Source organism: Pelodiscus sinensis, chromosome 2, assembly GCF_052426305.1.
Source record: "Pelodiscus sinensis isolate ZL-2025 chromosome 2, ASM5242630v1, whole genome shotgun sequence".
Taxonomy (NCBI): Eukaryota; Metazoa; Chordata; order Testudines; family Trionychidae; genus Pelodiscus; species Pelodiscus sinensis.
In genome coordinates, this window is record NC_143053.1 from 213,446,057 (window position 1) to 214,022,772 (window position 576,716).

Below are 576,716 nucleotides of genomic sequence, written 5' to 3' on the forward strand. Positions count from 1 at the left end.
GGCTACGTCTAGACTGGCATGATTTTCCGCAAATGCTTTTAACGGAAAAGTTTTCCGTTAAAAGCATTTGTGGAAAAGAGAGTCTAGATTGGCATGGACGCTTTTGCGCAAAAGCACTTTTTGCGGAAAAGCGTCCGTGCCAATCTAGATGTGGTTTTGCGCAAGAAAGCCCCGATCGCCATTTTCACCATCAGGGCTTTCTTGCGCAAAACGGTTCTCAGCTGTCTACACTGGCCCTCTTGCGCAAAAGCATTTGTGCAAGAGGACTTTTTACTGAATGGGAGAGTCATTGTATTAGCAGAAGAACACTGACAATCTTACATTAGATCGTCAGTGTTCTTGCACAAATTCAAAGCGGCCAGTGTAGACAGCTGGCAAGTTTTTCTGCAAAAGCGGACGCTTTTGTGGAAAAACTTGCCAGTCCAGACGCAGCCACTGTGTTAGATAAAATATATAGTAAAACAGATTTTAACTACAGAAAAGATAGATAGATTTTAAGTGATTAAAAGTAATAGGCATGAAAGAGATAAAAAAAAGAAAGAAAAATGCCACTATTCCTTATTTTGTATCCTTAGTCCCTGTGCCTGGAAAACACTAGCCCAGATATGATCCAGTGAGCTTTGCTGAGTCACAGGGTTGAACAATTCCCCATCGTGTGATGCTTGTTTAGCCCTCTTCATAATATTGTGTACAACTCCTCTTGCTGTTTAATGGTCGTTAATGCTCCCATCTGGAAGTGGTTCACCTCCTTTGTATATTACTAGCAAAATTACAACATATTTCAGTAGCCACCATACAACAAAATCTCATAACTTGATACACACTAACGATATACATATTTGGGCAGAGCAATGAGTTTCAGAAAATCATGGCTTTTCATATGGCATCTTACATGGCCTGCTTTGTATGAAATATATCATAATTATATGACAATGGTGAATAAGGCGATTCTAGGGTGCCGCTTTGAGGTACAAAGTGACACTTTTTTCTTATACTTACATTGTAAATTCTTTAGGGACAAGGACTGTATTTTTGTTGGGCTGCTAGGCACCAATACAAATAGATAAACATTATTAATAATAATTAATAATTAATAAAAAGTGCCAATGGGAGTTATGCATCTAACTCACTTAGATTCTTTTGAAAATTCCACCCATGACCTTTCTATTCCTCAGTTCCCTATGTGTAAAATGGGGCTAATAATACTTTCCTACCTCAGACTTCTCACAACATCCGTATATGAAAGACTGTGAAGTGTTCAGCTATGGCAGTGATGAGGAGCATATAAGTACCTCTGGTTACTGTTGTGATTATTGGATCTGAAATTTGATTCTAGTGTAAGCTCAAATGTGATATGAGTGGCTGTTTCTAAAACGTTACAATAATTTTTTGCCTATTTGAAAATTAACCATGAAAATATTTTATTATTTTCAATAAATAAACATTATAAACAACTGCAAGAAAACCAAAGAAGCTGGTTTAGTCCAAACAGAAAGAACCTGCTGATACAAATCATCTTGAAAGCATACTTGGTAAAAGCAGAAGATGTTGGAATACTAAGTTAATGGATCAAAATTCACCTGATAGGTATTAGACCTAACTGATGCACAAAATAATAAGGGGAATGAACTATGCCACCACTTTTCCCCCTGACCACAAGACTGGAGTAGCAATTCAGACACAAGAGATTTTCTTCCAGGGGGAAGGCTGACTGACCTTGCTCTTGTTCAAATAACTTTATTTTTCATGACTAAAGTCTGAAAATCATCATATCATCATGGCATCCAATCCCCAGCCCATCAGTGGAAATAGCTAATTGCCAGACTCACAAAGGCATATGCTTCTCTTCCCTTTTGTGTTATTTTCTGCCACATTATTTCCTATCCTATATTTCTCTCTCTCCACTTTTCAACAAACTCTGAAATCAATTGCATTGCACCAGCACAGTGAGATGAGATGATCACAATCCTGCTTTGTCTAAGAAGAAAAGACCGAACCAGATGATGATCCAAAAAGTGAACCAGGGTCCAAATAACAGGTGGTGTGGTCAGCCTGCTAGCTGAAGCATCCATTCATGACTGGCCAGCTTTCCAGACTTTCAAGAACACTAACAAAAGCCATATATTCCCTACCTACTTTGTCGTAGCTCTTCTCTATCTTTTGTTTTCCTAGTTGCTAGAAACAGGAGATGGTTTCTCATGAGACCAGGAAGTAAAAAATAATCCTTTTAATCAAAGAAAGGTTGGTCTGAAAATAAAACTCTTAATACTTTGAAGAGAGACTTTATAGGATTTGATTGATTGTTTTACATAATCACTCAATTTCAGTTTCAGTGTAAATGCTTATTTTAATTTCTTGGTCTTTCTTGTGTTTGATGAATAAACTTTCAATTTTAGAATGAATGCTTTTGGATGTTTGCCATGCAACTGAGTAAACAAAGGTCTCTGAGGGGAAAAAATGACTTATTTGCATCACTGTTTTAATGTTGGACAGTGAAAGAATTTAATTTTAACTCTTTTGACTCTTGAAATTAATACAACAGTATATATATTGATGATCCATTTATACTTTCTTAGCAATCTGGAACTGAATAAATTCCCTTGCAGTCTGTTTTTGCAATAATAAAGCTCAATCAGACAATTTAATATGGACTTTCAGCCTCAACCGTAAATGTCCTTACTTTTGTGTATTTATGTAGAAATACATGTATGACTATATCTTGTTTCTCTATGAATGTCCTTCTCTAAGCAGTAGTGTTAAAATGATCAGAAAACATTTGTGCTATTTATAAATGGACTGATATTAACACATTTATAATTAAAGAACTAGTAATCTCAAAATTACTAATTAAGCCTCGGATCTGGCAATTGATTTTACTGGAACTACTCAATTTTAAAGTCAAGACATTTGTTTACAGAATTAAGGCTTAAAATAATAGAAATGAGTTTGATTTTATTTTTTTATTTCAGTCTCAGAGTATCTCAAAATAGTGTTGTGTAAAAACACTAAGGCTACGTCTACACTGGCCCCTTTTCCGGAAGGGGCATGTTAATTTCAGCTATCATAATAGGGAAATCCGCGGGGGATTTAAATATCCCCCGCGGCATTTAAATAAAAATGTCCGCCGCTTTTTTCCGGCTTTTAGAAAAGCCGGAAAAGAGCGTCTACACTGGCCCCGATCCTCCGGAAAAAGTGCCCTTTTCCGGAGGATCTTATTCCTACTTCGAAGTAGGAATAAGATCCTCCGGAAAAGGGCACTTTTTCCGGAGGATCGGGGCCAGTGTAGACGCTCTTTTCCGGCTTTTCTAAAAGCCGGAAAAAAGCGGCGGACATTTTTATTTAAATGCCGCGGGGGATATTTAAATCCCCCGCGGATTTCCCTATTATGATAGCTGAAATTAACATGCCCCTTCCAGAAAAGGGGCCAGTGTAGACGTAGCCTAAAGGAGCAACTGGCCCAGATTCTTGAAGGTATTTTAGCATATAATATTAATTTCAATGGGAGTTAGACGACTAAATATCTTTGAGAATTTGGACCTGGGTACCTAACTGCCATTGTGCCTTTGATAATCTCCCTTAGTAGTACACTGACATTAGGCAAGGAAGGCAACTATTTTGTATTGAGGAGTAGGTCTTACACAGCATTGGACATGAGAACTCTTTTTATTGAGAGGAGGAACACTGACATATTTACCATGCTACTATTAAATTAATAACGCACTTCACTAGCTAGTCATCATTGTAGCTTACTTGCTTGCTTGACACATATCCAAACTGGCTGAGGACTTTATTTCTTCTGATCAAGTAATGATTTCATAGACTAAATGAATTATTTCCCCTTGTTTCTCGGGCCTTGTCTACACCTAAAACTGGATTGATTTAGCTATACCACTGAGGTTTGTGAACATATTCATGCACTTAGGGAACCTAACCAACATTTAGATGCAGTTGCTACTGCCTCTGAGGGGTTGGATTTAATATATACAGAGACAGAACAATCCCTTCCATCATTGTAGTGTCTTTCAGTGGTCTCCAACCTTTTTACACCTAAGATCACTTTTTAAGTCTCAGAACAGGTGAAGATCTACTGCCCCGCCCCTTCCTTGAAGCCCCCCCTACATTGCATGAGGAAATCTAATGTAAATGTACTGTGCAGGTGCGCAGTTCAGAGAGGACTCAAGAGCTACTCTTAGAGCCCCTGAGATCTACCAGTAGATCACGATCTAGTGGTTGGTGACCAGGGTCTACACTATAGCAGCAGAGGTTCAGTACTACTGCTGTATCAAGGTAGTGCTTGTAGTGTAGCCATATCCTCAAAGTTTCCACATTTTTTCTTCTGACATAGCACCTTCTAATGTACATTTTTGGCTGATCCTGCTCTAAGTCAGTGGAAATGTTGGAGGAAGAAAAGGCCAAAATTGCATCCTTTTCTGTCTCTCATGACCCTGGCTCTTCAGTAAGGTATAATTGTATTTTTTTTTCTAATTAACCACTTCCCCAATAGAAAATAAGAACAAATTGTCTGCATGGAGCAATATTCTAATTTTTTCCATATGTGTGCAGAATGAATGTTGCTAGGTGCACCAAAGCATGTGCAAGTGTGCACCACCAGTAAAAACACACACTGCCGGCTGATCAGCTGGGCCGCACCCAAATCTTTCCCAGGTGGCCACCCAAGCACTCAGTTTCTTAATTTAGTGAGATTTTAATTAGAAAATCAATGTATTGTTAAAATAATTTGATTAGGTAGTATTAGTTTGTGAGTGGGTAGGAAGTAGGAAAAGGAATTTGGACATCTGAGGTGGGAAACTTCCCACTGCTTTCCACTTGATTAATGCTAATAGCCAGAAAGAATCCACTGTGTGTGTGTTACTGTCAGATGGATCTCAAATGAAAATGTGGCCGTTCAGTTTAGGAAAGATCCTTTAACTATGCAAACCGGATCTTCGATTGCAGCACAGCACCTTAAAGGCCTGCCGTGATAGCTGGCTCAATTCAGGCTCCAAACGGGATGGGGTCTCCACTGTGCCATGCACTGTAGAGACACACACAGGAGCGGTCCTGCAGAGCTTGCAGCCGCGATGCAATGACCAGGCTCCCGCCGCCCTGGAGTCCCCTTTTCCAGAGTCGCTGTCACAGGCCACACTCAGGCAGGCCATTCACGTGCAGCCCCAGCTTCCCGTTCACCCTCAGCCGAGCGCCACGCAGCTGCCCAGGCGCGCCCGGCCCGGCTGCCCCAGGGTCACCCCCCCCCCGGCACGCGCCCCGCTCCGCGCGGCTACCCCTCGCTGCTGGACAGCGCAGCCCGGAGTCACGTGCGCGCCTTGCCGGAGCAACGGATCACGCGCGCGCCGGCTGGCTCCCGGGGCCCGGCCCAGCCAATGGGCTGGCGGCGGCGCCCGGCTTGGTGCGCAGGCGGGGCGGGGCCTGTGCCGCGTTGGGACAGGAAGGGGCCGGCTGCGCGGGACCAAGCATGGCTGCCAAGGTGAGTCGGGAGCAGCCGCCGGGCCGTTGCCTCTGCTGGGGCCTGCCCGCGGTGGAACTTTGCTGCGCTGGGTTGCGTCTCCGCCGGCTGCCTCTGCAGCGTCCCCCCCGGGTGGCGCGCGGGGCCCTGGCTGGGCGCAGAGCTCTGCGGCTGATCTCTGCAGGGCCTGCTCCCCGGCCTGGGCTGGCCTCTGCAAGGGCTCCTGCGCGGCGGGAGCTCCGGGGCTTTTCCCACCTGCATCTTCTTGCCGGGGAGCTCCCCGCGGCAGGGGGGCGCCCCAGCAAGGTGTGTGTGGGGCAAGCGCCACGTACAGTGATGGCACTGCCCGTGCACGTGTAGGGCAGCATGTTGCCCCTATCGCAGCACTTCTGTAGATGGGGTGCGATCTGACGTAGTCTGAAAGGATTTGGCTTGTGCCTTCATCGATTAGTCACCTGATTAGTCACTGATTAGTCACCTGATTCCTTTCCCAAACCACATTTAACTAGTAGCCTCACAATGGGTGTCTCTCAAGCTCAAGGGTAAAGAATTTAAAGGAACAGTGTTAGGGTTTTAAAAAACCCCATATATTTAAAAGAGGTCTTTCTCCATGCTACAAACTTAGATTCTCCAAATATAAACTCACATATAAACTCCTATGTACTGTCAGTGGATGGCTTCCATCATCACCATTCTCACTATAGACATTGTTCCAGCACCCCTCTATAATTTTGCAAACACTCTCAGTAAATGCTGTAATGCTTATTACAGTGATGTGAATAATCTCATGGAATAAGAACACTCTTGACTCTTGACCCAGTACTACCAGCAATTACTACTGTAGGTAGCCTCAGGCTGTAACTTCATAATCCCTGTGGGGTTTTTTTTGTATTTTACCTTTGTTTGTGTAATGAACACCAGATAGTCAATTTAGTTTTGTTTTCTATTTAGTAGGACTTTCACATTTTGTTTTACTGGCATGATGCTGTGCTTGCAAGCCCTGTAGTTAGTGGCTGTGTTGGGTTTTTATTAAGCCTAAAACAAAAATCATGGAAATATTGCCATTCTTCATAATTCTGTATATCCCCTTGCCTCAAATTTTGGGTCATATCTTACATAGGTGTATCTCCAATGAAAACATGTTAATTTGATGTAAGTCAGTCTGTGAAACTCCTTCATCTTTCTTCTCCATAAATGGCTCTTGTTTATTGCTATAAAGAATAATTGACTCATTTTTATCTCCCTGCAAAGATTTTTAGTCTAGAGTCTTTCTGGTTACATAGCATTCTTTCTAGGTCAGCATCTTAAAAATATCCTAAATTGTCATAGAAGTAATTATACTAGGTAAACTGAGTAGACATTTGGGATGTTAACAGGTAGCTAGTTAAATGGTTTCCTAGTACCTGGAAGCAGCCCCATCAACTGTGGGAGTGGGGAGGGGCTGGGAGCCGCCAGGCTGGAGCAACCCCTCCAGCCCCCCTTTAATCAGTTAAAAAGTTAAATATGGTGTCAGCACTACATTTAACTGTTTAACCAATTAAACAGGATTTTACATCCCTAGTAGATATATTGCTGAACAATGTGGTTTTGCTTTCAATTTAATTTCATAAGGGCTAGTGACCATAGCTCTTTGTGAAAACATTGGAAAACCATAAATGTCCAGTATATTTAAATACAGTGAACAGGTGAAACTATATATAGTGCAATTTTAAATAACTAAATGTTGCTGAAAGATACCTAATTTCTTCATCTGCTTTTCTGGGGCCATAAACATAATGGCTGAGTCCAGACTGGCCAGTTTTTCTGGAAAATCAGCTGCTTTTCAGGAAAAATTTGCCAGCTGTCTACACTGGACGCTTGAATTTCCGCAAAAGCACTGACTTCCTACCATAAGAAATCCGTGCTTTTTGCGGAAATACTATGCTACTCCCGTTTGGGCAAAAGTCTCTTTTGCGCAAAACTTTTGTGCAAAAGGGCCAGTGCAGACAGCTGAGATTTGTTTTCTGCAAAAAAGCCCCGATTGCGAAAATGGTGATAGGGGCTTTTTTGCGGAAAAGCGCATTTAGATTGGCTACGGACGCTTTTCCGAAAAAAGTGCTTTTGCGGAAAAGCGTCCATGCCAATCTAGACGTTCTGTTCCGAAAATGCTTTTAACGGAAAACTTTTCCGTTAAAAGCATTTCTGGAAAATCATGCCAGTCTAGACGTAGCCGATTGGTGTATTGTAGACAGCCATAGTGTTTGCCTTGCAGCATTTACATTCCTTAGATAACCTCTGAAAAAAAGGATAATGATTGAAATATCATGTGTGTCCTGAGAGATTCAAGTGAAGTAACAGCTTATTTTGAAATTGTGAGCTGCTGAGTTTAATATTTAAGCTGCATTGTGAGTCTTTGAAGTTTTCACCTTTGTAGGCTGAAGTGGCCAGAGTTAAACAAATACAATAGATTCCTGGTCCTATCAAAGTTGGTGGCAAATCTTTAAGCCAGTGGTTTTCAAACTCTTTTTCTCATGACCCAGTTTAAGAAAATTGTTGATGCCTGTGATCCAACTTAATTTGACTAAGCGTGTGGGCTCTGGGGTGGGGCTAAGGGGTACAGGAAGGGGCTCTGGCTTTGAGAGGGGTCATGGCTGTCAGGGGTTTACCTTTAGTGCAGGCCTGGGCAAAATACGGCCTGTGGAGGCAGTGGGGAGCCCCAGGCAGGGTCCCCAGCTTGCCCTGCAGCCCCATGCAGAAATGTGGCTGCGGAGCTCTGTTTCTGTTTTAAAACTGGAGGAGACAGGAAAAGTTTTAGGAGCTGCTCTACGCCCAGCACATTCCCATTGGCCAGTTTCTGGGAGCTGTTTGTTAGAATAGCAGGCAGCTAAGAAGAAACACACCCGCTTTCCTGGGCTCAGTTATTCATGAAGCACATGGCCAGGCAAGCAGGCTGTCTGGGAAACATTTTAAGCTCTGCAGGCAGGCTAGTTTGGCAGCTGACAAGTAAGTCTCTTGGCCACAGCCTGCTTCTGGCACCCAGCCCTTTCCTGCCCTGACTCTCTGCCTCCCCCCCACACTCAACATGCCCAAACCCTCTGTCCCCCCTCTTACAGCCATACTCCCTCCCAGATCTGGCACCCCAGTCTCTCCTGTTCCAGATCACAATCCCCTCCTATCCTAGGTCACATCCCAAACCCCTGCACTCCAGTCCCCTGCCCTAGGTCACAACTGTCTGCTTCATCCCAACTCCCTCTCAGACTCCAGTATCCCTCCTGCACCCAACCTCTATTCCAGACCCCGCATCTCCATTAATATCATAGAAGAGTGCGGCCCTCAACCACTTTCCAAAATCTTAGAGTGGTATCCCATCAGAAATTATTGCCCACCCCTGCTTTAGTGGCTCCTGGTGAGTGTGCAGCAGGTGTGTTAAGGCAGCCTTTCTGCCTCTTCTGGTGCTGCAGACCATTCTACACCTCAGAAGCAGTCAGTTTCAGGTTCCCAATCAATTGGAGTGTGGAGCTAATATTGGAGGCAGGGGCAGTGCACAGAGCCCTCTCCCTTTAGGAACTGATCCTGTTGCTGGCTGCTTCTGGGGCACAGTGCAGTCTGTGTTGCCAGGACAGGTAGGTAGCTTTCCTTCGTACCCCAAGTGGTCACCTTGATCACCCTGCAACAAGACCCAGTGCCTGACATTCCACGACCCAGTACTGAGTTGTGATGCATAGTTTGAAAACCACTGCTTTAAGTAATACTCTGTACTATACCGTAACAGCTGCACTCCAGTCCTTCAAGCACATACAAGAGTCATGTATTTCTAGGATTGGGCTTTGGTTTGTGTTCTGATTACTCACTGATGCATTTTAAGTAATGTTTGCCTTTTTAACCTCAGCCAAACAATGGACTGGTGAGTTGAACAACTTTTTCTACTAATTCCTTTTCTTTGCTAGTATCCTGCATGACTGCTTTACTTTCATTTTTTTATTGTACCCCTCAGACTTATAAATTGTTCCTCATTTTCAATGTTTCCTCATGCTAGCATTGTAAGAAGACTTCAAGAATTTAGTTCATCCAAAAATGAAACACACGATGAAAGTCTGTTAAGACTGTATAGTTAAACACTCAGACATTAAGAAATGACAAGGTATGAGTTCCATGTGCAACTTAAATCTTGACTACAATATAGTTTATATTACATAGTACAACACATTTTTATATATTTTAAATTGTGTATTATTGTATGTACAGGCAGTCCCCGGGTTACGTACAAGATGGGACTGTAGGTTTGTTCTTAAGTTGAATTTGTATGTAAGTCGGAACTGGTACATATTGTGTCCCTGATTCAGCCACTGCTGAAACTGACCAGAGGCTGACTACAGGAAGCCCGAGGCAGAGCTGCTTTGCCCCGGGCTTCCTGGAATCAGCCGCTGATCAGTTTCAGCAGCGGCTGACTTGGGGACACCTGGGACAGAGCAGCTGGGGTGCTGCTGGGTTGGTCCCCGCAGCGCAGAGGTGCGGCGCTGCGGGGACCAACCCGGCAGTGCCCCAGCTGCTCTGTTCCAGGTGTCCAGATTCAGCCGCTGTTGAAACTGACCAGCAGCGGCTAAATCGGACACGCCTGGGGCAGAGCAGCTGGGGTGCTACTGGGTTGGTCCCGCCGCGCCGCACCTCGGCGCTGCGGGGACCAACCCGGCAGCACCCCAGCTGCTCTACCCCAGGTGTCCCCAAGTCAGCCGCTGCTGAAACTGATCAGCGGCTGATTCCAGGAAGCCCGGGGCAAAGCAGCTCTGCCTCGGGCTTCCTGTAGTCAGCTGCTGGTCAGTTTCATCAGCAGCTGAAACTGACCAGCGGTGAGAAAAGCCTGGTCTGCTGTGGGGGGGGAGCACACTAGCTGTGCCCCCCCCCCAGCAGACCAGGGAGACGCAGGTGGCGGGACCGCCGAGACGCGCCGCGGTCCCGCCGCCCGCGTCCTCCGCGGCTTTGCTCCGCGTCTCCCTGGTCTGCTAGGGGGTCCCCCCCCAGCAGACCAGGGAGACGCGGAACAGCTTTTCTCACCGTGGAGGACGCGGGCGGCAGGACCGTAGCGCGTCTGGGCGGTCCCACTGCCCGCGTCCTCTGCGGCGAGAAAAGCCCCGTTCGTAAGTAGGGATCCTACGTAAGTTGGACCCACGTAACTCGGGGACTGCCTGTATTCTCAGTCCATGAAAGTGTTTTTTATGAAAACACTGTAAATGTTTTCGCACTACAGGTGTATAAAAGGATTAGGTAATAGTGAACATTTGCTGGAGTGTATTGTACATTAAAGTTTGTAGCTAAATTGGCATAATAGTTACATAACCACCCCATTCTCTGAAGATTGTGCTATGTAAAGGCTTTATTTTAGTGCATGCACAGGGCATATATGGTATTGCACATCATTTCCTAACTTCTGAGTATTGTGTAACCTTAGCATTTTCTTACACTTTTTGAGTGGCATTTCCTGGAGAAAAAGTTGCATAATGTGGAACAATTTAACTAGAGGATTTCCCATCACAAACTTTTTTTTTTAAATACAGGACAGCTCAATTCGTGACCTATGTTCAGTGTGTTCAATCTGCCTTCCCTCCAGACATTGCTATGAAGTGAACATGCTGAGTACTGTTAATAAAGTGAATTCTTATTTTAAAAGAGACACAACTCTGTGAAATTAAAACACATTTAATTAAAAAGTTCTAAGGCAATTTGCAATGAGGGCTGTTTCCATGTCAGATTTTTAACTATCATTTTGGTATTGCTGCTGTTCTGCATATGGTTGCAAGATTTTATTTATAATTGGGAAGGTGTATTTTTCTTATTTTGTACTCCAGAACAGCTAAAAATGTATTTGAATGTTTTTGGTTCAAATCACACTTGAGCAATGTCCAAATCTGAATAATTTCAACACAAAAGTGAAAATTTCAGAAAACATCTAAAAACTGGGATTTAAAATGGAAAAAATATGCTGTTTTTAGGTTCCAAATTTAGTTGATAGCATGTTGGCAGATTACAGCATCCGCATGGAAAACTGTCCTGTTGTTGCAGAAAGAGCCTTAATTGTCATGTTAGTTATTTCTCCTACCATAATACTCTACTTTTGGTGCATGCATTATGCTAAATATGTGTACAGTGTGTGTGTATTTACTTAAGTTTGTTGTTAATGTAAGCCAACAAAAAAGACATAGGTCAAACAACTGTTCACTAAACTAACTGATTCTGTCAATAGTTGCACAAATTAAGTCTGCAAATATTTAGTGGACGGTTGCATGTATTTAAAGTTAAGCACACAAATAAATCTTTGTAGGTTTGGGGCTTGTCAGAATTAATAACTGACCTCAGATGTAACGAAGTAACAAATATCTTATGCTGTTTACTGATATACATTTAAATAAAATCAACCATTTTTGAGAGTCTTATCCAAGTTACATAAGAATATTAACAAATTTGGTATAGACTTCTAATGTCTTTTAACGTAGTTTTACTACCTACCAGATTTTTTTTACTGTATTTTCAGGCTGCTTGCTATTAAAGCTAATATAACAGTGCTTTCCATTAATTCTCCCTCCCCCATCTAATATATGAGATCTAAGCTCTGCATTTCCCTTGTTTTTTCATGGCATTAATGTGTTCAGAGACCTTCCAGGAGTTGGCTCCCACAAATTCCTTTTGGCACCATCATATTATTTCTTATCAGGTGCTCCCTTCATAAACTGTATAAAACAGTTTGAGTATTTTCTGAACAACAGATGTTAAAAAATCCTGCAAGGAGCACCTGATGGGTAGATTGGGGGGGGGGGGGTTCAGTGCAGTTTTGGGACCTGAGACCCTGATCCTTTAGTGATGGGGTGGGCAAAACAACCTCTGTGGGCTGGATCTGGCCTGCAGCCACCCTGCCACTCCCCCGCCCCCAGGCCAATCAAGACCTGGGGATGAGGGAGTGCACAAAGTCTTCTGCCCTGCCAGGGGCATGCAGCACCAGAGAGAACTGTTTGCTGTTTTAAAACATTCTCTCTAGGTGCTGAGAGTGAGGAACAAGACTTCACATGCTCCCCCACCCCCAGGCCAATCAGGGTCTCTGGGCGGGAGAGCATGAGAAGTCTTCTGGCCCCGCCCCTTCTGCCTGAGGTTCCACCCCCTTCTGGGGCCACCCGGGGCCACTTGTGAAATTTGTGAAGTGGCCCCCTTTTAAAAATTGTTGCCCACCACTGCATTAGTGACTATAAGTGAGAATGCTACTGTTCCTGAAGTCAGTGGGGCTTTGCACAGATGCAGCCGTGTGCCTGTGTGAAGTCACTTGTTGGATCACGGCCTAAACCAGTAACTGCTCTCCATATCTCTTCATATATACACACTAAAAAAAAAAAATAGAGCTTCTTACTACTTTTCAGTTATGTGCATCCTGACTTTTCATGAAACCATTCAGTATCTGCTAATGGGACACTGTCAATTTTAAGTCACAGTTTTGACAGTTTCTTACTTTATCATTGTTGGAACTAATATCTGAGATGACTGAGAGTTTGGAAAACAAACCCAAATGTTCCTCATCATTTAATATAGCTCACTGTATGTATTTGACAGCACTTTTTGTCAAGTCATTTTCCTTCATGTCAGGAGTGGGCAATAACACTGTGGCGGTTTGCCAAGATTAGCCCTGTTTCCACTTTATTTAGCTGCGTAGCCACAGGTACCAGCGATTGCAGCTCCCGTTGGCTGTAGATTGCTGTTCCCAGGCAAAGGGACTGGTGGGAAGTGGTGTGGATCTGGATACCGCTTCCTGCCGCTCCCATTGGCTAGGAATGGTGATCTTTAGCCAGCAGAAGCTATGATCAACAGTACCTGCAGCCGGATGTGAAGGACTACTCAACTATCTGATAAGCAAATGCTTATCGGCTAGTCGACAGGTTAGTTGAATAGTTAATTCCCCCCTCTCCCCTTGCTACCTCTATCAGATAGAGGCAGCAAGGGTGGCAGGAGAAAATGGGGGGGAACTTCAAAGCGGCGACGTTGTGTGGTGCCCGGGATCAGTTGGGGACTCCTCAGCTGACCCTGGGCTCTGTGCAGTGTCGCTGCTTTGAAATGCTGCGGGGAGCCAGGCATCAGGCTCCTTGCAGCATTTCAAAGTGGCAGCACTGCTTGGAGCCCGGGGTCAGCTGGGGACTCCCTAGCTGACTCCAGGCTTTGGCGCGTTTTGCCTTGGAAGTGTAGCAACAGCCCTTCAGAAGGTCCCTTATCCTGCTTTCCTTGTGCAGGAGCCAGGTCCCCAGGCGAATCCCTGCCCTATCTTGAGTTCACTGGAGATCCTACTCCACCTCCCTATCTTCAGTGGGACCCTTATCCTGCCTTCCTAATGTGGGAGCCAAAGGCGGAGGTGCCCTATCAACTAATAGAATACTTGATGCAAAAATGCATCGACTATTCGATTAGTCATTTACCCGATATTTAACATCCTTAGGCTGGGCAGGTAAATATAGCAGTGCGGAGCCACCAGGAGCTAACCCTTCTGGACTGGAGCCGGCCTATAGGTTGGTATTTGCTCACCCCCTGCTTTATGTGGTTGGTTGGGGGCCTAATCCTGCAAACTTGTACAGCTGGGTATAATACTTACTTATAGTAGTAGTTACATTAAAGCCATGGGCTACTCAAATACTCATGAGCTACCCTTCTGGGGCTCTATTCAGCAGAGGATCCTTTTGCATAGTACTCATTACAGGATTAATATCTAAGTCCTGGTCTGAGCTGCGTACGTTGTCATAAGGCAGAATGAATAGAAGGAAGGTAGTATGTGGCCAACAGCCACCTCAGTGGTTATTTGCGGTGGCTGATGTAAATTGACCTAATCTAGAAAGACTTAGACATGTGGTAGTCCTTTTTTTTTTTATCCTCTGTAATATTTTTACATAGCAATGAGAAAAAAATATATTTTTTAAAATAGGGAGATGTAAACCCACAGATTATCAAAAGATATTCAGGAACATGGGAATGAGGAATGGCTTTTAAGTAACTTTTGTAATTTGCTCATTTTTGTGTTGGAGTCCTCTTAAGATAGCGTTTCTCAAAGTGCTCTGTGGATCCACTCTGAGAAACTTGCTAACTGACTGCTCTGGTTTGTTTATTTCCTGGCTCTGCAGCCACTGAGCCTCACAGCTTCCGTTGGCTCCAGTTCACCGTTTACAGGCAAGGGGAGCCATGGGAAACAGTGACCTGGTCACGCCACTTCCCGCAGCTCCCTTTGGCTGCAATAAAATGGAGCCAATGGGAGTCACGAGGCTCCGTGGCTGCAGAGTCGGTAAATAAACAAACCAGAGCAGCCAGTTAGCAGGTTTCTCAGAGAGGATCCAAGGACCACTTTGAAAAACACTGTCTTAAGATCACACTAACGTGTAGTGCTACTTCCTGTATAACTCTTTGGAAACTTGCCATTAGCATCTGCAGTTTTGTTAACAAAATTGGACATAACTTAGGTAAAAACACATTTAGCATCTATTAGGAGAGTGTTTCTTAAACTGTGCTCTGTGGAGCACTAGGGCTCCGCGAGACATCTCCAGGGGCTCGGCGAGGTTGACAAACTGGAAACATCGATAGGTACAACACACACAATCAGTGGACCTCTGGGGCTCCGCATAAATTTTTACGCATCTAAAGGGGTCCGGTGCCCAAAAAGTTTGAGAACCGCTGTATTAGGAAATTCCTATTCCTGTGCAGCTTTCCATTCCTGGAAGTTAGAGGAGCACTGTTTAATATCTTGAAGTGCAAATACAATACACAGCATCAGAAAGAACATGTTTAACATAGAAAAGCGTACATCCCAGAATGCTAAAAATGTATCTTCTGGCAAATTTATTCAGGTATATGTCTATTTTATTTATTCATGGTAGCCAGTTTGACTTTGTAATTACTGGAAGATGATGTATTTCCTGCTTTATTTTGACTTAAATTTGGTTTTATACATGTAATTGCTGCTTGTGAGACTATATCGAATGGTTTTACAATGCTGAGTTATGCATTGGAAAGTCTAGTGCATATGTTTACAGCACCAAATCTTGATCTTGATTAGGGTTTCTGGACCATACTATATTATGTAATACAGGTTGAATGTTTCTTGTCCAATACCCTTGGGATATGAATGGTCCTGAACCACAAAGTGATCAAGGCTCCCTGCCCAGGTGTAGGTCTCTGCTCATGGCTGGGGCTGTGCTTCCTATCGCTTGCTGCTGCCTGTATGCCACCACCCTGCCAGCTCTGGCTGGAGCTGTGTCCTCCACCATGCCAGCCCCAGACAGGAACTAGCCCTGCTGCTTCTAACTGTGGCTGGAGCTGCACCCTCCCCACAGCGCTGGCCCATGCTGCATACATAACTGCTGGTCCTGCTGCCTCCAGCCCTGGCCAGGGCTGCGCTCTCTGCTGCCAGCCCCAGCTAGGACTGTGCTCCTGACTGCCCGCCCTGCTGCCTCCAACCCCAGCTGTGCCCCCCACCGTGCCAATCCCAACCAAGGCTGTGTGTTGCACCATGCCAGACCTAGCCGGAGCTGCGCTCTCCACCTCGCTAGCCTCTGGGACTGCGCTTCTGGCCACTGGCCCAGCTGCCTCTAGCTCGGGCTGGGGCTGTGCTCCTTGCTACCAGCCCTTGCCAGGGCTGTGCTCCCCACCATACCAGCCCTGCTGGAGATGCGCTCCCCATTGCCAGCCCGAACCAGAGAGTCCCGGATTTTAGAGGTTCAATCTGTAATGCTGTTTTGTCTAGGTTAGTGGTTAGTCTTCAGAGCCGGTGATCGAGGAGGTGAGATGTCTGCAGTCAAAAAATAAAGATGCATTTTTCTGATGCATAGTCTGATCTGGGAAGTAGCTGTACATCTCAATTGTTTGCAGAGAGATGAACCTGCCCTTATGAATACTTCATCCTGAACTTCACAATAATAAAACAGTTTAAATGGAAGCTTGTTAAAACACTTACAGAGAATGCATGGGCAGTATTCATTTAACATTTTAAAATAATGTCATACACTTCTTCATTTCACTATATTGTAAATAGCATTACTTCAGTCATGTTCTTGTCCAAAAATGTTGTTCTGGCATGTGGTAGAGAACTAGCATGTGTTAAATTTAATTAACTAACTAATCAAATAGTCAATGGGATTTTCATTGACTATTTGGTTAGTCAATAAGGGCGTCTTCGCCTTTGAACTGCTGGGCTCTTGCTACAGTTCAAAAGCATAAGCCCTGCAGGGAGCTCAGGGCCAGCGGGGGACTGGCCCCATATGCCCTGTGGTACCTGAGCCTTTGAAATGAACAAGAGCCCCAGTGGGACTCTTGAATATTTCAAAAGCAGAAGCTCCGCAGGAGTGTTAGTAGATTTTGTGGGCCCCCTAGACTCTGGGTTGGGACCAAAAATGAGGGGCTCAGTGTGTTGGATAGGAATGGGGGTGCAGGAAGGCCTGAGGGTATGAGGTCTGGATGGGAGGTAGGGTGCAGAAGCGGGTAGGGTGTCCAGCCGGGATGAGGAGCAGGAGTAGGCTAGGGGCAGGAGCGGGATGGGAGTTTGGGGTCTCAGTGGGGAGGTGAGTGAGTGGGCTGGGGTTGCAGGGCAGGAGCAGGGTGGGGGTAAGTGTCTGGCCAGGAGGGAGGAGATAGGAGCAGGCTGTGGGGGACGGGGTCTCAGCCGGGAGGTAAGTGAGGGAGTGGGGAAGGAGCTGCTCCCGTTAGCTGGATTCTGGTCAATTGGAGTGCAGGGAAAAGCGTCAGAAGCACACTGCTGTTCCTGCAGCCTGGGATGGGGAGAGCTTCTTACCTGCACAGGGAGGCTCGGGGCTTTCTCCTTTCCCCTTCCGCCCCCCCAAAGCAGGAAACCAGCACTAGTGCTCCAACCACATGGGGGAGGAAGGAGGACCTCCCCTCCCCTGGCAGTGGGATGAGCCCTGCCACTGCCTCCTGCCCCAACTCCACTGCCTCGGGCGGCAGCTCCAGCTTGAAGCTCTGCAGAGGCTGTGCCTGGAAGCAGCTTCTCAAGCTGCCTTTGGTGGGGGCAAGCAAGAGGACAGTGGGACCTGCACAGGCTCGATGCTGCAGTGCGACAGGGTGGAGAGGGTCTTGAGCCCCTGGCTCATGAAGTTGCTGAGCAAGCAGGCTGATACTGATCCGCCCAGCCCAGCCCCAGAGCAGCTGCTTGCTGGAGGAGCGCTTCTCCTTGGTGTTGCTGGGGCTGATCACCCTGGACATGGGGGAAGATCCATCAGTTCTCCTGTCTCTCTCTTCCTTCCCCATGGCTGCTGGGGAGGAAAAAGAGGGGAAGCCGCACGGCTGAGGGCGGACGGGCAGCAGAATGAAAACTTTTCCTGCCGGGCGCAGCATGACATGTTGATGTCACTTTGTCATCCCACAGGAAAAGGGTTTTTTTAAATATATATAGAGAAAAATATTTGAGAATGGGGGGCGTGAGCGCGCGTTTCTCAAACTGTGCTCACGGAGCCCCAGGGCTCCACGAGATTTCAAACTGGAAACATCGATAGATACAACACACACAATCAGTGGACCGCTGGGGCTCCGCATAAATTTTTATGCATGTAAAGGGCTTCAGAGCCCATAAAGTTTGAGAACTGCTGTATTACATAAACTTTGAAGTAAGCAGAAGTAAATTAAATGTTGTGACTACTAACTTGAATGATGTTCCTTGCAGTTTCTTAAATTCAGATTAGGGATGTTACATTTTGATTAGTCAGCTAATTGAGTAGTCAGTGAAATTTCCATCGACTACTTGATTAGTTGATATTAGTCACTATCCCACTGTATCTCTCCCTTTGAAATGTAGAAGAGCTTTCATTGGCTCTTGTGTATTTCAAAGGGAGAGAGGAAGCAGGTTCCCTCTGCTTTTGAAATGTACAGGAGCTATCCAAGGAAACCTGCTGCCTCTCTGCCTTTTGAAATGTAGAGAGCCCTGGCAGCTCCTCTATATTTCAAAGGAGAGAGGCAGCGGGAATCCGCACCAGCGGGGAGCAAAGCAATCCCCACTGGCAGGGGTTCCCCTCTGTGCCTCTTCCTTTGAAATGTACAAGAGCCGCAGGTGTATATTCCAAAGGGAAAGGAACAGCAGTAGGACCAATGTAAGGAGGACTGTTTCAATCCCTGCTTGTGCTGTTTCCCTGCTCCCCCACCTCCCCTGCTTGCTACCAAGACAATACTGCAGGGGGACCGGCTTTTAAGACAGCTCCTCCAGCACCAGCTCGTGCTCCCCCCTTGCTGCCTCTCTCTGATAGAGGCAGCAAGGGGAGGGGGAAGCGACTAGTTGAGTTCCTACTTGACTACCTGATAAGCGTTTGCTTATCGGGTAGTCGACTAGTCACTTACATCCCTAATTCATACTAGTAATCAGCTGTTACATTTTAGAAACAAAGAAATTGGAACCTTTTTTCCTTTTCCACTTGGAACTGTTGATCCTCTTTATTTCTATGGTAAACTGTTCAGATGGTTCCTTCCTCCTCCAAGTATGATCTGTAGACTTTAAACTAAGTTTGGAAGCAAGAATTTAGATTTGAAATTCTGTGAAAAATTCAAATCGAAACTACCCTGTCATATAGTTTGGTGTAGTATTTTTGACATGTTGGTGATAATTTTGCAACATAAATAAAACTAACTGACTTGCAATAGTAGGAATCTTTCAGGTTAGTGGATGGTTAGGTTTGCCTTGATTAGCCTAACAATCTGCAACACACTTTTCTAACAGTGCTAATCAATTTTAGTGCAACAGACTAAAACACCACACAGAGAAGATTGCTGCCTAAAGTCCACTAATGTCAGTCATTTGAGGAAAATCTAATACTCGGCAGCTCGTTCTTGTGGTTTTAGAAGTATGGGGAAAGTAAAGGAGAGATGATAGTGGTAAGGGAGTGAAACCGTGAATATGGTGTAATTATTAGACTTTTTTATAGTTAGCTCGGTAGCTTTTGATATAGATTTGATGTGCAATGTGATTTTTTTTATTGCAATACTGTTGAATCAAGTGAATTAAAATATTTAGAAATCAAAAACCAAATAAATAAAATTGGGGTGGGATTTAGTATATTTGGCTTTAGTGACAATAACAAAAGTTCCTGTACAACTTGTTGCAGCTTCACAGTAGATCTCATTAAATATGCCACATTATTAAATGGCTGTGCCATCTCTTCAGTTTTCTGTGTATATGTCAGTCTGAAGACGATTTATGCTGGCTCTGCTCCTGGCTGAGCTGGTTTGAAGAAGGTCAGTATAGTCAATAAGGAAAAGATGAGTGCATAATCTGCTTGGATGTTAGGAGTATATGTATACAAACATCTTCATTTCTCTTTTCTTCCTTTCCTTACCAGTTGATATTGCTGCCTTTGGGCTGTAGTAACATCCCTCGAGTGGCTCCATTGGCAAGGGTGGTTCCAGGTCTGACTAGAGCAAGTTGGCAGCAGTGTGGAGAGGGGGAGGGGCAGAGGCGGATCTGGTGCTCTTGGGGAGCTGACTTAGAGGCAGCAAGTGGAGGCGTGGGGGTGCATGTAGTTGACAGGATTAACAAATAAGCCCAGGCTTATTGTCTAATTGTGTAGTCAACTACATGTTGACATCCCTACTTGATATGCCTTCTAGTTTGTCCACGTGCCATAGATAACTACTTTCTGGGAATGGTTTTCCAATCCATTATGCACCTTTTTTATAGTAGCTCCATTTAGATTATATTACCCTACTTTATTTATGAGCAGGTCATGGTAGACAGCATCAGAAGCCTTACTGAAGTTAAGATATACAACATCTACTACTCCCTTCCCTATCCACAGGGCTTGTTATCCTGTCAAGGAAAGCTGTTAGATGCGTTTGTCATGTTGTGTTCTTGACAAATCCAGGATGATTTTTGCTTATCACCTTATTCATCTTCAGGATCCGTGGTGTCCAACACACTATCCACATGTGGCTATTTGGCCAGTTGTGTGTGGCTAGTTTGGCTACTTCTTCAAAACTGGTTAGACACCATGGTTCTAGATGTTTGCAAACTGCTTGATTATTGGTCTGTATCACTCTATGCAATATTAGAGGCTGGAAGAGTTTTGTTGCTCATCTTTGAGAGGGGAAGGTCTTGGGTAGCTGTATAAGGCCAAAAGCTTTGGGCTGCAACTGACAGGGATTCCTTCTCCCTTGAAATAGGAAGCAACAGCAGGGAGATCAGAGTGGCACTGGGTTCCATAGGTTTGGCAGTTTTGGGCGAGATTAGTACTTAAAGTTGATAATTTTATTCATTGTTTCTCCTTTTGTAACCTGTGTCAACTGCATTTTAAATGCAAAGAGGTTGCATACATCTGAGTTTTAAAGCCAGACTGCATTTAAACAGCAAAGATTTACTCAGCCTGGCCAATGACGCCCCAATCAGGATCTGTCCTGGCCCTGATCCTGGGGCAGGCCCTGTGGTCTAGCCACAGGAAGGTCTAGTGGCACCCCTCTCCCCCGTCTTGCTGTGGTATGGGTGGGAGGGGAGGCCACGATCTGGCTGTGGTGACCTGGCCTAGCCCCTCGTCCAGCCACTGCTGCCTGGGTGCAGCAGCCCAGCCCTAACCAGAGTAAGGTCATCTTGCCCCAGACCGCCACCCCCACATACTCTATCCACCCTGAGCACCCTGCCTTGCCTCCCCTACCTCCCCTGCTCTGAGCCCCTCATACACCTCAACCCTGATGCCTGGCCCACCCAGTCCCCTGCCATTACACTCCTGCACCTGCCACACCTCAGCCCTGAGCCCATTATACAGCTCAACCCTGACTCCACGCTTCCCACCCTAGTAGCAGTGAATTTTCACTCTAGCAAGTTGTGCTGCTGCAACATGTGATTGCTTTGCTTATATTGAAGTCTGAGTCTGCTTAGAACAGTAACATTCTTTGTCCATGGATCTGCTGCCTGTGCAGTTTGAGTGTTATATCTGGTGACTCTGGGTACAACATAAGCTTTTTACTCATTTTTTTCCTTGTTGGCCTATGCAGGTGAGAGTGAGAGATTCTATTCCTTCCTTAGTAGTATCACAGAGCTTACTGATTTTTTTTTTAAATCAGCTGCCCATTGTTAGCAATGGGTTTGCACATATCACTGACTGCCTAATTTGGATTTAGCTCTTTTATTATTGGTTATATGCCCAAAAAAAGAGAGCATAATGTGCAGTTAAAATAGCATCCTTGTTTGCAAATGCAATATATTTGCCATGGAAGTCATTGACATCACCCCACAATGCCATTTTCAATCATTTACCACATTTTAAATGGTGTAAAGGGGAATTGGAGGGGAATGGAGTTCCTCCCACAAAACAAATGTCAACCCTATCAGATACTGCTCTCAGTAAATTGTGCAGATGTTCAGAATGTTAGTGTTCATGCTCTCAGCGCCTTAGGCCTGGCTTTCCCTCAGAGGTACTCCAAAGTCCTGTTCGGCTGCTTCAGTTGGTGCAGCCTTGAAGGGAGTTGACGTATCTTACTGGGCACTGCCAGTCCCCTGGTGCTTGATTCCGGGAGCAGAGGTGAGGGAAAAGGTTGCTCACTGATGGCGTCAGAATGACCTGTCACTCGCAGAAGATAGTTCAGACCCTCATATTATGAATCTCTCCTCTGTTGGGTGCATTGATGAGCAGGGAGTTCATATTGTTGACAGTTTAAACTAAGACTTTTTTTTTTTAAATTGTCTCTCTATTTGATAAATGCATTTTGTGTACTCTGTATGGTGAGAGATGCACAAAGAGCACCTGTGCTCATCTGGGATAGGAGCTGAGGATTTGACTTAACAGTACAGGTTGAACTTCTGTAGTCTGGAACCCTCAGCACCTGATTGGTGCTGACTCAGAGAATGTACTGAACTACGGGAGGTAACTGTTGTCTAGCAGCATTACCAATACTTCCAACTCTTAGACAGTTAGTGGTAAATTAAAGCTAAATTACAACACAGAACAATGAGAACCAGGTTTGGTGGCTGTAAACAAACTATGGGTCCATGGGAAACTTGGGCACTCCTTAAGTGTACATGGGCTAATTAAAATCATGCCAGGCAATGGATGTTGCCAGACCAGAGTGTACTGGAGTGTTGGACTAGAGAGGCTCACCTATACTCAAATTAAAGAAGAGAACTGCTGACATGGCCCACTTCTAATACTTGGGTAATATCCAATCTGAAAATGCCTTTCTTTCTCCCCCTATAGTTGATGCGGATATGCGGATATTTGCCTATGCCAACAGTGGCAAAGGCAAATATGTCTAAAATTCTTCCTACTTTCTTCATATTTGTGACCAAACTTCTTCCGTAGTCATATAATTTTATTTGTTTCCAGTGATGACTGACAATATCTGATAGAATGGGCAAAAGTGTCACACAAAGATTTGTTTGGTGTCAATACACAATAGCTGATAAAGATTGCATTGCAATTGCATTGCATTGCAAAAGATTTCCTGTTTTCTTCAGGTGAGACTTCTACTGAATATTTCATAGATTCTCTGCTATGTTCATGGCAGCTTCTCAATAAGCTTGTGAGATTTTTCTACTACTTTCTTCATGGTGTTTACTGATTGAATATTTGGCTGAGGTCAGACAGTATTAAGGATGATTCTGAGCTAAGTGGTCACTATCCAATGTATAGCAGAAAGAAACTGTGACTTTTCTTAGCTGTTGGTCCTGTTGTAACATTCTAGCCAATTCAATCAGCAGAGCTTCTTTTCTCTACAAGACATTCATTTTCCTTAGTAGCCCATAAAGGAATACTTAGTGAATGGGCTGGAAAATACAATGGGGGAAGTAGTGGTGCAAGATTGCCAGGTGCTACTGCAGCATTAAAGAATCAAAGTAAAAAGAAGGAAAAGCGACCCCTTTCTATCCTACCCTAGTTTGAGCCCTAAATTAATATTTAATTGAAGAGTAATAGTTTTGATGCAGTGAGTACATTTTTGGCATGGTATGGTTATTAAAAAAATATTTGACACATTCTTTATCATAATAAACCATTTAAACTACCCTACCCATAGTGACCCCAAATGATTGACCCCTCTCCCCCAAAGTCAAAATATACATGTCACATTTGTGAACAGAACTCCAAACTAAAGTATGGAGGCATATAGCATAGCCCAAAGACATACTACTAAACACAGCTGCAAGCTTTTCATTAATGTCACTGTGTTTTTTTTATTCAGTCTAGGAAAGGTGACCCATTTGTGCACTTACCTGATTACATCGTTGCTGAAACCTTTGGGCCACGCTTTTTATTATTTTAGCCTTTAATTCTGTAATTAGCAAGTGTTAAGTTTATATATCTTATTTTAATATCTCATGCAGTAAGAATTTTCAGATGTGTGAAAAGCTACTGGACAAAGATTCCCATATGTAAGAATTCTTTGATTCAGAATGTGTGAGGGGTTGGGACTAGAATCCAGTTAGTCGCATCTTTTCATATCTAGGTGAACAAAATTTTGAGTAATTTCACATTAACATAGTTTTTGTCACCAACATTATCAGCATTTTTCTTTGTCATTTCATTTTTATAATTCAGCTTGCCATTATGTTTCAGTCTAGATGGAAACTGCTTTATGAAGATAATGAATTGGTCCCAAGTTGATGCTGCTCAAATGTTATCTCAAAAATAAGAAAAATATACGAACATTAAATCTTATAAGTTTTGCTGCTTGCATATCTTAGTTACGTAATATGGATTGTTTGTGAACAAAGCAAACACTATAGAGCAGTGATTCTTGATCTTTTCCATATTGTGACCTTACATTCTAACAGATGATGTTTTGGAATTCAGTTAACGTGTGGGTGATCATGACTTAGAATTCTGTTTACATTTCTCTATTGGGTTTATTAGATGGGTGTGCTCATGCTTTGGACAATAATTTAAATTTGGAGGAAAAGGTAACTTAAACAAGCATGAAAGCATTGGTCTGATTAAATCTAATAAAGCGTGGGTGGGCAGTAAGTGGCCGGACACAATTTGCCAGGATTAGCCTCTGGCGGACCTCCAAAAGCTTTATTTACCTGAGCCTCTGCAGGTGAGGCTGATCGCAGCTCTTGTTGGCTATGGTTCATTGTTTCCAGCCATTGGAAGCTGCTGGAAGAGGTGGCCTGGCCTGTGCTGCTTCCTCCAACTCCTGTTTGCCAAAAATGGTGAATCCTGGCCAATGGAAGCTGCGGGTAGCCATGCCTGTGGACACTTAGGTAAATAAGGCATTTAGAAGTCCACTAGGGGCTAACCCTGGCAAATCGTGTCCAGCCCGTGGGCCACTTATTGCCCACACCTGCAATAGTGTGGGTTTAATATTTTCATTTTCAGTGTGAGGTAGACCAGTTAAGAAAATAAATATTAAATTAGCTGTATTTTTTTCTTTTTGGTAAAAGAAAAAACTAACAATCTACTGAGAATGAGGAAAACAAACAAAAAAAGATGAAAAGTGTGCTGTTCTGCCCCCTAATCTTTCTGTTTTACACATCATGCATGTAGATCCTCAGTTTCATTATATCTTTACAAATCTGGAGTGCAGAGTACTCCATGTGAGGGTGTCACCAATAAAAGATGCAGGAAGAAAGGTAAATAGTTTCAAGTTTGAGTTTACTTGTCAGAACTCTGTGGTCTGTGGATATCTTGAGCCATAGGTGGTTGTCATATAATCCAATATATTTACTACATCAAAGAGCTGGATTAAATTATTAGGAGAAAGCTTTTACTGGAATTTTATTGCATTTTTAAAATTAGGCTTAAAAAGAGTAATTAGATTGACTAGCATCAGTTTGCTAGTATGGGATGAAAATGCATAGATCAGAACTTTCTTGACATCACAATCATGATGTCAGTGTGACCAAGGAAGAAAATAGAAGAACTGTTGTTTCATGAGTTTTAAAAGAGAAACAAATCCAAACCCAATTGCACTTGAATTTCTCTAGAATCTCAAACCGTTCATTGTCCACTAAACCAATACCTCAAATTTTACGTGAAGCTACTGTGCCTCAACAGCAAATAAAAATGGTTTAATTCTGCTTTCTTCATTTTTAACTACTAAAGGTGTTGGCGTGTAAACAAGTTAGAGAGGATTTTTCTTCTCCTGCTTCTTTATTCCCCATTTTAAATCAAAATGTTCAGTTTATCACAATTTCCTTAGGGATTAGGTGATGGCATAAAAATATTGTGAACCAAGCATTAAAAATAAATTACTGTTTTAACAAAGTGGTTGTGTTTTCTACTGGGGGAAAAAAAATCTCAATGTGCAGAGGAGAAAAAGAGCTACAAACAGAAATATTGCTAAATAGATTTTTAATTTTTTCCCCAAAGGTTTACTGTTGCCAAGTCTTGATTTTTTGCAAAACCTGGAAAGTTATAATTTACTCTTCCATAGCTTTGATTGTCACTGGTCTTGCATCCTGTCATCTCAGAGATTGTTGCCACTTAGGCTTTGTCTACACTGCAGGGTTTTTGCGCAAGTAGCCTTTTGTGGAAGAAATCTTCTGCAAAAACTTCTTGCGCAAAAGCGCATCCAGATCTCAAAGCGCATCACAAAAGCAATGTGCTTTTGCGCAAGAGAGCATCCACACTGCATGGGCGCTCTTACACAAGAGCATCCCCTGTGCTTTTGCCGATAGGGGTTTCTTGCACAAAAACCCCTCCGGAGCATCCACACCTGCCTTTTTGCACAAGAGCTGTAGTACAAAAAGGAGTTATTCCTCGTGGGGAGGCCTCTGTTCTGTCGATTTACTTGCGCAAAAACGTGCTTGAGGTGTGGATGCTCCGCTGGTTTTTGCACAAAAACCTTGTAGTGTAGATATAGCCTTAGTGTTATATGTTGTTGCTGAGGGGTGATGCTGGGGTTCTCCCTCGTCCCTACCATCGATCTTTGGATGTAGTGTTGCTGGAGCATTTGTTGGGACCTGACTGCGGTCCTATGTGGAAAAAAAGCAAACAAAATACTCCTGCAGCCCACAGAATAGTCCAAGGCAACAGTGAAATAGGTTCTGTGGCAGGACTGGATTCCTACCTCTCTGAGGGGCCCAGGCTGAGCAATCTGGGCTCTAATGAGGGTCCAAGTGCCTCAGACTCCTTAGCAGCTGTCTTTGTGAGTGGCCCCTGCTTTGTGGGGCTAGGAAGCTCTGTTCTTTAGTTCTGTCATCCTGCATTAGGCTTGGATCCTTCCTTTTAAGGAGTTCTCCTTCTCCATTCATCACATATGCACCAACTTGATTATGCCCAAAGGAGCTTTAACCCATACCTGACCAGGGTGGGAACATGTCCTTTCATACATCAGTAACTCCCTGTGATGCTGTTCTCTGAAGTCCCTGACAGTTTATTTCTCTGCTTAAGACTGCTAGCTATTTCCAAGCACTCTCCCTGATAGCTCAGACTTTTTCGCCTGCCTTCCTCACTCCCCGTGGTGATGTGGAAGTCATGTATGCACATTAGTCACACATGACAATCTGATATTTAAGCATTAAGAATACACTTAGTACCATGGTGTCCAAGATGGTAGCGATGTGGCTATATACCCAGTTGTGTGGTTAGTATGCTATAGCAGTAGCCACTATGGTGGCTACTGCTTCAGAACTGGTTGGACACCACGGACATAGTACCTGAGCTCTGAAGTGTAAAAAAGACAATTTAACACCTCACCCTGACCCACTCACATTGTAGTTGTCCTGTTTCCTGAGTGGTTGGGAAACAGTTTACACTTGCAGCTGAAATTTGTGCTTAGGCTCAAATTTAGTCCTTATGAGAGCCACAATCTACATGCAAAAGCGCACACGTTCACAGCTACATTTCAGCATGGAGTTACTTTGATTGCAGGTGCAAATGCGTTCTTTAGACCTCTAATTACCCACCTTTCCTAGCTGCATATGCAAGTGAATCTCTGCCTACTGAAAATGTAGTCTTTAAGAATTTCAAGTGATGGTGCTTTGAAATGGTTATAAAAAATCCATATTCAAGTCTCTTCCTCTTTTGTATATGTTTCTAGGTTCTCTATTAGGATACCAGTGTTCTTCTGTCAGCACTAAGGAAAGGTTTCTGACTCCAAGACTTAAGATTTTCTTTTATTCGTACCATTTATAATGCACAATAACATTGTTACTTGTGTGTGATGCTGTCTGCTTCCATTATACAGTTGTCTTTTGTTCTTTCTAAGATCATAGAAATGGATTCATGCATACATATGGATGCATGCCCACTCACACACCCTCCCCAATTCTGAGCTACTGAGGTGTGTAGCGTTTTGAATAGACTTGAATAGACAGATTTGATTATAAATAGGATCTTTAAAAGTGAACTTTTGTGCTCAATCAAAAAAGAAAACACAACACTGAAACAAAATACATTACCTGTCAGTTAGTCCTACGTAATTCCTGTCACACAATTATTAGTTGAGACATTAATGTATAGGAATTTTCTCTCTTGCCCATTTTAGTTCTCCTGCTTATTCACAACTATGATGACATGAATAAAGATTTGACAGTTATTCTCAGGACAGTTTGATGTAGATGACCTTTCTATTTGCAAATAGGTATTGCATGCCTATTATGGTATTTTGAATGCTTAAATTCTAGTGATGCTATGATCAGGATGACTTGTTGGTAAATTTAGATTGGCTCATTTTTAATTGTAAATGTATTTCCTCTTGTACTATATTACTATCCACCCCAGGGTCATCATCTGTTTCTGCATGAGGAGATGCCTACAAATCTTGTTGCGACTCGGTGTTGAAATCTAGCTCCCTCACACAGTGGAGTTTGGAAAGTGTTAAGTCATGTAATAGAAAAGGTTTTGATACTTTGAACAGCCTTTAATTCTTCTGCATTGTTTCTAGTCAGCCTGGAGCAGCCCCTACCTGTGGGGCACCCTGTGGCGGGGAAGGGGAGACCGGTTCCAGCCCAGCGGCTCCCCCCCTCCCCCTTAATCAGTTAACCGGTTAAATAAGATGTTTAACTAGTCAGTCAATTAACTGGGATTTTACATTCCTAATGCATATGACAGTATTTCTGCACGGCTGTCACATTGTGTTGCATTGTTGCTGCACAAGATTTTGTAGTTCCATATTGCAGTGGTGGGGCACCTTTTTTGTGGATGAGGACCGATGAAAAATCAGCTGGAAGCTGCACACAAGTGAGAAACAAAAACAAACTCTCACTGACCTGGCCCCTGAGAAGGAAAAAGATTTCCCCCCCCACACACCAGAGCCTAGCAGGGCCCAGCCTAGTAATTTTTGTGTGTTCCAGCCCTACCATGGCATGGCAAGGGGGCTAGAGCCTTTGGAGCCAGATCCAGGCAAGCTGGGGGCTGTATCTAGCCCCTGGGCCTTAAGTTCCCTACCCCTACCATATTGCATCGTATTCTTGTAGTCTGCATTTAGATTCTAAAATTCCTTGTCAATTTAGTGAAACTGCTGAAAATTGCTGATGCTGTGTGAGCTCGGAAAATAGAGGACTATGTCTGTCTGTCTCTCATTATTTTACATTTGGAATATAATCTATTCTGCTCGCTAGTGGAATTATGTAGATCTGTTGACCTGGACTTCTGCTGTTTATTTTATAATGGTTTTGTTTCAAAATTCCAGATGAGAGTAGCAACGGAGCCTATAGCTTAAGTTTGACCTCACAGTGACAGGCTGCTAATGGAAAGCTGCTCTCCTTGTGGGCAACAGGCTTTCTGTTGCTTTGTGGAGATAGGCTATTTCCTCCACGTGGTGGTCCTGCCATTAACAACATTTCCTGTTATAAAGTGAGGTGTTGAACTTGAGTGATGCTTTTCTGTTTGCAGAGGAGCTCTTGACAGAGCAGGTTTGCCTGTTTATGCCCATCGTACTACATTCTCATGGAGAAGAAATACTAGCTTCTTGTTAACATCAGCAGACCAGGTAAAAGGTGTGATGAAGTTGTTGAAAATTGCATCTTGTATGTAGTCAAGCAGAATGAGGCACTTGTTTTCCTGTTCCCTTCATAGAAGAAGAATTAGCTGGCAGCTGTTACACTGGATCCAGATTCTTCTTTTCTTCCTTGAGTAGCAAAACTGTAGCCCAGGTTCTTTGATAGTCAGAAACAGTGCTTCTCTGTAATTTCAGGAAGTCAGATGATGACATGAAAGTGTGCTTTTGGAAAACTGAAAGAGAGATCTTTAACACTAGTGAGATGAGGGTTGTAATAGTGTTGTCGATTAACCGATAAGCAAAAGTTATAAGTTAATGCTATAGACCACGTGCATTTCCCTCCCACCCTCTGTTGCCAGTACATTTTTTATCAGGCTGGCCAACAGCTGGGCTCAGTCCTGGCTTGCAATGGGTCTGAGACCTACCTCTGCTGTAGTTCTGCATTTAAAGTATATTAGGAGCAAGGCAGGCAGGCAGCCCAGCTCAGTTCTGTCCTGGCACTGGATCTGGGAGCTCAGACCTCACCTAGACAAGGGCTACTGCCACCCTTCTCTGCTGCCTCTTTATCAGATGCTTCAAAGGCAGCAGCGCGGAGTGGCAGAAGGCTCCTCGGGAGTGAGGCCAGAGCACACTGGCTGCCAGCCCTCCCCAAGGAACTATAGAATAGGCAACCAACTGATAAGAATTCATGCGGTTACTCAACTGTTAATCAACACTTAACTTCCCTAAGTGAAATTAATCATGTCCTCAGAAGTATTACTGTGTGTTCCATGCTGTACAACTTTTAGAAAGCAAAAGGGAATGAGTTATGTAGTGAGTTATGTAAGCCACCAAATGCATTTCAGCACTTCGACATGGATGAGGGTGAGTTAACCTCAGTTTCTACAAGTATGAGGAATGCCAGTATGATAGATGTGGATGGATGCCTGTCATTAGTTTGCTATTTTGTGTGGAGTTGGAGGGGGAACACATTACTTTTTTTTTTTTTTTTTAAAGCAGGGCTACTCAACATGTGGCCCATGGGAAGGCCCGTTTGTTTGCAGCCCGCGGGTGGGAGTTAAAACAAAAAGGTAGCCAATATAATGGTCTTCTGTTGATATGCGTTTAAATTTTTGGACTGTCATTGCTTGTGAAAAGTGCTGTCATATGGGTAGAAGTCGGGTAAATATGGCATTTGATTAATATCAGTAGAACTGACTTAAATGGAGCCTGTGTGTTGTGTAGTCTTGCCTTAATCTTTGTATTCATGCCTGTCAGTATGAAAGAAGCTATTTGCATATATTTACATGTATATGAAACCACACTTAAGTTGTGGCCCTCAGCATGTGCTGTGAGTATCATTGTGGCCTCCGGGGCTGCCAAAGTTGAGTAGCCCTGCTTTAAAGTAACTAGTGGGGGACTGTGCCCTCTGCTTACTATGCTCCCCTTCTCCCCCTCCCACCTCCCGGTGGCTTTCGCTTTGCTGAGAGAGCCAGTTGACACTGACGATGTGATGAAATTCTGTCGCCTGGCAGAAACATTCTCTCATTCAGCAGGAAAACTTTTTTATACATAGAGAGATAAGTTGAAATTTTTTCAGTTTTGACCATTCTGGCTGTCAAACACAGATGCTTTCTGTGGAGGATTTGATAAGCCTATATTGTCAAGTTACCCAATCTCTCATGTCTTTAATTAGTGAGCTCTAATTCATTCACTTTCATTGGGACATATCAGCAACAGACACCTGACTTCAGAAAACTAGCTTTTTATGGGGGATAAATAATGAATGTGCACCTGAGACATCAGGATAAAAATATCATGTAGAGATTCCAATGGAGAGTATGTATTGGGAAATTGTAGGCATACCATGTATGAAATCACTGGATTTATGGAGCCTGGATAGTGCCCGATGATACATCGGAAGTAATGGCAGCTGGGAAGGTGGAACATTTTAGAACTAAAGTGATTGGAAGCATTCATTTTTTCCTTTTTCCCAAAAAACTACACATGACTCTTCCATTTAGTTTCTCTAGTATGTCAGCCAACATGTTAGCTGTCCCACTGACATACCTGGAATGCAGCAGTTTTCAGCAGGGTGGATTTGATTTAAATCACAAGTTAGGAAGACTCAATTTAATCATGGTTATCTACATAAAAGTGCATTCTTGTTGGTTGTTACAACCTTAATACACATTCTTCACAACTCAGCAATAGAGGTAGGTTTCATTTTTAGAAGGTACACACCAGTGTTCCCACTAAACTGCAGGGCAGCACAGCTTCACAGGTGATTAATCAGCCCTGCCTAGTCAAAGGCTCAGGTCTCCTGCATGGAGCTGACTGGCTGGGCAGGGCTGATTAATCACCTGTGAAGCTGTGCTGCCAGCTTAGAGGGAACACTGGTGCACAAGATACCACAGTGGAGAACCTTTTTGGGTCGGGGGCTGCTGGCCCCCCAGAAAAATCAGTCGGGGGCCACACACAAGTGAGAAGTAAAGTGAGAAGCCCTTGACTGAAAAGGAAAAAGACCTGTCCCATGTTCCCTTTGCACACCAGAGCCTCTGGGAGCCCAGGTTAGTAGATTTTGTATGCTCCAGCCCCATGGGTTTATTAAGAGGAGAACATCACCAGACAGACATTTAGATTGCTTTTAATTAAAAAAACAGCAGTAACATATTCTGCATTTTATTTCTTCAACAGTAAACATATAATATTTTAACAAAACAAGTGTATGAATTTTTTAATTTAGATACATTCAGGTTTTTTGAAATCAGGTTTGTTTTTGTTAAAATTGTTTTAACTAAAATAGTTACATGAAATACATATTTTTTGTAAAACAAAAATTAAATTTACTATGTCGGCCAGATCAACATCAGAAACATACAATATTGGCTTCTGCAGTCAGCTCAGTCATCTTCCATTTTCCTGTTGGTTCATAATCTGGAAAAGAAAAAGAAGAGGATTGGAAGGTGATGGACTTGGCAAGCACCGAATGGCATTGACTGGTGTGACGGACCGGGCCGTGTCTGGGCACAGCTGAGGGTGTCCGCTCAGGGTGAATTGCTCAACTTTGGGGCTCCTTACAATCCCCAGACTGGTGACCTCTCCAAACAGGCCACAAACCAGTCCCACAGAGCGCTCCAGCAGCCTGCCTGAAGCCTCCTGAGCGAAACCCCTCCGACACCCCAGCAATATCCGTGCCTCAGATGGCCCCGGGCCTCATACACAGGTGGGGGGTCCTAGCACCCAATCCCACCTACCCCGAATAAGTTCTGTCTGGTTCCAAGAAACCAGCCACAGATCCCTGGTCAATTTACCCTTTGGACCTTACCCACAAATCACGCTGGGCCAGTCCTTTAGCATCTAACAACTAAAGGTTTATTATCACAAGAAAGAAAAGCATGAGAGTAAGGTTGCTAAAGAATCATACATTACATGCATCGAAACTCCCAGTCCTCGATGCAGGCTCTAGCAGAAATGTTACAGCTGCTGGTTTAAAAGTTCTTGTTGCACATCCTAGCATCAGGATGGGTTCACAGGTCTTCCGGGCCCTTCGATCCCTGCAATGCTGCCTCTGGGATGAAGTGCTGAGCTGAGAACAAAATGGAGTCCCCCACATGGCCTCTTTATACATCCTTCCTGGCCTCTCCTTGGCCGCAGCCGGTCACCTGGCCGTCAGCCTCTCTCTGCTGCAGCTCTTAGGCCTCCGCCCTCATGCTTTAGGTGTGTCCTTGGCCCATCGAGTGCCATTGTCCCACAGGGCCTCACTAATTAGCATGTCCATAGGCCAGGCTCTGCCCAATGCTCAACCACATGCAGATAAATATTCAGTTTCCACACAGATTACAGATTCCTACCTACACACACAGACATTATACACTCACATAAATAGCATACACAGGATCAGCAGACAGTAAGCTTCTATTCAATACCTCACATGGCCCCCTTCTATACCATTCTTGGGGCCAACACCCCCACCCTATGGGTGCATCAGTGATCTGGCTGCTCCCCTCAAGATCCAGTAACGTGACAACTGGTTACAGATGTAATAGTCATTTCAGAATCAGCCATCTGTATACAGTCAAATCATCAACTGGTTAGAACAAGAGTCAAAATAAACATAATTTTGAATAGAATAAAGGTATGAATTAGGCACTGCATGCAGGGACAGCAGTTCTATTCAGATCTGTCTAAATATGCTGTCGACTCTGAATAATTGGAAATGGATGAAATAGAAGAAATTGATTCCGATTACTACCCCTTTTTAGCGAAGTTCGACAAATGTAAAACTGCTACCACGTGAAGAAGCCAAAGGAGTCCAGTAACAGTCTTACTTGATCTTTTTCTTGTCAAATGGAGAGACATGGCAGCCAAGGGTGATACTGGTCCGGAGTATAAGCTCGTCTGTAAAACATTGAGAAGAAAGATAATAGCAGATTATGAGCAGTATTGCCTTGCAAAACAGCAAAAGGCAGTCAAAGAGAAAACAAATTTGTGAAGAGCTTGGTGTGAAATCTAGCTAAGCCAAACTCTTCCAAGTGCATTTGTTGACCAAGACAGTAGAAGAACGACAAACAGATGTGAAATGGAACAAATTTGCCAGCACTTTTATAACAAACTATTTTAGTTAGCAACAGCTTTGAAGCCATTGTGCCTGGGGTCCATCACTCCTGACCGAACCTGGTGTACTCCATGAAGAAATAGCAGCAGCTCTTCAGAAGATGAAGTTGGGAAACACAGCAGGTTTAGACCAAGTACATGTTGAAGAACTTTGCATGAGAGGTGATACATTCTTAAAAGCACTTAATGAGAGATTCTCAAGATACACTACAGAGGGGAGAATTCCGAAAGATTGGAAGAGATAGCAAACTGTTTTTCTGCTGAAAAAAAAGGTGATTGAGAACATATTCGTGACTATTAACCCATCTGCCTGTTTTCTCATCTTTATAAGGTCTTTCTGAGAATGATTGCCAGCATTGAGGGAGTCCTCAAGGAAAACATGAGAAGGGAACAGGCAGGCTTTTGTAGGGGATTCTCCACAGTGGACCACATCTACCAAAAGACACAGAGAGTACAAGATCCCACTATGCTTGTTGTTCATTGACTTCAATAAAACCTTTGATTTGGTGTAACAAAATGCAACTTTAAATGCTTTCCTTTTGCAGAGGGTTTCCCTAGTGTATGTTAGAATCATACTAGATTCCATGATGGCTGCAACTATGGAAATCACACTTTTTGATGATCCATCGAAGTTAAGCGAGGCATAAAGCAGGGGGTCATTCGCCAAAGTAGTTTGCCAACTTTCTGTGGAAGATAGAAGTGAAAGATGTATTTTTGATTGATGGCAAGATTCTTCAGATGCTCCTTTTCGCAGATAACATCATTCTAATTGTGTCAAAACATTGCAAACCCTCCTCAACCATATCAGTAAGAATGCGAAGGAGATTGGCTTGACCATTCTCACTGGAAAAACAAAGTGAATGAAAAACACCTATTGTCCAGAGTACGTCATGAAGATGGATACACAGTCCATTGAGCTGGTGGATCCTTTATGGAGGATTCATGGAAGGACATGGACGAGACAGTGTGGAAAACAGGACAGTGTGGAAAAGCTGCAATCTGCATTGGTGGCAAGATCATCTGCATTGATGAAATCATCGATCTTTCAAGTATTCCAAGTAGTTTGTTATAGCTTTTACTACTACTACTTATAAGTATTCTACTGTGTGTCCATTTCCTAATGTATCAATTGTTTCTATAAGGTATTCCCTTCTTTTGTCACACAAGCACATACACAGGATCATTGTGGACATTGCTCCATCCATCAAGACTCAGGCTAACAGCTTTACCCTCTAGATTTCTGGCACACTTCAATTTTTCTTTCATACACTTTATCCAGCAATTTACCAGCAACATCTGCTCAGTTGGGTGGACTGTATCCTGGTCTTAATGACTGAACCATGTTAATGAAGTGTGGATTCTCAATCATATGGAAAGGAGAGTTTGTTACATAAACAGGGCAATTTTTTAATCAATTTCCTCTTTTTGTAATCTGCTGGTTCTTACCACAAACTTATCTAAAGTTGTTTCTGGATGATTGAGATTTATTTTTTTCTTGTAGTCACAGTATATCATCTGTAGCAACTTGACATACATGATGTGACAAACACTATAACTGGCAGAAATCTGAAACTATAGAAAATAATGGTGATCTTGAGGGTGGATAGTCTTCAGAATCCTGTATGTTGAGGATGGATTCTCCTACACGAAAGAAGTCAGTGCAGTTATTTATTACCATACTGCTCATTTAGTATTACTCATTGCATTCACTGACACTCAGTACTACTTTAAAGCTGAAGTGTAAGAGGAAGAGTTGCCAATTTCAGCTATTTATTTTTATCACCACTGCATCTAAAATGGTAGTACCATAGAGTACCAGTTTATATTTTTTGCTCAAACATGAGAATTGAAGAATAGTCAAGAAGGAAAACCAGGGAGTCCTTAAGAAAGTTTACCAACCTGAAGATCTTGCATGCTCAGACATGTTGTTATCATATTCAATGCCGCTTCCTCCTGAGAATGAACACTTTCATGATGATGATTTATTTAGGCAGCCAAGCCTTGCACTGATTGCATTTTACACGCATGCCTGTCTTACCCTTAGGTAGAGGAACTTCATTAAAATATTCTCAAACTAGGTTTCTTTTTCGGCCTGCTGCCATTATAGGTTTTCCCATCTAGTGAGGGAATGGTATATCTAAAATCAATGAAGGCTACAATTAGAAAGACCTCAAGACTTCTGGAATATGCTGCTCAAACAGTTTTGCTTTTGTTTCTACTGCCTGCCCCTCTCTTCTCACATTTATTTCCAGACTTCTTCTTTTCCAGATCTATTGTGGTCCCAACCATCTTCTTTACATTGAACTTTTTGGAACTTTGCACTTTCAGGGAGAGGTGAGGGACTGACTTCTGTACACAAATTTTCAGAAGGACAATAGAGTTGAGGTCTGTTAATTCTCATCTCTATATATTTATTTATTTAAAAACATTTTTGCTGTTAACAAGCATGTTCTCTAGAGACACAAATTCACAGATTGAGAACTGCAAAACTAAGGATCTCTGATGGTATCTTCTAGACTGAGCAATGAGACCATTTGGGTAAATAGAAAGATTAACTTAATCTCTACAGAAGTCTCTGGAACCCTGTAAGATTAGGTCCCTACTACATGAACTATTGAAACTAATTTACAAAACTTCTCTTAAACATTACATGAATATATTGTCTCATGCTGTAGAATTAGAATTTATAATCCCTATTTCATGATGAGATATTGTTGAGCTATAATGTATCTTAATTAAAACTATCTTTAGATGTTTTTTTCTCTAAAAAGCATTTTATCAAAAATCTGATTTTAAATTAAAATCTGATTTTTAATTTTTTTAAAAATCATTGATTTTTATTCATCCTGGAAGTGTGATCAAAACCCTTTTTACACGGGACAAAATCTCTGTGGGGCAACAGGCCCTTTCACTGATGTGGGCAAGGCCTGTGTGTCTGTTGTACCTTCTCTGGATTAGGAAATAAATAACTGTAAATATTTTTACTTTTGCTAGCACTCATTCAGCTGCACTGGCAGCAGTCTTGTTGAACTGTTGGCTTTTATAGGTGGCTCATGAATAACACTGAGTCTTTCTCCATGACTTCTGCAGCAGCTGAGATGACTGACCCTTGGTGGGCAGTCTCAGGTAGCTGGTCTTGTGTGCTACCCCAGAGCAGTGCATTGAGAGCAGCACTGATGCCCTGCAGTGGGCTCCTCTTCCCACTTTCTTCACTACAGTGGTGGGGCCCCAGAACTAGAAATGTGATGACTAGTTGACTATCCAATAAGCAAATGCTAGTTGACTAGTCTCATCTCCCCTCTTGCTGCTTCTATCAGAAAGGGGGCAGCAAGGGTGGGGGAAGAGAAGAGGATGCTTCAAACCCTGGGGCTGTTGCAACATTTCAAAGACAGAAGCGCCCTTATCGACTAATTGAATAGTCAAATAATCAAAATTTTACATCCCTACCTTGGACACCCCCTTTCTTCTAGAGGAGCAGCATCCATGGCAGCGCTCCTTGCCCCTCTTAGGAGTATTTTTATTAAAAGTTATTGACAGTTTGAGCCATGACACTCTGGTTATTGCCTGTGACCTGTCCATGACTTTACTAAAAATACCTATGACTAAATCATAGCTGTATGTGTGAACTCCAGCTGCTTCCCTCAGTACGTCAGTGAAATCTGCTTTGAGCGAATCTAATCAATGTATTTAAAAATGGCTGCCGGAGTTTGAGAAATCTAGCACAGATTGTTCTTGAAGTTGTTAATGCCATTGAAATTGAATCTTTATGAGCCAACCTATATAGCTATCAAAACTACCAGTTCTTATCTCTTCCCCCACTTTACCCAACAATTTCTACCAATATATTTTTTCCACAAATTGATAACATGGGTGTAGCATAAAACTGAATTTAATGACAAAATTAATGATGCATGTAATGCTGTACTAATTATATTACTCAGGCTTTTAATTTAATTTGCTAATAGAAATGCTGCAGAAATCAAGAGTCTTTTCTCTAGAAATTAGATCTAGTTTTCTGTTGAGCATAGATGACCTTGATCATAGGCTCTCAAATAAATAAATCATCTTAATAAAAGATGACGATAGATTATTCATGTTTTCAGATTCTCAACCTCACAATTGTGCATATAGTCCTAGTGACTAATTATTTTCCTTCCTTAGGCGGAGAGCATTGGTTGAACTAAGTCACTGAATCTAATTCATTTTGTCCTTAAATAAAAGTTTGTTTTCTCCGATAGTCATGAAAATATGAGACGCAAAAGCCCACAGAAAGTTTAATCAGGATGTTTTAAAGCACATTTTAGGTCATGGAGAGAGAGGGAGTGAAAACTGTGTTTAGAGTAGAACCTCAAAGACATATACCTCAGTGTTTTGAACTTGCCAGTCTCTTAGACACCCTGTGAAACCGGAAGTTTTCAGTCAGGCAGCAGTGTAGATGGGGCAGGCGGGGGGCGGGGGGGGAGGGGGGGAGAGAGCAAATACCGTACTGCATGGCTGAAGCCAGAAATGGAGCTGCAGGGCTCAAGTCCCAAGCTCCAGTACTCCTCTCCCTCTCCATCCACTCTTTCCCTCCCCCCCCCCCCAAAGTCCTGAGCCCTGGTACTCCCAGGGGGCAGAAGCATTGAGCCCCTGTCTAGGAGCCCTGACAGCCCCTTAGGGTCAGAAGCCCCAATTTCCACCTAGCCCTGAGCTCTCCCCTCCAACACTCTCATTGAAGTCCCTAGTGCCTTGTTCAGAGTTACAGACCATCTCAGAATTATGGACAATCTCCATAAGTGAGGTTCTGCTGTATAATTCAAAGTAAAGTAATTAAATAGTTAAAATCTATGGAGTCTCTGCCTAGACCCCGTAATGAAAAGTGTCTTCAGTTAAGAGTAGGTAGTAATTGTCATTTTTATCCTATTGGTTGTTTTGCCTGATGATGCAAAATAATCACTAGAGCCACTCTATAGTTTGAAAAAATACTTACACATAGTTTTTTTCCCCCAAAATACAATTTTCGATAAGTTTTCACTTTTTTCACCGTCTAACATAATTAAGAAATTTCTTTTTTTACAGTTTCTGAGCTCCTCTCGGACAGAGGCTGCTCTGCATTCTACAGAGCAGCCTCTGTCCACGGTGAGGCTGGGCCCGTTCTGGATATAAGCTGCTTCGTGGCAGTAGCCTCTGTACGCGGTGGCTCCGAGCTCAGAGGCAGCAGCACGGAGTGGCAGAGGCTCCCTGGGAGTGGGGCTGGGAACACTCTGGTTGCTACCCTCCCTACCCAGGGGACTATCACATAGTCGTGTAACCATTAAGGTTTCATGCGGTTACATGACTAATCAATTACACTGCTCTACAGCCAAAATGCTTCTGAAATAAATGTATTCAAACTTTACCAATTCTGGGTAACTGAGAACGAAAATGATGCTTAAAATTGTTGATTGGCTCTAGTTTTCAAGAAATGCTATTGGGTCAGTATTTACGACCCTTGACTTGCGAATGGCGGAGGATAAGTGAGTTATAAAGGGAAGGGATCTCAATTTAAGCCAGAAATGACTAAAATACATCTTTGAATGGATCTATGAATACATCTATGACTGGGTTTGGACATTACTTGCTTTTTAGGCAAAACAATGAATGATGCAATCTGAAGCTGGTATTGCGTCATACATGATATGAATTGCATCATGTTATTCCTAGAAGTCATGGATGATGCAATCATAACGAAGCTTACATCACTCTGATGAACAAATTGCCATATATCAGCTCTAGAAATCATACAGTGTCGTGCTCTCTTATTTGTCAGTGTTTGATTTTGCAAAGGGACACATTTCTGTTTAGCCAAAGTGAGCAGAGATGCCTCGTACTTGTGTGAACAGTGCAGATAACTTCTGCTATGTTTGTGGTGAAGTGACTTTTGCATCACAAAAGCTCAGTATAACCACTGTGGTTTAAGAAAGCCTATCACCTTTATTTTGGCTGCAAAATTGGAGATCAGGACAAGAGGTGGGCCCCACACACATGCTGCAACACTTGCTTGGTCTGCAGACTGGATACACAAAGTACTGCTGTTTTCTCTGCGAATGGTATAGTCGTGCAAGAGATTCCCACTACATCAAGATAGATTGGCCACTCCGACAGTCATTGGAGCCTGGGAGGAAAAGTGTTCAGCATCCACCACTTGTTGAATCAAGGAAAATTTTGTTATCACCCTTACACATCAAGCTGGGTCTGATGAAGAACTTTGTCAAGGCCATGGACAAAACACAAGCAGCTTTCAAGTACCTCCGTGGAAAATTTCCAAGGTTAAGTGAAGCTAAGATAAAGGAAAGTGTCTTTGTTGGTCCTCAGATTCATGAACTTCTTCGCGATGATGCATTTGACCATGCACTGCATGGCAAGGAAAAGACGGCATGGAAAGCCTTCCAGTTAGTGGCAATAAATTTTCTCAGAAACAACAAGGCAGACAACTATAGGTTGTTGGTGGAAAACCTCCTCAAGGCATACAAAAGCCTTGGTTGCAACATGTCACTAAAGATACATTTTTTGCACTCTCATCTAGATTTTTTTCCACCGAACTGCGGAGCAGTGAGCGCCGAGCATGGCGAGCGATTTCACCAGGACATTGCAACAATGGAGAAACGCTATCAGGGCAAATGGAGCCCATCAATGTTTGCAGACTATTGCTGGACAGTGACAAGAGATGCTCCATTTAATGAATACAAGAGACAAGCCAAGAAGCACCAAGTAGACACTGAATAGGACTAACTATGTACATAATAGTTTTTGCCTTTTGTTTCGTAATAAATTTTATTTATATAACCCTTTTGCTGATTTTTAAAGTGTTACATAAACAGGACAGGTGAAATATTATCATGTAAAGCAACCATAAACACATGAAAAGATGTAGTTTTACAATTTATGATTAAAACTCTACTATCTACATAATATACACAGACGTAAAATGTAAAAACTTACATATCTTAGAAACAGTTGCCAATCAGTTGTTTTAATTGTCATATTTGAATTCAGCACATCAAAATACGTAATAAATAGCACATTTTATCTCTGAAGCAGACGACTTCTAAAAAATTGTAGACTAGTGTTACACGATATCTAACATCCCTAATACGTATGCCCCCATTTTCCCTAGAACTAATAGGAAGGATTAGGGTGACAGACAGGCTGGGCTGTTCAGTTAAATGTTTGTTTAGCTGAGAAGCAATAACTTATGATGTAGTTTCCAAATAGATGACCCGTTTTTACCTTCACAAGATTTTACTTGATATCGACATGATCTTGGTAACTAATTGACCATTCATTATCGGTGGGAAATAGGTCAATGGAGGGATGATAGGAGTTACTATAGAGAACTTTCTGGGTGTCTGGCTGATGAGTCTTGCCCACATGCTCAGGGTTTAGCTGATCGCCATATTTGGGATCGGGAAGGAATTTTCCTCCAGGGTAGATTGGCAGAGGCCCTGGAGGTTTTTCTCCTTCCTCTGTAGCATGGGGTACAGATCACAGCTAGAGGATTCTCTGCATCTTGGGGTCTTCAAAGTATTTGAAGGCTTCAATATCTGAGATATAGGTGAGAGGATTATTCTAGGAGGGGTGGGTGAGATTTTGTGGCCTGCACTGTGCAGGGGGTCAGACTAGATGATCATAATGGTCCCTTCTGACCTTAAAGTCTATGAGTCTATGAGACTTGTATTTTCCTTTAATCCATAATGGATGAATCTGTCCAAAATGGGGCTGTCAGTTAATCACAGTTAATACCTGCATTTAACTCATAATAAAAAATCATTATTTTTAACAAACATTAATTGCACACCAGGGTACTATGCTCACCAGGCTGCTGCTGTGTGCTTCTGGGGCTGGGTGCCCCTCCACAGCTGCTCCTGCCCAAACTGCTTGCATGGTGCCAGGTGGGGCTGTGGGTGTAGTGGGACTGATGGCAGGGTGTACCTGGGAACAGGAAGGGCCTGTCTGCTGTTGCTGCATGAGGATCAGAGCCAGGGTGGGTGGACCAGGTCATCCTGCTCGGGGAGATGCCTGGAGCAAGAATTTTCCTCCTCTCCTTGCTGCTCTATAGCTGCCTGCAGCCTGTGGCTAGTCCTAACTCTCCCCCTGCTCCTCTTGCTTTTGAACTGCTGCTAGCCAGTTTGCTCCAGACTGGGAGCATCCTGTCTGCTGTGCAGAGCAGGGGGTGGGAGGTTGATGTTAGGGTGTCTCAATCCTTCCACCTGTGTACCTGATCTCTGCTGAGCTGGTGTGCCTATGCCTACCCCTTCACTGATGCCACTGATACAGAGGGAGCGGGGGGCGGGAGGGGAATGGGAGTTGGCACCAGTTCCCTACAAGCACCGGCCTTCACTTCCCCATCTGTTTATAAATATGTAGCCACTGAATAATCCAGCAGTTACACGTTTACACTAATACACTTTAACATCCCTACTGTGGCGTATCAAACTCTGGTGCAAGACCATACATTTTCAAATGATAGGACTTAGAAAGTAAATATTTCAGCCTGGTGTATGATTATAGTAGAGGATTAGGACAAAAGTTTTAATTCTATCCTTCCATTCCTTTCTGTTTTCCCTTGAGTAATTCATCAGTGTAAAGTGGGGATAATATGTCCTACAAAACACTTTGAAATCTTGAGATAATAGGTGCAGTAAGTGCAAAACTATGTGATGAGCATGGTATAAATGCTTAGTTACAGCAGATTAGTACTTTAGAGTGACTTGGTACTTTGGCAGATATGCAACCTATTAGTGCAGCTTCATGAATTGAAGAATGCATAGAAGAAACATTTGCAGCAAAAATGTTGAATTACTTAGCGTAAATGCTAAGTTAGTAAACATGGCCAACTAAATCAGTCACTAATTTACCTAAGGCGAACATTTATTTTAATCATTAATTCTATTATTTGAATTCTTCCTTTTTAAATGGCATGTTGACACCTTTTGTATAAAATATGCCTATTAATGAAAATATATTTACTTGTAGGTGGCTCTAACCAAGAGAGCTGATCCAGCTGAGTTGAAAACAATATTTTTGAAGGTATGTATAAAGTAAATATTTTTACCCTTTCTGACTAAAATTTTTATATCTTTGCTCCTTTATTGTAGCATTCAATTCTTGATGGTTTTTTTTCCAACCATTAATCATTCACTGTATTATTACCATGTTAGACTTAACTACAACTATCAAAATTGAACAATGCTCACCAAGAAGTCAAATACATTCTTGAGTGATTATTGTATTGGCCCAGGGAAATATTAATATCTTGGAAAGTGAGTGTTCAGAAAAAGGGAAGGGAGTTTCAAAAATGTTCCTCCACAGGGTAAAAATGCTGGTGAAGATGTGTTGCTCTTAGACCACTGAGTAAGTGGTTTTCTACCCTCCATGGTGTTACAGATCTGCATCTGGTCCCGTGGAGGTATGGTTAGGATCAGCACAGTGATTGCTATACTTGTCAGTTTCATGTTACTTCAGCATGGTGCCATGGAAATACTTGCAGGACCAGTGATCATCTTCCCCCAAGAATTTCAGAAATGGGACTTGAAAACTTAGAAAAATCACTATTTTTTTCCCCATCTCCTTAAGCAATAAGATTTAACTAAAAATGTACATTTCCTTATTTGTGTTCCCAAAAAGAGCAGCATTTTATGATGGTATATCTTCATACCACTACTTCTGGCTTAAGACTTTATATGCACAAGTCTTATTAAGGATAAAATTTGCCAGGGGGTTTCATCGTACTTCTGCTTTCACATGCCTATCTATACTTAAACATCATTGTGTTAATGTATAGCAAATAGTGCTTAAGAAAAGAACCTCAAAGATACAAACATCGGAATTAGTGACCAGTCAACTGGACAGCATGGGAAACTGAAAGTAACCAATTAAGCAGCAGCAGAGACCCCCCCCCCCCAAAAAAGGACAAATAAACTGCAGTACTATGCTTGTAGTGCATCTTAAAGGTAGGCACATCTGGGCTGCCTGTCTCTACACCCATTGAAAACTAGAAAATAAATAGATAAAGTAACTGAGATTGATTGATAGGCAAAGGTGTGAGCTCCCACAGACTGGTGGAGCAGGAATAGCACTGGGGTCTGGGCTTCTTTCCCGTAAGCCATAAGTGTTGCTTTCACCTTTCCTTCCATGGCAGGGAGGAGGAGGTCCTGTTTTATCTACTCACCCTAATCCCGAGTGGGGGGCAACCTTTTCTGGGTCAGTGAAAGAAGTACCTTTGGAACCTGGCTTGGAGTGTAAACTAGTGGAACCATAGCGGCATTTTGTTCAAAGTTACAAACATTTTAGAGTTATGGACAACCTCCATTTCCAAGGTGTCCGTAAATCTCTGGTTCTACTGTAATTGTTTGTGTATACAGATGGAAGCCTCTTTTTCAAAATTTGGCTATAAGTCTAATTTAAAGGTAGAGAACAAAACAGTTCAGTTGAGATGTTACATCAGCTGATCTAAAGTGGCTATAGAAATACAGCAAGATTGCTGTAAAAGAAGAAATATATGCAAATCTTGGAAAACCGATAACTGAGTTGTAGGTGCAACAGAATTACTACCTCTGTTTTGCTTCCTAGTGAAAAGGGGCTCTGAAAAAGGAAGTGTGAAATACACTGTTACCTTTTTTCTTTAGTCCCTGTAAGCTAGCTGGCTTAGCCCTGGGCCCCAGACCTGTGCTCTGGCTTGTAAACTTGTAAAATGCCCAGCAGTCCCCTTTAAATCCCTGGCCCGGTATACAGGATGGGCCCAGCAAACAGAGACAAACAAGTAGTAGTTCAACGGCCGATAAGTCCAGGCCCAGGTTCAGTGCAGGCCAGCAACACAAATGGAGTTCCACAGTTAAGGCCCAGGCCCTGGTTCAGGGAGGGCAGCAACACAAACACAGTTCCCCAGGCAAGAGAGGGGAGGGGGAAACTGCCTGCAACATGCTGACCCACTCTAAAGTTCTATAAGATCAGCCTGACAAGTCGTCGGCTTCCCCTAGGCCACTTTCTGACTTCCCCTTGGTATCTACCTGCCCCCACATGGGCTGCTGGCTCTCAGGGTCATCTTAATCTGCACCCTCTGGCAGGGTAAAGAATGTCTTCTCTTCAATCAGGGGCCCGGTGGTCCAGACCTCAGCCTCTGCAAGGTAGCTTGGGAGCTCAGGGCAGGCCTCTGCTTCCTCCAGGAGCTTTATTGAGCTTCTGAGCTGTGCTTTTATACCCCTCACCCTGCCCCTTGGCTTCCAGGTAGTTAAAGGGGCGGGACTGGATCCCTCCCACGCAGGTTTAGAGAGGAGTTCTTCCCCCTTAGGGTCCATGAGTGGGCACCCTGGCTCACTACAGTCCCTGACCCAGAAAAGCACTTACACATGAAACTAGTCTCATTGATTTCACCCTCATTTCTCATATGATTAATGCTAAGTACGTGCTTATGTATTTTGGTTGGATTATTATCCTTGGCTGCAGTTAACATATTTTTTACAAAAATAATGCACTAGGTCTTAACAGTACAGTGGATATACAATAATTCCTCATTTAACACTATAGATATGTTTCAGAAAGTGATCATGTTAAGTGAAAACGTGTTATGAGGGGTCAATTTTCCCATTGAAAATAATGGAAAAGTTGAGGGTTGCGTTTCAAGTGGTGGTGTCTGTTGGGACTGGGACATAAGGTTGAGGGAGAGAGGGGACTGGGTTACAGCAGGGAGGGGAGGTGTTTTTAGCTCTGGGGAAGGGAAGAGGTGAAGAGGGGAGGGGGATTGGGTTGGGAGTATTCCCCTGTGACGGGTCTGCTGGGACCTGCAGTGTGTTCGGTGAGAGTGGGTAGGGGGGGTTGCTAGGGAATGGCGCGGCGAGAGGTGAACCCTCCACAGCTTTGCAAGGAGGCAGAGGAAGCCCTTTGCAGCTGCCAGCGACGGGCCCGCTGGGGAAACCCAGCCACCAGCCTGCAAGTGGGGATGGAGGAGAGGGAGCAAGGCATCCAGTGAGGGGGAGTCAGCAGGGAACGGCGCGGTGAGTGGCGAACCCTCCGCCACTTTGCAGGGAGCCCAGAAGCCCCACGCAGCCTCTGGCAATGAGCCGGCCGGAGAAATCAGTTATTCCGGGGACAGTCGTGTAATTCCAAAAACATTCCCTAAAAAAAAAAGATCATGCTATTGCGAAAGCGTGTTAAGCAGGCACATGTTAAAAGAGGAATTACTGTATCAGTATATAGCTAGTGCTTCCCTATGGAAAAAAGTAGGAATGTGTAATGAGCAGGGAGGATTTGGATGCAGAGAAAAATTTCCCTTCAGATAAGTTTATACAGGTAGAGTGGGAGAGATGGTAAGATGGAGTGATTTCTTGAATGTTATCTTCTTTTACAAAGGTGTTAAAAGACACACATACAAATACAGGCAGTCCCCGGGTTACGTACAAGATAGGGACTGTAGATTTGTTCTTAAGTTGAATCTGTATGTAAGTCAAAACTGGCGTCCAGATTCAGCCGCTGCTGAAACTGATCAGTTTCAACCGCGGCTGAATCTGGACGCCAGTTCTGACTTACATACAGATTCAACTTAAGAAACCCAGGCATCCCCAAGTCAGCTGCTGCTGAAACTGATCAGCGGCTGATTCCAGGAAGCCTGGGGCAGAGCAACTCTGCCTCGGGCTTCCTGTATTCAGCCGCTGGTCAGTTTCAGCAGCGGCTGACTTGGGGACGCCTGGGGCAGAACAGCTGGGGTGCTGCTGGGTTGCTCCAGTAGCACGGCTCCTCGGCGCTACTGGAGCAACCCAGCAGCACCCCAGCTGCTCTGCCCCAGGTGTCCTGATTCAGCTGCTGCTGAAACTGACCAGCAGCGGCTGAATCAGGATGCCTGGGGCAGAGCAGCTGGGGTGCTGCCGGGTTGGTCCGGAGCAGCGCTGCGGGACCAACCCGGCAGCCCCCAGCTGCTCTACCCCAGGGGTAGGCAAGCAAAGCCTGGTCTGCTGGGGGGGGGGCACTAGCTGCTGCACCCCCCCCCCCCCAGCAGACCAGGGAGACGGGGGTGGCGGGACCGCCCAAGTCCTCCACGGCTTTGCTCCGTCTCCCTGGTCTGCTGACCTGGGAGACGCGGAGCAAAGCCGCAGAGCATGCGGGCAGTGGGACAGTCCAGGCGCGCCGCGGCTGTCCCACTGCTGGCGTGCTCCGAGGCTTTGCTCCCCATCTCCCTGGTCTGCTGGTCGGGAGACGGGGAGCAAAGCTGCAGAGCACGCCCGCAGGGGGACAGCTCAAGCGCGCCTGGGCTTTCCCGCTGCGGGCGTGCTCCAAGACTTTGCTCCCCGTCTCCTTGCAGACCAGGGAGACGGGGAGCAGCTTTTCTTGCCCCGGAGGACGGGGGCGGTGGACCGCGGCGCATCTGGGCGTCCCGCCGCTCCTGTCCTCCGGGGCGAGAAAAGCCCCGTTCATAACTGCGGATCCGACATAGTCGGATCCGCGTAACTCGGGGACTGCCTGTACTCAACTCTACCCAACCCCATTTCCTTCATGAGCTCGTTGTAGACTCTTGTGAGTTATAACTGTGGGGCAAATGGGGAGATACAAGTGCCCATTTATGTACTTATGCACCTGAAACTAAACATTGTTATGAAAAGTGAGCCATAGAAGATTGTATCAGAACTGGTATCTCTCAAGAAAGGGAAAAAGCTCTGTCAGGAGAACTGGTATTCTGGGAGGTGTTCTTGTGTAAGAATAATTAGCGGTGCCAAGCCAGAAGGAGTCCACTGATTTTTATAGCAAGAGTTACTCCTGGGGGAATTCTGTGCCAAAAAATTAAAAATTCTATGCACAATATTTTAAAATTCTGCACATTTTATTTGTCTACATAACACTGCGTAATCATGCCAGTTTCGATTATTTTGGTAATTTATTTCAAAATATCTGTTCTCAAGTATATCTGTATCAATACAGACACAAAAAAATAATTCTCCCAGTAGTAGAGAGTTAAAGAAACTCATATAATGACTATAACAACCCAGTTCCTGTTTCTCTGCCTCTCATGCCCACCACTGAGGCCCAGAGCCCCGCCATGTCCCTGTCTTTCCCCCCCTGCATCCAGATACCTGCATCATCTATCCCCCCCCCCCCCCCTGGGGGATCCAGATGGAGAACCAGGCTGGTGGTTGGTCCCAGGATTGCATGGAGTTTCCTGTGCACTGCCTTTTCCTTTTGTCAGGCTGGAAATTGTAGCTGCTAGGAATCCTCTAGCTCCCTCTCTCTCTCCCAGCAATGTCTTTTATGTGCAAGCTGGCCCCTCATGTCAGTTAGCAACACTGCAGCCCATTTCTGTGGGGGGAAAAAGGAAATTCTGTATGCCTAATGTTAATTTCTGTAAAATTCTGCATTGTGCAGTGAGGCAGAATTCCTCCAGGATAAAGCGTGGGAAGAAGAAATGTGTTCCACAAACATTTTGCTCACAATAAAGCAGAAAGTGCTACACTACTCGTTGAGATGGAAGAGTGAGGGCATCACATTGTTATACTGCATACAAGTTATGGCCACAAATCTTAATTAAGCTGCCTCTTAAGAATGTAACTGATGGGACCAATCTGTTTGTCTCTCAAGACCGAGGGATTTGTATCTATGAATATAATTTAACTGTAATTTTTTCATATTACACTTGAGTTAAATAATCTTTGCCATATAATGTACTATAGTATATATACACTATAGAAATAAATATAGCTATCAAATTAAATGCTTCACATAACACAACCTAAATGCTTAGTTGTTTATAATCCATTTTGCCATTTGCAATTAAAAGAAAAAAATGCTGAGTAAAATGTTTTAAAGTCTTCTAAAAATGTGGCTGAACTGGTTAATGTGTCACAATCTGAAATGTATGGAAATAAGTTACCAAAAAACTATTAAGTATTATTATATTAAATCAAATCCTCTGTGTATATAATTGCCAAAGTAGAGAAAAGAGAAGACTGTGAAGAACCGTATTTTTTATGCCTCTGTTCCAAAACCGATAGAATTGAGGTTTTTTCCCTTTGTTATGAAAATTTCCAAGAGTAACTCTACTTTTTATATCTGTTCTACCATAACCCCTATGAGATTAGTCAAAATGAGCAAGCTGACATTTTTCAAGGTCATTTTCTATATGTAGTACAGAGTACGTGATTGTATTTCAAATACGTGAGTAAATCATAGTGACAATAAATGGGGACACTGAAACCCTGTGCTGTGTTCTGTTGAGTGTCCTAGCAGGGAGTCAGCCTGGAAGAAAAAATGACATCTAGAACCATATATTGGCTGATTTATTTGATTTGTTTCTCAATAACAGTTGTGTTAAAAGATTTTGAGACTGGGATTCTTAGAAATTGTTTTCTCGTTTGAAATCAATGATCTGCTAGTTCTTATACAACTGGAAATTCTTCCCAGCATCTCAGCTAGTGAGCGTGCTTTAAAAACAAGTATCTATTGAAATATAAATCCAGTAATGCTAACTAGCCAATGTAAGTTAGTTCCTCGTTTTGTATCATTTTTGCCAATGTAAAACACTTACCTTAGGATATTATTGTACTTGTATAGCATTAGAAAAAATATATATATACTCCTAATTGTCGGAGGGATGCCAAAGTAGAGGTAGCTTGAGTAGACCCTACCAGTACTCTGCAGGCTCCGGTATGGCTCTGTGAAATGAGCTGGTGGTTTTGTTCCCCTGAAAGACATGGCAAAGTAAAACAAAATGCATGTCTGTTATAGGGATGTGAAAGTGTAACTATGTATATGATTAACTGATGAGCCTGGGCTCATCGTTAACATTTGTGATTACACATAGGCTCCCGGGGAGCCGCCTGCCTACCCATGTGGCTGCCTCTGTATCAGAGGCATTAGCATGGAGGGGAGGAGAGGTAGGAGCTCTGTTGCGTACAGGCAGCTGGCTTCCTGGCGAGCTGACTACAGCCTCACATGTAACTGCTCAAATTTTTAGCAGTTATATGGTTACTTAAACGCATTTTAACATCCCTAGTCTTTGAAGTACGGTACAAAATAGTTATAGACACCTCATTTATTTTATTACTTCAGTGTGGGAAAGCACAATAGGGAATTGTAGTAATATTTTATCATCCCATTTAAAAATAAATAAGTTTCTTTCCTGTTCAGCAAATTTGTTATCCTGGTATAGATCTCTTTTCTTTGAAGCAAACGTACGGTGTCATAAATGCTGTATAGATTTTTTTTTTTAACCATTGTGTTAAATTTGCTTTCTACTTAAAACTTTTTATAGCTAATCTGAGGAATAAGGCCATATTTACCTGTAATACATGTTGCATCCTGACACAAAATTACCTAGATTGGGGCATTAACTTAGTTTTGGAAGGATAGGGAACACAGTGGTGACAAGAAGAGGAAATCTTATAGCAGAAATATTATTTTTGTTAAAATACTTGCCCCTCATTGCTTGGAATCTCTGAAGGCTCACCTGTTTGGCCATAACTAGTACTGTTGCAGGAGTGGTATGCTGCGTATTTAACAAACATTGATACCGAGGATACTATCCCCTTCTTTGTTACTCTCCTGCTGTTTGGGAGTTCCCAGTCTCCTGTTTTTGAATGTATGAGGTCTCCACTTCTGTGTACTTGACTTCTTCATTCATATTTTTTTTCTTTTGGAGAGTCTCTGGGTTTAATTCCTCATTGCAGAGGAAAAAGCAATATATTGATGTCAAACTTACGCCAAGGAAGATAATATATACAGTAATGCCACGTTTTTTTCTTTTTGTAGTATGCATTTTGGTTGTGGTGTGTGTCTGGTTCGTTACTCTGAAACAAACTAATGTATTTCAGAACAGCATCCTCTCAGTGATGTTTTTCTGGAATAGATAAATTATACTGGAATAACTCTGTTGGTCAATTTCTCTCTGTAGGAAAAGTCTAAGATACAACACCATATGAATAGGTGTGGAAAAATCAGGCCCTTACTGATTTCTATCCTCTTATTTATATTTCTAAACTTTCTGCATACATCCTATTTAAACATTTCTGCTGTTCATTCAGTATTCTACATTTCATTTAGAGTTACAACTTTTACATGAATAAACCATGAATGTTTTTTTAAAACCAAAAGTAAAATCTTGAGTGAATAAACATTGTTACCTATGCTAATAAAATGACTCACTGGAAAAGGAGGGATATTCACAGCACAGTATCTGACTTTTTGTAACTATTTCCTGCTAAACTCAGACTACATAACTGGCTAAAGATTTCTTGTCATGTTCTGTTACACCAGGGATGGGAAACCTCAGGCCCTGGGTCTGGATGTGGCCCCCAGCTTGCCTGGATCTGGCCCCCGAGGCTCAGGACCCCCCCAGCATTGAGGAGGCTATGCTGATACTTCAGCCCCCTACCGCAGCACCGCAGAGCTAGAGCACACAAAATCTACTGGGAAGGGCTTCCCCCTCACCCAGGCTTTGGTGGGAGGAGAATGTTGGGAGTGACTTTCTACTTCTCAGTCGGGGACCACATCAGTGAGGAGTTTTTTTTTCTCATTCGTGTGCAGCCCCTGACTAATTTTTCTGTCGGTCAGTGACCCCCAGCCCAAAAACAGTTCCCCACCTCTGTGTGTAATTCTGGTGTGGGTTTATCTGTGGAAGATGACTCCAAGGAAGCACTATTCCAGAGCTTGAATAGTCGCGAACAGCTGATTCATGGTGTTCCAGCGTGGGGGGTGGCGGAGGAGTTGTGATTGAGTATGAATCAGGCGATTTATGATGCTCTGAATATGCTGGGAGGGAGGGAGAGAGAGGAGTAAAGACGTGTGGTACACCAGTGCCCTGGTGTGGGAGAGATGCATTCGGGACGGTGGCAGACTGGAGGTCTGTGGGCTGCAGGTGGAACCCCAGTGGGCTGCATATGGCCCGCAGGCTGAAGTTTCCCCACCACTGCCATATGCTATCTCCCCGTTGGGCAAAACACGTAAGCCTTGGTTCAGGAAATAATCCTTTTTTAGGAAGGTCATTAAATCGCATTCTTAAGACCATTGTACGTTAATAGAATTTAAGCATGTGCTTCATCAGTGTCTTCCTGAATCAAGACCTTATAATTGCAGAATTATATACTGTTTCTATGCTAAATGTGTAAGAATTGCTGATATTTCTGTTTTTTATCTTTTGACTTGGAACGTATTTATTGTGCTTCGGGCTAATATCTGTTACTTTCTTCTTTGAGTGCTTGCTTGTGACCATTCCGCTCTAGATGTGCATGTGCCACATGTCCAGATTGTCGAAGAGTTTTCTCTGATCAGTACTTGTTGGGCCAGCCGGGGAGCCCCCTGGAGTGGCACTGCTTTAGCAGTGCATATATATCCCTGCTGGCCCTCCACCCCTTCCGTTCCTTCTTACTGCACCTGGTGGTCCTTGGAGCTCTTATCTCACTTGCTTGCAAGTGCTTTCCAGAGGTATTCATACATTCTTAGTAGTTAGTTAGCACTTAGATGAGTCCCTTTGTTCCCTTGAAGCTACTCTTCCTGTTAATAGTTCATTACGTGGTTCTTATAATTATAGTTAGCTAGTGTTTGTGTTGTGTTGGGGTTTGCCCATTGCACCCCTTCCTGCCCGGTGTCTGGGACATGCCAGGGCCTCATGGCTTTAAGCACTGCGTGGACTGTGCTAAGCCTATGTCTTGTGGCGACCTGCACGATTCTGCTTAAAGTGATTGAGTGAGGCCCATGTTTCAGCCATCTGCAAGATCTGAAGTGGTTTTAAGCCCTGGACTCAGAGTGAGAGATTCACGCTTAAAAATACTCCTAACGTAATCGGCACTTCACCCGGCCATCATGGATTGCACTGGAGTCCTGCAACGCACCGCCCTCAGTGCAGGAGGCCCCAGAGTTCTCGGGTGCCTTGTTGGCATCGAGGCGCCCTTTGGCTTGGCACCGCTCGCAATCACTGGTGCTACATAAGAAGAAGTGGATGGAGAAGGCACTTCGCGGCCCCGACACACACCTGCACCAGCGCATAGCCAGTCGAGTGTGACCAGTGGATGCAGTGCAGAGGAGGAGCCAGTGCTTGTTGATGGGCCCTCTACGCCAGACACCTTTGAAGCAGTGTGGGAGCTAATAGAGTTGACCATGAGCTCACCCTTGCCATCGCCAAGACACTGAGATGAGCCCCAAGCCCGCACCATATCAACGGCACCGGACTCTGGCAAGCGCTTGAGCATAGCATCAGCTCTGGCCCTGTCTGCATCCATGGGCTTGGTAGCACATGCAGCACTGCACTCCCCAGTGTTTACGTCAACGCTGGCACCGGTGGCCCCCAGGGTGCCAGAGGCCACGCTCTTGCAAGAGAGCTCAGCTTCCAGTGTCCTTAGGTTGCACTACTGGGATATGTCACTGGAACAGCTGATGCCCCCATCGCCAGTTGGGCACCAAAGCAAGCTGGCAGTGATGGTTTGGCATGTGGCACCACACCGTTCCCCAGGCCCTTCCTCAGCCCTGCCTTGGTCAGAGTCCGACTACTCCACAGACTCGGATGTGGAGTAGGTACGCTCTCACGTTCCCGGACCTGGCGACAATTCCACTCAAGGCACCACTCAGGCTCCTGGCACCGTTCCAGGTCCTGGCGCCATTTCTACAAGCCGCACCACAACTCCTCGAGCCAGTCCTTCCAGCAATCCTGGCCCCCTCAGTGGCAGCAGTTGGAGCAATGGCCTTTCTGGACCCCATTGGTTTATAATCAGGCCCAAGGGAGCTTTCCCTCTGTTGTCAGTTCTTGGCATTCAGGGCCTTGGGTCCCACCCTTGGCCATGTCATTACGCAGGGCTCCAGCACAGGATCAGGCCTCAGCCATGGTAAATCCCCCCAGACCTTTCATTGGAGGGAACTGGAGATCAGGGTCCCTTGACCCAACTGGCTCCCACCCAGACCTTGGAGCGGCCACAACAGTATGAGGTCTCGACACTACGCGAGTACTCGTCATCCTTCCCAGATGAGGCCCTGAGGCTGGCCTCCCCATCGACGCCAGCAATAGATTCACGAGCCCACCAGGAACTCCTCAGGAGACTGGTACAGAGTCTGGGAGTGCAGCTTGAGCAGGCTTCAGATGTTCCGGTGGATATCCTCAGCTTAGAGGTCCCATCTTGCATGCCACTGTCCCTGAACAAAACTGATTACTAAAGCTCTATGGTAAATGCCAACATCCATACCGCCCCTGTTCCCCGGGCAGGTCATGAGCACCTGTTCTTCCACCCATCACTGGGCTCGATAGTGGTGCAAGCTGCAAACCACCAAGAGCGGCAGGGACAACCTGTTCCTACCCCAGAGAATAGGAAAGGCAAAGCAGTCGGACCCATTGGGCCGCAAGGCTATGCCTCTGGGGATCTCCTGCTCAGGATTGCTAAGCAACAGGTGCTCCTGAGCAGGTATGTCTTCAATTCCTGGGCGGCAATGGATAACTTTAGAGAGTTGCTGCCCCAGGACAGGAATATAAGGCCTTGTCAGAGGAAGGCAAGGTCATGTCCCATGTGGCACTCCAGGCAGCCTTGGACTCTGCGGATGTGGCCACCCACATCATGGTGACCGGCCTGGTCTTGTGGAGATGCACATCGCTCCAAGTGTCTGGCATTCCACCCGAAGTCCAGATCACAATCCAGGACCTGCCGTTTGAGGGGGCAGGCCTGTTTTCAGAGCAGACTGACACCAGCCTCCACGGGTTAAAAGACTCCAGGGCAAACCTCAAGTCCCTTGGCATCCACACCCGTGCCCCGCAGAGGCGCTCCCTCCCTACGGCCCCATCCCACCCTTTCCAACAAGGGAAGAGGTCAGACTTCTCCAGGCAGAGAGGCTGTAATAATAATAGAAATGGCAGGCAGCCATCCCACTCCTTGTCAGACCGGGGAGCGGGCCCTCCATCAAGGCTCAGGGCCCCAGGCTGAATCTTTGAAGGTGTGAGTGGGGACAGCGCACCAGTCTCAAACCAGCGGCCCTTTGCCAACCACTTTTCCCCTTTCCACAGTGGACCAAAGGGTCCTGGATACGGTAAAAAGCATCTATTTCATTCCGTTCTGCTCGACCCCCTCTTGCACTCTCCTACTCTGTCCCTCTTCATGGACCCCTCTCACGAGCACCTACGAAGGTTAGAGGTGCAACAGCTTCTCGATCTGGGGGCTGTGGAGGAAGTTCCTCAAGGGGAGGGTTTTCTACTCCTGGTATTTCTTGGTCCCAGAGGCATGTAGATTAGGCTACCAGACATAGTAAAATGAAGCGGCAATTTAAATAATCGCCGCTTCACTTAAATTTACATGGCAGCCGCGATGAGCCGACAAACAGCTGAGGTATACCTGGGTGGTCGACAAATACCTTTGATGTCGACCCCCGCGCGATCCAGACTGATCAGCTGTTTGTCGGCTCAGCGCGGCAGCCATGTAAATTTAAATGAAGCGGCGATTATTTAAATCGCCGCTTCATTTTACTATGTCTGGTAGCCTAATCTACATGCCTCTGGCGACAGAGGCATGTAGTCTAGACGTACCCTAAGAGGCCTCAACACTTTCATAGTAAAGTTAAAGTTCAACATGGTAACGTTGGCCTTGATCATCCTTTCCCTAGCCACAGGAGACTGGTATGCTGCTCTGGATCTCAAAGACACTTACTACCACATTTTGATTGCATCCTTATACCAGCAATTCCTTCACTTTTTACGGTGGGACATGGTCATTATCTGTTTATGGATCTCCCCTTTGGCCTTTCTATGGTCTCCAGGGTGTTCACAAAATGTATGGCAGTGGTGGCCCCATTCCTGAAGAAGCACAGATTCTAGGTCTACCCCTACCTAGATGATTTTCTTATAAAGGGTTCTTCCCCTTTTCAGGTTTTAGAACACACATCCCTTGTTAGGGAGACCTTTCTCAGATTGGACCTTATCCTAAGCAAGGCCAGTCCACCTTGACCCCCACTCAAAGGATAGAATTCGCGGGGGCCTTTCTGGATGCAACAGGCCAGGGCTTCCTTGCCCGTGATGCAATTCAGGGCAATACGGAGGCCATTCTAAGGCTCCAGTTGTTCCCCATGATGACGGCCTCCTATTGCACAAAGCTGTTAGAGTTAATGGTGGCCTGCACTTAATGTGGTGCATCATGCCAGGCTCAGGTTATGACTGCTCCAGCTCTGGTTGGCGCGAGTCCACAACCCAGCGTTCCAGCATATGGACTTAATGGTGATGGTGCCTGCACATGTATTGAAGTCCCTCAACTGGTGGCTGTGTGAGCAGGTGGTCTGCAAAGGGATGCCGTACCACAGTCTTTCTCTGTCTGTCTAGCTGGTGACTGACGCTTCTGATATGGGTTGAGGAGCCCATCCCGGGAAGCTATGGATGCAAGATATGTGGAGCCTCGCAGACCTCTCCCTCCACACCAATGTCAGGGAGTTGAGGGCTATCTGCCTCGTGGGTAGTGCCTCGTGGGTAGTGTTTTCCTGCCACAGCTTTGAAACAGGCGTGTTTCAGTCTTGATGGACAACACGGCAGCACTGTATTATATAAACAGACAGGGTGGTATTTAAGGATGTTAAAAGGTGATTAATTGACTAATCGATGGAAATTCCACTATGGGCTCTTGTACATTTCAAAGGAGGAATGCAGAACTCCACATACAGCCTGGGGCCAGTGGGAAGTCCCGCTGACTCCGGGCTGCACGCGGCTTGCCTGCTTTGAAATGCTCAAGAGTCCCCAGCGGGGGCTGTTTTCATGGACCCTATGGTCCACCGTTTCCTTAAAGGGTTACATAGGGTTTACCCCCAGGTGCATGAGCCCTTGGCCCCCTGGGACCTGAATCTGGTCCCCTCAAAGCTCATGCTCTCCCCCCCCCCCCCTTTGAGCCCTTCTGCACCTGTCTTGGAAAGTGTCTTCCTTGTAGCTATTATCTCTGTCAGGTGAGTGTCAGAACTGCGAGCCCTAACCGTGGACCCTATGTGTACATGGTCTTTTTCAAGGTTAAGGTCAGGCTTCACCCCACTCCACCTTAGCACCCATCATGCTTTCATGTTCACCAGGACATTTTTCTACCTGTTTTTTACCTAAAACCTCATGGTTCTGGGACAGAACAGCTACACACCTCTTTTTAGATGTTAGGCATGCTTCAGCTTTTTATTTATAAGAACTAAACCCTTCCGTAAGTCCCCCCAACTGTTTGTGTCCATAGCAGACAGGATGAAGGGTCTGCCAGTGTTGGCCCAGCATATTTCGTTCTGGATCACCTCCTGCATTAAGGCATGTTACGAGTTGATGCTGGTTCTGGCCCTGCCTATCATGGCCCATTCAACCAGGGACCAAGCATCTTCCACCACCTTCGTTGCTCCACCAGCTTCGTTACTAAGGTGCTCATGTAGGGTAGCCACCTGGTCGTCTGTGTACACCTTTGCGAGTCACTATGCCATAGCGCAGCAGGCCAGGGAGGATACAGCAGTGGGCAGGGATGTGTTGCAACCCATCTCTCTGTAGGCTCTGACCTCACTTCCTACGGTTTGGCTTTGGAGTCACCAAAATGGAATGGACATGAGCAAGCACTCGAAGAAGAAAAAATGGTTACTTACCTACATAACTGTTGTTCTTTGAGATGTGTTGCTTATGTCCATTCCACCACCCACCCACTTCCCTTCGTGGGAGGATTCCAGCAAGAAGGAACTGAGGGGGTGGAGGGCCAGAAGGGGTATATATGTGCTGTTATAGTGGCACCGCTCCAGGGGGCTCCCGTGCTGGCCGGATGGCTACCACTAAGGGAAAACTCTCCGACAATCTCTGCACGCAGTATGTGGACACCTAAGAGAAATGGACATGAGCAACATATCTCGAAGAACAACAGTTACGAAGGTAAGTAACCATTTTTTCTTATATCTTCCCTGCCCCCCTTCAATTGTTTGTTACACTTGTTGCATCTTGTTTTAATGTAATTGCAAACTCTTCTGGGGGCAGGAATCTGCTAATATGTACATGTGCAACACAGTGGCCCCAGTCCTAATTTGAGCCTATAGATGCTCCCTAAATGCCAAAAATATCAATTGCTTAGAGAATTAATCTGGGACTCTAAATCTCTCTCTCTCTCTCTCTCTCTCTCTCTCTCTCTTTTTTTTTTAACAGTATGCAAGTGTTGAAAAAAATGGAGAATTTTTCATGTCTCCTAATGACTTTATCACACGGTACCTAGGAATAATAGGAGATGGGGTGCCCAATCCAAACACAGTGCAGCTCCTTGGAGGCGTGGTGGATCAGACCAAGGATGGGTACGTCTTACGTTTATTTTAATTCAATGAATTTAGAAGTTATATAAACTCTCCTTTTACTAGAATCTCATCTCATCACTGCTTATTCCTGATTTTAAGAGGAATAAGGGATCTTCCGGAAAAGGCTTTATTTTCCGAACGATCCCGTCTAGACTGGCGCTTTTCTCCGGCAAAGCCGCGAGCCGGAAAAAAGCGGCAGCCATGTTCATGCAAATGCTGCGGGGGATATTTAAATCCCCCGCGGCATTTGCAATTCCGACTTATCTCATTAGCATCCCTTTTCTGGAAAAGGGTGCCAATGTAGACACAGCCCTTGAGCTTCTTCTACTTTTGTCACTCCTCTTCTCTTCTTCGCTTAGCTCTATCCTTTTTTTCCCCCTAAGATCTTGGTGACTAAATAAAGGGGGTTGGGGATAGAGGGGAACGAGTCCTTAAGTCCTTAGTTGTGGGTTTTAAAAAGAGAAGCAATGCATGGAGCAGGGCTGCATAATGATTATGTGGAATAAAATATGATAAAAATGAAGCATGAATAGAAAGTATACACTCTTTGTAGCAAGAACACATGGAACCAGTGCTTTTATGTTCATTTTTGTGCTCTTTCTCCTGCCCAGGCTACCCTCCCAAGCCTCCTGTGGTTAGGCATTATGGACCTTGTAGACAAGTTAACGTGATGATTGCTATCTCTGGGATAGGAATTCTTTAAAAGGTTAGAGAACTACATTGTGGTGAGGATGGCTTTAAATGGATTATAACTGGAAATGCTAAACCCTTTCCAGGCTTCCACCACTCTTCTCTTTTTTTGTTTGGTGTGTTAAAGCTGCTTTTTATACATTGTGAAGCTTCAAGTCATTTTGCAAGAGGACGATTGTGACTAGAATACATAACTTGATCCTACCTTAGTGAAGGCTGGTGTCACAGAAAGCAAAATTAAAGCTGTGGCCTCTGTTAAATCATCAACTGATTGGGATTTCATGACTCTGGCATATTGACCTTTCACTACTGGAGTTTAGCATTAATTTTAGAGTAGGTGTTTATGCTTGTGATTCAGTAACCATGAGGATTTTCATGCCTTTGGCATGTCTCTGGAGAATCTTTTGAAAATTTTTTAGTCTTTTTTTTATCTGACACATCACTCTGTGAAAGAATGGAAGAAGTTCAGAAAGTGAAAAGGACTTGGTACTTGTTTGTAGTATCCTGTTGATGATAATTAAAGCCTTCCGTGATCTCCAATCTGAAGCAGTCCTGTTTTACTTGGCTCACTTTTTCCTTTGGTTTCTGTAGTGAAATTCTCTAGGAGTGGCAACATGTCGTCTTCTCTTCTGAAACTCACTGCATCCTGGCATTTCTCCAAAGACCAGATTTGCATGCTTCAGGGAAAAAAGCAAGGCTACTTTTGCTAGCTTAGGCTTTTGGTTGGCTGATGAATGTTCATCACTTCCAAAACCAGAATGGGCCATTGATGATCTAGTTGTATCTCCTGTATAACTCAAGCCATGTACAAGGAATGTATCTTACAGGAGGAATTGTGAATTAATGTTGGTGTTTTTTTAATTGCTATGCAATATGGAAGTGCAGAGTGGTAGATGCCTGCATAAATGTGTTCTAGAAATACCGTGGCAGCCATTCCATTGCCTCCAGATGTCACTCCAGTCTTAAGGAGCATCTGACCCTCCGGATGGCTAACTGCAATCACGCGTACTGAGGGAAGATTCAGTTCTACTATGATGGGTGCTAAGACAGATGGGCAAGCAGGACCATAAAGTGTCTCTAGTCTCAGTAGCAGAAACATGTTCATTGCTAAGTACTTATTACTTCAGAGAGTTGTGGAGGCTTTTAGCATGCACCCTTCCCCACTCTCCCAGCAACCCTGAGATCTGTGCACAGAGCTGTACTTAGGTTTTTTTCCCCCTTCTGTGCAGAGGAGGAGGATCAGGTAAGTCTTTGGTGCTATCCCTTCAACTCTTGATCCTGTGGCATACCTCTGCATCTTGGGATTATAGACTGTACAGAAGAAATGGAGAGGATTCTGTGGAGATTGCCCATGGACCCTGCTTCTCCCAGAATTGAGTTGGAAAAGAGAATGCAGCCCAAGACTATATTGTATTTTACATGGATCTCCCCAGTTGCAACAGTGGATAGACTTCTCTTGCTGTGGAGTTGCACTGTCTAGGATAAAGGAGCTAAGGGTTGCCACAGAGGCTAATGCTAATGCAATGAAGAGCCAAGGTTTCCACAAAGATAGCCCTGGCCTTTTGTGGATCCATCTTTCTCATGGAGAGAAAGTTATGTCCCCACACCAGAACAATGTGCCTCAGCAAGGGTATCCTGTGAAAGAGTTCTTCCAGATTGAATTAAAAATCTCTTGCAACAATACCTTGGTATGTACCAAGAGATGCCATTGATGCAGCAGTTAAGTCCTACTTCCTTTAACGTAATGTATTTTTGTTGGCTGTTGTACTTTAAATTCCTAACAAAATAAGTAATTTATATCTCCATTATTTTGGATTCCAGTAACTAATAAACGTCACTGAGAGATACTCTATGTGCTTTATTTATAGAAAGGACAAACTATTCAACAATAACACTTGGAAATGCCAGCATTTTCCTTTATTTTTGGATATAGAGATACATTTAATGCACCAATTTATGCTATACTTAGTTTATGCAGGTTGGAGCATTAAATAATAGATATAGCTTCAATTTGTGTCTCATTATGTTGTTATGCCTGAAATGCTGATACAGTCAAACATATGCATTGATTACTTAAGAAATCTCTTCATCATTGCATTTGTATGTGTTGTTACAGTAAGTAATGGCTTTTCTTTTTCATGACTGCATGTGGACTTTTCTGGTGGAGGAAAGCATTACAGCTGCTTGGGACTCAGATTCTACATTTATGACCACAAATATGAAAGCTCAGATGGATGGATAAATAGTGGTCTTGATGAGCTATATCCAGTGGGTGGATTTAGTTGGTAACTACAGTGTATGTGCGTTAAAATTCAGGATTTCATTATTTCCTTGAATAAGTTATACAACAGATTTGCCGATGTTAATGAGGCAGAGAGTTTGGAGATATATTTTAACCAGCCAAATAAATAAAATATGCTTGGCTTATAATTTGTAACCATTTTATTATTTTCTCTTTGCATTGTTAAAATTTACAGGACTATTAGGATTTTCTCTGTGTGGGCTTTCATGTTATAAATGAATACTTACTTATGTAGGTAAAATAACTTAAGTAGTGTATTGAAGTTCATGTTAATATCTGCTGTTTAATGATACCTAATGATATTCAATGAAGGGTTATGCTAAACCAGAAAGAAAATGTGTTACCCAGGCAACTGGCCTTGTGCAATATAGAGCTTTAAGCATATGGCTGTGTAGTGCACATTATTTCAGCATCTTTAAGCATTAAGAGCCATGTGTAATTGACTGAAAAATTACTGCTCAGTTACTGTATTGTATGGTCATAATAGAAGTAAATGAATACGTCATTGTTGTTAGAATAGATCTGTTGGGAATCGCTAGTCTGCTTAAGGAGCAAAAATACAATAAGAAGAAAATAGCTGGTTTAATTAACATGTAAAAATTGGGTTAATTTGAATTCAGCTGGCACAGCAGATATTAATGTCTGTTCTGTAATATCTAGTTGGAACATCACATTCATACACTTTTAATCTTTCCATATCCACGAATAATTGTTTTTTAAAAATAGATTAAAATAAGCTACATACAGCTCAGGTTTATTGGGGGGAGGGGTTATTATTTGAAAGTACTAACAGAATATGTCCTAAATTTTAAAAACACTCTTGCTGTATCTTTTAATGCTTGCAATTTTATTAATCACCTCCTAGCCTGGTATACAGAATGTACTATTTTCTTATGATTTGTCAACCTCCCTTGCCTTTTGAATAGAATAATATTGGGCTTGTAACACTATTTAAAAATGTAAAGTAGCTGAAGTACATTACTAAATTATAGAATTTCTGCTGCGTGCTGGGGCTTTCTGTAGAATTCATGGATTTTTTTTTTCTGGTATAGGTATTTCTAATACATCACTGTTTGTACCATTAATGCCAGCCTCAAACCTGTTTGTCTGGTTTTCTTTTTACAACCATTTTTAAGTCTTTCATGCCTTCCCGGAGGCATGGAATGCCCTGCCTACTCTCATCTGAAAGGTGCTTCTTTCTCTCCTTGAAATCCCCTTTAAAGAATTACATCTTCTGCAGTGCTGCCAAGAAGTGAATCACCTGCACTATTAGTAACGATTTAAAAAAAATGTATTAATTTCAGTGGGATTTTACTGCGTTCAGTCTACTTTGTCCATCATGCTTGGGCTGTATGCCATCTGGGACATGAGAACTATTTTCACTAGTGTAACTGCAAGTTGGCAATCCTTATACTAATGCATTTTGGAATATGTAGCATTGAGAATATCTTGTACCATTCTTGTGCTTCAGTTGTGCTTAACCTTGCATAGTTTTCTTTTAAATTGTATAGGTTGAACCTCCCTGGTCTGGCAGCTTCAGGACCTGACTGGTCCCAAAATAGGGAATTTACCAGGCCAGGGGGAGTCAATGCACCGGGGTCTCCATTTTTCCTCCTAGCCACCCCAATGATGCCTCGAGCTCTGCTCTTCTGCTGCAAGGATGGGACTCTGCTCTTCCCCCTCCCATGGCTCTGCTGCCACCCAGGGCTCCGCAGTTGCCCTGCAGCTGCGTCCTGGAGGAGAAACTCCACGCTCTGCCCCGTGGCTCCACTTCCATTAGGGGTTTCCCCAGCTGTGCTGCACTCCACTTGGCAGCCCTGCTGCCACCAGGGGCTCTCCCTCACACCCCCACTGCAGCCCAGGACTCTTCTCTTTGCCTGTCCTAGTCTAGCAAGGCTTCTGGTCACCCCAACGATGCTGAACTAGGGTATTGCCAGACTAGGGAAGTCCAGATTATGGCGTATCAACCTGAAGTGATATTTTCAATGAGTAACTGGCTTCACACTTTATCTTATTTGCAGGCTGATATCCTTTCAAGAATTTGTGGCATTTGAATCAGTCCTCTGTGCTCCAGATGCATTGTTCATGGTAGCCTTTCAACTCTTTGACAAAACGGGTGAAGGAGAAGTTACTTTCGGTAAGACTTACTATATTTGAGTTTTGAAATATATAAAATTAAAGAGACATGGTCAACTTAAAAATCAGACTTTTGCCTGAGAATATTTTATTTTTACAAGACACACCTCTTGTGTTTAAACTGAAAGCTATTAGAACAAATTATTTTTTTAGTTTAGTTTGTGCACTCGTCTGTGTGTGCAATCTTTTTCATTGTTTCCTCTTTAGAGTCAGTCACTTTCTTCTTTTGTTTGCATGGGTCTTTGACATAGCAACAGGGGTGGGGTGCACAATTATTGTAAAATTTACACACCCATCTGCAACGGCATTTGAGGGTGAGCATGGCTCAAAGTTACTTTAAATATTTTTTGTTTAAATTGGCAGATTTCAAGTTGGTTTCCTTTTTTAGTTTTTAAAAATTTGTGAGATTTAAAAAAAAAAAATTCAATACTATCCTACTGAGAATCTTGTCTTGTCTTTGGAGGGAGGGGTTTACATTGACAACTCCGTATGAGAAACGTGTGTCACATTACACCATGGTCATTGGGGTTGTTTACTTTTAGAAACAATATAGACAGCTTCTGACATCTGTAGAACTAATTGCCACCTGTCTAGATGCATGCTACCATTCTATTAGGAAGAAAAATACACAAATAGCAGCTGTGAATAATCTGAGTGGGCTGCACTTCAGAAAGTTTTTCTTATGTTTTTTAAAAAATTGGTACTTCCAGAGTTTTATGTTACTATATACATTCAGTTCTTTGTATGACTCTGTTCTTAGTAGTATCAGTGAGTGGACAGACACAAAAAGAAAATTGGGTGAATGCCAGTGTCTCTTCTGAACTGAATGTATGGTGACACCCCCTACGCAAGCTTCCTTTATTTCAAGTTAATATTCACCCACAGATGCACCCATCCTTCCTTTTCCATGTAAAACAGGAAGATTCTGTTATTGCCATTGTTTGTGGCAAATGTTTTTTAAAAAAAGCTGCATTTGCTCTTCTGGTCACTGGAGCAAGCTGTAGGCATGTTTTGGTTTATAGATGTTTGGTTGTCTAAATTCATTTAAACATTTTTTAGCTCTGTGTGAATTGTTACTTGTTTTAACAGCTGCAGAGTGCTCAGCCTCGGTTAGGCACTAAAAATGTTGAAACAAATCAAATGAATAGTAAAAATTCTACTGTCCTTTATCTCAATAAAGGAAATATTTCATGCCTAATATGTAATCTGTGTGTATTTGTGTTGACAGCGATTTGACCATCGGTTTTCCATTGGAGACATTCTGTGATAAATGTCTAAATCTACAGTGAAACTGGTTAGATCTTGATTATGATTTGTTGAAACAAAGATTCACAGAATGCTGTGATCCTACCAGGGATGTTAAAATGTGTTTTGTTTTAGTAGCGCGTACCCGCTGAAATTTTCAGAAGGTACACATTTACAAGTGGGTGGAGGAGGGAGGCAGCTCTGTATTAGAGGCAGCAGTGTGGAGGAGGGGTAGCAGGTGGCTCGTGGGGAGCAGGCTCATACAGAAGTAGCAGCGCAGGTGTGGGAGGGGGAGGAGAGGGCTGCGTGTAACCATGAAGCCCTACTTGCCAGAAATATTAGTTAATGATCTTGAAATGTTTAAAAATCTTTTGTTTCTGTACTCAGAATCTGAATTAGTTTAGTTTCAGTTTTTAGCACTGAATTCTTATTGGTTTATCCTGACTGTAAATGTTTCCCTTAGTGTTTTAGTTTTTATATAGCGTATAAGTCTTCACAGTATGGAATTTCAAAAGAAAAGTGCTTCCATTCAGACAAATAGAAAGTAATTATTTGATAATTTTATTAGAGAGTCAGAGGGTATGTTGAAAAGAACAAAAACCCAAACCTTGCATAAATATGGAAATATGAATGTAGAATTTTAGTTGTTTCAAGATCATTAAGTAATGTTCCAAGTAAGTGGAGCTCTGAAATAGAGAACAACCTATAGGATCACATGCATTCCGTGTGCCTTTGTTTTAACAAATCATAATAAAGAACTAACCAGTTTCACTATGGATGGAGATATTCTGTAATAAATGTATAAAATGGAAAGCCCACGGTCAATTTTTTGTCAACACAAATACACACAGATTACATATTAGGTATACAATATTTCCTTCACTGAGATTAAGGAAAGTAGAACTTGGATTCTACTACAATATTCATTTGATTTGTTTCAACATGGTTAGTGCTCAATAAATGTAAAAATATTGCCCTGTCATCATATTATATGTTATAGATTCTCCAGCTTCAAGGGAAAGTATTGAACTCATAGTAAGTGATTTGGAGATTTGTGGTAAGAAAAGAGCTTGCCAAGGGATATGTCAACTTCAGACTCAAGGATTTATCTGCTTCAGTTTTTTCTCTGACCTACCTTTTGTGATGAAGAAACCTCTCAGACGAACTTTGTCTTGTGGTGGTTCTTAAAATAACTCTGTCAAGGTTGGAAGGCTCTCAAATGCTCATTTGAAAGAGGAAAAGAGAAAGTTACAAATATTTATTTTCAGTGTTTGCTTATGCTTTGGGATGCTCTCCTGCAAAACAAATAATGAAGTGAATGCTGCATGAATAGTAGTACATGCACTAAATATATGACCTACAGGTAAGGAAAGACATTTTTAGTTTCTGGTTTCCATCACAAAGACTTAAGGAGAAAGTGAGGGGGTTTTCCTTTTAAATTATTGAAGTGTTGATCTTACCTTAGCAGCGAATTATTTAACTGTTGTATTATAACTTTGCCTCTCAATGGTTGAGTCTTGCACCATTAAAGTTTAATTGTGAGTTTTTGCCATTGATTTTGAATGGGAGCAAGATTAAGCCCTTGAGTTGGTACTGGAAATTTCAATCAGGATGTGGTATATTGTTCAATTGTAGAGTTAAGCATTGGAGAGTAGAAGGAATTAATCTCTATAGGATTGCTGGTAAGTGTAGTGTCTTTATTTGCTTTCTGATGGAAGAGAACTCAGTGACTGGTTATAAATTTATAGCTAGTTTGTTGCTACAAAATTATAGTTAATCTAAGTCTGCAGTACTGTAAAGTAATCTCACCAGATCTCAAGTTATTGTGTGAATATTCTAATTTATATTTGGTATAATCTAGGATTTTCCAGTGCATAAATATATTTTCTGCTAAATAGAATTATCCCATTCATGTCATCCAACTCTGGCTTTTTCACAAACACATTTGATAGTTCTATTGGAAAAATAAGTTTTTTAGACATCAGATAAAATGTCTTTCCTTTTTAGCTATTTAGTCATGTAATTGAGTTCTGTAAAACTGTCTGCAGAATTTATTTTTTACACTTCAGTTTTTAAGTATTTAAAAGGACTTTCATTTTCAGCTTTTATTATATTCGGTATATTCCAAGGAATATTTTGTGTTTTTAATACAAAAAAATAAAAAATAGTCAAAGTTCAAGACAAAAAATTAACTGGATGGTTTTCTAGCTAAATATGGAGGTTAACATGGGGTATGGAAGGGAAGAAATAAAGAAGAAAATATTGAAAGTAATAGTATAACATGGTGTTTTTTAAATTAACTATACATTTATGGTATATATGCATGTGTTAATGCCTTTGTGTGTATCTATCTTCATTACATTGTCTTACAAAACATCCTCATCACATTCTAACTTATTACTAAAACAGATTTGTCTAATGCTACATATTAGATTACTATGCTACATATTAGATTTCTTAACACCTGCATTTTCATGAATTTGAGTGGTCCAAAATTTGGATGAAAATCAGTAAAATACAAATAGCTTTTATAAAACCTTGACAATTTTCAGTAAAAATTAGTAAAAATAAAAACAAAGGGCCTTTACATTTATAACAGAAATGTAATTTTATGTCCTTCAAACAAAGGTAACCAAGTATAATTGGTTTTAAAGAAGTGTTTGCTTCCATGCAGTATGGTACAAAAAAGTATTGATTTTAAGTTGTCATTTCTAGAGGCTGTAGTTATGAAATGGGAAGTAACAACCTGTTTTAGCTCATGGCTGGTTGAGACTGTATCTGGCCATTGCGTACATTGTAAATTTATCTGCTGCTGATGTGTCAAAGCTTCAACAGTTTGCAAGGAGTTAACTCTCAGCAGGAAGGTGGAAGGAAGTTTAGTTGGCTTTTAAAGTTGAGACAAAGAGCAAACCATTGCTCCTTACTGTTGAGTGTTGACAGGCACATAAAAGCTGATAATATAAGTCCAGGGGTTTAAGAGACTTAGCAGTGTGGCCTTTTTGTTATATTACAGTATTTTAATACCTCATTAAAGAGTCAGAGCTCTTTGAAATTCTATACCATACAGCTCATTTTTTAAGTTTAGAAGCTTGGCTAAAAATGTCAAAATTTAAAAATTAAATCCGTTAGATAACCTTCATATTTGATTCTGAGTGGGTGAATTAAAGGGTCTTATGTGTCATAACAAAACTTAGAACCCTTTTCAAATATCAGTCCTTCTCACATCTGAGAGGCAGGTAACCATTACCTACATTTTACACTTGAGGAAACAGATGCAAAGATAGCATGTGATTTGTCCAAGTCTGCACATCCAATCAGTGATAAAGTTGGATTTAGAGTTTGGAACAGTGGTTCTCAATTCATAGGCTGCTTGTGGCCCAATCAGCGCACAGCTGCAAATCATGTGCCATCTTCAGGGCCATCCAGATAATATGTATGTTGTGTGAATGCAACCCAAATAACCCATATATTTTAAAAATACTATTTATTATTTTCATCATAAATTTGTGTGACCTACCATAAGTAGGTTGAGAACCACTCATTTAGAAATTGTTCTTTTCCTAAATCGAGGTTTTTAATTACTAGATTATCTATTTCCTCTTTGTAATGTGGGAATGCTTTTGACTAGTTTCAATAAAATATGGGCATATTCAAATGAATCATAACTAGAGGTGCCCAATCTTATTACACAAGAGGGCCACATAAACCTAAGCACAACCTGGTGTGGGTCAAACAGATTCTATATATTTTAATAAGATTTTAAATCCCCTGTACCTATAGATTAAGTTCAGCTTGTTGTATATGTATTTAGATAGTGTTTCTACATTACTGTCTGATGCACTTGTGTAAGCATGATGACAGTCATGAATCGGCCGTTAGTATGTTGGATTCAAGCAGGCCACAATCCTTATGAAATCTTTTGTTGGGCTATAGATTGAGCATCTCTGATATCTTGCTTTTGTTTCTATAAGGGAGAGAATTTTGAGGTTGGGGATTAATAGAACATTGTAGCAAAGTTAAATTATCTTGGTACATGATGTTTTTTAATACATCTGGGAAAAATATTAAGCTTTTTGGATGAAATCCTTACCTGCTTTGAAATTACTAAGAGTTTTACCATTGCTCTCGTGTGACCAGGATTTTGCCTATTGCATGGTACTTATCAAACAAAATTTGATAAGTTAGCTGGTTTGCTTGTAAATAGGGCAATTGATTAATTGCAGTTAAGTCACATGATTAACTCGAAAGTAATTGCAATTAAAAATTAATCACAATTAATCACTGTTTTATTGCACTGTTAAACAATAGAAGATCCAGTCACCTCAGGCACAGTATGTCTCACTTGGCCGCACAGCACTAGCGTGGCCACCATCTCTGTCACTTTCCCAGCCCAGGCAGCATCTCAGACACACTCAGCAATGATAGCCAGTCTGCTCCCACCAAGCAGTGTGATGCAGGGACTCGTCACTCCTTGCCTGCAAAGAACAATGCAGCTCTGTCAGCCCAGGCAGCAGGACCACACCACAGACTTATACTTACTACAGAGACCTGCGAGTCTCCCTGGTGCCAGCATGCCCTTGTGGCACCCATATCATCTACCTCACAGACTCTACACTTAAGCTACTCATGGGAGACTTTTCCCTTTTCCACCGATGAGGATGCAGGCTTCTTTTCCTCACCACTCGCCTCCCACCCGAGCCTACAGGCTTGACAAACAGTGGATTTACCAGCCCTCTTAAACTACCTACTGCAGTGGTATGGGCACCAGTGAGGGGCACCCCCCGCCATTCTGGTCCCTGGCCACATTGGAATCCAAGGGACTTTATACATCTTCCAACAGACGATTATCGTCCCCTCATGGGGCACCATCAGGTCTCCAGAGTCACTTCCACGACCATTGAGGCAGGGGAATGGGACTTACATGTCAACAACCACCCAGAAAACATAGTCCAGGATACATCTTCTCACACTAATGAGGTGCCTTCCCATTAGGTAAGGCTTCTCTGCCTCCACAGGCACTTGCTGTGGATGATTATGCCTATTTCCAAGACTTGTTCAAATGGATGGGAGCATAACTCTACACAGATGTGGAGGAGGTGTCAGAAACCCAAGACAAGATGATGGACATACTGCAGCCACTTTCCTTGGCTAAGATAGCTTTGACAATCAGTGGGGTGGCAGACTCAACAAAATCAGGGTGGCACACTCCAGCAACTGCAGCACCAACAGGCAAGAGAGAAGACTGCAAGTACTATGGCCTCCCTCCTCAAAGGGCTCAGAATATCTCTCCACCCATTCCACCCCTAATTCACTAGTGGTGAAAGTGATGAACCAGGGGACTAAACAGTAGTCTATAGAGCTATCCCTGCAGACCCAGATAAGACCCAGTCAGGACACCTTTGACTGGCAAAGTATACACTTCATAGAATACTAGAACTGGAAGGGACCTTGAGAGATCATAAAGTGCAGTCCCCGCCCTCACGTCAGGACCACGCACCATCTAGATCATCCCTGATAGATGTTTAGCCAACCTGCTCTTAAATATCTCCAGTGATGGAGATTCCACAACCTCCGTAGGTAATTTATTCCAGTGCTTAACCATGCTGACAGTTAGGAAGTTTTTCCTAATGTCCAGCCTAAACCTCCTTTGCTGCAGTTTAAGCCCATTGATTCTTGTCTTATCAAATGCTGAGAAGAACAATTTCCCCCTCTCCTTCTTATAACTCCCTGTTAGATACTTGAAAACTGTTATCATGTCCCCTCTGTCTGCTAAACTAAACAATCCTTTCAGCTTTCCCTCAGAACTCATGTTTTCTAGGCCTTTAATCATTTTTGTTGCTCTTCTTTGTATCTTCTATTTCTCCACATCTTTCTTGAAATGCGGTGCCCAGAACTGGACACAATAGTCAACTGAGGCCTAATCAGTGCAGAGTAGAGCAGAAGAATGACTTTTCATGTCTTGCTCACAACACTCCTGTTAATCCCAGAATCATGTTTGCTTTTTTGCAACAGTGTCACACTGTTGACTCATATTTAGCTTGTGGTCCACTGTGACCCCTAGCTTCCTTTTTGCAATACTCTTTCCTAGACAGCCGCTTCCTATTCTGTATGTGTGAAACTGATTGTTCCTTCCTAAGTGGAGTGCTTTACATTTATCCTTATTAAACTTCATCCTATTTACCTCAGACCAATTCTCTAGTTTGTCTGTATCATTTTGAATTCTGACCCTATCCTCCAAAGTACTTGCAACCCCTCCCAGCTTGGTATCTTCTGCAAACTTAATCATCTTCAAGTGTCCTCTCTATGCCATCATCTAAATCATCGATGAAGATATTGAGTACAACTGGTCCTAAAACAGACCCCTGCGGAACAGCACTTGTTATGCCCTTCCAGCATGACTGTGAACCATTAATAATTACTCTCTGAGAATGGTTATCCAGCCAGTTATGCACACACCTTATAGTATCCACACTCCAATTCAAGATCACATATTATGCCACACGACTCACTAAATATAACCACAGAAACTACACATAGTTTATGGACTTAATTAAGGATTTCCCAGGGGACAAAAGACAGCCATCGTCACAGAGGAACCCGCGATTGCACATGCCGCACTCCAAGCACCTCTCAGTAGCACAGATGCAGCTGCTTGAGCCACAGTTATCATGATAATCCTGAGTCAGGTATTCTGGTGGAACTCCATCATGTTCCCCTGAGAGATCCAGCACACAGTAGAAGATCTCCCTTTCAACACCAAGAGACAGTTTGCGATGATGACCAGCGAGGTGCTTCATTCACTGAAGGACTCTCCAGCCACTCTGCAATCCCGGGACATACAGACACCTGCCACAACAAGATGCCAGTTTAGATACCAAACATACTGGAGAAGCAGGTACCCATATTACTCTCAACACCAGAGATCATATGACCAACAACATTGACACAGGCCACAGCATCCTAGATCACTATCAAACTCGTTGCCTCAACCCTCACCATCTAATAAGCAGATTTGAAGGTTTGGTCGGGGGTCTGCTGCAGAAATTTGTAGGCGAAGATGCAGGGGCACATTAGTGCCTGGAGTAGAGCACCTGTGGGGATACTCATCTCAAATAATCTGTTATTTCACAGGTGAGCAACCTTCAGTTTTGGTTATAAGTGTTCTGTAACTAGGCACGTATTCATAAAAATGTGTAAGTTAAACAAAACATGTAGATGCAGCTTAAAGCTGTTAAATAAGAACTCTTTTCATGACTGTGTTTTACTGAGCCTTTTGGAGTCTTTAACACCAACAAATTTAAAATTCCCTAGTGACTGGAAGTTTAGCATCATCTTTCTTTATAAATAAATATAAAGTGTTCTACTCTAGAAAAGCATCTTCTTACTTAATCAGTTTGCTCCCTGTTCACAATCATTCTTATTAGGCTGCTTTAGGGCAAATTGGAATCCCTGTACGATTTCTTCATGTGCACCAATACAGATTACTGGCATTTAGGTCTGTACAGGCCCAATGGAGTTTGCACAGGGCATACTGTAGCATCCAGAAACTTTATAATGGAAGGAGCTAGAAGACAAGGAAAGGCATAGCTTGTCTGAAATCCTAGCTGGATTTTGCAGAGCTGATGGCTATAAAAAGATTCTCTTTTTATTAAACCAGTTAATTATTTGTATTAGAGTAGTGTCTGGGAACTCAAGAGGTCAGAGCTCCATTACACTAGTGGGGAACAAACATTTCACTGCTCCAGACAGGATAAAAGACACAATTAGGTTAAAGATGGGAGGATGAAAATACAAACAGAATTGAGCAGAAAAGCAGACGTCTTAGCTTGCATTTATCTGGTTAATCTGGAAATTACGGAGACACAAATGTGGATACGTCTGATAATTTTGTGTGAATGGAATTTAAAATAAATTGTACAGCTGTTCTTAAGCTGTATGCAGGCCTGATTACAGCAATCCTGGGCTCCCCAGGGCAGAATAGTCAATGCCACCTCCCTCTCCCTCACACACATGCATAAGAGTTGCCCATGCAGATGTAGACCACCTGTCATTTGGGCGGTGCTGCATCCGTTCTGGCTGGTGCCCAATGAGATACCAGCTGTGCTGCTGGGCATGCTTTTCTGGCACCTGAAAGGGTTGCCAACTGGGTTGCCAACCCTGATAGGGTTGCCAACTGTCTAAACATGTAAACCCAAAGACCTTTGCCCTGCTACTTCCATGAGGCTATATTCATGTCCTGCCCCTCCTCAGAGGTCCTGCTCATTCCACTGCTTACTCTTACTTTCACTAGACTAAGGTAGGGAGTTGGGGTGTATGGTGCGGGCTCTGGGAGGGAGTTTAGACATAGGGGTTGGACTGCAAGATGGGATGTGGGCTCTGAGAGAGTTTCGGTGTGGGGTTAGGCTAGGGGAGGGGATACAGGAGGAGGTCAAGGATTTGGCTTTGAGGGGGAGCTCAGGTGTGGGCTTCAGGCTCTAGGATGGGGCAGGTGTTAGGACTCGGGGGTGGGGAGGCTTAGGGGACAGTGCTTACCTTGGGCAGCCCTGGAAGTGACCAGCTCACTCCTCTGGCAGTGGCTCCTAAGTGGAGAGAGGAGAGGACGGCCTCCATGTGCCACCACCCCACAGTTTCTATTGACTGCAATTCCTGGCCAATAGGAGCTGCGGAGTCAGCATTCAGAGTGGGGTCCGTATGCAGCAACAACCCCCACCCCACGGGCCACAAGACATCCTGGCTTCTTTAGGAGCAATATGGAAGAGGAGGGTGAGCAAGAAGTTTGCCTTAGTTTCTTTGTGCTGCAGCAGCAGCAGATGGGGCCCTTTTAAATCACTGGGCCCCTGGGCAATTGTTCCTTTTTGCCCCTCCTCTCCCCACTGGCAGGCCTGGCTGCATGCTTTTTTAAATTATTCCTTCTGTCTGTCTAATGACTACTATGTCTTTTCTATAATAAAAGCCGGGGGTGCTGTTACTCTAGCATTGGATTTGGGCTTTTAGTTTTTGCTCTTTAAAGTCCATGTAGCGCTGCTGAGCTGGACTAAGAGTCAAAAGTCCTGATTATAGAACTCTTAATAAAAGAAGAAAACCAAACAGGTGCTGAGAGCCATGGCTTCTCCATGTCACTGAGTCTGACGGAAAGAGACCACCTTTAATACAAGAATCTTGGCTGTGATTCATTTTGCTCTTCTGCTAAGACTGCCAGCAAGAATGCTAGAGAGGCAAGGTGGGTGAAGTAATATCCTTTATTGGGCCAGCATCTAATAATAGGAGAGACAAAGTTTCAAGCTTAGACAGACCTGAAGAATGGCTTGGTATAAGATTGAATGTATGTGTGTCTCCAACAGAAGTTGGTTTAACAGATATTGCTTCACTCACCCATCTCTGATATCCTGTGACCAACATAGCTACATTAGCACTGTGGACATCAAGAATGCTGACACTGTGGTAACTGCTGTCATGATACAGACCCTCTCTGCCTAGAATTCAGTTAAACCTACCAATTCATTTTACATAGGCTACCAAGCAATCATCCAAAGCAGTGACTTGTGCTTTCCATCAGTGTGATCCAAATGTTAATGTATTATCTAGAGGTGAAAGGCTTCAAAACCCATTACCAAGTCATTCACCTTTTGATTTACTTACAACTGTTACAATTTTTTAAATGATCAGGTTGCCAACAATGGAAAATCAGTTCCCGCTTATGAACAATAAGTGTTAAACAACTGAATGCAGATGCAACCAAGATTGGCATGTCTGTGTTGTGGGATATCTTGTCAAAGATCAGTAAAACTGCACAGAAGTCTTTCCAGTTCAGTGGGTCAAAAATCCACTTTTTATGAAAGGGTAAATGTGGATTTGTGCGATTGACTATAATGGCTCCAATTTTGAAAGCTACAAGTAACAGAGCACTTCCAGTTGGTGGGATAATTTGAGAATACCACATGCTCAACTGGCTAAAATATTGTGCTTTCTGCTACTACTTCACGGTACTTAAAAAGAGTAAAAAAGTGTGGGGAAGGGAGTATGAAGCCAATTTGAGAGTAAACCATAACCATATAAAATTACTCTTTTGGTTAACTGTGAGCTGAAAGTTAGCCGTCCATTATATTTATATGATGGGGCAGTTTGTGAAACAACCAGAACTTCCCCCACCTGAACGCACTTGTGTGGTAGTAACAGTCATGGACGCTTTAGCTTTAATTTTGTTCCATCCTTTTAAAAGTTGTACTGGATTGCATTCTAGAAGTTAAATGCTGTAACAGACTCTTAGAGCAGTGGAACATTTTGCTATTATGAATTTTAATATGTAGTTTCAGATAGCAAAATATATTTACACACACTGTGTGTACTTTTTAAATTGGAGAATCAGCTGTTACGTAGTAGTTAATGACTATTTTTTTCCAACAGTTGGAATGCAGGACCAGATTTGATAAGCTGATAAAAGAAAACAAAACTGAGAACATGTTGGAAGTGCTCAGAATGAAAATTGCAGTTTAGGTAGGTTTGGGATAGATAGTTAGACATTTTAATTGAATTTAAATAGTTTTATACTAATGCAGCACTGTTGTGGAAGTATGTTTTTGTGGTGCATCTAAAATTGAAGTATTTAAGTGGGGAGGGGGATGTATGCTAATGCTTTTTCAAGAAAGTGATTTTTTGTTATATCAGACTAAGCAAAACAGCTGTTAAAGAAATAGAATTTACAAATCTGCACCAAAGAAGAAATATAACAAATTAAGTTGCTTCAGAATAATTTCTGTGAGTTAGTAGTATGCATTTTGTCACTTTTGTTGGTGTTTTGTATTTACTAGCTACTAGGGAATGATTCTCTGAATTCTGAAACAAGTTTGTGTTCTGGACTACCACCACAAAATTAGATGCACCAATCAAGTGAAACTGTTGACTTACCTGGACTCTGAGGGTATGCCCTCACTGCAGAGTTAATCCAGGCTGAGTTTTAGACAAGCCCTATCTACGTTCTCTACACAAATCCCTTAACTTGTATTTCGTATGTGCTTTGAATCCTGGCTGGATTGCCTGGAGGCATTAGTCAGAGTTCAGGTTTGCTTTAAGATTTTTCTTTCCTTGTTGCATATCATCAGAACTAATAGAGATGCTGTTATCAACAGAGATTCTAGAGACTAGATGATGCCTTTTTTTCCCCTTGTGAAAAGTAAATCTGAATTGAAGGGCTTAGCTACACATAAGTTTTACATGTTTAAATTAGTGGTGCAAATGGCTGTATAGATGCTATCAGTTCACACTTAACGTATGTGGCTTTAGTTTGCATTTGTAAATCTACAGGCAAACTTGCTTCAGAATACGTAAATCAGTTTTAAATCCCCACCTTCTGTTAATTCAGTTCAAGTTTGTGTGACAAATACACTCTCTTGTTTTGGAATAATTGTCCTATTTTGATCAGACTTAAGCAAAATAAAATAGGCTGCTTTTAGTCCAGAATAAGCTACCAAATGTAGACTTGCACCTAAATGACACAACAGGGATGAATTAAAATCAGTTCAGTTACTTTGGTGTGAGATTGAGTAGGTCAGCCCCATTTTATGGCTGCAAGATTAAACTAACAAATAAAGTTTAAAGACAGATTATGTTCCCTCAGAAGAGGACATCTTTAGTTAAATTGTACAACTTTGCATGTAGAGTGGAGATACGGTAATAGCTCAAGTAAATGCAATTTTCTATTTTGTGGCCCAACATTTCTTTCCAGTCATGTTTTGCAGCTCCCATTATCTTCAGTTGTCTGCCCTCTGTTGTTACCATACTAGCTACAGTTTTCACAGGTTCAACAAACAAAGGCATAGTTTGAAGACAATGGGGGGCTGGACATGTGTAACTGAAAATTGATTTGGGCTTGCACATATCTTATTGGTGATGTGTAAGAAGGAAATAATTTAGCATGATTTCTGGATCCCAAATTGCGAGAGAGATTGTGGTCTATCTTGAAGACTGACTTAAGTAAGGGAATATAAGGCACTCCCTAGCGCTGGTGTACTGTACTGCTGCATCCAGCTTGAGTAGGAGAAGGAATGTTGTGGTTATGGGGACCCCGATGAGATTGTGGAATGATTAGGAGGCCAGAGGAGTGGGTTTGAGAGAGTTGTTTTGTGATGAGACCCGCATCATCAGAATCAAGCTCTCCACAGACCCACCAACTCAAATAGATGCCTGACCTTGCCATAACAATAGATGCAAAACTTTCAGACCTATCTCCACTGCTGTCCTCCCCACAAGACGTATTTCAGGATCCACGAGTTCTATTCATGCCTATCTCAAAATGCAGTAGTACCTCATTCAGTGCACTAAATGACACAATAGGGGAGCTATGTGGGTGAAACCAGACAGTCTTTGCTCTCAAATGATCTCACATGAAAAATTGATGAAAGACAAAAACACCACATCACCCATGAGCAAAGACTTTTCAGAAAACTCCATATATGATTTCTTAGCTCTCAGCTTCAGAGGAAATCTGCACAACATCTTCAAAAGATGAGCTTAGAAGCTTAAATTCATAACTTTGCTGGACACTAAAAATCATGCTCTTAATAAAAAATTCTAGATTTATGGCTTATTACAACAGTGTGTACCCACTAAATCCCCTTTTTGTCTTATGACTGCAAAAATATTAAAGGGCCATCTCATCTTGAAGAAGAGCTCTTTGTAGCTTGAAAGCTTGTCTCTTTCAGCAACAGAAGTTGATTCAATAAAAGGTATGAACGCCCCACCATCTGGGAATGCAAATAATGCACTGCCCTTTGTCTGGGTAGATCATAACTAAGACAATTCAGTTGTGCGTAGAGCTGGCTCTAGGAAAAGCAACATTTGACTTCTGAACTGAGTAAACTTGACATGAGCACAGACACTCAAAAGTGGAGACTCATGATGTCAACTCCATGCCTTATAAACATTTGATAGACCACAGTATTTTCTCCTACAATACATTTATCCAGTCTCTTCTCCTCTAACCATAGAGACGTTTATCCAGTCTCTATGGTTAGAGGAGAAGGCCATGGTGTTCAAGCCATATCTATACTAATACTTTCGTTGGTCCCAAGTGCGAAAAACTCCCACAGCTGACCTACATAAGTTTAACCACCAAAAGCATCAGTGAGGATAGTGCTGCGACAACAGAAGATACTCTCCTGACAGTTACTGCTGCTGATTGGGAGTGGCTTAATTATGCCAGTGGGAGAGTTCTCTCCCTTTGATGTACAGCTACTGCACAAGATACTTTACAGCGGCACAACTGCAGCCTAACAGCTGTGTCACTGTAGTGTAAACAGAGCTTTAGTAACTGCTTATTTTAAGTTATAATAGTGTATATACTAAAATGCTTTTCTATAGAACAAAGGTATTTGAAATTAAGTTTTCAATGCTATGCTTTTTTAAACAGAGGAATGTCCAAAGGTCATCCGTATACTTGATGATGAAGTACACCTGGGTGTGCTCTTTCTCTCTCTCACAATTCCTTGTGTACCTCTCAAGCTGTTTTACAATAACTTTATTTTAGGCATCATCTGGACCAGTTTTAGAATGATCATTGATGATCTGATCCAAAGCTTGTTAGAGCCAATGGGGAGAACCCTACTGATCTTAGGATCAGGCATTGCCTGAGGGCTAGATTATGGATCCTGTACTGTGTTGGAGACTAGTAGTATCAAGTCAATGGAACTACACTTGTGCATAGCTGCTGACCAGTGTAATAAGCTCATCTGGAATGTAGCCCAAGTGACTAAAGAATACATGCATGGTGACATTACCAAGGTCAGTTAAGTTATGTCTGCTTGTTTCCAAGTATTTGGCCAGGAAACTTTGAAATGCTCAGCTATCATTAACTAAATATAATTCAGCATAAAAGTATCCTTTACTGTTTTAAATGTTGCCTGCACAGACTGGAGAGGGCTTACCTATGCTCAGCGTAATAATCTTGACTGTACGAATCTAAGGTCCAGCTATAATGCTGTTATTTTCCTTTTCAGGTTACTATAAAAAGGTCCTTGTTAAAAAGAGTTGAGAAGGCAATTTTAGTATTGGTGCATGGTATGAAACTGCACCCATTTATCTCACTATACCATTTATTTTACAAATTCTCCAGTTTCTTTTGTTCTCTTCTTAACAGAAGATAGACATGCTTTTCACATAGGTCTTTTTTTTTTTTTTTTTTTAAACACCCAAATAATCAGGATGGACTCTTTCCTTTTTGTCAATTCAAGGTTTCTTTTAAGGGGCCTAATGTACATATGTAAAAGATACCCCAAAGTGACAATTTTGCTGGAACAATATAGATCAGTGATGGGCAACCTGAGCTAGTGAGTGGGCACATGAGTGGCCCTCCTTCATCTGTGAGCCACAAGATTGACATAAGCAAGGCGGTCTCCCAGAATAGGGTAGTTTTGCTAACTGTGCTTGTATACCTGGGATTTGCAGTGTGCGCTGGTTGAATTGTAGCAGCTCTTGAGATGCAGAGAGAGCACATCTCTCTCACAGTCAATGTTGTGTGCAATCTGCACACTTCATGTGCCTTTGCTTTAATTGTGTGTCGCTTGAGTAATACTGCTAGGGAAAAAACCGTATGGAGGGAAATCAGTGGAATCTTGCCACCCTGCACGTGGACAACAGTAAACAAAATGTCTCGCAGGCCACACACAGAACCCCGATGGGCTGCAGGTTGCCCACCACTGATATAGATGAAATTTGTTATCAAGAGGGCATAAACATGCTTTTTTAATTCACCTTTTTTGGTATTTTGTTTGTCTGCTTTTGGTGTAGTATGTAGTAGGGATCGAAGAGACTAGTCAACTACCCGGTAGTTGAGTCACTACTTGACCAGTCACTCCCCTCCCCCTTTGCTGCCTCTGTATCAGAGGCAGCAAGGGGGGATGAAGCAGGGGCTGGTGCTGGGGGGAGCTGGCTTAAAAGCCGGTTCCACCTAGCATCGTCTCAGTGGGAGGAGTGGGGAATGGCGCCCACTTGCGCTAGGTCTGACTGCTGCACCTCAGCCTTTTAAACGTAGCAAGAGTGCACCTCCCCGCATTAACTAATTGAGTAGTCAATGGAAAATCCATTGACTATTCAATTAGGTGATTAGTTGAAATTTAACTTCCTTAGTGTGTAGAATGTTGCCTTAAGGTTTGAAGTAAAGGATTTTAAAAGTGATCACCTTCTGTTGTAACGCTGGATTTAGAAGACAAGGGAAGAGTACATTTCGAACTGAGGAACAGCTCAGAGTGAGTTGTAGTAAGTGTTTTGGTACCTTCTGACAGTTAAATCACAGGCCAAACTATTGTAAATTTGTTCATGGAGCGTGAACGGTCTTAGTATCTGAATCCGACAGTAAGACTACAAATGTCGCGAATCAGTGAAGTTGTTCTAAATGAGTGAGTGATGAGTGTAGTGAAGGAAAAAGGAAAAATTTAACATCCAGTCCACTGAACAATAGGAGCTTGTGAACCATGAATAGTGATGAGAAGCAAGTATATGGTATGTGTAAAAAGTCTTGGACAAAGGAGGGGGACACCATGTCTCATACCATCAAGTAGTCAATAAAAGCACAGTAGGCATTCTTCCAGTCAGCTAACTGCACCATATAATTCAACATGCATGCTGTCAGAAAAAAGCACCTGGTGTTTAGTTGCATCATCTTTTCGAAATGCTGAAGTATTAGCTCACTGCCTGTTGTACTAAACAGGTAAACAAATATAAAAGTTTGTTGAGGCATTACCTCAAGTCTAACTAAACTATAATAAGAAATTATATTTACCTCTCCTGCTTCAGTATTTTGTCTTTTTGGATGAATATTTGTGTTTATCTGAATCCACAAGTGGTACAGGTATATACATACAATTTCTGTAAATGCAAGTGAGTAATAGGACAAAATATTAGGGAATATGTATCTTAATTTTGATATTGTTTTCCTCACAATACATTTGTTAAAAGTATTTCAATTCCTGTACTATAAGTTGTGTGCAATACATATAATTAGGAAGTATACTTTCAGACTTGAAATAACATTCTTTTTTACACACACACACACACACACACTTTTTGTCATTTTCTTGAGTTGAGGTGGTTCTTAGGCCATAAAAAAGTAGATGCTTCTTCGTTAGGGGGAGGTGGGTGTATTCTTTCTTCTAGTTAGCTAACACGTTAGGTAAACTCCTTACATTTTCTAAAAGTTTTCTTCATCTATGTTTGATTTCTAATAAACTGATTTCATAGTGGTAAGGAATTCACCTGATAGTTTGAGTTTGTAGGATCAAGTCCTAGGCAAATACTTCGTGGTCAGATTAATAGTTTTTATACGAAACCAGAGATTTCAAAAGTTAAGGTTTGCTTTTATACATATATTTTCTGGTGAACAGAACTAGCTGGCCACTAAAATTGACCTTGAAATATCATTATTTTTGTAACTTGTTTCATTGAAAGTAGAAGACTGAATACTACTACTCTTATGAAGTACTTGAAAATGGAGTGTTCTTTGTAAACATAGATAGATTTTTTTTCTAGTTTTATGATTTTGCTAATCCAAAAACATCCAACCTTGCTACTATGTTTTAGGGTAATCTCTTATGTGAACAATATTGTTTTTCTATTAGTTAGAAAAAATTGGAACTAATTTTCTCTATGAGACTCCTTTTTTAATCAGATTTCTTTTTCTCCTTTTCTAGAGGATGTTAAACAAGTTTTTGGCCAGACCACAATTCATCAGCACATTCCGTTTAACTGGAATTCAGAGTTTGTACAGCTGCATTTTGGAAAAGATCGAAAAAGACGCCTTACGTATGCGGAGTTTACCCAATTCTTACTGGTGGGTCTAGTGCAGTAAATTTTGTCATGAGTTTCACAGTTCAGGGCAACTGCACCTGTATTCCCTCTTTGTCGTCCCTTGAGTGCACCCACTCTAGGCGCTTGGCTTCTCAGCTGTCACCACTCTGGGGTAGAGACCTGTGACTTGCCCCTCTGATGTGGATTTTTGCATAATTCCCTGCCTGTATAGTACAGCCTAAACAGATCAAAGTCTGTGGTTTGCTTTCACTTCAGAGGCTTATAAAAGTGTAATTACCAGCAGATAAGCCAGCCCTTTATAGGCAAGCATATTTATTCTTAAAATGGAAGCATTCCAGGCAAAATATTTTTCTTAAAAAAAAAAAAATCATGCACACATGCTCAATGCTCACCAGAAGGCATCCATCAGTCTATTGGCTCCTCAGTAGGCAAAAGTCTTAATCTTTCCCAAGAGGAATTGTTGTGTCTCAGTTGGATGAAATGTCCTGCTGGTTTGCTGAATCAGAAAGAAAGCTGTGCATCAGTTTAAAATCTACCTATTTATGCAAAAGTCCTTTCTTTGCCTGTTAGTCTCTGAAAAATCCAGTTTTAGCTAGTGTATGCGAGCCTCTGGTGGTGAGATTTCTCTGGAGGTCTTACAATTTAAGTGAATTTGTCTAATCAGATCCTCACTGTTCTTAGCTCTTCAAGCACCCTCCCTCACAGAACTGCATACCTGGCCCACAGTGAAACATAAATTCAATACACTTACTTCAGAGAGAGAGCCAAGTTAGTCTGTAACAGGAAAAACTTAAAAAACAACAAATAGTCTAGTAGCACTTTAAAGACTGACAAAACATGTAGATGGTATCCTGAGCTTGCACTCCGGTTATCTGAATAAGTGGGTTGTGCCCACGAAAGCTCTTGATATCATCTATTGTTTTACTAGTCTTTAAAGTTCTATGAGACTATTTGTTGTTTAAGTTTTTCAGTACATTTAGAACTTCCAAAGGCTACTACAGATAATTTATTATTACTCACTGTGACGGACATGGCAATGTGCACGAATCACAAATAGTAAATTTAGTGAATACCATATTGGCAATATAGCCAACTGTGTTGTGCTTAGGCTCTTCTTAATGTTGGAAAGCTGGATTTTGTGCATTGGCAGATAAGATCGGCTTGTGCTAAAATTGTTGAATCTAATAGTCAAATTATTTGACGCTTAAATGTGGCAAGAGGTTTGTTTTAAAGTGGGTCTGGCCCACTGTTTCATGAAGGGGAATACCCAGATATTGTGACATGACATGTAAAAACTGTAGGAGATCATTCACTAGGAAAATCCAGTATGTCAAATAATAATAATAGACATTTGTACCAAATATTGTGCACTTTGAACTGACTTTCTAAAATTGATATTAAGGAATGTTTCATTTGATTATCAAACTTCTGTCGTTACCAGATTAGTGTGATTTTAGTGGTAAAATACAGTTACTGTGTTCCTTTTGCTGCAGACTTGTTTGTTACCATTTAATAATCAGAATATAACCAACCGATACAATATTCTCTTAATTTTTGCCTGTGCTGTGTAGAGAATAAATAAAAGCTAAAAATTGATCATGCTTACTGTAAGAAAAATGAGATCCATGCGTACCTTGTTTGAATCCATTTTGAACATGCTGAGTGCCAGTAAAAATTTTTACACACAAGTTTTAAAACAGGAGCCTCTACTTCAAGACTGCAAGGCTGTATTTTTTATTTTTTTGTTTATACAGAGAAGTTAGTTCACAGTAGGAGGCGGTATAATTTTGATGAGGAATAATTAAGATAATGCTATTGAGACAAATGTTTCAATTTGACTTTGTGAAACAGAGACTAATTAACTCTTTGCCTGAAGAGGATGTAGATCATAAATGTAATCACATTGCCTTGGTTTTAATAATGACTATTGTTGCTAAATACCTAGACTAGACATGTATGCTCACATTGGTAGCTTGTAATATCCTGATTGTGTATCGTAATTCTGCTCACTATAGAGCTGCTGTTTATTCAGAGGTGTGAATTAAAACTCAAATTCTAGAAGAAAAGAAGGTGTATGGATTGATAATTGTGTGTGGAGTCTCACCTCTGAGTCTTTTTAGAGCAGATCTACCCTGTCTCTGGTAGTGATCAAGTGCCTTTTGAATTGGAAAGCTTTGATCCTCTGTGTGAAAAGGTTCCTGGGGAGCAGGTGTCTACATCACAAAAAGACAATAATGACTGACCTATGAAGTGTAGTTTAGCTGTGGTGATCCTAGGATATTAGAGCGACAAAGTATATGAGGTCATATCTTATATTGGACCAACTTCTGAAGTTAGACCAATAGCAGTTGGTCCATCTTGTCTCTATGATGACTTAATCACATTGGTACTCAGTAGATATCCTGGGCATAGAAGGAAAATGGTGCCTTGTTACTCTGATGAAGAGGGTGAGGGCATTCATTCTGCTGCAGGGTCCAAGCACTGCTTTTTGGTGGGACTGGAAAGCTTATGAGACCACTCCTATGGTGCACTTCTGAATGGGTAGAGTAGCTGTTTGGCATTATTAGAAACAGGCATCTTTTGAAAACTCTAAAATGTACTTACATAGAGAATATTAAAAAGGAAAAAAAATAGGTTCTCAATAAATTATAACCCTATGTTTTTCCATTGCTTGGCTTGTTACTGATGCTCTTCAGCCAAGGCTATTCCTGTCTCTCACCTCAGCAGGGGTGGCCCCAGACTAGCTGCCAGCAACTGGTGCCCTAGGTGAACCATGCAATCGATGCCCCCACCTCCAAACCCCTCAATGATATTGCGCCACCATTTGGTGCCCCATTTAACTTGGCGCCCTAGGCGACCGCCTAGTTCACCTATATGGACGGGCCGACCCGCCCCTGCTCACCTGCAATCCAAAAACAAACTTTTAATGGGTGTTTAATACTTCATTGCATTTCATCCTAATCACAGTATAGATAGTGCCCATGCTTTAAATTCCTGACCATGCGTTCAGATCTGCCATTTTCTCTCTTCCCTACTTCTGTATTATGTCTTCTTTTTATTTATCTCTTTGAGCTCTGTTCCTTTGAACAAATCCTGGTGGACTTCAGCCTTATGTCCTACATTGATTGCTCTTCTCATGCAAATATTCTGTCCTGCCCCTGCATCTTTTTTTCTTCAGTCTCTGTTTTTCTTACCCTGTTGTTTGCAAATATTCCTTTCTTTCCACCTTCAGTTTAGCACAGTGTATTTTGTCTGTTCCCCTTGTCTTTGCTCCTGGGCCACTCAGTGCCAAGCCCAATAATATTACTCTTTGCAACTGCAGCAGCAGTTCTGATGTGCAGCATGATAAGATTTCACTTTGGCTGTGCACTGGACAGCTGAGAGGTATCTTGGGTGAGGTAGCTGGTTAAGTTGCTGTCATATTTATGGGAGGCTTCAGGTGAGCTCCAGGTGACCAGGAGTCCTGGGATTTTACTGAAACAGACTGTCCAATTTCAATAAATTTGTGGCACTGCAGCAATTTTAGTAAATTGGTATATCTAGTTACCCAGGTCATGTAGCTATGACATCATTACTACCCTTTGCCATAACGCAGCGGTTCTCAAACTTTTTGCACTCCGGAGCCCTTTACATGCGTAAAAATTTGTGTGGAGCCCCAGCGGTCCACTGATTGTATGTGTTGTACCTATCAATGTTTCCAGTTTGTCAACCTCGCGGAGCCCCTGGAGATGTCTCGCGGAGCCCTGGGGCTCCGCGGAGCACAGTTTGAGAAACACTGCCATACAGCATTGTGTCCTTTCGGTGTAAATGCTGAGGCTCTGGCAGAAACTATTCTTGGCATAAATTTGAATTATTTTTCACTTGTGTGGAAATTTTGCTTTGTATTTCCTAACCTTTGGTATTCCACTTTTCCTTCTGACCGCCTCTCTGTATTTGAGTCACTATCCTTGGTCTAACATCTAGACCTTGGACCTTAGGCAGCAGGATACCACAGCAGATGCCAAGTTACCGCTTGGCATTCCTGATGTGTAAATACTTTTTATATTGCCCTTAACTTGGACCAGATGAGTTCCTTAATGTCCTGCAGGTACTGTTTTGTAAATAAAGCACGGCTTGCTGGTTTTTAATGAAATAATGTAAGATTAAAAGTAGTTCATATTTCTTGCCGTTTACCCACTCCCCTTCCTGTAGAGCGCACACTTTTCATATTCAAATTTTGTTAGTACAGTTTTATTAATCCTCATTTCTGACAAAAGGAAGCTAGATGAACATTTAATCACTAAACTTCATTCTGTATGCAAGCTTTATTCTGAACTCGGAGAGAGGGCATCAGACCCTGGTGCACAATGCCCATGAAAGCTCATGATACCATCTACATGTTTTGTTAGTCTTTAAGGTACTGCTAGACTATTCATTGTTTAAGTTTTTCCAGTTACAGGCTAACATGGTAACCCCTCTGAAACTTGAGATCTGATAGTCAGAACTCAGTGATTCAGGAGCCAATTCACGATCAGAAAGAGCCACAGTAGTGTGAATTCATTGTTTCATTTACCATTTTATGAATATAATTCTCGCAGTAAAATGATTGACCGAGTATTCTACAGCTGGTTAATAACATAGCAGAAGCATCCTGATTGGTTGACCATTTCAGTTGGCTAATAATTAAATCATACAGTGTTTTAATACCATGTGCTGCAAAGAGCCACAGGAGAGACATTAAAGAGCCACTTGTGGCTCCTGAGCCTCAGCCTGTGTGTCACTGCTCTTAACAAAGAAATAACTTCCTGTGTGAGATATCGTCCTTCACGAGTTGGACGGGGCGTTAAATACCACGATCTGCTTCAAGAACAACAATTTCAACCCCTGAGGTTTAAAATCAATTGATAGATCAGATTTTGTATTGGCTAATGTATAGGTCTGTCAAACTCATTCAAACATTAGCTAGGATTTTGGTCAGTTGTGGCATGCTAGTTGATGAGATAATAATACCTGTAAATGGGACCTCATAATCTACTGCAGTGGAAAGGATTGTGTTGCATCTAATGAATGCAAGTCAATTGGAAATGTCAGTCAGACCTGAACATAAATCTCCACATAACTGGAAAATGAATTATGTTTCTAATGAGCTCTATGAGAAAGCTGAGGTAAAATTCTAGGTGGGAAATCCTTTCGTTAAAACTCTGGTGCCAGGGTGCCTGAGACCACGTGAATTAATTTTGCATAAATGGTTATTGTAGCATAGTAAAATTCAGACTTCTATCATCAAGGGATAATCTTGTTTTTAAGGTATGTATAGGGATTACAGAAACTTTAATCTAGGGAGGGTTCATTGGATAAGTATTTTGCATTGATAAGCAAATTAAGTTTGTTTTCCTTTTATAGCTGCTTCTCACCCATATTTTAGTTAACTAAGCAATGTTAGGCTGGAAGATGTGAATAACTTCTCAGTTTGATTAAACAGCAAAATTTATTTGCAAATTAAGTTTATTTATAATTGGTGTTTCTGAGCCTCATTGCATTGGTACCATTTTGCTTTTTTTTTTTTAATCACATCATGTCTCCTAGATGAATGTTACCGGCTACCGAGCATACTTTTGAAGCATCATTGGTCATCTGTGAAATGCCTTAGTCAGCTGGCATAGGCCAATTTGGGCTTTTCTTTGCTGTGTGGACATATACAGAGAGTTTCTAAACTATGCACAGGAAAAACCATGGATTGTAAAGAATCCCAATTGTCAGGGCAGCTACTCATAAATTGAATCTGTCGTGGTCCATATGAGCTTCAGATGTCTTTTCTGCCTTCCTGCAGCTGTCATCTGCTCTTCCCATTTGGGCAGCAGTTGGGGCATGGGATCAGGTTGGCAGCATTGTGTGCTTTGCCCTGTACTATTCCTGTGTTAGCCAAGTTGGGTAATTCTTCTCCCTAGTTAAACCTGCCCAGCAAATGTGAAACAAAGAGAAACATTGTTGGTAAGGTAAGGATGATGGAAATTGGTTTGTTACTGGAGGCCCTTATTGGTAGGTCACCTGGGTCCTGATGAAAAATTGGCTCTTGGATCATGGTCATTATAACACTTGGATGGTGCCTTGTTATCCTGTGGCTGAGACATTGTACCTCGAATGTTCCTATGTTCTCACGCTGACCTCAGTATTCTACATCTGCTATAAAGATTTTTTAATAATCCCAGTGGCCATTAAATAGGGTGCAAATTGCTATCCTGACAATGAGCTAATTTAGAATTAGCAAGGAAATGTAGTTGGGTAGATTGGAATTGTGCCCGACACGCTCTTTGCTCTACCTTGACATTTCAGTGCTATACACAAGACCTGGTCTGCATACTCCATGGCAGGATGTGCCTAGGTTTTGTGGCAGGGCTCCCTAATTTATGCAGCACTGCAGTGTTTGTCTTCTGCCAATCCAGAAACTCCTTAGCAGCTTGAATTAAAAAGGGGAGATTTAAAACATTTATTAAATAAGAGGAATCAAGAATTTCTTTAGCATGTTTCAAATACTAATTTTGAATATTCATGGGTTTATGGCAAATGATTACAAAAAATGGTCAAATCCAGGCTAAAGTGGGGTCTGTAATGTAAAGGAAATACGACAGACCTGGTATAGTAACTCAGATATTATGGCTAAAATATTGTAAGCATTTCTTATTAGAACCAGAAATTTTTGAATAATTTAGTGAGTGAATTAGAGTATTAAAACATATAGCAGTGCTCATTTTTCTGCCTAACATATTCTCCGCTTTATCATAACTTGGAGACAAACTACAAATTCCAAAGATGTTGATTAGAAAACTGTTCAAGAAGCCATGAGGCCAGGATATCAGAAGCTGTTTTTGGAGGTGCCAGAAATATCATATTTGCCTTGTTTCCTACTTCTTATCTCACTGAATGCATGCATTGCCTATGAGACAAATATCTATTTCCTCTACTTATCAGTAAAGATATTACACCATTAAAAGTAACATAATAGAAATTCCTGATTAATACAGGATCCCAGTTTAATTTCACTTTTTAGAATATTTTTTTTAAATGTGAGTAGTGGCAATAGTAGCAAAATACCTCTGTACCATGAAAAGACAGGTTCAATATCTATGAAAGCACTCTGATCCAATTCATTTAAAGTATGGCTTAGAAATAAGCAACTTCCTTCCACAGAAAAGAAATGTTAATGAGATTTGAAGCTGGAAGGGATAATTTGGTAGTAACTTTTGGGATATCTGCATTTTTCCTTCTTCTCATTAAAAGGGATTAATCCTGAACAGAGAAGTCTACCTGTCTGTCTTAACTGACCTTAAATATTTGACTTATTACAAAACCAACTGAAAATTAAACATTATTTCAATCTGTAACTTGTTCCATGCTAAGTCTGGAATTTGTTGGTGTAGTTTAGTCAGAGGAATATTTAGTTCTTGTAAAATTTCTGTAGATAGCAATAAAGTTAGCCCTTAGCAGAAGCCCTTCCCCCCCCCTTGCTGCCTCTGTATGAGAGGCAGCAAGGATGGGGGGAGAGAGGAGAAACAGTGCTGGGGAGAGTTGGCCTCCCATTCCCCATCCCCCACAGACAGGGGCTACTGTCAGGATGGGCTCTTGCTACATTTAAAATGCAGTAAAGTAGGCTCTTAATTTAAAATGCAGAGGCGCAGTGGTCCTGGAGTCAGCGTGAGCCGAGATTGCTCAGTCCCGGCTCGTGCCAGCTCTGGGAGCTGCTCCTGCTGCAGCTCTGCAGAGCAGCTCCCTTTATCAACTAATTGTGTAGTCAATACAAATTGTATCAACTACATGATTAGCCAAATAGCTGCTTGTTAACATCCTTAGTGCTCACTCTGGCTCTAAAGCAAGGCTCAACACGGCACTCAGCACCGTGGTATCATTGCATAGTGCCCCACCAGAACAGTCTCTAATCTCCCTCTTCAATCCTAGCCAAGAAGCTGAAGAAAGTTTGTCGGGATCGCTGTCCTATTTCCTGCATGAAAGAAGGCGGGACCAGGGCTGTTTTCTACACCCCAGTCTTGAGTTGCTACATCTCTGTGTGGACGCTCCACAATTGAACCCTGAAGAGCACATGTGCTTAGAGGAAGTAGAGTAAGTTCTCTTGGGAATCAGGAAACCATGCACAAGACTGACCTACCTGGCCAAATGGTTGAGGTTTTTCCATTGGGCATCAGAACATGGTATCTCTCCCTCATGCTCTTCAGTGCAGTCCAAGCTTAGACTACTTACTGCAGCTCAAGAACCAAAGTCTAGCTCATTTTTCATCATAGTGCATTCCACTAGCTGATCCAGGGCCAGAAGATGTTTTTCCGTGACATGGTTTTCCTATTCCTGAGAGGCCTCTAAAGATTTTACCTGCACTTATGGCCATAGTAGAACCTTAACCTGGTTTTCTCCAGGTAACCATCCTGCCCTTCAATATGCTATGCTCCTGTTCCTTCTGCCACTTAATTTGGAACATCTCTTTCCTACTGGTGATGACATCAGTGAGACAAGTCTTGGAAATCAAGGCCTTCGCCTCCGAACCGCTTTACAAGTTTGTTTTATAAGAGAAAGGTCCAGCTGCGGTCCCACCCAGCCTTCCTTCCAAATGAACCAGGACACATTCCTACCTGTGTTCTGTTCCAAACAGCACAAGACAGTGGAGGAGAGACATTTTCATGTCCTGGATGTCCAGAAGGCTCTGGCCTTTTACTTGGAATGTACCAAACCTTTCTGCAAATCAACCCCGCTTTTCATCACTATAGCAGATAGGATAAAAAAAAAACCTTCCAGTTCTTCGCCGAAGATTTCCATTTGAACCACATCTCAGATACAGACCTATTACAAGCTGGCAAAAGTCCTACTACTGATTGTCCAAGCTCATTTGATTATAGCGCAGGTATCTTCTGATGGCCTGCCTGGCAAACTTGCTAATGTTGTCCTCTGCCCATGCATTCACATCTCATTATACCTTCACTCGGCACACCAGAGACAAAGTTGTGTTCAGCAGAGCTGTATTGCAATCTACGTGACTGTGAACTCCTACTTGCCTCTGAGGGTAGGGATGTTGGAGTTATTCTGGATAGTTCTCTGAAAGCATCCACTCAGTGTGCATCAGCAGTCAAAAACCAAATAATATTAGGAATCATTAAAAAAAGAGATAGAATAAGACCGAGAATATCTTGTTGTCTCTGTATAAAACCATGGTGTAGTATGCCCATATCTTAAATACTGTGTAGAGATATGGTCACCTCATCTTAAAAAAAGATATATTGGAATAGTTTCAGAAAAGGGCAACAATAATTATTAGGGGTTTGGAATGGGTCCCATATGAAGAGAGATTAAAAGGACTTGGACTTTTCAGCTTAGAAAAGAGGAGATTGGGAGAGATGTGATAGAGCTCTAAAAAATCATGACTGGTGTGGAAGAAGTAAAGTTATTTATTTGTTCCCATAATATAAGAGCTAGGGGTCCAGAGCAGATTTAAAACAAAAAAAAGGAAGTTTTTCTTCACTCAGCACATAGTCAGCCAGTGGAACTCCTTCTTAGAGTATGTTGTGAAGACCAGGACTTTAACAGGGTTCAAGAAAGAGCTAGATAGATTCATGGATTTAGGTCTGTCAATGGCTATTAGCCAGGATGGGTAGAAATGGTGTCCCTAGCCTCTGTTTCTCTGGAAATGAATGACAGGAGAGGGATCACGAGATGATTACCTGTTGTGTTTACTCCCTCTGGGGTATTTGGCATTGGCTGCTGTCAGCAGACTGGATACTGAGCTAGATGGATCTTTAGTCTGACCCAGTATAGCCATTCTTACGTTAGAATTTAATCGATTAACCGATAATATTAACTGATAAGCATTAGTTTATCAGTTAAACTCTTCCCAGTCCCCAAGGAGGCAGCTTTGCTGCAGCAGCAGCTTCGCTGCCTCCCCGGAAGCAGAGCCAGCAGGGGCTTTGCTGCGAACTCTGCAGTATAAAGCTTATTTAAGCTTTAAACTGCAAAGCCTGCAACACGTGTAACCGTGTAACCACTGCGATTTTCAGCAGTTACACAGTTACCATTTTAAGCAACTTTTAATAGCCCTGTGTGAGTGTGTTGCTTGGAGTCACCCACTGTGGAATGGACATGAAGAATTACTTGAAGATAAGACTGTTAATAATTTTCTATAACTGGTGTTCAGAACATGCTGCTTATATCCATTCCACAACCTGCACTCCTTCCCTGCTGTCCAGAGTTTCCAGCAAGAAGGAATTGAGGGTAGAAGAGGAGCAGATAGCGTCCCTTATACTGCCATGCAGGCACTACCGCAGAGGGAGCCAGAGCTACTCCCCTATGGATACTGCTAAGAGGAAAACAAATATCACATGCACAAGTGCCAAGCACACGTGCCTCATATAGAATGGACATGAGCAACACATCTCAAAGAACGCCAGTTATGGAAACAAGTAACTCTCCTTTTTCACAGAATAGAAAAAAAACAATTTGCCTGCTGTGAGAAGCAGGATGTAGATGACAGTAGAAGATGATGTAATTTTTGGAGTGCTTATTTGATGTGTATACTCTTCTCCCAAGTACATTTGAATCACAAACTCTGAAAACATTGAGTGCTGCTATCAAGTAGATCATGTGATGGATATCCTTCTACTCTTACTGCTGATATCTTGAAAGGTGATGGTGGCTTGGCAGCACTGAAAATAACAATAAAGGTGTGGTGATGCAAAGCGTTCTAAACTAGGCATCTAGTTTGATTTTTAGAAATCCTTTTTTAGTGCAGCATTATACAAATAAATTACCTTCTGTTTTAAAATAAAGATTCCTTATGAAGGAATATTCACATTATCCTTCTGACAGAGATCATTTGTGGGAGCAGAACCTATATAAATATAATTTTACAAAGATTTGATTGACCTATGTGAAACTTAACAGTAAACAAATAAATGTGCTCTGATGTGACATCTTTGTTTACACTGAAACATACCAATGGGCACACACCTCTTCTGGTGTTTTGAAACTCACGTTTTTTTGTTAAATGAATTGCAATAAATAAAGGGAAGCTAGTGAGAACTAAGTTGGGCTATGAATTTAAAGCCCTAATTCTGCGCTTACTCCTTGTGTGGAACTTCTTTTCCATGCTAAGTGTGTCTGCACAGGAAGTTAGTGCAGAATAGTTATTTGTGTTTATAACTATTCTGTGTTAGCTACTCTGGGCTCTTCCCTGCATAGACAAGCCTGGAGAGGGAAGCGAATCCCTGATCTTGTAGTAGAGATGTAGAAAAATGTTAGTGGAGACCTTGTTTGTGCATAAAGAGGGTTGCGCAATAATATATGCAGAACTCCGTCCCTGTAAGGGGGAGGATGACATGTTTTGTAGAGTGTTGGGTGTGCTGTAGATTTTAGCTTTCGCATACACATCCAAGAAATATAGCTAATGCAAAGTATATTTTTTTTAATGCATTTTCAGGAAATACAGTTGGAACATGCAAAACAAGCATTTGTGCAGCGAGACAATGCTCAAGCTGGGAGAGTCACTGCCATTGACTTCAGGGACATTATGGTCACTATCCGGCCACACATGTTGACACCATTTGTAGAAGAATGTCTAGTAGCGGTAAGTTGTGTGTAGCTTATTTGTACTGTTGTAAAGATTGGGGCCTCATTGTGCAAACACAGCTGGTGACAGTCCCTTCCCGAAATTTATTATTCTGTTTGTAGTCTGTGTCCATCACTCAATACATAATTATCTAGGTACACACTTAGACTCTCTCATCTCAGGCTATATCTCATCACAGATCCTACTATCAATTGCTCACAGGAAAGCCCAAGCAAATTATGAATAGTCGACAACCTCAGGCTGCATCATACCATCTTATTGTTCTATCATGGCAAATTGTACTCTTCCAACAAGCCATTGCTCCCTGACTGAACAATCATTCTTGAAATGTTTGTTTTGTAAGTTTAAATTTCCAGTAGCAGCTCACAATTATGTCTAGTGTCTTGGTCAGTGAAAGTTGGACGCTGTCACTAGTGACTGTTTTTGAAGTGCTTTTTCAAACCATATTATAGAAATTATAATATGAGACTTGTTTGTTCATCCAGTTTACTCTGTACCAATTCGGGATTATTCCGTGCAATACTGTATATCTCCCCTCCCCAATGCATTTGCCTTCCGATTTTAAATGTATCTCACTCAACACTGTCCACTCCTTTCCTTGGTAGGTGATTCTAGTGTATGCTGCATATCTTAATTCTGAGCTACTTTTGCCAATACTAATGGCTAGATCTGAATCTACTATTGTGGCTGAGGATTTTTCAGGACTTTATACAGAGAGTTGCATCTTTATATGCAGCTTAACAATGACTTAGAAATTTGTATTTTCCTTTTCCCTTCTCTCGTATATCATATCTCAAGTTGTCATGGTCAGAAATGTACTAGGTTATGAATGCTGTTCTTGTTATGTTGTATTAAATGTGCTTACTGTATTTAACCAACATGGTATATTCTGAAATGAAATGTTTGGGTTAATCATTTTTAAAATGTATTTTCATTACGTTTTTCTGTGTATCTGAAAGTCTTTAAATTTTTTCTCAATAGTAGAAATAACCCAACTTATAAAACTTGTCCCACTGAAACAGTATTGAAACTTGAACTCTGTAAATTACGGCTGGTCATGTTGTTATAATCCTGCATATGTATTTGTTTAGGCTGTTAGCGGTGGGGGTGAGTCTTACATTCTGGTTATGATTAGTTTCAGTAACATAAGACTCTTTCATATGGTTATTTATTTTGCATTAAAAAAAGCTCGCTACTGTCATTGTTGCAAACTAATGTTATTTCATAATTTTATTCAATGATTTTCTTGATCCTAAAATGTTGCAAAATATTTAAAATAGCTCCTCGCCTTCCTTCGTTTATTGACTCTTTCTGCTCCAGGCTGCTGGAGGTACTACTTCCCATCAGGTCAGCTTTTCCTATTTTAATGGATTTAATTCCCTCCTTAACAACATGGAGCTCATTAGGAAGATCTACAGTACTCTGGCTGGAAATAGAAAAGATGTGGAAGTGACTAAAGGTTAGTAGAAATACTCTGTGCAGTTTTTAAGTTTTCCTTAAGTATTGGCTTGGGAGAATGGCACTCATTTATATGCTTCAATAGCAAACAAACAAAATGTGTGCTTTTGTGTTCAGCTCTGTGTCATGTATTGTTCAACCATTCATGCTCCTGTTTAGTCCACCTTCCGGGTTTTCCATTTGTTATAGCCAAAGAGAAAGTCCTAGGCAACTGAAGATAGGTGTAGGCGACGGGCTGGGTGAGGAGAGAATGTAAAGATATTCAATCTTCAAAAACTTCCTAAGACTCCTGCCAATTTGGCAGCCTATTAAAACTGACCTTCAAGGGTAGTTGAAGAATTCCATAAACTTGTACTGGCGGCATAGTAATCTGATCTACAAGCTTGAAACAAGATGTTATCTGCTGTATCTAACTGGCTTTATAGAGATTTCCCTCTGCAACACCAAAGATTCATTAATGTGACCTAGTAGGACAAATACACATGAAAAGTTCTGCATATTCCTGGGTGTTTGGATTTGTTGTTGGTTTTTTCCCTTCTGACCCAGTACTGATTGATCCTGTATGTCAGAAATCTTAAGTCTTGCTGACAGCACTGAGCTTGAAGACAAGAAAGGTCCTCTTATTTCCTTACTGGATGTAATATTTACGATATAGGCATGTTGTGGTGGGAGCTCTTTTTGCAGTATCTTAGTTTAATACTAAAATGAATAGTGACTCTGGGATGCTGGGGGTGTTCTGCTTTGGTTTGATTAGTTTTCCCCTCTGCTGTTTTTCTTCTATTGTAGAGGAGTTTGTTCTGGCAGCTCAGAAATTTGGTCAGGTTACACCAATGGAAGTTGACATCTTGTTTCAGTTAGCAGATTTATATGAGCCGCGGGGGTAAGTAGAAACTTTTTTTTTTTTTTTTAAGAAAAAAAACCAGTGGGCAGTGGGGGGTGATATTCTAGCATGCTGCCTAGAAGTGCAGGTAACTTACAGTTCTTTGAAAACCCTCTGTTTAATGTAAATTTCAATTTAGTGTTTGCTTGGTCTCCACAGACGCATGACACTAGCTGACATTGAAAGAATTGCTCCTCTGGAAGAGGGAACGCTGCCCTACAATCTGGCTGAGGCTCAGAGACAGGTAAGGAGAGAAGCTGTAATGATGCTTTTAGTGTACTCCTTCCTCTAGCTCCTCTCTTGTTGTCTGAGTTGTTGTCTTAGCCATGTTTTCTTTCTTTTGCACTTTTATAACATAAAGAGCTGGGTGTATCATTGGAATCTTCACTTTAAACAAGTTTTCTCTTTTCAGCCCTTCCCCCCCCCCATACAGTTGCTCGTTTTTTATTTTTGCCATTTAAGAAGACAAAGCATAACTGATTTGATTGTGATGATAAAACAAAAGTGTAAAAGCATCATCTAGCCACTTACAAAAAGATGATGCATGTTCATTTACTAAAAAAGTTTTAGCCTTCCAGATTATTTCCTTCAGAGTAGTTTTTAATGAGGAAAGAAGACTTTCTAATTTCAGCATGGATTTCAATTCTGGCATGCAGAATGCTGAATGAAAAAGGCAGTTGTTGTCCATAGAAATATGTGTTCAAGTCTTCAGCACATTGTCTTCTGTGCTTTACATTCTGCAAATATTGAACTGAGACCTAATTTTTAGTGTGCCATCATAGTTTTAAAAAGTAAAACTTTTTTGTGTGGAAGAGTTTATAAGTTGTGGGGGGAAAATGTAAGACACAGAACTATTCTATAGTTTAACAGAAAATTATCTTTTCTCATTGTGTGAAGCAAAAAACAAACTGGGGAGCGCTTTTTTAATCTTATTGGCGCCTTGAATTTTAGGTTCAATCACATTTTTGCAGATCTTTCCAACTTTCTTAAAACTGATGCAGTTTTGGGTGTAGATAGTCTTAGAAAAACATAGTTTAGGGCAAACCAAGCTTTGTATCTTGCGAGACTAAATTTTTTTTGCTTGGAGCTTTGGGTCTGTGCAGAGACGCCAGTTTGACCACAATGAATTGATGCAGGCTACATTTTTAGGACTAACAGGCCTTGAGCCAGACCTCGTTGTGTGTGTACGTGCGCATGTGTGCACACCCTTTCCCTCCCTTCCACTACCTCAGTGCAGTATCCAGGTTTTTGTGTGTGCGTGTGCTCGCGCGTGCGTGCTATGATGAATCCTAATTAGCTGATTCCTTAAAGCTGGCCATCTCTTTCTGGAAGTCTTGCAAAGGAACTAAGAAGTAATTGTGTTGCACTAATATATTGAGTAGTGCAAGTTACAATAGGTAGCAGTAATACAGCTAAAACTGCAGTGGTGAAAAAAATCTTCATTCACTCAAATTTTCTGAATAGGGGTCAAATGTCTGTTCTTTAAATCAGTGTAACACAAAATAAAGAACACTTGAAGATAGAAAAAGCCCAAGAAGCTTATTTAAATTATCCCCCCTTCTGGTTATCATCTATACCTCTTCACACTCTGCATCCAACTTTTATGATACTTAAGTGGTTCTCAACCAGGGGTACATGTACCATGGTGGTATTTAAGAGGTATTCCTGGAGGTACATCAACTCATCTTGATATTTGCCTAGATTTACAACGTTGCCTCCTCCTTCCCTCCCCTCCCCCCCAAAAAATAGCAAAGTCAGTAAAACTAAAATTTCATATAGACAGTGATACATTTATGCTGTTCTATATAAGATACACTGAAATGTAATTATATGGTAGAAATGAGAAGATAAGCAATTTTTCAGTAATAGCATGCTGTAACGCTTGTATTTCTATATCTGATGTCAAGTAGTTTTTAAGTAAGGTGAGACTTGGGGGAGGTAAGCAAAATAAATCAGACCCTTACAAGTGCTACCATGTTTTGAAAATGTTGAAAACCATTGATCTACTTGATGCTTGGAGTGAAAGAATTTCAGTAACCTTGTGGCAAACTGTGTTACCTTGAATTACCTAAAAAGAAGTTAAATTTATTTTCTGTAGATCACTAGAGTATATAACAAGACATTACAGAAAGCTGATAAAATAAAACATGGAAAATTATTTCACTATGTCTTATTCCTTAGAGCATCCACCAACCTTATTAGGTAAGGTAATGGTGGGAAAGGAGGATTTAAGGACTACCACCATCTATGAATTCCTTTCTACTAGTAGAAAACAATTCTGAACATATGAACCATTTCTTAAATGTAAATCTAATCTGTGTTTGAATACTAACATACACAGGAATTTTAAAGTAGACTTGATTCCAGGTGTTTCATAATGATGTGTCTGCTAGTGCTTACTTTATAAAGCATTTTGGTCACTGTTTGACTTTGGGGATATATAATTGTGTTGAGAATGCCCAGTGTTGTCTTTTCCATTTCAATGATAGCAGGTTACATTTTTACAATAGCATAGAAAATAGGACTGCGACTTTCAATTATCTTTTAGGTTTTTTTTTTTCTAACGTACAATTGGGATTACATAGCATTATCTACCATTGGTTTTACACACTTCTCCTGTGCGTGTATCTGTTTGGTTATAAGAGTCATTTTAGTGAAATGTATTCTAATTTTTTCTTTTTTACTCTTCTTATTGTCCCATCCCCACCCCAAATCATACCCTTGCAGAAAGCTCCAGGTGATGTTTCTCGCCCTGTTCTCATCCAGATAGCAGAATCGGCCTACAGGTTTGCCCTGGGTTCAGTTGCTGGAGGTTAGTCATGGATAAGTGGAAGAATGTTAATCTTCATGTTTTCTCTGTCTCACTCTCACTCTCTCACATTCATATATCTTTCTTTTTGAGCCATAACTATGAGAGTTGAGGAACCTTTTGTATAATTTCTTTTGTACCTGCAAGTGATCAGAGATCTATTGGTGTTTTTTCTGCCTGGTTTGTCACCAGACTAGCTTCATAAGAGAGAGTTTTCTGATGAGGAAGGACTATGATGATACCTGTTTAATTAAAATTAATTGTAACATCCTTGTATGGAACCAGCAGATGAGAGAGACTCAAGTTACTACTGAGGTATAAGCATATATTGTATCTAGTACAGTTAATCAATACCTTGTATGCAAAATAACACTTTTCCACGTATCAAATTATGTTTGCAGCTGTTGGAGCCACTGCAGTATATCCAATTGATCTGGTGAAAACTCGAATGCAAAATCAGCGCTCTACTGGGTCATTTGTGGGAGAACTTATGTACAAAAACAGCTTTGATTGCTTTAAGAAAGTGCTGCGTTATGAAGGCTTCTTTGGACTGTACAGAGGTCAGTTTCCAAATATGTGCTGTGATGATATATGACCAAAAAATGTTTTCTGCCAACCTGAATTCCTCAGTCCCTGTTGTTAGGACTTGAATGAAAAAGGAAAAAGCTGACATTCTAGGCCTGTTTTATGCTTGTGTAGTCTAAATATCTTTGGTCAGACTTTTTGCTCCTAATATTAAGAGACAGGTCTATTCTAAATTAGGGCTCTGCAAACTTGTTCATAGTAAAAAGTACATCTTAATAGAGAAGTTGACTTGGAGGCCTCTTTCCCCCTCCATGCACAAAGTTATAGACCACCTGCCCTATCTACAATTGCATAAAACAGGTGTGGCAACTACAGCAATTTGCTTACAGGGAAAACTTAATAGAAGAGCTTTGATATCCCTCTAGTGTCTTGTAATCTTTGACAAAATGTTAATCAAACCATCTGCTTTTGTTCTTCATTTTATTGCACCCTCCCATCTGGTCTGTTTCCTTGACTGAAAACAAGGAGGAAAGCCAATACCATGTGAACATCCTGCTCTTCTTGGACCCTCAGCACGTGTTTCACTGATCACTAGTTGTCCACGGAATGCAGATTGTCATCTTTTATATACAGGCAGTCCCCGAGTCTGGTCTCTCCCTGGTCCTCTCCCTGGTCCTCCAGCAGACCAGGAAGAGGAAGCAAAGCGGCGGAACACGCGGGCAGCGGGCAGCCCAGACACGTCTGGGCTGTCTGCTGCCCGCGTGCTCCGGGGCTTTGCTCTGCTTTGCTCCCCGTCCCCCTGGTCTGCAGACCAGGAGGACGGGGAGCAAAGCAGAGCAAAGCGGCAGAACACGCGGGCGGCGGACAGCCCAGACGCGTCTGGGCTGACCGCGTGTTCCGCCGCTTTGCTCCCCGTCCCCCTGGTCTGCAGACCAGGGGGACGGGGAGCAAAGCAGAGCAAAGCCGCGGAGCCCGAGGGCAGCAGGACAGCCACGGCGCGTCTGGGCTGTCCCGCTGCCCCCGTGCTTCACGGCTTTGCTCCGGGCACCTGTGGTACAGCAGCTGGGACGCTGCCGGTTGGTCCCGTAGCGCCGCTCTGGGCGCTACGGGACCAACCCGGCAGCACCCCAGCTGCTCTGCCCCAGGCGTCCTGATTCAGCCACTGCTGGTTAGTTTCAGCAGCAGCTGACTTGGGGACGCCTGGGGCAGAGCAGCTTGGGTGCTGCTTGGTTGGTCCAGTAGCACCGAGGAGCGGCGGCGCTACTGGACCAACCCAGCAGCACCCCAGCTGCTCTGCCCCAGGCGTCCGCAAGTCAGCCGCTGCTGAAAGTGACCAGTGGCTGACTACAGGAAGCCCCTGCCTGGGGCTTCCTGGAATCAGCTGCTGATCAGTTTCAGCAGCGGCTGACTTGGGGATGCCTGGGGTTCTTAAGTTGAATCTGTATGTAAGTCAGAACTGGCGTCCAGATTCAGCCACTGTTGAAACTGATCAGTTTCAGCAGCGGCTGAATCTGGACGCCAGTTCCGACTTACATACAGATTCAACTTAAGAACAAATCTATAGTCCCTATCTTGTACGTAACCCGGGGACTGCCTGTATCTATATCAGCCCTTGTTATCTTGCCAGTCATGGCTGTGACTCAGAATCCAACTGAATGCAGTAGTCTAGTAGTTACACAAAAAGCAAAAAACATCAATAGTGTAACCTCAAGTTAGGATAGGTAGTCACAGGTAATAAAAAACTGGTACATGTGGTGGAAGTTTTTCTAGCAGTAGCACACAGGTAAAATAAATTGTTTATCTTCTGGATGTACCGGCACCTTTTTTTCTTACAAGAAAAGCACTGCTGACACCTATCAGTGAAGATTGTCTTTCATTTCCTATTTTGCCCTCATAGGAAGTGGAACCTGGATTGAAGTTGATTTTGCCTATCTTTTTAGAATAAACATACTAGATACTGTAGTGACTGAACCTCATTTCTGGAAACAACTCTTGCTTTCGGTCAGACTTCCTGTAAGAAATTCAACCTAAGGCAGACATGAACTATAGAAAATTTCAGATTACAGTAAGATTACATCTTGACAAAATTATGAGCAATTTAAAACAATCAGAAGAAAAAGTCTGAGGTGAAACCATGTTAGTCTCTGCTACAGACTAATATGTAGTATCATGAGCGCCACTTCTAATCATATGTATATATAGTTAGTCTCAAAGGTGCTGCAGGACTACTCGTTATTTGATAATAGAAAGTATTAGACAACCATAATAAGTTTACAGTGATGGTGTAGACTTGAGGAAGAGCTCTATGTAGTTTGAAAGCTCATACTGTCTTCCAGTAGAAGTTGATCCAATAAATGTTACTTTACCTACCTTGTGTTACTCCTAATAGGCATTGCTATACACTCTCCTGGTAATACACTGCTTCTCTGATTGTGAAGTGTGTTCCCCAATGGTGAATGGAGGAATATTTAGTGGGCATATGGTGGGTCGCAGGCCAATCCCCCTGGAGGGCAAGGAGGGAACTGCATCCAGTTGCAGCTTCACTCCCAGCCAGAGTGACATCCTGCCCTCATTCCCTTTTCAAACATGGGCCAGCTCTGCCCTTATTCACTCTAAACCCATAGGCCAGTTCCTTCCACATCCCTCATTCAGCCTTCTGCTCCATCTTCAGCCCCAATTGGTCTGCTGAAGAATCCTTGACTGGGTTCTAATGGGAGGAGGGGCAAAAATAGGTTTCATTTTGGGGGCAACAGGAAGGCAACAAGACAAGTTTGAGCAGCACTGCTGCAATGTATGCTTTGAATTACTGTATTTTGGTTAACTAACTCCTCTATAAAACACTGATTATGTAGTTTAAACACAATGGAGATTTAATGCTTCTATAGCTACATTACTACCAGTTCTTTGAGTAAGTATAGTAATTCAGTAGGGAGTGCTAACAAATATTTTCTGCTTACTAGAGGTTTCTAGAAACCAAAACCTTAGAAAATGCCCATCTTAATAGTTGAAAAACATAATTTAATTTCCTAGTGTAAAGGTGCTATACCTGCATTTCCAAAATAGTAAATTGGCAGCATCAAGGTGCTGCTGTGAGTATTCCATTATATCTTCTTCTGAGCAATTGTGTAAACCACTCTAACACAAGGAATTTCAAATTGGGAAAATCATCAGCTATGTCTCCAGAAAGAGAAACATGTTTTGCTCGTCACATTGTTTGTGCATTGACCAGTCTTGCTTTATTTGCCAGTTTGGGGCAAGTAATACTGCGTTTATGAACTTCCACCACCACAACTCATCTTCTTCTTTATCTTGAAGTAAATGCTGAATGGGTGAATTTGCAGTTAGGTTGACATTATTAATGTCCCAAATATAGTATTATGATATCATTTCAGGATTAAACAGGAGGAGAACATGGGTTATTTTGAGCAACATTGTCATTGTAGAAGCAATTTGCTTGCTAAGTAAACTTCATTTTGTACAAACACTTTGTTTAAAGTTTGTCCCGGTATAACTCTCTTCCATTTTTAAAGATGACTATAGATGGTATTTTTTTTAAAAACTTTGAACTCCTCTAGCCACTTGCAGTGGCTGTTGGCTGCTACCTTGATGCCAGGTGTATGACAAGAAGAACACAGGAAAAGTTTGGGAGCAGAGGGGAAGTTTATAGAGGTTCCAATTATGTTTGGATACTGAGAGGGATGACCGGAATTTGAGGAACAAATGTACAGTTCATTATACTCACCTCCACTGTAGATACTAGAACAAAACAAAACAAAAAAACCCCAACCTGTCAGTTCATGCTACTGTTGATAGTAACCTGTAAATTCAATATTTAAAGTTAAAGTGGCACATGTGTATCACTATTCAATAACTGAAGTGCTTTATTGTAACATGAAGTACTCAGAGATGTCTGTTAGCAAAGGAAACTTCAGTAGTCTAAACTCTGTGTAACATAGCAATTATTCAAGTCAGAATTAAGATAGTTGGGCATTAGACACTATGTATACTGTAATGCCAGACAAGTGACTAGGTCTTCCAGACCCTATTCTGGATATTTTTTTCAACAGACCACATTTTTCCATTCACTGGAGCAAATAGAGATATTTTTATTTCCACTCCAGTTTTTAAAGGAGCAGAAATACCATGTCCTAAACCACCAATCTCAGATAAGGATAAATTACACCATCTTGTGGATGTAAAGAGAGCATTAACTTTAAAGAGAATTCAGTCCTATAGATAATTGGCATGGTGTCACTTGAAAGGCATCTAGATATCAGTTATAATGAGCACTGGTAAGTACTACTTCTATGCCATTGCGGAAATACCCTTTCTACTTTATTAAGGACATTACTAAGGGCTCAAAAGCAAACTATTCCACGGCATTGGAAAGATAGAAAGTATGGTAGGAGACCACCTTGGATCAACCAAGAGATCTTACATGATCTAAAAGGAGTTATATAAAAAGTGGAAACTAGGTCAAATTACAAAGGATGAATATAAGCAAACAACAGGTATGCAGGGGCAAGATTAGAAAGGCAAAGGCACAAAATGAGATAAATCTAGCTAGAGACATAAAGAGTAACAAGAAGATGTTCTACAAATATATTAGCAAGAGGAAGACCAAGAACAGGGTAGGCCCATTGCTCAGTAAAAAGGGAGAAACAATAACAAGAAACTTGGAAATGGCAGAGGTGCTTCATGACGTCTTTGTTTTGGCTTTCGTCAAGCAGATGGATGGTGACAGGATGCCTACCATAGTGAGTGCTAGTGGAAATGGAATAGGTTTAGAAGTTAAAATAAAAAAAAAGAACGTTAAAAATTACTTGAAAAAGTTAGATGTCTGCAAGTCACCAGGGCCTGTTGAAATGCATCCTAAAATACTCAAAGAGCTGATAGAGCAGGTGTCTGAGCCTTTACCTACCATCTTTGAAAAATCATGGAAGTCAGGAGAGATTGCAGAAGACTGGAAAAGGGCAAATATAGTGCCCATCTATAAAAAAGGAAATAAGAACAACCCAGGAAACTACAGACCAGTCAGCTTCACTTGTGTGCCAGGGAAGATAATGGAGCAAGTAATAAAGGAATTCATCTGCAAAAATCTGCAAGATAATAAGGTGATAGGAAATAGCCAGCATGGATTTGTAAAGAACAAATCATGTCAAATCTGATAGCTTTCTTTGATAGGATATCAAGCTTTGTGGCTATTGGAGAAGCAGTGGGCTGTAGACTTTAGTAAGGCATGTGACATGGTCTTGCATGACCTTCTTATCAATGAACTAGGGAACTGCTACCTAGCTGGGGCTACTATGAGGTGGGTACATAACTGGCTGGATATCCATTCTCAGGGGGTAGTTATTAATGGTTCACAATCCTGCTGGAAAGGCATAACCAGTGGAGTTCCGCAGGGCTCTGTTTTGGGACCTGTTCAGTATCTTCATCAACGATTTAGATGATGGCATGGAGAGTACGCTTATTAAATTTGCAGATGATACCAAGCTGGGAGGGGTTGCAAGTGCTTTGGAGGTTATGGTCAGAATTCAGAATGATCTGGACAAACTGGTCTGAGGGTAAATAGGATGAAGTTTATTAAGGACAAATGAAAAATACTCCACTTAGGAAGGAACAGTCAGTTTCACACGTATGGAATGGGAAAGTGACTGTCTAGGAAGGAGTACTGTAGAAAGCGATATGGGGTCATAGTGGACCACAAGCTAAATGTGTGTAAACAGTGTGACAGTGTTGCAAAAAAAAAGCAAACATGACTCTGGGATGCATGGAGTATTGTGAGCAAGACACGAGGAGTCATTCTCCCGCTCTACTCTGCAGTGATTAGGCCTTAATTGGAGTATTGTTCTGGGCACCATATTTTATGAAAAATGTGGAGAAATTGGAGAAGGTCCAGAGAAGAGCAACAAAAAATGATTAAAGGTCTAGAAAACATGAGCTATGAGAAGAAGCTGAAAGAATTGGACTTGTTTAGTTTTGAAAAGAGGTCTGAGAGGGGACATGTAGCAGTTTTCAACTAGCTAAAAGGGTGTCACAAGGAGAAGGAAGAAAAATTGTTCTCCTTGTCCTCTAAGGATAGGACAAGAAGCCAGGGGTTTAAATTGCAGCAAGGGAGGCTTAGCTTGGACATTAGGAAAAAACTTCCTAACTGTCAGGATGGTTAAACACTGGATTAAATTGCTTGGGGAGATTGTGGAATCTCCATCACTGGAGATATTTAAGAACAAGTTGGCTAGACATCTATCAGGGATGATTTAGATAGTGCTTGGTCCTGCTGTGAAGGCAGGGGACTGGATTTGATGATCTCTCGAGGTCCCTGGCAGTTCTAGTATTCTATGATTCTACTGAGATGGTAGGAGAGACTTGGATCTTTGACCACAAATGAGAGGGACTTGATTTTTCTCTGAATTCCAAAGATGTCATTTCCAATGCCACAATATCATCACATGTCTCATCTATAGGCTTTAATAACTCCTTTTGGTCACCATGTTGAATTTACATGTGTCATGAAATGGAATCTCTACAATAGAAACTTCGTTTTCTACAAATTTGCATTTGGGTACAAATTTGGGTACAAAGTAATAGTGTAAACCCACTCTAATAATGTCTGGTGTTTGGTGTAAATCATGTAATAGGAAAGTTTGTAGTATTCTGTTGCCAACTCTGTATTAAGGGCTTCAAGCATTTTATGTAGATTGAGCACTAGGTCTTCCCGCCTAGTTTTTTCTGTTTGTTATAGTTATCTGAGACTGAACAAAGAAAAATAAAGCCTGGTGTGAAATAGGGATGTTAGATAGCATGTAACTGGTTCAAATTTTAGCGGTTACATGACTATTCCATAGTCCCTGGGGATGGGAATGACTTCCTGCACTGCTGCCTCTGATACAGAGGCAGTAGCACAGGGTGGCGGCAGCCCTTGTCTGTGTGGGCTCTGAGCTCCTCACATACAGATGCTGTTCCAGTGCGGAGCAGCCCATTTGCGGCAGGCTCAGGATCACTGGGGACAGAGGCTGCTCCATGGGATGCTGGAATAGCCTCTTTCCATGGGGACCCCAAGTCCCCCGCCACAGTCACATACACACACGCTGCTGCTTCTAAAAGTGGCAGCAATGTCGGGAGGAGCAAGCGGCTCTGCAAAGCTTGTGCTGGGGGACTCAGCTTTTAACACTGGTTCCTGTCCCCAATATTTTTCGTCTCTCCATATGTCTATCAAAGTCAGTGGGAGTTTTTCTGTTGACTTAATTGGACTTGAGGTGGAGTGTGTGAGATGTGCATCCATCTGCTATTCAGGAAAATTCAAATGTACTCTTACGCTGGAGTAAATTCAGATTTACTTTAGGTTTATAAAGTGATGATTGCAAATAGAATCAGGCCCAAAATAAAGCATGGGTTGTTAGATTTCAGTCTTATTCAGTATGTTTTCCAGCCCCATTCATTTTGCACTACTGACTGAATGAGGCGCAGCGGTCCTGTTGGAAAAGGAGTAATTAATTGTGTGATCATTATCCTAATGCATTTGCATAGAAGTCAGAGTTAAGGTTGCACATGCCACTAGAACTGATTGGAAATTTTCAAAATTTAGAATTCCTCAGCCAAGTGAGGACAATTTTCCTTTGCAAACTTTTCCCATTTTGGGGGCAAGCTTTTCATGCAGTTACAGCATTTCAATTTTTTTGTTTGTTTGACTGTTCAACAATATAACTCTACCTCTTTTTAATATAATTAATTTATGTGGAGAAATGTACATGTAGTAATACATAGACACCATTTGCAAATATATAGACACCATTCCTTGAACTAAGGATGCTAACTAGCGATTCATTTACTAGTCAAGCAGTAGATGGAATTTCCATTGACTACTCAACTAGTCAATAGGCCCTTCCGCGTTCCACCTTTGAAAAGCATTTCAAAATGGAAGCGCCTGCATGGAGCCTGGGGATAGTGGTGGACTCAGTCCCATGCTGGCCCCAGGCTCCGTGCTGCACTTCCTCTTCAGTGGGCACTTCCTCTTCAAAGCTGGCACTCCTCACAGGGTCAGCGAGGGAGTCCCCAGTTGATCCGGGCTCCACCCAGCATTTCAGAGCAGCAGCGCACAGAGTCAGCTCGGGAGCCCAGAGTCAGCTCGGGAGTCTGTTTTGAAAATAGAGGTGGGGGGGTTGACTAGTCCTTTTCATTCTTATCTTGAACTGCAGAATATAGTTCAACTGCTTCTGAAACAACAAGCCAAATGATACTATTTGTAGCAAATGTCAGTAGCAACCAGAAAAGATGGAGGATTGGTGCAAGACAGGAAAAATATCTATAGGTCAGATTAATGTATTTTTCATTCTATTTGACATCTAAACATCTAGTTTGGTGGCAAAAAAGCCCTTTGGCAGGCAGTCTCCTTAAACATATAACTATAGTTGAAGCCTCTTCACCCAAACATGAGACTAGCACATATTAGATTTAGTGTAATTTTATCTAAAAGTACTGTGTAAATTATAGGGATGTAAGCGAGTAGTTGAGTCCTCAACTGCTCGCTCCCCCCCTTGCTGCCTCCGTATGAGAGACAGCAAGGGGGGGTTAAACAGGAGCTAGTGCTGGGGGGAAACGGCTTAAAAGCTGGCTCCCCCTAGCACCATCACCACGTTGCTGCCAGCTCTCCTCCCCCTTGATACCTTTGTCAGAGGCAGCAGGCTGTGGGATAATGGGATGCTGCCAGGAAGCAAACTCTGCCCGCAGCGGCCCGAGGCTCACTATGGGCAGAGGCTGTTCCAGCAGCAGCCCCTGTCCAAGGGGATCCCAACGGGGAGCTGCTCCCCTCTCCCCCCCCCCCCCCCCCCGCCCATCCACTACATGAACACGGGCTGCTGAACCTGGCGCAAGCTGGGACCAAGCCATCCCAGTTCATGCTAGTCCTGGACCACTGTGGACGCTGCATTACAAGAGCTGCCTGGCTTCGGGAGCTACTCCCGTTGCAACTCTGCAGAACGGCTCCCCTTATCGACTACACAATTAGTCAGATAACTGCTCCTTAACATCCTTAGTAAAATACTGAAGTACTTCAGGCTTGCTCCTGTAAATAGTATGTAAATAGTGCTGTAAATTGCATTCTCTTTTCACTATGCAGTGCTCCATTGAGCCAGCATTCTCTCCCCATATCCTGGCTGTAAGGTTCTGTATCTTCTTTAAACCATTTCAGATTTTTTTTCCCAAAAATAGATTGTTCACTTTAACTCAATAAAGCTGTGCTGACTAGTGACTCTCAGCTCCAGCTATATAGTGCAGCTCTGTTCAGAGAAATCAGAAATTCCATATAGTGGTAGCTAAATAATACAACTTTCCCTGTCTAAGCTTTTGGGGAGTTATACCTCTCTAGACAAATTACTCAACTTAAGAATGCGGTTGTACATGTTTGGCTGTTTTGCATTATTTTCTTTCATATCCTCTTAGCTCCTTCCACCTTATATTGTTACTTTATGTCCCCAAAATGCTTTATTTTCCTAATTTTCAAATGCAGATAATTTGTTTCCCTCTGCCGAATGATCTTGAACTTTTACCTAAAGAAATAACAGAACAAATTTTGATGTGTAGAGCAGAATCCAGTATTATTTTAGTAAACCTGTCTTGGTACATACATTTCTTAAATCATTTAATATTAGTTTAAGTGCAAAGTAACTAAAATATGGATAGGAAGTTGCTTTGATTTCATGTGGCAGTGAGAAGTTTGTTCTTGAAATGGAATGTTTAAGTACTCATTAAATATAATAGCAGAAAATTGCCCTCGTTTCTGTGTGGTGATCTTTGCATATAGCCGTTGATTTGTTTAGCTAATGCTAAGTTATTTAATACATTTAAGCTCTCTTTTTGTGTTTACAGGTCTTTTACCACAATTACTGGGAGTAGCCCCTGAGAAGGCCATAAAACTTACTGTAAGTTTCAGAGTGGGGGTTCTAGCTTTTAGCCATCATTTTTATGTCTGAATTTCCAATGAGGGAGATGCAGGGTTTTTGTGCTTTAATGTGTTAGAATATATTCCATGCTTTTTGTTAAATGAAGTTTTACTTCCAAAGGGAATGGCAATTGCTCACTTCTCAACCATGGGCACTGCAAGTGGAATACTAGCATCATGCTTGTATTTCTGAAAACGGGCTGATTAAACCTATCATTTGGGGGCTTAATTCAAAATGTTTAAAGTGTCGCTAACCCACTAGTTTTATTGCTCTGTTTTGAAGTAGTGCAGGCCTGGGTTTTGTTTGTTCTCATAAAGGAATAACATTTTTTTCCCTGCAGTTGTGTTTAATTCCTAGATTTAATATAAAATAATGCTTGCATACAATGTAACTCTGTTATGAAAGAATCCTGTTTGCATGTATTCTTATTATGTACATTACTTGTTTTTTAACTCATATAATTTTAAATTTTCTGAAAATTTTGAAGGCATTAAAGAATTTCTCATTATAATGTAATCAAAATGCATTGTTTATACACAAAAGCCAGTGATGTTTCTTTTTCATTAAGCTAACATTGCTGTAAAAAAGTATTGCATTTTGAAATCCAATTTTACATTGGCTTTCAATTACCATTTTGGAGTCTCTTAAGGAAGCTTATGATTATTTCATATATCCTTAAAATACTGTGTTTATTTGAAAAAGAGTACAACACCCAGATTTAAAATATTTCATATACTATATAAGATTTTATTTAATATCTGGATTTATTTACATTTTTAATAACACAATTTATAATTAGTATGTGCTTCTCATTCCTTATTTATCAGCTTTCCTAAATTCTTGTTTTTAAGGTTAATGATTTTGTGAGAGACAAATTTATGAACAAAGATCATTCTGTCCCCCTGGCAGCAGAGATTCTTGCTGGCGGTTGTGTAAGTATCTTCTTTACATTGCCTACATTTGGGAGAGATTTATGTATACTATATAAGATTTAATTTTGTGGACTAAGGTTTCAGCTTTACCACAGATCCAGTACAAGGACAGAATCTACTAGAGCAACTTAGTTTTTCCCTAGATAGTCCAGTTCTTGATGTGGAAGGTAAAACATTTCTCTGTTTCTTATCTTTTAATGAGTTTGTATAATTCTTCACATCTTAAATTTGCTTCCTTTAATAAAGCCACATTGGCTGCAGTATATGGCCTAAATAGGATTCATACTAACCTTTCCAGAAGTTAATAATTAGTGCATTATTTCATTGTGGAACCCACTGCGCAATGTCATTTTTCTCCTGATGTGTTCTTGCGCCCACTAATTTTAACTTTTTGCAGTGATACTGTCTTTGCATATGGCAAAAAGTACTCATGCTTCCTTGCATTTGTAGGAGACGTACGTAGGCTGTGTTAACTACTGCATAATGCATTCCTGAATGTAGGCTGTATTTAAAACCCACTATACACTAAAAGACTGTCTCCCTTGCAGAGAATAGTATCTTAATGAACAACCTGCATCTCATTCTGCAAATGACCATATTTTACACTTTGATTTAGTTCTATCTAGTCATGCTATATCTCAGTTTATCTAGTGTATTTGATTTTGTTCAAGCGAATATAAATTCTTTAAGTAAAATGAACTCTTGTTCAAAGACTAGTGCACTTTAAAGATAAAGAACTCTGTTTATTTAAACTGGCTTTGATCACTGGGGCAGAAGCAGTGTTGGTATATTTTTCAATCTAACTTAGTTTCTGCTGTCATAAGACAGATGAGGTCACATTTTAAAGAAGTTTTTATCTGCTGAAAATTATGTTGAAGAACAACAACAAAACAAATAATTCTATTTTAACATCAGTAGTGCAGAGCTTCACGCTGTATGTGCTTGCAAAGAGCACGTTACGATTATCTGAGCCTCAGGGAGAGTTGTTTGAATGTAGTAGTACAGACTGAGAAGTCCTGGCTTTCTGTAATTCTCATGAGATGAGGCAGGATTTGGCTGCTGTCTGACTGCTGCTTCTGTTTGATCACTGACCTGTTGTAGACTGCCAGGTAGGATCCCCTTGTTCTGTAACTTTAGGAGCATGAAAAAAAAAAGAATGTGGGCCTTTAAAGATCCAAATAAAAGCAGAGAATAACCAAAGGGAAAATGCAATAAAGTACTTGTGAATACAAAAATGCTTGCTCCTCCCATTTAGAAAAATTGTAGTTGTGTGCATGTGTCATAGAGAATTCAGTGCATCTTTTCAACATGAAACTACACTAATTTAACCTAGATTTGTTTTATTGGCAGATTAATTTTTTTATGTTGTGCAGCTAACACTGGTTCTTTCACTGTACCCTGTCATTTATGAGAATTCCGTAGCAAGACTTTTTTTCAATAGTTCATTGTAACCTAAGGATCATCTTTAAGAGGAAGATTGCTTGGAACTTATTTTTAAACATGCTGTAAATGTTGGATTATCCCAGTTGGCATTTGAAATATAAAGATAATTGAGATTCTGCATAAAGTTCTGGCAAGAGATGTGGTGGTAGAATACTTTGAGTTTTCTTTAATTGAAGTGTTTCACTTACGGGTACCGTTTAGTGCCAGATAGATAGGTTGTGACTTGTATTGTCTTCCTGCAGGTGGTCTCATTTTTTTATATTTGTGCCTCCACTTCAAACTTACAGCACGGATTGTATTTAGCACTGATGACTAGCTATTGACTTGAATGGAAGGAAAGTGAGTTATTTGGAAAAGCCCACCCTTGTCTTCTGCATCTGTAAAAAACATTGCTAATATCATTTGGGAGGCAAATAGATAGTGGTATATAGTATCTCAAACACCTGTTATAGCTTATTGATAATCATTATCCTACAGATGTTCACAGGATTCCAAGAATGTCATAATTGACCCTGGAGGAGGACAGCTAATTAAAATTAATTTTGCTCAAACCTCAACTATAGACGGGTGATATTTTTACATTTAAAAATAATGGTCACCTTCTCTTATATCTAAGTCTATATTCTTTGATCAACTAGGAACTTCTACACTTTTTCATCTAATAAACCTGAATATTTTTTTTTCCATTTCCAAGCACAGTGGAAGGACCAAGCAGCTCTGTAGATATACTTGTCCCTTTAGTAATACAAAGGGCTTTCAAGGGTTTGGTGTCACATGAGCAGTTCCACTCTGCTGTTCGGCCAACCATTGCTAGGCGTTGACTTTTAAGTCCCTGGAGAGCTCACCTTGCATCATAATTACTGAGAATTAGTACACATGGCTGACTTTTGCACTTGTAACCAAAGCTGCTTGTTTCATTGAACAAGCCTTTTTCTGTTTTGTAAACTGTTTTCTCCCCTGCAAAAAAAATGCACAAAGATCTTTGCTTCATGACCTCATGCTATTTAGTTCAGCTAACAGCCTGTTTCATAGCTTTTATTATGTGAAGATGAAAGTGGTAGTTTGTCTAAAATTAAAAGAAAACAAAAAAAATTCCTAGAACACAATTAAAAGAAAACTATAACCTTTATAGATTATTTTATACAATTTAAGGAGAATTGAAGTATAAGTCACTCTGTTGAATCAGAAGCATTAAATTCTGCTTCTTCATTTATAAGGCATCCTACTATTATAAGGTTATACGGTTGCTTGTTTATTATAACTTATTAATATATAATTAAGGCTGTAATTTGCATTGTGCTTGACAGGAATGAAGAGAGGTGGTCTTTACATATTTGATACTCCTATTTTGATCTGTGAATTTTGAGAATCCTTTATAGTCCTTTACAGTATTACAAATCTTCATTTCTGAGACATAGTAAAGTGTCCGATGGTACTTTGGGCCTGCAATTCAGATCTTTTAAAGCTTATGCAGAAAATATTAGTTAAAGTCCTCAACTTTTAGAATGCAAAACCATGTAATTGGCCTAATATTGTGGCTACCTGCACGGAAACCATGACAAGGGGATAAGTTTTACTGCTAGGTACAGGGTGACAGAGGCTGATCTCCTTTTATAGTATGTAGTAATATTCTTGAAGCTTCTAGGAGAAAACATTTTCCCCCAACTTTCAAGTTACTTCACATTGGTAACTGTTCCAGAGAAAGTTATTGGCATCTGAGGCCATCCTGCTTTAATGATATACCACAGTATTAACTGAAAAGGACCAACAAAATATAGAAGGCCAATTTTATTTTGAAAAATGGTTATTCATATTGTGCATAGCTACTTAAAGCTGATACTGGTTAAGACATTAAGCAATTGCTTGGGTACAGTAATATGAATCATTCTCTCACTCAGGTCGTAATCAGAGTAAACGCTCCAGTTGCATTGTTATTTAAAGTTTGACTTTCTTTAAAACAATGTCTGTGTCATAAAACGTTGAGATGTGAATATTCTGCTTTCTTGCATATATATTAGCTTTCTTTTTAAATGAAGTGATGACAAAATGAATAACTTGTGTTAACCCTGGAAGTACGGGGCAGAGATTCAAGTATTGAAAATCAAATATATTAAAAAACAGGAATAGTTGGTCACTGGATTATTAGCAAGAATAGGAAAAATAAACAATGACTTAAAATAAACATCTATACAATATTCTAAACTCCTTCCATATACTAATATAATCACCCGTATAAATCAGTAGCTTGATATTTTGTAAGAAGCACTACAAGGCAAAATATTGTTCTTCCGTTAGTGTTCAAGTATGCACTGTCTCCCAACAAATCTGTGTGTCCGATTTTAAATAATGGAATTCGATACAATTACAGCTTCCATACAACTTGCTTTTATTTAAATTGTTGTGACAGATTTAGATATATATTTATAGAAGTTTTATGTTTATAATAATAAAGTTGAGACATACTACACCTGGAATTCTACCATGTGACATAAAAATTAGATGTTACAGGATTTTAGGATTTGCTTCACTTCAAAATGTGCAAAATTCTAGTTAGCAATAATTTATAAAAGGTAAATACACTAACACTCTGTGGAAGTTCTGACAAATAATCAACTGCAAATTCTTAATATTATTACTTAAAATATTGTTTTTGTTTTTGAAGATAATAAAGATGAGTCCAGAGATGTGTCCTTGAGAGCTATGTATTCTCTCCAGGTAATCACAACCCTCTTGGATGTTTTGCCTGCAAGAATCCAGAGATCTTTAGTCTTAACTATAAATTAATGGAAACTAAAGGTGTCATTTCAATGTATTTTATTTGGCTGAGAAATCTAGGTTATGGATAAAAAGAAACTTAGAGCAATATGCCAAGGAAAAAAATGTGCGTGTCAGAGAAAATAGAACAGCCTCATTCTTGTTAATGCTAAAAGTTCTGGTACAGTGTATTTAGGTAGTTAGAGAAATAATGGTGTTCTTTATGATTGCTGATATTAACTTTGAAAGGAAATGGAGCACACTTTTTTGAACTCTTAACAGATTAACTCTAAGAGGTCTATTCTCCCATCAATACGTGCATACAACTTCCATTAGTGTCAGTAGGAGTTGCACATGCATATAAAAACCCAACATTCACTTTTTTGGTTTAAGGAGGAGCTGTGGAAGATCCAACTATTAAAAAGTTCCATAACTTAAATTTAGCTGTGAAGAATATGGTCTCTTTCTGAGACTTACTGTGTATAAATACATTTTAACTATATATATATATATAATATATATATATATTAACTTCCAGAACATTATATCTAGATCAAGACTCAGATTTTAGAGGCACCATTTGGTAAAGCCAGATGTGCTTTAAAACTGTTACATTTGAGTTGTTTTCAATTAATTGTTCAACCAACCTTAGTTTTTAGGTGTTGTGTTAGAGTGGTGGCAGTATAAAGTAACATAATATTATATAGAGGCCATTGAAGCAGAAAGTCTTAGACTAGAGGGAGAGTTTATGGTGTATATTTTTCCTTAGAGACCAGATGAGGAATTCCAAGCCACCTTTTCTTGTATTTTTGGATTTTCTCCTAGTTCACTGAATTTTTCACCCAGCCCCATTTGTTTAAATTCTCTTTCTTAAAGCATGGAGAGCATGTTCATGTATGCATAAAAAAATGGTGGTGGGTGGGTGGGTGTGTGTGTGTGTGTGTGTGTACTTTTCTAAAGCTTGTTCATTTCGTGTATATTTTCCAAGACACAGGATACATGTAGACGTCAAGGCTATTTCGGGGTATCCCGAAATAGCTACCCCACATCCAAGATACACGTCCACTATTTTGAAATAATTTTTGAAATAACGGATGCACTATTTTGGCATCCCTGTAAACCTCGTACCACGAGGAATAAAGGATGTCTCAAAATAATGCTTTATTTTGAAATTTGGCACTGTGTAGACACGGCAAATTTCGAAATAGCCTGTTTTGAAATAAAATCAAAATAAGATACACAATTTGTGTAGCGCAAATTGCGTATCTTATTTCAATTTTAGAATGCAGTCTAGATGTACCCAAGAGTCTGATTTTTTTGCAATAGAATTCATACATAAATCTTAAAATAATCAGGGGGGGAAGAGTATGGTTGTAGTTAAATAGTTTAAAATCCTAAAGTATATAATCTTTTTGAACTAGAAAATCTCATTTTTCATTGAATGTGCTTAGTGTTCTGCATATTTTAAATATTTAAAACATGGTTTTACTCCTATATTGAAAATAACAATTGTGGAAGCTTATTGTATGGGCAGAGTATTTTATAGCTCCCAAAATATGAATTGTTCTAAATTACGTTTAACTGTACTGCACTTTCCAATCCCCCTTTTAAGGAAGCTGAAGTTTTTAGTTTACTAATAAAAGTAAAAAAAAAAAATTCCAAATCAGAAATTCAGATCCAGTTATCTAATTGTGATGGGAAGATATTTATAATGTGACAATACCAAGAAATAATGGGTTACAGTTTTAATACAGCTACAATGCCTTAAGGCATGGAAGGTCTGTAAATCATTAAATGATACCACTGGTAGTCAAAATAGACAAAAGTACAGCAAGCAGAGCCAGATGTTAACATATTTGACAGGTCTGCAACTTAATTGCTTTTATAACACTAATCAAGTAGGCTCCACTTTAATTTCTTGGCTAGGCTTCTGAAGAACAGTTCTACCTGTTTAATGGAAAATAGTAAATCTACTGGTTTTTCCATTGGTCAGAGTTTTGTGAATAAACCATCATTTTCTGCTTAGCCATGTTTTAAAGAAATAAGGGTGAAGGAAATCTCAACAACTTTTATCTATTTGTCTCCAAAATTATTCAAGCAGGAATCTGCTTTGCTGTGTTTGATCAGACTAATTACAATTCTGTTTGTGGGTTGTTTTAATGTGAGTCTCTGAGGAAACTTACTTCTCAATTTTTGCTTATGGATATTGAGGGGGCTTCAAGTGTTTGAGATTGCAGCGTGGCAACTTGGACACATAGGCTAGCCCAGTGTTTCTCAAGCAGTGGTACGAGCACCCTTACGAGTACTCGAGAGAAGACTGGGGGGTACATCAATGCAACTGATATTTGGAGAAAACTGAATTTCTGTGTTAAGTTTTACAGTGCTTTATTATTTTTGTACTTTTTACACCCAAAAATTTCATCACCCGCCCAACTACGATTAAGTTGTTTAAACAAATGTGTTGCAATGGTAGAAAAAAAAATTTGTGTCTGAAAACTGTAGGTACTGGGGGTACTTAGACTTTTTTTTTTAAGGGACGCTTTATAAAAAAAAAAAAAAAAAGAAAAGGTTGAGAGACACTGGGCTAGCCAGTCTAGAAGCCCTCTTTAACCAGAGCTGGAATAACTACTACACAAAGGAGAGGCTGACTGGGAAAGTGTAACTCTACCTGGTAGTTATGAGTCTGACTCCTTTGCTGAGCTTATCAATGTCCGGTCATAAGCAGAGTGAGCTAAGTAGTGGTGATCCCAAGTGTTGTGCACCTTTTCATGGCAAATATACTTGTACTGCATACAGTTTGCATTGCCGGAGATTGCTATCCACACCTATACAGAGGTGTGGTGTGGATAGCAATCACAACCAGGAATACAGTGAGCAGTGTTTAGTGAAAAACTAGAGTTTTCTACCTTTTTACCTGCCAAGAGATAAGTGGATTACCCTTCTCAGGAGCTGGGAGAGGACAAACATGTAAAGTCAAGAGCTGACCAGTCGGAGTATCTCCCTGGAGCGATTTGAAAAGAAACTTCATATAAAAATGTGAAGTAATTTCCATTTTACATTATTTGAAATTTATCCTTTTTTCCCCCACAAAAATTAACTGTTCTTTCTATCCAACATATCAAAATGGCTATCAAGACTTTTCATCTGCTGACCCTCTGGATTTTTCAGGAATCAGTTTACTGAAAAATTCTGGTTTTCAATAAATAAAATATTTTTATAAAAATATAGATTAAAATGTGAAAAATAGCATATTTTTCATTCATTACATATTTCATTTTTTTTAAAAAGACACTTTTCAAAGTATAAACTGTTTGTCTGAAATTATTTGGTGCTTGTTCTGTTTTCACCAAAATCTTATCTCAGGTGCCACTATGAAGTCATGTCCTGAAGTCTTGTCTTGACTCCTAGCTGTTTGGCACATTTTTAAGTCTTTGTTTCAGTAATCTGAGTCAGTGCTGACCTCTCAAACCCAGTAGATAGGAGAGAAGATGCCCAGTGTAGCAGCATTTATAGCAATACTCATTTGATTTCTTTTAAGTATTTGTAAAACAGGACTTTGGAGGAGAGTAAGACTGATTAAGACCCTAGACTGGAACTTGGTACATCTTAGATTCAGTATGTGGTTCTGTCTGTGGTACTGCAGGCAAAACTCAGTTGCCCATACATGGAATGAGGATCATGTGTTGTCTTTTGTCTCACTCTTTGTGTATCTTGTCCATTACAAATCTACAGAACTTGCTTCCTCAAGGTTAAGCTTGAATTTACATTTATTCTTTTCAGTGAGTTCCTAGCAATTTCTGTTTGTGAAGGTGGATCTTATTTAGCGTATAGGTGCAAAAAGCTCCAGTTGCACTAAGACAGAGCTACTCAACTTTGGAAGTCCCAGGGGCTACAATGACACTCACAGCACATGCCAAGGGCCACAATTTAAGTGTGTTTGTATATACATGCATATATATGCAAATAGCTTCTTTCACATTGACAGGAATGAATGCAAAGATTAAGGCAAGACTACAGAACAAACTGGCCACATTTAAGTCAGTTCTGCTGATATTAATAAAATGCAATATTTACCCAACTTCCACCCATATGACAGCACTTTTAATGAGCAATGACAGCCCAGGAATTTAACTACTAAAATGCATATCCACAGAAGACCATTATATTGACTACTTTTTTATTTTGGCTCCCGTGTGTGGGCTGCGTGTTGAGCCCCACGTAAATCCAAACCACACCACGGGCCGGTCGTGTGTTGAGTAGCCCTGGTATAAGGTTATACTTCCATTGAGAGGTGGTCTGATAATATAAACTCCTAAGATCCGAGTAGGATCACTTACGGGAATGGAGGATGGGGGGGCGGGACTGTAAAGAAGAAACATTAACTCACAGAATTTTTAAAAGTGCACTTTTTATATATTGTGTCCATATGTGAAAGCACAAACCAAGAGGACTATAAAATGTTTAATGTGTAGTATAATTCTTAAGATCTTGGAGATGTTCAACTGTTGTCCTCATGCCTTCCATCAAATAATATAAATACTAGTGTATATTATCATTAAAAGTCAGTCAAGTTGTAAGTTTGTGATGCTTTAAAAACAGTAAAAATAAGTTATGTCTTTACATTAGTTGGATTATTGCAATACACTATAGTTTGCAGATCTTGCAAAGAATTTTCTATACAGCACCTTCAGGATTAATTCCCACATGCTGGTCATGCTCCTCTGATGATGCTACTACTATTACTGCAGTGTTACTTCTGTTTATCTGAAATAGGACATAAATGGCATGATTGGTATTTGTGCTGATTTTACAGTATGTTGTTATATTAGCATCCTTATGGGCTGATGAATACAATTTAAAATATGATTTTAAAAGGAGCAGAATTTCAGTCCAGTAATTGAAGTCTGAGCCCATCTGTGGTTTGTATTGACATACTGTAATTAGAACAGCCTTTAGAAGGCCAGTCGTCATTAGTTGAGAAGGAATTTTTAACTTAAGAGCCTTAGGATCCATGAAAAGGAATCTTTCTTTACTTAAGGGTATTTGCATTTGTAAGTAGCTATTTAAATGAAGTGAAAGGAAATTCAGAAATCCCCAGGTGGGTAAGTTTTTAACTCTAAATAAAGAAGTGGGCATTATGAGGGCATAGTTGAAAAGCAAAATGTCTATTAACCTGTTAATAAAGTTTACCAAGAAGGGACATGTTGTATAGTGCCCATAGAGGGGAGAGAATTAAGCTTGAGTGTGTTGGATTTAATAGCTTTTTATTCTCTGATAATTTCAGACTAAGCATATAGTTTACAAAGTCTGCCTTTTTTGTGCAGGCTCCAGTAATATTAAAATAACTTTGTACTGCAAAGGTTACAAAAAATTGATTGAAAGCCCCAGACCATTTTTACAAACTAAAATGACAGGAAGATATTTTTCATGAAAGTTTTGTCTCCGCGAGTTCCATCAATAGATAGTACTAGCAACTCTGAGGTATTGGAGAAAACAGATGAAAGAGGCTCGTCTTGTTTCACCTGGTCCGGATAAAGAGAGGCAGGATACACTTGTGACTTTAGTTACTGGACTGGGCTCCAGCCGAAGCCCAAATGTCTACATTGCCATTTAACAGCCCCCTTACTCTGAGCCTCCCACTCCTAAATCAGCTAAAATGGGCCATCTGCAGGTGTTGAATTGCACTGTACACATACCCAAACCACTTACAAATGTTAACAAATTAGATGTCCCAGTATGAGGAAGCTAATTAGTATCTCCATTTTGCAGACTGGAAATTGATACAAAAGAAGTGTAAGTGTCCAGAGCCACTAATCGTATATGTTATTAAGTGGTCAAGTTGTGCATGGAACTCTGTGACTTTAACCACAAGACAGAGCTTTGTCCCATGTATATATGTCTGTATACAGAAAGCCACATCTGTTTTACACATATATTTCATTGTTCTTCAGAACTGAATCTACAGCCTTGCTCTGGCATTTAGATTTATACTTTTCCAGTCTCTTTTTATGGATTTGTAAATTATTCAAAACATTCTAGTGAGTTTTCTCATCCTTTTTCAGTTTTATAAATTGAACTTCCATTTTGTCATCTTTTGGTTTCCTGTTGGTGCAAATTAAAGAAATATGTGTACTCTTAGTGAGGACATAGTGAACTGCTAGGAAAATAGGTGTGGGGAAAAATAATTTATTTTGCACAAACCGAAATCAGTTCATATATGTGGAACAAAATGTATCTCACTACTCTTTAAACAAAGAAATGGGAACAGTCTGAATTTTAGTTATAAGATAGCGTTCTATGACAAATGTTCTACTACTTTTTAAAATCATTGTTCTAAAAGAGCAAATGTCTTTTAAACATGAAAAATTTACGTAAGATTGTGGCAAGGGCTGAAGATTTATGAAAATCAGGAACGTTGGCTTATAGTTAACCCTGGAACTGAATGGAAAGCAGGAAAAGGGGGCAAGCTTAAGCAGTGTTTGTCAGAAAATCTGTGATGATGCATATTCATAAATGATTATAACACATTACAGGTACAGTTTTTTTCTTCAAAATGAACAACGTGTAATTGCATGTAGTGATAGTATGTATGTTGCCTCAAAGTCAAGCTTATGTGAAATAGCAGTTTGAGTCACCATAAGACTTTGGCTTCCTGATTTCTTGGTGGTATGTGGATGGAGAGGAAACAGATAGCAGCAGGCTGGTTGTTTTATCACTAATATTTTGTTTGAAGGGTATTTCTTATTAAAATACAGAACTGAGGTTGCATGCTGCAGTAGTGTACATACTGAAAAATTTCAGGTGCCAACAAGAATAGCAGTTTTACCCATACCAGTATTCTAGTTTGGTAAAAGCAGCTTAAATTATGCCAATTTGAAAGTCAAAACCAGTTGAGCTGCAGAAGAGCGTGCTTTTTATGGTCAAAATAGGAAACATTTGGGATATTTTGGAGGTTATGTAAAGGCTTTAATTTGTAACCACGCAATATAAATGCAGTCTAAGCGGTAGGCAAGAATAGTTACATATGCCATTTTCTGTTTCTCTGGTGCATTAGTTAAAAAGAATTACAGCACACTTTTTGTTGGAAAATGGTTAATGCGTGCCATTATTAATTTAAAAAAGCACAACCTCTCCTGCCCTTCTCCCAAACAGAGTACCCCATAGTGCTTCAGATACTCTGTTTATTTATACCTTGTTGTATTTGCTATTTTATTGTTGATTTTTTTTTGCATTAGTTTTTGCTTTTCATGAAAATGTGGTACTGGACACAATACTTTTTCCTTGTAAGTACATTGGTACATGTTGGAAGAAGAGTTTGCAAAACTTGGAGTGGATTGGAGTTTGAATGAGTAATATTGCTTCTTCTAAATTAATGTAATACTTTTTTGTATTTCTTTGTTTAATGTAATACTTTTTTATAATTTCTAAGATGCAGGAATGAATCTTTAACAAGATCTGTTTATATATACGAAGTGAAAAGGCTGCATGCTGCAGTAATTATTGTGAATAAAATTAACAGAATTGAAGACCCTAAAATACTTGTCCATTTTAAAGACCATTACAAGTGATTTAAATCAATTGATGAAATATTAAAATATATATGTATATAACTAAATTAGTTTCGTGATTAATAGACTTGTTGCAGTGCTGCAAAATAACTAATATTTTGCAACAAAATAATAATCCTGGGCACAGATAATGATATGCAGATTTTTGAAGTCTGACTAAAATGACATTTGATAATATTCAAATTTTGAAGTTCTGTATCTTCTACAAAGCATAGGAAATTCAGTAGCTGAAAATTCACATGTTCTCTAGCATTCTCTGAACCAGTGCCAAAATTATGAAAGATCCTGCCAGACCCTGCTCTTTAGTAGCATGTTTAAGTAGTAGCAGGCAGATCTCATTTTCTTTACTTAGTTACTAATTCTTCCTTTCATTTTATTACTTGCTTTACAACGTTCCTGGTTTGTTAGTATGGTGTAAATTGATGTGGCTGAATGTTTTCTTTTAACAGCAATGGAGCTAGTTTTTGTTTGATGTACTATAATGCCACTAACATCTTTCCCCTTTTCCATTCCCTCATCTTCCACATCAAGTGTGGGTAGATGTTTTACCATGTGGGTTGTTATGCATTAACTAATTATTATTAAAAATCTATAATTTCTAATGGCTTAACTGACTAGACCAGGAATGAAACTTTTCTCTTGAATACCACAAGATCTTGCTGCTCATAATTTTGTGTGTTCACATCTTTCCCTTTCCCTGTTACTTTTAGGCTGGAGGTTCTCAAGTGATCTTCACAAATCCACTAGAAATTGTCAAGATCCGATTGCAGGTGGCAGGCGAAATTACCACGGGTCCACGAGTTAGTGCCCTCACTGTATTACGGGATCTAGGCTTTTTTGGCCTCTACAAGGTAACTTTTTATTAAATGTGAATTAATAGCCAATGCTAAAAGCCTGTGTAAAGAGGGACATGAATTTCTGTAGATTAATTCCTCCATGCTTATGAGGGTTGTTGTACTGATCATATTTGTACAACAGGACTTATCTTTGATTCCTAACTGGTGTAATAAATAGCTATATCCTTAATTCTTTCCTTAACTAAAGGTTTATATAAAATAAACTAGTCTTTATATTTTTTAAAAAGCCACAATGTTTGCTTGTAGGCACAGTCCTAGATTTCTTTCCCTCTGTGCCCCCCCTTCCCCCTACACACACACGGGTAGGGGCAGAGATATGGGAATACAAGTATGGCATGTTGTGGCCCTCTAGTGTTCTATGCATATACCTAAACAGAAAGGCTGTGGAAAGATGTATGCTTTCCAGACATAGCTAGTCACACTGATATCTTTATCTGCTGTAGTGCATGTAGAAGTAGTGAAACGTTATGAATGTAGAATTATTCAAATCTGTCTGGCCAGATTGTTTGCTAGTTTGATTTGGTATCGCTCTTTTGACTAAAGGGCACTGATTTACCTCAGCCAGCTAAGGATCTAATGTAGTGTCCCACCCAAGCTATAATAAAAATTAACTCTTTACCAATTTATCCAGATGTTACAATTCATCTTCGTGATAAGATTTTAAGTGCTATATAATAACTAGTTTAGACAACAGGAACCAAGGTGTCTAGCAAAAGGGTAAATCTCCCAGTTTTCTGTCAATTTTTCCTGCCAGATTAATAGACCAGTTAGAATGGATAGAGATGAGCATTCCACACTCACATGAGTTGTCTAGTTCTCTCAGATTATGCAAATAAAGGCTGCCAGATTGGAACTGCTTGTAGATAAGCATAGGCAGCACGTTGTCCAGGACCATAACATTTTAACCACAGGACACAAAGTAATAGCTATACTCTAGTTAGTAGTTCTCAAATAGTTATTTTTCTGATTCTATAATCTACTGTGTACAGAACCAGGGTTCGCTAGCTTCCTATGGTACATCTTCAGTCCAGCATTTGATAGCATACGGTAATATATGTTTGTTTTTTGTATGGTACATTAAACTGAAATGAGACATTGTGAACATCTTCTGAGTACTGAAAAAAGTGCTATATTTAGGTGTCATTTCCATTTGTAGTCATACAGTTCTTAAATTGTTCAGTTAAGATCACAGTGCAGAAATTGACATATGTGAGTGGATTACGTATATGTGTTTTGGCCTGGAGAGCGGTAAAGATGTCTGAATAGGACTGAATGGGGAACGGTTTTCCCCTCTAAATTGACTTGCTAATTTCGTGGCTATCTTGCTGTAGCTGATCCTATTGTATAAATTCCCAATAAATGACATGATGTTGCCCGGGGACAGCATTTACAGCTGAAAATGTGGCTGTGGTAAGGATTCCATCTCCCTGAGGCTAAACAGGCTTAAAGGACAGATAGTGAATGTTATGTATTCCAGATGAAATAGAATTATGATTAGAAAGAATGCTAAATTACTTGAGTAGAATAGACCAACTTTTCTGACTAGTTGGTATACTTGTTAAATGCAACTGGTTGTATTATTTTTATTTTAAATAGTGTTGTCACGGATCATTATCATTTTTATTATCATTTTTTAGTATAGAAGCTTTGGATTTTTTTTTTTTTTTTTGACTAGAGATAGAATTTTTTAAGAGCTTATAATGATTTCTGAATGTGGCTTTGTTTTTGAACGTGTACCAATTTTAATCACAGGTTGTGCCATTATTTCTGTGCTAAAAATTCACTTGAGATACAAACTTTGACCATACTGTGAAAGCCACTGAAGCCTATTTTTTTTGCCTCTGATCTTGTCCTTTTAGACATTTGTGGGATTTAACCAGGACTTGTCAAGTTTTCCTAGGCACTATCAAAATAGCACTTATCCACAGAATGCAGAAAAACTACTCCAAATTTTTGCACCAGTCTGCTTCACCTTAGGGACATGGAATGCTTAAAGTAGTCATTTTCTGAATTTTCTTAGACACCACAGAATGAAACTGGAGTGAGATCAGTAACTCGTTTCACATAAATCCCCATTCAGTCATCAGAATCTACTGCTTAAAAATATCTCTGAGTCTGGAGTAAATTTTAACCAGTGACTTGATTTGAAAGATGCTCTTTTTTAAAACTATCTAGTTCTATTAGCAGATTATTTTATTGAATAAATATAGCAGTTGAATATCTAGATAATAGTAAGTGCTCTAAATTATTTTTAAATAAGTGAATAGGGACCCATGAGAGCTAACTAATAAAATGTTAACATCTTGATTAAAATCTCTTTTTATCTTGATGATTATTGCTCTAGTGTGGGTAAGAAAAGGTCTTTCATATTTTGAACTTACTTGTTATATGCTCAATGTCCTTGCAAAGATATTCCTGTGATTAAAAACTCTGTCCCAATCTGTGAATTTCCTTCCTTAATAAGTATAAATGAGGCCCTATCCTACACTGCCACACCCCTAATATTGCGGAAATATGAAAAACATTTTTCTTGGAAGATGGTTTGACCTTGCATTTTTAAATTGTGGAATACTTTAACAGTCTGCCAGAGGTTTGTCTGGAGTTCATATAAATATTCAGCCTGTTTAGCAACTAATTCTGGTGAGTGGATACTATTTAGGAGCAATGAATTTATCATCTAGATATAAACAATAAAAGCCATCTTTTCTGACAGAGTAAGCTGTCCTTGCCTCTTAAGGGGTCTCTTAGGTACTAGGTGCTCTTTTAGAAGCTTTATATTTCAAGGAGCATCCACCCTGGTTCTAACCATGATGGAATGTAGAACTACCTTTTTACTATTGCCCTATTGAGCTCTGACTTCTTTTTGTCTCGCAGTACCTTTTTAGGTTTCTGTTTCCCCACACCCATGAAGAGACTGATTTCTATACATCTCAATAAAGCTGATGAAGAACAGAACTTGGCTATGGTTGATAAATATTGTTATTTTACATCTAGCAACCCTAAATTCAGTACCTCCGACTGTCAAGCTGGTATACCGTTGATGAAAGCTAAATGCTAATCCCCACTTCTGTAGGCATGAATCCAAGCAGGAGAGTGTGAACATCATGATACTGTTCCTCTTTACATTTGACCCTACAAGAGCCCTCACTGCTCTTGAATGGGGGAGGACGGCCATTCTCAGCAGCATAGTTTCCCATTGCTCTGCCTCGTGGGGCATCAGAGAACAATTCCTTACTCCTGTTTTCTCTACTCTCCTATTCCTAGGGCCAATGGGAGTGCATCTGGAAAATGTGAAAAAATAGATAGTTTAGAGAAGGCTAAAGTAGTTAGTATGAGACATTGTAGCAGAGAAATTGCCATTGTTCTTTTGTTGATTTTTCCTGCGAAGAAGAGGTGGAGGTGGGGGAGAATTTTCTGAGTTTCCATTCCGTTTCCTTCCAATTGTTCTTTTGGGGATGGAAGAATGAGTTCCCTCCCATTCCCATTGCATCCATGGAAAGCAAACTCCCTGAGGCTCATTGAAACTGTCCGTTTGCAAAATCCCCTTTTTGAAAAAAATGATAACTTTTCAACTGTGATGGATAGTACTTGCCAGTTAGTACATTTGTAAGTTCAATAATAACCCTCATGTATTACTTGTCAGTACAAGGCTAGCTTTTACACTGGGAGTTTGCAGATTTTCTAAAGAAGGTCAACCAATCTGCTTTCATTTCAGTTCTTCTCATGCTGCTTTAGTAGTACTGTAGATCTGGATGTTGAGGAAGAATCTGAAAGATTTGCATAAATTCTTCTTTCTTTAATTAGAAATAAATATGTATGTATCAAAACTGGCCTCTTTATAATAGGCCTTATACTTTGCTCTGTTTTTATAAACTCAGTTATGCAGGAAGAATTCTCCTTATTACAGTTTTGCCTAAGTAGTGACCAAACAAGGACTTCATGATTTGGCTTAGTATGAGTTTTGTGTCTGACTTCATCACTTAAGCATACAGTGAATTCTCAACAACTGCATAATACTAAACTCAACATTGAACTGGGAACTAGAGCAACAACATTTGCACAATATAATCAATTTCTTGTTTTACCTTGGAAATGTAATATCTATACCATGGCTCTTAAGTTCAGAGAAGATTAGCTAAAGGAGCCTAACTACTAACTTAGGCAAGTTAAATTACCCTGTGTATCATGGAAGAATGTTTTCATGAACTGAAATTTCAGCTAGCAAACAGAGAATCATATGTGCTGATCCCTATATTCACCATAAAGATTCATACATAACTTGAAAAGAACCTCCATTCCTTGGCAAAAATCCATGTATTTTTGAAAAATACATTTTCAGCCATGAAACAGTTCATTCAATGTTGTAAGAAAACATTAATAAATAGAATGGCCTTAGATTATTTCTAATGACTGGGGGAAAAAAAGGGAAATGATACGAAGACCCCAGTTCAGCAATGTCTTGTATTACATTGCAGAACCAAGACTTTGCCAATTATTCTGCTGTTCTAGTCGTTAACTGCACAGTTCCTGAGAATCTCCTGGGCAGAATTAAATATGGATGAGATAAAAGAAGAATAGGAAGCCTTTGTTATCTAGTATATAATCATAAACCAGAAGCAATTTTTGAGGAAAAAAATGCTACATTTTGATTAGATGTTTAGTGTTCCTGATCAGATAGATGTAAATTATCTACTTTTTTACAAATATATCCTTTGTAGTGGTGGCGTGTTTTTCACCAGTAAGAAACCTTTGGTGTAAAATCTGTTATTGGTCAGAAAATTCCACCATATGACAAAGGTTGGGTTGACACTTCTTGCTTATGTAAAGCTAGTAGGCAAATATTTTTCTTTCTTATCAGAACTTTTGAAACACTTGCATTATGTTCTAGAATAATTATGTTAGGATATCATATTGTTCAGACCAGCTGCTCATTTGGGGAGGCAAATATTACGCCCCTTATATTGAAGCGGGTTTCTTAGTTATCTTTCAAATTCTTCTGCAGCTACCAAAGGTGAGTGTTCTATAGATGGTAGTTATTATGAGAAAGTAGCTTGCTGACACTGAAGTGTGTCCAAAGCAGACGGTACACTTACTTATTGTAACCCAAATATGCTATTTGTATGGTCAGAAGAAAGGGAAAGGTTGGTTTTGTTCTGTTAGTGTCTTTAACTGTCTTTATTTAATTTCTTGTTTGTTTTAATGATAGTGCAGTAGAACTTACACATCTCACAACAAAGAGTTCTGGAGTCATCTTACAAGATTCAGCAACGTTTACAGTCTGTCTTTTACTAATATTTCTCTGTTATGAATAAGGTCAAACTGGAGTCTGTGGAGTATTCTGCTAATTTCTATAGGCATATTACAAATAAAAGAAAATTGCTATAAAATACTCAGATTGGTTTAACATGAAAGATTTAATAAAACAATCTTTTCAGTGCAGTATAATACAATATTACTACTATATATTCTTACCAAACAGAATACTATCCAAAGTTAATAGTGCATCTTGTTACCTAAAGGTATAACAAATAACATTGCATTAAAAGGTTCATTGATGGAAAAATGAATGTTATAGTTCCATTTTAAATAGCAAATGTTAGAATACATTTAAGTCAGATTCTTTATTAGAAAACAAACATTTCCAGCAACATTTCTTTGCTTTCGGTGGTAGAATTTAGTACACAACACTTCCAAAATGCTGCACTACGCAATTTTTGTCATGTTTTAGATCCGTTCTTAGGGAGTTGAAATAGGGAGCCTGACGTCAACTGACATGTTGTTTACCAAGCTTCCACTTTATAGATTTTTGAAAACAGAAGAGGTATCACAAATCCACAAATGGTGTGAACCATTTGTGTTCACAACCTGCTTATAATATTATGCAGGAATATATAGCATAAGTTAAAGGGTGTTTACATAGAGTAGTCATAGTCTGCCATACTGATTCTGATGTATGAATACATGCAGATTGAACAGGTGTATTTAAAAGGGGGGGGGAATTCAGCCCACCAAATAATGCTGATAATTTTTTTCTGGGACTTAGCAAAGTATTTGGTATGTTTCCTTCTAATGAATAGCTAAATACATACAGTTGTGTTTATTGGCTTAAATATACATTTACTGGTTTAACCTAATGTGATCTTAAATGAGGGAAATTACAACCTCTATCCCCCTGAAAACTGTTATGTCTAATTCTGTAACTTGGATGGTAGCTGACTGACTCTTAACCAAAGGAGTGCTACGGGGGCTGTTACAGTTTTGAACTGAAAGGGTTAAGTTACGAGTAAAAATGAAGAAGAATGCTAAGGGATCAAGAAGTGACATGCTGCCTATTGTTTGTAGCTATAGGATCAAAATAACAATTATACATGCCAAATAAATTCTAAACCTACAAGGTCAGAAAAGAGGGGGTGGCTGTAAGTACAGGTGCCAGAAGCATTAAATAACCTTCTCAGACAAGGTGCACCACTGTTGTCTTGAATACTTCTAGGTCCCCCCAGTCTGGCATTTTTCCCCCTGCACTAGACAATGTGCATTCACTGCAGGAGACTAGGTTAAGCCTGCGTCTCCCAGACCTGCTGGCTCCTTGTGCCCAACCCGACACAGAGGTGCCTTTGTGAGTATAATTACCCTCCCCTTGTAGTAGAAATAGTTTGTTTAGAGCCTTATTTGCAGGTAGGGCTGGAATAAGCAGGAATTAGCATGCTAAAAAACCTGCCTCGGCTCTGACTTGGGTTTATCAGAATCATCGGACAACCAGGGATGTTTTTTCTCTATTGGTTTATTCAGTGAGATTCTATCCAAGATTAAGAGCTTTAAGGTCATTAAAGAGCTTGAAGATGGGAGCCAACTGGCACAGTAGCATCAGGGAGGCGCATGTCGCGGTGTGTAGGATCTCCCAGCAGTTTCATGCCTGGCAGGGTCTGCACCCTGGTTGCCAGAATAAACTGAGGCGGATGATCCTAACAACTTGCTGAGGACTGATTAAAACTCTGTTTGGCTTTCAACACATTGTCCACATCAAAAAGGTGTGAGAAGTAAAATAAATGTTTCTTTAGCGTTTCAAGATACTGTGGCCAATCTCCTTAAGCCTCCCTAATTGGCGTTGGCTGGTTGCGGATGATTAACTTGAAGTTAAATGAGGCCTGCTTTAAAACATGCTTTCCCAGACTTTAAACAGAATGATGAGAGGAAACTTAAGACTGTTGTGATATTGGAACTAAGCCAAAGTTGGTTATTATTAAAGTGGATCCAAGTTTTGATCCAACTTTGTTTACGCTTAAGCCAATTTAGCTGACAGACTTTCTCTCTGTTTACCTGAATGTGTTATATTGGGGGTATTAAAAATAGACTATTTCTGTCTTCAGAAAGAGAGTGCTGTAATGAGGGGGGAATATTAGCATTCATTATGAGTTAAGAGTTGCTCGTGGTTGTAGCTGATTAATTTCCACAAGTTATTTTAATTATGTGGAGATATGTCAGAGTATGAAGAAAACTCAGAGGAAAATAAGCTGTCTGTTTAATGATAGCACTACAAAGAAAATGAGAGCAATAAACTCTTGGGGCAAAGACAGTAGGGAGATTTGTCTTGGGAAAGGAATGTTTAAAAAATAAAACTTAAGTGAAACAATGTTCATACTGCAAAATATTGCTAGCTAGAGAGCAACGGTTTTTGAACGTTTCCTGTGAGGTAAATGTAACCAGAGAACAGAATGTTGTTTGTTCACATAGAACTTTGTTTAAAAGGGTATGTGGAAATTTTACAGGAAGATTAAAGATCAACATAAAACAGGGTACTGCTTCAGCATATAACAGGAATTCTTATGTAGGTAGCGATGTACATTAAAAATCTTTGTTCATTCTAAACAAAATACATGGGTTACCAACAACTCTTGAGAATCTAGCCCTATCAAGTGCTCACTCTATAGGATGTCTGTTGGCACTAGTCAGCATTTCATTAACAACGGTGTTGCAACTTGCACTAGTTATTGATGCAATGTTCTCTGAACACTGCACTCACATCCCATTGCTGGGCAACCTCCTCTTTTCCAGGAACTGATTTTGCCAATGGACTTCCTGTACATCAGACTACACTTTCCCTATTTCCATGTGTTTTTCTCCTTTCAGTTATTCTGACACTTTGGCCCTTGTGTGTATTTGCTGAGTAGCATATATTTGTAATAACTAATCAGTATGATACAGCATTTCAGCACAGAAAAATTAATCTAAAATGGTCAGGCATATAGTTAGATTTTCATAAGATAAGTGCATATCAAAGACTACTTAATCAGCCATAGATCTCCATCTGAGATCTAGGTATTTGGTCTTTATTTGTCTGTCAGTCTGAAGTAGTGCTCCTGAAAGTTATCCCTTGTAAAACTAGTATGAGAACTTTTACCTTAATAATGGCTAGCTAGCAATAAATAACCCCAAAAGTCTTGTCAGCTTTTGGAAAGATTGAGGCTGAACCAAAAAGAGGTTCATTCTGAATCTCGAAGGGGTAGAGAGCTCAAGGCAGGAGATGGAGGGGTTCTAATGAAAGATGTGAAATACCTTTTGTTACTGAACCTCTACTCTTCTCTTTTTGTCTTTCTTCTTTTTCCAAACGCAAATTTGCTATTTGTATTAACACATCCCTTCTTATCACAATCTTGGTGTCTTTGCTGGGTCTCCGTACTGAGGTAAAGCGATGTGTGCAATTTCTTACTGTAGTTGGAAGGTGGGGCATTGGCCTGTGCCCAATTTTCATTGGCATTCTGCAGCAGCTATACACCTTTCTCTGGTTGTCTGCTACTGCCTCAACTTTACTCACTTTCTTCTTTTGAACAAAATTATTGTTTCAGAGAACATAGCAAACAATATTTCAGATCCAGAGCCATCCATAGGCATTGGCAGCATACACGGCTGCATCGGGAACCTGAAAACTTGGGGCACCACTGTTGCATAAATTGCTAGTTTCGTCCCCGGAGGCCAGTTCAATTTGCCTCAAGAAGAGAGTCACACTTTCAGGCTGGGTCCAACTCTATTTTATTGTTTGCAAACAAGGTCGGCCAAGGAGCTCAGTGCTCAAAGCAGGGTCGACCTTGAGCATCGCCTGAGCTGAAACTTTTATAGATTTCACATTGTCTCTGGTCAGCGTGTCGCAATGTGATTGGTCACTGCAAGTTTACTCAGTTCCCTGGCAGAAAGTTTAGCAGCTTCTAAGACATGCGCAATCAGCTAAATGATACGTGCTGTTTCGAGCTTAAGCAATGGAAGGGAAGAAGCACACTTAGTTTTTACTACACCACTGGGATATCAGGTAAAAGTGGGTTGGCTCCCACATACCCAGCGCACACTGTAGTCTCCTTAGGCCAGGGCTGTATTCACAGAGTTGAATGTGCTGACACGGCACATTCTGCTTGAGGGAAAGGGTACCGGCAGTTTCTGTGGGAAACTGTGATTCTGTGCTGCCGTGAGGCACGCTGGTTGGCTCCGTATACTTTGCTGCCTCCTGTCTCCTCTCTCCTCCCCCCACCACCTTCTCTCTCTCCCTCCATCTCCCCTTGCAAGGTGCAAGCCCAGGCTGCAGCAGGGTCAGCTACATACAAAACTCTGAGTTTCAGCAGTGGTGGGGTATTCTTCTGGAGACACCCAGTTTAATAATGCACAGGACCCCATAAATCTTAAGGACAATCCTGTTCGGATCTGTAAGTCTACTAGGGTTTTGTATCAATTAGGCGCATGGATAGCAAGGCAAATTATATTACAAGCCAGTGCTGAAAAGTCTTTATTTGAAAACAAAGCACATCCAAGACTGTATTTTTTTAAAATCTGCAATTAATATAGTTCTTGTATTGTCCTGCTAATGTGAAATGTATGTTTGTGTAAGAATTGTGATTATGGGCACATTATTATCACTGTGTTGCAAATGAGAGCACATCTCACTAATCTCTCTGTCACAATAAGTTTTGTTTTTGTTGGCAGTTGCATAGTCTATTGTCTGTAAATAGATTGGGCTACACTTATTTCCATGGAGTAATTCTTGTAAAGGGAGAGTTCTGTGATGAAGACCCAGCCTGTGACTTAGCACTTATATCAGACTCATCCTGAATATCTTGGAAAGCTGGATGGCAAATACTTGTTGTTCTCTAAAGAAACCATTAGGATTTACCCAAGTAGGGTGGCATTTTTTTTCTCTTAATGGCAAATAACTGCAGTATAAAGGAGAGGAGGAGGAAAAGTGGCAAGAAATAGCGTGTATTGAACCAAAAAATAATTTGCTAACTTCTGTATATGGTGAAACATTGTTATTATTTCATGCAATTTTGAAAAAAGATTTCTTTTTCTGTATGCTTTTAGCAGCAGAGAGGAAAAACTGGAATGTTGCTTAGCTTTTTAAATCTCTGCTCTTTATGGTGTCATTCTGATATTTCTTTGACCAGTTTTTTTTGTTTGTTTCACACAGGGTGCTAAGGCATGTTTTCTACGTGACATCCCCTTCTCTGCCATTTATTTCCCATGTTATGCTCATTTGAAGACTGCATTTGCGAAGGAAGATGGACAGGTTAGCCCTGGAAGTTTGCTCCTGGCTGGATCAATAGCTGGTAAGTACCTGAATTCCTTTGCATATGGAATACTATTGCACCTAATGTTATAAATGCTTTAGAAATGTGTTTATTTATAAAGGATACCTGATATGAAGGCGCAAAAAAAAAAAGTCTATCCGAAGGTGTTAACATTTAGGTATTAGACTAATCCAAATGTATTTTTTGACCTACTGATAGGATTCATATGATCATTTGTAGTAGGAAAGAGAGAGAAAGATTTTAGTCTTGAAATACTGATGTACTTTGACATCTGGCCTCGTCAAGTTATTATGCTGTTATCTGTTTTGGTTGGTTAATTGGGTAAGTTGTTACTGTAAAAGTGGTTCATGAAAATATTAATTTCATTCTCTACTTCTTAGTGATCAAAAGAAACTTGAATATCATTTTGGTATGGAATCCAAATGATACTAATGGTACAAACATCTTAGGAGGCTGCCAGTGGACTGGTACAGCATGGTCAAAATAAGTCAATGACCACAGCACCTTGGACTTGTGTTTTTTGTATTTTTTCTATTTAATTGTTTTTTATCAAAAAAAAAATGGGTGATTTAGATTGTTTTTTTGAATCCACGTATATCTAAGGCAGCGTATGCAAAATAAGAAATAAGTCTATCCAAAAGCTGAACACAAGTTATGGTGGTAGATAATAGAAATGTAATGGTCTTGGAAATAGCCTGCTTCTGTTTTGCATGGTATGAAAAGATAGATGATTCTGCCTATTTCTGCCCTGCTGCATTGTGGTTAAAGGTTTTTTTGGAGGGAAGGGTGTATGCAATCACAAATCCATGTTTTTCTCACCTGCCACATGGGAAATCTGGTCAGAAAGGGCAGTCACTGTTTTTATTTTCTTGTGCATCCCCCAATTGTGAATCTGCAGGGCTCATTTAATTCTGCTTCTGAATGGCAAGGGCTGAGACTGAATGTTGGCACTCATCTTGGGTATCTGCTGTACTGCTGACAGGTGTTCTGTATGCATTGCGTGTTTTTAGTGATGTGTTTCATCTCTAAGAATATCAGCACTAAAGGGCTCGGATATATAATGTTAGGCTGCATTTTCCAGCCCAGATTTGCCTCTGTAACCTCTTCTAGGCTTCTGGGCTGAAAAGGTCACCACAGTCTGAATTTAGCATCTGCCTAGCTGAGAGGAGCCCATCAACCTAAAATTTATTCTCTTTCCATATTCTATATCCAAAAGCTCAGCAGCCTCCAAATCACAGCCAAATAGTGCCACGGATCTGCTTGGGGAAATGTGTATGCAAACATAAAGAGAAGGAACTCCCTCCTTCCTTTCTTCTCATGTTAATGGGTCATAGACTGCAAGACCCAAGCATTTCTCTCCCGCAGTTGTAAGTAAAGGGCTAGTGGAACAGTAGAAAGATGGAGAGAAATCTATTAGAGTTCTTTGAAGGGGTTAACAAACATGTGGACAAGGGTGATCCAGTAGATATAGTGTACTTAGATTTCCAGAGAACCTTTGACAAGGTCCCTCACCAAAGGCTCTTATGTAAATTAGGTTGTCATGGGATAAGAGGGAAGATCCTTTCATGGATTGAGAACTGGTTAAAAGACAGGAAACAAACGGTAGGAATAAATAGTAAATTTTCAGAATGGAGAGGTGTAACTAGTGGTGTTCCCCGAGGATCAGTCCTAGGACCAATCCTATTCAACTTATTCATAAACAATCTAGAGAGAGGGGTAAGCAGTGAGGTGGAAAAGTTTGCGGACGATACTGAACTGCTCAAGATAGTCAAGATCAGAGCACACTGTGAAGAACTTCAAAAAGATCTCACCAGACTGAGTGATTGGGCAACAAAATGGAAAATGAAATTTAATGTGGATAAGTGTAAAGTAATGTACATTGGAAAAAAAATAACCCCAACTAATCAGGAAAGAGATCTTGGAGTTATCGTGGATAGTTCTCTGAAAACATCCACTCAGTGTGCAGTGGCAGTCAAAAAAGCAAATAGGTTGCTAGGAATTATTACAAAAGGGATAGAAAATAAGATGAAGAGTATCTTACTGCCCCTATATAAAACTATAGTACTCTCACATCTCGAATACTGCATACAGATGTGGTGGTTTCACCTCAAAAAAGATATTTTAGTATTAGAAAAAGTTCAGAAAAGAGCAACTAAAATGATTAGGGGTTTGGAACGGGTCTTATATGAGGAGAGGCTAAAGAGACTGGGACTTTTCAGTTTAGAAAAGAGGAGACTGAGGGTATGTCTACACTACAATGTTAGTTCGAACTAACGAACGTTAGTTCGAACTAACATTCATAGCCGCTACACTAGCGCTCCGCTAGTTCGAATTTGAATCGAACTAGCGGAGCGCTTAGTTCGAACTAGGAAAACCTCATTTTACGAGGATTAAGCCTAGTTCGAACTTACTAGTTCGAATTAAGGGGTGTGTAGCCCCTTAATTCGAACTAGTGGGAGGCTAGCCCTCCCCAGGTTTCCCTGGTGGCCACTCTGGCCAACACCAGGGAAACTCTATGCCCCCCTCCCGGCCCCGGACCCCTTAAAGGGGCACGGGCTGGCTACGGTGCCCGTGCCAGGTGCAAGCCTGCCAGCACCCAGCCAGCAGACCCTGCACCTGGCACGGCACAGAGCCACCCACCCGATGTCCCCCAGCCCACCCCCTCTTCCCAGGACCAGGCTGGCGACTCTCAGGAGCTTCCCCTGGACCGCAAGAGGCGGGCACCTTCCTGGGCTAGTGCGGACATCGTGGACCTCGTCCACGATCTCCGCACTAGGCACAGGAAAGTGGTCGTCTAGGGCAGGAGAGCTGCCAGCCTGGCCACCCAGGAGCAGGTGTGCATGAAAATCAAGGGGGTCCACTGAGACCCCCGACCCTGAGCCCTGAGCTTACAATGGCCGTCCTGGGTCAGACCAAAGGTCCATCTAGCCCAGTAGCCTGTCTGCCGACAGCGGCCAACCCTAGGGACCGTGGAGGGGATGGACTGAAGACAGTGACCAAGCCATTTGTCTCGTGCCATCCCTCTCCAGCCTTCCACAAACTTTGGGCAGGGACACCACTCCTACCCCCTGGCTAAGACTACTCCATGGACCCAACCTCCATGACTTGATCTCACTTCCCTTTATACTCTGTTCTAGTTGTAGCCTTCACAGCCTTCTGCAGCAAGGAGTTCCACAGGTTAACTATTTGCTTTGTGAAGAACAACTTTCTCTTACTAGTTTGAAGCCTGCTACCCATTCCTTTCCTTTGGTTTCCTCTAGTCCTTCTTTATGGGAACTCATGAAGAACTTTTCTGAATGCACCCTCTCCACCCAACCCCTGCTTTTAGAGACCTCTATCCTGTCCCCGCTCCATCTCCTCTTTTCTAAGCTGAACAGTCCCAGTCTCTGTAGCCTCTCTTCATCTGGGACCTGTTCCCAACCCCTCCCCTCTCCCAGCCTTTCTCTTCCCCTCTCCCACCTCCTTTTTCCAGTCTCCCCCAGTTTTGTTCAATAAAGACAAAGTCAATGTTGGAAGAAACGTTATCTTTATTTTGTACATCAATAAGAAGGGGGGCTAGGGAAGGGTAAGTGGAAGAAGGTGAGGGAGGAATGGGGTACGAGCCCCCGATGGGGAGGACTGGGCTGGCTCTGCGGGCTTCTGGGGGTGGAAGCTCTCCTGCAGCCCCCCGATTGCCCCCTCTCCCCAGATGGCAGCCTGCGGCAAGTGCAGCCGGGCTGATGGCCGCGTGCTGTGATGTGCCCAGTGTGGGTACTCCGGGCAATCCAAGCCAGGACTGCTTTGCAAGCGGGGCACCCCTTAGAACTGTCTGTCCGGGGTGGGGGTCGGGACCCTTTAAGCGCAGCCCTCGGCTAGCCTGAGACAGCATCTCCACGCTCTAAGTCCTCCTCTGATGCCCTGCCGGCACTGCTTCCGGCCATCCTTAAGCCCTGTTCAGGGTCCACTCAATGTGGACTTGCTAGTTCGAATTAGCAAAACGCTAATTCAAACTAGTTTTTAGTTCTAGACGCGTTAGTTCGAATTAGCTTAGTTCGAATTAACTAATTAACTAATTCGAACTAAGTTAGTTCGAATTAACGTTGTAGTGTAGACGTACCCTGAGGGGCGGGATATGATAGAGGTATATAAAATCACGAGTGGTGTGGAGAGGGTGAATAAATAAAAGTTATTCACTTGTTCCCATAATAGAAGAGCGAGGGGACACCAAATGAAATTACTGAGTAGCAGGTTTAAAACTAATGAAAAAAGTTCTTCACGCACTGCACAGTCAACCTGTGGAACTCCTTGCCAGAGGAGGCTGTGAAGGCTAGAACTATAACAGAGTTTAAAAAAGAGCTAGATAAATTAATGGAGGTTTGGTCCATAAAAGGCTATTAGCCAGGGGGTAGGAATGGTGTCCCTGGCCTCTGTCAAAGGCTGGAGAAGGATGGCAGGAGACAATTTGCTTGATCACTGTCTTCGGTCCACCCCCTCTGGGGCGCTTGGCACTGGCCACTGTTGGCAGACAGGATACTGGGCTAGATGGACCTTTGGTCTGACCCAGTATGGCCATATGTTCTTATGAAATAAATCCAGCACAGGTAGTTGAACTGCCCAGAATGTATGGTTTTTTTTTAAACGCTTCTGTTCTTGGAGACAACTGTGCAGCTTTTTGTTGTCTAGGGCAAAGGAGTCTCTCCTTGAAGAGCAGCCTGCTTATATAGATACTGTCTTTTTGTGTCCAGACTTGCAGCCTGGAACTTCTGGACAGCTAAGGTAAAGCCCAGGCTTAAATCTAAAACCCAGCCTTGTTGAATCATATGCTTTCAGGTTTTTTTGTACTAGCTCTTTCTGCAGTATCTTGCAGTGCAAAGGAATTGAGGTAGCATTAGTCAAAATATTTCTAATCAAGGGGCTAGTACTTTAAAAAGAGAGAGAGAAATTGTTGAAAGAAGATGGATTTAAGCTAATGTTAATTCTAACTCATTTTAATGAAACAAAACAATTTTTGAACTTTGGAGCCTATCTGCAGACTTGAAATGTAAGCTGGTATTTTTATGCCAATTTATTTCTTAGATGTTAGTATTTTTCTCTTCCTAGCCATTGTCAGGTGATTGCAGACTGAGATAACTGTGTCTTTGAAGTTTAGCCACAGAAGCAGCCTAAGTATATAGTTGCTGCTCTGCACTAGGAAATCAAGTATAATGGGTATTTTATCCAGTATTTTTGGTAAATTCCATTCCAGGTTAACTTACATGAGCAGATTCCTGCATAGTATTAGAGGCATGATATTCATCATGTGGAACAATGCAGGGACATGGGTGCCATATTTTTACAGGAACAAGATATTTCTTGTATTAGAGGCAAGCTAGTAATCCTAAAGATCAAAACAAGTGATTGATGAGCTGCTGAAATGCAAGACTAGGTCTCTCACTAAAAAGTCATGGGCCATGTCATAGAAAAACATCTCTAAATGATTGGGTCCTATCTTCAGCTGGTATAAATCAGTCTCACACTTTTGACTTCTACAGAGCTAGTTGATATACAGGCAGTCCCCGAGTTACGCGGATTCGACTTATGTCGGATCCGCAGTTACAAACGGGGATTTTCTCGCCCTGGAGGACTGGAGCGGCTGGACGCCTGGTCCTGCCGCCCGCCTCCTCTGGGGCGAGAAAAGCTGCTCCCCGTCTCCCTGGTCTGCTGGGGGAGCCAGCAGACCAGGGAGACGCAGAGCAAAGCGGCGGAGGACCCGGACCGGACCCGCGGCGCTGATCTGGAAGCGCCGCGGGGCCCGGCCCGGGTCCTCCACCGCTTTGCTCAGCGTCTCCCTGGTCTGCGTCCCCCCCCCCCCAGCAGACCAGGGAGACGCTGAGCAAAGCTGCGGAGGACCCGGGCCGGACCCGCGGTGCTTCCACCTGATCTGGAAGCGCCGCGGGGCCGGCCCGGGTCCTCCGTGGCTTTGCTCAGCGTCTCCCTGGTCTGCTGGGGGGGGACGCATCTAGTGCCCCCCCCCCCCCCCGCAGACTAGGGAGACGTGGAGCAAAGCCCGGGGCCTGTGGTAGAGCAGGTGGGGCGCTGCCGGTTGGTCCCGCAGCACCGCTCCTTGGCGCTACTGGACCAACCCGGCAGCACCCCAGCTTCTCTGCCCCAGGAGTCCTGATTCAGCCACTGCTGATCAGTTTCAGCAGTGGCTGAATCAGGACGCCTGGGGCAGAGCAGCTGGGGTGCTGCTGGGTTGGTCCAGTAGCGCCAAGGAGCAGCCGCACTACTGGACCAACCCAGCAGCACCCGAGCTGCTCTGCCCCAGGCGTCCCCAAGTCAGCCGCTGCTGAAACTGACCAGCGGCTGACTCCAGGAAGCCTGAGGCAGAGTTGCTCTGCCCTGGGCTTCCTGGAATCAGCTGCTGATTAGTTTCAGCAGCAGCTGACTTGGGGACGCCTGGGGTTCTTAAGTTGAATCTGTATGTAAGTCGGAACTGGTGTCCAGATTCAGCCGCTGTTGAAACTGATCAGTTTCAGCAGCGGCTGAATCTGGATGCCAGTTCCGACTTACATACAGATTCAACTTAAGAACAAACCTGCAGTCCCTATCTTGTACGTAACCCGGGGACTGTCTGTACTTCAGCTGAGAATCTGGTCCACTGTATTTGGAGCCAGTTCTGTATCAATAGCATAGCATTATATTTTCAGAAGTGTGAGCCCCAAAATGTGCTTGAACTCATGAGAAGAAAATATCCATCTTGCATACACATCTTCTGGTATTGCACAGCAAACAAGGGACAGTCAAATGTGCCATTTGTATGCATGTTTCCCAAGATGTGGCCCATGTAGTCCATTATTTTTTCCCCCTTGGTGGTGGTGGTTAGGGACATGTAAGAAAAATCAAAATATTTTTTTCCTTAGTTTGATTTTTTTTTCTGTTGCTCTTTCTTCACCTAATGTCCCAGCCTGTCTGATACAATATTTGATGTGGAAGTGATTATAATAGCAAAGGATCACCACATTTCTGTTAACCTCATTCTTATCTCTCTTCATTTATTAATCTATCCTGCTGTGTAATTTGTCTAATTTCAGTTGTAAACTTGTTTTTAAACACAAAATGTCCCTAGTAATAAATAACAGGTGAAGAGAGAAATGAGAGATAATAATTAACATAGTCAGCAGTATTGTTTCTCATAGGGATGTTAGATACTGTGTAATTGAGTAGTCATGTAACCACATGAAATTTTATCAGTTACACGACTATTCAATAGTCTCCAGGGGTAGAACCGACAGACAGTGGGCCTCCCCAGGAGTGGGGCCAGAGCACCTTGTCACCCCATGCTGCTGCCTCTCTATCAGAGGCAGCAGCAAGAGGTGGCAAGTGGGATCTGGTCCATGAGGGGAACCAGTTTAAAAAAACAGCTCCCGCGCAGATCTGTTGCCTCCTGCCCCACATTGCTGCCTCAGATACAGAGGCAGTAGTGCGGGGTGGCAGCAGCCCTTGTCCACAGAGAATTAGGATTCCCCCACAGACAGTGGCTGCTGCTGCCGCAGCAACCTCTGTCCATGGCAAGCTTGGACCGCTGTAGACAGAGGCTGCTTCATGGTAGCCTCCCTTGCCTTCCCTCCGCCTCCCTCCTCTGCTGCTTCCTCTGATAAAGGAGTAAATTCAGCATTTTTGGAATTTAGTTCATATGAGGATTTAACAATATTTTAGCCTCATCAAATTTGCAAAGGTGAAAGTTTGAGTGTGTGTGTATGTGTATATTTGCGCGTGTGTTCACATGCAGTTCCTATTTTAGTGATATGCATGCACTTACACATATCTTTTAAAGCAGTTGAAAGGGTGAGATGGTACTTTGAGCCAGACCATGTTGGTTTGGACAAAAATTGTTACAGAATTATTAAGCCTTTAAAAAAAAAAAAAAAAGGCAAAGGAGATTTATGCATCTGTGTCTGACCGAGTTGGTTTGGAACATATGCAGAATGGAAAAGTAATAAAACCATAAGAGACAGTGTCTTCTAAGTACAGTCTCTGCCCTTTTTTTAAAATCTCAACATGGGCAGCCCTGATTTGGTAGAATGGCTTTAGAAATAACGCCTGTTGTTCAGTATTTGTTGCTTTCAGTTGATTACCTGCCAGGGTAAATTCAAATTTTCTTCCAAATATTCAACCAGGGATGTCAGACATTGTTCTGTACTGAGAAATGTGAGTTTCCTAATAAGAAAAAAGGATCTTTTTTAAACCTTAGCTTCTATATCATGCTGACTGCACAACATTATCTAGGTCCCAGTAGCATTCTGGATGAGGTTGTTTAAGGTGTGTGTGTGTGAGAGAAAGAGAAAGAGAGAGAAAAAACATGCTTTTTCCAGCACATTGTGTGGCTGGAGTGCCAGAAGCCACAAAGGGGCATGAAAGGGAAAGTTTGACATCAGTTTGAAAGACTCAACTTGTGAACTATGCAAGTTTATGGTTTGTACTGAAAATTTCTGTGTGCACCTCCTGACTTCAAATAAAAATATGGTGGAACTGTTCATCTAGCCAGAGCTTTATATGAGTGCAGTACTTTTGACAGAGGCCAGCCATTGTTCATTGTTGTTCTTCCTCCTTTAAAGCAAGTGTTTGTGGCCTGAGTTTTCTGACTTAAGAAGGAAAGATGTGGTAACCTTCCCATCCAGGAAGCCTCTAGTAACACCTTACTGATACCTCTTTTTTCCCCCTGCTTTGTTTTTAGGTGTGCCTGCAGCCTCGCTAGTGACCCCTGCTGATGTTATCAAGACTAGATTACAAGTGGCAGCCCGTGCTGGCCAAACCACATACAGTGGCGTCATAGACTGCTTTGGAAAGATCCTGCGAGAGGAAGGCCCAACAGCTTTGTGGAAAGGAGCCGGGGGTATGTCAAAGAACTGATATTGCACTTGTTGGATGACAGTTGTGTATTTAAATGGATTTTTTGTGGTTCACATTTATTTGTTTTCTTCTTGCAAGCACGTGTGTTTCGATCCTCTCCTCAGTTTGGAGTAACTTTGGTGACTTACGAGCTGCTGCAGAGATGGCTTTACATTGACTTTGGGGGAGTGTAAGTATACCGTGTTTAAGGGGGGGGGGAGACATGTTTTTTCTAGCACATTGTGTGGCGGGAGTGCCAGAAGCCACAAAGGGGCATGAAAGGGAAAGTTTGACATCCCCTCGAAAGACTCAACTTGTGAACTGTGCTGCAGCTGGCTCTGCAGAAGTAGACCCCTGAGCTCCTTACAGGATTGAGATATTTGTTGTTAAGGCTTTGCAGTTAGAGAGAGAACTTCACCACACCAAATTAATTAAGCTTCCGTGGGAATTGTGTTTCTGCTCCTGTTTCACAGCACGCTGGTCCCATGTTAGTACCATAACAGACCTGTTTACTGTATCGGATGTGTCAGTGTAAAATGAGACCCTGAAAGGATAAATGGCAGAACTAGGAATAGGACTTGGGATTCTAGACTCCTTCCTGCTCTAACTATAGGCAACAATGTGCCATTTACTCAGTCCTCATTGCTGTTGGGGAAGGTGCAGAGAGTGTACTTGTTAAAAGGGCTTTACACTTCCCTGGAGCAGGTGAACTCAGTAGTGATTGCTCAGTTTGTGGAGTCTTTCTTCTGTCTCCCTTTATGCATGCACCGCTTTGCTTGTTGCAGTACAGGAATATGATATTTCCATTGCAAAGTATTAACTTTGAAACAAATGAAACTGCCTCCAGGCTGCCTTAGCAAGATAAGGCTTTTAAAGACACATGAATGGGTTATAATGGCATCAGGGAGATTTCACTCTTGTTTCCTCCTTGGGTTTTGCTGGTATCAGTTGCCTTTAGAGGAATGTGGCTGAATTTGCCATGCTTGTGCTTTACAGAGGAAGCCTGGAAACTTGTTATAAAAAAAAAAAAAATCGTGGTTAGTAAAACCATGCACAAAATATCACTTCCCTAAGCACTCTTATATGTGTACTGTTAGTGCTGTCTTAGAGTATGTCTGTACAACAGAGAAAGGTGTGATTGTCGTGTAAATTAGCATAATCTACCTAGCTCAGAGAAGACTGTACCAAGGCTTCCTATAGGCTTATGCTGGCATGACTAGCACATGCTGAAGCCTCTGTCATCTGTTTTCACTTCTTTTGTTGCCCACGCTGGTTAGATGAAAGCTAGCATGGGTATAATCATGCCTTCATTTGCAATGTAGATGTACCCATACAGAAACTTTAGCTGTTCAAACTCTGCTCTGGGATGAGTGGTGCAGAGTGCAGGAGTTGGGGATGGTATATGTCCCCAGTTTACTGAAGTCTCATTAAGTAACACACAGTACAACTTCATTGTGGTTTGACAAGCCTCTGTAATGATTAGCATGAAAGCCGCTGGGACCATTCTAAAATGTGAGCGCAGTTCTCATTGCACTGTAGCACGGATGTTTGTGCCAGGTGGTTGGGATTTTTGACCAGTTGATTTACAATTTATAGAGAGATTTTTATGTCAGTGTTCTTACAGATGTTTAACTCTTATTTTGCAGAAAACCATCTGGATCAGAGCCAGTTCCAAAATCCAGGATCACGCTGCCTGCTCCTAACCCTGACCATGTTGGAGGTTATAAATTGGCAGTTGCCACATTTGCAGGGATTGAAAATAAATTTGGACTATACCTACCTCGATTTAGGCCATCACCACCTACCTCAAAGGCTGCTGCAGCCATTGGACACTAAGATGTCATGTTATTGCTGTAGGGTTTTGTTAGTGGTGAAAGAGCCAATTTTCTGATCAGTCTAATATTTCATTCCTTTAGCTTTTCATCATATATCAGTTAAATGTCATTTGAGTTTTAAGGCAGTTTTCCTAAACGTAATCATTGGTCTTTGTGCTTCCTTAACCAGATCACTGTGAAATTCTTACCAGTTATTCTTTGGGTTCAGGACCACAAATGTATTGTCCACATCTGACATGTGTTCTTTGTTCGGAAGGCACTAATATGAGATTCTGTTTTTGGGGGAAGGTTAGGGGTGGGAGTCATGAATGTGATCTTCTGACTAGGTAACATACAAATGAGGATCATAATGCCAAAGCAGCTGCATATTGGATATCGCACATTGTCACTGAAATATTGGTCAATGGAGATCATGGTGCTCATGCAGAATGATTTTGACTATACATATAAATTGGTTATAAGCTTAGTGCATATTTGTAAACTTAAAATAAATATATATATATATATATATATATACAGTACCTGAGTTTGCCACTATGGCGTCAACTTTTAAAATATGTACACGCACAAGTTCTGTTTCTGGATTATATTATGAAGCTTTTATGTGGAACATGTTTTTGTAATGGAAACCACATTTATAAATGGATAGTCATGGTATTCTGTTACTGGTATCAAAATGCTAGGAAGGAAGTGTTATTGTCCATAGTCTTTGCACTCTGTGGAAGTACTTTTGGCATTTTATTACACGTACAATGGAATTACAAGACTAGGTGCCTATCTGGGACATGCTGATATCTGGATTCTTGTTTGTATGATGCACTTAGTAAATGCTGCTTGTTTAAATAAATGCAATAGAAAAATCCATGCACTGTATAAATGGTACCTGCCTTAACTACTGGCTTGTAATTGGAAATTGTTTGATTTTAGATTATTTACTTCATTGAGTTGAAAAAGGGGATTAAATATTCTAGAACACAAAATGTTATCTTTTGGGGGGGGAGGTTCTTGCACAAAGTTTAGAGGATTCTGTATTTATGAAGATTGAAATAAACCTTTCAAACAGCGAGACATATGTCTGTTATACAAGTTGCACAGCAGATTTAATGTCATTTGATTTTATACTCTGTTTCAAGGCTTACTTATTTCATTATGTACAGGCATTAACAGGTTGGTTTAGGAATGCAGTTACATTTCTCCTTCTGAGGCATAACAACTTGGGAGTTGAAGAGAAGAACCTCTTAATGCTACTATGGCTCAAGAAGAAACTTTTCTTTTAAACAGTCTGATTATATTGTCATAGGGATGTTAAGAAGTGTGTAATTCGTTAATCATATAGTCGACAAATTTTGTTGCCTACACGATTGATAAGGGATAGCACTCGGTTTCAGCTCTTACCGGGTCCAGCAACTACCCCCACTGCAGCACTACACTGAAAGTAATTTAGGAGCTGGGTGAGCAGGCAGCCCAGCTCAATCGTGGCTCACACCAGGTCCTGGACAAAAGGTAATTTAGGAGCTGGGCTATGCAGCAGGGGGAGCTCCTGGGACCCAATGTGAGTCGGGCTGCCTGCTGGACAGCCATCTAAAAAATTTACTGGCGGGAGGGAAGAAGAGGGAATGTGTGTAGTCAATAGCATTAATCAATAAGCTTTTGCTTATTGGTTAATCATCTACACTAATACATCCCTTATTATCAGTATAGGTTGAAGTGGACCCCTGATATTGCTCCTAAAAGGTGCCATAAGTTTAGGTCCATACAGGGCAGTGATCCTTTCTAAATTTTAAGTTCTCTTCTGTATGCCCATAAACTAATAGTCAATATTTTACTTCTGTACTTTGTAAAAGGGTTATTAGGTATCTGACATCATATTGTTTATGCTGCAACTTGTCCAAATACCAAATGGAAATGGATATATGTGTTGCAATATACATATAGCTTGTTGCAGAAAACTGCTTCCTTGGCCTTATTTACATTTCAAAATTCAGGTTTTGATTTTTAACGTATACCATTGCCAACTTATAACAAAATCCAAACCAAGTCCTCTGGTTACTAATGCCCTCTACCTTGGAGCTGCTGGTAACATATTCCATTGCTGCCTGCTCTCTTGGTCCACAGGGCAATAGTTCTTAACCACATGCTTCAACCTCAAATAGATTACACAATATTAAAGGTACCATGTAAGACTCTGAGCCCCCACAAATGGGCTCTCTTATAGCATCAGGTAATAGCAAACTAGACTGATTTCTAATGGTGTCAGACCCTCCCTTATTATTTGATTTTTGTTTGTGGTGTAGATAGTGGGCTATCTCAGTTTCACAAAAATATCATAAGGCTTCCTAGTAAAGCCTCATACAAAATATCCCTCTGCTTCTAACCATTAAGGGGGATTTAAAAAATTAGGTAGGGATGTACATGACTAGTTGAGTAGTCGACTTCCTGATAAGCGTAGGCTTATCGGATAGTCAAGTGACTACTCAGCTACTTGCTTTTCCTTCCCCCCTGCTGCCTCTGTTTCAGAGGGGGGGAGAAGGGAGAGGCAGAGCTGCAGAGGTCCCACAGCTGACGCAAGCTCTGACTGCTCAGTCCTGCCTGGTGCCTCCCCCAGGAGCTAACCCTGTTGCAGCTCTGCACTTTAAATGCAGTAGGAGCCGGACTGCCTGTGCACCTGGCTCCTTCCACATTTAAACTGCAGAGCCACATCAGGGGTAGTGAGCGCCTTCCCCTCTCCCCCCCGATATCAACTAATAGAGTAGTCAGTGGAAATTCCATTGACTACTTGTTTAGCTAATTCATTGACAAGCTATATGATACATCCTTGACCTGGGTGCTATATGGACATTTATGGTATGGTCCTTGTCATGAAGAGCTGACTGGTCCAGATCTTGTGAGGTTTTGCTATGTTTTATTTTTAAAAAAAACTTTCAGATGGGTGGATTTTTGGGAGTATGAATAAGTGTGGAAAGGCTGAAATGAAATGTAACCTCTGCTTATTTGCATCTTGCAATTCTGTTGAGTAATCATGTAAAATTTTGTTCATGAATTTGTAACCTACCGTATACTAGCCTGTTGGGGTATTTCCAAAGTGTGAAATCCATATCATTGGTAACTCTTTACACCATAGCTAGGGCTTTGGTGGGGGGGAGTGACTTTTTTCTAGTTTAAGATAGCTTAATATTTACAATTTGCTGCAACATTTTTGTGAGCAAATATATCACAAGCTTCAAAAATAACTTAGGCAAGTTTTCCTAAACCTACTAAAAATGAAACCCTTAAACCACTCTACATCTTTCTTAGGGATAGATGGCCTTTTTGTCTTCATGAACCCCACATTTATATAACAGCACTTCTGGTGCATTCCTACCTGCTTAGCTCTTCAATGCTAATTTCAGCAACTGACTTTGAAGGGGAGAAATCTGCCCCCTCTCATCGAAACAGTTATTGTGAATTTCAGGCTTCATTTTTTTTGTTGAAATATTTACTAGAATTGCTTGGACTAGGAAACAATATTTAAATCTAATGATATCCCTAAATTATTTAATGGTTTAGAATATGTAAACCTCAAGACACTTGCATTTTATAATTCTCTGGTGAGTTTTAAATGTAGCAAATACCCGAAAAAAGCACTTGATGAAATTGCATTTTTAACTATACATGCTGCACCATATTCCTATTTATTATCTGAGAGGCAACATGTAATAGTGGGCAGCTCTTGTTGAAGGCATTTGGCAAACATGTTACTGTTCAGCAAGAGGAGTAGTTTGTGGCTTTTAGCCATTACATGCCCTATTCCTCATAGCATTGGTAAGCAGTTCAGCCCCTCCAAGTTCATCCCAACTTCCTTGCTTAAGTGTTAAAGAATTGTCTGATTTTTATCTCTTTCCTCTCCCGTACCCAGCTATGTGGATTCTTTGTGTGCATAACACAGTAGTATCACCAGAGAATTAACCCTTCTTAGGAACTTGACAGAAAATCACTCTTTTAATCCTACTGACAGACATCAGCTGCTATGAAAACCGCTTCACTCCATTGGACATGACTGCATGCTGTTTTGATGAAAGTAGGGTGTTCCTAGTTCCTTGCTTCTCAGTCAGGTTGGTTGGCAGGTGATCTTGCTCTGAACTGTTGGAAAGGTTGCCAAATCTTTATAGCACTGATTAATTGATTTAATGTTTTGGGTATCATCTATAGCATTTTACCAAAGACTGCTGAAAACCCAGCAAGCATAATAGCAATTGCCAAACCTCTCCTGCCAAAGAAAGTCCCCCTGTCACAGTGTGCACCAGCACAGGTACCCTGCATGAATAGTTTGTGACATTCATTCACAGCTCACACAGAGGGACTAAATTTCCAGCAGAGACTAATTTGGGGGTAACTACATTAAGGCCCCTTAATGGAAGCCTGATTTTCAGATCGTGCTGAGCACTGATCGTGTGAAATCACAACCCTGTGAGATGTCTTGAGTTGAGCACCAAAACAGACTCATTTTGGAAACATATAACAGAGACCGTGCTCTGGGGTGGGTGCTCAAGGGGAAACATTGCTACATCCCCTGAAGGACCCACTTACTGAAATAGCAGCCTTTGCCACCACCTACTCTGCTATGGTGAAGGCCATGATTGTGTCTTGGAAGTCACGGAAGCCATGACTTCCAAAGGCCTCAGTGACGTCAGCCCACACATTGCTGGGAGCTGCAGTTGTACGTGCTCTTCCACGGGGGGAGGCCAGAAGCTGTGGGGTACCACTGCAGCCTGAGCTGGTGGGGACCCTGAGGTCTGGGCTGTGGGGGTACCTCACGGCTGCCTTGAACTGCAGCTCAGAATTGTGGGGCAGGGAGGGCTTAACCCCCATGAGTTGTGGGAGCCCACAAACCTCCCAGGGGATATTTTTAGTAAAAGTTGGGGATAGGTCAAGGACTTCTGAGACTACTGCTGTATCATCCATGACATGACTTTACTAAAAATATCTGAGACAAAATCGTAGCCTTAGCCATGATTTCCTCATTGAAAGAAGAGATTTAGATGTGACCACATTGAGCCTACAGATCAGAGGCTACGTTAAATAGCCTTTCACATTGCTGGAACTGGAGCTGCCAAAAGTGCCTTCTAACAGCTGACACTATTTAGTCTGATCTGCTAAGCTCTTTCTTTGCCCAGCTGCCATTACATTATTTGTGTGTCCTGGATGAGTCTTGAAGCAGAGGGCCTGGCTACTTGAAGTCATTAAAATCCCCTTGTGTGTTTTGTTAAGAGTAGCAGGATTAAAACATTGTGTCCTGGCTAAATTCCAGCTTAGCTTATTCATTACCCTGGCAGCTTCAATTGGATATGGCAGGCCTCTTCCTAGTCCTATTTAGCATTTTTGTGCATTTTTAAACTGTTCCTGCATTTTGCCCCGGAGGAGTCTTGCCTTTGGGTGTCAAGAGAAGTAAAGCCTGTCTCCGTGGACAGCTGTTTCCCTGGATGCCTTTCCTCCAGCTTCACAATGTATTCCCTCCAGTCTGGCTTCTGCTCTGCTGAAAGTGCACTTACCAAGGTCTCTTGCTCATTGCCATCTTCACCTGCCTGACTGAAGTAAAACGAAGCTTTAGCCCTTGACTCCACTGAGTGCAGGGTCGGGTTGCAGGGCCCAGATTCAGGTATTGAGATCAGTTAGGTGTGAAGATCTGGCCCTAAAGACCATACATGAGTAGGCCTGCACCAGCACTCACAGCTCCCCTCTCCCCCTGGACAGTGCAGCCACAGCCAACCCAGGCTCCAGCCCCAGCGCTTGGGCAGCCAGGCAGTGCAATTCTCCCACTCCCCAGCCAGCCCTGAGACCATACACATCCCAGCCCCTGCCCAAACCCACCCCCCTTCTGGAGAGAGATTGCAATCTAAGTTCCTCCTAAGCTGTGCAGCCACTTCCTATTGAGCCCCGAGCATGGGCTGAAGCGGGGAGAGCTGCACAGGTAAGCCTGAACCCCAACCTTGAGCTCCCCCCACAGCCCTGCACCCCCAAAGCCCTCATCCCCAGCCCAGAGCCTGTAGCCACTGCTGCACACCAAGTGCCAGCCCTGAGCCCCTTCCCAAACTTGGAGCCCCTGCTATACCCCAAATTCCTCATGCCCAACCCTGAGCCCCTCAACCCAAGCCTGACCCTAGAGCCAGCGCCTCCAGTTGACAGTATGCATTGTGTACAGGGGTGGTTTGGCTTAGGGGGCTGATACCTTATTTATATCACCCTGACATGGGGTTTACAGCCCAATAGGGAAAGTTCCACAAACCACACACTGAATGCCTTTTGATAATTACAGCTGAAGGATTACCACAGGAGGAGGAGAAAAAATTGTTCTTCTTGGCCTCTGATTAAGCAAGAAGCAATGGGCTTAAATTGCAGCAAGGGAGGTTTAGGTTGGACATTAGGAAAAACTTCCTAACTGTCTGGGTGATTAAACACTGGAATAAATTGCCTAGGGAGGTTGTGGAATCTCCATCTCTGGAGATATTAGGAGCAGGTTACATAGACATCTATCAGGGATGGTCTAGAATCTAGCCCTGCCGTGAGGGCAGGGGACTGGACTCGACCTCTCAAGGTCCTTTTCAGTTCTACTGTTCTGTAATTCAGCCAGAGCCCTCAGATTCCTGCACCCCAACCTTCTGCTCCATCCCTGAGCCTCCTCCCACACTCAGAACCCCTTGGCCCACTCTCACCACATGAATGTTATGTGCACCAATATGAAGATGACACACAATCACCTCCACATTGGTGCAGATAAGAAAATATATTCTGCTTAGGGGTGGGAAACACTAGAGTGCACACTGATTGCTATATGACAATACTTGTCAGCGATGTAAGGGTATATCTAGACAGGGATTTTTTGAAAAAACTTCACCTGCGTCTAGACTGCAGCCGCGTTCTTTGAAAAGTAAATCAAAAGAGCACGGCAGTTTTTTCGATCGTGGTAAACCTCACTTTACAAGGACTAATGCCTTTTTTAGAAAATACTCTTGAAAAAAGGCGCTACTGAATGCAAACTGGGTTTTCGAAAGAGAGCGTCTAGACTCTTTCAAAAAAGTGGCTCGCTTTTTCCAAAAATCTGCTTGTAGTCTAGATGCTCTCTTTCGAAAGAGGCTTGTAGTCTAGACGTAGCCCAACTGATTTTTGTCCCTTCCCGACCGACAGTAGCTCAAATCTGCTTCTCACAGCTACCGATGCTCTTCCTTCTATGCCAGTGGTCTCCAACCTTTTTTTGCGCAAGATCACTTTTTGCATTTAAATGCAATCCAAGATCTACCTCAGATCCCCTTGCCCCACCTCCTTCGTGCACCTTCTCCAAGGCCCCACCCCTGCTCACTCCCTCCTCACCCTCCCTCACTTTCACCAGACAGGGGCAGCATGTTGGGATGCAGGCTCTGATCTTGGATTAAGGGATTTGGAGTGGGAGAGGCACTCAGAGCTGAGCTTGGGGCAGGCAGTTGCGGTGTTGGAGGGGGTTCTAGGTTCAGGAATTGAGAGGGCATTTGGATGCAGGGCTGTTCAGGGCTAGAGGTGCAGGAGGGAGTTCATGACCGGGGTGGGCACCAGCTGGGCACTGCTTACCTCAAGTGACTCCTGGGTGCAGTGGAGCTAAGGCAGGCTCACCCCTGTCCTGTCCCTGCACCACTTCCAAAAGCAGCCAGCAAACCCCATTTCAAGTCCTGGAGATAGGCTACAGGGTGGGAGAGGGGGAACCCTTTTTTATGTTCTGGGTCAATCAAAAAGGCAGCTGTGCTCTTCAGGCCTGCTTTCATTGTCATGCCTAGAAGAAATGGACCCACTACCAATGGCTTGCTGCAACTGCACACAGATGCTATTTCCTTGCTCATTCTTGACCACTAGGTAGAGCATTACCAAATGGACAGCCATGAAAAATGCATCCTGGACTGTGAAATCTGATCTCCAGTAAAATCCGGCCTTTTGTGTGTGTTTACCCCATGTTACACATATCACTGGGGAGACCGGTGTATCTCAAATTGATCCAGAAGGGAGTTGCGGTGGGGAGGAAGGGGGTCACAGTACTGCCATCCTTATTTCTGTGCTGCCTTCAGAGCTGGATGGTTGAAGAAAGGTGGCCAGAGAAGCGATGGCTATTTGCCAGGTGCCCAGCTCTGAGAGCTGCACCTCACCCAGCAGCACAGGTGTAAGGGTGGTAATCCCACCCTTACTTCTGTGCTGCAGCTGGTGCTGGCTCTGCCTTCGGAGCTGGGCTCCTCTCCACTGCTCTGCAGCTGCCCTGCTCTGAAGGCAGCGCCGCTGCCAGTGGTAGCACAGACGTAAGGGTAGCAGTGGCCACGCACACACATCTTGTGACCTCCTCAGCACAATGTAAACATCATGACAGTTCAGATTTAAATAACTGGAATTGTGGCATTTATAACTTTTAAAATCTTGTGAAATTGACCAAACTGGGCTGTGAATTTGGTAAGGCCCTATTATTCAGCCTGTGCTCAATGCTGTACAAATGTAGAGAGAAGAGAGAAGATTGCAAATGAAATCCCCTGTCGTGAGCTGCAGTAAAAGTGCCAACCATGCTGAGATCCGTTTGGTGTACTCACCTGAGGCTGTTGGTGGAAAGTGCACAGTGGTGACAGAGTTCTCGGTGAGCAGCCTCGCAAGAGAGACTCAGTGCTGCCCAGCTGATTAGCAGAGCGTCTACAGCCAGCAGCATGTGTTTCTACTGGGGGTGCACCTCCATACATCACAACATTTATTCTGCACATGGATGGAGAAAATTAGAGGGACGTTGGTTAGGGAGGCTTTGTTTTTATGAAACTAAACTGAGTTTAGGGAGATTTTAGGGAGCGGGAGTCCTGAGAACATATAGGTTCCTTTGGGAAGCTAGTGAAAAGGAGATACGTATCCAGAAATTCTATGAGGTCTTAGAAGCTAGGGATAGTGAGGAGGGAACCCCCTACTACAGGCTTCTCCATACACGGTGGAGCAAATGCATACATCAGGCTCACACAGGGGTGAGCAATAACTACTGATGGGGGGGAGGGGCTACTCAAGAATTTGGAAAGTGGTCAAGGACCACACTCTTCCATGTAATTAATGGAGGGAGGTGCAGGGGTCTAGGATGGAGATTGAGTGCAGAAGGGAGCTTGGGGTAAGGGAGGGAGTGTGGGTGAGACTGTTGTGACCTAGGGCACCGGATTGGGATGCAGGGGGTTGGATTGTGACCTAGAGCAGGAAATTGGGGTTCAGGAGGGGGTGCAGGGATTTGGGTTGTTAGCTAGGGCTGGAGGGGACTGTGATCTGGAGTAGGGAATGGGGGTGCCAGATCTGGGAGGGGGTATGGGTACAGGAGGGTGGCAGAATATTTGGGTATATGGAGTAGGGGGCAGGAGTGGAGGGCAGAGAGTTGGGGAGTGGAGGAGTTGGGGAGCCAGGGGCAGGGTCTGGCCAGGATCCTGGCAACCAGCAGTCCATTTCTGAATCAGCTTCCCTGCCAGAAAGTGTTCCCTCTAAACAGCACCGCTTCACAGGTGATTAATCAGTCCCACCCAGTCAGAGGCTCAGGGCTCCTGGCACTAAGCTGACTGACTGGGCGCAGCTCGTTAATCACCTGTGAAGATGTGCTGCCTCACAGCTTAGCGGGAACACTGTGGTCTGCCCCACTCCCACACAGGCTGCAGCCATGTGCTCTGGAGCCCCTTGTGCTTTGTGGCTGCCTGTTATTGAAACAGACAGTGCCCATTGGGATTGTGCTGGGGACAGGAGTAGCTCCTAAAGCTTTCCCCCTTCCCCTCCAGCCTCATAGTTTTTAAAGGAAAACGGCCCCGCAGCTGTGTTTCTGAGCAGCGTGAGGATGGGGTGAGACAAGTGAGAAGCCTGCCTGGGGCTCCCTGCAGCATCCATGGGCTGGATCCGGTGGCTTTGCAGGCCAGAGCTGGCCCGTGGGCTGTATTTTGCCCAGGCCTGAGCTAACAGCTACTTTACGCTGTTGCAGGACCCTATTCTTCCTGGACTAAACTACAGTATTTTAGTCTCAATTTTTTATATTCTGCCCTTACCTGATGCCTGGACCTCTTCTGCTTGAAGCCCTTGTTATGAGATTGTCTATGTGGAGCCTCACTTTACCCTACTGCCACCAGGGAAAACACCATCACCAGCATCCTCTTTGGGATTTAGGTCTGCAGCCATGGGGTGGGAAGGACAGTGTTCTCTGCCAGCTGGAGATTTTTTTGTACGCATAGCAGTGAATCCTGAAGGGGCTTCTAAGGTTTCTCTTAAAACTGTTTTACAAGCTATTAAAGCCATGAAGGAGCGAGAGAGTGGAAGGTGAAACATGCAGCATTTTCCCCTGAGGTTTCAAAACTGAAAGGTAATATGGAAAAAGTAAAGGCAAATTTGCCAACAGTTTACAATGCACTGCAAGAACTGGATGGTCTTAATAACTTCCACAGCAAAGGAGGGTTCCCCCCCCCCCACAGAAAAACACCTCCCCCCCAAAAAAAAACCTTGCTGAAACAACACAGGCACTGTCTATAATGCTGGATTTATTGGACTTTTGGTTGGAAGCCCAATAGGCCTCACCTTTGTTTTCCAATTTTGTGTGCGCAAGTGGCATCATTTAGAAGTTCTCTGACTTACCAATGCAATTACATTAGCTGTTTAGTGCATCTTCTGCCAAAGGATGTCTGCCATTCCGGATGGGGTGCCATAGATTGCGGTAGGAGGGGGGAGTGAAGATGTCAGACACGGAAGTCCTCTCTGCTGCTCAGGACCAGTTGATCTGTCTGGTTGGCAAGTACTGCAGATTGCTGCATATGTAGTAGCCAGTGAACAGGGATAAAGAGGCCTTCTAGCATGCAGGTTAGAAGTGGCTGTAAGGCTATGTCTACATTGGCATGATCTTGCGCAAATACTCTTCAACGCAAGAGTTCTTGTGTTAAAGTATTTGCGCAAGAGAGCGTCTACACTAGCATGTGCCTTTGCGCAAGAGCATCCATGCCAGTGTAGATGCTCTCTTGCGCAAGAAAGCTCCAACGGCCATTTTAGCCATCGGGCTTTCTTGCGCAAGAAATTCATGTTGCCTGTCTACACTGGCCTCTTGCGCAAGAACAGTTGCACAAGAGGGCTTGTTCCTGAGCGGGAGCATCACATTTCTTGCGCGAGAAGCCCTGATTTCACACATTAGAACATCAGTGTTCTTGTGCAAGAACTCTTCGCCAGTGTAGACAGGCAGCATGTTTTTGCGCAAAAGCAGTTGCTTTTGTGCAAAATCATGCCAATGTAGACACAGCCTAAGTGTAAGGAAATCAGACTTACACCTTCTGTTTGCTCCCTCAGTGTGTTGGCAGGGTGACCAGGTAGGCTGTAGTTAGGGGGTTGGTTTATATAGACGACTATTAACCCCTTCCCTGTCCTGATTTTTCACTCTTGCTATCTGATTACCCTGTGTGTGAATTACACTAATGTGGATGTGCCTACGGTTGTATACATTCCCAAAGGCCCCATGTAAGAGCCTGGGCTGTGCAGCTCAGTGAGTGGATATACTACTAAACACACGTTTGGTGGGAGCAGGGTTTAAGACTAGCTACATGATACAATCTGTCCTGGTGTATGCTGACTGCAAAGTTGCAGGCAGCAGCATGTCTGCTAACTGTTCTTCAAAGCCATTGTCTAGCAAGTGGTAATACAGACGTGCCTAGTCTGAGTCACCATAGCATCAGCCTTCATTTATGATGCTTTGGGCCAAGATGTGCGGGCTGGGGCATTTGCGAAGTCTGCATCCTCCTGCTTTTTTGAATGCTGTTAAGGCACCCTGCTATGTTATTTGCACGGGGTTGAAAGAAAAATGCTGCCTGCAGCCCTTTCCCCCCCCCCCCGCCCACCCTGGCACAATGGGGCAGTACATGTAGGCGCTCGCTACTTTACATTCTTTGTGCATGCAGCAGAGAGCTAGTCATGTTGTCAGAGAAAACTATCTAACAGCACAGATATACATGGGAAAACAACACCTAGAAGGTGTTAGTTCTGTGAAAATTTGTAGCAGGATCTGATGCACATCAATACTTTAGGGTTTTGTTAATGCATCTGTTTCGATAGCAGTGGTCTGAGAATTCTGCACTTTCTGGAAGTTGCATGTTCCCGGTGAGTGACCGGTGATTAACATGCTGAGTACCGCCGGTCCACAAGGATTAACCACATTGCTCCAGAATTCGTTTAATACATTTTATTTGGCAATACTGGTGTCACACTCGGGAACCACAACTCTTTGTCAGCTTGTTAGTGTTACTGTGACAAGTCTCAACGACCAACTGTACGTGAAATATTGTTGAAGTGCCTAGAAATAATAGGCATTAAAAAAATTCCATCCACTCAAACAAACATTTATGGATCTTACATCTTTAGTACTGGAATGGCAATGCAGCCTCTACAGCAGCACAGAGACAGTGCAGTTCCCTCATTATGCACATGCTTTAGGATCGTTTATTTTAACGCTTTCAAATAAATATGTTCCATGCAGCACACCGCAATAAATAAGGAGCAGCAACTTTTGTATAGTACATCCATTCATAATGTAAGTCACCATGTGACACACCACATCTAAAGTGTCTGGCCCAGTCCCGGATCATGAAGCACACCACATCTGCACATAATCATATCTGGCTTCATATGGATTTAATAGGACTATGCCAGCAGTGCATGTGAGCACAAGTTTAACCAGGGGTTTCTAGCTATTAAATACAGCTACTAATTAGTTAAAAGGCAACAACTAAACCCATAAAGGTTTGATTTGTCTCTTCGTTCTTATGTTTCAGACAGAAATATAAAGTAGGGACCTGCTCTGCAGAGTTTCAGCCTTGTGTAAAGCACAGTGTGATAAACGGGGGCACGCTGAGCGATGTTGGCAGGGGCACTGGCATCAAAAGCCATAGCGATACTGATTTGACACTGAAAACAGCCACACTCAACAAGGGACAGACCCTGCGCAAGACAAAGAGCGGAAACCTTTTCTCTAAGCGGACAATTCCACAGTCCCTTCCTCTTCGCTGTCTGCTCTGTTGGCACGGATTTCAACCAGGGTCCGAGCAAAACGGGCCCATTCGTCATTGTGTGGAACAGCTAGCTGGAAAAGAAATGCAATGAAAAGGTGACATGGTATGCAAAAAAAAGAGACTCTTTTGCAGTCTAAAGATAATATCTTTGGGCCCAAATCAATGGGCCTGTCTCCTGTATATTTCCTACTGGAGTCGAGAGTTTAGCGTGATGGAGGACTATAGGCATGGGGGCCTCGCCAAAAAAACGTTGTGGTTGACTTGTAAAGCAATGCCATGTTTTCAGGACAAATTTAGCAGCTCCCTCTTTGGAATCAGTTGGAAATAACTGCCGCATTTAAAACCCACTTCTCCTGTCCTTACCGGAATAAAGCTCTAACTGATGTCAATGGACGTTTCATCTGAGTAAAGGCTGCAAAATTTGACCCTACATTAGTAAAGTTGATGTTTTTCATAACCACACAAGGCCCTGAACCTGCAAAGGTTCACACAATTTTACAAAGGTGAGTCATCCAATGGAATTCAATGAGAGGCTTTTTGAGTATAATCATTTGCAAGATTGGGGTCAAAGAGCCAGTTTTGTAAAGGTAACTTAAGTGAAATCAATAGGAGTTAGGTCCCTAAATATCTTTAAAAATGTAGCCCTATGTAAGTATGACAACACAGTCTTTAGGAGGAAAGGAATTTAAATTCACTGAAGTTGATTAAGGCTTCCAGTATCGATCTAAATAAATTATGCTTCCTTCCATTGCACTCCTCAATGCTAAGTTAGGATATGTCTACACTGCCACCCTAGTTCGAACTAGGGTGGCTAATGTAGGCATTCGAATTTGCAAATGAAGCTCAGGATTTAAATATCCCGGACTTTATTTGCGTGTTCCCGGGCGCCACCATTTTTAAATGCCCCGTAGTTCAAACTCCCTGCCCTGCCTTCCTTGAAGGAGGAATAACGGTAGTTCGAATTAGGAGCTTTAATTCGAACTACCTAGTCTATGCTGCATGTAGCTGCAGGCAGGGAGTTCGAACTACGGGGCATTTAAAAATGGCGGCGCCCGGGAACATGTAAATAAAGCCTGGGATATTTAAATCCCAGGCTTCATTTGCAAGTTCGAATGCCTGCATTAGCCACCCTAGTTCGAACTAGGGTGGCAGTGTAGACATACCCTTAGTTACGATAATAAGAAATACATTTTCATAAAAATGTTAAATTGCTCAAACAGACCAAGTAAACTTTGCTTTACTGATCGGCTACTTCTAGACTGGTGTGATTTTCCGGAAATGCTTTTAACGGAAAAGTTTTCCGTTAAAATCATTTTCGGAAAAGAGCGTCTAGATTGGCAGGATGCGTTTCCGCAAAAGCACTTTTTGCGGAAAAGTGTCCGTGGCCAATCTAGACGTGCTTTTCTGCAAAAAAGCCCCGATCGCCATTTTCACGATCGGGGCTTTTTTGCGGAAAAGAAATCTCTGCTGTCTACAAGACTGGCCCTTTTGCACAAAAGTCTTTCGGAAAAAGACTTTTGCCTGAACGGGAGCAGCATAGTATTTCCGCAAAAGCTTTTGCAGAAATTCAAGTGGCCAGTGTAGACAGCTGGCAAGTTTTTCCAGAAAAGCGGCTGATTTTCCGGAAAAACTGGCCAGTCTAGACACAGCCATCTGTTTTTTTAAGCCATTGTGCAAAGTCCTTTCCCATTTAATAGCAGTGACCTTTTTAGTAAAGACACATCACACATTAGGCTCCAAGAGGAACATGTAACCCAGATAGCTAAACTTTCAGACAGAATATTTTAGTGTTATAGCAAAATAACCCCGCAGTCCTTTTCAGTTCCTGGGAGAAAATGCAAAATGGGATTGATACAACCATGGAAAAATTCAAACAGCTTACTCTACACACATTTTCATTGATTCAAATACCAGAAAATGGCAACAAGCTTCTAAATTAACGCATGCATGGATCTGCTGCTGGCTTAAGACTTGTGATCTCTCCCTAGAAGGTCGTACGGAAAAGGAACTGTTTGCAGACATTATGCAGCTTTTGGTACTGAAAAAGGAACTGTTTACAGACATGAAACAGTGTGGTATGCTGGGTTAGCTTACTATCCTGTTGTTACAATGTAATAAAAACTGATTTACTATTTTATGAACATTATATGAGGAACACTTTGGAGGCTAAGAAACAGTAAGACCCTATCTGATCCAGTCTAAAGTGTCCTGTAGGCTACTGCCATAGGCTCATCTGAAAGCTTTTTTTTTAAATCTATTAAATATTATTAAAACCTAAGGCAGATTTCATGAGTTTAGAAATAGTAGACTGCAGAACTGTAAGAGGCATTTTTTGAATGGCAAACAGCTTAATCATTCTCTCAATACACGCAGGCAACCATCAACTTCAGTGGAAGCTGACAAAAAGAGCATATTATATGGACTGATGTTCAAATCGGGTATGTCTACACTGCCACCCTAGTTCGAACTAGGGTGGCTAATGTAGGCATTTGAAGTTGCAAATGAAGCCCGGGATTTAAATATCCCGGGCTTCATTTGCATCTTGCCGGGCGCCGCCATTTTTAAATCCCCTTTAGTGCGGACCCCATGCCCACGGCTACATGGGGCACGGAGTAGGTAGTTCGAATTAGGCTCCCTAATTCGAACTACTGTTACTCCTCGTGGAAGGAGGTGTACCGGTAGTTCGTATTAGAGATCCTAATTCAAACTACCTACTCCGTGCTGCGTGTAGCCGTGGGCACGGAGTCTGCACTAAGGGGGATTTAAAAATGGCGGCGCCCAGCAAGATGCAAATGAAGCCCGGGATATTTAAATCCCGGGCTTCATTTGCAACTTTGAATGCCTACATTAGCCACCCTAGTTCGAACTAGGGTGGCAGTGTAGACATACCCTTAGATTCTTTGTGAGTAGGAGTGCCATGTGGATGACCTTCCTAATCAAAGTAAATTACCTGTATAAGGCCAAATCTATACTGATGGAGAAAATAGCTGAAGTTGCGTATCTTGCATCAATGTGAATTGCATAGCTAGATTTGACGGACCCAGCAATCAATTTTCTGGGGATGACCCCACAGTGGGAGATTGATGGGAGAAATGCTTCCATCAACTGGTTGTGAGGAGTACCGTGATTGGCAAGGGCACCCTCAGTGCTCGATTTAGTGGGTCTTTACTAGTCCCACTAAATAGAACCCTGGAAGATGGATCACTGGAGCATCAATCCTCTGGTAAAGGGAGACAAGACCTAAGTGTGTGCACAGTGCAGTCTTATTGCCCGATCCAAATCTCATTGGAGACTGAGGCCACATCACAAGGAGTAAAGGAAGTCGACAGGAACGTTTCTCCTGTTAACCTCCCTCTGCAGATATGGCACCAAGTTAATCTTTAGGTAGCTCAACTCCAGCTATGTTATTTGCGTATCTTAAGCCAACCTCCCCTCATCTCCCTGCAGTGTCGACTTGACTTGAGTGTCTTTCCAGTTACTTCAGCTTTTGATCGGGCTCTACATCAGGAGGCAATTAAATATTAAATAGTTGAAAAAAATGTTGAAGTTTAAAAATATTCATGTATAGCGTGTATTCAGACCACTCAGCTACAGTATGAAAACGAGCCTAAACTATAATGATTTTTCTATGTATTTTGTTTATTGGACTCCAGTTAAATATTTAGTTTGCTGCCAAAGAATGTAGTTTTTTTAGGAAAGCCATTTCAGCTCATTATAATATTGAAAGATATATTGCTGTGCCTTTGCTTACAATCTTCTTTTTTTTCTTTTGCTACTTTTAACCCTGAATCTCTATTATTGATATTTTTATTTCCCCCTTGATTTTAGTAATTATGAAGGTTTTTAGGAACTGAGTCCAAGCCTTAAGAAGCAAACAACTCAAATTAGATGTTTGAAAAGCATACTGGGTGGATTGGAACCTAGGATTCTTAGAGCTTAATTTATGAGCTGCTTTAGCTTGAGTGATAACGCTTGCTGGTGCGCAGCTTAGGCTGTAGAGCTCCCTTGTTCTTATCTATTGCTGTACATGGTCTAAGTGCCACTACACGGGACAGTGAACCACACTAGGAGTGTGGGTTACATACACACAAATGGATGTATTTTTTTTAATCTGAAAGAGAGATCTCCGCTCTTTCAGACTACGGTCTATGATTAGAGAAAATAACAATAAAAGCTAAGGAGGCTAGTATGTAAAAGCTGTCATGGAAGGGTATAAACTGTTCAGGAAGAACAGGCAGGGGAGAAAAGGAGAAGTTGCACTGTATGTAAGAGAGCACTATGATTGCTCAGAACTCCAGTATACAGAGGGAGAAAAGCCAGTTGAGAGTCTATGGTTCAAATTTAGAGGTGTAAGCAACAGCAGTGATGTTGTGGTTGGTGTCTGCTACAGGGCGCCGAATCAGGTGGATGAGGTAGATGAGGCTTTCTTCGGACAACTGAGAGAAGTTTCCAGATCACAGGCCCTGGTTTTCATGGGGGACTTTAATCACCCTGACATCTGTTAGCAGACCAATATGGCAGTCAATCCACAGACAATCCAGGAAGTTTTTGGAGAAAGTTGGGGATAACTTCTTGGTATAAATGCTGAAGGGTCCAATCAGGGGCCATGCGCAGCTTGGCCTGCTGCTCACAAACAGGGAGGAACTAACAGGGGAAGTAGGGGTGGGTGACAACCTGGGAAGCAGTGATCAGGAGATGGTAGATTTCAGGATCCTGACCAAAGGACGAAAAGAGAGTAGTAAAATACACACCTTGGACTTCAGGAAAGCAGACTTCAACTCCCTCAGAGACCTGATGGGCAGAATCCCCTGAGATGCTAACATGAAGAGGAAAGGAGCCCAGGAGAGCTGGCGGTATTTTAAAGAAGCCTTACTGAAGGCACAGAAAGAAACCATTCCAATGTGTAGCAAGAGAAGCAAATATGGCAGGAGACTGGATTGGCTTACCGGGGAAATCCTTGGTGAACTTAAGCACAGAAAGGGAGCTTACAAAAAGTGGAAACTTGGACAGATGACTAGGGAAGAGTATAAATGTATAGCTCAAGAATGCAGGGGAGTTATCAGGAAGGCGAAATCGCAACTGGAATTGCGACTCACAAAGGATGTGAAGGACAACAAGAAAGGTATCTACAGGCATGTTAGCAAGAAGAAGGTGATCAGAGAGGGTGTGGGGCCTCTATTGGATGAGGGCAGTAACTTAGTGACAGATAATGTGGGGGAAAGCTGAAGTACTTGATGCTTTCTTTGCCTCTGTCTTCACGGACAAGGTCAGCTCCCAGACTAATGTGCTAAGTGATGCAATATGGGACGAAGGTGGACAGCCCTTGGTGCGGAAAGAACAGGTTAGGAACTATTTAAAAAAGCTAAAGGTACATAAATCCATGGTTCCAGACTTAACCATGGAGGGTACTGAGGGTACTGAGGGAGATGGCAAATATCATTGATGAGCCTTTGGCCATTATCTTTGAAAAGTCGTGGAGATCAGGAGAGATCCAGGATGATTGGAAAAAGGCAAATGTAGTGCCCATCATTAAGAAAGGGAAGAAGGACAATCCAGGGATCTATAGGCCGGCCAGTCTTACCTCAGTACTTGGAAAAATCATGGAGGGGATCCTCAAGGAATCCATTTTGAAGCACTTAGAAGCGGGGAAGGTGATCAGGACTAGTCAGCATGGATTCATGAAGGGCAAGTCGTGCCTGACCAATCTGATTAGCTTCTATGATAAGGTAACTGGCTCTGTGGATATGGGGAAATCAGTGGATGTGATATACCTTGACTTTAGCAAGGCTTTTGATATCGTCCCCCACAATATTCTTGCCAGCAAGTTAAGGGAATGTGGACTGGATAAATGGACGGTAAAATGGATAGAAGGCTGGCTGGAAGGTCGGGCCCAGCGGGTAGTGTCAGGATGGCAGCTGGTTTCTAGCAGAGTGCCCCAAGGATCGGTTCTGGGACTGGTTTTGTTAAACAACTTTATTAATGAGGGGTTGGATTGCACCCTCAGCAAGTTTGCGGATGACACTAAGCTAGGGGGGGAGGTAGATATGCTGGAGGGCAGGGATAGAGTCCAGAGTGACTTAGACAAATTGGAGGCTTGGGCCACAAGAAATCTGATGAGGTTCAACAAGGACAAGTGTAGTGTCCTGCACTTGGGACGGAAGAATCCCAAGCATTGTTACAGGCTGGGGACTGAATGGCTAAGTAGCAGTTCTGCAGAAAAGGACCTGGGGATTACAGTGGATGAGAAGCTGGATATGAGCCAACAGTGTGCCCTTGTAGGCAAGAAGGCTAATAGCATATTAGGTTGCATTAAGAGGAGCATTGCCAGTAGATCCAGAGATGTGATTATTCCTCTTTACTCGGCTCTGGTGAGGCCACATCTGGAGTAGTGTGTCCAGTTCTGGGCCCCCAATTACAGGAAGGATGTGGATGCACTGGAGAGGGTCCAGCGGAGGGCGACCAAAATGATTAGGGGGCTGGAGCATATGACCTATGAGGAGAGACTGAGGGAGTTGGTTCTATTTGGTCTGCAGAAGAGAAGAGTGACGGGGGATTCGCTAGCAGGGAGGTTCCAAAGAGGATGGAGAAAAGCTGTTCACAGTAGTGATGGATGGCAGAACAAGGAATAATAGTCTCAAGTTGTGGTGGGAGAGGTCCAGGTTGGATATTAGGAAACACTATTTCACTAGGAGGGTGGTGAAGCACTGGAATGGGTTACCTAGGGAAGTAGTGGAGTCTCCATTCCTAGAAGTATTTAAAACTCGACTTGACAAAGCCATGGCTGGGTTGATTTAATTGGGATTGGTCCTGTGTAGAGCAGGAGGCTGGACTTGATGGCCTTCTGAGGTCTCTTCCAACTCTATGGTTCTATGATCACTCCTGATAGTGTGATCCTGATTATACACTCATACAAGAGATGATTTTACATGCTAAGTGGCAATACATGTCCACAGATCTAAGATCAGAATAGGACCCAGAGAGGATAAAGTAGCTTCAGTGTTACACAGATCAGCTGTTAAAAGCTTTGCACTGAATCCACTGCCTACTCTTGCTTCTTTTATAAAGGGTTTCATTTTCTTCCAGAGCATAATAGTGTCCTTTTATTAACATACTGCATCAAAATATGAAAAGAGCCAAATACGTACTAAACCAAACACACTCAATAATAAAATAGGGACAATTCTTGGTTGAGTAACAGCTACATTGCAACTTAACTGTGAGTAATCCAAAGAGCATTATCTTGTGCAATCCAGGTCAGGAAGTGAACAGGTAAAGTTACATTGAAAAAGAAATAAAACAATAATGAATTTTAATAAAAAATCATACATTCATAGATTGTAGGGCCAGATTATTGTAATCATCAAGTTTGTCCTCTTTCACACCACAGGCCATAGAATAAATATGTGCCAGGCTGTCAAAACAACTTTGGTACTGATCCTGCAAATCCTCACTACTCACAGAAGTAAACATTACTCTGGGAGGAGAAAATGTTTACAGGGTCAGAGCCTTATTCTTAAATTTGAAAAATCACCTTTTCCCAAAAACCAAACCAGTCAGAATGAATTTTCCATACAAAAGTAAATAAAAAAGTCACTAGTGCCATCCATGTTCACATACTATACATGAGAATAGTGTCAGAAATGTAGCCGTGTTAGTCTGGTGAAGCTGAAACAAAATACAGGACTATGTAGCACTTTAAAGACTAACAAGATGGTTTATTAGGTGATGAGCTTTCGTGGGCCAGACCCACTTCCTCAGATCAAATAGCGGAAGAAAATAGTCACAACCATATATACCAAAGGATGCAATTTTAAAAAATGAACACATGAAAAGGACAAATCACATTATTATTACTGAAACTTTTGTCCTTCATCTTATTCCACTTATTTCTTCTTAATTTCATTTACAGAGACATGCCTAACATTAGGGCCCAATCCTGGGGGAGAAAAAACCCTCTGTTTTCAGGTTGAAGTTCTTAAAATGGAAAGGAACAGAAGCAGGGGAAAGGGCTGAAATCCTAGCCCTATCGAAATCAATGGCAACATTTCCATTGACTTCAGTGGAGCCAGAATTACACTCCATGTCTTTGGATTTGTTCTTTACAATGCTTGCCACAGTGCTGGGAGCTGTATTAAGAAATAACTACAATTATTAAAAATTAAAGCTCTGTAAAACCACCATTAGACTTGGAAAAATATACATACAACTTCCATAAATAGCCATTCACATTTTGAAATGAAAGACTCATGAAAAATGTTCCTTATTTCTACTTCTGTAGATAAACTGACATTTCAGCCTATTGAAACCCATCCCCGCTTGACTAGTACATACCTATGTATCAAATGTACTATATGATTCCAAACTGTTTCTATCTGAGGTTTAGCAACTGATTCCCAGCTCTGCCTTCCTGTTTTTCCCTTTGATTTTCCATACCCTCTGCTCCCTGTCGCCCATCCCGCTCCTTTTTTTCCCACACCCTCCTTTTCTCGCCTATTTATTTTGGGTCTGCACATCCTAAACTCAAAACTCTGGTCATCTGAAGAAGTGGGCTGTGCCCACGAAAGCTCATAATACCATCTACGTGGTTTGTTAGTCTATAAAGTGCTACCAGACTATTTGTTTTTTCCTGTACAGAATAACTAGGCTACCCCCTGAAGCAACTGAGTTGTATGCCTCAAACTTTAGAGATTATGTTTTCCCCCAGCTTTAGCACTGTGATTTAAAAAACAAAACAAACAAACAAACAAACAAAAAAAAACAGGTTAAAGTTAAATTGCAGCTTAGATTCAGCAAGAAAACATGGAGTGGTGTCATGTTTCCATACACTGAATGGTGATAGATGATGGATTCTGACCACTTCAGTCTCAGCAAAAAATACCAATTGCCAAAAGCAAACTTTCTTTGGGACAAAATCTTACTACTCATTAGTCTCCAAAAGCGAATGTAAAGTGAAGCCAGTCCAGCCGACAAAACACGATTCCTGCTGTGAGGTGCGTGCAATAACTTTTTAGCTACAGACCAATCTAATATGGAGTCACCAGGGGCATGGACAGGTAATTTCTATGGGCCAAATTCACTCTATTGTGGAGTTGTGCCTGCATATATGTGGCTCTGTCTGTATTTGGACATCTGTATCCAAGGCTAGTGGCCTCAGTCAGCATAGTGATGTGGTGTAAATCAAAGCAGAACCAAAGACAAAAATGAATAACATGGCACAGCCAAGGTAGCATGGCCCAGATTAAAAGCAAAATATATGGCATCCCTTCCCTTCTGTGTCATGCCACAAACTCTTCTGATGTCTTTGGCAATGTAATCATTATTTGGTGGGGTAATTCTCCCCTATGCCAGTTATTCGTAGGTAGGAGAAAGGAAACTGCAAGTATCCACCTGCAGAGATTCTTTAATTATTTTATCCAAGGCTAGGGTTTTCCCATAACCATGGATGGATGACCCCACAGTTTCCACCCCTAAACATGAAGTCTCCCCAAAATGTCCCCCAAACAAACTGTGTCCAGGCAGAGTTAACAAGTTGACAAGCTGAGTCCAAACTTCACAGGAGCTGTGCTACCAGGATGTCCCCCGACAACTTGGCAACTCCCTCCCCCCCTTCACTCAGCCATGGAATCTAAACACTGTGGAGTCCTGAGTTAAGGTCAGGTAGGAAGGAGCATGCCATGCAAGGCTGCAAGCTCCTTTTCTCTTTCCAGGGGCATGGAGGCCTGTGTTTGTTTGCTAGTTACATTTAATTGAAACTACTTCATGTCACGCTTAAACCTATGTCCAGCTGTGACACCACCCATTTGCTGGCAAAGCTGAGTAACAGCCAGCCAGGCCCTGTTGTGTTCACAGATAGTGAGCTTGCGTGCAGCTAGCTGTGGGGCTGACCTACTCATGGATGGCTCTGACAGGAGAATGTAGGCCTCTGGAATACATTTCTCCCATTGGAGCAAGACACTTACATGGGTGTCTGTAGTATCTGTGCCTGCATCCCCTGCAGACAGGAGTAAAAACCTAATCCTAAAAGGATAATTTTCCTCCACGGTATATAAGCTATTTTCTATATGCGCCGAACATAACTGGTTGTTTTTACATATAAGGGGCCATATTCTGATCTCAGTGACATGGTAATAAGGCAGAGACTTTCACCATGTAATAGAGATCAGAAACTGACCTCTATTTTAAAATATTTTAAAGTCTCATTTATTAGCTGTGGTTGGGTTTTTATTGGCATCTTTCTCTACTTCTCTGCTTTATTCCTCCAAGAGCGCTCTCAACAAAAATCTCAGCTCCAACAAGGACTAAAACTATACTGAAATTCACAATTCAGCTTTCTCTTTTCTAAACCACTTCAGACCAGATTATGTGTGGCTTCAAAAGAACTGGTTAAAATATTTTGAAGAGTGGCTAATTAAGACATGAGGAAAAGTATTTAGCTTCATTTTAGTTTGATTTGTCAAATACAATAAATACGGTAAGATAGTCATAATGACTAAGATGGTATACTTCCGAATAAATACTTTGTGTGAGTTATTGGCATCATTATAATCTTTCAATTTCACAGAGACATTTTTTTAAAAACCCTTTATCCACAAGAGAATATTACTTTGTTTATTCTGCATAGAATCTGTACCATCCCAAAGCGATCCATATTATCATATAAAATTAAGTGCTGTATTGAAAAGAAATTCATTTGTAAACACTTTTGTGAATAGAGTTCCACATGAATAAATGTATTAAAAGGCTGAGAAAAATATTCTGAAAATGATAAAATATAAATATTACAAACTGTGTTCCACTTCGATATTTTTTCTAATTATTGTTCCAGTCCTGTGTTTCATGTGAAGTAGAGCATTTTCAGGATCAGCCCATACATTTACAAATAACAAATCCATAGTACTAACTCACTCTAAGGCATCGGATTCTGCCCATCTGCAGGGTATAAGTGAAAATAATATCTACATATTGAAACTTCTCTATGCATACTCATCGCCACCTTTTTTTGCCTTGATCTTGCCTTTCTGTACTCCATTGCGAAATGCCTTTGATATGTTTCTCAAGCGTGTGTGTGTGTGTGTGTGTGTGTGTGTGTGTGTGTGTGTGTGTGTGTGTGTGTGTGTGTGTGTGTGTTTGAAAAAGGTCTATATTTTTTTCCAGTCCGCTCCATATGATATTTTTTCAATCACTTATAAAAAATGATTGGAAAAGGTCTATATTTTTCCAGACAACACCCTATGCCACACACATAGATGGAAACAAAGTGGGAGGTAATACACAGTGAACTGGTGACCAATGTAACCAAGGGCACCTTTTTTCACATAATTACAGTACCACTGTATTTAAATCAGGAGAGCTTAGCATCACTGTTAACAATGGATGAAACCACTGGCAAGAACTCAAAGCCAGCATGCTGCATGCAGATGATTTTAATAAGAGATAACATTTAGACCACAAAATATACACGCCAGTGTAGTTCTGTATATATTTGTTTACTTAATTGAAGGACTGTAATACCATAAGCAGTCTAAATCCTGTATTTATTCTCTGCACAACCATCAATCTAGTGTCACAGATACAGTATACCTCAGTCATCTGTTAAGTTCATTACTTAGCCCTCATCTAGATTAATGTCTGCTATGAGTTACTTCCGGCAGGATCTGATTTAATTAGTGCTGTACTAGTAAAAAGGGAATTAAATATTATATTATGCAACAAAAATACTTAACTTCTATCTTCTAACAAACATAGAATATAATGTATGTGAAATTTGATCTTCTCTCGATAAGACAGAATAGCTTTGAAGTGATCATTTGATTGTAAATTTTATTCTTGCTATAAAACAATTTTTTTTTAAAATACAGAATTTGTGTGAAGACTTAATGATCAACATAATTTCTTCCTTTCTGTAAAGGATTTGGATCTTAAGCTGAGTTTTTAAATACTTCAGAGGGGTAGCCGAGTTAGTCTGTAACAGGAAAAACTTAAAAAAATAACAAATACAGGCAGTCCCCGAGTTACGCGGATCCGACTTATGTCGGAGCCGCAGTTACGAACGGGGTTTGCTCCGCGTCTCTCTGGTCTGCTGGAGACCAGCAGACCAGGGAGACGGGGAGCAAAGCCTCTGAGGATGCTGGCAGCGGGACAGCCGCGGCGCGTCTGGGCTGTCCGCTGCCCGCGTGCTCCGCGGCTTTGCTCCACGTCTCCCTGGTCTGCTGGGGGCGGGGGGGCGCAGCTAGTACGCCCCCCTCCCCACCCCACAGCAGACCAGGCTTTTCTCCGGATGCCTGTGGTAGAGCAGCTGGGGCGCTGCCGGTTGGTCCCGCAGCGCCGCTCTGGGCGCTACTGGACCAACCCGGCAGCACCCCAGCTGCTCTGCCCCAGGCGTCCTGATTCAGCCGATGCTGGTCAGTTGCAGCAGCGGCTGAATCAGGACGCCTGGGGCAGAGCAGCTGGGGTGCTGCTGGTTTGGTCCAGTAGCGCCGAGGAGCGGCGCTACTGGAGCAACCCAGCAGCACCCCAGCTGCTCTGCCCCAGGCGTCCCCAAGTCAGCCGCTGCTGAAACTGACCAGCGCTGACTACAGGAAGCCCAAGGCAGAGTTGCTCTGCCCTGGGCTTCCTGGAATCAGCCGCTGATCAGTTTAAGCAACAGCTGACTTGGGGACGCCTGGGGTTCTTAAGTTGAATCTGTATGTAAGTCGGAACTGGCGTCCAGATTCAGCCTGTTGAAACTGATCAGAGGCTGATTCCAGGAAGCCCGGGGCAGAGCAACTCTGCCTCGGGCTTCCTGTAGTCAGCCGCTGGTCAGTTTCAGCAGCGGCTGAATCTGGACGCCAGTTCCGACTTACATACAGATTCAACTTAAGAACAAACCTACAGTCCCTATCTTGTACGTTATCCAGGGACTGCCTGTAGTCTAGTAGTACTTTAAAGACTAACAAAACATGTAGATGGTATCACGAGCAACATTAACATCTAGGAAACATTCAGACTGTGGGGGAGGGAGACAAAGGGGACAGTTTCCCCAGGACTCAGGGTATGTCTACACTACCCCGCTAGTTCGAACTAGCGGGGTAATGTATGCATACCGAACTTGCTAATGAAGCCCGGGATTTGAATTTCCCGGGCTTCATTAGCATAAAGCCGGCTCCGCCATTTTTAAAAGCCGGCTAGTGCGAACCCCGTGCCGCGCGGCTACACGCGGCATGGGCTACATAGTTCGAACTACGTAGTCATTCCGATCTATCTGTACGCCTCGTTCCACGAGAGATTTAAAAGGGCCTGGGCTCCCAGCCACTGCTGCTACTGTGCTGCTGGAGCACGGTGCAATGCGCTCTGAGCTAGTGATGTTAAGGACTAGTCAACTAGCTGGCTATCCGATAAGCAAATGCTTATCAGATAGTCAGTCAACTAGTTGATTCTCCCCCTCCCCTTACTGCCTCTATCATGGTGGGGGGGACGTAGTTCAAAGCGGCAGCACCGCACAGCTGAGCCGGGGATCAGCTGTGTGGCACTGCCGCTTTGAAGTGCCTATCGACTAGTCAAGCAGTTGATGGAAGTTAACATCCTTTCTCTGGGCAGCACAAAAAGCTGGCTGGGAGGGATGGGGGCATGGTGTGGTCTGGGTGGTGCCAAAGGCTGGCTACCCCTGAGGCTCAGCCCCTTTCAGAGGTGCAGAGCAGGGCCTGCCCCACCTTGCCAAAGGCCCAGCAAGGCTGTTGGCCCACCTGTGTTACACACAAACAACTACGTTAGAAGAGTGACAGTTGCAAAGCCAAGCAAACCCCATGAGGTGAGATAACTATTAATCTTGTTTTACATCCTGGGAATGAGCAACTTTAAATGTGAGGCAGATTACCCCATGTCTCTACTGCAGGGGTCTTGTTCTTGCCTGAGAAGCAAATGTTGCTGGCAATTGTCTGAGACAGTATATTGGGCTGGAGGGCCCTATGTCTCAACTAGAATGGCAAGGCCTACAGTCCTAACTGACACCCGGAGATATTGAGATCAAAAGCGTCCATGAACTATGTGTAACCAATTTGATATGCTCATGACTTGCTTTTTTGGAGTACTTAGCTCCACATAGCACTTTCTATGTTCAAAACACAGCTCCCATTGACTTCAGTTGCAGCTCTGAGCAGTGGTGGTATTGGGACCCTAGTCACAAAGAACTCCTTCCCCTCCCCCTCGCATACCCCGAGGGCCCGGGAGTGCTGAAACCACAAGGGCCATGCCTATCCACTTTGTTACATGGGTGCAGTAGCCTCTGGCAGGCGCAGAGCAGCAGGGGCAGGGCTGCATTCCCAGCAGGGTGATCAGCTACCGTGTCGCAAAGCATAGCTTGTGCTAGTGGCGCTAGCCTCTTCCTGGCCAAGGAGTGGGGGCTGAGGTGGGCCCGTGCCCTGCTCTTCCTCATCCCCAAAAGGCTCCATCCTCTCACCAGGCCCAAAGCAAGAGACAGGCATTGGCAGGAGCTACCCATTGTGGAGAGCCCCAGGGTTTTCACCTGTCTGCCCACTTCTACACAGGATTTGACACTTCTGTGGGGACTCCCACATTGTCCAGGGGTCCTTTGGATCTTGCGTTCACTCAACACTGGCTGTGAGCACCCAGGACGTCTGCAAATCAGACACCAGGGTATCAAGTCAGATACCCTAACAACCAGGAACAAACAATTAATGACCACTTATGAACAGTTTAGTTTAAATGACTTGCCCAGCCTCATGCTGGAATCTGGTTCTTTACAACAGTGTTCAACTGCCTTCACCACGAGCCCATTCTTTCTTCTTGAGCTACTTTTTGCCTCAATCACTGCAGCACATGTGCCAGCTTCTGTTGCAAACTAAGAAGGGGGCCTACAGAAAATAGTCTCCATGACGACACAACCCTGAATCACCCCACTTCCCATCTCATTCCGTGAGCAGTAGTCCTGGAGAAGAAGCATAATGGGATCATGTAAGCAAATGGCAAGGGATTCCCCCCCCCCCCCCCCAAAGAATTGTGTTTTCCCAGGCGCAGCAAAAGCCACAACCCTGACAACAGGCCAACTCCCTCATTCAATTGTTCCCTACCTTATTGTCCTTATAAAATTGGCCTCCCTTTCAGCATAGCTATTCTAAAGCAGGGAGAGTCTCAACCAAACAGCAGTGAGATTTTTTTTTAAACATGGGCAAAATGACATACTTCTTCATAATCTCACACTTGGAAATGGCTGAACCAGCTTTCCAAAAATGGTCAGCCTGAAGCAGATGCCAAGCATGGAAAAATTTCAGCCTGAATAACTTAAAGTTATAAAGCTACTGAAAACGGGGACATGTTGGGCAACATTAACTATAGCCAGCATCACCAGCTGCACTATAATAACAGCTTTGGTTCAAAGTCTGCCATACACACTTACAAAGACCTTACAGCCAGGGTATCAAATTAACTTCCCAGCGGTACTTTAAACCGGAACCTTTTCTCCTACTTTTAAGTGACATGATGAACACACTGACAACCTGTGGAAATGCCGCACAGAGCCTGGCATCAGCTGGGGAGAAAAGGACTGCACAGATGCAAGGAGATAGGCTATAGGTAGGACTGTTCCCTTGGGTCATATATTTAAAAAAATCTTGTGTTTAATTTATAATTCCTTGCTTTTTCAATGAAAAACAAAATGGACCTGAATAGTCTCAGTGAGGTCAGTGGGTCTAGTCACGTGGGTAAAGGAGCAGGTGCATGGTGCCTGAAGCAGTGAGCTCCCAGCATGTGCATTGTTCAGTTTAATTTTGCAGAGGAAGGGCATGTAAACTGCTGCCAGCATCCAACAGCCAGTAATCCCCTTTACTGTGCCAGGCAAGCACATGTATAAAGGGAGCTCTGACATGTGCTAGTGTAGGGGAGCCTGGACGGCCCTCCCTTGACCAGAACAATGTCTGCAGTGCTAACAAAGCAAACCCTAAGCCTGACTCAAGTCTGGCGCATGCACACATGCAGTCAAGGCCAAAAAGAGTGGGGGAGAGTCAGGAGTGCTTCCCCAATCCTGCATAACTTGTACAGGACAGCAAGACCAGGCCAAGAAGACCAGGAACAACCTGGTAGTAGTACATCCCATTTTTGATAAGAGAAAAATTCCAGAGACAGACAAAAAATTATTAATTAAGTGCTTTTGCAATATTTTGGCATAGCAAAATGTATCCTAGATATTGACATAATAGGTATCTTACGCAAAATGTAGTTGATTGGTAGATATTACTAGAATGACCAAAAGCGACGAGGAGTCCTGTGGCACCTTATAGACTAACTGAAGTGTAGGAGCATAAGCTTTTCGTGGGCAAAGACTCCTCGTCGCTTTTGCAGATTCAGACTAACACAGCTACCCCTCTGATACTAGAATGACCAAGTCGAGTATAAATATAGGGATAGAAGATCTAATCAGTGGGAGGGATTGACAACGAGAAGTCCTGTGGCACCTAATAGACTAACAGATTTATTGGAGCATAAGTTTTCGTGGGCAAAGACCCACTTTGTCAGATGTGGGTCTTTGCCCACGAAAGCTTATGCTCCAATAAATCTGTTAGGCTGTGTCTACACTGCACCCCTTTTCCGGAAAAGGGATGCAGATGAGACAAGTCGGAATTGCAAATGAAGCGGGGGATTTAAATATAAACATGGCTGCCGCTTTTTTCCGGATCGGAGCTTTGCCGGAGAAAAGCGCCAGTCTAGATGGGATCTTTCGGAAAATAAAGCCTTTTCCGAAAGATCCCTTATTCCTCTTAAAATCAGGCCTTAGGGTGCCACAGGACTTCTCGTTGTTTATACAGATTCAGACTAACACGGCTACCCCTCTGATACTTGGGAGTGAGTGAGTAAGGTGTTCCCACTACCTTACTCACTGCAACAAGAAGGTGAACCAGTTCCTACTGCCCAATGCATTTTGGACGCCTCTGCGTGAGAGGAAAGAAAGAGGCTACGACCTCCCGTCTGATAATTGTAAGAGTAACAGCATTGAAACTGTGTATGTGTGCGCGCGTGTGTGTGATTCATAGAAATAAGTATATGTATATTCATATTCTTACAACTGAATAGCTTGTGTATTGTCCTAGGTGAAGGTGTTGTTATACTGCCTGTGCTAATTATCCCGTGTATTGAAATAGATCTAGATAACCTTGCATTGCTTTCCTTTACTATTCTGTGCACAATAAAGTTAAAAAGAGTTTATCTGAGGTGTTTTTACTGGCTCCTCTCATATCTAAAAACTGAACCACATGACAGGTAGGTGGCAGATAGTGTTTGCAGAGTGACCCATGTGCAGCTGTGGGGTTTCATTACTCATTTCTTAGTGATTTTCTCTGAAACAGCACTTGCTTTCCCTGAACTCTAGGAAGTCATCAATGGGAGTGGGAGAAGGCTCAGTGTTTATTAGGCCTCATGCTTCTAAATAGACACACATAAACTATCTATTGTGAGGCTACTTTAATGAAGTTTAATGGCCAGTCACTAAGCATGTGTGTAAGAGGGCCAGCATCACAGCTCTGCCATGCTTCACAGAAGCTACCCATGTTGCCTCCAGAGTGGTGCTGTGCTCGGGAGCAAGAGTTTCCAACTTACTATTTATAATTTCTACAGTTACTATAAATGTATCAAGTGCTTTAGAAACAGAGTGAAACCTTGTTCCCTCTCCCCGTCTCATCTGTCTGCTATAAACGTCTCAGTTCCAGTTCAATTTCCTTTTTTTCAATTTTGCCAACTGTTGCAATTTTAGTGTAAGACTCAGGCCACATATATACTTACCGTTCTGGCGAGTGATCTTCTGGAGCTTGATTTAGCAGGTCTAGTAAGGACCTGCTAAATCAAACATTAAGGGTACTCCTCAATTTGCGAGGAGTAAAGGAAGCTGACGGGATCAAATGCAACCGTTGCTCTCCTGTTGTGGAGACATCACCAAGCTCAGCTTAGGTATGTAGACTCCAGCTACATTATTTATGTAGGTGAGTCGTGTATCTTACGCCGACCTTCTAGCTCTAGTATAGACCTGGGCTCAGAATAGTTTGTGTTTTTTCTTAAAGCCCCAAATTCTGGAGCCATCTGATGCTCAGCATTCATTTAAAAAAGAATGTTTCTTGTCCTCGGGGCTGCAGAGAAAAATCTGAACAATCCAAAGGGCTCAAAACCAGAAACCAAATAAAACCCAACATCAAAATCTCATGATTCTGGGAGGCATTATTTGGAAGCATCCATGATGGAGATTCTGTGCCGACGGGGCAGCTGTAGTGGAAAGAGAATTTACCACTGGGGTTCTATCAGAGGAAAACAGCTTGAAATTCAGGCCAGGGCAACCAGGAAAAGGAAATCATGCAGCTACTGGTTGGCCTGGCCCCATCCCACTATGGGCCAGCATTAACCTTCCATGATGTTCAGCCTCAAGGCATGTTAACAGACAGTGTAATTAACCACCGGAACAACCTACCAAAAGGTTCTAAGGGATTCTCCCCCACTGGCAATTTTTAAACCAAGACTGGATGTTTTTTTCTGAAAGACCTGCTCCATCTGAGTCAGGAATTATGATAGGGAAGTTCTACGGCCTGAGTTACACAAGCGATCAGCCTAGATGACCGTAGCTTATGAATCTATGACTCAGTCGAGGTTTCCTTGTTGAACAGGGATTGTGGAGGCTTTTTCCACTATTTCTCAGCTTCCAGTAGACTCTCCCCTGATGGGGGCCTGACATTGAGTTATAGATGGGAAGAGAATCTGAGGCCCACAGGCAGGATCCAGCCCGCTGCTTCATTTCATCCAGTCAGCAGCATGTCTCTGCACTGCAAGCCAGAAGCCCTGAATGTTGGCACCTCCTATGGGGGGAGGAGCTGCAAGCACTGGCTCACTGGCATGTCCCCACAGCCCCTAGGCTGAGGGGTGATCAGGGAATCTCCATGTGCTGCCCCAACCCCCAGCTCCGCCGCTCCCATTGGCCCTGGATCCTGGCCAATGGGAACTGAGGAGTTGGTGCCTGTGAGCACAGGCAGCATGCACCATACAATGAGCCACCTGGCCCCTCCACCTAGGGGATGGGCATAGCAGCTGCTTCCAGGAGCAGTATGGAGTAAGGATGTTTAAGACTAGTCTACTAGTCAAGCATCCGATAAGCAAATGCTTATTGGATAGTCGAGTCGACTAGTCACTTCAAGGGGTACTTCAAAGCAGTAGTGCCACACGGAGCCCAGGGTACAGGCTCCGTGCGGTGCTGCCACATTGAAATGCCATGACGGCGTTTCAAAGGGTAGCACCGCATAGCTGATCCTGAGCTCTGTGCAGCGCTGCCCCTTCGGAATGTTGAGGCGATATTTCAAAGGGGCAGCACCGCACAGAGCCCGGGATCAGCTGGGGACTCCCTAGCTGACCCCGGGATCCGCATGGCATTCCACAGAACCCAGGATCAGCTGGGGAGTCCCATGCTCCACATGGCATTTCAAAGCATGCGGAGCCCGGGGTCAGCTGGGAAGTCCCCAGCTAACCACAGGTTCCACAGAAATGCCGCACAGAGCCCGGGATCAGCTGGGGAGTCCCCAGCTGACCCTGGCTCTGTGTGGCATTTCAAAGCAGCAGCACCACATGGAGCCTGGGGTCAGCGGAGGACTCTGAGTCTCCCGCTGACCCCAGGCTCCATGCAGACACTTCTGCTTTGAAATGCACAAGAATCCCCACTGGGGACTCTTGTACATTTAAAAGCTGGCACACTGCACGGAGCCCAGGGCCAGCAGGAAGTCCCACTGACTCTGGGCTCCATGAGGGGGCTTCTGTTTTGAAATGCACCAGAGTCCCTAGTGGGGCTCTTGTGCATTTCAAAGGAGGAATGCAGAAGTGCCTATCGACTAGTTGAGTAGTCGATGGAAATTCCATCGGCTAGTTGACTAGTACATTAATCAATATTTACATTCTTAGAATGGAGCCAGGGCAGGCAAGAAGCCTGCCTTAGTGTGTAGGATGCTACCTGTATTAATCCTGCTTAAAACGCCTGTGTCATACTATAAGGTGGTGTTTGAAAATTTGCCCTGTAACTATAAAGATGTTTGCCAAGTCTGGAATTTCCTCATGGTCAGGGAGAAGCATTGCCAAGTAAGAATTGCCAGTTTACCACAAGAGATGTTATCTCCTCCCCAACAGAAGGTCTATCAACATCAGACAAGCTGCAGTGGACAAAATACTTTGTTGATTGCTTCCCTCACACACACCCTGAAGAGGATAGGTGCACAAACCCATGTCCCATCTCAGCTTGAATCTTGGAAGAAGGGTATAAAAATGCCTGTTAAGAAGAAATTGGGATTCTCTGCTCTCTGGACTCTGAGACACAAAGATTCCTTAACACAAACGAGAGCTAACCTGAAGGGCATAAAAACTTGCTTATTACAGAAGCTTCTATTACCTTTAGAATTCAAGATGGTGCCTCATTTGTGTGTGTACATTTAACTGCATTAAGCTTATCAATAATCCTCATTTCTTTTTCCTCGTTAATAAACCTTTAGTGCGTTTGTTACAGGATTGGCTACAAGTATTGTCTTTGCTTTGAGATCTGAGTACAATTGGCCATGGCGACACGTGAACCCCACTTTGGGGAGGCTAACCCAGCAGTCCCTGCCACTTCTGCCCAAGGTCTCACCTCCCATACATTGGAGCCCCACACTCCCCTCCCCCTCCCACAATAAAAGTAAAAGTCCTGAAGGGCTCCCCCCAACCAGAAGAGACACATTGAACTCAGCCACCCCTACTGGTCCTCCAAGCCACCATCAGACCTAGCCTCTTGTCCCCCCAGGTGCTGAGCTGGCCCCAGTGCTGGACTGAGCCAGTAGCCTTCTTGAGCACTGGGCTGAGCTACTAGACCCCTGAGGGTCAGCTATGCCCACGCCTGAAGGTTCCACTTTCCCCATGCAGCACCTGGCCAAGCTTCCCCTGGCCTAGGCTCCTCAGTCTGCCAGCCACTGGATCTCCTTGTCACTCCTCACTCTCCTGTCCCAACAAGGAGGGACTTGGTGAGCACTGGGGACCTTTGGGGGTGGATGCAGAGTGGAGGAGGAAGTGCAAGGGTCTCGGGGGGGGGAGGGCACTGCTGTCCAGTTATCCAGCAGCAGGTCATTGGCAGTGGCAGGGAAGACAAAGCTTTCCTGGGCCTATTATAGTTGATCTGGGATAAGTGACTTGTCCTTTGGGACTGGGAGTAACCTCACTGTTGTGAGTTTTGGTGTAAGGAACCATAAAGTCCAGCATGCCTGGCTGGCAAGATAGACTGGAATCCCAAGGGCACTCTTTGTGACTTTATGATAAGACTGTTCTAGTGCGTTAAGAATTCACACTTCCTACTGGGTTGATGAAATCTAATCACAGAGCATCTAGACTGCTTAAAGCTTTTGCTCTGCTTCTTGACAGTCTGCCCCAAGGATGGGACTTATGGTTGTGAGCCATTCTAGACAGCTTGACACAACCTACCAGAGAGCAAAATTAAGCTTTAGATGTGCAATCTTGTATATTAAGGCCCTGAATATCTCTGCATCCTCAGCTGTGATTTGTAATCTAAGTGGCTTTTTTCCCCCTAAGTCATGAATTCAATAGCTTTGTACTATTAAATGTAACATAATTTTGCAAACCATAACTAATTAATTAAGTAAGTAATTAACACCATAATTAAGGACTCCCTCACAACTCACATTGCTGTTGAATGACAGGTTGAAACCACAGAAGATTAATTATATAAACTAACTCTTCTATCAGGTTTATCTCTATGAAGCAATTATTTCCACAATGAGAGTGCATGAATGCACTGCACACAGACTAACATACATTTAAGACAATTCAGCATGAAGTATTTTTCCATTCATACTCTGCACTACAGATGAGCTATGCACATTTACTAGTTTTTGCCTGAGCATCGGTGGGTTTGCCCAGTGGAACAACTCTATATTAGGTTAAAACTTAAAATTTAAAATAGGGGTGATGCATACCCATCCACAGTGGTTTTTACAATGTATGGGAGGGGGGAAATTGTCCTGTGAATTTTTTATTATTCCTGTACACTAACTGATCATTTGAAGGTGAATGTTTTCACTGTCATCATTCAGCTGCTAAGCTACATTTAATGCTACCCGCCCCGTGTCAGTGCTGCAGGACTGGAGACTGGGTGAGGCAGCCATTATATCTCCTCTATGCAGGAAAGCCAGGGACTATATTATTTTTTCACAGAGCTTCCCACAGGACTTCAGGGCAGCGACAGCTGGGGCGCCCCAGTGGGGCCCAAGCAAATGCAAATACACAGAGCTTCCAGAGAAAAGGATGTGCCAGGTTTGTAGCTAGCCTTTTCTGCAAGGGGGCAAATCTTTTCCTTTGCCCCGCACCTCCAGGCTGGGTGAGGTGGGACAGTATCTGTGACTTTTCTCTTCCTCTGGCTGATTTTACAGACAGAATACCATCCCCCCCTCCCCCGTCTATGTTCTCTTCTCCCACAGCATCTGAATACTTTCTAGCAGTGCAGGAAGCTACATGATTAATATTTGTCACATGTTCGCTCTCTTCCCCTCCACAGGGGAGGTTCTGGACCTTTGTGATGAAAATAAGAAACATGGGGCTGTTTTAAATGTGGCATTATAACAAAAAAATTGGGGCTGAGCCTTTATTTGCATCTGTATCAGGTAGCAAGAAGACTAGGGGATTTCTTCTTGTTTCATATTAGAAGTCCAAACTTGTCTCCCCCTGGCAAACTCTCTGGTACCCTTGTAAAATGTTATATCTGGAGAACAAATGACAAGTTGTATAAATAGGGACTGAAAGCTAAGCATTTGATAGTCAAAAGGGCTTTAATCAGACTGTTTAACACCTGAATTTGTTGTTTTTGTTAATGCCTCTTTTACTCCAATACCTAACATCTGAGAGAAAGGATATCTTTCTTACAGAGTCCGGCTTCCTTCCTGCCATTTAGGCATAAACGCTCACCTTAGACGTTCCCTAAGACCAATGTTCCCTCTAATTTTTCCCATTCATGTGCAGAATAAAATTTATTATGTGCACCAAGGCATGTGTGGTTGTGCACCACATTCTGCCGGCTGTGGGTGCTTTGCCAATCATCGAGGTGACATTTGAATCTCTCCTGGGTGGCTGCCCAACTGCTCAGCTTACAGGGAACTCTGCCTGAGACTCCCAAGGAGACCTTCAGCAAAGCCACAGAAGGTAAGAATGAACATTCCTCCTACTGATATGGTAAAGAAACAAAATATTGTTAGAAACCTCCATGTATACAGATTTAAAACAAAAACAAAAAAATGACACATACAGGTGCTGGTCTGGAACAATTTTTACAAGCGGGGTGCTGAGACTCATTTAGCTAAACTGTAAACCGTGTATATAATGGCAATCACTTGGAGCAGGGGTTGCAGGAGCACCCCCAGCACCTATGCTGATATGAACACAATTCTGAGTTTTTAAAAAAGGCTTTAGCAGATCACCATGAAAACAAAGGCAGCTGTTTGAAGCTGCTCAAAGGTTAGGCACTAGAAGGAGTGTGAGTTTACATGAGTAAACAGGGCAGAGTACAGGCAAGGTAGTACGAAAGAAAAGGCAGGGAAAGATGGTCTAGTGGACAGGGCATGGGCCTGGTACCAAGGTTCAGTTCCCAGGCTAGCTGTACACTTCCTGGGTGTCCTTGTGCCTCAGTTGCCCATTTGTAAAATGAGCATAATACTTCACTAGTGCAGAAAGGTGTCATGAGAACAAAACCTATACATGAATATGAGGCTCTCAGATGATTAAAGATAAATAAATCACATTCATCTGCTATTTAAGACATGGACATTACTCCTATGTATACCCACACACTAGTATTTGTGAATGTATATGGAAAAGACCTATATGAATCTGGAAAACAGATTTAAATATTAGGTATTAACTTAATACAACGTTTTTTTTCCACTGGGGAAACACACCAATGGTTACAAGAGGACCTCAAAGCATCCAAAGTAACCTACGGTAATGAATATTGTAATGAGAAACACAAGTATTTAGGGTGATAATGACTGGACTTTGCGCTACTTAGATCAGCTCACCCCCTATGGGGGGTTACCAAAGCTTAAAGATTTTATCACTCTAGTAATCAGCAAAGGGTAATGGCTTTCATAAAACACAGTAATTAAATTGACTGGTTTCAAACCAGTGCATTTTTTTCATTAGGGAGTTCTTAAGCTACTTCAAAAATACCTTTGTGAAGACTAGATATATCAGTCATTGGTGCAACTATTTCCATTCAAAATATGAATAAGTAGTCATGGGATACTGCTCACTTTTTCATATAAAGCAAATGATCACTGCATAAGCGTAAGCCATGTGAAAAAAATAAGCATTTGCTGTATTCTGTCTTTTCTTCTCTATGAGCCCCCCTACACCCTCCCTTTTTTTAAGTCTCCAATTGCATTGCAAACCTGGGGAAAAATTAAAATAGTTCTTCAGACCTTTTTCCAGCAGTCATATCTAGGTTAAAACTGCTGTCAGACAGTCTAAGTTATTTTTAATTCCAGTGTTTCATCTTCGATGTTTGTCAGAAAGCCTTTGGAAATGTGGAACACAATGTCAGTTTTGCAGCAAAAATGCCTTTCTTAAACCACTGTAAATTGTGTCACAAGGCATACATACAGATAGCTCATTCCCTGGGGGTAGAGAGGATTTTAGCTGCAGAGAGGAAATCCTTGTTGTGACTACATGGAGGACCCAAGATCCATGGTGAAATCTGTGGAACTCAGGGTAAACATGTGGAGTGCTAGCCCCTCCCAATGGTTCCCTCTTCTCTGCTCTTAACTTCATAATCCATAGAACAAAATTTAGGGTCTGAATCACCTGCCATTGGGGTAAAAAAAAATGTGTATCCCTGACTTCAGTGGAGCAGAATGGCCAACACTGCCCATATACCCTGATCCACACAGATATCAGCTTGTGAGAGTGCAGAAGCTAGTTGTGGATCAGGAACTGCTAGGTCAATAGTAGGTGGCTCCTAGCCTATCTGCACAATGTTGTGTCCAGCAAAGTGTAGTGAACTGCAGCCCAGCCAGCCCTATGGTTCTTCCACTCAGAGCTGCAACTTCAACAAGAACTGGGACACAAGCAGGTGCCAACCAACTTCCTCCAGCCTATCTCTGCTTCACCCATGCCTGCCTGTGCAGCTAAGTGACCTGTTCCTCTCCATTGACCAGCTCTGCCCCCAGACTCCCTACACGTAAGTCCCTGGTCTCACCTACCCATCCCGACAATCCTGCTCACGGCATTCAAATGTGATACAATATGCAACAATATACTACACAGTCATAGAACAGTGTGCAATATAAATGACTGGCTGTGACATCAGACCTTTGCTCATTGTCCATCATAAGTTGAGAGCCACCCAAATCTGCTCTCCTATCTATGCCACTGTTTACAACTCCATCAGTCTGCTGGCATGCTACTGCCCCACCCACAAGCCATGCCTCGCAGCATCATCCCAGAGGTCTGAGCACAATGCAGTTATACACAGGCCCGTACATGGGGGAGGGTGCAAAGACTGTGAACCCCCTGTGGCTCCCTAAGTAAGCATGATCCAGCCAGACAGAAGGAGGCAGGAGCAATGCGTTACCCAAGCCTTCCCTCCCCCATGCTCTGGCCAGCTGGGGGAAGGCTGGGGCTGATTTTCCCGTCTACTTAGAGGTTCACGGGGAGTGCATTCACATGTTGCGGTCCACATTTACAAAAAATCCACCCCCCACATAGAAATTCCTGTATACAAGCCTGATACAGGTCACCATCTTGGGAAGAGGACTTCCTCTTTAGGTTTTGTTCCCACCTTCCTGTGACATTTGACCAATAACTGCTCTTACTTTCTCTCTTCATGCTCCAGGTGTTGAAGAGATGATATTCACCTCACATTTTCCACCTCTTTCCTGAACTTTTTGTTCTTTTTTATTTTTTCCATGCTTTTCAGCCTGCACATGAAGCACTCAGTGGAGTTACCTTTTTCTCTGGGCTGCATTAACATCTCCGCAATCAGGGACTGGACTGAACTGAACTGATCTGTAGTGGCTGGCTGAGCTGGTCCTTTTCCCCCTTTGGTAGCTGCCTTCTTGACCTCCAGAATCTAAGCTTTGCTTCATTTAAAAATGATAAAATCTCTGGTCCTTAAAGTGGCAAATCTGCATTTCAGAATGTGAACCATATATAAACCACTTAGGGTTGCCAGGTGGGTGAAACAAAAATACCAAACACACACACACACACCCCAAAAAGGGAAAAAATTCTGTTGAATGAGGGAAAAAAAGGGCGGGGGAGACCAAAAAAAATTAAAATAAAGTATCACTAAAACAAAACAGCATGTCTCCTTTAAGAGTGATTGCAGGGATAGGAACAGAGAAGCGGTTGAGCATTGCTTCCCCTAGGTCTTTTGGCTGGCAGCCATTTTGTGCCGGCAGCCTTGGGGAACCAGGTAAGCATGGGGATTGGGGTCAAGGGGCTTGGGATGTTCCCCACAATAGCGGGACCATTCCCCGGCTTACATAAAGGATTTAAATATCACCATTGTTAATCATTTCACTGCTTATCAAAGCATGCAAGAAAAGACTGAGGCTATCTTTTTATGAAGATCTGCACTGTTTATTGTGAGTGATTGCTTTTTTTGGCATCGCCAGAGAGTGGGCTCATTTTGTGGGTGGAGCCTGGGCAATCTCATGCCTTATTTTAATCCAGTTGGAACCCTGATTGCTACTGACCCTAACACCAACCCTGTCTACTAACACTGCCAAACAAATGCGACCACTTGATATTTCCATCAGGTCAAATGAAACAAGTCACATGCAGTGTTTCCTGTAAGCTGTGCACTGGTGTGGCTACTCACAAGAAATTCAAACGCTGCCCAGCTCATTAGCAGAGCACCCACAGCTAATTTTTTTCTTCTGTTGGTGCACATTCTCAGTGCACATAAAAATTATTCTGCACCTGGATGGAAAAAATCTGCACATAGATTACAACTTCACTCTTCAAGATCATAATTTCTCTCCTTGTGATAAAAACACTTTTACTTCCCCACCCCAGACAAGTTCTATCTTTTATTACTATTACTAATAAAAGATTGATTTGAAAGTTCTATTTTGTTTATTCAGACAAACAAAAACTTCCCCTGAAAGGATTAATGGAGGTGGGGGGAGAAATAATGGAAGGTGGAAGAGAAATTGCTGCTTTCACAACTGGACCTACAAACAACATTCTCAGATAAGCCTTGAAGATGGTTGATAGAGAATATTTCTGACAGTGGCGGCTGTTTAACCTCACTGGAGCATGCAGAATGGAAGCAAGTTTTCTATAAAATATAGCTACAAAAGAGACAGGCAGTTAAGTCTAACTATCAGTCACCAGGGCATGTGAATAAATCTACAATCAATGGTCCATGTTCTAAAATCAATTGTTATCATATAGAGTCCTGGCTACGGAGTAAAGAAGCCATAAGACTACAGAAGCTAACTTGATTGATGGTATATTTTACATAGAGTCTTTTAAAATATATATATCACAATTATGAGTCCTGTGAAAGTGAATATATTCTGATCTAACATAAACGAACACTAATTTACAATGACTGGTTGTAGCCTTGGACTAAATTAAACATATTTAAGATCCTGCCACATTGAAACAATCTGGTTTTTTTTAAAACATTTTAAGCCCTCAGCTACTGATCTACAAGTAGCTCTCTCAAACCACTATCCATGTGCATATATATACGGATTATCTAAGTCTCTTCTCCTTTGGAAGCATGTGCATGACTCCCATTAATGCTAATGGGCGTAAAACACAACCATGGAGGAGAAAATAGACCCCTCACTGTGAAAATAAATGTGTTCGGTTATTTTCAGACACGATGCTGAAATCAAACAACTAAAAGTACATCCTGTAAAAGACAACATTATCTGGTTTAACTGAAAATATCAGCATTATTTTTAACTCAATATCTGTGTCTCATCACTCATGTTTCTGTCACTTGTGATGTCATAAAGACTATGGATGGATGATCTGTCAAAACAAAAAGGCCTTATCCTAAAGTCCTTACTCAGAAAGAACATCCAGGATCTTAAAGGGAATTCTGACTGAGCAAGGCTATGTCTACACTACGGGGCTTTATTGGAAAAAGGTACGCAAAATGTGCTTTGGTATTTGCGTACCTTTTTCCAATAGCTTTTTCAGAAGATGCTTTTCCGAACATCTACATTGGGCCAAATTTCAGAAAAAAACTCTTTTTCGGAAGAGCCCTTCTTCCTCATGGAGGAGGAAGATAGGGCTTCCAAAAGAGCACATCTGCTCTTCTGCAAAAAAAAAAAAAAAAAAAAAAAAAAAATGCAGAAGAGCAGATACATTCACTGGATGCAGCAGAGTTTTTCTGGGATACTCCCAAAAAAACCCCACAGTATAGATATAGCCCAAAAAATGCAGGCATGAGCCTGGATCTAGTGTTTGCAGGTAGGTCATATAAGACTCTCTCTTTATACCACATATTTTACTTAGAAATCACTGATGCAAATTCTACTGCCCTCTAGAATACACACAGTGATAGAATTAACAAGGTGTGATGGGCCGAAGGCGGAGCATGGAGGAGCACGGAGGGGGGCTGGGGAAGGCAGCGACCCCGGCCGCAACACCCGGCTATCGGGAGCTGGCGCGCAGCGGGCATCGGCCGCAGGGACTTCCCCCGCGGCTGAGAAACCACACTGCGGCTAACCCGGCTCCCGGCATGCGTCCGCCAAGGGTGAACACTGGGACTGATGGGCCGAACGGGGCGGGGGAGCAAGCACCGACGCAGGAGGGGCGGTGTGCTGGGAGCACGTCATCTCCTGCGGGCCATTTAAAATGGGCCCGCCGGCAGCATGGAGGGGGGCACTTCCTGAGGCCGGCTCCAGAGAGGCTTGGGGCCAGGGGCAGGGTAACGCTGTCCCCCAGGGAATCCAGTGACCTGACACGAATCCCCAGAGACCGAGGACACCCACAGACGCGGGCTATTGACGGCCCCGGAACCTGCTGCGGAGAGCAGACGCCTCCTCCGTTGGGTGACTACATCACAGTAAGCTCCGGGGGCCCCACGGGAAGGATGGTGGGATACATGGGGGGGGGGGAGGAAGCAGCCCGGGGCGGGGCCCTTTTGGCGCCCGTGGGTAGACGTGTTTCGGGAGTGTATCCCACGTCTATCGCACAGAGAGCAAGTAGACCCTTGTGCTTAAGGCCCCGGGCTGGGACCTGGAGGAGAGGGTGGGCCCGGGTCCCCCTCTCCTCCCGCCACCGTAGGGAGCCTAGAGTCACTCCAGCACCGGAGAGAGGGAGTCTCCAGTCGAGACCCCGGTGAAGAGCCCCCACGCAGAGGGGCAGACAACCCCTGGGTTCACGGATCCCCCAGACTTGGTTGAGCGGGGTGATTGCACCCAAAGACACAGCGGACCAGAATCAAGCGACGGCGCGGTCACACAAGGTAAGAACTCATCACTTTCATTTTTCTCAGTGATTTGATATCAAAATAGCTTTTTTGCTTTGCCCCAAATTTGACACACAAATTTTTTTTGCCCCAGTTCATTTCTGTAAGACAAGACTGATTTTAATATTTTAAGAAACATGATTTTAAACATCACAGTTCTTTTTGACAGTGTTGCTCCACTCAGCATATGTTCACTTCTTTTTTAAATTCAAAGATTCCCAGGCAAAAAGGGAGCACAGTGATCATGTTGTGAGTCTGACCTCCTGTGTACCACAAGCAATACAACTCCCCTAAAATAATTATTTGAGTGTAGCTTTAAAAAAAACATCTAATCTTGATTTAAAAATATTCAGTGATAGTGAATCTACCACAACTGGTAAAACCACTTTCACTGTTAAAAATGGACACTTTATTTCCAGCCAGAATTTGTCTAGCTTCAACTTCCAGCCATTGGATCAGGTTATTCCTTTTGACACTAGACTGAAAAGTCCATTTATTAAACATTTCTTCCACCTGTGACTAATCAAGTCATCCCATAACCTTCCCTTTGTGAGTCAAAAAGATTAAATTCCTTGAATCTATCACTAAGAAGGTAGGTTTTCTAAATCTTAAATCATTCTCATAGCTCTTCTCTGAATGTTCTCCAATTTATTAACATCTTTCTAGGATTGTGGGCCTAAGAAACCACCATTTACCAACATTATGGGTGATCCAATATAGTTCCTGGACTACAATGGGGCAGGTATTAAAAACTGGACAAATATGAAAAATATGGTAAACGACTATTTTTGCTAAATATATGTAGGATCTTTGCAAAGCAGCCTCCTGAGTTATGTAATCCTAGAGCAGTGTTTCTTAAACTGTGTTCCATGGCACACCAGTGTGCTGCGAGGCAATCGGAGATGTGTTGTGGAGAACAACAGAGTTCAAAATGGCCACCCTTAAAGGGACAGGTGACTTTTTTTCCTCCCTCAATAACTCTCCCCCGGACTCCATTTTTCTTTTTTTTCCTCAATAACTTTTCCCGGGCCCCTCCTCTTTCTCTCCCCTCCCCAACAAAAAGTCCTTGGTGTTCCTCATAAAAAAAAATCTTGTTTGGTGTTCCTCCATCTTGAAAAGTTTAAGAAACACTGTCCTAGAGACTCTTTTTGCTTCAGAGCACAGTTCTCTGGCATTAGTTAATGCTGATTATGATGTCTTATCAGTTAGTTAAAAGGGCCCATGATCTCTGTTGACAGCTCAGTTTCAGAAGTCAGCCACTGAAAAGAAGGGAAAAGCCATGTGGCAACAGCCAGGACCTACAATTTTAAAAGATGGACAGGGAGGGCAGATCCCAAGAGGCCCATGCACAAGATAGGAGGTCCCATGTGTCCCTCCCCATAGGCTGAAGAAAAGAGGAAAGCTGCACACGAGCACTCCTGTAATGGAGACAATGCTCCTGGTTAAGGGCCTGTTCCCATTCAAACAATTGTAAAGCTCCCACTGACTACAGAGGTACAGGACTGATCCCTCACAGAGACACTCAAATACTTCAGAGAGGAGTAAATCTCGAGAGTCATTAGACAATCGATCTGGGCAGCAAGAGGGCATGAGACGTTTAGATTGGAATTAGATAGTCCAATATGCACAGAATTATTTGGCTCTGGTAAGACTGACAGCTTTGAGGGTGTCACCAGGGGCATGTTTTTTCAGCCTTGAAGTTACAGGAACTCCTATGCTCTGTGTGGCAGTGCGACAGATGGGTTCGAAGGAAAGGGAAGGAGGTACAGGACTGGAATGGCAAGGCGGTGAGCTCCCACAATCATTATGTTTTCCCTCCTGTTTTTCTTTTTTTTGGGGCAGGCTTCATTTTACCTTTGATAAGGCAACCTGCCAGGAAGTCAGTGTCCACAGTTTGCTACTGTTCATACAGCTGACAAGGTTGCATACATATTTTCCTGAACCAGGCCTTTATTAAGGACCAATTATATTTCTGGCTTCAACAGTAGTTAGATCAGGCCCTAACTCAGGGCTTGGCAAAATATGGCCCAGGGGCTGGATCCAGCCCGTGGATGCAGCAGGGAGCCTCAGGCAGACTCCCTGCTTGCCACGTGCTCCCCACATTGCTCAGAAAAGCAGCTGCCAAAGCCATTCCTCTTCCTCAGCTGTGAGCTCAGAGGAAGGAGAGAGATGCTTCATGTGCTGCTGCCACCCCCAGCACAATCCCATTGGCCAGAAATTGGCCAATGGGAGCTGCCTGTTTGAAGAACAAGCAACACACAAAGCCCCACTTCCCCCCTTATTCACCAGTGCACATGGCCCCTGCAGCTTGTGCTGGGGCAGGGACACTGCCTGGGCAGCCTGTTGGGCTGCTGGCCATGAGTTACCCAGGTAAGCCTCCTCCTCTTCCCAACCCTCTGCCCCCCACTCTTACCGCTACCCCACATAAGCCAAACCCCTATGTCCCTCTCCTGAACCCATACCCCTCCAAGATCCTGCACCCCAATGCCTTGCCCCAGGTCACAACCCCCACCTGCCCTAGGTCACATCCCAAACCCTTGTATCCCTCCTGCACCCCAGTCCTCTGCCCCAGGTCACAACCTCCTCTTGCCCTAGGTTACAACACAAACCGCTATCCCTCCTGCACCCCCAATTCCCTGCCCCAGGTCACAACCCCCTCACGCCCTAGGTTACAACCCAAACCCCTGCACCCTAGTCCAGGGCCCTAGATCACAACCACCTCCTTCACCCAAACTCCCTCCCAGACCCCACGCCCCCTTCTGTACCTGTCACATTATTGTGTTTTAATGGGAGCAGGCAGATAATTTTACCCGCTGGTCAGGGCCAGCCCAAGGTATTCTGGTGCCACGGGCACGCGGCGCCACCCCCGGTGCACAACGCATGTGCGGGCCCACCCGTGGGGAGTGGGCCTGCCCCCTAGGGGGCACAGGCCCACCCCCAGGGCGCACGGTGCATGTGGGGCCCGGTTACAGTCGCTGGCGCGCAGCCCGGAGCCTGCCCCTAGGGCGCACAGTGCAAGCATGGCCCAGTCTGGCCCGGTTGTTGCTGCTGGCGCATGCGCTGGGCTGCGTAGGGCCCCACGGCTGTGGGGGGAAGGGCGTTGCTGGCCGGTGCCGCGGGGATGCGGGCAGGCCGGCGCTGCTGGAGCAGGGCGCGCGGCACCTGATGGCAGCTGTAAGGGATGCCATGCGCCCCTTACAGCTGCCATCAGTCACCCCCCATCGGTTGGCGCCCTGGGCAGCTGCCTGGCTCACCAATGCCTCTGTCCGGCCCTGCCGCTGGTGTGTGTTTGCCCCAAATTCAGTGCAAAGTGGGCCATGTGAGAGGTCAAATGAAAGCTTATGCTATGCTGACTCTGTCTAGGCTACTCATGTATTTGTACAATCTGTGTGTAGAAAGTTATAAATACAAGCTTTGTATTTATATTTTAAATGTTTTCTGCTAGGAGGGGAGGTTGCTCACTACTGCATGTACAATGGCTCTAAATGTTGCCAATTGACACCCAAGGAGCAAACAATGGCCCCTTGCCTGAGAAGGACACACCTGAGATTCTATGACTTCTTGCCTAACAGGGATAGAAACTGGTTTGTGGGTCATGTGATCAGCCCATTTTGGGAGGAACCAGCACCCAAAAGAGGAATGGGTTTTCCCTCCACCTAGGCAGAAATATAAAAGTCTCATGCTCTTCACTCCTGCCCTCCATTCCAGAGGCACCACTGATAAGGACAGAAGGCCCAGAATGATTTATCAATTCATCCTACCATAAGGTGTTCACCAGAGACTTTTAAACTGGCAGTTTGTTACATCTCTGCTAAGAGCCTGCATCATGAACTTGGTGATTGGTGCATGTAACGTATTCTCCTTCACAATCTCAACCTTGTCTTTCTTTTATTAATAAACCTTTAGATTTTAGATTCTAATGGATTGGCAAAGCATGCTCTTTGGGTAAGATCTGAGATATGAATTGACCTGGGACTGTAGTTGGTCCTTTGGGACTGGGAGAACCTGTTCCGAGTTGGTGAGATTGGTTTTATAACCTCTCACCTGTGTAAGGACAGGTGCTGCTGGTGGCACAGGGAATGCTGGGGTGTCTAAGGGGTTTTGCTTGTGAGGCTTCTTGCTGGCCAAAGTGGCAGCTGGAGAGCTCTGTGTGACTGGTTTGGTGACTTATAGGGAAGGACCCCAGCCTGGGGCTGTAATCAGCCTTAGTTTTGAGCAATTCACCCTGATTTGACACTCTCAGCAGTGCCTCAGACCTACCTGGTATATTATAGCACCCTAATACCTTACTGCACCCAACCTCCATCCCAGACCCAGCACCTCCTCCATTAATATAATGGAAAAATGCAGCCGTTGACCACTTACCAAAATTTTGGAGTGCCCCCATCAGAAATTATTGCCCACCTCTGAACTATACTGTACCTACATCTGAATTATTTTTATAAACTGACATGGGGATGTAATAAACTAAGCTGCTGTTATTCACTATCTTCAACTTCTGCCCACAGGGCCACCAGTATGAATCCCTGTTTGTGATTTCAACTGGCACTCTGACTGTTGCGTGTCTGCATCTGACCTAGGCCAGCTGTAGTGACAGACACTGCCCGGCAGGGTATCACTAACCCTTTATATAATTTTTTAAAAGCAGAAATGGGCATCAATGAAGCAGTAACTGTATGGGTGGAGGTTGGGGAGGGAGGGGAATCCTTGCTATTCCTCCATTTCCCCATCTGTAAAATGGGGATCATCATATTGACTTCCTTTATAAAACACTTTGTGATCTACTGATGGAAATGGCTGAACAGGAATTAGTATTAATATTACTGCATCAGAAAGGACTTAGAATCATAGAATCATAGAGCTGGAAGAGACCTCAGGAGGTCATCAAGTACAGCCCCCTGCCCAAAGCAGAACCAATCCTAATTAAATCAACCCAGCCAAGGCTTTGTCAAGCCGAGATTTAAAAACCTCTATGGATGGAGATTCCACCGCCTCCCTAGCTAACACATTCCAGTGCTTCACCACCCTACTAGTGAAATAGTTTTTCCTAATGTTCAACCTGGACCTCCCCCTAACTTCTAAAGCTCTTGGAATTATTACAGAGACAAACGTGGTCAAAATGAAGAGTTTTACCATGAAAAAAGCAGGGCAACAAAATATCTTGTTAGCTCCCTTGTTAGAAACATAAGGGTGAAGTGGTCCATGTGCTCTTGTGCCCCGTTCCTGCCGATGAAAGGAAACTGACACCAGAGCAGAATCCTGCCAAAATTATTGGGGTTCTGTATGGGCACTGGGATCATCTCAAGGAGAGCAGACTGCAAGGTCAGCACCTAAGTCTCCATTAGTAATACTCAGACTGGGTCTAACCAGCTGCAAGTGACTCTTTAACCTGTCTCCTGTGGCTCTTTGCAGCACATGGTATTAAAACACTGATTTAATTATTAACCAGTCTATCATCAACCAATCAGGATGCTTTTGCTAAGTAATTAACCAATTACATTATCAACTTGCAATAAGTTATTAACTTATTTGCTATGAGACAGATTATATATATATATATAATGATGGGAAATATTTAGTTTATATATATATATAAACACTCAACATTTCCCATCATACTGTGTAAATATGAATAGTACTATAATAAATGAAACAATGAATTCACACTACTCTGGCTTCTTTTGGGGAATGCTGATTGCTAATTTGGCTCCTGATCCACAGAGATCTGTGTATCACTGGTGTACATTATACAACACTGATCTGGACTCACATAGCTGAACACTGATTATTCTCTGCCTTTTTTTCCCCTTCATGAGGAATGTACCCCTGTGATGTATTTTGCAGGTGGGATTTTTTCTGGTTATGCAGAAAAAAGACCAAAGAAAGGTAAATATTTCTCCCTCTGGATAAAGTCCACTTTCTCATGATTAATCTTGCAGAGAGGAACAACCTTATGAATGGTTTGGGGTACGATATGTCAAAGAGACATTGTCTAGACTCTAGACAATAGACAAGACCAGACTGCATTGTCACTGCAAATACTGCAAAAATAGTCTTGGAGGGGGTGGAGGGGGGAATTCACCTCAGAGAAATAATACAAAAGTAATAAATAAATAAAACAGCCTGCCCTGCCAGCACTGCCGTGGAAATTTGAGTGTAATAACTTTAGACAATTTAGAAATTATATAGCAAGAAGTTTCAGCAGCCATTTGTGAGGAAAGGCACCTCCTGCAAAAGCATATGCAATCCAAAAATATGAGTCATGCTCAAGCAATTTTGCTCTGGGCCATAAAATCGCTTTATGTGAGTTACAGATAATACTCAATGTATTCTGTAATGTTTCCCTACTGTGTAGAGATGCACACTCCCGTATCCTATCACAGATAATGACAAAAAACAAATTCTCTACATAAAGGCTGATTGCTCAGCGAGTCATCCTTGACTATTCCAAAGAATTGCAATGCAGGCTGAACATTTCATACTGCATTCATCAACAAAGAGGCAGGCTCCATCCATGCACGGCATATTTCAGCTTAGTTTTTGTAGTATGTAGTGGGGGAAATTGAAAACAGCCTTAAAACATGGAATATTTATCCTGCTATTTCACACTGCATGCACATCTGCTAACCCTCCAAACCACCACCTCTCAGTTTTCTGTTGTTGGAGCCATTGTTAACTATTTAGGCAATTGTATCAGGGATCCTGACTGGTGCTTTACAGGTCATGATGAGTCAAATCTGTATCTGTAGACAAAGTGGAATGAGTCTCAAAATCTGAGTTAGTGCAAGGGTGAATCCTACAGGAGAGTGTTTAGAACATTATATATCTTCTGTAACATTTCATACTGTAATGTTTTATAGTCTTTTATCCCTAGTAAATGTAGCCAAAAATGAAACACTTTTTGATATTAAAACATATAGTGAGAATAAATCACAAGACTTTTGAACAATATTTTATCTTTATCTCTGGCATCAAACAGCTACACTTAGCTGTTTTTAAAGGTGCATTTCAACGTTGTGTAGAATTCCAAATCAAATAAGGAAACCATTCAAATCCACCTGGATCATCAATGGGAAACATACTTTTCATGCACATAAATGTATGACGTTTTGTAACGTTTAGTGGAGTGACAAATTTTGAAAACTAAAACAAGCATTAAATAAATAAAAATAAAAAAACACCACAAGTACCTCTCCAACATCATAAATCCAGATGCGACCTTCTGAGTCTCCAACTGCTACCTCTTTTCCACCCTGGGCCCAACGGACTCGATTGAGGGCAGAAGCTCCTTCAATTGTCACACTGGCTGTTGGAACCTATTGAATCAACAATAATGATGACAATGCACACATGCTGCAAGTGAATCAACTGTGTCAGTATAGAATGTTATTGTTTCAGTGGATGAATCACAAGTCCCCTAGAATTACTTGAGCTAACATACATCCCTTGTATAGGGGAAGAAAAAAAAGATTAATTGTTTCTTCAGTCACATGCTTTACTGAGTTATGGGAGGTGGGAAGAATGAGACAGACTGTTTGGGAGGCATGAGGGAGACTTTTTCATAGTAAATGGGCAGTGACTGACACAAAAAAATTTTTTCCTGACTGGAGACATACAGAACTATAGCAGCTTGTTTCTCAATATGCACTGACTTCTGATCAAGAAATGAGTTAAGAGTCAACTGAGTTTCAGGATTCATAAGCCTAAAATAGCACTAAAACAAGGTTTGAAAATTCACAGAACAGTAGCAGAGTGTATGAAAACCATATTTTACTGACCTATGTCAATGTTTTGGTTGTAGTTTTGTATTTTGGTGGTAGGACAGAAACAGAAAAAAATCAGTTCAAAACATTTGTAGTTTCTGTACTATTCTTTCCCATTTTTTAAATTTCTGCCTCAATGGTAGGCTCTAGTGTGCCTCATACATAAAGCCTTTGCTTTTCAGTTTTTATGGATTTTTACCAACAACAACAACAACAACAACAAAAAACCCCAAAACAAACAAAAAACATGTTTTCAAAAGCTATTATCAGTTTTTATTGATTTTTACCAGAAAAGTCCTGGATTTCACAAAAAACTATTATTCTGTTTTTACTGATTTTCATCCAAAATTTCACACCAATGAATATGTTACAAAAATTCAATACATTTTATTAGGTCGATGTATTTATGTTAATAAGAGTAAGTGTAAATGCAAGGCTGTCTGCTAAAGTAAGACAGTGTAGTGGAAGGTACACACATATGTATATGTGCACATACTGTTAGGCTGCGTCTAGACTGGCAAGTTTTTCCGCAAAAGCAGCTTTTGCGGAAAAACTTGCCAGCTGTCTACACTGGCCGCTTGAATTTCCACAAGAACACTAACTTCCTACTGTCTGAAATCAGTGCTTCTTGAGGAAATGCTATGCTGCTCCCGTTCGGGCAAAAGCCCTCTTGCACAAATGCTTTTGCGCAAGAGGGCCAGTGTAGACAACGCGGTATTGTTTTGCGCAAAAAAGCCCCGATCACGAAAATGGCGATCGGGGCTTTCTTGCGCAAAACCACATGCCAATCTAGACGCTCTTTTCTGCAAATGCTTTTAACGGAAAACGTTTCCACTAAAAGCATTTGCGGAAAATCATGCCAGTCTAGACGTAGCCTTAGTGTACAGTTCATTAACTACACCACAGTGTTAAATGGCATGAGGTATCAGTGAGAATAGGAAGAAGAAACTTTGCAGACTGCCTGGGAGACTCCAGCTATCATCAAGTAACCATGCATAGTTACTCCTGCCGTGGAACAGTTATTATAAAGTGGTGCTGTTTACCTAGTACCTCACGGTCTGAAAACTCACTCTGTCCCATTGTTACAGACTTCGGTCTAAAAGCTGCAAAACCAGACTAGTACCTCAAAACAATAAGGCTGGCATGCAAAATACTCATCTCTGTAAACTACTGCACTAAAGTGCTCTTGATCCTTTCATGTGAAGTTGAAAGAGATCTGCTTACACACTAATTTAGAAATAATGCTGGATAGCAATGAGAAAACAGATTACTACATCCCCACCCCTTAAAGAAATATTCAAATGAAAACAAACCACTGAGCTCTCTTCATTGTTTAAACTAGGTCCTATCACTGCTATATGACCAATGAAAGACAGTATATCCTGTAACTTCATCCCTCAGGTATATAATTTGGTGTATTGGAATCAGTGGTTTCAATATGAGTTATTAGGTCAATTACCTGGCATAAAGTATCAATAAAAACCGTCATATGGTAATATGAATCACCCTCCTCATCACTGAAGTCTCTACTATTCTTTTAACTCCTAGGGCTATGATAATGTTTTATAATTCGTGATAAATTCTTCAAACAGACAAAACTGAACACTAGAACAATTATTTAATCCATTTAATCAGTTAGTTTTATTTCTCAGAAAATTAGTAGATCAAAGATATGCAAGTTCTTTCAAAGGTGTATGTTTTAGACATGGAATTTTAGCTAAACCTTTAAAATGCTGAAATCCATGCATGTGCTCTACCTCTGCTTTGGGTGAATATAACATTATTGCTGTGTTGCAGAGAAAAATAAACAATGGACATGTTGATCAATCCAGGGTTCTATAAATTAAAATATTCTAATGGTTTAGTAAAAAATCGTTCCCATTCAAGCTTATCTAACATCATCAAAGCAATTGTGAAATTATCCTAAAATATTTGAATACCCATCCTTTTTTCTTTTGTACAAAGAGAAATATAGTCAATCCACATTATCTTAAAATAGATTTGACTGATTTGAATAATGATAGTTTAAATTACACACGCCTATTTAAGATTTCAAAGATCTGAATTTACCTTATAATGGTTATATGACACCACTAGTTATGTTTTTAAAGTTATATTTCAAAATACCTTATAAATTTTCTAAAATTATAAACTGACACTTGTCAGATTATAACCAATTTGGCATATGAATTTAGCAGATAATAGACTAAAAAATCAGTCATCCCCCCTCTCAAAAACAACCAATAATTCATCCTTTAATTTTGTGTTGCTTATGTGGTGTTAAAAAAGCTGTTTTAGATATATCTTTCATATCTATTTAATGAAATAAATGTTGTCCACATCCTTTCAGATTCAGAGTACACAAGTCATGCACAAGAAAATACTGTTGAAAGCAACATAATAGAGCAGCAAAGTGGAAAAATACCAATCATTCTTGAACAGTAATCAATAGAGATAACTGAGCAATAACCTAGAAGCTGATTCTACCTTTAAACCAAGTGAGAAAAAATGTTGTGGCCAAACTACTGGGAAATCAGGATCTTCCATCCTAAATTTAACTGAAAATCTGCCATACGTGTACATCCAAAAATACAATATAATTTGCAGAGAGTAAAGAAGTGTTGTAGGGCGGGGGGTTACTGTTAAATAAATGTAATATGATTTTATTGTTATTACAAAAACCACATCTACAAATCAGAATATTACATGCCATTAAGTCAGTCCCTTTAAAAGTTTGGTTGTGAGAAGAGTCAAATCATTACCATGGTCATTTGGATCAAAAAGCATCCTCAGTGAGGACCATGCATTTTGGATAAATCAAAATGAAATAGATAAATATATAGAAGAGGACTTGTAAAAATTGTGTTGTATTTAAAAAAATTGGAAGCTTATTGGTAAATTATCTAAAAATAAATATTTTCTCCATTAGTTGTAAAATAATAACTGAATATTAATGCAGCTGATATCCTACACAGATACAAAAAGCACCATTATTAATAATAATAATAATTGCCAACCTTTTAAATCGCACTTTTCATTAGTAGATCTAATTTAAAGCTATTAATATATTTGTCATTTTCCTCCATCTCTATACATACTTGGACATCTAATGCTAGAAAGTTTTGTTTTTAAAAAAAAACAGCTAAGTAGTCCCAAGAATTTCCTATGTTAATCATTTCATTTTTATTGCAATGACTAATGAATACAACTCTGACAAAGATTTTTCATTAGTAAACAGAATAATACATTCAAATGTCTTTAGTAGTCAACTATGGAAAATCACTGTCAGCTAATTTTAAGCTACCTGGCAAAGGATAACATCGATCACCTTATTTTGTAATTTTTAAAAGAATTTCTTCCACTGACTCTGTCTATCTGATCTGCTTTTCTTTCCTTGCAAATCTAAACCTCCCATTGATTTAGTTTCTGCTAGTTGTGATTTCTAGAGATTTTAAAGTTATTCCATCATTGCTTACTAAAGAACTGGAATAGCTGGGTTTTTTTCTTTATAGATCAAAATAAAACTCTCATACTGATGTAAATCTGTAAAGGTTCTATTAACTTTAATAGAGATTTACACTTATGGAAGGGATAATTTTGACCCTTATGAATAAATATTCTTTGTGAAACAGCTGGTTGCTTTGGATGTATACAGAATGCAGGAACAAACTCTGAATTCATTTCTATTGATTCTCATTTGACTTTTCTTGCTCATAATTTATCTGTAATCCTGGTCATGGAGGGCATGATCCAGCTCATAGACTTCAATGGGAGGAGATCCAGGCTCATGGTAATTACTTGCAACGAAATCCTGGTGCCACAGAAAGCAACAGCAAAGTAACCATTGATTTCAGGGGAAGGAGAGTGGGGAGTCAGGATTGCACCTCTGGTATCTTATCAGAAAGGGTCTTTTTTTTTCTTTTTGAAATGTTAACAGTTTTTTTACATTTTGTGTGTGAAAGTGGCATTAATGAGAACACCTGAAGGATATGTGCCTCCCCTTCCCAAAAGAAATTCGGAGGAGAGTCCTCTTGGCTATCCTCCAGCTGTATGCTTTCTAATTAAAAAGGCGGCAGCACTTCCTACTCAGAGCACTTCAAAAGCTAGGGCCGCTCCACGTGACTATACAGTTTTCAGCGTTTGTTCCTCTTACCTGTCCACACTTATTTATGGCAAGTAGCAATGATTTGGATACTATAAACAGCACTTGTATTTTAGTGTGGCAGAAATGCACATCATGTTTAGATGAAAGACATAGAAAAGGAAGTAACTTTAAAGAAATAATGTGGGAAATGGGGGAAAATCTTGGTATTTGTTCTCAAAATTTCTTTTAAAAAATGAAAATCACGTGTCCTTTAATTTGTGAACCTTATTGTTATGTCGATTTTGCTTTGTTTTCTACTTCCATACTGTGCCACTACAGAGTACTGAATACAAATTGAGCTTAGGCGATGGAAAAACATTTAAAATCCAATTCTGAATCTCGGTGGTAAAAGCAAAGCAAGCTGGTCATTTACAACAGTGTTGAGTCTTACAACAAAGATTCATCAAAGGAAAATTCAAATGAAAGCAAGATTGTACTCATTCATTTTATACCTAGAAATATTTTTAAACATATGGAGTCATATTTTCTGATTGTAATTATACCAGACTCAGAACTAAAGAGGAACATAAAATACATGCGATCTGTATTTAGGAAGGAGGGTGCTTGGGGTTTTAAGTACAATATTTGCTACTTCATCTTGCAAAAAGTTCTCTTAGTAGCCCTTTCTGTTTCAATGGGGTTGAAAGAAAACTAAGAGGGGGTGGGAAACACATGGGCATCATTAGGTTGCTATCAGGTTGGAGGTACTGGTGCAGGGCAGTCAAGCTGTGACAATTTGTGGGAGATTTGGGAGGGAAACAATTATGAAGGAGAGTTATTGTTCCATTGAAATGGCCTGAAGACATAACAAACCAAATTTAATAATTAATAACAAAGAAATAAAAACAATGAAATAAAAACAACCCTTCATCCTACCAATGAGAGATTTACACAGCTACCTTAAAACCCGATCCCAAAGCAGGAAGTCTCACATTCCACGTGAGCGAGACTTGGCAGGTCTGTGGGGTTGGGACTGGGACTGTCAAATTGTGTCAATCTGAATGAGGGGAACCCCCCCTCCCCCACTAGTTAGATTTTCAATGTCTCGCTGAAACCGGGCACCAAAAAAAAAAAAAAAAAAGTCACAGAAAGAGAGATTCTTAAAACCTGCCTTGAAATCAATCCCAAGAGAGGAAGCATCCTTCCCAAAGAGGTAAAACATCATCTGTTTGCCGCTCTTGTGCTTAATTTTTGGAACGGGGGTTGCATTATTCCCTTCCCTCCCTCCCTCCCTCTGTAAATTTAACTTGCATTAAGCATGCAAGGAACCCAACCATACGGGGTGTGGGGGGGGGGGGGGAAGGGGGTTTCAATGTTCCTGAACCGAGCAAGCAGGGGGAGATCAGAGTCCCCTGAACCATACGTAGGAAGGCTGAAGCCACGTCTCCTGAAAGATACAAGACGGGCAGGCCAATGATCTTTGAATCAGGGTGGGGTGGAGGGAGGCTCAGTGTGCCTCGGAGCATACAAGGAGAAGAGTGTTTGGTTGCAGCAGGGCTACGCCACAGGCAGAGGCAGGGATCTTACACAACCCCCCTCCCCCACCAGCCCTCGCAGGATTAACCCCCCCTCCCTCTCCCCCGCCTCACCTCGGTGTCATTATTCAGGTTCCACAGATCCAAGCGCCCCATCCCGTCCACACAGGCAAAGAGCGCGGGATGCACTGGTGACCACATGACATCGTAGACATAGTCGGCATTGTCTTCAAAGGAGTAGAGCGGCTTGTTGTGCTGTAAAGCAGAGAGAAGCATGAAGACTTCGTGGCGCTAGTGCTGCCTCGGGCTGTCTGGCGAGTCTAATTAAAAACTTTGCACATTTACCAAGTGTCATAAAACTTCCCCAGATGAAAGGTCCCTGCAGAAGGTGGGACTCGAGCTTTAATGGTGCAACAACTGTCCAGTGGCATAAATAAAATACAGTGGCGGGAGGGGGGCGGAGAGGAGGTTGGCTGGGGAGCAGGCTGAACTAGAGCTGGAGACATTCCACACAGGTACGCGGCCCTGCTGCCCATTAGCTGCCAGGCCTGCTTGGGGAGGAGGGCGGGGGTGTTTCTGGGCGAGAGAGCGCTTTGCATGTTGCTCACACACTCAATCAGGCTGGTGGGCTGACCTGATAAGGATCGTGAGATTCCCGGGGAGCAGCAGCCCATAGGGGCTCCTCGCAGGAAAGGCAGCGACTGCCACCTAGCGGCGCTCGCCGGGTTGCAGCCGCCAATTGCAGCCCTTGCTGCGGACAGCCCCGGGACACTGCTAAGGGGGCAGATTGACTCCCAGATGAGGCGGCGTCAGAGGGCCGCCCCGCTGAATTCTTTGCCTGCTCCATGGGGTCATTTCCACAGTTAGCCTTGCTCTCGTTCTGATAGTGCCGCCCCTTCTTTCACGGGCGGCTCAGATCTGTCTAGCCCTTAGCGATAGGAGAGTCCAAAATTGGTTCCAATTCAGTTTTGAAATGGGGAGAGGAGCTGGAAGCAGGGAAACTACAGCTTCTTCATAAATTGAGTGTGTGTATGTGTGTGTGTGTGGGGAGGGTTAGAGCTTTCTTCTGAGCCGACGTTGTCATTTCAGAACACCTTGGAAGTCAGAGGCAAGTTTGCAAGAACACCAGAAATAAAATGTAATTGGACATCATGAATTATTCATCGCATCTGGCTTCTCTTATTCTAATTTTTGCATAATGCTTTCACTAATCCCTGATCAATTAATGTAAAATGAAATTTAAATGATAATGAAAACTCCAGAGATAAAAGAAATTAAGTATTCTCAGAGCCTGTGACAGAAATCTAAACAATGGGATTTTTTAAAAAAAGGCTTCCTCATCCAGTTAGCTGTCTGTAACAGCTCCCTGGGATTCCATTAATGTCTTTATAAGCAGGGCATGGTAGAGTTTGGAAGAAAGAGAACATAAGAATTCAAAGTCAGGATTCTACCTTACATTTGTAAAGGGACTTTAGTAACAGGTAAAGTAGTACACAGAAGAACCTTAGTGACACAATATCTTTGAATACAGGTACGGTAATATCTTTGAATACAGGTTTATGAAAAATGGAACATAGGTTTCTCTCACTAACAGAAGTTGGTCTAATAAAATATATTAGTTCACCCACTTTGTGTCTCTCATATCCTGGGTCTCACTGGGCTACAATAATACTGCACATTGAAGACCCTCATAAGCCTAAAACTATTTTTACACTGCTTTTAAATATCTGGGGTCTCTCCAAAGGTCATTGCAGCATATACACTGTCCTGATAGTAAAACAAGGGAAAGAAAACCTAAATTAATGTTGGGAATACATGGAATTGCTTGTGCAGTTGTAATATTTGCTAATAAACTATTTTACTAACTAGCCATTTTACATATACAACTTGGGCTATTTAAGAGCCAGATCCAAAGCCAATAGAAAGAATCCCACTGACCACAGAGGAATTTGGATCAGGTCCTTGAACAGGAGTGGGCAAAATACAGCCTGAGGGTCGGATCTGGCCCGCCAAACTGCCAAATCCAGCACACCATTGTCTCATGGTGCAGAGAGAGCCTCAGGCTGAATCAGTTCCTGCCCTGCCCCTGCACACTGCTCAGAGCAGCCGACTGAGGAGACCAGGTTCATCTCTGTACACTGCATGCCCCTGGGGGTGGGCTTTGCATGCCGTCCAATGGGAGCTGCCTGGGCTGTGCTTACAGTGCAGGCAGTACACAGAGGGGGGCCCCCACCCATCAAGCAGCACCAGTCCACAGAGACACACAGGCCTTCTGCAATCAGCTGTACTGAATGGCATGCAGGGGCTCCACAGGCAAGGAGCCTGCCTAAGGGAATCTGCTGGGCTGCTGGCCAGGAGCTGTTGACTTAGAAGAATTATTTCAAATTAAAAATATTTTTAACAAACTTATGTTTGTGCACTACTAATAATGCCATTATTTCTAAAAGTGAAAAAACCCTGAATTTTTACTCATTATGCTGTTTCTTTTTGCACTTTACTCACATTTGTCAATAAAAATAGAGTGATCAGCTTCAACTCTACTTAGAGTTTACTTCTTGATTATTTCACTTTCCATCATCCTGCATTAGACATTGTTGCGGTGTTTAGGTTTTATATATATATATATGTGTGTGTGTGTGTATGTATATATTCCTCCATAGTGTCTGTGTGCACACACACACACACACAAAACACATGCACACACACACACTGTGCCAAGGAATCTCTGAGTTTTCATTGCAATATAAAAAGAATGAATGAAAACATTTCAATTCACCATTGATTTTATAACAGTGTATTTGCAGCTTTAATTACATGACAGTGTCTTTTAATTACATGACAGGCCTTGAGCATTGCTTATAGGTCTGCTTTCAATATATCTGAGTCAATAGAGATTTTGCCACTAGCTTCCAATGGAAGCAGGATCAGGTCCAAGTGTTCATATTTGGCTTTATACTTTTGGCATTTCCTAAATATAACTGACACTTTGTTTTATTTTTAAAATGTAAAACACTGACAATAAAATGTAGCTAGAACTCAAGATGAGGAATTAGCTGAATTTGATGCACACACTTTCTAGAAAGGTTAAATATTGTCTTCTGGTGGCTTTGTTTTGCAACAACAAACAAAACAAACAAAGAGAAAAGTCTTTCCCAAATAGGGAAAAATATATGTAAGCACATAAATAGTCCCGTTGAACTACTTCTATGTGTATATGAGGCTACACACTGTGATGTTATTTGATTAAAATCTGACCATACAGAAAATTGTTTCAACCACTGTTACATATTTGCAACAAATCTTGTATTAACTGTAGCATGTAAGATGTCTATGAAAAGGTTATGATTTGCTGAATATGATTATGCTATTTATATGCATGTATTGCTTTTGTACTTGAAGTTATGAGTATTGGCTCTATACCTGTATTTCAAATGTTTGCTCCTGTGGTCATGCCAACTCATCACATCTTGAAGTGATTAGTCAAACTAAGTGGCTCATCAAGGAACACTTAACTCACAATGGACCTTCCTGTGGATGTTCCATCTGAAGTAAAGGTAATGACCACTACTGTGACTAAGCAAAACTATGCATGGACATGACAAGAGACTTTCCCATGTGACTCCATATTCCATCTTTATCTCTACTTTTCCACTATATGTGCTGAGAGCTTTGTTCAAAACAGTGGGTTTCCCTGCACATGACAGAAGTTATAAAAGGCCCTGGAAACACTTCTATTTGTCTCTATCCTGCTCAAACCTCTGGACTATGAACTCATACCAATGAGAACATGCTAACAAAGGGACTGAGATCTTTCCAATGATTTGACTTAAGCCAGCAGTTTATTGTATATATTTAATTCCTTTAACCAATTTTAACTTTCTTTCTTTCTTTCTTTCTTTCTTTCTTTCTTTCTTTCTTTCTTTCTTTCTTTCTTTCTTTCTTTCTTTCTTTCTTTCTTTCTTTCTAAAGATTGTCTACAGTGTGATTTTTGGGTAATATCTGAATTGTATATTGATCTGGGTATGTGGCTGGTCCTTATCTGGTCACTCACCTTTAAATTCAGTGTTTTTGGGGATGATACAAAGACTTGAATACCTCAGGAAACTTCTTCTTAGCCAATGTGAGGAGAGAGAAGTTTACTCTGGTGGCTGGTTTGGTACATCTTATGGGATAATATACATCAGCACGTTGGGGTGTATTTGCCCTATTTCTCAGCAAAGCTCAATTTGGTGTTCTCAGTTGTCACCCGCAAAGGCACAGTTACATACGCATGCTTAAAATTAAGCACATGTGTGTTTGCAGAATTGGGGGCTAAGTTATGTTCAGGGTTTTGAGGAGACAGAACTACTATAAAAGATATTTCAGAGCAAATACAGCTGGTCCCTGAGTTACGAATGCATCTACTTACAACCATTCGTATTTACGACCAACCTCCTATACAGCTTGAACCCGAGTTACGAATGAAACCGCACTTATGAACAGCGCAGCCGTACATAAGTGAATGTAGTCTGACTTACGAACAGATGAAGCTATGACCAGGTGTTTGATACGTAACCTGTTCGTAAGTCAGGGACTGGCTGTAACTTTAATTCAAAGCTTGCAGATAGAATTTAGAGTGGGTCACACAACTCCACACAATGTCTACAAAACACATACAGAAACCATACAGTATTTTATATTTTCATTGCAAAATGTACTAGCTATTTATAGTATAAAATAGTGTGTTTAAAGGAAAGAAAGCCCAACCAATAGCTTGGAGACAAATATTTTTCTGCTGCACAGAATACATGCTACAAACAGTAGACCAGAAATATCACAAAATGCCATTTGAGTAAGAAGAACAAAATCTTCTCACAGCACATTTCAATCTACATTGCATTTTGAGGATATATTGAAATTGGTTTTAATCTTATTTTATTCTTTCATGTCACTTTCTATGGCCTTTTAGTTCCAGCAATATATTTACCAAATAAGGCCCATCATGGTCCAGAAGATAAGGTCCTGAAAAAAGAGTCAGGAGACTTTGACTTTGATCACTGGGGGTATGTCTATGCTGCAGAGCTATTTCAGGATACCAGAGGTATCCTGAAATAGCTATTCTGTGTTTATTGAAGCAGCCCGTTATTTCAAAATAGATTTCGAAATAACGGGTGGCTTATTCTGACATCCCGGTAAGTTAAGGGGAATTTCAGAATAGCGTTTTAGACAGCACCAAATTAAGAAATAAGCTGTTTCAAAATACACTCAAAATAAGCTATGCAATTTGCGTAGCGCAAATTGCATAGCTTATTTCGAGCTAAGGATGCTATGTAGAGGCATTCTGCGTGACCTTTGACAGGACACTTCATCCTATATGGCTCAACTTTCCCAACCATAATGTGGGATTAATAATACATACCTTCCCTCCTTTTTTACGGTGTCTTGAGATCAACAGATAAAAAGCACTAAGTGCTAAGCATTATCATTACTATGACATTGAAGATCTGAAAATGCAAAACTGAAGTCAGGGATAAAATCTGAACAGCCAGAGTAGCAGGCAGTTAAGAAGCATCCAAAGCATTTAGAAAATGAGACTCACATTATTAACAAATCTGAATGTGGGTTTGCACTAGGGATGTTAGATATCGGTAACTGAATAGTCGATTAACCTCATGAATTCTTATCGGTTAGTCAACCATTCTATAGTCCCCGGGTGGCGGGGCTGGCAGTCAGTGCACTCTGGCTTCACTCCCGAGGAGCCCCCTACCACTCCACATTGCTGCCTATGATACAGAGGCAGCAGCACAGGGTACCAAGTGGGAGCTGGTCCACGAGGGAAGCCAGTTTACAAACCAGCTTCCTGTGCAGACCAGCTGCCTGCTGCCCTGTGCTGCTGCCTCTGATAAAGTGGCAGCAGCATGGGGTGGCAGCAGCTCCAGCCTACGGGGGAGGAGGGAGGTCAAAGCTTCCAGACCTGGTGCAAGCCGTAACTGAGCTGGGCTGCCTGCCCAGCCTGCTAAAAAATGTACTGGCAAGGTGTGGAGGGAAATGTCTGTAGTCTATAGCATTAATCTATAAGCTTTTCCTTATCGGTCAATCAGTTAATCGACTACACTGTTACATTCATAGTTTGTACAGGACTGGGAGGTAAGCAATTCCACTCCTACAGATAGCTAAGGTAGCCTTGGTTAATCAATCACTATCTTATTATTGGAAAAAATGGTATGCGAATGTAAGACTATGAAATAAATACTGGGCAACCTTTCAACACAAGCCAGCAGTAGGGCCCATGCTTAACTTTACACATTGGCTACATCTAGAATACATCCCTTTTTCGTAAAAGAGATGTAAATTAGATGTATCGCAATTGCTAATGAAGCAGGGATTTAGGGATAAGGGATCTTTCGGAAAAGACTTTATTTTCCGCAAGATCAGCGTCTAGACTGGCGCTTTTTTCCAACAAAGCTCCGTGCAGAAAAAAAGCGGCAGCCATTTTTATGCTAATTAAGCGGGGGAGATTTAAATCCCCCCGCTTCATTAGCAATTGCGATACGTCTAATTTACATCCCTTTTATGAAAAAGGGATGTAGTCTACATAGCCATTATGAGTAATTCTATTGACTTCAATGAGACTACTCATAGTGGATATAATTAAACTTATGCATAAGTGTTTATAGGACTGAGGCTTCAGATTTACTGAAAACCCACTGACAAATGGCCCAGTCCTGTAAAGTCTCATTCATGCGAGTAGTCCTTACCCTATAAACACACATTTGTAAGATCACATTTACCACTACATATCAATTTTTCTAGATAAATCTACGGAATGCCAACCTCTTGAATACTAGGACTTTTCAGATTGGAAAAGAGATGACTAAGGGAGATATGAGGTCTATAAAATAATGACTAGCGTGGAGAAAGCAAATAAGGAAGTGTTATTTACTCATAACACAAACAGTAGGGGTTACCACATAAAATTAACAGGCAGCATATTTAACCTGTGGAACTTCCTGCCAGAAGATGTTGTAAAGGCCAAGACTATAAGGGCATGTCTACACAGTAGTGCTAAACTTGAAATAAACTACGCAACTTTAGCTACACTAATTAAGTAAAAATAGAATATTTCGATTTTTGGTACTATCTACACAGCAGTTATTTCAAGAAAGAGCACTCTTCCCCCGACTTCCATTACTCCTCGTACAATGAGAGTTAGTGGAGTTGGAGTAAGCAGTCCTCCAGCTCAACATTGTTTTGACATTATATCAAAATCACTGCTTGTGTGTAGACACAGACTATGTTATTTTGGAATAACATTAGTTATTCCAAAATAACACTGCTGTTTGGACATAGCCTAAGAGCGTTCAAAAAAGAGCTACATAAATTCAGGGAGGAAAGGTCCATCGATGGCTATTATACAAAATGGGCAGAGATGGTGTCCCTAGACTCTATTTGCCAGAATGCTTTGTTCATTCCTTCAGAAGCACCTAGCACTAGCCATTGTCAGAAAACAGGATACTGGCAGCGATGGACTATTGGTCCGATCCAGTATGACTGTTCATATGTTCTTAAATGTGAATCTATGTAAAGTTCACTTTAACTCCATTTGAAACTACCTGAACTTCTGACTTACATCATGCATACCTACCATATGGCTAATGTTATGAAACAATTGGAGTTTAAGCTTGATGAGTTTGCATTCTTAAGTTTCAGCCCCCATTATCATTTTTATGTACAAAACAAATAGATGAAAGCAATGTCTTTAGACAATCTTGAACCAAATCCACTTATTGAAAAAAAGCAATTTTGGGTGAAATTCTGACTCTCCTGAAGTCAATGGGAGTTTTGCCATTGATTTTGAAAGGACCAGGATTTCAGCATGCATGTTTCATTGGGAAGGCAATTTCAAGTCAGACATGTATTTTATATGGTATATTTAAATACATGTATACTTAAACTCTGTTGTTTGTACATGTGCATTGTTTAAAAGAACAACAGAGAATAGTCAGTAGATGTTAAATACATGAAAGATACAGCTGTCTAGGAATTTAGCATTTGACTTTTTTGCTAGTGAAATCAAACACTACTCTAAATAAACACTATATATGTATATACAAGTGGTATTTTTTAGCAGCCTGTTCCACTCCTTATTAGCATGGAAGAATCTTCCTTAATCCAGGAGGCGCCACACATAAAGATGTTAATTACCCATGTGAAGCAATGTATACATATTCACAGGTTTTAACTAGCATCTGACTGTTTAAAGGCCATGGCAAAAGCTAGCAGCTTTGCCTGGTTCATGAAAGGAGTATTTTACGTATTGGCACACTTTCTATGGAACTCAGCTCCACCTAACGGCACTTCTTTAAACTGTGTACTTCAACAGCATAATGCTAATATTATTCTGCTTAGTAATTCTATGTGATCTTTTTCCTTTTTTCCCCCTTTGTTCTTTTTCATTTCAAAGACAATGGAGGAAGATCCTTAGCTGATATGTATCTGTAGTTCCACTGGAGTCAAGTAAGCTTTCCTCATTGACACCAGCTGACACCAACCGAAGATCTGACATAACATTCTTAGTTTTTACTGATTTAATTTTCCTAGGTATGCAGCAAAAGAGACATTTGGTTGTATTTGGCATATAAACTTTCCATATGGATGGATCTGTTTAGTTAGAGGTAACTGTGATATTAAAGGCTCTATGAGGAAGCAATCCTTGAGCTTCCCTGAGGACAGTGACTGCTATTTAGTCAGTGCTAGGCAGTGCATGCTGAGGGGTTGGGATTTGGCGTACGTCTGTTTCTCTCATAATTTGGCCCCAACTGTGTTATAAGCTCCATAAACAAAGCTATAAGTTGATATTTGTCGACTGCTGCTTTCATCATTTGAAAAGTGTTTCCAGTTCTCTCAAAAGGTTTTAACAGTTCTGGTCCACCTGCGCCAACGCACTGAGCCAGTGCTATTGTCTCTGTGGCTAAGGTGTTCAAAGTGCATTCACTGGGCTTGATTCCATCCAAGTTGGGTTAGTTTCTGCTGGGGGAAAGTTATGGGAGCACAAGCTGCCTGCAGGCCCTGTACGTGCAATGAGCATAGCTCAGAAAGGTGTAGGGGCTGATGGTGGTGGAGCGCGTCTGTGGTGGTTGGGGAAGCACATACAATGGGTAGCCACCACCAGCAGAGCTCCTGTGGGACTACACCAATGCTGTATAGCTGCCCTTCCCTGGCAGAAGCCTTAAGTGAAGATGACAGTGTGAACCCTACTCACCTCACCCTCCCTTGGCAGGCAAATTCATTCCCAAGCCGCAGGGAGTACAGTGGAGCTAAGCCTACCTTATTAGATGTAACATTTGATGTTTCACTATACTATGAAACATATTTTAAGTACTTAAAGTGCTGTGCAGACACTGTTGAGCACACTCAAGGTGCTACAGGGATATTAGTATTGCTAATACATTTTAAGCAGATGGTTGACAAACAAAGCCCTTCTTTTGACTGCTGATGTGGACTGCAAGGTCAGTGATTAATAAAGATATTACCATTCAGGATATGATCAGGAACGAGGTCTCTGAATGAAATCTTAGCCCTGTTTAAATCAGTGAGAATTTTACTATTGAGGGGGGCTGGAATTTCCCCCTCAGACATTGCATGTATTAATAAACAGATTTAGATGAACTATATGTGATTTGTTTATGACATACAGGTCCAAATTCTAAAAAGGTCTAAACTCTTTTACTCCTAGGCTGTGTCCAGACTCAGGGGTTTTTTCGGGAAAAGTAGCCTTTTTCCGAAAAAACTTCCCCTGCGTCCAGACTCAAGCCGCGTTCTTTCGAAATTAAATCGAAAGAACGCGGCTTTTCTTTCGATGGCGGTAAACCTCATTTCACGAGGAAGAACGCCTTCTTTCGAAAGTTCCTCTTTCGAAAGAAGGCGTTCTTCAATGTAAATAGGGCTTCTTCAAAAGAGAGCATCCAGACTCACTGGATGCTTTCTTTCGAAAAAGCAAGCCGCTTTTTCGAAAGTTCAACGTGCAGTCTAGACGCTCTCTTTCAAAAGAGGCTCTTTCGAAAGTATTTTTCGAAAGCGCCTCTTTCGAAAGAGGCTTGCAGTCTAGACACAGCCCTAGGGAAGTCAATGGGAATGGAGAAGGCTCAGCATCTTACATGATTCAGAGAAGACCCAGACATATTGTGTCTCTTACAGCTTCCAGAGTAATGACATTTTAAACTATGCTATGTATCTTCTACAAACTCCAAACAAGTTGGTACTTGATTAGATCAATGTAAATCTTTTAAATGGTATTTCTGGACAGGTGAACAACCTTCATTTTTAGATGTACTTGAGGAAAAGAAACCAATTTAGCACTGAACTCTGCAGTCATTAAAGCCCCCTGTAATTAAAGTAAAAAGGACTACTGTGTTGCTTAATTGTTCCACTATCTGGTGTGCTTGAAATGGCTGTAAATCATGGTAGCAAGGAAAGATTGTTGCATTTTAAAATCATTCTTGTTAGAGAGATGCTAAAAAAGTGCTGGCTCCCTTTATTGACTTGTAAGCCAATAATGTAAAAAATATAAAATATGTTTGCATAAACATGTGGGAACTATTATAGGTGCGGGGAAGCAGAGCAGCTGAATGGGAGGGTGGATGAGAGCAGACCAAGTCTGGAGATAACACGATGATTACATTTTTGTGGTTTCCTTCAAAGTCAAAGCGTCATGGGTGAGCTTACAAAAAGGAAAAGCACTTGATGATTGGTACAGAAGGTTTTAATGAAAGCCAATCTTAAAGCCTAATACAGAGGATCAGAGAGAAAGAGAGGGGATGAAATTAGTAAATCAAACATCACCTTATTTTGGGGAGCATCAGAAAGTCAGCCAGCAAAGCTGTAAGGGTAGAAGGAGTTAATAGGTGTGACAGGCAGGTAATTGCTGATTTTGTTAATCTCCTTAACTATTTAAAATACCCTGCTTACATGAGACTGGTTCAGATTGTGCTGCAATACCTACAATGATAACTTTGGTCTTTTACCTTTCCCTTACATCTCTTGTTAGGAGAGGCCTGCAAATGATATCTCAGTAAAACAACGGGATGGAGTGCTTCTTTTAGAGACCATTATGTGTTATACAAAGGATCAGTTTAAAATATGTTTGAAATAAATGTTGGCCAGCTACTAGCTGATTTCTAAAGGTAAGCAGAATTGTTGACAGGGCCAGATATTTTTTTACTAGGAATAAATCCACTAGCCCAGGGATTCCAAAGCTGTGGTATGTGTACCCCTGTGGGTACGTGAGACCTTTCTGGGGGGGCGGGGTACCCAGGAGAATTTGTAGAATGGTGGATTTTATTTATTCTTTTATGTATTTCATTTTTATAACAGGCTTCTCAGACAAAGCTTTAAATCTTTGTGAAAATTTGTTATATAAAGTACTATAGTTAATTTACTTCACGATGTACCAATGAGAACACAGATACACAGACACGCTGACTTATAGAGCCCTCACCCCCACTCACTGTACAGCATGGGTTGCGTTGCCCAGCAACTGTCCAGTCGAAATGAGCTCAGAACTTAGGAGTTTTCTTGTGGCTGCATATGTCACACTATAACAGTGAAATATGGGCAAATGGCTAAAGATGGATAGCGGTAAGTAGAACACACAAAGAGGTCAGTGGTGATAAGCAGGGTAGGGACACATGTGCCGCTGGTAGATCTAAAAAAGGTCTAAGGAAAGTTTGGGAATCTCTGCTCTAACCCAAGGAATTAAAACTTCACATGAAGCAGAACAGGTGCAAGGAGATGTATGGCGTGAAAAGGCTACACTGCGGCTACGTCTAGACTACAAGCCTCTTTCGAAAGAGAGCATCTAGACTGCAACCACTTCTTTCGAAAAAGAGATCCGCTTTTTCGAAAAAGAGCACCCAGGCAAATACCACCGTGTTCTTTCGATTTAATTTCGAAAGAATGCGGTGGCAGTCTAGATGCAGGGGAAGTTTTTTCAAAAAAAGGCCACTTTTTTTGAAAAAACCCTGTAGTCTGGACACACTCTAAGGCTGCTAGTGCCCTGCATCAGCTTCTGCCGAGCCACTTGTCCAACCACCTCCATAGTGAGATAGGCTAGACAGCAGTTGTGGAGGGGTTCTATATCCAAGGGAAGATGAGTCTGATCACGTCAGCCCAATTTCTAGTTTTCCTGGGCCTGATTCAACTTGCATTCAAGACATCCTCATAGGGCCCATCCTGCTCCACTGAAGTCTTTTCAATGAAAGCAGGATCAGGCCCTCAGGAAATACAGCACAATGAAGGCAACCTGTTTGGGTGTTTTACAATTTCTTTTGCACACCCTCAAAGGGTCTGGGTTACAGTCTGAGAACATATCTTTGCTGTCTTGGCAAATTGTTTCTAGCTAGAGGATTGCATTTGAACCATGTTTCTTCAAACTGCTGAATTCATCAGCTAAGCTTTAGTGGAGGTTATTGTTTTTAAAAGCATCCTTTTACTAAGTTGGCACTTTTCCATATGTTGCAACACTTTGCATTTTAGCCACTGATTTCTTTCTTTCTTTCTTTCTTTCTTTCTTTCTTTCTTTCTTTCTTTCTTTCTTTCTTTCTTTCTTTCTTTCTTTCTTTCTTTCTTTCTTTCTTTCTTTCTTTCTTTCTTTCTTTGCCACTGCTATTTTTACGAGCAATTTTTCTTGCAATTCTTACCCATATGCAAATGTCGCATTACAATATTATAGCAAATGATAAATTTGAATCTTATTATTTAAAAAGCTCAAAATGTATTATCCTTATCTTGTTACTACAGAAATCAGCACTTAACTCCACAGATAATGCCTGTTTTATTCTGCACCACCCAAGGACCCATAATCATGGCTTAACTGTGTTGCAATCTGATTTACAACTTATTCAGCTCATGATCCTGTCTGTAGAAATGTTGTTTTCTTTCACAGAAAGGCTCTGGGACATACTGGCAGCTGTTGGCCAGAGTTGGATTTATCTGTCTGACATTAGAAAGAATATGGTTTAGTTCATTCTTTCATTTAGTGGAGAATCTTTCCCCATCTATATATTCAGAGGGCTCTCTCACAATGGTACCAGAGTGCTCACTACATGGGTGCGGGGTTGGGGCCTGGTGAGTAGGATTTGAGGAGGTGTGGGAAATTCATTCCCTGGATACTATTGCATGGGAAGAGGGTAGATGGGGTGCAGCCAGAAGTGCCAGCACTCTGAAGATCTTATCTTCTGACTCTCCTAGTATAGGAACACTAAAGACTATGCTGGCTACCTCTGCAAAACAACTACCAAATTCTGTTGAGAATATCTGAAGGACACTTAAGAACATCTAAACTGGTACCCTACTCTCATATGGACAGTGAGAAAGGTAAGGTCCATCTTAGACCTTCCATTGGTGGAGAGGATGGAGTAATGAGGCAAAAGTGGAGACTGAGGCCCAATGAGGTACTCAGAGAAAAGCTAGAGGATTATGTGGAAACACCTCACTGGCAGCTAGATGGGAGAGGAATCAGAGGTCTTCTACTATATCTTGAGCCAATGCCCACTGAAATTTTTTGTTGGATCAGGCCAAGTTGATAAGAAAAGGGTAAAAGCCCCAGCTGACAATTTACACAGAACCCTATAACCTACATGCTCCAAACCCCAAGGCTACATCTAGATTGCATCCCTTTTTTGTAAAAGGGATGCAAATTAGACGTATCGCAATTGCTAATGAAGTGGGGATTTAAATCTCCCCCGCTTCATTAGCATAAAAATGGCCGCCGCTTCTTTCCGGCACCGAGCTTTGCCAGAAAAAAGCGTCAGTCTAGACACGGATCTTTTGGAAAATAAAGCCTTTTCCGAAAGATCCCTTATTCCTTATTTTAAGAGGGATAAGGGATCTTTCAGAAAAGGCTTTATTTTCCGAAAGATCCGTGTCTAGACTGGTGCTTTTTTCTAGCAAAGCTCCAAGCGGAAAAAAAGCGGCAGCCATTTTTATGCTAATGAAGCGAGGGAGATTTAAATCCCCGCTTCATTAGCAATTGCGATACGTCTAATTTGCATCCTTTTTACGAAAAAGGGATGCAATCTAGACGTAGCCCAAGAGTAAAGCCTTGAGGAAAAATACCTTGCTTAAGGAAATCTTTGATTAGGTGGCTCACTCACTCACACATCTTACAGTAAAAGCTCTGTTATCTGGCCCTTAATTAACCAGAAACCTCAACTAACCACCATTCCTGGTATATCCCAATACTAATCTTAAATCTAGTAACCAAGACTAGCATACTGCCCAGCCCATTATGCAATTGCGTATTGTGCACTTTTCTGCAAGAGGTGGAAGACAAGTAAGCAAGCTAGTATCAGGGATTTATTCAAAAAAGTGTTTTCCAGGGTACGTCATAGGGTCATTACAGATTCAGCACAACTTCCTACACCTTCTATGTCTACAGTGATAATTGACCCTGAGACACTGCAAGATCCTAAAGTGCCTTCTGAATCAAAGAAAGATTAAATATTATTCTGTAGAGTTTAAGGTTACGTGTATTTTCAGTGACCTGGATGTTGGCCGTGTGCTGACTACAGTGATACGTAATGTAATACAATAACATACTGTGTAGAAAACTTGACCTGTAAGCACCTAAGTGCTTCAAGAAACCAATCACTCTGCAGTGCAGTATTACTACTGGATTGGTAAGTGCCTGGTATATTTTTATAGTATTCTAATTCTTTGAACATTAGCATTCCATTGGTAAAATATAACTCTCAGTTTACCAGAATATCCGATTAACTGGCACCCTCATTCTTCCAGCATGTTGGATAACAGAGCTTTTACTGCATTTAGAAACACTAAGGCTGTGTCTACACTGGCATGAATTTCCGGAACTGCTTAAAACGGAATACTATTCCGTTTTCAGTTTTTCCGGAAAAGGAGCGTCTACATTGGCAGGCTGCTTTTCCGGAAAAGCACTTTTTCCGGAAAAGCATCTGTGGCCAATATAGTCGCGCTTTTCCGGAAAAGAGCCCCGATCGCCATTTTCGCGATCGGGGCTTTTTTTCCGGAAAAGACTACTGGGCTGTCTACACTGGCCCTTTTCCGGAACAGTGTTCCGGAATAAGGACTTATGCCCGAGCGGGAGCAGAATAGTTTTTCCGGAATAGCGGCTGATTTTGTACAGTAGAGCGTCGTTGCTTTTCCGGAAATTCAAGGGCCAGTGTAGACAGCTCGCAGCTTATTCCGGAAAAGCAGCTGATTTTCCGGAATAAGTTGCCTAGTGTAGACACAGCCATAAAGTCTTGCACTCCCTGCCCCTATCCCTTAGTCCCCTTCTCTCTGCCTTCTCTTCTACTCCCATTGCCAACAAATAAACTATTAGGTCTCCTGATAAGCCTCTCCCTTTCCACCATGATGGTTATGCCCCTCCACTGCTGCAACCATTGTCTGAGCCATTCTGCAGTGCCCACCTCTATCTCCCTCCTCTTCTTGCTCTGTGCTGCAGGTGTTAGGTGATGATAACTAAGTGGGAAAATGACTTTGGATGATGGGCAAAGGTGCAGGATCGCATGGATGCAATTACAAGGCATCATGTCCACTGTTATTACAACACCATGGTACTCACTGCAAAGAGGAAGGAATATTTGGTTTCAGGCCCCCCAAAGATCAGTTATTTCTTTAAAAAAAATAGAAAATAAGTTTCATCACAGGGTGGCCAGTCTGGTATCACACTTGTGAATGGGGAATTATTGTGCTGTCTCAGCAGCCCCGTTGTTTCATTCTCAACATTCCACTTTCTGGGAGCTGCACTCTGGAGGGTGGGGAATATTGACAAAGCTCTAATGTGGCCGAACAGTGGTTCACACTGAGCCATGAGGATTAGTCGTTGTGGTTGGTAAGACCAGGAGGCCTGCAGAGTTTTCCTGGGTCAGCAGCTGCAGACTCTGAGCTAAATTAGTACCGAAGAGACCCCCATCTTTTAGGATTCTGAACATAATTCCTTTCCTTTTGATAACAAAAATTCAAAGAGCACAGTGGGGATTATTGTATATAAAAAGGGAATTGATAAGGAATTGATTAGCCACATTACAAATTTTTTAGATTTTTGTACATTGTCTTAATTATTTTGAAATATTGCACCGTTCCACATTTACAGCCTGATTCTGCACCACGATAGTCAATGGGAGTTTTGCTGTTAACTTTAATGGGCTTGGGACTTCATATTGTGTTGGCTGATGAACCCCTAACCCGAGTTTCTACTTTCAATATGTATATAATGCTTCTGCTGATTACAAGTGAATTTACACAAGTGAATTCTGAGAAAGAATTTGGCCCTTCCAGTTTGTCATGAGCTCCACTGCTCAGAAAATTCCTATTTTATTTTCATGCATGAAGATTTGTTCACAAGATGCTTTATAAGCAAGAAGCAACTTGGTTTGGAATATGTCTGCCTGCTAAAATGTATTTCCCTGTCACTATTTTAAATACAGTTACGTTGAAAACCAAAAATCATGAGAAACACTTAATGTAAAAATTCAAGGCTGTCTTGAAACCACCTGACTTCACTTTGGTTTTGCTCCTTAAAATTACCTAGAAAATACCATAATCTTCTTTTCGTATGGCTGGATCAGAGCCAGACCTCTGGCTCCAGAAGTAAAGGGCAAAAACTAAAAAATCCTGTCTGAACAGGCAGCTCCACCCTCTTCCCCAAGTCAGTTTGGCTTTTTGACAAAAAGTGAGCTCTGAAGCAAAATCATTCATTACTTTGGTCTTGGACAAAGCTCAAACTCCTGAACTCACATGACAGAACATTTCGGTGCAATCCAGCATGATAATGTTATCACCCTTTGTTTTAATCTAAAATCTGAGTCAGTGAGCATGTACAGCAATTAGAGGTTTTAATTACTTCTGTTAAAGATGAAGCCTTTATTAGAAATATACTTCATAGGGGCAGGTTAAGGAAGAATTCTTAGTGCAAATGGATCTCAGCTGGCAATAAAGGGGATGTGATGTAGCTGCCCAAGAGTGAAAAAATGAGATCAAAATAGCCACTGGGTTAAGTGGATACAATCACCTCGTAATCTGTGTGAGACAGGAGAATGGGCAAGGAGTCCATTTAGAGAGAGAAAGAAGACAGTCTTTTAGGGTATGTCTACACTAGCCACCCTAGTTCGAAGTAGGGTGGCTAATGTAGTCATTCGAACTTGCAAATGAAGCCCGGGATTTAAATATCCTGGGCTCTATTTGCATGTTCCCAGGCGCCGCCATTTTTAAATGCCCCGTAGTTCGAACTACCTGCCCGCGGCTACACGTGGCACGGGCTAGGTAGTTCAAATTAAAGCTCCTAATTCGAACTACCTAGTCCATGCTGTATGTAGCCGCGGGCAGGTAGTTCGAACTACGGGGCATTTAAAAATGGCGGCGCCCGGGAACATGCAAATAAAACCCGGGATATTTAAATCCCGGGCTTCATTTGCAAGTTCGAATGACTACATTAGCCACCCTAGTTCAAACTAGAGTGGCAGTGTAGACATACCCTAAGGTACATAAGACCAAAGAGTCCATGAGAGCCAGGAGGAGTATGTGCAAGACAACAGGGAGCAACGCTGTGGGGGAGCATGAAAATTTCAGTGGATTTGTGTCACGTAGGCTTGCTGGTCTATACTAAAAAAGGGGGCCAGACTGCCCAAACCGGAATACTTATACAAGCAAACCCTGCTAGTGGAGACACAGCTTATACTGACAAGAGTACTTTTGCTGGTATAGCGTCTATCCATTTCCCAAACACAACATATAACAAATGCACTTTTATTCTGTATAACTGTGTCTCCATGAGGGCTTTTGCTGGTGTAGAAATTACATAAGAAAATCACCTTCCTAACTGACACTATATACTGGGCAATGTTTGACATGTAAATGTGGTCTCACCTCATCCCAAGGAGATGTCTTCATAGCACCTCTGCATGTCCCCAATCCATGGAGCTGTCAGGGGCCAAATTGTGTTCCTGGCACAATTGTGAACAGTCCTTGGCCTCTAACCTATAGAAGCCTATTATGGTGCCAAGAGCCATATTCATAATCAAGGCTGGCTGAAGCACAATGTGCTCCTACCACAGCTTCTTCCGCAACACAACTCCTTGTCCTGAGGGCTAAAAAGGGAGGCAGTATAGAGGCTACTATATTAATGTAATGCTGACAGGCAGAACCAAACCTGCGACCTCTGGAGCTTAGTGCATGAGCCTCTACAGTAAGGGTGGGCAATCATTTTTGGTGGGGGGGGCCACTCCAAAATTTTGGAAAGTGGTCAAAGGTCACACTTTTCTGTGGAGGAAGTGCAGGGTCTAAGATGGAGGTTGAATGCAGAAGGGGCACAGAGTAAGGGACTGGGGTGCAGGAGATGGTGTGAGGTCTGAGAGGGAGTTTGGGTGAAGGAGGGGGTTATGACTGGGGTTAGGTGATTGGGGTGTAGGGCAGTGTTCTCTCTAAGCTGCACAGCAGCACAGGTTCACAGGTGATTAATCAGCCCTGCCCAATCAGAGGCTCAGGACTCCATGCACCTTAGAGGGAACACTGGTGTAGGCTCAGGGAGGGAGTATAGGTTCAGAAGAGGATTCTGGCCTGGGAGAGGGATTGTAGGAGGGAGTACACGGTCTTGGAGGGAGTTGTGACCTGGGGCAGGGAGAGAAGGGAGAGGGCTTGCAAGGTGACTTGGGGGAGGTAGTTGGGGTGCGGGAGGCACAGGTGTTCCAGAGGCAGGCTTTGGTTGGGTGGTGCTTACATAAGTGTCTCCCAGCCAGCAGCCCTGCAGCACCCCCAAAACAGGCTGGGCTCCATGTCTGCTGCAGCTCCAGAGCATTGAAAATGCAGCCTGCTCCCTCCACATGGCTCTCAACTCCGAGAGTGGGGAGAGGTTTGCGCTACCCCATCCCCAAGGCCAATCTCTCAGCTCCTATTGGCTGACAGTTTCTGGACAATAGGAGATGAGATATTGGTTGGGGTCAGTTCTTATTGGCTGATTGTTTCTGACCAATAGGGGATTGGGCTGTGGCAGGGAGATCAACCAAAGCCGCCCCCTCCTTCCAGAGTAGAGAGTCACACGGAGCAGCCCTGAGTTTAGAACTGTAGAGCAGGGGTGGGCAAGATACATCTTGTGGACTCAATCCAGCCAACCAAACCATCGGATCCAGTCCACGGATGCCCTTTATATATATAGGGGTCCTGGAAAGGGCATCCGTGGACTGGATCCGATGGTTTGGTTGGCTGGATTGAGTCCACAAGATGTATCTTGCCCACCCCTGCTCTACAGTTTGAGCTAAAATCCAGCTGCCTGTCATCTAAGGCTGTAGAGCACACTCATTCTTGCTCTCTCTGTAAGTGGTCTAAGAGCCACTGCATGGGACAGTGAACCACACCCAATAGGTATGTGGGTTACACTAGCTTTTCACCACCTATGGATTTTCCTTTGCAAGAGAAATCTTTAGCAAGTCACTTACTTCATCCATTGTCAAGGAATCTTTGCAACACCTAAGTTTTGCAACGCAGCCTGTTGGTTCTGAGGATAATGTTTATTGATCCTCAAGAGCCTATATGTATGGGTGAGGATTTCCGGATTGGTCTCTAAATTGGTTAATTTTAGCAATAGTGTAGGCAATCAGATGGATTTCTCACATAGCTCTACCAATACAACTTTGTCTGGACCCTTAGGGCCCCTGGTGAATTAATTGCTTTTCCTGTTTTAAAGGAAAGATCTGTCCAGGGCACTTCTAAAACAGAAATTACAAACTGTGGTGGTTTTGTGTTATGAGCAAATATCCTCTATGGCTAGAGGGAGCCCTCCCAACTCATTTTTAATGTTACTGCTGAATGCCACGGAGGCCTGAACCAGAGTTTCCAGAGCTGACATGTTGCTGTGCTTATCCACTGTGCAAGTTCAGTAGCTCCACGTAAGCAATGAAAAAGCAATGAAATAATAGCTTTTTGTGAGAAGGCACATGCAGGGAAAGTGAGATATTATTAAAGCAGGAGGAAGGTAGCCCAGTAGAATATTTAGTTTCAGACAATGTATGGTCTAGGAAATTATTGGAAATTAAAATAAAAAAGGACAAATTGATTCAGTGGTGGAAGTTCTGGGTACTCAACCATTAGTAACTAGCTGTATACTTTTGTCTCACAAAAGTAGCCTTTGTACATAATAGGATGTAAAATACAATTGTTTTCATAGAGCAGGGGCATGCAAACTATGGTCCTTGGGCTGCATCTAGCCCTTCAGCCTTTTTAATCCAGCCCTTAAGCTCCCCCTGGAGAGTGGGGTCAGCAGCTCACCTGGCTCCATGCATGTGCCATGGCTCCAAGAAGCTCCTGGAAACAGCATATCCCCCCATCCAGCTCCTACATTTAGGAGCAGCCAGAGGGTTCCATTTGCTGACCTCACCCCAAGCACTGGCTCCACAGCTCCCATTGGCTAGAAATTGCAACCAATGAGAGAATCAGGGGTGGTGCCTGCATGGAGGCAGCGCATAGAGCCACATGGTAGTGCCTCTGCTGGCTGGAAGGAGGACATGTTGATTCCAAAAGCTGCTTGAGGTAAGTGCAGTACCTCTGAGTTCCCCTCTGTGTCCCAACCCTCAGTCCCAGCCCTGATCCTGCTTGCAACCTCTCAATCCCTTGGTCTCAGTCCAAAGTACCCCCCTGCACCTCAAACCTCTCATCCCCTGCCCCACCCCAGGATCTATACTCCTAGCCAGAGCCCTCATCCTCCAACTTTCACTCCAACCCCATCCCCAGCTGGAGTCCTCACCCCCTCTCACATGCCAACCCCAATTTTGTGAGCATTCACAAATACAAATACAAATACAATTTCCATACCCTGATGTGGTCATTGGGCCTAAAAGGTTTCCCTCTCCTCCTTCATAGAATCAAAGATTATATGGCCAGAAAGGACCACTGTGATCATCCAGTCTGACTGTCTGCATAAAACATGCCATAGAACATCCCAAATTAACACGTGTTTGAACTAGAGTGTATCTTTTAGAAAAAAACATCCAATCTTGATGGAACCTGCTCCCCATGATAAGTTGTTTCAACCATTGTTAAGTTTATTGTACTTTTCCCATAAATGCTATTTTTTTCTTTACTTGTATCAGTAAATGTAAGTTAGTCTAAGTAATCTAAAGAGCTGACGCTGACTTCAGTTCATTGTATTGCTATTATAATAGATCAGATCAATGTCAGCAAATCGGATTTCTAGATCCTTGTCCATTAATCGCTTGATAATCTAGAAAAGGAAAAAGTGACAATTAAAAACTGTGTACAGTTCTAGTAAACTAAAGATATGGCCATTTTATGAATAATTTGTATTCTTTTGTCTAGCTCACATAATCATTCATTTTTTTCTGATTTATGCTGCTAGAGCCATATCCATCAGAGTATGCTTGACCTGCTGCGTTATTTGTATTGTCACCTTTTCTTTTGTATTACTATTCAGATTCATTCATGGCAGTACCTAGGCAGCAGCAGCAGTGAAAACTTTTTCACACCATCTTATTGATATGCTTCCTGAAGGGGACCACCTCTAGGTAAGAGACAGCTGTTTAGTCTTCAGGCCAAATTCAAAACTGATGTAAGTGTTGGTTCAAGTTACAGGCTGTTAGAATGGTGTGAAAGGATAGGTTGGTGTCATTTGCACCAAGATGCAGAAGGAGGGGATGACATCAGGAAAAAGCAACCAAACAGAGGCTATAGGAAGTTGTAAAGAAAGCGAATCCCTTGTTGGTTGCTTTGCTATTCCCTCTGATTGCTACTTACAAAGTGTAAATTACACCAACATCTAGCTACCAAGACTCCTGCCTGAAGCAGAATAATTCCACCCCAGCAACTTTCCTCTTCAACTACCATGTGCCTCCAATAATCTCCACTGGCTCCCACCGTCTTCCAACATCTGCCCAGGGCTTTGCTGTGCATCTGATCCACATCCTTTGTGCAATTTTTGCATATAGACCTCAAAATGAAACATAAATCTGTTCTGCTGTTTGAAATTAAGCCCTCCAGCACAGCATGGTAGACTGTGGCTGGGAACAGTACAGAAGAAAAAGGGAATAACAGGCAAGCAAAGACCATTGTAAAGAAGAGGCAGCCATGAAATGGGACTGGAAAGAAGAGTCTGAAAATGGTGCAAAAGAAGGAAGACAAAACTGAGTGGGAAAATAAAAGGGAGGAGCAAATGGCTAGAGGGACAACTGCTGGCTAGGTCCACCTTTCTCTGCCAGTCAACTCCCTTCCGTCTCTCAGTCCAATTATCAGCATTTGCCTTTCTAATTAAACATAAGTCAAAGGTGGGGACACAAGTATGGAGTGCTTTAACACATACAACTCTCTTCTACTCAACTATCCTTTCGGGTTATGTGTTAGCCAAAGGCACAAGCTGAGACCAGTGTATATAGGCAGCTTCCCCATGCTTCCCGAAGTGGTGAAGTGTAAGATCTGGAAGAGATGTGTGAGACTGGAAAGGGACGTTAAAATCCAGCACTCCCTTCCAGCCTGTACAATCTCCCTCCAGAAGCAAAGAAAACTTCCTCCAGTCTGCAGCTAAAATCTCCTTATGTCAGAATACTGTGCTGTACTGATAAGATCCAAGAAATCCAGGCCTGTTTTCTTCTCATGACATAACCCTCCAGAATTCCCACTTTACAGAGCAATTACAGCCATAATACTAATGATACTTGTATTGCATTATTTATCAACACAGCCTTTATTAATTACCTAATCAACAAGAACATTAATTAATTAACCTCACTTAGCCTTTCCAAAGCACTTTACATTTTCAAGGCACTGTACAGACAATATCTAATTAAGGACATGGCTCAAGAGAGAGTTTCACACTGGCAGTTCCTTTTGACTGTTCTGGATCCCAGTGCTGCTTTCAGGACATGGCATGCTCTCATGCATCAACAGCAAACCTTCTGCTCTCTTCGCTTAGAGTCACATGATGCCACTGATGCCTGCACATTACTTTTTCTTTTCTCTTGTTTTGGTTCTGTCACTATCTTAACAAAAGACATTTATTCATATTGTGATATTTCTCTGGATGTTAACAAAAGCATTATCTATCTATCTATCTATCTATCTATCTATCTATCTATCTATCTATCTATCTATCTATCTATCTATCTATCGAATAATCTGATGTATGATTAGTTGAACATTTATACCCACAGAGTCTTCATGTCTCAGCCAGTTGAGCATACCATTCCCAATTATTTGTCTGAACTCTGCCTTTCAGTGGATGGAAGAGTGTGTTAACCCCTAGAGCAGATCATAAAATGTCACAGCAGAATGTTTTAAGTGCGGCAGAGATTTCAATCTATCAGTCAAACTTGCACAACCCAAGTGCCTTTCACATAAGCACCAGGATGCTGCACAACAGCAACAGACAATAGAAACACATAGGTTTTATGTTTCTCTTTGCACTTGGACATGACTCTCAAGCTGTAAAAATAAAGGAATTGAATTCCAGGACCAAGAAGAATAATATGCAGAGGATTAAGAAGCCAGCCGCTATATGAATGAACAAATTTTAAGGCCTTTGGGAGCTGAAAAAGAGAGCGATCTGACAAAAAAGGAAGAAAGGGCAAAAGCAACTTTGACTGAACTGTCATAAAGCATTATCAGCACACAATAATTATAATTAACCTATTTTAACCTGCTTTATTGGTAGGCAATCAACCTCTCTGAAGGGCTGAACCAAAGCCCACTGAAGTCAATAGGTGCCTGTCCAATGGCTTCTTAAGCAGAAATTGGATTAACTGCAAACAGAATTAACCAAATGATATGCAAACAATATTGCAGTGGTCAAATGAGAAGGAAAAAGAAGTATAATTGGCATGTCTGCACAGGTCTTGTGTCTCAATCTGGCTAGATTACCAAGAAGATTAAAGTTTAAAAAACAGCCACCAGAAAAAAGCTCGCCTCATTCAGCAGGAGTTGAGTCAAACAGTTTTTCACTGGATTTTTGTAAAGGGATGATGGCGTGTGGACCCCTACCAATCAACACTGTGTCCAAAGCACTCTATAATTGTGCTATTGCCGTTTTAGACCAGTCGTCTAGAATACTGTAGCGTTATATGTTAAGTGTTATATAAAACAGCTGCCTGAAATAAAACGTCCTATTCATCTTGGGTGTAACTTCATTAATGCCACTGATGGATAAATTCAGCACCCACTAAGAGGGCTGCCAAGTATCATGAATCTCACAGGATGACCACTTATTTGGTAGTCCACACATCCCTGAAGCCTCGCTGAGATGTCATGCCTTTGGTGGAGTATTCTGCAGTTGTGGTTATCAGACACTAGGGGCAATCTTGGCAACTACTGAGCAGGCCTCTGGGGAGTCTTTCTGGTTCTCTCCTGACCACTCCCCTTATTGCTGAAAGGGCAGCTGGGAAGAGGAGACAGCAACAAAACTAAGTAGATGTGGGTAGGGTAGAAAGTATAGGTCCAGCATGGGTTCCCCTCTACCCAGAGACACTGTACATCCCCATCCAGACTCTTAGGGTATGTCTACATACAGAGTTTTTTTTCAGAAAAATAGCCATTTTTCCAAAAAAAACCCAAAACTTCAATTACATCCACACTGCAATCATATTCTTCCGAAAAAAAATTGAAAGAACAGAGGGGGTTTTCTGACATTGGTAATCCTCATTCTACAAGGAAGAAGCCTTTTTCCGAAAGAGTTCTTTCACAAAAAGGCATGTAAGGACGGGGAAGAGGGAGTTCTTTCAAAAGAAGAGGAAAGAGGAAAAAGCACAGGTACCCTGGTGGCTACTCCATCCAGATTAATCACAGTTGAAATGTGAGATAGCGTCCATTCAGTGTGGACGCTCTCTTTCAAAAAAGCAGATCACTTTTTCAATGCACTTTTGCTGTGTGGACGCTCTTTTTTGGAAGAAGTTTTTTCGCAAGAAGCCTGCAGTCTAGACATAGTCTTACCCAGCCAGTCCTCCCACCCAGCCACCCCCACATACCAAGTGCCCATCTTTCCACCAAGACCCCAGTTGCCTCCCTCCAGACAGATACACCAGGCATTCCCACCAGCCTTTCATCCAGCCACCACATATGCTTTCCCAGTCACCCTTTTAGTTACCTAGTTACCCGCTACCCCTATGGCACCCACCAATCCTCCAGACACATACCAGAATACTGATTATATCTCCAAAGTTTTGAGGAGCCCCATACCCCATCCCCATCACAAGCTGGAGGAGGGTGTATTGACTATAAGATGAGGTTTAGGGTTACATGCAAATTGTTTACACTATTAATTTGTTAATTTCTAGAATCTGTCACATGGCAGCTATGATCACTGATGTCACTGAAAAGGCTCCCCTTAATTACACTGGACATTGGATCGGGGGCTGAGATTATATATTTTAATAAACATATCATTAAGCCACTGCATAAGAAGAATTCAAATAACTGCCAAGCATTGAGGTAATTCCATTTCTATTTAGAGCATAATGCTGTCACATGACCTGTTCCCAGCCATATCTGTAGGTACATTTGCTATGCATCTGTATCATCATTTCCCACCCATGATGCATTTGAGGAAAACATGATGAGATGCTTTCTGATTGGGTGAGTTTCTAGCACTGGAATCCTGTTGGGTACTTCTGAAGATGTGAGCCAAACAACATCAGCGACTCTTAAAGACATTGCCAAGATAAAAATCAGCCATTTCAAAAACAAATACCTACCTACTGAATGGTAATGACACAATTTAGATGATTTCATCAGCAAGAATATTAACATGATTTACCTTTTACCACACATATTTAGATTTTGTTTTTTCATTCAGATTCCATAATGAAAGTAGCTTGGTCTTTTTAATCAAATTCATATTTCCCCCCTCAGTTTAGTTATCCTGCACCAAGACAATACTACTGAAGATGCAGCTTGCATCTTATTAGTTTCACCAAACTGTAAGACCACTGCGGTTGTTCAAAATAATCTCTCTGTGTGAGGTCTGTACACAATGCAACTCTGGACATGCACAGATACAGTGTGTATAGATTTTACAACTGATAGTAATTACATGAAATCTCCTCAGGGCTTGATCTAGTCAGAAGGGGAAAAAACCTTGCTTCTGTTCCAACACCTTGGGGCACTGTTTGCATATTATTAACCCCAAGAGTTTGGCCTGCATGTGGAGTGTGGTCACTTTGTGACTTGTAGTGCAAAACAACACAAACTGTAATCAAAGTCAAAAACATCAGTAATACATTCTGAGTTAGTTTTCAGAAGCACAATTCTTTAGTGAGTGCCAGAAAATGTCAACTTCTGTCAGAGAATCATATTTGTTAGAGATAGGAAGTATTATTCAAATAATGTACTCCACCACCAGCGATTTCGCTAATACTCCTTTGTCAATATATATTTTGTCAAATACTTTTTAGATCTATTACACTAATTATGCACAATAAAGTTTATTACCGATGCAATTCCATTGCGCTAGATTCACCAAATCAGATTGGCGGAACCTGGAACTGGGCCATTTTATCTCTTGGCACCAACTTGGACATTCCTAACTCCCAGGGGGATTTGCTCAAGGGAGTGCAGATGGTGTTATTGAAGATAGACTCCTATTCTTCTAGGAGATATGGTGATGCTACATCCCATTGGCAGAGGCTAGAGAGGAGATGGGGCAGAGGCAATGCCAACATTTTGTGGACTGTGCCAGCCCTTATAAGTCATCAGTAAACAGGAAACTAGGAGAGCTAACCATTACAACATTCTCCCCCAGTGGACTATCTCCAGTCAGGGGATTGTGCAGAGGTGTAGGCAAGGAAGTGCTGCCTATAGAGGATGGTAAAAACCCTGAAACGAATTTAGCTGAGGCAGCTACACCAAGGACGAATTTTAATCATAGTATCCTATCCTCATGCATTGCCTTAGCTAAATTATTACTTCATATGAGACAGATTCATCACCCTCTGAATTTAAATAAAGTCATTTACAGCTTAAACTTTAAAGGATTTCTGAGAATGATATTGTCATTTAACAACTCTTCAAAATCATACTGTGTCTCTTGTTCAATGTTTGGACAGTTAACTTGAGCAACAGAGAAAAGAAAAGTATTGGAAGGGAAAATAATTATTTAATAATAGTGGAGATAACCTTCTGTTGGAATAAATTAGGTTTTGATTGTAAGTTGCAAAAATGGGCAATATTTGCATATAAAAGTTACCTAAATATACTAAGCAAGCCTATCCAGTCCCCTCCCAGATCTCTCACCTTGGTGGTCCACAACTTGACTGTCCAGTCAAACGATGATGTGACAAAAAGATGGGAAAAGTCAATTGGGCCCACTGCCATGTGGCAATTGATCCCTGTGACAGGTCCTTGGTGGCCTTCAAAGATTTCACCAATTCCTGCTTTACTGCAGAAAGAAAAAATATATATTCACACTCATATTCAGGGATTTTTAAATAATAGGCTTTTTTATCTTCAAGTTCCTGTCTCACTATTTCTCTAGTAAACTAACCATGTATCTATCAGTTTGAGTTTTGCCTCCAAGGATAGGCTGCTGTGGGCACAATTCATGCACTGGGATGGCCAGAACCCCACATAAGGAGATTTTCTTACTCTCAGAATATATCCATACATGGCACTTGGATACAGTTTCAGCTATACCAGGCTTGGGCAAAATACCCTTCTTGGGCTGGATCCAACCTGCTAAGCCTCTGCCCCCCTCCTGCACCCATATCCCCTCCCAGATCCTGCACCACAATCCCCTGCCCCAGGTCACAAATCAAAACCCTTTGTCCCCTCCTTCACCCGAGTCCCCTGCCCCAAGTCACAACCCCAGGTCACAGCCCACACCCCTATATATCCCTCTTCACCCTAGTCCCCTAGCCCAGGTCACACCACCATATTGCCCAACGTTGCAACCCAAACCTCTGCTCCTTAGTCCCCTATCCCAGGTCACAACTGCCTTCTTCACCCAAACTCCTTCCCTTATTGCAAGCTCTCTTCTGCACCCAACCTCCATCCCAGACCCCACACCTCCTTCCATTTAATATCATGGAAGAGTGCCTCCCTTGACCACTTTCCAAATTCTTGGAGTGGCCCCCCCCATCAAAAATTATTGCCCACCCCTGAAATAGCCTATGCTTTAGAATGCTATCTATGAACAATAATAATGGAGAACTCACAGAGTCGAGTGAGCCATTATTATAAGAATTAGCCATTAAAATTCAAAATGCAGGAATAACACTGGTTCATCATTAGCAACTTCCTTTCTTTCTAAATATTTGAAATAACCTTCTCACTCCAGTTAGCTAGTTTACCAAGAAGCAGATCCTCCTCAGCTAACCCCACAGAATTCAGAGGAATTATTCATATGATTAAATTGAACAGGAAATGTCACCAAGTCCATTTCAGATTTCCATTTCAGAGGAACAGAAACTGCAGTACAATTAAATGATGGCCACATTCCTAAAACTTAAATATCCACCTGGGCTATTGAAAAAACAGATTGACAGAGCCAGATGAGTCCCCATACATCAGCTTTTTCAGGACAGGCCCAACAAACAAAATAACAGAACACCACTAGTCATTACCTAAAGCTCTCAACTGAAACCCCTCCGGTTCATCATTAACAATCTACAGCCTATCCTGGAAAATGATCCCTAACTCTCACAGGCCTTGAGAGACAGGCCAATCCTTGCCTACAGACAACCCCGTAATCTGAAACAAATTATTCCCAGCAACCATGCTTCGCACCTTAAACATACTCACCCAGGAACCCATCCTGCAATAAACTCCAATGCCAATTCTGTCCACGCATCTACACAAGCGACACCATCACAGAACCACCACATAAGCCACCACATCAGAGGATCATACAGCTGCACATTCACTAATGTGATCTATGCCATCAAGTGCAAGCAATGCCTCTCTGCCATGTATTTTGGCCAAACTAGACAGTCTCAACCACAAAGGATTAATGGATACAAATTTGATATTCAAAATAGTAACCCACAGAATCCTGTTGGGGAACATTTTAACTTGCCTGGGCACTCATTAATGGATTTAAAAGTGGCTATCTATTTACAAAGTAATTTCAGAAACCAACTAGAGTGAGAGACTGCAGAACTGGCCTTCATATGCAAATTTGACACATCTAGCCAGGGATTGAACAAAGACATTTCTTGGATGGATTGTTATATTCAACACCCAAATAACATAAAAAGCTAATAAGTATCCAACATTTACAGTCCACTCTGTTAGTCTCATTTAGCATGGACACTTTAATTGACAAGTCTTTTCCCCTCCCCTTCTCCCTTCTTTTTCTGCTCTTGATTGGTAACTCTGGACCCCCCCTGCTCCATTCATTTGAAGAAGTGAGTTGTGCTCATGAAAGGTCATGATACCATCTATATTTTTGTGCTAGTTTCTAAAGGTACATCTACACTGCATGCTTATTTTGCAATAAACTATTCCAGAAGAAATACTCCGGAATAGCTTATTTTGAAATAGCACATCTACACTACAGGGAAGCCTCAAAATTAGTCTGAGGCAGGCTTCCCTAATGTGGATATGCTATGTCGATTTAGAGCCCCAGGAGGCACTGCGGAGTAATTACTTTAAATGGCCCTGGGGAGGAACTATTTCAAAATAGCAGCAGTGGAGTGTCCACACTACTGCTATTCTGAAATAGCTATTTTGGAATAGGCATTGGAATGAGGTTTGCAGAAGTTGGAATAAGCCATCCATTATTTTGAATGTATTTTGAAATAATGAAATTGCTGTGTAGACGTTCACACTGTTATTTTGAACTGACGTTATTTTGGAATAATGCTGGTGTGTAGCTGTACCCTTATAAACATGGCTACCCATCTGAGACTAAAAAACTGGATGGGATCTCCTGGGTCATCAAATCCAGTCCCCCTGTTCTCATAGACAACTTTGTTATCTCATCCTATTCAGAAACATGAGGAAACACCAGAACAGCTATAAAGGAGGAAAACATATAAATCTCCATTAGAGAATGTACACATAATCCTGGTTTACACTAGGAAGTTATTTCGAAATAGCTCCCCTTATTTTGAAATAATAAGCAGCATGTCTCATAGACTCATAGACTTTAAGGTCAGAAGGGACCATTATGATCATCTAGTCTGACCCCCTGCACAGTGCAGGCCACAGAATCTCACCCACCCCTCCCAGAATAATCCTCTCACCTATATCTCAGATATTGAAGCCTTCAAATACTTTGAAGACCCCAAGATGCAGAGAATCCTCTAGCTGTGATCTGTACCCCATGCTACAGAGGAAGGTGAAAAACCTCCAGGGCCACACTACCAAGCCCATTATTTTGAAATAACAGTCTGGTTATTTTGAAATCTGTACTCCTGTTTTTCTTGGGGAATAAGCTTATTTTGAAATAGTTATTTTGGGAGGTATTACTTCAAATGTAGTTATTTCGAAATAACTTCCTAGTTTAAACATGCCCATAGTGTGTCACTTTGTTACTCACTCAGCCCTAATAAATTTTCTGCTTCACTGTCCAAAGAAAAGAGAATAACAACATGTCCCCTTCATTCACGTGGATATACGCACCACACAAGAAACAAACTCATTTTAAATATCACCAGCTCTAACACAGCCATCAAGTCTATGCAGTCTTATTCCTTGTTCATAGGCCCAGAGTGAATGCAAAGCAGCCAGAGGGCAAGACTAAGAACAGTATTGGAAGAAATCTTTCCAGGCTCTCTCTTCAAACACTCCTATCAGCTTTAGCATCAACACTGAACCAGTAGCTCCATTGCCACTGGATATCCGCCAGTGGTTGAACTCTGCAAAACCTCTGAGGAAGCACTGATTTACTGGCAGTCTTATTGTGGTCTTTCCCCCAGCCCTGCCTAGATATTTTATAGCTAGGTTCTGAGATGAGAGGAGAATAGCTTGCGTGGCTGTTTTTCCTAGATGCAATTTTCTCCAGATTTTTTCTCCCCTCTGTGCTGTGCAGTGTAGAGAGCCCTGAGGAGCTATGACAATAAAAGGCAGTGTGGGAAGGGCTCCCAAAACAACGCAGGTGAGAGTGGCAAAAAAGCAGCATGTTTTCTTCATGCAGGGAAGAGGATACAAGGCAAGAGCAAGATCAGTTGACACTTTCTGACACATACAAAGGAGTCCAAGTGCTAAATTAGAAATAACCCTGGCAGCTTTCACTTATCCAAATAGCCAAAGATTAATTCAAGCCATCAGTCACTCCCTCACTATAACCCCTAATAAGAGACATAAAATGTTGCTGCTGAACTATCCTTTATAAATATCTGACTATTTGTTTAATATTATCAATATGCAACAGAGGGCCCACACTTTAAGCACTGCATGAACATTAAAGAAAATTACAGAAAGCAACAGCACATAAAGCTGCATCACCCAGCCACATTTCAGAGTGTTGAATAAAATGTAGACCCACTGCCGGGAAACTGAAGAGCTTGTTCTTTACAAGAGGCTCTCTAGAATGCTGCACAATGAAAGTGTTAGGAGTTAATGCAAGCACGCAAGATGACTGAGACTCATTTTAATGAACATGAGGAACTGATCTTTGAAGTGCCTCTGGGGAGATTCCTCTGGCTGCTAACAGCATCCTGAAATAGTTTACAGGGTGCAAAATAAGGAATTCGTTTAAATTATGGAAGTGGATTTACACCTTCGCCACATTAGGTGAAGAATAAGAAATCGTTGTTAGTGTGTTCATAGCATTAAGGCTCTCCTCTGATCTAACAGTTAGGGTGTGTCTAAACTACATTTCCCTCTACCGATCAGCCAAATCTACATGGCCCCATCGACGGAGCCATGTAGTTTAGACACACCCTTAGAGTCATAGTTCATACTTTGAAAGATCAGCGTGTTGGGCACATATCCATAAGGCAAGAAAACATTCTAATGGGCTCTGGGCAGGCTTTACCCTGTGCTTAAGAAACCCTCACCTAGCCACCTTCCTGTGAAAAACATTAATGGTGTGATGGTGTGCTGCTTACTGAGGCAAAACTCCCATAGAAGTTAATGAGAGCACAGGTTGCAGGATCAGACCCCTGACCAAGAACAATACCTTTTGGGAGACATTTTGTCCTGCATTATGCAGGTGAGCTCCTGAGAAGATGGAGAAATAAGCTTCTCTCCACTGTAACCTGCTAGAAAAAGACAGGCTGCAGATGTCACTTGAGAACGTTCTAGGCTGATGGGGCACAGTTATCCATGTGGGGGCTGCATCCAGACCCCCAGCACACATGAGGCACTGAGAGATGTGCACAGTGCTTGCTTCAAAAAATAGTGAGGAGTGCTGCTGAATGTTCTCTCTGAACTTTTGAGGAGCCTTTCTGTCCTGTGCAAGCAGAATAGCTCTGAGACTCTTCTGTGGGCTACTGCCATTTGTCCTCTTCTGTCCCCACCCCAAGGTTCAGCGGAGCAAGGTCAGAATGTTGCCCTTTAGCAGACTCTCTTTTTACCTGATATTAACTACAGTCTAGAGATGCAACTGGGCTGACTCTCCAGTGTGCAGACCTACAATGAAGCTAAGGGTTGTGAACATTGGGCGATGAGGGGTGGGCACGTTATAGCCTTCTCTCGTGACTAATTTTGATTGGAATACCCTAAAACAAAACTATCTGTACTGCGGTAAAAGTACCGAACACCACTAATAATAATGGACCAACCCATGAAGCTGATCACAACACACGAGCACTTGCCTCACCTCTATACTGGATAGACAGATACAGGATATAATCACCTTCCATGACGACAAGCCGTGTAGACGGTACCCTCCTCACTGCCAACTACAAAGTTGTTGACATCTCCTGTTGGGAAAGCCATTCCTGTAACTGCCACCGGCTTCGATTTATTGAAGACCAGCTCCATGCTCTCCTACCAAAACAGGCCAGAGTTATTTCTTGTTTTTGTTTTTCACCATTTTCTAAATGTGTCACAGTAAAATCATTTGGCTAAATTATAAGAGGATTTTGCACAGAGCATTACAAAGAAGCCACCGTAACGTCACAAACCGTGATGCTAGATACTGCCATTCACGATGCCACGTATCCCAGGTTTCAATGCGGCTGGAATTCATCAGTTGTGCAACATCTTCTTAAGTCAGGCAGAGATGACAGGTGAGAATTTAAAAACTAATGGTGCAGAAACTAAAGATAATACCTTAATGGATGCACTTGTCAGCCCCAGGCTCTAATAAAACATACAATACCCTTCTATTTACAAACATTCTTGAAATCAATTGTTTACGGAGAAACACAAGTAATATCAGATACACCCAGCACACTTACTGAACAATGCCATTTGTCCCTCAGTAGAACAGACTTAGAAAGTTAGGGTCAGGTCACCATAGCCTTTCTAAACAGCATTATTCAAGGGTTGCTGTAGCAACCATAAACATTTACTCTGGGTTTCATTGTCAAGTTGCAAGCCTGTGAGCATATTTTCTTTCACTTTCCCTAGCCATGCTTCAGTCCACGCTGTGCCATGTTTTGAAGAAACATCAGAATGGATACTCTGTTTTATTAGCACATTATTTAACAAGATTTTTTTTGTACTTATATAGCTCATAGCCACATACATTGCGTAACTCAAGAATGCACAATATAGATTATGGATTTAGCAATTTTCATTTGTACCTAGTTAGCCAGGTATTTTTCCTTTTTCAGAATTCCTAAGTCACTAATCTTTTAGGGCCCAAACCTGTAGTCTTCCCTTCCAAGAGAAGTCTTACTGAAGCCTGATGGGAGTAGAGTCTGCAGAATCAGCTCTATAGTATTCCTTATTAGCTGGAATATATCCTCCCATGAAAAACATTTGCATTTGTTAAAAGAGCCAAAACAAAAACTAGCAAATTCATAGACATAACAATGTGCTTGTGTGCGTGCAAATCTTCATAAGGCAGATCCTTGGCTGGTGGCTAACAAGGAGCTCACACGTTAATCGAACTACAACAATTGACATCAGTCAAGGATCTGCCTCTATAAACACAACTGTCAATCTGTGACCATAATACCAATGCTTTTTTGAAAATCTAGCCCCATTTTTCTAGGAGTTTTAAGTCTGTGAGACAAACCAGCAAAACCCATGAAATTCCAAGCTGTCATATGCCATTCTGTCAAACATCGGCATAAATTCAGCATAGGATTTCTGACTCAATGTAGAGTATACCAGGCTGTTGGAACTCAATTCCGGACCTGCTGTGTGCATGGGCATTCCTTTTAAGTGGAGAGGTTACAGAATGGGTATATTCATAAACCCTTGTGTCACACTGTATCGTTCTGCTAGGTAAATACATTTTGTCAGTGTCTTATATTAAAATCAAACTACTTATATGTATCTGCACAGGAGTAGAACTAGCATAAATATTCCTTTCAGGGGAATTTTTACTAGATATTTTAAAACAAGATTACACAACTGCTATAATGTAGTGCTTTGGTCATATGGCTTCCAGGATGTTAGAGACACAAGTTGGGTGTGGTAATATCTTTTATTGGAACAACTTCTGTTGGTGTGAAAGACAAGCTCTGAGAATTAGTTTCCCTGACATGAAGAAGAGCTCTGTGTGTAAACTTGAAAGCTTGTCTTTCTCACCAACAGAAGTTCATCCAATAAAAGATATTACCTCATCCACCTTGTGATCTATCTGCAGTGGGCCAACTGCCTCGTTGGGCCCATAGGCAAGGTAGGAGGGGCCTGTTCCATGCTCCCAGAAGGGGAAGGGGCAGGACGGGGCTAGGCAACCCTCAGCACCATCCAGAGAGCACCCTTGCCCCCATCCTCAAGGAGCCCTTAGTGCTGCCCAAAGCATGCCACATGGCACTCTGGCACCAATTCAAAGAGCACGGGGCTCTGGATGTTGCCAGAGTAGCAGCGGCAGCAGCCAGGAGCTCTAGGCCCTTTTGTATTGCTGGGCCCTGGGCCAGTTGCCCCTTTTGCCCGTGCCCTATTGGCTGGTCTGTGTAACTCACACATTGTAATGAAAGCCAGTAATTCAACATCCTTCTTCACAGTAAATAGAAGAAAGAGGAGCTATTGGACTACAGCAATATTTAAACAAGTGTCTCCTAAGGTCTCTTTGAACATCAAATTTGGTGCCTAGTTTCCATTTATAATCATGAGTGATTTGGAAATTTTTCCCGGGTTTCCTTTTCTTTCTAGTACAAAAAGGGGTGTGTGTGTGTGTGTGTGTGTGTGTGTCACACGCACGCTGGAGAAAATATTTCTAAAACTTTTGATTTGCATAGTTTTTGTTCCTTTGGTTATCGAATGTACGACAAAGCTAAGCATTCCTACTTGTGGGATACCATAGCTTGGAGACATATAAGTGGGTCAAGTGTGTTCTGCAGCCGTGCAATCTAGTCCATATTTCTGAAACAATTTGGGCTATGTCTAGACTGCAGGCTTCTTTCGAAAGAGGCTCTTTCGAAAGCATCTTTCGAAAGAGCCTCTTTCGAAAGATCGCGTCTAGACTGCAGGCGGATCTTTCGAAAGAGCAATCCGCTTTTTCGAAAGAGAGCACCCAGCGAGTCTGGATGCTCTCTTTCGAGGAAGCCCTATTTACATTGAAGAATGCCTTCTTTCGAAAGAGAAACTTTCGAAAGAAGGCGTTCTTCCTCGTGAAACGAGGTTTACCGCCATCGAAAGAAAAGCCGCGTTCTTTCGAAATAATTTCGAAAGAACGCGGCTTGAGTCTGGACGCAGGGGAAGTTTTTTCGGGAAAAGGCTACTTTTCCCGAAAAAACCCCTGAGTCTGGACACAGCCCTAGAGTAAGTTCAATTTATACCACAGGCGACTTCTATAATTACTGTGCTTTAAAGTGGATTATTTCATTTTCACTTGAAACTGACGTACATATTAACATATTACAATAATTACATGATGTGTAGTAAGGGAAATGGGTTTTAGCTATTACAGAAGCCTACTGGAAGCAAGATGTACTTTTTCAAGTGCATCCATTGGTTTTAGTTTGTGTAGGATGTGAAATTTTGGCTTTTAGGAACTATCTTCCATTGAGCAGGTATCTGTTTTAACCAGGAGGCTCTCTTCTTATGTAGGTGAAAACAAGCTCACCTACCTGTGGTGTTGAGAGCATATCTAGGCTCCAGGAGCACATTTTTCCATCCGTAGAAACTGTGATGAGATTGTGCGCATTCTGTGTCCCAACCACATTTACACAGTACACGGGATGCTGAAAATGCAATGACAAACAGGAATCCAAGAATGCACTCTCACTTTTCAAAACCAAATTACAAATGTCAGAGATGTTGCTTTAAAAAAACGATTAAATAGTCATATACTGCCAACGTAATACTGTGTTCGCCTACTTGCCAGATAGGAATTTAACTTGCTTTCACTTGGAACTTTAAAAGCACACTACGGTTGTGGAAATGCACAGCTTCATTTTACTCCATCATACAACTGAGTAATGCTGTGAAAATGCTGAACGATGTGGATGAGACTTCATTCACAGGGACATGCTTGATTCTGCTGATGGCTTTTGATGCTGAAAATGACTATCAGAGAGAAGCAAATCTTCCAAATGGAATGAATATTTAGCTTGCATTGGAGAAAACAGCTTCACAAGACTTGGGCTTTCCCACAGTTTGGCTGCTATGTCAAATATTTTCAAATGTATTTCAGTGGAAAAAATATGAACAAATCTATCAGCCTTCTTCATCATGAGCCAAGTAATATACTCAGAGATATTAAAGAAAACCTAGAGTGACTTCACTAATTTGTGGAGTTACTCCAGACTCATACCAGTGGAACTGAGGGCAAAATTTTGTCCACAAACATTAAATGGGTCCATGTAACAAGTTAGAGTGTTCATGGTACTCTTATTCTCAGGCATCAATACTCTGGGATCCAAATGGTCATCTGACATCTCTTTGATGGCCTATGGGAAATGAGATGTTGCTCCAAGCTCGGTTTCTAGGGGGCAAGTGTTCTCATAACCAAACCACTGTCACATCTGAGCACCTTTAGCAGCACCCTTAGAAGAATGGGCAGGGTTTGGATGGACACTAAGGGTATGTCTAAACTACATGGCTCCGTCGACGGAGCCATGTAGATTTGTTGTTTTGGCAAAGGCAAATGAAGCCGCGATTTAAATGATCGCATCTTCATTTACATTTACATGGCTGCCGCGCTGAGCCGACAAACAGCTGATCAGCTGCTTGTCCGCTCAGCGCGCTAGTCTGGACGCTCCCCTGCCGACATCAAAGCCCTTTGTTGGCAGCCCCGGTAAACCTCGTCCCACAAGGAATAACGGGGCTGCCGACAAAGGGCTTTGATGTCGGCAGGGGAGTATCCAGACTAGCGCGCTGAGCGGACAAACAGCTGATCAGCCATGTAAATGTAAATGAAGCCGCGATCATTTAAATCGCGACTTCATTTGCCTTTGCCTATGTGTCTAATCTACATGCCTCTGACGACATAGGCATGTAGTCTAGACACAGCCTCTGAGTGCACTACCTTTTGGCTAGTACAGGTGGTCCATCTAGATCAAGCATAGCATGCTTAAGCAGGGCAGCATTGGGAAGCCTTCACTGCTTCTGTTTATTCTGTGCTTTTTGTGTACAGAGAGAATACATCAGTCTCTAGAAACTGAAACTTGTCACTTGTCCCTAGCACCACATTTAATTAAATAAATTATAATTAAGGGCCAAATTTACTAGTGGCCTCAACCCAGCTCTCATCAATGTTCTTCCACCCTTGTGAAGACAATCACTTGTGTGCACAATATTGTGCACACAATAGCTGCTACACAGAATGTTACATAAGTAAACCCCAGTTAAAGGCCTGTATTCACCAGTATTCACCTTTGCAAATTAGTGCTAGTCACAAATACAGCTACATTTTAAAGAAATCTCTTTAGAAGGTACCCTTCACTTGACCCTTCCTTATGTACCAATTAACATAGGAATAAAAACTCATTAGCACATATTGTTACATAATAAATTTAGTCCCCTCAACCTAAGTGGTAATGGGCATTTGGCCTGTTCACAAACCCACTTACAAAAATTGGTAAAGTAACCCTAAGGCTGGGACTGCATGGACAAGAGGAAGATATAAGTCAAATAGGAAGACAGTAGCCAGAATAATCCTGACACATATGGCCAGCCCAGTGGTACCCTTCCTGTAGCATGCCTGGCTCTAATCAGTGCTAGTAGCTGTCAGTTTCATGAGCAATAAAATTCAAAAGATGTAAGAAAACGAGCAAAACGAATGACCTTGCAAAAAGCAACTGTACCTAGCAAAAGTCTAAATGGGCTCCTTCCTTTCACAGGGTAGATGCCAGCTTGTTTTTATTTATTTTGGAAATGAAATCATCATGCAGGAGGTTTTCGTCTTAATTAAAATTTCCTGTACTTCCAAATACAGCTGTGTGGTGGGTGTGAAAGGAAATTTGTGAGTAATCTGTGGTGGGACTCTCTTTCCTGGGCACCAATCAATGGGAATAAATGCACGGGATTTTTTTTAACAATGTTAACAACATGAGCTGTATTTATTCAGATAACTGAAGAGAGTGACAACAACCAAATACTTGTTTTTCATGGAGGATATTTATTTAAATAAAAATAAATATTCAAACTAGCATTTAGCTGCATACTATACAAAAGAACAATTTTATTGATTCAGTATGCTTCTTGGAGTTTAATAGGTTAGAGTATGTGTCTGCTTTTCACAAACCAGGACTTAATTTAAATTAGACAGGAATTTTGCCTGTCAGGATTGTAGGAATAGTGCTTAATTTATGATTATTCTGAAGCATGATCAAACTCCTTAAAAACATGATCCCATGTTAGCTAAGAGTTTAAAAATGGTTATTTATAGCTGGCCACATACTCACACAATGCACACCTATGAATAAATCCAAGTAATCTATTTCTAGTTGTCATAGGCATAACATTAGACATTGACCTCTGCTACTGTTAAAATGATCCAAGTTTAAGAATGTCATTCCCAGGTGGTATAATTTTGTCTACAAATTTTATTGGGCACAAGGGAAGAACAAACCTTCTCAGTAATTTTTTTCTTCTTCAATAGGTTTTGGGTCTCAATCACTCCATTTTCAGTTATATTTGCAGTTTCCTGCCTCTAGTTTTTTGATCTCCCATGTTACTAAATCCCCACTTCAAGGCACAGCATTTTCTTTCCATGAAGTTTGAGCAATGTTAGCCCACATAACTACTGACAAAAAGGACATAAATGTTAGGGAAATTCAAAATAATGGTGTAGTTGTGATCCACAGCAAAACTGGGGCATTAGAGTCAGACCAAAACGGATGATGTTAGAAATTAGGAGAATTATATTCTTTTTCCTCTTCCAAAACCCAATTCTTAGTCTGAACATCTGCCATTTTCTAACATAAATGGCAATGCAGTCATCATCTTAGTGCCATACTCAATGTTTGGCACTAAATTATGTGTAATGATGGTTAGATGTTGACTTTTAACCCCAGGGATTATGTTGTCACAGCAAACTAAAGGTTGAAGCTTGAATAGTAAATTACAAAGGTAAAATCAGAGAATCACAGAAGCGAGAGGTGGAAAAGATCTACTAGGTCATCTGATCTCTCCCTCTGCCAGCTCAGGATCATTTTCTTCCTTTGTCCAGTTCAGTTTCTTTACATTTCAGGTAATTGCCTATTGGAAGTTTATTCTGCAGCCTAAGAGATTTCATCATTACAATTTTTCCTGATGTTCAGCCTACAAACCCTGTACTAAATTTCATTGCATTATTCCTGGTTGTTTCCCTAATGCTTCCAGAATTATCCCTCCCCGGGGCGGAGGGGGGGGGAGGAGAGGGGCTAAATCAGGCATTTAACCCACTGCCTGCCCCAGCCCATACTGAGGGTATGTCTACACAACAACAACATTATTTTGAAATAACTAGCATTATTTCAAAATAACATACTCTATGTCCATACAACCAGCAGTTATTTCGAAATAGTGTCAAAATACTGTCAAACTGGAGGACTTCTTATTCTGACTCCTGTAACCCTCATTGTATGAGGAGTAAGGGAAGTCGGAGGAAGAGTGCTCTATTCCAAAATAAGTGCTGTGTAGATTCTCCCAATTTTGAAATAAGCTATTTCAAAATAAGCTACACAATTGACGTAGCTCAATTTGCCTAGTTTCTTTTGAGTTAAGCCCTGCTGTGCAAATGCACCTTGATTGTCCAAGAGCTTGTGCCACAGCTGCTTGGAGTATGTAAATGTGAAGTGACTGTCTAGGAAGGAGTATTGCAGAAAGGGATTTAGGGATCATAGTGGACCACAAGCTAAACATGAGTAAACAGTATGAAACTGTTTCAAAAAAAGCAAATATGATTCTGGGATGCATTAACAGGAGTGTTGTGAGCAAGACAAGAGAAGTATTTTTTCTGCTCTACTCTGCGCTGTTCAGGCCTCAATTGGAGAATTGGGCACCACATTCCAAGAAAGATGTGGAGAAATTGGAGAAGGTCTAGAGAAAAGCAACAAAAATGATGAAAGGTCTAGAAAACGTGACCTATGAGGGAAGAGTGAAAGAACTTGGCTTGTTTAGTTTGGAAAAGAGAAGACTGAGAGGGAACATGATAGCAGTTTTTACAAATATCTAAAACGGTGTTATAAGAAGGGAGAAAAATTGTTCTCCTCCGCCTCTGAGGATAGGACAAGAAGCAATGGGCTTAAATTGCAGCAAGGGAGGTTTAGGTTGGACATCAGGAAAAAATTCCTGCCTGTCAAGGTGGTTAAAGACAGGAATAAATTGCCTAGGGTAGTTATGGAATCTCCATCACTGGAGATATTTAACAGCAGGTTAGACAGACACCTGTCAGGGATGATCTAGGTAGTGCTTGGTCCTGTTTGATGACCTCTTGAGGTCCTTTCCAGTTCTAGTTTTCTATGATTCTATGATTCTATGTGTGTGTATGCATGCCTATGCAATTAACTTCATTCTCATTACAATGGCAGATTGCTCCCATGGTGTTTTGGCTCCCCTCCATGGACCAGTACAAGCTGGATGGACAGGGAGGAGTCATGAGGCCTGTCTTATCCATATACCTTTTTGGAAACTAATTCCCCCCAGTGGGCAGCAGGAGAAAGTTGTCCCTGCAGTCCTCATAGCACTGAACCATTATTGTTAGATGCCCTTGTTTGGACATGCAACTCAGGGAGACTTCCTGCACACCCAACCATGGGCCTTACATCATCCTTGGCATGACACCCATTGAGCATGCGAAGGAAGTTCCCACCTAGCTTGTTTCCCATCCATTTCCCCTTAAAATCTCTTATTTTCTTGCATATAATAAAAAATATTGTAGCATTGTAGCAATTGCCCAGGCTAACAGATTGAAAGTTTATTTGCAAAGGCAATGAGATTGAGCCTTACCGTGTGAGCAGCAGCAGAAAGGGGTGTACGCTGAACTGGAGTCCTCCTATGACTGCGATTATCCCACAGGACAATTTGGCCAGAGTACGTTCCGCCAACAACCAGGTTGGGGTGAAAACGGGCAAAGCAGACAGACATCACAGACGACTACAGCAAAAACAGGGTCAGAGAATGAAGAAGAGAGATCAGTTGCATTTCTGTTCCTTAAGCATATTTTAATCAATGCTCTCAGAAGCGCAGTACCCTATTGGACAGGGAATTCCATATGATTTATGAAAATATGCTTATGAATATGACATAACTGAAATATGCTTTTTGCAAAATATTTAATGTGAAATATCATTGGAAAGCTTGTAATCTGCTGAATATGATTATCCCATTTGTATGCATGTTTCATTCCTATATTTGAAGTTAGAAATGTGAAGTACAAATCTGTGTCACTAATGTAGTCATGCTAAGTGACAGCCACTAGTAGTAGTCAAGGAACTAACTCACCTTTTTTAGTAATAAATCCATTGTAAAAAAATTATTACCGGGGGGGGGGGGGGGGCTGGTGGAGGGGGGTAAAGAGTCTGTGCATAGCTCTCTTTTAAAAAACCAAAACCCAATATTTCCATTTACCTTGGTGCCAGCAGGGAAATCTTGCCTCTTCCCCATTGCAAGGAGATCCTGGATCCCTCTTGCTCCTTCTCCCCACCCAGGAGATATCTGCCTCTCTTTACCCTCCGTTCCCCCACAGAACCATGGCCCCAACTTGCTTGCCCGTCAATCTGTTTACCCTTTCCACTGGATCCTCCTCAGAAGGTCACTTTAAAGCAATGCAAAAGATTCTAGGGGTATGTTTGTGAGAGAGTGGATAACCCCAATCCCTTCCTCACCTGAGGGGACATCTAGCTATAGCTCTGGGGAACACAGTATGTCGGACTCTTTATTGGATCAACAAATAATCTATGCAATACATAAGCTTCGGGCTAAGAAAAGTCCTTTTCAAGTTGCAAAAGGGGTCACTTTCCCTACCGCTGTCACTTGGCTTTGCAGGAGCATTACTCCTTAATCTACAGAGGGCTGAGCTTACAACAGGGCTGTAACTGAGTGGGTGTGGAACCAACATGTGATGCTTCCCAAGATACCTGATACAAGACACTGTGAATTTGGGGCATGGCTATTTCACTACTTCTTGGCTCTTCTCTCTAGAATATTGTTCAGCCTCAAGTCTACCAAGAATCCTTGCACTCTTTTATGTAAAAAAAAGGTCCAGTGTCAAGGAAGATTGCCTCTGGCAAATGTCATCGTCCTCAGACAACCCATGCGGGCAAATTTTAGCCTAATTGATCTGTCAGGTATACTTAGAGTGTCTATAAGACAGATAATGGTCATTATTATTTTCTTTTACGTCGAGATTGTTTCATGCCAAAAGCTGGGAAATTACCAGCAACACATTTATCTGTTATAGTTTAATGACAAGATATTTTAAATTGGTGAGAAATGACAAATTAATTCCTTGTATTCAGTAATTGAATCCTTGTAAATTTTATCATGCTTCAGCAGCATGAACTGAGTTGCCAACCTTAAGGTAAACTTTGTTTAAATGAGTTGTTTTCATCATTAGAAACACAGAATTTGCCACGGTGGGTCCCATGCCCCCTTCAATCCTGTACTCTGTCTCTGACAGATGCTGCAGAGGACTGTGTGGGTGTGTCTACACAGCAAGTTATTTCAGAATAACGGTCATTATTCTGAAATAACTATGCAAGAGTCTACAAAGTAATTCCATTATTTTGACATAATTTCAAAATAACGGATGGCTTTTTCTGACTTCTGTAAACTTAATTCTATAAAAGAATAATGCCCATTCTGAAATAGCTATTTTGAAATAAGGCATTGTAGATGCTCCACTTCTACTATTTCAAAATAGTCCCTCACCAGGGCCATTCTAAGTTATTCCTCCCGGGGCTCTAAATTGAGATAGCACATCTACAATAGGGAAGCCTGCCTTGGACTAATTTTGAGGCTTCCCTGCAGTGTAGAAGTGCTATTTCAAAATAAGCTATTTTGGAATAACCATTCTGGACTAGCTTATTCCGAAATAACTGTGCAGGGTAGATGCAGCCTGTTGGCACTCTGTGCTAGCCAAATGTGGCATAACTTGTCCTTCAAATTAGGTCTCATCCTGGTCTCTAATAATTAAAAATTGGCTTAAGACTTGAAACATGAGGTGTACTATACCTTCCAACATTTTTATCATTAACTATAACAATCCTGGATAGCCATAATTGGGTCAAAATAGAATAAATTGAGATGTCCCAAGTAAACAATTGTTATTGAACTAACATGGATATATCCAATTTAGATTATATGAAGCTATGTAATGTGTGTCTAAAATAACTGAGTAGAAATACTCATAGTGAATGGCAATATAGTCTAGAGATGGCCCATACTATATGTTTGACCTAGCTGCCTCCAACAGAGTGAAATAGTCTAACACTATCTCCTTCTCCCTATCTCTCTCATGGGTGTTCTCTCTGACCCCTCTGACCCTTTTCCTTCTCCACTAAAGCTTTCATGTGGTTTTATGTTGTTATTCTTGCCCACTTTAGCTCACTGCCAGCTGTGCAGTGGAGCATAATTATTCTATGGTCAGTTACAGCACCAAGAATGAAGATTTCATCAATTTAAAAAAAGGGCTCATAGGCATATAACTTTATATAAAATATTCACAGTAGTACACCATTGTGCTGCACTAAAAAATCAAGTATAATTCAGCTGCCATGCAACTTCCCCCCCCCCCCCCCCCGACAGGATAATTAAAAAAAACCCTACATCATGCATTCCACATTTTACCTCTTCATTTAATGGCTTTGTGAGTTGTTTTAATCAAACCATCACATACTTTATAACTAAGATGACAGATACTCTGACATGCAGTGAAATAGCCAGATGATTTTAAAATAGTCTGTCTGCACCACTGAATGTACACCCACAATGGGTGTAAGGCTACACTTATATTTTAAGAAACCTAAATTCAAACCGTCATTCCACAACAAAGTTCTTCGTTTGTCTGAAACAAAGTGGGAGATTCTGAAGCGAGGCAGAAAAACCATGCCGACGGTGTATTTTCAAATGTTGTGTTTTCATGGTTAGAATGTTTTTGAATCCAGAATCCCAGAATACACTGGGATGGTAAAGATATAAATGGCCAAAGTGTGTTTTTCATAAAGTTTGAAAATAACCCTCTGCTATGACTTTGACTTAGGGGGAAAAATTGCTTCTAGTTTTACACATCCTTCCAAAGTAACTCTCATTTTTCAGCTGATGAAATGTTCCTGTCCTTTTAATTATGTCAGTAACATTTTTCCATTGAAAGGAAAATCCTTTCAAATATTAGAATTTAGCAATTTAAAGATCCCATTCTACTGTACTTAATAAGATGATTGTTTCCTTGAAGTCAATGGGAGTACCCATGTGAGTAAGGGCTGCCTTTATTTAGCTATTTCAAAAACAAAGAGTTCACTTGATAGCTTTAATAGAAGAGAGCATAAGCAGGTCCCCTGACAGTTTGAGTAACCCTGTGCATAGCAGAGCAGCAGAAATCTTTCCCAGTGATCCTCTGGCTCCAGGATGTATCTTGCTTCCAGACTCAAATACACGGGGCCTGATCTTGCTCCCACTGAAGTCAGTGGGAATTTTGCCAAAGGAGCAGGAGCCATCACCTCATGGTCAGTATTAAAATAATAAACAATAATAATTAATGATTCTTTGTGCTTATGCAACATCTTTCCACGCAGAATCTCAAAGCACCTTCCCAACACTAATCAATGGAGTATCCCAATATTTCAGTGAAGTAAGCTTCAACAACCATGGAGCCACCTCTTGTTGATCAATAGAGCAGCTAGTTTAATGGCCTACATCAGGAGTGGGGAAACTAAGGCCAGGGGGCCAGATGCAGCCCCTGGCTTGCCTGGATCCAGCCCCTGAGGCTCAGGGCTCTCCCCAGCACTGGGGAGCCCACGCTGGTGAGGGGTGGGTTTTTCTTGTTTCTCATTCATGTGCGGCCCCTGACTGATTTTTTGGTGGGTCATTGGCCTCTGACCCAAAAAAGGTTCCCCACCCCTGGCCTACAACATCCCCACACAGAAGTTTAGGGCAGGAAGGCAAGGAGAATGCCATACCCAGCTTACCCTGCTGGAAGAATTTAGGCAGCCTACAATACACATTTTAGGATAGTGGGATTAACAACTCTACACCCACTCAAAGTGCAGTGGAACATTTAGTGGCCACAAGGAGACAGGACCTCTAGCAACCGAATGAACGCTATCTCTAAGCTGGAACATGGTTGCTATGATGACAAATGAAATTGGCTCAGTGTCATGATCTGAATCATCACCCATTCCTGTGGCACCTACATGCTTCTAAAAAGGTCTGGTGTAGTGCAGGCCAGAGGATCTGATAGAACCACTTCAAAACCCAGTGAAACTAAACACAGTACCGTTGTGGCTACCCTCAGGTGGAAGACTAAAGGTCATACAGCATGTTGTTCAAGGTGCCTTATTCTGAAGGCCAAATTCAGAATGGCCAGCTGAGTTATTGTCTTTTTTGAATGAATGCAGAACATGGTTCCAAGGAGAGTTAATATTATCGGAAGAACTAGAAGACCAAAGACGCAACAGATTTTCCACATTGGATTATTCCAGACAATGTTTTCTAAAACCTACTTTGTAACAATCATATAAAGCTCAAACTTTGTGTAAATCTTGTGCTGGAACCTGTGCCATCAATTGGTTATCTACCCACAGACAGTACTACAGACTGCAGAATATTGTGGCAATGAACTGAAGGGCAAGTCATGTATTTAATGTCTTAAGCAGCCACTTATGCACTAAAATAATGCAGGATTCAGCTTAGACATGTATTTCAATTCCTGGGTGCTGGAAATAAAGTAGAACAGATTTCACATGATTTTATCCCAATAAATAGACCTGTGAGGCTTTATTTCAACTTTTTTGGGGGGGAGAGGGAAGGGTGTATACAAATGCCACTATTTCCTGATTTACTTGGGTTCCACAGGAATGCATGGCCATACTATGCATACCTATCATTTTACATATATTCATTCCTCTCACAAGCAAGAGAAAAAGGTAATTAAACTGATGTCTGAAAACAGTTAGAGAGAAGAAAACTGAACCCTTTTTGCTTAACGCAGAAGTTTAAAAGGATGGATGCTGAATTGTCATAGACTATTTCTGAATTTATTAAGGGGGTGGTTTTTCTTATTTTTTTAACCCAATTCTAGAGGGTAGATAATAGGACGGAAGAGTGAAAAGTTTTGTAGAGAATGTAGTGTGGACAATTTACCATAGGTGTATATAGTACATATTATGGTGATGGATCAGAGACAGAGATACCACTTACAAGCTATAACCATGTCTTCTTGACCAATACCTTTGGTCTCCATACCCCAGGATTCAAGCCAAAACATTCAGCTTTGAACTTAGATCTGACTGGGGGCAAGTGGGTGTTGAGTAATGGAGTGTTTAGGATGGAATCTGTGGGTTAGATAATTACTTTTTAAAAAGAATGAAATACTGTGGTGGGGTGAGGGTTATTTTTTCAAAACAATGAAATGCTGGCGTTCCTTTTCCCTTCACTCCATCCTCTATCCTGCATTCTCAAATTGTCATGTGCACATTTTCAAAAAGATACGCAAATGTACAATCTACTGGATTTTGCTTTCTGGATGTTGGTGGATCTTCAGTTGGTTCCCAACTACTGCTGTTGGGTTTTGTGATTTGTACTTTAGGCTCCCCCTCCATCTCTCTGGGCCTTGTTTATACTTACCCAAGGATCAACGCTCTAGAGAGCAATCTTCCAGGGTTCAATTTAGCAGGTCTAATAAGGACTCCTTAAATCAACTGCTGATGGTGCTTTTGTCGACCGGGATGCTCCATAGGGTTGTGTGGAGTAAAGGAAGTCAAAGGGAGAATTTGACCTATTGGCTTCCCGCAGTGGGGACACTACAATAAGTTGAGCTAAGGTACATAGACTCCAGCTATGCTGTTCATTCTTCCCAGGTGTGTGGCCTAAGATGATGCATCTTGCTGCTAGGCCCCAGGACACTGCTGTTATCTGGCTCACAGTTCCTCATGCCTGTTCTATCACATAAAAGAGACTGCTTTCATAACAGCTAGCTTTGAGGGTGCCGGTAGCCCAGGCTCTATTGCATAACTGAATGGGAAACTGCAGGCACTGTTTAGAATGTCTGGGTATTTTAACTGGCAAACTAGTATATTTGCTCAGAAAGTTTTGAAACTTCTGCTGGAGGGTATAAATATCAAGAGGCTTGTGGAAAACTTAATCTTCAAAATAAAACATAATATGGTTGTATTAAAGTCACAGCAAAGTGCAGACTCCATTCAGACAAAAAGTTATATGCATCTTTTGATAACTGCAGACTAAGAGAGCAAGGCACCACAACCTGGTATCTATTTTACCCCTACGCTGAGGGAATGCTACAGAGACAACCCGAGTAACAACTCTGTTGACACGTCTCTCTCTCCTGACTCCATGCCATTGCACTCAATTTAAACAGGCCCACAATTCTCTTTAAGTGGCTGGCAAAGCTGTTTTTTATTTCAGAAAATTAATCCAGCCCAGTTCTGGATTAGTGATGGCATATCCCCTTAACCACAGATGCTCAGGACAGGCAGTCATTTGGATTTCCCTGACTGGGAAGCCTGACCTCAGTATCCACATCAGATGTGCATAGGGCCACAGGGACTGGCTGCCTACGCTCATGTCCATATATTTAGATGGCGCTGTGCCCAGCCACCAGTTGAGCAATTTCACTCAGACATGGGTGCTAAATAATAAGGACTTTAAATGGACTCCAGCTACTGCAGTTTGTGAGGTCTCTTGTGTAGGAAATCATTCCCCTAAAGCAGCACCCAGACTGGTGCCAAGTGCCCACATTTGATGACATCTGATGGGCCACAAAAGATAATTTCATGAGTGGTCAGAAAGGATATGAAAAGTTCACAGGCACTTCCATCTGCCAAGAAGCCAGATTATATTGCAACTGGCACCTAGGAAACTTCTAAAGTCTAGCTAGTATGCACATGCCTATGTGATGGGCATTACTGCCTTTACATGGGGGGTGGGGATAGTAGGTTGGGGAGGCTCCCTCGGCACAGCTCCCACCATCGACACCTGGACGGCGGTGGCCCTGGCTCTGCCTGCATTCTGCCTCTTCCCCTCATTGCTCTGCCACTTCCCCAAGGCTCCTACCAGCTGGTGCTGCCTGGTGAATCCCTCCTTTCCTTCATTCCACACCCACCCCAGAGGTCCCCGCCACTCACCGTGTTCCCCTTTCCTATTCCCCTCTCCCAACAAGACTCCCCTGTGTGCCATGTCTGTCCTCACCCCCTCCACCTCTGTGAGATCCTCCTGCCCGCCAGTCACTGCTTCTCTCCTCACTCACTGTCTCCATGGGCTGAGTGGGGTCTGGGCGGAGCAGTGGCAGAGTGTGGGTGGGCCCACGGATGGAAGAAGTGGGAAATTGAGCTACCTGCCTCCAAGGGAAGCCTGGAGGTACCATCTTGAAGTTAGTTCCATACAACACAGTACCAGGAGATAAAATGAATAACAAAGTACTACAGAGCTAGGCCCACTGTCGGGGAGGGGGCAAAGGGGCAATTGGCCAGGGGCCTGGGAAATTTAAAAGGGAGCAGAGTCTCATCTCCTCTACTGGCAATGCAGTGGGGCTAAGGCAGGCCTCCTGTCCACTCCTACGCTGCATTGCTCATAGATGCTGCTGCCAGAAGGGTCTGCTGGTCACTTTTGGGAGCCCCTTGAGGTAACCACTACCCCCGACCCTCTCCTGCATCCCAACCCCCTACTCCAGCCCAGAACCTGAATTCATACTCAAAACTCATCCCAGACCTCACCCCCTGCACCCCTCCTGTATCCCAACTCCCTGTCCCTGCCCAGAGTCTGCAACCTGCACCCTAGCTCTCTCCCAGAGCCCACACTCTACGCCCCCTCCTCCACCCAACCCCCGCACCTCAGCTCAAAGCCCACATCCAAACTTCGTTCCAGAGCCTGCACCCCCAGAGCCCACACTCTACGCCCCCTCCTGCTCCCAACCCCTGCGCCTCTGCTCAGAGCCCACATCCAAACTTCATCCCAGAGCCTGCACCTCACACTTGCTCCCTGTACTCAACCTCCTGTGCCTGCCTGGTGAAAATGAGTGAGGGTAGAGGAGCTAGTGAAAGGAGAGATGGAATATGTGGGAGATGAAGCCTTAGAGAAAGGCTGGGACACGGGCATATCCTCGGGAAAGGGGGAGGGGCAGGAGACACCACAATGGTCTTTGGGTTTGCACAATTAAAGAGTTGGCAACCTTACCGGGTGGGCATATAGAAGCCCTGGTCATGATGGAAGCTCATTGGGAAGCAGACAATGCTGGTGCAGCACCAAATGTCAGGCAGACAGCATACACGTGGGTATGGCTTGTGCCTGAGTGGGGACCCATTGCCTGTTGTCCCCAGGGCCCAGAATTGCTGTCGGCAGGCCTCTATAGAGTCCAAGATGCAGGTCATGTATTGCATGTCACCAGTAAGTATAATCTACCCTTGGGGAAGTGAAACCTGTTTGTTGCTTGAGACCCAGTGAAATAAACCCTTTTCTGTGCCTAATGAAGGGATACTGTACAGATATTTGGATCCTCAAGGTAGGCTACAAATGCTGTCCCGAAACAAAATACCTACCAACCCAGACACCAAATAAAATCCTTCTCCCAACCTCTCCCCATCTTGAAGATTGAAAAGCAGCACAGCAACATTGCAAGATCATATCAGATCAGTGGTTCATCTGGTCTGGTATTCTATGCAGAGTAGATGTGGGATAGTCTTCCCCTAGGAAATGTTTCTACTAAACTTTAATAACTAGAAGCACGAGAAGCTGTTTCCCTTCCAAGACTCTGGCTTATTTTTAATATCTACTATTTTAATTCTGCATATTCATGTTATTCACATAAATGTTTAGATTCTGCAGAGATGGGGGTAGAAACCCAGTTCTGCAGGGTGTCAGGCAGGCCAGCACCCCCTCACTGCTACCCAGCAGCCATGCAATAGGGTTGCATTCACTACCATATAGACACTGTGGAGATAAATACCATCATCAGTGCTTCCCTAGAGGCTGAACTGACAGCTGCCCTCCTGGCCCCAGCACCCTTTTTGCACACAGAAGTTTCAGGAAGCATCTGTGCTACAATGTGACAGCTGTAGTGATGGATCTGCCAGTTGGCTTGCTCTTCAACTGCTGACAATGGGTTCCAACCCCTGTTCCTGTGTCTTGCTTTGACCTTTGGTGCTGTTCCTGGTCTCTGACTGACACTGCTCCTGACCAGAAGGCATGATTGCCCAAAGCTTGGTCATGACACTAAGCTCTTTTTGAATCCCACTATGCTTTTGGTTTCAATGCTGTCTTGTGGGAATAAGTTCCACAGAATAATTCTGCATTATGTCTTAGAAAATAGAAGTCATTTTCTTTTCTCTTCTTTTCTCCTGAGGTTTACAGGCATCTAGTTTTGAAAGAACAGCATCTAGACTGCGGTTTCACTTTCAAAACAGTACTTTTTCAAAAGAGCGCCATGACGTGAATCTGCAAATGAAGCACAGGAAATTCAAATCGCAGTTTCATTTGCTATTTCAAAGTGTCTAATTTATATCCCTTTGTTGAAAGTGAGATGTGATCTAGATGTACCCCTAATTAGACCTTCAGCTGTAGTGTAGTCCAGACCTGACTGTCCACATGAGGAGTTAGTATGAAGTAGCTATTGCACTGTAATTTCACACCCTAGCTTGCTGTACACTAACAGACAAGCCTTGGGTAGTTTATCCGTGGTCCTCCTCATGTTCCTTAAAATGTCTTTTTTTTTCAATATGAAACTGAACCACCCTCCTCTTGATGCCATGCCCACTGAATCCAGTAGAAAATCTGAATTGACCTTAAGGATGCAGAACAGAGAGTGGAGCGGAGCAAGGTGGTTTCATCCTCACAACATTCTTGGCTCTTAACAAATAATGCAAATGCTTGGATAGTATAAGTAGGAGATGTAGTAGAAAGTCTCTGGTCTCTAAATAAGATGTGATGGAACAATTCATGGGGGGAAAGAGGGCAGTTTCAGTTTGCTTCAAGATGACATAATTTATTGTATGGTGATGAGCAAAGGGCAGAGGAGGCAGCAATAGCTGTGCAATCCATTTTCTCAAATAGTTCTGAAAACATAGCCAGAGAAAAGCAAGAAACATTTCACCATATACAAAAGAGTCTCTGTGCTGTGATGCATTCTTGAAAGTGCTGATTCTTAGGTTGTGAAAGCCTTTAATGCAAAGACTGTCTACATCTCCCTTCCCCTCATAAGGAACTGTGAAATGGCATCTGAAAAGATTTTGCACAATAATTTGTGGTATCAGAGGAAATTCAGTTTTTACTAAAAGCTAAATAAAAGCAGCTGATAACCTTCACATACATTTTTTTAAAAATACAAACACTCCTTCAAACCAAATGTCAGAGTCCCACTTAATTAAAAAAAAGGAAGCTATACTCAGATCTGGCGTGTGTTGACATCTATCCCTTTGATTTACAAGAGTATGGACTGGAAGGAACAGATTACTTTATTCAAGAGGAAAAAAGGCAGGGGGGAGTCCAACTTGACTGAAAAAGTGTAGCTTGCACTAACTTCAGTGCTTGTTTAAACATGAAGAATTAATAGCAAAAAGGGAGGGAGAAATTGTGAATGTCTCCAGATTAGGATCTTCAAAAATGTTTGGGGTTTCTAAGAACGTCTCGCCCAACCACATAAAAGATACAGCAAGAGATTCAGCCACACGACTGCTCTAAATCCAAAGTTCGTACTGCTCCATTTCTACCACCATACCAACTGACTTGAAATGTAGCCACAAATTAAATTTATTTTTTTATTGAAAAAGTACTAAGTCCTTAAGAAGGAGGCAAACAGCATGTCAGGAAACTCAGCTGCTTCTCAGAGAGGTTTACAAGGCACGTATGCAACAGCTCTGACATCCCGTAGTATTGTATTGCAATTGTACTGGAACACAGTGGCCGCATTTTAAAAAGGGCAGCGAGTTGTATGCCTATACATTCAACTCAGGGCACAAATCTGAGGTTTTGCACCTTAAGTTGTGTGTCTGCAGGTGCAAACCATGTCTTTAAAGGAACACGTCAGATTGAACCCCACAAACTGCTCCTGTGAAAAGGGAACCAGAGGGTTAGACCTTTTAAAAATACATCCCTGAATGGTATTCAGCTTTATAAGCCAAAGCTACAAGATAACTGCACCCGTAGAAGCATGCAGTCTTTCCGAAAATCATTCTGAGTTTGTTAATTTGAGAAGCAGTGAGAAATAATAATGAGAATTTCTTATAAATATAGCACATCAAGACAGGTCTGTTTTGTACCTTACTTAATTGGAGACTGTGCTTAAAGACCATCAGGCTACTGAATTACTTAATGTTAAGCATTGGCTTACGGGCTTTACCTAATCAGGACATGTATGCTCGCAATCCAGCATTCTATCTCCCTGTGACACAGTTTCCTGTTTGTTAAGGAGGAAGACAACACTTCTTGGCTGTGTCTACACTGGCGCAATCTTGCGCAAAAGCAGCTGCTCTTGCACAAAAACTTGCTGCCTGTCTACACTGGCCGCGTGTGCTTGCGCAAGTAAACTGACGTTCTAATGTATGAAATCAGGGCTTCTTGCACAGGAACTCTCACACTCCCGCTTAGGAATAAGCCCTTTTGTGCAACTGTTCTTGCGCAAGAGGCCAGTGTAGACAGGCAACATGATTTTCTTGCACAAGAAAGCCCAATGGTTAAAATGGCCATCAGAGCTTTCTTGCGCAAGAGAGCATCTACACTGGCATGGATGCTCTTGCGCAAAAGCACATCTCTTGCTCAACAGCACATGCCAGTGTAGATGCTCTCTTCTGGAAGAGTTTTTGCACAAGAACTCTTTCACAAAAGAATTCTTGTTCAAGAAGCTGCCAGTGTAGACATAGCCCTTCTGTTTAATTTTTAAAGCAGGCTATAATTCCCAAATGGGACTCTTCCCATTGCCAAGTTAAGCACACATCTTGGTATTTGTAGGACTGGAATCTTAGAATGTAAATCTTTGGGACAGGGACTCTATCACTATCTGCCTATAAGCTATCTAGCTCAACAGGGTCTCACCTGTGATCTCTATGCACTACCATAATAATAAAATAAAATAATAACCTTCACTCAGCCCATCAATGAGGAAAGTCATATACTAAGAAGGAATCTGTACTCTGAATAAACGGAAATATTTTTTAAAAGAGTGGGCAACAATTTCGGCTAATTTACACACTGAAAACCCCTTTAAAATGAGTGTGTGTGGGGGGGTATTGCACATAGTATATGGAAAATCAGAATTTGGTCCATTGCATTTAGCTTTCCATTGACAATTCTGATTCTGTTACCAGCGTTGGTTATTTTGATAAAACATGATCTCACTTTTATATCATTGGCAGAATGGGAACCCAGTAAAAGAGTACGTCTACACTAGCTCAATAGTTTGAGCTAGGTAGGGTAATGAGGGCAAGCGGAGTTGCAAATGAAGCCCGGGATTTAAATATCCTGGGCTTCATTTGCATGTTCCCAGGCGCCGCCATTTTTAAATCCCCCTTTGTCCGAACTCCGCAGCTAAATGCGACACGGAGTAGATAGTTCGAATTAAAGATCCTAATTTGAATTACCATTACTCCTCATTCAGGAGTATGGGGAGTACTAGGATCTTTAATTCGAACTACCTACTCCGGGCCACGTGTAGCCACGGGCACGGAGTTCAGACAATGGGGGATTTAAAAATGGCAGCGCCCGGGAACATGCAAATGAAGCCCGGGATATTTAAATACCGGGCTTCATTTGCAACTCCGCTTGCCCTCATTACCCTACCTAGCTCGAACTAACGAGCTAGTGTAGACGTACCCAAAGAGAATATAAATCTACTTCGAACCTGCTTCAATACTGGCCCAATGTTTAAAAAGTATGTCAAATACTGAAACAAAATGTCCTGAAACATTCTTTTACTGATCACTTTATAACTATAGCTCTAAACCAAAGTATTTATAGTCTCTATAAAGTACTGGATGGTCACACATTTATTCATTGATGTATTTATTTACATTCTGATTTAAAACAAAGCAACTTCACACCAATAGGTGCCCATCCAAAGCTCTGAGCACCAGTGCTACAATGCAAAAACACAGTACTAAAGGAGCTGCAACATAAATCATCTGAAGCAGCAGCACGTCCTCTTCTCCCACCCCTATCATACACTGTCTAATTGACAGTGAGGAGAAGCTAGATTTACAATGATATTTTGGTGCCTAAAGATGCAGATAGGCATCTCCTGGGAGTTTTATAAGGCTAGATATCTTTGTAATTATTGTAAATATTGCTCTTTGTATCTCCAAGAGCAATACAAATTTAATAAATGCTTTTTTTAAAAGCAACAACAAAGTTCTCAGTAGATAGGGACTCAGCAATGTCAAAAAACATTGACACCAAATGTATTTCAGAGCTAATTCAGATTGAGATGTGCATTCTTCCCTTTGAATTTCTAAACTGTTTGCCAGAGAAGATGTGTACAGGTCTCCTTTCACATGCTGGTAAAACAATGTTCCAATCTTCCTTTTTGTCATTACATATTTTATTGAATTGGGCATCTAATGTTAAAGGGTTAAATACAACACAGGTAAGCTACAAAGGAAAGCACTCAGCCTGCCAATGAACCCCTTTCTACTCTGGGTGCACCCTCCTTTTAAATAAGTGGTAATTCAATCTGCATGTCATCTCACTTGTGTTTGGGCTTCTGCCAAGCTAAGAAAATCAGTATGATGAATTATAATGACTTGTCTGCACTAATTCACAAAGGGCTCATATCCAAACTGAAACAAAAGATCTTAAGTTTGACTTTACAGCTCCATCTGAAGTGCTTTACTCTTCATTCCCAACAGGTCATAAAGAAATACGAAAATGCTTTATTTTCTCCTACTCAACAGCTGAAAGACAAGGTCTAGTGCAGAATGTCAGGGCCAGTTTGATTAAAACAACTGATAAAAACTGTAGCAAAATATCCTTACATCAGTCCTGTATTCTGAAATGCTACTTCCACTAGGACTGGAACATTATATCTTTTTCATCCCTAAGCGCAATCCCTGATTTATGTAGTGAATATATTTTAATATAAGTAAAAGCTGATGATACAAGATTAGACTAGATAGCTTAGCTATTTTCTTTCTTGACCTCTACAGCTCACTTTTCATTCCCTACAGAATACACTGTATTAAGTACCTATGGCAGGGCTGGGCAATAACACGGTGGCAGTTCATCAGGGTTAGCCCCTGGTGGGCCACTACTGCTATATTTGCCTGCACGGCCACAGGTACTGGTAATTGCAGCTCCCATGAGCCATGAATCACTGTTCCCAGCCAATGGAAGTGGCAGGAAGCAGGGAGATCCTGGCCTCACAGGTAATTACAGTGGTGAGGCCCACCAGAAGCTAACCCTGATGGACTGGATCTGGCCCATGGGCCAGAATTTGTCCACTCCAGCCTGAAGTGTTTTAAAAGGTTAATTTTGGACAAATTTTCAAAAGGGGCCGTCATCTGTGCATGTTCAAAGCCATACTGGCATTTTTTGCGCCTTACCTGTGCATGCAGATCATAGGCACCAAGTCTGTAGGTGCTCTGATGCTGGAGCACTCACCCCAACAAAGTGGTGTGTGCTCAGCAATGCTACCTCTAAGTTTTTCCATCCATGTGCAGAATAAATGTTGTTATGTGCACCAACTGTGCACCACCAATAGAAGTGCATGCTACTGGCTGTGGATGGCTTTGCACCTGAATCTCTCCTGGGTGGCTGCCCAAGTGCTCAGCTTACAGAGAACACCGGTGCTCAGTACCCAACAGTTACAAGTGGTCAGTGGGGCTGCCAAATAGCTAATCGATGACTCAGAGACAGGCTTGTGGAGAGGACAGAGAATGGGGGAAGAGGTGGAGTAGGGGTCAAGGTCCTCCCAGGGAAAAATAAGTCAGTGCCTGTGATGAAAATGATAGAATTTACAGAGGGTGAGCAGCACCCATTTGTACAGAACTAGATGGAGTTCAAGTTAGTTGACTTTGGTCAACCTGTTCACTGTCAGATTTGTTTATTCACCAAGGACTTAGTGATGGGAACATTTTGCGCAGTTTCAAATAAAAAGGTAGTGACTCATAGATTCAAATGTTCATAGATTCCAAGGCCAAAAGGGACCATCAGTAGTTTGACCTCCTGTATAACCAGGCCACAGAACTTCCCCACAATAACTCCCAAGGCATCTCTTTCAGCAAAAAATCCAATCTTGATTTAAAAATTATTAGTAATGGAAAACCCACCACAATCCCTAGTAACTTGTTCCAGTGGTTAATTATCCTCACTGTCAAAAATGTATGTTTTATTTTTAGTCTGAATTTGTCTCTCTCCAACTTCTAGCCATTGGATCATGTTATACTTTTCTCTGCTAAACTGAAAAGCTCTTTATTAAATATTTGTCACCCACATAGTTACTTACAGACTATAATCAGGTCCATAACCTCTTTGTTAAGCTAAATACATTGAAGTCTTTTAGGGTACATCTAGACTACGTTCTTTTTTAGAAAGGGGATATGCAAATTTGGCATTAATTTGCATATCATCTTCCGATTACTTTTTTGACAGCGTTTTTTTCCGAAAGTGAAAGTAGTTTAGGCGCGGTTCTTTCAGGAAAAAAACCCTTTTTTGAAAGAACCCCGGACACCTCATTTTTTGAGAAAGAAGGGTTCGAATTTGCATATCTCCTTTTGAAAAAAGAATGTAGTCTAGAAGTACCCTAAGTCTATCACTGTAAAACAGAGTTTCTAATCCTTTCATTATTCTTGTGGTTCTTCTCTGAACCCTCTTATTAATTATCAATATTGTTCTTTAATTGAGGGCTCCAGAACTGGTCACAGTATTCCAGCTATCAGTCACATCAATGCTGTTCCAGAAGGAAGATAACCATTCTACTACAAACATTCCCCCAGGCTCACTGCTGGGTGGTGGGGCAAAAGAGGCAGTTGCCCTGGGGCCTGGCTATTCAAAAGGGGCCATGGTCCTGGCTGCTGCTGCTCCTATGGCAGGAACAGCAGCAGCCAGAGTCCCAGGCCATTTCAATTGCTGCTGGAGCACTGCGCTGAATGTTCCAGACAGCTATGAGGCCTGCCAGGGGCAGTGGGGCCACATAGTGTGTTCTAGGCAGCACTGAAGGCTGGATGCCGTTAGCCCTGCCCCTTTTACCTGTCCTCCCCCCCACTTCTGGGATAGCAGAGCTGGACTCCCCACCATTATCTTGCCCAGGAGTGATGCCAGGATGCCAGGCCTATAAATACCTGGTTCACTCTGTTTACCTTTTAAAAAATGGCACCACGTTAGTTTTCTACCAGTCATTTCAAACTTTCCAATATTTCAGTACTTATTAAAAATCAACATTAACGGTCCAATGAGCTCCTCAGTCAGTTCTTTTACAATGTTTCTATGTAAGTTATCCAGACCTGCTGATTTTAAAATGCTCGACTTTAATTATGTAACCCAGAGGCACTGAGACCACTGAAAGGGAGAGTGAAGTCTGCTCCACAGCCTTAGCTAAGAGCTAGCTGGCTTTAACTTATGCAATAGAGGCTTATGACTTTAGCCCCTACGGTCTCAGAATCAATCCTGCCTATCAACAGCCTGAGTCTGTTTGCATTATAAGTGGCAACTTGTCCGAAATGAACTCCGGGGAGGTCTCTGAAGTGGCCTCAGCTAGGGGAAATATATAAACTAGAAACAGTGAGCATGCATGTGAAGTCTGCTCTACAGCCTTAGCAAAAAGGTGGTTGGCTTTAGCCCTTTAGATGATAGGGTCAACCCACCTGTCACTGACCCAGGAAGTTGGTGTTACAATAGCTTGTGCTTAATGTCTTCCAGACAAACTGGTTGAGTAGATAATATCATTGCCATACAATGAGGCTGTGTCTACACTGGGCCACTTATTCCGGAAAATCAGCCGCTTTTCCGGAATAAGCTGCGAGCTGTCTACACTGGCCCTTGAATTTCCGGAAAAGCAACGACGCTCTACTGTACAAAATCAGCCGCTATTCCGGAAAAGCTACGCTGCTTCCGCTCGGGCATAAGTCCTTATTCCGGAAAACTGTTCCAGAAAAGGGCCAGCGTAGACAGCCCAGTAGTCTTTTCTGGAAAAAAGCCCCGATCGCGAAAATGACGATTGGGGCTCTTTTCCGGAAAAGCGCGTCTACATTGGCCACAGATGCTTTTCTGGAAAAAGGGCTTTTCCGGAAAAGCAGACTGCCAATGTAGATGCTCCTTTTCCGGAAAAACTGAAAACGGAATAGTATTCCGTTTTAAGCATTTCCGGAAATTCATGACAGTGTAGACACAGCCTGAGAGTATATAATCTGGGTTTTCTTGCCAAATATAGAACAGAAATATTTATCGTACACTTCTGCCTTTTCTGCATTTCCATTTAACAATGGAACAGTGCTTGAGAAGTGCATATCCAAAGTTGCATAGAAGGGCAGGTTGGAGCCACTTTGAAAATATAGCACTTCATATATTTTGCACAAACTTTTTTGCAGATAATTAAAAGTATACTATTTTAAAAATATGACCCATTGAAATCTTTATGAAAAGCCTGATCCAAAATAAACTGCAGACAATTGAAATGTTCCCTTTGGCTTCAATAGGAGTTGGGTTGGGCCCTAGGTCTCTGGGTGCATAAGTAAATGTAACAAAGAAAATAAAATGTTGGTCTTTGTCAACTGAATGAGGTCATTTGACACTTTCCTTATGTATTTCCCCATCATCTTTCCCCAACAAAATCCCAAGTAAACAGATGTCCATTTAACACTAGATCTCAGTGTTGGGATTTGTCAAACAGGAGTAGCAAATTCAATACTCAAAGTAACTGCTAAGCAGATACCCTAGCTGATCTCAGCTAACATAATATGATTATGGCAGCCATGACTTAAACCAAGTAGTTCATCATAAGTGAAAATCAAAGCCTTTAAGTGAAGCCAGAAATAAATTGGGAAACTACATAGACTTTAGAAAACAATTATGCTAAGTTCTATAGAGCTAAACCTGTTAAACAGTGCATATTATCCCATGCCAAATGGACTTCCAGAGTAGCCCTATGTAGAACACCTCGCAATAATTCTGCAGGACACAAAAGCATCCATAACTCTGGCAAGATTAGGTCAGAAGTAAGGTTGAAACCTTCTGACCAGATTCAAATACAAAACAGCACTTTGAATCACTGCTATTTCTTGCAAAACCAAGAGAAGTCAGGGGCTCAAAAGTACCCCTCGATTGTGAACTTCACTTACAATGGCTGAACTTCCCCCAAACAACAAAGATCCATGCCTCCTGCCATACCTTCTCCATGTCTACCACTATTGCTGCCATCTGGTTTAGATAGAGCTGTCATCAACGTGTTCTTACCTAAGCCACCACACATATTAATAGCACTGCAGCCCAAACCATCTCACCATCTCCTCTAGTGACCTCTGGCACACAGTAAGAGGCAGGAATGTAGGCAGGTGAAGGTTTATGGGGGCTCTCAGGTGCAAAGAAGATTTGGGCTCCCAATACCTGAAGGATCCAGGAGCACCTGAGCTGGGAGTGACAGAGGAACCATTCCCCTCCTTTTAAAAGTGGGCAGGCCATGCCCACCCACTATTTCACATGGACATAGAAGCCTCAGGCAGGTTGCAGAGGAGCAGTGGAAGGACCTGCACTTTGTGGTTGGGTAATCAGGAAAATACTTGATCACATGCTACAGTCCTTCCTTATTTAAGAGAATGCCTAACAATGTACATAACCTAAGAACTTAATTTAAGTGAAGTAGGAATTTCAGAGTTTTCCTCAACAGGGATGCTCCCTTGAATCCGGACCTCTGTAGAGGTCCACATGTGGATGGGCTGGCAGAAAGGGCTTGTTGAGAGAAAAAGCATATAGGCAGATGCTCCTCTGGCTGGCAGAAAAGTCTCTTGATGGCTACTAAAAGAATCTGAGGCTGCATTAATTTACATTTGGGGGCAAACTGGCTTCTAGATAACCTTAGAGTTAAGGGGGAAGAAAGAGATTTCCCCCACAGGTGGAATAAAGCCACCTTTGCCTCCCAAAGTCCTTTGAGTACAGTGTGGAGTGGAGCTTGGCTGAACCTGAGGATCTAGCCAGTTAATTTTTTTCCAGTCATAGCTATCAAGTGACTTTAACAGGCACCCTACAGGAAGTGAAGGGACAGACAACATATGTTTAATATTTGTGGTTCATTCTAATTGTTTGTATGCAGTTGACATTTTGTACTCCTTACTCTGTGTCAGTTGGGCAATCTTTTATCAGTCAAAATAATTGCAGTAATCTTTTGTTATCTTTTGATTTAATTATACATTCTAGTTAAGATTGACAGAGTATATTTGCCCAAAGCCACCACTTCTACTCATGTATCATTTATAAGTGGTGTCGCTGAGTAATTAAAATAATTGAAAATTAATTGAACATTGCAATTAGGAATGTCGATAGACAGATTGATAACTACAGATAAACAGATGTATTGTGGAAACTCAGATTAACCCACCACAAGGAAATCAGTGTTTGAGCAGCAGTGAAGAAACTTGTGGATTGCTATTGCTATATCAGTAGAGCCCAAGGGCCCTGGTGGCTGAGCATGACCCTGGACTGGCAGTGTAGCCCCCTGGACATGGACTGGCAGCAGAGCCCCCAGGATGGCAGTGGAGTCAGTGGCTGGGAGTTCTGCATGCAGGCCAGGCAGCCAGGACCTTGAGACTAGCAGCACAGTCCTTGGGGCCAGCACCAGAGCATCTAGGACACCAGGCACAAAACCTGAGGGTGCTGCAGCACCCCCCGCTCCCGTACTCCCCACGTTCTCACTGTAAACTCTTTTTTTTAAACACCCAGCTTTTCCAGAAGAAATCCCGTTGCCCTGAAATTTCACAGGCCTCACATCTCATCCCAAGTACATTCATTTTTTTTTTCCTGAGAAGGTTGGAAAAAAGGCCAAATCCTCAGTAGTGTAAAAAAGGATAGCTCTTCCAATTGACACCAGCTGAGAATCTGGTCCTGTCAAGGTTTTGTACTTTTTCCTGCTTTTTTGCTCATTGTAAAAGGTACAAGAAACCACAGGGCATGGTTCAGGGAATTGGGAAAGGCATGGAGGTGAAAGGGATGGACAGTTACAAGGAAGAAGACGGGCACACAACGGGACAAGAAGAGAGTCTGCTACCCATTCTTAACTCTGAACACTTAGAATTGTTTAGAAATAAAACTTTAGGCACTTACCATTTTAAATGTGTCTGAAAGCCTTACCTTCTATCCATTCAGTCCCCTCCACTGTCAGTCCTTTACATCACACAGGTGTGATTCCCTGCACACATCAGGCTTGCTAAACCATCAGGGCATGTCTACGCAGCAGGGCTAAAGCCAAAATAAGCTACTTAACTTGAGCTATGTCAATTGTGTATCTTAAGTCGAAATAGCTTATTTTGACTTTTGGCACTGTCTAAACAGCAGGAAGCCCAAGGAAGAACATTCTTACTTCGACTTCCCTTACTTCTCATAAAATGAGGGTTACAGGCGTCAGAGTAAGAACTCCTTCATCTTGACATAATTCCAAAATAACATTGCTATCTACATGTACTCTGTGTTGATGGACCTCATAAGGCCAGTTATTTTACACCAGTTCAGATTAAACTTTTGAACTTAAAGAACAGGAAAATTCAGTAAAAAAACTTTGTTACAAGAGCATTATGATTAAAAGTGTGTTTAAGTGGGGTCCAGTTATCTCCAAAACAACATTATGCTGATTCTTACTAAAATATTACTTGAAAAGCCAACCAACTGATCAATGAGAATTTACAAGATTCATTCAGTGCCTGACCACCATAGAGTTCTTCATATCAGACATGCCCTCATTATCCACTCTTGGCTATCCAACACTCATACACAAGAAGTTCACCTGGATCATAAAGAAAAAAAATCACACTTGTTCCATATACAGGTTGAACTTCTAAAATCCAGGATTCTAGTCCAGCAACATCCATGGTCCGGCAGGACCACTGATATTGCTGGACCACACAGCCTCAGTTGGCCAGGTTCTGGAGCACAGCCCAGATTGGGCTGGCAGTAGGGAGCACAGCCCCAGCTGGATAGGCAGCAGCAGGGCTGGTGTGGAGGGGATCACAGACCTATCCAGGGCTGGCAGTGGGGATCGCAACCCTGGCCAGGCCAGAGGCAGTGAGGCCAGTGTCTGGAAGTGCAGCCATGGCCAGGGCAGGAAACATAGACCTGGTAGAGCTGGAGACAGTGGGGCTGGTGGCAGGGATTGCAGCCCTGGCCAGGGCCGGGAGCAGGGCACAGTGGCTAGGGCTGGCACCTGGGAGCCAGGCAACAGCTGGAAGGGGAGCTTTGACCTCCCCTGGTCCAGAAAACTCTGTGGTTCAAGACTGCTCTGGTCCTGAGAATTCCGGACAGGGGAGGTCCCACCTTTAGTACTATCTGAGTGTGAGCACACACACACACACACACACACTCTTTCTCCTCTCATGAAATAGATAAAGGGATAAAGTAACAGTATGTATGGTGTGGAGAGAAGAAGGCCTCTCTCTGGGCACACTGCAAGGAGAAAAATTGGCACTGCAAGGAGAAAAATCTTTTGTGAGATATAAGAGATACAGGCAACTTCCTGCCAATGGCCAAAAAGGGATGCCCTGCAGGCTGCACACCAGAAACATTTTGAGATACGGATCACAGTCTGTGGAGATGTGATTCAAAGTTAGAGAAATGTGGTGAGACTATGGGCCACTGGCTCACATGCTATCATCGCCAACATGTGTTAGCTAATAACATCAGTACACAAATTGCTGGTGCTCAGATAAGCAACACCACATAGCTTGCCCTGTGACACCTAGCCCCTTCAATGACAGGATGTCTCTTGTGCCATGTGTATTTTTGACAGTACATCACCATTACAGTGCACAAGCCTAGGGATTCAGCCCAAATAACTGACAGCAAAGAGCAATACTGTACATTGCTTGTGTATTGTTATCCTAATCCAAAAATCCCTCAATTTACATATGATAAACACAGGATCATAAAGGCTACCTATGCTCTCCACATGAGTGAGTGATTTAGTGTGTCCATGCAGTGGAAACAATATATGACCTAGCCACAAAAACACTAAAAATATTTGTTATAAATGCAGTCAAAACAAATGAATGATAGATGTTAATCCACCCGTAATTAATTTTATTTCCTAGATAGTGAAAATATTTTCATTACCTCCAATAGGAGATTTTTTTAAAAAAGCATTCTGGCTCTTGCACACCTAACATTTGTTTGGCATTTCACACTAAAGTAAGTGGATTTTAACTTCTTTTCTGGGAGAGTCGTTCACTTTTTTTAACATACAATCCTGTTTTTAATATAATTTCACTGAGAATAAAAGTTTTTGTCTAGTTAGACCTATGGGTACAACATCATTTTTATAATATTGTTCACTTTGTGTTATGTTTATACAATGTCATATGACACTGTACAATACCATGAATGTCTTGTTGAGGGGTGCTTCATAAATGAAATGCTTAGTTATTATCATAATTGGAGTTATGGTAAATGAAGTAGCATCATATGGAACAGAATGTGAGGCTCCTATTTTTGACAGTTTTAAAGGCTATTTGTAAAGAATTCATACACTTCCTGTTACTCTTCAAAAGATTTTTTGCCACTCTGAAAAATCTTTCACTGACAATTTCAATATCTGAACTAGTGAGTGAATACTTTTATTTTCACTTTATGGAATGCAAGGAATATTGTCATCATTAAATTAATGTTGTCCTTATACAAAAGTTCTTTTCAGGGAACTGTTTGCTGGCTATCCAGCTGTGGGGGTGGGAAGCTATTTATTTTAGACCTAAGTGAGGAGATAGTTGGAGTCAGGTTTTGAGTAATAGATTCCTTGGTTTTTGGGGACTTTAGCGCACTTAAAAAGAGTATTTCTTCTGCATCATGTGCCAGGTAGTGCAGTAGGAGACTTCACTGTTCACATAGTGCTCCTACAGAAACACAGAACATAAGTTAAAATAGTTAATCAAATATGGACCAAATGCAATCTCCATTGGAAGTAGCTTACACAGAAAACATAATTAAAACCTAACAAAAAAAATGAGTAGCACCTTAGGGCATGTCTACACTATCCCGCTAGTTAGAACTAGCGGGGTAATGTAGGCATACCGCACTTGCAAATGAAGCCCGGGATTTGAATTTCCCGGGCTTCATTTGCATAAGCGGGGAGCCGCCATTTTTAAAACCCCGCTGGTTCGAACCCCGTGCAGCGCGGCTACACGGGGCACGAACTAGGTAGTTCGAACTAGGTTTCCTAGTTAGAACTACCGTTACTCCTCGTGAAATGAGGAGTAACAGTAGTTCGAACTAGGAAGCCTAGTTCGAACTACCTAGTTCGTGCCCCGTGTAGCCGCGCTGCACGGGGTTCGAACCAGCGAGGTTTTAAAAATGGCGGCTCCCGCTTGTGCAAATGAAGCCCGGGAAATTCAAATCCCGGGCTTCATTTGCAAGTGCGGTATGCCTACATTATCCTCCTAGTTCGAACTAGGAGGGTAGTGTAGACATACCCTTAGAGACTAAGAAAATATATATAGTGTGAGCTTTCATGGGCAAAACCCACTTCTTCAGATGAGCTGGAAGTGGGTTTTCCCCACGAAAGCTCATGATACCACATACATTTTGTTAGTCTCTAAGGGCTCATCTAGACTACGTTAGTGTCGAAAGAGGATATGCAAATTCCGCGGCTTTTTCGGCAGCCCCCCCTTGTCAAAAAGCCACATAAACCTCATTTTTTGAGGAAGAGTAGCTTTTCAACAACGGGGGGGGGGGGGGGGAGGGGCGGGGTCGCCGAAAAAGCCGCATCTAAACTACTTTCACTTTTGAAAGCTCTGCTCTTTCAACACTCTAGCGTAGTCTAGATGAGCCCTAAGATGTCACAAGACTACTGATTTTTAAATTTACAGACTAACACAGCTACCCCTCTAAGACTTCTGAACAAAAAAAGTCATGATTATGGTTGTTTATCATTTCCTGGACGGCACAGTGCTTTATATATTTTCTGGCAAAAAATTCTGCAGAGAGAGATCTTTATTACTTATGGATTTCAGGTCTGATATTGCATTTCTTACACCCTCCAAACTCCCATTGCATTGGGAGTTTGGGATGTTCAATAATAATTTTTCATAAAAAAGTGTTTTTTTATCCTCCTTAAAATATTTTAAATTAAATCATATTCAAATCTGTAATGTTTACCATATTGAATAGTCATGTGAGCAATGACAGGCTTTTATTATTTTTCTGATCTTACAGACAGTATGTCAAATCTTCACTTTTTATCAATAAAATTTGCTCAAAATTCTGTAGGAAACTAACACTATTGTATTTTTTAAAGCATCAATAATGTATGCCATCTGTGAAGAAATAGTTTTGCAAAGGCATCCCTTTCAGGACACACTGTGGATTCTGTCACTGCTTGAGGTTTTGGCAAACGATCAATATTGCTATAATTCTCTTTCATGAAATATAGGTTTTAAATGGGATCTCCCTCCTCCCTGAGGTAGCTAAAGCTTTAAAAATACTATATGTCTAACTTTAAAAATGAAAAGATTAGGTTTTCTACAAATTATGTACATTAAATTGCAGTAATTCAAAATAATATCAGTGCAAGTTATCAGACAAACAAGATTTGGAACATTTTTTAAAGTAATAGAATGTGTTTCATACTCAGCTACATCAGCCGAAGTAGTCTTTAAATTAGATCAAAAAGAAAGAATACTGCAACTTTAAGCAAAGGAAGCAAGTGCTATTGTTAAAGATTCATTACAAAACATGAATTTTAACACAAAAAGTGAAACCAAGCTGCTAAAAATGACAGTAACATTTTTAAATGCCACACTCAACCCCCTCAAAAAAACCTCTAACCTGTAACTTTTTGAAAATTTCTATCCAAGAAAAGCAATATCTTACTTAATTCTTAATTCTTTGATTAATCACCGAAATTTCCATTTCAAATGAATAAGGAGACATCCGCTAAATATTGCTAATAGCAAAGGAGCGTTAATTCAGACTTCTCTTTTTTGTTTTTATTCTTCTCAACAGTATTCATGACTCACAGTGTTCCTCATTAACACTGAAACAACACTCATTTTTGTATTAGCACACAGATCATGGACTGTTTATTATTATGTTGTTACAATTCATACAGTATCCTGTGGTATGCATGATGGTTTCTAAGAGAACATAAAAGTGAGGTTCAGTTTAAGATAATTGTATATCAAAGTTATAATGAAAAACAGCTTGGGAAAGTGTTAAGAGTATAAAGGTAAACAAAAGGGAAGGGTTATAGCTCTGTGAGACACAGTTCCTTTCAGAACAGAGCTAAATGTCAATGGCATCAGGGAGTTCTTGGGACTTTCTTCCCACACTTTGAGTTATGAAATTTACCATAATTTTATTATAAAGAAATAAAGTCAGTTTCAAAAGGAATTAGAGTTGCTAGGCTTGGTGGAAGAATATTAATTACTTTCAATTTAAGTCTAGCTGCTATTACAACCAGTGGACTACAGTAATAGCTGTGAAGGTTCAGTGTAAGCATAAATTGTAAGATATGGTTCTGGCCTACAGTATTGCCTCCAGGTAATATCCTTGGTCTCAGTGAAGAGAGCTAAACTGCTTCCTATGAGATTCATTCCACCTTAGAATGTTTCAGTGCGATTTCTGTTGACTTCCATAAAAGCCATTCACAAGCAACAAAAAGCCAAAAGTGGCTCCATTTATAGTTATTTTTACTACCCAGTGGCTAGAGGCAAGCTCCACAAATAAGAGAAATAGGGAAAGATGGCTGAGTTATCAATAGAAATGAGCAAGCATAGTGAGTGCATCAGAGCGTAAGACTCTGTTTTCTGAAATTTACCAACATACATGAGTTCAGCCTTCTGGATACCTGAGAAGATTACGTATATTAGCCCAAGAAATTCTTGAGGTGGACCGAAAGACACAGAATTAGACTCTTACATGCAAGACTATTTTTACAAGGTTGTTGGCATGAATCACTGCTAACCAAATTTAGGATCGGGGTATTAATCCACATAGCAGACATAAAATTATTCCTCATGCAGAACTCCTTTTGGAGTTCAGTTGAGAAGGGCCTTTATTTGGTAAAGGAACATCCCCAGTACTGGAGTGAGCAATTCTGAAGTAGACTGGAAAGATAAATCCCTCTGAGCTCAGGAGCAATTGACTCAGTTGCAGATAACATGGCCAATGCCTGCTCCACCTTGTTCAGAAGAACATAAATGATTCAACTGCAGACAGTGAGGACATTTCATGGAAGACTGTCAAAATTCTCCCAATCTGATTTAGTGCACTTGTGACAAGAGGAGACAGGGCAGAGCACTTAGTTAGAAGGGTCCAGAGGCCTCCATAATAACCAATGAGGTAGTTACTGAGCATGCTTAGTAGCTGTCTCTGAAGCTACACAGGGACTTACCATTAAGGATAAATAGTCCACTGGGCTCCAGCCAGTCACCATCTGAGAGCTGAGCCAGCTGGACTTCAGTTGGTTATAAAGGAGAGTTGGAGAAAGCTTTGTGGACTCAGAACCTAACAACACAATTTCTCCTGCACTGTCGTGTACTGCAACTAGCATTTTCAGTGCATAAAAGCTGCCCCTGTTTGATGAGATCTGCATCTCAGAGCCTGGGCCACTTTGGAGCCAAACTACAGACTTCCTGTCTCTCTGGAAGCTGTGGAGATTGTCAGTTATTGAGTCTGGATCTGGAATTGCTGTGCTGCAAGCCCTGAAGATCGTTGGACTGTTGATACCAAAGAAATTCTGAGGGGACTATGGAGGGGAACTATGGAGCTGCCAGTTTCTGGTTCTGAGGAAGGCAACATATGTGCACTTTTGATGTGACTCTCAAAGGCAATCTCTGAGAGATCGTTGTGTGTGTGAGCGTGTGTATATAGACGTGTGCACTCAGGTATACCTTTCACTGAAGTTTATGTACGAGCAAAATACTAACAGAGTTCATGTGTGAAAGTTGTTTAAGAAAACAATGCATAAATATTGCAAATGCTAGTTACAGATACTTATATTTTAAATGTTATTCTTTAAGAAATTGTATGGCACTCCCCCTTAGCACGGTAACATTTTAAAAAAGTCTTGAAAGGACCAAGTTCTGGTCTATGCTGCAATAGAGAAGTAGACTGAAGTGAGGGATAAAAGACGGAGTGTTGTTTCACATAATATTACCTCGCTATCCCATTTTACACACAGACGCATGCACACACACACACATGCACAAACACACACATGCCTTGTGGATTTGGCTGCTTGGCACCTTTGGAAAACAAGCCTCTGAAGCACAAAATACATCTGAGAGAATTTATGTTGACTTTGAAAGAGCAGACGACAACAACAAAGGAACCAAACGAGGAAAAAAAGGCAACTCTGGCCAACACCAGCCGCTAAATATAGTCTTTCACTTACCTCAGTGAATTTAATTCTAAGATATGCCTTTCTGATTCCATCCATTCAGTTGAAAAGGGGAAGACCACACCAAGATAAGCAATGAAGAGTGGTCAAACACATAACTTAATAACAGTGTATAGAAGCCACTACAGAAAAACTAAGGGGGAATGAAACATTTGTGGTGCGGTTGAGTGGCTGATTACTATACTCAATCCACCAATATTTTCCAAGCATGGACAGCTTTTATTGAAATTAAAATAGAAAACACAAGACTCATATCCCACAAAAAATTGACAGTTTACTAAAGAAATGGAATCTACTAAGTAAGTATGACTGCATGGCACTGTAGGAAAAGGACAGAAATAGCTCATGCTACTAAAGGTGCTATACTGCAAAAAATACTTTTTTGTGATTATGCTAAAAGTCTGTTTGACTCCTTGGAAGAACTTTTAAATGATTACTGCTTCCTGAAATAAAAGCTGCTGCATATATTCTCTTCTCCATAAAAATATGCTGAATGAAGTTACATTTCCCATAAATAAATTGCTATAAATTATGTGGAATCTCCATAATTGGAGATATTTAAGAGCAGGCCAGATATGGTCTAGATAATACCTAGTCCCACCATGAGTGCAGGGGACTGATCTAGATGACCTCTCAAGGTCCCTTTGGGTATGTCTACACAGCAAAGTTATTTTGTAATAATGTCTTTTATTCCGAAATAACTATGCGAGCGTCTACACAGCAATAGTATTATTTCAAAATAAATGTGTAATGTAGATGTAGCCTTCCAGTCCTATGATTCTATGATTCTCAGTGTCAGATTGGTATGTAACCCTGTACTTCTGAAGTGTTTGGAGGGGTTTGTCTAGACTACAGAGCTTTTTCTGGGATGCTGGGGGTGTGGGATGCTAGAGGGGTGGGACTCAAGCCCCCAGTGCTGCTCTCCACAGGTGAATATCCTATCCCCTAGGCCACTCTGGAACCCACCCAACCACTGTGCCTTCCAGGCATTCCTTATCCTGTCTTCCTAATGCGGTTGCCAGCTCCAGCCCTGGGACAGCCTGTGTGGGCTGTTTGGCTGCTAAAATGGCTGGACGGTGCGCCTCGCCATCCAGGACTGCCCAACCCTGTGTCTCCCACCCCCAGGCACCCTTTAGGAAGGATAGGGGGCTGAATCTCCTCTCCCCATTCATATGGGAACATTCCTGGCTGTTCCCCTTCATTAGGAAGCAAAGGGAAAGTTCACACTTTGCTGCATTCCTCACTGTGTCTGGGGAGCACAGGCAGCAGATGAACCTGAACCTGAACCTGCCCCAGCCGGGGGACATGCACCGCTCCCCCAGTTGTGCCCACTGGAGCTGTAGTGACCATGCAGAAGCACTTCTTACCTGGCCCCAAGCTCTGCGGTAAGAGAGGGCTGGGATAGCTCTCGCTCCCTGGGGCAGCCTGCATATTGAACCCATCACACTCAGCCCCACCCCGTGCAATGATTTAAATAAAGCATGTTCATTTTCATTCCATTTTCCAAAAAACAAAAATGAATTGAGTTAAGGACCCAAGCAACAATGGATAAATCTTCTAGTACTGTTATAAATTGATGCTATGAGTATGCTATCACCTTGAACATGGGGCCAGATCCTCAGACAGAGTACGTCTACACAGCAACATTATTTCAAAATAACTAGTGTTCTTTTGAAATAACTTAATCTGCATCTACACAGCAGGCAGTTACTTAGAAACAATGTTCGAAATACTGTTAAGCTGGAGGACTTCTTAATCCGACTCCTGTAAGCCTCATTGTATGAGAAGTAAGGGTATGTCTACACTACCCCGCTAGTTCGAACTAGTGGGGGTAATGTAGTCATCTGCAGTTGCAAATGAAGCCAGGGATTTGAATTTCCCAGGCTTCATTTGCATGAAGCTGGCCGGCGCCATTTTTAAATGCTGGCTAGTTCGGACCCCGGCTACACACGGCACAGACTAGCTAGTTCAGATTAGGCTTCTAATCCAAACTAGCTGTACACCTTGTTCATCCGCAAACTTAGTGTCATCCGCAAACTTGTGAGGGTGCAATCCAACCCCTCATTAATAAAGATGTTTAACAAAACCAGTCCCAGAACTGATCCTTGGGGCACCCTGCTAGAAACCAACTGCCATCCTGACACTACCCGCTGGGCCCGACCTTCCAGCCAGCCTTCTATCCATCTTACCGTCCATTTATCCAGTCCACATTCCCTTAACTTGCTGGCAAGAATATTGTGGGGGACGATATCAAAAGCCTTGCTAAAGTCAAGGTATATCACATCCACTGACTTCCCCATATCCACAGAGCCAGTTACCTTATCATAGAAGCTAATCAGATTGGTCAGGCACGACTTGCCCTTCATGAATCCATGCTGACTAGTCCTGATCACCTTCCCCTCTTCTAAGTGCTTCAAAATGGATTCCTTGAGGATCCCCTCCATGATTTTTCCAAGTACTGAGGTAAGACTGGCCAGCCTATAGATCCCTGGATCATCCTTCTTCCCTTTCTTAATGATGGGCACTACATTTGCCTTTTTCCAATCATCCTGGATCTCTCCTGATCTCCACGACTTTTCAAAGATAATGGCCAAAGGCTAATCAATGATATTTGCCATCTCCCTCAGTACCCTCAGATGTATTAAGTCCGGAACCATGGATTTATGTTCCTTTAGCTTTTTTAAATAGTTCCTAACCTGTTCTTTCCGCACCAAGGGCTGTCCACCTTCGTCCCATATTGCATCACTTAGCACATTAGTCTGGGAGCTGACCTTGTCCGTGAAGACAGAGGCAAAGAAAGCATCAATACTTCAGCTTTCCCCACATTATCTGTCACTAGGTTACTGCCCTCATCCAATAGGGGCCCCACACCCTCTCTGATCACCTTCTTCTTGCTAACATGCCTGTAGAAACCTTTCTTGTTGTCCTTCACATCCTTTGCGAGTCGCAATTCCAGTTGCGATTTCGCCTTTCTGATAGCTCCCCTGAATTCTCTTCCCTAGTCATCTGTCCAAGTTTCCACTTTTTGTAAGCTCCCTTTCTGTGCTTAAGTTCACCAAGGATTTCCCCGGTAAGCCAATCCAGTCTCCTGCCATATTTGCTTCTCTTGCTACACATTGGAATGGTTTCTTTCTGTGCCTTCAATAAGGCTTCTTTAAAATACCGCCAGCTCTCCTGGGCTCTTTTCCCCTTCGTGTTAGCATCTCAGGGGATTCTGCCCATCAGGTCTCTGAGGGAGTCGAAGTCTGCTTTTCTGAAGTCCAAGGTGTGTATTTTACTACTCTCTTTTCTTCCTTTGGTCAGGACCCTGAAATCTACCATCTCATGATCACTGCTTCCCAGGTTGTCACCCACCCCTGCTTCCCCTGTTAGTTCCTCCCTGTTTGTGAGCAGTAGGCCAAGCTGCACATGGCCCCTGATTGGACCCTTCAGCATTTATACCAAGAAGTTATCCCCAACTTTCTCCAAAAACTTCCTGGATTGTCTGTGTACTGCCATATTGGTCTGCTAACAGATGTCAGGGTGATTAAAGTCCCCCATGAAAACCAGGGCCTGTGATCTGGAAACTTCTCTCAGTTGTCCGAAGAAAGCCTCATCTACCTCATCCACCTGATTCGGTGCCCTGTAGCAGACACCAACCACAACATCACTGCTGTTGCTTACACCTCTAAACTTGACCCAAAGACTCTCAACAGGCTTTTCTCCTTCTATATACTGGCGATCTGAGCAATCATTGTGCTCTCTTACATACAATTCCTCCTCCTTTTCTCCCCTGCCTGTTCTTCCTGAACAATTTATACTCTTCCATGCCAGTGCTCCAGTCCTGCGAGTCATCCCATCAAGTCTCTGTTATCCCAATCAAATCGTAATTCTTGGACTGGGTCAGGGCCTCCAATTCTTCCTGTTTGTTACCCAGGCTTCTCGCGTTGGTGTACAAACACCTTAGATAACCAGTTGATTGCCCTACTCTCTCTGTTTGAATCATGGGTCCTCCGTTGTTGCTCGTTCCTCTTTGCATTTCTTCCCGGTATACGACTTCCCCACTCCCCTCAGGGTTTTGGTCACCATCCCCCAACGAACCTAGTTTAAAGCCTTCCTCACTAGGTTTGCAAGCCTGCTCTTGAGGATGCTCCTTCCTCTCTTTGTTAGGTTGTTCCCATCTCTTCCTAACAATCCTTGTATGGCAATTCTGAAGGTCTCACAAAAGATTACAATAAACAACAAATACTAAAAAATTTAACACCCCATTGTAATGAATTTTACTTTAAAGCATGTTTAATATATACCTGAAAAGATACAGAAGTAAGGTTATGACTCCTGACATGGACTTTGAAACATTCACAGAATTTACTCTAAAACTGAAATCATTTAAAGTTCTGTTCCAAATGAATGTCATCCCTTTGATTAACAGCCTATAGAGGTTCCACAAGATTACTGCTGCTGATGCCACACCATCTCTAAGGGTATGTCTACACTACAAAGTTAATTCGAATTAACAGACGTTAGTTCGAATTAACTTCAATAGGCGCTACACATACAAACCGCTAGTTCGAACTTAATTCGAACTAGTGGAGCGCTTAATTCGAACTAGGTAAACCTCATTCTACGAGGACTAACGCCTAGTTCGAATTAAGTAGTTCGAATTAAGGGCTGTGTAGCCACTTAATTTGAACTAGTGGGAGGCTAGCCCTCCCCAGCTTGCCCTGGTGGCCACTCTGGGCACCACCAGGGAAACTTGTCTGCCCCCCTCCCGGCCCCAGAGCCCTTAAAGGGGCACGGGCTGGCTATGGTGCCCGTGCCAGGTGCAAGCCTGCCAGCACCCAGCGAGCAGACCCTGCACCTGGCATGGCACGAGCCAGCCACCCGCTGCCACCCGCTGCCACCCAGCCCTCTGCCTCTTCCTGGAACCAGGCTGTTGGCTCCCAGGAGCCTGCCCGGGGCTACAAGAGGCGGGCACCTGCTTGGTCTAGTGCGGACATCGTGGACCTCATCGAGGTTTGGGGGGAAGCCTCCAACGTCCATGCCCTCCACACTAGGCACAGGAAAGCGGCCGTCTAGGGCAGATAGCTGCCAGCCTGGCCACCCAGGAGCAGGTTTGCATGAAAATCAAGGTGGTCGAGTGAGACCCACAACCCTGAGCCCTGAGCTTAGAACATAAAAACATAAGAATGGCCGTACTGAGTCAGACCAAAGGTCCATCTAGCCCAGTAGCCTGTCTGCCGACAGCAGCCAACACTAGGGATCCTGGAGGGGATGGACCGAAGACAGTAACCAAGCCATTTGTCTCGTCCATCTCCAGCCTTCCACAAACAGAGGCCAGGGACACCATTCCTACCCCCTGGCTAATACCACTCCATGGACCCAACCTCCATGACTTTATCTAACTTCTCTTTAAACTCTGTTATAGTTCTAGCCTTCACAGCCTCCTGCAGCAAGGAGTTCCACAGGCTGACTATTTGCTTTGTGAAGAAGAACTTTCTGTTATTAGTTTGAAGCCTGATACCCATTCATTCATCTGGTGTCCTCTAGTCTTTCTATTATGGGAACTAATGAAGAACTTTTTTTTATTCACCCTCTCCACACCACTCATGCTTTTATAGACCTCTATCATATCCCCCCTCCATCTCCTCTTTTCTAAGCTGAAAAGTCCCAGTCTCTTTATCCTCTCTTCATATGGGACCTGTTCCAAACCCCTGATCATTTTAGTTGCCCTCCCCTCTCCCACCCTCTCTCTTCCCCTCTCCCACCTCCTTTTCCCAGTCTCCCTCAGCTTTGTTAAGTAAAGAGAGATTCTATTTTTGACCACACGTGTCCTTTATTTAGTACATCAGGAAGGAGGGCTGGGGGCTGGTAAGTGAAGGATGTGAGGGAGGAATGGAGTACGAGCCCCCGATGGGGAGGACTGGGGTGGCTCTGCGGGCTCCTCAGGGTGGAAACTCTCCTGCAGTCCCCCGATTGATCCCCCCCCCAGATGGCAGCCTGCGGCAAGTGCAGCCGGGCTGATGGCTGAGGGTATGTCTACACTACCCCCCTAGTTCGTACTAGGGGTGGTAATGTAGTCATACGGAGTTGCAAATGAAGCCTGGGATTTGAATTTCCCAGGCTTCATTTGCATAAAGCCGGCCGGTGCCATTTTAAATGCCAGCTAGGTCGGACCCCGTGCCACGTGGCTACACGCGGCATGGACTAGCTAGTTCGGATTAGGCTTTCTATCCGAACTAGCTGTACGCCTCGTGGAAGCCTAATCCGAACTAGCTAGTCCGTGCCGCGTGTAGCCACGCGGCACGGGGTCCGACCTAGCCGGCATTTAAAAATGGCGCCAGCCGGCTTTATGCAAATGAAGCCCGGGAAATTCAAATCCCGGGCTTCATTTGCAACTCAGTATGACTACATTACCCCCCCTAGTTCGAACTAGGGGGGTAGTGTAGACATACCCTGAGTGCTGTGATGTGCCGAGTGTGGACACTCACAGCACTCCAAGCCAGGACTGCTTTGCTGTCCCTCATCGAGGTAGACAAGCAAGCGAGGAACCCTGAGAACTGTCTGTCCGGGGTGGGGGTTTGGTCCCTTTAAGCACAGCCCTCGGCTAGCCTGAGGCAGCAGGCTCCACGCTCTAAGTCCTAACCTGATGCCCTGCTGGCACTGCTTCCAGCCATCCTTAACTTTGGTTCAGGATCCACTCAATGTGGACATGCTTATTTGAATTAGCAAAATGCTAATTTGAACTAGTTTTTAGGTCTAGATGCACTAGTTCGAATTAGCTTAGTTCGAATTAACTAATTCGAATTAAGTTAGTTCGAATTAGTGTTGTAGTGTAGACATACCCTAAGTGTATTTCCTAGAGCTTGATCTGAAATGGGTTCATAAATGTATTAATTTTTGTTTCAGAACTACTTTTCATGGGTTCCCGTGCCCTGAAGTTTCAAGACAAATCTGTAATGCCCAGTTTCCTCATGTCTAAATCTCATTACAAAGCTCCTATTCAGAAGGCAAAATCTGATTTTGTGGATGATCAGGTGGGTTCACTAGAAACAAAACTTGGACTAGTGACCAAAATATAATTCTGGGTTTTGGGGGATAGAAAAAAAGCTTGTATATAGGAAAGAATGTAATAATTCAAATAACAAAAACCCCATCTCTCCCTCTCACTTCATCTGCCTCAGAAATACTTGGTTAATGTAGAATTATTTTACATTCCACGCACCTATCACCACACATCATGTACCTTCTAGGAAGAGACATTCAATATTTTGAAACTTTTCATGTAACTGAAAACAATTCTATGTGCAATAATAATCAAGTACAAAATCCTGTTTCTCCTCCATGCAGAAAAAGAAAGAAAGAAAGAAAGGCTTCAGCCTAGGTCTGATAATGTTGCACTCTGACATGTGTGGCTGATTTATGCAGAGTGCACAAGGAAAAGGGGTGATTGTCTGGCCTGCATCTGCTATATCTTAGAGCCAAACTAAGAGTGTTGTTGCCTGATTGATAAGGGAGTATTTATCTACCACACAATAATCAAAAGGGTTCTGCTTCCAAATTAGCTACAGCATGGAGGTTGTCACCAGAACGAGGGCTTTGAGGAGCACACGAAAAACAGTGCAATATGCTCTCTGACTAGCAATGTTATAAAATTGTTAGCAAAGCCAACAGGATCACAACCACTACAATATAGAAAAGGAGACTCAGCCAATATAAAATGACCCACACTTGCATACTCATCCTCAATTTTGGGGAACTCCAGAATAGGTGAAACTGTCTGTATACGGTCATCAGACCAACACATTCTAATATACCCCCCTGCCCAGAGTCTGTGTCTTAACTTTCCTATTCATCATACCACCACCCAGAATACCTTACAATATTTAATAAGGGTTTCAACATTCTTTCTTTGAATGAACTTCTACATAACAATATCGGGGTCCCTATCTTCACTAGATCAATTACTCATTTACATTATTCTCATTAACATTTATGTCAATTAGTTGCCATAGCATGACTGCTGTTAGTATATATAAGTTTCAGTTAAGCATCTAAACTTTCCCTGAAATTCCAAAAGCATGTGCAGTGCCTCACTTTGCTTTGTCCTATCATGTACCACTCTCATTTATTGTAACCCTTATCTTGTGACTTCAGGCCAATCTATTGGTTAAACACAATTTACTTAGTAACCACCATGTCATCACTGACTTATTTTTTCAAGCTAGAAACCTGTTGATCCTTATATTGCAGCTTTTTCCATTTTACTCATAAATGGCTTTTACATTGGCTTGTACATTGACAACGCAGGGTGAACTAAATAGATACGGTGGGATTTCTAGTCACTATGAACATATTGTGGATAGGCTGAGTTTAAAGACCATCGTGGAGTGGAGGATGATGAAAGGTGCTGTCTATGGAATTAATGTGGAAGATAATATGTGATCACTGTAGGAGGCCAGGTTTGAACAGATCAGATATTTTGCTTGCATAAGATGTTTTGGTTACCCCTGGTCAATGGATGTTTTCCCAAGACCTCGGATATGTAGAAATATTGGGGAAAAGCATATGGAGGTGTTGTATGGAGGGGTGATGGTAGCAATTGATCAAGACAGCTGTTGTCATGCCTCGGCAATATAGCTTTAATGAAGAGTGTATGTTCACCTATAGCTGCTGAACAGTCACAATGTCAGCTGGGTTTGAAGGAAAATGGGGCATAGCTGGTAAAAGACGTAGTCAAGTGGCTGAAGGACACTGAGTCAGGGAATGTTTCTCTTGCAAAACTGTAATGTATATGATACAAGGCTAAATAATAACATAGTTGGTTTCCACTAACTAATAGAATAACAACATGGTGATCTAGAGAACTGATTTTCAGACTCTGAGAGGCATACTGTTTTCCCATTATTTTCCATCTGAATCAGTTAGCTCAGCTAAAATAGCCTGTATTCAAGAGACCAAGTGAAATGCTTTCTGCTGCCTTGCTTAATCACTGCCCTTCTTAATCACATGGGATATGCTCAGCCAATCCAGGACACAGGAGAAATTCTATTTGTGATACCTTCCCAGCAACCACAGTTCAAACTCAGCTCCAACTTAAAAAGCGCTGGGGAACAGCTGTATCAAAATGTCTGTGGGTATCCCATCCCAGCAACACAATATTTCCCACAGACACTGAATCTGTACTCACTGTCATTGCAGGTGAGGTTAACCCAAGTTAGTGCATGAAGACACTGTGCTACGTGATTACCCAAAAGACAGACATTTTCAGGATTCCAGAGCCAATGCCTGTATAATATCATGACAAAGAATGAGGAGATCTACCTCTCCCAGTGATCGGAGAATTAAGAAGAAACTCAATTAGCCAAATCTTGAAGACATCTTTGTGCCTTCAGGGTGGTTTCCCTTGGAGGGATGAATCTGGCTCTGTGCTTGTTTATTTCAAAGAGTCAGTTTAGCTTTAAATAAAGTACATGTCCTGGCAGGTTTTTAATTCATGGGGTGTATTTTTCTCTCTGTTGTTGGTCTTCCCTTAACAGGAAGGTCTCCTCCTTGTCATACAGGACTGGTCAGAATCCTGCCATTAACTTGCATAAAGTCATATTACTTTTGACAATACAGTGGGAATTTTTTCTACTCTAATATTGTTTAGAACGTCAAGCAATCTGACCATAATTAGGATGCCGTGCTCTCAGGTGTGCTGAAAGGACATCTCAGTCTGCCAAATAGGATTCCAAGAAAAGAAAATGTTTTTATTTCAAAGATAAAAATATGTATGTCACATTTACTGTGCAGGCCCAGGCTTCTGTTGGAATTGCTTTGGGGATAGTAAATTAGAAAAACATGCCTGGAATTAAAGGTTGCTTAATCAGGCTGAAGCAGTTTCCCAAATCAAGTGTATCTCTCCCACTATGTTACATCAGATAACGTACCAAAGTCCAAACATACATTTAGTTCAAAAAGATGTTTAGTCCTTAAATGTAAAATGACCCTTGGTTTACACAGCTAGCCAGGTAATACATACGTTTCCAAAAGAAGCAACTTTCACCACAGCCTAATCCCTGATAGTACAATATTTGAAATTGAAAGTTTTGCATGTGCTTTTTACATGCCAGGATTCAAAATATAATTATACTGAAAACGTATTAATAAAGGACCTTGAGTCTTGGCCCATGCCATGCTCCATTATTTGGATAATGTGATGGAAATAGAGCACATGAGGAGAAAATTCAGATAATTTCAAGCCATGTCATGTCAAACAGAAAAATAAAGGGAAAAGAAGTAGAAACGTGCACAAGAAATGAATCATCTGACTATTTTTAAATTGTTCATAGGCTTTGGAAGAGGTTTGGTCATGCGATAACACTGAATGAAATAAAATGGTAGCTGATAGCCCAAAGGATAGCCAAATGCTAATTTGTTGAAGAATCGTCATATTACTTAAGTCATTCTAACCACGGTATCAGCAAAATGAATGTTCAGAAATGTATTGTATATTTATACATTTTAAAGTTGAAAAATCACACTGAACTTCATAGGGAATGAGAGTAGGCAGCTTGGGATTCAGAGGATACAAGGAAGTTAACGTGGGTGGGAAAGCATATGTGGCTGCCTGGATGAGGAAGTGGTACACCACAGTTACTTCATAAGTGCAAGGTCTTTATAAACTAAGTCTTTTAGGGATTGTTTTAAATAGAGAATGATACACAATCCCTGACAAGGCTGCCTTATTGTTTCAGAAGGATTGCTGCCTTCTCAGAACATTAGACTGCTGCTTGTACTTTTTCCAAAACTGTCTTTTTTTAACCTTGGCCTCTTCATCCAAACAGTAGGCAGATGGGCTGCATAGCAAACTCTGCTTTGCCTAGTATGCAAGGAATGGCTTATTGAATCTTACCTGACAATGGAAAACATATTCTGGTGTGGTTTTCTTAAACTTCATGTTCCAAACTAAGGCCACCCCATCTGGCTCATGTGGAGCATCTTCATTGTTGTTATAAGAAGCAACCATCAGTTCAGGGTACTATATATGAGAGAACACGCAGTAAGATTAGATTCTGTTTTGGGGATGGAGCAACTACGCAAAATCATAGGAGACAGAAGCCATCATTTCTCACCCTAGATGTGGTATCAAATATCTAGTTTTAATAATCATGCACACCACTCCAAACGTACTGTTTAGCTACACTTTGGTTTTATATTTTATTATTAAAATTCTTAAAGATTTGACTGTTTCTTCCTTATCGATGTCCTCTAGGATAACACAATGGTTACATTATTTACTGTAGGTAGTTCTCGAAAAAGTGTAACTTAAGAAAGACCTCAGATATTCAGACTTTGCTATGAAATAGGTCCCTTTCCTGAAATTTCTACTAACAGTGAAATCTGAAAGTTCAAATTGAATGCTTAAAACTTTTTGAGACTATGAAATCTTAGTCTCCATCAATTTTGATATCTAATATTGAAATAATAGGTCTTTTACTCTGAGGTCCACTTTCTTCAGCACAGTAGAGAGTTGTTTTTTCTTTCTTATTTCCCAATACGAAAAAGGTATCTACTACAGAAGATTCAAATAACAAATTAAAACCTTTTTCACAGAGGGTCCAATTCTGCAAGATATTGAGGTCCTCTTTGGAAGTGCAGAGTGCCATTAAACAGGATTTGAGGACACTCCTTACAGTGCAGAATCAGGTCCATATTTTCTAGTACAGTACACTCAATTTCTAAGGAAACATCTATGGTGAATTAGACTTTCAGACTATAGTGATTCAAATATATTGTTTTCAAATATCATAAGCAAAACTAATTTAAGTACAGTGAGCCAACCATATTTCTGATGTAATTCCAGTAACATCAAGAATGAGAAAAAATAGGAAAACTATTTTATTGCAAAGAATCTAATCTAATCTTGCTAAAAAAAGGAAGCAAAGATAACGGCATATGGGTGAACGAGTACATCATTATGCAAATGCTTCTATATGTATTTCATAATTTTGTTTATGTATTTTATAATTTAATCTAATAAGTGACCATTCAAATTGACTGGGACACTTTTACAATCCTTAAATATCCAGGTACCAAATATCAAGATCAAAATAATGAATATTAATAATTTATTCACACAACATGTCATTTACCGTTTTCATCCCCCATGGACACACATACATATACTTCAGAAAGCTCTATCCCTCAACTCAAATGCCCAAGAGAAAAAAAGACGAGTTTTGTAACATATCTAGATTAAAAAATACAGGTTCTGGCAAACTAATGGACTCCAAAGACCAGGGTCCCTCATGGAGAATGCCTTGTCATCATGGCTCTTCAGTTTCAACCAAGAATGATTCAGTTCAAGTTGTTCTTCTGGTATCTGCAGCATTATATTGGAAGCACAGTGAGAGCTCTTATTTCTAAACCTCTACCACTGTACAGGTGAAATGCAGAACTGGAAGAAACAGCTCTTCAATACAGAGAGCTTCTATAAACATAAATGGCCAAATTAATCCCTGATGTAACTATCATGACTTCATGAATTTGGCCCCTTCTAGTTTGAAACCTACAAAGCAATTTTAAAAAAATGATTTTAAACCCTTTTTTTTCAACCTCCCCCCATCCCTCAGTGTTAAGTTCCTTTGAGGGAAAGATATAATGAAAAACTACAGCAATACAGATTTCAGGGTCATATAAAAGCCCTAGTCTGTATCCATTTTTATGCAATAGTGTGTCTTATAGCTGATTTCTTTTCTGTCCCAGTTTTATCGTTCTTAAGTAGAATAGAGGCTAGATCCCAGACCTCTCTTCCCATGTGCGAGGGAATCCGTGGCTAACATAGGGCTGCAATAGCTACTCCCATGACATCTCCTTTCCCAACTCCAATGTATGGTGCATTCTGGGGAAAGGGAGATATGGCTGTATTGCACCTAGATTCTGGCATCCCCTGGCTGCTGGAGCAGCTATTATTGGCACCGGATACAAAGTACTGTATCCTTGAGACTGATTTGCTTTGCACCAGAAACCAGTCTAATCCTCCTAGGACTGGGAAAGAGGGAAAGCTGGCTTAGCTTTGTACCTAAGTAGCTGCTTCAGGCACAAATGTTGGTGCAGGGGCTAGTTCATTCTCTTATAGAACTCATCTGGAGGTTTTTAAGTAGCGTAATAGTAGTCTGTCTGAACATAAACAAATGCAGACATGTAAGTCACCAGTGTGGATGCATTTTGCAGTCATAGTGTAGGCATCAGCTTGTAAATTTACCCCCAACTTTGGATATTTAGTCATTGGCATCCTATTGAATTATATAACCATCATTAAGAGCAGGGGAGATGGAGCAATTTGTATAGTGGGGGTGCTGAGAGCCATTGAACCATACCATAAACCCTGTATATAATGGAAACCATTTCAAGCCAGGGGGTGCTGAAGTACCTCCCACACCCCTACTTCCAGCACCTATGATTATGAGAAATTTTGATTTTAAGAAGTGACTGCTATTGAGAGAGGAGATGTAGCACTATGAAAATTGTCAGGCGGGCATCTCTCAGGGGTTAATGAAGGAAGTCCTGATGTCCAGATTCCCAATGAATGATGTCCAGGTGCTCTATCCTCCTTTCCAGAAGCCAAGGGTTAATCCCACAGACAGACCACACTTAGCAACAGGACAATGATTTTATCTGAAGGGAGCAAGCCCAGGGATGAAAACACCACTCATAGGTCCTGTCTACGTTAAAGATAGCTTTGTAAAATGTCCACTCTTTGCCTGCCTTTGTGATGATCACATGAGAATCATGAAGGACCAGGCACTGTGTGTCTGAACTCTGTAGCTTTTCACTTGTTTTTGGCTTTAGATTAGCTGATATGACCTTGTTCTGAACCAAAGAATGATTTCTCTCTTTTTTTTTTACATGTAAGTTGAACCTATTTGGGTATTTGCCTAAATAAAAGCTGAATAAGGAGTTAAGACTTTTACCCTTCTTCTGCAAAAGAATCAGAGGACTACTGAAATGACTTTAATTGTATGAGTGATCCCACATGTCCTGGCCCATATTTCAGAGGTGACTGGGGAACATGATAAAGTGTTTAATAAAGGAATCAATGTTCTTTTTATATTTTTTCCAGTTATCCTATTTGCCTTCGGGGTATTTTGCAGGAACAGTTTAATCACAGACAATTGAGTAATCATATTCTGCCATTCACATGATAGGTCAAGTACCCTTTTGTATACGAGGCATTGCATAATGTGTGTGTGAGCATACCATAAACCTCTGCTCGGCGAGATACCTCAAGCTTGCTTGAGTTCCTTCCCCATTATGTGCACCTCACAAAGGAAATGAGAGAAGCCAGAGTGCCCCCCCTGCAATGAAATGTAGAGTGGCACAGAGAATAGCTCAGCCTGCACATGCCAAAGAAAAACGGACTGAGGAGCTAATGGGATAGGAGGGCGGGGCCACCCCAGAACAAAGAAGCGGGAAATAGAACATGCTTATGTGCCTGAGGGGCTGAACAATTACATCTGGCAGTTTTCTAACTCAGCTTTATCTTGCTGTCCTGGGACTCCAGTAAAAGCTGCCTGCTAGGAAAATATCAGATAAGAATTCCATGTAATTTCCAGCTCCTGAACAAGTGAACAACCACGATAAGCATTTCCTCAGGCTTATATTTGATTTCTGTGTAAATCCATATGTGCTTAGGCCACCCACATGCCAGTACCTACCTCTTGTAAAATTTACATTCTTAGGTATGAGCGCAAAGGAATAAATTCTCAGTTTGATTCATGCAGAGTCAGTTCTATAGATGAAAAAAACTCTGTTCACTTGCAGATGAGATTATATCCTATTGTTCCTAAAGTATCTCAGATCATGTATGAGGTAACCAAAGCACTATGATCTATGTGACACATTAAAACTAAATTATGTGGGCCCCATGATTTAATACTGCACAATCTCTCTCTGGCTTCCAACCCCTTTCATTTAACTGCTGCCAATTCACTGCTCCTCACCCCCTCCCCCCCGCCACACACAAAACCAAACACACACACACACCTGGGGATATGGAGGGACAAAAGACAATCGTATTGTGCATTTAAGGAAGTATACAGGAGGATGGAGAGAAGATTATCACTAGTCAGAATCACTGTGTGTGTTTTCCATTGCTTCTCTCTGCCCCTGTACACTGCCCATCTACATAAATGTTTACATATTGAGCTTCAAAGATTCTCAGGAACAGGCACATTTCATTCCTTCTCATCTGCTGCTCCTGTCAGCTAGTCATTGCTCCTGCATACTTCAGAGACCTGCAGGAAGGAAGCCCCAGTATTGGAAACATGGTGCATTCTGTGGAAAGCTAGACCTAAAATCTTCAGTAAGGCCCTTTGTTTTCTGTAGAACTGCTGAAAATCACTGTGACAAAGTCAGGTACATTTAACATTTTGTAAATGTATTAAACATGAAAACACTCAAAATACTGAATTCTTTCTGCTAGTTCTTCCTGCTTGCAATTATGTTTACTTTACTTGGTTGCCAAATTATAAACTTTCAGTTGCCAGAAATGTTTGTACTGAAAATGTGTAACTAAATGGTAAAAGTTTTCAGGAGATCAGAAAGTGGGTACGTCTAGACTACAAGCCTCTTTTGAAAGAGATCATCTAGACAGCCACAAGAGTTTCGAAAAAGTGTGCTGCTTTTTTGAAAGAGAGCACGCAGGCAATCTGGATGCTCTCTTTCAAAAAAGCCCTGTTTGCATTCAAGAATGCCTTTTTTTTGAAAGAGCTCTTTTGAAAAAAGGTGTTCTTCCTGGTAAAAGTAGGTTTATCAATTAAAAAAAAAACCCTGCCACATTCTTTTGATTTAATTTCAAAAGAACGCAATGGCAGTCTAGATGCAGGTGAAGTTTTTTTTGAAAAAAGGCCACTTTTTTCAAAAAAACCCTATAGTCTAGATATACCCCGCTGGAGGTATTATCATTTGGGTAGGATTATTAAATATATAGTTTAAATATTAAATAATGATTTTTAACATTAAATACAACCAAAGGACAGATTCATAAGATCACTATTCTCCCCCTAAACACACCCACACTCATATATGCTTATTCTTCCGGATCCCAATTGTTGCCTAATTCCTAAAGGAAGTAAAATATTACCAAATAAAACTGAATGAAAGCTTTATATCTGGCTCACAACTGCAAATCTTACCTGAAGAGACCAATCCATACAGGTGACAACGCGATGCTTTGACCAATGCTCATCATAGAACTGACGATTAAAGGAAAGGTTGGCTCCAGCTTGAACATCTCTGTGTGGATTCAAACAACAAAAAGTATGTTTTAAACTACCAAGGCTTAATTGGCATGACCCAAAATGTAAGGATTTCTGACGGGTTTCCTTTTCTATTTCCCCAACTTCGTCATCTTCACTTAATAATCCTATCCTTCGCTATTTGGTCTTATGGGTCATTTTACCTGGGAGTAACACAATAATCAAATATTTGCAATTGGGACAAACTAGTGCACATATTTGACCAAAGCAGAATTGCTAATTTCCACAGAGACATATCCCTTCTCCATCCACCTTTCTCAGTCACTGTGGGCAACCCTCCTTGCTGTGATTCAGGCCCACAACTAGGGCATCTTCCTCAGTTCTATCCTCTCTCTTGATCCTCGCATTCAGGCTTTGTCTAAACCTTGCAAATTCTTTGTGTCACATCACCAAGACAGAACCTCCCCTATCCAAGCATACATCCAATAGTCTCATCCTGGCTCTCTCATCAGCTCATGTGGTGACTACTGCAACATCCTCTTCTCTGGGCTTGACAAATGCAATCTTGCCCCCAATCATTTCCTTTCGAAATTCTGCAGCAAAGATTATTTTTTTTAGTTCATTGTTTTGACTGTGTTACACCTCCCCTTGTATCCCTCCACTGGCTCTCCTTTCTGTATCCATCAAATGTGAGTGATTTGTCTTAATTTTCAAGACCATTCTTAGCCCATCCCTACCCCAATTATCATCTTCCTCTGGTTACTGAAATGTCACTTCCCACTTCTAATCAGCCAATGATTCTAGAATTTATCACCCACTTGTTACATTTTCTAGCAATGACCCCTTCCCGTGCTGCCTCTTATGCATGTCAGGAGCTTCCTGTAAATATCCACAAAGACAATTCCTTTTCCTCCTTCAAATACCTTCTTAAAACTCTGCTTCACTGTGATGCTTACTAAAAATTTCAAAACTTTTAGGCAATTGATGAACTGTAACGACTGTGTATCACACTGACCAGTATAATCTCATTGTTTCCTTGTGCTCTTCTATCTGATCTGTCTGGATCCACCTCTTGTTCCTTGACTTATGCTTAGACTGTAAGCTTTTTGTAGTAGGGACCATTTTTTGTCCAGGGTGTGTACAACACCTAGCACAATGGGGTTCTAGCCTATGGCTGGGACTTGTACGTGCTGCCACAGTTCAAATAATAATAATAATAAATAACACATCCCAAAGTGCCTATGAAATGTGCATAGTTCTCATACAACCATAATATGCCCCCGCTCCAAATCCACATAAGGTATCACCACACAAAGTATAATGAATGTCTGGTCTTATATATGTATTCCCCTATTCTATGTTACCTTCTTGTGTTCATTGTGGATTCACCCACTTTAAGGGTCCAAATAAGTTCTTTCATATGAAAGAAAACATCCAAACTCATTATTATGTATGGAGAGATGGACTCTTCACTAGCTCCAAACAGAACACCACAAAAAGGAGCAACCATGTGGAAGGGACACTGGATTCATACTTATGGAGATTCAGTGGCTGGGCAGCTCCACAGACAGGAAGTTGCTATGATTCCAACCCACAGACTGGAACAGTCCCCCGTGGGTTGCTTGACAACTAGCAGTTGAGAAGTGAATTTCCATCCCCCCAGCCCCACTTAGGTTTGTCTCTGAAAAGGGAATGGTGAATTCAAAATATTGGGTTCTTCAAAGTTGTATCTTCATGGTTCTTCTTACACTTTAGACAAAGAAACTCTTGTTTTAATTTAAAGGTATTTAATTATTGTGATCTTGCATTTACACAGCACCTTTCAGCTACATGAATCCAAACACTTCACAGATTTTACTAACGGGCTGCATAAGCTCTGTGTGTAGAGAAATCACTTTTATCCATCATAAGAGTGCAGGAGCCTCTAGGGTGAACTGAAGCCTTTGTTCAGTAGTGGACTGCAATGCTACTCAACAGCTTAGGGCAATACATGAAGAATACTGAATCCAATTAAAACTATGGGGGGAATTTTAGAGCTTGTCCACACAAACACTTAGCATGTGCCAAACGAGGGTATGAATCTACCATTCTCTAACCTGCCACTCAGTATCTGGCTGGGTGGACCCTGCTACCACACAATAAATATTCCATAATAATTTTTGATGTACTTCACCACAGAAAATGTAGGGCATAGCAGCAGAGTTCACATGACCACACCATGCTCAGCAGTCTCGAGTGTTGTAGATTTGCACCTTGGCTGGTTGCACACTCATTTACCATGTACACAAGCTCTCATTTAGGCAGAATGTACTTACTCCAGGTAGAAACTAGCTAAGATTTCAGTACTAATGAAGACAGGTGGTAAAGACCTTTTTTTTTAACATTGTTTGGAAGATAGTGCTATAATAAGGAAGAATTGTAATGAAGAAGTTGTCCTAAAGATACCACTTAATGATCTAGTTACTAGATGCAAAGGGTCAGTGTTTTAAAATAGTAAGGAACATTGGGAGATTTTCATCTCCAATATAAGTTAGGCTCATAAGCACTTTTGAAGAGCCCATGAGCTTTTCCACATATTTAGGTGAACTATCTGTAAAAATCGGGTCCAAAGTTTAAAAAGCCGTGTGAAAGGATAAATAATAATTAGAAGAAAAACTCAATTTTTTTCATCAAATGTCATCAAAATACTGACATTTTAATAACATGCTGGCTGTGTCTACACTGGCATGAATTTCCGGAACTGCTTAAAATGGAATACTATTCCGTTTTCAGTTTTTCCGGAAAAGGAGCATCTACATTGGCAGGCTGCTTTTCCGGAAAAGCCCTTTTTCCGGAAAAGCATCTGTGGCCAATGTAGACGCGCTTTTCCGGAAAAGAGCCCCGATCACCATTTTCACGATCGGGGCTTTTTTCCGGAAAAGACTACTGGGCTGTCTACACTGGCCCTTTTCCGGAACAGTGTTCCGGAATAAGGACTTATGCCCGAGCGGGAGCAGAACAGTTTTTCCGGAATAGTGGCTGATTTTGTACAGTAGAGCGTCGTTGCTTTTCTGGAAATTCAAGGGCCAGTGTAGACAGCTCGCAGCTTATTCCGGAAAAGCAGCTGATTTTCCGGAATAAGTTGCCCAGTGTAGACACAGCCAATAAGTTCTAATAAGAACTTTAAAAGAAATAAGAGTAATCAAGTATGATATTATTTTACAAAATAATTACAGATAGCACACGGATTATAGACTTTTAATTGTATCAACCTTTGAGAATTCATCATCTTTATACAGTATTCCATTTTTTAAAAGATGCACCTTTACCAGCTTTTTTTCAACATACACCAGGGTAGGGTGTTATTTAAAAAAAGGAAAAAACTGACCCATCTTTTTCTTCTACATCTCTGCCACTGTAGTCAAAGAATATATCTGCATCTTCAGCCAAAGCTCGCTCAATTACACGTATTGTCCGGTCAAAAAATATCAGGAATTCTTCTGAATGGAGAATCTGTTGTTTTTCTTCCTCTGTCAATTCTCTAGGAGGAGCTTACAAAGCACAAAGACAATGTTAGATTCTGGCAGCTGAGACCTTTCCAAATGAATTCAAGTCTTCAGTAAAAAAGAACTTTTTATACAAAAGCTCACTGCAGTACTAACAGGAATAAATCAGTGCTTTACATTTAAAATCATTATTAAGAATTATATTAAATGTATCTAAATATACCCCTGTATGCACAGAATTGTGGCATTTACACAGAAGATATCCTATGTCTTGCATATTTATTATTCTGAAGAGGAAAATACTTAAGACCCCAAATTAAATAAACCTTTCGTTCATATTTCAGGAAATAGTTCTGACTGACATTAATTGCAATACTAAATTTGAAAAAAGCATAACACTTATATAACAGAGAACCTGTCTTAAATGCCCTTTTAAAGCAGATAACTTTTTACGGCTAAAACAAAATAACCTTCTTAACTTGGTAAAAGTTATACTACAGCTTATTGTATTAAAAGAGCTGCCGGTGTTCATGTCAGACAATATTTCTGTTCTGTTCTTTCATTTTCTTCCTGGTGCAAATAGTAAATTTTGTTCTTGTTTTGGATAGTTTGTGCAACAGTGAAATAAATAGCTAAAGTACCTTTCTCATGTTAACAGTGAAGCAAACTCTAACAAACAAATGCTACTTGTCATGAAATACTTTATATTATTTGTAGAAGAACACTAAAACTAGAGTGCATGGACTTTCTGTACAAGTCCCTGCTTGCTGACACCATCAAAAGCTACAGAAAATCAAAACTTTTAACAGGCATAATATTTCAGAGCCAGATTCTGACATTTGAATAAAAAATATTCTTAACTCTTAAAAGACAAGCCATTTTCCAAATGAATGACCATTGGAAGAAATGTGACTACAGTACTTACATGCACATTGGGAAAGATTCCGTTTTTATCACTAAATGATGATATCCATCAATTTCACTGTACACACACAAACTGAAAAAATTATATTTGCATCAATAATAAGCAAAAATTACATTTAGGCAAACTAAGGAAAACGCTGTCTGAGAAATTATAAGAGTTTTATTTGAGGCTATTTAATATGTATATTTTGACATGTCATGTGGACTATTTGTGTTTTAACAATTATAAAAGTTTAACTTTTTGATTTTCATCATCTACTGTCATTAAATAAATATTGTCAGATCCTCCCATGGTCTGATCCTCCCATAATACTCGGCAATTGTTTAAAAAAACGTTTAAAATACACATTGATACTACAGGTTTCACCTCCCAAAACTGGCACTCTTTGGTCTAGCGAGCCCAGCAAACCTAATGGCAGAAGAACCAGCAGGGGGGCTGGGACCAGAGTTCGAGGCAGCCCTGGGCAATGGAGGACCAGGGCCAGAGCCCCCAGGAGCCCAGGGCAGAAGGGAGCCAGAGTTCCCGACAACTCTCTGTAGTGGGGTTTAGCAGGTGGCCAGGGCCAGATCTCCTGGCAGCCCATGGCAGCGTGGGACCAGAGCCCATGGCAGCCCAGAGTAGCAGGGGCGCAGGGGTGAGAGCTCACAGCAGCTGCAGCAATTCAGGGCCAGAAATGGAACCTGAAGCAACCCATGGCAGCAAGGGGCCGGGGCCAGAGCCAGAGCCCACAGCAGTCTGCAGCAGAGTGAGGCTGGGACTGGGGCCCACAGCTGCCCAGGGCAGCAGGGAGGGGAAGCTGGGGCAGGAGCCCCTGGCAACGTGGGGCTGAGGCCAGAGCCCTTGGCAGGATGGGGCCAGAGACAGAGCCCATGGTAGCCTGCGGCAGCGTAGTACCAGGGACTCAGTCCCCAGCAGCTGGAGCCTCTGGAAGCCTGGCTAGGGCTAGAGTCCATGGCCCAGCAGCTCTGGGGCTGGGGGCTGTGGCAGCCCAGCCAGGCAGGAGTCAGAGGCAATTCAGCCTGGCTGGGATAGGCAGTAGGTGGCTAGAGAGACAGGGGGGCCCAGCTGGGGCGGCAGCAGAGCCAGGAGCACTGAGGGGTGGCAGGCTGGGAAGCTGGTGGCAGGGGACCTCCCTTGATCTGGCAAGTTCCCTCATTCCAAAGGTGCTGGCCCAGGAAGGTCCAACTTGTACCAAAAAGTAAGGGCTCTATTTTGCCAAGTCTACATCAGATGGGTTTTTTAGGGTTGCACCCTCAATTGTCAATGTATGTGAACATAGCATATGGTTATATTCATTTATAATCAGTGACTAATGTATACAATGCCTAAGTTCTACATCTCCAAGGTACATTGCACTTTGCAGCACTAGAGCCTGACTCTTAGAGGCACAGAGCACTAGCAACTCGCAGTGCTGAGCAGGCAAAGGTACCTCCCAGAGCTCTGCAGCATACAAGAGAGCACACCCATTGCTACATGCCTTCACATTCCTCTTTATGCTGGTGGCCAACCCCGTCTCTGGTAGAGAAAAGGGGTGGGGACATGACCAGTGTTCCCTGTAAATTGTGCACTTGTGTGGCCACTCAGGAGAGATTCAAATGCTGCCAGGCGGAATAATCAAGTGCCCACAGCTAGATTTGTGTTTCTGCTGGTGGTGTTTCTACTGGTGGTGCACACAGAATTATTCTGAGCATAGATGGAAAAAATCCACACATGGATGGAAAAACCTAGCAGGAACATTGGCCATGACCCTGTCTCTTCACTTTCCTTTGTGGGATTGAGCAGTTGTAGCTGCAACTTGTTAGGGTGGTGGTGGGAACACAAGTGGGGATGGCTCTTTGTGCCCTGCTCCTCACCCTGCGTATTCATTCGAGGACCATCTACAATCAGGTCAGCTATAACAACCCTATTACAAAGTATAGGGGCCAGATCCTGTAAAGGAACTTTGTTGATTTACACTAATGGGGCCCAAATCATGAATAGGACATTTTCAATGTATTCCATCAGTTAAAACATGTTCTCTACAAGATGCACTGAGTTTGCCTTTCTTTTAAGGTTTAATAACCTGTTCATAATTTATAACTTGAGCATGGATATCAGTAGAAAAGGAAATTGAGATGTTCTTAGAGTTCCAAAGCTGATTACACCAAACAAACTCAGTTATTTGTAATGCGTTGTATGCTATCTCTAAAATGTTATAAATTGAACATAGTAAACTGAATAGCTGTGTTTATCAATATGTCATTTTAAACAAAATTAATCTTTGTTTTAGTTATACAGGCTACCTTGGGAAAAGTGTACAGGATTTACCTTTGGAAAATGCCACAGGTGTCATTGTAATTACCACAAATTAATCCCACCGAAGGTCTAAATTCCTAGCTGGCAAAACTCTAATGACTTCAGTACAGTTATGCCAGAAAAGAATTTGGCACAACATTTGTAAATAGGCCCGCAAACAACATATCATAGGAGAATAATCAGCTAGGAAAGTGTGTTACTCAAACTATAGATTCCAACTGAATCAAAGGTCTTCTATGTCAGAGCTGATGGTTCAGATTTTTGAAAAATATCTCACAGTCTCTCCAGTTAAATAGCAGCAGCCCAAAGGTTAGTTCAATATACTTGGGTTTACCTTGTATTTCTGAGAACACCTCGAGAGCACTGATATTAAACTGTAACTTCATACCTTGGTGCTCCCTAACACTTAATGAAACTCAAAATGACAGAGTTCAAAGCTACACTTTGAAACTATGCTCCAGTTGTTGAGCAGTAGTATATAGGATTTTTGTTTCAAATGCCAGACTGACACAGCTTTGCACACACCTTTTGATATTTTTTTGCCCCCGCTAGCTTTATGTTGGGTTTTGGTCTTAGAAAGCTTGGCACCACGCTGCATCCAAGAGGGCACAGGAAGCCATATTTGCTCTCAGATACATGGATTCATAAAGATAGCATGGAGGTAGCAAAAAGCAGAATAATTATCTATGGTTCTCCCCAGCACTGGAGCACTGGAGAATCTGAGCACTTTGTAAACTTCACTGTGTTTATTGTCACAACACCCGTGTGAGGTAAGGAAATACGATTATCGCCCTTTTACAGCTGTGGAACTGAAGGGCAGAGAAAGATGACTTACCCAAGGTCTTTGGCAAAACAGGGAACCAACCTGGGTTCTCAAGTTCCAGAGTAGCGCCCTAATCACTGGGGACCCTTCCTCTTACGTAATAATGTTTGTCATTTATAAGTCTGTCCTCAACATCCTAATTGCTCTACAGGTTTAAACAGATTCATAGTGCAGCCAAATATGCAGCAAGTCATAGGGGCCAAACTTACCTCAGACAGACTGAAATATGTGTTTGATGTTTACTGCTCATGATCCAGTGTTATATGACTTGGAGTATGAGCAGCGCTCTGAAAGCAAGAGCTCAGAAATAACATGGGAGAAGTCAGGGCAAGAAGAAGCACCAAATGTGATTTTGACTTTCTTTGATAGTATGAGAGATGAAAGAACATCTGGAAGTAGAGACCTGCATGGGACTATTTTTTAAATCCATTTCTGTTCCACCCTGCAGTGTCCACTCCCCCATCACAACTGCCCCTGAATTGTTTCTTATATTTGTATCCCAGTTGCAAAAAATGTATGTCCTGCAAATCCTGCAAGAGACGCAGATTCCCCAATGCTACTAAAATAAATGTATTCACTAAATTATAAATATATATAGAATTTAGACAGAGTTTTTACCACTAAAAGAATAAACAAGTATTGCTTGAACCGTGTAAAAAAATGTGGGCTGCTGAATGATTTTAAAAAATCACAATTAATTATGAGATTAAAAAATAATCATGATTGCACTTTTAATCACACTTTCACAATAAAAGGATTTCATTACAATACTTGCATGAGATGAACTGAAAAAAATTCTTTCTTATCTTTTTATAATACAAATATTCGTAATAAAAATAAGATTGAGCACTTTGTATTTTGTATTGTAATTGAAATCGATATAGTTGAAAATGTTGAAAATTACCCAAAGACATTTATAATAAATTTAAATTTGTATTCTATTATTAACAGTGAGAGTAAAATGGTGATTAATTACAATTATATTTAATGTAGTTAATTTGTTTTGCATTAATCGCTTGAGTTAATTGTGATTGACAGCCCTACAAAATATTTATCCTGTTATAATAACATCAAATCTCTTTCTACTCCTTGCTTAAATTTAACCTTTATTACGGATAAAATCTTTATTAAAGAGAAAGAAAACCTTGCTTTATATTGCTATTCTATTTATGACAAATTAAGAGATGCAGTGTTTTTTTGCAAATTACCACAGTCTGGTTTATTTGCCCACCCAGTTCCGCCGACCACAAAGTACATTTTACCTGCTCCCACTATTACGGCAGCAGGTCATATAGGACCCGTAGGATTCTAGCCCTATGGCAGAGCTCTACCTGAGACCCATCCTAACGAAGATTACTGACATCTCCTTTGACAAAAGGTAGGGGGATCTACTGCCACCTGGCCTACAAATATAAACGGGGGGTGAGGGAGGTGGAGAAGGGAGCAAAGAGGGCAATTGCCCCAATCCCCAGAGATTCAAAGGGGCTCCCAGCCACCATCACTGCTTCTGTGGTGGTGGCCAGAGTCCTGTACCCTTTTGAATTGTCACCAGAGCGCCTCTCCACACAGCTCTGAGGGCTGGGAGAGGGGGTCATGCTGTGGTCTGGGCATCCTCAGTCCCGTCCTTCCACCCTTGACTTCTGGGGGGTCACTGTCGACAGACAAGATATTGGGCTAGATGGACCTTTGGTCTGACCCAGTATGGCCATTCTTATGTTGGGGGTATGGAGACCCCCTCCCCCGACCTTGCTTGAGGGCCCACATGGTTGTCAGCCCACTGACTGTCATCCCAATGTAGGCAATAGACTGCTCAGTAATAAATAACTCATTATTCCACACCACAGACAATGCCATCTACTGCCCAGGGTATAACCTCCTTTTTCTAGGCTAGTTATTTCAAGCTAACATGAAGGCCTGCTAAATAGATATACTCTGGGATTGCTTGAACTAGTCTAAACTTGCACAGCATCTGGTCCATGTAGATAGATTGAGAGAGAGAAAGATGCACAGGGTGGGAGAGAAGTCCTACCCTCAGGCACCAGAGCAACTGAATAGTAAGTATCTGTAGTCTGTGTCACAGCCCCGTGATCCAGTTCCCAGTGTCTCTCCCAAGCCAGACATCCCTCTCCCACTGTGCACTGTGATATTACCGGTCCCCATGGAGCTACAAGCCGGATAGGGGGCATATACATCCCCTGCATGGCCCTCCTATGCAGTGGAACAAGAGACAAGACAAGAGAACAATATGTCTTTAAGTGCATTAGATGGAGGCATTGCATGTAAGAAAGGAACAACTTGCAAAAAGTTCATGTTGACCTACTGTTGTAGCCACTACTGTAGAGTAATTAGCACTAAATGAACTCATCTGGGGAGGAAGCCTGTAATGAGACAACATCATCAAAGGATTGCTTTCCTAGTATTACAAACAACAAGCATGACAAGACAGTGAAAAAAAGCATAAAAGGAGAGAAAACAAATGTGAAGGCAAATGGTAAACTAATTTTAAACTCCAAATGCCTAAAACTCTCTGCAGCTTGGAAATATAAATTCTTTCCTTTGAGCATTTGCCAGTTCTATTTGCCCCCTTCCCCTCCACCAAAAAAAATCAGCAGAAGAGAAAAAGGAAAAAAATAAACAGCTTGAAAACTCCAGAATAGTGATAGAAATGTAGCCCTGTTAGTCTGGGGTAGTTGAAGCAAAATGCAGGACAATGTAGCACTTTAAAGACTAATAAACCATCTTGTTAGTCTTTAAAGTGCTACATTGTCCTGCATTTTGCTTGAAAACTCCATGGCATTCATGGGCAATGGAGACATGAATGGCTGAAGTTTTGCAGGATCGCCCTCCTATCTAGCGATAATCTGTGTGAGGCTGAGAGTCTATTAAACCCTCTTCAGTATCAGAAACACGTTGGCTAATGTTTGTAGGACATAAACAAGCTTGTCTCATTCTTCTTGCTGATACTTCAGATGCTCCTGGCAATATTAAGCTTCCTACTGAAACCTTTTTTTCATGTTTCATTCAGCTGCCTCTGAAGTTTTATTTGAGGGGAGCTCTGCTTACAAGAAGTGTTAATATCACTTTTCTAGTGCAAAGCACTTCTGCAACTAGTGACAAATACACCCAAGTCCAAGCAGAAAACTGAAACATGCACGGTTGCTTTTTTTAATACGAAGATTTTTCCACCCATTTATCTTTCAGAGCTACTTCCATTTTACCCCCGATCCTTATCCCTGTATGACCATTACCTTGAATAAAATAAAAAGGTTCTGTGTAATTTTCTGCAATTTTTTTCCTTTCTGGCAGCTTACAGATTCTTTGATCTCAGCCTTCAAGAGACACACACATTTCTTCTGAGAAAACTAGGAGAAGGCTAAGTGGCTGATCAAAGTATTCCCCCCTCCCCTTCCCTCAAAGGCCTTGTTCACCTGGATGTGCCCATAGCATCTTCACAAATTATATTTGACGGTGCAATATTTGGCTTCATACTTATTTACTATATAGAAGAAAACAAAAATATATTATTTTCATACCACTTTGATGTTAAACACAGGTTAAATAATACCATATTTAGTTTACCAGCATCAAGTGAGTACACATTTTTATTTGCTGGAATGTAATAAAAATAGTTGTAAAAAATGTGGACCAAATTCTGCTCTCTTATAAAAATGTGGTAACCCCATTCACTTTGTACTGAACTGGCTAATGTGTATGTGCACCTATGTCTTCTACTGGGTAGAACCAACTAGCTAAATAATGCATAGGCTCTATACTGCTGATTGATAACAGATTCTTATTAGATAGAAAGAGGGTCCAACTTCTAGCCCCACTTCGACTGTGAAGTTCTGATGGGCCACAGTGTGATGCATAGTGACAACCATGAAATCCTAGGGGGCCATGATTTCTTATAACTTCAGTGGAGTTGTATCATGTAACCATAAGTAGAATTTTGGCCTGATGTCTCTGGAGCTGTGTGGGTTCACAACAAAAGTCAATAAGCTCTCTATACACATTTTAAAATATGATTTTTAGAAATGTAGACAGACTATTTCAGAGGGAAAATATGATGTGCATCCAGAAACCACAATGAAATATATTCTACACTGAACCAAATATATTTAAAAAATAACAAAAATGGAACAAGACATGAAAGCAAGTTATTCAATATGTAGCTATGAAAATTAATGGCACTTTATCACTCTTCACCTATATTTTAAAAAAAAGTTTTAAAAAATAATGAAAGAGGGAGCAAGCTTATCATAAGGGTATAGCTATGACCAGAGATAGGCATTCTTAGTGAATGAACGTTTCCTCTAAAGATCTGTATTACCATTTGCGAAAAGCCAGTTTTAAAGTTAAGGAGATCTTAACTAAAGGTGAGAGGACAAACACAATGCTTGCTCTGAACAGCTGGGAGTCTAAGGCCTTGTTTTTGCAATTTAAATACACAGTGGACTGCTACACCTATACAGAGTTCTGCTGATGTCAATGGAGTTCCACACAGATGCAGCATTCCTCCTACACATTGTAAATTGCAGGGCCTACATTAAAAGCTCTATATAGGTTAGATCTCTTAGGCAAGTATAAATATGCAGCCCAGAGTAAGGCTAGAGATAACGAGGTTAATTCAGTCAGGGAAGGTGAGGCCCACTTCTAGCAGCTGATCTGGAAGTGTGAACACTAAGAGAGGAAAAACTGCTTTTGTACTTGGCTAGCCATTCACAGTCTTTGTTTAATCCTAAACTGATGGTGTCAAATTTGCAGATGAACTGTAGCTCAGCAGTTTCTCTTTAAAGTCTGGTCTTGAAGTTTTTTTGCTGCAGGATGGCTACCTTTAAATCTGCTACTGTGTGTCCAGGGAGATTGAAGTGTTCTCCTACAGGTTTTTTTATATTGCCATTCCTAATATCTGATTTTTGTCCATTTATTCTTTTATGTAGGGACTGTCCAGTTTGGCTGATGTATCTAGCAGTGGGGCATTGTCAGCACATGATGGCGTATATTATATTGGTAGATGTGCAGGTGAATGAGCCAGTGATGGTGTGGCTGATCTAGTTAGGTCCTGTGATGGTGTCGCTGGTGTAGATATGAGGGCAGATTTGGCACCGAGGTTTGTTGCCTGGATTGGTTCCTGAGTTAGCGTTACTGTGGTGCGGTGTATAGTTGCTCGTGAGAATTTGCTTCAGGTTGGCGGGTTGTCTGTGGGCGAGGACTGGCCTGCCTCCCAAGGGCTGTGAAAGTGAGAGATCATTGTCCAGGATGGGCTGTAGATCACTGATGATGCGTTGGAGAGGTTTTAGCTGAAGAGTGTAGGGGATGGCCAGTGGTGTTCTGTTGGTTTCTTTCTTGGGCTTGTCTTGTAGTCGGAGGCTTCTGAGTACATGTCTGGCTCTGTTAATTTGTTTCCTCACTTCCTCGTGCAGGTATGGTAGTTTCAAGAATGCTTGGTGAAGATCTTGTAGGTGTTGGTCTCTGTCTGAGGGGTTGGAGCAGATGTGGTTTTACTTTAGTGCTTGGCTGTAGACAATGGATCATGTGACATGTCCGGGATGGAAACTGGAGGCATGAAGGTAGATAGTGATCGGTAGATTTTCAGTATAGGGTGGTGTTTATGTGACCATCACTTATGGTGTCCAGGAAGTGGATCTCTCATGTAGTCTGGTCCAGGCTGAGGTTGATGGTGGAGTGGAAGCTGTTGAAATCGTGGTGGAATTCTTCCAGAGTCTCCTTCCCATGGTTCCAGATGATGAAGATGTCATCAATGTAGCGTAGGTAGAGAAGGGGTGTTAGTGGAGAAGAGCTGAGGAAGCATTGTTCCAGGTCAACCATAAAAATGTCGGCATATTGTGGGGCCATGCGGGTGCCCATAGCGGTGCCACTGGTCTGGAGGTATATATTGTCACCAAATCTGAAATACTTGTGTGTGAGGATAAAGTCACAGAGCTCACCAGTTGTGCTGTGGTATCATCAGGGATACTGTTCCTCACAGCTTGTATTCCATCTGTGGGATGTTTGTGTAGAGAGCCTCTACATCAATGGTGGCTAGGATGGTGTTTTCTGGAAGATCACCAATGCATTGTAGTTTTCTCAGGAAATCAGTGGTGTCACAGGGAGTGCTGATGGCATAGGGTTTGAGTAGAGAGTCCACTTATCCAGACAGTCCTTCAGTGAGAGTGCCAATGCCCGAGATGATGGGGCGTCCAGGATTTCCAGGTTTGTGGATCTTTGGTAGTAGATAGAATAACCCTGGTTGGGGCTCTCAGTGTGTGTTGATTTGTTCCTGTGCTCGTGTCGGGAGTGTCCTGAGCAGATGGTGCAGTTTCTTAGTGTACTCCTCAGATACTAGACCTTTGAATTGTTATTCTATTTCTGATGCCTACAGATAGCCCTTAAGGGAGGCTTAAGTGATGTAGATAGCACTGAGCTGGCCCACTATACAGTGAATGAATTTTTGTTGTCACTATGAAACAGATCCAATAACAGACACTGATCCTGCATGCATTTATGCATGTGATTGGTGCCATTGATCACTATTGTGGTCACTATTCCTGTTGGTAAAATTAAGCATATACACATATTTGGGCACCTATAATTCATTAAGAAGGACTCAGATTTCCTTTTGAAAATACCCAAAACTCAGAAAAACTCAGCTGGCTTAGAGAAAAATGAAACTTAAAAGGGCTGAGGTCAATCTATTAGGTTTTTTTTTAAATGAGCCTATTTTTGAATTATACACATGTAAAAATTATCTGTCTCCCGCTTTTCCCTCTCATGATTCTTTTACTTTACACTCCTATAACTCACACAAGCTCAAGCTGATTTTTTTAAATCTGTTAAAAAAAATGTGTTCCCTGAGCTGAAACCAAATTTCAGCCCAGAGCAAATTTTTATGGCTGGGTTATAAATCCCTGAAAAACAGGATTCATAATGGAAGTGCTGACACAGCCTTAACTACTATATAGCAGTGTGAATGGCGCCACTATAATATCTATTAGAGATTCTTTAAAAAGTTTGCAAAATATTGTCTTGCCTTGCAGAAAAAAAGAAGCCAGAGTACTTAATGCCAACATAAACATGCTTTTAACCCATTATGTGCTAATTTGCAGAAAAGCCATTAATTCTGAATAAGGCTCACAGAGTGCAGCACTGGCAGGAAATGTTCTTCAAAAATCCTGTTTGACTTGCAACATGGTTTTAATCACTTCCATGAAACACAAAAGATGGCTTCAGACTGAGTTTTGCTAAGAACACGAGAAGGGGGGTTGCTTTAGGGAGGCAAACAGACTTGTTTAGGGATAAAAGGTAAAGAAACATAGCAAACATCATTTGATTCACAGTAGCAGCATCGGTGTGCTGTCCTTTCACCTCTACCACCACTCATCAAGTTTGCTTACTGTCCAGCAAGAGTGAATTTACTCACTGAGTATTAGCACCCCGCTAAGACTGTCATTTGCCCTTGTTATCATCCTCTGTTTTGACTTCTGTGGTATGAGTGTCACAGAGACCACCGCTACCAAAACTTTGCACATCCATCACTCACATGAGATAACAGCCTCTGCTAATCAAGGAAGGAAGCCAGTGGTCAAATGAAACACTTAAACTAGACTAAACTATAACAAAGAACTTGATGATGTTAGTTATGGCACTCATTCAGATAAAACAACATGAGGGCTCACTTGCAGGTATGCGAAGAAATAAAATAAATAAGATATTTTTGAGACTCTATTTAGGTTTTCTTTCTTTAGCCCACTGTCTCTTCCTCCTAGGTTTCAAATATAAGTATTTGGATTCTCTTTATGTGGTAATTGAAGGGAAACTCCATGACTCAACATACGTTGAACACTTTCCATGGTATTCAGCAACGTTCAGAGAATTCCTGGTATAATGCAGAAAAAATGTCTTAACAGCCTCTTTTGCTTATGCTCCAAGATGGTCAGGCCCATTTTGTGCATTCTCCAGATATCAATTCCTTCTGCACCTTATTTCTTTTACATCACTAACCTAGATCTGCATCAATAGAACTATTTAAAGTTTTCAAAATTGCCAGGCTGCTATTTTGGCACTACTGCCAATAGTAAGCACTGTACATGATGGACACATGATGGTAACTATTTGCAGGATAGGGCACTTAAAATGATAATAAAATCCTATTTTTCACACATACCTTCTTTCACCTCACGTTTCTGTTCTTGATTTTCCAACTCTGAGTCGTTCCTTGCCTTGGGTTCCACGATCTCATCATCGTCCTCATCCTCTAGAAAAAGAAATAAAGAATTATAACTCTCTGTTTGAGTGGGAGAAGTTCCTCCTGGACATCTTGTAGCCATTGAACCTGTTAGTAAGCATAACTACAACAAATATAAATGAATAAATTACCTACAAATGTCCTTCTCAGAAAGTTCTCAAGAGCCAGAAAGACAAAATTCTAGCATTAGACACCTGTTACTGCCACTCCCTCTGGCGACTTTCCATCTCAAATGTCTTAAGAATGGTTCTCTGACCCCAGAGATGATTTCTTGGATGGCATAGGAATAGAGGCAAACATGTGTCAAGCCTGGCAGCTATTCCACAAGTGGAACACCTGTTATCCAGACACCTCATTTCCAATTCAATTCTCACCAGATTAATTTGTCTTTTGACCTACAGGAAAGGGTTAAATAGAAGTCTGACCTCAGGTCAGATGCCAGTGGCAAGCAAACAAGCAGAGTACAGTTCTGAAAAGTCATCACCATCAAATGGGAGAACACAGCAACCAAAAGTGGCATTTGAAGTTTAAGAATGGTTCTTGCATTAATATGAATTTAATGAACACTTAAATTTGACACATGTCAGTTACTAATGCCAGATGTTTTATTGACCTTCTCTGACCTATGCAAATCTATCTCTTTCTCTCTGCCCTCCTCCTTCCCTCCATTATATAGTCACCCTTTTTTCCTGGAAGGACAAAACTGTCAATTCTTTTCATGAAATTGTCTGAAGTTACAAGGGATGTGATTGTTCAGACCAATGTGCAGACTGAAAGAAACAAATCCAAATTTCACCCAAATGGGAGCTCTGTCCTGGTCCCAGCACTAGCAATGCAATGCACTCCCCAGTCCACAGGTGCTGCACACAGCAAGACACACCCATGGAAAAGTGATCATGATATACAGAAAAAAATGGCATAGTCAAGACAAAGTAGTCTACACTGCATGACCATGTTCCATACACACAAACTGGGGCCTAGATACTGTGGTGCTTTATAAATTCAATAGATTAAAAGGCTAAAGTACAGACAGTGTGGAATATGGAACTGTGAAAAAAACATAAATGAGCTATTGAACTCTAGTAATTATTGCATTGGAATAAGCTGGGGGAAAGGACATTGATCTCCACAGTTGCATGCTGCAGGACAATTGAGCATCGACACAGTACTGGAGTCTTTCTTTATCTTGGAGAATGTATGGTGTTTTGATTTGTGTCATATGTGCCCATAGCAGTGGATCAAATGCTATGGTTCCTTTGTGACTTCACCATCAATCTGCCTATTGACATAAAAGGCTGGGTAGCATTTCTCTAGGCATGCTTGTTGGATCCATGATCTAATCATGTACTCTTAGCCGCTGCAATTGTGGCATCTGGCAATTCTAAGACAAATGTATTAGGGCCTGGAAGCAGGATTATATGGTCAGTGCCTTGACCCTCCCATTCTGGGCTCAGCATGACTCCCCTGCCTATCAGCCTTTCCCTGTGACTATTGGATGCAGGGATGGAATTCTACTTTGGTATTTTCTGAAATAGATTTTTCCATGGCTTGTTCCTCTCCCTGCATCCTCAAGGTATGTCTAGACTACAGAGTTTTTCCAACAAAACCTGAGTTATGTCCACACTGAAAACACGTTCTTTCGACAGAAAATTGAAAGAACAGAGGGGTTTTTGTGCAATTAATAGTCCTCATTCTATGAAGAAGAAACCTTTTTCTGAAAGAGCTCTTTCACAAAAAGGCGTGTGTGGATGGGGAAGAGGGAGTTTTTTTGGAAGAAGAAAGAAGAGGAAAAAGCACAGGTGCCCTGGTGACCATTCTGTCCATAGCAATCACTGCTTACATGTGAAATAGCATCCAGGCAGTCTGGACACTATCTTTCAAAAAAGCGCATTGCTTTTTTGATGCACTTCTGCAGTGTCTACGCTCTCTTTCGCAAGAAGTTTTTTCGGAAGAGCTTTTCCGAAAAAAGCATCTTGCGCATAAAGCCTGTAGTCTAGATATAGCCTTGGGGAACAATCTGTGAACCAAGAAAAAAAATGTATAAATAAGGATAAGATGACAGGTATGCAGGACTTCCTAAAGCATATATATGCAAATTTAATACTGGAGTTCTGTTTCTATATCTGCACACAAAAAGCTTTCTATCTTAATGCAAATCCTTCTATGTAACAAATGCGATTTCTTTAGATTTAATTGCAGAAATATTTTTTAAAATATGTGAAATGCTTGTTTCTAAAGAAAATGTGAAAATTTCTGTACACCGACACACATTTCAGTATATTGATTTTGCTGGATTGCAACTCCTAAGGGTTTACAATAAATTACACATAGGATATTAGGTGTGTGAATATTGGGTGGGTCTCTTTATACACACTCATTTAAATAAACTTACATTAAGAGACTTTAAGGTTGCAAAACTAAATACTAAAAAGCTAGGAAATGGCCAAAATTAATATCTTAATTCAGCCCCTTTATGGAATTTTTAAACTTTTGAGTGCTTAGCCTCATTTTTGGGTGCACTGAGCGCTCACAGCTACAGCTGAGGTCAATTGGAGCTGTGATTTTAACTTACAAAGTATCATAAAAAAGCTATGAACCCTGAAAACCTAAATGGTTCAAGCTGGGCACCCAAGATTGGTGGACTTTTCTGACATATGTGGGTTTTAACTGCTTTTCGTTTCTTTCCCCCAGCTGTAAAATGGGGGTAATACTAACAATACCCCTGCCTCACAGAGGTGGTATAAAGATAAATTATTTAACATTTATGAAGCACTCAGGCTATGACTACACTGCAGGCTTCTTGTGCAAGAAGCTTTTTGCAGAAGAGAGCTTCCGCAAAAACTTCTTGCACAAGAGTGTGTCCACACTGCAAAAGTGCATTGCAAAAATGATGTGCTTTTGCACAAGAGCGCATCCCGACTGCATGGACTCTCTCACAAGAAAGCTCTGATTTCCATTAACAGAATGGCAACAAGGGCAGTTGTGCTTGTTTTGATAGGCTGCTTTTGAGCAAAATACCCCTGCTGACTGTCCACACACACCTTTTTGTGCAAAAGCTCTTGCGCAAAAAGGAGTTATTCCTTGTAGAAAAAGGAATACCGGTACCACAAAACTCCCTCTGTTCTGTCGATTCACTGTAAACTTTCTTGTGCAAAAATGTGCTTGAGGTATGGACACTTCGCGAGTTTTTGTGCAAAACCAAAAACTTTGAAGTGTAGACGTAGCCTCGGCGACAATGGTAATGAGTGCCATAGAACAAAATATCCAGAAGAAGATAAAAGCATTTGTATTCAGTGCAGGGTTTGGCTCATGTATTAAATAATGCCAGACACCACACATTGAATTAAGAGGATAAAAACTCATTTACTGAATGACATAGGAGTCCTCTGGAAAAAAAAAACAACAGTATGTGATGATGGCATTATTTATTATTTATTTGTATTACTGTAGTGCCTAGTAGCCCTGTCATGGAATGGGATTGCATTGTGTTAGGTGATGTACAAACACAGAACAAAAAGACAGTCCCTTCCTACATGCATCTTTGGAGGCTGAACTGACAGTGCACAGGCAACCTTACATCTGGCATTCCCACATTTTCTTGGCTCTGCATCCTTAACATTCTCCTAAGATGGTTCTTTTGGGTGTCTTTTTCTTAGCCATGATTAAGTTAATGTCAACGTTACACTTTTCATATTGGACAGTTTGTGGCTGTCTATATTCTGACTAAATTTTAAAACCAAGAAAAACTGCATACAAATAAGAACCAGATCATTTTGCATCCCATAAACCATCTCTCTTTTGCCAGGGCTGTTCAATGGCCCTTTTTCATTCAAACTAAGTCTTGATCCAGTGTACTGGTAATAGAACTCTTTGTATAACTTGATTTGAGTTATTGCTGTGACTCTCTAAAACTGAATGAACTATACATCTAAAATAGTATTTTAAGTCATTCTCAACATGTTTTGAATTCCACCTCACTCTGACGGAGTCCCTCTGTAAAGCCCCATCACTTGAGCTTTATATGGCAAAAACTGAATTTCTCCAGCTATTCATTCTTGCCTAACATTACTCCATTGGAATATACAATAGCAGCAAGTATGCATTCAAATGCAGGTGAACCCATGGGTTATGAACACAAGTGGGCTTCTGCCCTTCAGAGTGTACGTTTAGGCTACGGCGTCCAGGTTTTTCAGAAGAAGATATGCAAATCACGCTCGCATTTGTATATTTTCTTCCGATTCTTTTTGCGGAAGAGGTTCTGTCATATTTGGCTCAGTGTAGATGGGGCCAAATGTCAGAAAAAAACCCTCTTTTACAAGGCCCTGTAAACCTCGATTTACGAGAAATAAGGGGTCTTGTGAAAGAGGTTTTTTTTCTAACATTTGGCCCCATCTACACTGGGCCAAATAGTGGCAAAACCTCTTCCGCAAAAAGAATCGAAAGAAGATATGCAAATGCGAGCACGATTTGCATATCTTCTTCTGAAAAAAAAACTGGTAGTGTAGCGATAGCCTTAGAAAAAATAACATTTCAAAAGCATAAACATGTGGCATCTGCTCTTTCTTCACAGTTCTGTAAATCAGGAGTAACTCTACTTAAGCCTCTGGTGTAAAACCCATGGAAGTGAAATCAGAGTCAGAATCCTGATGGGTATGAAAGAAGCCATCTCAGAAAAGAGGTAGGACTACCAAAAATAACAAATTCTTACACTGAGCTTTCATCCCTAGATCTCAAAGCACTATACAAAGGAGGTCAGTGTGATTATCCCAGTTCACAAAAGTAAAAACTGAGGCCCAGAGAAGGGAAGTTACTTGTCCAGTCCTAAACAGACCAGTATTAGAGTCACAAAAAGAATCCAGATCTTCTGAGTTGCAGTGCAGAATCCACTAGGCCATGGAGCTTCTCACTGTAAATGTAACATTTCTCATTGTCATTGGTTCTTAAAAATGAGTAGTCCTGTGGCAGCTTAGAGACCAACAAAAATATATAGGATCACAAGCTTCCGTGCGTAAGATCCACTTCATCAGATGTCATTGGTTCTGTGACCTGTTGCTGTTTATCAAGATATTCTGCCATTTGGTCAATGGAACCAAATCAGGAATTACCATGGCTTGACATAGTTAGACCTAACAAGCTCTCCTTCACAGTTCAGAGCTCTGTGACACAACAAGGGGACAGTTAGACCTAAATACACCTTGTTGGATTTAAGCATAGACTGCGTCTTTCTAACATGACACTTTGGATGGATCTCATAGCCCTGATTTTCATTTGGGCCACCACCTGGTCTTTACTTTGACATTCACAAACACCTGTGCTCGTGGTTTTGCATTCACATGAAACCGAGGGAGAAAGTGGTAACATTTAAACATTTAGATCTCTTGGAAATAGGTAGCTAGAGTATCCAGGTGTCACCAAATCCTCCAATAGTTCAAAAAGGGAACAACATTAAAGTTAGTTCCAGAAAATTAGGCCCCACATCTGTATATGGCTGAACTATTTATTATCTATCTGGGCTAAAGAATTTTGAATCATTATTATTTTATATAGTTTTACAGCATGAAAAAGCATAGTAGGCACATTCAGGACAAATACAGAGAAAATGTTTCCTGACTCAAAGAGTTTATAATCTAATTTTAATCTAATGTAATCACATATAAGATTACATATAAGATGTTTGTTTATGTTTTATTTCTTGAGGTGTGTGTTTCTCAGATTAGCCCGTCTAAATTTTGAATGTTTGCCTTTGAGTATGTGGTTTCTTTTCCTATGCAGTTAGCAGTGTTACTGCTCAAACAGTTTACCAAGCAGCTAAATATTTTGTAAAGATTTATGTAAAGCAAAACTCTTGCCTACTGATATATGTGCACCACCAATTCAACAGCAGACAGCATGCTCTGCATTGCTCCCTTAGGTATGGGATTTACACCTTCACAGACCTGCACCTTTGAGACTTGTTAAGAAGTCACAACTCCTATGTATTGTTTTCTGTTTCAAGAGCTATACTGAATGACACTGACAGTGCAACTTTTAATTCTATGTAGTTACAAATAAAGCCTTTAGTAAGAACACACCTTAAATATAATAATTTTTCACAGCAAAATAATGTATTTTATTCTGAGTCTCACTGGCTACATCTACATTGGCATCCCTTTCCGGAAAAGGGATGCTAATGAGATGAGTCGGAATTGCAAATCCGCGGGGGATATTTAAATCCCCCGCGGATTTGCAATTCCGACTCGTCTCATTAGCATCCCTTTTCCGGAAAGGGATGCCAATGTAGACACAGCCACTATGTCTATGAGTCTCGGAGGGGTAGCCATGTTAGTCTGTAACTAAAAAAAGCCTTAAAAACAATGGTCCTGTAGCACCTTAAAGACTAACCAAAAATATATAGATAGTATCATGAGCTTTTGAGGGCACAATGCACTTCTTCACATGACAAATATGGAGCTAGAGGCACAGAGCTTTAAAGAAAAAAAAGAAAAAGAGGGGAGAGAGGGAGGAGAAAAAAATTGTCAATTAAAGAGTCTGTGCTAAATGAGGCTAATAGAATGGGCTGTAAGTACCCAATACTTAGCTTTTGATGTCATTTGGGTGTTGAATATAATGGCCCATCCAGTTCATGTCTTTGTTTAAGCCATGAGAGATAGTGTCAAATTTGCATATGAAGGCCAGTTCCACAGATTCTCTCTTTAGTTGATTCCTGAAATTACTTTGTAAGAGAAGAGTCACCTTTAAATTCATTAATGAGTGCCTAGCATGTTAAAATGTTCTCCAACATGTTTCTGTGTTTTACCATTTTAAATATCTGATTTGTGTCCATTAATCCTTTGTTGCAGAGACTGTCCAGTATGGCCAATATACATGGCAGAGGGGCATTGCTGGCACTTGATGGCATAGATCACATTAGTGGATGTGTAGTTGTATGGGCATCTGGTGTGATGGTTTATGATGTTAGGTCCTTTGAGGATGTCCATATTTGTCATCTGAAGAAGTGGGTTGTACCCATAAAAGCTCATGATAATATCTATATATTTTTGGTTAGTCTCTGGGTACTATAAGACCATTGTTGTTTTTTAAGTTTTTATATTATTATCAGAATCTGGTAGTTTATTATAAAAAGTCTTTGATATAAAGAATCCGTTGTATACCGGCTGCGTCTAGACTGGCAAGTTTTTCTGCAAAAGCAGCCACTTTTGTGGAAAAACTTGCCAGCTGTCTACACTGGCCGCTTGACTGTGCGCAAAAACACTAATGTAAGATTGTCAGTGTTCTTGCGCAAATACTATGCTGCTCCTGCTCGGGAAAAAACCCTCTTGCGCAAATGCTTTTGCGCCAGAGGGCCAGTGTAGACAACTAAAAACTGTTTCGCGCAAAAAAGCCCTGATGGCGAAAATGGCGATCGGGGCTTTCTTGCGCAAAACCGCATCTAGACTGGCATGGACGCTTTTCCGCAAAAAGTGCTTTTGTGCAAAAGCATCCGTGCCAATGTAGACGCTCTTTTCCACAAATGCTTTTAACGGAAAAACTTTTCCGTTACAAGCATTTGCGGAAAATCATGCCAGTCTAGACGTAGCCGGTATGTTTAACTCTAACAAATCTAAATGTCTTCACACACAATTGATACTAGCAATTGTGAAATACCAGAAATAGTTGCATAATTTATTATACAGTACTTATAACTGTTCAAAATCATTTTGCTGCTACTGATATGAATGAGTTACAAATAGAGCGAGCTAGGAAAAATGAGTCCTGTGTTTATGTTGACATAAGCCTGAATCTGAAAATAAGTTGGATGCTGTGGGCAGATGCACTGGGAGGAACATTATCTTTCCTTTTAGATTATATTACTTGCATCATCAGCAAAATATGCAACAAATATTCAGACATTTGCTTTTGTATTATCACTGCCTGATGTTGTACGTGTTTGAAAAACTATAATTGGAAAAGAGAAGACTGAGAGGGGACACAATAACAGCTTTCAAGTACCTACAAGGGTGTTACAAGGAGGAGGGAGAAGATTGTTTTACTTGACCTCTGATAGGACAAGAAGCAATGGGCTTAAATGGCAGCAAGGAAGGTTTAGGTTGGACATCGGGAAAAACGTCCTGTCAGAGTGGTTAAACACTGAAATAAATTGCCTATGGAGGTTGTGGAATCTCCATCATTGGAGCAGGTTAAATAAACGTCTATCAGGGATGATCTAGATGGTGCTTGGTCCTTCGACGAGGGCAGGGACTAAATTTAATGACCTTTTGAGGTTCCTTCCAGTTCTAATATAGTGTGACCCCAGAGCGTGGGGGTACTGCCACAGGGCAGTACTGTGAGGAAAAGGCACCACGGGCTAGAAGGGACACAGAACCTGAAGTAAAACAGAAGACAGGTAAATGATGGTGAGAGACTGGTCCACAGGGAGTACACCAAGGCTGGAAGCTCATTCCTGAGGAGACCAGCAGGAGGTGCCGTGCCACTACACCTTCCTTTTTATCTAGTGACAGTCCTTGAAAAGGTTTCTCCAGTGTTGCACAGGAAGCCTGTGGCAGTGTCAGGAATTATACCCAGACCTCCTGAGACCCACTCCTCACCTCACCCATCAGCCTTCCAGTGAAAAGATGTTTATTCTTAAATAAACCTGAATTTCACATGTAGAAGGATCACTGATATCTGATTGGCTAACAAGGATATTCATGCTTCTATGACATACTATGTCTACAATACATGCCATCTTGATACCTGCCTATTTATAAAATTTGTGCTGCAGTTTTCTGTACAGGTTGCACCTCTAAAATCCGAGATTCTCTGGTCCAGCAATATCCACGGTCTGGCATGACCATGGATGTTCCAGGATCAGAGAGTCCTGATGCGCTGCAGAGCGGTAGGGACCAAGGAGCCAGTGCATGGCTCGGCTGGGCTGTGGGGGATGGGTGGGAACCAGCATGTGGCTCATCAGGGCTGCACAGGGGCAGCAGGGAACTAGCACGTGGCTCAGCTATGCTGTGGGAGCCGGCACACAGCTCAACTGGGCTGTACAGGCAGCCAGAAAGCCTAGTGGTGGTGGGTAAAGTGGTGGGGGGCAGCAGCAGGAGGCCTGAAATGAACTCCGCTTGTCCAGAAAAATCCCTCATTTGGGACCAGTCAGGTCCCAAGGGTGCTGTACCAGGAAGGTCCAACCTGTAGTTCCGTCTTAATTTAAGTACCAGAGCAGGGATTTTTACTCAACATTTCTCTGTAATGCACTCCAGCCCCCAGAACGCCCACTTTTTCAGCAGGGATCCCGCCATAAGCTAAACTGAAGCACTAGGCATTCTGGGGGGGGCAAAGTGTTGCTGCCCCCGGATTTCAGCCACACTGGGGCAGTAGAGAGTTGGGCTGCACACTGCCCACCCTCCCCTCCCCACGGTGCTCCAGGGCTAGGGAGGCTTGCACCGCATGTTGCCCACCCTCCCCATACTCTGATGCCAGGGAGGCTCAGGCCATGCATTGCCCGCCCTCCCTGTGGTGCTGCAAGGCCGGGGAGGCTACAGTGGGGAACTGAAGGCTTGTTGCTGTGGTGGTGGTGGAGGTTACCTCCGGTGGATGGCAGGGCCTCCGGTAGAAGGAGCAGGCTGAGGGTTTGCCTCTCCAAGCCCTATGTTCAACCACCGCCCATGAGGGTACTATACAACATTATTCCTGGATAGTGGATTCCCAGGTCTCATGGAGTACGGTTTCCCCTTTCCTTCTCTCCCTCTAAGGTTTCACTGCTGAGTTCCAGCTCCATGCCCCCTCCTGATTTTGTGTTTGCAGTTGGCTCTGTTTCTGGTGGAGTCGGCCACTGCACTACTAAGGCAGACCTTATTTTTCCATCTCTTGACAAATGATAGACTATCTCAGCCAAATGGCAAGGAAATGTCTCAGAATATTTGTTTGTTTTTTTCCTCTAGCATCTCACAAAGTCCCATATTTGACAAACTCGTCTCCTAGCTGCCCCAGCTACAAGTCTTTGCATTGGTTCAAATATTAGAGTCAGAGCCTCACAATATAATAATTTCTTTACTAATTAAAATGGAAAGTTGCCTGTGATTCTTGAGGGAAGCATTTGTCTAACCCAAGAAACTGATTTTCCAGTTACTTGGCCTGAGTACAGTTTTCAGTTGTGGTCAGAGTCTCAAAATTCAAAGTGTCCCTTGTTTTTAGTTTCTGGTCGGTCTAGACAAGACATGGTTCTTTTTCTCTTCTCTCAGGCGGTTGAAATGTTTAGTTGGTTAAAAGCCTGTCAGTCCCCAGAGAATGATATTGCACAGAACCCCACTGGAGACATCCTAATGTTCTCTCCCCCCACTGATTCCTCCCACTCTCCCTTCCAAACTGATGTGCAATTCTATTGTATTTTAAAATATTCCAGTTTGAAGAAGCAATGCGGGAAGAAAAGTGAGAGAGTTTTAATTTTCTTTGGCATGATTGGTCCTTCAAATAAAATGCCGTAATGGAACAAAGCTAAATGGCAAAATCCCTAAAGCAGCATTTACAGACTTCAGACTGCCCATCTGACTGTGACCAGGAAGCACCATTGTAAAGAATACTGGTTTTTCTGATGATATAATGTAATTCCTGGCAGTGTTTCACAGAGGGAAAAAAGAGAGAAAGCATTTTCTACAGACTGAGATATTTCCATGGAGGAAGATGGAATAGTTTAAGTCATGCAGTTTTTCACAATGTCTGAAAACCTACACTAATGCTGCTGTACTACTGCAAAATGCCATTTAGAAGAAATAATTGGGGCTGTCAAACAAGTAAACAAATTAATTACATTTTAAAAATCATGATTAATCACAGTTTTAACCACGCTTAATAATATAATAACATTTACATATTTTGGATGTTTTCTGCATTTTCAAATATATTGATTTCAATTACAATCCAGAATACAAGATATACACAGTGTTCATTTGTTGATGAACTAGATAAATTCATGGAGGACAGGTCCATCAATGGCTATTAGAATGGTCAGGGTTTGCAAAACCATGCTCTGAAGTGTCCCTACTTTTTGTTTGTCAGAAGATGGGAATTGGTAATGGGGGAAGGATCACTTGATGAATACCTGTTTTGTTCATTCCCTCGGCGGGCACCTGGCATTGGCCACTTTTAGAAGTTAGGATACTGGGTTGGATGGAACTGTGGTCTGATGCAACATGACCATTCTTGTGATATTATTATTTTTTATTACTACTATTAGAACAGTACTTGATGCATGAAGGGACATGCAAATACTTAGTAAATCTGCCTCAGAAGTACCTTGGAACACCAGCTACAAAAGTGTCATGTGAAAACCTGTTCTCACTTTTGTAAATCAGAAGTGGGCAGCTTTATCTCCCATAAATGTAAAGAAAAAACAAAAAACCCTGTGTTTGTCTTAGTGATTGGCTGAACAAGAAGTAGGACTGATTGGACTTATTAGGTCTAATGTTTACACTGTTTTGTTTTTGAGTGCAGTTAAGTAAAAATCTACACTTACAGATTGCACTTTTAAAACAGAGATTTGACTTCAGTAATTGTATGAGGTGAATTATAAATTATCGACAGCCATATAACTATTGTGAGAGGAGTATAACTCTGGGAAGGAACACATGTGGAAAGTTATCAGAGTGGGCTTTTCAAATGCTCAAATCATAAAAATATTGTTAAATCACAAAAATGTGTTAATGAAAAACTGCTATCAATATACATGACCCTAGTTATAAATAAAAAACAAAAGTTGCCCTGACGTTTTAAGAATACTGCAACCAATAATAATATCATTTGAGAGAAAAGGTAGATCAGGTAATATCTTTTACTGTACCGACTTCTGTTGGCGAAAGAGACAAGTTTTCAAGTTTACAAAGAGCTTTTTCGTCTCACCAACAGAAATTGATCCAAGAAAAGATAGTACCTCCCCCACCTGACATTTACATAGTACCAAATGTTCAGTCTATAGCAAACTCCCTAGGATTTTGTACCTAGGATTAAATCTTGGACCTATTGAAGTCATCGGGAGATTTTATCCATAGTGTACATAACATAAGAACATAAGAACGGCTGTACTGGGTAAGACCAAAGGTCCATCTAGCCCAGTATCCTGTCTACCGACAGTGGCCAGCACCAGGTGCCCCAGAGAGGGTGGACCAAAGACAATGATCAAGCGATTTGTCTCCTGCCATCCCTCTCCAGCCTCTGACAAACAGAGGCCAAGGACACCATTTTATCCGCTGGCTAATAGCCTTTTACGGACCTAACCTCCATGAATTTATCCAGCTTCTCTTTAAACTCTATTATAGTCCTAGCCTTCACAGCCTCCTCTGGCAAGGAGTTCCACAGGTTGACTACACGCTGTGTGAAGAAGAACGTTCTTTTATTAGTTTTAAACATGCTACCCATTAATTTCATTTGGTGTCCTCTAGTTCTTCTATTATGGGAACTAATAAATAACTTTTTTTTGTCAGCCCTCTCCACACCACTCATGATTTTATAGACCTCTATCATATCCCCCCTCACTCTCCTCTTTTCTAAACTGAAAAGTCCCAGTCGCTTTAACCTCTCCTCATATGGGACCCGTTCCAAACCCCTAATCATTTTAGTTGCCCTTTTCTGAACCCTTTCTAAATCCAAAATATCTTTTTTGAGGTGAGGAGACCACATCTGTACACAGTATTCAAGATGTGGGCGTACCATAGTTTTATACAGGGGCAGTAAGATATTCTGGGTCTTATTTTCTATCCCTTTCCTAACAATTCCTAGCATCCTATTTGCCTTTTTGACCACCGCTGCACTCTGTGTGGAAGTTTTCAGAGAACTGTCCACGATAACGCCAAGATCTCTTTCCTGATTTGTCGTAGCCAAATTAGCCCCCATCATACTGTATGTATAGTTGGGGTTATTTTTCCCGATGTGCATTACTTTACACTTATCCACATTAAATTTCATTTGCCATTTTGTTGCCCAATCACTCAGTTTGCTGAGATCTTCTTGGAGTCCCTCACAGTCTGCTTCTGTCTTGACTATCCTAAACAGTTTGGTATCATCTGCAAACTTTACTACCTCACTGCTTACCCCTTTCTCCAGATCATTTATGAATAAGTTGAAAAGGATTGGTCCCAAGACTGACCCTTGGGGTACACCACTAGTTACCCCTCTCCAATCTGAAAATTTACCATTTATTCCTACCCTTTGTTTCCTGTCTTTTAACCAGTTCTCAATCCAAGAAAGGACCTTCCCTCTTATCCCATGGCCATGTAATTTACACAAGAGCCTTTGGTGAGGGACCTTGTCAAAGGCTTTCTGAAAATCCAAGTATACTATATCTACTGGATCCCCCTTGTCCACATGTTTGTTAACCCCTTCAAAGAACTCTAACAGATTAGTAAAACAGGATTTCCCTTTACAGAAACCATGTTGACTTTTGTCCAACAAATTATGTTCTTCTACATGCTTCACAATTTTATTCTTTACTATGTTTCGACTAATTTGCCCGGTACTGAAGTTAGACTTACTGGTCTGTAATTGCCAGGATCGCCTCTAGAGCCCTTTTTAAATATTGGTGTCACGTTGGCTAACTTCCAGTCATTAGGTACAGAAGCCGATTTAAAGGATAGGTTACAAACCACAGATAATAGCTCAGCAATTTCCCATTTAAGTTCTTTTAGAACCCTTGGATGAATGCCATCCGGTCCCGGAGATTTGTTAACATTAAGTTTTTCTATTTGTTCCAAAACCTCCTCTAATGACACTTCAATCCGGGACAGTTCCTCAGATTCATCACCCACAAAGGACGGTGCAGATTGAGGAATCTCCCCAACATCCTCAGCCGTGAAGACTGAAGCAAAGAAATCATTTAGTTTCTCCGCAATGGCTTTATCGTCCTTGATTGCTCCTTTTATAGCTCGATCATCTAGGGGTCCCACAGGTTTTTTAGCAGGCTTCCTGCTTCTAATGTACTTAAAAAACATTTTGTTATTTCTTTTTGAGTTTTTGGCTAGCTGTTCCTCAAAATCTTTTTTTTGCTTTTCTTATTACATTTTTACACTTGATTTGACAGTGTTTATGTTCCTTTATCTCACTAGGATTGGACTTCCACTTCTTAAAAGATACCTTTTTGTCCCTCACTGCTTCTTTTACATGGTGGTTAAGCCATGTGTGTCTCATCCCACGGACCCTAAACTACTCCCTATTCTGTACAGCCATTTGCAAGATCAGAGTTTAACTTTCTAACTATATGTTCTCTAGCACTATATGACTTAAAGACAAATTTTCAAAAATTGCCTCTGCATTTATACTTGCATTTTTGCACTTGCAAAACCCCTACATTTATGCATATATTAGAAAGAGAAGATGCTGTAAAAACTTTTGACTTATGGTGGTATAAAAATAACTGATAAAAATAACAGCATTAATAAAACTATGACTTTCAGTTCCACCTCTGCCCCCACAAAGCACAGGGCACCACACAACACATTAAAACCAATATTAATCAATACTCATTTAGCACATGCATTTTATTAGGGATCCTTTAAAAATGTGGCTATTTTAATTACTTGTATGGACCCAATTCTGATTATATTAGTTTTACAGCAATATACCTTCACTATAGTCACTGGAGTTATTTCTGATTTACACCAATATATGTAAAAAAAGTATTTTCTCTTGTCAGGTTTTTATTTGAATTTCATTTCATTTCACTGAAAGCCTCACCTCCCTTGCTCTTCTGTTTGGGTATGTCTACACTACAGCATTATTTCGAAATAGCTTATTTTGAAATAACGCATCTAGACATGAAATGCATTTCAAAATAGCGTTTTGCTATTTCGAAATAGTGCATCCACACTGATAGGAGGCTGAATCACACTTGGTTGCTGGCCGGAACCGGTTCTGGCAGGACATCAGGCCAGGAGTTACTTTGTGTGGCTGCTGTCTGAAGCTAACTGAGGCCTGTGCTTAAAGGGACCCCCCCATGGACAGCCGGTTCTCAGCTTTCCCTGCTTGCTTGCCTACCTCAGTGAGGGACAGCAAAGCTTTTGTCTCTGAATGTTCTGGTTGCCCTTACTTGGGACATCATAGCATTCTGCAACATGGAACCGGAGCTGCCCCTGGGCACTCTGGTGCTTCTCTTGGACACATTGCTGCAAGCCTGGCTGCACTTTCTGCAGGCTGCCATCTGGGAGATCCATTGCGGGGGCTGTCAGTATCCAGGAAGCCCTACGGGAGAGCTTCTACCCTAAGGAGCACTAAGAGCCTCCCTGGTCTTCCCCACTGGGGTCTTGTGACTCATTCCTCCCTCATGTCCTTCCACTTACCCCTCCCAAACTTCCCTTCCTGATGTAAAGTAAAATAGATGTATTTTCATGAGCACAAACTCTCTTTATTTTACAAAACTGGAGGTGGGGGGGGGGAGACAGGGAAAAGGAGGCGGGAAAGGTGAGGAGAGAGTGTAGGAGAGGGGAGGTGGAAACCTGGGAGAAGGGAGCTAGAAGGAGGAAGCAAGGGGAAGAAGGGGGAGGGGAAGCTCAGGGCTCAGGGTTGGGGGTCTCATCTGACCAACTTGATTTTCAGGTGAACCTGCTCCTGGGTTTGCATGTGGCCTTTAATGGCCAGGCTGGCAGCTATCCTGCCACAGATGGCCGCATTCCCCCATCTAGTGCAAAGATCATGGACACTGGGGGCATCCCCCCACACCTAAATAAGGTCATGATCTCCGCCCTGGACCTGGAAGGCGCCCGCCTTCTCCGGGCCCTGGCAGGCTCCTGGGAGCTGGCTGGCTGCTCCTGGGGAGCGGTGGAGGGGGCTCATGTTTTTGGGCCACTGTGTCGGGGGCAGTGACTGCTGGCTCTGGGCTGGCAGGCTTGGAGCTGGCACAGGCACTGTGGCCAGAGTTTACCCATTTAAAGGCTCCGGGAGGGAAAGGAGTGTTCTTGGTTGAGGCCAGAGTTGCCACCAGGGCACCCTGGGATGGACTGGAGGCTCCCTATTTCGAAATAAGTGTCTACATAGCACTTATTTTGAAATAGCAATTTCAAAATTGGCGTTATTCCTTGTGGAATGAGGTTTACCAATTTCGAAATAAGCCCACTGCTATTTCAATTTAATTGTGAAATAGCGGTTGGCTTGTATAGGTGCTAGGAAAGTTATTTCAAAATAACAGCTGTTATTTCAAAATAACTTTGATGTGTAGACACACCCTTTGAGACACTCTTTCCACTCAGGAATCCTCACTTTATAAACATTAGTGAATTAAGCCTCAGAGCACCCTTGTGACACAACTGTTACTTATCTGTTTTACTTGCAGGAAAACTGAGGCACAGTGACTTCCCTAAGATCATACAGAAAATTGTAGCCAGATGTGGGAACAGACTACTCCAAATTCACCATTGTGTGCTTTCACTACTGCTCTGTCCTGAGACATGTAGTCAGCTGATTTGGGTATGTGGAGACCTAACCCCATCTGCAAATGCGTGTTTTTCACATACAAATGGGTACATGTATATTTTTCCTGAAAACACGTCAGAAGCCCTTTCAAAAATTTGGTACTGTAATAAAAATAAGTCTACATTACTACTAAACAATCTAGCACAACTCACCCTCTTCACCTTTGAGGATTATAAGATTTTGACAACTATAGTGCTGTCTTTAAATTCCTCAGAATTTTTATATTCAGACTTCAGAAAGATCAGCACTCTCAAATAATCTAAATAAGTGCATAGCACATGGATTTTAGATTCAAGGTAGTATTTAAACCCTGTATTACAACTGACCTTTGGAGTATGGCTCCCTTCTTCCACTTCATAATTCAAATTTATATGGAAAATCACTCCTGGGGATACTTTATACCTTCACACTTTTGCAAATGTACCCTTTGAAGTGCTACAATAGACTAACTGTAAAAGCAAAATCCTCCTCCTACACTGTAAACATCCTCAATCAGTCAATTTCAAAAAAACCATAGAAAATTAAAGCTACAGATGAATGACTGGGTGTTAACTGAAGACAAATTAAAATAAGTTTGAATACATTATTCCATATTTTAACTTCAGGAATCTGCTTTCTGTAGATTTAGTACCAAAAATGAAAGATGTAACGTCCTGAATTTAGTTCCTAAATATATTCTTTTTAGCAATAACACAAATGGTTCCTTAGTTATAAATATGAACCTAGATTTTCCCAACCATTAACTAAACTGTGATAATGATTTAAGGGCATATACTATGCATATACATGAGTGAATTTATTAAAAGCAAAACATTTTGCTGAGGTAATTCAAAACAACATTACATTTCACCTGTTGAATGCTATATCTAGAGCTGATCAGAAAAACTTTGAATGAACCATTTTCCATCAGAAATACAGATCCACCAACAGTGAAACGGTGTGTGAAATCATGTCAATTTCACTGAAATTTCAGTTTGATGGGAGACACAGAGAGAAACAAGTTCTAAAAATGTCAAAACATCCCATTTGGCATTGTCAAAATGAAACATTTCAATTTTTCCTTTCAAAGTAACTTTTCATTTTGTTTTCTTTTTAGTTTTGCATTATACATTATGATGTTGAATGAAACATTTCAATTTTATCAAAACAAATTGTTTCTATTGATCAAAAACCATTTTTTTAAAATTTCTTTCGGAAAGAATTTCAAAATTTTGGGCTTTTGTTTCTAAGTGGAATGAAAACACATTTTGAAATGTTGAAGTCCTCCATGAAACAGGATTTTCTTTCTCTGCACAGCTCTTATTATCTCTCTTCCCCAATATGATAGTTTTTCTTAGGAGAACTTGGATTTGTACAAGGGTCAAACAGAAACAATACATAAATAGGAATTTTTTGTTGGCAATAGCATCTTCAACCACAAAGTGACAACTTTCCCTTTTCCCATGATCAGAGATTCTCTAGTACATGACTTCAAGATCCTCATTCCTTCCTTATGAGTCAAGCACAAAAGAAATGCTTCCAGGGCTAATTTCCTGGAAGCAAAATTTTAACCCTGACATGCTGTAAAGATTATCTTCTTATGGGAAAATATAAAATGAGCTATAGTTAACAGGACAATAATGCAAAATCTGGTAGCAAATTAAATGCTGCGATTTTGATATTTTGGGGCTTAATTCTGAAGTTATTTTGTACAAAGAGCTCATATTGAAGCCAATAGTGCAAATTAATTCCAAAGACAGAGGACTTATACCAGACATGAATCTGGCCCAAAGGCTTCTGCATACAAAAAGGACTGCAGTAGCATGTTAGAAAAGATTCTCTGATGCCATCGTATTGGCTACCCTGTGCACACAGTTGAACAGAGAAGGAACCCCACCCCAACAATGCTTTGTTTTGCTAAACTCCACAACTTTAGCATAACTAACAGAAGTTGTCACCATTCCACCACTTAAACAAAACTTCATTCAAAAACTAGATTGTAATGTTCTTTGCGATGGATAATTCATGTAAGCTGTGTGATTCAAACATTCGTTTCTACACCCCACCTTGGAATTCATGTTTTATTTCAGTTTTCATCAGACTATTCATGAAGCAATGGCAACGACAAAAGAGCATGTGTGCATTTTTCTTTTTCAGAGGTCCCAGTTAATGAGAACTCTGTTGCATTAAGACAGTTAAGACAGTCTCTGGCAAAACGTGTTGAACCAAGGTGTTTGTGCCTGCATAAAATTAAGCCACAAGTAAAGCACTCATTTTTGACAGCAGATTTATAATAGGAAAATGCCAGCAGGAATGAAGATTTAGAAACCCCGGTCACAGCCTTTTTCATAAACTGTGCCTTGATTTAGTATCTCAAACAAGTAGCAGGAAAAGGCTAACAGCAGAGGTAATCCTATCATCTTTTCTCTGAACAGCACTATTCCATCTTCTTGGTTTCCTCATGCTGCTAACATGAATTCAAATCGTCTGTGTTTAAAGTTAAACTCAGTGATTGACAGATCTTTGTAGTCTCAGTCCATATTGAAGATTATTCTAGATATCTATCAGTTATTACTACAAGCCCAGTATGATATTCAATACCTACAGTGAAAATTGTTTTTAACAGTGTAATGTCTGATCTATTTTGAAGGCTAAAATGGGAAACTAACTATAACCAGGTGGCTAAAATCCAAACAGGGTTATTTTTTGGAGGGAGGGAGGCACTGGGGCAGAGGAGAAGTAACAGCAGAACAACTGTTTTAAATGGCAGTTACAACCAGGCTTCAGGGGTATGAACACAGGCAAAAAATCAAAGCATTTTAATTTGATTCCTTGACATCAGTTTCTATAAACACACTGATTTAAGTAACAAAATCATAGAACAAAGGCAGAGGTGTGAGCTCTCTGCTTTCCTCCTGGCTGATTTATGTAGGTTTATAGAAGCATTTACAAATATGAAATAACTTGCAATGGTAAACACAAGCCCCATCTAAAACCTAGTACTGATGCTAGCAAATTAGGCCCCGATCTTGCAAGGAGCTTCCTTCAAGGTACTGAGAATCTCTTCCCCAGCAGGATCAGGCCTTTATGGTGCATGGCAGCTGCTTCTGTGGACAACAGTTCCTAATTAAGTGCCAGACACAGTATCAAGTCCACACACAAAGCTCTAGTTGGAGTTTGGCACAAAGGCAGAAGAGCATACCCTGGGCTTGGATCTGCCACACTCTTCGCTATAATGCAGGTATGTATTACGGAGTCGATCTAGCTCTTCTGGATGTCAGTGCTTTAAGGTTGGGCCCTAGCAGAACTTCATTCTGATACAGCAATACAATCTAACAAAGAGGGGAAAAAATAAGGCTACAGCTACACTAGCACTACTAGTACTGCTCGCAGGGCTGGAGTAAGTAAGCTCGCAGGAGATCTCTCCCATCTGCTTAGAACAGTTGCATTAGAGAGCTAACAGCAATGCAGCTGCATCGCTGCGCTCTGTCACTGCAAATTCTCTAGTGTAGCCATTGCCTAAGAGTAAACAAAGTAAGACAGGCATACTTACAGTGTTCTCATATGCCACCAACCCTCAGAGCTCTTAGCTAACATCCACGTCTTAGAGCAGAAGTAGGCAAAATATGTCCCACGGGTTAGATCTGGCCCACCAAACATTTTCCTCCAGCCTGCCATGGCCCTTTGGGTGTGGGGCAGAGAAGTGCTATGGCCAGAAGTTGCTGGCAAGCATGTCTCTGCACACCCCTTGGGAGGGAGGGGGCAGCAGGTCTTCATGCACTGTCCTTGCCCCCAACCATTCTCACAGCTCCTATTGGCTAAAACCCAACCAATGAGAGTTGCAGGGTCAGTGCTTGTGGATGCAGGTGGCATCTGGAAACCCACTGCCCTCGTCCCTGCAAGGGGCACACAGAGACATGCTTGCCAGCAGCAGCCACAGCTTTGAGAGGTGTGGAGCCACGAGGGCATACAAGCAGCCTGTCCGGTAAGTGTCTCCCAGCCAGAGTCTGCACCTGGCACCACCTACTGCACCCCAAACCACTGCCCCAATTCACACCCCCTTCTGCACGCAAACTCCATCCCAGACCCTATGCCCTCCCCCATTAATATAAAAGAAAAGTGCAGCCCTTGACCACTTACAAAAATTGTTGGAGAGCCCCCTCCCCTCCCACCAAAATTATGGCCTGCCCCGTCTTAGACTCCTTTTCATATCAGTGTCTCTCCATGAAACCTAAGTAACACTATGTCAATATTTATAAGAAATTGCATCTGCGGACACAAGGAGACAGCCAGGCAGAGCTGCTAGATGTTGTTAAGGTTTCTTAGTTGGTAGCACAATATCAGGAAGTCAGAAAAGTTTGTGAGGTTCATCTGTAAAGTACAGAAAGTAACAAAAAATCCTCAACAACAGGGAATATACTTTGAGTCCAGGTCTTACTCCTGATGTGATGGTTTTGGTTTCTGGGTTCTTATTGGCCTTGTGGAGGTTCCAACAATTACTGATTGTCACTCTGTGCTATGTGCAAGGGAAAAGGATTGCAAATGGGAGTGAAATGTAGTGATCTAAAACAAAAACAAACAAACCACCAACCAATCATCTGTTGTCAAAAGCAATAAGTGTACTAACAATTTGACCAAATTTAAAAGTCATGAAGATTTGCAGATTCCTTCAGTGAAAAAAAGAAGTACATGTGCAAACCTGAGTATAATTTTTTTTTAAATATTGGACAGAGAGATTATGATCATATTTTGCATTCTCTGTGTTCCCCAGCTAAAGTCCTTTGGAGCTTGAAAGGAGGGTAAGATTTTAATAGAAAGATCCTCTTCTGTTTGTCAACTTGTCATTTTCCCATCTGCAAATAATGAAACATAAACTATTCCGAGAGAGAGAGAAATGGAAGGGAATGTGTTCCATGGATCTGTGGAGAACCACAGAAAAACACATACAGAAAAAGAAGCTGCAGTATGGAGCACTTCCTGACCTCTTCTTGGCTATGAGTCTAAAACAAGGCTCCAAGGCGAGAAGCATAAAAGAGCTTACACAAGAAACCCTTCAGAAGTACAGCTCTTTGCTGCACGAATACCACAACACAGGCAAAATCTGCAGTGTAGGAGTATAGTCCTCCCACTTAAAAAGAGCTGGTAATGCCATCATGTCACGGAAAGATTTTCTTCTTGACTTTTGTGCATTGGAGGCATTAGAAAAGTGGGAAAAGTGAGAGTGTAGTATTGTGCTACAAGAAAGGTTTCTTAATCTTAACCACATTTTTAGAACATGAATGGTTTTAAAAATGCAGAACTACTATTAAAATGTTACAGATTTCCATGTAGATGTAAAAAAAATACTAATACAGTGTACTTCTAGACTGATTTCTATTCAGTGATCTCAAAGCAGTTTACAAGTATTAATTAAGCAAGCTTCACTGCAAGATAGTATAACATTATTATCCTAATTTTCTTACTATTGTTTGTATTATAGAAGTGCCTAGCAGTCCCATACACATAGTAACAGGCAGTCCATGTCCCCAAGTGCCAAAAGTCTAAACAGGCAAGAGAGACAAAACGTAACGGCAAAATAGCAGAGAGAGAAAGTAAGGGTGCATCTGCACTGCAGGGCTTAACTTGAAATAAGCTACACAAATTGAGCAATGTCAATTGCATATCTTATTTCGAAATAGCTAATTTCAAAATAGGGAGCATCTATAGAGCACTTATTTCAAAATAGAGCACCCTTCCTCCAACTTCCCTTATTCCTCGTACAATGAAGGTTACAGGAGTCAGAGTAAGAAGTCCTCCAGCTTGACAGTATTTTGACACAATAACTGCCTGCTGTGTAGACGCGGACTAAGTTGTTTTGGAATGGTGCTAGTTATTTCAAAATAGTGCTGTAGTGTAGACGTACCCTAAATGACTTGCTCAAGGTCACAAAAGAATAGAACCAGATCTCAAAGCCAGTGTCTGAACCACCAAAGCCACTATGATCAAGTAACTGGCTCATAATCAGACAGAAAAGTCTACATCAGAGATGGGTATTGAATCCAGATCTCTTGTATCCTGATCAAATTCCTGAAATAAAAGAGATACAGTGATTAAATATCTGACTTAAGGTTGAGTTGTGTGGCACCTTATAGATTAACAGATTTATTGGAGCATAAACTTTCATCAGATGCATCTGACAAAGTGGGTCTTTGCCCACGAAAACTTGTGGTCCAATAAATCTGTTACTCTATAAGGTCCCACAGGACTCCTCGTCGCTTTTGCAGATTCAAACTAGCACGGCTACCCCTCTGTTACTTGCTTAAGGTTGTGTAAGAAGCTTTTAGAGTCCAGCACAGAACCCAAATCCCTTGACTCTCAGTCTGATGCCCTAACTACAGACTAATTCCAGCTTTACTATGTATGGGTATGTCTACACTACCCCCCTAGTTCGAACTAGGGGGGTAGTGTAGACATACCCTATTTCCCTTTAGTACTGATACATAGACTCTATTTCTTTTCATTGCCTGATGCAAATGATTAGCTTTTCTATCTATTCATCACAGAGCGGACATTAACATCAACTACTAGAAGACTTACCCTGTGTTGCTTGGGCCCTTCAGGGCAGCAGGCCTGGAGGTGTATGTTTGTGTGTGGGGGGGAAGGTGAAGGAGTCAGAGCAGGGAGTTGCGGGGGAGAGGGGGTACTCAGGGCAGGGAGGTGACATGTGTCGGGGGCTCAGAACAGGAGGCTGGGGCATGTGTGGGAGGGACTCAGGGCAGAGGGTGGAGGTGCAGGAGTCAGGGCCTCAGACCAAGGGGCTAGGGCAGGAGACTGGGAGGTCAGGGTGGGCTCACGGGGCTGCCTGCAGCAGTGAGGATGGTGCTGCAGCTGTCATCCCCCAGCTCTTCTTGGCAGGGGCGGGGCTGTGGTACCCAGCCCTGACCACCAGCAGGGCTCCTAGGAGAGGCGTAGCCAGGGCCTGGGGCTGTAGTGCCTGACCCTGGCCATTTATGGAGCTAGGGGGCTGGAGATGCACAGCCTGGGGCTGCACAGCCCAACCCTAGCTGCTGGCAGGGCTTCTCCAGGGTGATGGGGCTGCTGGTTGGGGCTGCTGGATAATAGTCACCCCCTTGTCCAGTGCTGTGGCTAAGGGCTGGGAGGGAGGGGTTTGGAGCAGGGAAGCCACTTACTTGCACCAGTGACCAGCAAGACGGAGAGTCCTTGCCCTAACTGGCCACTCTCTTCCTAGTGCGTCCACCCCCGCATGGCACTTTGTAATATAACTGATCCTCCTATCACTCCCTTTCCTTTCTGTCTTATAGAAAATAATCCCATTCCAGTCACATCCCACTTTCCTGGAACAACCAAACCCTGACCATTCAGGAGGAGTTCTTAAACAAACAGACTCACAGATGGATAGACTGTAGACAGACACCCAAACACACACTCTCTCTCTCTCTCTCTCTCTCTCTCTCTCTCTATATATATATATATATATATATATATTAAAAACTTAAGTTGATAGGACCTATTCTTGTATATTACAATATTCTCAGATAATGGCACTATTATTCACCTGAAATATCCTTGAGAAATATATGATGTTTTACAACCTGCTCTATGAAATTTAGCCAGGTCTCATCTGTGTTCAATGACAATCTGAACCTACACTTTAATTTCTGTGAGGAATAAGTGTTTTGCCAAGCTTGATGTTGATCTGACACTTATTCAGATCCAGTTATTTTCATTCCCCCGGATCTTTTTTTTCATTTTAATTTCTATTTTAGTTTCCCAATTGGTCCTGCCAATACTGTAGGAACCAAAAGAGCACGCCTTTGTATAAACTGAACTGGTTCACACATGCACAGAAATATTACCCCTACCTTGAAAAAATATCAGAGATACACATTTCTTGTTGTCCTAATACTGGAAATCAGAACCATAGCTTCATTTTCCTTCCAGTGACAATTAAGATTTTTATCATTATTCACTTTATAGCCACTTACATAACATACATCTTCCCCTTTGCTGACATTTTGTGGGGCCTTTGACAAATCACTTCTCAACCCTGTGCCTCAGTTTCTGTGCCTCCCACCTTTTGTTTTGTCTATTTTGACTGTGATCTCTTCGAAGTATGAACTGTTTCTTTATTAGATATATATGCCTATGTTTGTACAATGGGAACTTGATCTTAGTTGGAGGTTCTAGATGCTTCAGAGTGAAGAGAGGTAACTAGTGGGGTCCTGCTAGGGTCTGTCCTGGGACCAATCCTATTTAACTTTTTTATAAATGATCTCTAGACTCAAAGGGGTAAACAATGAGGTGGCAAAATTTGCAGATGATACCAAACTGCTCAAGATAGCTAAGACCAAAGCAGACTGTGAAGAGCTTCAAAAAGATCTCACCAAACTAAGGGTATGTCTACACTACAGCACTAATTCGAACTAACTTAGTATCTTGAAAGTAGGAATAAGGGATCTTCCGGAAAAGGGCTTATTTTCCGCAAGATCCCGTCTAGACTGGCGCTTTTCTCCAGCAAAACCCCGAGCCGGAAAAAAGCGGCAGCCATGTTCATGCAAATGCCACGGGGGATATTTAAATCTCACGCGGAATTTGCAATTCCGAAGTGTCTCATTAGCATCCCTTTTACGGAAAAGGGTGCCAGTGTAGACACAGCCTGTGAGTTTCAAATATGTGAATGGGAGACATGGAGGGTGTTATCTGCAACTTCTAGATGAGCCACTGTTAAACAATCTTTTGTCCTTAAGTCTGAGCAGTGGTTGGTAGGGAGTGGCCTCAACTCCTTAACAAAAGGAATAGGAAAGGAGAGGCATGGTCTTTTGGCTGGACTGCACCTGAAGGAAGGAGCCTGAGACCCCAGGTGGGGAGGAGAGCCTTGGCTTAGAGTGGCAGCTGGAAAAGAGGTTTTAGGGTGAGTTTGATTAAGTTTGTACTGAGGTTTCAATGTAGAATTATCCAAGCGGTTTTGTTTCTTTTCATTTGTAACCTACTTTCACTTATTACTACTTAAATCCTACTGCTTCAACTTAATAAAACCATTTTTATTTTCTATCAAACCCAGTGTACGCGATTGTTACCTGGGGAGGGCAACCAGCGTACACATTCCCCCTTTCATTGCGAAAGGGGGCTTACCTAATTCATTGGGGTTTGATCCCATCTGGGGAGTGCTATCCCCAGGAGGCTGGGCCCTAAACTGCACTCTCCTTGGACCTGAGGACAGTCAGTGTCTGTGCTGCTTCTCGGTGGGGGCAGGGACCTCAACTCGGGACCTTGGCTGGGGGAGACCAGGGAACTGGCCCAGCAGGACCAGGCAGTGAGGAGCCCCAGAGAGTGGGAAGGCGAGTGGAAGTGGCCGTGTCAGCACCCCGGGAGGCATACCCTAGGGGTCATCTGTGACTGCACCCCGTCACAATAAGAACTAGGGGTCACCAAATGAAATTAATAGGCAACAGGTTTAAAACAAACAAAAGAAAATTTTTCTTCACCCAGCACATAGTCAACCTCTGGAACTCCTTGCCAAAGAATGTGGTGAAGGCTAGAACTTTAATAGGGTTCAAAAAAGGGCTAGATAGATTCATGGAGGTTAGGTCCATGAAAGGCTATTAGCCAGGATGGGTAGGAATGGTGTCCCTTGCCTATGTTTGTCAGGGGCTGGAAACAGATGACAGGAAAGGGATCACTTGGTGATTACCTGTTTCTGTACACTCCCTCTGGGACATCTGGCATTGGCCACTGTTGGAAGACAGGATACTGGGCTAGATGGACCTTTGGTCTGATGAGTATAGCCATTCTTATGTTCATCTTGCCTGTCTCCAGTCCAAGTAGCCCCCCTTTCCCAAACCTGGAGCCTGCCCCCTCCTGTGGAGACCCTGCAGGCCATGAAGGGGTACTAGAGGAGGAGCCTTGACCTCCCCAGACAGGCTGCAGGGGGACCACTGAGGGGTCAGCCCCCAGATCCTTGGCCCGCCGATGGCCTGCAGACCATGGGGGGAGAAGGGGAAGAGAGAGAGAGGTTCTGAAGAAGGGGGAAGCCCCAGAGCCTGGCTCCCTGCCCCAGACATGTGAGGATTACCTGTTGTGTTCCCTCCCTCTGGGGCATCTGGTATTGGCCACTGTCGGCCGACGGGACACTGGGCTAGATGGACCATTGATCTGACTCAGTATGGCCATTTTTATGTTCTATGCTATCATACTACTACTACTGCTAGTAATAATAATAATACTAAAAAAATAATTGGGGGAGCAGAGACCAAATCCACTCTACTTACTCCTCTAGGGATCCAGAATGCCCCGAAGAAGAGAGGTAACAAGTTCTCAAGGTGATTGAATGACTTGGAGAGGAGATGCACCTTTGGCTCGATCCCAGCAGCAGCACACAGAAGGGAGAATACACTCCCATAATAGAAAAACAGACTTTCCCCCAACACACAAACACTCTGCACATCTTCCTCTAAGTTGTGCCTAAATGGCGCGATCTAACCCCAAATATTGGGGAGGACATTGACAAACAGCAATTACCCAGTTCCGGAAATATTTCATTTCAGGGGAGGTGTAGTGAGGCAGTTAGGTCATTTAATCATAAAAATGGAGAACATTAAAGACATTTTTCCCTGCATAAATCAGTGATGTAGCTGGAGTGAAATACAGTTTGGCTTTCCCATGTTTTCATATTTAGTCCAGTTTGCTTGTAGACGGATAGTTAAACTAAAAACAGATTTTACATCTATTACTTTGGGGGAACTAGAAATGACCAAGGTCCCACAGAACTTAGTTTAGAAGTTCTCTATTTTTTTCTCATTTAACTCCAGAACAAACACAAATTATTAAAATGCTCCATGTGCTGCTTCCAATATGCAGTGCCAGAGATCTGAAGTGTATGAGATGAGCTGGTGGGATTGGCCCAGTTTCTAGTGGACAGGTGTTGGCACAGCAGAGGGTCAGAGGCATGAATCACTCCTGGAGGCAGTCTTGGAAGCTCCATTAACTGATACAACTGGGGTCTTGGACAGTAGATACAGTTATTTTGAGGGGCAGAGCTGATTTGTAGGAGCCGTTGCTGAGAGCAGACTCATTGAGCTCTGTCTAACTGGTGTCAGCACCACTAGATAGGTCAGAACACCACCCCCATGAGGTGTAGGGGTTACATTTGGAACCTGTAGATGTACCAAATGGCCTCTGGGTAGAACTATAGCAGAGGAACAGCATGGTTAGCTGTTGTGGGGAAAAGGATGAATAATAGACAGTATCAATGGGAGCGACAAAAAGGTAGACAGGATGAAATTCTGACCCCACTGAAGTAAGTGGCAAAACTCCTAGGCCTGGTCTATACTAGACCAGGCAGGTCAGCTTAAGGTACGCCATCCAGCTACACAAGATGTATAGCTCAATTCAGCTTACCTTAAGCCAAGCAGTTGCAGCATCTACACTGTGGGAGGCTGATGGGAGCAAATGCTCCTATTGGCTTCCCTTGCTCCTCACAGAATAAGGAGTAAAGGACACCTGCAGGGGCTGCCCTCAGCATTCAATTTGGGGCTCTACCTGCTAAATCGAATGAGAAAAGATTGATCTTCTCTGTAGTGTAGACATGTCCCTATTAACTTCAATGAGGCCAGAATTTCACTAATAGAAATAGCTAAAGAAAACCAATGCTGTGAAAAGGGAACACTGGTAAGCACTGAATATTGAGATAGTCTCAATGCAACTCTTTAATGAAATTGCAGGACTAAAGAGTTATGGACATGGCATGCATAGGTTGCCTATGGTTTAATCCAAATCTGATTTAGGCACCTTGACAGACAGCATGAATAAGCTTGCATTGCTAATTGCTCTTCCTGTTCTGTGCATAGGCAGAGATCTTTAGACTCCAGACCTATCAATCTGTCATCTTTCACAAACATTCATTTTATTTTAATACCATTTTTAAAAGGTTTGGTTTTGGTGAACGTCCCAGAGTCCAGATGCTTCTCCAAAGAGTAAAGAACTTTATTCCAACCTCCTCATTCTGAAAATTACATTGGAAATTTCACCAGAAAAATCTTTTCCTTCTCAAATTTCTAGACATTCAGGTTTCATCCAGATCATAAATACAATGCAAACAGCCTTTTTTGTGGCAGTCTAGTACTTCTGCTTCCAGCACTCATACTAAGAGAGGAGAGGAAAGCAACTAACAAATAAACTGACCCCAAAAAAAGGAACTGTGCTTTTCAAAATAAAACTGGGATCAGGCCAGTTCTTTTATAACCTACACAATTCCTGATTTGTAACATTCAACAATGAAACACTATAGATATTTCTGAATAAAGAACTAAACCTCAAAATGCTGCTGAGGCTCTGGTATCCCATTTCTTGTAGGATGAGTTCAAAACCAAACAAACTGAGCTGAATTTGGTATATCCATTTGGGGTGGGAGGAAAGGGGGCAGGCCAGGGCCCCCTGCTTTTCCTTTACTCCAGTTTATTTCCTTCAGTAGCTACAGCAATGAAACAAACTTCTTATATTTCTCTTGAAGTCAGAGTTTCTTTTACCATGATATTAAGAGCTCTATTCTTTACCCTTAGAAGTCAATGGAAAAAACTCTCATTGACTTTAGTGGCAGGAGGATCAGGCCCTAAGCCAGTTGTGCCTCCCAGTGGCCCAATCCTACAAAGTTACCATGTACCCTTGACTCCCATCTATTTCAGTAGGAGTTGAGGGTGCTCAGCCTCTCCTGGAAGATGTTTTGCAATTTGTGAGATAGGGCCTACTGAGTTCTATATTTCATGGCTTGTTTGGCACTCTTCTAGTAGAGACAAAATTTCCATTAGCCAAGGAATGCAATAAACACATGGAGAGAAAGAGATTTGTGAGTAAAGCCATTTAGAAATCAAAGGTTTCTAATATACCATTTAAAGTATTTTGTGGATTAAATTACTGAATAATCATGAAAGATGAGAGATTAATGGTAACCTGGTCCAAAGCCCTCTATTTATGCATAGGCCAAGTAAAATGGTAGGCAGGTGCACTGTAACTTAGAATTAAAAGAGGATTTCTGTTTCTATTGCTGCTTGTCCCTCACTTTTCAGACCCTTTAAGGTTATGAATGTTGTTTTGTAAAAAGAAAAAAAATTCCCAGAGTCAATGACAAATATATTTTGTCTTTAATATTTACCCCTGTCAATTATACTTCTTGGCAGCACTATAAAACAATGCAGAGAGAAAAATCTAAATCCGCTCTCAACAGAGCTCCATAAAAATTACTTTCATCCCTGCGTTAAGGAAATCCAGATAGGCAAAGGAAAAATAGCTCCCTTTTTCTCATGTTAACAATCACTAAAAGTTTTTTTTCTTCTTTCAAGAATTTCAGGAATTGTACTTGCATTCTCATCTGTTTCTCCAGTGCAATTTTACTATAAATTGCAAGAACAGCATACAAAACAACTGTAAATCATTTATTAAATAAAAGAAACATTGTTCTCTACCTCAGTAGGTTCTTCCGAATTTCTCCACTTCCAAATAAGGATGTGCTGATTCCTTTCATATGGTAGCACTTCCACTGCAGTGCAACACCTTTTGTTACGTTGTTTGTTCAACAGTAAATGGAAAGAGCTACATAAGCAATCTGGCAAGCTACCTGCTTTTTAGATTATAAAGTAATAAAGAGAAGAATGCAAGGAATGGTCTTGGTGCAAACTTAAGATGGGGCCTGACACTATGGGTATCAAACCTTGGTCCATGGAATCATCACATGCCAATCCTCCACCAGGCCACTCACAGACCGCAGCTGGGACAAAGGTCCATGAAGCCCAACTGCCACCCCTAAGAGAAGAAAGTCCCAAAGCTCCTGATTGGGCCACAGCCCCTATTTAAGATAGAGGAGGTAACAGGAAATTAGTACAACTGGGCTCCGCTAAATGTAATCGGGATAAATATACTTAATGTAAAGCTTCAGACACATATTGAAATATCACATTTGTATGGAAGATTTACACTCGCATGAGCAGCTAACACAAAGAATTGGTAGTGAACTTCAGAGTCTTTCACTTTTAAGTTATCTGCCCAAATGCTTCCCAGTGACTGGAAGCACCTGCTATCTGATAGCTGTTCAGTGGACTATGTAAAATAAACTAATGAACAAGTCTAATTCCTAACGCACAAGTATAAACGGGCACTAAATGAGCCTGCTGGCAGCCTTATGAGAGAGATTAAAGACTGAATAGACACAAAGACTAGGGCCTTGTCTACGTACCGTTACATATTTTTAACTAAAATTGTGATATTTTAAAAAAAGCTTTGCTAAACCAACGTGAAAAGATGTGTGAACACTCTAACTTTGGCTTAAATCAGACTTATTCAGTCTAGCTAAGTCAATTAGGAAGAAGGTTTAAGTTAAACTGGAATCAGATACTCAAACTGAAATTCAAGGAAGATTTATGATTTGCGTTATATTAGAAGTCAGGTAAGATGATCACAAAAGTCCCTTCTTGGCCTTATAATCTGTGAATTCATGAAATTGAGAGTCCACACAAGAGTTTGCAGGAGTTTCACTAAACCCAGTTGATTTAAACCAGTGCACATTTATATGTAGATAAGGCCTAAATTATCTCCTCCCCCATAAAGTGGCTCCCCAGGGCAGAGATTTTAAACATGTGAGTGAGAAAGCTTGCCCTGCCTTTCCCTGCACCAAACCTCATCTTTGGATAAGAGAGAACTTCCCACACCAGGGCTCTCTTCGGCACTTCCTTGAGCATTATTAATAAAACAAACTTTGTAAAATGTTACCACATTCACACACTATTTAATATTTCAATTTTTCTTATCTGCATACAAGTTTCCCAAAGATTCACCCTTTGAGGTTTTATTTTTCAGGCTCATTCTCATCCTGAAGGTGAATTTTGCAGCTGGGAATAAAGGTCATACAAATTACTTTCCAGTGTTGCTCCAAATGTTAACAAAAATATTCATCAAATTGTCAATACGTGATACCCCTGATTTAAAGTAGATTTTAGGAATTCATGCTGTACAGGCAGTCCCCGGGTTACGTACAAGATAGGCAAGATAGGGACTGTAGGTTTGTTCTTAAGTTGAATCTGTATGTAAGTCGGAACTGGTGTCCAGATTCAGCTGCTGCTGAAACTGACCAGCGGCTGACTACAGGAAGCCCGAGGCAGAGTTGCTCTGCCCCAGGCTTCCTGGAATCAGCCGCTGATCAGTTTCAACAGGCTGAATCTGGACGCCAGTTCCGACTTACATACAGATTCAACTTAAGAACCCCAGGCGTCCCCAAGTCAGCTGCTGCTGAAACTGATCAGCGGCTGATTCCAGGAAGCCTGGGGCAGAGCAACTCTGCCTCGGGCTTCCTATAGTCAGCGCTGGTCAGTTTCAGCAGCGGCTGACTTGGGGACGCCTGGGGCAGAGCAGCTGGGGTGCTGCTGTGTTGCTCCAGTAGCGCCGCTCCTCGGCGCTACTGGACCAACCCAGAAGCACCCAAGCTGCTCTGCCCCAGGCGTCCTGATTCAGCCGCTGCTGAAACTGACCAGCAGCGCCTGAATCAGGACGCCTGGGACAGAGCAGCTGGGGTGCTGCCGGGTTGGTCCAGTAGTGCCCAGAGCGGCGCTGCGGGACCAACCGGCAGCGCCCCAGCTGCTCTACCACAGTCGTCCGGAGAAAAACCTGGTCTGCTGGGGAGGGGGGGCGCACTAGCTGCGCCCCCTCCCCCCAGCAGACCAGGGAGACGCGGGCGGCGGACCAAGACGCACCGCAGTCTCGCCGACCGGGTCGTCCGCGGCTTTGCTCCGCGTCTCCCTGGTCTGCTGGAGACAGCAGACCAGGGAGATGGGGAGCAAAGACAACCGCGGCGCGTCTCCCTGTCCTTTGCTCCGCGTCTCCCTGTCCCGCTGCCCGCGTGCTCCGCAGCTTTGCTCCCCATCTCCCTGGTCTGCTGGAGACAGCAGACCAGGGAGACGGGGAGCAAAGACAGCCGCAGCGTGCCTGGGCTTTCCCGCTGCCCGCGTGCTCCGTGGCTTTGCTCAGCGTCTCCCTGGTCTGCTGGGGGGGGGGGTTCTCCCCCCCAGCAGACCAGGGAGATGCGGAGAAGCTTTTCTCGCCCCAGAGGATGCGGGCGGCGGGACCGGGGTGCATCTGGGCGTCCCGCTGCTCCCGTCCTCCGGGGCGAAAAAAACCCCGTTTGTAACTGTGGATCCGACATAAGTCGGATCCGCGTAACTCGGGGACTGCCTGTAACTGATACTTTGACTTTTAATGGGATATAAGAAACACAGTAGATTCTATTCCAAATTGAAGCATTATAAAAAAAAGTCTAAGAATCAAGTTACACTAGGATTATTTTGTAATTTTACTAGGAAATACAAGTGGAGGAAGGAAAGGAATGACAGGCAGGTAGGGGAGCACAAAGAGATAATACTGGTCAGAAGATGAGCAGTGTTCACATCATGCCAGCTTCCCAGACATTGTTAAGAATTTTTGGAAGCAGGACTACTGCCTCGACCAGAGCGCCCCTCTTAGTTCAAATTAGCATGTCTTCACTAGACCTGTTAATTCACCCTGGAAGATCGACAGTGGCAACTGTGATCTTCTCTATTGCGTAGACGTACCCAGAGAGTTTTGAAGAGGGATATGTACAAGGACAATGAGGTGGCAGATATTCCCACAAATCAGAAGGTGGTCTGGAATAAAGCACAAAGATGCTTGATGGGAAATTTTACAAACCAGCATCTTCTGTAAATCCGCAGATATCCACTTTATAGCCATGAATATCTGCAACCAAAGATAAGATTGTGGATATCCGTGGCTCATTTTTGCCAGTATGGATGGGGTACAAATTTTGTATCTGCACAGGGCTCTAATAATCTGCAGAAATGGAAAAATCACTTTCTGTGTGTCTTTAGTTCACACTGTGTGACAGTATGAGGGCTACCTAATGGTCTTACACCCCATTTAACCCTTATGTTGGCGTGTATGGGGCAAGCAGTGCAGCTCTGCAGGAGTGCTGTTGTACCTACCCCGGGGTGCCAAGACAGGTCATAGCATTGGTTTTGCTGACCACTTTGAAGAGTGTCACAAGGGCTTAGCTATGGGGTGGCCCTTCACCTAACACACTGCACAAGTGGTGCATAGGGAGGGCTACAGCATCTAGTCCAACACAGACTGGTGGAATATACTAGCACTGGGCTAGGGTAATGGTAATTTTTACCTTCTCCCCATTTCTTCACCACTCTAGGAGCCTGATTACTTGAGCTTTCTAGAGCTTAAATGAATTTCACTTGCTATGAGCAGTAAAGATTACTGTCTAATAAAGCTCTGAGATCAATAGCAGCAAGCTACCTTTCTGCCCACTGAATAATGCAAATTGGCCTTGTGGACCATAGAAGCTGATCCTTGATATCATTCCTCCTCATACATACACCAGAAAGCAGAAATACCAAGTTAAATGGCGAGCCTCTGCAGACACCTTGTTTTGTACGCACACCACCTTTCTTTCCACCGTTTTTAGGACAAAGTCCTGCTCTCTGGCCCATACCATGCCTCATAATTTGTATCTTTCATTTGATATTGAGATAAAACTTTCACTGATGTCACTGGGATGTGTGGCAGGTGTTAAAGGCCCTGGTTCAGCAAGGTATATAAGAGGCCACCTAACTTTATATGCAAATCCCAAGTCCTCTAGCCGCTTGCCCATCCTCTCTTTTTTAAGCCACATGTTGAAGTCTCTTGCTGAGCTGGCCAAGTACACCACAGCTGAAATCCCCAAAGCAAATCTGAAAGGAGGATTTAGTTCTAATTTCCATGAAGACAGCCAGCTTCTAAACAAGTGTGTTGCTGAGAGAAAGGGAAGGGGCCAGAGAAAAAAGGGATGAGGGTGGAGTTGACTACAACCAACTGACAACATTATTCTTCCAGCATGAAATGTTTACAGAATTAAATGTGGGATTAGAAAAAAAAAACCTTCTAATACTTAGTTTCATGTTACCTCCAAAAGTTTTGATTCCACTTATGAGCCTTCCCGAATGAAAGTCCTGGCTACAGGCCTGCCTCAAAAACACATTTTTTCCTTAGAGTGGGTTTGCCAGTTGTCAATGCCACTTCTTTGCTAGCCAGCAAAATATGTTCATACAGCAGGCAATTAGCATTCTTTTCTCTACTGGTAAGGGGCATGACTTCACTCTTCGACCTAAGATCCCTGGATCCTTTCCTGATTGCATATTCTCGTTGGTCAATTTAATTAACCCTTTCAAAAGAACCAAGCAGGTTTTTTAGTGTGTTTAAGTGGTTCCATCTGAGAACATCTGCAAGCACAGGAGTCTGTTTTACACATTGATTTACATAGTGGATATGTCAATTGAGTGGGCTTATTAGACACTCAGCTGCCCCGTAACAGGCATTCATAAACACTGGTCACAGTCAATATACACAGAAAACAAAAGCTTCTAGGGCCTGATCCAAAGCCTGCTGAAGTCAATGGGAGTCTTTTCACTGACTTCAACAGAGTTACCAGGTGTCTGACTTTTTACCAGAATGCCAATTAGAGCCCCAGTCAGCACTGCTGACCAGACCATTAAAAGTCCAGTCAGCAGGACATGGGGCTAAGGCAGGCTCTCAGCCATGGCTTCACACAGCTCCTGGAAGAGGTGGCAGGTCCCCACTCTAGGTTCTATGCATAAGGGCAGCCAGGGACCTCCATATGCTGCCCCCACCCCACTGGCTGGGAACTGCAGCCCAAGGGAGCTACAAGGACATCACCTATGGATGGGAGAGCGCACAGAGCCACCTGGCCACACCTCCCCATAGGAGCCAGAGGGAGACAAGCCACTGCTTCTGGGAGCTGCTTGAGGTAAGCGCCACCCATAGCCTGCAGCCCTGAAACTTCCCCCATCACCACTGTGCCACAACCCTCTGTCCCAGCCCTAATCCCCTGCTTGCCCTCTGAACCCCTTGATCTCCAGTTCAGAGACCTTCCTGCACCCCAAATACCTCATCCCCAGAGCTTGCACCTCCAGCCAGAGCCCTCACCTCACATGTCCCAATCCACTGTCTCAGCCTAGAGCCCCCATATCTCCTCATTTCTGGTCCCACCCTCCCCCACCAAGAAACAGGGAAACTGAGGTGCACAGGGTGTGTCTACACAGTACAGTCACTTCGAAATAACTGACATTATTTCAAAACAACAATGCGAGCATCTACATAGCAATTCTTTTATTTCGAAATAATTTCAAAATAACTGAAGACTTATTTCAAAATCTGCAAATCTCATTCCACGAGGAATAACACTATTCCTATTTCAGAATAGCAGTAAAGTGGATACTCCACTGCTACTATTTCAAAATAGCTCCTCCACAGGGCCGTTCAAAGTAATTGCTCCCCAGTGCCTCCTGGGGCTCTAATTCAAGGTAACACATCTACATTAGGGAAGCCAGACTCACAATAATTTTGGGGTTTCCTTGCAGTGTAGACGTGCTATTTCAAAATAAGCTATTTTGAAGAAAAAATTCTAAAATAGCTTATTTCAAAATAAGCTTGCTGTCTTGATGTAACCAAAGTGATAAAGGTTAAAAATTCCCAACTTGTGTGCCTAGAAGTATAACAGCTAACGCCCTATGTTGGGACCACTAAAAAGGCCAAAGTGACAAGTCCAACTCTATAGCACAATCCTTTTTTCCTAGGATAACTGGATTATGTCTTTCCCTGTCTCAAGGAAGTATGATCTCCTATTTCTGTTACTGAATAGGACTCAATTTCAAGTCACAATCCAACGTAGCCTTCAGGTAAAGACTAAAGCCCTGATTTCAGTTACACCAGTAAAAATCCAGTGTCACTCGTGTGTCCAAGTGAATGGAGTTACCTCAGATTTACACCACTGTAAATGAGATCAGAATATGGCCAAAATGTATGACTAAAGACTCCCACCCCAAAAACAAATCTGAAGGAGCAATGACTCTACCTGCCTATATCAGAAAATGTGGACAAGCTATTTAAGGGTTACATTTCCTTTTCAAGAACTTTTACTTCAAAACCCTACTGCAGTGTAGCCCAGGATTCAGGCACATCCTACAAAAACATGCAGCAGAACTCTTCTATTGAACTCCAGCCCAGTTTTAACTGACTGCCAGCTCTCAGCCACTTCCTAAAGCTGCAGATAGCCAATACCAATGTTGTAATTTCTAAATGTGTATTTTGCTCAGCTGGAGACCAAATATTGAGGGTTTCAGCTTGCCTTCTGAAATATAAACACAAAATTTCAAGCTGCCCACAACAGACCCCCACCTTAAACACCTTAGTGGAAGGGAAAAAATAGTTAATGTGGGTGGCAGGCAGGCAGTCGCCTATTAAGATGATAACACTGAAGTATAAATAATCCAGGCTTTTCATCATGCACTGACAAATAATTTACAGTGCTGCTGGTAAAATCCCTTAGAAACCTCTTCAGATGTGTTTGAAATTAAGGCATTCGCAACAAGTTAGATTGCTATAATTAATGTCATCACAATCATTGGTTCCACGTAGTTAGTTATGTATTTGTATTCTAATATTTAATAGCAGAATGGATTTCACAGCACAATCCGGTTCCCAAAAGCTTTGTACAAGTATACAAGATTTAGAAGCAGCAGTACTGGGAAAAGAGAAATGCTTGAGCACTGGTACTCCAGTGAACATTCTGTCTGCGTGGCCTACCGGCATGTGGTGTATAACAGCAACTGTGTTAACAATTCTGTGTCTTACTGCCTCAGACTGTGATGATGAGTTCACAAGTTAGCACAGATTTGGTGACTGTTCCTTTTTAACTTGCTCGTCTCCCTATTTTTGAACTTCCACACTCTACTATACTGATTGCTGCCTCTCCCTCCACCGTGCTCCAAAAATCCCATAGCAATGAATACTGGCTCTGTTTACTTGCTCAGAGCAGGGATGGGGGATGGGGAAAGATCCTTCTTCATAATGTGAGGGAAAATCCCTATGCAGAAGCAGCATAAGTCAGTGATTAATAGAGCCACACCATGTTCTGGAGAACGAGAGTCTTGATTGACAAGCCCCTGGTGCAGCATACCAGTTCTGTTTGTTTGTAGAGCAGGTTCAAAATGTTGAGATTTTTTTCCATAAAAAATTGAATACCATTTGTGTGTGTGTATGCTTTTACTCTCCAGTGGATGACCTACAGAGAGGCTACTACTAATCCCAGGTATGTGCTCTTTCTGTAAGTTTAGCCCTCCAGGCCTCAGTATTTAAACTGAAGGACCTCTCTGGTCATGCCCCAGCTCCTTAGAGGTGAGTGGGATTTATTTAGTAGCTCTGTCTACAGTCTGTGTGTTCATTACACCATCATCTTGCACACGCAGCTTGCGGAATATTGAAACCATTCCAAATTATCTTCAGAGCTGACATAATATTACTGTGCAAGAAGCTGCAATGATGTCAGCATCACCACATCACAAGGCAGCAACATCACTAATGTCAGCACAGTGATACAAGGACTTTGTCCCAGAGGTAATCTTATTGATGGCACAGGCTCCAAACTGGCACACCCTTTTATCTTCTCATCTCTACTTCTAATGCTCCCATCTGCATTAAACTATAATTTACTGTTGCAATACTGATTGGCACTTTAGGGCAACAAGGGATAGGAAAGGGGTGTAATGAAAGTTAAGTTTAAGGTAACGTACTTATCGGGAGACCAACTGAAATTCTGTAGGATGGAGAATGGCTTTGACTAAAGGGAGAGGATCTATAAAACAGCAAGAGGCCCAAAAGAGAGGAGAAAGCAATATGCAAGAGAAGGTGAAATGACCTGGAAGATAAAAGCAGAAGTTAGAAGAAGAGTAAATGAGAATTTAGCATCAAAGAATAGGGCTGTGGATAGAGAGACAGGATATAACAGCTAGAGCTGGTTCTTTAGCCACACAGAAGCCAAAAGAATACTTCCTCTTGGAAAAAATGAATTGAGAGGACTGAGGGTAGATGGGAAACCATAACAATGATAAAATATTTCACAAATCAAGACCCAAATTCTCTCCCCTCTGCAAAGTGAATAAATTTGGCAAAGGGAAAAGACAAAGGAACGGAGGGAAACAAGAAGCCTCTGATCCTATTGCTGGTAGCTGAAGCTAGGAAATTCAGACTGTAAATAATTTTTAACAATGAGGATAATTAGCCTTCAAAACAATTTACCAAAGGTAGTAGATTCTCCCTTATTGGCAATTTTAAAATCAAGATTGGGTTGGGGTTTTTTAAGAGATACACACTAGGAATTATTTTGGGGAAGTTCTCTGGCCTGTGTTAGAAAGGAGGTCAGGCTAAATTATCACAGTGGTCTCTTCTGGCTATGGCATTTGAAGGGCCACTGCTCAGCTAGTAAAACAGCCATGAAGCCATTTCATGGTTGCTCTAGCCTCTGTAGCTTCTCTGCTACATGAGAAACTGGCAGGAGGTGTCCTGCAAATCCACACTGGGATGAAACTATTGACTGTACCTATTTACCTTTCCTGGCCCATCCCTCCCTCTTTTCCTCCCAAATTCCCTTCTATGCTACCATCGCTGTGGAGCATGGCTCTACTCAGCATGCAAGAATCACAGATTCCAGAGCCACTGCACAGGGTCTCTGCATCCTGCTCCTGTAGTTCTGGGACAGTGGAACTGCACTTGTCCTACTATCTAAGAGCTGTGCATGCCCACAATGCCAGTTCTTCATTCTGTCAGTTCACAGAGATGGAAAATGGAGGGAACATGTTTGTAGATCGAATTTAGAGCTAACCTTTGGTTAATTATAAGGTGAATACACAGAACTGTTTGCTGACTTAGGGTGTGTCTACACAGCACCCTAAACTCGAAATAAGATACGCTATTTGCACTATGTAAATTGCGTATCTTACTTAAAAACTATTTCAAAATACTTATTTTGAAATGGGGCGCGTCTGCACAGCACCAAATTTCAAAATAATGTGCTATTTCAAGCATCCCTTTTCCCTCGTGCAACGAGGTTTACTGGAATGGTGAAATAGCGCGCCCATTATTTTGAAAAATATTTCAAAATAACGGGCAGCTTGTGTAGATGTGGGGTAGCTATTTCGGGATACTTCCAGTATCCTGAAATAGCGATGAAGCATAGATGTACCCTTAGACACAAAAGTCTGGGCATTTCAATAAGAAGTCTTACTTCCTCAGCATGGCAGCAGCTAGGAACGATGAGAAATAAGTCCTTTAACTTCATGTGTGGCATTTACAATAAGGAAAACTCCATGCCACACATGAAGTACAGTAAAAGTAACAGAAACAGCAAAATGGCTTTTGGTTTCCTTATTTAAACAGTTCAGCTATAGTTGGAAGTCCCTTCCTGCCAAAGCAAGCGAACCACATTCACTCCTCCTCTGAAGATTTTTACCTAGTTTCGCTTATATAAAAAAGGAGTTTTTTGCTATTGGTAAATCAGTATTTAGAAGTACACGTGTTTTCAGTCGGGCTGTTGAATTATAGAAACAGGAGCGACACCTGATGAATAATACTGAAGAAAATAAAAGCCCTTTGTGTATTTTGATTGAAATGAATGCTAAAAATACACCAATGCTTGCAGCTGTCTAATTTGCTGTAGCTGTGATTCCAGTTTTGTATTTTAATTGCTACTGTACAAAATTCTTTGATTGCACTTGGTGAAATTAAGTTTTTTCCTGTTTAATGATTAAATCTGGGAAAAACTGAACTGTGTTCTATTTAAGAATGTAAATTATTATCTGTGCTTAAAAGCGTAAGTAAATCTTTGCAGATATTTGTCACCAGCCTACTTTCCTCTAACTGATGCGCTTTTTAAAACCAATAATTCGACATGATTTGCCATACGCTGCCTTTATACATGAGAGCACAGATCCCAGTGCAATCAATGAACATTAAGCACATGTATCTGAGTGTAAAATTTGTCTCTTAAACAGCAGCATCCACATTTTCAGAGGTTTCAGCTAGCTTCTAGCTGTGTGCCCAGTGTGCAGTCTTTGTACACTCTGACTTGGCCATGCATACAATAGAATTTACATGTATGAAACTTGCTAGCATTCCATCTATCCATGCAAATGAATTTTGCATGTATAAATTCTATAATTTGTGTCACAAACAGAGGCCACGTTTTGAACAGGAGGCTCTTCAATGTACTCTCAGTGCTCAGTACTTTTTAAATTAAAAAAAATATGCACAATAATAAAATAGATTTTTCTTATTTTCCTCAGATTCTACTTAAACAATTGCACTGCATTATTATTACATTACAATAAGGCTGTGCATTTAAGATTCTATACTTCCTCTAGCTGTGATGTGTAACTGTTTTGTAAACATTGGGGATAATCAGACTGATCTTTCAGATTATCTGTTGGAAACCTGGTCTTTTTATTTAAATAATGCCACTTTTTAGCTAAAAGGGATATGAGGATTACACTTTCTTGTGAAGCAAGGGCAGGCCATACACAGGAAGGATGGACAGGTTGCCAATTTTGGTTAGAGGTATTCTTAGAGATTTCATCAAATGACATAATCTTTTATTAAAATTAATATCTAATTCCTGGAGACTCCAGATCAATCCTAGGGGGTTGGCATCCATAAGGATGGTCCAATAACTAATACACAAGCCTATGGCTTGGGACAGTCTAGTTCAATTCCTTGCCCTGCCACAGACTTCACTGAGACCTTAGACAAATCAGTGCTTCAGTTCCCCATCTGTAAAATGTGAATAATGGTATTTTACAGGAATGTGAAGGTAAGTATATTAAGATTGTGAGATGCTTAGTTACTACACTGATGAATCCTGTATGAGACTCTATAAATAAATCTTAGAGGGACAACAGTAGTAACTACAAGATTCAATTTAACCCTTCGTCCCCCCCCCTTTTTTTTTAGGACAGTAAAAACTCTATTTTTAATCATATTTTTTAATGGCTGAAATGACTTTCCTCAATTAGAAAAGTAATCATCTCTGAGTTGAAACCAAGTATCAAAGATCTGACAAAAGGCGATTCCCCCCCCCCCCCTTCAGAAAACTCTGAGCTAACAAAAATAAAGAACATTGATAGACATGTGTACAGAACCTCGAGAACAGTTTGTTAACATATGAATAATATAAAAATACAACAGAATTTAAATACAATGTCTTCAGGTCATCACACAACTGTACAGCATGACCAGATCTTGCAAAATTGTGCATACAGCTGTATATGACCCAAAGCACTTAACTGAAACCTATGACTAGATCACAGAATCACAGAATACTAGAATTGGAAGGGACCTTGAGAGGTCATCGAGTCCAGTCCCCTGCCCTCACTAGACATATTCACTTAGTACAGCTATAAGGGTATATCTACACTGCGGGTTAAAGTCGAGTTAAGATATGCAACTTCAGCTACATTAATTGCATAGCTGAAGTCGACGTAGCTTAACTCGGCTTTTGGAGCTGTCTACGCAGCAGGAAGTCAAAGGAAGAACACAGAAGATTACAGAAGTTAGAGTAAGAAGCCTGTTATTTTAAAATTATTTAAAATAATGGGCTTGCTGTGTAGAGGCGCAGTCTGTTATTTTGAAATAAGCGTGCAGTATAGACATAGCCTAAGTATTCAGACATCCTATACATTTTTTATCATGTTGTTCCTCCTTTACCTAGTTGTTGTTCCTCCTTTATCTTTCATAGAATCACTATCATTCAGATAAGACAAGTCTATGAAGCACAATGTCTCTATATTTTTGTCTTCAGGTGGGGAAAGAAAAGAAAAAGAGAGTAATTTCATTAAATAGACGCTCTGATTGGATTTACAATACTAAGGTCTTATCTTCATTGAACTCTCAAAAGTAGATTCTGGGTAATGTTTTTCAGTGGAAAATGCAGATTCACCAACATCAAACCATTCCAGGAATTCATGTCAACTTTGTCAAATTCTTTCAAAAATAAAAATAAAATCAGAAATAATCAAAATGTTTCATTTTAACATCTTCAAAATGCAGTATCTTGATTTTTTTTTCTTTTAAATCACTTTTTGTTTCAAAAGGTCCTTTCATTTTACCTTTTTAAATTTTAAAGTGTTAAATTATCAAAATTAAACAATTTTCTTATTGATTTTTGAGGAATTGCTAGCGAGCCAAATAATCCATTATTCATCCAGCTCTATCTAATAGCTTTTATTTTGTAATATTCTTTCAGAACTAAGTTTAAGGTCACTTTTTTTCAATTTTGTAACTGCAGTCAGTAATGGGCACCATCAATGTTGACTCTTGCATTCCTTCTACTGTGTTCCAGTTTAGTGAACTCAGCACCAAAAACATTTCACCAAACACCAAAACATTTCACCAAACACCAAAACATTTCACAAGAATTAACTAGCTAGTTAGCCCAGACAGACTATTTAAGGTCTAGGGCAAACACCAGTTCATTGGATCCCTGCTGCAAAGAGACTCATTTGCGCACTACTGATGCTCTGGTCCCCTCATCAGATCCTGACATTTCACCTTGCCTTTGTTCCACTAACCTTATTTTGGCTGACTCACTTGGCTCTGGGCCAGGGTAGCTCATCGGCCTTTACTCCAATATGATCCTACAGCAACTATGAACTATTGCTTCTGGCCTTGCTCTTGTAGACTAAACTCAGAGGACATCCCCTAGAAACCAAGCCCTGGCCTCAACTCATGGATCCTGACAAACAGGTATGATAATAGTTACTTGCCCTATTTCCAAGCATGCTGCCTTTGTCAGGATACTCTTTTTGAGGAAAACAACAGAGAAGAAATACTTTTTCTACACAGGTAGGAATGTGAATGTTTAACCAGTTAACTGGTAAGTGTCTTACCAGTTAAGGTTAACCAGTAGGGGCTGGAGCAGCTCCCTGCCAGCTGCGGGCAGGTGGCAGCTCCATCCCCACAGGGGGCCTACTGTGGACAGGGGCTGCTCTAGCATCCTGGCCTGTGGCAGGAGGCTGAGGGGGAGCTGTTCCAGCCCAATGGCAGGTGGGGGGAGGCATTCCATGTGGGCTGGAGCAATCCCCCTGCCCACCCTCCCCTTTAATTTGTTAACTGATTAAACAATATTTTTAACCAGTTAACCAATTAAACGGGATTTAAAGAGTCTTTACAGTGTAAATCAATACACTGCTACCCTGCTGAGTCCACAGTCACAACACTGAACCAACAGCATCATGAGAGCTATGCACTTCCTTCAATCTTACGTCTTTTTTAAAATAATCATGTTCTCCCCCACCCCCAATTCACCACTGCCACATCTATGCAGCTTCACCAGTGTGGCAGCACTGAGTACTTTCTTGAGTCTCTCTCTTTATTCTAATATGCATTTTCTCTATGTAGTAAGATAAAGGCCTAAAACATAAGCCCATGTAGCACAGGCCTGGTCTGAGGCCTGAGGCCTAGCTAACAACAGACAAAAGATGGCTAACATAAAGCAAAGCTAAGCTGTGAGCAAGAGGCAGGCCCCTGCTCACAGAACTTGGCACGAACAGGGCTGAGAGAGCAAAACACTAATTGGTAATAGGCACAAATGTAGAACAGTAATTGGTACTGGTCATAAGTTGAAAGCACATGGTACCACCAACTCATTAAAAAAAATCCTTGGTACACACTCCCCACAGATACTGACCCAGGTTCAGGAAAGGGTCTAAAATGACAGCATGATGGATAGAGATGATCTAATGATCAACCCACGAGGTATAGGGTGATGGGTGGTATCTAAGAAGAGTTAGAGGGTGGTAACCTGACACGTCAGCAGTGATGTGTAATTTGTTTGTACCAGTGTATAAAGTGGTGTCTTGGGGGTACAGTCTTTGTCTAGCTGGGGGGCAGTGGGAGTTTCCCACTGTTGAGCAGAGGCCATTGTTACGAGTTCATGTGTGTAGTGATTCAGTAGACTCTACTGACAACTATTACTGTACTTCATTTAACAATAAACCTGGCTGGGCACCTTATCTGATTTGTGGTCTTTGGGGGCCCTCTCAGGGTCTGCGGTGGTCATTGGGCCCACATCATTGAGCACTCACAGAAGCAGCCTTCTGGTTATCGTCACTGACAGAGCAAGGGATCTGTCCAGACACCACGGCAGTAAATCCTCCTGACTGCACTCTACTATATTCTTCTGTGCCAGTCATGGCTAACTCTGTTTGTCCATATTAATTTCTCACTTGTTTTTGTTATTCAGGAGAGAACTTGGACCTAGATTAAGCAACCAGAAGGACAGTACTGATGGATCAGTGATTACATTTAATCCCCCTATGCACTAAACAGGACTTTTGAATTCATATTGGTGCAAAATTCAAATTCCTCCTGACCAACTGGATTTTGTTTGTATTCCAATGAATACAGAAAGTCATCATCCCTGTAATAAGTCTCAAGTCTTAAGGCTATGTCAGTTTGGCACAATGGCTTTAGTGTCAATGTGCCCTTTTCAACACAAAACAGAGATAATACATTGAGATTACCCCCATCTCTTTAAACTAGATTTTGAAAACCATTTCAGAATTGGATTGGAAAGTGAAAGTTTTAAAGAATGTGTAGGATTTGGTTTTCTTCATCTATTTTTATCAGTAAAAAATGTTTTATAAAGTATCACCTGTGCTGCTAGTCTTTGTGTTTATGATTCAGGCTCTCACAAGCTATAGTAACCAGAAAATCAGCCACTATGAAACATGACTGGGTTTGTTTGCTTAATTCATAGCCCGAGAGTAGCATGTGTGGTAGGAGGTGTGGGCTCATTTGCCAATATGAGATATTTTTCATGCTGTCATAGTACATCTTCTGCCAGCTAATCAAACATCCCAGGGTGGCACCTACCAGCTGCAAAGGAAGTTGATCGCCTACATACACAGCTGGTGGGAAAGTGCCATGTAGTGAGAAGTTCAGATTCAGAAAGAAATGCAGTTTTTAATAAGTTAGTTACATATTTTAAAAAATTCGTATGCCAACATCATAAAAGATAACACAATATGGTGCGTGTTAAAAACACAATTCATTAAACAACCTTCAAATATTATTATGAAGGCTCTGGAAAAATATTACAATGCTTGTATAAGCAAGGAGAAAGGCGATGAGAGATTCTGTACAAACTCAATCCCCATATACTTAAGTTGCCAGGGTTTCACAGATGTTTTTATATCATAACATGGGTCAGAGGATAACTGGTAAGGTCAGCTGAAAAACTGAAAATGTAAACACTTTTTTTTTTTTTTGGACTTTCATGAATGGGACCTTCAGAATAGTAACTTCAAACTGAAAGAAAAATGAGACAATCTAACTCCATTATTCTGATCTACTATACTAGCTTCGGCTCCTGGTCCCCCAGCCATTGGAATGATCCTGAATCATTTTGCATGTTGATTATATGAGGGTTCTTGGGAAAAGACAACATTATAAAGACATAAATTCTAAACCGACATGAAATTTTTTTCTTTTAACGAATAGTAAGAGGGTGGGCAAATGTAGGGCTTTTTGAAGCAGCAACTAGAGAAGTTTTTTCTCTTATGACAAGTCAGCAGCACACTCTACTGGCTGTTTCCCTGCAGTTTTCTAGATTAAAAATGAAAGCTACTGCAAGGCAATACTCATCCTAAGGACACACTTTAAGACATCACAGTCCAGTAGATATAAAGTAGGAGTCCAAAAAACAGCTGTATTTCTGTCTCTGCCACTGATGCATTTTATTTACCATTGGGCAAATCACTTCCCTGCTCCTCAGAGTATGTCCCCACTGTAGAGCAGGGTGTGACTGTAGCACATGTATCTTTTAATCTAGCTAGCATGTGTAACAATATCAATATAGATGCGGTGGCACAGATATCAGTGGGCTAGCAACCCAAGTATGTACCCCAGGCTACCTGGCAGATTGGTAGTTAGCTGTACTAGCTTGTGTAGAAACCAGGCTTCCACATCTACACCACAGCTGTCATTCATGCTAGATAAATTAAAGCTTACATGAATACACCTAATAAAGCTCTTATGCCCTAATTAATCTGTTAGTCTCTAAAGGAATCTGTGAGTCTCTACAGGACTCGTTGGTTTTGCAGATACAGACTAACATGGCTACTCTTCTGAGACATGAGTACCCCTATCTGTGCTACAATCACACTTTCACTTGCAGAGTGGATGGTCCCATTTTTCTTGTCTGTAAAATATGATATTTACTAGCCCTTGTAAAGAATGATGATATTTATAGTTTGAAGGCACAATTACTGAGTAGAATTACTGTTAATATACTAGGATATGTCTACACAGAAAAGTTATTTCGAAATAACTTTACTAGCATCTACACAGCCAAACTGCTATTTTGAAATTAATTCGAAATAGCAGAGAGCTTATCTTGAATTTTGAAAACCTCATTCCCCGAAGAATAACGCCAAATTCGAAATAGCTATTTCGAAATAAGTGCTGTGTAGACACTTATATCGAAATAGGGGCCCTCCAGCCTCCCCAGGTGCCCTGGTGGCCACTCCAGCCTCAACCAAGAACACTCCTCTCCTTCCTCCCTCCTCAGAGCCCTCAAAGTGGTTGACTCTGGCCACAGTGCCTGTGCCAGCTCCAAGCCTGCCAGCCCAGAGCCAGCAGTCACTGCCCCTGACCCAGTGGCCCCAAAACATGAGCCAGTAAGCCACTGGCAGCCAGCCCTCCACTTCTCCCCATGAGCCATCTGCCAGCTCCCAGGAGCCTGACAGGGCCCAGAGAAGGTGGGTGCCTTCCTGGTCCAGGGTGGAGATCATGGACCTTTTTAAGGTTTGGGGGGGATGCCCCCAACAATCATGATCTCTGCACTAGAAAGAGGAACGCTGGCAGAACAGCTGTCAGCCCGGCCACCAAAGGCTACATGCGAACCCAGGAGCAGGTTTGCATGAAAATCAAGTTGGTCCAGCGAGACCCCCAATCCTGAGCCCTGAGCTTCCCTTCCCCCTTCTTCCCTTTGCTTCCCCCTTCCAGGTCCCTCCTCCCAGGTTTTCCCCTCCCCTCTTCCATCCTCTCTCTTCCCCTCTCCCCTCTCCTTTCCCCAGTCTCACCAGAGTTTCATTCCCCACCTCCAGTTTTGTTAAATAAAGAGAGTTTGTGTTCATGAAAATACAAGTATTTTATTTGACATCAGGAAGGAGAGTTAGGGAGGGATAAGTGGAGGGACAGGAGGGAGGAATGAGGCACAAGCCCCCAGTGGGGCAGACCAGGGAGGCTCTTAGTGCTCCTCAGGATAGAAGCTCTCCCACAGGGCCTCCTGGATACTGACACCCCCCCCCCCCCCCGATAGACCTCCCGGATGACAGCCTGCAGAAAGTGGAGCCAAGCTCACAGCAACGCGTCCACAAGAAGCACCAGAGTACCCAGGGGCAGCTCTGGCTCCATGTTGCAGAGTGCTGTGGTGTCCCAAGTGAGGGCAACCAGAGCACACAGAGACAAAAGCTTTGCTGCCCCTCATCGAGGTAGGCAAGCAAGCAGGGAAACCTGAGAGTGGGCTGTCCAGGGGCCGGCGGAGGAGGGGAGGAGGGGGTCCCTTTAAGCACAGGCCTCAGATAGCCTCAGGCAGCAGCCACACAAAGTAACTCCTGACCTGATGCCCTGCCGGACCTGGTTCCAGCTGGCCTTAAATGCAATTTAGTGCCCACTCAGTGTGGAGACGCTATTTTGAAATAGCAAAAAGCTATTTCAAAATGTATTTTGTGTGTAGACGCATTATTTCGAAATAACTATTTCGAAATAATGCTGTAGTGTAGACATACCCTTAAAGACTAAAATGAGATTAAAAATCATAGAGGGCAAAATTCCCCTTTCAGATCAGCACATTGGTTCATGGTAGCTCTTTTCTCTCTTAGTACATGGAACGAGAGAGAGAGAGAGAGAGAGAGAGAGAGAGAATTTATCAAACTGTCTATACTTAAAATATTTCTGTTGTTCTGCTATGAATCTCTATATAAATAACCTTTCCTAGAAAATGTGTAACTAAGGAAACTCAAGACAGTTAGCATATAAAGAGAAGGTATAATTCACCTCTGCCAAAGGTGAATTATTTCCCTGCAACAAGTCTCATGTCAACCCCCAAAGCAGGATTTAAGTGAGACTTCAGTGGCGTAGAGGCCTGATGCAAGTCCTTTGCACAGTCAGTTTTACCTCAGCTAACTTGTTTAACACCTTTTTTTACATTCCAATACTTACTAATCATATGCATTCAAAATAGCTTTTTTAAACTAAGCTCAATACATAAATTTAGTAAGCATCTCTGAAAACCATATACCATATATCCCTCTTGGACTCTTTTAGGTTCCCACTGAAGGTTCAGTAATGTAAAATCAATATAATTTTTTTTATAGATCAATTTCACTGAAAGCAGTGGTTCACTGCATTTGCATACTGCAATGTATTCAAAAAATTTGGGACTTTTGTTGCCCATAATGAAGTGCGGTGTTCCACTATCAGAGTCAACTTACTGCTATGCCCAGGAAAGCTCACGATACCATCTACATGTTTTGTTAGTCTGTAAAGGGCTACCAGACCATTTGTTGTTTTTTAAGTTTATAAACATTATGTTCATCTAAATTATACTCATCTAAATTCATTGCAGATGAATGTCTTTGTAATTCAAAGGGAATCTTTCTTATTTTGAATTAAAACAGAAGCCTTATATATACAAAAACTACCTCTCAATTTGCCAAAGGAAAGTGTTTCCCAATCCAAAGTTCTTACTAAGTAGGAAAAATTATGTGGGAGGAAAAAATGACTTTACAATGAGAAATCACTGGATTCCAGAAATATTTTTTCACATGAGAAAGATGGGTATTGAAGTGGACACTTTCTGTATGTGACCAATTTCTCTGATACAAAACTCTGCAAATAGGATCTCAATGCATTTATTCTCAGAGTAGAGACAGGAGTCCAAACTCTCATGATATTTACAAAAGACACAGTACGATTGAATGAAAATTTGAGGGTTTTTTTTTAATTTTACAAAGATAGAAATAATTCCCCAGACTTGCTTGAAGTTATACTGGATTTTACGGGTAGGGGTAATTGACAGATTACATGAAGACAAATCAATATCTTCTCCTCACTAGTTGGACTCTATAATAGCACTAAACTGAACACCTCTTTATCAATTTCAAGTTTATTTTTCTATGTTTACAACAAATTACATTTAATGAACTGTACCAATGAATAGAGTACCAATTTCTTTATCTGGAAACTAGGACAGTGACTGCTTCAATGAAACAATCCCAGTTTGCACAAAAGCAAACGTGATCACATATTGTGTAGCAAAACAATAGACAAGTAAGATTGTCTCCAGGAGTCAGCCTTAGTAGAAAGTCAGCTTTGAGGCATGGTTTTCATGGTTTTCTTTTTCTTCTCAAAACTAAGGAGTCAAGAAACTTACCACCCTAGGATGAGCTAAAATCTCTGTGCATTATAATTGCTAGTCAGACTTGTAATTCTTTACTATTATGCATTACAGTTCTGAGTCAAAGCTCTTTGATGTCAATACAAAAACTTTGCTTTGAATCTGGTCTTAAATCTGTGTAACTGCCTCTATAATACCCCCATGTTCTCCCAGGGTATGTCTACACTAGCCCCCTAGTTCGAACGAGGGAGGCTAATATAGGCATTTGAAGTTGCAAATCATGCCCGAGATTTAAATATCCCACGCTTGATTTGCATCTTCCCAGCCGGTAGCCATTTTTTTTTAAAATTACAAGTCCGGACTAACTGCCTTCGTCTACACGTGGCAGGGACCTGGTAGTTCGAAATAAAGCCCTAGTTCGAACTACCTGTTAAACCTCATTCCAGGAAGAATAACAGGAAGTTCGAACTAGGGCTTTATTTCGAACTACTGAGTCCCTGTCGCATGTAGATGCGGGCAGTTAGTCCGGACTTGTAAATTTCAAAAAAAGTGGCGACTGGCCAGGAAGATGCAAATCAAGAATGGGATATTTAAATCCCAGGCTTGATTTGCAACTTTGAATGCCTACATTAGCCTCCCTAGTTCAAACTAGGGGGCTAGTGTAGACATACCCCCTCATATCCAAAATGTGGGACTACCAAGTAACAGCATGTCTTCTGACATAATTTAAAGAAGTCTCAGGGCTGTTCTTAGGGTACGTCTAGACTACATGCCTCTGTCGCCAGAGGCATGTAGATTAGGCTACAAGACATAGTAAAATGAAGCGGCGATTTAAATAATTGCCGCTTCATTTAAATTTACATGGCTGCCGTGCTGAGCCGACAAACAGCTGATCAGCTGTTTGTCGGCTCAGCGCGATAGTCTGGACGCGCGGCTGTCGACATCAAAGGTATTTGTCGACCACCCAGGTATGCCTCCTGGGATGAGGTTAACCTGGGTGGTTGACAAATACCTTTGATGTCGCCACCCGTGCGTCCAGACTATTGCGCTGAGCCGACAAACAGCTGATCAGCTGTTTGTCGGCTCAGCGCGGCAGCCATGTAAATTTAAATGAAGTGGCGATTATTTAAATCGCCGCTTCATTTTACTATGTCTGGTAGCCTAATCTACATGCCTCTGGCGACAGAGGCATGTAGTCTAGACGTACCCTTAATTGCATCAGTTAGTATCAGCTCCCAAGGAACTGGCTGACAAAGAAAAGATGCAACCTGCTCATAATACCTTCCCCTCTGATACAGCCAGTGGTTTTTTTGTTTAAAAAAAAAAAAAGGTGCCGATATTCCAGAGGAAAAGTTGTTGAGCTCTGACTGGAAGTACTGGTACTGCATCTGGAGGTACCGGTACTGCGCACTGGGCAGTCCCATCACAAAAAAAGCATTGGCGCCCTACCTCAGGGTCAGGAGAATGGTTGGGATAAGCCATCTAGGGATTCCACTATGCCAAAGAATCCATATCCAGCAGTTATTTCTGCTGGTTTATTGCCTACTTTGTGCCATTGGTAGAGTCCAACAACCTATTCTTGCCCAAAACAACTGATACAATCATCTTAAAATTAATCCTGAAAAACAACTCTCTTCTCAACTACTATATTCCCTTCCTATTGCTTATTGATGCAGACCCCCATTTGCTCATCTTCAAGGTTATGAGCACTATGCTTAGTAATAAGTGAAACTAGGCCCCGAGATCTTTGCCCATAAGATACAATGCATGTCAGTGATGCCATACAAATAATAATAAAAACTAATTTAAACTCATAAACTCATTCCTTGTGTGTGACAAATACACAGCTGACTAAACATATACCAGTACATTTAGAACTAGAGCCTATATTGATATAGCATATGTGTTTCAAAGTTTGACTTAGTTTAGGTGCTGTACCTGCCATAAAATTGTCCAGTTCTATTCCATGCTGGTTCTTACGCTACCTTAGAATATGTGCACCTTCCAGTAGCACATTAAATGAAGTGAGTTCCCAGTGGTTTGTTCTTTTTCTCATCCTTTCACCAGAAGGAAAGAATAGCATTTTATCTCCATAGGATTCAATTGGACTGTGAGATTATACAATCGCTGGAATAGCCAAGGGTAAAACCCCGTCCTCCTCAGTCCTAGTCCTGTGTTCTAGCCACACAGCATTTCACTACACTATACTGCATCTCATTGTTGGTTACTGGAAAAAGGAGGCATGTCCCACAGGGCTAAACTTGCAACAAAGTACTCCACAACCTAAAAGCTGTTCTCAGTTAGGCTACGTCTACACTACAGGCTTCTTGTGCAAGAAGCTTTTTGCGGACGAGATCTTTCACAAAAATTTTTTGTGTAAGAGCCCATCCACACAGCAAAAGCGCATCGAAAAAGTGATGCGCTTATGCAAAAGAGACCATACAGACTGCATGGACACTCTCTCGAAAGGAAATTCTGATTGCTATTTATAGAATGGCCACCAGGGAAGCTGTGCTTTTTTCGATTGCCTCTTTGCGCAAAATGTCCAGTTCCCCATCCACACACACCTTTTTGCACAAGAGCTCTTGTGCAAAAAGGAGTTATTCCTTGGAGGAGGAATACTTACACCAGAAAAATCCCTCTGTTCTTTTGTTTTACTTGTACAAAAAATGCGCTTGAGGTGTGGATGCTCTATGAGTTTTTGCACAAACACAGCGGGTTTTGTGCAAAAACTCTGTAGGGTAGACCTAGTCCTACTGAAAAAGTATGGCGGTTCAGTGACTTTATGAGGATGCAGGAGTGCAATTGAGATCAGAAGTTTGCACAAAGCTTCTAAAAAAATGTAAAACTTGGTCAAAAATTGGACAAATGGTCTGCATAAGTGCATGACTAGAGAACGGGAGAGGGGCGCATCGGGGGGCGGGGGGATGGGGGAGAAACAGACCTGACATTCTAAAAGCAAAATTATCTTCACCAATTTGTTGATTCTTTCCCATATTCGGAAGGAATGCAGACAATGCACTAAAGATCCTTTATAGAGGTGCACGATGTAGATCAAAAAGAAGACCTTTGTGCTTGGGATAATCTAATGCACCTGGGAAGGAACATTCATGCACATAGACATCATTCTTAACTGACTTAAAAAGGTAATACTAAAGGGGTGGAGTGCAATCAACCTCTTAAGCAGTACAGCCATTGGAGCCACTATCCATGTAGATTCTTGCTTGCTTGCAATAATTATGATTAAGGCCTGGAGCCATTCTATTCACTTATCTCCTTGAGGATAATGTAGGAATCAACCAATCTGAATGAGCAGGTTTGGCCAAAAACTTACTCATTAAGCAAAATTCTGTCATAGACACACTCACAGAACTTCTATGTGGGACATTAAACACAGTCACCATGTGAAATGTGATGTAATTATCACACTAGCTCACTATCAAGCAAACAAACTTATCCTACTTAGATGGCCAGGTTCTGACTGATAGCTTTTAACAGCTGTAAGGGACAGAGTAGAAGAGAGTTGTTATGCCTGGAATACATCTATTATGTTCTAGTGCTCCTGGAAACCTTGAGAGGGAAAAAGGCAGAAAACGAGGAACAGTATGCAGCAGTCAGCAAGCATTCTATGAAATAGGAAGTGATGAAGTCAAAGTGTATCCACCACTTCCACTGATTCAGTAGGTGATAGATCTCCTCTTCTCCCCCCAAGAACTAAGTTCTATAAAGCTGGAAAATAGGATGAAACAAAACCCATCTCTTCCCTGTTCCATGCATAACACTGAGGTGCCAGACAACATGGGACATAATCTCAAGCTTTTGGTTAGATTGTGGCCCGCCTTGATCAAGTACCCAAGGAATCTTCCCCTTCTCCTCAAATACATTCCCTATCCAAGAACCAGCCCTGCTCAAGTTTCTGACCCTGCTTGCTGGCTGGCCTTAGAGGGGATCTGATATGGCACCCTTTAAAAAATCATCAAGGAAGCACAGCTGTTGAGGCACATTGGAGGTAGGGGAAATGAGGTGCAGGATGGGGCCAGCTAGAACGCACATAGAGGAGGGGGAATTTACCCATGTGTAAGGAGTTAACACAAGTCCAGTCTCTAGCCATTAAGGATTAGGATCAGCTCTTTGTGAAGGAATAGGGAGGTGGATTATCCCACATCTGCCTACTGCAGGTTTCTTGCACTTTCCTCTTAAGAATGGCCAATGTCAGAAGAAAAACAGTGGACTAGATAGATCTTGGGTTGATCCAATTGAACAGTTCCTATCATTCTAAGTGTGTTTGGCACACAGTTCATGGAAAGGGGAAAACTACCCTTTCAGTGCAAAAGTTAAATAAGATTTTTCTGTATTACTTATCTGTGACTTTAAGGGCATATTCTTAGCCACCATTAAAACTTCTGCTAGCAATGCCTACCCAAGGCATTTCCATAGATATAAATAAATAACTTTCAACAAAGAGCTGAAAATTCCCAGCAGTGTCAAGAGCTCTTAGGGGCCATTGTCAGAAAGGCAGAGGAGAAGAAGAGCACCCTCTGGAAAATCAGTGGGACTTTATCCAAGTAAGGACAGAGTAAAACTGCACATCAGGATTTGTGCCACCACTGGCTGTGTATAGACTAGCCAGTTTTTCCGGAAAATCAGCTGCTTTTCTGGAAAAACTGGCCAGCTGTCTACACTGGACGCTTGAATTTCCGCAAAAGCACTGACGATCTCATGTAAGATTGTTAGTGTTCTTGCAGAAATACTATGCTGCTCCTGTTCGGGCAAAAGTCCTTTGTAGACAGCTCAGCTTTGTTTTCTGTAAAAAAGCCCCGATCGCGAAAATGGCGATCGTGGCTTTTTTGTGGAAAGGCGCATCTAGATTGGCACGGACGCTTTTCCACAAAAGGTGCTTTTGCGGAAAAGTGTCTGTGCCAATCTAGACGCTCTTTTCCGAAAATGCTTTTAACAGAAAACTTTTCCGTTAAAAGCATTTCCGGAAAATCATGCCAGTCTAGATGTAGCCACTCTGTGTATGAGAACAACTCCCATTGACATCAGCAGAGATTGCTCATGCCACACTGAAGGCGCACTCAGCACTAAAGACACTGTTACGATCAACAAAAGCACTTTTCATGTGGGAGGGCAGCCTATACTCGCAGCACAAGTTTCAGCCATGTGAAAATAAGGTTATGCTTAGTATGAGGTGCAAAAGTTTTCTCTCAACAATTACTAAAAGGCATCGAATAAAGAACATGCCGAGTTCCATATTTTGGTAGGAAATCACTTGAAATATTTTATTAGTGAAAAAAGAGACAAGTGAATTTAAAGCATATCATGTTTTCAGATGACTAAGTTTCCTATGCATGGAGGCACTGATATAAATATTGCATTTGAAAAATGTCATGTTGTAAAAAAGCTACAGTTTCACCAGTATAAAATATTAATGTAAACAACATATCTGTCAGACATGGCTATAACATACTGCTTAACACTGTTAACTTATAATATGCACCTATTATTGTTGGTTCTCTTAATGAAAGAAAGTAGAGACACTGCATAAATTCTTGAACACATGTTTCACTTTTCCAGCTGCCTTGTGCTGTAGAACATCATGCTAACAAGAACTGATGCTAACAAGAAGCTAAAACCAGTGTAGCAAATGGGGCATTTGAAAATATATAAACATACAGACATTCATATATAAAAAGAAATTGGCTATTTTGGGGAAATAAATGGATCCCTAGGCAGACATATTTCATCTTAATATTACCTGTATTTTCCTACATAGTAACCATTTCAGTTCTGCTTAATCAAAAAAATTGTACTTAGTGCTAAAATGGGGAGTCAATATTCAGTTATCTCATTGTTTGATCTAAATAATACATTTTATCTGTGGAGATTAGGAAAGGAAAGAATACGAATTTTGGCTTCATTCCTTAGTCACTTCATATCTGCTCTTAAACACCTATCACTCATGACATAAAGCTTTTTAATATGCTAAGATCATTTCCATAGTGCTTATCTCTTAACCCCACACAGTGGCGTATATCTAATGTCAGTGAGGTAAGCTGAATCCTTCTACTTAAAGTTCACCAAATCCTCTGCAGCAGCTTTTGGTACCATCTCCTACTTCTCTACATCCCGAGCTGCCTCAATTAAAAACATTGTTTCTGCTACATACTACACTGAAATCTGCTGGGCTTTTCAACCTCTGCTCAAGTAGAAAGTACCAGCATTTACATCAGCAGCACAGTGGTATGTTTACCCACCACTGAAACATCATAAACATAGTATTTCACTCATCCTTTATTTGAAATACTTACTAAAAATAAACCATAGACGTATAAACCATGTATTTTATGTAACAGTGAGCCAAGAAAACAAGCCACAATATTAAAAAATACCTGACGGTAATTATTCAGAAGTAAGATAGCAGGATTTAGTATCTAATTAAACACTGGGAGGATGGGGGGAAAAGTGGATCCTTTGAACTTATAACCTACTGGAGGTGGTTTCCAGTGCAATAACACCCTGTTTAAACCCTATGGCTACAATGCATCTGTGGTTCACTGACTATAATTACAGCTTTAATACTGTAACTGTCGCAAACAAGTCCCATGGTGTATTAGACTAAACACATGAAGCATTTTGTTGTCTTGACTACAGCCTGTTTAATGGTATTTCAGGCTCCAGCCCTCAAGTCTGATCTTGGCCCAGCACTCCCAGGCAGTTAAAGCAGGCCTGAATTAGTTCCAAAGGAACACCATTCCAGCCCAACTGGGCATTGGACAATTACTTAAGAATATCATTTGGGGGCTGAAACTGATATTTATCTAGTGATTGAAATCAGTTGGAAACTCGGTTAATGTTGTGTCAGCATTATGTCTTTCCTGGAGCCTTCAGAACGGTGGGTTTGGCTTGTTCTGCACTGGGCATTTACAGCTAGGCTGACGTGGCTGCTTTAGCAGCAGAGTACCATTTGTGTGTGTGTGTGTGTGTGTGTGTTTTGTACATTATTTCACTTTTCCTTTCGTCCTTGCCCCTCCTTAGGATAATTAGCTCAGAAGAAAGCTAATGCTTTTACTATGAGTGGTTTTTTTAAAATGAAGATTATGAAAATAATTCAAGTTGTTCAGAAACTTCCCTAGATGTACTCCTGGTCAGCAAAATTTCACCTGATTATTATTGTTCTTTCCTATTGCGGTTTGAAACTTCTCTCTTTTATGGACTCCATACCATCATTTGCAGAGTCTTTTTATTTCATATGCACAGCACCATGTGTTGCCATAAGTAGATTCTGGGGTTTAGCATCTGTAGCTCACTTTTCTGCTCATCATTCCCTTCTGCAATGGCATTTCAGTTGCAGTGCACCCCTCTTCTCTAGCCACAACTGCAGTACAATTCATATGCAGAGACCTGTGCTCACCCACCCACCCACTGTAAGAAACCTAAACTCCTGGGCTGCATCTAGACTGGCAAGGTTTTTTGCACTTGCCAGCTGTCTACACTGGCCGCTTGAATTTCCGCAAGAACACTGACAATCTCATGTAAGATTGTCAGTGTTCTTGCGGAAATACTATGCTGCTCCTGTTCGGGCAAAAGCTCTCTTGCACAAATGCTTTTGCGCAAGAGGGCCAGTGTAGACAACGCGGTATTGTTTTGAGCAAAAAAGCCCCAATCGCGAAAATGTCAATCTGGGCTTTCTTGCACAAAACCGTGTCTAGATTGGCACAGACGCTTTTCTGCAAAAAGTGCTTTTGCGGAAAAGCGTCCGTGCCAATCTAGATGCTCTTTTCCGCAAATGCTTTTAACAGAAAAACTTTTCCGTTAAAAGCATTTGCGGAAAATCATGCCAGTCTAGACATAGCCCTGGTGTTTGGAAAAATCCTGTGTCAGGAATGAGTTGGAGAAAGGAATCCACACATGAATAATATGTGTTAAATCATTATTAATTAATAATAACAACAACAAATAAGCAGGTTTGTAAGCTCCTTTCAACCCAGACTATCAAAACACCTTTGAAAGAGAAGTGTTATTAGACCCATTTTTCATCTGGGGATACTGGCACTGACTTTCTATCATTTATAACTGCTGACCAACCCAATACTTATTCAACTTTCCAAAAATAAACCATAATTGTCTATCAACCCTAACAGGAAAACACTGAATTACAGATGATGTAAGTCAATGATTCATCCTTCAGTGTATTTTTGGGTCCTTCCCTTAATAGACCACAACATCACCACATTGTGCCTATATGTTAAATTAAAAAAAGCCTATATTTAAACAGAGTTTTTAATCCGGAAAGATACCAAAGCACTTTATGAATCATTCAAAGTAGAGCCCATAGGGATAACTCACATACCAATGTAATGCAGCCATCTCTGGAGTGGAATTTAGATGCCATAGTGGAGCAGCAAATTAAAAAGCCAAACATGTTACCTTTTTACAAGGAAGATATAAAGGAAGGTAAATTCTCTTTAGTGTAGAAATATAGCAGAGCCCTTTCTGGTTATGGTGTGACAATCAGTTGAGAGCTCTGTGGGGTTTCCTAAATAAACACAAAAACCAGGGCCCCCAGCAGGTGGCCAAGTTTGATATTCAAATCATTAACATTTTTTACATGTGGAGTTTTCATTAGGACAAGGTTACCGCATGATGGACAATCTGTATATATCTGCAGATGTGGCATGCATGGAAGTCAAACCTGCACTAGGAGCATAATTCACAGCAATCTCTTTGCCCAAGAATAGCTGAAGGCAATGTCCAATCAAAGTACTGTCAGTGCACTGCTCAGCGAATAAATGAGTTGCTTTGACAGGAAATTCCAACAGCAATTTTAATTCTGGTCAGGCTTCAGGAAGTGGAAAGAATAAAAACACATCAATTATAGTGACAGGAAGTTTTAAATCACATGGCAAGCAGCTGCTGCCAAAAGACACGTCTGCCAGTTTTGTTAAAAAGTATGGTATTTTGGTGTGACCAAAATTTTACACCAAAATTTTATAAGCTGACATCACTCCCTAATTGTATGTTATCTGGCTACGGAGGTAAAGAAAATGACTCAGTGCAGAAAGCATGCTGTTATTACAACAAATCAACCCAGCTGCTAGCTTTTTTAAAATCGTAAACCAAAAATCAGCATATTTATGCAAACAATAAAGAAAACATGCAAGCTACTAACGATATGAACGTGTGTGCATGTCAGCATCAATAAAGCAGGAGATCTCAGGAGCAGGATAAAGAGGCCATCTCTTGCTGCATTGAGAATTATCAGCACTTCCTTTGTTGTGCATACACTAATTTTTTCATTATAATATGTTATAAATTAAGACCATCAGAATGGAGTAGTGGTGGGGAGGAGAAACAATTAGAACCATTCGATGTAAAATTCTGTTGAACAGTTTCCTTCAGTTATGTGTTTCGATGCTCTTCTTTATGTTTCCTGTTGTGGAATACTGAACTCAACATCAGTGAACTGTGGTTTATATTTCTTTCAGATGAACCACCAGATTAAGTCTTTTATTCCAATGTGCAAGTGAGGCTGGGGAGCATTTTGAGGATGATTTGTTGATTTTTCTGCTACTGGATTAATGCAGGGTATTTAAATAGTACGGCTTGAACCTCTCTAGTCTGGGATTCTCTGGTCTGGCAACATCCGGAATCATCAGGGACCCCATGGACGCTCTAGAGTTGAAGCACTCGTGGGGAAAAACAGTGCAGTAAGACCAAGGATGTTGCTGGACCACATGGCTAGGCAGGTAACCGACAGAAGTGCTCTGGGGTGGGGAGCTGGCAGCAGGGAGCCTGGCAGCTGGATCCTGGCTAGTGCTAGAGCCTGGTGCTAGAGTCTGGCAGCCAAACCAGTAGCTGGGAGCAGAGCCCAACAGGGAGCCAGGGTCAGGGAGCAAAGTCCAGAAGCCAGGAATGGAATCTGGAGGCTGGCAGCAGAGGGGTCGGCATTGACCTCCCCTGGTCCAGCAAACTCCCTCGTTCGGGATCAGTTAGGTCCCAAGGTTGCCAGACTAGGGAAGTATCATTTCAGGACAAATCATTTAAATGAGTGTAAATTACTATGTCCTGATTCTCAATTACATTAGAGTTCTCAAAGGGTACGTCTACACAGCAACATTATTTCAAAATAACTAGCATTGTTTCTGAATAACTTAGTCCACATCTACACAGCAGGCAGTTATTTCAAAATAAAGTCAAAATACTGTCAAGCTGGAGGACTTCTTACTTGGACTCCTGTAACCCTCACTGTACGAGGAGTAAGGGAAGTCGGAGGAAAAGTGTTCTATTTCAAATTAAGTTCTTTGTAGATGCTCCCAATTTTGAAATAAGCTATTTCAAAATAAGCTACACAACTGACGTAGCTGAAGTCGCGTAGCTTATTTCTAGTTAAGGACTGCTGTGTAGACGCACACTGATAGAGTAGAGGGATTATAACAGAGAGTGTCAATGTAATCTAGCTTGCTAGAATAATATAAAGCAGATTTGAATAGGGTTGTCAGGCATCTGGTTTTTGACCAGAATGCCTGCTTGAAATAGGATTCTGATTGCTCCAGTCAGCACTGCTGACCAGGCCATTCTGGGTATGTCTCCACTGAAACACTATTTTGAAATAACTAGCGCTATTCCAAAAAAACTTAGTCAGTGTCTACACAGCAGGCAGTTATTGTGTCAAAATACTGTCAAGTTGGAGGACTCTGACTCCTGTAACCCTCGTTGCACAAGGAATAAGGGAAGTCAGAGGAAGAATGCTCTATTTTGAAATAAGTGCTGTGTAGACACTCCCTATTTTGAAATAAGCTATTTTGAAATAAGCTATGCAATTGACATAGCTGAAGTTGTGTAGTTTCTTTCGAGTTAAGACCTGCAGTGTAGATGCACCCTAAAAGTCTGGGCGGTGATACAGTAGTACAGTGGGGCTACGGCAGGATCCCTACCTGTCCTGGCTCCACGCATCTCCTGACCTGGAAATAGCTGGCATTTCGCTTCAACTCCTACATGGAGTTGCAGCCATGGGGGCTTTGTACATTGGCCCACCACAAATGCTGGCTGTGCAGCTGCCATTGGCTGGGAATTTCAGCCAATCTGAGCTGTGGAGGAGGCACCTACAGAAAGGGGCAGCACGCAGAGCCACTTGGCTACACTTCTGCCGAGGGAACAGAGGGAAACACCAGCCACTTTGAGGAGCCACCTGAGATAAGCGACACCCAGAACCTGCTCTCCTCACCCGTCCTGTGTTCTAACCTCCTCTCTCAGCCTGAAACCCCCCTCACCCAAACTTCCTCCCGGAGCCCACTCTTCTGCCCATATTCCGAACACCTCAGTCCCAGCCTGGAGCCCACTCTGAACACCCATCTTCACCAGCCCCACTCCAAAGCCTGCACAGCCAGTGAGCCCTCATTCCCCTCCATACACTGCAACTCCCTACCCCAGCCAGAGTCCACCCTTACCCTGAACATCTCATTTCTGTCCTCACCCCAGAATCTGCACCCAGAGTCCATATCCCCTCCCATATTCTATGCCCCTGTTCCAACCCAGAGCCCTCACCCACACTCCAAACTCATTTTTGGCCCCAGCCCACACCCCCAGCCAGAGCCTCATGCACCTCAACACTATGCCCAACATTGTGAAAATGAGCGAGCGAGTGAGTGAGTGAAGGACTGAGTGAGTGAGTGAAAGTGGGGGAGAACAAACAACAGAGGGAAAGGCGATGGAGTGAGCAGGGGGTGGAGCCTCACGGAAGGAGCGGGGTAGAGGGCAGGGAAGGGTGTTTGGTTTTCTGCATTCAGAGAGTTGGCAACTGTAGCCTTGGTGTAAATGAGAATTAGCCCTTGAGAGTGAAGTCCTGGCCTCACTAAAGTCAATGGGGAGAGTTTCTCCCCTAGGATTAGTCTAGACAGCGGTGCTATTTCAGGGTACTTCTCGGATACTTGTCTTTTAAGCAAGCCCATTATTTCTAAATATAATGGGCTTGCTATTCCAATGTTCCTATAAATCTTGTTACACGAGGATTAAGGGTTGTTTCAGAATAGGGGTTTATTTTGAAATTTGGCACCATGTAGACAGTACCAGATTACAAAATAAGCTATTTAAAAATTAACTTGAAATAAGCTACATAATTGGCATAGCTCAAATTGCGTAGCTTATTTCGAGCTAAGGGTGCAAGTGTAGACGCACCCGCTACATTCCAGTAAAGGAATGTCAAGTTCCTTCCTGATACATATTCACATAAGGTTTAATCAGATAATGTAAGCAGTGTGGTGAAAGGTAAAAGCATCATGAACAATTGATTTGTACCTCAGTTAATATATCTTACAGTTCTGTTCGCACTGCTATACTGCTGTCACTTAAGAGAAGTGATGACTTCAAGAATTAGTCGTATTATAATTATGTTTATCTTCACCTTTACAAACTGACAATCAAATTAGACCAACTCAAAAAACAAGAAAATGATTATGTGAAAAACAGTGAAATTAAGAAGTTTTGCAACGTTCAAAAAATGGAACTTTTTAACAATTTGTGTGACATTTTTGCAATATTTAAAATAAAATTTTACCATAAATACTACTGAAATTGGTTTGTAATTTTTGCTCAACTGAAGACTCTTGGAAAGACAAAGTGAGAGATAAAGTGGGGTTGGATGTTGGCAGTTAGGTGCTGTGACCCTGGGGATGGCAGGAGTGTTCACAGCTCTCAAGAAGTAATGAGGTTAAAATGTTGCAGGGGAGGATTTAGGTTAGATATTAGGGAAAACTTTCTAACTATAAGGGTAGGTAAGTGACAAAACAGGCTTCTAGGGCTACATCTAGATTTCAGACTTCTTGCGTAAGAAGCTTTTATTGGACGAGATCTTCCGCAAAAACTTCTTGCACAAGAGAGCGTCCACACTGCAAAAGCACATCAAAAAAGCGATGCGCTTTTGCGAAAGAGAGTATCCAGACTGCATGGACACTCTCTCAAAAGTAAGCTCTGATTTTTATGCACAGAATGAACACCAGAGCATCTGTGCTTTTTCCTCTTTCCTCTTTTTGCACAAAAAAACCCTCTTCCCTGTCCACACACACCTTTTTGCAAAAGAGGTCTTTCGCAAAAAAAAAAAAAAGGCATTCTTCTTGTAGAATGAGGAATACCTACACCAGAAAAACCCCTCTGTTCTTTTGTTTTTTTGCGCAAAAATGCGCTTGAGGTGTGGATGCTCCATGAGTTTTTTCGGAAAAACAACTGTTTTTACGAATAAAACTCTGTAGTGTAGACATAGCCTGAGAGGCTGTGGAATCCCCACCAGTGTTGGGTTTTACAGAACAGGCTGGGAAAATACTTATCAGGAACAGTCTCAATTTACCTAGTCCTACCACAGCACAGTGGGCTGGACTTGATTGGTTCTAAAAATCTCTTCCAGCCTGTGACGGGGAAGAAGCTCCCCGCACTGCCAGCCCCACCCCCGGGGAGGCGCCGAGCGGTGTGGCGGAGCTGAGCCCGGGGGAAAGCGCCCAGGCGGAGGAGTGGGGGCGCGCGGCCGCAGACACATCGGGCACGGCAGGCGGCGGGACCCAGGAGGAGGCGGACGGGAGACGCAAGGGGGAGCGGCACGCCCCTGGCGTGCCGGCTCAAAAGGGGGAGGGGCTGGAAGGGAAAGAGGCTGCTGGCATTTCTTTGAACTCCGCAGGCAACCAGGGGAGCGGAGCTGAGGGAGCCGGAGGGCCAGAGGAAGAGGGCCGAACCCACGCAGCCCTTACCCAGGGCGAGACTTTCCAGCCTGGGGCATGGAGGATCGAGGCCGAAGGCGGACGGCCCCACCTCCTACACCCGAGGAGGACCAAAGGTTGGGCCCGGCGGAGGGCAAACCCCCGCGGCTGGGTCGTGAGCGGGGCTGAGAGCGGGGGGCCCGCCAGAGCCCACGGGCTGAGCGGAAGCCCGGGCACGGTGGCCACAAGCCCGGGGGCCCGGACAGAGGGGTCAGGACTCGGGGGCCGAGACTGTGGGTGAGGGATACAGGCGAGGGAGGGGACCGGCGGCGGCGCTGACTGGCGGGCCCGACTTCGCCACACAGCCCTACATTTTCTACAATTCTATCAAAGCTGAAGGAGAGGTTTTATGCTGTTTTGTGCCATGAATGAGTGTGGTTAGAAGAGGAATGGTCCTCAGTCTGCGGCATAGGTGTGTTTGAGTGTTTCTGAATAGGGCAATATAGGTAAATTGAGTATTTTCTAGAATGACTTCAAAACAATTTTTTTAAATTATTGAAATACTGAGAAAAATGTATACATGTTATTCATGGATTTCATGCTCAGTGGCAGCCACTGTGATAATATAGTGTTAACTTCTATGTGGCTGAGGCCACAGAACTTCCCTAAAATAATTCCTAGAGCATATCTCCTATAAAAACATTGAATCTTGGTTTTAAAAATGCCAGAGACAGAAAATCCATCATCACTCTTGGTAGATTAATGACTGAACAATTACCCTCACTGTTAAAAATTACACTTTATTTGGAGATGTATACCTTTTTCAAAAGAAAGAAAGAAAGAAAGAAAGAAAGAAAGAAAGAAAGAAAGAAAGCATTTTGACACTGTTACAAACTTTTTGTGATTTTTTTTCAAAAATGGCAATTTTTTAATTATAATATTTTCATAATATTTAGACCAGCACTTCATAAAATAGGTATCTATATCTGCAGAGATACAGGCAACATAATACCAGATTCCAAAACAAAAATTAAAAAATTCATTGAGATAAGAAACAATACAACCTTTTATTTATGTTAAACTTCTATTTAAATAGATACATGATAGACCATAAAGAGATTTTATTTGCATAATTATCCTCCATCAGATCCCTTCTCAGGATTCATTTATTTTGGTGAGTCTTTCCCTGATTTTGGATTCATGTAGATCTTGGGGTATCATAAGCCAAATATCAAGATTTCCTTACCTCTATGCAAGTATTTCCACATAGAAGTGCAGTCTGGCCCTAACATTTCACTGTTTCAGATTACTACTGTGAGTACACTTAAAAATGTGTAGGATTTTGCAAAAAAGAGAAATATTTCTAGAAATAACAGTATGTCTATAAAGAGGACTCTAGGGCTACTACAGTCCTTTGATTTCATCGATGTACTTAGGGTCATCCACTGCATTTCTTATCAGTTTCCTTAAACATTTTTATATATTTTATCATAGAATGGAAGATTACATGTATGTGTATGTATATATTTTTTCAGAGACCATTCACTATTTCAAATAAAAGATACAAAACAAGGCATAGAAAATCATTTAAGAAATTCCAATAAGATAAAATGTTACTGTCTCACAACAGGATATATTACATTATAAGCTCTCAAGGGCATGTGAGAAACTCTTGTAAAAATATTACTAAGTCAGAGTTCTTAAGGATCACTGACAGAAACAGGGGAAAGGAAAATAAAATGGGCAGTTTTATATAAATAGTGGCACATAAGCAACTCTTAACTCCCTATCCTAGGGCTAAATCTTGGTCCCATTAAAATCAATGGGAGCTTTCTTTTCACTTCAATAAGTCCAGAATTTTGCCTCTAGACAATGGGCTGCACAATTTTTCCATTTAATGTCTTCTACTCTTCTGTTCTTGCCACCAATTTGTGTTTTATGTCTGTCCACATGAACCACGTGCTAGCCCAAGTTAACTAAACTTTCCAAATTTATGGCAGCTGCTCTCACAGGTCTCCCACAGTTTAACTTTTATGTTCCTTTACATGAAATTATTTCTGTTATCCTTATCTATAAACACTGATATATTTGAATCTCTGTAGCCTTTGTTCTTCTCTTCTTCATCGTTACTAATGTTACCTATATTTATTTCTTGAACAAACTTTGATATTTAAGTTATTTTCTTCCAAATATGGGCTCAATCTTAAATTCTTCCTCCGTTTTCAAGCAAACCTCTTACTGAGCAGCCATAAATCAGTCATGGAGATCAATAAGTGTCTCTAAGTGCACACAGTGTCTTTACTCACAAGAATGTGAGCATGAATAACTGTGGGCATGCAGATGTACGTACAATTTTAGGCTCAGATCCTCAGAGGTTTTTAGGCACTAACTTCCTTGGCATTTAAATAGCTTTAAAGATCTGGCAGGGCCATCCTTATGAATTCTGGTGCCCTACACAGCCTGAGCATCTGCACTTCCTACCCCCACCAGGGGAAAGGCAGCAGTTCTGGCGGGAGGGGAGAAGGAAAGCACTCAGGGATGTGTTGGCAAGAGCTGTGAAGAGCAGGAGCAGGTCAAGGAGGCTAGCCAGGGAGAAGGAGGGGCCACAAAGGTGGAGCAAGGGGCCAGGGAATTGGACCATCAGAGCCAGGAGGCAAAGCAGGGGGCAGCAGCCTAGAGAGCCAGGAGGCAGAGCAGGAGGTGGGAGGTGGGTGATTGGGGCTGCCGGAGCTGAGAGTCAGGAGATTTGGCTGCCGTGTTGGCAAGCAGAGCAGGGGGCAGGTACCCAGAAAGAAAGAAAGAAAGAGCAAGCACTGATGGGTGCTGTGCTCTTCAGAATATCAGATAGATGAGGATTCAGAGCTGACCAGGTGGTTGTAAGCCTGGAATGGCAAAGGTTGGGAGGATTGATTCTCAGCGTATGGCTGCAGAGGTGTGTGAACGTTTCTGATCTGAAGAGGATCAAGCCAGTGTGATCTGGGGAGAGTTCTGAGGTGAGCAAGGGATGGGTCAGATTAGCAAGGCTGAGTACAAGGGGAATGGAGACAACTGATGAAATGAGGGCATGAACAGGTCACTTGTGTGTATGCGTGTTAGGGATACAAAGCAGACAGAGGGTACGTCTACACTACAGCGCTAATTCGAACTAACTTAGTTCGAATTAGTTAATTCGAACTAAGCTAATTCGAACTAACGCGTCTAGAACTAAAAACTAGTTCGAATTAGCGTTTTGCTAATTCGAACTAGCATGTCCACATTAAGTGGACCCTGAACCGGGCTTAAGGATGGCCGGAAGCAGTGCCGGCAGGGCATCAGAGGAGGACTTAGAGCGTGGAGATGCTGTCTCAGGCTAGCCGAGGGCTGCGCTTAAAGGGACCCGACCCCCACCCCGGACAGACAGTTCTCAGGGGTGCCCTGCTTGCAAACCAGTCCTGGCTTGGAGTGCCCGGAGTGCCCACACTGGGCACATCACAGCACTCGGCCATCAGACCGGCTGCACTTGCCGCAGGCTGCCATCTGGGGAGAGAGGGCAATTGGGGGGCTGCAGGAGAGCTTCCACCCCCAGAAGCCCGCAGAGCCAGCCCAGTCCTCCCCATCGGGGGCTCGTACCCCATTCCTCCCTCACCTCCTTCCACTTACCCTTCCCTAGCCCCTTTTCTTGATGTACAAAATAAAGGACAATTGTGTTAAAAAATGGAATCTGTCTTTATTGAACAAAACTGGGGAAGACTGGGAAAAGGAGGTGGGAGAGGGGAAGAGAGAGGGTGGGAGAGGGGAGGGCAACTACAATGATCAGGGGTTGGGAACAGGTCCCATATGAAGAGAGGCTAAAGAGACTGGGACTTTTCAGCTTAGAAAAGAGGAGACGGAGGGGGGACAGGATAGAGGTCTCTAAAAGCAGGATTTGGGTGGAGAGGGTGCATACAGAAAAGTTCTTCATTAGTTCCCATAAAGAAGGACTAGAGGACACCAAAGGAAAGGAATGGGTAGCAGGCTTCAAACTAGTAAGAGAAAGTTGTTCTTCACAAAGCAAAGAGTCAACCTGTGGAACTCCTTGCTGCAGGAGGCTGTGAAGGCTAGAACTAGAACAGAGTTTAAAGGGACGTGAGATCAAGTGATGGAGGTTGGGTCCATGGAGTGCTATTAGCCACGGGGTAGGAGTGGTGTCCCTGCCCAAGGTTTGTGGAAGGCTGGAGAGGGATGGCATGAGACAAATGGCTTGGTCACTGTCTTCGGTCCATCCCCTCCAAGGTCCCTAGGGTTGGCCGCTGTCGGCAGATAGGCTACTGGGCTAGATGGACCTTTGGTCTGACCCAGGACGGCCATTGTAAGCTCAGGGCTCAGGGTCGGGGGTCTCAGCAGACCCCCTTGATTTTCATGCACACCTGCTCCTGGGTGGCCAGGCTGGAAGCTCTCCTGCCCTAGACGGCCACTTTCCTGTGCCTAGTGCGGAGATCGTGGACGAGGTCCACGATATCCGCACTAGCCCAGGCAGGTGCCCGCCTCTTGCGGTCCCGGGCAAGCTCCCGGGAGCCGCCAGCCTGGTCCCGGGAAGAGGGGGAGGGCTGGGGGGCATCGGGTCGTTGGCTCGAGCCGTGCCAGGTGCAGGGTCTGCTGGCTGGGTGCTGGCAGGCTTGCACCTGGCACGGGCACTGTAGCCAGCCCGTGCCCCTTTAAGGGGTCCGGGGCTGGGAGGGGGGCAATAGAGTTTCCCTGGTGTTGGCCAGAGTGGCCACCAGGGAAAGCTGGGGAGGGCTAGCCTCCCACTAGTTCGAATTAAGGGGCTACACACCCCTTAATTCGAACTAGCTAGTTCGAACTAGGCTTAATCCTCGTAAAATGAGGTTTTCCTAGTTCAAACTAAGCGCTCCGCTAGTTCGAATTAAGTTCGAACTAGCGGAGTGCTAGTGTAGCGCCTATGAAAGTTAGTTCGAACTAACGTCCGTTAGTTCGAACTAACTCTGTAGTGTAGACATACCCAGAGACATTAGAGTGTAGTCGTCAGGACTAGGAGAAAACACTAAGCGGTGACACAGACCTTGTGCATTACTTTTTCATTTTGAAAGGAGAAGAGGGCAGAGAAGTGGGCACTCCTTTTTCTTCCCAATCAACCTGTTTTATCCTCCAGCAAATCACTTCCCAGTGGCACCACTGAGAACAGTGTCCCATTTTTTCCACAGTGGAAACAGAATCAACTTGCAGGGAAGTTAAGGGTGTGTGGCATGTAGACTAAGGTGGGATGGGGAAGAGGGCAGCTTGTGAGACACCAGCTACCACTTACTGCCCATCATTTTTAGCAACATGATTCCATAAAACACCATTGCTTTATATGCGGGATGTAGCAGCATGGGCTAATACGTTTGTCCCTTAACTACACCAGGAATTCACACCTATCTGGAGCCAAGTCCCATTCTTCAATCCTCACTGCTTTTGCTGTAGCTTGCTAATAAAACCTGCTGTAATTGAGACACTCACATACTTTTCTTCTTTGTTAATTAGCCATTCACGGCAATATGTTAAAAAGCACCCAAAAATTGTGTTTTCAATGCTCCTTTTCCTTTCTTGTCTGATTTCTGACTTCTCCCTCCGCTACTAAAATCAAGTGTGCTGCATCAGACTCTCCTGCTACACTCCACAACTCCTGCCTAGCAGCTTATGCTAACAGGACAGAAGGGGATACCACAAGGGAGCAAGTTACAGCTCTGATTTTGAAGCCACAGCATCTTCACCTTCCACTCTGGTGTAAGGTGTACACCAGATCTGCTTGGTTTTATGCCAGCTGGAAATGCTTTCTTGGGCATTATCCGCCAGCTAACAACTGACAAGAGGAGCTGTGCTCTGCCCCATGCCTTTCTGTCTGCTAGGTTGGGGGACAGTTGGTCCAGGAGCTGGCCCTGCTGGCTTTATGCCACTGACAGCTCTCACCATCTTCCTGGGGGAATTCTCCACTGACCAGGCCAAACTCTTGCTTCTTTATACTGCCACAGTGCCGCAGAAGAGAATCTGTCTCTCATTGTTCAACCTGATCTCAGCATCTGGATACAAAGGAGATGAAATGGACTGACTCATCCGTCTGCGGTCAGGCTGCTCTTGGTACTGGATGTCAGATCCTGTCATTCCTTTCCTCCGCCAGCTTCATGGCTATTCTCCTCATTTCTGAGAACAATCCCAAAAGGCCTTTGTGGTTTTCCAAACTCACCCCACCTACTCCTTCTTCTTGCTTTCTCATCTCCAATCTATCATCCCCCGCCACCCCTACTTCCTGCTTGCTCTGCTCTTCTGGGCCTCTGATCTCTCTTCACAGCTGATTTTTACTCTTCTTCTACTCATGCTGCTCCCATCTATCTTCCATCCCACTGGGCACCGAGTCTCACCACTTGTCTGTGAATCTTCCTTTAAAACTTTTTGCTCTTTAACTTTTGACTGACACTCTCCTACGAAATGTTTCATCACCTCGGGAACAATGCCACATTACTATTATTGGATAAACTGCAAACATCCATGTTAAATGAAGGGGCTCCTGGAGACAAATAAATTCTGACACCCCCCCTCCACGGGTTCTCCCTAGCTAGCCACTAATACTTTTTTCTTATCTGATGCACACAGTTCTCTTGCACTGAAGATTTCCCACTCCCAGATTCATCCTCTACAGAAATAACACCACAAGTCTCTGCCTCACTGAGATGTTCAGTATGGCTATGTCTAGACTGCATCCCTCTGTCAACAGACAGATGCAAATCAAGCATGTCACAATTGCTAATGAAGCAGGGATTTAAATATCCCGCACTTCATTAGCATAAACATGGCTGCCACTTTTTTTTCGAAACGGAGCTTTTTCGAAAAAAATGGCAGTCTAGACGCAGATCTGTCGAAAATAAACCCTTTTCCGACAGATCCTATATTCCTCAAAAAATGAGGTTTACAGGATCTGTTGAGAAAGGGTTTATTTTTGACAGATCCATGTCTAGACTGCCAGTTTTTTTTGAAAAAGCTCCATTTCAAAAAAAGGCGGCAGCCATGTTTATGCTAATGAAGTGTGGGATATTTAAATCCCTGCTTCATTAGCAATTGCAATGTGACTAATCTACATCTCTTTGTCGACAGAGAGATATAATCTAGACCCAGCCTTTAATGGAGGAGATGCCCACACATAGCGATTTTCCCTTTATATCCCATTTCTTGCCTGGATCTGACAAGAACTATCCTAGGAATGGGCCAGAGTTATTAATCAGAAACATAATATCACTTCCTTCTCTTCACTTATTTCTCCTTGTCAGCACCAATTCAAGACCATTGAAGATTTGCAGGCTCCATCATCTTCCCCTGAGATGGCTCCATAGATAAAGCCACTCTTTGTAAAGATGCAAGAACTTACAAACATTTTCAGATATACTTCTGGGCTCCCAGACTACTCCGGAACTCTGAGAGCCTCAGCTGCAGGCAACCCACTTGGCTTCCTGCCAGCTTGCCCACCTCCCATGGCAGACTGCCAGGTCCCAAGTTCCCTGCCAGATGGGTTGCCATGGAGGGGGTGAACAAGCTGGCAGGAAACCGGGCAGGTTTCTGTCGGACACCAGCCTGGCTTCTGTCAGATGTTTCATCAAACATGACAAGCCCCTCCCAGCAGAATGTTCTGATTAAGAAAAATCAGCCGTCTCAGATGGAAAATGTTTCATCAGAAAATTTCTGACCAGTTCTAACGAAGTCCTAACCTACTATACTGGTTCCCTTCAGGTCTCAGAACATGCATTGAAAAGTCCGCTTACAAGAAAGCCAATATGTTATTGTTGGTTTTTATTATATAGAGACCCCAACTAACATCAGGGCTGAATTCTACTAGGCACTGAACAAATATTTAGTTAGAGACAGTCCGTGTCCTAGGAAACTTACATTTTAAACAAGGAGGACACCTCCAGGGGACAGGAAATTTTATTGTCCCTATTTTACAGAGAGGGGCAGGAGCCATAAACAGACTAAGTAAGGTGCCCAAGGTCACACGGTAAGTCAGTAGAAGAGGCAGGAACTGTATTTAAATCTTCTAAGCATTTTTACAGTGCCTAAAACTAGTTTATATCATCAAAGCTTAGGTTCAAGCCCAGTGCTTAATTCAGGCTCAGTAATATCCAATACCAAGCTCACTCAATTAAGTGGTAAGATGCACCAGCAGCTATTTATAACAGATGGATTTCCTTCCCCAACTCCACAGGCCATTTGCTCAGACGGTAATGCAGGTGAAACCTGCATTGTGTGGCAAGGAGCCATGGGAGAGATTCATTGCACCTCTGTGTGGATGGTCCTTTAGATATCACCTGAGACATGTGCAGATCATAGGTGAAGTGTATGGTTTGATGGCCAAACTTCCTCCTTCTTTTTCTGTAAAGAGATACACACACACACACACACACACACACACACACACACACACACACACACACACACACGTACACAGAAAATTCCACAAATCTCTACAATTAGTTTAGCTATATGGCTATGTCTACACTGTAGCCTTCTTCCGGAAAAGCTTATGCAAATGAAGCACGGAGTGGAATATCACCATGCTTCATTGGCATAAGTAATTAGCAATCGTTTTTGTGCAAGAGGCTTTTGTGTAAAATGGAGCTGTGTAGATGGCTCCTTTTTGCACAAAAACGGCTGCTAATTAATTATGCAAATGAAGCACAGCGATATTCCACTTGTGCTTTATTTGCATAAGCTTTTCCGGAAGAAGGCTAAAGTGTAGAGGTAGCCTTAACAGTACTGACTAAAAGCCCCACTTGTGAGGTTCTGCAGGGACTAAAACCCAGGACTGCAGGACAGCTGATACTTCTGTACCACTATCTAGTAGCCATGACAGAGCCACATGCATTATCCATACAAACTCTGGAGCAATAAACACTACAAGAAGTCCCATCTTAGACAGCCAGACTGACTGCTTCCTTCACATCCCCTGATTGGTCTAGGCATCCTACTGAAGTCCAACCCTTGGAATCTCATTGGGGCAGGGACATCTTTTTCTTTTGTGTTTGTACAGAGTGTAGCACGATGGGGTCCTAATCCATACTGAGGCTCCTCAGAGCTACCACAATGCAAATGATAGATAATGCAGAAGTACATGCTTACAGCCCATTAGTTAAGCATGGGAAAAAGTAATTTGCTAAATCAGGGCTGAGGTGCTATAGAAACAGCAAAAGGAAATCTCTGCCCTGAAGATCTTACAGTCTAGCTTAACTCTCAGAAATATTTCCCTTCTTCCAGCCTCTTCTGAATTGTTCCATATTTGTACCTGAGAATGCAATTGGATCCAGAGAAAGAAATTTAGGATTTGTTCTTTTCATAATAAGACAAAAATATAGTATTCTACAACAGTAAAAAAATTGGGTATGCAAGAAATCTCCAATCAAGGTGCTAGATTTTAATTGTCGGGGAGAGGGAGGGAGAGCTGGGGCAATCAGTAGCAACAGGGGTCCAAATAATGAACCCTTTACTACCAATGATGAGCAACTACTCAGGGTCTTTCTTGTTATTGGTGTGGATAAGTGCTCATGAACATGGGTTGTACAATCTAGCCTAAAGAGCCAGATCCCAAAAAGAAATTAGATCCTAATTCCCATTGTTTTCAACACCTTTGAGGATCTGTCCTGTAATGGCCATTGCTGAAATCTAGTCTGTTTTTTAAGCCGCTTTAGTAAATATATCTGCATTGAGCCATATGTCACTTAAACATAAACAAACATAACTCACTTTATTTTAAGGTTAAGAAATGATATATTTTGCCACTGTTTCATACCATGGAAACTACCCCAAGGCTACTAGGAAGAGGATTCAAACATCTCTCATGTAAAACACATCATTATGCATTAGAGAAAACTTCATTTACTGGGGGAAAATGGTACAACAGCTGGAAGTGAGCACCATAAACCACATAAAGTTTTAATTAAATTCATTACAAATTCTTTGTCTCTCAGTGGGCTTGGGGGCAGGGAGAACCATTCAACAAAGGCACACAATCCAGTTTGTCAAAACTAATAACAATGCAAACACATTTCCTCATAGAGGGGCATTTTGAAAAAGTTAAAGAATAAGTAAATATATTACTTTTAATTTGTAACATTTATAAATTATTGCAAGATGGGCCCAATCTCAGAGCACAGTTGTAATTCCTATAGTTCAATTAATTGATAGATGTTGTTGAACAGCTAACATACTTAACTGACCTCATTACTATAGGGGATCAAACCCAGTATTTTTTCTTAAGAGAAACATATTGAAATAAAACTATTTATTGCCATTATTTATTTATTTTATGTGCTAAGTGTCTTACAGATACTGAAGTAATAAATGTGATACAGAATTACAAAGCATACAGGTAGACACAGCTTCCCTCCACTACAGACCTTGCAGTCTATTGGTAAATGGGATGCACCAATTGAGGATTATATACATCGGCCCTGATCCTGCAAACTCACAGCTACCTAACATTACATACTTAAGTAGACAATAGGACAATTCATTATCATGCCTAAGGCTATGTCTACACTGCAAAGTTTTTGCGCAAAAACACGTGTTTTTGCGCAACTTGCATAGCATCCACACTACAAGAACGTTCTTGTGCAAGAAAAAGTACAGTAAATCATAGAACACAGGGCTTTTTTCACAAGAGTTATTACTCTTTCTACGAGGAATAAGCCATTTTGCGCAAGAGCTCTTGCACAAAAAGGAATGTGTTGACAGGCAACAGGGTTTTCTTGTGTAAGAAACCCCTATGGCTAAAATGGCCATCAGAGCTTTCTTGTGCCAGAGCACGTCCACACTGCCATGGATGCTCTTGCCCAAAAGCACATCTCTTGCACAAAAGCACATGGCAGTGAGGATGCACTATTGCGCAAGAACTTTTTGCGCAAGAGCTCTTGCACAAAAAGTTCTTGGGCAAGAAGCCTGCAGTGTACAGGTAGCCCATGTGTATTCCCTTCGATGTATTTAGGTGCCTAACTCCCATTGAAATCCATGGTTTAGATACCTAAATAGATACCTACCCTAAATATCTGAGGATCTGGGCCAGGCCATTAAGTAGGGAGAAAGAAGGATGGTATGGGGTTATGCAAGCTGTTATGCAAGCCCCTTTGTTTTCCAAAGCTAGAAGGCCTGGCAAAAGCCTTTTATGTTTAATCAAATTCAAACAAAAGGATTGTAGAATGTATAAAACCGCTTCACATGACAACATTATGAGAGATTTCAGCTATTTAGACTCATAGCAAGCATTTCCTCTGGGGCCCAATCCAGCTCCCACTGAGGTTCATGGGAGTCTTTCCATTGATTGTAATGGGAATTTGAACTTGCCAGTTGTTACTAAACTATGTCAACTATGACGAACTTCTAAATGGCAGAGTTATTGACTTGTTCCCTATGTAGGATTATAAAGAACTTTAAAAATATTGCTGAGTTAACTAATTCAGCAATTTTGTTGAAAAGCATACACACACAGCTAGAACATAAAGATGCAAACCGCTTAGCTGATCTACACATTGTCATGGATAAATTACATCATCTGAGGCTCTTTCACAAGAAATGCCCTGTTGATTCATATCAATGATCTATCCAATCTGATATTTTCAGTGACAGTGTTTACTGTGGGATGCATCAGAGACAAATACAACATTTGGCCCCAATAACAGAATTCTAACCTGCATTATTCTATTTTGCCACCAGGTGGCACTGTGTATAAATACTTTATTTAATCCATTGTATGCAGCCTGTGTTGATCCCAGGATATTGTAGAGACAAGATGGGTGAGGTAATACCTGACAAAGCATTAAAGGATGGTATGCTGAACAAATCTGGTGTGCAAAAGGAAGCTCTGTAGCCAGTTCATATCCGATAATAAAACAGTACAGGAATAAACTATGGACAGACACAGAAGGAAAACAGCAACAAAAGTTACCTGATCTCATCAACATGCTGCTCTTTGATATCCCAGAGAACTTCAGCATTGACAAATTTTTCCAATGGACAGACTGGAAACAGTATTTTGCAAGATTTCAAAGTGGAAACAAACTCTTCAAAAAAAAAAAAACAAGGCATCCAGTGGCATGCTGAAGACTAACAAATTTATTGGGGAATTTATTAGAGTATTAGGGTACGTCTAGACTACAGGGTTTTGTCGACAGAAGTTTTGTCGACAGATACTGTCGACAAAGCTTCTGTCGACAAAGAGCGTCTAGACTACATTCAGTTCTGTCGACAAAGCAAGCTGCTTTGTCGACAAAACCCTGTAGTCTAGACACAACCCTATATGCAATAACTCCTTCTGTCGACAGCATTCTGTCGACAGAAGGTGTTATGCCTCGTAAAATGAGGTTTACCAGCGTCGACAAAACTGCTGAGTTCTGTCGACGTTATGTCGACAGAACTCAGCGGTAGTGTAGACGCAGGTATAGTTTTGTTGACAAAAGTCCACTTTTGTCGACAAAACTCTGTAGTCTAGACACACCCTTAGAGCATAAGCTTTTGTGAGCAACAACTAACTTCCTCGGATGAGAAAGAAAGAAAGAAAGAAAGAAAGAAAGAAAGAAAGAAAGAAAGAAAGAAAGAAAGAAAGAAAGAAAGAAAGAAAGAAAGAAAGAAAGAAAGAAAGAAAGAAAGAAAGAAAGAAAGAAAGAAAAATGTGACACTCCCATCTTTCTTTCCTTCTTATTTTCTTTCTTTCTCATCCAAGGAAGTGAGTTGTAACTCATGAAAGCTTTTCCTCTAGTACCCTAATACATTTCCTAATAAATTTGTTAGTCTTTAAAGTGCCACCAGACTCCTTGTTGTTTTTCTGAAACAAACAAACTCAAAGACCTCTCTGAAACTCTCCACAGTAACTGTAGATGTTCAGGTATCTTCTTTAATTTATGCAATGAGGAAGCAGGCAAAACATGTATTTAAATCTTTTGACTTTAATGAAGACAGTTACATACAGAGTTCCCTCTAAGCTGCACATCAGCATAGCTTCACAGTAATTAATCAGCCCCGCCCAGTCCAAAGCTCAGCCCCCTTTCCCTCCAAAGGAGCTGGCTAACTGGGCAGGGCTGATTAATCACCTGTGAAGTTGTGCAGCCAGGCAACTTAGAGGGAACACTGGTTACAAAGTGACTTTGAAAGGGTTCTGGAATTGTTTGATTCATACTTTATACATCAGAAAAATGTGGTTTATAAAGGAGCATGTTTCACCAGAGAATTTAATAAGCAGGGGAAAATGTTGAACATTTTATAACAATTCTGCAGACGCTGGCTGAAAACTCGGATTTGGGGAATGCAAAATATGATGCCACCAGAGACAAGCTGGTTATGGAGTTAACAGATAAAAGTCTTTTGCAGTAGCTAAAAACGAGGAAAGATTGAATCCTAAACCACAGTTTTACAGAGGCAAAACAGAATTAGAACAAAGACAGGAACAACTTAAAAACCCTAAAGATATCTTAGAAGCTATAAACAAACACTTGAGGCAAGAGGGAGGCATGTCCGGCCCCAGATGCATAATGTAATACATGCATGAAATATGGACATTTTGCAGGTGTATACCCTGCCAAAGTAGACAGGGAGTTGACTCCTATTACAGACAACAAGGATCCAATATGTCCACAGCAAGAAATCACATTCAAAAAGGTAAAATTATCTCAACAGCTCCAGTTCCCAAATACTACAACATGAACTAACCAGCAATGGTCAGTACAGATGCAAGCCTATGTCCTAAGAGAGGTGTGGTTAAAGCACAATGGCTGTGTGAATGGCTCGCACCTGCCCTCTCATGATGACACACCCACATGAGACACACCATCCCTCTCCAGAAGTAGGTCATCATCGCCCTGTGGAAGCTCGCCATGCTGGACAGCTACCGCTCTGTCAGGAACCAGTTTGGTGTGGAGACATTGACTGTTGGGACCATGCTCATATAGGTTTGACTCTCTTGCTATTGTCTCAGGAGGGTGGTGAACTACTGGAATGGGGTTCCCTAGGGAAGGGGGGGATTGTCAGTCCTGCCTTCGCAAAGTCCTGCTGGAGAATGGGGTAAGTTGGGGTTAGTCCTGGGGTGTGGGAAGGGAGGGTTGGGCTCAGAGAACTCCTGAGGGTGCTGGCAAACCCTGTGATTCTCTGTTAGTCTCCTTCTACAGGTAGTGAGGGCCAACAACACCACCCTGCTGCGCAGAGTCATCATCCTGGGCAACGTGGGCCCCCTCCTCACCAGCTTTGCCATCATGGGTTTTCCCAACTGTGGGGGGGGGGGGCACTGAGGTCACCCACATCCCCACTTGGGCCCCTGACCACTGGGCATCTAAGTACATCAACCAGAAAAAGTACTTTTCCATGGTCTTCATGGACCACCCAGGTCTGTTCACAGACGTCAGTGTTGGGTGGTCGGGGAAGGCACACGACACCTGCATCTTCCATTACTCCAGCCTGTACCAGAAGATGCAAGCTGGCACTTTTTCCCCTGACTGCACCATCAGGGAAGGGGACGTGGACATGCCCATGTGCATTGTGGGAGATGCAGCCTACCCTTTGTTCCCCAGTTTATGAACCCCTACACTGGACATCTTGACCAAAGCAAGGAACATTTCAACAGCAGGCTCAGCAGGGCCTGTGTTGTTGTGAAGGGCACCCTTGGCCACCTGAAAGAGAGGTTCTGTTGTCTCCTCAGCCAGCTGGACCTCGGCGAGCGGAACCTCCCCCAAGTGGTGCCGGACTGGTGCATCCTGCACAATATATGTGAAAATAAGTGGGAGATGTTCCTGGCAACAGGCCGAGCAGCTCATAAGGGGCCTTTCAGGAGCCATCCGGCAAGTCCATCAGGGGACTGTGTGCATCCGAGAGGCCCTGAGGTAGAGTTTCAGACAATGGCACCTGTGAGACTCTCTTCCAGGCCTCCCCACAAGGGGCTTCTGCAGTACCCCAGTGTGCCTTTTCTCTCCCTTTTTCCGCTTCCACCCCCTGCCCTCTCCCCTGCTGATTAAACAAGACTTTTTGTATCAGAACAATAAACTCTCTTTTATTTTTATTTGGAGTAAATATAATTGGGGAGGGACTGGGGAAAAAACCTGGAAGAGGGGAAGAACCGGGAGATGGAAGTGGAAGGAAGGGGGAGGTGGGGCTCAGGAACTGGGTGGGGACTGGTGCCTGTCTTGGGAAGTCCCACCACCAAGAACGGGCCCTCCTCTTTTGCCCCAGCCAGGGGCTAGGGAGCAGGCTGCCGGCTCCCTTGCAGCCGTGCAGGGCTCGGTGGGAGCATGGGGGTCACTCATGGAGGCAGCGAAAGCTCTGAAGGCTGATGGTGTGTGTCACAGGGCTAGCAGGGCTTTCCTTGTGCCACAAGCCCTTTCACCCCGTGGCTGCAGCTTTAAAGGCTGCAGGAGAAGGGAAACTATAGAGTTCTGATGAATATGCCTATTCTGAAAAAGGTGTTATTCCTCATGAAATGGGGTTTACAGAATTCAAAATAACAAGCCTGTTATTTCAAAATTATTTTGAAGTAATGGGCTTGCCGTGTAGATGCTCACCTTGTTATTTCAAAATAACATTAGAAATAATGCTACAGAGTAGACGTGCCATCACAGAGAAAAGAGGAAAACAATGTGCACAGATTGAAAAGGAGTGTCATATGGGCATGTGAGAACTTCAGCAGATATTTGTGTGGACGGAATGTGTTTACAATTATACCAGCTCATATAGCGTTTGTAACCCTCATCAATGGAAAGGACCTATTTCAAACACAGCTGAGATGTTAGTCTCTATTGCTGAGGCTAATGCAATTAAACCCAATTGCTAAGAATGCTCCTGGGGAAAATCTGGTGGTAACAGATGTCACAGAGCATAACTCTGTGAACCCAACGTTGATTTAAAGATATACATGGATATTATGAACACATAGGCTATGTCTACACTGGCAGCTTCTTGTGCAAGAACAGCTGTTCTTCCGCAAAAACTTGCCTGCTGTCTACACTGCATGAGCGTTCTTGCGCAAGTAAATTTACAGTATAGTGTTGTAAAACAGGGCTTCTTCCGGAAGAGTTATTCCTCTCCCCAGGAGGAATAAGTCCTCTTGCGCAAAAGCTCTTCCACAAGAGGGCAGTGTAGACAGGAAACATGAATTTCTTGCACAAGAAGCCCCATGGTTAAAATGGCCATCACAGCTTTCTTGCGCAAGAGAGCATCCACGCTGCCATGGATGCTCTTGCGCAAAAACACATCTCTTGCACAAAAGCACATGCCAGTGTAGACACACTCTCGTGGAAGACTTTTTGCACAAGAACTCTTCTGCAAAACAGTTCTTGTGCAAGAAGCTGCCAGTGTAGACGTAGCCATACAGAGCAATGTCAGAAAAGTTATATTGGGTAGCTGACCCAAGTATTTAAAGGACACTAAGACAGAAACAAGAGACTATTTTGTGGTGCATGGATAACTGAGTCAAATAGACTCATGATTAAAGGCCATTTCACTGTAATTCCAAATGAAATGAGAGTAGACATCTTAAACCTCATCCATGAAGGACATCAAAGATTAACTAAACATCACGAACAGGCTAGCCAATCAGACATGTGTGCACATCAGAGCTTGTCTGCATGCCTGTTTATTGTGTGTATCTTCTAAATTAATAAACCCTGGGATGAGGCATACCTGGGAGGTCGACAAATGCCTTTGATGTCGACCGCGGAGCGTCCAGACTACCGCGCTGAGCCGACAAACAGCTGATTGGCTCAGCACGGCAGCCATGTAAATTTAAATGAAGCAGTGATTATTTAAATCGTTGTTTCATTTTCCTATGCCGGGTAGTCTAATCTACATGCCTCTGTCGCCAGAGGCATGTAGTCTAGACTTACCCGAGGATTCTAAACTGACACAGACTGTTGGTGCAACCAATGGACAGCCAGATGACCAAGTTGTCAGGCATTTGGGTCATGTAATTAGAAAACCAGTATGATTCATGGACACTCAGACTAATATGTACTGAACTTAAAAGACACTGTGATAGTGTAAATATTGTGAATGGCAGGAATGAAGAACTTAAAGGGGAGACGTAATGGAATACTAAACTGTATTATACTGTTCAGTCATTAGGTGGCACTGTCTGAAATACTGTATTTAAATAAAAAAAAGCAGGGGTGGGGGACCTTTTTTGGGTTGGGGGCCACTGGCCCACAAAAAATCAGTTGGGGGCTACACACAAGTGAGATGCAAACAAAAAACAAAAAAACAAAACAAAAAAAGCCCCATCACTAATGTGGCCCCTGACTGAGGAGAAAGACACTCTCCATATTCCTGTCCCACACCATAGCCTAGAGGGCCCCAGGCTTTTAGCTTTTGTGTGTTTTAGCCTCTTAGTAGGGCAGTGAGGGTTGGAGCGCTAGCACAGGCTCCCCAATATTGGGTAGGTCCCTGAGCCTCAGGGGCCAGATCCAGGCAAGCTCAGGGCAGCATCTGGCCACAGAGCCTGAAGTTCCCCACCCCTGTCTTAAAGGAACACATCTGGTGAGTATAAGCAAGTTCTGTAGTCTGTACATATCTGGTACAAGTGTATAACCCATCCCCCATAAAACACTGAATTGTTCTATTGTATAATTTTGCTGCGGAAATCAATAATTAGGGATGGGCCGGTGCTAGACATTTTGGATGTCCGCGTGGGTCCAGGGTTTTTATTCTAACATCCTTCTACCCTTCCCATAACATATATAACTTAAACATGGTGTAAATAAAATGTGTGTATTCAAGAATATCAGCTATTCCAGTGGTTCTCAGCTAGGGGTCCACAAGCTCTTTCAGGGGGCCACAGAACCCCACTGCTGAAACCCACTACTCTGTGCACCAGCGACCCGTCCCTCATGGGGGCTGAGGCACAGGGAGCAGCACAGGGCTGAAATCCTGAGCTTACTCTCAGGCTAAGGCTGGGGGGAACATGGGGAAGTTGAAATCACAACCCGGGCAGAAACCTTGAGTCCATGGGCAGAGTTAAAGTGGCACAAGAGTGCTGCCCCCAAAATGCAGTGTCTTTCTCAGAGGGGGACATCCCTGAGGGCAGCTCCACCCTCCCACCTTCCTCTCCCCCAGCTCTCCTCCTCCATCAAAGAACTAGTTCAGTCTATCCTGGGGGGAAGTAATCCTGTTCCACCTCCCCCCCATAGAGATCAATTTGCACCCTTAGACAGCAAATTCAGTTCAAAACGTTAAACCAAATGAGACACCTGGGACACCTGGTGACAAGTGGTGAAAACCAGAGCTCTGAAGCTAACTAGCTAGCTGCAAGTCACCTTTGTGTCCTGCTCTTCAATAGATCACTCCAGATCCTGCTAGGTTTGCTGGCAGTCCCTGTAACCTTTTTTTTTTTCAGGAGTCAAACCATTCCCCACTCCCTGCTGTTCTCCCACAATGGAACAATCAGGAATGAACTCTGAAGGGATCCTTGCAGACTTATCCTCCCCAGAGTTTTACTGTGAGGCTAGAGGATCCAAGCCAATTGACCGTCTATTAAGCCAGCTCCCAGCAGTCAATTTCCTGAGATTTACTGATACTCCATAAATTCTCCAATCTTTTCACCATCTTTTTACCCAGAAGACACTGCAGTGATAACAGATAAACACAGAAGTAGACAGTGCATGGCTAACATTTCCTTCTCTGTTTGAAGCAAGGTTTTGTTACTAAAATAACTTTCAGAGAATCTGGGAAATTTTATCCCTTCAACCTCTTCCCTCCAAACCCAGAGACCCATGACCATCTGCTAAGTGACTATGGTCCGACACTTATTAATTTTGCCATCAACAGAATTCATTACTTCAGTGCCAATTGTACCACTGCCACCTGACAAGTTCCAAAGGCAGACCACAGACCCTTAACAACAAAAGTATCTACCAATAGAACAGCAATTTTTCTACATAAATACAGGCTAAAAAATCATGATTGGTCATAACTTGCTATTAACTTAATTCAATCTTTGCTATTGTGATAAGAATCATCAATAGACCGGCTGGTTATCTAGTTGATGGAGGTGGCTTTAACAGAAGCAAAAATAAATTATTCCTGAATCACTGAGAATGTAGTAGACATAGCTTAGCCCAGGAGATTGACAGCAAGTGTGGTTTACTGCAAATTTCACTCTGCACGTGTATTTAGGCTACAATCACAAATCCCATTGACTTACTGGAACAGCATCTACAACCTCTTTTTATGTGGTCCTACCATGGGGGGTGCAACTACACTGCACCGGTGGCTTGCAATAAGCTACACAACTTGAGCTATGCAAATTGTGTACCTATTTCGAATCAATTTTGAAATAGCTTTTTTCATAATTTGATGCTGTCTACACAGCACTTACTTCGAAATAAATCGCTATTCCAAAATGTTCCTTACTCCTCATGGAATGAGGCTTACAGATGTCAGAATAGCAAGCACATTATATTTTGAAATAACAGGCTTGCTGTTAAAACCTAGGGGTATGTCTAAACTACCCCGCTAGTTCGAACTAGCAGGGTAATGTAGGCATACCGCACTTGCAAATGAAGCCCGGGATTTGAATTTCCCGGGCTTCATTTGCATAAGCGGGGAGCCGCCATTTTTAAATCCCCACTGCTTCGAACCCCGTGCAGCGCGGCTACACGGGGCTCGAACTAGGTAGTTCGGACTAGGGTGCCTATTCCGAACTACCGGTACACCTCATTTCACGAGGAGTAACGGTAGTTCGGAATAGGCACCTAGTCCGAACTACCTAGTTCGAGCCCCGTGTAGCTGCGCTGCACGGAGTTCGAAGCAGCGGGGATTTAAAAATGGCGGCTCCCCGCTTATGCAAATGAAGCCTGGGAAATTCAAATCCCGGGCTTCATTTGCAAGTGCGGTATGCCTACATTACCCTCCTAGTTCGAACTAGGAGGTTAGTGTAGACATACCCTAGGATAGCTATTTTGGGAAACCTCCGGTATCCTGAAATAGCACTGCAGTATAGACATAGCCTAAGGTAGTAGCTGATGGTCTGTTCTCTATAAATCATGTAATTATATTCCCTTTTTCTATATTGCATTTCAGAGTATGGTTTCTAGGGCTCTCCTCTTATTATTTTGCATAGGTCATAAGTTCTGATGAAGAATATATTGTTAAAAATACTCACTGTAGAGTAGTGCTCCCAATGTTTTCCATGTGCATTTCAAAATAACTACACGAAGGCTGTCTACACTACACTGCTCTTCTGGAAAAAGCTATGCAAATTGTGAACCTCAATTTGCATAGCTTTTTCTACTTCTTTTTTCAAAGAGGCTTTTCCAACATTTGGCCAAACGACACTGGGCCAAATGTCAGAAGAGAAGACATGTTCCCTGGATGCGGCAGTTTTTCCAGGATACCTCTAATATCCCAGAAAAACTCTGTAGTGTAGACATAGCCAAAATAGCCATTTTTTTCTGAAAAGAGAATTAATCACTGATAGATCATGTCAGTTTATCATTGTACCGCCAGAGGGTGCTGTTCCTATGCTTTTGAAATATATTTTTATGAATAATTAAAAATAACGTTGGGACTCTGGCTATCCAGGGATGGGGATGCAATTGTGAAATTCGGTGTCTACAAAATCTTTTATTACAATTTTTTTAGTCTCCTCAAATCCAGTATAGTCTGGTAGAGAGGAATAATCTTTGTTGATTTGATTAAACAAAGGGGGGGCTAAGTTTGGATGTTTATGACTGGGTGAAATAGCAATAGCATATCATGTTGATACACAGGGGAAAGTTTGCGTTTGCGCTTGATTTTAGCCCCCAAAACTCTGGCATTTTTCCAGCGGTGTTTCAGCTGCTCACAATGGCTTTGGGACAGAGTTGTTCATCCCAGGTACAGTGACAAGGTGCTGACTTAGTGCTAAAGATTGAGGAGTTTATAACAGGAGAATAATAGCTTGTTTTTCTACAAGACGATATTAATTGAAGGTCAGAAAATCTCTTGTGCCAAAAGTTCAACTTCCCTTTCTCTTTCTGAGAAGCTTTCTTTCTGTAATAGACTTCAGACCCAGATGCCTATTATAAGCCTAAAAAAACTGCATGTATCTCCAGTAAGAGAGTAGATTTCACTACAGAATAGAAGAGGAATAAATCTAACTTGTAGACTTTACTTCTGGTTTAAAGAGAGAACAAATTTCATAGTTTGAGGGAGATTGCAGAAAGCCTCGTTCCCCCAAACTGCAAGTATAGGCAGGCACAGAACTTGCCCCCACCCCCACTCATATATGGCTCCACTGACCTAATTAGAGCTGTCCCAACCCCCAAATAGAGAAATCAAACTACAAACTGTGCCTATGACACTAGCATGGTCCAATGAAGTACTAAGTAACAGCAAATGCTCAGCTCAGTACTAGCATGCCAATTATTCATTTTATATCTTCATTGATGGCAAAATGTAACATCACAAACAACAACCCCATGTGTACAGATGTCATGGTCATCAGCAGCCAAAGTGAGAAGACCCCATTCCTTGAAGAGCTGTAAACTGCAGGGTCTAATCCTGCTGGAACCATCCACTAGAGAAGACATCATTACACTAAGCCAGTATATTAAAGTAATATTCAAATATTATCTCTTCATAGAAGCTTACATTTTTTGAGAAAGCAAGAAAACAGCATGAAGCAATCTCTTAACTAGACACACAACAATTTCTTTGAAAATATGCTCTTACGATACCACTGAAAGAACACTGTTGTAAAAGTTTTTTTTTATTCCAGCTGTATTTAAACTCATTTTTATAATTACTCTCAATGACAATCTATCAAACAGGAAACATGATAAATAGAAATAACAACACTCTAGCCATTCTCCCTCATTTAATAAACCCCAAAACAAACTAGCTTATATTATTTGTATCTATGCTACAAAATATTCTTGACAAATTTGGAAATAGGAAATATTTTACCTTCAGACTGATGAGTAGCAAGAGGCGTCTGAGTCTCTTTGGAGTAGGACACCACTTCCCGGGGTAAGAAATCAACCTGGGTAATCTTTGACACCCCTAGCTTGTGCAGCCTGCGCCTAAGATTTAATGTGAGATCACAAGTTTAGTCAAGTTTGTATGTAGCAGTTTAAAATGAAAATACTGCAGTTAAGCGTTCAAAGGATGAAAAAGTTTTAGTGTCAGCTCAAATGAAAACTAATAAACTAGATCTGGGTAGTTTATTGGGAAGCATTAATAAAAAAAACCTGACTTTGCACTAAAGGAAATTAACCTGAGAACTAGTAGACAGAATAGAATCAAATGTAATGAACTGAGTGCTACATATTTCGTGTACTTTGTGGGGAGGAACTGTAATAGGAAGGGCAAGAGCTTCTGTGTTCAGCAGGTCTATTCATGCGTTCAGTAGACCTGTGCACAGAGGATGGATGGCAACTCTGTACGCACCTATAGATGCTACAATCCACCCGGTGGTGGGGACAGGAACCAACGGCATTGAGAGAGAAAGTGCATCTCTCCATCTCCTGTATGGAGCTGGAGAGACACAGAATAAAGACTGATTATTGCCCTCCTAATGAGTACCCTTTTTAAAGGAGATTTGCCGGACAATTTGAGGCCACGGGAATCCGGCACTCATAGTTTTATTGAAATGGTACTGTAAAATGCTAGGGGAGTCACCAGGAACAGAGAGCCGGTGTAGAAGCGTGGATTATCTTGCTTTCCCCATTTCCCTAAGCATAAATAAACTACATGGAAATAAGCAAGAAAACCAGGAAGTAGAGTTGCTGGTTCTTGAAATAACAGAGACAATAAGTCTAACAATGAAAATGTTCAGTTACATAGAATGCATTCTGCAACCAACTGAGGTGAAAAATTGTCAATTTGTTTCCTGAATATTATTCAATTATCTGTATAAATGGATGAATAAAGAAACAGTCATCTGTAAATAGTGTAGTTGGCAAAAAAACAAACAAAACAAAACAAAACAAAACCCCAACCCTTAGATGAAATAATTTGCAACTAATAATTTGACTAAACAAATTTTGTTATCACTAAATCAAGCTTAGAGAAGCATATATGAACATCTCTGGGAAGGCAAGGAAGTAAATTTATTGTTCTCTATCAACTTGAGTGCCCTGTAATAAAATCTCAGTTCGGGAAACAAAGTTCAAATACAGCTTATTCATCCTCTCTCCATAGCTGTCAGAATATATGTCTGTATTTAAGGAATCAAAAAAGGTAATATGAAAGGAAATAAGAGTTCCATAAGGACGACAGATAGTTTGCTCTTCAGCTAGGGCTACTGCGGCTCAGCTAAGTAGTCGCCAGGTATCTAGGCTCATGATTCCTTCACTGAAATCCCAAAGATTTCGTCACTCATATAACTTAAGAACATAAGAATGGCCACACTGGGTCAGACCAACAGTCCATCCATCCCAGCATCCTGTCCATCGGCAGTGGCCAATACCAGATGCCCCAGAAGGAGGGAACACAACAGGTAATCCTCACATGATCCCTTTCCTGTTACCCACCCCCAGAGAAACAGAGGCTAGGGACACCATTCCTACGCATCCTGGCTAATAACCATTGATGGACTTAACCTCCATGAATGTATCTAGCTCTTTTTTGAACCCTGTTAAAGTCCTAGCCTTCACCACATCATATGGCAAGGAGTTCCAGAGGTGGACTGTGCGCTGAGTGAAGAAAAACTTCCTTTTGTTTGTTTTAAACCTTCTGCCTATTAATTTCATTTGGTGACCTCTAGTTCTTATATTGTAGGAATAAAAAAATAACTTTTCCTTATTCATTTTTTCTACACCAGTCATGATTTTACAGACCTCTATCATATCCCTTCTTAGTCTCCTCTTTTCTAAAATGAAAAGTTAAAGTCTTTTTAATCTCTCTTCATAAGGGACCAGTTCCAAACCCCTCATCATTTTTGGTGTCCTTTTCTGAACCTTTTCCAATGCCAACATATCTGTTTTGAGATGAGCGACCACGTCTGCATGTAGTATTCAAGATGTGGGTGTACCATGGTTTTATATAGAGGCAATAAAATATTTTCTGTCTTATTCTCTATCCCTTTTTTAATGATTCCTAACATTCTATTTGTTTTTTTTCACTGTCGCTGCACACTGAGTGGATGTTTTCAGAGAAATATCCACAATGCCTCCAAGAGCTCTCTCTTGAGTAGTTGTAGCTAAATTAGTCCCCATCACAATGTGTGTATAGTTGGGGTTATTTTTTCTATGTACATTACTTTACATTTATCAACATTGCTCGGAGTGCTCGCTTCTCTTGTGCTATGGTTGTCCGTAAAGCCAGAGTTGCAAAAAGCTGCAACAGTGGTGCCCACACATGTCTGCCCGACATGTGGTAGAACATTCCGTGCCCGTATCGGTCTTATCAGCCATTTGCGGACACACCATGGACAGTCCATAACCCGTTAGATGTCAAGGTCCTCTTCGAATACGATGGATGAACAACAACATCAACATTAAATTTCATTTGCCAGTTAGTTGCCCAATCACTTAGTTTGGTGAGAACTTCTTTATTTCGGTCTCAATTGAGCTTTAGTGACATACTAATTTATGCTTCTAAAATAGTAGGCCTCATATTGCCTTGACTTTATACATATAATACATCATAAAGTCACTCAATAACTCTTTGCAGGAGTGAAAGTGTGACTTAAGACTTGGTCAACTGCTTTGCAGACTGATAAACTGCACATGAAGTGAGGTCCATTTTAGAAAATGTCTCTGAAAGAGCTTGTTGCATTTTTCATCACAGACATATTTAATTAAGGCATTGCTCATGGATTTATAGCTCACACGTGTCTCACACTGTTATATCAGACACTGTTTCTTCCTCTGAATAAGTGTAGCTCCACAGGCTCACCTTTGACTCCATGAATCAGCCAACGAAGAAAGCTTATTGACAAAAGCTGATTTAGCTGTCAATCCCAAATACATTAACCCCATTCAGGACCTGAACTCCACCGACTGCCAGATAAAATGTCCTATTCTAGAACTCAAGCGTCCTGTAAGGCAGCACACACATCTGCCATCAACCATGTCACTTTCTCATTCACATGCATCGTTCCTTTTAGATGCCCATAAGTTCATTGAGTCTACAGCCCGCTATATGGTTTTGAATTTACAGAATCTTTAAGGCATATATTTTCAAAGCTGTTCATAGTCTTTGTTATGGAATGTCACTAGGGACTGAGCAGCTACATCTCTAGTCTCTTACATCAAAATATTATCCCTACATCTGCAGAAACCAGAAGACATACAAATCTATCTCCGGCTTTTTAGCCTTATGAACAATTTATATGCTATCTACAGAATTTATTGTGTATCATTTACTTTTTCAATTTTCTGCACCCTCAGGGGAGACTCTGTTTCTCCTGCTAAAACTGTCCTTCTTCTGAAGAATGGCTGTTGTTGAGAAATGGATAGAAAACGTGCTGTGTTATATGTCTTTCTGTGAATTCACTCTCCTAATCATCCAGCATTCCGTTCTTTGCACTGACAGCGCATGCATGACAGAAAGACCCTGGCTGTCATGGTGTTTATGGCAAACCACAATTTGCATACCTTTTTCCGATTCTTTTTTTGGAAGAGGCTTTTCTGACATTTGAGCCATCTACCTCCTCTTTTGGAAGAACCCTTATACTTCATAAAATGAGGAATACAGAGCTTCCGAAAGAACAATAATCCCACCTCTATGCCACCATGTCAGGCTCCTTCCCCACTCTGGCATGATAAAGTGTACCCCAAGTGTACCCCAAAGCCTTATCTACCAGGCTTTGGTATAAAACTTCCCCCAAGATCTTAAAAACCTAGATCTTGGGAATAAAACTTCCGCTGCCACCACCCAAATGTTGATAAAGAAATCAGGGGAAAGATCATTTGGGAAATCTTACCCCTAAAATAAAAATCAAGGCACACAATTAACCACTGCCAGGTTAATAAAAAGAAAAGAAAGAACTTTTATTATTACAACAATATTCCTGTTGCAACCATAATGACTAGATAGGGAGGTAACAAAATATACTCATGGAGAAACTCCATGGGCCTAGAACTTAGTTACAAAGAAAAGCCAAAACATCTTTTAAACAGTGCCAGATCTCAGATCCCATACCCAATCCTTAAACAATAAAACCTAACGAAACTGCCTAAACTTTACCCTACTTACAGAAAAGGAAGAATGGTGTCTTGGAGAGAGAGAGAGAGACTCATGCTTGTCCCTCTCTGAAGCTGCAGAGAACTCACTCAGCGAGACAAAAGGGAGAAAAGAAAAAGGCCCAAATTCCTTTGTCCCAGTTTGAAAAGTCCCACCTACATTCTTATTGGTCACTCCACCTGGCTAGGTGTAGTTAACCCCTTAATCCCCAGGCTGCTGGCTAACCCTCATAATCATGACACTGGGTGCCACCACTTTTAAATCCCCCTTAGTCCGAACTCCGTGCCCATGGCTACACGCGACACGGAGTAGGTAGTTCGAATTAGGATCTCTAATTCGAACTACCGTTACTCCTCATGGAACTCCTTGTAGTTTAGACATAGCCTCAATAAATGTGATCCTTATATAACAGCCACCTAACAGTAGTGGTTATTTTCAGTTACTCAAAGCAGTTAACTCTTTCACTAGCATGTGGCAAAGTGCCCCAAGCTCTAAAAAAGCAAGAATTTCAGCCTAATTATAATTAAAACAAATTTTAACTGATAAAGACTCCATGGGAAAACAAAATGACTCTTGGGCTGTAAAAGTGATAGTTTTATTTGCTAAGAACACAAAAATAATTGCTCATGATTAGCTTCTAAAGGAAAAAAAGGAGTGATTATTACTGATAAGAGAATCAACTTTAACCCTAACTATGGTAAAGACAGGGATGAGGGAGCATCTTGCAAGTAATTCAGTATGAAAAATCAGAATTAACAAATATTAACAAGACATTAGTATTATTACCTACCTTAATTACATCTTCATTAAGATGCTACTATAACAACATTTCATCCATAATTAAATGGTTATTTTTGTTATTGTTTTCAGATAGCAGAAACTGCAGGTCAATTTTTTATTGTTTTTTTTTCTATTTCCTAATTTTTAAAATGCCTCTATCACAGCTTAATATCACTGGTGAAGCTAACAAAAGAAAGCTTAAATTATGATGTTTTCGATTCAAGAAATCAATAATAATATTAAATAAAACCCACAAAAAAGCGGTGCAGCCAGGAAGCATTTTCAACATAACTCTTGCAAAGAAATAATAAGATGAATAACAAAAGAGCTGACATATACCCAAGTTCAGAGTCAGACTGGAGCTGCAGCACTGAGGGGTCTGTGTCCCACTGCAGGGTCCTAAGGAAGTTATCAGCCGTGCAGCACAAAGGAAAAAAAGAAAACAGAGATTAACTGAACGGATGAAAGAAAGCTCATCTCGTTAATTACATGCTGTATACAGTACATACACAGGACACATCTCAGAAGTGCAACTGAGAGCTCCAGTAAATGTCAAATGAGGTTGATGCTAGACTACAAGTGCAGGTAATTTATTAAAATTACATAGAACTGGAGTGCATTGTGCTAGTAAACAAAGGAAAGTTTCAGTCTAAGGATTTTTTTCAAATTTTACTTAATAAATGTGTAATTTGGATCTCTAAAAAATTTACAGACTCACTGTTCTCTGCGTACTCACAATAAACTGTAAGATTTGCATAGGCATTTATTATAGGTTACAATGATAGGACGTATGATGGGATGTTCTTGAACTCTCCCCATTAAACCTTAGTGAAGAATGAAGCCTTTAAATTGTCCTCTGAAGCTGGCAATAAACCATTATATTCAAGTTTGTGATGCACTGTGTCACAAATTATAATGTGTAATATTTTGTGGGACTGGGTAAACAAACAAGTATTTTTCCACAATATAAGAATCCATTCTGACTTTATAATAAAAGTTATTTCAATATAATTGCCTACCATTGAATTTTCTTCATGATGAAAACACTCTGCTATAAAATAAAAGATGAGTAATCCAGCACTGCAGCCTTAACTGAAGATTTTATAATTAGAGCACAATGAAATTTTCCAATAGAGGAGGTCAGGACACTTTACAAACCTGTAATCCCCCAATTTATAAATGAGGGAATTGATATACCAAGGATTAAGCTATGTATAGCTTTTAGGGCTATCAAGTGAGTTAGGGCTATCAAGTGATGCTGCAGCGGCATTTCAAAGGGGCAGCACTGCGGAAGCCCAGGGTCAGCTGGAGTCCTCAGCTGATTCCAGGCTCAGTGCAGCTGCCTCTTTGAAATGCAGAGGCAGCGTTTCCCAGGGGCAGCACCGCAGGAGCCCGGGGTCAGCTGAAGTCCTCAGCTGATCCCCAGGCTCCACCTTGCACTGTCCCTTTGAGGTGCCAGAGCAGCACTTTAAAGGGGCAGCGCAGCATTAATGTCTGCTATTAACATGTTCATTTTTAATGGGTTAACCCTACTTTGCATTAATTGCAGGTGTTAATGCAGATAAATTGACAGCCCTAATAGTTTTCATTAGCAGATATTAAAACAAAGTGAAACAAGCCTCCATCTCCTTCACAATAACAACTTCTCTGATGTTACTACACCATGATGGCCCCACCTTGTTTGACCTAAACTTGTGTATTTGAATCTAGATTTTGAAGTTGTACTGGTTGGACCTCCCTGATCTGGCACCCTTGGGATCTGACAGATCTGAAGGAGGGAGTTTGCGGACCAGGGGAGGTCATCCTCTCTGCTGACAGACTCTGGGCTTCCCTGGATCTCTTAGCAAACTGCCAGGCTCCCCTGCCCTTGGGCCACCGGGCTCCGAGCTCCTCGGCCAGCTCCAGGGCTGCTGAGGTTCCACTGCCCCAAGCAGTGTTCTGGTTGCCCTCACTCAGGACACCACAGCACTCTGCAGCATGGAGCCAGAGCCACCCCTGGGCACTCTGGTGCTTCTCCTGGATGTGTTGCTGCGAGCCTGGCAGCACATTTTGCAGACAGTAACAGTCTCCCTGAAACAAAAAACAGGACTGTGTAGCACTTTAAAGACTAACAAGATGGTTTAATAGGTGATGAGCTTTCGTGGGCCAGACCCACTTGCTCAGATCAAATAGTGGAAGAAAATTGTCACAACCATATATACCAAAGGATACAATTAAAAAAAATGAACACATATGAAAAGGACAAATCAAATTTCAGAACAGAAGGGGGATGGAGGGAGGGACGGGGGAGAGGTAAATGTCTGTGAGCTAATGATATTAGAGAATTGGGGAAGCTATTTTTGTAATGGGTAAGATAATTAGCGTCTTTATTCAAATTTGAGTGTAAAGTGTCGAATTTAAGCATGAATGACAGTTCAGAGGATTCTCTTTGAAGTGAAGTCTGGTTGAACCAGAAAGGACATTGTCTCAATGACTTGATTACCTGCATCCTGCTTCAAAGACCTTTTAAGACTTCACTTCAAAGAGAGTGTGATTAAAATGAGGGCTTAACAGAATACTCAAGGTAGTTATCAGCCATGAAGCATAAACCCTCTAGGTCTGTTCAAATTAACATGAGGTTGGAAGTAGTTGTGAACTCTTAACATCTAATAGCTGGGTGCTGTCCTGAAAGAAAGAAGTTCTGAGCTTTCCAACCGAGGCTATGTGGCCTTTTTTTAAAAAAACTTCACCTGCGTCTAGACTGCTGTCACATTCTTTTGAAATTAAATCGAAAGACCATAGCAAGTTTTTCGACAGCGGTAAACCTGCTGTTACAAGGAAGAATGCCCTTTTGAAAAAGCAGCTCGCTTTTTCAAAAGACTTGGGGCTGTCTAGACAATCTCTTTCGAAAGTGGCTTATAGTCTAGACGTACCCCAAGAGTTGGACAGTCATGAAAGACACTACCCCAACTGATACTTATTGGTGCAATAGTTGGAAAACCCAACAGGGTTACATTGATCTTATTATTACAATAGTATCCTCAGGCCTCAATCAGAGAGCAGTCTCATGTCCCACATACAGTACAAATGAAGTAGAGACAATTTCTGCCCTTAAGAGTTTGCTATCCATTTTATGAACATGGAGACTCAATCCTCCACCCGTCTTGAGTTTCAAGTTCCTCATGCCTAGACCTATGCCACGTTATGTGTCTAGGGCACAATGGAGCCATGAAGCTGATTTGGGGCCTCTAAGTACTCATAAATATTTAAAATAACAGGTCACCTTTCTTAGACAAAGTCAGCATTAGCAGTTTTGAGTGGGCATGGAAAACAATTTTTAAATCTCCACTCAAAAATGTAACAGACCTCCATCCACTGCAATCCTACCACTGTGCACAGAACTGGCTGCAAGGTTTGAGGGATGGTTAGCAAGGGATATTCTTTGGGGGCACTGCCAAATTTGAGTCTGCAGAAAGTGGGGCTTCAGGTCACTAATTTCCTGCTCAAAGACAAGTAGATTATTATAGGTAAAAATGTCTGTGGATAGTGCCAAAGACAGAACATTTGTCAAGGGACAATACTCCAACCAAGCCAAGGTCTAGAATTATCCCTTGTTACTTCTTGCTACTTGGAGGGCTCTCTGAGCAGTCTCATGAGTATTAGCCGTAACCCTGTTTCACCTTAGACAGTAGGGGTATGTCTACACTACCCCGCTAGTTCGAACTAGCGGGGTAATGTATGCATACCGAACGTGCAAATGAAGCCCGGGATTTGAATTTCCCAGGCTTTATTTGCATAAGCCGGCCGGCGCCATTTTTAAATGCCGGCTTGTTCGAACCCCGTGCCGCGCGGCTACACGCGGCACGGGCTAGATAGTTCGAACTAGCAAGCCATTCCAAACTATCTGTATGCCTCGTGGAAAGAGGCGTACAGATAGTTCGGAATGGCTTGCTAGTTCGAACTATCTAGCCCGTGCCGCGTGTAGCCGCGCGGCACGGGGTTCGAACAAGCCGGCATTTAAAAATAGCGCCGGCCGGCTTATGCAAATAAAGCCTGGGAAATTCAAATCCCGGGCTTCATTTGCACGTTCGGTATGCATACATTACCCCGCTAGTTTGAACTAGCGGGGTAGTGTAGACATACCCTTGGAGAGGAGCCCATGAGTGTCTTAAAAGCTCTGTGAAAAATCAGTAACTCTGAAATCTAGGACTTGACTTTCTTTTTCAGGGTTTTCTTCACAAAGAAAAGGATTAGAAACTCTTTCTTCCCTACATTCAAACTGAAATTACCCTTGACACTTCTATATGCCCAAATCTGGGGGGCGTGAGAAGACAGTACAGATTTTACAGGCTCCAAAGATTAGTTTTGTGCCTAGAAGCATTGTTTGTAGGTTGGCATGGATATATTGTTGGAGTAGTGAAGGGAGTTTTACACTGCTGCTACCACAATGGACCTATTCTGAGGACCTAACCCACTAAAGTCCAGTGAGAACCTTTCTAATGACTCTAATGGAGTTTGGATCAGATCCATGGGATTTCCATTTTCAAGGCACTTTCCACCAAGTTCAGTCACAAAAAGCATTTAAATGGAAAACACAAAGTCTCGATTAATATTTTTAATCAGAGCAAGACTCACAACATATACTCTTCCTAAGAGTACCAAAAGTAAAAAAAAGAAGATATCATTTATTGCAGAATTATTTTAATACTGATTTAATATTGATTATGGCAATATTTAGTTTCAGAATCATTCTATAGTGTGAACATCATAGAGGAGGATACAGAAGGTGTGTGTCCAAGAAGTGGCCACTTGACACCATCATCTCACTTTACCACAAACAACTGAGAAGTTAAGCAGTATTTTACCCATTTTAGTCTAGTGTAGGAGAGACCCCTGCAAGGGAAGATTCTAGGTGATATAAGTTATTGGGCTCAGAACTAAAGTAAGTAGATGATGTTCTATGGCCTGTGTTATACAGGAGGTCTGACTAGATAATCTAATTGTCACTTCTGACCTTAAAATCTACACAAATAGCTCACCAGACACCCACTGTCTGAGAGCTGGAGAGGACCAGGTGATTGGCAGCTAGTATGAAAATATAGGTCTTATTTGCTGATGCCCTTGCTTCCATCCGTCTCCTGAGATCCATTAATTTTGAGCCCTGAATATCTTGCTTCTTCTGTGGGAGAATCAAACATACACACAAAGTGAGGAATTTATAGGAAACTCCACAAATGAGGGCCCCATGAGCTATAGTATGCAATAACAGCTCAAAACTGAGCCAGCTCAGACCAGCCCCATCATTCAGAAAGTGCAGACATTATTTTAGTCAGACTGCACTGCATTGTTTCAAAGCAGCAAGCTACAAAAGTCTCCCACACAGTGACAAATAATAGCCCTGCTATCAATCGTCTTGTGACATATTTGCTGAGCAACTGTTGCCCTTCTTTGTAGGTCAAAAAACAGTGTGGCTATTATCAAATATGAATTGTTCCTCAGCTTTCGTTGAACAAGAAGCTGCATGTAAGAAATGAGGTTTTTCAGAGCACAGCTGCAACTTAATAGGAAAGGTACAAGTGTTACCATCTGGGTTATGCCCATCTAATGTGATCCATTTTTAGTCCTTCTCCAATAGAATTCCACATTTTAATATTCCACAAATATTATGAACTCAATTGCTACTCCTCATGGATCATGTCTGTTTGTCATGAGTGAAATTCAGGACTGCCCTCTTAGGGGGGTATGTCTACATTGCAATTAGACACCTGTGGGCTTGCCCATGCCAGATGACTCAGGCTAGGGCTAAGGGGTTGTTTAACTGCAGTGTAGACTTTCCGGGTTCGGCTGCAGTCAGAGCTGTGGGACCTTCTCACCTCACAGGGCCCCAGAGTCCAGGCTCCAGCCCTAATGTCTACACCAGTATTAAACTGCTCTTAGCCCAAATCCTATAAGCCAAGTCAACTAGCATGAGCCAGTTGTGGATATTTAATTGCACCACAGACATATCTTTAAATATTGACGTTCCTTCACCCAGATAGTAGGAGAAAACCCCATCATACAACTAGTCTCCATTCTCTCCCACACTAGAATAATCTGCAAAAAGAGGAAGGAAAAGAAGAGAAGGGGCTCAGACAGATAGTGTGATCTACTTCTCTTGATATTTTTCTGCTGCTTGACACTACTAGTAATCTAGCCCTGGCATTTGGCACTCCCTAATTCAGAGCAGGGACTTAGGAAGACTAATAGAGATGATTACACGAGTCAAGATGGGACATGAGAGAGGTCTGAACAAAGGAAGGCCTATTTTATATTGCTTGGACCAAAGAAAAGATGGACTCCGTTGTGCTATCATTTATTATTAAACCACAATTCCAGAATCTCTTATTCCAATCATATATTTTTAGTGGATTTTATGTAGATTACATGATTGCTCAATTTCTTTTTTATATTTTGTTATTACTTTGGTGACAAACTCTTTACTTTCCCAGATATTCCCAGATCCAGATTTGAAATATTTTAGAAAGCTCCACCAATGAAAACACAATATTTAAGGACTGAAGGTCTGGTCCAAAGTGCACTGAATTCAGTGGCAATCTCTCAGCTGACTTCAATGCGCTTTGGATCAGGTTTTGAGAATAGTATAAGAGGAAAATCTCCAAAGTCAGTGATATTAAAGATCCTACTAAAGTTTAAATCCATAAGATAAAAGTGAAATGTATAAGCACCAAATATCAATCTGATTCAAATGTCAGGTACAAAACTGAATCCCCTATGCAGCATGGAGGAAGCAGTATTGCAGCTGTCCTTTCCTGAAGCTGAAATCAAGTTGTTACTTCAATTGCTGATACTGTAGAATTTATTCTGCACAGTTTCTCTCCTCCCAGGTCTTTACCCTGAAGATCAGCACTTTCAAAGAGGCTTCACATTGAAACAGTGGAAAAGTTAGCCTTCCAAAGGAGCCTCTGCCGGAACAGACACTTACACCACAGCATTGCAAGGGGCTGTTGAGCAGAACAGGAGGAAAGCACACAGCCTGGTCTTCCATTTCCTGTCATCAAGAGCTGCTTTGCTTTTCTAGTAAATGGGGAAACTAGTGACAGTACAGTGACTCCAAAGGGAACAGCTAACTTACAGTATTCATTTGTTTCATTAATCATACTCCCAGCAAAAGTAACAGGCCTGTCCTAAAATGGTGTCTCAATAGCGGAAATGGTATTACTTCCTAATCCTAGAAATATTATGGAGGAGTTGGTCATGATTCCACAGGTAAGGCTGCAAATAATTTTTCCATACATCTATCCCATATGCTTATCATGGCAGTTTGCTAAATTAAAACACAAGAACAGACTATGGAGGACAGCAGCATGTGTTGCAGAGTAAGCACTGAGGCACCTTGCTCCACAGAGTATAAAGCAGCACCAATGTTTCCTCTATTTTTTCCCATCCATGTGCAGAAAAAATATTATTATGCACATCCCAGGCATGTGTGGATGTGCACCACCAGTAGAGACACATGCTGCTGGTTGTGGCCACTCTGCTAATCAGGAGGGCGGCATTTGAATCTCTCCTAGGTGGCTGCCCAGGCAACTCAGTTTACAGGGAATACTGCTTTCAACCCCTTTACAATAAAAAGAAAGGTGGTTTTCCTTAATTTCACTTGGTAATGCCATTTACTGTGTGGTTAATCTTTTTTCCATTTGTAAACTCCCAAGATTGCACTGAAAAAGATGAATTTATAGTTGAGCCAATTGTTGATTTAGCTACAGAAATCTTATTTGATGGAGTTCTCGAAACGTAAAAATTGGTTTTTTTTGGAGGGGAGGGTCCTTATGCCATAATTTTTCTAAAAGTTTCTATTTTAAATTTCTTATTGATCAACACTGTAATAGAAAAGTGTCATTGAGATGTTTGATACATATGTTTTTCTTATTCCAGTCCATTATGTTAACTGAGATGTACTATCTTTTGGGGATTTTTATAACTTTTTAAATTTATTTTCACAATTTAAAAAGTGAATACATGTCAATTACAAACAACTAATGTATGAAGGAACAGAAGAGATAAAACTGTTCAGAAATGATCAAGTATAGTTTACCTCAATGGCTGGTCTGCCTATAAATCATCACCTTCCCACCATATGCACTGGTTTTGGAGACCATTTGCATGTTCCCAGTCTTATCTAAAGGAAAATGCCTTCCTCATGCTACTTGTTCTGAGCAGGAAAACTGCAGCAAGATGGTTAACAGTATTTTGGGAGGTTCTGTTTTACTAAACAAGGGTTTGCTTATGGCATCAGTTCAGACAGAATGCTCATAGATCACCGAGAGTGTTTGTACCAAGAGTATATGTGATGAAATACAGCAGGGGATTTGGCAAGAGTGTTGGAGCACCGTCATGCACTTTGGATTATAATGACACTTCCAAACAGATGGACGCCCTGCCTTCCACTGTCAACCACTGAGAAGAGTGACAGGGACCTCCATGAGAAAGAAGTACTATCTTTTGGCAGCCTGACAGCCTTCAGCAATAGTAATGGCTCTGAACAAAAGATTGTATACTTTAAAAAAAGTATATTTCTTAATGGGACTATTTACAAAGAAGATGGCAATTTATACATTTCTGCATCCTGGTTAAATCACAGATAAACTGCAGGCCTATATTTAAACTGGCTTTGAAGTCCATTTTGAATTCGGACTAGAACTCAACCATCTTAAACATGGTATAAAGAAAGCAGGTAGATATAGTGGGCTAAATTCCTTGCTGACTTATGTCTCATGGAGACATATTAATGCACACCAGCAATTAAATTGGCCCCGTCTGTTTAATTATATCATACAAGTCATCTTCCTAATGTTGATCTAATTTATAGCCTACTACTACCCAAGTTCCGGTCTTGACATTAATGTTAATTTATCAGCAGGGTATACAGCATGCTGTGTCTGCTAGTACTGAAGGTCAAACAGTTAGCAACTTTTGCCCACAAATCTATAAAGACTTACAGTCAGTGTCGCAAACTGTAGACTGTCATTTTGCAACTGGATTAATAAAAAGCATGTGCATGAGGGAGACAGGATTTGTTGATACTGATCTGCAGAGAAGCCATTGGTTTGTTTGCTCCTAGAGCACAGGAATCTGTAATGTGGCTTGAACACTTTCCCTTCAGATAGGTATCAACTCTTCAATCTTATTTTTATGTGTAAACCCCAGAATAAGCTGGGAGAAAAAAAGAAGCTTTGAATATTTTGGCCACTCTATTTTTCATGTCTGTGCTAAAATATCTCAGAAAGCTAACTTGTCCTTGTATCCAGTGTTCCCTCTAAGCTGGGCCACACAACTTCACAGGTGATTAATCAGCCCCGTCCAGTCAGAGGCTGGGGCTCTGAGCAGGGAGCTGACTGACTGACTAGATGGGGCTGATTAATCACCTGTGAAGCTGTGCTGCAGCAGTTTAGAGGGAACATAGTTTGTATCCTTGATCATAAAGGAGTTGCTGGGGCCAGATCCAAAGCCTATTGAATTAATGGGATTCTTTTTATTTAATGGGTTTTGGATTAGATCCCATAAGAAAAATGCATCATTGGCCTTTTACCAAATATCAAGAGCCACAGCATGAAAAGAACACACAACAGCCCGTCAGGGGAATCAAACAGATAACATGCAGGTTGGTGCCTTTGTGATGAGCAGACACTATTGTACTGAAGAAGATGGAAGACCTGAGAGAGAAGAATTTTGGTAATTTACAGAACTGTGGGCTGTAGGGCTTGAGGGCTGCTCTTGAGAGTCAATGGTTTTCTTCAGAATCACCACTCTCTAATCTCTTGCTTTAAAAATCATGTTCCTTTTCATCATCCTCACCCACATCTGTTTGTAGATTCTATTATAGACGTTATACTAAAAGGTCAAGATAAACGTGAATAAGGTAAGTGCGATCTAGACCAATATGCACAGTGGGATTTTATCAAACTAAACAAGAAATTACCATTAAAGGGTCTTGTTTTCCTTTGTGCTTCACAAAAGAAGGACTTATCTGAGTGCAGACCTTGCACCAGTTTAATGACAGATGTGGTGTTGCCACAATTTAATTGAACTGGGGTGAAATTTTGTGTGAGGACACCATTCCATTCTACTAAAACCTGGCTTGTGTCTATTAAACAATTGAAAAGATTTACATTAAGGCTAAAGTTGTTTATTTTTGTGGTGTCACAATATAATTTTTATCATCTTTGTTGTGTAGCTATTCATTTAGCTTGCTTTGAAAAAATGGAAGTTTTAGGTGCGACGCCAAAATGGGAGATTATGCCCCCTCCTTTCAGCTGCAGACCTGACTTTGGTGATCCATTCATTCATGGCCTTCGTGCATTATCTCTGTAATCATATCGAGGAATAAGGCCACAAATCTGGCACAATTTTATAAACACCTTTCATCCTGATCTCCGGTGTCTTACTTGAAAAGTCCATCACTTTATTCACTATAAATTGCTTTAATACAAAAGATGCTAATTTTTAGTTAGTTTTTTAGCCCTGGTCTACACTAGGGAGTTATTTTTTAAATAATACCCTTATTTTGAAATAATAAGTGGAGTATCCACACTACCAAGCCCATTATTTCAAAATAACAGGCTGGTTATTTTGAAATCTGTACTCCTACTTTCCTTGGGGAATAATGCTTATTTTGAAATAGTGTTAGTGTGGTACTCCACTGCTGCTATTTTGAAATAACTACTCCCCTGAAGTACAGGCTGAATCTCTCTTAACTGGGACTCTCAGGTCCGGCAACATCCCTGGTCTGGCAGGACCACAGATGTCCCAGGACCAGAGATTCCCAGTAGAGGGCTAGTGGCTGGGATCCCTGCAGGGGGGCTAGAACCCAGTAGTGCGGCTGCCCCCTGGCAGCAAATTGGGAGCCCAGCAGTAGGTCTGCTGCCACCTGGTGTCTACACTGCAGGGGGCAGGAGGCAGAGGGGCTGGAGCTCAGCAACACAACCAAGAGCTTGGCAGCCCTGCTGCCACCAAGTAGAGCAGCTGCTCAGCGGGACTAGAGGGCAGTGTGGCTGCCCTGTGGGCTGGGAGCCTGACCATGAGGCTACTTGGCAATGGGGCCAGGAACCCAGGAGTGGAGCTGTTGCCTCGTGGCACAGCAAAGAGCCCAGTGAGGCCGGGAGGCAATGGGGCTGCCGACCAAGGCTGAAGCCCAAGCGGAGCTGTTGCCCAGTGGTGCAGCTGGACCCCAGCAGAGGGGCTGCCCCACGGGGCTAGGAGTCCAGCAATGGGACTGTGAATGCAAGTGGCGGGGCTGCCACGATGGGGCCAGGAGCTCTGCGTGCAGAGGTTCCGGTGGCAGAGGGAAGCTATTTGGCAGTGAGGCCATGGCTGGGGGAGGGCAGTGACGGGCGGGAGGTGGGAGAGGGGGATACTTAGAAATCACTTTCTCCTGTCCATCAAAATCCCTCATCTGGGACCGGTCATGTCTAGAGGGTGATGGACTAAGGAAGTCCAACCTGTAATTACTCCCCAGTGCTGCCTGAGACTCTACGTTGAGGTAGCGCATCCACAATAACAGAGCCTACCTTAGACTAATGTCAAGGCTCCCCTGTAGCAGGGAAACGCTATTTTGATTTTATTTCAGGAGTTATTATTTCAAATATAGTTATTTTGAAATAATTTCTTAGTGTAGACATGCCCCCAGTATCTTGTACCACTCACATCTATTGCAGATCTTTAGCAAAGTCAAAACATACAAAATTCTACCTCTCTAATACCTGAAATTACTAGGCTCATACATACATTTTCTTATACACTTGCAAAGTAAAATTGATTTTTAAAAAAATCCTCCAATCATCTTTCTGACACTGTTAAAGCTAGAAAAAGAGCTGCCTGGTCATGAATCAATGTTATTCTGAAATAAAGCACTAAAAATCCTCACTGAATAATGAGAACTTTGAGTTTTGGCAAGTTGACTCCAGGTTGTTAATCACCCCCAAATTATTTGTAAAGGCTTTTGAGTGAGGATTTATTTTCTTTTTCAAAAGACTGGAAGTAAGACAGAATTCCCCTTAAATCAATTTTAGCAGAGGTAACCACAAGTTTAATTTAACAAACTAGCAGATGTACCTGGCATTACTTGAGCTTTAACTGAAGTAATTTAAAAAAGTGAAAAATATACATGCTTTATTTCAATAATTTTTTAAAAGTGCAATTAAGGAAAAGGAAGGCTGGAGTGAGAGTTGGATGGTGAGGAGGGTAGGGGCTGGGTGGCTGGGGCAGAGGGTTGGGAGGTGTGGGTGGGGATTAAGGCAGGAGAAGGGGGACTCAGGGCAGGTGGGTGGGGGGGCCTCAGGGCAGGGAGAGGGAGCACAGAAGTCAAGACAGATGGGAGGTACAGGGTTGAGGTGAGGGGGCTGGGAGGTGGGATGGGCTTTCTGGGGCTGTCAATGGCGATGAGGGAGGTGCTACTCCAGTGGTGATTCCTCCCAAGGGCCTGGGGCAGTGATTCCTTGTCAGCAGGCAACCCCAGTTTCCTCCCCCTGCAGGCTGTCTTGGGAGACCAGGCTCCAGAGCTGCTGTCTCCTCCAGGAGCTTCCGATTGCAGCCTGGGTGGGACAAAGCTCTTGAGCCCGGCCCCCCACCCAGACAGCTGGCAGAGCCCTTCTCTCCCCCCTCATAGCCTATTTGGAGGGGTCAGGTTCTGGGGGCTGCTCCCAGCCTCCACCTCCCCCGGCAGATGGCAGATTGTTGGGGGCTAAGGTTCCTGAGGCTGCCCCTGGCCTGCCATGTTGTTCCCTCCCACCCCACACAAAGGCTGGGGGAGGTGAGGCTCTAGAAGCTGCCCCCACCTCCAGCTACCCCCACCTCCAGTTACCCCTGCAGGCTGTCTATGGGAAGCAAGCATCCAGGGACCACCCGTAGTCCCCAGCAGCCTTCCTGCAGGCTGCGGGAGGGGGTGAGGCTCTGGGGGCTGCCACCTTCCAGCAGCCTCTCCACAGCCTGAAAGCTGTCTGGGGCAGGGAGACAGGCTCTGAGGCTGCCTCCTCCTTCAGAGCATTCCCCTCCCACGCCCTACAGGCCAAGGGTCTGGGGGCTGCCCCCTCAGTGATCCCCCTGCAGCCTGTCGGGGGAGGGCAAGACTCCAGGGGCTGTCCCCTCCTCTAGTGCCTCCCCCCATGGCCTGCAGGCTCTCCACAGGAGGGGGAAGGCTCCAGGTTTGGGAAAGGGGGGGCTACTTAGTCAGACTGGAGGCAGGCAAGATGAACATAAGAATGGCCATACTCATCAGACCAAAGGTCCATCTAGACCAGTATCCATTCTTCCAATAGTGGCCAATGCCAGATGCCCCAGAGGGAGTGAACAGAAACAGGTAATCACCAAGTGATCCCTTTCCTGTCATCTATTTCCAGTCCCTGACAAACAGAGGCCAGGGACACCTTTCCTACTCATTCTGGCTAATAAGTTTTGATGGATGTAACCTCCATGAATTTATCTAGTTCTTTTTTGAACCCTGTTAAAGTCCTGGTCTTCTCAGCATCCTCTGGCAGGGAGTTCCATAGGTTGACAGGGTGAAAGCGCCCCAGCCCTTCTGGTCTCTCCTTTGGTGCTGCAGCTGCCCCTAGTGGCCATTCTCAGTATTGCATCCCTTCTCTCTATGTCCCTCCCTTTTGTGTTCCTTGGTTCTCTGCCCCCACCCTTTCCATTTCATAGAATCATAGACGTGGAAGAGACCTTAGGAGGTCGTTAAATCCAACCCCATGCTAAAAGCAGGACCAATCCAAACTAAATCATCCCAGCCAAGGCTTTGTCAAGCTGGGACTGAAAAACCTCTAGAAATGAAGATTCCATCACCTCCCTAGATAACCCATTTCAGTACTTCACTGGAAAACAGTCCCATTCCCAGAACTTCCCATTTTCTGAACACAAGCAAACCCTGACCTTGGCTTAAGTTAGAGTAAGAGGAAGCCGCATACCAAATTTGATGGTCCTAGCTCTTACTGTTTAAGAGGAGTCCTTGAATAAACAGAATCACAGACAGATGGACTCGCAGACAGACACGCTCTAGGGCATGTCTAAACTACATTCCTGTTTCAAAAGACGGGTGTAAATTAGATCGAAATTGCAAATAAATCCGGGATTTGAATTTCTCACGCTTCATTTGCATAATGGACACATTCTTTTGAAAACGGGTATTTCAAAAGTGAAATCACTGTCTAGATGCAGTTCTTTCAGGAAAAAAAACACCCTTTTTCGAAAGATCCTGTACTTTCTGAAAGAACCACGTCTAGATGCCGGTTTCACTTTCAAAATACCAATTTTCAAAAGAATGCACGGATGCCATTATGCAAATGAAGCGCAGGAAATTCAAAAATGAGGAGTATAGGATCTTTCAAAAAAGGGTGGGGTTTTTTTAAAGAACCATGTCTAGATGGTAGTTTCACTTTCGAAAGATCCGTTTTCGAAAGAACACGCAGACACCATTATGCAATGAAGTGCGGGAAATTCAAATTGCAATTTCCGGCTTCATTTGCAATTTTGATCTATCTAATTGACATCCCTCTTTTGAAAGAGGGATGTAGTTTAGACATAGCCTTAGCTATAGATATGTTACTCAGAAAATGTCTGTTTTTTTTCTTGCTAAACTGAAGTTTAGCAGTATAATGAGTGTAGATGAGCTTACTGAATGCAGCTGGAGCTCATGTTTCTAATACATTTTATAAAGCATTCCTTTGCAAATGGCAGCCTCCCCACCTTCTCCAATTTACAGCACAGAGAAGCTTGCTAATGAGAAAAATAATTAAAGATCCAGGGGACAGAACTGCATATATGAAAGCCCTTAATGATAACACAGGCTCACACATTAAAGACCGGCAACTGATTCTAATTAATATAGACCATCCTGACTTTATAACTGGCAGGCATTGAAAAATATGCCTCACTTTCTAGGTCAGATGTACAGAGACTTAAAAGCAACTGCCTTATATTGTCCCTAAGGTGTCTTCTTATATTTATAGGATTCCAAAATGTTGGCATAGAGAGTCTTTGGCACTTTATGGCTTTATACACATTTTATATATGTATATGCTTTGAAGACAGAGGATCAGATTGTGTGTCCCTGGTCAGGTGCCAAAGGAGGGAAAGATTACAAGAAACCTTCCCCTCTCCTTCCCCCCCCCCACCCCCCCAGTCCTCTTATGTGCCTATAGAGGATCCAGCCATAATAATGTAACTAGGCAGTTCAGGCATTATGTGAAGCTAATGTCAGCATGAGCCCTAGCTGAATTGGATGAAGGGGAGCCTAAGGCTTGGCTGTCATATGGCCAAGCCGGGTAGAGGAAATAGGTCAGACATTTCATATTGCATACTTTTAAAGGATATCACAGTGACCCCAGAACTCTGAGAGAGGCAGCTGAGTAAGCTGGAATTCTTCCTGTGACACTAACTACAATGCAGCACCTTAAGCATAATCTAGCCCATTACAGTGAACAGAACGAGATGCTTAGCCCCTTATGACAAGAGGTTCTGATGACAACGTCATGGTAACATGGTGGGAGGATATGTAATATATGATGTGGGTTACTCTCTTGTCATGAAATGTTAATCTTCTTTATGTCAATTATAGAAAATGTGACTGAGTATGATAACTAGTTTATAAATTTCCCAAATGCTATATTACAAAATTTCACTTCTAATTTACAGTGAGAAATTCCTTTTGGTTTTAGAACTACATTGCCACATACTTTCAGAATTATTGTATAATGATAGGGAGAGACTGTATTTCTTTATTCAGCTTGTGTCAATTTCATATAATAATACAAACATATATGGTAAAAACAGTATGCATACATGCATACAATTGCACTCACCAATTCTTAATTACTTTTGTCCAGTGAAGAATGTGATAGATTTTATTCTAATAAAGAAATTGTTTTTCACCTACAGCACCTAGTATACCTAGATGAGCCTCATACTGCATTTCTCTGTCATTTAGATCCTACATTTAATGATCATCCCTCCAGACCTGAGGAGTGTGCAATTTGATTTCTGAAATTTGAATGTCAGAAAACAGATACACTTCTTTTAATGACCTATGTGGAAGGATCTCAGAGGGGTAGTCATGTTAGTCTGTATCTTTAAAAATGAGTGGTCCTGTGGCAGGTTAGCGAAGAACCAAAGTATATAGATTCATGAGCTTTTGTGGGCAAAACCCACTTCATCAGATGAATTGGAGTGGAAATAACTGAAAAGAAGTACTTGTCAATTGTAGGACCTATGTTAATGAAGCTAATTAAGTGGGCTGGATGTGTCCCATGCATAGCTTTTGATGTGGAAATGCAGATGTTAATGGCAGGAAAAATTGGTTTTGTGGAAGGAAGAAGGAGAGATATAACCCATTCCCAAATTCTTATGACCAATTTATTTTCCTTTCAATGGATCCTAAGTTTTCACTGTGATCTGGATATCTTTTTAAATGTACTCCTTATTGGCTCAGCAAGCTTAACTGTGTGCAAATTAATAACTACCGATATTTTTACACTACAAAGAAGATTGAAGCTGCCACTGTCGGTCTTCCAGGGTTAGAATTAACGGGTTTAGTGAAGACATGCTAATTTGAACTGAGAGGGCACTCTGGTTGATGCTGGTAGTCCTGCTTCCATGAGAAGTAAGGGAAGTTGAAGGGAGAATATTCTCCCTTTGACTTCCTTCAGTGTGGACCATGCCAAAAGTCAAGTTAAGGTACTTTGACTTCAGCTTTGAAGTTGTATATCTTAATTTGACCTTATCCTGTAGTATAGACATATCGTAAAGCAACTCTTTAAAAGTGATTTAAAAAAATTTATACCATCAAGAAAAATCTGCTGTCAATAAAAACTGTTACCTTTGTTTCTAGGCAATAACAACACATCTGCTTTTTATAGTAACACTTTAAGAAGACCCTATCATTTGTGAAACTAGTAATACAATTAAATGTTGGCAACTTGAAACCCGAGCAATAGCACAACAACATCACTGTGCAAAACCTGTCAGATATATTAACTTAATAATAGGGCAACTGATTTGCTTTAGAAGATCTTAAAGAATTTTGTTGTATCACTTTCTTTTGAAAGACCTTTGCTGTACTCAAAGAGGAGATATGAGACAGGACTGCCATAAATCACATCTGTTCATCAAAATAAAACATTCTCCTAATACTTAAAAATTACTAAAACAGATTGGGATCTACCCTCTTCCTTTTGTTTTTGATTAACATCTAGCTACAGTGAAACATCCCCAATAAAAAAGCCTGGCATCCTAATACTCTGTTTAACTAGTCCAATTGTGCTCTGCCACTTTCCTAGATAGGGAACTAACTGATTAAAAATAAAGCATTGCAAATAAAGCTGAGTCACCAAGACTGCAAGCTACAGTGGTTTCATGCAAAGTGCACAAAAAGAATACAGCACTGGAGCTTAGTGGATGAGAAAGCTACAGCCACTAGGCCAGGGAGAGATCAGCAAAAAAAACCTTACTTAATCTTGGGGGCTAAGAATATCTGACATCATTTAACACCCTTTTCTGACATAATTGCTGAAAAGATAAATAAAAAAAAAAGCTACAAAAGAATTATTACAGAAGTATTTGGGAAAATGTCTTCTTCGGCTTCACTCTATAACTCAGCAGGCAGCTGAATGCATTAGCTATGGATCTGTCCCATCCACCTATGCCATCTCAGCAGTTAACGTGACGATGGAGGAACTGTATTCAAAAGCAAACCAATATTAGGAGGAAAATGGAATTATAGAAGTTACAGCATGAATCATTTTTAGACAACAGATGGTGAAATATCACAATGGGGGGAGGGCTTTAATGGTTCATTGGACCAGTGTAGATAAATAAGAAAATATGGCAATTCAGAGGGACACAGAAGAAAAAAGTCTAGATCTGTTAGAAAATCACTACCATATTCCATAAAACACAATCTAGTGCTCACAGTAACTGCTCTGTGATGTTGCAATGGGCAGAAAATTATGCAAACAATCAGACAGAAAGGTGCTATTGCAACTCAAAGATACAAATAGCTGTGGGTTTTCCCCTTGCATGCAAGTCCAGTAACTCACAGAGGAACCACACAGTATTAAAAGAGAACATGTGATGCAGTTAAGAAAAATAAACCTAGTATTCTGTTTTAATAGCAGCATGACATGTTCAAAACAGGGTTCAAAAAGAGCTAAATACATTCATGGAGGTTAGGTCCATCAATATTTATTAGCCAGGATCGGTAGAAATGGTGTCCCTAGCCTCTTTCAGAGGCTGGAAATGGGTGACAGGAGAGGGATCACTTGACGATTATTTGTCCTGTTCACTCTCTCTGAGGCATATGGCATTGGCCACTGTCAGCAGACAGGATACTGGACTAGATGGGGGGTCTGACCCTTTATCGCCATTCTTATGTTCTTATGTAAGACACGAGAGATAATTGTTCTGTCTGTTTCACACTGGTGAGGCCTCAGTAGAACAGTGTCCTATTTTGGGGACCAATGTGGAAAAACTCAAGACAATCCAGAGGAAAGCAAAAAAATAATAAAAGGTTTAGAAATCCTCAACTCTGAGGAAAGGTTTAAAAATACTGGGATGTTTAGTCTTTAGACTGAAAGGAGAGCCAATAATAATCTTTAGTTAAAGAGGATGGTGATTAGTTGTTCTCTATGTCCATTGAAGGTAGGACACACAATAATCAAGTTAATGTGCAGCAAGAGATATTTCAGTTAGTTATTATTAAAAAACTTTCCAACTCTAAGGATATTTTAGAACTAGAATAGGCTATTATGGGAAATAGCGGAATCCCCGTCTCTGTGAGATTTTTAAGAATAGGTTAGATAAATACCTATCAGAAATGGTGCAGGTATACTTGGTCCTTCTTTAGTACAGCAAGGTGAACTAGAATTATGACCTCTCAAGGTCAATTGCAACCCTCCTAGAATCATTTCCACGGTTCTAGAATCACAGCAATCCTGTACCCAATAATGCATCATGTACTATACTCTGCAACTCACTTCTTGAAAAAAATGTAAGAACAAAATAATGTAAGAACTTAATAATGGTCATTTGGATAAAATTCCTTTCTGATAATTTAACTGTCCATTGTACTGCACCACTACCTTACTGCTGTTTTGCAGATTCACTCTTAACATAGCTCATAAATATTTACAACGTATCTGAATAAGACCTGATCTAGAAGTGAGGTCAAATTGACCTCACTGGGTTCAGATTGTTTCAGATATGGACAGACTCCTTCCTCTTTGGAATAGCACTGTTGATTTGCTCAAATAGGAGCCATTGTTAAAAAATCCAGTGCAATTCCTTCGTTCAGTTAGGCACCAAAGTAGGAGAATCAGTGGCTGTGGCTACAGAAAATACTATGGAACTACAGATTAAACAGTGGGAAATAATTCACCCAGATTTCAGTGCTATTATGGAATACCAGATTAAAGGAGGAAGTAGCCATACGTAGATAATGACTGAGATAGCTACAGCAATATAAGAGTGTGGCCATAAGTGCAATATTTCCTGATACCATTGCTTTCATTTTGAGCAAAGGAGTAATGAGGCACACAGCAAGTACAGGCAGCAAAATAACTGTGGAATAAGAAGCTAGAACAGACCACAGGAGAAGAGGGAGTTGGAAGAGATAGCAGTTTCTCTTTGTATATCCAAGGCAACTAAGCCTTTCACCATATACTGAATATAGAATGTGGTACCACTCTGGCCATTCCTCCATGTTGGAAGGGAAGCCCCAAATGCAGTCCAAAAGGATTCTAATAGTTATACACAAGATGTATCCAGGTAAGATGCACAATCACAAATAACCCCCCAGAGAGATCAACTTGCAGATGGTCACATGGTCTTAACTGATAACATGCATCAGGACCCCCTGCTGGCAACATAAATTACTATGCAACCCAGGAAGCTCCAGGCCCTTCTCTACTGTTGGGCTCCAGGGCCATTGCCCTCTTTATCCCTCCTCTCCGTCCCCCATCAGCAGCTCTGCATGGCCATCTGTTTTACACTTTCCTCCCATTCCAGCTATGGTTTTGCAGAGAAGAATATTAGTAAAATGTTCTTACATTTCCCAGGCATTTCTAAATAAGCTATTCCCCATCCCTCAGGTACATGCGCACTTTTACTATCATGCACTGTGTGCAAAGCCTAAGGCAGACAAGTGTTACATGGAATGGTGTGGCCAATAGGACTTCAAGGGGACATGCAAGGATAGAGGTCTAAAGGACTTTCTAGGTCCTTGGTGCTCACCATGTTTCCATTCTGAGCAGGCAGAATTATAGGGATGGTTTTAAATACACACACTACAAACACACACACAATTTCTGCTTCTTGTATTAGTTTCTGATGTCTGTAACTTACTCCATACCTGACATCAGCCTTATTGAATGATAACACATAGTGAAGAATGCAGAAACAAATGGATCTACAATGTTTTTGTTTAAATAAATAAAAAATAATGGTGAGAAAACAATACTTTCATTGAACATTATCTAATGCCTTTCTTACCTTCCTATGGGTCCCAGATCTCCTGAATCCTGGCTGCCAGCTTCACTGGGGGTGCTCACTGATTTCGAAGAGGGAGACATAGGGGTTGGGACTAAATAATGAAAATAACAGGTATCCCATGTTAAAACATGCAGCGACTGCACTGATGAAGAGCAGTGTCAGACAAATCAAAACCAATGAACCAAATGATCGTGGATAAATGATTAGGAGAGTTTGAAATGATAAAAGCAAACAAGGAAAGGAAAGAAAAAGAAAAGGAAGAGAGTCAAGTGAATTTTTAAATATTTTTGGAGATTTTAAAATTTTAATGACGTTAGATGAATCTGAAAGCCAATTGTGATTCTATATATAATGGATGTAGGGAGTACTGTGGAAATAAAGCAACGCTGCTGTTTCTTTTGCTAATTTTAAATTTGAACAGTAGAAGATTTAAAAACATCAAATCTTTTTGTTTATTTGTCAGAAATCTAAGTGAACTCTTCTGCTAAATCAAATGGCAAGAGGCAATAAAGCAATTACATTTGAAATTAAATTAAAATATATTGAATGTGACCTACAATTTCTTTATGTAAATTAGACCCAAAGTAAAAACAGAATAGGGAAATCCAACCAGGCTAGAAAGCCTCTTCCAAAAGCAATGAGAACGTACATGCGTTGCTATGGTTGGGCTTTTATGTAATTTCAGTTGAGCAGCTTTACTGTTTCTGTTTGGGGGCCTGATTCCAACTTAACATTCACTAAAGTCAGTGAAAGACTCTCATGGACTTCAGTGGGCATTTACTCAGGCCTTTAGGCAGTTTCCTTTACTTACAGGGGCTAGTATATTTCATGTATATATATGCAGACAGGTTTGTCTTACTAAGTAGGAAAGGAACAAATCCATAGCTCAGGAGCTATCTGAATTAAAACTCTTAAGTGTAGAAACAATAAATATAGTAACTAAAAAATATGGTGATTTTTTTTTTCAAATTGTCCTTGAAGAAAGAAAGAAAGAAAGAAAGAAAGAAAGAAAGAAAGAAAGAAAGAAAGAAAGAAAGAAAGAAAGAAAGAAAGAAAGAAAGAAAGAAAGAAAGAAAGAAAGAAAGAAAGAAAGATCTCCCCACTCCAGATTTAATGTAAGTATCCTTGAAAGCAGCAACATGGAAGAAGACAGAGGGTTTTTAATGCACAGTAAAGATGTCCATTTGGTTTAAATCATGTGCATTTTCCTTTTACATTTAACAGAGCAACACTTTTAACTATTTTGTTATACCCTATAATATATAATGACAGACCTGTCAAGAGTCTTGGATTTTCCATTTGGTCAAATATTTCACACCTATTCTCACTAGAGATTGTCAGAGAAATGACTAGAGTATGATAAGTTAATTCATTTTCATGACAGCCCTTTGGCAGGTACAGGCATGCCGTGGTTTTGCATCTTTGGGCATGTTGACACTATGGAGCTAGGGGTGTGATTTCCAGCTCACCCAGACATAATTGGGCTATCTCTCATCAAGCTAGCATGCTAAAAATAGTACAGTAGCCAGGACAGTACAGGTAGCAAGAAAAGATGGCAGAGGCTAGCCATGCCAAGTACATACACATGTGATTCTAGCAGCTTTGTATGTGTCATGGCTAGCCCCATGTCACTGATCACCATTGCTCATACTATCCCACTTATGGTACTGTTCATAACATTCTAGACCAGGGCTGCATGCGGCCCATGGCCTGTTTGTTTGCAGTCCACAGTGAGATTTGGGTTCACGCAGGGCTCAACATGCTGGTTGCATGTGGGATCCTTTGAACATGGCTTCCACTGGGAACACACTCCACAACGGCGAGTCAATATAATGGTCTTCTGTTGATATGCATTTTAGTAGTAGTTGCTAAATTCCTGGACTGTCATTGCTCATTAAAAGTGCTGTCATTTGGGTGGAAATCAGGTAAATATTGCATTCTATTAATATCAGCAGAACTGACTTAAATGGGACCTGTGTGTTGTATAGTCTTGCCTTAATCTTTGTATTCATGCCCATCAGTATGAAAGAAGCTATTTGCATATATATTTGCATGTTTATGCAACCACACTTTAGCTACGGTTCTTGGCATGTGCTGCGAATATCATTGTGGCCCCCAGCGCTTCCAAAGTTGAGTAGCTCTGCTCTAGACTGATGAGAGCCAGTGCATGTATGCCCAAGCTGGGAATGGCATCTCTAGCTCCAAGTGCAGATGTAACTTCAGTTTTAGGTAACCCCAGGAGGAGCTGGATATTGTATGCAAAGCCAAAGGCCATATAATTGTAATTGTTAATGTCTTCTGAGTGAAGGCAAGGAAAGATCTTTTATTGGACCAACTTCTGTTGGTGGAGAAAACAAGCTTTCAGGTTTCACAAAGCTTTTCTTCGGTTTAGGGACAGAAACTAGGTTGTTCAAGTTAAATACTAGGTGGGCCAGATTGTTAAATACAAGAAGTTTAAAGTTTGAAGTTTATATGAGACTGCTCTTTGCTTTTGTAGGAAAATCAAATGTTAGCAGGCAGCAGCGTGCATTTCACCTTGTTGTAATGGGCAATAAAAATATCTTTTGAAGATATTGTGCAGGTTTACTTTGAGGGTGAGGACTAAGATGTCACTAAGAAATCATTTTCCTCTCCAATATATCTGATAAAGTGGGTTTTACCCATGAAAGTTCATGCTTTGTTGAGCTTTTCGCAAGTCCCTAACTACTGCAGGCAACAGTATCCCGGGGAGTAGAATTCTGGCCCCTTTGAAGTGAACAGGAAGACTCCTCCTCATTGATTTGAATGGGGACGTGATTTCATCCAGAATACTTAAGACATGTTTGAATGAGAGGGAGAGAGAAACAAATGAAAAACAGGCAAACTAATTTTTCACATTTGGGAACACATAACAAGCAGCACTCTGAATAAAGCATTGCCTGCAAGACATGTTAACATAAATAGACTTGCTAATGAAATCCATATTATAAAATCATCCCATATTTATTTAAGGTGGGGAGTCTATGTTTTAAGAACTAAAGAGTCAAAAACAGAAAAGCAATGAAAGTAACAAACTATACAAAACAATGTAAAATATTGGTTTGACAGTGTGTCTGTTAATATTTGAATATTTTCAGTTTTAATTCTCTTCAGTTATGCTTGTTTAAAATCATTTGAAATAATAAGAGAATCTTCCGCAGAGATATTTTCTCTCTTTGAGTATACAAATAATAAAATTTATGTCCAGTAATTGGTACCATTGAAGTATAATATTAATATCTTTGGGTGTATTGTTGAAAAGATAGGAGAGAATATAAATAGGAGAGCAACCAAAGAAAACAAACAAACCAAAGAATTATAAATTAATGGTTTAGAATTGTGTTTATGAAAAGCCCTCTCAGAAATAAAGCTGATGGTCTGCAATGGCAAGTGCTGGAAATGCTATGAACTGGTGTATACACATGAGTGATATGAATGGTTTCCAAGCAGAAGAGTTCACTTCACTAGTACAGCCAAATAACACAAAAGCAAAGCATGCTTTTAATAAAAACAATGCATTAACTGTGAAATAGCAACATGTTTACAACATGCTCATCTAAATACCTAGAGGTGGTTCTGGGGATATACCAATACTCTGTAATAAAGCCTCTGTCTCTCTTCTTTTGCGATCTAGATCTGAATCTTCTTGAACTGGCTCTTTCTTTTGCTGTTGATCAGCCTGAATTAAAGATAATAAACAATTAGCTTGAATAGCATACAATAAGGTTTCTTGATTAAATAGGAGGAAAACATATATATACCATGGTTCCTGGGTGATTATGGAGTACAATCTCCATATATTATAGAATAATATCCTTCACTCAAGCTCATCTGAAAAAGTGGGTTTTGCCCACCAAGGCTCATGATACTATATATGTTTTTGTTAGAATCTAAGGTGCAACAGGACTACTCGTTTTTGTGGAGTACCATGACAGCCATGAAGATACACTTGGTCAGCTCACTTATAATAAATTTATAACAAGAGGACTTTCCAAATGTTAGGGATTGGACTGAGCCAAAGGGATGTTTGTAAGAACAGTGCAGATTTATATGGAATATTTCTTTAACTATTATTCAAATCTTTTCCCTGTTACTTGTTGGATACCATTGTATTGTAGAACATTGGGAGGTTAAGAGAGGTTGAGAGAGACCTTTGCTCTTGATTCTGTATAAGAAAGCTGACGTTATAAGTTGAGACAATCAGACTGAATTAGCCCTGGACTGCACTACACTACAGAATGACTGGTATACCAGCATTGCTCAGGGGTGTGCCTAATCCACACCCTCCCCACTCCCAAGGGACATAGTTATTGCAACATAAGCGCTGGCTTAAACAGCTGGAGAGCTTTTCCCACTAGTATCGCTACCACCTCTCATGGGGGTGGAGTTATTAAGCCAACAACAACACTTTCTCCCCATTGGCTTAAATTATCTTCACCAGGATCGCTACAGCAGGTAGCTGTGCCAATGCAAGTTTCTAGAGTAGGTGAGCCCTTAGCTAAAATACCTGATATTTCATTTGAAAGTATTAAATAAATATGGCCATGCTTCTGTTCTCATTGACTATCAAGGGAAAGCTTCCACTGTCAGCAGTGCTGAAATGAATAGGGTCAACATGAGGGTAAATGTTCTTCTTCCTTAGGAAAAAAGATCAACAGAAATGGGAGCAAGTTTTCATCGCTCCTCAAAATCTGAGCTAGTATGTGTAGAATGCCTCTCTACAAAACACACACATGAACCTCATTAGAAGAAAGAGGGAGAGAGAGGCAAGAAGTATGGCTTCCAAACCTCCTGATGTCTGCAAGAAGATGTACAATCCAGTGGCTTGGCTCCCTCCTTTCCCCATGCCTCTCTTAACTGGCTGTTTAATATTGAATACAATGATGTTTAAAACCTTTATGGGGAGGCTCTTCTTCTTTTCCCCTTCCTGACTGACTTTGTGGGGTGTTTATTGGTAACTGCACAAAAATGTATAAAACGGAAAAAATATTAAAAGGGACAACATGAATTGGAATTTTGTTTTCTTGTATCACGTCAGATTCCACAGTAATTCTGTGAAACACATGGATGATATTAAGGTGTCAGTTTTAAAAGAAACCAGTTATTAGTAAGGGATAACAGGTGCTTTAAACTACAGTAAGTGTTGACATTTGAAGGAAAAGAAACATAATTATGTAATGCTTCTCTGACTTTGCATGAAAATTAATATCCTTTGCCTGTCAATTCTCACCTCTATTCCACTAAGTGACGGAATAAAAAGAAGTGCAAATCCCATAATGAAAAACCTAATGCATATTGTCAAGGACAAATAAACTAATATGTCAATCAAACTTTAACAGAAATGAAATGAAATGCTAGGAGACTAAAATGCAATTGCAATTATGTTTTAGTTTAGTGAAGAATAATCACTGTAAATCTGTTACCCTAGCCAGCAATCAAGCCAGTCTTAAGAGTAAAAAAAAGACAACAACAAAATACCCAAATGATGTATTTAGGTTTTAATGGCTCAAAAAAAATGGAATCCCTCTTCCCCCGCTAGAGGAATTCCCTTTCTACATATACAAGCATACCATGTTGTCCAAACTGTTCTCTGTTGACAACATTTTCTATTATGGAGGTGATTTATGTTTCAAACTTTTGTGGCTGAACAGAAGCATTTTTATTTTAAACCTAATGCTGCTGTTGTTATGAGGATCATTTCCTCTATGATGCTTACCTTACGTAAATAATATTGGGATGTTAAAACTTGGACCTTTCTGTAGGCTTCTGATATTTAATGAATTTGTGCATATTTACCTCTTTCTTTTTCCTTTCTTCTTCCTTACGTTTCTTCTCCTCTCTTATTTGTGCTAAGCGTTGCTTTTTGCGCTCAAGCTCAGCTTTTAAATCACTTTTGTCTGACATTTTGTCTCTGCTGAAAAATAAAATAAAGTTGTGGAAACTGAGAAAAATGGTCAGAGTTCATTTTTTTTTATTTACTGAAAAATGTTACTTGATTGCATCAAAAATTATTTGAGATTATTATAAATGCACAGTTATACAGGCATTGATTGTTACTTAGAAATGCAGTGTAATTATTAGACAACTTTCCATATTAGGAAATCATCTTTGTGAAGCAGTTGATTTTTGTCAGTCCTTTAAATTAATGCGTTAGTACCTAAAAAACTCCCACTGATTTCAATAAATTTTGGATTAGACACCAATCATTGTCCCACGAACCTTGCTGTAAACTTCATACTGACTTTGGTGAAAGATCAGGCTCTAAATAATAATGTCAGCCTTGGAACTCTTGTGACCATTTGCATATCTGAAGGGCTAAATTGTCCTCCTGTGCCAAGTCCTGTCGAGTAGCCAAATGTGGTACCAAGGATTTGTCAGGTGGTGGAAATGAAAGTGAATTTTCTCCCTAGTGTGGTAACTTGCCCTTTTTGCAGGATTAAATTCATTCGCTCTCTGAGGATTTATGCAAAGCAAAAGATAAGCCCTCAGTGTTTTGAAGTCACCAGCTTGTTCAGTCATTTAGGTGTGCTCTCCGAATCAGTGTTTTTTTAATTTATTTTACACATAGGTGACCTGCAGCACAGAGGGGCAACTTGACTGTACAAGATCATATGAAGCAGGAATAAATCGCAAAAGACCAACTATTGCCAGACTCGTGCTCTAACTATTGTACTATATTGTCACTTCACAAATCATTGACTTATTTACTCCATATGTAACATCAGCTTCAGAGCCACTAAGGACTATCATGCAATGGCATCTATAGGAATGTATTTACACAGTAGTACTTTACATATAGTTTCCTTAAGCAACACTAGTACACACTCTAGTATAAACAGCTAATTACATCCTTTTGTCCCGTACATGCAACAGAGGTTTATTGTCTGATGCAGAACATGGGACATTTGAATAGGTGATTCTCCAGTGAGACTAATGTCAGCTCCATATAAACCAGTGCCTGCACTGCTCCTGTTAATCTGTATGCTAAAAAAGACCTGACATTTCAATCTATCCAATTCTTCTCGTCACAAATTTTCCCTGTCAAAACAAGTAAAATTAGTCCATGCCAGCAAAGTTTCATTTGCACCCTAAACACACAACTGAAATTCTTAAGTTGTCCTCGAAGATATTTTTGTTTAGGGAGGATGGCAGAGAAATCTATGTAATATGCAGTAGATGTGTAAGCACACAGCAAATCTACAGCAATAACAGAAAGAGAAGGATCACGAGCATCTGCTTCAGCCCAGTCTGAACTATATGTGGCAAGTCATGCAAGTGAATGCTCCTCAGACTGAAATCGTAATTCAGACGCACCAGTTAAACATCACGTCACCATAAGCAGGTTACATCATGTCACCATAAGCTTCTTAGGCTCCCCAGAACCTGCAGTGTTCTCCAGATCCATTCTATATCAGCTCAGTGTATGCAGAAACAGAAGTGAGACTATAACTATGAAAAAGATTCAATTAGCTAACAAGCTCTGGCCCATCTGGCTGCATAATTGCACCCATGGCTGTATTTTTTGGTAGCCAGCTGGATTACTCCTTCTGTCCTGGCTCCATTCTTAAAGATAAATGCATTGTTCATTGTTTTCAGTTTGAGAAAAAGAAAACAAAACAGCCAGAACAACGATAATCCACCTAAATAGCACAAAGCAATATTACCTTAAGCAACAGTAATTTCTGGGTGCCCAGTGAATGGTAAGGTTGGTCAATATAAAAGATGAGATATTTTGAATGGGCAAATCCTTAGAAAATAATTGGGACTTTTTAATGATAATATCAGTATTACTCTTCCTTTAAAATCTGTGTTGGATTTGTGGGCCTTGCAATGATATGGCCTCAATCCTACTTGAAGACATTTTCCTAATCTGTTGCACACATTTGAATGCTGATTATAGAGTTTCCCCTAGGAGCCCTTAGGACTAGATAAAGCTTTTTGCATCCTTTCAGTTCTGCAGTTTGGCAACAGGGAGTGGGATCTTATTTCTATGCAGAAAATATGCAAATTTATTTTAAGGCTGATGACAGAAACCCTGAGGGCTTAACTTCCCTTTCAAGCTGTTCTTCAGCTCTCAATTGAATAGGTTTCCAAAAGCTGGTTCTTTTAATGTCAGAGAATTGAAATTGTTTTTTTCCATGATCTGAGCATCAGCTATTTAGTCTTTCACCTCTTCCTTTATAACACTACAAGCCCCTCATTAACATCCATAATGTTTTATTACATTCAGGTCTCTTTTTTAACACAGTGAACCTCACAGTGAACCACGGATCACGCATTAAATTTAATCTAAGAAATGCTGTATTTCCCTCTTTCAATGATACAAGAGACTGAAACATTTACCTATAGCTGCTGTCTTTCTATGCACATTACTGCAGTTCTTTGATCTTCCAAATGGTTCACCAGGATTCAATTGACCAAGAAGTCTACTGCTAGGAATTTAGAGCAAATCAAAGAATCAGACTCCTTTACCCCCTTGTCAGGACATCTGAGCCAGCCAGCAGACTGAAGCTATGACTACACTATGAAGTTTACGTGTCCAGGGAATGTGTCTGCTCTTCCAAAAAAAAATTTCAGAAGAGCAGACACACTCTTTCGGAAGCCCTATATTCCTCATTTTATGAGAAAAAAGGGCTTTTCTGAAAGAGGAGGTTTTTCCGACATTTGACCCTGTGTAGATGGGCCAAATGTTGGGAAAGCTTCTTCCGAATTTTTTTTTTGAAAAAGGTATGCAAATAGCAGTTCGCAATTTGCGTACCTTTTTCCAAAAAAACCCGCTGTGTAGACATAGCCTGAGATAAGGCCTTGCGCTGGTATTGAATGTACTGTTTTATTTTAATCACACCAACTATGTAGCTGACATTGTTTATGAGCTCCATGAATGGCAAATTTTTGATATTGGCTATTCCATGTGTCAAATGCATTACTATAGGAAAACTGTTTCAAAATTTATCTGCTTTTAAAATTCCTCACTATTTAGAATGGTAGCACATGATGTTCCTTATATCTCAACAATGCACAGAAGCTTAAACTGGCTTCAGAGCTGCTAGTGCCAGGTCTCTCAGGGTACTGGCACGGCTCCCATCACTGAAGTATCTGAACACTTCATACTCTCCAATGTCTTTATCCTCATAACACCCTTGTGAGATAGGGAATTGCCATTAAGCTCATTTTACAGACGGAAGACTGAAGCATTTGTCTACACTGCAAAAAAAAAAAAAAAAAAAAAAAAGATCCATGGCAGTAAATCTCAGAGCCAGGGGCCAATGACACAGGCTCATGCTAGAGGCCTTACTGTAGCAGTGTAAAAGTGGCGAGGAGTCCTTTGGCACCTTATAGACTAACTGAAGTGTAGGAGCATAAGCCTTCTTGGGCAAAGACCCACTTCGTCAGATGCATGTAGTGGAAATTTCCAGAGGCAGGTATAAATATGCAGGCCAGAATCAGGCTGGAGATGACGAGGTGGATCCAATCAAGGAGGATGAGGCCCACTTCTAGTAGCTGATCTGGAGGTGTGAATTCCAAGAGAGCAGAAGCTGCTTTTGTAGTTAGCAAGCCATTCACAGTCTTTGTTTAATCCAGAGTTGATTGTGTCAACTTGAAGATGAACTGTAGCTCAGCAGTTTCTCTTTGAAGTCTGGTCCTGAAGTTTTTTTGCTGCAGGATGGCTACCTTGAGATCTGCAATTGTGTGTCAATCTTCCTAGATTCAGGCTGCAGCTAAGCCTTTGAGACCCATCCCTCTCATTGGGTTTCAGAGCCCAAGTTCTAGCCCAAACCCAAACACCTGTGCTGCTATCTCAGTCATGCCTTGATGCTCACGTGCAGATGTACTCCGAGTTTCTTGCCCAAGGACTCTAGAAGCTTATGGTAGAGCAGGGAATTGAATCAGAGATCATGTGCGGAAGATTGTCCTGCATTCTTAGTTAACTTTTTCTTCATCAGCTGTACATTTTCCTGTTTCTTTTATTATTTAGTTGGAAAAATGTATGGCAAAAGGATTGCTTTGACTTATGATTGAGGATGGATGTTATTAGGGTTCTGGGGGTGGACATGATTAGAATTCTGGACCTCTTCATAGGCTGACTCCACATTCAGTCACTTGTTAATGGGTCTCATTAGATGTGCCACAGTCTTCTGTGCTTTTCCCACACACTTCAACTGAGGCCTCAGAGAAACTGGCACATCAACATACGGGGCCCTCTTGACATCTGAGAAGAACCAACTGCAAGTAAATAATCCCATCTATTTCAATGGAATACAAGAGATGGGAAATGGGCTCACAAAATAACAACCAATCCACAGGTTGGGAAATGTTGGACTAGCCCTAGAACCTGGGAACTCATTTCTTTTGTGGGTTTTTTTCATCTCAATAATATCTGTTTCTGATACACTATTTCCTTTTATGTCTATTGAGTCTAGTCCATTCTACATAAGATTGTTATATCACCCTCATCACAGTAGTAAGAAGAGATTTTGTCTTGCTAGGGCTCTGTGAGATTGATGTGTGACCTCTGGTAAGCTTTTCGCTTGTGAACAGGAATTTTCACAAGGATTGGAACCGTTGGACAGAAAGTCCATCCTATTTGCTGGATCAGAAAGAAGCCTGATTCAGTTTAAATGCAGCCATTTTAAACTAAAAGCCCTTTCAATGTCTGTTGGTCTCTGTGAAACCCAGGGCAAGGATTGGTACCTCTGTGGAGTTGTTACAACCTGAGTAATTTACCTTATTCATTCCTGACTGTTCTTAGTTCCTGGTAGAGCTGTAGCAACCTTCCTCCCCTGGAGTTGCATACAATGCCAATCCTCCATGATTAAATAAACCATTCATACATTTATACAATAAAGCACCTAAAGACATTACATGTGACTCAGTTTGCTACTTTCCTAATGCACTGTAGTTGAAAGTCAGATATTAATAAAAGCCCGGAAAATGGATACGCTCCATTTGACTCCACAGCCTGTGTCTACTATATAAAGAATCTTCAGATTCCTAACCTAATCCCAGGGAAGACAAATGCAAGGCAAACAGATTAAAAAGAACAAGACAGACAAAATGATGTCTAAAACAATCACTCCTGATGTCAAATACAAGGGGAAATGACTTGCTAAAGTAGGAGAACTACAACAAGAAACATAATTATGAATAACACTAATATCTAGAACTTGGCCAAACCCAAACCCTGGCTTCAAGGGCTCTCCAATTTTGGAAAAGGTCTGATCCACATTTTCATATTTGGACCCATCTCTGCAAGTAGCTTTTGAAGACATGGGCCTACAATCAATCCAGAAAAATGACCATGATAGCATGCTCAGGTCCCAGTATAACAGGTAAGGCTGTAATGTAAAAGAAAGGTATTATTATTTGTACTGTAGCAGTGCCTAAGTCCCCAACCAAGATTAAGATTTCATTGTACTAGATGCTGTGGACACACATAGTAAGAGAGTTCCTGCCCCAAGAAGTGTGTCATCTAAATAGACAACTCAGAGAATAATACAGATTGAACCTCTCTGATCTGGGATCCACTGGTCCGGCAACATGGGATCGTGATTTTATTTTTATTGCAAAGTGTCAGCAAACATCCAATTCACTTTACACACACAAACCAGGAAAAAATCCATTGATAATAAATCAAAGTTTGCAGATGCTTTGTGAGAACTTATGTCACATCCATGACACAAGCAATCAGAACGGGAGTCAGGCTGGATCACATTCCAGAAGGCAAGTGTGAGGGCAAAACTGAGAGTCAAGCAGGGGCAGGTGACCAGAAGAGTAGAAAGAGCAGATATTGCATTGGAAGCTATTCAAAACAGGAAGAAGTGGAGAAAAGACATGTGCAGACTCCGGCCACATACAGGGCTTCATACCAGAACCACGCCATGAAGAGAGACCCCTGATCAGTCATGATGCATTCTGGAAGTTCATGGAAGTGGACTACTTGGCTAATCTGTATCTGGGCTATCTCTCCAGCAAATGGGAAGCCTATACAAGGGATAAGTAGGTCATTTAGATAGAGTAGTCCACTACCATCAAACAGTTATAAATTTGATGGTCTCTGGTAATTACAATCTTTCTAATTTTGTCCCTGCATGCATACAATAAAATCTACAGCAATGGCTGTCCAAGGCCAAGATGGGGTAGCCAACAGCTGAATGAGATTACTGGGCTTGTGGCACAGTCATTGCAGGAGGCAATGAATATGGTCAGCCACCAGGGCCACCAAAAGGAGTCTTCAGGACTTAAGGTACCCCAACTGTCCTACTAGGGGAAAATCATGGCATGCCATAGTTACAGAACAGCAACCTTTGTAGATCCTGGGGACACACAGATGCGGTCCTTTACATACATGATGAGTCATGTGGTTGCCTATCAATAATAGCTTGTTCATCAGGAAGAATTTCTGAAGCAGACTCAGAATATATCAGTCTGTGTGTATCCTGGTGGTGAAGTTCACTGAGAAAGTTATAGCATGAGGGAATGAGAGTTGGTTCCTGGCTGGCACCTCCTGGATTGATACATTATCTTCAGGACACCTTTCCATTTTTGGATCCAGGATGGTATATGGTAATAAAATTGAACTGCAAGAAAAATAGGGCTCACTGAAGCTGCCATTTAAGGCATTTGGTTTAAGGCATTTGACCTACATAGGCATTCTGGGTTTTCATGGTCAGTGAATATCTGGATTGGGTGATGAACTCATTCTAGGTATTGACACCATTCAGCAGAGATCATTTATATCATCAGTAGTCCCTTGTCAAGTATTTTGTAGTTCAGTTCTGAGGAGGTGAGATTCCTTGAGTAGCAAGTGCATGGGTGTAACATGTTTTTGGGACCAAGTTACCGGGAGAGGACAGCCCCTGTCACCATACTGTAGGCTTGTGTGACTTCATGGTGAACCAATATTGGTGCTGTAGTAATGGATGCCTGCCCTTCCCCTGCAAGGGTCCCATGAGATCAAACCCAAGAGTAATCAACAGTCCAAAAGAAACTAAACATACCATATCATCCCCTCCATTCTCAATCAATCCTGTTGTAAACTGGCTGGTGTGTGTGTGTGTGTGTGTGTGTGTGTGTGTGTGTGTGTGTGTAAGTCCTAATTCAGTGCCCTCCCTGTCCACAAAACGAGTCCAGTTGCACAGACAACTTTCTGTTCCTGTGCCAGGTCTACACAGAAGCTGTGAATCTCACCATTCTGCCAACCAGAATCCTCACCATTCTACCAATCAGATTCCAGGACTGTAGTCCTGTGTCAGGGTTCAGCTTCTATTCTGGAATATTCCAGAAGGTCATCAGCTGGCAAGTTGGTACTTACTACCAAGTAAAAACCTTGCAGAACAGGGTTCAAGATATGTGTGCTTTGCCAACTTATTAGAGATTGATTTAAGGATATTTACTTTACACTGTGACATGTTGACAATTTGTGTTTTATTGGTTATGAAGTTTTAACTTTTGAATCTCTGTGTCTACTTCAATTAAATAATTATCGTCTGACCCTCCTTATTTTCTGACTCCTCCTCCACTCTTTCCCACAACTGTGAAAATTTAACTTGATAAAAATAAAAATGCTTTCAAATAAACATTGATTTGATGCATTGAAACTATAAATAAAAAGAATTTACCAAGCCTAATGATATCAAATAACAAGCACAAGAAGAGTGGCAAACATACCAACAACATTGATTTATGATTTGTGATTTACAACAGATATAATGAAAGTATAGGAAAAGTATGTTTTTTACAAAGAGCATGTCTTATTTTAAGAACATAAATATGACTTCTTCCTCAAATACAATCTTTCCCCGGAGTCCACGTGCTACTCCATGCCACTTCTTCCCTGTGAACTGTCTAAATACCCCAGTTTGGCTTGTAGAATGATGACTGTGTACGTTTGTAAAGTAAGTGGTTTCATTCAGTATCAATTCAGTATCAAAGGTTCATCTAGCCAAGTATCCTGCCTTTCAATGTTGTCCAATGCCATTTGTCCCAGAGGAAATGAACAAAACAGATAATCATCTAGTGATCCATCCTCTGTTGCTCATTCCCAGTTTCTGACAGAGGCTAGGGACATCATCCCCGCCAATAGCCATTGGTGAACTTATCCAGGAATTTATCTACTTCTTTTTTTTAATCCTGTTATAGTCTTGACTTACACAACACCCTCTGGCAAAGAGTTCCACAGGCTGACTGAATCTCATGTGATGAAATTCTTCATTTTATTTGTTTTAAACCGGATACCTATTAATTTCATTTGGTGAACCCTAGTTCTTGTTTTATGAGAAGGAATAAATAATACTTCCCTATTTACCTGCCCCAAATCAGTCATGATTGTATAGAGATCTATCATATCCCCTCTTAGTCATCTCTTTTCCAAGATGGAAAGTCCCACTTTTATTAATCTCTCCTCATACAAAAGCTGTTTTTGCTGCCCAAATGAAAAAAAAAAGGTCTCAAATAATGTTACCAGTTGATTGGTACATGGAAACAGGAAGCCAGGTATTGCCTTTGCCTCCTCATATAGAAGTTGTTCTATTCCTAATCATGGAAATGGGAGGCCAGGTTTTGACTTTGCTTATGCCTATGCAGTTCCATTGACTTCACTGAAATCTTATTGCATTCACGTGAGAGCTTCATTTAGTTGAAAGATTACAAAAACAATACTGAGGGGATTTGATCCTTTTTTTTTATCTGGGAGATTACTGCTAATATATGGATTATATTTGTTTCCTTCTTTGTTTTCATATGCATTTGATATCATACAAATATTTTAAATAAAAATAATCGCACTATTACAGTAAACTTTAAAGAAAGAATCACTATAAGCCATGTCTACACCACCACATTTTTCTGTGTAACTTATGTCACTCAGGGATGTGGGAGGAAAAAACCCCTGAGTAACATAAATTACGCCAGCAGATATGCCAGCATGGACTGCGCTATGCTGGCAGGAGAGCTTCTCCCGTCGACATAGCAGTTGCCACGTGTGGAGATGGTTTTATTATGTCAATGGGAGAGCTCCCATCAGCACAGAGGAGCTACATGAGCAATATAATCAATACAGCCATGCCTCTGTAAGCTCACTAGTGTAAACATCTCCCAAGTCTCAAAGTGCATTATCTGAAAGACTCCAATGTGTCTACCATTGTAGTCCCTATCAGTGATAGGAGATACAATTATCCTTCCTCTTTCAGTTCTTTTGTACTTGGACTAAATGGTCTTTAATTTATAATTATCAGGCAAAAAGGGAAATATAAAATATTACAGAATTTACATACCATGTTTTAAGGCATTTTAACAAGCCTAAAAAGGGTAAATAAAAGACTTTCTTCAGTTTTCTCACTGTTAAAATAATCAGCTTTCCCCAAAGAAGAAAATACTGTAGGAAATAATGGGGCAGTTTTCCCATGGGCTTTCTCAGCACAAATGCAGAATGGCATCACTGTTTTTTGTCTTCATCACAATACCTTCTGATCCCATCAGCACATTTTTTTTATTATTAATCTGTGGATAGTGAAAGGCAGGGATACATCATTCACAAGCTTTGCCAAGTGCAGCAGATTATGCACTTGAATAGATGCACGCTTAGGACATGATTTAGGTCAAATTTCTCAGTTCCAAAAGGTTAAAAAAATTAAGCTGCTCTTTGTTAATACTCCAACCATCACATATAACCTAACTACCTTTTCTTTATGTTGGCTGTTCAGGGTGTTTTTCCTCATGTGCAGTACGGGCTAAGGGGAGTTGACAGTCTGTGAACAAATCATTAGTACTCACAGTTAACTTTTATATATAATATTTATTTAAATCCAAATCACAACATGCAAATTACACCAAGTAGTTCCTTACTCCACTCCATTTGACTTTAGTGGAACTAATCCTGGTAAGTGGTATTACACATGACTCAGGACATCACACTCTGGCCTTTAGTAGTAATTCTAATATCTTGTCTTTAGAAAGCTATATTTTTTATGATCAGAATAATATAACAACATTTTGCAAAACTGAAACCCACATATTCAAGGCCCAATACTCCAAAGATCTAAGCACATGAGTAATTTATTCATAAAAGTTTTTCCAAAGAACTAAATGAAACAGTGATGCATGGATAAGTGTTTGCAGGATCAGAGCCTTAAAATGTAAGTGTAAATTTTGCAGTAAATTATCTTAATATGTAATATTTTTTAAAGATTTGAGAGAGTTACTTTGGGTTTACAGAGTTACAATAATTTTTAAGATCCCGTATGCATATTTTAATTGGATCTATATGCATTTTAAATGTCCAAATCACATAGATTTTGAACATTAAAGCATCCAGAAACTTTTCTTCTCTTTCCAACATTTGGAATGTTTCAACTGCCTATCTCTAAATTTAGTTGGATGAAAAAAATGAACACAATTTTTCATCTAAATCCTTAATTTAAGGTTTATATTTAAAAACAGTTTTTGGTTCAGCAGTAGCAACAGTCAAATGTACAACTGAAACCAAATTTTCAGAAAAAATCAAAATCACATATTATTTTGAATATTTCAACTAATGAAAATGATGGCTCTTTTATAGTGCGTATGCACAAACTAAACTAATACAGCAAGTTCCTGGAATTAATTTGAGACAATGTTTTTATTTCCAAAGATGTAGAAAACAAGCAGGAGGAAGGTTGTTCTAGATTCGATTTTGACAAACAGGGAGGAATTGGTTGAAAATTTGGAAGTGAAAGGCAATTTGAGTAAAAGTGAAATGCTAAGAGTTAATTATTCTAATGAATGGCAGGAGAGAAAAAGAGAAGAACAAAAGGATAATGGATTTCTAGAAAACAGACTTTAACTAACTCAGGGAGCTGATAGGTAGCACTCCCATGCAAAACAAATCCAAGGGGAAAAACAGTTCAGAGTAGGGTTGCCAGATGGTTTCAACAAAAATACCAGACACACTTGATATTACATCACAATCTACATTACATCTTATTTAGAAAATACCGGACATTTATATTTTCTCATTTTGTTTCCCGATCAGAAAGCTCAAATACTGGGCTGTCCAGTTCAAAACCAGACACCTGGCAACTCTAATTGAGAGAGTTGGCAGTTTTTCCAATGAGACATTATTAAGAGCACAAGAGCAAACGATGCCACTGCATAGGAAAGATATGAAGTATGAGAAGAGAACAGCATGGCTTAACCCAGAGATCTTCAATTATCTGAACGCAAAAAGAGTCCCATAAAAAGTGGAAATCTAGGTCAAATTACAATGAATGAAAATAAACCCAAGCATTAAGTAACAAAATTAGAAATGCCAAGGCATAAAATGAGATTAAACCAGCTCAAGGCATAAAAAGTAACAAGAAAACATTCTTCAAATACATTAGAAGCTAGAGAGAGACCAACGACAGAGTAGGCCCATTACTCAATGAAGAAGGAAAGAAAATACCAGAAAACGTGGAAATGGCAAAAGCGCTAAATGGTTTTAAAATTTATTTTCACTAAAAAGATTAGAAGCAATTTGGGCATCTAATCCAATGAACACCAGTGAAAATAAATTATAATCTGAGGCTAAACTAAGTGAAGAACAAGTGAAAAAAATACTTAGAAAAGTTAGATGTTTTCAAGTCATCAGTGCCTGATGAAATACATCCTAGAATACTCAAGGAGCAGACTGAGGAGATATCTGGACTATTAACAATTATCTTTGAAAACCCTTGGAAGCCAGGAAAGATTCCAAAGGACTGAAAGAAGACAAATATAATGCCAAATCTATGAAAAGTAGAATAAGGACAACTTGGTGAATCACAGACCAGTCATCTTCAGTACCCAAAAAGATAACAGAACAAATAATCACACAATCAATTTGCAAACACCAGGAAGACAATAAGGTGATAAGTAATAGTCAACATGGATCTGGCAAGAACAAATCATGTCAAACCAACCTGATATCTTTCTTAGATAGGGTAACAAGCAGAGTGGATGGGAGAAGAGATAGATGTGGTATATCTTGACTTTAGTAAATCTTTTGATATTGGCTTGAATTATCTTTTCATAAACAAACTAGTGAAATACAGCCTGCCCTAGATGGAGTTACTATAAGGTAAGAGCACGGCTGGTTGGAAAACTATTCCCATAGAGTAGTTATCAATGGTTCACAGTCAAGCTGGAAGGACATATTGAATGGAATCCCACAAGGATCAGTTCTGAGTCCGGTTCTGTTCAATATCTTCATAAATTATTTACATAATGGTTTAGAGTGGACATTTATAAAGTATGCAGACAGTACCAAGATGAGAAGGGTTGTACATGCTTTGGGGGATACATTTAAAAATCAAAATGATATGGACAAACTGGAGAATAATTCTGAAGTAAATAGGATGCTATTCAATATGGACAAATGCAAAGTAATCTGCTTAGGAAGGAACAATCAGTTGCACATATGCAATGCGGGAAATGACTGCCTATGAAGGAGTGCTACAGAAAGGGAGCTAAGAATTCTTGTATAGTGAATCACAAGCTAAATAAAGATGTGTCTACACAGCATCTTTTGAATACATCTGCTATTTCGAAATATAGCAGATGTGCTATTTCGCCGTCCCTCATTGAGTAAGGGATGGCTCAAAATAGCACTTTATTTCAAAATTTGGGGCTGTGTAGACAGCGCAAAATGATGAAATAAGTTATTTTGAAATAAACTCGAAATTGCATAGCTTATTTTGAGTTTTGGATGCTGCCTAGATGCACCCTAAGAGTTAACAGTGAAACAAAAAGCGAACATTACTCTGAGATGTATTAGAAGGAGTATTGTAAGTAAGATACAAGAAATAATTCTTCTGCTCTACTCTGCACTGATTAAGCCTCAGCTGGAGCATTGTATCCAGTTCTGGGCACCAAGATTCAGGAAAGATGTGGAGAAACTGGGGAAAGTCTAGAGAAGAGCAACAAAAAAAGATTAAAGGTCTAGAAAGCATGAGCCACAAAGAAAAATTAAAAAATTAGCTTGTTTAGTCTGGAGAAAACTGAGGGTATGTCTACACTAGCACCCTAGTTAGAACTAGGGTGGTTAATGTAGGCAACCGGAGTTGCAAATGAAGCCCGGGATTTGAATTTCCCGGGCTTCATTTGCATATTGCCGGGCGCCGCCATTTTTAAATGTCCGCTAGTTCGGACTCCGTGCCCGCGGCTACACGCGGCACGAACTAGGTAGTTCGGATTAGGCTTCCTATTCCGAACTACCGGTACACCTCGTTCCACGAGGAGTAACGGTAGTTCAGAATAGGAAGCCTAATCTGAACTACCTAGTTCATGCCGCGTGTAGCCGCGGGCACGGAGTCCGAACTAGCGGACATTTAAAAATGGCGGCGCCCGGCAATATGCAAATGAAGCCCGGGAAATTCAAATCCCGGGCTTCATTTGCAACTCCGGTTGCCTACATTAACCACCCTAGTTCGAACTAGGGTGGTAGTGTAGACATACCCTGAGAGAGAACAGTTTTTAGTGTATAAAAGGTTGTAATAAGAAGGAGTGTGAAAAATTGTTTTCCTTAATCTCCAAGGATAAGGTAAGAAGTAATGGGCTTAAATTGCAGCAATGGAAGCTTAGGTTGGACATCAGGAAAAAAATATCCCGTTAGGGTGGTTAAGCATTGGCACAAACTGCCTAGGGAGATGGCAGAAGCTCCATCACTGGAAGTTTTTTAAGAGCAGATTAGACAAACAGCTATCAGAATAGTCGAGTTATTAGGTCGTCCTGCCTTGAGTGCAAGGGACTAGACTACATGACTTACTGAGGACTCTTCGGGTACATCTACATAGTATTATTTCAGAATAACTGATGTTATTTCGAAATAACCAAATACGTGTCTACAAAGCAACTCATTATTTCGAAATAATGGCAAGCTGGAGGACTTCTTACTCCAACTTTTGTAATCCTCACCTTACAAGGAGCAAGGGAAGTCGAAAGAAGAGTGGTCTTCCTTCAACTTCCTTTTGTGTAGACAGCACCTAAAGCCGAATTAAGTTATTTCAACATCATCTATGCAATTGACGTAGCTGAAGTTGCGAATCTTAATTAGACTTTTGCCATGCTATGGAGACATACCCTTCCAGTCCTACAATTCTATTACTTCTGTTCACATCACACATATTGTAAAACTAGACCCAGGAGTTTACATAAGCTGCTAACTTTATTTTGTTAGTGTTGTGAGAAGTGCAGTGGAAAATCTTTCCAGCACATTGCTGTTATGATTAAAGAGGCAGAAGCACAAAGTCCTTGTATATCACTATAGCACAGAGCATGGCACTTAAGAATATGTCATTCCAATTTTTCAACATAACCCTACTGTGTTCATTAGATATTACAAGTGGGATACTTTCAGTGATGTTTGCCCCAGTTAATAATTAAACTGGCAATCAGGAGAGAGACTTTAAAAAAGCCAGAGAGAGAGAAAAAGTGTGGGAGGAACAGGGGCCAACAGCTTATGTGGACCCCAGAACAAGATGAGGGGGCAGTTCCCCCAAAAGGGGTGGGATCTTGGGTGTAAGGGGCAGGGGCTGAGGCAGCCAGCCCTCAGTGTTATCCAGGCTACGGTGCTGAGTCCTCCTTTCCTCCTAGAGCCGTGATGAGTGCCCGGGCCTCCAGCTGCCGCCACTGCTGCCATAACAACAGTAGTGGATGGGCATCCCAGAACCCTTTGATTCACCCATTCCTGGGCATCTGCCCCCTTGTTGGCGTGCCTGGGAAGGAGGATTGAAAAATGCAAAGCAGTGCTCCTAAAAATTTCCCTGGATAATTGTTTACTAGAGAGTGATCCTGAATGGAACCACACACTCCATTAACTTACACATTCATTAGTCTACAAGTCAAAGTGGGGCATTTAGACAGTACAGAGGCAAGAAGTGGCATGGAGCCACTCCAGGGATGGATTATATTTCAGGAAGAAGCAGATGATTCTCTCCAGGCCCTTGGAGCCAATATGCAGGAGCAGGACAGTATAAAACATTGAAAGAGGGCAAAGGTACATTTGCACTGTGATTTACGGCTGGGACTCACAAGAGTCATCTGAACATTGATTATTCATCAGATAATGCAATTATATGTATGTAGGGCAGAGCACAGCTGTTACACTGGGCCTGATCCACAGCCCATTAAATCAGTGGAAAGAATCCTATTAATTTCAATGAGGTTTGGATCAGGCCTATGTTTTCAAATCTTCTGCATAGCTGGCTGTACCCTCATTGAAGTCAGTGAGAATCTCTTATTGTCATCAGTAAGAGCAGGACTTGGTCCTATATCCTTAGTCACTGCAATAACTTAAACATTATTATTCCAAACAATGACACTTTCCCACTCTCTGTTATTGTAATGTTTACTGTGGCCAAGCATTTTATAGCAAGTTTCATGTATATTATCAAAACAAAAAGCTTCTCATGCACTTACTATTGTTAAAACTGCCTTATAGTTCCCATTATATAATTGTTAATGGAGAATCATCAACTAATGGAAGTTTGAAGTAGTGTTCTATAGGGATCTGTTCTCAGCCCATTATTAGGAACTGTTTTTATCAATGGTTGGGAAGAAATATAATATCATTGCTGATAAATTTTGCACAAAGATTACTAGAGTGATAGATAATGAAGACAGGTCATTTAGGGTATATTTATACAGCAGGACTACAGTCAAATTAAGGTACGCAACTTCACTACATCAATTGCGTAGCTTATGTCAAAATAGTTTAATTCAGCTTTTGGCGCTGTATACACAGCAAGAAGTTGAAGGAAGAACACTCTTCCTTCAACTTCCCTCACTCCTCATGAAATTAGGGTTACCATGAGTGGGAGTAAAAAGTCCTTCAGCTCGACATTATTTCAAAATAAAGGCTTGTAGTGTAGACGCGCACTATGTTATTTTGGAATAATGTCAGTTATTCCAAAATAACACTGCTGGATTTCTGGGTAATCACACAACATATGTTTTTAATATAGCCAAATGCAAGTTCATACATCTAGGAATAAAGCTCATAGGTCACTCTGGGGAACTATGACCTGGAAAGCAATGACTGAAAAGAATTCAGGAGTCATGGTAGAATGAATGAACATGAGCTGATGTATGGCAAAATGAGGTACATTTCAAATAGCAGTAGGGAGATATTTCTCATATACAGGACTTAGGGCTAGAATGGCATATCAGCACCTCCCTTGGGATGCCATCTTGTTTTTCAGACTCTTTGATTTGTTTTTATTTGTATGTATTTGTTTTTAAAGCAAGGGAATGTCTATGGTACAAATTTCTGTTAGCATAGCTCTGTTAGCATAGCCAGTAAGTGGTTGAAGAGCTGTGGGCCCTCAACAGCCAGCAAAAGCCCTTAGTGTAGATGTAGTTTATACAAGCCAAACCATGATTTGGATGGATGGGGAGACTGGAAAAAGCTAAGCTGGCCAAAGCCCTCTTTGCCAGTATAAGCTGCATTCAAACTAACACTGCTTACCAGCATACCTATAACAGAAAAAGCATTCCTAGAGACATGATGTGTACCTTTTCATGGGTGGGGGTGCATGACAAAACTATCTCATATGTCATCTCTGGGAGGCAGGGAGACATGGGGAACTTGGCTGCTGACTTCAGCTGGACTGTCGCTGGCAGTTGGAGCAGAGCGTTCACAGATGAGAAGGCCCATGCCACAGGCTGCCTGGATGTGAACTGACTGTGGGAGGAGAGTGAGGCTGTGATTGGAAGCTGTTTTGCTTGAGAGTGAGAGCCTGGGAGCATCGTTAGAAGAGTGCCCAGCCTGGGACAAGGTGAGGAGGAGGGAAGCTCAGTGTGGGCTACAGTCCCATTTGACCAGCTGCTTCATGTTCCACTAGAGAACACAGAGAAGGGAAGGCACTGAGTTGTTAGGAGTCAAGTGGGCTGAACCCGCCTGCACCTAGAGGTGGCAGGTGCCTGAGTGGAATCTGCCCTGCTACAACAGCCCTTCAGGTAGCAAGGCCAAATGGAAGGCAGAAATCTGGAGGGGCAAGTGACCCCATCTGTTCACCCCACATGTCACCTCTGACTCCTAGTGCAGACCTTGGCTAAGTTTCCCTCCACAGTCCCATCTCTCGGTGTTTGCAAAGAAACCCTTGAAAATGTAAAAGAAGTGCCAGCCTGACTGCATTAGCAGAGAGCCTGAAACAATAGATCTGACAAGTGTGACCTGCTCCATTCATGTCGAGGGTATTTCCTCAACATACTCAATGCTGATACCTCAAATATCAGCATCTACTTCTAAGGTCAGTCGTATCATGAAGATCTACACAAGCTTGAGTGCACCTACACTTTTACCACCCAGCTACCATTTTCCCACAGCCATTGTAACCCCGCCTCTTCCTGGGTCTCTCTCTACTGCAGCTGTCCTTAGAAAGCAGGTTCTCACAGTTTGGGGAGGAAAGCAGGAAAGGTAATTCAGATTCAGGCTATATTAACTTGTGTTGGTGTCTACTACTCTTTATGTGCAGTAGAGTCCACAGGAAAGCAGCTGGTCCCACCGTGTGCGTCTCTCTACACTCCACAGAGCCCTCCTGGGACACTTTTGTGGGTTGAAGGGAAGTGGAAGGGAATGTGTCACAGAGGTAGAACTCCACTGAGAAGTTTGGCTTTTTAAATGGTGAAAAATGTATGCAGTGAGGACAGCCCCCATGATCCAGGGGTAACATGCTGGATCTGGGTATGAGCTTGTTCCCTTGGGAGCACAGCAGATGCTCCCCGAGGCAGAATTTCAGCCCTTGGGGGAGCTGACACTCCAAATTGTGATTGAGTAACCCACTCTTGCTCAGGCTCAGAGGAACAGCACTGAGCTTTATTGCTCCCCGTTGAGGATTTTGGGGGCAGGGTGAAAGGTGTTCCTGTTTGGACTTCTGAGCATGAAAGGGCAATTAAAAGTGAGTAAGTAAGATTTGGAAGGTGCCGCCTCTGGAAGGAGCATATCCCATTTTCTTAAAAAGGTGGCATGTTAGAAACAGGTGAATAACAATGACAGAAATCCATCCAGTAGCATTGGTAACATTTTCACCCCTGACAAAGGGTGAATTGCACTATAGAAAAGTTGAGCCTGTTCTCTAGGTCATTTTGTTTCCTCACATGTAAAGGAAATCTAAGAAAAAGATCGTCAAGATAAATTACTAGGTGCAAGTGTCCAAAGCCTAGAACATGTCAGGCCTTTCCACTACATCCCTAGTATGCATTAGGTTACAATATTTTGATCTGTTTAGATTCTATAGGCCATAAAGTATTGAAGGTAGAAGATCTTGACTCTGTATTAATATTAACCAATCATATGCTACTTCAGTCTGGTTTTCCACACTGGATCTTAAAAGTGATACTGGTAAATGAAAGTGAATCCAAGGCACAGGGAAAAAATGGCTTTCATACCAGGGCAAGGCCTGAGATAATTTAAAAGTGTGGGTTTCTTGTCTTTTGAGAGGGTTCTGGATAGAGTATTACTGCATGGCACATTTGTTATATCTATGCTTTTCCAATCAATAATATATATGGTGCCTACTGATCTTCAGCTACACCAGACTAACAGGGCTACATTTCTATCACTGCTGATCTTAGGGAATTCCGGGCAGAGGATGGACATAGCTATAAAAGCATTTTATTGAGAAATTGATTTAAACTCACTAATCATAGGAAAATGGCCTCTCAGTCCATCCTTTATTAACCCTGCTGTGAAACTAGCGATAAGGGAAGATTGAATATTAATTCTGCAGGCCGAGGTGGATTTAAGTAAGTCCGTGGTTGCTTTTATTAAACAGGAAATTAAACACAGGAACCGGCTTTGATTTAACCTCTTCAGAGCTGACACGCAAACCAAGCACCATAGCCTCTCCTCTCCTCTCCACCCCACCCCGCCTAGTAGGAGGCACCTGCTCTGACGATGCACTAATAGGAATGGGCATGGCTGTAAACTGGGACGAGACCAGGGAGACAGGCGAGAGGGCTGGTGAAACGCTCTGGGAGGCCAGCTAGTGCATCCCCCCGCTAGCAGGTCTGGTCTCTCTAGTTTGAAAGGTGCCGGGCTTTGTCCAGACGGAGCGAGGACCCTCCGATTTAGGAGAGCGTCACTCAGCTGCGGTCACCAGAGCACTTTGCATCCTGTCAGGAACCGCAGAGCGGTCCCGAGCTGTTTCCTATGGGGGGGGGGGGGCGTTTTCAGTGCCTGTCTTCCCCGCCCTTTTCCATGCAGGCTGGCTGCTTTCTCCAGTGCTAGAAAAGCCGAGCAAAGAGAGAGCGTTTCTCGGCCCCCTGCCCCCTGCCAGCTTTTACACTCGGCATCCCGGGCGCGTCCTTCCCCACCTCAGAGCACCAGGCTCGGGCAGGTGACGCTGCGGGTGGTACCCCCAGAGACACGCGCCTCCCTGCACAGGCTTTACCTTGCTGGGCTCCCGGGCAGCTGTGGAGCGGTTCGGCGCAGCGCTCCCCGGCCAGGGCAGCTGGGAGGAGGTGGACAGAGCCCGGCGCTCCCCGGCAGGTTGACTCCCCAATGGCTGCTGCCGCTGCGCTGTGTGGTGGTGCCCCTCTCTGCAGCGTGATCGCTGCTGCTGCGGCTGGGGAAATGCGCTGCCTCGCGCTGGCCAAGCTCCTCCCGGGCACCGCCGCTTCCCTCCTCCTCCTCGCCCCTGGCACTGACATCTCCCCGCCTCCCTGCAGCCCAGCCCCGCGCATCTTCAGCGAGAGAGGCAGCCCCTCCCCGAGACACACTCACGGGGGGCGGCGGGAGGGGGCGGTAGCTATCCCTGCCAGGCCCTGGCGCTAGGGACTGGGGGGTGAGGGGGGAGGGCAAAAGGGACCGGGGAAGGTGTCACATTCAGGAGCATCAGGGTCATTTGTGCTGCTCGAGTCAGTAGCACAAGTCACATCCAGGCTGACACAGAGACACCTAGTCTGCAACTTGAGTGGAAAGGCCCCATTAGTCATGCCTATGACAGGCACCAGGGCTGCCCACCATTTCAAAGCAGGAGAGTTAGGCCACACCCAGCCTGTGTCATTGGGAAGGGGCACATCCTGTCAGTGACCCCAAATATTACAGGAAACTCAAAAGAACATATGTTTGCCCTACAATACAAAGGCACAAGGGCAAATGGGGCAGAAGAATTTGCTGCATCTGGCACACAGCTTGAAGAATGTCCACATCCAGACCCCAGCACAAAGGCATCAGAGGCTCACCATGCCCCCTACTAGTTAGTCACATTCAGCTGGGCTGCACCAAATCACAAACCTCACCTACAAAAACAAAGCTTTGCAGAGGGACTGAGGTAGGCCAGTTGCTGTTGAAGGCACAGTGGTCCCCAATTGGAGCAAGGTAGCAAATATCACACCCCCCACAGATTCTCTCTTTCCTTTAAGTTCTCCTAAAAGCTATTGTGCCTTGGACAGGAAGACCTGGAAATAGGCTTTAGTTAAGATATGAAATATAAGTACCAAGCTGAGGTGCCTCAATTTTGGGGTGTTCAACTTGAGACACCATCTGAAGAGCAGAACCCTTTTTGCTGCCTCCTTCTTCAGAAGCTGTCCAGGAATAGGGTCAAAGTGGTCTTTTACTGTCATGCCGTGTTCCTGAATGGACAAAGCCAGACCATTTCATCATGATAGCAGTAGAGAAATATCTGTCTACTTTTATTGTTATTATGGTAACACTGAAGATGTATTAGGCATTTGTCAAAAACAGGAAAACCAAGTCCACACCCTTTGGTCTGCCAGGTCAAAGATGTAGTGTTTAGTGACACTTTACTGGCCATTTCAAAAGATACATGATACATTATTAACCTAAATGCTGTTATATATTTTTTTGAAATGCCATTATATTTGTTACAAATTAATACAATTCCATGTTTCAGCAATTGCTCACACCACACTTCCTTAAAACCACAATACACCCTGGCTACGTCTAGACTACATCCCTTTTTCGTAAAAGGGATGTAAATTAGATGTATCGCAATTGCTAATGAAGCGGGGATTTAAATCTCCCATGCTTCATTAGCATAAAAATGGCTGCCGCTTTTTTCTGGCACGAAGCTTTGCCAGAGAAAAGCACCAGTCTAGATGCTGATCTTTCAGAAAATAAAGCCTTTTACAAAAGATCTCTTATCCCTTATTTCAAGAGGGATAAGGGATCTTTCAGAAAAGGCTTTATTTCCCGAAACATCAGCGTTTAGACTGGCGCTTTTCTCCGGCAAAGCTCCTTGCCGAAAAAAAGCGGCAGCCATTTTTATGCTAATGAAACACGGGAGATTTAAATCCCCGCTTCATTAGCAATTGTGATACGTCTAATTTACATCCCTTTTCCGAAAAAGGGATGGAGTCTAGACGTAGCCCCTCAATCCCCATAGAGATGCACTTTTTTATATGTCCTACCCCTGTGCTTCAGCATAGGGACATGTGCTACATCCAGGTCAGTTGGGGCACATCTACACAGCAGAGCTAAACTAGCTAATTGTGTAGCTTAAGTCAAAATAGTTTATTTCAACTTTTGGTGCCGTCTACACAGCAGTTATTTCAAAATAGAGTACTCTTCCCCCAACTTCCCTTCCTCCTCATACAATGAGGGTTACAGGAGTCGGAGTAAGAAGTCCTCCAGCTCAACATTATTTCTACATTATGTCTAAATAATTGCTTGTGTGTAGATGCAGACTATGTTATTTTGGAATAGCATAAGTTATTCCAAAATAATGCTGCTGTGTAGACATAGCCTTGGAATAGGAAGTGGTTACATCAAGTCTATAGCTTCATTGTTAGATGACACCTACTCTATCCTAACGATGCCACAATTCAATGTCAAAAGGGAAGGTACAGAAGAAAACAAATTAATAAATAGCAACAGGTTGCCAGTGAAGTCAGTAGGGGTATGTCTACACTACCCCGCTAGTTCGAATTAGCGGGGTAATGTAGGCATACCGCAATTTGCATACGCCGAGTGCCGCCATTTTTAAATCCCGGCTGGTTCGAACCCCGTGCCGCACGGCTACACGCGGCACGAACTACCGTTACTCCTCGTGGAATGCCTACCTAGTTCGTGCCGCGTGTAGCTGTGCGGCACGGGGTTCGAACCAGCCGGGATTTAAAAATGGCGGCACCCGGCTTATGCAAATGAAGCCTGGGAAATTCAAATCCCAGGCTTCATTTGCAATTGCGGTATGCCTACATTACCCTCCTATTTCGAAATAGGAGGGTAGTGTAGACATACCCTAGGAGTCTATCATACAAAATTTTGAAAGGAACTTTAAGAATAAAATTGCTTATGTATAATAAAACAGCTATTATATTGAGGGATGGAGAGAAATAAATGTTGTTGTTGTGCCTATCTTTACAAAGGTACTTTAGGGGTGCTCCTGGGAATTACCAAACCTAGGAACCAGTCAGAAACCTGTAAAATTAATCAACGCAGTGAGCCCTCTACTCCTTGTGCTCTCTGATTTCTTACCTTCTCTACCTCTGCACAATATGGCTTGTCATTTTTGTTGAATTCATGATCTAATTTAGACTACAAGCTCTAAAGGAGAGTCAAGAAAACATTATTAATAATATCTATTTCAGCATCAATTCATAACAAACAATACATTTTTCATCATCACCCACAGTCTGTCCCAATTCTGTATCTTCACTTTTAATTAATACCTGTAAAATTTTGCAAGTAGTTATGTTCAGCCATGTGATATTAGACAATCATTTAGCTAAATAATTAATGATGTCTAAGGTGACTATGCAATAGGAGAGATGCCAGGTTCTTAAAATTCCCCGAATTCTAAATTTCTTGACTTCTGAGTTCATACAGCAGTGGTTTTAGGCCTTTAAATGTATTTTTAGGTCAGCATTTTGAAGCAAGATAATGAATCTTCAGAAATGGATGAATCATAGAACCATAGAGCTGGAAGAGACCTCAGAAGGTCATCAAGTCCAGCCCCCTGCCCTAGGCAGGACCAATCCCAACTAAATCAACCCAGCCAGGGCTTTGTCAAGCTGAGACTTAAAAATCTCTAGGGATGGAGACTCCACTACTTCCCTAGGTAACCTATTCCAGTGCTTCACCACTCTCCTAGTGAAATAGTTTTTCCTAATATCCAACCTGGACCTCTCCCACCTCAACTTGAGAGATCTGAGATGTTGTACTCCATCCAAAAGAGGGCAATGACAGAAATATGAATAATAGCCAGTATATTAAAACACTTCTCATTCCCTTTGTCACACAAATCTGAGATTTAGGTACAAGCTTGGCCAAAGCATATGTAAATATCATGTAAAAAAATGCACTGTAATAAAATGATTAAACCTCCAATGTCTGTCTATATCCCATTCTCTATCACATGCACACTTGTAAAATATAAATGATACGGTCATGTGTGGAAGGTCCAACATTTGATTGTTTCTTATATTTATGAAGTCCATATACAACTATATTTTAAAATGAATAATAATTTGACAATCTTTTTTACAGTTTATTACTGTAGTTTGTTGAAATACTAAATATTAATGAAAAAAAATCACATTAGGTTATTATGATAAACAATGTGATACACAGCAACAGTTGACCCAAAAACCTCTTTATGCTATATGGGAGATGGCACGAGGCTGCAATGATCCTCGAGTCTCGTGTTTATATATTAGTGCTACAAAAAGTGTCATGTGAGATCTCTAACAAAAGCCAGTGATATAATGGTCACCATAATCACTGCAGGATGCATGGGAGGATAATATGTAAGATTATAACACATAATCAGCCTCTGTCTACAAGGCCTTAACATCATAACTTCATATATACATATTACACATTAAGTTATATGTTAAGCCCTTAGGGTACGTCTACACTACAGCGCTAGTTCGAACTAACTTAGTTCGAATTAGTTAATTCGAACTAAGCTAATTCGAACTAACGCGTCTAGAACTAAAAACTAGTTTGAATTAGCGTTTTGCTAATTCGAACTAGCAAGTCCACATTGAGTGGACTCTGAACAGGGCTTAAGGATGGCCGGAAGCAGTGCCGGCAGGGCATAAGAGGAGGACTTAGAGCATGGAGATGCTGTCTCAGGCTAGCCGAGGGCTGCGCTTAAAGGGTCCCGACCCCCACCCCGGACACACAGTTCTAAGGGGTGCCCCGCTTGCAAAGAAGTTCTGGCTTGGAGTGCCCGGAGTACCCACACTGGGCACATCACACCACTCGGCCATCAGCCCGGCTGCACTTGCCGCAGGCTGCCATCTGGGGAGACAGGGCAATTGGGGGGCTGCAGGAGAGCTTCCACCCCCAGAAGCCCGCAGAGCCAGCCCAGTCCTCCCCATCGGGGGCTCGTACCCCATTCCTCCTTCACCTCCTTCCACTTACCCTTCCCTAGCCCCCCTTCTTCTTGATGTACAAAATAAAGATAACGTTTCTTCCAACATTGACTCTGTCTTTATTGAACAAAACTGGGGGAGACTGGGAAAAGGAGGTGGGAGAGGGGAAGAGAAAGGCTGGGAGAGGGGAGGGCAACTAACATGATCAGGGGTTGGGAACAGGTCCCAGATGAAGAGAGGCTACAGAGACTGGGACTGTTCAGCTTAGAAAAGAGGAGATGGAGCGGGGACAGAATAGAGGTCTCTAAAAGCAGGGGTTGGGTGGAGAGGGTGCATTCAGAAAAGTTCTTCATGAGTTCCCATAAAGAAGGACTAGAGGACACCAAAGGAAAGGAATGGGTAGCAGGCTTCAAACTAGTAAGAGAAAGTTGTTCTTCACAAAGCAAATAGTTAACCTGCGGAACTCCTTGCTGCAGGAGGCTGTGAAGGCTACAACTAGAACAGAGTTTAAAGGGAAGTGAGATCAAGTCATGGAGGTTGGGTCCATGGAGTAGTCTTAGCCAGGGGGTAGGAGTGGTGTCCCTGCCCAAAGTTTGTGGAAGGCTGGAGAGGGATGGCACGAGACAAATGGCTTGGTCACTGTCTTCGGTCCATCCCCTCCAGGGTCCCTAGGGTTGGCCGCTGTCGGCAGACAGGCTACTGGGCTAGATGGATCTTTGGTCTGACCCAGGACGGCCATTGTAAGCTCAGGGCTCAGGGTCGGGGGTCTCAGTGGACCCCCTTGATTTTCATGCACACCTGCTCCTGGGTGGCCAGGCTGGCAGCTCTCCTGCCCTAGACGGCCACTTTCTTGTGCCTAGTGCGGAGATCGTGGACGAGGTCCACGATGTCCGCACTAGCCCAAGCAGGTGCCTGCCTCTTGCGGTCCAGGGCAAGCTCCCGGGAGCCGCCAGCCTGGTCCCGGGAAGAGGGGGTGGGGGACATCGGGTGGGTGGCTCGAGCCGTGCCAGGTGCAGGGTCTGCTGGCTGGGTGCTGGCAGGCTTGCACCTGGCACGGGCACCGTAGCCAGCCCGTGCCCCTTTAAGGGGTCCGGGGCCGGGAAGGGGGCATAGAGTTTCCTTGGTGTTGGCCAGAGTGGCCACCAGGGAAACCTGGGGAGGGCTAGCCTCCCACTAGTTCGAATTAAGTGTCTACACACCCCTTAATTTGAACTAGCTAGTTCGAACTAGGCTTAATCCTCGTAAAATGAGGTTTACCTAGTTCGAACTAAGCGCTCCGCTAGTTCGATTCAAATTCGAACTAGCGGAGCGCTAGTGTAGCGCCTATTAAAGTTAGTTCGAACTAACGTCCGTTAGTTCGAACTAACTTTGTAGTGTAGACATACCCTTAGAGATTGAGGCTGATTATTCCAAGGTAGTATGCCCTTAGACCAGTGGTTCTCAAACTTTTTGGCCTGTGACTCACACCACTCAACACAGACCTTTACGCAGACCACCAACCAATCACCCATGATGATAAAATGGGTGCAGGAGAGAATGGGAGTGTGGGGTCCAGCCAGGAGGTAGGGTGCAGGAGTGGGCTGAGGGTGGGGGAGTCTGGGAGGGAGGGTACAGGAGCATGGTGAGGGTGTGGGATGACAGCTGGAGAAGGGTGCAGGAGGGTGATGGTGGTGTGGGGTCTGGGCCTGAAGGGGATGCTTACCTGGCTCTGTGCCTCTCACTCCTCCCAGTCATCATCCCCCGCTGTTCCCATTGGCTGTGATTCGATCAATGGGAGCAGTGGTGAAAGCCTCCAGGTGAGTGGTTTTCTGTGCTGCCATTCCCCCAGTTGAGGGGAAGTGAAGAGGCAATGTGTAGAGCCGCTTCCTTACCCCACAAGCTGGATCCAGCCTGCACGTCTTTCCCCCCGCTCCTCCCTCTTCCCCACCTCCACCCCCAGCAAGAAACTGGCATTAGCGTTTCATCCTCATAGAAGACAGGGCTGGAATACCAGCACAGGCTCCCTACTACAGGGGGGCAAGCCCTGAGCCCACAGCCCACCTGCAAGATGGTTGTGGACCACTAGTGGTCCATGGACCACACTTAGAGAACCACTGCTTTTCTAGACAGGAGGTGTGGGAGACACTTATCTCATCAGCTAACCGATGGCTGCGTGTAGACTGGCATGATTTTGCGGAAATACTTTTAACGGAAAAGTTTTTCCGTTAAAAGTATTTCTGCAAAAGAGCATCTAGATTGGCATGGATGTTTTTGCGCAAAAAGTGCTTTTGCGCAAAAGCATCCATACCCAGTATAGACGCGCTTTTGCGCAAGAAAGCTCTGATGGCCACTTTAGCCATCAGGCTTTCTTGCACAAAAAATTAAGGTGCCTGTCTACATTGGCCAGCTTGTGCAAGTATTCTTGCGCAAGAGGGCTTATCCCTGAGTGGGAGTGTCAAAGTATTTGCGCAAGAAGCACTGAATTCTTACATTAGAACGTCAGTGCTCTTGCGCAAATTCAAGCGGCCAGTGTAGACAGCTGTGTATTGTATGGCTTACAATATAAATCTAATAGCATGCTAAAGACACCACGGACCTTACAGAAGCACCCCTCTAGTGATTCAGCTGTGCCTCTGTATGATCTCCTGTGTAACCGCTCTATGCTGACAGAAGAGAGCTCTGCCATCAACATAACTAAACTACCCTCCCAGAAGCAGCACTAGCTATATTGACAAGACAGCATCTCCCACGGACATAGTGCTGGTCCCCACCAGTGCTTCTCTTAGTGTAACTTCAGTAACTTGTTCAGGGCATGTTTTCTTTATATTCTTAAGCAACTAAGTTATACCAACAGAAGTGCTAGTATATGTAGCCTGACAAGCTATATCGTTTCCTATCCTATCCTATTCTTTTTCTGTATTCTAACAGTAATGCCAGAAATGCAGGGCATGCAAGATCTACCCTACATGAGGTTGGCTTTAGCAGTAGTAGAGTGTGAATAAGGGTCAATACCTTTTAGAAGTTAAATTTAAATCTTTTCAGATCTTTTTTAGTGATTGTAAAAGGCTTGTGACAAAATCTTCATGGGTCAGAACACATATAATGGCCAGATAAGAGTGGTGGGAGGTGACGTAACACCTCATGAGAGCTAAAATAGGTCCCAAAATGTAAAGCTCAGTTAAACTGCCATTCGGATCAAGGAAACAGAAACCTTGCAATTAACCATAAGTTCCCACTTTTCCCATGACCAGGGAATGAGTCCAAGAAGTGCATCGGATTATTTTATTTATGAATATTCAAAAGATGTCCCAATATCACCATCTAATCAAGTATGTGGAGCCACAAAATCTCAGGGTGTGGAAATCTGTTTATGCCAATAAGGATTGGGTGTTAGTGATGCAAAAAGACTCATGAAAAGCTATGGGCTCTCTTCTTCCTTATCAGGAAAATATTCTTCCTCATTAGACATTTTTCTCTTTTCACATTCAAGCCTTTACTTTACGTTGTAAAGTCTAGATATACCCTGGGTGAGGGGCAGTGACTACTGGCAGGCCTGGCTCTGGCATACAGTGTGGCCAGAGTCTACCCCTTTAAGGACTCTGGGACTGGGGGAAAGGAGAAGAGTTTTCCTGGTTTGGCCCAGAGTGGCCACCAGGGCTGTGTCCAGACTCAGGGGTTTTTTCGAAAAAACTTCACCTGCGTCTAGACTGCAGCCGCGTTCTTTCTCAATTAAATCGAAAGAACGCAGCTTTTCTTTCGACGGCGGTAAACCTCATTGCACGAGGAAGAACGCCTTTTTCGACGGAGATCCGTCGAAAATAAGTGAGTGTGGATGCGGGGAGGCCATTTTTTCAAAAATAATGGCCTCCAGGAAGAAGCCCTGGTGGACAATCTGGGGCATGCCTTGCATGTCTCTGGTTCCTGTCTGCAGCCATTTCTTAAAGGGACAGGCACCCTCACAGCCACTTGTGGCAGCAAAGCAGCCGGAGCACACGGCTGGTTAAGTGCAGCATGTCCCAGCCCCAAGACCCTCCTGGACCTTCTAGAGAGCCTTCTGGGGACCCAACCAGGGGCTCCAAACGCCGGGCACCGTCATGGTCTGGGCCAGAGCTCAAGACCCTTCTCGAGCTCTGGGGAGAAGAGGAGGCCTTAAAAGCCCTAAAAAGCAGGCGGCGAAATGCGGACATTTATGGCCTCATGGCAGAGGCCCTGGCCCAGAAAGGACACTACCCCCGCACCCAGGACCAGGTGTGCTCCAAAGTTAAGGAGCTGTGCCAAGGGTATGTGAAGGCCAGGGAGGATAGCTCCCTTTCTGGGGCAGCCCCCCACTCCTGCCCGTATTATACTGAGCTGGACCAGATCCTGGGTGGTGGTGAAGCACGCACACCACGGCGTCTCGTGCAGTCAGGCTTGGTGGACCCTGTGGTGGACGCGCCAGAGCAGGACCCAGAGCAGTCTGGAGACGGGGACATGGTGCCAGAGGAGGACAGTGAGGAGACGGCGACCCTCACCCTGGAGCCAGTCACACAGACCCCAGAGGCCTCCCAGGTGTCATCTGATGCTGGAGATGAAGCAGCAGGTGAGTGCAGTGAGGTTGTGTAACACCCGGGGGGGGGGGGAGGTGGGTGCACAGTGGGTGATGCACAAGGGAAACCTGTAATGCTCAGGCTGATGCCCAGGTCACACACGGTGTTACATTCAGAATGTCTGATTCCCCTGTCTCAAGGAGAGGGCATGCCCTTTTGGACAGCTGTTGCACACATGACTGATTGTGATAGAAATGTAGCCGTGTTACTCTGATCTGAGGAAGTGGGTCTGGTCCACGAAAGCTCATCCCCTAATAAACCATCCTGTTAGTATGTTAAGTGCTACATAGTCCAGTTTTTTATGACTGATTGTATCTTCCTCTTTTCCTCCACAGCCGGACCAGCCATGCAAGAGGGCCGCAGCACCCCAGCCCCACCTCCATCTCGGGGACATGGGAGCCGCAGACACAGGCGTGTGTATGCGGACATCCTGAGGCAGCATGTGGAGGCCATGCAGGAGCTCAACACCATCCTGCGAGAGAGGGCGGAGGCAGAGGATCGGTGGCATGACCGGCTGATGGAGGAGCTGGTCCAGCAGTGCACGTCCCTGAAAGCCACTCTCAGGGAGGTCTGCGGCTTACCTGCTCCTGTTCCTGGTCCTGCTCCTCCAGCACCCCATGACCCCGCCCCACCAAACCCCCCTTCCACAGCAGCATCCCTTTCCCCCCTTGGACCTCCCTCTCCCCCAGCCCCCCCAGTTCCCCAGCCCCTCTCTCCCCCTGGCCCTCCTCTCCTCCAAGCCTCCCAGTCCCAAGAGCACCTACCCGCTGTTATCCAGCCAACCGACAGGCGCACCACCCGATCCCGTGGCCATGGTGGACCCCGAACACGAGGCCCAAGCAGGAGACTGGGATCAGGCAAGCACCGTGCAACCTGATCCCCTTCCCCCCTCCAGGTTTCAAGTCCCCTTCCCCACTCCAGGTTTCAAGTCCACTTCTCCCCTCCAGGTTTCAAGCACCCCCATCACCCCAGTTAAATGACAAGGAATGTGTTAAACAAAATGTTTATTGTACATAGTTTGGCATGAAAGTATATTTTCTACATCAAAATGAACAAAAGCTTTTTTATGTTTGCAACAGTTATACTATTTTCCAATGAGTGATATTTAAAAAAATAAAACAGAACTTATTATTTTGAGACAAACCCTGGTGTTTATTATTTCTCCAAACAGAGTCAGGAGATGGGTTGTGGAGGGAAGCTTCTATTGGGCCAGGGCCCAGTCCCCAGGCAGAAGCCCCTCAGTAGAGTCAGTGGCCTCCAATTGAGAATTGCTCCCGTAGGGCCTCCCGTATGCAAACAGCAGACCGGTGAGCCTGGCGGATAGCAGCTGTCTGGGGCTGGACAAAGTGCCTCTCCTGACCATCAGCACCTGTACCCCACCCTGGTAGGAAGGCCTCCCCTTTCCTCTCCACCAGGTTATGGAGAACGCAACACGCGGCCACCACCTCAGGGATGTTGCTCTCCCCCATGTCTAGGCGTGTGAGCAAGCACCGGAATCTGCCTTTTAAATGTCTGAACGCACATTCCACCTGGTTGCGAGCCCGGTTAAGGTGAGCATTAAACTGCTCCTTGCTCGCATCCAGGTGGCCAGTGTAGGGCTTCATCAGCCATGGCATCAGGGGGTAGGCGGCATCAGCCACTATGCACACCAGCATGTGCACATCCCCAACCGCAAAGTCGTGATGCGTGAAAAATGTTCCTGCCTGAAGCCTCCGGTAGAGGTACGAGTTCCTGAAGATGCGGGCATCATGTGCCCGCCCTGACCACCCAACACAAATGTCAGAAAACTGGCCACGATGGTCTACCAGGGCCTGGAGGACCATAGAAAAGTAGCCCTTTCTGTTAATGAATTGGGCTGCTTGATGGGGCGGTGCTCGGATTGGAATGTGTGTCCCATCAAGCGCTCCTCCACAATTTGGGAAGCCAAGGGCAGCAAAGCTGGCCATGACGCTGTCCAGATCTGGTAGACAGACGAGCCTGTTCAGCAGCTCCGAACTGATGGCCCTCACCATCTGCAGAAAGAGACAGACAACAAAATGTTAGAAGGGATGCCTTATCTCTTAGGAGGAGAACCCACCACCCACCTTCCCTCTCAAACACCCCGGGAATCCCCTCCTCAGAACTCCCCCCCCCCAACAATTCAGGGTGAGTGGAGGAGCTCCCTCCCACTCACACTCCATTTGCCCTTCCTGACAGTCTCCCTTTCTCCCACCCCAAACTGTGACTGTCCCCAGACAATGACTTACCTCCATCAGGATGTATCCAACAGTAGACCTGCCCACTCCAAATTGGTGTCCCACGGAGCGGTATCTGTCGGGGGTTGCCAGCTTCCAGAGGGCAATGGTGACCCTCTTTTCCACGGGGATAGCGGGCCGCAGGTGGGTGTCTTGCCGTTGCAGAGCAGGGGCGAGCCAGGTACACAGCTCCTGGAAAGTGGTCTTTCGCATCCGGAAGTTGCGTAGCCACTCTTGGTCATCCCAGAGCTGCATAACGAGCCGGTCCCACCAGTCAGAGCTGGTGTCAAGCCTCCAAACACACCTGTCCACAAAGAAGTTTGGAGGCAAGGGCAGTGGGGCTGCATGACGGACGATCCCTTCGTACCTCTGGTCTGGGTCCAGATGGGGAAGTAGCCTCATGACTGTGTCATGCAGATACAGCAACACTTGCAATATGATGGCGTGGGGCCATCGCCTGCCCAGGGGCAGCTCTGTCTCCATGCCGAAAAAACGGGTCTAAAACAGAAAAACCTCCAAACAAATCACCTGCTGCAAACCAGCACTGCAATGCCTTGCTTACCTCCTAGAGGGACAGCAAAGGCAGCTGCAGAAGCAGAGCAACGAGTGTTCAGGGGCGTCCCTTTAACCACACGTCTCTGCAAAGGGCAGGCAGCAGCACCTGGAAGGAAATGCTGCCCCCATACCCTGGCAGAAGCAGTTCTGGGTGGCTTTTAATTTCGAAAGAGCGTCCAGCAGTCAGGATGCTCTTTTTCGAAAAAGCGAATCGATTTTCCAATCCGCGTATTGTAGTCTAGATGCGCTCTTTCGAAAGAGGCTTTTTCGAAAGATACTTTCGAAAATGCCTCTTTCGAAAGAGGCTTGCAGTCTAGACATAGCCCTGGAGAAACTGGGAAGGGATGGAGGCCCCCTATTTTGGAATAAGTGTCTACACAGTGCTTATTTCAAATTAGCTATTTCGAATTTGGCATTATTCCTCATAGAATGAGGTTTACCAAATTCGAAATAAGCGCCCCGCTATTTAGATTTTATTTCAAAATAGCGGTTTGCCTGTGTAGACGCTAGGAAAGTTAATTCGAAATAACGGCTGTTATTTTGAATTTACTTTGATGTGTAGACATACCCTATGTAATGCAAACTGTGCTTTTTCGAAAGAGAGCATACAGACTGCCTGGGTGCTCTCTTTTGAAAAAGCGGCTTGCTTTTTTGAAAATACTGGTTGTAGTCTAGGGGTACATCTAGATTAGATGGCTCCATCGACGGAGCCATGTAAAATAATTTACTCGGCATAGTCAATGAAGCGGGGATTTAAATAATCCCTGCCTAATTAAAATAAAAATGGCCACCGCGCTGTGCCGACGATCAGCTGATCCGACACAGCGTGGCAGTCTAGACGTGGCACGATCGACAAGGGAAGCCTTTGTCGACCGCTCCGGCATGCCTCGTGAAATGTACCCTAGAAGCTCTTTTTTGAAAGAGGCTTGCAGTGTAGACGTAGCCTATCTGTATACTTAGATAAGCACAATTTATATAACTAGATTTTGTTAATGCTACCCTGTGGGGTGATTGAATCAACCTGTTCAATAAGTGCTATATGCTTTGTTTTGTTTGCCATCTTAATACCTGTTATAATAAAAGTTGTTTTACTTTGGTACTATCTTCATTGTGAGCATGGCTGCTGTTGTGGGCCCCCAGATCCACCTCCAGAAATAGAACTTCTTAGTCCTCAACTTTCATGACCTGGGGGAAGGAGGGCAAACCTGGAACCTTCTAGTCAGATTGACAAGCCATACACAAATAAATTGTATCATACTTCATCACACACATCCCTGGCAACATATAGACATAGCCTAATTCAAATACTAATGAAGAGCTTGTGGGAATGAAAATTAATGGGCATAGGTATAAATGGGTGGGGGGAAGCTGTTGTCAGATGATGATCAAAAGTCTGGTGTATCGGGAGGGGGGAGAGAGATGCCCTGAAATTCTTCAGTCTTGGAAAATAAGCCAGAAGACTTGATCTTATGAAATGTGGGGATCTCAGCCACATTGTTTGAAAATGCTGGGGAAAGGACATGGGGTAAGCTATCCTGGGGGAGATAACAGAATGTCTTGTGAGTTAAGTTTAAGTTCTAGCGAGCATGTTATTATTTTCTGTTTGTTATCAGTTTCCAATACTATTTCCATTATTTGACTTTCTCTTCTTTGATAATTAACTTGATCTTGTTTTCACTATAAAAACATCTATGTGCTGTGTGTTCAGTGCAGTGGTGATCCTGAATAGAACTAGCAAGCTGGCATGTACTATTCCTTTGTGAGTATAGTATCTGTGAGTGTTCAGAATGGGTAGTTCGAACTAGGAGGGTAATGTAGGCATACCGCACTTGCAAATGAAGCCCGGGATTTGAATTTCCCGGGATTCATTTGCATAAGCGGGGTGCCGCCATTTTTAAATCCCCGCTTGTTCGAACCCCGTGTAGCGCGGCTACACGGGGCTCGAACTAAGTAGTTCGGACTAGGTTCCTACTCCGAACTACCGGTACACCTCGTGGTAGGAATCCTAGTCCGAACTACCTAGTTCGAGCCCCGTGTAGCTGCGCTACACGGGGTTCGAACAAGCGGGGATTTAAAAATGGCGGCTCCCCGCTTATGCAAATGAAGCCAGGGAAATTCAAATCGCGGGCTTCATTTGCAAGTGCGGTATGCCTACATTACCCCGCTAGTTCGAACTAGCGGGGTAGTGTAGACATACCCTAAGTTAGGGACGGGACACTCCAGAGAGATGCTTAGGGGGATCAGGGTTTGGTGAGTACCTATTGCTTGCCCATAGGGGAACAGGAGAACTTGCAGGGCTAAGATGAGAGCACTTGTGCTGCCTATGGAATGAGGTCATGAGGGGGCGGATCCCTGGTAGGGACACATAAAGCTTCCTGTCTAGATTCCCCCAGGGAAAATCGCACAGAGACAAGTTGTAGCACATAGCACCTCTCAGGCAACCATAACGTCTATCTCACAGGGTGTGTCTAGATTACAGGGTTTTGTCGACAAAAGTGGAATTTTGTAAAAAAAACTATACCTGCGTCTACACTGCCACTGAATTCAGTCAACATAACGTTGACAGAACTCAGCAGTTTTGTCAATGGCTGTAAACCTCATTCTATGAGGAATAACGCCTTTTGAGGCCACATCTGTAGTATTGTGTCCAGTTCTGGGCCCCCCACTTCAAAAAGGATGTGGACGCATTGGAGAGGGTCCAGCGGAGGGCAACCAAAATGATTAGGGGGCTGGAGCATATGACTTATGAGGAGAGGCTGAGGGAATTGGGTCTGTTTAGTCTGCAGAAGTGAAAAGTGAGGGGGGATTTGATAGCACCCTTCAACTTCCTGAAGGGAGGTTCCAAAGAGGATGGAGAAAGGCTGTTCTCAGTAGTGACAGAAGGCAGAACAAGGAGCAATGGTCTCAAGTTGTGGTGGGAGAGGTCCAGGTTGGATATTAGGAAAAACTATTTCACTAGGAGGGTGGTGAAGCACTGGAATGGGTTACCTAGGGAAGGAGTGGAATCTCCATCCCTAGAAGTGTTTAAGTCTCAGCTTGACAAAGCCCTGGCCGGGTTGATTTAGTTGGGATTGGTCCTGCCTAGAGCAGGGGGCTGGACTTGATGATCTTCTGAGGTCTCTTCCAGCTCTATGATTCTATGATTCTATGACAGAGTTCTGTCGACAGAAGGCGTTATTGCATCTACACTGTCCTTTGCATCTACACTGTTATGTTGACAAAGCAGCTTGCTTTGTCGATGGAACTGGATGTAGTCTAGACACTCTTTCTCGACAGAAGCTTTGTCAACAGTATCTGTTGACAAAACTTCTGTTGACAAAAGCCTGTAGACTAGACGTACCCACAGAGAGCAACAACAGAGGAAATGAAAACCTTATTGGAAGTGTAACTGAATATTTTTTTAAAATACAAGACCTAATGGGAAATAGCAATACTTTTTAGGCACTGTATGCATCAATCTCACCTATGCTTTGCAAACAAAAGAATGGTACACTGTGCCTTGTAGCTATTTAAATGCCATACATTGAGCAAAGCATCAAAAGGAGAAATGGAAAAACAATTCAAAGCAAGTTTTGGAATAAATAAATAAATAAATAACTGTTATGATAGGTATCACCCTTGAGTACTTGTACTGGAGTACTGAAGAACTTTTCAAAGTTCTTTTTCTTAGCATGAGAGAAAGCTGTTAGTCTTAGAAGAAATGTTTGTGGGGTGGCTTGGTCATTAAAATGTCATTTGAGAGGAATTTGTTGCAAGCATCAAGAAGACTTGATCTGTGAGATCTTGATCTTGAGTCTGTGGTGCAAAGTTACTTCCTGGGGAAAAGGTGATGGTGTGTGGCTGAAATTTCTGGAGGAGAGGCTAATCTATGTGCTGCTTGATTCTTTGTTCCAGGACTAGTGTGTATGTGTAAAGGCTTTAGAACAGTGGTTCTCAAACTTTACCACCTCAAGTACCCACAATTTGAATTAAAATTTCATGGACTTCCAATCCCATATAGCCCTGCCCCCACCCCACCCATTCCCACAAGACCCCCACCCAACTGCAGGGCTGGTATAAAGGCCAGAGGAGCAGCTCAGTTGGGGCTGACCTCCAAAGGGGAAGGAGCTCCTGCAGGACCGCAGGAACAGCCAGAGATACAGCTCCAACCACCGCGCCAACACCAGCTTCCACACTGACCCTAGCTGCCACCGCTCCACCAGCTGCCACTGCGTTCCCCAACCCCAACGCACCAGCCGCTGGACCAGCCGCTGGACCAGCCGCTGGACCAGCCACCACTGGCGGGGTAGGAAGTAGCCCAGGGCAGGGAGCAGGAGCTGCCCCAGAGGGCTCGGCGCATTTCGGGGAGGATCCCTCGCCAAGCCAGTGGTGGAAACTACCAGCCACTGATAGGGCCCTGTGAGGGAGGGAGGGCCTGGACCCCGCTACCCCACCAAACCATATTGAACCCCGACAGGGGAGATTCGAGACTTGGCCACTGGGCCATATTGAACCCCCGATAGGGAGAGATTAGCGACTCGGCCTGTGGGTCATAGTGATCCTGGGGCGTTGGGTATGCCTGGGCCCATGACACAGATATTCTAAACATTCATATGCCCATTCATGCTGCAACCACCACTGCAGAGGACATATGTCCATGCTGATGATGGGTTCTGCTCAATAGCGATCCAAAGCAATGTGGACTGACACGTGTTCATTTTTATCATTTAAGTCAGACGCTACCAACAAAAGGCTGATTGGTTTTGGTGGTTCATGTTCTATACTTTCTACATTGGAGTGTTGCTCTTTTAAGACTTCTGACAGCATGTTCAATGCCTTGTCCCTCTCCAATTTTGGAAGGCACTTCAGATTCTTAAAACTTGGGTTGAGTGTGGTTAACATCTTTAGAAATCTTATATTGGTACCAGCCCCACTTGTTCTGGCTGCAGCCCCTCCCCTTCTGGGAGCACAGAGCCTGCACCACCACCTTGCTCAGAGGCCTGGCAATTCAGGGGGAAGGGATAACATGAGGCTTGTTTCCCAGGAGGGAGAGACTCAGTCCTGAGTCAAAGGGATTTGGCTCGGGACCCACTTTTATAGCCTTTTCAAAGGGTAGCAAACTAAATCCCATCAAACCCAACTCTGACCATTTATTTTGACTGTGATTTAATTGCATTTAGCATTCCCTATTTGAAGCTGCAAACCCTGCTGAGTAGCAAGCTGATCTAGCTGATCTAACTAGAACACTAGGGACCTACCTGTGAGTGAAAAATCTTGATGCTACTATAATATTAATGTTAAATTATTTCCTGCTACTTGAAATTAGAGCTAAATTGTTAAAAATCCCTTTTATTTATTTAGTCATACTTAATAAAATAGTTCAGAGACAGCCTGTTATGTGTTATTGGACAAACAGAATGAATAAAGTGCCTGATTTTTAAAAGGTAGCTCATGTGGTAAAAGGAGATCCACTTAGATAATCCCAAAGAGGGCAAGTATCCAAGTTAAATACCCATATGTCGGATCCCTTATGTCGGATCCTCAGTTATGAACGGGGCTTTTCTCGCCCCGGAGGACGCAGGAGGCGGGACCGCCCAGACGCGCCGTGGTCCCGCCACTCACGTCCTCCGGGGCAAGAAAAGCTGCTCTGTGTCTCTCTGGTCTGCTGGGAGAGGGGGGGCAGCAGACCATGGAGACACGGAGCAAAGCCGCGGAGGACGCGGGCAGCGGGACAGCCCAGACACGTCGCGGGCAGCGGGACTGCAGCACGTCTGGGCTGTCCCGCTGCCCGCGTCCTCCGAGGCTTTGCTCCGCGTCTCCCTGGTCTGCTGGGGGGGGTCCCCCTAGCAGACTAGGGAGATGCGGAGCAAAGCCGCGGAGGACGTGGACAACGGGACCGCGGCGCATCTCGGTGGTCCCGCTGCCCACGTCTCCCTGGTCTGCTGGGGGGGGGGGGATGCAGCTAGTGCGCCTCCCCCCCAGCAGACCAGGCTTTTCTCGCTGACGCCTGGGGTAGAGCAGCTGGGGTGCTGCTGGGTTAGTCGAGTAGCGCCGAGGAGCGGCGCTACTGGACCAACCCGGCAGCACCCCAGCTGCTCTGCCCCAGGTGTCCCCAAGTCAGCCGCTGCTGAAACTGACCAACGGCTGACTACAGGAAGCCCGAGGCAGAGTTACTCTGCCCCGGGCTTCCTGGAATCAGCTGCTGATCAGTTTCAGCAGCGGATGACTTGGGGACGCCTGGGGAGCTGCTGGGGTGCTGCCGGGTTGGTCCCCGCAGCACTGAGGTGCGGCGCTGCAGGGACCTACCTGGCAGCGCCCCAGCTGCTCTGTCCCAGGCATCCAGATTCAGCCGCTGTTGAAACTGATCAGCGGCTGATTCCAGGAAGCCCGGGGCAGAGCAACTCTGCCTCGGGCTTCCTGTAGTCAGCTGCTGGTCAGTTTCAGCAGCGGCTGAATCTGGACGCCAGTTCCGACTTACATACAAATTCAACTTAAGAACAAACGTACAGTCCCTATCTTGTACGTAACCCGGGGACTGCCTGTAATGTTTGTTTTTCCCTTCAGTGTATGGGATATGGTTAAGCAGCAATGCTTGGTCTGGTTATCTGGATGACACTAATACAAATAAGATGAAAGCACATAGCAAAGAAATGTGACAGCTTAATCTTCTTAGAAGGGAGAGAAAATAAAATAATCCTCTAGACTAAAGATATGGGGTGGGAGTTGTTTTATTGCTTTGAATTATTGGTTTGGTGAAGTGAACTGAATTTTGTTGTGTGAGAACACTCATGCTGTTACGTGGTTATTTTTGTATGGATTGTGGCTCTGTGTACACTGGCACTTTTTCAGTACAACTTTTATCAGTCAGGGATGTGAAGAAAGGACCCCCTGTTCAACAAAAGTGCCGGCCTGGACAGCACTATGTCAATGGAAGACACTCTCCTGCTGACCTCGCTACTGCACTAAGGGGGCTTAACTATGCCAGCAGGACAGCTCTTTCCTGCCAGCATAGAGAAGCTTCACAGGACTTACAGTAGTACACCTGCAGTGGTGCAGCTGTGCAGTGGTAAGGTCTGTACTGCAGACAAAACCAAAGATACCAAATAACTGTCAGCAAGTAGAACTGTGAACAGGCAACTTTTTCTATTAAATTTTAAAAAATAATACTAAACTAGAACAGGAACGATTGCCACTTATGTAACAGTGTCCTAAATACAGTAAGCATATTTGTAAAGGAACCCAAACAAATGCAATGTCAATGCAACCCTCTCAAACTAAAAGTCTCAGAGGAGACTGTTAGGGTATGTCTACATTAGCCCCCTAGTTCGAAGTAGGGTGGCTAATGTAGGCATTCGAACTTGCAAATGAAGCCTGGGATTTAAATATCATTTGCATGGGCGACATTTTTAAATCCCCTTAGTTCAAACTGACTGCCCGCGGCTATACGCGGCAGTCAGAAGTTAATCCGAACTAAGTCCTTAGTTCGGATTAACTGTTACTCCTCCTGAAATGTGAGAACAGATATGAAATAGATTCATATGTCCCTTTTTGCTTCAACTACCATGCCAGAGGACATACATTCATGCTAATGATTGAGTCTGCTTGATACAAACTGGAATAGACTAATGCATGTTCATTTCATTACCTGAGTAAGAAGCCACTAGCAGATGGTTGATTTTCAGTGGGTCAGGTTCTGTAGTTTCAACACTGGAGTCTTGCTCCTTTAAGACTTCTGAAAGCATGCTCCACACCCGTTTCCTCTCAGTTATTGGAAGGCACCTCGGATTCTTTAACCTCAGGTAGAATGCTATAGGTATTTTTAAAATTTCGCATTGGTACCTGTCAGCCGACGGTCAGGACAGGGTGTGGTGTGTGTGTGTGTGTGTGTGTTATACACCCGAGACTTCAACTGCTGAGACCAGGGTCCCTTGCAGCAGGCAACCTGGAAGAGTTTGACGGGCGCCCCAATTCTGCCAACCGACGGTCAGGGCAGTGAGTGGTGTGTGTGTGTGTGCTATACACCCGAGACTTCAGCTTCTGAGACCGGGGTCCCTTGCAGCAGGCAACCTGGAGGAGGTTGATGGGCGCCCCAATAAGTTTACAGGGAGAGCTTATTACACCTCAGATTTTAGCTGCTAGAATCCGTGATTCCTTCACAGCAGGCAGCCTGGGGGAGGCTGAGAGGTGCCCCAACGGACCTGTCACCTGGGAGTGACACAAATCCAAACGCCCAAGCTCTCCCTATACCTGTCCCTGATGACCGGCTGAAGTTCTTTTAAATTGTGCTTGATTCTGTTACAGCAACTGAAGGAGTCAGGTTAAAGCTTAAACAGTTACTATTTTATTGTTACAGGGTAAACTTAGTTGTTAAATGCTACTGCTGTGTTACAGACAACACAGCCACTACAAAGGACAGGACAGAAATTACACTAATAAGTCACTTACAAGTACCATGAAACCCTTTTGGTTCTCTGAGCTCTTATTAAATGCATGCAAAATAGACACCTAGCAGGTATAATTCTCACCCCTGCATTCCAGACTTGGCGTGGCCAGCGTCTTTCTCTCAATCCCTCGGAAAGAAGTAGGGCGAGGTTGGGCATCCCACAGACCTCGGGAGACAATCAATACCTGCCAGCAGGTGTGGATGATTGGAGCTCAAATGGGGTGGGCTACTAAACCCCTCTTTATACCCCTTGGGTCACGTAGGCTTCTTCCTGGTCTCAAGTGGCCAATTAGCAAAAATGGCTTTGAATGCCAAGTTTCCCATGAAGGGTGCAAAGCATAATTCACACCTGGGAAAATGCAGACAATGGGCACCTCTGGTATGTGATGGGCGAAGATTCCTCGCCTGGGACAGTGCAGGCGTGTCAATTACTGGTACTAGCCATCAGGGCGACGGGAGGCCCCGGTTCGTCAGCTAGCCCATTTACTGTCTGGTTTCTGTTTATGGTAGAGTCAGGGACAGGCAGCACACGTGTGTTCCAAGGGCATCAAAGGTTGACTGCCTTTCTCTTGCTCTCTGGGGGGAAGGGGGGAAACAAGATGGGGTTCATGTCTGGCTACAGTACCTTGTAGTGAGCACTGACCCCGAGGAGGAAGAACCCCTCTCTGATCCCAAGTGGGCCGAGCCAGATCCCATCCCTTTAATTTCACAGAGACCTAGGGGTGGGCCAGGAAATATAAAAGCGCAGTGTGAGCATGTCTACCAGCCAGGCAGTATGCAACTATGTACTGATACTCATGATAATAATAAAACTTACTTTATTAGAAAACACTGGACATTTATATGTCCGGTATTTTCTCAATTTGTTTCCTGGACAGAAAGCTCAAATACTGGACTGCCTGGTTCAAAACCAGACACCTGGCAACCCTATGCAAATCCATTGCTGACTGAGAACCAGGTACAGAATGAGGGGGAGTTTGGAAGTGGCCTAGGGGAAGTGGATGATGATCAGGCGGACCAGATAACCCTTTGATGTGTGTCAGCGTGTTTCAAATCGGATTCCCTGCTGACCCCAGTAGCTGCCAAGGCAGCCACTGCAAGGATCCTGGGCCAAGACGCAGTGGAGTAGGGAGGGCCTGTGTCCCCCATACCACCCCACCTATGGGATGGCAGTCTCTCCCTCCCCATTTGCCTGCCCCACCCTGAATCAGAGTTGGGGCTGTGTTGATATTTAGGCTGGTGCAGGCATTGCAGCCTGCCCCGCCCACAGGCCCCACTGTCTTAAAGGGGCCACCGGACTAATAAATATAGACCTTAACACCAGCCAGGTGCCCAGGATTGAGCGAGACAGCTTACATACCTACTTTGCATTTTGCCATCTTTGCTGTGAAAGTGTTCTTAAAATTAACATGTGCTGAGTCATCATCCAACACTGCTATAACTTGAAATATATGGCAGAATACAGGTAAAACAGAAGAGGAGATACACAATTCTCTCACAAGGAGTTCAGTTGCAAATGTAATTAATGCCTGATTTTTTGAAATAAGTATCATTAGCCTGGAAACATGTGCTCTGAAATGATGGCCAAAGCATGAAGGGGCATCCGAATTTTTTGCATATCTGGCACATAAATACTTTGCAATGCCAGTGTAATAAAGGGGGTTCTGGAGACACTGCTGAGATGGTCAATTCAGAGTGAATTACATAGAGACAGAGGTAGTTGCAGCCCAAGATTACAAGTCACACCAAACCAGTCACAAAGGCTACATCTACACTGCAAGAATTTGTTGGTAGAGACAATGCAAATGAAACACTCATTAGCATTTTTCACACTCTCATTTGCACAGTCTCTTCCGATACATTTGGCGGAAGAGGTTTTTGCACAATGGTAGATGAGGCCATTTTGCACAAAAAAAACTTTTGCTCAAGAACCCTTATTCCTCAAAAAAGCAGGTATACAGGATCTTGTGCAAAAGGATTTTTTGGCCCGTCTATATTGTGGTTTTTTTCTGCAAAAACCTCTTCCACAAAATGGATCAGAAGAGACTATGCAAATGAGTGTGCAAGAAATGTTAATGAGCACTTCATTTGCATTGCGTCTGCCGACAAATTCCTGCATTGTAGATGTAGCCAAAGAATATTTCTATTCACCCCACTATCTAGCAGGGCACCATACAAACAATTCCATAGGCACTTCAGTTCCCCTGTGCCACCAGCAGTTCTACTCCTCATACTGATGAGAGGTTCTGAAAACCAACCTCACCAAATCAGAAAAGGTTCTTGTGATCCCAAAGGACCAGCCACATTCCCGAGTAACTCAGATCTTATCCAAAAAGTATGCTGTTTGCCAATTGTTTTGCATCTAAAGGTTTAAGATACTTCTGCACAGCAACACTATTTAAAAATATCTAACGCTATTCCAAAATAGCTTAGTCCATGTCTACACAGCAGGCAGTTATTTTAAAATAATGTCAAACTACTGTCAAGCTGGAGGACTTCTTACTCCGACTCCTGTAACCCTCATTGTAGGAGGAATACGGGAAGTTGGAGGAAGAATGCTCTATTTCAAAATAAGTGCTGTGTAGATGCTCCCTATTTCAAAATAAGATACGCAGTTGACGTAGCTCAATTTGCATAGCTTATTTCGAGTTAAGCCCTGCAGTGTAGACACACCCTTATTCATAAAAAGAAAGAAAAGGTGAGAGTTAAAATTGTTAAAAGAATAAAATACATACACCATTTGCAAAGTTCTTGGTTCAGGCTTGTAGCCAAAGTGGAACAATCAGCTAGCTTAAATCAAGTCTCTGGAATACATCACTGGTAGGATGGGTTGTAACTTCAAGCTTCCATTCATAGCAAAGATTCTCCAGAGGTGAGAACACAAAATGGAGGAACCTCCAAGTCCCTTTTTGTATCCTTGGCCATGTGGAGGAAAACCCATTGTTCTTCTGTGGAAAAATACAGCTACTAAAATGGAGTTTGTCACAAGAGTCACCTGTCCATGCATGACTCAGTCCTTTACAGATAGCAGCCATTACACCCATGCTGGTCTGAATGTTCATCAGATGTGAATTAGCAACTCCCAGGGTCCATTGTTAGTCAAGTATTTCTATTCATTTGACTAGCAATCCTTTCACAATAGGCTGGCCAAGCCACCTGTTGGTATCTCCCAGAAGCAAGTATTGGAAATACAAGTACATAGTCAATTCTTATATCTTCAAATACAAAAATGATACATGCATAAGAATAGAATATAACCACAATCAATGAATCATAAGTTTTTTATAGACATCTCACTTTGTACATAATTTGTTGCAAACATATAATATTGGTTGCAACAATGATTTGTATGCTCAGATCACAATCCAATAAAATCACAGCCAGCTACAAAAATGCCATGTAAAAGCCTGTTCTCACTTTCATGTGACACTGTAAACAAGAAGCGGGCAGCAGTATCTCCTGTAAAGATAAACAAACTTGTCTGTCTTGTTCAGCCAATCGCTAAGTAGGACTGAGTGGACTTGTAGGTGTTAACGTTTTAATTTTTTTTTTAGTGTCGTGATGTAACCCCAAAAAACTACATTGTTAAGTTACACTTTCACAATAAGGAGATTGTACTACATTATTTGTATCACGTGAATTGAAAAATACTGTTTTACAGTGCAAATATTTGTAATAAAAGTAATATAAAGTGAGCACTATATACTTTGGATTCTGTGTTGCCATAGAAATCAACATATTTGAAAATACAGAAAAACATCCAGAAATATTTAATACATTTCAATTGTTATTCTATATTTGACAGTGTGATTAATCACAATTAATTGTTTGAGTTAATCACATGTGTTAACTGTGATTAATACCATTTATAGCAGATGATATCTGGGATTCACTTCCAGTTGCAGCTTCTTGTTAGGTAAAGATTTGACATTGCCTATTTTTCTGGGTCAGGCTTTGTGTGCCACCAGTTCATATTCCAGATTTCCTTCCCATCTCTGTGCCAAAACTAATGTTTTATCTCTTCCTCATTGGGCAGCACCTGCTGTGTTGTGCTTTCTGTAGCACCTTATTATGTATAATTGCCTGCCAAGCAGCCCATAGGCTCTGTGTGTCTTTCTTGACTTCCTGTCACTGCAGCTGGCAGAGGAGGCAAATAGTGTAAAATGCCCAAGATAAAACATACAGGAACCGTTGTTAATTAATAGGAGTTATAATTATAAGACTGATTGTTGACATGCTGCGCAGCCACAGAATGAACAGTAAAAAATTTTAATTACGAGCCAACAGCAGCAGCTTTATTGTTATTCCAAAACAAAAGCACATTTAAATGGAGTTAAGATTGAGAGTATGTGTCAGTAATTTAAGGGTAAAAATAATTATCCCCAAATCAAGCATTACAAACCCAAGGTATTCAAAGTTAAGATTACTTAAAAGAAATCCAGACATGTTAAAGTATGCAAATGCACAGTTAAAGCACCCAGGGAACATAACTTTAACATGTAGAGATGTTTTGAGTATTTGCAATGTCTAATTAGAGTACACTGACTTTGAAAGGCCCATTTGGGGTTTTAGGTTGTTTTTATCCCCCTCCTGGCATAACTATAAGGCAGAATTAAGGATAATGGTGGTGAGAAAAGCTGGTGAAAAGTAGTAAACCATGTAAGCTGAGGCACGGTCTCACTCTTTGTTGCTTCAGGAAACAAGAAGGCTGAGTATATTCTTGTCTGCATCACTAATTACTTGTGTGTTTTCTTCTAGAGATAACAAACAGTTAATAGTAACCCTGATTAATGCATAAATGATATGCACAAATCTCTTTCCGCTAGTAAATATGATTCATTACTAGAGTGACTGGATCTTCCACTTTCAATAGGATTGTTCTATTTTATAGCAAATTCATCTAATCTGCCTACCCTAAGATAAGACAGTGAAATGTCCTACTTTTTACTTAACCTTCTTTCAGTGTTTGTCCTATTTTCAGAAAACATTCTTTAAAAAGGCAGGAAACTTTCACTGCCACAAACTGTGTACATGCTTATTTTGGAATTATTTTACAACCTACATTTCACTTTATTTTTTATATATGGACAGGACTGTGGCCATGACCCTGCAGCTTCTTGCATATTAATAGATTTTTGTGCCTTCACAGATCGACAGCGAATGTTATGGGATATGTGGGCAACAGCAGTCCGCCTGAGCACAGTGAATTGCAGTATTGGGGCCTATTTCAGTGTATAAGGCCAGATACTGATCACACTGACGTTAATGGCAAAATTTACTTTTTCACTGGGAACAGTATTTTGCTCAGAAGCTATATAGTGCACCCTGTAAACACCTTCAAACCAATTTAATATATACTGCTACAAGTATGTCGTTGCTATGTTGAGTTTGAGGATTAAAATGTAAATTATTAGAAAATTCAGAAATTCTCCCACAATAACCATAATTTGCCTATTATATCTGTGATATTTAGTGATACTGAGCTACATTTATGGTTATGTTATTGCTTTAATACAGTCCACATGTGCAATGTGGCTGAGTATTAGATGCAGTAGGAACAATCATTTTTAATTTCTTAACATTTATACAATTACATACGCATTCATGCATTGAAATTCCTGGTTGGTTGGTTGGTAGAAAAAAAATCCTTACTTGATAGTTCACTAAAATAAGTGTGTTCATATTTGTCTTATTCCATGTATTGTTGTGCTGTCCAGTTAGATACTCTGGTAGCAGAAAATAGCTGTCCAATTTTTTAGCTCCTCATATTTAATCAGCCATCTCATTTCACATGAAAAGTTGCATATAATCTTTGTTATCTCTGGTATTTACAAGGAATGGAGTAGCTTTTATTAATATAAAGTAATTGATTTAATAAAGGACAAAATACAGTTTACCTGGTTAAATAATTACCTTGAGCTATAGATTTGACAGGAAAGACAGCAGGACAGTTTTATTCTCAATTATAAACTGCATCCCACCTCCCAGAGCCTGCACCCCAACCTGCCTGCACCCCACCTCCCATCCAGATCCTGCCCCCAGCTCCATATCGCTCCCTGGCAGCCCTCTCCTGCGCACTGAATACCTTCATTTGTGTGCTCACAACAATAAATATGGTAAAATAAAATTGCCTAGTTATTGTGGAATACTACCACTAGATGGCAGTGCAATAATTCACTATATTATGGAAACTGCTTGCACTCCAAACCTTATTAAATATTTCCAAATATTTAGTACCATAATATTTCGTGTGTTACTACCACTGAAATACTATTCATATTTTAAAAACAGCTATGGAAGTGTTGAGAATTTGTCAAGTAACTATAAAATCTATGAATTTCAATATTGGGTGCTTAGAATGCCTAAACCAGGCATGTCCAAAGTCCGGCCCGCGGGCCAATTGCGGCCCGTGTTCTCGTTTAATACGGCCCCCCAGGTAATTTGGCAATATCTATCTTTTATGGCCCCCAATGAATCCATATGTATTGAGATGAATACATTGTAAAATCTCAGTTAATGTCAGTTGGTCTAAATCAGTTATAAATATATTTGGACACAACATGTATACTTGGTGTTATGTTCCTGTTCATATTTTTTTAACTTAAAAGTTGACAGACAACCTTTATTACCAATAATATGTAATGTACTTTACAATGTTCCTGACATATATTTCAGCTTCCTGGATTTTTTTTTTCATCTGGCCTTCAGATATGAAAGGCAGAGTGATTTAACACCTGTTTAGATTTGTCATCCATGTGACGAAATGAAAAGTATGCTGTTTGCAATAAACTTTGCATAAAATAGTTAATTTGCATTTAATTTTAATGGTTCAAAGAATGTCAGGCAAAATGGTCGGCCCTCACGCATGTCCACTTCATCAAATCTGGCCCTCTTTGAAAAAAGTTTGGACACCCCTGGCCTAAACAGTACTGCAGGTGTCCCAGGTCAGGTACTCTGTCCTGGTCATCTCTTCTTAACACACCTGCTTAGAGGCTGACTTAGCTCTGCCATTCAGACAAGGAGAAAAAGAGGTAAACAAGGAGAAAGAATCACTGGAGGAAATGAGGGCTAACATATAAGGACATGTCTACAATAAGGAGTTATTTCGAAATAACTTCCCTTATTTTGAAATAACAAGGCAAACGTCCACACTACAAGTATGTCTACACAGAAACATTTTCAAAATAACTTAGTCTGCATCTACATAGGAGGAAGTTATTTTGAAATAGTGTCAAAACAGTGTCAAGCTGGAGGACTTCTTACTTTGGCTCCTGTAACCCTCATTGTATGAGGAATAAGAGAAGTCAGAAGAAGAGTGCTCTGTTTAAAATAAGTGCTGTGTAGATGCTCCCAATTTCAAAATAAGCTATTTCAAAATAAGTTACACAATTGATGTAACTCAATTTGCATAGCTTATTTCAAGGTAAGCCCTGCTGTGTAGATGCACCCTACCAATCCTGTTGTTTCAAAATAACGGCCTTGTTGTTTAAAAATAATAACACCTGCTTGTGAAGGGGTACGTCTACACGGCAGTGTTATTTTGGAATAACCGACATTGTTCTGAAATAACATTGTCCGCGTCTACACTACAAGCAGTTATTTAGACATAATGGCAAGCTGGAGGACTTCTCACTCCAACTCCTGTAACCCTCATTTTATGAGGAGTAAGAGAAGTCGGAGGAAGAGTGCTCTTTTTTGGACTTCCTGCTCTGTAGACAGTGCCAAAAGCCGAAATAAGTTATTTTGACTTAAGCTACACAATTGATGTAGCTCAAGTTGTATAGCTTATTTCAGTTTTAGCTTTGCTGTGTAGACATGCCCAAGAAGAATAAGCTTATTTCAAAATAGTTATTTTGGGAGTTATTATTTCGAAATAACTTAGTTTGAAATAACCGGGTAGCGTAGACATAAAACACAACAGATATTAAATGAGGGAAAGGAAAACCTCAAAAGAAAGGAGCCCTTGTTCTGACATATAAAAATCTTGAGGCAAATTTTGTTTTCGATTCCAGTGATGGAAAACAATCAGCAAATTAACATGTCAGTGAAATACGGGGAAAGACACATGAAGGGAATAAAAAAGGGAAAAGAAAAAAAACAGAAGAAAAAGCAAGAAAAGTTGTAGAATAGAAGGAACTGAAGATGTAAACAAGAAAAAGGAGAAAAGATACACAGTGTTAATAAAGATACCCTGTGTTAATAAAAAGTGAATTAAGTAATTCTTTTTTCAGTACAATGTACTTTTGTAAAAAAAATTCCCTTCCATATCACTACAATAGGTAATGTTTATTGCCAAGTCTCTCATCCTGACAATAATTAAAATAAACTGGAGATCACCAGAATGCGACTGCAGGCATTTAAGCAGAACTACCATATTGTAATTTTGGTGAAAAAATGCATAAATCAGTATGGCACATTTTCCTTGTGTTCACCTGTGCTTCCCCCTGTAATGGTCTCATGAAGGAGTGTTCCGGACCCACCTTTGCTTTGATATCCCTGTAGGGTTTCCCCCACCCCCCAGCCCCATTGCGTTGTGGCAAAGCTGCATCAGTGCTTGGCTTCTGTTTGAGAATATGTCAGGTCTTTGTGTTCAGTCTTGAAGCAGTGGCTTTGGAGCCTATTCTGTTTATGTTGTGGTGCAAGAGCAGATAGCACAGAAACATATAATTATAGTATGATGCAATTATTTTTGTCTTGGTTCCATTGATATCTGTGCATTTTTTCAACTTGCTAAAGGTCAAGTTTAATATTCCCTGCATTATGATTCATGTTATAATGCTCTTGATATACTTAATTGTGCAGTAGCATGGGCAGATGGACTAAATGACCTCTTGCAGTTCCTGCCATCACTATATGTCAATGATTCTGTCTTTACAGTAAGAAAGAATTATATTCAGGCATCTTATAGAAATTAATAATGTCAGGGACCAAACCAGGTTGGACTAGCTGCTAGCCTATTCCCTGAATACCTTTGCTTCTAGGCAACAATGTAGCCAGCTGCATTGCCTTGGAACTGATAGTTGCCACAACCCCTAAGAGTATGTTTACACTACCATCCTAGTTCGAACTAGGGTGGTTAATGTAGGCAACCGAAGTTGCAAATGAAGCCCGGGATTTAAATATCCCGGACTTCATTTGCATCTTGCCGGGCACCGCCATTTTTAAAGCCCAGTAGTTCGGACTCCGTGCCCGCGGCTACATGCGGCACGGAGTAGGTAGTTCGGATTAGGCTACCGGAATGAGAGCCTAATCCGAACTACCGGGGCTTTAAAAATGGCGGCGCCCGGCAAGATGCAACTTCGGTTGCCTACATTAACCACCCTAGTTCGAACTAGGGTGGTAGTGTAGACATACCCTAACTGGTTTATAAACCTGGCCTCTACAGCAGATTAGAGGCTGCTCACATGCATGGATACCAATGCAGCATAAAGACTCAGTAGTCTGCCCACTGGAAAAAGATGCAAGATTTTGGTCACTATGGATATTTTGTAATGATGCATAATCCCATTTCAAAATCTCTAACTTAACAAAATAACTCCGATTGTACTAAATCTATCTTTGTGCCCATTCATTTCAAACACAATGAATGCCTGAGAAATTAAATAATTGAATATAGAATTTCAAATTGTCTCTTTATTTAAAAAAAATCCAGTATTCACTAGTTTCAGAGGTCAGCTACAATATACATACCTCTGAGGTCCTGTCTACACTAGGCCACTATTCTGAAATTAATTAATTCAACTTAATAACTCCCAATTTAACAAATTCGAACTAGAGTGTCCATACTACAGGGAAGCCTCGAAATTACTCCAAGGCAGGCTCTGTCACTGTGGATGAGCTATCTCAGACTTAGAGCCCCAGAAATCACTGGGGAGTAATTAGTTCAAATTACTTTAGGGATTAATTATTTCAAAATAGCAGCACTAGAGCGTTCACACTACCGCTATTTTGAATTAACTATTTAAGAATTAATGTAACTCTTGATGAAAAGCAGGAGTACAGATTTCGAATTCCACGGCCCTTTTTTTTCAAAATAACAGGCTTGGTACTGTGGATGATCCGCTTATAAATTCAACTGTGGGGGAAGGGAGTTTATTTCAAAATAAAGTCCTAGTGTAGACCAAGGCTTAACGACCATGTAAACAACACTTGTTGAATGCACATTGTCCTTTCCCATTGCAAGAATAACTCTGAGCTAGGAGAAGCAAGACTTGGCTTTTTTGGAGGGAGGATAAAGTGGGGAACAGAAATCTGTCTATTGTAGCAGTTTCTCTGGCCAAGATTTTCAAAAGTGTGTAGTGATTTGTGTTGCCTAAATGTTTGGGTATCCAATTTGAGCCTGGGTCCTGATTTTCTAAAAGTACTGAGGAAAAACTAAAGCACTCTTAAGATCTTTTTCCAAGTTGTCCATTCAAAAACTGAGGCATGAGAGATTATTAAATGCTTTTGAAAATCTTGTCCTTTGAACTTTGAGGATCCTGTATACAAATTCAGATATATTAAAATTCCATATTAATATGCTAAATTGGTTAGATCCCCCTAATTTCAATGGAGTGATGCTGATTTACGCAAGATGAAAATGTTGACTGATAGATTTGTAGAGTAATTTCTATAGAACCATATTAAACCTATTCATTTCCAGTATCTAATGAAAAAAACCCTATATAATTTAAGAGTGTAGAATTTTTTTCTATATTAAAGAGAAACAAAATGTTCACCAATATTCATGAAAGCAGCGTTTCTCAAAGTGGGCTGCAAGCCTGCTTTGGGCAAGCCGCTAGTGGGCCCACGCCGCTCTGTTTATTTAAAGAGTCCATACTCACTGGAAACGGTGAACGGGAGCCAATGGGGTATGTGAGGCTCCATGGCTACAGACCCTTTAGGTAAACAAAGTGGCATGAGCCCACTAGCGGCTTTCCCACTTTGAGAAACACTGCATTAAAGGGACTTTGACAAACCCAGAAGGATTGAATTAGACCATAAATATCATCATGGATCCATAGGTCTACATTCCAAGTATGGAAATGTATAGGTTTTTCCCTTACCGTATTTCTGATTGGATACCAAAACACAACTAGCTCTTCATGTGCACACTTTGTCACATGCACATACAGACTATGGGTACGTCTAAACTACAGGGTTTTGTCGACAGATGTTTTGTCGACAGATACTGTCGACAAAGCTTCTGTCGACAAAGAGTGTCTAGACTACATTCAGTTCTGACGACAAAGCAAGCTGCTTTGTCGACAAAACCCTGTAGTCTAGACACAACCCTACATGCAATAACACCTTCTGTCGACAGAACTCTGTCGACAAAAGGCGTTATGCCTCGTAAAATGAGGTTTACCAGCGTCAACAAAACTGCTGAGTTCTGTCAACGTTATGTCGACAGAACTTGGCGGTAGTGTAGACGCAGGTATAGTTTTGTCGACAAAAGTCCACTTTTGTCGACAAAACTCTGTAGTCTAGACACACCCTATGACTGAAACCAACACAGAGAATCCCAGTGACCTCATGTAATTGCAGGAGAGTCATTATGGGTTATGGATTGTGGTGCCATTGTGCATGAATGGAAATGTCATTACTTTCATTAGAACTTAGATCTTTCACTGAATTCAAAAAATGAACATTCCTCATGAATCTACAAAACCATGGAACTACAAATAGCTTTTTACTTTCTTACACTCCAATCAGCTGCAGAATGGAGGCTTAGCATTGTTCCTTAGAGCCTGGAAAAATGAAAACCACATAGTTCTGTTGTTGATAGCTTTAAAAAAGAGTATGGTAAACAATAACCTTCATGCATACGGTGTAAATGGATTTGTTTGCCAGATCTGTGTTATGTGATGTCCATTTCTTTGTGATTCTAAGTATTTTCTATTTGCATGAGGGTATTTTTTTTGCCTTTGTGTCTACCAGCAGATGGGATCCAGACTCTAATTATGTCTATATTGAGTGCAGCTAGTCACAGCTTGTTTGTTTGGAGAATAGATAATGACACAGTATCTTGTTCATTGTTCTATGGGCATTGCATATCTAGCAATCTGGAAGAACTGTGGGTGTATCATCACCAATGTTTGGTTTTTTTGTTTTGTTGCAGGGTTTTGAGGGGGTGGGCAAGGAAGAAAGAAAGAGCCATGTGAATTTAGTATTTATGAAAAGTGCCAAATTGGTAGCCTTGAAAACTGTCAACATTATCCACAGAGCGGACATGCTGTAGTAGGGTTGCAACTTCCTATTTGCACAAAACCAAACACCCTAGTCCTAATCTCCTCCCCAAGGCCATATCCCCACTCATGTTCCCTCTCCCTTTGTTGCACATTTCCTCCACCATCACTCACTGTCACTGGGGTGGAAGAGTTGGTAAGGACTCTAACTGGGAGTGTGTGCTTCAGAATGGGGCCAGAAATGAGGGATTCAGAGTGCAGAAGGGGGTTCCAGGCTGTGGCAAAAGGCTGGGGCGCAGGATTGGGGCATGGGCTTAGCTCAGGTGGCCCCTGATCAGCAGGGCTAAGGCAGGCTCCCTGCTAGCCCTGGCTCCTCGTGGAAGCATTTGGCAGGTCTTATTCCTAGGAAGCGGAGCTACGAGGCTCCTTGCACTGGCTTCGCTCACAGGCAGTTTGTCTGCAGTTCCTTGAGGAATGGGAGTGCAGAGCCAGTGCTCTGAGCAGGGGCAGCACATAGAGCCCTCTGGCCCTCCCCCCTAGGAGTCAGACCTGCTGGCTGCTTCCAGGTCACAGAACAGACCCAGGATAGGTGGGGACCAGCCTGCCTTAGCTCCACCAATCAGATTTTAACAGCCTGAACAGTGGTGTTGACCAGAGCTACCAGGTTCCCCTTTCAACTATGGTCAAAACCCAAACACCTAGCAACCCTATGCAGTAGTAGTACATCTGGCTCACCCTGAACTGAAGAGACTGTTATTCCAAAAATTAATTTGGGGATGCTACTATAGTAAGCTTCCTATCAGCCCCTTAGTCTGTCCTTCCTGAGATAAAAGTTTCTGGCAGTTTTAAGGAAACACTGAAGGACACAGGAAGATACAACCTTCTGATAAAGTAATTGACACTTTATTTTGGAAAGAATACTGCCTGTATTTTTTTACTAATATAATTAGCAATCCCTAATAACCCTAATAGAATGTACTTTAAAAATTGCTGAGACCTAATCCTTTGTTGCAAATTAAAGAGCATTCAAACTACAATAGTATACAGACTAACTGATTCTAAGAAAAGTGCTTTGTTACCAGTGGCCAGTTTGTAACAAATCGCTGACAGCAACAAGTAAAATACAAATTAAAATACACATTAAATACTATACTACAGTAAAAATTAAAAATTGGCAAGCTTACTCTAAAGGGATGCCAACGAATTTATAAAATCCCTGATGCTGCTTTCTAAATTTGTTGGTATTTGTCTTTAGTTTGCTGTTGCTGCTTAGTTCCTGGTCAGCAATCTTTTGTTCTGCTCCAGTTTTCTTTTTTTAACTCTGCAGCAGCTTTTCTAACTTCTTTCCAGAAGCTCCTCTTTGGCTCAGAGATGTGATTCTGCTGATCCACATATGCACAAAACTGACTCTTGGCTAGGGGATCATTTTAGAAATTCTAGGTTTTCAGCTGAGCGTGCTCAGAGTCCACATCATTCATCTAAGGGTACAGAGGTTTTTACTTTTTCAGAATAAAGATTAGAAAAAACAAAGCGGAGATTAGAGAATAGGCCTTATCTGTAGGCCATAGGGTTGTTCCTCTCTGTACTAGTCCAATCCTTAAATTCTTAATTTCTTTGAAACTGCAGTCCAAGGCTGTTTTTTTGTGTTTTGTTTTTGGAGGGTGGTTTTTTGTTTGTTTGTTTTGTTTTGTTTTGTAATGATGCCGATCTATTTATTTTGTGCTAGTCGCCCTCAAATAATGACTTTTGATCTTTACATCTATCTCAACCAGACTAGACCTAGTGCCTATAGATGAGTCTGTCTCATTGCCAGTCATCCAGATCTCAATCTGAAATCCTTCTTCATCCGAAGCTAGAATGTCACTGCCAGTCTTTGTCCATGGATTGAATATAAATATACCAGAACAGTCAGCATCAAATTACAAATAAAATGCTTGGTGTTTTTTCAGAAGGCTACAATATAACATTACCATTTAGGAACAAAGCAAATAAAACTTGAAAGGAAAATGGAGAATTGCATTGCCAGAGCCTAAAACAATAAAGTGGCACTGCCCATCACAGATGAGGTTGGATCTAGATTGTTTTAGAAAATGAATGCCAAGCTCTGCCCCAGCTGGAGTGCTTCCTGAAAAGTTCTATTGTGGCATCCCATGATTGTATACCAAGGCTGAGGCTTGATGCACAGGGCAGGCATGCCTTGAACTGAATGCTTCTCTGCTTATACTGAAGGAGCCAAATGGTAGGATCTTCTGTCTGATCCAAGACTGAAAAGAAGCCTTGCATTGTTGGAAGGTGAACAACTGATGTATTTTAAAATCAACAGGAATAGCATTGGTTGCTTCAGTCAACTGACATCGTCCATCAGCTTATCTGTAGTATTAACTATGCATATGACCTTTCACATAAATGTGTTATTTGCCAACAGAGGAAAACAGGAGGAACAATGTAAAATACTAAATACCATGTGAACACTGAGACAAGCAACCATTCTTGGTAGAGTAATGTTAAACAAATGCATTTAGGAAACCAACGTTTTAAAAGGGAGAGATCTGGCTGGTGATAAATGATCTGGATCCTTAGTAGAGGTCAAGTCCAATACATCTTCACAGATAAAGTTGCATTAAAAAATTGTCCTAGCAACAGTCCCACACTTTCTGATGTCAAATTCCCTCTATGTACACCGACCCCAAGAACAGGAACGTGAGATTTAGAAACTAAACCCAGGTTTTAAGATCTGCCTACATATTTGAGCCTAATTGCGGGCACAACTTTCACATTTAACCTGCTCATTCTCATTACTTGCACGTCCCATTGATTACACCATCCAGCTAACTACTACTTATGCAATTGCCACAATTCTGCATTCAGATTAGACCTAAAAGATTCATATATTCAGGACTCTAACTTTTTTTAAAGATTTTGTAAAAAACCTCAGAATTCTGTTCTGGAAAACTCTTTTGGTCATATTGGGAAGGACGACAGTTATCAGCTTAAAGGCAAAAATAACAAGTCCTTTTCCACCTCACTCTTTCCTGAGCTCATTCTCAAAGAGCACAAAACCTTTTAAAGCAGAAAAAGCATGTTTAAATTATAGAATTCAGAAACTTCCATAAAGGGCTAAATCACAGGATCAGATTTCTCCCAGTTATAAAAGTGACTGTAATACTGGAACTCTAAAATACCAGAAAATAGAGAGGGAAGAGCAGTAAAAGGAGATTAGGCAAAAGTGGATGTCAGATTATAGAAAAAGATGCAAGAGAAGGGAAATGGGGACAAGTAAATGGATAGAAATTATCCATTTTCACTGTGCTTTTTCCTATTTTTTTCTCCTCCTCACGACTTTTTCATTACCGTTTCTAACCTTTCACCCTCTCCCAACAAAACACCCCATATCTAAACCAAAGTGATCCACACTTATGTACCATTTGCCCCTATTCATTTCACCAGATAAAACCTACTAGCAGAAATTAGGACAAAAATTTTAAAAAATGTTGCTACTAGAGGCTTCCTTAAGAACGAAAACATGGCCAAACTAAATCAGATCAGTGGTCCATTTATCCAATACGGGTATGTCTACACAGCAAAGTTATTTCGAAATAACAACCCTTATTTCGAAATAACTTTCCTAGCGTCTACACAGCCAAACCACTATTTCAAATAATAAATTCAAAATAAGTGGAGTGCTTATTTTGAATTTGGTAAACATCATTCTATGAGTAATAATGCCAAATTCGAAATAGCTATTTCTAAATAAGTGCTGTGTAGACACTTATTTCGAAATAGGTGGCCTCCATCCTTCCCAGGATGCCCTGGTGGCCACTCCAGCCTCAACCAAGAACACTTCTCTCCCTCCCGCCTCCCCGCCCCGAAGCCCTTAAAGGGGTAGACTCTGGCCACAGTGCCTGTGTCAGCTCCAAGCCTGCCAGCCCAGAGCCAGCAGTCAGAGGCCCCAAAACATGAGCCAGAAAGCCAGCCCTTCACCACTCCCCAGGAGCAGTCTGTCAGCTCCCAGGAGCCTGGCAGGGCCCAGAGAAGGTGGGCACTTTCTTGATCCAGGGTGGAGATCATGGACCTTATTCAGGTTTGGGTGGGATTCCCCCAACGTCCATGATCTCCGCCCTAGATGGAGGAATGCAGCCGTCTATTGCAGGAAAGCTGCCAGCCTGGCCATCAAAAGCCACATACGAACCCAAGAGCAGGTTTGCATGAAAATCAAGTTGGTCTGGTGAGACCCCCAACCCTGAGCCCTGAGCTTCCCCTCCCCCTTCTTCCCCTTGCTTCCCCCTTCCAGCTCCCTCCTCCCAGGTTTCCCCCTCCCCTCTCTCACCTTCTCTTCTCCCGTCTCCTACCTCGTTTCCCCAGTCTCACCAGATTTTCATTCCGCGCCCCCAGTTTTGTTAAATAAAGAGAGTTTGTGTTCATGAAAATACATGTATTTTATTTGACATCAGGAGGGCGGTTAGGGAGGGGTAAGAGAAAGGACATGAGGGAGGAGGGAGGCACAAGCCCCCAGTGGGGCAGACCAGGGAGGCTCTTAGTGCCCCTTAGGGTGGAAGCTCTCCCCCAGGGCCTCCTGGATACTGACAGCCCCCCGATGGACCTCCCAGATGGCAGCCTGCAGAAAGCACAGCCAGGCTCGCAGCAACACATCCAAGAGAAACACCATAGTGCCCAGGGGCAGCTCTGGCTCCATGTTGCAGACTGCTGTGGTGTCCCGAGTGAGGGCAATCAGAGCATACAGAGACAAAATGCTTTGATGTTCGTCATCGAGGTAGACAGGCAAGCAGAGAAACCTGAGAACTGGCTGTCCGGGGGGTAAGAGGGGATCCCTTTAAGCACAGACTTCAGGCAGCAGCCCCACGCAGTAAGTCCTCACCTGGAGCCCTGCTAGAACTGGCTCCAGCCAGCCTTAAATGCAATTCAGAGTCCACTCAGTGTGGACATGCTATTTCGAAATAGCAAAATGCTATTTCGAGATGAATTTTGTGTGTAGATGCTTTATTTCGAAATAACACTGTAGTGTAGACATACCCTAACCTGTCTTCTCACCGGCATGTCTCTACTGGGGAGTTATTTTAAAATAACAAGGCAAGCATCCACACTACCAAGCCTGTTATTTCAAAATAATGTGTTTGTTTTTTCAAAATAACTCCTGCTTGTGAGAAGGAATATGTTTATTTTGAAATAGTCATTTCAGGAGTTATTTCAAAATAACTTAATTCTAAATAACCTGGTAGTGTAGACATAGCCCCATGGACCAGTACCAGAGGTTCCACAGGGAATGAACAGCAATTTTGAGCAATCCATCTCCTGTTTCTCACTCCTTGTTTCTAGCAGTTGGAAATTTACCCTTGACCATCTTAGTTAATACCCATTGATGATCCTACCTTCCACAAATTCATATATCTTCTTTTATCTCAGTTATAATTTGTGTCTCACAGCTTCCCCTAGCAACAAGTTCTACAGGTTGACTATGCATCGTGTTAAGTACTTTATGTACGTTTTAAACCTGCTGCCTACTAAGGTCATTGAGTGACCCCTCATTCTTGTGTTATCTGAGGGTGTAAATAATATTTCCCTATTCACTTTCTCCATTTATTCATGGTTTTGTACATCTGTCATATTCTCCTCTTAGTTATTTAAGAGGCTATCTAAGTTAGGTCAATCAACGGCTATCAGCCAGAATGGATAGGAATGGTGTCCCTTGCCTCTGTTTGTCAGAGACTGGAAATAGATGACAGGAGAGGGATCATTTGATGATTCCCTGTTCTGAACACTCCCTTTGGGGCATCTGACATTGGCCACTGTTGGAAGACAGGATACTGGGCTAGATGGACCTTTGGTCTGACCCAGTATGGGTCTTATGTTCTTATGCTCTTATTTTCTAAACCAAATAGTGCCAGTCTTTTTATTGTCTTCTCATATGAACTCTGTTCTATATTCCTAACCATTTTTATTCTTCTTCTCTGGGCCTTTTCCAATCTACTATATATTTTAGAGATGTTGTGAGTCTCTCTTTGTGTGCATCCATCTGTCTGTGAGTCCATCCTCTAAGCAGGAAGACCATTATATATCTAAAAGCATTTGCTCATTGTGCAGCCACAATTTAAAAAAAAAAAGAAAAGACAAGACAAAACAAACAAACAAAAAACTAACATTGTTAAGACTCATTAAGAAAGGGATAGATAATAAAACAGAAACTATCGTGATGCCACTGTACAAATCCAAAGAAGGCACATACCTTGCATACTGAATGCAGTTCTCGTAGGGATACAAGAAAACGTCTATACTTGCTCCCTAGTTTGAATGAGGGATGCAAATGTAGGCAACCGAAATTGCTAATGAAGCGGGATTTAAATATCCCGCACTTCTTTAGCATAATCTTGCCCGCACGCTAGTCTGCTTGGCAGCTGATTCAAACCAGGAAGTGCGCTCCGGGACGCGTTAGCTCAAATCAAACCCCTTGGTTTGAACTAACGTTACTCCACATTGTCTGGAGGTCCCTGGTAGGGGCAGGGGGCTGCTTCAGCTCCATGGGGCCCACTACACTAGGGGCTGCTCTGGCCCAACCCTTTTCTCCTCCCCCTCCTCTGCCCCCCACCACAGGTTACATTCTGGCTCCCTGATAGCCTGCAGCAAAGCCTCCTCCGGAGCAGGGCCATCAGTCAACCCTACTCCCAGGGAGGTTTTGCTGAGGGCTCTGCAATATAAAGCATACTTAAGCTTTATACTGCAGAGCCTGCAACGTGTGTAACCACTAGGATTTTTAGCAGTTACACGGTTACATTTTAAACAATTTTTTACATCCCTAAACTCTGTTCACCCCACCTAAAATATTACATATATTAGAACTAGAAGACTTACCCTGCATTGCCGAGGTCCTGGGCTGGCTTGAAGCAGCATGGGCTGCGTGGCCTGCCTGCCAGCTTCTCCCCAGGGCCGGTCCGGGGCAAGGAAGGGACCACATAGATTGGAAAAGGTACAGAGAAGAATAACAAAAATAGTTAGGGCTATCCACAATGACCCCAAGATCTTTCTTGTTTGGTAACATCTGATTTAGACTCATTTTGCATGTATGGTTGGGATTATGCTTTTCTAATGTGGAATTAGTTTGCATTTTTCAACGTTTAATTTCATCGGCTGTTTTGTCACGAGGCGTACAGATAGTTCGGATTAGAAGCCTAATCCGAACTATCTAGTCCGTGCCGCGTGTAGCCGCGCGGCACGGGGTTCGCACTAGCAGGCTTTTAAAAATGGCGGCGCCGGCTTTATGCTAATGAAGCCCGGGAAATTCAAATCCCGGGCTTCATTAGCAAGTTCGGTATGCATACATTACCCCCTAGTTCGAACTAGGGGGGTAGTGTAGACATACCCCCAGTTTGGGGAAATCCTTTCATAGTTCTTCCTAGTCAACTGTGTACTCAACTGTCATGAGTGATTTGTATCACTTAAAAATTTTGCCACCCCATTGTCCACTCCCTTTTCTCCAGATCATTCATCAATATGTGGAACACCACAGGTCCCCATAACAACTCCTTGGGGATGCTATTTGCCTATCTCCATTGTGAAAACTGGCCAATTATTCCTGCTCTTTGTTGCCTGTCTTTTTAATCAGCTATTCGTCCATGAGACCTTCCTTCTTATCCCATGATTGCTTATGTTGCTTAAGAGCCTTTTGAAAGAGTACCTTGTTAAAGGCTTTCTGAAAATCCAAGTATGCTATATATCTGCTGGATCATGTTTGTCCACATATTTGACCTCCTCAAAGAATTCTAATATATTGGTTAGGCTTGAGTTACGTTTACAGAAAACTATGTTGACTCTTCCCCAACATACTGTATTTGGCTATGGTCCGATAATTTTGGGTTTTTGCTACAGTTTTACCCAGTTTGCCTGGTACTTACGTTAGGATACTCGTCTGTAATTTCCATGACTGCCTCTGGAGCCTTTTTTTTTTTAAATAGCTACTCTCCAGCCATCTGTTACAAAGTTTTATTTTAAGTGATAAATTACATATCACAGTTAATGATTTCATAGTCTAGTTCCTTCAGAACTCCTGGATGAATACAGCATGGGTAACTCATTACTGTTTAATTTATCTGTATGTTCTGAAATCTTCTCTATTGATATCTCAGTCTGGGACAGTTCCTCAACCCCACGCCTCCTGCCCACCTGGCAATCCTGTCAGGGAAAAGTGTTGGAGCATGAGAATTTGCCTTGTTCCACCTGCCTCCTGTGCCCCAATCCCGTTTTACAGCAAGGGGTGGGGGCTCGGGTGGAAGGGACGGGGGCAGAGGCAGCCAGCTCTCAGCACCAACCAGAGTGAGGTATGCCTCCCCTCCCCCCCCAGCCCTCAGAGCCACCTGGAGTGTGCAGAGCAGCACTCCAGTGACAATTTAAGGGCCTGGGACTCTGGCTGCCACTGCCATGAGCTGCCACATCTGAGAGCCCTGGGCACCTCTGAATCTCCGGGCCTCAGGGCAATTGTCCCTTTCGCCCACTTCCAGCTCCCCCATCAGCAGGTTTGGCCCTAACTCAAATTAGCTGTTATTCTTCCTGGACTGAGGTTTAACAGCTAATTCGAATTAAGGGCTTTACTTTGAGCTCCCATTTCACTGCTGTGCGTAGATGTGGGCAGTTATTCCAGGATAGTCAATTTCCAAAATGGCGACAGTCCAGGAACATGCTAATGAAGCATGGGATATTTAAATCCTGCGCGTCATTTGCAATTTCGGTAGCCTTCATTAGCCTCCCTAGTTCGAACTAGGGGGCTAGTGTAGGCATACCCTTAGTGGAGATGTATACTGCTTGACTGAAGATGAGCTGGCAGAGAGAGGCTCCCCTTTTCACGGGCTTGCTGTGCTGTTTAAGTAAAATGTTCAAAATGAAAGAAAATTAAATTAACCTTATGGCTTTCCTCTCCAACAGTAGCTCATGTGCAAACCTTAAATATCAACTATTTGCTTAAACTAATTTATTCCCCATGGATAAGATATAATTATCCTCACAGGAAGTATCTTGACTATCCTATTGAACTGTTCAGATTGCAATTCCATTAATATTTTCCATCACCAATTCTTAATGGAAGTCATTTGTTATTAAAATACATTGAAACAAATTACTTGGTTTTAGAATTTTATTTTCAGTACATTGTATAAACAGAATAGGTACTGGAGGGCTCAGGAAAATAGTTAGAGATGCGCAATTGTGGGATGTCATTGCTTGAAATCCAACCCAGAATTGTTGTGATCTAAAGTTACGATCTGACAGCTGTTCAATGTCAAGAGAATGCTTTGATATTCTTAGTTCAGATTGCAGTAAACAGGTGGTTTTGTATCCACAGCACATCAACCACCAATACAAGAGAGACTCATTTTACCCTTGTGGGCAAATTCAGCAGATTGATTGAACGGGCACAGAAATGAAATTACTGTCACCCCCTGGATGTGACCCTTACAAGTTGGGACTATCTGAGGAAACTTGCTCTATCAGTGGCCATGCGGTAGTGATTCTGCCATCTTTTGTTCATACTAGGCAATAAGGTTATTCATATATTAAACTCGGCATGAGCAAGGATTGCAGAATCTGGCCCAAAGAGAGGACTTTATTAAAGCTGTCTGTCATGACCTTTCACCAGCTACCCAGGAGACTAAGGACCCCGGGAGACCAGTCTCTTACTCCATGCTAGTTGCACAGCCTGCCAAAGATTTTAACTGGCAACTCTTTCACAAAGCCATGAGCATAGCTAGAAGGGTTCACAGTTGTCCCCAATGCCAGACTTTCTGAGGCAACAGAGGGATCTTGGTTCACTTCTATGTGGAATGCACCACATTGCGGCGTGTCTTTCAGCTTTTCAAGAGCCTCCATATGCAGCTCTAGCTGCACTTTTCTTCTGTATCTTTTCACTAACACTCTGTATGAGTGGGGCCCTGTCCGGGGCCAGTGCAGTACGTATCCTGTCTCCCCCCCCCCCCACTCACGGTCCTGACGGGCATTCTCCCCTTGCCTGTCTGACTCATGCCCTCATGCACAGCCCATCAATGGATTTTGGATCAAGCCTCAGCTTCAAGACGTATGCCAAGCTCTGCACATTGTCTTCTATTTGTAAATAAAACTCCCTCCTTGATTCAAAGTCAATTTTCAGTGTAGGAATGCTCTAAGATTCCTCACTAATACTAAGCTCTCACATAGCATAATATCTACAAGTGACACTTTATACCATGTTCATTTGGCAAGGAGACCATCCCATCTTGGTGAGCTCAATTATTCACATTGTCATCATCTCTCTTTTAGACTACATCTCCACGTTGTCTTCCCATAGAATATTTAGTCAATTCCAAGGTTTCCATCCTTATCTTTAAGGCACCCAATTGATCTGGCCTAGGACCCACCTTGCTGCGCCCGTCCCCAGGCCAATCAAGACCCAGAGGCAGAAGAGCATGTCTCCTCCCACCAGAAGTGCACAGCACCAAAGAGAACAGGAACAGCCAGCTGTTCAAAAAGGCTGGCAGTTCCCTCTGGGCGCCGTGCACCCCAGGCAGAGTGGGAGGGGGTAGAGAGATCTCCTGTGCTTCCCCTCCCCATGGGGAAGCACACAAAGACTCCCTCCTCACACATGATGTCTAGAGGGGACTGTCCCTTCTGCCTAAGGCCCCGCCCCTTCCAGGGTTGTCCTGTGACCACTACCAACCTTGGTGAAGGTCATGTGACTCCAAGATGAGAGTCAGGGTCAACAAATCTGCTCCTCAGACAAAAGCGAGCTCGTCATGGCAAGACAAAGCTCATTTGTGTAGGACATGGAGCTTTTTCTGGCATCAGCCCAAGGCTAGGGAATGAATTCCCATAGCAACTAAAGATCATCACAAACCCCGCACCATTTGCTTCTAAGTGCAAGGTGCAACTTTTTGATCAGATCTTCAATAACACACACATAGCAGACATAAAACAGATAGATAGATAAATAAAGACATTCAGATTTTTTTCCATTAAGGAGAAAGAGTATTGAATGTGCCAAATGTTAGTTATGTTTATTAATGGACTCCTGGAAGGGTCTTATTTACTGTAGTGAAGAAGGTGATGTAAGAATCTAAATAAAACAGAATAGAATTATGCAAGTTTTCAATTGGTGTAGAAAATTGTAACTTAACAACCATGATTGGTAGAAATTTTCTAGGGTACTATTTAAATAATGAAAATAATGTTGTTTTTTTCCTGGCTGTGCCCCTTCTCCTCTGTAGTCATAGAACTAATATGAGCAGGCTGTAAACAGGGCTGAAGGGATATACTCCATTGCATGCTTTGACATTGTTGGTCCCTAGTCAAGCTGATAAGTAACAGAGTTCTAATGTCAATTCCCAAACAGTGTGGTAATCAACATGCTGACGTCTGTGGGACTAGAGTGATGAGGTTTTCAAGAAAGTTAAAAGGACTATTTGCAAAGCTGATGGGTTCAGAATGTTAACTACTATACGCGGATGCAATGCCCAGAACTGTGCGTGCTGCAAAGTTAACAATGTCTTGTAAGCCATCAAGTGAGAATTAGACAATGCTGTAGAAAGGAGCATATGTTGTTCTGCCAATGCATATCGTCTAGTTGCACTAGATCAGTGTTTCTCAAACTGTGCTCTGCAGAGCCCCAGGGCTTCATGAGACATCTCCAGGGGCTCCGCGAGGTTGACAAACTGGAAACATCGTTAGGTACAACACGTACAATCAGTGGACCGCTGGGGCTCCGCATACATTTTTATGTATGTAATGGGCTCCGGAGCCCAAAAAGTTTGAGAACTGCTGCACTAGATATTGGGGAGGAATTCAAAGGCACCCTTGAAACAAACGAAGGGTAACGGGGGGGCCCAGACTGTAGAAAGGTGGGGGGGGGAGGCTCCTCCAGTGGCACAGTGGATAAGGATAAAATAGCTACCTACCTATTCTCATTGCAAATTAATGAAGGATGATCACCTGAGTCCCATTTGTGCCTTTGCAAACAGAAGGTTTCAGCCATAGTTCAGCATTTTTACAAAACAGCCATAAACAAAACAGAAAAAGTTAATGGAAGGCGTAATCAATGGGTGGGAAAGAATGGAGGGCGGGGATTCAGGTTCAGCTAAGGATGAGTCAGGCTTCCCTTGAGTTAAAAGGTTTAGCTTTTATGGTTGATAAATAACATGTTTGAAAAGCTTTAACTTGCAGGTGGTAAACTTACTTTATCCGGATGCCTTAACTTTTAACTGGAGTTCAATAGATCTAATTTTTTTTTAAACTGCAAGCCATCAAAGACAATAAGAAAAAGAGGTTGTAATTTTTCTGCCTTGACTATCTCATGGTCTTTTCAGCACATAAAGGTCAGCTACAGTAGGTATCAATAATCATACTCTTTATAGCTCCCTTAAAGTTCATCATTTTAGTGAACCACTTTACAGCTTACTAAATCAAATCAAATTATTGCTTGGCAAGAGTGAATTGGTCCCTTTCCAGTATAATTTATATGTTCTCTGTGAGTCTTCGCTACTCTAAGGCTTTTAGATATTTGGCACAAGATGTATGTAATTATTGAGGTTACTCTGTACCTCAAACCCCTAGAGTGCCAGTAGTGTTCTCAGTGTACTGTATCTCAGAGGCGAACACTGGTGCTTCCGCAGGTAGGCCTTGTAGGCACTAGACGGCATAGGTCCTGAGGCCAATCGTCCACATTTGGACTCCGCAGTCATTTTTGGGGTGGTTGTTCCCCATCTGAAACTGGGACAAAAATCAAATATGGTTTCATTCACGATAAGACAGAAGATATCATTTTTTGAACATGCTGCACTGTTCATGCAAAGGCATGCCACTGAGGGCTCTTAGGGTACGTCTAGACTACATGGTTCCGTCGACGGAGCCATGTAAACTAGTTTACCCAGCATAGGCAAAGAAGTGGCAATTTAAATAATTCCCACTTTATTAAAATAAACATGACCATCGCGCTGTGCCAACAATCAGCTGATCCAGCACAGCACGGTGGTCTAGACACGGATCTGTCGGCTGGGGAAGCCTTTGCCGACTGATCCTGTAAACCTCATTTCACAAGGCATAAGGGATCGGTTGGCAAAGGCTTCCTCAGCCGACAGATCCGCGTCTAGACTGCCGCGCTGTGCTGGATCAGTTGATCGTCGGCACAGCGCAGTGGCCATGTTTATTTTAATGAAGCGGGGATTATTTAAATCCCTGCTTCTTTGCCTATGCCGGGTAAACTAGTTTACATGGTTCCGTCGACGGAGCCAGGTAGTCTAGACATACCCTTAAATATGACCCCACTCCTTTGTGGTATGAACTTATGCATATCAGGCATGCAAACCCATGTGGGGGGGCAAGGTCCACACCATTCACAGAAGTATCGGAATTCCTTGCACCCCAGGAACGTGTGAGTAGCCACCCCAGGTTGTTCCTGCATGTAAGGGATTACAAGTAGTGTGGGAATCTGGGTTCCATCACAAAAGTGGTCTGGAATGGAGATATTAAAAGAAAAGGAAAGATTGCTACAGTAGCAGCTACCTCAAAGGACGGTGGTCTCCTCTCCTATTTTGCTGAAAGTTGGAAAGACCTTTTGGTGGTAGTTGCTAAATGTTCTCAGTTGCTTTTCTCTTGTGCCTGGGCTTTGTTTTACCCTCCTTGACTGGTATATCTACTCATCTGTCTCCAGTACAAGCAAACCTCAGAGTTCCATTGCTATTTCTGTTGACCATTAGAATATCATATTGTCCAAAATACAAGTTGAATCTCTCTAGTCCGGCACCCTCGGGACCTAACTGGTTCCAAACCAGAGAATTTTCCTGATCACAGGAGGTCAATATTGTCTAGCAACATTACCAATGCTTCCACTGCTTACTGAGCTGTTAGAGGACATTTAGGGGTAAATTACAGCTAAATAACAGCACAGAACACTGGCTGCTAGGACTGGTGGCTGTAAAAAAATGTTATGGAACCACAGGAAACTTAGCCACATCCAAGAGAAGTGGACATCTGGCTAACTAAAATTATTCAGGATGATGGATGTTTCTGGACCAGAGAGTATGGACTAGAGAGGTTCGACCTGTACTACAGAATTAACAGCAAGCAACTCTTTTATTTCTCTTTCAGTGAATGAGAAATGCTCAGGCCTTCGAGCTCACGCTATATTTTTCATTGTTAGCACTAAAGTTTAAGGGTTGGCAAGTGATAATTTTCAGACAATAGCCCCGTGAATGGGAGAATATATGAGCAGAAATATTATTTCTCACTTAAGAGGCAAACTGAGCCTTATTGTTTTAAAATGGAGTTTGTTTATTGTGAGGCTGGAAGTAAGCAGCGTAAGCCTGAAGGCTCTGAATTACATCAGTCTTCTACACCTATAATGCATCCGATTTGGTGGCACACAGAGAGGAAAGTATCAGTCTATTTTTGTAAACTGTGTTCTATTTTCAGTAAATATATAGCATTAATGTGTTTTGTTTTAAGAAAGTTTACTAAGTGCAATGCTAACTTTTTTAATGAATATGATTGATTATTTCTACAGTTGTATTTCTTTCCAAATAGTAAGCAACTAAAAATTACCACAATTTTTTTCACAATGTATTTTCACATAAGTTGCCTTTCGCCTTCCCCTCATACAGACATTTTAGTGCAAAATATCTCACTCCCTTTGTGCTTTTTAAATCTTCTTTCCAAATACAAAATGACCATTGTATGTCTGTGAAATATATGTACACACACTACAGTATACCTATATATCTCAAATACTGATTATGTGTAACTTACAATAAATTAGAAAAAAGTCAGTGTTTTTTTTTAAAGAACATTGCTTTTGGACTAAAATCTTGTATGCTAAATACAACCATAATATGAATAATTTCATATAGTCTTCAGAAAGGAAAGTTATTTGGTGTTGGCTACATTGATCTGTGTCATTTGTCAGCATATTGAAATTTTCTTTTTGAAAATACCAATACGGTAAGCCATCCAGACTGTATAGATCAGGGGTGGGCAATCATTTTTGTAGAGGGGCCACTTCACCAATATTGATAGTGGTCACAGACTGGCCCTGGAAGAGGCGGGGCCTCATGCGCAAGGGGTGGCTCCCTTTAGATACCGTGTGCCCGAGGGGAGACTTCACGTGCTTCCTTGTGGGATAGGGAAGCATGGGAGGTTTCTCCTTCTCCTCCTGCCCCTCCAGAGGTGTGCAGTGCCCAGAGGGAACCACCAGCCCTTTTGAACAGCTGGCAGTTCCCACTGGTGCTGCATGCCCCTAGTGGGGGATGGAGATTTTATGCACTCCCCCACTCCCGGGTCTTGATTGGCCTGGAGGTAGGGGCATGGCAGGGCGAACAACAGGTCACATCAAACAGCTTGACCGGTCAAATCTTGCCTACCCCAGTATAGATGTAGAAAACAACAACGAATCTCAAGAAAATTGCACAAAAGGCAATTTTCCAATTTTCGATAAGACTTTGTGTATCTTGCTATAACTGAATGCAGTACATACCAAGAAAGAATTAATGCAGCCGCTCCTTTACATATGTGCAGGTCTCACGATCTGAGAATGTTCTGTCAACAGTGTTGTTGATGATTTACTCATAATTAGATATCTGTTACAAAGTACTGGTATGTAAGTGTCAGCACACCGATGCGATGGCAAATAATTGTTATGAAAACAACAGTTTTCTTGTGCTGGTTTTTAATCAGGCTTTTTAATGAACAAAACGCTTAATATCAATATATAACTGCAGATACTATGGGTGGGCTTAGTGCACTGCATTGAATGATCAAACTCCTACTGGCTTCATATTCCAGTGACCAGGCCAACTGTCCACTTATGCCCCATTGTGATTCTGCTATAATCTGTAAGGCTATAAGACTACATTGTGATATTTTTATTAAAAGTCACGGACAGGTCACAGGCCATAACAAAAATTCACAGCTTGTAACCTGTCCATGACTTGTACTATATACACCTGATTAAATCTTGGGTGCCTGGGGGGAAGGGGCAGCCTTCCGCTGCTGTGGCTGCTTGTGGGGAGGGTGGCCCAGAGGCACCCTGGGTATTTTGGGAAACAGACCAAGATCCCCACTGGTGCTGGGGAAAGGAGGACTGGTGGGGCAAGCAAGCTTTCTTCCTCGTTCTGTGTGGCTCCCTGGAAGTGGCAACTTAGCTCCTAGGCAGAGGCACAATCTCAGGGCTCTGCTTGCTGCCTCCGCCCTGAGTGCAGGCTCTGCAACGCCCATGGGCTGGGAACCAGAGCAAGTGATACGGTGGCACCTGCAGATGGAGGCAGTGTGCAGAGCCACCTGCTTGTGCCTCCACCTAGGTGCTATGGGAGGGACATGTCACTGCTTCCGGGAGAACCCCCTAATGCAGGCACCGCCCAGAGCCTTCATTCCCTCCTATGCCCTAAGCCCCCTCCCACACCTAAACGCTTGCATGGCAGGCACGGTGGCCCAAGACTGTTCCAGGGGCTGCCTGAGCTGCTCACATGGCTGCTGGGCCAGCCGCACTGCCATAGGAATGACAGAGATCCTGTAAAGTCATTGAGTCCATGACTTCTATGATCTCTGTCACAAACTCGTAGCCTTAACTATAGGTGACTCATGAACAGATTAATGTGGAGGAGGCAGGGCTTGGAGTCTCTGTCAACTGTGATTGAAGAATGATCCATCCAAAACTGGCATAATCCCTGGACTGACTAGAAATTGCATAATGACATCAGGAGTGTGAACTGATGTCCAGGTTGTTGTCTCTCAAATGTGTTGAATAGGGACTTGCTGCTGGCATCTCTTTCTCCCTGGTTGAATGATTCAGTAATCTTGGGACTGGCATGCCATTAACTAATTAACAGCAAGAGGAAATTATGCAAGAGGAAATTATCTGAGTGGAATTCAGTGTGCTCTTTGCCCTGTCCACCACTGCAACATATAATTGTGTGGAGGATCAAAATGGTTTGGTGAAGTACAAGGCCAATGCTCTCCTCACATCCGTCCATGAAGCTTTTGCTCATCTGTGTGCATATGAGGTGTTGGGAAGAATGCTGGCAAATAAATTGTCTGGTTTATGTGGAAATTAGAGACCACCTTTGCCACCTTTGGCTGTGGGCACAGGCAAATTTTATCCCTATGGAGATGCTGAGGCCGAGTTCTCTTACTTGCCCACTTGCCTTGTGGAGGTTACTGCAATCAAAAACACCACTTTGGGACAGGGAGCAAAATGTAAGAGGTTCAAAGTGAGGCCCCATTTACTTCGTAAGCATAAGATTGAGATCTCATGGGAGAACTGAATGCTAAAATGGAGGGTATGATCCGTGTAACCATTTTAAAAAATCTTGACAGTTAAGGAATTTGAAAAAAATTATCTATTACCCAGTGGAGAGTGGAATGCTGAAATGTATTTTAATGAAACTGTCTGGCCTTTATATGTTAGGTGCAACACATAATTCAAAGCATTGTTAAGAAAGATCTGTCTAGGGGTATGTCTACACTACCCTGCTAGTTCGAACTAGCGGGGTAATGTATGCATACCGAACTTGCTAATGAAGCCCGGGATTTGAATTTCCCGGGCTTCATTAGCATAAAGACGGCTCCTCCATTTTTAAAAGCCGGCTAGTGCGAACCCCGTGCCGCGCGGCTACACGCGGCACGGGCTAGATAGTTCGAACTACGTAGTTATTCCGAACTATCTGTACGCCTCGTGGAACGAGGCGTACAGATAGATCAGAATGGCTACGTAGTTCGAACTATCTAGCCCGTGCCGCATGTAGCAGCGCGGCACGGGGTTCGCACTAGCCGGCTTTTAAAAATGGCGGAGCCGGCTTTATGCTAATGAAGCCCGGGAAATTCAAATCCCAGGCTTCATTAGCAAGTTCGGTATGCATACATTACCCTGCTAGTTCGAACTAGTGGGGTAGTGTAGACATACCCTAGGAGAGTAACCTCTCTGCTGTAACTGGACTTTCAGGTAAAAAACCGGACACCTAGCAACAGGTGCACCAGCACAGGGAGGAAGGGGCCATGGCTCCATCATTTTTAAAAGTGGAAGAGCTATGCCCCTTCATTTTTTTTCTGCCTTAAGGGCAAGTGGTGAAGGGAAGAGTGTGGAGAAGAGTGAGTGGCAGGGAGAGACTGAGCCAGGAGCGAGGCCATGTGGGGACCGTGTTGGCCCCTATGTGTGAGAGATTATTGCCATTGTAAACTGGCCACCTGAGGGTTGGGACTGGCAGCAGAGGAGGGTCAGGGGACGCAGGCCCACCCTACTATGCTGGGTTCCATCCCTGGGCTCTAACAGTAGCAGGAGATCCTGCCATTGGGTCAGCAGTGATCCAGTTGACATATATTGACTCGGGCAATGACAGCATAGCCTGACTAAATGTCCAGTTCGCTTGGGCTGTTTCCCACCATGGTCAATTGATGTGGCTTGGTAGTCTCCAGGTCCTCAGTTTCCTCAGAATAAGTCAGCAGTCCCACTAGCCCTTTCGACTCTTGGTCTCTGCCAGGTGCAAGGTGCCGCACAGCTCAGGGTTTGGTCCAGAATCCTGCTGCAGGTTAAAGACATCTGTCACCTTCGCTGGTCCAGCTCAGCTGAACTAAAGGGCTTGCCTCTTTTACTTCCCCTCGGATTCCAGCATGAGGGCAGGACCAACCAGGCTCCAGCCACCAGGAAAAGTGTAGTGGTCCCTCCATCTTGGGCTCAGAGGGAAGCCGCACTGCTTCACTACAAGTACCAAAACTCAAATGTCAAAACAGATGTAACAGATACAAACTTAATTAAAAGCCTAATGCCAATTATGTATTAACTCTGGCCAGCACTAAATGCTAAAAGAGAAAGAACATATTAAAGGTGAGGGAGATAAACTTGAGATCACAGGAGTGGAAGGGCTCCAAAATCATCACTGATGGTAAGAAAGAATTGAAGGGCAGTGTGATGAGGCCCCCAAGGGAGCCCGCACTCCTGCGGCACTGTCCCTGGCATGCTGGGGAGAAAAGCCGGCACTGGCACGGGGGTGGTTTTGCAGCATTTGCTCGGCAGCTGCCAGTGGGCCCCAGGACCTGCACTCAGCGGCCGAAGAGGGCGGGGGCGGGGCCGATATGGACCAGATGTCAGCCCCGGCAGCATCGGCGCAGGCGCGGTGGGACGCTTAAAAGGTGCCGCCACGGCCAAGAAAAGGAGGTGGAATTGAGGTGGAAGCAGGGACATGGAAGCAGGAACTTGGAGAGGCAGTAGGAAGTGGCCCAGGGCATGGCCAATGGATAGGATCATGGGTTGGTGAGCTGCGGGAGGCTTTCCCCACCAACCGAACGAGGTTGCTGTCTCCAGTCCTTAGCGCCCTGGGTCAGGGCTCGGAGTGAGGGTGGCCCTGAGCCCCCCTACCTGCCTCGATAGAGCAAGAGTACACTACCCCTTTCCCCCACCCAGGCAGTCATGGAGTACAGAGATTGGGGGATTTGGGCGACACTGGCGGTACCGGTTGACTAATAAAGGCAGGATGTGACCCAAGTGGAGTCCTAGCCTTTACACGTGGTGGAGAATGTGGGCACATCCCACTCGGGGGAGTAGAAGGTAGATAAAGGTAGGGAGGGCTGTGCAAAGGCCCATGCGATTGTGGCTCTTTTGTCTAGGGGATTACTCCAGGAGGTCCCTGTCCTCGGGAGGGGAGGAAAACTGTGACCAAGATGGAGACCCCTGAACTTTTGGAGTGGATGGCCGAAAGTCATAGGCAGCAACAACAGCAACAAGCCCAGCTGCTGCACCAATTGATGCAAAATCAAGAGCAGCAAAGTCAGCTGATGCGCAAATTAGTCAAGCATCAACAGGCCTAGCAGGAATGCTGGATGCAGTGGCAGGCGCCCAACCCACCCAGGGGGCCAGAGAGGAGCGCAGATGGCGGACCACAGCTGCCAATAAGACTGACTAACGTGGGACCAAACGACAATCCGGAGGCATATCTGCTAACATTTGAGCAAGTCACGACAGCCGCACAGTGGCAGGACGACCATGGGGCCACCCTTCTGGCTCCCTAACTCATGGGACCTGCCGAATTGGCCTACCGCAGCATGTCCACCTGCAACGCGCTGCATTATTTTAAGGCAAAAGAGGCAATTTTGGACCAGCTGGAAGTCACACCAGAGATATACCGACAGTGCTTCAGGTGGGAGAAGTACCCTCAGGGGACCTGCCCTAGGGCCATGGCCCAGAAACTTCATGAGGCTGGGTGGCGCTGGATGGAACCCAACCAGAAAACAGGGGCCCAGGTAGCAGACATGATTATTTTAGAACAGTTTCTGAAAATCCTACGGGGCAAGGGTCAAAGATGGGTCCACCGCCACCAGCCATTCTCTCTAAATGAGGCCGTGGCCCTCACAGAGGACAATATGACTGCCGAAGGAGTGGAAGATTGAAGGCCAGGGGAGAGGAAAGGGTCAGTGAACCCTCGAGGGAGGAACCTCCCCGGGAACAAAGGAGTGGGCCCAGTAAGCCGGGGGACAGGCCCGCGAAGAGGGGCAACAGGCAGTGATTGGCCCCAGTATGGACCAGGACTGTGAAGTGAGGCGGCACGGATACCTCCGCCGGAAACCAAGAAGAAAGCCTGCCTATAGGAGTGAAGGCGGTGCCGAAGAATGTTTGCTTCAAGTGTGGCCAGGAAGGGCATTTTAAGAGGGACTGTCCCTTCATGGATTGCTCCTTTGGGCAGGTGCTGACACTGGACCCCGAGAAGCAGGAAGGGAAGGCGGCCAGGATCATGGCCAGGGTGGTGCTGGAAGGGGTACCGGTGGATGCCTTAGTGGATACGGAAGTAGCCAAACACTAGTGAGAGCTGGCCTTGTAAAAGGCTTGCAATCAGCACCCCGCCCCCGGCCAGGCTCAGGCCTTCCTCCGCCAGGAACCCCCCTCCGAGAGCCAAGGGGAGACACCTGGGACCTCCGGTATGGGAATGAGACTAGTACCCAAATCGGGCAATAGGGGCAGCAGACCCAGCTCGGATGAGAACTAACAAAGATTGGTGGGATGGTAAAACTTTCATAGACGACCAGAGGACAGACCAGTCCCTCCAATGTGTGTGGGACTTCGCGACAGATGGTGTGAGGGATCAAACGGAATTGCGTGCATGAGGGCCATGATTTGAGGTACACTCCGAGAGGCTCTATTGAGTCATGGATAAACCCGGGGGATGGGGGAGCTACGGCAACTATTGGTGCCTGCTTGCTATCGCCAGGCCGTGCTAGAGCTGGTTCCCGAGAACCCCTGGGCCGGAAGTTTGGGACATAAGAAAACATTTCAACGGGTGGGCCAGAGGTTCTACTGGCTGGGGATTTATTGGGAGGTTAAAGACTTTTGTAGGTCGTGCCCAGCATGTCAGCGCACTGGACCGGGGTCAGTGCCTAAAGCCCCCCGGTCATCCTCCCAGTAGTGGACACCCCTATTGAGCGAATAGCCCTCGATTTGGTGGGGCCCTTGGAATGGTCGTGAGGGGGGCATCAGTACGTCCTCATTGTCGTCAACTATGCCACCCGCTATCTGGAGGCCGTGCCACTGTGAAATGCCACGGCCCCAACTCTCACGACCCAATTAATGAAAATATTCTTGTGAATGGGGCTACCCAAAGAAATTTTAACCAACCAAGGCACAAACGTGACATCTCATTTAATGGCCGAGCTATGCCGGTGGTTGCAGATTAGAATCCTGAAAACATCCGTATACCACCCCCAAACCGATGGCTTGGTGATGCAGTTTAACCGGATGCTAAAATCAATGCTCCACCGGCTGGTAGCAGATGACCCCTGGGAGTGGGACAGGTTGCTCCCCACCCTGCTGTTTGCCATAAGAGAGGTACCCCAATCCTCCACAGTGTTCTCCCCATTTGAACTGCTTTATGGGCGCCAACCTCGGGAGATATTGGACTTATTAAAAAACTTGGGAAGAACAAAAGCCCCACAGCAGTATATAATTCAATTGAGGGAGAGGCTCAAGGCTGTGGGCAAGTATGCCAAAGCAAACCTCTTGAAGGCACAAGAGAGGCAGGCCCGGTATTATAACCAGGACGCTGAGCTCCGCACTTTTGAGCTCGGACAGCGTATTACTGTTATTGCCGTCCAGGGAGTGTAAGTCGCTCGCCAAGTAGCAAGGGCCGTATAAGGTGCTGTGCCAGGTCGGGGAGGTAGATTATGAAATCCAGCTAACAGGAAAATGAAGAGGGAAGCAAATTTATCATGTGAATTTGTTAAAAAGGTGGAACATCCGGGAACAACTGCTCATCATGCCCAGCCCCCCCCCCCCACCCCCCCAACCAGAGCTAGGGCCTGGGGCAGGCAGCTTGGAACAAGCGGCGGCAGCACAGCTAGGAACCAAGCTAAGCCCTGAGCAATGGGATGAGCTGCAAACACTGCTACAGAGGTACTCCTTGGTATTGTCAACCAACCCGGGGCAGATGTCCCAAGCGAGCCACCACATCGCGACACCACAAGGTAAGAAGATGCGAGACATGATGCAGCCCCTCCCTAGGAAAGTATGGGATATGGTGAGAACCAAGGTACAAGCCATGCTATAACTAGGGGTGATTGAGGAGTCCCATAGCGAATGGCGCAGTCCAATCATACTAATGCCCAAACCCAATGGGGACGTGAGGTTTTGTATAGACTTTTGGAAGGTAAACACCATCTCTTGGTTTGACGCTTATCCGATGCCCTGGATCGAAGAACTCCTCGACTTTTTAGGGCAGGCCCGGTTCATTTCTACCTTGGACCTAACTAAGGGGTATTGGCAAATCCCCTTGACACCGGCCTTTAAAAAGAAAATGGCCTTTTCCACACCATGGGGGTTGTACCAATTCATGACTATGCAGTTCAGACTCCATGGGGCAGTGGCCACATTCTAAAGACTAATGGATAAGGTCCTAAAAGATCATCAACCCTATGCAGCTGCTTATATAGATGATATTATAGTATATAGCGGCTCATGGGAGGACCATCTCAAACACATAGAAGTGGTCCTGCTAGCCTTACAGAAGGCCGGGCTGGCTGCCAATCTGGAAAAATGTCAATTTAGACAGGAAGAGGTCTCATACCTGGGCTACATGGCAGAAGGAGGAACCCTGAGGCCATTGGTAGACAAAGTAGAGGCCCTAAAAGACTATCCCCACCCAAAGACCAAGAAACAAGTGCACCAATTTCTGGACCTAGCGGTTACTACTGGAGATTCGTCTCAGGTTTTGCAACGCTAGCCATACTCCTGACAGATTTGACTAAAAATACCAAACCGAATAAGGTCCTGTGGCAGTGCGAGGAGGCATTCTGAGTGCTGAAAGAGTGTTTAACACAACCGCCCATATTAATCCAGCCAGACTTTTCCCAACCCTTCCTCTTACAAACAGATGCATAAGAAGTAGGGTTGGGGGCAGTATTATCCCAGGAGTTGGGGGGGATGAACACCCCATCCTTTATTTAAGTAGGAAATTATGCCTGTGAGAACAAAATTACATGACAATTGAGAAGGAACCGTTCGGGGTTAAGTGGGCCATTGACTCGTTAAGAAATGATCTCTTAGGAAATCCCTTCTGGCTCATAACTGATCACACCCCACTGAATTGGATGAATTCTATGAAGAGCATCAATCCACGGATCATGAGATGGTATCTCTCGTTACAGCCATACCGGTTTAAAGTATTCCACCAGCCTGGCAAGTCGCATGGTAATGCCGATTTTTTTTTATTTTTTTTTTTTTTGAGGCCTGGAGGAGAGATACGGAGAGAGGAAGGAGGACATTTAGAAAGAGGTGTGTATGACGAGGCCGCCAGCGGAGCCCGCACTTCCGCAGCGCCGTCCCCAGCATGCTGGGGAGAAAAGCCGCCGTCGGCGCAGGGGTGATTCTGTGGTGCTTTCTCAGCAGCCGCCGGCAGGCCCCAGCGCCTGCGCTCAGTGGCCAAAGAGGGCGGGGCCGGGGCCGATGTGGACCAGACGTCAGCCCCAGCAGCATCAGCACAGGCACAGCGAGATGCTTAAAAGGTGCTGCCATGACCGAGAAAAGAAGGCGGAAGCGAGGACACAGAAGCAGGGAGGAAGCAGTAACTTGGAGAGGTGGTAGGAAGCGGCCCAGGGCACAGCCAATGGATAGGCCCATGGGTTGCTGAGCTGCGGGAGGCTTTCCCCACCAACCTGATGGGGTTGCTGACCCCAGTCCTTAGGGCCCTGTGTGGGGGCTCAGAGTGAGGTCTTCCCATCAAGCTGCTTTAGGATGACCTCATCACACATCACTTTCTCTAGAGCAGCATTCTTGACCACATTGGAATTTCTGAAACTGAAGATGACTGACCTCCTATGCACAGTAAACTGTCCCCAGAGCTGAAGATCCATCCTATAGTGACAGGCTCCTCCACCAAGAATACTTGTCAAAGGCACTTTTCTTCACTGTTGGGTTCCTATGATTTTTCTTCAAGGTATTGATAAATGCCTGGTTGATTTTCCCCTCCTCCCCTTATCTCCAAACCCCACCTTGAGACATTTATTGCTTAGCTACTGCCTGGCTAGTAGACACATTTTAAATGCAGTATTTCATTGTCCATCCTTTTCATCTTTTTTAAATGTGATTTTTTTTAAAAGAGTTAAAACAGGAGACCCAAAACATTAGATCAGAATACTGGGGGCAGAGAAGCAAAAGAAAGGGAGTCTCCTGTTTATGACTGGACATTTGGCATCTAAATTACTGAAGGATTATTATAGCACTAGACAGATTTTTTCCATCTGGCTTGCAGTCTCATGTATTCATGCAGCAGTAAAATGATCCAGCTACTGTAGTCTGACTTCTGTGAAATATGAGAAGTGAGAAGGATGTGCAATATGTTTTGCAGTTATGGATGACCTTTCCTCTACTAAACTTCATTAAAATGCAGCAATGGAAAGTCTATGTAGCTCTGTGCAACCTTTTGCCTACTAAACTTAATTTAGCTGAACTGTGGAGTATCCTAGCAATCTCACAAAGTTCTTGCTATTGTACGATGCCAGTACTTTAACTTCATCCTGAGACAGAAAGAAGAGACTAGAAAGATATGTCCCTCATTGATGATACTTTCTCCTCACATTTTACATTCTATTAGAGAATATCAAAGTGCTTCAAAAACATTCAGAAATTAAGTCTCTTGTTACCCTTATGAGGTCAACAAATGGGAATACTGTCTCAGTGCTTAACATAGTTCCTACTAAGGTGTGCATCTGCATGGCCTCGCACAATAATTCTTCCTCTGACCACCTCCTCTGGAGAGCTGCGCAGCAGAACTCGCGTGGCAGATGATTGCTCCAGTGGGTAGAGCCGGCTGAGACAGCATGGTGAGGGAGCTGCTTAGACAGGGGGCCGAGACCTGCTGCAGCCACATGGCTGAGGCAGAGCCCTGTTCTGGTGGCAGGGGTTGCCACGTGGCAGGGGGTGGGGCCTGATGTGGCGGATGAGAACAGGACCTGCCGCATGGTGGGAGATGGTCTGCTCTAGCGGCTAGGAATGAGACATACCACATGGCTGGGGGGGTGGGGTGGGGTCTGATCTGGCTGCTGGGAACATGCAGTGGAGGAAGGGGGTTTATGCTCCGGTGGCCAGAAACATGTGCGTGTTAATAAATAGAGTGCCACAATGGCACATATCCAAACCAGCGCACACGACCTCAATATTGGTGCACAAGCCAAAATTCACTTCTGCACATACTGGAAAATCTTAGAGGGAACACTGGTGCTTAATTAATTTCCCTGTATTTCTATAAGAAGTCTTTGAGAGAGTCACAAATAGAACTCTCCTGACTCCCAAACCTGTGCTTTATGCACAAGGCCATTCCTTCTACTTGGATTCAGTACTTCTTGGTGTTTGTGTAGAAAGGGGCTATCCTACTTTATGACAGGAATTGATGAAGGAGAGCAGAAAGCACTTTTTACTGTATTGTGAACTTGTGGTAGAGAGTAAAGGTATTTTCAATTATATGTGAAAGACCAAAACTGAAGCAAAGCTAAGAATACCATGAGGAAACTAATAAAACATAATTGTGATTGAACAGTTGGAAGCCTTATAGCTTCCTTTCAGAACATCTACTTGGAGCAGGGTTGCAGTAATGTTTCAGAAGCAGTGTAGCCAGATGGCCAGTTTTCAACTGGAAATTCCTGTGGAAAAGGATATCTGATGGTGTCCATTCAGACCTACTAAGCAAACACTCAGGGTGCATCTAGACTGGCAAGATTTTGTGCAAAAGCAGTTGCTTTTGCGCAAAAACTTGCCAGCTGTCTACACTGGCCGCTTGAATTTGTAATGTACAAAATCAGTGCTTCTTGCGCAAATACTTTCCCCCTCAGGAAAAAGCCCTCTTGCGCAAGAATACTTGTGTAAGAGGGCCAGTGTAGACAGGGAAGAACTGTTTTGTGCAAAAAAGCCCCGATGGCTAAAATGGCGATCGGGGCTTTCTTGCGCAAAATCATGTCTAGACTGGCCACGGATGCTTTTGCACAAAAGCACTTTTTGCTTAAAAGCATCTGTGCCAATCTAGACGCACTTTTGCAGAAATACTTTTATCTGAAAAACTTTTCCGTTAAAAGCATTTCCACAAAATCATGCCAGTTTAGACGCAGCCTCAGAGTATGGATACTCCTACCGGCATTAGGCAGCTGCTAGTAGTTGCGTGACTAGAAAGGCTCATGATACTATACATATATTTTAGTGCCTGCTCATGATACTATACATATATTTTTGTTAGTCTCTAAGGTGCCACAGGACTGCTTGCTGTTTTTAAAGAACTAATAATTTGGGGTCTTTGCCATCAGTCAGGTGAGTCTGTAGGAGTCACTTTTCCCAACCCACACTCTGTTTCTCAGCCACAAGGGGCAGCAATTGTTTCTAATAACTCCACCCTCCGGAGCTGGCAACGACCCCGCCCCACCCCTGCTCCTTGTTCCTGCTCCTTGTTCTCAGAATTCTAGGAAGAGCAGCCCCAGCCCCGCCCTCGGAAATGGGGGCGGAGTCGAGCTGTTTACTCCGAGCCTGGCCCTATAGGGGTGTGGCACCAGCCTCGCTGATTGGCTGGCTCTAGAAGGCCAACCTCGGCCGGAGTGGCCCATTAGGGGAACCGAGAGCTGGCTCCTTGGAAGGGCTCACTCCGCGGGAGGGGAGGGAGAGTGTCATCGATTTGCCTTAAAAACAAGGACACGGGATCAGCAATTAGGCAAGGCAGAGACCACGCCTCTCCCACCCCACAGGCAACCACCACCCTGTTCCGCGCTGTCCTCAGCACCCGTTGGGCTCCTCTTTGGGGTGAAGAACAGAACAAGTGCCCCCCCTCCACCGGATAATGGTACTGGCGGGAACCCCAAGCCTGTCTAGTCCTCGCCGAGGGAAGGCTCCGTTGGGGCGTGGCTTATCTGGCGCCCCGCCCCATGGGAGGCTGGTCTCCGCGCGGTAAATAGCGCGGCAAGTGAGGGGCAGCTTCAGCAGTCGGAGAGCTACCCCGGCGCGAGCCAGTCCCGTGTCGAGGCGATGAAGGCCGCGCGGGTCGCCCTGCGCAGCGCCGGCCCCCTGGCGGCGGCGGGCGGCGGGGTGGGCAGCCGGGTGCCGCGCGAGGTGGAGCGTTTCTCCCGCTACTCGCCGTCTCCGCTCTCCATCAAACAGTTCCTGGACTTCGGTACGCGGCGGGCGCTGGGCTGCGGGCAGCTCGGGGGGCAGCTACCGGGGATGGGCCCTAGCAACCAGCCGCTGCCGCCGCCGGGTCGGCTCCTTCCTCGGGGGTCTCAGCCCCCCCCCCCCCGTTCCCCGTGCCGCGCCACGTCGCTGCTGAAAGCCCCTGCCCCGGTGTCCTGGAAGCGAAGCGGCTGCTGGTGGGCAGAGGAGCTGATCCCCGGGGCCGCTACCTTCATGCGCCCCAAGGTTTGCAGCCGGCTCAGGAGCGTGGTGTTGTGTGTATTGGTGCTGGACGTTGCCCAGCGCCCCGCCAGCGCGACTCCCCTGAAAGGTGTCCTTGGAAACGGGGGCCCGCGCTGCTGGCAAGTCTGCCTGGAGCGGAAAGATCCGCCCGTTGTAGCTATTGAAGCTGAATCTAAAAATAGGCCAAAAATCATCTTGTGCGTTAGTACTGCTGCTGTGCAAGCAGTGCCAGAGCTCAGTTCTCTGTATGTCGCCAACTGTGGGGCATCTGTCAAGAAAAATAGGGTGTTTTTTTTAAAGGAGTACTTTGTGCTGCAGGCCTGACTATCTGCTTTAGCAGCTGGGAAAAGTTGATCCTTTGAGCTTTATAGGGAAGGGTGGGACAGGTTGGCAGACAATCCTTAAGAGGCTCTGTTTATGTAGGATTTTGGCTCTTGTAGGTGATGAGGAGGGAATCCCCTCTGCTTGAGCTTGACATGCACAAATGCCTTTGCATTTCTATGTGATACCCAATACAGAACATGTAAAGTAAAGAAATCTTGGTACATGTATAGAAGAAATAGTCAATATAGCATTCTGGCTATATTATAGGTGGTTTGCATTAGGGATGTTAAATTTAGTTTAATCAATTAATTGATGGAATTTCCATCAACTAGTTGATTATTTAATAAACAGAGGAGCCACAGTGGGGTTAGCTCCTGGCTCCCAGCAGGCTCTTACTATACTTAAAAGGCTGAAGTGCAGCATTGGGGACCCTGCGCAAGCCATGACCTCTGATTCCCAGCTTGTGCTGGGTCCCCCTGCTGTACACCAGCCTTTTAAATGTATTAAGAGCTGGCAGGCTCTTAGTACATTTCAAAAGCAGAAGCGCAGCATCTGAGACTGGGTGCAAGCCTGGAATTAGCTGATTCTTGGCTTGCACCCAGTCCCTGCTACCCCTCTGCCTTCCCTGCCCTCCATGAAGATAGTGATGGGGGAACCATCTTTCAAGCTAGCTCCTCCCAGCACCGGCTCCTGGTTCCCCTCCTTCCCCCGCTGCCTCTGATAGAGACAGCAAAGTGTGGGGGGAGGGGGGGGGAAGTGACTAGTCAAGGGATTAGTCGCTTACATCGGTAGTTTGCTCTTGTGCAGTTGCTATAATGTAATCCTAGCATCTGAGGGAGTCTGCAAGAAACATGCTCGCACTTGCATGTTAAAATCCATTTTTAAAAATAATACTTCACTGTTCTCACTTCATAGGTTCAAGTAATGGATGTGAAAGAACCTCTTTCGCATTTCTACGTCAGGAACTTCCTGTGAGGCTAGCAAATATCCTAAGAGAAATTGACCTGCTTCCTAAACAGTTACTGAGCACTCCATCAGTACAGCTGGTAAAGAAATGGTAAGTAAGAATTCTGTTCAGTAATCAGTACAAACTATGATAAAGGTGACAACTCTAGGATACTGGATATTCTTGGCATAAGAAAAGACAATAGCAAAGTATATGGTCAGAGGGCAAGGAAGCAAGTAGAAAGGGACTTCAAATATGACTTCACCCATTTGTGCACCTTCATGATCCCTTAAACATCCTGAGAAGTGCTGGCCCATTCCAGTTAACAGAATTATAAGCAGCTATAACATGCTTTTACAACACTGAATAAGAAGTCTAGAAAAATAGCATGTGAACACTTACGTCACACAACAAAATTAAATCTCGAAACAGCATTTTCCATATCTTCACAGCCTACCCATTATTTCAAAATGCTGCCGAATAATAGGCTTCTATTCTGACGTCCCGGTAAACCTCATTCCACATGGATTAAGGGATTTGTCAGAATTGCAGTCTCTTTCGAAATCTGGTGCTATCTACAATCTTGAAATAATGCGTAACTCAAATTGTGTAGCTTATTTCGAGCTAGTGCGGCTGTGTAGATGCACCCTAGGAAAGTGAAATGTATTCTATTCTGGTTCTCACATCAACTAAATCATTACCAGAGTTTCAATTGCAGCTATTAAATTCTACTTTTTGTCACCAGTGGAATTCAGCCATCATAATCTCTATTATTGTAGGCAGTGGATGGGCCAGCACAAACACTACTTTGCTTTCCAATTTTATGTAGCGTTTGGAGGGCTGGCTGATGTCAGAGGAAGAGGAGAAAGTCTTTCACATGGAACTACACAAGTTGATTTTGAGTGGGATCATAGAGCTTGGGCAATTTATTAACTTATTAAATCCTAATTTGGGTGGGAACTTTTTCTGCTACTACAGTATTGTTTAACAGACAGTTAAATAACCAGCCTTTTTGTTTTGTGTTTGTGTGGTCTTGTTTTGTTTTTTTACATTCTTTTCATAGGTACATTCAGAGTCTAATGGACCTTGTTGATTTCCTTCAGAAAAACTCAGAGGACCACAGGGTTTTATCTGAGTAAGCAAGTCACTTTTCATCTACCTTCCCATTTTTCCATAATGCATTCATCTTACAATGACTGATTATACTGGGTTAAAAGACCTGCTAACTGTTGCAACTAGGGATATTAAATATCAGTTAATTAACTAATCGACTAGTTGATGAAATTTCCATTGACTAATCAATTAGTCGATAACGGGGGGGGGGGGGGGGAATCCCACTGCAGCTCTGCACATTAAACATATTAAGAGCCTTGCAGACTCTTACTACATTTAAAGTGCAGCGCTGCAGTGGGGTTAGCTCCTGGGGGCAGCGTGAGCCTCTCCCTCTTGCTGCTATTTGATTAATTGCTTACATCCCTAGTTGCAACTGCATTGACTTCCCGTAGTTTTGTAATGTGACCTGTTGAAACTGACCAAGACAATGCAATAAAGCTGGTAAATGTTGCTATGTCAACAGATCTTGTTTTAAGGGGCAACAAGTCTAATAATATGTTAACTGGCATGAGAAGGGGAAAATAATAATTAAACAAAAATACTCTGGGTTATCCCATTCAAGTTAAAGTTCTATTATAGGTTGGAGCATTGGTTCTGGTTTTTTGTTTAACTCAGGTTTTTATGAACAACTTGAGCTAGACACTACTAATATTCCAGTGTATTCTTTCATTTTACCTATGGGTCAAAAGCCCCCCCCCCCCCCCCCCAAAAAAAAAAAGAAAATATTGTATATCTGAGTAAGACCCAGGAAGTGACTAGACATGGGAAAACTTAAGGACAGGTGTGGGGAGAGAGTGTCCCATTATGTGCTTTTGGCAAAGTCCGGCAAATTCTTGCTATTCTACTTTAGCCAGAAGTTTTTCTGGTCCAGGGGAAGAGAATGACTTGGGCCTGACTTACACTCTGAATTGTACATTGATATACTACATTGGTACATTGTGCCTCTCTGGCAACAGATTTTTCCAGATATACACTTCATGTAGGCAGCACTTTGTCAGTAGAAGAATTCTTCTGTCAACCTACCTACCACCTCTTGGGAAGGTGGATTATATGCACTGTGGGAGACACTCTCCTATTGGTTTAAGTATCATCTGCACTGAAGCACTGCGGTGGCACAACTGCTGCTCTAGCACTTCATCTGTAACAAGGCCTTCGAAGTGTAAATCATCAGAAAGGTGCAGACATCTTATGAAGCCAATTTACCATTCAATTATTCTGATGTAAAACAGAAATAATGCACTGGTGAATCAAGCCCTATATTTTTAAAGGGTAAGCTCTTCTATGTAAGATAGCGATGACGTCCTTCATTTGAAAATTATTCTATGAGGCCTTAAGACACACACACGCATGCAATTGTATCTAAAATAAGACACTTTCACTAAATTAGGGTTTCTTTGTGCCATAACTTAACATCCTGCTATAGAGAATTTGACACGTGCCATTGTTCCATCTTAAATATTTATCTGAACTTGTCTTGTGATTATTTAGCTTTATAGATACTCTTGTTACAGTCCGAAATAGACACCACGATGTTGTTCCTACAATGGCGCAAGGAGTAATTGAATACCAAGATTCCTCTAGTGTGGACCCAGTCACCAATCAAAATATTCAATATTTCTTAGATAGATTTTACATGAATCGTATATCCATCCGGATGCTAATAAACCAACACAGTAAGTCTTTTTCCTTGAAAAAATCATTTTAAGTATTGTGGAACATAGTCAAGTACATTTTTATCTCTGTTAGAGGAGTACAGGCAGTCCCCGGGTTACGTACAAGATAGAGACTGTAGGTTTGTTCTTAAGTTGAATCTGTATGTAAGTAGGAACTGGAGTCCAGATTCAGCCGCTGCTGAAACTGACCAGCGGCTGACTACAGGAAGCCCGAGGCAGAGTTGCTCTGCCCCGGGTTTCCTGGAATCAGCCACTGATCAGTTTCAACAGGCTGAATCTGGACGCCGGTTCCGACTTACATACAGATTCAACTTAAGAACCCCAGGCGTCCCCAAGTCAGCTGCTGCTGAAACTGATCAGCGGCTGATTCCAGGAAGCCCTGGGCAGAGCAACTCTGCCTCGGGCTTCCTGTAGTCAGCTGCTGGTCAGTTTCAGCAGCGGCTGACTTGAGGACGCCTGGGGCAGAGCAGCTGGGGTGCTGCTGGGTTGGTCCAGTAGTGCCGAGAGCGGCACTGCGGGACCAACCGTCAGCGCCCCAGCTGCTCTACCACAGGCGTCCGGAGAAAAGCCTGGTCTGCTGGGGGGGGGGGAGAGGGGAATTGCTGTGCGCCCCCCCTCCCCCGCAGCAGACCAGGGAGACGCAGGCGGCGGGACCAAGAAGCGCCGCGGTCCCGCCGCCCGGGTCCTCCATGGCTTTGCTCCCCGTCTCCCTGGTCTGCTGTGGGGGGAGCCCCCCAGCAGACCAGGGAGACGCGGAGCAGCTTTTCTCGCCCCGGAGGACGCGGGCAGCGGGACCACGGCGCATTTGGGCGTCCCGCCGCTCCCGTCCTCCGGGGCGAGAAAAGCCCAGTTCGTAACTGCGGATCCGACATAAGTCGGATCCGCGTAACTCAGGGACTGCCTGTATTACAGGTGACTTTGTATCACTAGTGTTTAGTGCTTTTAAGTGTATATATGAGTTAGAAGAATATCTATGAAAACTACCTTAATTTGAAACTTCAGTGTTAACTCTAAACTAATGAAAAGGAGGTTGTGTGGAATGTAGTGATACCATCCTCACCTATGAATAGACTTTAGATGTTGGTCTACTAGTAAAAAATTAGCATTGTTTATGTCTTTCCAGTGAACAGTGTTTCTCTCTGCGCCCAACCCCTGTGCTTGACTCTTCAAATCTATAATACTTTTTCCCATTGGATTGGAAAAAATCTCCAGTATCTGAAATTATTAATTGCAAAATATAAAAGGAATATTTTCCTAATCAGTGTGTGTGTGAGAAAGTGAACTGACTCAAGTTTTGTTGCTTACCTGAAATAAATCAGCATTTTTATTTAATCTTAACAGCACTTCTTTTTGATGACAATACCAACTCGGGTCACCCACGGCACATTGGGAGCATTGATCCATGCTGTGATGTGGTGGGAGTGGTGAATGGTATGTACATTCTTAAATCCTGTAAGGTCTCTAGTCTGTCCTCCTGCTTAGTACTGACTGGCTGCCAGTAGCTTGACATGCAGATAAAAGATGTCCTTTTGTGGGGTGCTGAAAACAACCTCTAAGTGCCCGACCATTGTAGAGTAGCTGATCTCCTGACTTTTAAGGAGGATGCAAGATAGAAGAAGAGAAATTTATCCAGAAATAATTTAGGACATTATTGATCTAGTATTAATGAATGCTAAATCAGATGGGAGGTGTGAGTAGTCCACGGCAAATCAATATTAGCTGTGTGTGGTGGAAAAACTTCTATTTTTCATTCTTTTTGTTCTACAAAACTCTCAAATTAGCATTTAGGTTCTGCAGCGTAAATTTGCATATTAATCTTAACGCTGTTCATCACAATTCATAGTAATAGTTTATAAATATTTCATGTTAAAAACCTGCATGTTTACATCTTGCAATAATACGTGAATGTCATATGAAGAGATGTTGCCAAAGAGATTAAATTGCTTGTATTATAACACTTCATTTTACTACTGCATACTCTTATTTTTATAAAATTAAAAAAATATTGCAGATGCTTTTGAAAGTTCCCGGCGACTCTGTGACCAGTATTACTTAGATTCTCCAGAATTAAGGCTTATTCAAGTGAATGGTAAGATAATGGCTTAATGTCTTATTTGCAGACTAATAATTCTTATCGATAGCCAAACTGACTCTTCTAGGAAGTAGATCCTTTCATTCAGCCTCTCCTTAGTGCTTTTGTCAGAGTAGTCTATACATGGCTCTGAATCTGGTTTACCAGTCAGCTAATCTCATGTTTTCTCCTTCCACTTCTTTAAGCATCTCAAATTTTGTTTTTTCACCTTAAGTAGTTGCAATCCAAGCCTTCTCTGCATTTTGCTTCCAGAAGGTAGTACATTGGTATAACTTTCTGACTCTCAAATATGAACTTTTTGAGGTGTGGTTCTCATAAATGCTGCAGAGGACAAATTGATCTGTTTATATACAGCCGCCCCCCGAATTGCGAACGGTCGAGTTACAACCATTCGCACTTGCGACCAAAGCTCCCATGGAGCGGTCGTAAAAGCGGTCCCCAAGTTACGAACGCGACACGCGCTTACGAACAGCGTGTTTGGTCCGTAACTCATTCGTAACTCGGAGAGCGGCTGTATTTATGTTAAAAAAAAATCAGCAAGCACTGTCATATGATGGCAAGAAATAAACTTCTTCACACACAAACTGGATGCAGCACTAGACTCCAGTAACTGCTGCGTTCTAATCCACATACTCTGCATATGTCTGATTCTGTACAGTTAGGATATGTCTACACGATCACGTTAATTCGAATTAAGTTAATTCGAAATAGTTAATTTGAATTAAGCTAATTCGAATTAACGCATCTGCACACAAACTATTTTGAATAGCGTTTTGCTATTTTGAAATAGCACGTTCATACTGAGTGGACCCCGAACCGAAGTTAAGGCTGGCCAGAACCAGTGCCAGCAGGGCATCAGGTTAGGACTTAGTGTGTGGGGCTGCTGCCTGAGGCTAACTGAGCTCTGTGCTTAAAGGGACCCTATCCCCACCCCAGACAGACAAGCAAGCGGGGAACCCTGAGAACTATCTCGTTCAAACTAGGGTGGCTAGTGTAGACATACCCTTGGAGTGCCCGCCCTTGGGACACCACAGCACTTGGCCACATGGAGCCAGAGTTGCCCCTGGGCACGCTGGTGCATCTCATGGGGTCGTTGCCATCATCCCGGCTGCACTTGCTGCAGGTTGCAGGCCGGGGGGTTCATCAGGGGGCTGTCAGGATCCAGGGGGCCCTGCAAGAGAGCGTCCACCCCGAGTGGTGGAGGGCTGGCTGCCAGTGGTTTGCTGGCTCATGTTCTGGGGCCACTGGGTTGGGACCCGGTGGCTACTGCTGCCTCTGGGCTGGCAGGCTTAGAGCTGGCAGAGGCACTGTGGCCAGGGTCTACCCCTTTAATGGCTCTGGGGCTAGGGGAGAGGAGAGTAAGTTTTCCTGGTTGTGCTCAGAGTGGCCACCAGGGCTCCCTGGGAAGAGCTGGAGGCCCCCTATTTTGAATTAAGTGTCTATAGAGCACTTAATTCAAAATAGCTATTTCGAATTTGGCATTACTCCTCGTAGAATGAGGTTTACCAAATTTGAATTAAGCAATCCGCTATTTCAAGTTAATTTCAAAATAACTGTTTGCACATATAGATGCTATTAAAGTTAATTCAAAATAATGGCTGTTGTTTCAAATTAACTTTGCAGTGTAGAAATACCCTTCATTAGTTCTTGCCCACTCTATTAGGAATGCTAAAAATTGAATGATACAAACAATCACTTGAGAATAATTCTGGTGTTCATAAAATTAATGCATTGTGCACAAATTGGGTTATAATGTGCTTTTGGGGAAATACTCTTCCACTCACTACTTTATATACTAGAGCATGACATTTGTTTAAAATAGTTTGGGAAGCCAAGCTAACAGAAAAGAAGCCTTAATGGGGGGAAAACTTGTTTTCTTTTCCTCCCTATAGGAAAAATGCCGGGACTACCCATTCACATTGTTTATGTTCCTTCCCACCTCTTTCACATGCTGTTTGAGCTGTTCAAGGTTTGTAAACCCATGTTTCTGTTATGAGCATGCCAATGCCCAGTTCTGTGACCATGACCTAACGTATTTCAGTCTTAGTGAGCGAAAAATTTAAATCTCAATATTTGTTTGGTAGGGAATGTAGCATCTGTGTGCTCTTGGGAGGGAGGGGGAGAAAGACCAAGAGCTAGTGGAATTCAAGAGTTTGTTTGAGAGTAAAGCAGTTAGAACTTTTTAATGACCATAAAGCATGGCTATTGTGTTGGAATCTGACTACAGCTTTTCTTTTTTCAAATTGCATAACCTCTAATCTTCATGTTGGGCAGGTACAATTTAATGTTACATCAACATAATGTTGATGTGCCCTTTCCAATAATGCAGTCCCAAATAAAAGGTCTGCTTTTGGAATCCTTTCTAGATACAATTTTTTCCTTCCGTCTATACTATAATAAATTACTAAGAACATTCCCCAGAGACAGTTGGGATGGGGGTGGGGGAGAAGTACAGTCAGGTCTTTCTAATAAAGACCTGATATGCAGTTGAAGAGGAAGGAACCACACAAGAACCTACTATCTGGTGCTGCAATAGTGTTATATAGTTAACTGAACCAAAATCTTCTGATGACTTTAATTTCCATAGAATGCAATGAGGGCAACAGTTGAACATCAGGAGAACAGTTCTTCCCTTTCTCCAGTTAAAGTGACGGTTGTTCTAGGAAGCGAAGACCTGACAATTAAGGTAATCTGTTACTCAACTCCAGTAGCCCATTATGATAAGTTCTTCTCCCTTCAGGGTGCCATCTGGGGCTGGCTTACTGCTGAACCTGCCTGACCCACGAGCCTGGGCTCCCTTTCACTCTGTAATGCTGTGACAAGGTGCAAACACTCTAGGTATCTCAGGATATGTCTACACTACAAAGTTAATTTGAACTAACGGACGTTAGTTCGAATTAACTTTGATAGGCGCTACACTAGCGCTCCGCTAGTTCGAACTTAATTAGAACTAGCGGAGCGCTTAGTTTGAACTAGGTAAACCTCATTCTACAAGGACTAAGCCTAGTTCGAACTTACTAGTTCGAATTAAGGGGTGTGTAGCCCCTTAATTCGAACTAGTGGGAGGCTAGCCCTCTCCAGCTTTCCCTGGTGGCCACTCTGTTCAACACCAGGGAAACTCTATTGCCCCCCTCCCGGACCCGGACCCCTTAAAGGGGCACGGGCTGGCTACGGTGCCCGTGCCAGGTGCAAGCCTGCCAGCACCCAGCCAGCAGACCCTGCACCTGGCACGGCTCGAGCCAGCCACCCGATGCCCCCCCAGCCCTCTCCCTCTTCCCGGGACCGGGCTGGCGGCTCCCGCGAGCTTGCCCGTGACCGCAAGAGGCAGGCACCCGCCTGGACTAGTGCGGATATCGTGGACCTCGTCCACGACCTCCGCACTAGGCACAGGAAAGTGGCCATCTAGGGCAGGAGAGCTGCCAGCCTGGCCACCCAGGAGTAGGTGTGCATGAAAATCAAGGTGGTCCACTGAGACCCTGAGCTTCAATGGCCGTATTGGGTCGGACCAAAGGTCCATCTAGTCCAGTAGCCTGTCTGCCGGCAGCGGCCAACCCTAGGGACCCTGGAGGGGATGGACCAAAGACCGTGACCAAGCCATTTGTCTCGTGCTATCCCTCTCCAGCCTTCCACAAACTTTGGGCAGGGACACCACTCCTACCCCCTGGCTAATAGCACTCCATGGACCCAACCTCCATGACTTTATCTCACTTCTCTTTAAACTCTGTTCTAGTTGTAGCCTTCACAGCCTCCTGCAGCAAGGAGTTCCACGGGTTGACTCTTTGCTTTGTGAAGAACAACTTTCTCTTACTAGTTTGAAGCCTGCTACCCATTCCTTTCCTTTGGTGTTCTCTAGCCCTTCTATTATGGGAACTAATGAAGAACTTTTCTGTATGCACCCTCTCCATCCCACTCATGCTTTTATAGACCTCTATCCTGTCCCCCCTCCATCTCCTCTTTTCTAAGCTGAAAAGTCCCAGTCTCTTTAGCCTCTCTTCATATGGGACCTGTTCCAAACCTCTGATCATTTTAGTTGCCCTCCCCTCTCCTACCCTCTCTCTTCCCCTCTCCCACCTCCTTTTCCCAGTCTCCCCCAGTTTTGTTCAATAAAGACAGATTCCATTTTTGACCACACGTTTACTTTATTTTGTACATCAGGAAGGGGGGCTAGGGAAGGGTAAGTGGAAGGAGGTGAGGGAGGAATGGGGTACGAGCCCCCGATGGGGAGGACTGGGCTGGCTCTGTGGGCTTCTGGGGGTGGAAGCTCTCCTGCAGCCCCCCAATTGCTCCCTCTCCCCAGATGGCAGCCTGCGGCAAGTGCAGCTGGTCTGATGGCCGAGTGCTGTGATGTGCCCAGTGTGGGCACTCAGGGCACTCTAAGACAGGACTGCTTTGCAAGTGGGGCACCCCTGAGAACTGTCTGTCCGGGGTGGGGGTCAGGTCCCTTTAAGCAGAGCCCTCGGCTAGCCTGAGACAGCAGCTCCATGCTCTTAAGTCCTCATCTGATGCCCTGCCGGCACTGCTTCCGGCCATCCTTAACCCCGGTTCAGGGTCCCCTTAAGGTGGACATGCTAGTTCGAATTAGCAAAACGCTAATTCGAACTAGTTTTTTAGTCTGGATGCGTTAGTTCGAATTAGCTTAGTTCGAATTAACTAATTCGAACTAAGTTAGTTCGAATTAGCACTGTAGTGTAGACATACCCTCACTTTTGACAGCACACACCCTCCTGCAGAACTTAAGCCAGGTCTACATTAGACCTGGAAAATTAGATTAAGGTATGCAACATAACTGAAGTCATCTTACTTTGAGCTGAATTTGGTGCAGTCTTCAGAGAGAAGCCGAGAGGGGCAAACTCCCCTGTCAGCTTACCTTATTCCTTGCAACTATGAAGGGTAGGGATGTTAAATTTCAAGTAGTCGATGGAAGCACCAGCTCCTGTTCTTTGCGTTCCCCCTCTCCCCCCCGTTGCCTCTCTGATTAGGGGGAGGGATGGGAAGCAACTAGTCGAGTCACTAATCAACTACCAGATAAGCATATGCTGGTCAGGTATCTGACTATCCCTTACGTCCCTAGTGAGGAGTACTGGAGTCACCGTCAGCATTCAATTTAGCAGGACTTAACTATTTCATTTAACTAGACCTGCTAAATCAAATGCCAGAAGATTGATCTTCGGCACAGCAAGTGGAGACATGACCTTAAATTGCTGTGATCAGCATTGCATGGGAAGGCTTAGCTAAGGAATTGCCCAGTATTCGAGTAGCCTCTAGAGTACCCTCTGGAAGATAAACCCAAAATTGTACAGTCTTGCACTGCATAAAGACCTATACAGCATAAATTCAGAGTTGCCCCTCCCTCAGTGTGGAGGAAGACCTGCAACAACACTCTGTTATGGTCTCCCTACACATTGGGTTTAGACAAACAAGTTCATTAATGATTTTTTAAAAAGTGACTACGGGACAGGAAAGATCAAAACATGTTACCTAGCACAGCCACACAATCTAAGCCCCATATACTGAATTAACTAGTTATAAGTAGCAAATTCTCATCCTAAATGTAGCTGTTCTATGTAGATTTTGAAGATTCTTGAACGCTAGAGCTTAAAACTCCAGATAGTCCTTTTGCAGGCCAGACAGCTTTAGCCTGGGGTTGGTCCTTCTCTCCTAGTCCAGTCTTTCATTCCTTAGGTTTTCACAGCTGCTCTCTTGGGCAGGGATTCTGAAAGAGAACCTTGATGTCACTTTCTTGCCTTAAATAGTTTTTTGCATATGGCAGGAATCCTTTGTCTTCCAGTCTGATTCCCACCCCATCAGTCAGTGGAAAAATACTAGTGTTCTCATGGACTGCAGTAGCAAGTGATTCAGACATGTAGGGCTATGGCATCATGGGAGAGAAGTTGCCTATAATGTCCTCAGAAAGGTTCCCTTGTGAGAGATTAGGAAGAATAATAGGTCTTAGAAGATACTAGTGTCCTTTTCAGTCGGTCAACTAGACTGATTACATTGTCTTAAGCTTTTTTTTAAATGAGTGGTCCTGCAGTACTTAAAGGTACGTCTAAACTACATGGCTCCGTCAATGGAGCCATGTAGATTAGTGTACTCGAAAAAGGGAAATGAAGCGGCAATTTAAATAATCACCGCTTCATTTACATTAAAATGGCTGCCACGCTGTGCCAATCAGCTGTTTGGCAGCACAGCACAGTAGTCTGGATGCTCCGCGGTCAACAAGGGCTTCCCAGAGCGTCCAGACTACCGCGCTGTGTCGCCGAACAGCTGACTGGCACAGCATGGCAGCCACTTTGATGTAAATGAAGCGGTGATTATTTAAATTGCCGCTTCATTTCCCTATGTCTAGAAACCTCATCTACATGGCTCTGTCGACGGAGCTTTGTAGTCTAGACATATCTTTAGAGACTAACTAAAAAAAAATAGCTAGTACCATGAGCTTTTGTGGGCACAACCCACTTGTTCCTAGTTATCTATGCATTTATTACAAATACGTTTACAGTAATCCTAACTTCAGATACCAAAATCCTGCATATACACAAGTAGGATAATCCAATTCAGTAAATCGGCCTTTACAATCTCACATGATTCACTTTGCATAATATTTTAATGTCATATTCATAGCATCATATCTCTGAACAGAGTGCAACGTATTGTTATACCCATAAATGAAATCTTCTGCCATTTGTTGTAACATTCAGTCTAACAGCTTGCTGACTCAACCAAGACAAAGTTAATGTCTAGTAAAGAGTTTTCTCTTTAAGATAACTGACACAGATTGTTTCAGAAATATAAGTTTTTGTGTATCTAATCAGGAATAACTGATGGGTTATTGGTGGATGGTTTCAGCTGCTAATGCGCTATGCTATTTCTACTACAGACTTGCTATTTCTATTAAACTTACAATTGACTAAATTTTTAATTAGATATCTGACAGAGGAGGTGGCGTTCCGTTGAGGAAAATCAATCTCCTGTTTAGCTACATGTATTCTACGGCACCAAGACCAGCGCTAGATGACACTCGTAATGCACCTTTGGTAAGATCTGAAATCTACTGTAACTTGTAAAGAAACACTCCATGCAAGACAGTAAAGTACCTGAAATCTCCTCAGTCACACTGCTTGTAAGGTAGTTAAGGCAAATTGAACTTCACAATAAAAAAATATACACTTTATTGTAATGGGACCAGTGGCATTCTAAGGCTTTCTTCGCTGTACCTTGAAATCTCTCCCATCTCCACTTAAGGCAGCTTGTTAATGTCTCATACCCTTTCCATTTAAAAAAAAAATCTTTCCTGTAGAAAAACAAATCTTAAAGCAAAGAATGTTTAGTGCAGAAATGGACAAAGCGTGTTAAGGGGGGCAGTCTCTCAATGGCTTGTGTGCCCGTCCTACGTTTGTCTTCAGATGTACAATCCAAATTGGGCTATATATTTGAAGAATAAGTGAGATTCCCCCAGCAATGGTTGGTGCTAGCTGAGATGCATTTCTAATGACTGTCTGGTTTTCTTAACCTCTGGACATCTGTATGCTGGAATCTCTCTCTTCTGAACAGCTGTAGCTAGGGTAGACTTTTTTTTTAATCGCCCCTCCCCCCCAAAAAAATCAAATTTAAATCAAGTTTCCCACTAATTTCTTCACATGTCTTAAACAGTGGTGCAAATTTTATCACTAAAACATATTAATTTACAGCTTACTACAGCATTTTACAACATTGAAGAGAATATTCTTTGTCAAATCAAGTTCTGAAAAAATTCATCTAGTAAATTACCTGTGTCATGCTGCAGATGCAGCAGCAGCACATTAGAAATGGTAACTAAATCTCACAGACTCAGTAGCGCTTGAATCTTATTTATGTAACATTTAAGGTTAAGTTTAGCTTTTGCAATTGCAGCAGTCCTCCTGAGTTGCCAGATGATGATTGTCCTTAAACTCTTTCAATTTTTTTCAAATGTTATTAACTCTAACAGATAAGTCCTCAGAACACTGAGGCTACGTCTAGACTGACATGATTTTCTGGAAATGCTTTAACGGAAAAGTTTTCCGTTAAAAGCATTTTCGGAAAAGAGCATCTAGATTGGCACTGATGCTTTTCTGCAAAAGCACTTGTTGCGGAAAAGCGTCCGTGGCCAATCTAGACGCGCTTTTGCGCAAAAAAGCCTCGATCGCCATTTTCGCGATCGGGGCTTTTTTGCGCAAAAAAAATCTCAGCTGTCTACACTGGCCCTTTTGCGCAAAAGTTTTGCACAAAAGGGACTTTTGCCCAAAAGGGACTTTTGCCCAAATGGGAGCAGAATAGTATTTTCACAAGAAGCACTGATTTCTTACAGTAGGAAGTCAGTGCTTTTGCAGAAATTCAAGCGGTCACTGTAGACAGCTGTCAAGTTTTTCCAGAAAAGTGGCTGATTTTCTGGAAAAACTGGCCAGTCTAGACACAGCCTGAATGTATAATATCCTTAACTTCTACATCTAGCTATTATCTTCCACTGTTTTTCATTCATAGTCTAAAACAAATTTTTTTTTCAACTTGCAATCTATTTCTTATTTGTGTTAATAATACTAAAGGATGAAAATACTCTCTCTGTGCCAGAGGAAGCCACTGCTGTGAAAAGTTGGCTTAGCAACTCAAACTCTGTATTAAGGTGCCTGGCTAATGATTCCCACCAATTCAGAGGGAGTAATTTTGTTCAAAACATCATTCATAAACATGTACTAATTGTATGGTTTTCCTCTAGCCATGAAATTTATTATGACTGGCATAACTGAGGATTGGTGTTGTATGGGTTTTTTTTTTAATGCCCATGGCATAGCAGCAGCATCTTCAGAAGTTAGGCATCTACCTTTATAAAATACATCTTTAAAAGAAATTTTCAAGAAAATGAAGTGTGTTAGTGTTTGATACATCCGCTTCTTTATTCCATGCAGTTTAACTTTCTGGTGAGGTATAATTCTTCAGTGTCTCTAGGTGCCTTCCAAATGTCAGCATTGGCAATGCAACAGCAATTTCTCTGAAGTCTGTTTTAAGGCTATGGATAATAAGTTTCAATATATAGAGTATATCCTCTACATTCTTCAATCTAATTTTTAGATATTTTGGATGAGATACTTCCATCTGTTTACAGTTTTCTTCATAAACAGTTCAAAACAATCAACAGAATTCCATTGAACATTTTGAGGGAGAATTAATTTGGATCCTCCTTTCTTCCATGAAACTGACGCAAAATGGTTGTGTAACAGGACAAGTACTCACTACCATAGGTACCTCTTGCTGGACAGTCTGGGAATTAGCTTTTCTATTCTCAAGCACCCCCTTTCAGCTGGTGTTTCACCCACTGTTAGCCTATTGTCATCAACCACCTAGGGTTAGGACCCATGTTCCTGCCAGACAGTGTAGCATCCTTCTCTTTTGAGTACTGCCCTACTGCAGTGTCCCCACTCTCTGGGTCTTCCCCCTTTGAGAACCCCAACCCCCTATGCCTACCTTGCCTCAGTGACCTACTGCCAGTCTTCATCTAGCTCCTGCCACAGGGGCAAACTACAATCTGAAATGGCCACTCATCATTTGGAAAGGGGATGCAGACCTGCTGCCTTTTCCTATCTCTGGCTGTCTCCCTGCAGCTCTTGTAGTCTCAGGCCCTACAGACTGGGGGCTTGCCTGGCCAGAGCTATCCCTGCCTTTCCCCAGCCCTGCTTCAAGTCAGGATGTCTCTGCCTTCCCTGGCAGCTAAGTCTGTCCTGCTTCCCAGCTAAAGCATAAGTCAGTCTCTGTCTCTACCCCACCAGGAGCCTTTATTTATACTGCCTTCAGCTGGGTTCTAATTGGCAAATTCCTGCCACAGCTGCTGGCTCCATCCCTCCAGTCCTCTCCCATAGCTGGGTTTTAATCCTTAAAGGACCAGTGCGAGGCAGATGTCCTATCACAGGTTAAGGAAGTATTTTATTAAAAATTGGCACTGCAGCTGTATGTTTATAAGAAACTGAAGGCTGCTCCTTAATAGTATTTTCTCATCTTTGCCATGTTTGCAGTATTGTCTATGATAAAACTGCACATGTGACAGGTAAACTTTTTTTCAGTTTACTACAGCTTTCACTGTCACTCTTAAATATTCTGTGTGGGCATTTCCTGATGTATTGTTTCTAAAAGAGATGCAACCCTGTCTTCAGTATTACTGGATCATTATGTACTTGCTCTACTTACATGTCTTTACACCATGTCTTAAGTCACTCCTCTGTTATACTTCATTAAGGTCCACTACGACATAAGCATATACAAAAAAAATTGTCAGTATGTCTGTCTTTTCACATATACCACACTAATACCAACCCTGGTACCTTCCCTTGCAACAAACCCCGTTGCCAGCTTTGTCCACATATTCATTCTGCTGATACCATTATTGGACCTAACCAAGTGAGTTATAAGATCAAGAACACATATTCCTGCGCATCCAGAAATATAATCTATGCTATCATGTGCCGAAAGTGTCCGTCCTGCATTTTGTCTTTTCACATGTGATTTTAATCTGCTTACAAATTGAAAGTCCAGAACTTTCAAGAAGCAAGAGCTGATGAGTTAGACTAAAACCATTAATTCATTTTTTAAATTGTAAGTGTAGGGGTAGCATGTCTGTGATGAAATTTAATTGTAGAGTCTTACAATGAGAAACTTAGTATTTTAATTTTAAAGACATTTTAAAATGTATTTTTATCCACCTGGGCTGCAACCTGATCAGTGATCTCTGCTCCCTATCCTCACTTGACCCTATAATTTATGTGCTGCTGGGTTTTGTCAGCAGGGAGTGAGGCAACTTTTTGCTGCTAGGAAGAATAGAATAGGAGCCATTGCTTTTTTTCTGAAGCTATGTAGCCAGCCCCTCTGCATCTCAGCTCTCTTCTCTCACTTGCACTCTGCATATCCTTGTTCCAAATTGGGGCCTTTGAGGAGACAAACTTAAAAAACAAGTAATTTGCCATCTTTCCAGCTCTCTACTTCTGCCACATCTGGTTACAAAGAGAAAGCAGGGCTGGGTAAACTTAAGTACACTATGTGACGTGAGAGGTGTAAAAATATATAATTCTCCAGGGCCTGGTCTAGACTAACCCCTTAGTCTGAAATAACACCCTCCAACTTTGAATTAGTAAGCAGTGTGTCCACACTACCAAGCTCCTCCTTCTGGAATAAGGGACCACAGAATTCAAATTTTTTATTTCTGCTTTTCATGAGGAATAACTAATTCCAAATTTGTAAGTCCAAAATAATGTTAGTATAGATGCTTCGGTGTCACTAATTTGAACTTCTTGGCGTCCGGAAAGCCTCCCATAGCTCCATAGAGTGCTTCCTGGGGCTCTGAGTCTGAGGTAGCATGTCCAAATCAATGAAGCCTGCCTCAGACTAATTTTGATGCTTCCCCATAGTAAGGACATGGAACTTTGAATCTGTTAAATCGGGAGTCCAAAAGTCAAATTTAGTAAACTGAAAATCTCCTAATGTAGACATGGCCCAACTGAAGACTTGAACTGAAAGATCTTTTGATGTATTTAATGATTGAGGATGAGACTGACTCTTTTCATAACATTCCAGTGTTCTAAAATTAGGCTTCTTTGTTAAAATTTTGAGGACAGAGGGTGGTGAGGGAGAACCTCTGCAGTAACAGATGTTCAGGAATCAAAACTGTCCCCTTCAAACAGGTATAATGCTGATGTGTTGTACTTAACTTTATTTCTAGGCTGGTTTTGGATATGGCTTGCCAATTTCTCGTCTATATGCTAAATACTTTCAAGGAGATTTGAATCTATATTCTGTACCAGGTTATGGAACAGATGCCATTATCTATCTGAAGGTATGTATTTTTGTTAAAATTGCTGATTACTGATAGGTAAACTTAATTGACACTGAAGTGTGGTTCTTCACAAAAGTGACTGCAGGCCTAACTTCAGCTATAGATCCTGTGTTCCTGTTGAGCTAGAAATTACTCAGCTGGACTGTCAGAACTAAGGGTAAATTTGTAGGGTAAATAGAAATTGCATTAGTCTTCAACCGGTCCAACTTACATTAGTATTTGCCCCCCCTCCTTCCCCCCACGTACACACACAAATTCATTTTGTATGAATCGGGGTGCTTGCTAGAATTGAAGCACCAAAGGTACAAACATTCAAGCAGCAGATCTGAGTCCTCAGTGAGACATCGAGTCTTAAAGGAAATATAAATAGCTGTTACCAATAACTTTTTTTTTATTCAGCAGCTAATGTATACGTGCTGAATTCTCAGTAAATTTAAAGACTTAAATTATGGCAGATTCTTCATTAGATAAAAGCGGCGAGGAGTCCTGTGGCACCTTATAGACTAACCGAAGTGTTGGAGCATAAACTTTCATGGGCAAAGACCCACCTCGTCAGATGCACGTCATCGGACGTGCATCTGACGAAGTGGGTCTTTTCCCACGAAAGCTTATGCTCCAACACTTCGGTTAGTCTATAAGGTGCCACAAGACTCCTTGCCGCTTTTGCAGATTCAGACTAACATGGCTACCCCTCTGATACTACATTAGATAAGAGTCCAGTCTTTCACCGAATTTCTGCAGGTATATACTAAGTTTCTGCAGGTAACTGAAAAGAAATGGTTTTTGTTAGTCTGCATCTACTTCTGAGAGGTACTTTGCACTGACTGCATTACAAAACTTAAATATATTTAAGTATCTAAGTACAACCTATGAAATGGTGTGTATATAAAGTGTCCCATATTATAGTAACTTTCTATTAATATCATCCCAACCTGTCTGTTCTTCATAGAATAGTGCTGTATCTATAAAATGGGGTGAGATGTATCTTTGGTCCCTGTGAGAAAGCTATCCTGCTAAATCCAGGGTTATCTTCATTTTTTTTAATTGCCCCAAAGAAATCCTATCATGTAGAACAGACAGGGGTCATTGCCAATGTTCCCTCTAATCTTTTCCATCCATGTACAGAAACACTTTTTTTAAAAATGTGCACTGAAGCATGTATATGTACACCATGAGTAGAAACAAAAAACCAAGCTGTGTGTGCTCTGCTAATCAGTTGGGTGGATTTGAATCTCTTCTGCATGGCCACCCAAGCGCACAGCTTACAGAGAACACTGGTCTTAGCCTGTAAAATCTGTTGGCAACATCTCTTGACATTAGAGGACATCTTTCTCCTGTCCAAACTCTCCATGGCAAACATAAGCACAAGACCACATACTACTATGGTCTATTGCAGATGCAAAAGAATAATGTGGAACTATTAATCAATACTTAGATTAGTTATTTAATGAATGTCAGTGGTTCAGGTCTTTAAAACTTACTGTTATGTGTATATTGCTTTATGATTTTTAAATGATCTATTAGAACTCTTACTGTTCTGGAAAAGTGACTTGAAAGAGATAATTGAATAAGTAATTCTTGTCTTTTGAGGATATTTTTGTTTTTTGTTTTTAGGCTCTTTCAACTGAATCAATAGAAAAGCTCCCTGTGTTCAACAAGTCTGCCTTCAAGCGTTATCAAACAGCAACAGAGGCAGATGACTGGTGCATCCCAAGTAAACCAAACCACTCAGTGAGGCAAAGTGCAACAGTATGAAAAAATGTCAGTGTTTAGAAAGGAATCTGCCTGTTTCGTCAATCAGGAACATTACTTATGGGCATTACTCTATAGGTCCTGGAACAGGAGGACGGTCAGTCTGTTTAGAAGAAGAAAAGATCATGCTGCAGATCTGGAGCTCATAGTCCAGAGTCCCAGGACTGGCCTACAAGGCGGACAACTGCCCAGGGCACTATGGTCGGCAATGGGGGTGTGTGCCGTCACTGTATAAGCTGTTCCAGAGCTTTGCTGCTTGATATAAGCAGCAAGTTATATGGGCCCATGATGCTCTCAGGCACCAGGAATATTCCTGGCTCGGGGCTATGCTCCGCCAAAGCTTTTAGGACTGGGTCTTTGCCATGGCCCTGCCTGCTGCCCCTACATGCTATTCTTTCATGTGTCCCCTGGCCTGCTTGCTGACACTGGATGCTATAAAACAGTCTGGGGCCCCCGCCAACTCAGCAGGGCCGAGCATTTTTCTGCTGCCCTGCAGCATGTGTGTCTGCATACTGTCCCTGCCCCAAGCAGCCCTGTGGCAAGTGGAAAGTTGTGGGGGCTGTGCCTACAGGCAGAAGCAGCATGCAGAGTCCCCCAGCCCTCCCCAGTTGCTCCAGGAAAGCACTGCACCCCACACCCTCTTCCCCTCAGTGCCCCACTCCTAGAGGCTATAGCACTGCCCCAGCCCAGAGGCTGCACCCAGACCCCCTTTCCCACCCAGATTCCCTCCCAAGACTCTTGTTGACCTTGAGAGAACCTTTAGGTTCTTACAAATGTTTTTCATTCTTTTTCATAGTGTGTTGAAAAACTTATCACTGAAACTACTTAAGTAATTCTGCCCAGTAGCTAAAACTTAATACAATGCATAAGTTGGTAAACTTAGTTTATCCACGTGTGATCTGGAATTGCCAAAGATGATTGGATAGCCTAAACAAATTATAAAATGGGCTGACAGAAATTTCCGTCTTACCGAATCAAGTATATCTTAAATATAAGGATGTAATAGGTCACCTTCACTGTCACACAGTGCTTCAATAGCTTTTAGGTCTTTATATGCTAGAGAAGGTCATGAAGTGCACCTCAACATAATCTCTCAGGCCAAATAAACATAAATTTTGGTTTTCTCTAGGCTTATTAATGCCTGAGCACGATCTGTGCTCTCATGCTCTTCAGTGTTTTTGTAATGTATAACCACATCTCCTCCAGGAGAGGGACAGTGCCTTTATTCTTATGCATGCTTCTAGGCCATTGAACAATGTTAATACAGGTTGAACCTTTCTAATCTGTCTCTCTGAGGTCTGGCATAATTTTAGTTAGCTGGATGCCCACTTATTATGGATGTGGTCAAGTTCCCCACTGTCCCATAAAGTTTGTTTACAGATGGCTCTATTCAGTGCTTTTTAGATCTAATTTACCCCTAATATCTTCTAAGAGGCCAGCAAGTAGTGGAAGTGTTGGTAATGCTTCTAAATGTAAGCATGGTTTTTATGCTACTTATTTCCTTGTGCCAATACAATAAAATTGTGTATCTTTGTTATAAAGAGAGTTGGTGAGTCTTGGCTAGATATATGCTTTTATAGGGTATATCAGTATAGTCATACATTCAGCAACATTGCAAGCATTGTCCCATTTATTCACTACAATATTGATCTCCCATGGTTCTGCACCAGTCTAATCCCAAGGGTACCAGACTAGAGGTTCAACCTGTACTTGTAGATGGAAGTATTATCTTGAAGCCTATATTAAATGATAGGGCAACTTCCTAATCTGAAGTGAGTCTTCAATACCAAATCTTTTATATTCCAATTTATTGCACTGTGTTTTGAATGTTTTCAGTCAACATGCCTACCATATCCACACTCCACAGGGGGGACTTTTTTGTATAACTACTTCGCTCTAGACTTTTTTAGCTGTTGAATTTGTTTGGGGGCTCAGGTTTCTAATGTTAGTCTTTTACTGTACATAATGTTTTAACTTAGTGATTTTTTTTGTAAACTGACTTTCACTTCATTATTGCAGTGGGTCTGCTCAGGGTATATCTTTGTTTATGAGGGTTGTACAGCTTCTATTTTGTCAGAAGTTGTAAATTTTGCTTTGCAGAGCATCATCCCAAATATCCAATAACTATGTTATTTCTGTGTAAAAATATCTAGCTCTGTCAGCACTACTTATGTTATTTGAGCAAGCTGGGTAGGAAGGACTAAATTTAGTGAAACAATACAGTGCTTGCTTTTTAATCAGCACTGGAACTGTACAGGCACTTGCATTGACAAGGTAACTCTCTAATTTGTGCATTGTTTACACAATCACAGGTTTTAAAAGTTTTCCTTATGATCTAATCTACACACTGTAGCTACGTCTACACTGGCCCCTTTTCCGAAAGGGGCATGCTAATTTTCCAGGTCGTAATAGGGAAATCCGCGGGGGATTTAAATATCCCCCGCGGCATTTAAATAAAAATGTCTGCCGCTTTTTTCTGGCTTGTAGAAAAGCCGGAAGAGAGCGTCTACACTGGCCCCGATCCTCCGGGAAAAAGCCCTTTTCCGGAGGATCTCTTATTCCTACTTCAAGTAGGAATGTGTTTTAGCCTACATTTAACTCTGCCACTCTGAGTGCATTACGCAGATCTGAAGAACAGCTCTGTGTAAGCTTCAAAGCTCATCTCTCACAATTAGAAGCTGGTCCAATAAAAGATATTACCTCACCCACCTTGCCTCTAATATAGTTTTGGGAGTTTTTTAGGTAATGGATCAGTTGTGAATAAAGAATAGTGATGCAACTCTCACGGTGTGAAGTGTTTCTTGAGTAAACATAAAAACCTATGGACTAGGACTACAAAGGCCTTGTAATCCAAGTATAAAACAGATAGGAGACCATGAGACAGTTTTACTGGCACTACTAACAAACTAGATGATTGGACAACAAAATGGCAAATGAAATTTAATGCTGGTAAATGCAAAATAGTGCATATTGGAAAAAATAATCCCAACTATACATACTCTATGATGGGGACTAAATTAGCTATAACTACTCAAATAAGAGATCTTGGAATCATTAAAGATAGTTCTCTGAAAATACCCACTGGCTACGTCTAGACTGGCATGATTTTCCACAAATGCTTTTAACGGAAAAGTTTTCCATTAAAAGCATTTGCAGAAAAGAGCGTCTAGATTGGCACGGACTTGGCAAAAAAGCACTTTTTGCGGAAAAGCGTCTAGATGTGCTTTTCCGCAAAAAAGCCCCGATCGCCATTTTTGCAATTGGGGCTTTTTTGCGCAAAACAAATGTGAGCTATCTACATTGGCCCTTTTGCCCAAACGGGAGCAGCATAGTATTTCCGCAAGAAGCACTGATTTCAGACAGTAGGAAGTCAGTGTTCTTGCGGAAATTCAAGCAGCCAGTGTAGACAGCTGGCAAGTTTTTCCGCAAAAGCAGCTGCTTTTGTGGAAAAACTTGCCAGTCTAGACGCAGCCACTTAGTATGGAGTAGAGGTCAAAAAAGCAAACAGAATGTTAGGAATAATTAAAAAAGGGATAGAGAATATCTTATTGCCTCTTTATAAATCCATGGTACACCCACATCTTGAACATGGTGCACAGATGTGGTCATCTCATCTCCAAAAAGATATATTGGCATTGGAAAAGATTCAGAAAAGGGCAACAAAATGATTAGGGGTTTAGAATGGGTGCCATATGAAGAGAGATTTAAAAAATTGGGAATTTTCAGCTTAGAAACAAGGAGACGAAGGGGGGGTATGATAGAGGTCTATAAAATCATGACAGGTATGGAGAAAGTTAATAAGAAAAAGTTATTTACTTGTTCCCATAATGTAAGAACTAGGGGTCACCAAATGAAATTAAGAGGTAGCAGGTTTGAAACAAACAAAAGGAAGTTTTTCTTCATGCAGTACACAGTCAACCTGTGGAACTCCTTGCCATAGGAGGTTGTGAAGAACAGGACTTTAACAGGGTTCAAAAAACAACTAGATAAATTCATGGACATTAGGTTCATCAATACTTCTTAGCTAGAATGAGTAGGAATGGTGTCTCTTGCTTTTTTGTCAGAGGCTGGAAATGGATGTTAGTAGAGGGATCACCTGGTCTGTTCACTCCCCCTGGGGCATGTGGCATTGGCCACTGTTGGAAGACAGGATACTGGGCTAAATGGACCTTTGGTCTGACCCAGTATGAATGTTCTTATGCTTGAGGTAAGTATTTAAAGGGAGATATTCAAAGGCACAAATGGGAGCTGGCAACTAGCTGCCCTTTGTGCCTCTGAAAATCCCAGTCTTCATCTGCAAGAACCTTTGGAACTATATTATTATGTAAGCCTATATGCTTCCAAACTGCTGAATTTACATTAAAAATGGGCACCCAGAGCCTTGCTAGGTAAGGTTCTAATTAACAATCCCCACAGCAAGAAAAGAAATTGGAAAGAGTGGAGATGAAAGTTTGTGCATGTTCAAGACTGCTTTTCTAAGCCACTTTATATAGGTGATGGTGTGAATAATATTGTGTTCGCATCTGGATTGTAAGCCACAAGGTAGTATAATACAATGTGAACTCTAAATCCTATTCCAATTCTCAAAGGCCTTAGATGTATCACAAATGGTGTCATTTTTTCTGGGCAGCAGAGGGAGGCAGGTTTTCTGGAGTCTTTGGAGAGAGATCCAAATGAACATCCCATGCATTATAAAGCAATATTCAGTGAGCTAGCCCCAGAACCCCTGGTTTTGGAGGAGAGGATGGTGGAGCTTCCTCCCTTACCCTCTGCAGAACTAAGTCTGCAGCAGCATTAAGTTGTGTAATTTCCTGGCTATTCTACTGGTAAGAGAGCAACTTTGCTGCCACTCTCCCGTTTGGGATAGGACTCCTGCCACACACACACATACCAAACTCAACTGCTTGGGCTCGTCTACACTGGCCCCTTTTCCGGAAGGGGCATGTAAATTTCACCAGTCGTCGTAGGGAAATCCGCAGGGGATTTAAATATCCCCCGGGCATTTAAATAAAAATGTCCGCCGCTTTTTTCCGGCTTTTAAAAAAGCCGGAAAAGAGCGTCTACACTGGCCCCGATCCTCCGGAAAAAGCGCCCTTTTCCGGAGGATCTTATTCCTACTTCAAAGGAAGAAGTAGGAATAAGATCCTCCGGAAAAGGGCGCTTTTTCCGGAGGATCGGGGCCAGTGTAGACGCTCTTTTCCGGCTTTTTTAAAAGCCGGAAAAAAGCGGCGGACATTTTTATTTAAATGCCGCGGGGGATATTTAAATCCCCCGCGGATTTCCCTACGACGACTGGTGAAATTTACATGCCCCTTCCGGAAAAGGGGCCAGTGTAGACGTAGCCCTTAGGTTTGAGGCAGGATTTAGCTCTTAACAACTGTACATTTTTACCTGCTACGCAGCACTATCCTTTTTTAGTTCTGAGCCAAATGATCTATGTTAACAGCTCGCATAGATGCGTATTTTAATAAACAGACTAGACTTAGGGTACGTCTAGACTACATGCCTCTGTCGCCAGAGGCATGTAGATTAGGCTACCAGACATAGTAAAATGAAGCGGCGATTTAAATAATCGCCGCTTCATTTAAATTTACATGGCTGCCGCGCTGAACTGACAAACAGCTGATCAGCTGTTTGTTGGCTCAGCGCGATAGTCTGGATGCGCGGGTGTCGACATGAAAGGTATTTGTCGACCACCCAGGTATGCCTCCTGGGATGAGGCATACCTGGGTGGTCAACAAATACCTTTCATGTCGACACCCACGCGTCCAGACTATCGCGCTGAGCCGACAAACAGCTGATCAGCTGTTTGTCAGCTCAGCGCGGCAGCCATGTAAATTTAAATGAAGCGGCGATTATTTAAATCGCCGCTTCATTTTACTATGTCTGGTAGCCTAATTACATGCCTCTGGCGACAGAGGCATGTAGTCTAGACGTACCCTTAGTTTTCCAAGAATGTTCTTCCGTTTTCCTTACAAATAACCCCAAGTACATGTAAAAACCTATACATTAGATTTAAGTGGTAACACAAACTGTCCAAAATCAGGATGGTTGGAAATAAACTCCGTTCCCCATCGCGCTGCTGTAAATGTTATTAACACGTTTTAAACAATGTGAGTCTATCAGTGTTTTGCAATTACTTTTCTATTAATCCCTCTGGAACACAGGTAGAGGGATGCTGAGAACAGTAATTTAAAAATGCAGTGTCTCATGATGTCTTTATGAATGAGAGCACTGGCTTCTCTTCCCATTCCCTTTGGAAAGCACCAAGCTCTGGATTCAGCATTGTGTCACCTGCTCCATTGAAGCCAAAGGGATTACGCACATGCTTAGCGATAATCATGGGCTTTGCCAGAGCACCTTCTGCACCCTCAAGGCCATTCCCTCCCTTTGCACTCACGTAAGGGCTTGGCTCAGTCAGCATTTTGATGCCATCAGCAAACCATGCCAACTCATTCTTCAAATCATGAATAAAAATCTGAACATTGGTCCCATTACTATTGTCTGAGCCACTCCTTTCTATTAACCTCCTTGAGTCTGCTTCATTATCATTCTCTTTCCTTTTGCTTAAACAGCATTTAGTACACGAGACTTTGACCCTTGCCCTGTGACAATTATATTTTCCATAAGAGTCTTACAAAGAGCCTTATCAAAAGCTATAACTTTAGAATCCCTACCAGAGGCAAGATTTGCTTACAGCCGCAACGATGGTTTGACATTATCTTATAATTCTCCAAGTGCGGCCCTAGTCTGTTTTCAATAAAACTCTCAGTCAGTTTGATCACAGCAAAAGAAGTCGTTAAGGGTGTGTGATTCCCAGTCTCCACGGGTTCCTTTTTTAAAAATGTAACAAAGAAAAACTACTTTTCTGTGTTAGCCCCTTTGTATTTGCCTTTTACTTTCTGAAATGCCCTGAAATTCAGTGCACTTTTTAATGTCTTTGAAATAATATTCGAGATTCCCTGACAGAGCTGTTTATTTCTGCAAACCTATGCCTTTTACAGGAAAAAATCTCCACAATGGGGTGAAATCCATCACTCACTCAGGTCTCTTTGTGCCTTCTGGTGGCTTACAGTGGGAACCAAAACTGCCCAAACACTTGTTCCAGTGCAGGGCTGGCATGCATGGCCCTTCCTCAACCTATAATCTTTGGTGCAGAGAAGTGAATGGAAGCTTATTAGAAATGGAGGGGTTGGGGGAGAAGTGACCAGAAGCATCTTGCACTCCCACTACACTGGGCTGCAAGACATCCGCTGGGTAGCTGGCAGGAAGGTTAATAAATTAGAGTAGCTCAGGGGCTGCTTTAATTTATGCCATAATTGTGCCCCCAGAACAGCCCAGCATTTGGGAAGCATGAAGGTTGCTAGAGACATGAGACACCTTGGCTTCTATCCCTTATTCTAAATTGCACTTTCTGTGCTGTGTCTCTGTACAGAGCAATCTACTGAACCCAAGAACCTGGCTTTATATCTTCAGGAACCACTGGGACAGGTGAGTAATGCAGGGAGAGCAGAGTGCTTGAGAACATCCATAACAAACCATTTACAATTATGTGTAATGGCATTCCCCTGCAGGGAAATCGGGGTGACAAACTGTTTTGGGATTTTAATTAATGATAATAATCCCAAGCTTGTCTTTAGCCCTTTTCAACCATAAATCTTAAAATGCTTTACCATGGAAGGAAGTATCATCATCCCCCAATACACAGACAGGAAAACTGAGGCACAGAGTGACATCAGTGATTTGCTGAAGGTCAACCAGCAGTCCAGCTGCAGAATCAGAAATTAAGCCCTTGGCCATCTGAGACCCAGTTGAAGGTCAAAGGGAATGTTTATTATTCCTTTCTTACCAGAGTTACAGCCCCCCAGTACTGCTGGCTGTTTATTTTTGTTAAACCTGTACCAATAAACAGAGTAATAAAAGTAAGGGCCTTTGTCCAGATCAATCAGCAAGGGCACGTAACAAGCAGCACAGCCAGCAATGTGCTCTGAGAAGGTAATTTTTAATTGAAAGACAATCCCAGGCTTAAGGAAAGAATTCTGGCACACATCATCTTGTTGAATGCATTGGTTTACTTTGGGGGTGGTTAAGAGCCTCATTGTCCTCTGGGGAGCTTTGAGGGAGTGAACTAGGCCCAACACCCCCTACTGGAGGAGGGAGGCCTTGCCACACCCTGCCCGAGGGAGAAGAATAGAAAACAGGTACTCCAAGCAGACTAGAGTGGCTGCTTCTATGACAGCCAGTAAAGGCCCACCAAGCTGCTATAAAAGAAACTGTTGTGGCAGGATCTGGCAGTTCCTCAGAGGACTTGACCCAGTCAGATCTAGGGACTAACTGGGAGACAGCATCACTCTGGATAGCTCTGAGTAGGTGAACTTCAGACCCAGTGGCTGAAGACTTGCCATTACAGGCTATAGAACCCCTGGCAGGGTGCACTGAGAACTGACCTCAGGGCCCTGACAAAGAGGACTGCATGGAGTGGCTTCTTGGGGAATTGGCCCGGGGAGCAAGGTAGTAGTGGACAGCAGAGACAGTTAGCAGGCAACTGCTACTTACAGGGTCCCTGAGCTGGGACCCAGAGGAGTGGGTGGGCCTGGGTACCCCCAACCAACCCCCAGCAGCTACAACAAGGTGGTAAGAAGAAGCCTGGTCTCAGGCAACTGACCAGAAAAGACATCTGGACACCTCCTGGAAACAGCTGGGCGGAGAAGTTGCAGACATGCGCTTGGTCATGCGGGGTGCTCACGAGAGGGTGAGCCCCTTCACAGGAACTTAAAAGAGTTCACTGGCATGGTGCAGCATGTACTACCCTGCACCACTGGCCAACTCTGCAGGTTCACACATAAGGGCAGACCATGGCCCAGCCTCCCTCCCCTGTTTTAGGGAGGCTTGTACCACTGCAGGCACTAGCAGGTATGTGTCCACGTACTTTTCTAGCTAGGAACATGATTAGCCAGGCACATGCACTATACCCAGGCTCACCAATTGGAAGGGCGGTCAGGAAAGGGAGGGAAAAGGGACAGTTGCCCTGGTCCTGGCAATTTTAAAAAGGCTCAGGGCTCCCGGCTGCCACCACTGGCACTGCGGCAGTTGCGGTGGCTGGAGACCCAGGCCTCCTTAAATTACAGTTGGAGCACAGCTCCGTATGCTTCTCAGGGCTGGGGGGAGACACTGCCTGAGTCTGGGAGGTACTCAGGGTGGCTGCCTCACTCCCACCCCTTCTGTCCGAAGCCCTGCCCATTCCCCTTCTGGGCTGCAGAGGCAGGCCTCCATATTCCTTGCCTGGGGACCCGCAGACGTTGTTGGCCCCCTAACAATAGCTGAGTGATACACATTCTGGAGATTTGCATGTATTCAACAGAGGCCTGATTCAAAGTCTACTGAAGTCATTGGGGGTTTGGATTTCAAGAAGCTTAGCATCAGGCCCTAGACATATGCAATTATGTGTGCTTATTTGTGACTAGTTAACCTAGTATATCTGGGGCTTTGCACACTGAAATTCCACATCATACACTGAAGATGCACAAAAATCCCATATTGGGTCCAGTTCATTCCATACACTCTGTCTTTCCTCCTTGTCCCTCTCCTCTTTCCTTGTCCCACGACTGGTACAGTCCTATTTACATTAAGAGCATCATACCCTATGTACCTGAGTGGTAGGAGCATGACATCTGAGGTACATCACACCATTCCAAGCTTCTAATGGCTTTTCAAGGGTCTTGCATTATCAGAGGAAAGTTCATGTGCTACCCCTCCCCCACAGCCCAGATTGGCCTGGGGGCAAGAGGGGGAGCATGCAAAGTCTCCTCCCACCCCAGGGGCATGGGAACCTAGGAGGAACCACTGTGGGGGGGGGAGCAAAGACTTTGCATGCTCTCCAACCCTCAGACCAATCACAGTCTGTAGGAGGAGAAGCAGGGAAGTATCCTGGCCTCATTCTTCCGCTTGAGGCCCCACCTGCTCCAGTGCAGCCCCGGGCCATTTCAAAAATTTCTTAAGTGGCCCCCAGCAAAAAATTATTGCCCACCCCTGCCTTAACCTAATCACTAATAACAGGCTCGTGTTTTACAGGCCTTGTGACAGAAGTGGGTTATGAGAAATCTGAAGCAGGAGAGTTCAGATGTGAGACTGAACTTCATGGCTAGCCTTTAGTTCTATAATAAGTTAAATGATCCTCTTTGGGAAAGTTTCAGCTCAGCTCTTGAGCCCAAGTCTGTGGGGTAAGCAAGCCTCGGTGCAGCACACTTCTACCCACCAATCTGGCTCTTCTGTCCAGAAGCAGGCAGAGCTCCCATTGAATGCAATATGAATTTTGTTTGCATGTAGAGACAAGAGGATTGGGCCTAACAAGTGATCAGTCACAGCTTACGTTAATTTCAGACAGTCAAGGCTATTTTTTTTTAAATAAGGGATTATGTGTTTGCTAAAAACCTAACCATGCACAAGTCTGTTTCAATGAAGCAGGAAGATGATTCCAGCTGTTTGGGGCTGTGAGCCTAGAAAGCGGAGGGTACGTCTAGACTACCGCGTTTTGTCGACGGAAGTTTTGTTGACAGATACTGTCGACAAAACTTCCGTCGACAAAGAGCGTCCAGACACATTGAGTTCTGTCGACAAAGCAAGCTGATTTGTCGACAGAACTCCGTAGTCTGGACGCAGTGTTACAGGCAATAACACCTTCTGTCGACAGAGTTCTGTCGACAGAAGGTGTTATGCCTCGTAAAATGAGGTATACCAGCGTCGACAAAACTGCTGAGTTCTGTCGACGTTATGTCGACAGAACTCAGCGGTAGTGTAGACGCTGGTATAGTTTTGTCGACAAAAGTCCACTTTTGTCGACAAAACTAGGTAGTCTAGACACACCCTAAGTCTGCCTCCTATAGCCTGTTTATCTCCAGACAATTTGAAATAAATGGACTTGTTTTAGGAAAGGGCAGATCTGCAGTCAGCACTGGCTAAAAAGAAACAAAACAAAGCTGTAAATGAGGTGTAGATGATCACCAGCATAAAAATAACCTTCCCACAACACAGGGCTGGTGTTCTATTGCTAGCTGCTGTACTCTTTGATGTTGTCTTTTGCTTATAGGATTCCATCCTCTTTTGTGGAATAGTGCTTGATAAATGTACCATGTGTCCTCCTCCAGAAGAGGTTAGACACCCAGCTGGAAAACAGCAGCATTTTTCTTGGCATTGTTCTTACATTCCCCTGACTTACTGGGTTGAAACAAAGTACAGCGTGTTCCAAAGCCAGCTGTAGCGAGGACTTGAAAACATGTTTATGTGAAACAAGTCAGAGGCTGGAAAGATTAGTCATACCGAGTCAGTACTGGCCACTCTGAGCTTGTTTGAGGAACTGCTTCAAAGTTAAATTCAGCTCACAATGAACTCAAATGTGCCTTCTCCAGCTTGCTGCTTCCAGGAGCTATTTTCTCTGATTATTGCTGATACGCAGATCAGTACGTAATGGAAAACATCTATAAGCAGAATCTGAATGAGCTCTCCGCTGACATCCAGTGGTGAACTGGGGAGAGAGGGGAAGACTTCAGGAGCAGGCTGTTTTAGCATAGACACACCTCTCTGCCTAGGTGTTCAGCTCACAGACCTGCTTTGCCAATCTGATCAGTTTTGGCTGGTGTGGGGTTGCAATTTTCTTTTGTATTAAGTGCAGGGATAATGAAATGTTGCTGTCCTTGTTGTATGAGTCAGCAGAACTGTTCAGTATGCCCTTACTGATGGTGTCATCCTAAACTGAACCTCACTCTCTGAGCAAGTGCTGTGATCTCTGTTTAATGTGCACTAAATGCTCTTTGAGGTTTTCTTAGTGACATTTGAGGACAGAGGTTTTTACGTGCTCTTGAGGTGCCTTGTTTCTGTCACCTGATTGCTAGAATTGGAGGTCACTGGTAAGCAGGGCTAGAGACTATGCCTTAGGTCTAGTATAGAGAGAGTGTCATAGTGAAACACAACAAAGAACTGGTAGCACAGAGGTTCTCTGCTACTCATTGAAATTGCTAACAGCTAGGAACATGGGAACAAAGTACAGTGTGTTCAAAGCCAGCTGAGAACATCAAAGTATGGGATCACTGAAGTGGTAGAGAGTGGCTGAGAGGACAGTGGCAGTGTATGGTTAGAGAAAAGACGTACCACCACCACCACCAGCAGCAGTAGTAGTAATCTAGTTGGCAGCACCTGTGCTAGAAGCTCCACCCATGTGAATGCACCTCTGAATGACTAGACACAACCAACTCTGAGAGGAGTGCAGCACAGGGAAAGGTGAGTGAAATGTCCTTCTGACATGTCTTTGTCGCACTTTCACACCATAAGGTGGGAAACTGAGGCAACGGACATTGCCCAGTGTAATGCAGGATGTTTTCTTATAGTTACATGCTTTTGACTCATGGTTGAGGTGTTTTCCCAAATTAATGTTTGGGTATTTTTGTCTCTTAATTAAAATTTTCTTTTGTTATACACAGACTCAGTGCTTGTAAGTGGGCAAGGATTGTCTGAGGAATCCAAGGCAAGAACCAAGCCTGTTCTTTTTTTGCATTGTTAAAAGTAAACCCTAAATATTGATTCTGGCTTTTGTTGCTGCCAATGCCACCTGGCAGAAGGGTTCCACATCCATGTATTTCCTTTTGTCTAAAAAAAGGATTTACTTGATTTATTTATTTAATGCTCAGAGCATTCAGATTTTAAAAGGCTACAGAAATAGCATTTTACAATAATTACATCTCTGCCCATTCCCATTACAGAGTGTTTATATATTGTTAAAGGAGTCTACAACTATAGAATGCCAAACACTAGCAGAATCCCATGCATCACTTAGGAGTTGGTGTGTGTTGCCCTCTGCTGTCCAAATGCTCACTAACAAATATAGAAGACGTGGGTTTTGCCCACATAAGCTCATGATACCATCTACATGTTTTGTTAGTCTTTAAGGTACTACTAGACTATTAGAGTACGTCTAGACTACACCTCTCTGTCGACAGAGAGATGTAGATTAGGCACGCTGAAATTTCTAATGAAGCAGGGATTTAAATATCCGGCTCTTCATTAGCATAAACATGGCTGCCACTTTTTTTCAAAACGGAGCTTTTTAAAAAAAAACGGCAGTCTAGACATGGATCTGTCGAAAAATAAACCCTTTTTCAAAAGATCCTGCAAACCTCATTTTTTGAGGAATACAGGATCTCTTGAAAAAGGGTTTATTTTTCGACAGATCCGCGTTTAGACTGCCGTTTTTTTCAAAAAAGCTGTATTTTGAAAAAAAGCGGCAGCCATGTTTATGCTAATGAAGAACCGGATATTTAAATCCCTGCTTCATTAGCAATTTCAACGTGCCTAATCTAAATCTCTCTGTCGACAGAGAGGTGTAGTCTAGACACAGTCTTAGTTGGTTTTTAAGTTTTTCCTGTTACAGACTAACTCGGCTATCCCTCTGAAGCTTTTATATTTCAAATAGTATGTGATAATGCATGGAAACTAATACAGCCTGGCAGCCATGTAGGGCTTTGTTCATTTGCTGTCTTTTAATACAATTAAAAGATCTAAGACACTGATAATATTAAGAACAGAAAACAAAAGGACCTGCTGAGTGATATCTAGTTACTTAGGCTGTCTGGGATACCACACTGCTTGAAAGAAAACTGAAATCCTTTACAAATATTTTAGTTGACTTCCAACAATAAATAGGAATAGGAAATAATGCATGAATCAATCCTTCATTTTCATCATTAATTCAAGAATTAACTTCGACCTGACTTATGGGATCTTCATAGAGGAATCCTTCCCCAGACTTCATGGTGGCTCCTTACATAAACTAAATATTTTTTCCCCTTCCAGAAAAAGAGCCAGATTCTTTCTCTGTTTTCTCATGTGCAGCTGTCAATGATGATTAGTGGGTCATATTTAGTTCTCAACTATATAAGTGTGAATCTTGTGCAATGCCATATTTCATAGAATCATAGGGCTAGAACAGACCTCAGGAGGTCATCGAATCCAACCCCCTGCCCAAAGCAGGAACAACCCCAACTAAATCATCCCAGCCCGGGCTTTGTCAAGCCGAGACTTGAAAATCTCTAGGGATAGAGATTCCACCACCTCCCTAGGTAACCTATTCCAGTACTTCACCACCCTCCTGCTGAAATAGTTTTTCCTAATATCCAACCTAGACTTTCCCCACTGTAATATGAGACCATTGCTCCTTATTCTGCCATCTGTCTCTACTGAGAACAGCCTTTCTCCATGCTCTTTGGAACCTCCCTTCAATAAGTTAAAGGCTGCTATCAAATACACCAGTGTATTAGTGGTGAGACCATGGCCTATTGATTTCAGTGTAAATGGTATGTGTATGTTTCAGGGTAAAATTTTACCCTTAGTCTAGGCGCTTTTTTATGGAAAACCTGTGTTGTTATAAAAACAAGTAGTCCCGTGTCACCTTAGAGACTAACAAAAATATATTGTATCATGAGCTTTACCCACTCGAGATCATGATACTATATATTTTTGTTAGTCTTTGAGGTGCCACAGCACTTTTTTAAGTTACAGACTAACACGGCTACCCCTCTGGGACTGTGTTATAATGAATGTGTGAATAGGTAAAACACTATTCTGTTACATAACACATGATTGTGCATCAGTAAATACTGATTTGTAAATCCCACTTTAATTCTGAATCTAAAATAGACAGAAAAAAGTAATAATGAAGGCAACTGGATTATGTATATAGCTACCTAGCAGAATAGACTGCTGTACATCTGCCATATCACTAATGCTAGAAGCCTGATTGCACTTAAACCTATAAGCTTCAAAGGATATTACACTACATACAGTACTCCATCTTTTGTTAATCTAATCTAATAGATCTAATCCTTTGTATCCAACTATGCACTTATATGGCCACCGCAAATGTATTTGAGCACCTCCCATATATTTAAAAACAGAAATAAATATAATATGTATTGCTTACTTCCTTCTGAGCCTAGCAGTAGTTTTACTAGTTTATAGGGGATTGTTTTGGATTATGTTTGCATATTGAGTGTGTGCCCATGTGCGCGCATGCACGTGGTTGCATAATTTATTGAAGGAAATTTAAATGGAAGATGATTTTAAACTGGAATAAATTCCCACTAGTGCATCAAGAGAAAAGAGTTTTAGACCAGGTAGGAAGGAACAAAGGAAGGAAGACGTTCTGTGTTAAAGCATGGCAGGAAAGAATGGTAAGACTGAGGTGATACAGAGATAGATATTAGGTCCAAACCACAAATTAGAGTCCAGATTTCAAACAATTCACAGTTCAAAGTTGCTGGGAACCACAGTTATGCTTGAGCTAGATTTAAAATACCTAGGGCCAAATACCTGACACAAATGGCATCACTCCCTTGACTTCATTGGGGTTCTACACATTTACTACAGTGGTCATCTTGGCCCTAAGACTCCAGGAAACAACAGGTTTGAAACATGCGTAGGTTGGCTCATCCCTGGTAGATATATTTAACTCAATACAGTTTAGTGCAAGTGTGTCTTGCAGATGATCCCTTAAAAATCAAGGTCAGTTCTGCTCTGCATGGAGGCTGAAAGACTCATGGTACTTTTTGTTAGAAAAGGAATTTGTCCTGCTATTGTTGGCCACTATTTCATCTTTCCCAATGGCTGTCCTGTTGTCTGCCTGTATGCTGTCCTGCACATACAGAGGATGGATTTCTGTAATGTTAGAAGTGCTACCTCATTGCATACAGGCTATGAAGCGCTATAGCACTCTTCTGGCAGGAAAGGTGCGATGGGATGTATAATTTTATACTAAAGTAAACTTCTGAATATCGCTTTTCTTCTGTCCCTGTTTGTTGCTCTTAAAATCATACAGGCTATGAGCTGCATATTTACAGTTTTGCCTTTTCCCACTGTTTCTCTGATTTCACTGTGTGTGAGATCTGATGGATATGGCACAGAAAACCTTTCTTGGTCAAATACATCTGGAGTCAAATTAACTTAAAAAACAATGAGATTTTCTTTACTGACATTTTCAGACAATGTAGCTTCCTGTTGAAATAAAGTTATCAATGTAATCAAAATCATCTCAAGTGATCTAAATGTATCAATGCAAAAAGGCTAAACCCATATCAGTTACATTACCTCAACTGTATCAGTATTCAAGCACTTAGCAGAGGGCTCATATCAACACTCACAGTTAGTCCTGCTTTAAGTAGCAGCACATGGAAGTTCATCAGTGGTATCAACACCATAACATACACTCCTGTTCTTGTTTTTAAATCTGTAATTCTAATTTAGCAGGACTGAATACACTGTCCACATAGTATAAGCACTGACAGTGACACACAAAAATGCTGTATGTTATTACAAACGCTAACAATGTATTAAAATCAAACTGATGGTTGGAACCCTCTAGATCAGTCGTGGGGAACCTCAGGCCCGGAGGCCAGATGCAGCCCCCAGGGCTCAGCATTGGCTAGCTTTCCAGCCCCCCAACTGCAGGGCTGGAGCACACAAAATCTACTAGCCCGCCCCAGGCTCTGGTGTGCAAGGGGGAAGTGGGAACTGTCTTTCTTCTTCTCAGTCAGAGGCTTCTCACTTAACTTTTCACTTGTGTGCAGCCCCCCAAAAAGCAGCCCCAGACACAAAAAAGCTTCCCCCCCACCCTCCACCCCCACTCTAGTAGATATAGCACTTGAGTTGCATCTTGAAAATAGTTACAAGCAAATTTCTGAGCAGCTAGCCAATTTAGTCTGACATTTGCTGTGCACAGCAATCTTTTATGACCCACTTGTCTGTACCAGAAATCCCTGCCGTTCTACAAATAGAGACGGCAGTAGATCTAGCCTGTACCTTAATATAATTTGCAGAGAGGTTAAAGTGTCAGACTCTAGCCAGGTTTAAGCAGCTCTGCTAATAGCACTTTTTGTTCTGTTATTTAGCTGTAGAGCAAACTCTGGTGGGTGCAGGGAGAATCTACTTCCATAGCTTGAAAAGTAAATGGAAGTACTGCTGGGCCCAGGCTTTTTGCACTTTGCAACACTTCAAAAAAGCAGCAGTGTGCTACCATGTGCCATGCAGACTCTGAACCAAGTTGAAAAGCTAGTGTCTCTCTGAGTTTGCACATTTCTAGAAATCGTGTATGCCACCCAAAGCCATCAGGGCTGTTTCAGTTTCTCAGCCCATTCTACAGGCTGCCGTAGTAGCTTTTTAATTTACAAACACCAGGTCCCACAAGCAAAATCTCTTGTCAAAGTCTTAACATGATTTGAAATTATGGTGGTAGAGCAAATGCTCAAAATATAATTGCGCTGGGCTGCTAGGAGCTAACTCTGTAATACATCTGAAAGCCAAGCCTTTCCCAGCTTTCCTACCACAGAAGAGCCAAAGAGCTCATGTTCTATGTGTGCACCAGGCACTCAATTCCAGAAAAGTTAAATGTTACTGTCTTTTGAGATCAACATGACTTCCTCCTCAGATGAGTTACCTTGAGGTTTTGAGACAACCTGTGGCTGGCTATAGCATTCTAGCACAGGAAAATAGGAGAACTGATGATGTTATATAAGCAAGTGTGGAAGGGTGAAGTTGGTTGCCCCAGCATTGCTGTTGGAGGCAGAAAGAAAATTAGTTTCTTACTCAAGTCTCTAGTTGCCCATGCCGAAACGTGAGTAGAAGTATGGGGACAAGACTCTGTATTTGAGACCTGTTCCCTTATTTGGAACACCATGGCTACGTCTACACTGGCCCCTTTTCCGGAAGGGGCATGTAAATTTCACCAGTCGTCGTAGGGAAATCCGCGGGGGACATTTTTATTTAAATGCCGCGGGGGATATTTAAATCCCCCGCGGATTTCCCTACGACGACTGGTGAAATTTACATGCCCCTTCCGGAAAAGGGGCCAGTGTAGACGTAGCCCATGGCTTTACCCTTTCTTCCAACTCCCTCCTTAAATACAATTCTTCCAGAAGATGCTTAACCACCAGCTGACTTCTCAAATGACCAAGAACAAAATAGATGATGGCAAAAAAAAAATCAAAATCTGAAGCTAAAAAGCTGAGAGTTAAACAAAGTCACTGGATCTTTTATCTTCTGGCGCACTCTATATAACACTCCTCCATGGGCCATGAAGCAGCTAAGTTGGGGGTCTTGCCGGGTGGTTTCCCTCTAGATGAGAAATCAGTGATATGGAGTCAGGATATTTTCATTATGTGAATTGTTTATTTACAAAATTTGCCCCAGCCCAACTGTCTTCCTGGGCGGCAGCAAAGACCAAATGCTTGCAAGCATCCTTCCTCCGTTCTAACAAAAAGGAATTCTATGTGAAGAGGGGAAATCTGCTCAGTTGGGGCTAAACCCTCTGCTTGTAGAGACTCTGAGCAACCCCACTGAAGTCCATAAAGCTGTTTACCCCGGGAATCAGCTGAGAATTCCATCTTCTATGCTCCTGTCAGCCCAATGGTGTAACAGAATGTCGTGAGGAGGAGGCAGTGCTGGACAAATGCTGCAAGGATGAACTGCAAAGGCTTTGAAGAAATTTGTGGCTGAATAGTCCAGAGAATTAGCTGAGATTTACCAAAGATTTCTATTTCACAGCCTAAAGGAGCCTTTTCTAGGATTCCAGCTGCTGCTTTGCAATCCCTGGCTTCTGGTCATGGGAAGGTGACCCAGCAGGTGCTAGGCCAGGAATGCTATCAATTATGCTGCTTCAAGGTGGTGTAGGGCTGACCCAGCTGTATAGCTCAAGTTCATCTCCATAGGATCCAAGTGCCGATGAGATAAGACTGCAGAGAAACACAAACACTACTGTGCCCTAAGAGACCTCCCGTGCTCTGCTGACAAGTATCAGGGGGTTAGGTCAATGGCAGGGTTCCCACATGGAGCGGGGGGTACACTTTACAGGGGCCTGGCCCAGGCTACAGATTATGGGGTGTAGAGGGGAAGGGGTTTGTGTTACAAGTTTGTACTGAGCCCCCAAAAAATATGCTTGGGCCCTGGTCAACATGGCTCCGTGTGGGTGCAGCTGCCTTCTCACAGTCAGTAGAAAAGCAGGACCTGGTTCATTAGATAGTATTAAAATGTCCTGCAAAGGAAATCTCTGTAGTTAAGTAGATAATTAGGCTGTCGGCCCATAGGAACGTGCAACATTGTCTATATGTTAGCACATTCAATGGAGTTGCTGTTATTTCACACAGCAAATGATTTCCAGATTGCAAATCTTAACATGCAGCTCTCACTAATAATGATAACAGAAAACTGTTACCTTCTGATCCTTGCCCAGTGGCCTCTCGCAAATGCATTCATGACGACATCCAAATCCTAGTGCATGCGTCCACAACCTAAAAATGCATGGGCTAGTTCTATCTCCATGCCCATTCAATCTTTAGATAGTAGAGTTGGTTTATGTAGTGGAGACTATTGTAATGCAGATTTCTCTCTACTGGAACCAAACAGGAAAAAAAATCAACTGATTTTACATAAGCCCCAAACAGCCCTGAAAATATCTTTTTAATCATTATTGGCCATGACCGGATTTGAACCGACAACCTCCATGGGTCAGGGTTTGTCTCCTAGTGCCACCAATCAAAAGCCATCCAATTATTAAAAGTATTTTTAAAAGCCTCGAGTTGTTTTTATAGTTTGCAAGTGCCAGGAATTTACAATCAGAATAAACCAGAAATCTCTCTTCTAAACCAGTTGTGCTCAATCTGTTTCTTGTTATGGGCTGCATACATGGCCTGGGCCATAGATTGAGAACCACAGCAGCTCCCCACACAGAGACCTTGATGCCCACTGAGTGGCAGGGTGGTTGGCAGCCCCTGGACTCCAGATCCTGTGGAACCATGCTACAGGGCTAGGTTGCAGCCCTGAACTCCTGCAGTGCCAGGCAGAAAGGTGGAAACCCCAGACCCTGTGGGGCTGGACAGCACTCCTAGATCTTGTAAGGCTGGGTGTCAGGGCCGGGCAGCAGCCCTGGACTCCTGCAGGCCTGACTGGTGAACCTGGATCTGTGATGTCACACAGCAGTCCCAGATCCCAGATTTTGCAGGGCTGGGCAGCAGGCCCAGACCTCACGAGGTCAGCTGTCCGCCCCGGACCCCAGACCCTGTCGGACTGGCTGGCAACCCCAGACCCTGGACTTTGCAGGGCTGACCATGACCCTAGACTCTGTGGGCAGACAGCCCTGGATCCCACTGTTCAAAACTAAACAAACAATAAACTAGTTGCAGGTACCCACAATGTGTCTCACTTGTGGGTTTCCATTAAGCATGTGGGAGGAGAGAATGAGACAGCAGGAAGAAATGCTGAATTTCTCAAGTTAACAAATAACAAGGTTCGTTTCCTCTTAGTCTCCTTTAAAACAAAAATACAGTCCAAGTGTATCAATCAGCTATCCTGGGATACTGATGTTCTTCAGTGTTTTTAGCAGCTTGCAAATTCCTATCATTATTATCAGCCTGATCCCGCTGCGCTCCCTGTCAGATCTCACAATGGCTATAATCTGGCACCTGCTTGGTACAAAGCTTAGAAGTGAGGCTGGGTGCCCACGGAATAAAAAACAAGTGTGCGCACTGCGAAGGGGGAAGGAAGGAGGGAATTTAGGAACAGTGGTGACAGTCTTTTTCTTCTCTCTCAGCAAGGGAGTCCTAACTATGACAGGTCATAAAAAACCCTATTGTTCACTCTTAGACCTCCCTCTACCAGATGCAGAATCCCACTTCCTTAACTTTACCAATGTAATCCAGATAAAATCAGTGATCGCATTCTGTCTCTGCTGACTACAAAGGCTCATATAGCCATCAGATTTATAAACTCATTCATTTAAATGCCTTCTCTTGCTCTTCTTCCAGACCCTTTCTCTGATTCCTTTTGACACAGATACATTTCCCATAAAGGATATTATTTTTAGACTGCCTAACCTTTTCCAGGGCTTCTGCCAAACTCCTTTGTGTAAATCTCAGCTGATTGCTTCAAACTGGGACCACATCAAGTGGATTATTCTTATGCCAAATAAACAGAACCGGCGACTGACAAAAAATTGCACATCTTGTCTATGCTATGGGCTTAATCAGAACTATGATTGATAGTGGCATTGATTTAGCAAGTCTAATAAAGATGTAAATAAATCGACTTTCCCACTGATATAAATATTCCACTTCAATGCGCTGTAGACACTGCTTTAAGTCAGTGTAAGCTACCTCGAATTACGTAATATTGCTTATCTAACTTTACTAGCATGACTTACATTGACAAACAAAATACAGGACTATGTAGCACTTTAAAGACTAACAAGATGGTTTATTAGATAATGAGCTTTCGTGGGCCAGACCCACTTCCTCAGATCAAATAGTGGAAGAAAATAGTCGCAACCATATATACAAAAGTGCTACATAGTCCTGTATTTTGTTTCAGCTACACCAGACTAACACGGCTACATTTCTATCACTATTTTACATTGACTTAGAGTGCTAGTGCAGACTAGGCCTTAATGCCATGTTTAGGAAAACATTAATACAGTTCAATATCCCTGAGACCTTTCAAAAATTCTTGCTTAGTTTCAGCAAATAGGGAGCTCTTTAAACACTCGCTACACTACATGCCATAGGTGACATGTGTGTGTGGGGGGGGGGGGGGGGGATATGAGGGTCACATGCTTCCCTAGATGGCTCACATACCCTCCTTGATTTTAATTGCTGAAGTTAGGTGCCCTCACTCTGCCCCCTCTTCCAGCTTGCGTTGTCTCTGCTGCATACCCTATTTTATTCACAAAGGGAAATGTTTTAAGAAATGCCAACAGCCTCTGCGGGGGGAGGGGCAATGTAGAGGGGGTTCCACACTCCTGCAAGGGGCGGAGCCTTAGGTGGAAGGGGCAGGGCTAGGGGCAGATAGCTCTCAATTCCGCCCAGAGTGCGGCGCCGTCCCCCTCCAGCCCTCAGAGCTGTCTGGAGAGTGAGATGAAGTGCTCTGGGTGGCAATTTAAAAGGCTGCCGCCAGAAGCTCCAGGCTCCTTTGCATCACTGGGCCCTGGGGCAATTGCCCTCTTTGTCCCCCTTGTCGGTGGGCCTCAATATTTTATTTGTAATGGTCTGTGTTGTTCTTTAAAAGCATCTGCCTGAACCATACAAGGTTTGATAAAATGCGGAATTATTGGCTAGCTAAACTAACCCATGTACTCTCCAATCACAATGCACAATCTCTGGTTTAATTCACAGCAAGATGAATCAAAAGTGAATCAGGTAAATCTAGTGGCTAAAGCACTGGACTGACATTAAGTCTCAGTTTTGTCAGTGGCCTACTGGGTGAGCCTAAGCAAATCACATCACTGACCTGTGCCTCAGTTTACCCATCTGCAAAATGGGGATAGTGACACTTCCTCCCTTGTGTATAGCACTTTGATATCTACTAAAAAAACATGTTTTGTACCACCTAGAGATGATGATTATTGCTTAATTTTTAAATTTGTACTACAGTAAAGATTGATTTAAAATATAATTCAGGCATCTGTAAGGTGTGAACTGTACTGTAGGAAAACTTTCAAGATAGGTCAGTAGCTCTGTCAAAAAATACAATGGTAATACAGATTGAACTTCTCTAGTGCAGCACCCTCAGGATCTGACTGGTGCTGAAGTCAATATTGTTTCGCAGCAATACCAACACTTCCACTGCTTACTGGGCTCTTAAACAATATTTAGAGGTAAATTAAACATTTGGGGTAAATTACTAAGGTGCTGGAAAACAACTTAGCTGTTAGCTGACAGGAGCACCGTATCTAATTCCTATGTAAGGGTACGTCTAAACTACATGGCTCTGTCGACAGAGCCATATAGATTAGTTTGCACGAAAAAGGGAAATGAAGCTGCGATTTAAATAATCATTGCTTCATTTAAATCAAAATGGCCGCCACGCTATGTCGATCAGCTGATTGTCCGCACAGCGCGGCAGTCTAGATGGTGATCTGCTGACCCCAGAACCCTTCATTGGCAGATCCTGTAAGCCTCATTTCATGAGTCATAAAGGATCTGCCAACGAAGGGTTCTGGGGTCGGCAGATCACCATCTAGACTGCCGCGCTGTGCGGACAATCAGCTGATCGGCACAGCGCGGCAGCCATTTTGATTTAAATGAAGTGGCGATAATTTAAATTGCAGCTTCATTTCCCTTTGCCATCCTGCCTAATCTACATGGCTCCGTTGACGGAGCCACATAGTCTAGACACACCCTAAAAGACAGAAAATTAAATATTAGAGCCACTCAGCTTTAACAGTAACATATTCTGATATCTTATGGAAAGTCACTTAAGGGAGACTGGTTAGTCTTAAAATTTTAATATATAGTCTTACTTTGTAACTAACTTTGTGGGGAGGGAGGGAGAGGCCCCGTCAGTCCTCCTGCTATGTCTACACTGGCGCGATCTTGCGCCAGAGCTATGCCAATGAGGCTAAGCATGGAATACCTACCCTCTTGCGCAGTGCCATTATTCTTGAAAATAATAAGCGTAACAGCATTGTGCAAGAGGGTTTTTTTTGCGCAAGAAGGGGCAGTGTAGACAGTGCCTTCTTGCGCAAAACCCCCTTCCGCAAAAATGGCGGCTCATTAGATATGCAAATGAGGCTCGGCGGTATTCCATGCTTAGCTTCATTTGCATAGCTCTGGTGCAAGATCGCACCAGTGTAGACATAGCTCTGGGTTCTATCTCAGCTCTGGAAGAGGAATCGGTTTTAGTGGGCTACATCAGGGTGCAGATACATTTCAGCTCTATGTAAGAACATTGGAATGGCAATACTGGGTCAGTGCAATGGTCCTTCTAGCCTAGTACCCTGTCTTCCCACTGTGCCCAATGCCCAGATGCTTCAGAAGGAATAAACAGAAGAGGCAATCATCATGATCCATCCCCTGTTGCCAATTTTGTTTTGTTTTAAATCTGCCTATACATTTAATTGGGTTGGCTTCTTGTGTTATGTTAGCGAAGGAATGAATAACATTTCCTTATTCTATTTTTCCACCCCATTCATGATTTTCTAGACCTCTTACACATTTCCCCCATTCTTCAGTCATTTCTTCTCCAAGCTGAAAAGTCCCAGTATTCAAGATGTGTGCATACAATGACTTTATATAGAAGCTACATGGTATTTTGTCTTATTAGCTATTCCTTTCCTTATTAGTGACTCCCAATATTCTGTTAGCTTTTTAATTTTTAGAGTGCCACTGCACCTTGAGGAGATATTTTCAGGGAACTATCCACAATGATTCCAAGATCTCTTTCTTGAGTGGCAACAGCTATCATTTTTGTTTTCATGATGACCCAGCAATATTTCAATTGCTTGAGTGCCCGGCGTTTGTTCTTTTAAATCACTCCTCCACCCTCTTTTTATAACAAACTCCCTGCCCCAAAGACAAAACTGCAAGCAGCTCAAACTCTATTGCATTTAAGAACTGCCTCTGGAGTCAGGGCATGGGCTTTAAGCAGACCTCAAGTATGAAATCTAGAGGTTCAAAGTCAGGAGGGGGGACTATCGCCGCTCTTAACTCCCCATAAATGGAGCCCTTGTTGCAGAGCAACACATACGTACATACACACAAATTAATTTAGCCTCACAATACTCTAGTGAGGGAGGGATTGTTGCCCCATTTATACAGGCAGAGAAACTGAAGCACAGGGGAGATTAGTGACAAGCTGAGGGTTAGACAAAACCTCAGTATCAGAGCCAAGAATAAAATGGAGGCGTCTCACCTTCCAAACCATGCCACCTCTCTGGCTGAAATGCAGCTCCTATTGCTGAGGATAAATAAGGAGCCAAGCATGCTGTAGTCATTTGCCTTTGCTTTTTCACATTTGATCCATTAAGCTCTTCAGTGCACAGCAGCCTGTAGTGAGCCGTTACTGTGCAACAGGTGCAACTATAGGCTACACATGAGTGCATCTGAACTGAAGCAGCAGGCACAGTTGTGCTCATTGAGGTAGGTCTGTACTGCAATTAAACACCCACAGCTGGCCCATGATAGCAACTCAAGCTTGTGGGGTCTCAGGCTGTCGGGCTGTTTAGCTGAGGTCTAGACGTTCAGCTTGGGCTGCAGTCTGTGCTCTGGGGCCTTCCCCCTCATAAGGCCCTATACCTGGGTTCAAGCCTGAGCTGTCCCCATGAGCCCAAGTCAGCTGCCACCCTATGTGGTACTAAAACTCAAGCCCCCTACATGGCTGCTACTTCTCAGCATTCTCTGGGTAGCCATGGGCTTATGCATGATTCTCATTGTACTAAAAAGACTCTTTGCTATGCATTCCCCACTTAGGCCTTTCCACTGCTATTAGGCAGGATTCATCATCATTCTCCCTCCCTCACAATGAGGTTCTCTGGGCCCCAGACCCACTGTTCATTTTTTACCACGTACTCTTTGTTGACTGTAAGTTAGAATATTAAGATCAAGGACATTACAACCAAAAGGACACTAAAATCAAAATGAAGTCTTGAGTTTTACACAGAAATAAAAATGGAACCCAAAGGACTAAAAGACTTTTGCTGCCAAAAACCATCGTCTGCACACAGCACGTGGCTGTGCACACAACACTGTTGCTCTGCACATGGCACTAAAATCTGTACCAGGAACGCTAATCTGCACCCAACACTACACCTTGTGCACTAGAGACGCTCCTGCTGTTTTCCCGCCTTGGGATCATTATAAGCTCAGACCCCTGAAGGGATCGGGCTCCTCCTCCTGCTCCTGGCTCCTGCTTCTTTCTCATCTTCCAGTAGCTGACAGTTTGGATCGCTGTTGAAGAAGAGCCATGGTGAAGGCCGGGACGTGCTTCCCAACAGACCAGACCAGACTCAATTCCACAGCTACCTACAGGATGCATTAGCTCACTACTGTGGCAATTGCCCAGCATTGTGGGTTATAGCTACCTATAGCTCCGGACCGAGAGCAGCTGCCTATCACCCAGTTCCACTCCAACCATTGTGGCGAAGGCCCTATTTGGAAGCTGAGAACTGATTACCATCGGGTGCCTGTGTAGCATACCTACCATCATACCATCGACGAATCATCAATTGGACTCCTCAGTGTTCCCCTCTGAGGCTGCCTATGCCAATGGGTTGAAGGTCCTGAGCCTCGGCTGTCATCTGACTTTAGAACAGACTGAGTATAGTGCTTTTTTGTTTAGTTATACTGTGCTATCTTCTATTACTTCTGGGGTGAGGGGTTGGTTTATGCAGTGTTGAATTCTGGGGTTATTCTTTGTGTTGTTACCTGTTATATTCAATATATCTTTTAAATTTGACACTCGTGTCTGTGCTTATTTCGGACTGGAGAAATCTGCTGGTGATAGATACGGTTATTTCCAGGTCGGACCACCTTCTGGGACAAAGGCATTTTCCATCTATTGGCCCCGCACTAAACTTAGTTTCCTAATGTGCCTTTGCTAGTAACATCTTCTTCAGGACCATGCAGGATCTGGCCTTATAGACAAATAAGAGATACAACTAGGAAAAAATATCTATAATACCCTCAGCTCTGCAATTTCTCCAGATTCCGCTCTAGGATCTGAACTTATGAGCTATAGGCTGAGCTGAACTGGAGACCTGCAGCAGTTTCTATATGATGCAGTGCAGCAGTGTTGGTGAACTCTTCAGTCGCGTGCAAGTTTAGTGAAGGATGCGCGTTATGCACAGATATGAACTTAAACACTGCTCATCTCTTCTTTGCTGTACTTCCATGACAGTGCAATTACAGAGAATGGCAAACCATTCAATGATATGTAACCCTTGTGCCGGTAGCAGTTGGTAGACAGAAGGGCTGGATTCAGTATCTAGGGGGAGTCTTTCATTAATGCAACCAAACTGGCTTGATTCCTCACCCAGTAAACTGGGAAAATTTCAACCTACCCACTGGAGGCCTTCAGAGGCCATTCTTTCCCTCTCACAAACCACTGAGTCGGAGATAGAAGCAATCTGTTTAATAATAGTAATCTAGCATTAATCTAAAGAAACACACATAAACAAAGAATATCCATAAACAGGACAATCATCCCCAGAGTCTGCTAGATGGAGTCCTTTCCTTCAAGATCTTTAGTCCAACCCTCAACTCATAGGCTGTGTCTAGACTGGCAAGTTTTTCCGCAAAAGCACTTGCTTTTGCGGAAAAACTTGCCAGCTCTCTACACTGGCTGCTTGAATTTCTGCAAGAACACTGACTTTCTATTGTCTGAAATCAATGCTTCTTGCGGAAATACTATGCTGCTCCCGTTCGAGCAAAAGTTCTTTTGCACAAAGCTTTTGCGCAAAAGGGCCAGTGTAGACAGCTCATATTTGTTTTGAACAAAAAAGCTCCAATCGCGAAAATGGCGATCGGGGCATTTTTGTGGAAAAGTGCGTCTAGATTGGCACGGACACTTGTCCGCAAAAAGTGCTTTTGCGGAAAAGCGTCCGTGCCAATCTAGACACTCTTTTCCGCAAATGCTTTTAACAGAAAACTTTTCCATTAAAAGCATTTGCGGAAAATCATGCCAGTCTAGACGTAGCCATATAGTTTGCCTTCCCTCTACTTCAAACACCCCACTCATGGCTCTGTCCAGTCAGTGCAGACCCAGAGTTTATAGGTACATCATCATGAAGTCTCCCCTTGTTGAGCATGGGGCAAAGCCATCTGCTCATTGCTCCTGTTGGCTGCCTGCTGCTCCTGCCGCCCACTCCCACCAGCCACCTGCCAACTTTGTGGTGGATTTGGCTCTGAGCCAAATCTAGTGATTTTAGCTCTCGGTGATTTCAGCTCTTGGTCCAAAGCAAAATCTAGACACACCCACACCCACACCCAAAAATGCCAGCATCTACTGCAATATATTCAAAATAATAAAAGAGATTCCTTATGGAGTCTGTTCTAGTGCTATCATTAGAATGGGGAGGGGAAGAGAGAAAAACAGGTTGAACAGTCTTATAGCCTAGAGGGCATGCAATCTGCTGATTCAGAGTCCTGCTCTCCACCTGGTTAACTTCACAGAGCTTTGGCAGAAGGGCCCTTGTACATCCAAGGTTCTTTACACTGACAGTCTCTCACCTTTTGAACTGAGTTAAACACAGTCTGACTTTTCTGCATTCCTACAATAACTGCAAGCATTGGTGATCATCTGAATTGAGATCACCTCACAATTGTGAGATCATCTCACAATTTCTGCATTTAATGTTAACAAAGTTTGTGACCCCCACAACAGCCAGATTGGGTATAATGGGCAAAACACCATTGTAACAATTGAATATCTAGCAGACCAAAGCAAACTGAGTGAACTGTATTTACATAAATACACTCAGGATATCTTTCCCATTCCAGTTGGCTATAATGGAAGCATCAATTCAGACCCTGCTTACAGATGCAATAGAACATACAATCAACTACCATCTGATTCCAGGTAATCCATAGGAAAACCTCTTAAAATACAGTAATTCAGTCTATGGGCCTCATTCAAAGCTCTTTGATTTTTTTTTTCTGGGAAAAGATGTAGCTGACTCTTAGACACATATCTGATACTGTCCTGTTTTCTTCTTCACAAGATGATGGCTGAAGAAAATCAAATTGAAACAATATCAAGGGCAGTTAGTGTTGGATATCTGGAACAAATACTCAACAGTGATATCTAATGGAATAGTTATCAAAGTGAAATGGTGGAAGTCACACTTGGTTCAGTTAATTTAAAACTAAACTGAACAAAAGATCAGTGTATAAAATGGAGAAAGCAGTTCTGCATTGGCTAATTATGAAACCAGATCCTTTGCATTAGAATTTTGCCAAGAACTTCAACTTTTCCTAGTGAAACTCTATGATGGTAATTTCCTCCACATGTGTTCAGACCCAGAGATTTCAGGTACAATCAGAACTCCAAATCTTCTCTGGTAAGTCTTAATAAATTATTCCTTCTGGTTCTAACAGCAAGTACTTCTTCAATAGAGGTGGAATGGAAAGTGAAGGGACTCCTTTGTGGCACCTTTTGTACAATACTTGTCTAATAGCACATCTTGATAAATGCAGGAGAGACCGTGGTGAATTACTGCACATGATGAAGAGAGAATCATAGAAATCTCTGTGCCGCTGCAAAGACAAAACAAATGTATTTTTCAGAAATCCAGCTCTCCCAGACAGCTGGAAAAATCTGGAGAAAAATGTTTATAATACCCATCTCATATATCAATGATATATTTTGCAGCAATGACATAATCAAACTATGGAGCAGTGGCATCTGTGATGGGGATATGATTCCAGCTCAGGCCCACTGACAGGGAAGGCAAAGAGGGCAACTGCCCTAGGACCCAAGGATTCAAAGAGCACTGGGCAGAGCCCTGTGGGGTGCTACAGACCCCTAGGCGGTGCACTCTGCACAGTGCTGAGGAGCTGGGGAAGGCAGAGGGCCCCAGTGTGAGTGGCATTGAGAGAATTGGAACAGTTCCAAAAATGGAATTTCCATCCCACAGGAAATGTTGACATTTTGAAATTATTTTCTGTTCCAAAAATTCAAATGGAAAGGTAAAATATAAAAAGAAAAAGAATTAATAGAATGAAAATTCTGAAGAGTTCTGTCTCGGAAATGTCAAAACTGAAAATTCATCATTTCAAAGTGATATGTTGATGTGGGCAATCATTGTCCTTAAACTGAAAACAGAAACGTAATGACTTTTTAAGACCAAACAAAACAAAACTTGTCATTCATTTAAAAAATGCTGGTTTGAAATGAAAATGGATTTTTAAATACATTTTTCTAGAAAAATCAATGTTTTGTGTTCAGAACTTGTATTTTCTGACAAGAAAAAAAATCATTGTTGACTATACAATATTTTTCTGTGGGGAAACTTTTCACATTAAAAAGTGTCAAATATCTCTGTTTATCCTGCTGTGTGCTCCCTCAGATATCCTGAATATTCCACATTGCTGTGAAATTCTCAGTGCTGCTGCTTATAACCTGCACTACATTCTCCATGTCCTGTTTCTGTGTGCAAGACATTTTATAGCACTTGTTCTTTCCTCTTGAGTTAGGCTTTCAAAAGCATTATCTGTAATTACAATCACTTTTCTGTGCCTGCGTGGAAATGTTAGGGAGGCAAACACTGCAGACATAAGTGGAAGTTCATCAAAAGCTTACCTCAAAGACGTCATCAGGTATAGCTGCTCTCCACTTTGATGTTGACTTGACATGTTCGTATGAATTAATGACAACCTCAATGGCTTTTGGGTGGGAATGACAGGCCTGCAGCACCTGCAGGAGGGAAGCAGACATAGGTCTTTAAATTTCAATAGCACCTACCAGCTGCATGAAAAGATGGCTGTTTACAATCTAAATGGACAGACCAAGGATGGGAGAGGGAAAAGAGATGAATTGCTTGTCTCAGGCCAGATAGCAGATCAGTGCCACAGTCAGGAACAGGAAAGAGTTCTCACAGTTCTTACCACACTGCCTTATCCATTAGGCCACATATGTGTATCTTCATGAATAGAAGCAACCTTCTCCCTGGTTTCTCAAGGCTGTCAGTCACACATGTACTAACAATTCTCCCACTGTCCTTCCCCCACACAGGGCATAACTTTGACCAATGTTAATCACAGGGGGTGTGTCTAGACTACATGCCTCCTTCGACGGAGGCATGTAGATTAGCCAGATCGGAAGAGGGAAATGAAGCCGCGATTAAAATAATCGCGGCTTCATTTAAATTTAAATGGCTGCCCCGATCTGCCGATCAGCTGTTTGTCAGCAGATCGGGGGAGTCTGGACGCGATGCCCCGACAAAGAAGCCTTTCTTCATCGACACAGGTAAGCCTCGTGAAACCAGGTTTACCTGTGTCGATGAAGAAAGGCTTCTTTGTCGGGGCATCGCGTCCAGACTCCCCCGATCTGCCGACAAACAGCTGATCGGCAGATCGGGGCAGCCATTTAAATTTAAATGAAGCCGCGATTATTTTAATCGCGGCTTCATTTCCCTCTTCCGATCTGGCTAATCTACATGCCTCCGTCGAAGGAGGCATGTAGTCTAGACACACCCAGGAGTTTCATGCACACCTCAGGCAGAGGTCCCTGAATACAAACAAAAGTAGGAAGGAAGGTAGCTAGCTAGCTAGCTTTAAAAGCATGGAAGAGCCCTGGGCACTGTTTTGACTCTAATATGGTTTGTTAATTGAGAGTGGACCAAATACTGCCCTTGCTCATATTCATGCAACTTTGCATTTATTGTGTGCTTACCTTTCAGCAAAGACTTGTGGAGGCATTTATCATGTACGTCTCAGAACACCATTATGAGATAAAATATCACATTACATATTTTACAGATGGCTAAATGATGGCATGGAGACTTGACACTCCATCACACAAGTGGTCAGTGGCAGAGACAAAAATAAAACACAGGAGGCCAGTAAGTTCTAGGCAATACTCTCTCAAGGGAAGGACCAGTCTGTACTATGAAAACAAGATGGTCTTGACATAGGGACTTCCTCAAACAGGGTGGGTGCTAGCATAGACAGATTCATACTGTATTCCACACTCAGTACAGAAAGCTCTCTCCTCATTTGGAGTAATGATAACTACATCTATATATCACATCTTGATGAGGGCCTTGAATTTGCAGACCTTTAGAAATTCTCTGGCGGGAGTCTTGCAAATAGTTTGATCTTCCTTCCCACTATCTCCCAGTAGTTACCTCTATTTGACTTTACCCATTTATACGGCATATTATCATAGGACTAAAACTCAAATGTGATACCTTCGAATTTCAGGGATAAGTGATTCATCATAAATGTATAGATTTCAAGGTGAGAAGGGAGTGGTAGATCACACTGTCTAGCCTCCTTTATATATCACAAACTATTAAATATTGCCTGGTTCCCCCTATCCTGAGCCCAATAAGTTGGGTTAGTTAGACCAAGGCATATCAGTATATCTGAAATGAGGAAAGTGGGTTAGATCTGGATCCTTAGAATCAACACTTACAGTTCCTAGTTGTCTCCAAATCCAAATAAGGGTCTATATCTAGCATCTATTTCTGCTCTCTTGGAGGAATGAGAAGGTGCAAATCTCATGAAAACATCTGATCTTGCAAGATTTTTGTCTTTTTGGGCAACAGTCTCATACGAACAGATCACAAGGTTTTGGCACATCAAATCCAGATTCAAACCCTAATCTTATTTGAACTCAAATATGAAATTTGGATCAGGCCCCTATGCTAATCCAGATCAAAATATCATCTCTTCACTCTAATGCTTTGTCTACACTGGCAATCCAGCAACAAAGCTTTCATCATTCACGGGTGCTGAACCCTCTCCCTGCCCATAACAAAAGCTTTGCCACAGCAAGTGCTATTGCTCCTGGGAACTGTAAGTATTTTGTCTGCAAAAGCGCCAGAAAAAGCCACATATCTGTGTTGTGTAAATGAAGCCCAACCATTGCACCATATACAGCCTTCACCTTGTGGAACTGTGGAGGATATATTCTAGCTGCTCCATGATTCAGTAAAAGTTGGTAGCAGATTTCAGGCTGGGCAGCTGGCCTCACAGATGTCACTTTCAGAACATATTGTATGGGGGCACAGCCGTTGATGTCCATCAGGTTTGCTTCAGCCCCAGCCTCGAGCAACAGGTGCATCAGTACATGGTCACAGTTCCAGGCAGCCTTGTGGAGTGGCGATTTGAAATCTTCATCACGAGAATTAACTTCAGCTTTATAGTCTAACAGCATCCTACAGATTAGGTGGTGATCTGTACTATACTCCTGCTCTTTAAACCGAAGGGCCCAGTAAACTGCACAGGCCAGTGGAGTTTCCATGTGGTTATTGACAGCATCAACATCTGCTCCTTGGTCCATATAAAATGCCACCAGTTCAGGGATGCCAAAACGTGCCACTGTGTGCAGGGGAGTCTCTTTATCCTGATTATTTGTTTTGATGTTCACATTTGCTCCTGTTAAGAAGAATCAAGGAAGACAATTGCTAAAACACACGTTGACTTTCTAAGCCAGTTTCACAAAGATGCTTCACATGATGGCCCTGTTCTGTAACCTATGTGTCACTTATTTTATCTTCTTTCTTCACCTCTTAGTCTCCTCTTTCTATGCATTCATCTCTACCTAAGGTTTTATAAGGTCACCAATCAAAAAAGCAAACCTCAACATCTCTTGCTTTCTAGATATGCATACATCTCATTTGGGGTGTCTCTCAAAGTATTTATAGCACACATATCATCTTGCTTGCCTGTCTGGCTCAGACGTTCCTCCCAAAGGGCCACCTGATCTCCACAGCACACTATAGGAAGGAGAAAAATGTGTCAAGAGAACGGTGGCTCTCCTGCTCAAATACCATGTTAACTGGTACAGGATCAGAACATGATAGGACATTAGGAAAAACTTTTCCACCTGTCAAGATGGTTAAGCACTGGAATAAACTGCATATGGAGGTTGTGAAATCTCCATCACTGGAGATTTTTAAGAGTAATTAGACAAACACTTGCCAGGGTTGGCCTATATAATTCTTAGATCTGCCATGAGTGCAGGAAACTGGACTAGATGACCTCTTGAGAGTCCCTCCAGTCCTATGATTCTATGATGTGACCTCTCAGTCAAGTTGCATAGACCTTGAAGATTGGCTTCCCATTGCAAGAGAAATCAGAATCTGGGTATATTCTTAGTGCAGCTTGTTCATTATACACTGTCTACATACGTTCTTGAACAGAGATGGTCACAAACAGTATGCAGGCAAGCTCCCCTTTCAGGAACTTAAGCATAAGAACCTTGCCCAGTTCTCAGAGAGCAACCCTGGCTCCAAGAATTGACTCCTCTTAGAAGAATGAAAGCACAGAACAAGCTGCCTTCTTGCCACAGGTCTCCCCAAAAGAAATTTCAAAGCACAACTAACAACAATACAGTATTTCTTCAAAGACTGGTCACTACAAGTACGATAAAAAAAATCATACTACTAAATGACATTGCAATCTGGTGGCTCCAGCCATAGGATTGGAATAGACTAAAATGACCTCAGACACCAGGGCAGCCCGTCCGATCTATGCCAACTGCAACTGTGAAAGTACAGGAGGGAGAGGATGGTTATGAAGCAGAGTTAGGTGAGAAATAGTTCTTGTATCCTCTGAAATTTTTGGAGATTACATACATTCTCCATTTCCTTATTGGGACAAAACCACAACCTTTCACGGTTTTTCTTTAAAAAAACCCCAAAAAAAACCAGAGATGAGAGAGAGCGAGCAAGCATAGAACACCTCTGAGGAATAGCTAATAAGGATGGCTAGGGCACTCACCTTGGTGGTAAGGGGGATCAGGCAGACACTGTGACTTGATCACCCACATCCAAGATGAGTGACCCAATGACGGGGCTACCAGCACTCTGTTTTTCTGTTCAATGAATATTTAACTGTTTATACAAAGACCAGCTCCAAAAAGAGAGGTTGGGAGACATCTGTCCCACAATAACCAATGATCCATTATTTATGGCAGCCACCTGGGCTACATGAGATTCAGATTCAAAATCTGGTCTGAGTCAGGGAAAGCAGGGTCTTGAATGTGGTTTTCTATATCCTAAATTAGTGATCTCCAAACTTTTTAACCACAAGATCAGCTTTTCAATTTAAGTGCAGTGTAAGAGCTACCTCAAACCCAAATACCTTTGCCCCGCTTCTTTTCCACCCCTTTTCAGAGGCCCTGCCCCCTGCTCTACCCCTTCTCCAAGACCTCACCCTGCTCACTCTCTCCCCCTTCCTTCCTGAACCTCATCCACTTTCATCAGGCTGGGGTAGGGAATTGGGGTGCAGGCTCTGGTCTTGGGCCAAGGGGTTTGGAGTGTGGGAGGAGCTCAGGGCTTAGCCCAGGGTGTGGTATTGGGGTTCAGGAAAGGTTTCAGGATGCAAGCTCTGGGAAGGAGTTTGGGTGCAGGGGGATTCATGTCTGGGACAAGAGGCTGGGAGCAGGAGGAGGTTCAGGGCTGGGACAGGGATTTAGTATGCAGGCTCTGGCTGGGCACCATGTAATTAAGACAGTTCCTGGGTGGTGGAGCAGTGGGGTTAAGGCAGGCTTCCCCCTGCCTGGCCCTGCACAGTTCCTGAAAGCAGCTGGCATGTTCAGCAGTGCTCCATGGCTCCATGTGCTGCCCCTCATCTACAGGCACTGGGCCCACAGCTTCTACTGGGCACAGTTCCGCATTACTGATCAATGAGAGCTGCAGGAGTGGTGTCTGCAGGCAAGGACAGCATGTGGAGATCCTCTGCTCTGCCTCTGTTAGGGGCTGCAGGGACATGCCAGCCACTTCCAGGAACAGCAATTACCACAGGGATAATTCTTCCAGCCATGACAGGTTAGGCATTTTAGAACTCGCTACTCAATGAATTACATTTAAGTGTAAGAGAGAAATGAAATTATGAAGTGCACAGACCAGTCGAAAACCAAAAATTACCCACTTTGCAAGCAGTAAAAGAACAACAACAACCCACGTATGTGTTGGGTCAGGAGATGAGAGTGAAGGACAGTGTGGCTGTGTCTAGACTGGCCAGTTTTTCCAGAAAATCAGCCGCTTTTCCGGAAAAACTTGCCAGCTGTCTACACTGGCCGCTTGAATTTGCGCAAAAGCACTGACTTCCTACCGTAAGAAATCAGTGCTTCTTGTGGAAATACTATTCTGCTCCTATTCAGGCAAAAGTCCCTTTTGTGCAAAGCTTTTGCGCAAAAGGGCCAGTGTAGACAGCTCCGATTTGTTTTCTGCAAAAAAGCCCCGATCACGAAAATGGCGATCGGGGCTTTTTTGGAGGAAAAGCGCATCTAGATTGGCACGGACGCTTTTCTGCAAAAAGTGCTTTTGCGGAAAAGCGTCCATGCCAATCTAGACGCTCTTTTCCGCAAATGCTTAACACGGAAAACTTTTCCGTTAAAGGCATTTGCGGAAAATCATGCCAGTCTAGACGTAGCTACAGTGTGTGAGAGTGACAGAGATTTGCATTGCCAACCTCCCTCCAATCCTATGTGGAGATGGGGTACACGAGTGGGGGGAGGAGGGACACCCTGACATTAGTGCCCCCCTCTTCTCCCTCCCACAACTGCACAGCAAGCAGGAGGCTCCAGGAGGGCCAGTTCCAAGGCAGGGGGCAGAAGCAGCATCCAGTGGTTAGAGGGGTAACTGAAGTGCCAACACTTGATAGCTTCCTGACCAAACCAGTCAGGATCACCTGTCAGAGGCTACAAGATCTACTGGGAGATCCTGATCTACTGGTTGGTGACCACTGTCCTACATCATCAGGCTATTTGTTATTCTGGGATCTCTTACTTCCTCCTCTGCCCAGAAATTCCATCCTGAATTTAAGAAACTTGCCCAACAAAAGTTTAGTTGAAGCTGGTACATTTCCCCAAAAGTTTTGGTTGGGTAGAAAAGTTCCTGACCAGATCTACTCAAGAACCTCAGGGGAGGGTGAGAAACCTCAGGCCTAGGGGTCAGATGCAGCCCTTGGCTTCTCTGGATCCAGCCCCCCAAGGCTCACCATTGGAGAGCCCATGCTGGCTCCCTAACTACCCACCCACAGGGCTGGAGCACATAAAATTTACTAGCCTGGACCCTGCAGGCTCTGGTGTGCAATGGGAATGTGGGGAGTGTCTTTCTCCTCAGTCAGGGGCTTCTCACTTTGCTTCTCACTTGTGTGCAGCCACTGACAGATTTTTCTGTGGGTCAGCAGCCCCCAACCCCAAAAAGGTTCCTCCCCCCAATCAAGGCCATGTTGATTTCCAAAAATCTGTAGGAAATTACCCCTAGCAGAGTCTCTGGTAACTCATAATTTTCCCTGAAGTGGAATATAGGGTGGGTACAGAAAAGGGAGCACAGCCAGTAGTGCCCTTTGCAGCCAACCTTTCCAAGAGACTGGGAAGCAGTGTTCTTTGCAAACTGCATGTTTGTGTGGCTGCTCAAGAGAGATTAAAATGCCTCCCAACTGATTATCAGAGTGCCCACAGCTAGGTTTTTGTTTCTACTGGTGGTGCATGTTTGCACATGTCTCAGTGCACACACAAATTTATTCTGCACATTGATGGAAAAAATCTGAACATGGGTAGAAAAGAGTAAAGGAACATTGCTGCCAAGTTGTGTGGAAAGTTTCATGTTCCCTGGGGGGACAGCCAGGGTCCATGGCAATGGCCTCCAAGTTTCCTGTATTCCACTGTAGAGCTAAAAGCCCGTGAGCATGAAATAGTTCGTATTTGGATCAAGACTGAAGCTTCCCAGCATAGCCCTAGTTCTACCTTTTGGGTTTATTCAATTTCACTTCCAAATATGTGCTTGAAATTCTTTCTAGCATAGATTGGGCAGCAAAGAAAAGGGGATACTTTTGACTTCTAATGCCAATAGAAAGCCCAGCACAAATCAACATACCTGACACTGGTTGCTGCAGACATCTCATTTCTAGGGAGTCAAGAAGGAAAAGCATGTTGAGTCACACCTTTAAGTAGTGTAAATCAGTGTAGCTCCACTTGAGGCAACATATATATATACAAGGGGCCACCAAATGAAACTAATGGGAAGTAGGTTTAAAACAAATAAAAGGAAGTTCTTCTTCACACAGCGCATTGTCAATCTGTGGAACTCCTTGCCTGAGGAGGTTGTGAAGGCTAGGACTATAACAGGGTTTAAAAGAGAAATAGATAAATTCATGGAGGTTAAGTCCATAAATGGATATTAGCCAGTATGGATAAGGAATGGTGTCATTAGCCTCTGTTTGTCAGAGGATGGAGATGGAGGGCAGGAGAGAGATCACATATGTTCTTATGTAATGTGTCTGTGTCTGTCTGTGAGTCTGTTCAAGAACCCCTCCTAAACAGTAAGAGCTAGGGTTACCAGGTGTCTGGTATTGACCCAGACAGTCCAGTATTCTCACCTCCTGTCTGGTAAAATAAATCAGAAAATACCGGATACCTAAACTGTCTGTATTTTATGATTTTTTTCCCAGCCATGAGGCAAAAATCCTGAGTGTTTATCTGTTTTGGCAGGGGAGCTGTCTGGACGGGAGAAGGAAGACAAATGGTGGATGGCTGCCGGCAGCCTGTTAGGGCCAAAAAGCCTCAAAGGCAGTTCTTAAAGGGGCCATGCTGGGTTTTTTTTTTTAATTTAATTTTTTTTTCAACATCTCTGGTCTCCCCCTTTTTTTCTCAACAGAATATTTTCCCTGTTTTTTTGGGGGAAGGAGGGGAGTGTTTGGTAATTTGGGTTAAACCATCTGGCAACCCAAGTAAGAGCGAAGGTAACCAAATTTGGTATGCTGCTTCCTTTAAGCCTAACTGAAAACAAGGTCAAGGCTTGGTTATGCCAGGACAACCGGAAGCCCTGGGAAAAAGACTATTTTCCATAACATAGAAAGGGAAAAAGGGAGGGGCTGCTGTTCAGAGGGACGGAATATGAGAGTGATCACTGGGGGCAGCCATACCACTAAGGGACTGGCAAGTAGAGTTCCGCCATCTTGCCTGCCAGCACACGGGTAAATAGCGCCCCTTCCCCAAATTCTTCTTCCTCTGCCCCCAATGGCCGGGGAAGCTGAGAGAGAAAAAACACTCCTGGTAGCTGGGAAGCTGGTGGGAGAAAAGAAAACATCCCTGGTAGCCAGAGTGGGGAGGGAGGCTGGGAGGAGAGAAAATGCCCCCAGCCTCCTGCATTCCCTCTCAACACATCCCCAAACCCCTGCCCTGACTCCTTCACCTCCCCCCCTCCCTCCCACACACACACACCGCCAGCCCCCTGCCCTGAAGGACCCAGGCAACACTGGGAAAATCTGCTAGTAGGATTAATAAAACTGCTGCATTTGATGCTAAATTAAATTTCCTGCTGAAACAACAGCACCATCTACTGGGCAATCAGTTTCTTGTTTCTTCTTTTCTCAAAGGAAAAGAAAGGTGAGTAATGTCTGTGTTATTTCTACCAAAACTCAAAGGAGGCAGGAGATTTCTTTCCTGATTACTGTGACTGAGTCTCTGACCGTCTCACTCCATCCTGGCTTCAAACAATTGGCCCTCAATAACTGCAAGCCCCTGCAGAAGCAAAATTAAACTCTGTTTATAAAATAAGCTGACAGATTCCATTTTCTAGAATGGAGGAGAATCAAACTCAGCAGAATCCGTAGCACAGAATAGGCATCATAACATGCTTCCCTTAGTCTTAATCCTATGGATCCCCTACATGGCTGTCTATGGTGAGCTGATTCCTCTAATTTTCCACCCTCACTAGCCCAGGCAAGATTTTGTGCCAGCATGAAGAATGGGTGAGAAGGAAAAAGTAGTGTGAAAAAAGGGGTCTGGCTCATCAGGCTGAGGTGCAGGATGAAGGTTTTCTAACATGAACAGAGAAGGGGAAACAAAGAAAAACAAGAGCTTCATTTTAGTCACACTGAGCTTGAGTTGTTGGGACAGGCAGTCAGAGAAATCAGACACACAACTGGAGTTGTGAATCTGGGCAGAGCAGGAATGAGAGGCACATCTGTGAGCCTTTAGTACAGGCATGTTAGCTGAAGATGTACTGTTGCCATAACTGTTAATCAGCTGCCATGTTTCACTGCAGAGGTGGTTCCATTGTGTGTGGGATCCCGATATTAAGTTTGCAAAGGAGTTTTCATTTCTAAAGTGCTTTGGGAAGAAAGGTGGGTCTGTAATTCTAAGGTATTATGATGTTAGTGATAAATGGGAGGAGAAAGCCTTTATACCACATACTTCCATTTACATGAATCTTACACTGCATCTGCAAGAGCACATTTGACTTTTTATGCTTTCCTGTGGTAGTGAATCTAACGCCTACAGTGAGGGTTGTTCGCTTCAGGCAGAATGAAGTTGGTGGCATTCATTTTCTTTTCTACTAAACAATATAATAGGTATCTTCCGGCTGAAGGAAAGTGGTGCGGTAATTTATTTGGGATCATAATTGCTTTGCCCAGAAGGCATACGCTGGCTCTGAGAAGTCAGTGTAAGGCAAGGTCTGCAGTAATGGTATATGTAGCAAATGAAACCAAAGAGCTTGCATTTGCCATGATTCTGCTTGTAGGTGGGACTGATAGCACTGCCTGATGTTCAGATTACACTATTCTTTTCATGATGAGACCCTGTTTTCAGTTGCTTGTAACTTTGCCACACATTAAGCATTTGGGCTGAAATTTCCCATGCTGAGTGTTTGTCTCAAGCGGAATGTTTTTTGGAAAATTTCAGCCTGAGGGTTTAGTTATTTCTGAGTACAAAGCCAGGGGAAAATATGTGGCTTGGCCCATGTTAAAAAAAACACACCGACCTTTTATTGTAGCAGCTGTAGCATTCCCATGCTTTTCAGGATGAGACAGGACTGGGATAGAAATAGTTTGGAGAGGAAAGTGTAGAAAGGACCACGTTTGGGGGAATGATTATAACCAGGGCTCGACAAATAATGCAATCTACTCGCCCATGGTGAGTAGATTGCAACCCGGAAGAGCCAAGTTCGGGTGATCTGTGCATGCGCAGAACCATCTGCACATGTGCAGATCGCTGGACAGCGCAGCTGGTGAGTGGAGCTCGCTGCGGTTCGGCGAGCCCTGGTTATAACAGCCTGTGTTAGCCTGTAGAGCATTCTCGCCTCCAGAGCCTGGAACAAAAACCTAAATCTCAATGTCTCTGCTGGCAGAAAATATCTGTGAAACTCTTTGGCAAGGTGTCTCGTTTCCCTTTAGTGCTGGTCCACAAGAAAGATAACAACCTACTACTGCTCTCCGTACTTTGTTAACCCAAGTGCAGAGTTCTACGTAAGGGATCTAAAGGTTTCAGCCCTGCTAATAACCCCATGTAGGTGTCAGTATGATGTCATATTTGTTCTTTCCAGTTGCTTTAAAAAAATAACTTTACACACATAAAACTACATTAAATCCATTTTTAAAGTTGCAATGTCAAACACGCAAAAGTTAGAAAAACTTGAAAAACAATTAATGATCCTGTTTCACTTGAGAAACTAACCAAAATATAGATACTATCATGAGCTTTTGTGGGCATAGCCAATTAGGAAATGGCAGAGTTCAGATTGTCTGTGTATATGCATTATAATACAGACTTGAATTGCATTATCACTTTTTGTTAACAGGATCCCTGCTACATTCAGTGCACAGGATCGGCTTTCTCTAGAGCCGTGGTCCCCAACACGGTGCCCGCGGGCGCCATGGCGCCCGCGGGGGCATTTCTCGGCGCCCGCCAAGTGCTCAGGGCTGGCCTGGCCCCGGGCACGTGGCGCATACGTGGTGCCGGAGCCGCCCCGGGCGCGTGGCGCACTGTGAGCGCCGGCCCCGGGGGCGCCACAGATTCACCCCCCGCGGCGCATGGGGGGGGGGAGAAAGCGCTAGCGCCGGCCCCGGGCGCGCGGCGCTTGGGGGAGGGGAGGGGAGAGAGAGCGCCAGCGCCGGCCCCGGGTGCACGGCGCTTGGGGGGGGGGGAGAGCGCCGGCCCTGGGCGCGCGGCGCTTGAGGGGAGAGCGCTAGCCCCGGAATGCGGCTATGGGGGGGCCCCGCCCCTCCGGGCGTCCGGCGGGCGAACGGCCATGCCTCCTGGCGCCCGGCAACCCCAAACGGTTGGGGACCACTGCTCTAGAGGATACGTCAGAGGTGGGAAATGAAGGAAGTGTTGTTGGCAGTACGCTAATGTCATTTGTTGCAAAAGACACTATCATCACGGGGTCTCAAACTCAAGCCCAAAAAGTTGCTTAAGGAGACAGAGAACCTGTGATTGTGAAATGATAAAAAGCTTCAGAGAGGTAGCTGAGTTAGTCTGTAACTGGAAAAGCTTTAAAAACAACCAATAGTCTAGTAGCACCTTAAAGACTAACTTGGGGCTGATAAGAACAATTAGCACCTCCATTGCTTGGTTGGTTGGACAGAGACATCTGCTGGCTGGCACACTACCTAATGACTGAACCAAACAAACAATGGAGATGCTAACTGTTCTTATCAGCCTCTTATAACTTGAAGGCTACGTCTACACTGGCATGATTTTCCGGAAATGCTTTTAACGGAAAAGTTTTCCGTTAAAAGCATTTTCGGAAAAGCGCATCTAGATTGGCAGGACACTTTTCCGCAAAAGCACTTTTTGCGGAAAAGCATCCATGGCCAATCTAGACGCACTTTTCAGCAATAAAGCCCTGATCGCCATTTTCGTGATCGGGGCTTTTTTGCAAAAAACAAATCTCTGCTGTCTACACTGGCCCTTTTGCACAAAAGTTTTTCGGAAAAAGACTTTTGCTCTAATGGGAGCAGCATAGTATTCCCGCAAAAGCACTGACAATCTTACATGAGATCGTCAGTGCTTTTGTGGAAATTCAAGCGGCCAGTGTAGACAGCTGGCAAGTTTTTCCGCAAAAGCAGATGATTTTGCGGAAAAACTTGCCAGTGTAGACACAGCTGAACAATTTATTCGCTGTCTTTTTTCTCCTTTTTTTCCCTCCTCCCGTCACCTTTCCCTTATTTATTCTTGGATCTGGAGTTTTAATACTCCAGTCATCAGAAGAAGTGCGTTTTGCCCACAGAAAAGCTCACGATGCCATCTACATGTTTAGTTATTCTTTAAAGTGCTACCAGACTATTCTTTGTTTTTTTTGTGTAATGATAGATTGTATCATAATGCATATGTACAAAGCGACCAGAATAACGTTGCTCAGGCAACATTAATTCTGATATTTCCTTACTTTTGAGGAACCTTAATAACGCTTAGCAACCTTAATAATGCTTTTCAAAGATAGCTTGTGCGTGTTTTTTAAATAAAGTAAACACACACACACACCTGTAACTTCAGGACAAAGACAAAGGCTTTTAGGGTGGGTGAACTCAAATGAAAAATACTTTCAGTTTATCTATCAAATATACAAATGCCAGCACGCATTGTAGCTGTGTGCATTTATTTTTACTGCAGAGGCCTGCCTACTCTGTGGGCATAAAGACCACTTCTGGCATGAGGAAGGGTATGCTCTGGTGCCCTGGACTGAAATTTCTGTTCTCTGTTCTGCAGCTGAACTGCTGCCCTCCTCTGAGTTGGCTTTGTTTCAGTGGGACTCTATACGCACCATTAGCGAAGCACTAGGGGACAAAGAGGTTATAAAAACATGAAATATGATTATTTGTGTCTTGATGAAATAATACAGAATGTTAAAATCCTGCTACTGTCATGAAACTGTAACACCTTGGGGATACCTCAGAAGTCCTTGACTAAGTTATAGTCTGACTTACCTCTCCAGATGAGCAGCTGGGCACAGGGAACAGAGGCCTTCGTTGCACAGAAGTGCAAGGGTGCATGGCCACTCAGTGAAAAGCAGTTAATTTTCGCTCCGTGGTTACAAAGGATCGTGAGACACTCAACGTTTGCTACCTCACATGCCACATGGATAGCAGCTTTCCCATTTGGCCTGTAGTTGATGGCAGCTTTGTGATCTAACAGTACCATGAGACTCTCCAGATGTCCATACATGGCTGATATATGCAGTCCAGTTGCCCAAGATAATTTTAACTTATAACTAGGCAGCCAATAGCCTGTTAAAAAGTGAAGATAGGTTACCAGGCTTGAATAAAAATCTTTCTGATAAACCACTAAACTAGAACAATTGGAGAGAGGTAGAATGGTATTGGTGTTCAGTTTTAATTTATTTGAATGTAATTTAATCACTTAGGGTCTGGGGTATGCAAAGTGCTCTGGAGTCATAACCTTACTGTCATTAAGCACTGTCAGCATACAGGCTGAATGGATTGACTTTTTTGAGCAGATAGCTGTAGTCTGAGGGTAGGTTTTTTCCCCTGCAGCCTCCAAGACTGAATAAAAAGGCCTAAAATTCTCAGAGGGGTATCTGCGTTTGTCTGTAACTTTTAAAAGCAATGAGTAGCCCTGTGGCACCCTAGAGAACATAAGAACAGCCATATTGGGTCAGACCAAAGGTCCATCTAGACCAGTATCCTGCCTTCCAACAGTGGCCAATGCCAGATGCCCCAGAGGGAGTGAACAGAACAGGTAGTCATCAAGTGATCCTTCTATTGTCATCCTTTTCCAGCCGCTGACAAACAGAGGGTACAGACACTATTCCTACCCATCCTAGCTAATAAGTATCGATAGACCTAACCTCTATGAATGTATCTAGTTCTTTTTCTGAACCCTGTTAAAGTCCTGATATTCACAACCTCCTCTGGGAAGGAGTTCCACAGGCTGACATTGCATTGTCTGAGGAAGTGCTTCCTTTTGTTTATTTTAAATGTGCTACCTATTAATTTCATTTGGTGACCCCTAGTTCTTATGGGAACAAGTACATAACTTTTTCTTATTCACTTTCTCCATACTGGTCATGATTTTATAGACCTATATCCCCTTAGACTCCTCTTTTCTAAGTGGAAAAATCCCAAACTTGTTTCTCTCTCTTCATATGGCACGCATTTCAAACCCCTAATCATTTTTGTTGGTTTTGTTTCTGAACTTTTTTTATGCCAATATATCTTTTTGAGATGAGGTCACCACAACTGTATACAGTATTCAAGGTATAAGTATACCATGGATTTATATAGAGGCAATAAATATTTTCTGTCTTATTCTCTATCCCCTTTTTAATGATTCCTAAAATTGTTTGCTTTTTTGACTAACCGATAAGAGTTCATGAGGTTAATCGACTATTCAATTAACCGATATTTAACATCCCTAACATCCCAAACTACTACACATTGAATGGATGTTTTCAGAGAACTATCTACAATGACTCCAAGATCTCTCTTGAGTGGTTATAGTTAAATTAGTTCCCATCACTTTTTATGTGTAGCTGGGATTATTTTTTCCAATGTGCACTACTTTGCATTTATCAACATTAAAATTCATTTGCCACCTTGTTTCCCAATCATCTAGTTTTGTGAGATCCCTTTGAAGCTCTTCACAGTATGCTTTGTTTTTAACTATCTTGGGCAGTTTGGTATCATCTGCAAATTTTGCCACCTCACTGTTTGCCCCCTTTCTCCAGATCATTTGTGAATGTGTTGAATAGGATTGGTCTCAGTACAAACCCTTAGGGGACAGCACTAGCTACCTCTCTCCATTCTGAAAACTAACCATTTATTCCTACCCTTAGTGGCTAACATATATAGCCACTAAGGTTCTCTCTAGGCTACGATGAAGTTTCAAAAGAGGATATGCAAATTCCACAGGAATTTGCATATCTTCTTCCGATCTCACTTTTGAAAGCTCCCCGAAAGTAGTCAGGACGTGGGTTTTTCAGAAACCCTCCCCCTTTTTCAGAAAGCTGCTCTTCCTCAAAATTAGAATGGGGCTAACTCAAAGTAGGGATGTTAAATATCGGTTAATTGAATAGTCGATTAACCTCATGAACTCTTATCGGTTAGTTAACTATTCTATAGTCCCCAGGGACAGGGCCGGCAGCCAGTGCAGTCTGGCCCCACTTCTGAGGAGCCCCTGGACACTCTGTGCTGCTGCCTCTGTATCAGCGCAGGATGGCAACCAGCAGCCCCTGTCCAGAGGAGGGGCTGAGCTCTTGGGCCCGGCACAAGCCGAACTGAGCCACACAGCCTGTCCCCTGGCTCCTAATACATTTTAAATGCAGAGCCTCAGCGGGGGTAGATTCTGAACCCAGTGTGATCCAGGACTGAGCTGGGCCGCTGGCCAGCCTGCTAAAAAATTTACTGGCGTGCAATCTATAGCATTAACCTATAAGCTTTTGCTTATTGGTTAATCAACTACACTACTACATCTCTAACTCAAATGTCATGTCATTTTTGCCAGCCCAGAATTAAGTGAGAGGTTCACGAAGCAATGTCTGGTGGCATATAGGCCAAACCTACTGGCCAGTACTTAGCAGCACACAACAGCACCACTATTTTATCATCGCCACACAGTGCAGTGTCTGTAGTGAGCTTAGAGTGTTTCCTTCCAGAATCCCCATACTGTACCCAAACATGTCTGGTTCTTGATGATTGCACATAGTCTCAAAAGTGATTATTTTAAGATTTTTTTAAAATAATCCGTATAAAAGTAAAATGAAATAATAATCTGGTGCAGGAACAGCAGGGTTAAGACCTTGTGTTCTGTTCCCTAACCAATATTTCAAGTATAAAATCATACATTAAGACAAAGTTTTCAGTTAAAATTCAGGAAATGCACTATATAAGATTGCATTGCACATAAATGTAATTTTCTATGTGTCTTCCTCACTGACAGCCCCACCACACCCCATACAGTCATTCTCCTATTCTACACTCCAGATAAATCTATAGGCTTAATACTGCTATGGAATAAAATGTATACCCAAAATATTCAGGATGTATATTGGGATCAAGTTAATTGGAACCTTAATTTCTGCACTTCCTAGCATGTATTCTTTAATGTCATATAAACATAGTTGCATGAAGTATATATACTGTATTAGAGAGAAAAAAATAGGAAAGTATAGTATATAACTTGTAATGTTCTTTTCCTCTTACAGTGGGTATAATTTGCTCTCATAATTAAATTGGCAAATATGTATCTAGAATATGCTTTGTTTGGTAATGTAGTTTACAAAAAAACTCTCTAAAATACTTGATTTTACTTTAAATGCTATAGTCATAAAAGTAGCTGTGAATGCAGCATCCAAATACTGTGCCCATCTACTTCTGAGATGTATCTATCTATTTTGTTGAGAAAGACAAGCTTTACTATGGTCAGTGTAGCACAGCTTTATTTAGCTGCAGAATAGCAAGCTGCCTGACTCATACGTCAACCACAAAGTCAGCCAGCTAGATTCAGAGTCCAGAGCCAAGTTTTGATTTTTCAGATACCAAACCGAACCTGTGGGCTGGGAACTAGAAAATTCTTCTTTGAAAACTCTAAATGTACAAATTTGAAATGGACACTCTTGTTAAATAGATGAGTGTAAGCATGAAACACCACTATGCCATTTTTACAATTTTACTTCCTGGAGGCTGCTTGTGTTCCAGTGCGTGGGCTATTTCCAGGAGTGGTGCAGGATCAGAAAAGTGAAGGAGTTTGGGCAGAGCAGATTAGTCCTACCTGAATCCACCAGCCATTCCCCTGAAGGGAGGAAACAGAGCAGCCATGGGGATATAATATCAGTCTGTTCTTACCCTACAGTCATTGAAGTCAATGGGAAATCTCCCATTGAGTTGAATGGTGTAGGGTCAGGGCCTTCATGAGAATGGTTTCTTTCTGCCCTCATAGATCTCCTTTTATCAAAACCTAGTTATTCGGGCTGTTCAACAATGACAGGATTTTCCCTAGTCTGTGGAGTGTTCTAAACCCAAAAAGAGAGACTAAATACATTGTCATGATTTGGGGTGACAGGTGCATGTGCCTCATGAGAGTGGAATGACCTCTCCAAATGAAATAGATTTATGGCCATCTTCATTTGATTTACACATTTTAAATAAGGTGGGTTACATTTTTTAGGAACACACAGACTTTCTTTAGCCTTTTCTCTGGCAGCAATACAAGAGACAATCTTTTAAGGTGTTATATTCATTTCCTTGGATGGGATCTGAACAATATATTCATCATTGTTAAGATCCCATTCAAATAAAACAAACATTGTGTACCAGCATTGTCTCTTTGAAACCAGAAAGCAAAAACCATGTGCCAGATACACAGGAAATAAGCAAAGGTGAGATTATTAGCCTTTCTTCAAACACAGATAGAAAAGGTCGTTTATGGTGCTAGCTGAGAGATTGAACTAAAGGAGTTTTTTTCCATTTGAATTTAATAACAGAAAAAGGTTATTTTACTCTTTTCTTTTAGATTACTGCTGCTGCTTACTTTCATTTGTAGAAAGTAAATATTGGGGTGTTGTAATGCTAGCTGAACATAAAACGTGCTTTATTGCTTTAAGACATACATTTGTTGGAAATTGGTCAGTATCTAGCTACGAACTTGTTTATTTTTTCATCCTGTGATGAGGATTCTCTGGCTGAAGTGTTTGTTTGGACAGTTTTCCCAAGGTGCCAATAGATTACTTATTCTGATTTGACAATGTACTGAGGCATCTCACTTTTGAAAAATAAATCTTCTCCCATCAAATAACATTCAAAGCCCAGGTCATTTCTCAGGGATTGATCTAAGAGGAACACATTGTATTTTTACTAGAAGCTGAAAATGGGAAGGGTGAAACAATATAGGTTTCTGGGTGAGCTTTTTCATGTGGGTTGCTTGGGTCTGTATAGGGAATTGATTGGTATATACCAGTATATCTACACATTCTGGCTGTGCTGTACGGTTCTTTGCAAGTGAAAAGAGCAAAGGAATCCCTTTTCCAGGCTTTCCTGAACCTACAGCTCTGAAGATGGGGCAGGCATCCCCCATCTCAACCTAACCCACCAGACCAGATGTAAGGAGCTTCTGAAAAAGGATGCACAATTCATTGGTATCACACTAGTGTTTTTAGCTCCTGGTGACTTACATGGCCACAGAGTGGTATTAACCCATTAGTTTTAATCTCCTTGTAAATATATTAGGAGTCATCAAAGGCTATTCTAAGTAGCATAAGGCCAAGATACCTTTGACTAGTTAGGTAGGTTATATCTCCCTAATCAATTAAAGTTGTAACATTTTGAAGGGATAAAACACAATTACTACTGCAAAAGTAAGTTACTAAGACCAGTTTGTTTAGGGTTACAAATGCAGCAGCAGCAGTTTCTACGTTTACCTTGTTTGTATGATGCCAAAACCAGGTTCTCATCTTCCACTTCAAACACTGTATCCACATCTATTTGTTTTTGTATCAAAAGATCTTCCAGTGTTTTGTAGTCATTTGATTTTAGAGCTTCAAGAAAAGCTTTTTTCACTATCTTGGCAGTCGCAGCCCGAGTAATTCTTTCTTCCATGCTCTCTCCTTCTGTGTATTTTTCACTTGTGTTTATTCTCAACTGTATTTGTTTATATTATGTATGGAGGGGTGCCTTCAGTTCCCTGTAGTGCAGTAGCATGCTGGAGATCTTGTAAACCAGAAGGTAATTTTATCGCTAAGTCATACTGATCTGTTTGTTCTATTTAAGGAGCATTTCAGACATTGAAATACCTATCTTGGATGTCACCATAATCTGAGTTCTGTCAAAGCAAGCACAGACAGCCGTGGTTATGAGACCAATGTGAAGAAGTATCATCAGGGAGTCCGAATTAGTTAAGTTTCATTAGTCAGGCTTTTTCCTGTGTAAATATATTAAAATTAAATTAAAAGGTGTTTAACTCTGGTATCATTTCTCAGGGAAAGCAGTAAGTGTCACAACCAGAACTTGGGTAATCATCCCTAGTCATGAGAGAAGGAATCAGCTTCAGAAATTAAGCCAAGGATTAAGACTGAGTCAAAGTCAGGCGTTGAGCTAAGTATCAAGAAAGAAGGAACTAGGGATAAATCAGGACAGCTCAGGAGTTAGGCAAGAAGAAGGCAGGGTCTAATGTAGCAGCCAGCCAGGAATTTGCTCAGTTGCACAGACAACTTCCTGTGCCTCCTTTCAGTTTAAAAAGCATAGTCAGATCAAAGGGTGGGACTGGGCACTCCTCCAATCAGGACACTGTGAGCAGGGCCTTCACTACAGCCAGGTTTCCATTAGCCACTAAGCCCACTGGTGATTAGCAAGACATGGGACAGTGACCAGGACATGAAAGCCAACAACAGACCCAAGTCCAAGGCCTGTAGGCCTGTAGGCCTTCATAATAAGCAAGGTTCTAGCCAGGACTCTACGGGTACGTCTAAACTACATGCCTCCGTCGACGGAGGCATGTAGATTTGTGTATTCGAAAAAGGGAAATGAAGCCGCGATTAAAATAATCGCGGCTTCATTTAAATTTACATGGCTGCCGCGCTGAGCCAACAAACAGCTGATCAGTAGCTATCTGTCTACGGAGGCATGTAGTCTAGACACAGCCTACTTGTTTACTCTGGCTTATCACTTGCAAGTAATGAAACCCATCGTAGCACTTTCCACATTAGCCCTTTTGCCTGAGCTGGATGGGAACAATTAAGACTTTTTTGGGGTCAAAATTAAAGTTTCATGGGACCATGTTGACGTCAACACAATTCCACTGGACAGCAGCCAGGTTTCCTGCCGGGTTCCCCAGACAGCTCCTCGGCAGTCCTGGCTCCAGGCTTTTGGCAGTTTGTCTGGCAGGCTGATGGGAAGCCAAGATCCCAGAAGATCTAAGAACTCAAGCTGCTAGGCTCACAGCTGTTCAGTAGCCTGGGCCACCTAGATCCAGAGGAGCCTACCAACGGGTCTTCCCCAGTGCCAGGACTTGCGTAGCACTGTGAAAAGAATTGTAACTGTGTTTTGTGTAGAATTTCAACATTTTTCTTTTTTGGGGGGGGGGGGGGTCCCAATTGGAATGAAACCAGATTCCAAAATCCTCTGTGAAACAGCATTACCATTTTCTGCCCAGCTCCGCCCTTGGCAGCTAAACCTTCATTTTCAAAGAAATACAGTACAAAAGCCTTATGGCATGGCATTGGAAAACATTGCCCATTGTAGTTTCACACATAAGACCTAGAAGTGTACAGTCTACCATTCACAAAGTTCAGGGCCACTGTTTCAAAAGTAGCCACTAATTTTGGGTGACGTACTCTTTGATTGCTAAATTTGAGACACTTTCGGCATGGTTTTCATAGGTACTGAACACTCACTGCTTCGATTCAAGGATCTCTGGTACCCACCAATCCAGATATATTCAGTGGGAGCTGCAGGTGTATAGCAGCTCTAAAAATCAAACCTAAGATTAGCATTCAAGATAAGTGGCTAATTTTGATATTGTAAGTGTAAAACCATGACATTTTCCACACAATGGGCAATACAAAGTATGCCAAGAGACCTGTTTTGCACTGTTCCAGACTGGCTGATGAGTGGATGAAGCTATGGATGTTGTCATGGGTTTGATTGTGTCTTGGACACTGACCTGAATTCTCAAAGGTATTTAGGTGTTGCTGCACTCAGTGTTGCAATGCCTAACTGATTTAGGAGCCTAAATATTGTTTTCAGAAATTCCCAAACCACTTGCGCATTGCAAAGCTGAGCAAAACTATGCCTAAATTCCCTTAAAATGTGGGGCATAATCTTGAGTAAGGGTGGCACTGGAAGCTAGTTTCAATTGAGAGCCTAGCACTTTCTGAAAATCAAACCCTATTCAAGTGTCTCAAGAACTGAGGCACACAAAACCACTAGAAAATTTGGACTTTATATCTGTCACAGTTCAGGTTCTGGGTGCAATCCAGGCCTGCAAGGGGTTGGTTCACCTGTGTAAAGTTAGGATTAGTATGGTATGTGTTTATGCCTGATCCTATAAACTGTTAGTTTTATGAGTGATCCAGTTTGATTCAATGTAATTTTTATTTGTATGAGTGAAATTTTGTTAGAAATGGCCCTATGTTTTGGATTTATCATTATAAAATTCTATATCCCATTAGGGAGTGGTGTATCTTGGACTTTTTATTTTGGAAAGAAAAGGTGAAACTCTGAAACCACTGGGAGAGGCTAAAAATCACAAATCTGTATAAATCTAATTTTCTACCAACCTCTCTCAGATTGTACCACAAGGTGGCAGTTTGATTTTGAAAGTCAAAACTGATGGATGCCTAAATGCTGCAAATATTTTGAAACTGCTTACATCAAAGAATAGTCCAACATTATTTATTGATGTATTTATTTTATTTATTGGATCGGTAGCTCTACAGATGTGACTGATCTAATACAGATACACTGTATTCTATAGGAAAACAAGACTTCCACCCTTAATAGTAAATTAATCATCTAACAATACCTGATCACAACAGACCATGATGTAAATGAATATACAGAAAAGATAACTGCAAGTATGGTAAAGTGAGCACAGCCTTTAAACCCAATCTGACTTCCACTGAAGTCACTATGGGTGTGTCTAGACTACATGCCTCCTTCGATGGAGGCATGTAGATTAGCCAGATCGGAAGAGGGAAATGAAGCCGCGATTAAAATAATCGCGGCTTCATTTAAATTTAAATGGCTGCCCCGATCTGCCGATCAGCTGTTTGTCGGCAGATCGAGGGAGTCTGGACGCGATGCCCCGACAAAGAAGCCTTTCTTCATCGACACAGGTAAGCCTCGTGAAACCAGGCTTACCTGTGTCGATGAAGAAAGGCTTCTTTGTCGGGGCATCGCGTCCAGATTCCCCCGATCTGCCGACAAACAGCTGATCGGCAGATCGGGGCAGCCATTTAAATTTAAATGAAGCCGCGATTATTTTAATCGCGGCTTCATTTCCCTCTTCCGATCTGGCTAATCTACATGCCTCCGTCGAAGGAGGCATGTAGTCTAGACACACCCTAGGAGTTTGTCACTGACTTCAAAAGGAACAGGAGTCAGATGTTAGAGGATTTTTTTCCAAAGTAAGAAGATTTTATTGGACCTAATCCAAAACCCTTTGAAGCTGTGTCTTTGTTGCTTGTCTATTTTTGACCAAGAGTGAAGGAAGGGGTAGAGAGCAGAAGAATAGAAATTAGTAGGAATAAAGAAGTTAACTGAAGGTACTGAGTTGCAAAGTGGTATTTCAAAGACAAAAGGGAGTCCACTTAGGGTATGTCTACACTCCAATTAAAAATGAAATGGAAGCAAGAGACATATACACAGTTGTGTAGAGCACTGAAGTGTTTTTACTTAATGCAGAAGCAGACAGGAGGCCAGTAAAGGAACTCAAAAGAATGGGAGTGACATAATCAGAGTTGTGTGGGAGGTGTTTTAAACTGTAGCCTTCTATATAGACTATTCTTAACATGATCTTGTTGTTCTGAACAAAGGATCATCAATCAGTACACTTAATGTAATAGATTACATAACCAAGAGTTATCTCCACGTATGTCATTCCAATTCTTGGCTTTCTTGTATGATTTTGTTTGCACATGGCGCCTTTTACTTTCAGCTATGATTATTCATACATGCAAAATCTGATGGGGTGGAATAGTCAAAGAATGGATGGACAGCTGATATGGTCTTTGCGAACTGGTTAGGGATTGCATACAAAGAGACGTTCCCATGAAATGTAAATACAGCTATGAATTGTCTCCTGCCCGAACACTGCAGATTTGCGTACAATTTCATCATATTTATAATTTAAAGTGACTGTTCTTTCTGATAAAAGGGCAAAGAAAGTCCTTAAAAGCAGATTTCAGAAAGGCACAGTAGCTGCTCTCTGCTGACGGATTCACCTTGGACCAATGCTGTCCAATGGGTGGTTGGTACTAGCAGGGAAAGAGTGTGGACAAGTAGTGAAAGATGGAGTGCATTCCGCCTGTAGCCTCTGCTAGTGGGGTTATGGATAGAGTTCCTAAACCTGTCTTTCCTCAGCATAACCACGAACAGCAAGCAGTGATTAAAACACTGTCTGTGCTTCTCTAGCTCTGACTCCCTCGCACATTGGAGAAAAGTGGGCTTTGCTATGATGGGGTGGTGCCATTTGCACCAGCAGAGGAGATTCTAGAGATGTTTTACTACATGCAATACAGTAACTTCCATCCAAAGCCATCAGTCCTTTTTAGAAAGACTTTATAATTATTGCCAGGTAAGAATGGAGCAGTCCCAAATATCAGTCTTCTGTCTTTGAACTGACAAAAAGAACACATGAATCAATACATACTGTACATGAACAGTCCATGAGTAAGGAAGGATGGCCCAATGGTGCTATCTTGGGACTCGGCAGATCAAAACTCAGTCCATAGTATTCCAATGTGTCTTAGGGCAAGTCACTTAAGGTATGTCTACACAACAGTGTTATTTCAAAATATCTTACTTCAAAATAGTTAATTCAAAATAAGTTATTTCAAAATAACTCGTCTACACACAAAATGCATTTCAAAATAGCGTTCTGCTATTTTGAAATAGCACGTTTACATTGAGTGGATGCTGAATCACATTTAAGGCCGGCCAGAACCAGGTCCAGCAGGGCATCAGGTCAGGAGTTACTTTGTGTGGCTGCTGCCTGAGGCTATCTGAGACCTGTGCTTAAAGGGACCCCCTCTGGACAGCCGGTTCTCAGCTTTCCCTCCTTGCTTGCCTATCTCGATGAGGGACAGTGAAGCATTTTGTCTCTGCGTGCTCTGGCTGCCCTCACTCAGGACACCACAGCACTCTGCAACATGGAGCCAGAGCTGCCCCTGGGCACTCTGGTGCTTCTTGTGGATGTGTTGCTGCAAGCCTGGCTGCACTTTCTGCAGGCTGCCATCCAGGACGTCCATCAGGGGGCTGTCAGTATCCAGAAGGCCCTGCGGGAGAGCTTCCACCCTGAGGAACACTAAGAGCCTCCCTGGACTGCCCCACTGGGGGCTTGTGCCTCATTCCTCCCTCACATCCTTCCACTTACCCCTCCCTAACCCCCCTTCCTGATGTCAAAAAATACACGTATTTTCATTAACACAAACTCTCTTTATTTAATACAACTGGGGGAGGGGGGAGACGAAACTCTGGTGAGACTGGGGAAAGGAGGCAGGAGAGGGGAGAAGAGAGGGTGGGAGAGGGGAGAGGAAAACCTGGGAGGAGGGAGCTGGAAGGGGGAAACAAGAGGGAAGGTAAGCTCAGGGCTCAGGGTAGAAGAAGAGCAGCCAGTTCAGGTCTCCAAGAGCTGTGAAGAGATGCTGTCCAAGTTAAAGCAAAATGCAGGACAATGTAGCACTTTAAAGACTAACAAGATGGTTTAATAGATGATGAGCTTTCGTGGGCCAGACCCACTTCCTCAGATCAAATAGTGGAAGAAAATAGTCACAACCATATATACCAAAGGATACAATTAAAAAAAATGAACACATATGAAAAGGACAAATCACATTTCAGAACAGGAGGGGGATGCAGGGGGGGGGGGGGGGAAGGAGGGAAGGTAAGTGTCTGTGAATTGATGATATTAGAGGTGGGGAGAGTGGGATGTTTGTGAGCTAATGGTATTAGAGATGATAATTGGGGAAGCTATCTTGGTAATGGGTAAGATTTGTCCTTTTCATATGTGTTCATTTTTTTAAATTGTATCCTTTGGTATATATGGTTGTGACTATTTTCTTCCACTATTTGATCTGAGGAAGTGGGTCTGGCCCACGAAAGCTCATCATCTAATAAACCATCTTGTTAGTCTTTAAAGTGCTACATTGTCCTGCATTTTGCTTCAGCTACCCCAGACTAACACGGCTACATTTCTATCACTGTCCAAGTTAAGCCGAGGATGACCTATAAGAATTAGTCCTCGGGGGATAGAAGGGCTGATAAGGTGGAAGCCAATCAGAACCTAGCAAGCAAAACAGAAAGGATTGCTGCCACTCCCAGAGGTTAGTGTTGGGTGTAGCTGGGAGAGGGGATGGAAGCCAAGAAACCTGACTGTGCTTTTTGGTTTGGCCTGCTCACCATTTATATTATGGGATTTAAAGCCCAAGTAGCCATTTTGAATTAATGTTCCATTTAGTACTGTAAAATTAAGGTCAGCCTGCATTGTGAGATGCTTTGCTGGCCCAGGAGAATCTGTGATATGGATAAACTTTACAAACAACGAATAGTCCTGCAGCACCTTAGAGATTAAGAAAAAATGTAGATGGGATCATGAGCTTTGCTGGGCACAAGCCACTTCGTCATGTCCATCTACATTTTTTGTTAGCTTCTAAGGTACCGCAGGACTCTTTGTTGTTTTTTAAGGTTTTTTTTCAGTTACAGACTAACACGGCTATCGCTGTGAAACTTGTGATATGGATGTAACGTAAAACTGGTACAGAGATGATTCCTTGACTAACAAGCTGTCACTTGACATATACTTGTTTCTGGCAGTAAGCAAACTTCAGAGTTAAGTATAGTAAAAGCTGTTATCCAACATGATGGATGCCAGTTAATTGAATATTTTAGTTGACTGAGAGTTATACTTTACCAATGGAGTACCAATTTTCAAAGAATACAATAAAATGAATCAAGTATAAATTGGATATGCATGCTCATCAATCCAATAGTCGTACTGCACTGCAGAGTGGTGGGTTTCTGGAAGCATTTAGATATATGCTGGTAAAGTTTTCTATACAGATTATTTTATGACACTACTTATCAGTACAGGCAGCGCATGGCATATACCCAGATGACTAAAAATACACTTGACACTAACACTGTTCTGAACATAATTTAATCTTTCTTTGATTCAGAAGACATTTCAGGATCCTACAGTGCCTCAGGGTCATCATTATCAACATCAATTATTGTTGTAGATGTAGAATGTGTAGATTTGGCTGACTCTGTAATGACCCTGAGGACAAACCCTGGGAGCTGCTTTTTTGATATCAGCTTGTTTACTGATATCAGCTTGCTTACTTGTCTTCTGCATCTATTGCATTAAAGTAGACTGCAGAATGTGCAGTTGTATAATGCACTGGGCAATATACTAGTCCTGGTTACTAGTTACTAAATTGAGGATTTGTATTGGAAGATATGAAAAATGCCAGTTAGTAGAGCTTTTCAGTTGACAGAGTGCCAGATATCAGACCTTTTATTGTAATTACGTCCATTACAGAAGAGAACTGAATGGAAAAGTTGAAATTAGCAATTTTCTTGTGTTCTCTTTATTTGCCTAATAATGAGTTAGCCTTTACTTCCTTTGTCATTGTGGAATTTTTCTCCTTCATTCTAATAAAGTAGTAAAGAAGTTGGAGCCCCAATCCTTTAATCATTTATGCACATTCTTAACATTTCTTCTTTTATCCGACACTGGTGTTGGGATCAAATACAGTGACTAGCTGTTGCCAAACTGCAGTGATGTGTCTATTCAGCAAATACTACCTGCCTGTGTTCAGCTCTGCTTTAAAAAATTGCAACTGCTTAGTATGCAGCCACATGTATTTTATAAAATCAAGAGCATTGGCACTGCTTTCCCTGATCCATAATGTAATGGAAGTTTATTGCTTTGTTCTGTGCCAAGACATCTGCATCCTAGCTCTGACAAATTATGAAGTGATTGGCAGTGGCCCAGTTAAAGCTTGTTTCATTTTCATTTTATTTTCAGTGTGTTTCTGTATAACTTCTGCACCAGAGAAGTAATTCCTTTCTGCTGCTCCATATTATTCTAAATTTTAGTATGTGCACTATTTATTTTAAGATAGCCGGGGGCTATTGGATATAAGAAGTGTTGAAAAATTAGGATTAGTTTACAGGTAAGGTGTCTTTTTTTAAAACTGGAGTTGGGATGGTGAATAGTTTTGTTTCCCTTAGAGGTATGTATAGAACAAGATCAAACATAATTCAAAGCAGCCAGTTTGTTTTCATTCTTTAATACCCGCACCTTTTCCTTAAAGTCCAGAGCAGAAAATGGCTTGTGAGGTTTTTGTTTGTTTGTTTGTTTGTTTGTTTGTTTGTTTGTTTGTTTTGGTAGAACAGCAGTTATAAACAATGCTATACCATAGAAATGAAGCCCTGGAGCCTAGGTTCAGCTTGGTTGAGAATGAATGCTTGAATGGAAGTTACCACGTGCCAGAGGTAACTTAGTGTTGGATTTATAAATGCGGAACCAAAAAACTTTTTCCAGTATCAGGAAGGCTCCATTAAAATCTTATCCATGGAAGAGCTGTATTAACAAGACTCGCCTTTCTGCAGCTTTGCATTTTACACTATTTAAAATATCATGGAGTTCTGTAATTGAACTTTTACAGTGACAGTCCTGAGTTGGAACTTCATTGGCAACTCTTTCATCCTGTTCTACTTACATGAGGCAAAGAGCTGCATTCCAAGAGAAGCCATTAAAAGGTGATTCTTTATAAACAAATGTCATTTCATAGCAACAGGATGAACAGAATTCTTTGCATAGTTAAAGGACCCTGCAACAAGGAACTTCTCAGTCATCCTCTCCATTCCAAGTGCAGCTACTAGCTGCCTGGCCTCAGTGGCCGTGTCCAGACTCAGGGGCTTTTTCGGGAAAAGTAGCCTTTTCCCGAAAAAACTTCCCCTGCGTCCAGACTCAAGCTGCGTTCTTTCGAAATTATTTCGAAAGAACGCGGCTTTTCTTTCGATGGCGGTAAACTTCGTTTCACGAGGAAGAACGCCTTCCTTCGAAAGTTCCTCTTTCGAAGGAAGGCGTTCTTCAATGTAAAGAGGCCGTCTTCGAAAGAGAGCATCCAGACTCGCTGGGTGCTCTCTTTCGAAAAAGCGGATTTTTCTTTCGAAAGATCCGCCTGCAGTCTAGACGCGATCTTTCGAAAGATGCTCTTTCGAAAGATGCTTTCGAAAGAGCATCTTTCGAAAGAAGCCTGCAGTCTAGACATAGCCACTATTCCAAACTTTGCAACAGAAGTTGTTTAAGCACAAATCTTAACGTTTGTCTGAAGAAGAGGAGTTCATAACATGCTGTTCTTAGGAATTTTTGTCTTAGCTATGCAAATTACATGCATGAAAAACTGAGACTTTGTGAGACTTTTCCTATTAAATGTATATAAGAAACAGGACATCCACAGACTTTTTTCACATACTACACACATTTGAATCACTCACTTTAACTTAGCAGGGCAGCACTCAAGTTTGGCATAGTGGCCCCTCTGTTGTGTCAAACCAAATTTCAGTGAGTAGCACTGTGACCCAATGCCCCAGATTGTAGCACCACTTAGTTTGGGAGGCCCCAAGGCAAACTCTCCCCCCACACCCCATTGACCATGCCCTTGTCAATGGTATGTAATGCGCACTGTGCAAGGCATTACATAGACATGTAAACAAGATACTCACTGCTCTAGAGAACTCACAGTCTAGATTAAAGACAAGATACAAAAGATGCATTTTGTAGGATGGAAAATGAGGTAACAATCAATAGACATGTTATGCCTAACAGAGAACAGTCCATCTGGCTACCTAGATTATGCCTGCAGCTGAATGGACACTTTTCAGATCACTGATTACTACTGTTCTACTTTCTGTGGATATAGTCAAGCCAATGCTATCTCATGTGAGAAATATTATGAAGAAAAGATGTGACAAATGCTGAACTGAATAAGAGTTTGTAGTATTAGGTGCTCTACTATTTCAATAGGCTAGGGTATGCTGCAGGCCAAATCCTGCTTGCCTTGCTCATTAAAAATGACAACTGATAGAAATGGGAGTTTTGCACAAGAACTTGGATGTAAGACGTATTATCTGTAAACTATTGCATGCAAACCAGTTGATGCTCTACACTACAATTAATCATTGGATTCAGTTGATTCTTTGATTCTCCAGAGAGGATTTCAATGTCTAGGGCTGTCACTCTGACACTTAAGATTACTGTAAATTTTAAATCAGCGTGATTAAAAAAGATACCTTTAAAAATGCCTCTTCTGCCTTTTGGATGTTGTCTCATTAAAATTATAAAATACCATGACATTTCAAAGCTCTGTGTATGCTGGTCCTGCTTTGTATATATATATATATATGTATATTAAAAAGTACATATTGTAAAAGACACATTTTCTTCAGTGTTTTGATTATAGTTTCTAAATTTGCAGAGAGAAATCAGCTTGTTGTATTAAAAGCATTTTTTCCATTTCATGTCCGTTGCCATAGTGACCAATCACAGCTTTTTCAAAAGCATAAGAAATTCTTTACATAAGGAACTAGATGTAGGTTTTGTTGCTGCTTTGTTTTAGTTTTTGCCTATATTCCAGGGCCAAATCCTTCATGACCTTACCTCAGTTTTCACTCTGTTTTATCTTTGTCCACACTCACGCTTATTCTGAAAAAATTAGGGGGAGTTTTGACTATGTTATGAGTATGACATTTTAAAAGAT

At 42.5% G+C, this 576,716-nt stretch overlaps 4 protein-coding genes across 6 annotated transcripts; 2 read left to right on the forward strand and 2 right to left on the reverse strand.

The window, feature by feature from the left end:
• Positions 1-5,374: 5,374 nt before the first annotated feature.
• SLC25A13 (solute carrier family 25 member 13) lies at positions 5,375-144,405 on the forward strand. 2 transcript variants are annotated; one of them, XM_075922333.2, is made up of 18 exons: positions 5,376-5,485; positions 42,908-42,961; positions 58,008-58,150; positions 63,164-63,279; positions 81,203-81,342; positions 92,770-92,916; positions 94,240-94,378; positions 95,164-95,257; positions 95,417-95,501; positions 97,985-98,069; positions 98,468-98,626; positions 108,459-108,511; positions 109,384-109,464; positions 121,940-122,080; positions 132,534-132,672; positions 141,350-141,508; positions 141,604-141,694; positions 143,151-144,405. In XM_075922333.2, the coding sequence occupies exons 1-18, from the start codon at positions 5,474-5,476 to the stop codon at positions 143,338-143,340; spliced, it is 2,028 nt and encodes a 675-aa protein (XP_075778448.1). In that variant the 5' UTR covers positions 5,376-5,473; the 3' UTR covers positions 143,341-144,405. The 2 variants fall into 2 exon arrangements, with proteins under 2 accessions (XP_089632827.1, XP_075778448.1); XM_089776701.1 differs by lacking the exon at positions 58,008-58,150 and having other exon boundaries at positions 5,375-5,485.
• Positions 144,406-155,493: 11,088 nt separating this feature from the next.
• DYNC1I1 (dynein cytoplasmic 1 intermediate chain 1) lies at positions 155,494-436,805 on the reverse strand. Of its 2 annotated transcripts, none has more exons than XM_006114494.4 (17): positions 436,572-436,805; positions 416,983-417,100; positions 414,751-414,865; positions 411,169-411,226; positions 390,997-391,056; positions 385,654-385,769; positions 300,256-300,345; positions 287,931-288,093; positions 284,501-284,600; positions 279,217-279,342; positions 240,608-240,754; positions 235,303-235,416; positions 231,969-232,102; positions 226,460-226,604; positions 199,334-199,474; positions 193,028-193,153; positions 155,494-156,432 (listed from the first exon to the last, which is right to left on the reverse strand). In XM_006114494.4, exons 2-17 carry the CDS (start codon positions 417,088-417,090, stop codon positions 156,322-156,324), a joined length of 1,854 nt encoding a protein of 617 aa, XP_006114556.1. In that variant the 5' UTR covers positions 417,091-417,100; positions 436,572-436,805; the 3' UTR covers positions 155,494-156,321. The 2 variants fall into 2 exon arrangements, with proteins under 2 accessions (XP_006114556.1, XP_006114555.1); XM_006114493.4 differs by having other exon boundaries at positions 411,169-411,259.
• A 60,027-nt stretch (positions 436,806-496,832) lies between these two features.
• Positions 496,833-519,800, forward strand: PDK4 (pyruvate dehydrogenase kinase 4). Its single transcript, XM_075922337.2, has 11 exons — positions 496,833-497,040; positions 498,519-498,660; positions 499,613-499,684; positions 501,151-501,335; positions 502,677-502,766; positions 503,347-503,424; positions 505,320-505,396; positions 506,015-506,113; positions 510,354-510,464; positions 515,150-515,263; positions 516,878-519,800. Exons 1-11 carry the CDS (start codon positions 496,896-496,898, stop codon positions 517,016-517,018), a joined length of 1,254 nt encoding a protein of 417 aa, XP_075778452.2. The 5' UTR covers positions 496,833-496,895; the 3' UTR covers positions 517,019-519,800.
• Positions 519,801-544,495: 24,695 nt separating this feature from the next.
• ASB4 (ankyrin repeat and SOCS box containing 4) lies at positions 544,496-565,952 on the reverse strand. The gene is made up of 5 exons (XM_006114534.4): positions 565,650-565,952; positions 560,203-560,502; positions 549,428-549,918; positions 547,118-547,231; positions 544,496-546,072 (listed from the first exon to the last, which is right to left on the reverse strand). Exons 1-5 carry the CDS (start codon positions 565,825-565,827, stop codon positions 545,884-545,886), a joined length of 1,272 nt encoding a protein of 423 aa, XP_006114596.2. The 5' UTR covers positions 565,828-565,952; the 3' UTR covers positions 544,496-545,883.
• Positions 565,953-576,716: the final 10,764 nt, after the last annotated feature.

What these genes read in the sequence shown, in the direction of transcription:
- PDK4 (XM_075922337.2), top strand. Translation starts at nt 496,896, where the DNA reads ATGAAGGCCGCGCGGGTCGCCCTGCGCAGCGCCGGCCCCCTGGCGGCG. An exon ending in GACCACAGGGTTTTATCTGA is followed by an intron (nt 499,685 to 501,150) that starts GTAAGCAAGTCA and finishes GTGATTATTTAG; the next exon opens with CTTTATAGATACTCTTGTTA. An exon ending in TGCTGTTTGAGCTGTTCAAG is followed by an intron (nt 505,397 to 506,014) that starts GTTTGTAAACCC and finishes TAATTTCCATAG; the next exon opens with AATGCAATGAGGGCAACAGT.
- DYNC1I1 (XM_006114493.4), bottom strand. Translation starts at nt 417,090, where the DNA reads ATGTCAGACAAAAGTGATTTAAAAGCTGAGCTTGAGCGCAAAAAGCAA. An exon ending in ATCCCCAGAACCACCTCTAG is followed by an intron (nt 411,260 to 414,750) that starts GTATTTAGATGA and finishes TTCATTATTTAG; the next exon opens with TCCCAACCCCTATGTCTCCC. An exon ending in GAAACGTGAGGTGAAAGAAG is followed by an intron (nt 288,094 to 300,255) that starts GTATGTGTGAAA and finishes GTGCTTTGTAAG; the next exon opens with CTCCTCCTAGAGAATTGACA.
- SLC25A13 (XM_075922333.2), top strand. An exon ending in CCTGGGTTCAGTTGCTGGAG is followed by an intron (nt 98,070 to 98,467) that starts GTTAGTCATGGA and finishes TTATGTTTGCAG; the next exon opens with CTGTTGGAGCCACTGCAGTA. An exon ending in AGAAGGCCATAAAACTTACT is followed by an intron (nt 108,512 to 109,383) that starts GTAAGTTTCAGA and finishes CTTGTTTTTAAG; the next exon opens with GTTAATGATTTTGTGAGAGA.
- ASB4 (XM_006114534.4), bottom strand. Translation starts at nt 565,827, where the DNA reads ATGGAAGAAAGAATTACTCGGGCTGCGACTGCCAAGATAGTGAAAAAA. An exon ending in CCAGCTGCTCATCTGGAGAG is followed by an intron (nt 549,919 to 560,202) that starts GTAAGTCAGACT and finishes TCTTCTTAACAG; the next exon opens with GAGCAAATGTGAACATCAAA. An exon ending in ATCCTCCACAGTTCCACAAG is followed by an intron (nt 547,232 to 549,427) that starts GTGAAGGCTGTA and finishes TCCCTCCTGCAG; the next exon opens with GTGCTGCAGGCCTGTCATTC.